Source organism: Xyrauchen texanus, chromosome 24 (assembly GCF_025860055.1).
Source record: "Xyrauchen texanus isolate HMW12.3.18 chromosome 24, RBS_HiC_50CHRs, whole genome shotgun sequence".
Lineage (NCBI taxonomy): Eukaryota > Metazoa > Chordata > Actinopteri > Cypriniformes > Catostomidae > Xyrauchen > Xyrauchen texanus.
In genome coordinates this window covers 19,785,235-20,262,117 of record NC_068299.1, presented here as the reverse complement: position 1 = coordinate 20,262,117, position 476,883 = coordinate 19,785,235, and the positions used below count along the sequence as shown (strand labels likewise).

The window sequence follows — 476,883 nt, the reverse complement described above, 5'->3', positions numbered from 1 at the left end:
CAATACATAAGACAACCCTGTCTTAAAAACTCCACTGTAGGGCTGCAACTAACGATTATTTTGATAATCGACTAATCTAACGATTATTGCAACAATTAATCATTAACTCTTAAATGATTATTCAGCTTATGCCCAGACTTAAATAGTTGTATTAAACATGCTTGCTAACAATAGAGAGGACAAAATCATCTTCCTCATCATAACCTCTAAATGACATTCACTGCAAAAATCTTATTGTTAGCAAGTGTGTTTGTCTTGTTTTCCATTTAAAATTGTCTAAAAATCCTTAAAAAAAAGATACATTTACTTGAGAAGCAACATATAAGGTATTTAGACTCGCTTTAAGAGGAAGTATCTTAAATATAAATGTATTTTGTATATACGTGTATTTTATTCACTTGGTTATACTTCTGCGAGTGCAGTAAAGACAAAATATACTTATATTCATGATCTATTCACTAAAAGCAAGTCTAAATATCTTATATGCTGCTTCTCAGGTGAATGCATCTTTTCTAAAAGGATTTTTAGATATTTTAAAATATTTGTATTTTTAATATTAAATTCAACATCCTCAGATAACAATTTTTTCTTCTGCAGTATAGCTGCTGAAGTAAATGTATGCCATTTTAAATAAGCTTTAAATATTATCTTTGGAAAACAAGCCAAAACAAAAACAAATCAAAAACTGATTTTGTTTCAGTGTATAATGTGGCGAAGACTACCCTCTCACCTTTTAGTTCACTTCAATCCATCTTTAACTCACCAAAAAATTAACCCTCTCATATTAATAAAGCTGGGTATTGCCAATTTTCTTCACGATAAAAAATGCACAATGACACATATATATCATGATTCAACAAGTCCCGAGACATCACATTATAATTTAGCTGCATTAATCATGCATGCTCGAGGGACGAGCATCCACACAACAGTGTGCGCATCAGCCACGTGCAGTTTCAGTCTCTCCCCCTTAGATCGGAACACTTCTTGAAACTCATAGAATTGCACTGACTGCACAGAGAAATGCCAGTTTCAAAGTTTGTAGTTATTTACATGACCTGCTTCCTTATTAGTTGAACTTTAATAAATCTATTACGCATTAAATATAACTGCATTAAAGTAACTCCGGGGTATTTCTTTTAACAACGCTCGACATGCACGTTTTGATTCAGCGGAGAGGTAGCGCCAGTTCTGCTTATTTCACAACGAGAGTGCTTCTGTATTTGCTTATTTTATTCCCTCATACTTGCGATCTACATCACCTAAAGCTGTTTGGAAGGTTTGGAGTGCATCTGGCCTATGAGCCGTTTTCTTCCTTTCCTCAGTTAGGCGTGAGCTACAGCTTCATATCACACATTATGTTAAAAGAAATCAAATGACTATGACAACAACATTTTTGTAGACAATTTTTTATTGTCGACGTTGCCAAAAACATTTCAGTCCTACTCCAGTGTCGTGGAAAGGCACATGCAATCTGAGACAGCATCTGTATCATACTGGTTACTAATGTAATGACAATTAACAGTTAAATTCCATAATTAATCTAAATTTCTATGTCAGATTGATGCGTCACTGCATTTTTATTCCCCTTATATCAAGACCATGACCATGTAGTGAACATTGGGGGGCAAACCATTTGGTCATCTTTGGTCCTTTAATATAGTAAATGTGCTGAATGCAATAATTTTCTGAATAAAATGGCCTGCACTTATTTAGCACCTTTTTTAACCTTAGCGGTTACCAAAGCACTTTACACTGTGTCTCACCTCCCTCCCTCACTCACACATACACCAATGACGGCAGAGCAGCCATGCAAGGTGCTAGCCTGCCATTGGGAGCACCTTGGGGTTCGGTGTCTTGCCCAAGGACACTTCGGCATGTGGAATCATGTGGGCCAGGAATCGAACCGCCAACCTTGCGATTAGTGAGTACAGATATATCAGTATAGGCGTATATGTTTTCTAATATGTGCAGATATGAAAACTTTTTTTTTCAGAACATTTAATGCAGAAAATAATGCTTGGGGTAATTTAGAATTGGTGTCATAAGGTAGTTTGTCCAGCAGAGCGTGCTCCGTGCTGTTGTTTACAGAGCTGAGCTGATGGTGGTTCTGCTGACAGTGCGGAGGTAAGTGGTTTCGTCATGGTAAATTGCCAAGTAGTTTGTGAAATACATACTGGAAAGTTAATAAACAATGACCCCATCATTTTCCCTTTTCAATATAACTAATATAACAATAACCCTGTCCCTGACAAACATGTCACTCATGTTTATCACATCTGTTTGCTATGTTAGCCAGTTATAGTTTGCCAGTGCAGTCAGTAACGTAGCAGATTGAAAAGGTATGCAGATCATCTTTTTGCAACTCAGCAGACAACTGTGCGGTGGTGGATTGTTTCTGTTGAGTGTTGATTTCAACCTACGTTGTTACCTAGTTGGTGAGACGCAATGCTGGAAAGTAAATAAACAACATCTATCTTTTACTCTTCATGACAATGAGCTTCTAGATAAAGAGCTAACCATGTAGCTACTTTTAGTTGAGCTAATGTGTAAACATGTATTCACCAAACTGTTGTATTTAGGAATAACAGTTTGGTACATCCTTCAACCGAACAACACCAGTTGTTGCATTTACCAAATTTAATATTTAAAAGTCTGGTTTTCCACCGTTGAAAGTTTCCCCTGAACTTGTAAAGCACCGTTTATCTCTTTACTCTGAAAGTGTAAATGGTTCTTGTTTTACAAACTGCCCCTAATTGACTGGCAGTATTAAAATAGTCAGCCAGTAGTTTAGACAGTACAACTGATGTTTATTTAGCCATTTATTTTATTTATTCTTTATTTAAATGGTCAGCAGTTGACTGATACTAAAGAGTACTGATGTTTATTTAGCCATGTATTTTATTTTAATAATTTGTTTATTTAAATGGTCAGCCACTGACTGATACTAAACATACAGTACTGATGTTTATTTAGCAACTTATATTTATTTATTCTTTATTTTCCCAGTGTTCATTTCTAGATTTTGGTGACAATGTAGAATAATAATAATAATGCCAAATATTCTTTGATAAAAAAATAGTGTTTCAGAAAGCAGCTTTCGGAGTACCTTTGCATAGTCATATCGGTGCACAATCCACAGAGAAAAGGTCTGTTTTCATTCCAGCTCAAAAATGAACTATATCGGACACAATATTGGCTTTTTGTGAATTTCCCACTCTAAAATCGGTATCGGTCAGGCTCTAGTCTGCATTTGCCTGTTTCATTAATCTTTTCTTTCTTTTTGTGCTGTCTCAAAGAAAATATAAATATTATTTGAATTTCTTTTCATCATTGATGTATCTGTAAAAATGAAATGACTGTGTCAGCTGGCTAGTAAAAACTAAATGCATAAAATGATTTACTACCCTCAAGTTGTCACTCATTGTTTTTTCCTCCCAGTAGAATATTTTCCTTCAAGAATCCTAACACTGCTCTTTTCCAAACAAAAACAATTCATATTGACCACTGCTGTAAAGGCCCAAAATAAATAAATAAAAATAACATAAAAAGTAGTCCATTCAACACACAGCTGTTGTATGGCCCCAAAATGCTTGGAATATAATGCACTTCCATATGGACTACTGTTATGATGTCTTTATACTGAACCTTTAATAGGGCTCACTATAAACCGTTATTCAATGGAATAGAGCTGCTTAAAATATCTATACTTGTGTTCCAATAAAAAACCCAGCATATAGGTTTAGAACAACATATGGGTGAGCAAATGAGTGAGTAAAAGTACATTTTCCATTTTTAGGTGAACTACTCCTTTGACTGGTGGCTCATTTTTGGAGCATAAACCTGACAAGACATACACTAAATAAAATGGTCTCTTTTAAAAGTAGACTCTAAGGAGATGCTGTACAAAATTCAGAATTAAGACAAAGAAACTGAGAAAATCTTAAATTGATTTAAAATTATTACCTAATAATATTTGCATTAACATATGGCACTGTCCTTGCCAAAGCCTAAAAGCATAATAGAAGTCACAAGTCTTACCATGTTCTAGTTCTGATCTGGGTGATAATGCTCTCCTTTGCAGGTTTATTTTTAATAGATAATTTTCTTAGATAATTTCAAGAACATTTTTGAAAAAGCAACTTCAAAAACCTGCCAGATTATCACATTCATTCAGTTCCTTAACAACACACATGCACTCACTCTCTGTCTGTCTGTCTGTCTTAAGCCTGGCATGCTGAAAATGGCTCCTATAATGTTTTCACTCACAGTTATGAATAATACACAAATCATGTACTGTACCATACTGTGTATTTTAAATTCAAAATGGCAAATTTTGAAAAATGGTGAATAGTTTGCTCCCTTGGAAATTAATGTAGGTCTGTACAACATTTCAATCATAAAACAGTGGTCAAATATTGCATGTTTAGTTTCTTACATCTCACATGACACAAACACTCTTAACCTGAACTGCTTGCTGATGCATGGCGCTGCCTGGGACAATCCTCTAGTTTCCCGCTTAGTGTCTTAAACTTGAGTCCTTCCTTCACCGATTAGATTGGCTATCTCAAATGACACTGACGAGCGGTGTATGACTACAGAGCACAGTAAAAATGTTACTTTTTTAAACCATTATGTTATTGCTGCAACGACTTAATGACAATAAGACAGCAGTGTATAACAGACTGCAAACAGAACATCTGATTATTAGGGGGATTTGTCCTCCTCAAAGTATATTGTGGTTATGGCCCTGCCTTATATACACACTATACACATATACAAAGATTTGCGTCACAGGTACAGCTATTATTTAAAACGCAATCAACAAGTAGCATACATAGTGCAGATTGGAAGGTAAAGGACCTCACATGCTTTTTGATTAGTGTCCTTTGAATATCGGGTGTCAAACTACACAGGTGTTTACTATGGAAGCCCTGAACCGCAGGGCTTCCATTTTTTTATGTAAAAAAATCAATCAACAAAACTAAAAATCACTAGATGAAATTATTTTTTAGCCGTCTTTGTGCCTTCACGAGCCTATGTCCTAGAAAAAAAAAACTCAAATAAATCTCCCCCCAAAAAATTATAATTTTTTTTTCTCCCAATTGTTTTCTTGCCTTTTTATTTCTCATTAAGAGGCAACAGGCGAGAATTTTATTATACATTTTTGTTTCGCTTGCTAGCTAACAATTAGCATGCACTACCAGACTCGACCAACAGGTGCCACTATCCGTAAGCATGAATCTTATGCTTAAAACCTTAAGATCACAGCTGTGGTACTTGATCTGTTTATTTGTATTGTTGTAAAATACAAAATGGAATGTTTTGCAAATCTTAATCAAGGAAAGAAATATACTGTATATAATGTTTGAGTCTAACTAATGCATGAAATCCCAGAATTAAATTAACCTATAATATGATTCATATGGCATTCATTGTGAAGTGTGACAACGGTATCTCTTTCTGTTTTTTTAATGACATTAACCACCGGGAATATCGATGCTGCTATTGATATTGTGCTTTTTAAATTTGTCGGCCCATGTAAACATGCGCTAGATAGATGTTTTTGACCATCGCGACACCTCTCGGTTTATTTCCAGTGCTCAGTTGCCCAATTCAATGAACTCTTAGGAGTGGTGTGTCGGTTTCAACCACAGCAATGTTTTGAGTTGAAGGAAGATGCAGAGCTGCTTGAGGAAATGGTGCATGCTTCGTGTTCAATCATCATCTGACTTTCTGGTTGTCCCTTGCTCTGTTAAATGAGGGGAAGCACTGAGAACTTATTCATTATTAAGTCTTCAGACTTATTTATTTTGGAACTTCATCACAATTGAAGCTCGACAATAGGAGATCATGAAATACAGGTGAAAATCCAAAGTCTGCATAGTTTGCAAAGCAAATTGTGTTTACATTACCTTTGATAAAATTGCACAACATGTCCTCTTGTAATTTAATTAAAAACTACCACATACAAAAGCCACGATGAGAGACACAATGAGACTATTTATCAGAGATGAGCCACTTCTATTCAAATGAATGGGAGTAATTGGAACACCCAACCAAGGAGGTCTAGCACCCAATGGTCAAAAGATGTAGAAAGGAAGTCCTGTCTTACAGGTAAGAGCCAATCACCTTTTAGATACAGACATTGCCTGTAAATCAACTCGAGAACGCTCATGCACATTAGCTATCAATTTTTGATACCAGTTTTGTCAGATTTTACTGATGATTTAAAACTTGACCAACCACTTTTGAGATTTCGGTTTTCCCCCATTCAAGTAGATAGGAGCCGATGCACTGGCATGACTGGAAATAGCCTCCCGGGAGCTTTACAAAGATGGCCGACAGTGGACTGACTTGCTAGAAAGAGTTTTGAGAGACGCGGTGACAGAAATAATGGACATCCAGGGCAGAATCTAAAAAAATATAATTATTTGGATACACAGGTTTAAGGCAAGAAATATTTGTTTTTTGTTTTTATTATTATTATTTCCTATTTGTTTTTTTATATTACACTTGGCAAACTAAAAGGAATTGCCAATTTATGAGAGTTTTATTTAGGTTTTATCAGAGTGGCAAGGCTCTACAAGTTAATTTAAGGTCCAGCTGCCAGCTCAGGAACATTTTACAAAAAGGGCTGAATGAACGCAGTCATAGGCAGAGCATATGTAAGCCAGTATACGGTCTCAGTTCTCCCACCTCATATACCCTACAATTTGAATTACTAGCGGGAAGGGAAAGCTGACTATAGATCAGTGGCCGTGGCCAAATTCATCATAAAACAAGTCACAGCATGGGTTGTCTTTATTTCTGAAGAATTAAACATTTTAAAACAAATATAAAATAACGTAGTGCAATTCTTACATTATAATTTATTCGTTTATAGTTGCATTGAAACGAGTGTATTCACATTTGTAACATTCCATTCTTTGCATCATTCACATTTAAATCAATAGCCTAAGCGTCCAATCAAACTCAAAACGCTCCAGCATGGAGATGACTGAAAATATTTTCATCATCGTTCCTTGAACTTGTGATAAAGACCCTCTCCACTGGATTTTACTTTAATTTCCAAAACTTTCAATCAATTGCATGACATAGCCTATACTGTAGGTGTGGGACCACTTTTAACTGCGTATGAATGTCTAAACGGTTTTGTCTTTATTTTTATTTTACTACATTAGCACTAAAGTCACTAAAATAATTATTAATATGAGTAGCCTAGTGCCATCTGTGTAAACAACAATAATATAACCATTTATTAATCTGGAAGGTTTTGTATGGAGTGTGAACATTTTCAGCTGGTAGTAGATTGCACTTAATAAAATATTTATTTCTTGAATGCAGGGAAACTGAGATTTTGAAGGTGGGGAACCTTTTTGAGGACAATGAATTACTGACAAAATGCAGCAACAAGGATTGTGCACCGTTAATAGGACGGTAACTGGATGCCTGATCAGATGTTATTCTTATGTATTAAAGTTTTACTGTATTGTGCATTAAAAAATTTTTTGGGGGTAAAATCTGTAGGCTGTTTTTTAGTGTACTATACCTAGATTGTTTAAGAGAACTGTTATATGCTGGGACAGATTAACCACCAAAGGGCTAATTGGGCCATTGCCCAGGGGGCTCTAAACCCAAAGGGCCTCGGGCTCTAAATCAATTATTAATTTATTTTGAGATAGCTATTATAAATCCACATAAATGTCAGCCTTATGTGAAATAACATTTGTTCGGTCGAATGCATGCTGGGTGACAGCAGCGCGAGCACAGACACTCAAGTGCATGCTAAAGGGATCTGCATTTATTTAAAGGACTACAGAAACCAGCCTTTGATTCACAAAATGCTTTCAATCCAAACACAAAGATAAGGTGCAGTTTGCTCTGGCTGTGTACAAAGCTTATGGTTTAAACTCAAAAGTATAGAGGACTTCAAAATGTTTAAATCGTGCATGCATTTAATGTTTAATAATAAAGAGAAAGGTGCCTTAATACCCAAATACAGTATGTGCACCTTAGCATTTTGTAATATTTAGCTAACCGCGAGAGTTCACAAACGGTTATTGTGTTATTTGTCGGGAGTCAGGAATAAAGAACGTATATTGCCATGGATGCATCAAACACAATCTCAGATAGCAGGGAATAAAGTGCACAGTGAGCTATGAGCCTAAATGGCACAATACATAGATCTTCAAATGATAAAACCACATTCAAGTCGAAAGAAAAAAAAAATCTCAGTCACTGCCTGAAACATAGTAGGCCTATTCTTAATCAATGAAAAATGCTTAATTCTGCCTGGGCAGGTTCCCTTTCCATGAGGCAGCGAATGCTATCGATTATAGGACTGATTGATTTTTAAATGATTCAGCATTTAACTTATAATTATTGTCTGCAAATCAGAGCAAAAGGGGTAACAAACATTAGCTCACCGTTTATCGATTTGTGACACCAGCGCTAAAAAAACATGCAGCACAACAAATGGTGAAACAGAACACAGGTGTCTCGAGGACTCTGATCGGGTTGAAGATCTCTAAACACGTGCAGAATAACTGAATACTGATTTTGGTATTTGAATACAATGCACAATTTTGGATCAGTTCATAATTAAAAAGTACATATAACTGGCCATGTAAGACATTGCTCCAGAATTTTTTGTCAATTTAAAAAATCCAACATAATATGGCAAGCATCCTGTAGCGCATAAAAGACCAATTTCACAGCCGATTACAAATAACAAGTTAATTTACAAAATGAGAAAACAAAACTTTGTGTCTTACATAATGTAACATTAGTAGCCTTCTCACTGTGACTGGCCATGATCCATCTTCCATCCCAAGAAAGTTGGTAAAATACATCCAGGTTTCACATCCAGTGATACCTCATGCTTATTGAAACAGCATAGCTAATTCACTCATTATTTCAGCTTAAAAAGTCCACTTGCTTTCACTTTAACAGATGACAAACGCGAATTGTTTAGAATCAGCTTTGCAGTTTTTTCTATCTCGCATAAGATAACTTTGACTTTATGCCCTTTTGAACTATAATAACGATTGCTCATTCATTGCCACAGCGGCTAACGTTAGCATTGCTAATTTGCTATCATGCGCATTAACTCCGCTCTTCCTCCTACTTCACTCAGCTCATTGTGGCTCCTCTCTGTTTTTCAACTTATTCCCCGGACCGTGCTTTCTCATCCTAATTTTACAATGTTGCAAGTTGTTATTTTAAACTTTTAAAAAGGGGGGAGAAAACTTTTGTTATTGACATCAACAAAATAATGTCACATTTATACTTGAAAACCATGAACTTAACTATGCATGTTAAAAGAAAAAAAGTTACCCATGCATGCAGGATCCATTCAATTCAGGTTTTGTACTTTTGCTTTGGGACCCGGAGTTCACACTGGACAATAAGTGCAAAACCAGTTAAACCACTAGAACCACTGCTCTAAAGAACTTTGTGTCCGGAAGCAACAGCGCGTCACACAGTTCTTGGATCATTGTGTGTGTGCGTTCCTTTATTCTTATGTCTTAGCTGTGCAGATCCATTAGACATTTTTCAAAAGTATCAATAAACCTGCTGTTCTGGACATTTCAAGTTTGTTTTCCATTATTTGTGCGGAGAATTTTCACCTAATGTTCTCATTATCCACTTGTCTCACCACCTGTAGATTATTAGATTAGAAGATTAGTAATTAAATCTCCAACATTTACATTCCTGTGATTGCTACATCTTTTCCTCCCCCGACTCTTTTGAGGTGGCTTTTGGAGTTGTTGTGTTTTAAATAAAAAAATTTTTATTGGATGTTTGACCACATGCTGCTGGTAGTGTTGTCACGGTACCAAAATTTCAGTAGTCAGTACCAATACCATTGAAATTTCACGGTACTCAATACCATTTTTGGTACCAAAGTAAAACACAAAAACAGGTTACTAAACAACACTCTTTTATTAACAAAGTTAACAAAACATTAGCAGCAGAACTACGAACAAAAATATGTAATTTAACAACACTTTAAATATATTATTTATTTATTATAACAAAACAGAACAATGAATGCTTAAAGTATTTTTGAACACTTATATAAGATTTGCTTCAACTTTTGCAACTTTTAATTTAAGTTTTTCCAAGTACTAAAAAACAAAACCTAAATAAACAAGCATACAATAGAATGAATAAAAAAACAAATTTCCAAACTAATGTGCAAAGTGCTCTCGTATCTCTCAATTTTCTTCATGATAAGAAATGCATAGCAGAGGTCGACCGATTAATCGGCCGATTTTTTGCATTTTTTACATAATCGGCCTCGGCCAATATCCACGCATATCCAGCCGATTATTAGGCAGGCGCATCTGTGGGCAGCCTAGTGTTGTTGTGGAACACGTGTTTGACGCACGCTGCCCCTAGAGTCACTTTCCAGCAGAGTGAACAGACCTCATCCGGTGCCTAAGGAAGGAGCTAAGTTCCTTGGAGAAAACAGTAAGGGTTAAATTTGTATAACTTCTTTAGATTTAATTAAAAACTTTTGATGTGTTAATGCCAACTTCAAGAAAAAACGTGACAAACGCGATAGTTGACATGACGTTCGGCTACTTTGGTTATTGATAGCGTAGTTGAAGTTGCATTATCACAGCAGAAGGGTTGCTATCATGTCACAATAAGCAAGCAAGAATTTTGCAATTACAGACAGTGAATCTGAGACTTTTATTTGTTCTGTTTGTGTGTCTTATATTTGAGAGGGTTGTCACTCAATGCAAAGAAATAAGTAATAAAAAAAGATACCAACGCACTATAGGCTATTGAAGGACTGGCTTTGGTAAACTCTGACGTTATCGGTTCTGCTGTCGGTACTGGAGAAATTAAGAAAATACATTATTGCTATAAAGAGAAAGCTATTTTATCTCGCCAGCCATTTCTAAGTATAATAATATGAAACCATTTGTCTGTGATGCAATTTAGCTATTCGCAGTCAGAGAGAGAGAACTCGCTCACGCGGTGCCACAGCGAGCACAACACGAGCCCTGCTAAATGAGTGACAGAACTAAACATTCAAACATAGCCTGGTTTAGATCTGTGATTATTAGTCGGATTTTATTTTAGATTTCGCCTTCCAAAGATTATAAAAAGAATATTTATAAATAAGTCGCATTCTGTCTAGCACAACTTCCTTCCCTTCACAGCGGTGCACTGACATTTCTCCCTAAAACTCAAACTTAACGTCAGAATCAGCACGTTTGGTGATTGTTGTAAAATGGTACTGTTGCTAAATTGTGGGACGCGTTTAATAATAAAAAGAGCGCAAGAGATACCGTTCCCAAGGCAGCGCACGCTCCAAAACACACTGCAAAGAGACAAGCAAACTATAGGCTACTTTGGGCTTCATGCATCTAAACGATCAACTATACACAAAAATATGTGAGAATTCACTTAAACACAGTTTATGTCTTAAATGGACGTAGTTATGGAAATAGTTGGGGAGAAAATATGCTGCATCAGGAGCCTATTAGATCTGCACTCGGTCTTAAAGGGGAAGCTGTCTATTAAACATGTGACGATTGAGCCATTACTGCGAATCAAACAACAAAAGGCAAAGAGAACATCACTTACAGCTCTTGAATGAATAACTTCTGCATTAATAAGCATGAATCTATCTATGATAAACTATGCAGTGTTATTTTACAATTGATTACTTTATTAGATTTCTTTTTAGACCACGCCTGAACAGTAATGTTAGTAGACCTACCTGAAGTAAAATTATTTATATATATATATATATATATAACAAAAAGAACCTTTAAGAATACCGTTAAAGTACCAGATCGATAAGCAGTATCGTAAGAGTAGTAATACCATTAAAACCTTAACGATACCCATCCCTAGTTATGCCAGTGCTTCTCTTGGATGCTCTGAATATTGGATTACGTGTCTGGATTGCCCCTTAATTAAAGCTGCATTTGGATCTCAACCTTCGTGTCTCGGAGCAGTTCGTAACACCTGCTTTGTTTATTTAATATATTTGTTATACATTATTTATACAATATGTTTTTACATTACATTTTTAATTTAAGTGTACAAGTGCAGATTGGTCAAGTGTTCAATAAATGTATTTGTTGAGAAATGTTGTCTATTTAAGTAATTATTTGTGTTACATTTTATCTTTCAAATAAAAGGTTCAAATAAGAGGTTAAAAACAAGCACATATCGGCCAAATAAATCGGCAGCATTAATCGGCCATCGGCCGACCCGGATTTCAAAAGATCGGCATCAGCCTGAAAAAACCAATATCGGTCGACCTCTAATGCATAGTGACATATATATAGATATTATGATAAAATAAGTCACGAGCAGTCGCGTTCTAATCTAGCTGCATTAAGCGTGAGCGCTCGAGGGATGAGTGTCCCCGAGGCAGAGTCTCTCTCAGCCGGGTCCAGTTTCAATCTCTCCCCCTTAGATCGGGACATTCACGCAACTTATAGAAGAGGCACCGACCACACAGAGAAATGCCAGTTTCTGAGTTTATAGTTATTAACATGACCTGCTTCTGTATTATTTGAACTTTAATAAAGCTATATATAACGCATTAAATTTGACTGCATTTAAGATGTAACACCGGGATGTTTCCTTTAAAGAGCTCCGCCTCTGCTTATTCCACAACGGTACATGCTTCTGAATGTACTTTTAATCATTCCCTAATACTTTGTGATCTACATAATATAAACGGTGAAAGTTTCAACTCCCCTGCTTTATTTGCTTGAATAAATCCGGGTGTCTGTCTTTCATGTGCTTTATTAAGTTTGATGTGTTTCCTCCTCTCATCAGAAAATTGTGAAAGCAACGTTTACAAAGAGGTTTTTGCTGATCTGTGATGTTTCCCATTTCATCAGCCTCAGTTACCTGGCTTTTTCCACTTTTCATTCCGACAAGATTCAGTTGAGGCTCCGCAGCATCTTTGCTTGCCGCAATCTTTTGCTTGTTGTGAGCGTTCGAAAGTTCCCGCCTCTGCATGGGTACCGGGTAGACCCGGTACCTTCAGAAATTCTGGTATCGTAAATTATATTTTGTTTGAGTACCGACTTGGTACCGGGGCACAGGTATTTTTGACAACACTAGCTGCTGGAACACAAGTGTTTTAATGGGCACACCATCCTGCTAGCATACATTGAAAAGAAACCCACATTATTATTATATGATTATCAAGATCTAACTATTTGCTTTGCAAACTATGTAGGTTTTGGACTTTCACCTGTATTTCATGATTTCACATTGCCGAGCTACAATTTTGATGAAGTTTTAACAACTTCACTTTCGTCAATGTATGCATTATTTTATGAATCTAGAAATGATAACATTACTTACAACATGATTAACATTACCAGTTGTACACACATCACAACAAAAAGGACAGTCATTGCCTGCAGTGCAATATTTATGAGACGCAAAGTTCTCAGTGCTTCCCCTCATTTAACAGAGCAAGGGACAACCAGAAAGTCAGACGATGATTGCACACGAAGCATGCACCATTTCCTCAAGCAGCTCTGCATCTTCCTTCAACTCAAAACATTGCTGTGGTTGAAACCGACACACCACTCCTAAGAGTTCATTGATTTGGGCAACTCGAACATGAGTCATCCCTTTAAAACACAGCACTGAAAAAAGAGAGAGGTGTCGCAATGGTCAAAAACTTTTATCTAGCGCATGTTTACATGGGCCAAAAAAAAAAAAAAAAAAAAAAGCACAATATTCGTCGCATCGAATTCCTGGTGGTTAATGTCATTAAAAAAAAAACAGAAAGAACTCCCATTGTCACACTTCACAATGAATGCCATATGAATCATATTTGCCAGAGATTAATTTAATTCTGGGATTTCATGCATTAGTAGACTCAAACATTATATACAGTATATTTCTTTCCTTGATTAAGATTTGCAAAACAATCCTTTTGAATTTCACAACAATAAAAATAAACAGATCAAGAACCACAGCTGACATCTGTCACCTTAAGCATAAGATTTCATGCTTACTGATAGTGGCACCTGGTGGCCGAGGCTGGTACCATATGCTAATTGTTAGCTAGCAAGCAAAAAAATAAAAATAAAATAAAAATAATAATAAAAATAACAATTTCTCGTGTTGACTCTGAGAGAAACATTTTTTTGTAGGACATGGGGTCAGGAAGGCACAAAGACACCTAAAAAAACATTATAACCTAGTGAGTTAAAAAAAATGTTTCCCTCAGTGCAGTTCAGGACTTCCGTATTTACAAACCCAGAGAGCCAGCAATTTATTAAGCACATGATTATAGAGGACAGATACACAGTGCTAGATATCAAGCAGCTCATGGCAGGGTATGAACACAGGGAACCTCAAATCAATCAAACATCATTACATTAGATGATCAAATGCACTGTAGCACTAAACAAATGCATTTATGATTAAATGCACAGGATTATAAACAAGCTAAAAAAATCCTCAAGTATAAAGTTACATAAATTGATAAATAAATACCCCAAGTATCAAATAGTGGGCAGCTATCCAAGACCTTTGAAGATCAGATGCAAAACCAGCCTAATACAAGGTACCACAAACAGGAAAATAAACCCAAATGTCTATTTTGATAACTGTAAAGATTACACTGCGCTGAAGCATTTAAAAAAGGCTGAAGCCAAAACAAAAGACATCAAACAGACAAAACAGCTACTACTGATGAAGGATGTCTAGCTGTCTGTGTCCTGAAATCTGTATGGCACAACACTTTGTTTCACCATACCACTTAGGGCTGTGATGTACAATGCAGAGCCTGTGTAAATATTGGCAATAGGACGTTATACAACTGTGAGAGGTGTAGCCAGTGCCCTCAGAACCAGAGTAATCCAAGGTGCTGATGCCAAAAGAAGATTACAAGGAACTGAGCAAGCTAAGTAAATAGCTCTTGAAGATAAGATCGTATCTTTCCTCCCATTAAAATCCATTGCATGCAGGATTCATGTAGTGGAAATCAGAAAAAGTTACATGGAATCTGAAGGAAAATCTGCCACCATACCCTCATGTCTCCAAACAGTTGCATCAAAATCTCAGCATGGGTTGTGTAAGCCTATTCAAGCTCAGGTCCTTAAAGCGATAGCTCATGCAAAAATAAAGATTCTGTGTTCATCTACTCACCATGTTGTTTATAAAAAATAATAAAAAAGTATTATTCTGCAATTAAAAAAATATATTTTTGTGTTCCACAGTATAATGTCAGCCATACAGGTTTGGAATAACATGAGGGTGAGCAAATTTCAACATTTTCATTTTTGGGTATACTATTCATTTAAATTTAGCATCAGACAGTCATAAAAACAAGCCAGTCTCCCAAGAAGAGGAATCAGAAGAACTCGAGAGTAAAAAAAAGTGAGCAATTCAGCTCAACTCTCTCCCAAAAGGCTCATCAGCAAGAGACGGAGCGATCTGTCGGGGGATGGTGCATATTAGATGCAGATGGGACATTAGAAGACAGAGTAAATCTACATCTAGTGGGTATGTTCTCTGTATCATCTCAAGAGAACCACTCAGGCTGAGCTCCCCACTGTGAGGTGGTGATAAATATTGAGTGTCTGTTCTTAGTGAGAAACTTGAGTAATGCTAGAAAAATGGTTTTATGCAACAGGCAATCAATCCCTAGCCTATTAATCAATATGGCAGACAATCAATTGCAGATGGGTTATTCATAAACATTGCAAGTTTTCATTTAAGTGCCAATTAGGGCTGATCTCATTTAATGTAACATGAGATCATATGAAACTCTAATGCTGATGCATGAGAGCAGCACTGCAGCTAGCGACTGACTGAGGAGCGGAAGAAAACACAGCTCACAGTCCAATTCTCTAAACTTTCACAGCTCCAGGTTATGTAGATTGCAAAGTATGAGGGAATTATAATGAAAAAATACAAAAGCACTCTCGTTGAGGAATAAGAGGAGCTGGAGCAAAACTTGGGTGTTGAGCGTCTTTAAAGGAACCACACTGGTGTTACATCTTATATGCAGTTATATTTAATGCATTATAGCTTTATTAAAATTCAAATAATAAGGAAGCAGGTCATGTAAATAACTACAAACTCCAAAACTGGCATTTCTCTGTGTGGCCAGTGCCTCTATGATAGGGCTGCACAATTAATCGAAATGAAATCAAAACCGCGATATGAACTTTTGCAATTATTAATCTGCACCCGGCTGATGCCCGCTCTGTCGCGGTGACGCTCATCCCTAGAGCATGCACGCTTAATACAGCTAGATTTTAACGTGATGGCTCATGACTTATTGAATCATAATATGAGTCACTGTGCATTTCTTATTGTGAAGAAAATTGGCAATAAGCAGTTTTATTAATACGAGATAGTTTGTTGTTTTGTGAGTAAAAGATGGATTGAAGTGAACAAAAGGTGAGAGGGTAGTCTTCGACCCATTATACACTACAACAAAAAATTTTATTTGTTGTTATTTTGGCTTGTTTTCCAATATTAATATGTAAAACTCTTTTAAAAAGATGTACATTTTTAACCAACTATGCTGCAGAAGAAAAAATTGTTATCTGAGAATGTTGAATATAATATTAAAAATACAAATATTTTAAAATATCTAAAAATCCTTTAAAAAAAAAGATGAATTCACCTGAGAAGCAGCATATAAGATATTTATACTTGCTTTTAACAAGAACTTGAATACAAGTATATTTTGACTTTGCTGCACACGCAGAACCAAGTGAATAAAATACACGTATATACAAAATACATTTATATTTAAGATACTTCCTCTTAAAGCGAGTCTAAATACCTTATATGTTGCTTCTCAAGTAAATGTATCTTGTTTTAAGGATTTTTAGACAATTTTAAATGGAAAACAAGACAAACACACTTGATAACAGTAGGATTTTTGCAGTTAATTTTTTTTTTACTGAATTAAACAATACATTTGTTTTTTTATTTCATTTAATTCTGTGAGTCATTTAGAGGTATTTTTAAAAGATGATTTTGTTCTCTTTATTGTTAGTAAGCACATTTAATACAACCTTTTAAGTCGGGGCACAAGCTGAATAATCAGTTAAGAGCTAATGATTAATAGTTGCAATAATTGCCAAACAGTCGAATAATCGATCTAATAATCAGATTAATTATCAAAATAATCGTTAGTTGCAGCCCTAGTGGCAATAGAAAGGCTCCAATCGATGGCCCATGAATTATATGCATGCCTCTTCAGTTGGATAGAGTTCTGAAATGAATGTGTGCTCATTGCCTATAAAGAAATCCTCTGCCTGAGGGTAAAGTAAACACAATACAAAACAAAAATCCCATCATGGACATAATGCTTGACCTCAATTGCCTCTAAACAATACATCTGCATTCATGCACAGGAGGAGAAAAGCACAGACACACAGTCTGATATAAATACAAATAAACCCTCTGCAGCAGCTCTACATGCCACATCATTCAAAAACATTAGCTGAAAATTGATTTCAATGGCAGAATTCCATTGCCTCTTGCTAGTTTTTTTCTCCACATTAAAAACACTCCGTTTTTAGGTTTAGGTTACATTTAGGTTATGCCAATGTATTTACATACACAATGAGGAATTTAAAAGCATAGCTACTTGAAAAGCATGGTATGTTCAACATTTAGTAAGTAATCTGAGCATTAAGCTACATGCCATATAGCACAAAAGAAATTAAAGTAAACAAGCTGACAGACTCTAAAATGAATTCATTTTTAAAAGGACAGTTCAGTCAAAAAGGAAAATTCTGTCATCAAACACTCAGAACAAAAGCAAATGTTAAGCAGAATTTCAGTCTCAGTCACTGATCTCGTTTACATGGACACCACAAAGTCATTTATTGTGAAAAAGCTGCTTAAGTCTGGAAAGCAGCTTACCTGTTTACACACACTGTGTTCGTGGCTTTCTCTTTACTCTCGCATAAAGTGGCATTAACCAGCTTTCACCACAATAATGCAATTTCCACACAACGCTTGTGTAAACAACAAACATGGGTTTGGCTATTTTATTATCTGTCATTTCCAGATATTCCAGAGCTGTTGCTGTGTTTGTTACCTTAACTTTAAGGAAACAGAAGAATTGCACAGCAATAGTGGTGTTTCCCTCTAACATCAAACTCTGGGATTCCCTTAATTTACTTGAGCGCATACACGTGGACGTGAGGGACAGCAGTCGATTTTAAATTGATGTATATAAATGGGTATATTTTATATTGTATGTGTTTTTCCTTTTACCACTGTACTCCAAGAAATGTTGAAATCTTTCCACAGTGTTGACTATTTTAAATCTGATGTATGGTTCCACCCTAAAAAGTTATCATTGTGAAAAATCTAGAGTTCTGGCAAACTTGATGCAAATTTACCACTTATTATTTTAACACGCAAATGAGCAATGTTTGCCAGAAGGTTCTTCACCTGTTGTGGTGAACCTGCAGCAAACCTTTTGCAACAATGGACAATTTGCCGCTACTGGCAAACCTGTGGTAATAATTTAGAGTTTGCTGCAAAGTTAATTTTCATGTTAAAATAATTAGTGGTTTGCCAGAAGTCTTGAATATTGAAATAGTAGTTATCCGGTCTACTCCAACTCACATGGAAACCCTTCAAAAACTTGCAAGTACGCTGCTAAACCACATGAGAATCCTGGATGTGTTAAACTATTTCTCTTAATTCCTTAAACGCATAAGAAAAAAAATTTGAAAAAATTTGAAAAAAATAAAACGCTTTCTGAAAAAACCTTGGGGATTTCATTTGCGCATGTGAACGTCGTAGTCATGATCCAGTTTCATTGCATTTTTTTAAATACAATGAAAGTGAATGTGATTAGGGCTACATTCTTCTAAACATCTTTTGTATTCAACAGAATTTACATTGGTATGGAACAACATGAGGGTGAGTAATTGATACCACCACCAATTTAAGACTACACCCTGCTGAATATTGTGACAAATCTGGAATGTTTGCAAAGCAACATTACACAGATGACAACGCATTCTCATTTTAAATGGGTAGGCTAACGAAAGCATATTTGCTCTTTAGTCAATTTGACAGAGGGATGCATTTTACCTGTAATGGTCATCTCATTCATTTACAATTTTACTTCTGTATAAAAGGAAACTTCACAATGGCAACAACTAAACAATCTTCTAGGTTGTTTTGTCCACTTAGTGGAGCGTGCATCAACACCAGGCCGATAACAGAATGTTCTGTGCACTGAATTAAAGGCCAATAAATCCAGACTGCAGTGGCTGGACTGTGGAACAAGTGCTACAGGTGCCAGTGAGCAAAACATGCTGTGAAAGTTGTGGTGGTGACAACCGCAGAGATGTGTACAGGTCATGATTTGAACAATGCAAAGCTAAAAGCTGAGGGGAAAACATTAAATTCTTATGTTTCAAATGAACATTTAAATAGTAGTAATTAGGCCACGTATACACTGCAGCTAAATTTGGTCGTCAGCTCACTTTATTCAATCCTGTTTTGTTTGTCACAGGAGTGGTGGTGGCGTAGTGGGCTAATGCACACAACTGTTAATCAGAAGGTCATTGGTTTGATCCCCACAGCCACCACCATTGTGTCCTTGAGCAAGGCACTTATCTTCAGGTTGCTCCGTGGGGATTGTCCCTGTAAGTGCACTGTAAGTCGGTTTGGATAAAAGCGTCTGCCAAATGCATAAATGTAAATGTAAATGTTCTGTACACACACAGTTCAGTAATTTACCAGAGTGACAACCACATTCTTCTCTACCAGATTAACTTCTGAAAAATTCCAGTAGTGACAACCGTATTTTCAAAGAGCCAAAATCCGACACTAAATTCTACTGAAAAGGGGCATTTACCTGTGATAGGGACGTCAATTTTCAGACATTTTCATAATCATTGTTTTTAAAATAATTGTCGTTTTTTATTTTTAAGAAATTTGCAAAGATTTCAAGCAAACTTCTTTCACATTGTCATTATGGGGTGTTTGTAGAATGAGGAAAATTATTAATTTAATCCATTATGGAATAAGGCTGTAACATAAAAAATTTGGAAAAAGTGAAGCACTGTGAATACATTCCGGATCCGCTGTAAATGCGCTTGTCATTCCCGAAACTTAGTGCATATGTGGCCTTAGAGAAATAAATAAAAATTGTGTAAGTGAGCTCTCAAAATATGCATTAGCCAACACAAAAGACGATGGATAAAAATAATCTTTTTAAAGGGATAGTTCACCAAAAATTTAAATAGTCATTATTTACTCACACTCATGATATCCCAGGTGTGTATGATTTCACCAGAACTCATTTGAAGAAAAATAGAAAAATATCTTGGCTCAATAGGCCCTTAAAATCCAAGTGAATGGAGATTTCCCTTTTGAAGCTCCAAAAATTACAGACAGTCAGCATAAATGTCATTGTTAAAACTGCAGCTGTTAAATTAATGTCTTCTAAAGTGATGCGTTCACTTTTGGTGTGAAAAATATCAGTATAGTACTTTAACTATAATCCTAAGTAGAGGTCGAACGATATGGGTTTTTTCAGGCCGTGCCGATCTTTTGAAATCCGGGTCGGCCGATGGCCGATAAATGCTGACGATTTATTTGGCCGATATGTGCTTGTTTTTAACCTCTTATTTGAACCTTTTATTTGAAAGATAAAATGTAATACAAATAATTACTTAAGATAGACAAAATTTCTCAACAAATACATTTATTGAACACTTGACCAATCTGCACTTGTACACTTAAATTAAAAATGTAATGTAAAAACATATTGTATAAATAATGTATAACAAATATATTAAATAAACAAAGCAGGAGTTACGAACTGCTCCGAGACACGAAGGTTGAGATCCAAATGCAGCTTTAATTAAGGGGCAATCCAGACACGTAATCCAATATTCAGAGCATCCAAGAGAAGCACTGGCATAACTAGGGATGGGTATAGTTAAGGTTTTAATGGTATTACTACTCTTACCGATACTGCTTATCGATCCGGTACTTTAACGGTATTCTTAACGGTTAAACGTTATATAGGCACAGTGATTCAATTTCAGGAAGGTCTACTAACATTACTGTTCAGGCGTGATCTAAAAAGAAATCTAATAAAGTAATCAATTGTAAAATAACACTGCATAATTTATCATAGATAGATTCATGCTTATTAATGCAGAAGTTATTCATTCAAGAGCTGTAAGTGATGTTCTCTTTGCCTTTTTTTGTTTGATTCGCAGTAGTGGCTCAATCGTCAGCATGTTTATTAGACTGCTTCCCCTTTAAGACCGAGTGCAGATCTAATAGGCTCCTGATGCACCATATTTTCTCCCAACTATTTCCATAACTACGTCCATTTAAGACATAAACTGTGTTTAAGTGAATCTCCAAGCAGATCGTTTTGACATATTTTTGTGTATAGTTGATCGTTTAGACGCGCACATGAAACCCAAAGTAGCCTATACTTTTCTTGTCTCGTTGCAGTCTGTTTCGGAGCACGCGCCGCCTTGGGAACAGTATCGCTAGCGCTCTATTATTAAACACGTCCCACAATTTAGCAACAGTAGCTAGACTGCATTTTACAACAATCAGCTGATTCTGAAGTTAAGTTTGAGTTTTAGGGAGAAATGTCAGTGCACCGGTGTGAAGAGAAGGAAGTTGTGCTAGACAGAATGCGGCTTATGTATAAATATTATTTTTATAATCTTTGGAAGGCAAATCTAATATAAAATCAGACTAATATCACAGATCTAAAGTGTAACCAGGCTACGTTTGAATGTTTAGTTCTGTCACTCATTAAGCAGGGCTCGTGTTGTGCTCGTTGTGGCACCGCGTAAGCGAGATCTCTCTCTCTTTCTCTCTCTCTCTGACTGCGAATAGCTAAATTGCTTCACAGACAAATGGTTTAATATTATTATACTTAGAAATGGCTGGCGAGATAAAATAACTTTCTCTTTATAGCAATAATAAATGTATTTTCTTAATTTCTCCAGTACCGACAGCAGAACCGATAACGTCAGAGTTTACCAAAGCCAGTCCTTCAATAGCCTATAGTGCGTTGGTATCTTTTTTTATTACTTATTTCTTTGCATTGAGTGACAACCCTCTCAAATATAAGACACACAAACAGAACAAATAAAAGTCTCAGATTCACTGTCTGTAATTGCAAAATTCTTGCTTATTTATTGTGACATGATAGCAACCCTTCTGCTGTGATAATGCAACTTCAACTACGCTATCAATATCCAAAGTAGCCGAACGTCATGTCGCCTATCGCATTTGTCACGTTTTTTTCTTGAAGTTGGCATTAACACATCAAAAGTTTTTAATTAAATATAAAGGAGTTATACGAATTGAATCCTTACCGTTTTCTCCAAGGAACTTAGCTCCTTCCTTAGGCACTGGATGAGGTCTGCTCACTCTAGGAGCAGCGTGTGTCGAACACGTGTTCCACAACAACACTAGGCTGCCCACAGATGCACCTGCCTAATAATCGGCTTGATATACTTGGATATTGCCGATGCCGATTATGTTAAAAAAAAATAATCAACCGATTTATCGATCGACCTCTAATCCTAAGTGAAGGTAAGCTTCACGAGAGGGTGGAGTCCAAGCGGTCTCTTGTGTGACATAATCTTGTGTTCTCCACTCAGTTGAAACATCCAGGATTAGCACACAAATGCACAATTGTGAGTAAAGAACATATATCTAAACCACAACCAAACAAGCTACTGTACAGCGTTGCTCCTCGCTTGTAAAGAGCGCTGCTCTTCCGGGAGTGTTGCACGTGCCTCAGTTCTTGCGTGTTTCAAATGCCAATGTGATTACATCACACACGCATACTGCTCCTGAACGGAAGCTTGATTTAGAGTTAAAGTACTTAAATATTTATATTATTTACACCAAAAGCGATCGTGTTGATATTGATTAGCTTTTGAGTCGTATCGATGACATTTATGCTGACTGTCTGTGATTTTTGAGGTTCAAAAAGGAGAAATCGCCCTTCACTTGCATTTTAAGGACCTACTGACCTAAAATATTTTTAAATTTTTCCTTCAAATGTGTTCTGGTGAAGAAAGAAAATCATACACACCTGGGATATCATGAGGGTGAGTAAATAATGAGAGAATTTTCATTTTTGGGTGATCTATCCCTTTAAGCTTGCCATTAGCCAACAAAACAGACAATGGATACAAATATTTTTTAAAGCTTGCCATTGTTTTGGATGCATGGTATTACTTTCTACCAGAGAACCATAAGAGACATTAGGCAGAATTAAAGTAAATGTCAGTCACCATTCACCTTTCATTGTACTGAAAAAAAAAAAGATGCAAAAAAGGAAATGGTGACTGAGGCTATAGAAAGAAATTCATACAGATTTGGACCAACATAAGGGTGAGTAAATGACAAATAAACTATCCTTTTAAGAAGCCAGTGAGTATAAATCACAACATATGTTTAAGGCTACATGGGCCATTCCCTTTTGTATCCACTGTGAAACAGTAATGATCGGTAAGAATCACTTGAAGCAGTAAACATGGGGTTTAACCCTCATTAAACTTGCCTGCTGCTTTTCTTATCTTCACAAGCTTTGAATCCAGAGATCTCAAGCTTTAATATCCACAGGTAGGGGCATATCTTTTAAATGGCGGCATGTATGTGGTTATGTTTGGCCCTCATCCCATAACCAGACACTGACAGTAATTGACACGTAATTGTGTTTCTCCCTGCTTGGTATGTGTGATCCAATTCAGTGACAAGCACATAAGAATCATCTTTCATGTGGTTTGAGACCAACTAGAGAGAAGTAAGATTTTATTTAAACTCAGCAATGTCTCACGCTTCAGCGTGAAAGAGGAATGTAGGGCAGATCTGTTCTAACGCTGAACTGTGACTTGTCCCATTACAAATTCCAACAGCTCTATTAGCTCATCCAGGCCTCTAAAGTCATGGAACTTAACGAGAATGGCAGGGCTATTACATTACCATTACTTCAATCAGGTCAGTCTGCCTGAGGAACAACAACACAGTACACGCTCAGGTATCTGAGAGTCAGTACAACTAAGTGACAATTACTGTAGCCCTAATTAAGCCATTGCCACTTCAGGCTGGGTCGGACTCTTTCTTCATTATGCATATATGTGATGGCAGTGGCATCAGTATTTAGGGACATGGGTTGTTAACACAAATGGCAACAAAAATTGATGCAGGAACTCTAGAATTACAGAGATCTCAATCTTGCCTTTTAATACAGACTTTAACATCAGTTGAAGAGCCAGAGCAGAGACAGACTTTGTAGTTCTGTTAGTCTAAATGCTACATAATAAAAACTAAAAGTGTTAAAACAATGGACACAAGCATGCACTCACTTGCACTCATGAATGCACAATGGATGACAAGATTTTCACTGAAATATTACTTAAATTACATGTTTTTCATCAAAACCAAATGCCTTTAGAAGACTTTGAATATGACGCATGAGATGCACGGACTATTTTTATTATACTTTTGGGTCAACTGCTGTGTTGAATACACGGTCAACTGCCATTGTATTGAAAAGGCCAGAAAATTTTACATTCTGTTTTTCGTAAATTACAATTTTGGGTGGACTAGGCCAATTACTTTAATAAGTCTTTCTAAAAACATTAGCTCTTTGTGATTTATATAAACAGTGATGCTGATTGAACATTTACAAATAATATATAATTACATAATTATTTTTGGCTACTACTGCCTCAAATGGAGCATTTAGCAGAAGACACAGAGGATGGAGATGTATCAAAGCAAACAACAAAACAATGAACTGGACAAACAAATTTGCTCAAAAACTCTAAATAAAAATTCCAATAAAAATTCACTTAGCCTACTGTCTGTAGGTTTGGGAGTCATTCAGACTTCAACAACATTCTAGAGAACTCTAGGACGCTTACAGCACTATTTGATCAATTATGAATGTACTTTTTTTTTTTTTTTGCCGCAGAAAGTCAAGGCTAGATTTCTTTTGGAGACTGCATCAGCCACAGCTGGTAAAAGACCTTCATCAAATTAATATCTTTTAAGTCAAGCAAGAGTTGAGAATGTCAAAAAAAAAAAAAAAAAGAGGAGGCCAGCCATGAGATTTAATATACCTTCAATGCTAAATCAAACCCTGCCAGCTAATGGGACAAAAGAAAGGCGGATTTGGCCCTCTCTTTTCTCATAATTTAACCCCTCGCAGAATATAATAAAGAGGCCTGGAGCAGCTGCAGACTGACCAGTCCCCAAGTACACAATTAACAACAAAAGAGCCCTTTTAACACATTGAGCTAATCAGCAGCCGGCCCACCACTGCAGTCCCCCTGAACCATCTGCAAGACGACAGACCTTCTCCCTGATTGAGAAAAAAAAAAAGACTGGCACCATGCTATCATGTCCTAGGGTCAATGAAGCACATTGCTTAGCAACAGTCAAGCCCCTGTGCCTGGAAACCAAAAGCTTTTGCTTTCAAAGAGCAACTCAAACAGTGGACAAGCGAATGTGCTCCAAAATTTGATTACCAAATGGCCTCCAATTGTTAGTTGACCACTACTGAAGAGAGCATTAAGAGCCACCTAGTATGAACCTAAAGTGACCAGAATTTTGGACATGCAAGATGACATTGAGTGCATAAAAATGTTTTGCATGCGCAAGATGACATTGAGCACATCAAAAAATATTTTGTACACGCTTGAACTTGAGTTTTGTAAAGCAATTTATCTTCTTGCAAAGATGAATAATTTGTTTGCGAGTGCAAGATCTCACTATCCTCATTTGTGCTCTGTGTGCGCCCTGAACTTTAGACTGCTCGCTTGTTTTTACACCCGTATTCCGACAAGTCCTGCCACCTATGTCAGGACTGGCTATTAGGAGCTGCTTACAAGCTCTCTGTGATTGGACAGCTACATGGTAGCTACAGCAACCATCTAAGTGTAAATATTGCAGAAGAGCCAACAGGCACAATGCTCCAAGTTCAGTACACACTTTAAATACTGTATGCAGTTACCATTCCAAAAGATATTTACCCCGTGGATTACAGACATACCAGGAATACTGAGAGGCTTAATTTACTGTAAAGGAAGTTTTTCAAAAAATAGTAGCCTGGGATCATGCAATGCTAAGGACTTATTTCTATTTATCTCAAACAATTGAGGTTCAATATACTGTACATTTAATTTACCCCAAACTATGACAGGAGACATAATTAGCTGCTTCTCCCTTTCTTCAGTATCTTCTAAATAAATTTTGCCATAACGGTTCGGGTAGAATGCATAGACCATAAAAAAAGCATAGACCATAAAAAAAGAGCATACTGAACATTTCAAGACCCCACAGCTCTAAAAGCAAACAAAAAGCTTTCCTAATTTATTATCAAGTATAATATAGAATATTAATTTAGCCAATATTTATAAATTTTCATAATATTTATAATACACAAGGTATATTTATTATATTATAAATATTTAAATAATATTTTTTGTAATAACAACAAAAAGAATGGTCAGTGGTTGCTGATCCATGGTAGACTATAATCTGTGTGTAATCACATTTATTTTAATAAACTGCTCTCTCAGAATATCATTTGGGATAGTGTAGTTTTGACTTCAGTCACATTTTACAGTGTAGTTTTACAAATGGGAGAGATTATATTAATATAATCTCAGATAAAAGTGGTTGATAACATGGGCAAGCTAGTAGCTACGTACGTGTAACTTGGTAACCCAAACCAAATACTAGCCAACAGAACCAAATGCTAATATAGACCATACTAAGAGAGCTAGACAGTAGTGGTCGACCAATATATTCAGAGGCCGATAAATTGTCAGATTTTCGGACGTTTTAAATTATCGGCTGATAAATTCTCATTTGGCCGATTTGTTTCTTGAGGGCGCAGAGAATCGCCTGCTTGCATGTGAAGCAACTGAGACATGTAAATGAACAGTCATGGTTTTGTTGTTACGTGCAATCGTGTTACTACAATAAGACCGGTGTGCAACACAGTCTCATTTAAATGGTCTGCATATCAGAGCATTACATTAACTGAATGTTAGTCTGTGTTAATGAAGTGCTAGCCTGTTTCATTTCCCGTCTCTCTCCACAACAGTTGAACTTCTGATATTTAACTGTCTTCTCGATTGATAAAAAGGCAAATATCAGTTGAACTAATATCATATACCGTCTGCAAATATGCGCATATCTTGTTTAAACAGATGTATAATACACAAACCTCACAAAACTTGAGCAGATCCAGCATCCTGTGGAGTGCTTATTTATTTATCTCTAAAGTATGCTATCAGCCTCTCCTCAGCAGTTCCCTGTCACTTTTAACTTTCTTTTCTAATGATAAAAGACAAATATCAAGAAAACTATAATATACCATCTGCAAATATGCAGAAATCTAATGTAAAAAGATGTCATTCACGAACCTCATGAAAATCCAGTGTTTTATTCCCATCAATCGCTCATCTAATATCTTCCTCTGAAGCACGTATTCTATCAGCCAGAATCAACACTTCAGGATCAGGATAAAAAGTTCCTCTGATTAACAAATCATGATGGTCAGTCCGTGACAATACAAACGGGCAATCCAGGGCGTTTTGACATTGCCTGTCAGTCATCTCGAGAACGAGCATGCGCATTAGCTATACAAGCTGGGAAAACTGCGTTTTTTGGCATAGTCTGAGGTAAAGCAGCAAAATTTAGGATGCCAGCGCTGTCAGATTTTACTGCTGATTTGAAATATGTTCTTTGATCGTAATCTTGACCAACCATTTTTAAGAATTAATTGTTCCCCCATACAAGTAGATAGGCAATCATGCACTGGCATGATTGGAAATAGTCTCCCAGGAGCATTCCAAAGATGGCCGCCAGACTTACTAGAAAGACTTTGGCTGGATCCACACGATCTTGTGAGTGCATCTTCAAAGTAAAAGCATTTCACGTGTGCTAGATGTCTTATCCACTAGACTGTATGTATGATTCTGTATTTCTTTTAGAAAATTTGAATGGTAACGTGTAGTGGTCGACCGAGAATATATCGTCTGATATTCTGACTTTTTTTAATTATCTGCATTGGGCGATACATTTTCCCATTTGGCCATTTTTTTTGAGGCTGCCAAAAATCACCTGCTTGCATGTGAAGCATCTGAGACATGTAGATGATCAGTAACTGTTTGTTTTGTTGTTACATCCCATAGTGGTATGCAACAGTGTCATTTAAATGGTCCACATATCAGAGCAGAGGCAGACGCATTTGAGCTCAATGTTAAAGTGCTCGCCTGTTTCATTCTCTCTCGCTCACCAGTTCCCTTTAACTTTTAACTGTCTTGTCTAATGACAAAAAGGCAAATATCAAACTATTATCATATAATGTCTGCAAATATGTGCATATCCAATAAATCAACCATACACAACTTCAGCAGATCCAGCGTCCTGTGGAACGCTCATAAATCTTTCTCTGAAGCCTGTATTCTAACAGTGTCTCCTCAAAAGGTCCCTGTAACTTTTCTTATGATATAGGCAAATATCAATACAAATTATATTATATACCATCTACAAATATGCACACATCTTGTTTAAACAGATGTCATTCACAAACCTCAAGAAAATACAGCATGTTCTTCCCGTCGAGCACTCATCAAATATCTTTCTCTGAATCAAAAACTTCAGTATCAGGATCAAAAGTTCCTCTGATTCACAAATCAAGAAGTAGGCGATCCAGGCCATTTAAATGTCAGGAGATGGATCTGCACTTCAAGGCTGCATCCCAAACCAGGAAAATGCTGACTCCTGAGGCTGTATACGGAGGTACAATGAAAATAAATGATTTTCAAACTGTTCAGAGACCAGTTTCCGAATGAATTCCATTCATTCAAAACAGATGTCAGTTAAGCCATTAACTGATTAGGCAACAAGGTAGCAAGTCAGCAGCATACATTTCCAGATTCAGCCCAAGGTAAAAGTGCTTCACGTTTGCTATAAGTAGGCCTAGATGTCTTATTCACTATGCACTGCATGTAAAATTGGTTTGATTCTGTATTTGAGTAAATGCGATTGCTAATGTGGACATGCCATCCATAGTTGCCAAACTACTGTGTGTACTGTTATTTACTTCTTCCTAATATATTAACAATTTCTTCATTTTCATCAATAAATTACAAAAATGTTATGACTAAATAGAAATCTGAAGAGACTGCTATCTACCATTTAAAATACAATATTATTTTTTCTTTTGTGTGTAATTGAATATAGTGCTTAAAAAGACTTGATTATTATATTTTTTTTTATTGTATCTGTCTATCGGCCACCCTGCCTCTGAATATCGGCCATTAAAAAACCCATAACTGTTGACAACTACTAGACATATGGTTATCTAGCTAGTAAGCCAGTGTACGGACTAAAAAAAATATATTTCATAAAAGGATAAATAAAAACAGTTGTCAACAAAAAGAACTGCTTTTGTGTGATCATATTTTTACACATTTCCTTTCTTGAAAACACACTATCCCCTTCTCTTGTTTTGATTAGCAGTATGATCTGTGATCTAGCCAGCCAATCAAAATGTACCACCTCATCTTTGATTGGTTGAAATTCAGGCACATTATAACGCTGTGAACTTGAGCAAGCGGTCAAAGCTATGAGCACAAATACACGTACAAATACATTTATTCAAGTGCAGAATTAATTTTTGTTTGCTAAAAAATGAGTTAATCTTTGCAAGAAGATACATTGCTTTACAAAACGGAGTTCATGTGAATACAAATTACCTTTGCGTGCACACAGAATTGTGGCACAATCACCAGAAGTGTTAATCACATCCACTTGCATTGTATGGACCTACAGATCTGAAATATTGTTCTAAAAATCTTTATGTTCAGCAGAAGAAAGAACGTCAAGCATATCTGGGATAACATGAGGGTGAGTAAATTATGAGTTTTCATTTTTGGGTGAACTCTCCAGTTAACCACACATGATATTATACATGGAGACTTGTAAATCTATTCCAAACTTTAGCCCAAAATCATTATATAAAGAATAAGAGACATGCATAAAACTGTGATAATAAACTTACATTTACATTTTACATTTATGCATTTGGCAGACGCTTTTATCCAAAGCGACTTACAGTGCACTTATTATAGGGACAATCCCCCCGGAGCAACCTGGAGTTAAGTGCCTTGCTCAAGGGCCCAACAGTGGCATCTTGGTGGTGCTGGGGCTTGAACCCCCAACCTTCTGGTCAGTAACCCTGAGCCTCAACCACTGAGCCACCACTGCCCCCAGTGGTTAACTTAAAGGGTTTGTTGTAACTAGCCCCTGGGGTTTATGAACTGTGGAAATGACAATCTGCTATACTCCGATGCAGGTATTACATAAAGTTGGTGGGGGAAAAAAAAAAGAAAAAGTTAAGTGTCAGCTGAACAGCCCAACCAGAATGCCACACACTGGAACACAGGATACCAAATAAGGGTGAATCACAAGATCCTATGTATTTATAACAGACTCTGTTAATGCTGCTGTCTATCAATATCAACTATGTTTCCCATGACACTATCTTCACTCCAACTGTTTGTCACTGCTGAATGTCACTCATTTGCATAAAGTTTAACCGGACATGCATGCATCTAGTCGCCAAAAGGTAGCTTAAACAACTGTACAACCCATGGACCCTTTTCACTGACTATGACGACGTGTTTATGTATTTAGCAGTGAAAATTTGCAAACATTTACATTTATACAATTATATTACCCTGGAATTACCACAGATGTGATGAGGTTTCTTGCGCTGCTGCTGAGAGTGTGACAATGAATTTGCCATCTCTTCTGACTGTCGTAATCCATCGCTCTCAACATTTTTTACATTTGGAAAGTTATGGAAACACAATAGTGGCATTCTGCTTTTGATGGAGCAAATTGATAAGATAAAAAAAAATAAATAACAATAAATATATTATATACACACACTCATACATATACACTGTAAGCCAAAAGTTTGTAATAATTATTACATTATTAGAACTTTATTAATCCCTGTGGGGGCAATTAATAATGTACAGCTTGTGCGGTTACGGAAGGAAATCGGTACTTTAATTCACCAAAGTGGCATCCAATGGATCATAAAGTATAGTCAGGACATTACTGATGTAAGAAAATAAAATAAAAAATAAAAAACTACTTTTTTTTTTAATCAAATCTAGACAGGCCCCATTTCCAGCAGCAATCACTCCAACATCTTATCCTTGCGTAATCATGCTAAATTAGTAAAAAAAAAAAAAAATAATCACTTGCCATTATATCAAACACAGCTGAAAGCTATTTGTTTAGGAACCACATTATAGCGACCACGAGGAGGTTACCCCATGTGACTCTACCCTCCCTAGCAACTGGGCCAACCTGGCTGGAGTCACTTAACATGCCCTGTGTGATAATTGACTGACAACACAGCCATATCTATGGCAAGAGCTACAGGAAACGTGGGGTGAAATGTCCCCTGAGTATCTGGACAAACTGACACCTAGAATGTCAAGGATCTGCAAAGCTGTCATTGCTGCATGTCGAGGATTTTCTAATGAGAACTCTTTGAAGTAGTTTAAGAAGTTTTTTCAAATTGTAATTCTTCACGTTATTAATGTCCTGACTATACATTGTGATGGGTTGGATGCCACTTTGGTGAATAAAAGTTCCAATTTCTTTCCATAAGAGAAAAATCTGTACATTATTCCAAACTTTTGGCCCCCAGTGCATGTATATATATGTGTGAGAGATATATATTTTAGACATGTCCCGATCGATCGGCCGCCGATCAAAATCAGCGAATTTTCATCTTAAATCCATGATTGCCGATCGTGCCTAGATTTAGGGCCGATCTTTTTTGCAGCATGCAGGCAATCACACATACACTGCTCCTCTAATGAATGAGTGCTTTCTCAGCCCTTGAAGCATGACAGAATGGTCTATGGAGGGTGAGTTGTTGGCAATTCTAAACAATCACGAATGTAATCTTTCAGACATGATGTAACTGAAATTTTTTTAGGTGTGTGTTTGTGACTAAGAGCAGCACTCATTTACTGAAGCGCACTGCACAAGCAGACTATAGCCTATTTGGGCTGAAATTATTAGTTGGAGTTATCGATAAAGTCTACAATAAATAATGGTCGACAAAAATTTTAATTGTTGAACAGTAATTTGATCTCTTTTAAATGTAAAATGAGATCACAGTAAACTCTAGAAGCAATGCAGTTCGAGCCTGATTGAGGATAGGAAGAAAACAGCTCACAGTCAAGATGCACTCTAAACCTTCACAGCATCATGTGATGTAGATCGCAAATTATGGGGGAATTATAATGCAAAAATACAAATAAGTTAAAATACAGAAACACTCTCTGTGTGGAATAAGCAGAGCCGGAGCTCTTTAAGGGAAACACCCCAGCGCTACACCTTAAATGCAGTTATATTTAATGCATTATAGCTTTATTAAAGTTCAAATAATAAGGCAGAAGGTCATGTAAAAAACTACAAACTCCAAAACTTTAGTTTCTCTGTCGTTCAGCAAGATTCTAATGTGATGCTCGTGACTTAATGAAGCATTATATATGCGTCATTATAAATTGGCAATATGCAGCTTTATTAATATTATATTTTTTTGTGAGTTAAAGATGGATTGAAATGAACTAAAAGATGAGAGAGAGGTAGTCTTTGCCCCATTACACACTGCAACAAAATACGTTTGATTTATTTTTGTTTTGGCTTGATTTCCAAATATAAATATCTAAAACTCCTTTTTAAACACCATACATTTTCTTAGCAGCTATACTTACAAAAAAAATTGACCTGAGAATGTTGAATATAATATTAAAAATACAAATATTTTAAAATATCTAAAAATCATTTAAAAAAGATGCATTTACCTGAGAAGCAGCATATAAGATATTTATACTTGCTTTTAGTGAATAGATCATGAATATAAGTATATTTTGTCTTTACTGCACTCGCAGAAGTATAACCAAGTGAAAAAACATTTATATTTGAGGCATCCTCTTAAAGCAAATCTAAATATTATATGTTGCTTCTCAAGTAAATGTATCTTGTTTTAAGGATTGTTACACAATTTTAAAATGGAAAACAAGACAAAAACACTTGATAACATTTTTTGCAGAGAATTTCTTTACTGAATTAAAATTTAAAAGTATTTTTCCCTTTAATTCAGAGAGTCATTTAGAGATTATCCTTAAATTGGCACTGGTGACTAGGGGTGGGCGATATCTCGATATTTAAAATATATCGAGATATTTTTTAAACACAATATGAATTTTGACATATCAGTATATATCGATATATTGTTTATATTCAATTCTGATTTCAGCCACTTTGCTCGCTTGCTTTCTCTGTGCTGTGCTCGCTCCGCCTCCGCTCGCCTCGTCTCCTTGCTTTTGCTCCCCTCCCTTCGCGTGTTGTCTCATTCAACATGGCGTCGCCACGAACCAGCCCGGAGGCAGAACTCGTCTAAAAAAAAGGACAACTGGCTCCATTATATGGAGATACTTCAGTTTTAAGGCGTCGGATGAACAGCAGACAGATGTCTACTGCCGTGAATGCCGAAAGTTGGTGCCAACCAAAGCTTATAGCAAACTTGTTTTTTGGCTATTTGTTGATGGCGACAACAGAGTTAATGTATTTTTCCTGTAAAGATATCGAGATATATCGTATATCGAGATATAGCAAAATATATCGAGATATATTTTTTGCTCCATATCGCCCAGCCCTACTGGTGACCCAAAATGTAGCTTTGGCAGCCGGCAAAAAATTTGCAGTAAGGAAAAACCCTGTCTGTCAAAGTGATGGAAAGCATTTGAATTAAGCTATAGATCAAAGATTAAAAAATTTGATAAAAGACAAAATATTCAGTTACCACAGCCTCTAATGCACAGGTAATTTTGATCTTTACCCGATCACAGTAGAGACATATTTGACTGCAAGGTGGAAATGCAAACCAGCGAAAAATATCTATGCTATCCAGATATGAAACGCATGTTAACGCAAGGCTTAAATGGGGCCTAAAACAATCGAAGTTCAATCAATAGAGCAACAGTGCCTGCCCACTTTTTCAGCAATCTTGGTTCCGGATGTATTATTTTCATAGGAATTTTATAAAATATTAAGCCATGAACACAAGCCCTGAGGTAAATAATATCTTTATATAATTTGAAGTAAAAAGGTATTTGAAAATGTGACAAAAATCAAATGGACAAGATGTAAACATCTTAAGAAATTAACTAGAAATTCAAAGCATAACGAATGACTTAATAGAAGGGAATTACTTCAAACAGGTAGTTAAAGGGCAGTTCACCCACAAATAAAATCTCTGTCATTACTCACATTCAAACCTGTATGATTTTCTTTCATCCATGTAACTCAAAAGGCGATATTAGGCAGAATATTAGTCACTGTATCTTTTTTTTTTCATACTATGAAAGTGAATGGTGACTGAAACGAACATTCTCCCTAACATTTTCTTTACGGACGCATGAAAATCATACAGGCTTGCAACATCACAAAGGTGAGTTGGTAATTAAAGATTTTTAGTTTTTGGGTGAACTGTCCCATTAGGTGTTCTAGTCAATACTCACCAGTTACATTCAAAAGTTTCAAGTTTTATTTGTCACATAAATAACCATACACAGTGTGACATGTAGTGAAATTCTTGACACAGAAAATGACTGTTTAATGCTGAAAAAAATGTCTTGGAAATGTTTTCAGATGAAATCAAAGAATCTTTATTAAATAATATGTATATTAAAGATAGATAATATATTTTCATATTATGTACATTTATAACAATATTATAGTGTTTATATAAAAACATTGTTTATGAATATTACATATTTATTAAAACTGACTGATTCACATGGCAGAAAAAAAAAAATTACCTGTATAGGCCAGATGAAGAGATGAGTCGCAACTGGTATTTAAGTTTTGCTCTTCACCCTACAGCTGTACTATACATTAACTTAAGACAGCGTCTAACAATTAGTCTGACTAACTAATGATGCCCGAGAAAGTAGCATAAAATGCTACTCTGTCTAACGTGAAAAATTCACATTGCGGGAAAATTAAAACACTGAAAAAAAAAAAAAAAAAAAAAAGGCCAACAGTGGACGCTCAACAGTTTTCCTTCTGTGAAAATATATTTGCTTAATAGAACAACACTATGTTTGATGCATAAACTATGCTTCAAAATTGATTCCAATGAAAAAATGAAGTTCTTTTAACTCAAATAATAAGAAAATAAAGAATATTTGCTACCATTGTAGAAGTCAAAGTCTTCCTTAAAGTCTCAACTGAAGTGTCCACAGCTCAGATGACAAATATTTTCCATGACAACACAAAACATAAGCAAAACTTAGCCTAGGGGTCTGCAAGCTTACATTTTTGTTTTAAATTAGACAGATCTAAAGCAATCTTTACACTGCAAGGGTGGAACAGAAGCTGCATTAAACTGGCATTTAGATGCATATACACATCTAACTGTTTAGTGCTGCTCAGAGCAGTCATAAATGCATTTACAAAGAAGTTACAACTGCATAAATAATTTGAGATTAATGTCTTAAATATACTATTTTAAATATAGAAATTAATGAAAACATAAAATTATACCTTATATATGAAACTATATTATGAAATATAAGCTCTATCAGGGCTAGGAGATATACAGTGGGTACGGAAAGTATTCAGACCCCCTTACATTTTTCACTCTGTTATATTGCAGCCATTTGCTAAAATCATTTAAGTTCATTTTTCTTTTCCTCATTATTGTACACACAGCACCCCATATTGACAGAAAAACACAGAATTGTTGACATTTTTGCACATTTATTAAAAAAGAAAAACTGAAATATCACATGGTCCTAAGTATTCAGACCCTTTGCTGTGACACTCATATATTTAACTCAGGTGCTGTCCATTTCTTCTGATCATCCTTGAGATGGTTCTACACCTTCAATTGAGTCCAGCTGTGTTTGATTATACTGATTGGACTTCATTAGGAAAGCCACACACCAGTCTATATAAGACTTTACAGCTCACAGTGCATGTCAGAGCAAATGAGAATCATGAGGTCAAAGGAACTGCCTGAAGAGCTCAGAGACAGAATTGTGGCAAGGCACAGATCTGGCCAAGGTTACAAAAAAATTTCTGCTGCCCTTAAGGTTCATAAGAGCACAGTGGCCTCCATAATCCTTAAATGGAAGACGCTTGGGATCGACTCAGAACCCTTCCTAGAGCTGGCGGTCCGGCCAAACTGAGCTATCGGGGGAGAAGCGCCTTGGTGAGAGAGGTAAAGAAGAACCCAAAGATCACTGTGGCTGAGCTCCAGAGATGCAGTCGGGAGATGGGAGAAAGTTGTAGTAAGTCAACCATCACTGCATCACTGGGGCTTTATGGCAGAGTGGCCCGGCGGAAGCCTCTCCTCAGTGCAAGACACATGAAAGCCCGCATGGAGTTTGCTAAAAAACACCTGAAGGACTCCAAGATGGTGATAAATAAGATTCTCTGGTCTGATGAGACCAAGATAGAAATTTTTGACCTTAATTCTAAGCGGTATGTGTGGAGAAAACCAGGCACTGCTCATCACCTGTCCAATACAGTCTCAACAGTGAAGCATGGTGGTGGCAGCATCATGCTGTGGGGGTGTTTTTCAGCTGCAGGGACAGGACGACTGGTTGCAATCGAGGGAAAGATGAATGCGCCAAGTACAGGGATATCCTGGACCTAAAACCTTCTCCAGAGTGCTCTGGACCTCAGACTGAGCCGAAGGTTCACCTTCCAACAAGACAATGACCCTAAGCACACCTCTAAAATAACGAAGGAGTGGCTTCACAACAACTCCGTGACTGTTCTTGAATGGCCCAGCCAGAGCCCTGACTTAAACCCAATTGAGCATCTCTGGAGAGACCTGAAAACGGCTGTCCACCAACGTTTACCATCCAACCTGACAGAACTGGAGAGGATCTGCAAGGAGGAATGGCAGAGGATACCCAAATACAAATGTGAAAAACTTGTTGCATCTTTCCCAAAAAGACTCATGGCTGTATTAGATCAAAAGGGTGCTTCTACTAAATACTGAACAAAGGGTCTGAATACTTAGGACCATGTGATATTTCAGTTTTTCTTTTTTAATAAATGTGCAAAAATGTCAACAATTCTGTGTTTTTCTGGCAATATGGGGTGCTGTGTGTACAATGAGGAAAAAAAAAAAATGAACTTTAATGATTTTAGCAAATGGCTGCAATATAACAAAGAGTGAAAAATTTAAGGGGGTCTGAATACTTTCCGTTCCCACTGTATATAGATGCAAAGTGTGGCCGTATCTATCAGCGGGCACGCTTCACATGAAACTGAAACAGGCTTGAGCAGGGAATGAATTTGACGGTTATTCGCATGCACTGGTTTAAAGGCAGATTCACTAAAGGAATTATGCCGATCAGGCAACGCCACAAACTCGTTGCTGATTCTTTGCGATTCTGATTTTGAGGGCCGGTTCTCAGTGCTCTACAGCGGAGGATGCAGAAGTCCACTGTGATCTGACTGACACACTCAGCAGGGACAGTGTCACTGTGATCCAGACACCTGGATCATCTCTTTAACATGCCAAGGCACGCTTGACTATACCGCACATCTGTATGTCTCCATCATTTGATTAATTTTTGCTGATGTGATCAAAAGAAAAGTTAAGAAAATGAAGGGAAGCATGTTATTAAAACAGGAGCGACGTCTGGTTCACAAAAGCGGACCCAGATTAAAAACATTTCATCTGAAAACTGATACACAACAATAACTTTTGGTAATACAAACAATCGGTTTAACTCCTTAAAACGAAGCACGCTAAAGAATAATATGATAGCCAAAAGATGCACTCCGCAAGTCTAAATATCTTATATGTTGCTTCTCAGGTAAATGCTTCTAAGGATTTTTAGATATTTTATAATATTAATTATATATTGCGTCGCAATGTGAATATATGTATTAAATATATTCAAAATTCTCTGATAACTGTTTTCTTCTGCAGTATAGCTGCTTAAGTAAATGTACATAAGGAGTTTTAGATATTTATATTGGAAAACATACCAAAAAAATATATATTGCATTGTATAATGGGGTAAGACTACACCCTCTCACCTTTTTGTTCACTTGATTTCGATCCATCTTTAACTCACAAAAAACAAACTATTTCTTCTTTATAGAGCGGTGTATCGCCGATTTTCTTCCTAAGATACACACCGGGACACTCATATTACATTTCACTATGTCGCGAGCAATCACGATAAAGTAAATCTAAAACCTAATTCAGCAAGCGTGCGCCAGTGATGAGCGTCTCTGCGCGAGACAGTGTATCAGCTGGGAGAAGTTTGAAACTCTCTTGCGCTGTTTTTCACGCGACTCATAAGCGGGCAGCTCTGAACGCACAGAAAAAAGCCAGTTTCGTAGTTTGTGCTTATTTATACAGCCCACTTCCTTATTATTTGAAATTGAATAAAGGATGCATTAAATGCTAATGGCACAGTGTTTCCTTTAGATGCTCTGGCAGTTTTGCTCGTGCGGAACACCAGGTACGGCTCCGCTTTATTTCACAACGACACGGCTTCTGTATTTTCTTATTTGGCATTTTTGTATTATAATACTCTGTGATCTACATCACCTTAATCTGTTTAGAAAGTAAACACCATAAACATTGGGTATTTAAAATTCTTGTTAAGTTGAAGTTCAGTTTTGAAGACGCAGCATTCTGTTCCATTTAGCTGCACTCTGTCTAGCTCAGGGGTTCTCAACCTTTTGCAAGCTGGGCCCCCCCAAAGCTGGTTCATTGCAGTTGGGGCACCAGTTCCCCCCTGCCCCGACCCATGCTTTATTGTTATTATTATTATTATAATAATAATAATAATAATAATAATAATAATAGGCAGTAGCACCAGAGTTCTAATGTGAGCTTGCAGGCATTACTATTATTATTATTATGAGTAGTAGTAGGCCTATCATCATTACTAGGCTATTGCTATATAATTATATGAGGTTACATGCTTTATTGTTGTTATTATTAGCTTTATTGTTGTTATTATTATTATTATTTTTATTATTATTATTATCCTCATCATCATCATCAGTAGGCCTATCATCATTACTAGGCTATTGCTATATAATTATATGAGGTTACATGCTTTATTGTTGTTATTATTAGCTTTATTGTTGTTATTATTATTATTATTTTTATTATTATTATCATCATCATCATCATCATCATCAGTAGGCCTATCATCATTACTAGGCTATTGCTATATAATTATATGAGGTTACATGCTTTATTGTTGTTATTATTAGCTTTATTGTTGTTATTATTATTTTTATTATTATCATCATCATCATCATCATCATCAGTAGGCCTATTATCATTACTAGGCTATTGCTATAATTGGGAATTGGCACCAGACATCTGATATTAATTTATGCTTTATTATTGTTATTATTACTAGGCCTAATAGTAGGCATCATCTGCATTTTTTACAGAAGCTTGCTGGTAGGTGATGTTAATGTGAGACCTGAGCCTGCTTTGCCTTGCAAAGAGCCTCAATTCTTGGCTCAATGTTTGATAAACATAGCCTCAAATCATCCTCGATTTGTGCACGATTAGTGTATTTCGCTTTGAGTGCAGTCATTTTTGAGAATCCTGCCTCACACAAATATGTCGACGCTGAAAGGAAGGAGAATCTTCAAGGCGACGCCACAGAGTTCAGGGTATTCCTGCATCAATGCTGCCCAGAATGACGAAAGAGGGCAGGAGCTAAAGAGTTCCTTCAGTCTACTGTCACTATTCAGCTCAATAAGCTGTTCCTGCATATCAATTGATAGCTCGTTTGCTGTGCACACAAACGGATCTCGAACCCACGCAAAAGAGCGATAATCCTCTTTAAAGTACGTCGCAAATTGTTTTCTCATTGCTGACAGGTGCTCAGACGCTGATTGAAATAGGGAGGAGAAATCGTGTGACGTGCCTTTCTTCATTGATAAAGTCTGCAAGGCTGGGGAACACGTCGCAGTTCTCTCGACTGATGCGGCCATGCCAGAGGTCTAGTTTTTGTGTGAAGGCGTGCACTTTGTCTGCAAGGAGCAAAATATGAGATTCGCGGCCTTGCAAAGACAGGTTGAGGCCATTCAAGCGGTCAAATATATCAACCAAATAGGACAGAGCCACATAGTGTCATCCAGATGCTTCGCCAGATCTGATTTGTCAAAAACCACTTCACCTCGTCTCGCAGCTCATACAACCGCTGTAACACCTGCCCCCTGGAGAGCCAGCGAACTTCAGTGTGCAGAAGCAGCTGTTCGTGCCCTGACCCCATCTCCTGGCAGAGGACCCCAAACAAGCGAGAGTTTAGCGGCCGTGATTTGATGAGATTTACTATTTTCACAGATTGGTTCAGCACGGAGTCAAAGAGAACCGGCATTTTTTTAGCAGCTAGTGCTTCGTGATGGACCATGCAATGTGTCCATTTCACAAGTGGAGCTACTTGCTGAACGCGAGCAGCTAGGCCACGCTCACGCCCCATCATTGCCTGCGCACCATCCGTGCATAGGCCAACGCATCGGTCCCAAGCCAAACCATTTTCACGGATAAAAATATCAAGGACATTGAAAATGGCTTCTCCTGTAGTGTGCGATTGAAGAGGCCGGCAAAACAGGACATCATCCTCAATCGCCTTGTCCCGCAGATACCTGACATAGTGAGGAGCTGTGCCTGCCCAGCAATATCAGTGGATTCGTCCAGCTGCAGCCCGTAGTAAGGACTCTTTTTTACGAACTTTATCAGTTGCTCTCTGATATCATTGGACATGTCTACAATTCTCCTAGCGACGGTGTCATTGGACAGTGGTACTGCACCGAGTTTGGCTGCTGCACTATCGCCTATCATTATTCTGCACATGTCTTGCGCTGCCGGCAAAACAAGAGTCTCGGCAATTGTATGCAGTTTACCCAGTTTACCGATCCTTTTGGCCACTACATACGATGCCTCCAAACACTGTTTAGACACAGTGCTGTGCACTGAAATTGTTGCCTGTTGCTGATGGAGGCAATCAAGCTTTCTTTTAAAATATTCAGCTGGTTTATTTTTAATGCCCGCATGCTTTGTTTTGAGGTGCCTTTTTAATTTGCAGGGCTTCATACTGTCGTTTGCCAGCACCACACACTGAGGTCTCAGATCAGCCGTGACTGTAAACCCAAATTGCAGGTATGCTTCATCGTAACTTCGAAGCTTTTTTGCAGCTGGTGGTGCGTCGGTTGGCTTGTTGGTCGTCACAAGAAATTTCTCCATTTTTATGTGTTTTCAATAAAGTTTAGGCAATATGTAACTGTGTGTGTGGTGTATGTTGAGAGACGTATCAGGGGCTAATCAGTCGGGACTTAGGCACAATCTTTAATTAAATGAACAAAATAATTATTTTGCAGACAATTCAGATTTTATTTTAATACTTAACGATTGTAGTCCTCGTCAGTGTGTGTGTGTGTGTGTGTGTGTCTTAGTCGTGTGGGTAGTTTTAGCTAAGTGTAGCTACTGCCTAGCAGTTAAAAAAAAAAAAATACTGGCTAGGGCTGAGATTTGATCTAATCTTAAAGAATGTTTGTGGGTTTAGTCTTTAAAAAGACTGTTGGGTTTTGTAGTAAAGGCCTATGTAAATCGAGATTGATAAGACTAGCGAGAGCTGGCACAAGCGAACTTGGCAAGAGACTATACTAGAGTGAATGGAAAGCTATGTCGTGAGTCAATTTAAACGCAGTGATTTATTTTTGTGTGAGAGTGAGTGAACATTTACATTTATACCCCGCTCTGTAAGCCAGGGCGGGAACGGCGGCGGCCATGCGCATGCGCGAGTCATTTGCAGCCTGGACGCGGAGGGGTGTGTGTCTCCTCTCTGCTCTGACTGCTGCGCGAGGCTACTGAGAGACTGACCGCCTGTGAGTGCTTTTGGACGGGAGAGGGGCTCACGGCAGCACCCGCTGTTCATTGAGCACAGTAGGCCTAACTGCAGAGTGATTCGTGCTTTCAAGTCTCCAAACACCACAAAAGTCTCCAAAAACCACCAGTAAAAGTCGCTGGATTTGTCGCTTTTGACAACAACAAAAAAAGCTGCCAGGAGGATGATTTGTTTGGGTTATAATCAGTGCTTGAAGTGGGGGGAAAAGGTGGCGGCACTCTCTTTGCATTGGCAAATCATGACATTTTTACAGTGAAAAACAAAACTTGGAGATATTGCCGTTACAACAATGTATTGTTATTTATTTAGCATAGCGCATCTCACAGCAATACTCAATCGTGTTTTGAATGATTCAGTATTGTGAACGAATCGGTTGAGTCAAAGATTCAATGACCCATTCACAAACATCTGTCTCATTCTTGATGAATCGGCCGTTTGAACGAATAGTTTGAATGAACGACTCAATGACTCGCTTAATGAAACCGCTTATGCTTATCACCTGCATTTGCACTCACTATCGACAAACCAATCAAATTTGTTCAAAACTTTTTTTTTAAATCAGTCCAAAACACATTTTAATTTTTATTCAGGAGTTATGTATACAAAACTATAACTTTTTATGACAGTAGTTTAGTGATAAAAAAAATGTGCCCCAAAAAAAAATTGTTCCAGTTTTTTTCCCCTTCCATCATAGCCTACTCGCGCCCCCCCCCCCGGGACAGTGGGGTGCGCCCCACCGGTTGAGAACCACTGGTCTAGCTGATTGAAACACTTGCCTGCTGTATATACACTGCTTCAGCACGTTGAGTCCACTGCCACATGCCTGGTGTGCATGTCTCCCCCCCAAGTGTTCGCTCCTGTGGGGAAAGCCGCAATGCTCCATATTGTTTTTGCTGTGATGATTCATGTAGCATTTCATTCAACTTTGAGAATCTGAATTCCCACCTTTCAACAAGGGAACAGAGTTTCCGCTAGAAAAAAATGGTGCCGGTCAAAGTGACCGGCAGAGGTTTCGTTTTACGGGCATTTTGATGATATGCCGGTCAAATATATCGCCTCTTAATTAGTCAAGTTGAGGAAAACTGGAGGCAGTCTATGTAACTTAAAAAATGACATAATCAGGCCGTATAGAATGCAACATATTATTATTAGCTTAACTTTCAAATAGACGAAAAAAAAACATGAACGTCCGATTGGCGTCAATCAACGCCAATTGTTTTTTACTGTGGTTTCACACACATTCACTTTTTGAAACATTGAGGCACGGATGTACCTAATACAAATAAATAAAACATCTCCAGTTAACTAGCAGATCATTCATTTAGTCCGTTATTAAATAAGAGATCTAGCGCTAAAATTTGTTGTTTTTGAAATCAAGCTCTCGTGTCCGCTGCTATCAGTTGCATGGACGACGCTACGCGCGAAGTTGCGCTAATCTTCACTAGGACGCTGCTTTCAATCTATCGCCGTTATGGAGACTCTCTATTAATTCCGTGAAATCACAAAATAAAATGCACACAAACGTGTCCCTGCTTGATATAGACTGTAACCATGCACTGATGAACATAGGCTATTCAGTTTTGATGATAGAGAAAAAAACTGCACCTAATGCACGGATTAGAAGCACTGATCTATCTATAATGAGATGTTCCTGATTCACCATCGCCTGGTCTCTGAAAAAGCTTTTAAAGCTAGTCTGCCTGGGCCTGGCCATATTTGAAACGCCTCACTCAATCGCTCGTTGTTTAGGTCTATATTACAGCCGCTTTAGGCGTGCGCTTTATTTGAAATGCAGCATGCGATGTTGTTTCATAACTTTCAAACGATAGAGCCTGTTCCTTTATAACATAGCAAGAGATCGGTGTATTTTTGCTTTATACATTTTAGGCTTATTCTCAAATTCAGATTGTGTTAGGGGGACGGGATTATTAGGCAATTTTAATCGGACAATTTGACTGGAGAGATTTAATTTTGTCGGACATTTAATTTTTTTACCGGCCAATGTCCGGTAATTACCGGACAACGGAAACCCTGCAAGGGAATGTGCAACAGAATGACACTTTGTCAGACTTCTAACTTGAAAACTTGTTTTGAAATCTTCAACTCCCATTTCGTCAAGATGCAGGTGTGCGTTACACCACACAAACCGGTTTGTTTTCGCAGCTCCAGCCGAACTCATTGTAAAACACCTGTGGCTGAGTGTGTGCAATTGTATTTTAGAGCTCCTTGTGAAATGAAGCTATTTCCATTTGTATGCCTGCTTTACGTAGTCTTTGGACATGGCACCTATTGGATAGAACAGACACTAAAATACAAATATATATGTAAAAAAGAAAAGAAAAAAAAAAAAGTCCCATCCCCACTAGTGGTCGACCGATATATCTGTTTTGCCAATTAATTTGCACAATAACAGATTTCTGGAACTATCGGTTATAGGCAAAAATCTGGAGCTGGAGTCCGGTGCTGGAGCGGCTGGGAAGGGTCCACTGTTGTCATAGTATGAGAGCGGCCTCTAGAGGCAAAATAAGAACTTCGCTGATGCCTCGTGGTGTATGTTTTGACACGTGAGACTACACTCTGCATGGAGAGAAACACTTCAGATGCAGATATAAAACCTCAACAACGAAAAAGTATACAGTACACGCTGTCATATCATTATAAAGTAATTAATTTGTTGACTAGATGCTGCATTAGTAGAGAACAGCGGTATCTTTACCAACCAGGCTGAGAGGACGCTGACATAAATCAAGTGGTTAGAACAACGTGACAAAAACACACCCAAGCCCTACCCAAATGTTTAAATGTCATGATTGTTACCATCCATTACCATGTATTTGCATTAGTTCATATCCAGCTGGTCATGTTTATGCATTTGTTTGCCAACTAAGTTGCATATTTAAAGCTAGTGATGTGAGAAAGCAAATTAATATATTAATGCAAAATATAAACAAATCAGAATTGCATATGATTTCAATTCAAATCTTTTTTTATCCTCACTGTAATACGATGACTTCAGATTGCTCGCATTCTTAAACTATAAATAGGCTAGACACAGCACAACAAATACAGTTGAACCGAAAGCAGGTTCAGGTTACTTTATTTATACCTGTAGGTAGATTTGGTTTTCAGTGGGCGAGTTCATACATTTTGACAATTTACTTTACAAAAACACCACAAATGGTGTACGACAAAAAAAACAACACACAACATAATAAAAAGTGCTCCAGGTGTCTCAATATGTTTTTAAAGTTCTTTTTCAATTTGACACATTAAATTAATTTTATTCACATTAGTTGAAAATTAAATGCTCTTTTTTTTAACACAAAGGATAGGAATGTTCTATGCAATAAATTAATGGTGCCGAATGATTTATTTATAATGTCCACTTGTGGACTATGGAAACAATGTCAATTTAAAACTCTTTTTAATATTAGTTCATATATTAATATTTATACATTTCATTTAAAAATAAAATACAATACATTTTCATGGTTCAGTCAGTAGTTTATTTTTGTATAAAGTTCAGCACTATTTTACTTCGGGTGTTATTTTTTCATTCAGTATCAGTTTTAAAAACTAATGGTTGATTAATCAGTTATCAGCAGGTACTGTCCAACTTAGTTGTAAAAACCACTATCGGTCGACCTCTAATCTCCACGATGTGCATCGGCATATTTTTAAACCATGATGTATCGTGCAATGATAAACCACCCCTAATTATAAGTTCCCATAAATAACCTATCCCTCAATGTAAAAAAAAAATAAAATACTATTATATTTTCACTTCTGGAACCAGACTGTTGCGCTTTGTTGTTGATGGATGAAATCCATTGTCCCACCCTACATATTTTATTGTTTGACTCAGAAATGCATCACAAAATGGAAGTAAAATGGGTTGTAAACTCAGATTCATATTGATCAAATAAACATGGAAATCCATCTGTAAGAATTATTTTAGTCAGGTGAAGAGCATGATAAAGCTTCAGACTTACATACTAGCACTGTTACTTCAGTGCAAAATATATTTTTCCTCATAAAGCCAGTGCAACAAAGCAACTGTACAACACAGCTATTCCAACAACTGTAGAGTATCTAGGCCTATCATACACTCATTTGGAGAACTATTGTGGAGAAAACCAATGATGATTTCAGAACAAAAACATGGTCTTTTCATTCTAAACAGAACGTTTCAAATCACACAGTGTTACAAACAAACCCCCAAGTTCACTCATATGGATGACAAAGCATTTTGAGGCATTTGTGAAGAAACCATTTACCCACTCCATGGAGTGGTGGTGGTGTAGTGGTCTAAACCACATAACTGGTAATCAGAAGGTCGCTCCGGGGGGATTGTCACTGTAATAAGGGCTCTGTAAGTCGCTTTGGATAAAAGCGTCTGCCAAATGCATAAATGTAAATGTAAACAATGGGTTAGGTTATGGTTTCATAGCCATTTCAGCAATTTAGGACAACAAACCCACCTCTTTATAGTTAATCTCTTAAAGAGCTACAAGCACTGGTCTTTGACCTCAATCTACCTACTTGTCACAAATGTGCTATAAACTTACATTAGCATTCATATGGACACAATTTTTCATTGACATTGAAGCTGCTGATATAACACGTTCAGTGTATGAATATTTCAAGGAAAGTTCCTGTTTGGGACACTGAGGTCCATTTTCTTGTTCTGTGCACAAGCCTTTGAAACACTGCTGATGTATAAAAACCACAGTCCACACTCGCAGGCTATGTTTGATTCAAAACAGCACAACTACACTTAGTACAGAATAAACGGGTGCCCTAGCATTTGCAGAAAAAAGAAGTCTAATGGGCTTTTCACACAGAACATGTTCTTGTGTCCCTCCATGCTATGTAAACAAGGTCTAAATGGATGTCTTTGACCAATGTGTCGCACTTCGCTGTTTTTTTTTTTCCCCAGTGTCTCGTAAAAGAGTTCCAAGTTTTTAGATGCTGTCAATTAAAATTGAACTGTTAAAAACATGTTTGCTATATTCATGAATTTGCATCCAGCTTTTTTAGTGCAAGTACATGTTCTGTGTGAACAGCCCCTAACACAGGTATTCACTTTTATTTAACCACCTCTGACAATTCAATGCAAGGAATGAGCTTTTCGGAGATGCACATGAGACTTATCTAGACATACAAGACAAAACGTTCAAGCCATACCTGGTCTTTCTCATGAGGGAGTAGCGTTACAGGTGGGAGGTTCACAGCAAAGGCCACAAGGCTCCTGAAGCAAGCTTTTCCTCCCAATCCACCACTGTTCATCCTGTAGAGTGGCCCATCCTTTAGCAGCCGGCCGTTGTTTACCGCCCGTTTAGCAGCTAGCCTCAGCCTCTGCTGGAACCTGGGGTTCACCACAACATTAACCAGGTCACCCTGGCTTCGAAGGAATCTCTCGATGTTCCTTAAAGAGGAGCCAGCAGGGACAGCCAGACCCTCGATAGCCCTCCTAAGGACTTTATTCCAATCAACATGCCGCAGATCTCCTGCTGGTAACACAGATCCAACCGAGACAGGGGTAGGGCCTCCAAGCTTGAGAGGCACAATCCTCCCTGGGTTTTCCGGGTCTTTGTACGAAGCGCACCCTTTGCTGGTAACCTTAAGGATGGATCCATTCTTCACAGCTAGCTCCAGCTGCTGGAGTACGACGCCCTTGTCTAGTCCATGTGAGGTTGAGACAGCATGGCAAATCCGCTCCTCTGAAGGCCGCTGCTTCTGCCTTTTGATCTTCTGAATAGCCTCAAGAATCCACTCTGTGTACAGGGGATTGGCCAATTTCACCATGGTGAAATAAGTTGTTTCATCAAGGTGCGATCCATGAATACATTCCTTTCATTTATGAGTGAACAATATGCATCCAAAAACAAAACCCAGCAATTAGTACATTATGCTGAACAAGACATGGTATTGATGTAACTCCTCAAAGACCAGACTGGCTTTTCATTTCTTTTCCTCTTTGTCTGGGGAAAATAAATATCCCTTGTGGTTGTAAATCCAAAGTCAGAACACTTGCTGAAAAATTCTTTGAGTAACACCTGTGGGCGTGAAAACAAGAAAAACAGAAAATCCATGTTACTTTGCAACAAAACACCCTGTCCAGAGCCACACCAGAAGCAGTTACATGGGCATGATAACATGATCTGGGAGGTTAGGTTAACCAATACTGCCACTCATTTAAATTAATGATACTTCTCCAACCACAATGTGCAGCATTAAGACAGGTTGAAATACAAATACTGATTCCTTCATGTCAAACTGAACATCTTGGTAGCGACTAACCTCAAATATGATAAATTAGCCACAAAAACATTTAACACAAAAATACAGCTTAAATAAAGACAAATTAAGTTAATATAAACCAGCTTCCCCTAGGACAGTTGCTTTACAATATATCCATCGCTGTGAAATAGGACACACGTAACCTGGTGCACACATCCCATATAAGGAAAACATACCTAATCCATTTTAAACCAGAAATATTTGAACAACCATGAGATTAAAGATGAACATGTTAATTCACACTTTGAAATAACAATGTGGATAATTGTTATTTCAAAGTGATTGTCTGTGTGTCTTAAAACCTACCTAAGCAGCAAAAATACTATGTCTAAGATGCTCAAAAATGCTGTCTAGGTAGGCAGCGCACATTATTTTGGGACACTTTCTAACTCTAAAACACTAAAATGCAAAGTTTAGCAGTGCTTTATATTTAGCTGAACGTTAAAGCACCTCTGTACTTACTTAATATAGCATATAAATCACACTGACTGCATCATAATACAATGCATTTTATTAGGCTTGTGACTGGTTTGCATCAGTGTAAAAACCCAACCAGCCCAAGCAGGGCAAGAACAGTGCTGCAAACAGCCAGCAGGTGACATGCATTGAACAATTTCTCAAGAATTCCTCCTCTCATCAACAGTAGCCTGCTATAATATAATATATAATATAATATAAACTAAAAATACATACACACAGAGGGGAAACACTTGGCCCATTCCTCTAAGACAGAGATGCCCAAACCAAGGCCAGCGGGCCAAAGTTGGCCCATGATGACCTTTGATTTCGCAGCCTTGACGTATATGACAAGAGGGGGGAAAAGAGAGAGAAAAAAATGCCACTGACACAACTTTTCATAACATTAATTTAGCAGATTGCAGTGTAAATATTTTTTATATAATGAATTAATTAAGGAGGGGAACCAGGGCAACTTTCATATTTTGATTTAATACAGTGTGCAGGGTTAGGTTAGGTTATCGTTTCTGCAATTTCCATGTTCATAATGCTGGAAATTCACGCTTGTATTCGATTAGTAAACCAATAGATACAGATGAACAAATCAAATCAAACTTGTTTTTGTATCAAACTGTAATTTCAACAATTCTTTCTCTCTCTCTCTCTCTCTCTCTCTCTCTCTCTCATGCAGCAGTCAGCAGTGTCAGAAGCAAACACATGCAGTGAGGAAGTGCTTTGTGATATAGTTACTGAACATAAGATGTTACAGATAAATAAAACTTTCTATACCTGTTAATTCAACAAGCAAGTGATGAAATAAAACCATATAGTTTGTTTATAATCAACAAAGCTTTTAACATTGCAAGCGTGTGATGTAGGAGCGATCAGTAGATTTTGCCACCTTTCATATCTTAGTGCTCCTTCATTAGTCATAAATATTTAGGTTTATTTGCAAGAAAGGTAGAAATAGCAAAAATGCTTTGTGTAATGTACCAGCTGCATGGTTAAGAGAGACACTTAAACACCGGATACCATTTCTCATCTCTATATCTAGTTCCATCCAGGGCTGGATATTTTAGGGGGCTCTAGGCCAAAAAAAAAAAAAAAACACATGTAATTTGATATAGTTCAAAATACATACACTGTGATCTTCATTTGAATTTTCGCTGAACCTTATTTGTTTCGTGCTGTCTGTTGTGCAGATGTTGCAGAGTCAGTGCTGGATGCTCACGTCATAAACATGCACAGATGTGCACTCAGCTTCTCACGCTCTGCATCAGTTCGTTGTTGTGTTAAAATATTAACAAAAATAATATTTGGATGTGTTAAATAGCCTTGATGTTAACCAAAACGTTATTAATTAAACAATTTCACTGAAAATGTACCACTGTATGAATCATATATCTGACTACTGTTCACTGTTATATGTTTATTATTGCATTGTTTTATTAAATCGGCATGGAGTTGCTAAGTTTTTTTGTTTTTTTTTTAGAAGCTCCTCATTCCAAATCTGGAGAAATGTTGTCATCTATTCCTCTGTGTCGGTGCATTAGTTTTGTAGGCTCTTAATTTAATAGCCAAAATATTTGGAAATATGTGAATGAGAAAGAGTTTTGCTTCAGTTACAATGCACAGAGTCCATGCAATTTTGTAATTATTCAAACCTGCCATTTTAAAATGTAATTGTTTAAATGCAAGTATTTAACATAGAAGTATGTTATTTTACAAGGCTAATGAAATGTTCCTTTGTAAAGGTAAAAATTGCACCTCATGACCCATGTGCAACGTTTAATTTTTGGCCCCTAGTTGGGAAAAGTTTGGGCACCTCTGCTCTAAGACATTAGATCTGGTCAAAACATATCAAAGGAAAGCTACAGTAAATAATTAAACAAAGCAACTCGGTTAACCAGCAAAAGAGCCACCACATAACTCAAGTTTAACTGGGGTGGCATCGCAGTCAATACAGTGTGTGTTATTCGATTATACAAACACAACTGATGGCAACCAAACGGTCACTCGACTCAAACATCTTAGCTCTTCAGCTCTTACGACCAAGCACAAACACACCAAATACAGCTTTGTTTAGGACATGACACTTATTTAATCCAGCTTGAAATCTTGTCTACACTCTTCCAGCCTTGGTCACAAACGAAGACCTGGCAATGACATTTCACATTAGTAGAGTAGCAACACATCACACAAATCATCAGTTTCAATAAAATAAAAACAAACTTCATAAAACGTCCACTGGCATTCGTACTTCAGCTCGAGTCCTCAAGCAATGATTTAACCCGAGATACTGGATTTCCAAACAGCCCCGGAGCTCAAGTCTAGCACGCTAAGCTAAAGCAGGCTAAATTAGGTTATGCTTTATGACTACTTCCGACAGATGACTATCTACAATTTATGATGACAAAGTCAACGCGTCAATTAACCCACGGTCACGACCGCACTAAAACAAATCGCAAACCTTTTTTTCTGGACGCTTTAATGCGGTGTAGGGGTCAGGTGACTTCGCCGCTTTGCTCGGTCGCGTTACTAAACAGACGCCATTTTGTTACAATGTTGTAGTTTACATGAATCCGACATGACACTGATTACAACCCAATGGAGTCTCATTAAACCTTACCTTCACAAAAGCAGTTCCGCCCAAGAGAGGGCAAATACTTATCCCTGGTTTGTTAAAGTAAGTGTCAATCACAAGGAAGCCGATCGGCCTTTCGAGAAGTCAATTGGCTCCGTAATCTGTCAATAATTATTTGACCCGCCTCTTAAAGAAAATACCACTCTTTAATCTGTACTGCGTATCGATTGCAATACTTGCAATTCTATCCGTAACAGAAGACCGTGGATAGCGGGACATTTTTTTTTTTTTATCATCGTGTAATCTAGTGAGTTTAAAACAACTTGATGGCTCTTTAAATGTAAAATCACCCGCAAATCGTTCTACTCCTTTAAGAAAGCTCCCCCTTATGAGAATCACGCTACACTGCAATATGAGCAGATCCACCTAGTCAAACATTTTGGAAAATAATATAATGGTGAATAATTAGTCGAGTTATTATTCCCCGTGCTACGTGCACTGTAATCTAATCTATTAATTACTCAGCAGTTTACAGAAGACATGGAGGTCCATGAACTATCGAGCGCGTGTACATCCTTCGGATGGTTCGCCATGCACGCAAATAGGCAAATTTTGAAAACCTGCCAATGTCTAACGATACTAAGATGACGGTGGCATGACATTTTCTCCCGTTCTTTAAAACACTAAAAGGATGCATAGACGGCTGCTGTCCGTTTACGCGCGTATGTCTGAAACATGCAAAACGACAATGTCCTCATATTTCAAGATCAAGCAACTGAGAAGCGATAGCATCTGGAAAATTCCATTTCTGCGGGTCAAGCAGTAGCTCGCGATACTTGAACGGCTCGTGTAACCCAATAACCTTAATAGCCCGAATTAATTTCTCTAGTCGCATCAAGTTACATCACTCGCGACAACTTAAACTTGAACGATTAAAACATGTCACCGATAAAAACCCGCCGAGATAAATGCCCAACAATGCTGGCAAAGCGAACATTTACCTTTAAGTTCCTCGCGCGATCTCTCCACTCTTCTCGCATAAGCAATATAAACACGTTTATTTGTGGAGTCGATGATGCATGCGTAAAGTAGTCGGATAAATCCAAAGGGGTCCCGTTTGATTCGGGAGATGAACGCACGCGTAGGCAGAGGGAGGGAACCTGATAACAACTAATTGAAAGGTTAATCTACATAGGAGTCTGTGACAAAGTAGTACCCTCCCCTTTCGGCACTCCATCAGCCACAGAGGAGGACTAACTCGCTGTAACCGCTATGTGACATCACATCGCTCATTGCAAAACAATGTACACTGTTTCAGACAACATGACATGGGTGGGAAAAAGAAAAGACATGATGTGCCCTGTCTTTGAACAGCAAAGGGAAACTTTTAATATAACTTATCAAACATTCCTTGTAAAGGAATATATGCATACATTAGGCTATAGTAATGTACAGTATCACCCTATACATAATTATATGTATATACACCTTGTCACATGTTGCAAATCCGCAGACTGCATGGGAAGAGTGAGAAAAGCATGATGTAGATAAAGAGTAAATTGAAAACTACCACTCATCCAGCATGGCACAGATGACTTATAGGAATATATACAAATAAATTATAATAAAACTGCCACCCTGCTTAGTTATGTTTGATTTTGTAAATGCTCAAAGACTACATGGCATGAGTGAGAATAAACATTTAGACTAATAGTCTTTTAGTACAACCCATCCAGCATGGCACAGATTAATTTCATAGGAGTGTAAACCACAAATAAATTATAATACAATTGTTCTGCTTAATTATATCCATAATATCAATAACAATGTGTTGCACAATGATCTGATGGGTGTTTGCATGATAAAGACCAACATCAATTATAAAGGAAATGTTCTGTAAACTGTCACCGCTGAAACAGCATCAATGATTATTAGGTTTGACAACATATCATATTGCGCAACAACATAACAATAAATCTAAACTTTTTCCATTTCCGCAACAAGACTAAAACAACAACCATATTTCATAACTCCGCCCATGAGTTTGCCCTGTGGTGAAAAATTGGTGTGGCACAGAGCAATTTGAACCATGGCCATTCCACTTTTTACTGTGCCTGAAAGGAAAACAAATTGCACACTAAATAAAACTTGAGCCATGTGGGATGTGGTTTCGGTTTGGCAACAACTTTCATATTGGCTTCCAGCAAAGCTTGATCAAGGTGATCTGACACTGAACTGTTGTCTGAGTTGTTTTTTTTCTTGCAAAAACGGATTTACACATCAACAGGGTGAGCTATACAGCACCTTTTCTGTGTGAGATACCAACTAATTGTGGTGATATAATTACACTACTTTTAATTGGACCCACTTTTATTTAGCATTTCAAATAAAACAAACATGTAAATAAAACTAACATTTTATATTGCGCTTGTGTGACTGAAATATGAACTGTACGATATCTTAGGAGTGATGAAAGCACATGCTATTTAATTAAAGTGACACTAAAAGAAAACCACTTGCTTTGCAATGAAACAAGGTGTTAATTTTCAGGTGATAATTGACATTATTTTCAAGCTTAGAGCCTTTTTGATCCACTGTAATCTGTGTGACAATTCAATTGTAAGACAGTTTTTATTTTTAGTCTAAAAGAAAGATACATTTGTTAACAGGTAACAAAGGTACATTGAAATTATTCATGTTTGCATATTTGGCTTGAGTGCAGACACATTCATATTCAGATATCAGAGCAACCCCTGAGTAGTGTAAGCACCTTGCACAAGGGCAAAACTGCCATAGAGCATGTAGAGATTGTTGATGTTCTGAATACTGGCCTACTTTTCTATCTGTCATGAAGAATGACTTTGGATTAATTTTCCTAGATTGCTACTTGAATGGGATTTTTCTGTTAACAACTGAGAGATAACAATATTTACTATTTAAGTGGACCAAATGCTAGACCACTCCTTAATGGCAATTCAATCATTTGAATTATTGCAGGAAAATGCTTTCATAGCATCACTTGTTTAAAGTTCACAGTACATTCTCACTTGTCAGTCCTTTCTAAGCAAAGAGTAAATGTGTATATAACAAATTCAGCAACAACAGTCATTATGAAATGTGGTCATAGTTGCTCGTTTAGTCACCGGGTTTAAAATAAAGTGTGACCACTACTTTCTAATTAAAATTATACAATGTGTTATATTTACAATGAGTAAATCGAGCCGTGGACATCAAGTATTGAAAACATCATGTTGTTTTAGGTCTATGAGATTAGTCAATTTTTATCTTTTAAGGAAATACATTTGATATTTTTGTAAAAGATCATGATACAGCCCTAGTTCAAAGATTTGACTACACTCAAAAAAATGAATTTTTGGTCTTTGTTCAATTTAGTTCCTTAAAATGAGCTAATGTAACAATTTTATAAATTATTATTATTATTATTTGTCACAACTTAATTTCATTGCGTGCAATCAATTTAAATTGGAAAAATGGAAGGTCACTTAATATATTTGCGTTTGGACAACTTAATGAATTTGTGTTGGCCATAACCAGATGTTCAAGTCAGGTTCCCAGCACACACTGCGAGTTAAATCTGCAAATTAATATCTTAATATTTATGTTTACAGCAGTATTTGCACTTTGGATTTTGTGTCATGTGAGTGCATCAATTTCCAAAAATATGATTGTTGAGCATCAACGCATGTCTAGTATGGGAACCTTGACTTAAAACTCTTCTGCAAGATATGTCCTCTATTGCTGAGGCTACAAGCTCACAGTTCATTACACTTACAACAATAAATGTAAAAAACAAAAAAACAGAAGTGGTATAAATGAAAATTCCTCAACATAATTAAAATGATGACTTTGAAAATGTTTAATCTAGTACATGTGACAAACTGAATTTAAGTTTGTACAACAAGACTTAATCAAATGAATTCAAATAAATTAGCTTTGATGAAAAAAAATAATTTAAATGTGTGGAACTTGTTTCCTTAATTTTACAAGTTATGTGTCCATCAAGATTTATTTATGTGCACAATTCTATAATAAGAAAACAAATTAACATTTAAAGTAAATATTAGAATATGCTAACTTTTTTCAGAAACATGACTAAAAGTGTTGTAATATGTGAAATTAACTTTTAAATAAATTAGTCTGTTCTCCCCAAAGTTTGTCCTTCAATGTCTTCTAAATGTAACCAGCTGAAAAATAGCAAAACACCCGTGAATCAACTTACTTTTTATAAAGCTCACAGGAAGCTTTTGCAGATCTTAAAAAAAAAAACAGCATCATTGTAAAACACACAGCAAGAGGATTAGAGAAGTGGGAAAAGCATGTGTGAACAGACCCTGGTAAAGTTAAAAATGTGAAATAGTATTCAAGGTTTGTCCTCTGCTGTCATCAGGACTTCACCTGGACTCACAGGATGTTTAAAACTCTTGATGCCAGTCTGCAGAGGGTTCAAACACATTTATCAGTGACAGAATATGCTATGAGTGCAGTCACATACAGAGAAAAAAGGGGCAGCAGTACATTCATTCACTCCAATGATGGTCACAAATAGCTACTCCTTGTCCCAAATCATAAAGATGAACCCTTGCAGACCTTTGACTGTCATCAATGGGACAGAAGGAATCTTGAGGCATTCCAACCATCCAACAGGAACAGTCAAAAGGGATATTGCAACCAAAAATCAAAACACACACTTACAACTTACATTTACTGACCCTCATGTTGTTTGAAACTGCTATGACTATCTTTCATCCATGGAACACAAGAGATGTTAGGCAGAATGATAGCCTCACATTTTACTTTGCATCGTTTCCATACAGTTAAAATGAATGTGATTGTGGTCATCAGTCCCTACAATTTTGCAGATCTCCTTTTTTATTCCATGAAAGAATGTCATGTGGGTTTGGAATGACATGAGGATGAACACAGTGATTTTTGGGCACACTAACCCTTTAAGACGACATGGGAATAAAATAGACTGAAAGTGAAACCACGCTTCTTAATCAAACTAAAATTGTGATGAATAGCAAAACATAATCCTCTTAAATATGGATTTGAGTGGAAATATACAACCCCAATTTCGAAAAAGATGGAACAGTATGAAAAATGCTAATAAAAACAAAAATGAGTGTAAATTATAATCACCCTTTGGTATACTGAAAGCTCTACAACTACACATTAGATTATGTTTTAACCTGTGAATTTCATAGTTACATGTACAGTCATTTCAAATCAGATGATTGCAAAAAAGTTGGGACAGTAAAGTGTTCACCACTATGAAAGATCACCATTTCTTCTAATAACACTTATTATGCATTTGGGCACTTAAGACACAAGTTTAAGTTTAGAAAGTGGAATTTTCCCCTATTCATCCATTATGTAGGTCTTTAGCTGCACAATTGTATGGGGTCTTCGTTGCCATATAACGCGCTTCATAATGCACCACACATTCTCAATTGGAGACAGGTCAGGACTGCAGGCAGGCCAATCTAGTACCCGTACTCACTGCTTACACAGCCATGCACTTGTATTCTGGGCAGTATGTGGTTTGAAGTTTTCCTGCTGGAAAATGAAGGGACGTCCCTGGAAAAGATGGTTCTGGATGGCAGTATATGTTGCTCCAAAATTTTACATATCTGTCTGCATTCATGGTGTTTTCACAGATGTGAGAGTTACACATGCCAAGGGCACTGACACACCCCTGGCCCATACAGACACTGGCTTTTGGACCTGATGCTGATAACATCTTGGATTGTCCTTCTCCTCTTTGGCACGGATACACGACGGCTGTGCTTTTCAAAAACCTTTTGAAATGTGGACTCTTCAGTTCCAATGTTCTACTTTCCATCTAAGATGAGACCAAACCCAGAGAAGTCGGCAGCGCTTCTGGACAGTGTTGATGTATGGCTTCTGCTTTGCATAGTAAAGTCTGAACTTGCATCTGTGGATGCAGCGGTAAAAAGTGTTGATTAACAAAGGTTTACAAGAGTAATCCCAAGGTAATGTTCATGATATCCATTACAGATGAATGATGTTTTTTAAGACACTGATGTCTGAGGGATCAGCGATCACCCACATTCAGAATTGGTTTTCATCTCGCCCTTTACGCACCGAAATTTGACCAGATTCCTTGAAACTTTTAACTATATTGTACACTGTAGAGGGTGAAATGCCCAAAATCCTTCCAATTTGTCTTCGGGGATCATTGTTCTTAAAGTGCTGGATTATTTTCTGAAGCATCTGTTGGTAAATTGACATGACTTGAACAAACATTGCTCTAGAAGTACTAGGCTGTTTTTGGAGGCTCCTTATACAGTATACAGTACTATGACACAATTGCCTCACCTTTCCCAACTTTTTCAGAATTGTGGTTGTAGGATGTAAACATAGGTTCACACTATAATCATATTTCCTCCAATTTAATACCCATTCTAATTATCAATCAACTACTGGACAAGGTTAGAAATACGTGACAGCAGTAATGCAAACTTTATTTTGAATTTGTCAGATGTACATTATTGCTTTCAATAGGACTGCAGACATTGCTTGTTACGTATAACACATAACAACAGGTTAAACTTGATTATGACACATTAAGTGTGCGTTTCACAAATATATTTGGTTTACAACAGCAAAACTGGCCAACAAAGTCTTTGATTTTGACATGGCTTAAAGGATTCTTTCATATGTGGCGTCTGTAATGCAAAAGTTGTACGATTTCAATATTTTCTTTACATTTTAAAGCTATATCACTATATCTTCAAGGCAATTTTATTAAAAATATCACACCTGGAAAGATTTATTAAGGTTATTATGATTACCGATCATACAGTACAGGGGAGAGCAATACTCAAATTACTTCAGTAAAAACAAATCAATATTTGTAACAAAGGAATTCCTCTTTTGTAAACCGTTTTTAATGTGAAATACATCTCCATGATCGCATTAGGATTTGGGACTGATAAAAACAGAGGCACAAAAGAATAAAGGCAGTGAAAGAGAAATAAAAAGTATTTTAAAGTCCTATAAAAACACTTAGGTGGCCATGTATTCTGCTCTCTCAGTGGCCCATCAGTGGAAGTCAGGCTTTTCTGGGAATGTACAGCCTGCATATTGAATAATGACATTAGCAGAGTAGTGTCCAGCACGAATACACTGCTCAAAGGTCTTATCCTGCACCAGCTCAGACAGGAAACCTGCATACACACACAAAAAAGACATATAGCACCATGGACAACACTGTTGTTCGCTGCTCTCATTCCTCACAGATTAAAATAATAAAAAAATCCAAACATTTTTAAAACAAGAAAAATATACTTGAGAAGCAAAATGACAAAAGATCATTAGCGGTTTTAACCACCACGCGAACCAAGCAATTACGTGGGGTCCCGGACACCGGGGGGCCCCTGCCTGAGTAGGAAAGCTCCCCAAAAACCAGTAGGGGTTGGCATGTCACATGTTGTTCTGTTGTCACGTGTGAATATGCTATTGTCAGCGCTTTCAGAGCTGTTCATGTTAGAGGTCCACCGGATTGGGTCAGTTTTTCAAGTAGGACTTTTAGCTCGGGTTTGTAATTTATGAAAAAAATATACAGGCCTTACGAACTTGATTTGCCCACGCGCTCTCACTCAAAGATCCATACAATTGGATGAGTTAGGGGCCGTTTATACCAAACGTGTTATTTTGTCCGCGTCTACTGTTTTTCCATTGTTTTCTTATGTAAACACGTTTTTAGACACTGTGTCAAAAGTTAAAAAGAACTTCAGGTCTCAAAAATGCTGTTTCACTCAAAAACATTCGGTTTCATTTGTTGCGCTGCGTCTAGATTTTTTTAGTGCAGGTGTCACAAAGATTTAACGTACTTAATAGGTTCAGGTTGCAAAGAGGTGACTGTTACAATGTTTAACATTATTCCAGATTGTTCTGCACCAAGCAAAGTTTCAGTGCTTTCAGCAATGTTTTTTCTTCCTTCTTCTCTAGTGTGCTGAGGGGCCGCTGTGCCTTGCATGTTTACTGTTACAATACTGTTACGATTGTTGCCAACGATGCTAACATAAAATCCAGCCTTTGCAACATGGTGAACACTGCAGCGTAAGAATATAAGCTCCATGTGAAAGTGAAGTAAATAAGACAGAGTTTTTTTTGTAAAAATATGTGTAGGTAAATATTGTTTTTATCATGGAAATCATGGATTAATTAACTTTAACTAGATTTGTATGTTTCAGTAAACATATTGAAATTTCCAACAGCTCATAGGATGATTTTAAAATTATGATTTAAAATCAATTTTGTTATTTTTTAAACAAACCTTTAGAAATTAAATCGTAAACCTGCCCCTGCATAAGATATTGCATTTTATTTTCAGAGAAACCTAACAACATTTTGAGAGGTTATGATTAAAAAATAAATAATAAATAAATAAATAAAAAAAATTCCAGTGGGTTAAGAAAAATAAATGTTTTTGGTTTAAGCATAAACATCACAAAATTGTCTAAATGTTATTTAATTTCTCAAATGTATCTTGTTTTAAGGATTATTAGAAATTTAGAAATTCAGTAAAAAAAAAAGGATTTTTTGCAGTGTTTGTGCAGCAAAAGTGGGGCAGATTTAATCCTAACTGAAAAGCACACAGACATATGTACACATGCAAACATATGTTTTTATTTTTATTTTTTTTATTCAACTTTCTGAAAACATATGTTTAATGAATGCACACATGAACACAATTCCACACACATCTAAGTGCTCAGCACGGTAAGCATACATAAACACACGTAACACAACATAAACATATGCTGGCAAATATAAGCTCAAAAAATGTTGTCGGATATTGATTTTCCATTGCATTTGCTTTCTCTTTTAAAATATTAAGTATATCAGGCTTAAGGAGGAGAGGTGATGGAAAAGGCATCCTTTAGTGATGTGCGATACAGAATTCCTCTAGCCGCCCTCGGGCTGTGAACCCTCCCACCTAGATCTCCGCTCTCTGTAGCAGTGCTGGAGTGCATTGAAAAACAGCTGGCAAATTTATTTTCCAACGTGGCAGAGTGCTGCCCTCCAACCTCTTGTTGGAACGGATAAAGGGGTTAAAAAAATCAATACGACGTTTGAGTAAACACGCTCACAGCTCTATTAGTCGCAATGTTGTGCTGGAAAAGCTACAGGAAGACATGTTAGCATATCAGGCTCATGGCCCTTGAAATGCAGAAGACTGCATAAGAGGCATTGTATGATAAATTACGTGGACCTGAAAGACCTGTGCAAACAGCATGATCAACATCAATACTTCTGTTTTTCATGGGGAGCCGAACTGTGTCATGCTTTGCAAGTTTGATGGATGACTTCACAGCTCAGATCGGTGTAGACACACACCGGCTATATGAAAGCACCGTTATTAGCGAATCCTGCAGATTAAAGATAATGGCTGCAGGGAGTCTGGCAACTCCACTTATCCATCATGAAAGTAGATCTATTTCCCGTTTAACTGTGCTATCTGCACTTCTCTGCATATCTGCACTGAAGTTAAATATTACAAAACCATTGGCAGCTTTGAATGACTAAACTAAGCAAATACATTTGAACTAGCATGTGTCTACAAATGTCAGGCTAATTTTCCAGAGGTTACAGATCAAGCCAAATCCTGGATTATATTGTCCTGTCCATACTGATTTTCTATTGAACATACACTTGTCTAGGACTATTCTGGGAGTTTAGGACACAGGCTGGTTTCTGTTCCAACAATTCAATCAATTTGCAATCTGACTGGAAAAAATTGCAGTGCAAGGAAAGCCAGTTAGAATTCTTGCATCCCTGCGATAGATATTAAAGCAATAAACCACAAGAGGCCGTGCATTACAGTAATTAAATAATCGGTAAGGGGTGTTCCAAGGTGTGATGTGAAGTGGCGACAACAGCAGCATGATAAAAGAAACCAATGTTCAATAAACACATTTATTAATGATAATAATAACTGTGGGTGGTTTACGGTTGCCAAGCAATGTAGCAACTTGGTGCATTAATATTGTGGTGGGTTTATTTGCACAGGCAGTCGCTGCTGGTTTAGCATCTGATTCACTAAAGGAATTGGGCAGATCAGGCAACAGTGCAAACGAGCCTACAAAATCTCTGCTGAATGCAATCTGTATGAACATTTCTGCCTGTATAGTAGAGGATACAGTTGACTTTCTTAGTGTACTGTATATTTACTCATTTGGTAGACTCTATTATCCAACGTGACTTACAAAAGAGGAAAACATTACAAGCAAATCATCTTAAGGAGACATTAGTATGAAAAGTGCCATATTACAAAGTTTCACTAGCATCAGAATAGTAGTAATTAAAAAATTCCAGTATTCAATTGCAGTGCAAGAAGAATATTTTGTTTTAGTGACTGGTTAAGTGCTCTTGAAAAAGATGTGCTTTTAGATGTTTTTTGAAAACAGAAAGTGAGTCAGCTTCACGGATGGATTTGGGAAGGACATTCCACCAATGTGGTACAATGAAGCTGAAAGTCCGGGAAAGAGTTATGCTGCCTCTGTGTTGGTACAAGGCGATGTTCACATACACTTACATTTAAAATCTGCCACCTGACTCGTGATTCTCTGCTGTTTATTGAAACTTTCTTGTATAAGAAACAGCATGACATTTTAAGACAAATTATTTTTATCAAATTAATCGTACTGAATTAACATGTTAAATCGACAGCCCTAATATATAATATATAATATATATATATATACACATACACACACAAACACACACCTATATGCATACATATACGTACACACATATTAGGGCTGCACAGTAATGGCAAAAATCATAATCACGATTATTTAACATGGTTACTTATTGGCTTTGGAAACATCATGCATTTATTTAACTTCTGAACAGTGGATTTCCTTGAACTTGAAATGTAAACTGCACTGGGTATTGGGGGAGGCTACTGTCATATGGTAATTGATTTATGTTATGTATGTTGTCAAATAAAGGAAAGCCTCCATCGCCACCAGTGGTGCTCACACGTCTATGGAATGAGATCTACATTTTTATCATGTTATTGCAGCAAGATCTACCATGTACAATAAAGGCTACAATTATACATTATAAATACAGTATCACAATACCAAAATTTCAGTAGTCTGTGAAATTTGACGATTATCAATACCAGCTTTAAAACCACAACAAATAATAACAATAACTAATATGTTAATTAAGGAAGAATGGTTTCAAGTTCTTAATTATTCAAGACTAGTAAACAGTCAGTAAAAAAAACAGCAATGAACAAAAATAGATTAAAAATAATAGAACAAAAAAATACAAATTAAGAAAATTCATGTTTTTTTTAACAGTTTTTAAAAGTATTAAAGTAAACATTCATAATGAAATGCAGCATAAACCAACTACTGGTCTTCACTGAATGGCTATAATACATTAATGATTTTTAAGGCTACCCAGTCTAGAGCAGCAAGTGTTTTCTCGTTTTCTTGTAATGATTATTATAATGACACACTACAGTATATGGCAGCAGGTCTATTAGCTTACATTTATACTTACAAGTCTGACGTTTCAATACAAATCCACTTTTTGCTCCGCTTTTGACGTTCACTTTAGACATCACTCTCTGTGTTCACATGAATACCTCAACAAGAGCATTTTGGCAGAATTTTGAAATATTTGACTTTTTGTGCGCATTAGTGTGAGCATTTTCAGAACACACGCGCATGTTTAGCACACACACACATACGCCACCTGTCAATCAAACAGGGCGCAGCTGTTACTAGATCGCTAGCGAATTATAAAATTACATGTTCTGGATTACATTTAACAGCAGAATAAGAATATGAACTTTCTAATAAGTGACACAGGCTATCACAAATATAGTCAAGTTATTTTTTCATTATTGATGTTTTAATCAATCCGGTCGGGCAAGTAAAATTATCTTCCACTTACCTCTTAAAAAATCCACTTGTCCCAGACAAGCGTTAATGTCGAGCCCAGAATAAATATTATATTAAACATTCTCTGATAACAATGACTTCTTCTGCAGTATAGCTCCTAAAGTAAAAGTATGTTGTTTTAAAGGAGTTTTAGATATTATTTAGGAAAAAAAGCATTCAAAAACGTATTTACACTATCACTTCAATCCATCTCTAACTCACAAAAATCAAAATTTCTCTTTTTAATATAGCTGCGTATCACCGATTTTCTTCATGATAAGATACACACAGTGAACGTGACACATATTTTATGTTTCTCTACGTCGTGAGCCATCACGTTATAATCTAGCTGCAGCAAATGCATGCGAGTGACGAGCGTCCCCATGAGATTGTGTGCATCAGCCGGGAGAAGATTCAATCTCTTCCCCGGTCACTTCACGCAACTCATAGACATGGTGCAGACCACACAGAAAAATGCCCGTTTCAGTTATTATTTGAACTTTAATAAAGGATGCTTTAAAGATATACGCCGATATAACGCATTATATCTTGATTTTCTTGTAATAGTTGGAAGCCAAAATTGTAATTGAATATAAAATTAATTGCCCAGCCCTAACACACATAGGTGGATATCCATACACTTATGCATATATAAGTCATTCACATAAAATGTGCAATGTCCTCTTATTATTCACAAGAATAATAATAATAATGAAAATAACATCAAAAAGAGTCCACAAGAAAAAAGAGCTGTTTTTATTTTTAATTCAGTGTTTTGAGCAGGATCGCCTGAGCTCCGGTGGCATTATGGGTTAGTAGTGTGTCAAGTTGATGGACTTCATAATCATGCCGGATATAGTAGGTCATCTAGGTATTTCTTTCCTACTCTTATGAATACTGGGGATTTGGACACCAAACTCCACTGGCATACTGTTTTTGGCATATTATATAGTAGGGAAATATGCAAATTTGGAAGCAGCCAATAACTCAATTTAAATCCTCAAGAGGCAGCACAATTTCACTAGTTGTTTTGGATGGAGGTTTTTGCACTTCAATAATATGCACAATGTGTATTCGAACATGGCTCATCCAAACTATTTGATTTACAATATATTTTTGAAACTATATCAGAAAGTGCAGTACCTCCAACAAAGGCGTCTCCAGCACCATTGGTGTCCACTATCTCACTCTGGTTGATCTCCAGGACAGGGAATGTCTCTACCTTGTCATCTGTAGAAAAGATGGTTCATGGTTAGTGTATGCTTGTTAAAGTATTGTTGAGCTGAAAAATAAGTCCCAGTCACAGACCTGTTGTTTTGGAAGACACGTTAAACTTTCTGCTAACACAAATGGTTGTTTTGTTAATAGAGTGTAGACCTTAAAGTTTTTCCCCATAGAAGCTCAAAGCACTTTTTCATTTTATAACAGTCTCTCATGCCTAAAGTGGAAAAACTAAAAGGCAGTCACTGCCTTGTCAGCTTGCATAACTTGGCCACTGCTTATTTATTCTCCCTAAACAAATAACGGTAGTATTATGCTAATGATCTATGACAAAAGCAGCAGGAACGAGCTTGAGCTACCATGAAAAGATGGGGAAGTTCCCAGAAGACAAGGAACAGTGGGATGTGCCATTTTTGTGTGATGAGCTATAAGAGCCCTGCTTGGGCCTTGAAATCGAGGAGAGGCAATTATATAATTTGGCAGTTCTTCAGTGTGACAATTCTTGAGCACAAATGGATCAGCTCTCTAAAATACCATTTGAAAGACAGTGTTAGTCTATTTTCAGCATTCAGTCTGAGTGATCCGTCCTCTCTCTGACTAAAATAATGCATTAACTGTCTCGCAGTTCCATTTCAATTGCTTTCTGTTGTACAATTGCATTTATTTATGGCATTAGCCTCCATTAGTGTTGAATGAGGCTGCTGTAACTTTGCATTGCAGTAAAGAGCACTTCAGCAAAGCCAATATTAGATCCCAGTATCTTGAGGACATTCTGAAAATTCCACATGATGCAAACATTGCAAACTACTCCAGCAACACAGTTTAACATTTGAACTGAGCTTTCAAGTGCACCTGACACGCTAATACATCTGAGATAGGCAGTTATTACGACATGTCACGCAATCAACTCAGAAACTAAACCTGACAAAACCTCTTAAATAATTAAACACAACTGCAGCACTTTCACATTTAATTATGAATGGTATCTAGGTGAATGACGTGACACTCATTTATTTTCTCTTCTGGATATATATATATATATTTTAGGGCTGTCAATCAATTACAATTTTTAATCGAATTAATTACACGGTGTCCCGATTAATTAATCGTGATTAATCGCATATACAAATATTTGCTGAGAAAGCCCATCATATAACAATAATAAAAATATATAATGATTATACATATTTATATCAATATATAATTATACATAGTTATCTTTAAATATTTAGAATACAATGTATTGTTTACTACAATATTACTGATCATAATCCAATCATTGGTATACAGTTCACAAATATTAATTTCACAAGTGAATTTGTCAATCAGTTTGAGATTTATTATGAGGGCTTGTTTAAGGACCCGTCACACTTGCGTAAGACATGCTTGTGTAGCGTCTCGGGTGCATTGCATAATAAACATAAAATGTTTAGGTCACTGTGTCAAGTTAAATATAGTTTAATACTCAATCTTTAAACACATCTTGAGATCGGATTCGGATTTGCGCTCCAAGTGTTTTGAACGCAAGAACGTAACTTATGTTTGTGTTGTTCTGCCTACTGAAGTGTTTTCTTCACTGTATAAACTGTGTGTTGCTCACACAGCTGAAATTTCACTTACTGCCCTCTGGAGTAAACAGGTGGTACTACAAGCTTGCATTTCTCAGGAATCTTCCTTATTATGGTCCGGGGTCATGCGATTAATTGCGTACATTTTTTGTCAAATTAATCACACTGAATTAACATGTTAAATCGACAGCCCTAATATATATATATATATATATATATATATATATATATATATATATATATATATATATATATATATAAAATGTTTCAATTCAAATTGAATTCAAAGCAATGTGGTATAACCATGTGGTGTAACAAAACAAAAACAACAACAAATAAACAAACACAAAACATAGACAACCCCTTAGACCCTCATGACTGTGTGTAAAGTAAAAATAAATAGATTTTTATTAAAATCACATTTTGTTCAAATCAAACAGAATAACCTTTAAGAAAACTTTCTAATATTTGTGACTCTAGAATTCATATTTATATGAAACAAAATATTTTTTATCTTGAAAAAACTATGCTGTGTACTATCACATGTATTCAAGGTGCAAGGAAAGTAATTTATTGCCTTTTAATTGATGGATAAACCACTTGCCATTCTTAATTGATTGACATTTTATGCCAAAAATGCTGTAAAAAAAAAAAAAAAAAAAAAAAAAAGAAACTAACAGACAAAGATAATTAATTTCTTTGTAACCTCAGACAAACTTATTTTTCAATGACCCATCTAACAAATAATTAAATCATTAGTGTAATGCAAATAGTCAAGAGTGAGTCATCAGCTTTACATTAGCTGACTATAAGCTTTGCCATACACCTCAACTTATGTGTATGGAAAATCTTAATAACTTCTCTCTAATTCACTACCATCTACTGCAGAGTTGCTTTCCGACATCTTTGAAGTTGACACACCCTCATAAAGAGACAAGTTGGCAACTTGGTACATACAGTGATAAATAAAGCTTTTCTTAGCCATTCATGCACATGTAACGCTGAATGTTTTATGAAAAGTCACATTTTCTGACACCAACATGAGGACCACAGAGAAAAAGAGCTATAGGCTCTACTTAAAAACAAACAAAAAAAAACCAATAACAACAAACAGAATGAGACACTCTTAGTTATTTTACTTCCTATCAGTACCGCATTCACTAAAACACCCAGTAATATGCAAGAGCCAGCTTTAAAGTATACACCTGCTAATTGTAGTTGGTAGGTGTCAAAGACCATCACTTTGTGAGGAGAACTTCAGAGGAAACCTTCAGACACAGACAGTAAACAACACAGAACAGGAGCAAAGGATTTCAACTGATGCAACAATGAGCACTCAAGACACGTCTGCTGAGTGTGTGAGTGGTTTTTCCCTAAACGAGGCAGCTGATTGTGTCTTTGATAATTAATTACACAAAAAGCAGATCCTTTTAGAATCAGCTAATCAGCAGCAAAACAACTTTGCTTAATTAATGCAGGCAATAAAGCATGCTCGCCCACCTTCCTCTTGAAATGATTAACTTGAGGAATTTCTGTGTGAATTAAGTTAACAGAAACTCATGATCTATCTATTATTTTGCAATTAAGATTAAAATATTTCCATTGTAATCACAGTGTACTCTCTCCCTATCATCAAACTACAAAAGGAACACACTAAGCCTAAATCTGCAGGATTGTTTTCAAATGACTGGGAGGGAAAGAAATGACCAGACGCAAATGAATATGTACAAAATGAAACTATGCGGTTCCTTCCTTCCTGTACACAGGCTGACCTGATTCAACTTCCTTTTATGACTCCGAAACAGTACAGCCTTAGAGTGAGAGAAAAGAAATTCTCCCCTTTGATACCCATGACTGAACTAAAGAAGCTCTACACAATAATGTCATCAAACTTACTATTAAGGCTTGTATAAAGCAACAGCACTCTCCTTTCAAGGAAGACAATGAAATTCTGCATCGAGGGCATGTAGGTACTAGCATAATCTAACCTGGCTGCCCTCTGATGACAGGGCACGCTCTAAAGGCATGCTGGGAAAAGTCCAAACATCCCAGCAGTGGTGACTCACCAGGAAAATGAATTATGAGGTGATTCTTAGAAGTACATGGCACAACATTAGGTCATATCAGGGGTCAGAGTCCACAATAAAAATAACCTACAATAAAACCCTCTTAAAATAAATGAGCACAACAGCTATTAAGCCTATGCAGATTGCAGCGTGGAACAAACATCAATACAATAAACCCATAGGGTTTGAGCCAGATTTAAACTTGATTTAGGGATCAGAGGGAGGGCCATGAGTTGTGTGAGATCGAGAAACATAAACTGCCAGTCTTCCATCCTGGTAAACAAGCCTGAACATGTGTGCTAGTCTACTTGCATTGATGTTTAATGGTGCATGTTGCTCTAGGTGGTTCCCATAACCTCATTTTGTCTCCTACAAGCTGCATCAATTGATATGATAATGGAGGGAGGACATGTGAAATGAGAGGGGCTGAAAGACGAGGCGTCTCACCACTTGGATGCCAAATGGTGTCCAGGAGCCCCTCTTGGCTCTCAATGGGGACAAAGACAAGAGTTTCAAGGAATGGAGGCAAGAGGCAGATGCTTAGAATAGAGAAAAACTCTCCAGTTTCACACTACTAATTGGCCCAATAGGATGTTTTCATTACCATTCTGTTTCTTATCTTTCACAAACGTACAACAAAAATATAATAATGTAGTTTTATGTTCCAAATAGGGTTCTTGAGTGTTATATACAGGGTCCAAAACGAACACTCGGTAAGTGCCAAATACGAGTAGAAACTGACAGAGTTATTTGCCAGTAGATAGTAACTGTGACAGGGTGAGGGCGGGGCCAGGTTGTGATTGTACACACCTGGTCCCTTATTAGGCTAATCAAGCCTCCGAGAGGAATAAAGGCAGACTGCGGGACGGTGGTGCGACAGAGAGTGATCGTTTACGGGCAGCTGCCTCGTGTGTGTTTAAGTGTGTGTCTTTTGGTTAAGTTCTATATTAAATATAATTTATATTGTCAAGCCGGTTCTCCCCTCCTTTCCCTTAATCCCTTTACAGTAACTTTATAAAGTTCTGCAACAAAATACCTGGTTTCAATCAGAGATTTTCATTTTGTTTCGTTCTGAGCCAGTACTGTACTTTTTATTTCTGGTTCAGAAGTTCTGCAGCCTCCTTTCCAAATGCTAACTGGTCACAACAAAATAAAAGAATGGTTAATTTTGTCACCATATTAATTTATTTTATTATAAAACTAAAATGTAATAATAAAAATAAAAGGTTTTTGAAATTAATGACTTGGATCAAATAATAAAGAAAAGCAGCCAATAAGTGCCCAACATAGATGGGAACTCCTTCAATACTGTTTAAAAAGCATCCCAGGGTGATACCTCAAGAAGTTGGTTGAGAAAATGTCAAGAGTACATGTCTGCAAATTCTAGGCAAAGGATGACAACTTTGAAGATGCTAAAATAAAACACTGTTTTACAGTTTTAACACAACATAATTCCCATAGTTCCATTTATGTTATTCCATAGTTTTGATGACTTTACTATTATTCTAAAATGTAAAAAAAAAAAAATAAACCATTATTATAAAGAATGAGTGTTTCAAACTTTTTAGTGTAGCTGAACATAGCTAGAAAATTATTAAATATTTAACTATAGAAAGCATTTAAAAAAACATTTTTAAAATGTTATTAATTTGAATGACTTTTTCCAGGTCTTGAAATTCCATTTTCCAATGACCGTGGGGACCCTGAATCAGTAAACTCTGTCCCCCAACTAAACAATGATAAATGGCACTTTTTATCCAGAAAATAACAGCTTAATAAGTTTCCTCACCATTATATCACTATTTCAGTAGTGACCCAGAGTCAAAAACTAACTTACATTTAGGGTGAATATTTGCCCTCTGTATTTGATTTTCAGGGGCATTTTTACCTTTTTTTTCTAACAATTAAAAAAAAAAGTGTCTTATCCGTTTGTCAAAATGTCAATTGAATAAATTAATTAAGTCTGAGAATATGTATAACATCTTACCCTAAAAATGACATCAACTACTGTATATCAGCGGTTACAAATAAAAAAACTGAAGAATTCATTACGAGGGTATTTTTTGCCCCATATTTTGAATTTCGTGAGCATTTTTAGTGAAAGATTTACAGTGAGAGTTATGGATAGAACACAGAGCAGGCGTGATCCCGTGAAGGATGACGGAAGAGTGGAACGCATGTCTGTGAAGACGTGCGCTCCGGATGCACTAATGAAGTCGCGCATGTCTCAGTTAAATCGCAATTGTAACTAATTTAATATTTATATATTCTGAAATATTGTATACTAATTTGCTGAATCGTGATTCATTAGATTTTCTTAAAAGATCAATAGGTTATTGACCAATATTAAATGTTTTCGAATGTGTTAAAAAAATCATATTTCAAGATCGATGCATATGAATCGCCAGGATTAGTAATCGATGCATCGAGGAAACGAGTAAATCATTACACCCCTAACAGTTAAGCATAATTTTTATTACAGATCTGTTTCTCAGTCAAAACCTGACAGCATCAAATCTGTATTAATGTATCATATCTAACAATAATTCAGTGAAGACTTGAAAACAACTGAGAAATGTGTGTTTCACCTCAAATAAAGTTTTCCTTGCATCTTGATAAGCCATGCATGCATGTATATGTGGTAATTATACAGTTGTTAAAAGGTCTTCGTTCACGAAATGCTATATCCACAATCAAGAAATGTGTGATGTAGCAGTTTTCTTTATGCCTAAGCACATTTTAAATTTTTACGGGTGCAGTTCCAAACCTTTATATGTGATAAACCCTTTGGCCTTTAGTTTCATGAAAAAATTATCAGAATGAAATTAACTGGTTATAACCAGTTACCAGTATTTAAATATATTTTTGACTCCGGAACAACTGAAAATCATTTTGTCCCCATTTTCGGTTATGTTTTGCAAAAAATTAAGTTTGTTTTCGGATTTCATTTTTGTTCCTTAGCCAATTTTTAGTCCCTGGTTTAAATCCAATTGTATGAATGACAATCTGACCCTTGCTGATGTAAGTCAAGTGTGCATTCAGCTAAAAATCATACAGGGTCTAAAATTTACACTTACCAACTGCCAGTATAAACTAATGAGTTTTCCACCAGAAGATGGTAACTTTAATAAAGAACTGCAACAAAATATACGGTTTAAATCCAATTGTTCAATAATGTGACCCTGGCTACTGTCAACGATGCAAGCCATTCAAATGAAAGACAAAACATTTCCTACTAAAGAAAACATTTGTCGCAACTCCTGCGTCTTCCTAACTTTTGCCTTGGTCGAAAATGTAGAGCTGTACAACTCTATGTGGCAACACGTATGTGGAATACTCCTCGCATTAAGTTTTGGAATCAAACAGCTAAACAATTCAATTGTCATAGAGACAAAAAATATATATACATTAATACACATATTGAATAATACAGTTTTATGGCTATTAAGAAATATTTATGGACAGTAAATTCTCAGTTCACTAACCATTGACAGGTATGATAAAAGTTCATTTTGGACCCCGGTTATACATAAGGCATGAAACAGTATGACTGTAGGCATGAGCAGAGGAAAAGTTTGCTGAGCCAGGGAAATTAAATAATTTATGCAGTAAAAATGTATCACTTTTGAATTAAGGTTTTACTAGAGTTTCTGGTCCAACATGAATGAGGACAATTTATACAAGCACGCAAGTGCAAACTAGGGCAAATATAAACAGAGAAAATTAAATTGCAAAATTGCCCTCATTCCCCCCAAGCCATCATTAATAGACATGTCCCTCCATTTCATCAAATCAGAGAGTGAACACATCACATCTTTATTCAAAACATATTATTGAATTTGGCCAAAAACATGCTGCTTTGGTTAGTCCGAGAGCATTCCAGGACCAATTTCATGTTAATGTACAGTGCTGTGGAAAAGTATTTGCCCCCTTCTTGATTTCTTCTGCTTTTGTGTTTTTTTCATACTAAATTGTTTAAGATCTTCAAATGATATATAACATAAAACAAAAGTAATCTGAGAAAACACAAAATATAGTTTTCAAGCATAATTTTTTTAAATGAAGCAAAAAAGTTATCCAACACCTATATCACCAATATGAAAAACGAACTGCCCCTTTAATCTTAATAGCTGTTTGTGCCACCTTTAGCAGCAACAAGTGCAACCAAACACTTCCGATAACTGGAGATCAGTCTTTCACTACGCTGTGGTGGAATTTTGGCCCACTCTTCTTTGCAGAACTGCTTTAGTTCAGCCACATTGGAGGGTTTTTGTGCATGAACTGCCCGTTTAATGTCCTGCCAAAGCATCTCAATCGGGTTCAAGTCAGGACTTTGACTAGGCCACTCCAAAACTTTAATTTTGCTTCTATTGAGTAATTCGGAGGTGGACTTACTCCTATGCTTTGGATCATTGTCTTGCTGCATAATCCAGTTGCGCTTTAGCTTCAACTCAAGGACTGATGACCAGAAATTCTCCTTTAGGATTTTCTGGAAGTCAGCAGAATTCATGTTTCCCTCAATTATTGCAAGTCGCACTGGCCCTGAAGCAGCAAAGCATCACCACACCATCACACTACAACCATCATGCTTGACTGTAGTTGTGACTGTTCTTTTTGTGGAATTCTGTGTTTGATTTGCGTCAAATGTAACAGGACCTCTGTCTTCCAAACAGTTCCACTTTTGTCTCATCAGTCCACAGAATATTTTCCCAAAAGGTTTGAGGATAATCGAGGTGTGTTTTGGCAAAGTTCAGATATGGTCTTCTGAGTTAGCAGTGGTTTTCGCCTTGCCACTCTCCATGGATGGCATTTTTGCCCAGTGTCTTTCTGATAGTGGAGTCATGAACCTTGAATTTATTGATGCGAGAGAGGCCTGCAGTTTCTTAGATGTTGTCCTTGGCTTTGTTGTGACTTCCTGAATGAGTCGTTGCTGTGTTCTTGGAGGAAATTTTGGAAGGTCAGCCACTTCTGGGAAGGTTCACTACTGTGCCAAGTTTTCTCCATTTGGAGATAATGGCTCTCACTGTGGTTCTTTGGAGTCCCAGAGCCTTTAAAATAGCTTCACAGACTGATGCATTTCAATCACCTTTTTCAACATAATTTCTGGAATTTCTTTAGACCATGGCATAGTGTGCTACTGGGTGATAACTTTTAGCCAACTTCATGCTAATGAAAAAGTTCTATTTAGGTGTTGATTTAATTGAACAAGACTGGCAGTAATCCGACATGGGTGTGTCTAGTCCAGCCAGGGCCGGCGCTACCTATAGGCGAACTAGGCTGTTGCCTAGGGCCTTGGCCTTGGAGGCGGGGCCTCCAAAACATACACATGCTTATCCACCAATCAAGAGCAGCAAAATACTATGCTGTTTGTCCATTGGCTATAACAATTGTCATTTACCTGTAGTTAAACCAATTAATATCATCGTTTACATGCGAGTCACTCCCAACCTCTGAATTTATGAATGAAGAGATTGTAGATGAATAAAACCCAACTTTTCTGCAAATTTATCTGATGGCGCCGAAACGAACTCATCCTTCAGGGGCTGCTAAGCAGGCACGCATTGAAAGCGCAGCTCGTGATTCAGGTATCATCTATTTTTGAGTAGGGTTGCAAAGGGGCGGGTAATTTCCGGTAAATTTCCGGAAAGTTTCCGGTAACTTTCCATGGGAAGTTAAGCTGGGGAATTTTGGAAATATTCCATATTAGAAACTTTCCATGGGAATAATGGGAATTAATGGGAATTTAGGGGAACTAACTGGGAATTCATTGTAATGTAATCGATCATTGTATCATATCCAAGCATAAATACAAACAGAAGTCATAAGAAAACATCCATGCAAAATGTTTGCAACAGATATTTCAACAGATTTATTATGTAAGTAGAACAGAACAAGTTTTAATTATTTTACTGAACAATCACTTGTTTCACGGAAGAACAAAAACAGGAATATTGGGTTAAATATTACTCATCCCCCAACCCCACTCAATCAAAAATGCACCCCCATCCAAAAATTCCCACAAAGTCCCATTGAAAATGTTAAATGAAAAAAAAAACCCTTCTCCCTCCAAAACGTCCCATTAAACATGCAAATCTTCCTTCAAGCAATCCTCTGCAGTTTTGCTCAGTCAGTGGGCTCTTCGTGGGCCTCATCAACATCCAACAACACGTCCACTTCCTCAACTTCCAACTCTTCCTCTTCAGTGTCACTTTCCAGCCTTGTTGAGGATGGCTCTGTGTCAGGCTCAAAGAGCCTTAGGTTTGCCCGAATGCCAACCAGTTTTTCCACTCTTACATTTGTGAGCCTGTTGCGAACCTTTGTGTGCGTGTTCCCAAACAGCGCTATTTTGGCTGTGGTGAATCACATGCCAAGCATGGAAACCATGGGGGAGGGCATCGCGATGTCGGCTAAACATCATGATGTCTGTCAGCCATCACGATGGACGATGATATCATCCATTGGCCCAACCCTAGTAAGAATACTAATGCAATGGCATGAACAGATGCATAAATAGTAAGGCTAGCTAAACAACTGGAATGATCTTGAAAACATATTGCAGGAGGCAGAGAAAAACAGCCACATGAGGTAGCTAGCATCTGCCTTATGTGGTAAATAAAGTTATGCTAGCTTATTTAGCATCTAACTTATCAGCATTGCTACTAGATGAATACATTTGTATGTGATATTTGCAATTTAAACATTTAATAAATATATTTCCCCATAATATCATCAAAACTTACTTCACTTTGTTTAGTCCACAGGCTCAAATGTGTGCCTTCAATAGTCTTGTGCTTTGGGCTTCTGTACATGTGATGGAGGCATGCACAGTGCCAGTAAGGGGGTGTGGTCTCAATAGCCATGCAGTAAGCAGTGTTTTACAGTATGTGCATGTGATTGAGGAATGGCATGGATATTCAAGTGTATTTGAATGGCATCTGTTTGTTTTAGTCAAGATTATGCTAAAATATACTTTCCTCAACTATATTTAAGTTCCCTATGAAGAGCCAACCCTCAACTTTGAAAATTCCCACTTTATTCCCGTTTATTCCCATAAATTCCTGTTAATTCCCTTAAATTCCCATTCATTCCCATGGAAAGTTTCCATCTTTGAAAATTCCCAGAATTTTGCAACCCTATTTTTGAGTGATTGTAATTCTGATTCTAACGATCAGCGTCACTTTGAGATAGATCATTTGACGGTTATTTCCAGTTCAAAAGAGCGCGAGCGCCATTGATGGACTGAATTCGCTTCTGACACTTTGAATCCGAGTGTATGTAGCTACAATGCAGACTTTTGTTAGAAAAAAGAAATACGTTCTAAATGAACTGTCCGAAAGAGTCTGATTCGCGGAAATGAATCGGACTTCCAGTTGGAGAGATAGAGTGGCGAATTCATGATTAACTGTTGAACTGAATCTTACAAAGGAGTCGATTCTCCTCGATGGAATCGATTACAACCTGTGGAATAGAATCTTGATTCCTAATGCAAGGAATCAATTCTTTTAGAATCGATTTCCAGCCCTAGTCAGGAGCTGACTCAAGCAAAATACTACAGAAAAAGTAAAGTTTGTCAGTCAAAGAGCAAACGCACTATACTAAAGCATTGTTTATTATGTTTTAATACAGTCTGTATATCTTCTAAAACGCAGATGTTTAGCCTACATTAACTGCTCTAGTCTATCATAATAGACGCATATAGACCATAATAGACTTAATTTTTTTCGTTTCCCAATCATAAATACTGTTGCAATATTTATTGAAAATAAGTATGCAATCTTAAGCATATGAATAAGCATACAATTACAGTTGACGAAATTAACTTGTCTTTTCACTTCCACTAGCAGCTGATTTGTGTATCATAAGGTATTTCTTTATAATACATACCTAATATGACTATATTTAGTCTATCAAAAACAAAACTGTTCATTATCCCAAATAGTGCGTTAGTGTGTTACCATAAATAAATTACTGAACAAATTACTGCAAAAAACTTCCTGACTGCTAAAAAAAAAAAAGATGACTTTTCAGATGATTTTTTTGTTTGTTTACCTTAATTAAAGTTACATTAATATGCACATTTAAGTAAAAATATAAAAATACTGATAACAGGTTTTGTATAAATAAAATGGTTAGGAATCATATTTGTTTTCAAGTCTTTTTTATTAAATTATGTTTTATTAACAAAGTTCGGGAGGAGCACATTCAGATAATCAACGAGATAAGAGGTATACGAGACAACGAGATATACTGCAGACTTACCTCTTTTCATTGACAGTTTATCAGCATCCGTCTACCGCCCCCATCTCCTCACTTTGATTTTTAATAATCTCTTATTGGATGTAAACAACACAATCCAAAATACAATGCAATCCAATGTAATACTGTGTAAATCTGGCCAAAATTCAGAGCCTGGAGCCCTCCCCTGCATGCCAAATACGCATAATCTTTACTCTATTTAATTTGATGTAAGTGTGAACTCGTGAATTCTGAAAGGTGGAGGGGAGGAGGGCATGGCTGGGGGCCTCCAACATACATTTTGCCTAGGGTCTCCAAATGTGTAGAACCGGCCCTGAGTCCAGCTGAACCCCATTATGAATGCAGTTTCATAGATTTTGGGATTTAGTAACTAAGGGCAAATACTTTTTCACACAGGCCCATTTGGTATTTGATAACTTTTTTGCTTCAATAAATAACTATCATTTAAAAACTGTATTTTGTGTTTACTCAGATTGCCTTTGTTTTATGTTTGATTTTGTTAGAAATTGAGTACGAGATATACACAAGAACAGAAGAAATCAGGATAGGGGCAAATACCATTCCACAGCACTGTATAACACCAAAGAGGTTATCAGCAGGCCTCTTTAATAGGCATGGCAATCAGAGGGGTTACCAGGATATCATGTTTGGGGGGGCATTTGACTTGTTTGGGGGCAACATAAACAATTGAAAAAATCGGCGCAAAATTAAGCTATACTATACACAATCTGTTTTAGTGCATATCTTTTTCTAAGCCAGGAACCCAGAGATAGGCACAGGGCCCCTAATAGACTATAGGGCTTAAACTGGATTTTTGTTGTGTCAGACCTCACTCATCTGCTAGCGATGGAAACATATGCACAAAACAATCCACTTTTAAATTGTAATTTATCATCAGATGCAGAGGCGTTTCCAGCATTGAAGGACATCCGGGCCTTAGCCCAGACGATTTTATTTTCACACTAGCAACCACTTCTCTGTAGTCCAAAGCTGGTGAGAGGGTATTCTTTGAGTTTTGCTCTGGCTGGGCCTGTTTCTACAGTTCCTAAATCTTCCACTCTAGTATATCCTCAACATCCTCTCTCCTCCCTGAATCATCTGTGATGCAAAAGAACAGATACAGCACATAACTTATTGCAAATCAGCTTCAAACAACTAATTCATCAAGTGCTACATATGTCAAATTGTGGACCAATACCATTGAAGAAAATGTATTGGGAAGAGCAGATCAGTGGGATTGCCCTAAGATCTATCATGATTCTTGAATTTTCATGTACATTAACATTAAGTAATCACATACAAGTTATATTATAGTGAGTAAAGTGAGGTAAAAAAAATATTCAATATAAATAATTTATATTTTTTGACATAAATAGTCAAAATGATGTATAAGATCCTAAGTTAAAGCAATACATGAATTACTTTAGTCTAAGTTCATTGACACACTATGGCATCGAACTGTATATAATTCTCATCATCTCTATGAGAATAATTCATCTGTCAAAATCCTTTCATTAGGATCATTGAGATAAACAATGTTTCATTTTAACTTTAAAGTAAAGTGACTTATTAATTGTTACCAGTTTCCATGCCTGATTCTGGCACAGCTGCTGCTGCTGCTGCTCCTCAGTCTGTTGCTCATCTTTGCTACCCTCTACAAAACCATTTAATCAAATCAAAGTGTATATTTCCTACAAATTAATATCACAAAACAAGTCACACATACATTTTATGTTAATGCTTATTGGTTATCCTTAGCGAAAACAACACCTGATAAACAAGAAAAGTATACTCCGAACAGGCGACTGCGTTAACTCGGAGCTACCAAGCTGCATCAATCTAAACAAGGAGGTTAGAGGCTACAACTCTTGAGGTTCAGCCTACTGTGGGTGAAAGCCAGCTAGATGATGATCTTAAGACTTTAAGGACAAAAACAAATGTGAATTCTTACCTACTGACTTCTTTCGGAAAAATCCCCAAAGCCTCATTTGCTTAATTTCTGCTGTCTTTCCTGCTAACTGCTGTTAACTCGCCACTAAGTAATGTAAGTTGATGTCAACGACTGTGCAAGCTCCTCCTCTAACTGCTGCATATTCAACAGAGAGGAAGAAACGGAGTCGCCCATAGGCTACCGACAGCAAAGGAACTTATTCTATAGGCTAGATTATGCCTATGTCTATTTTTACAGGCTGTATGCAGTATGTGCAAAGCCAAAGCACAATGAAATAAGGCAACTTATGATTTCGGGGGTTTACATAGGCTATTGTCCGGTTTCATATTTGTCAGTCAATATTCAAAAAACATTCGGGGCTGAAGCCCCGGCAAAATCGGCTGCCGCCGCCTCTGATCAGATGGACAGATTATTTCTCAAATTCTCAGGGGAGGCAGAGCTTATCCTAGGGGAGGCACATCCTCCCCCAGCCTCCCCCTAGACATGCCCCTGATGGCAATCAAAAATTTGCTGCTAAAACCCCTTTGTTGTTACTGGAATTTGGTTGTTCCCTGTAAACACCATCTCTGGGCAGTTCACAGGGAGTTCCATTGCATATGTGGTTTTGCCATTCTTCACCTTACATGCTGATGTAAAAAGTGAAAATACTTTCCTCTTAGTAACTTTCCAGGGAGCGGGGAAGAAAAAGGGGCCACAAAGTTACACCTCCAGAGCTGTGAGGTTATATTAGTAGCTCTTGTACAGCTGTTTCTTTTTGATGCCGTGAGATGTTGCTTTCAGGGCTCTGGATCTCTTTCGCACAGGCCTCTCTTGAGGAAGAGGAAACCACAGCTCTGCTTTCACAGGCACTCCAGGAACAAGCAGAACTATAAACATGTATTGGACTGCCTCTAAATAAAACAGCCCTGTAAAGACAACAGAGGCATGATAGCCTCTTATTCGTGACTATTTATAGAACCCGAGAATCAGAAAAGCCATCATAACATTTACAGCACTGATGAGTCACGCCAATTAAGTGTAATAAATTCTCTTGTTATCACTAGTTATGTGCAGTGTAACATGATTACGTTTATAATGTGACAAGCCAAAACCATGAATGCCTCGGGTCACACATTAATTACTCTTACTGTAACTAAGCTTTGTCATTTCAGAAAAGCTCAAATATATCACTGAAGCTTTCAAAAAGGGAAGCTTGATAAATTGCAAGGTGAATTCTTATTTGGCTGTTCAGGCAGTATGCCTCCAATAGCTACCTGAGTCACTGAATGACAAGCTATTCACTACCAAGGTGTGAAATTAACACCCACCACCAGCAAAATGCGGGTACTTGTTTGCAATGGTGGGTAATTTTACTTATGTACAAGCCAATGTGGTGAGCAACAGGTAAGACATCTTGGACTGACATTTGACTAGAAAAGACATTGCACAGTAGCAACAGCGCATGCTTAAGAGACACATTCGACCAAAAAAGTTCAAAATTCACATAAATGGCCAGGGACAGCGTGAATGCAAAGAGAACTGGGTCTGTTTTGGTGAACTTAAAAAAGGTCTTTGCATGTTTGTTCAATCTACAGGATTTCCACCCTTTTTGAACAATGAACTTCCATGCCTTTTCCATGAGATTTTCTGGCATTTGTGATTAATGGATACATATTTTATTTTAATAATTTTTATTCAGACTGATTTGTTAATACTTATTTTACTGATTGTAATAATTTTGACTAATTCATTGAGAAGAACTGACACAAAAGATTGATTCACTGACTCATTCTACACAGAGCAATAGCTACTCATGAAATATTTTAAGAGCAAAATAAATAAAAATAACAAATTCACAAAAATCTAACCTTTAATTGAAGTAAAACAATTGAAAGAGGGGAAATATCATTATTAAATAAATATTTTTTTCCAAAACAAATCGGCCACAATTATTGGCACCCCTAGAAATTCTTATGAGTAAAATATATAGTCCCATTCATATTTACAGAAATGTAGAGCACCTGGGTGACTAGGAACATGAAATTGTTGAATGGCTAACATTATTTACAACAAATTTGTGTGTAATTAATGCAATGCACCTTCCACACAGCTGAGCTAAAACAGAAACCTTTTAAACAGTCTGTTATTTTGAATTTTGAATTGGAAAAATCAAAGTGCCTGGTAAAATTCCCACCCTGTTCACTACATAATGAGATGTCAAAAAAGCAATGAGTAGGAGAGAGAATGAAGGCCTTCAGACAGCTGTAGAAGGGTGAGATATTATACCTCTCAAATCCACTTCTCATGGGCCTCACAACCAAATAAAAGCTCAGGAGTAAACAAGGATGGCCCTCTTTTTGGCAAACAAACTGAGGAAACTGCCCCCACTTCCCTTCTTTTCTCTGATCCACTATCTCCACGCTAGGGCTGGTCAGATAAACATGAGCATGACAAACACATTTAGCTGCTAATAAAGGGCAACAGCCATGCGGAGAATGGCAGGAGATAACCAGCACAAATAATAAGAGGAGTCTGGGACGGAGAGAGCTTGAAGAGACCGATTTGCCCTTTTCAAAGCGAGACATTGATCAGATCCCCTTGCATCTGAGCCATGCTAATTAGCTGAAGACGAGAGGTGATGATGTCACAATCGATTTTGGGGGACGGGAGGAGGACTTCATCCATACCCATCACAAGTGAGACACGGAAATGCAGAAAATCATTGCAATAGCTGCAAAAAGTATTTTGACACTTGAGTAAAAATTCTTGAAAGTTTTAGCATTCTTTAACTAAATATTAAACTAATGGTATGTAATTATTTATTTATTTTTTAAACATAGCACAAACACCTTTTCAAATATTTCACCACATATATCATAAAGAAAAAATATCTGGACACATTCTGGTTGTCAAATTTTGAGGAAAGTCCATCGTTAATGTGCTGAACTACAACTGTGGTTACTTTGCTATAACACCTAAGAAATTACAATGGGACCAGTTGGTTAAAATAGCAAAAATGGCTCTGAAATTTATATTATGTCTGAGAAAATGTATAGCATAATTTGCTTGCAGATGTCACTTGGTTTGATATTTTATTTATATCTTCTTCAAAGACAATCAGACATTTTAAATGAGACTTAAATGTTGTAAAATTGTATGATTAATGCAACAATTTAATGCAGTAAATTCAAAATCTACATATAAAATGTATGAACAGTAAAAAGGTTCAGGCCACCTCTTGTCTTTTAAGGAATTACAGAGGCCCTTTATGCAATCAATCAATTATATGTTTCTTAACTCTAAACTCTTTTCTCTGGATTTTTAAGCCTATCAAAATAACAGACTGTTTAAAAGGTTCCTGTTTTAGCTCAGCTGTGTGGAAGGTGCATTGCATTAATGACACACAAATTTGTTGTAAATAATGTTAGCCATTCAGGAACTTCTACTAGAATTTGGCCACTGACTTAGACACTTTCCAAAACCCTGCCTTAAGATACAGTTGAACTGTTGAGACTCAGAGATGGAGCAGGAGAGCAGCAGCACAGCATTTTAGCATTGTTAAAGTTACTTGCAACTTCTTAGCTTGAATGATCCAACTAAAAAACCACACTGAACCTCCTGTTTCCATAAATGGGCTGCACTGTGAATACACAAAATGACGCAGTAGCACCTGGACCAATCAGACACACAAGTATTCATTATTTAATGAATAAGCCAACAGATGTCTCAAGACTGTAACAAGCAAAAGTCCAAGCAGGCCCAAGCCGACACCATTAGGTCTGCTCCCCCACTGATCACTATCAAGCCTTTAAACTGTCTTTATAAGGTCCAGCAACTAGTGGACATCAGTGACATTCCAAGCGGGGGAGGTTATCTGCATGCCAGAGCAATCTTTCCCCCATAAGAATTGGACTCAAAGCCCAGAACAAAATACTTTTCTTCACTAAATTATAGACAAACTGCATATAAATTCACATGTATATCCCCAGGACATTGTGTATAGGATCATTACTGTCTTGTAAAGTGTTCTTTGTACTGTATACTGTTTTATGCATGACTTATGACAGGACTACCAGCTAATGTAAAAGTATTTAGTATAATGTTTCCTACCAAATTAATCCTTGTGTGACATCCTGCACAATGGTATATATATAATTCTGACAGCATGCATTGTATGCTTGCTATATTAATCAGAGCATAAAGGGGCTTAAACTAACCCCAATCATGCAAATGAGTCAGCTTCCACACAAAGGAACATTTCCCACTTGTAAATTGCAACTTTCTCATTGGTCAAGCCAGACTCGAGAGGAGGGACATCCAACAGAAGTTAAAAGACATGTCCCGCCTCTTAATCTCTCTTTCCCCTGACCCTCTGCCGCTGGTCATGCCGACCCTGAGGTTGCAGGCCGGCAGGTCTCAACACCTCAAGCAATGTGCAACTACCTCGACCATAGAGTCAATGAACACCACAGTTCATCATTATTTCTTCATTCAACACGGAAGAAATTTATTGCAACTTGAACACCATTGACTCGAGGAACCACCTAGACGTTCTCCAGCGACTGCATCAGGCTCTCTCAACAGCCAAGGTAATTACAATTATCGTACCAGTAACTAACTGAACATAGTACAAGAGGAAAACCCCTTTGTAACTAAATTTGCTTTTTAATTAAGAACTTGATGGTCCTCTCAAATGGTCAAATTATTATTTTCATAACTGCATTTCCCCTATTCTGTTCTGGTTTAATTTTATTTTCACTTTTCCAAGTATGAATGTTTCGTGTGTTTTTGTTTAGATTAGTTATGTGTTCGTATGTTAGTTAAATAAACGTTTGTGTACATTCTTGCGAGTTGATTCTGGTCTGCTTAAAAATCTATGTAAATTTAACGATTCGATCTCAGCTACAAGCCAAGAAAGAGTTATTTTTGTGTGGCCATGAAAAAGATCCTTTCTGAGAATTGATAGACGATCAATACTGAGTGTTCGCTGGACGAACCGATAAATTGATGGTAATATTAATTCAGCTACATCAAGTTGATTCTATTAAACAATCAAAATGTTCATAATTAATTATGAGTTATGATTAATTATTCATGTGTCCTTTAAAGATATTTTGACTGCGGTATATTTTGATAAATAATCTCATCCCTGTTTCTAAAAGATTTAGCTTCAAAGCTATACCTATGTGTAATATTATTGTCAATAAGCCATGAGAATAATATCACTCCAATAAGAGAATTAATCATAATTCTCTTATTAAAGCTAATGCCCTACAGTAGAAATTGTGAGCTGATTGTGATCTAGTTATTTGTCATTTATCTAAATTATAACGTTTGTCAAATGCGACTGATTCCACTATAAATTTCCTTACATAGTACTGTAGAAAAAGGACCGTTTAATTAAATTTCCTAGCTCACACATACTGTTTCCCTTACAAATAATGGTAATGTACACAACACTTTAACCCATGCAGTATACATTTATCATACAAAATTTGCTACTTATATAGGTGTGAAATTCTTTGCACTTGAACTGATTACTGTTTGTTTGTGCACTGTGGAATGGGCTGACGTTCATATGCATCAATGAAACTGTTTTCATTAGTGTTGACCCAGATCACAATCACTGGTGTTGGTTGCTATGGTGATGAAAGTTCAAGGGAATCCTAAAGAGACCCTTGCAGGGCAATTTACCGCGCATGCGCAACCTGCCGATGCCATATTGTAAACAAAGTACAGATAAGCTAATAGCATAACACAACACCGCTAAACTAACCAGTTAGCGAACTTTCATTGAAACCCCTAAATATGCTACAATGCATGGGCAGAAAGTGTCTCAAAGTTGTCTTATTGGCTAAACAAAGGATCTGACCATGCCATTCCATAAAAATACAAAAATAATAATAATTTAAAAAAAAAACAACAACACTTGAAGCACCTTTAAGGCCTTCAGAACATCAGGGCCACTTTGGAAAAGTACAGAAAAAAACAAAACTTCAGTAGTTTTAATGTTCCCCAGACTACATTGTTTTTAGTTCAACTAGAGGAAAAGAATAGCAGGGTGGACAATACATGACTGTGCAAATAAGGAGGGACAGAATATCTGGGCCTTAAATCATATGATGTGTTTGATTTGGGACAACCACATCCAATCCCCATGTACTCGAGACTAGATAAGGATTTTGGCCACATCCAGATGTAACTGAACTGTGGAGCTTTTAAGTCGACTGGAAATAAACACAGAATGGTAGCCGATTTACTGTCTGCAGAAATGTAAAGATGCCCATCCTGTTATGGTTAGTTTCAGTTCTTGTGATTTTAAAAGAAACACAACAAAAGGTTATCTCTCTGGAACCTCGGTTCCTGGAAGTTAAAGTGAAGTACATCACTTATGACTCAGTGAGCAAACTCAGCCCAAAACAGCCTGCCCTTGTTAGGCTGCATTCCTACAGATAAATGGGATGAATTCCCACCCTTTTTGAGCAATAAAATTCCAGGACTTTTCCATGACCTTTCCAGGCATTTGAGATGGCTGGATACAGATTTTTCTTAAAACCATATTAATTCAGTCTGATTCGGTAATGAATCATTCAGATTTGTAAACAGTTTTGACCAATTTACTAGTTCAAGTTCAAAATCACAATTTTGTGAGCCAACTTTACACAGGTGGGTAGAGTAGCCAAAAACATCACAAGTAAAAGCACAATTACTTTTAAAAAATAATTACTCAAGTAGAATTAAAAGTAATAATGTAAAAAAGAATTGTAAAAAAAAAAAAAAAAGTAAATTACTCAAGAGTAAGAGTAAGTATCCAATAATAAGAATACTCTAGTAACTAGTTACTTTCACATATAACGTAATGGATGTTTACTCTCCTATATTCCAGCACACGATACACATTTAACATGCATTACAGAATGATTAATAATAACAATCCTATTAATATTATTGTTAATAATGAAAATTGTCATCATTCACCACCATATTGTTCCAAACACATTCTTTCTTCCATGCATCAAACTAAAGGGAAAGTTCACCCAAAAATGTAAATGCCCTCATACCATCCCAGATGTGTGACTGACTTACTTCTGCAGAACACAAATTAAAATTCTCAGATCTGTTGGTCCATACAATGCAAGTAAATGGTGACCAAAAAGCTCCAAAAAGCACATAGAGGCAGCATAAAAGTAATTCAATTATTCCAGTGATTTTCAGAAGCAATATGATAGGTGTGAGAAACAGATAAATATAAATATATATACATAAAGTCCCATTTTTTTATGTTAATTCTCCTCCCTACCAGGTGACGATATGCACAAATAATTGAATTACCAAAAACAAAAGAAGAATGCGAAAGTGGAGATTTATTAGTAAAAAAGGATTTAACTACATTTCTTACCCAAACTTAAAAGATCTATTCTGAAGACATAGAACCAGTGTCATTGAAATTCCTTTAATGATGCCTTTATGTGCTTTCTGAGCTTCAAAAATGTGGTACCCATTCACTTGCATTCTAGTATAAACTAACAGAGCTGAGATATTCTTCAAAAAATCTTTGTGTTCAGCATTTTGAATGCTGAGAATTTAACATTTTGGAAATTTTATTAACATAAGGAGATGTTAGACAGAACGCTAAACTTAATCATTTGAGACTGAGACTGTCAGTCTCTAACATTCTGTCTAACATCTTTTGGGCTCCACAGAATACAAAAAGTTTCACGGGGTTGGAAGAACACGAGGGCAGGAAAATTATGATAGACGAAAACTTTGGACGAATCTGTCAATTAGAAAAGGAAACCATTTGGAAACCATTTTCTAGTAATTATTACGGTGGAAAAATGTGAACAATGTCAGACAGTCCCAAGTTACATATAATGTTCAATTATACACTGAAGATCATGCTTTATTCAAGCCTTCTGTTGTTATTTCACAGTTTTTTACATCCTGCATGAATTTATTTCAGTGTAGCTCTAGCATTGTCAGTGTCGAAAGAATTAGTTCTGTACACTAAGGGGGTAAATTGCACTTAACGTGGATGTTTACAAGGATTTATCCAGTAGGTACTGATATGTTGCAGTGCTGATATAAAAATGCAAACTTACAATCGGAGTTCATAAGAGCCCACAGTTACAGATTCAAGCTGAAAATGAAAGAGTATCACCATGACATAGACAAGCCCACATTGCCTCACCATGTTTTCTTAAATTGGGGCTGCAAATTTAATCTTGAAATATATCCTTGTCTTGGTGTAAAATTAAGGCAGTGTGTGGAGTGAAGAAATGTTTGTTTTGTGCGCTTGCTGCTGTAGTATTGAACGCAACTCGAGTGACAGAGTGCAGCTGTGAAGTTCCGCTGTCGTAACTTCCCATTAAAAATATCAATAAATTACGCAATTACTAACACATTAAATTAAAAACCAGTAATGTAACAGCAGGAACTCTACCCATTGTAACGAAGTAAAAATAAACAAATGTTATCAGAAATTTACTTGAGTAAGAGTGAAAAATAAAACACACTCATAAAATATTTTTTTTCCCAAAATGTTACTCAAGTAAATGTAATGGAGTAAATGTAGCACGTTACTACCCACCTCTGATTTTAATCAACACACAAGCAATATCTAGCTGATGATATTTCAGGCAGAGGAAAATTAGAAAATCATATTTCCACGACTATCCCAACCTGGAAATAAAATTTTTTTAATTAATGGATATTTCTAGGTTTTTCATGACCGTGGGAACCCTGATAAAGCATTATGTGATTACATTACAGTGCGAAAAAAGTAGCCGACTAGTCTGTTATTGACAGGTCAATGTTTACCTTTTGTAAATTAATCAGAGATTGTGTTAGCCTTACTTTTTCAGCTATTTTAAAAACATTGACAGATGTCCGTCATTTTGACAGATAAAATGCTTGTAAATGCAAAGCAGTCCATGTTCATTTTATCTACAGTCTAGCATAATTTATATATTTTCATACATTTGAAAATGTATTTGCATGCAAATTCAGAGGACGCGGTTTGTGGACTGTTATCACAACATGGGACAAGAGCAACGGCAATCGTGACCCGTTTACACCTGGTATTAAGACTCGGGAGATCCAATCACATTGGGTCAGGTGAGACACATCGCTGTTTACAACTGGTCGTTTAAATGTGTATTCTGTGACCACTTGAGATCAGATTTGGAGGGGAGGGACTCATCATTTTACACATCAAATGTGATGTTGTCATATGCGTTTTTAACCACATTCGTTTTTTGTGATCTGATCACAAAACATTTTGGACCCCGTTTAGACCTGTATTTAGCGCTGACCACATGTGATTGGATCACCAAAAATGCATCTTAATACCAGGTGTAAACGGGGTTTACACGTTGAAGTAAAGGCTGATTTATACTTCAGCGACTTTATACTCTGCGAGTGCACAGCCAAAATGCTAACAATATGTTTCATAAATAAACAAAAGCAATGCAAGCAATGTAATTTCTGGATTCAAAAGTATTTATTAAATGATTGTAGCATCAAAAATGAGTTCAAAGAATGTGAACATGTTGAAATTTACATATTTATAATACATGTTGCCTGCATTTGAGGCAGGAAATAAATTAGTGTATACTTAATCTTGAGTCTATTGAATATTGAAATAATAATACATTAATATTTTGGCAAACACTTGACGTTCCATGCTGAAAAAGACATTGTCAAATGAATGGATATCTACTCTGATATAATATAATACCTGAATAACACCAAATGGGTGTTGTTTTAAAGACATTACAATGCATATAAGGCAATATAACCAATTCTTACCAGGTGCTTTTTTAATTCTCTGACAAGTATTCTGCATTTCCATAACTTATGAGATATGATTAATTACTGTACAAATACTGTCAAACAAACGGTCAAATCGTTGTGCCAATTGGAAAGATTGCGAGTAGATTACAAAACATATTATTTCACACACATATCAAATTAAAAAGCTTTTAGTGTTTATAAGCTGTAAACAGATATCTTTTATTGTGTTTCACTTGTAACTTCATGAAACACAAACAACCTTTCCCGAGTCCAAATACAATTGTGACAGGGCGAGGGCGGGGCCGGGTTGTGATTGTACACACCCCGCCCCTTATCAGGCTAATCAAGCCTCCGAGAGGGATAAAGGCCGACTGCGGACGGTGGTGCGACAGAGAGAGAGAGAGCATTTACGGGCAGCTGCCCATCATATGTGTGTGTTTGTGTCTTTTGGTTTAAGTTCTTCATTAAATATAATGTATATTGTCAAGCTGGTTCTTGCCTCCTTTCCATAATTTCCTTTACAAAAATATAATGTAATGCAAAGATATAAAAATAAACGGGCACATCGCCTGACATTTTTTTTTTTTACAGGCAACTACCTTGTATGCGCCCTCCTCACTCACTTAATGTTCATCGCACATTTCATATAGGGTTCACTGGGGGTTGCCGCTAACCCCACAGTTCCATATGAAAGGGCTGTAGGGGGTTAGGCGAGACCACCTTTTTCTTCAACACAGTGTAAAATGCTGTGTTGAGTTAGCGAAGACATTTTCCAAAACAACAGTGAGAGAGGCAGTTCTGTAGCAAAAACGGAAAGGATTGTCTTGTAGCACTTTCCTCTGATAAGGCTTTACAGGAGTAGCAATTGCCTAAGCAACCTTATCAGCCCAGGGGGACTAATGCTATTAGCGTTTGTGTGATAAACGCAGCGAAGTGGAACCAATACAGCCAGCTTTCAACCGTTACTCTGGTAACATGTTGTGTAAATTGCATAATACAGAGCTCTGCGACAGCTCTGTTTAACAACACTTCAATCCTGTAGTGTAGACTTCTGAATAGGGTTAGACTTGAAAGCTAACAAGGGCAAGGGACTCCCAGAGGCCTTTCAGAGTGTCGTGCTGTCATTGGGTCAGTGAGGGATATAAAATTAACAAATCAATCTTATCGTGTTTTAACTAGGGGTGGGGAATCAGCAGATACCTGTTGAAATGATAATATTGTGGGTCTGTACCAAAACTTAGCAAGTTGCCTCACTGTCTCCTGTCTTCTATAGCAGCATACTAACTAAAATGGAGCCACACAGAAGAGTGATTTGGAACACTCTAAATCGATGGCAGCTCCACACATCATTCAAATAGCACTTCTCACACATGGTGTATGAGACTCAACCCGCAGCTGATTTCAATGCAGAGAAGCGATCCTCTAATGAGCATTAATATGCATACCATACACACATGTTGGGCAAAATAGTCAGTTTTGTATCATATTAAACTTGTTATTTAGAGATTATTTTTAGTATTGCATGGATAAGTTTAAAAAAATAAATCTTGGATTTATTTCTTCCAATGGTGCATTCTGGTATCACCTATCCAGGGAAGGAGCATTCTATGCTATCTTAGAATTTGGCCAAAACAAGATATCATAGGAGGCAGCATAAATTTACTCACCCTTAAGAAATACCAGAAGAGTATGACTTACTTTCTTCAGCAGAATTAAAACGAAGATTTTTAAAAGAATATCTCAGATCTGTTGCAAGTGAATGGTGATCAGACCTCTGTAGCTCCAAATATCACATAAAGGAAACATAGAAGTAATCCATGTGACTTCAGTGTTTAAATCCATATCTTCAGAAGTAATATATTAGGTGTGAAACTGAACTATATTTAAGTTCTTTTTGTTTTTTTACTCTAAATCTCCACTTTCACTTTTACATCTGAAAGTCTTAAAAACTTTGTGGTGCCAGTTAAGTTTCACTTTCTCATCTGAAAGTGAAAGTGGAGATTTAAAGTAAAACAGGACTTAAATATTGTTCTGTTTATCACCCTCACCTATTATATCCCTTCTGAATATTTAAACACTTGAGTCATATGGATTACTTTTATGCTTCCTTTATGTGATTGTTGGAGCTACAAAGGTCTGATCACCATTTACTTGGATTGTATGGACCTAGAGAGCAGAGATATTTTACTAAGCATCTTTGTTTGTGTTCTGCTAATGAAAGAAAGTCACACACATATGAGATGGCATGAGGGTGAGTAAATGATAAATTGGAGTAAATGAGAATTTTATTTTTGAGACAATTCCTTTATGTTACCTACCTTTTAGAACTCTGTGATACTTTGTTTAGTTTGTTAAACTTTGTTTTCCTGAATACACCTGTACGCTATTGATAGAACAAACTGATAGTCCCACTTTAAACTCACATCACTGATTGAATCAATATTTCTGTGTCGTGCTGACTGGGCCACTCAAACAAACCAAGTAATTTTTGTACCGCCACAGACACACCATTTTTACAGTTTAAGGAATACAACATAGAAAGAAATAGCTTCTAATTGTCACTGCATATATTAAGCTGGAATAGGAGAAAGCATTTCAACATTAGAAAAGTTACATTAGATTCTTTAGAATATCAATACAATAATGGTAAATTTTTGTGATACTTTGAAACTTTTTCCACCACCTCTATTTATTACACAATATACAAAGTCAGATTTCTACTTTAATTCTGGGATTTTCCAAAATTTCACTGATAAACTGTAGATATGACACAGGAAAATATTTAGGTAGAGAGAGCAATAATGGATTCGGGACACAACACTGTCTGGATTCAAACCTGTGTCTCCCACATCAGCACTCAACTAGCTTAAGAATATGCACAAATCATTACGCCAAGAATCCCCTGACTCTATTTAGAGACTTCACTGGATTTTTTTTCTTGAGAGGTTTAAATAATGTTCAAACTCAATGGAACTCATTGAAAGAACACTGTAAAATTCAATGAATCATAATACAAAAGGCAATAAAAGGCAAATTATGCAGAACAAATGTAATTTAGGCGAAACCGGGCACTGGCCGACTGTAAAGTGAGGAATGCCGTTCTGGCAGGTGCAAAAGGAGACCAGCACAAAGCCGAGGAGCAGAAGAAGAGCATAAACAGCTCAGCCTGTCCCCCCTTCCAATCCCACCGCCTCCATGCTTTCAACTTCAACCCCCCCGGCTTAATCAGCTACAACTATTATGCTTTCCCCACTATTTGGTTAAACTTATCCACTCCACAGAAAGATCCCCCACCACTCAGTTACCATAGCAATGTGACTGCAACAGCCCTTTGGATTCAAATTCTGCATCTGAGAGATAGGAGGTCATTGCCAAGGGCGAATTCATTTCACACTGAGTAACAGCGAAAGCCGCAAGAGAGAACGGCATTCTATTCTTAAGATGACCTTGTTTGAGGCTATTCACTAATGTTTACAGAGCAAATCTATCAACATCATTCCAACTGTAAATAACTAAAAGTGTCAAACTATATTAGATGTTGCTTTTTCCTTCTGGGGGTTCTCTCATTTCCTTTTAACAAAAGACTGTGTTGATCTAAAAGTGTAATAATAAAATCTTAACTCTGAATAGAGAAAAACAGACCCTACACACCTTTGGTCATCACAGTGCCTTCTTTGCCTTGGGTAAAGACAACAATCCTCTCTCTTTTCTTGTTCACCTTTGGTAAGCTTTGGGCCTTCTTTGCAATCTCCTCAATGTCTTCAGTCTGCAGAAGGAACATAAAAAAAACACATTCTTGAGATTATGAGGCAAATAATAGGTATTTAAGATTACATCTAATTGATAAATAGCATATTAGATTTACCATAATGCTGCAGTTTGCAAAACATGCTATTTTCTGAATCATAATCTTACCTAATGAGCATGCTAGAGACAACAGTGCCAACTACATTTCACTCAAAATGGCTGCTGTGTTGAAAAGCTAAATGTCATTTGTAATCACTTTACTGACTCATGTATTCATTCCAAATGAAATGTTTAAATGCTAATAAGATACTAAAATGACTCATGTACCACTCAGACTTTAAAGCAATTCACAGATGTGTTTAGTCTTCTGGCTTTGGAACAGTTACAATTGGAAAAATAATGAAAAAGAAAAATTCTTCCAGAAAAAACAAAAAAATAAAATTATTTTGACAAATACAACATAGACATTCTGACAATTGTCTGAAATAATGGGAGAAGCAATGCTTCAATGAACAAAGGTGAAATGTAACTGTGATTGCCTTTGAAACAGAAGGAATAAAATTGACGTTATTCTGAAAATTAGGTTTGATAGAGGGATTGAGAGCTACTGAGGTGATGTTTTCAAATACATCTACTAAGTGAGGGAGGTATTAATTCAGGATTTCACAATTCTGAGCACAATAACATTTAAACTTATCAATGCATCACAATACATACACTAAGAGTAAAACAATCTTTAAGTAGACAGCCCAAAACACAAAAACAAACTGGCTATGAGCAATGGAAATGTTTCTAGCTGGTGGACAGGGTTCTGGGTAATGGCAGTAGACAGAAAGATTCCTCGCTTTCAGAATATTGCTGAAGAAGCCAATGCTCCAAAATTGAGCACTGGTGAGATGATGTGCAGAATAGTTTATGATGCACTCCAAATTTGCCAAAATCCTCTGCCTCAAGTGAGTACAGTAACAGAGTTGGCATCAATTTCCAGTAGAAAAGTAGTTGCCTGTCAGAGGATGAGGGGAGACAAGTGATCTAAACGCAGATGTGACAGTTCAAAAGGATTTATTAAACACAACATTTCTCAAAGAATGAGGCCAGGCACACCCGGCGCTGGCTGGAGAGCAGAGTCAAAGCGAGCCACTCAATGGGCTAAGGGAAGAGTGAGTTCAAAGGATGGGTGTGTGCATTGTGGAAGTCAGGAGCAATTCGAAGAGATTCGGTTGAAGCTTGTGTGGTGCGAAGCATATAGCTCAGATGATACTGTCTTTTGAGATGAGGGCAGAGACAGAGGGATCCTCCTCCACATTAATTGAGCAACAGGACTGGCAAAGGCGGCGGCAAACGGGAAGGTAACCACACCTCTACAGACAGGCAACAAACAGAGACACGAGCAAGCTCCAACTACACAAGAGATCACAGTTATCATTCAACAGCAAATAATAAACTGGCGAAGAAAGTGGGGAAACACAAGGAATAAATAAGAAGTGCAATCAGAGTGAATCAGGTGGAACGTGTGAGTAAATCATTGGCATGACAAGCATCTCCCCGAGAACGATCAGCGTTCCCATGGAAACGCTAATATCGCATGCCAGCTCCACCTGTGAGACATGAGGGAGAGCAAAAACAAACAACGATAAGAGCCGGCACAAATGCCGGAAATGTGACAGTTGCCAGTATAGATTTGTAGCAGCATGCTGAACATGTTGAAAAACCTAAACCTCCTGTTCCTGCCTTTATTGCACAGTACAGCTTACTTGTTTGTCCAGTACAGTCTGCTGTTTAAGTGGACTCCAAGCAACACGCATAACTGCACCACCTCCATGCTCTCTCCCTGAAGCCTTGCAAACTTCGCTGGTTCGTGTTTGCTGGTATCGCAAAGACTTTATTATCAAGTTGGAGAGGCATGATGGTGTTGAGGGCACTGTAGAAGTCTAAGAACAAGATCTTTACTGCAGTGACAGCCTTGACCACTGGGAGTGGGCTTGTAAAAAAGGAGCATGTAAGTTGATCAGAGATTGCCCACACCTATGAAGGTAAATTTAAGCAGTTACAGGTGGTCTGTGATCAGGGTTTGGAGATGTTATAAGATCAGATACTAAAAGGCTGGGAGACTGATTTATTTATTTATTTGGAGTAATTTAGCTTAAGCAGTGCCTTTTCAACGTAAAACATCGTCAAGATTGATAAAAGTAAAAATAATAATAATAATAATAATAATAATAATAATAATACTAATAAAGCTGAGAGAATTTGGAAAAGTATGTATGAAGTGCTTGACCTTAAGGAGTTGGGTGAGATCATATGCATTTCCTAGTCTTCACACCTCCCAGCTGGCACTGGACAGAAAGAACTGGGGTGGGGACTGTGCAGAATGGGTGGTGCTGTTGGTGGTTGGTTGGGAGGCCAAGGGGTTGAGTGCTGGTGGTTCGATACCATCCCCCCACCCCAAGTCACACAAAGCCTCAGTAAGAGGGGCCGAGGCAGTGCAACCCTGCCAAAGCTTTGAATCTATCACATGTCCACTCGTCCCGCTGCCAAAAGCAGGCTCGAGAGGCTGTTTGGCCACAGCTACCACCAGCCCTTGACAGTTTTGTTAATGAAGCAGTGCAGTGTCCCAGCTGCCTCATCACCTCTGTGTCCCTCCAACACCTCCATGTTCAACTAAAATGCTTTGCTTTCATGTAGTCTGGCTAAGACGACTCTTTTCTGTAGTCTGGGTAATCAGCACTAGGAGAGGGCATTGCATACTGTATTTTTCAACCTTTTGATAGTATTTATTATACTGTATAGCTCGATATTAATGTATTTGTTTTTTTAAATGGCCTAAAATTGACGTGATATTTTTTAAATCAGAAAACCCTCATTTTGACCAAACAGCCATTGTAGCCAAGTTGTAAAATACAAAAAGAAAGTAAAAATAGAAAACAATTATTAATAGAAAATACAGTAAAAAAATTAAGTTAAATAATCAAGGCATGTTTTCCCATAATGTTTTTCAAATTAATAAAATTATATATATTTTTTACACTTTTCATATGCAACAATTAAAAAATACATTGCAATAAACGCTTATTTTGCTAAAATCTCTTTAAACATAAAAAGAAGCCACAGAGACCTTCATGAACATTTCTGAGTGTTGATGCAATTGATTCATTAAATCAAAGTTTTGAATCAGTTCACTGAAATGAACAGTTTAAATTGATTCACGAAAATAACATCAATGTCTCTTTTGCTAATCACTATTAAAACATCTTCTTTAACACATTCAAACATTTCAATACAAGAAGGGATAGTGAAAGTTATAACACTTTTCACTATGGGTCTTTTACAAAACTTAGTGAGCTGCCTCTCTGTGATGCCTCAAGAGATTGTTATGGAACTCTCTACACAGGCAGCAACTCATCATTCAAATAGTGCCAGAAGTGGAAAGTAATGAATTACAAATACTCTCGTTACAGTACTTTTTTTTTAAGCATAAATAAATAATAGTTAACACAATTACAAAGTACAAAAAAATACATAATATTTCAGAATTTTTGGGAAGAAATCATCAAGTTATAAGCACTAAATATGTATATAAACTAAAACGTGCTGTGCGCTGCACCACAGAAGCCCGCAGGGCACAGCATCATGAGCACAGCAGCTTGCATAAACTGCTGCTGGTGTCCTCTTATCTAGTCTCTCCAAGACTTTCTGCCCTTTCAATGTACAAGAACTGTAATACTGTGATTTTCTGCATATTTCATTTCATTCTTGAAAAGAACCATTCATTCAAGTACGAGGGAACCATCTGAACATGTTTAACCACTGATCAAAATTCACTTGTTTTTAAAGTATGCAATGTTTTAACTTTGTCAAACATTAACACAATGTAGTTTGACATATGTGGATAAATCTTGTTTACATGCTACTATGATTGCTACTATATGTCTAAAACAAACTTTTTAAATACCTTAGAAAGATACAATGCCAGATACAATGCCAGACTATACATTATTTTCATCAGTTCATAAGATTTATTCTAAAAAAGATTGTTTTTTTTATATCTAAATCCCTCATTTCATCTGTTGTGGATTGCTCAATTGGAAATATTTTAGTCTCACATCACGCCCTGGTGAGTTTAGAGGTGTTGCCATATATGGAGAAAAAGAAATCATATAGTTGGCACTTTAACGTATCCCTATTGAAAAATCCTGAATTCAAACAAATGTTAAAGGCTGAAATCAATGTTTATATGGAGACCAACTGGTCCTCAGTATCCTCTGTGGGCGTGGCTTGAGAGGCACTTAAGGTGGGTCTTAGGGGTCGAATCATACAGTATAACTCATTCAAAAAAAATCCAAAGCACGAGAACTTGTGGAGTTGGAAGGAAATATTAAAAGTGCCGAGGCAGAGCTGAAGCGCCGAATGTTGTCTGGTGGCCTCAAAGAATTGAAATACAGATATAATATTATTTTGTCACGGAAGGTGGAGTTTTGATTATTCAGGGCAAGACAATCATACTTGGAGTCAGGGACAAAGTAGGAAAATGTTTGGCTAGATATATAAAACAGAGAGAGTTTTTTCTACCATTCCCTCAGTAAAATATGCTGGTGGTGAAATATTTACCTCGGTCATTGATATTAATGATGCTTTTAAATTATATCTTTAACTCTATAGTTCCACATCTTTGTTTACTGATGAAGATATTAGAAACTTTGTGGAACCATTAGAACTCCCTAAATTGACGACTAAGCAAAAAAATTATCTTGATTATGCAATAAGCTTGGAGGAGCTTGACGAGGTAATTAAGGTCCTGCCTACTGGCAAGGCTCCAGGGCCAGATGGCTTTGCTGCTGAAATTTTTTTTAATATCTTATGCTACATAATTGGCTCCACTTTTGTTAGAAGTTTATACAGAATCATTTAAGAATTGAAATCTTTCCCCAACCAAAACACAGGCCCAGATCAGTCTGATTCTTAAAAAAGGACAAAGATCCAAGCTAGTGTAAAAGTTACCGTCCAATTTCCCTGATCCAGCTAGATGTAAAAATGTTTTGGCTAACCGATTAAGTTATGACATCTCTTATACATATAGATCAGGTGGGGTTTATTTGGGGCTGTAGCTCTTCTGATAACATAGAAGCGTAGCAGCGGTACAAACAAATTGATTCATTTCAGATTATTTTACACTGAATAGGGTAACTCGGCAGGGTTGCCCTCTTTCCCCATTATTCTTCTGTCTTGCTCTGGAACCATTAGCAGCAGCGATAAGATAGGTGGATGATTTTACATAGGTGGTGGCAGGAGGTGTGGTGCACAAGCTTCTGCTTTACGTAGATTATATTTTATTATTCATCTTTGAACCCACTAGATCTATGCCTTGCCTCCACAGATTTATAAATTCCTTTTCCAAGTTCTCAGGATACAAAGTCAACTGCTCTAAATCCAAAGCTTTGGCTCTGAAAGCTGATGCTTCTCCCAGCCTACGAACTGCTGCTTTCCTCAAGTAGGCCTCTCAGTCCAACCTTTGTAAATAAATTCCACATAGATTGGGCTGGGAACCCTCGACACCCGACCTCCACAGTCATCAGCCATATTGTCCACCCCTTGTCCTGGCAGTCTTGGACAAGTTGCTTGTATTTGGCTTTTTTCCTCTCTGCAGCTTCCTCACAGCCCTCCTCTCACGGCACCGTCAACTCCAACAGGATGATTTTCTTTCCCTCTGGAGACCACATGATGATGTCGGGCCTTAGAGTTGTGGCCAGTACCGCCTCGGGGAAGTGGAGTTTTCTCCCGAGGTCAACCTCAATTTCCCATCCCTGGGCTGTCTGCAGAAGATTCTGCCTGGCTTGGCTGTGGACGACAGATCTTTGGCCCTCTTTCACAAAGGCGATGGTACTCAACAGTGGTCTTGCTTTGACTGGTTGTTTCTTCCTCCTTTCATGCTCCAGGATGTCTGCAAGCTCTGCCAACACCCTGTCATGGCGCCACCTGTATCTCCCCTGTGTCAATGCGATCTTACACCCTGACAGAATGTGCGCCATCGTTCCTTTCCCACCACACAGCTCGCACAGTGGGTCCTCCCTCATCTGTGCAAATTGACTGGGGTTGGTAAAGTGTCATACACTGCTCAGAGCAGAAAGGATACGGAAGGGCTCTAGCCGCCACAGTTCACACCATGTGATTGTTCTCTTCGGGAGGTTCCACCTCGTCCAGATGCCTTGAGTTGCAAGCTCGATGGATTTTGCTCTTCTCCCTCGTTTCGGACTTCATCCTGGATCCTAGTTCTCTTCTCCCTAGGGGTGGACTTTGACCACTGCTGGAAACGTGCTGTTCCTAGACAATGTTTTCCAGTGCAAGGATTTCCAATGATGTCTTTGGTCCTGAGAGAACATTCTGCCTGGTTAATTGCGGTGCTGGTGGCCCACTTACTGCCAGATCTTGTTCTAACTCCAGCTTCCCTGGTGAGTTTGTCTTGAGAGTCGCTATATATCAGGGACAGTCTACATTTGTCTACTTTAAACTCCTCCACCGCTGATGACAGGGTGAAGCTGGAGATGGCCCGACCTTATGTAGAGCCCAAGGATGTAAAGCTCGGGGGTATTCCCAACCATCTTCTAAGGTGCTTGTTGAACTTCCTCTCCATTACTTCAACAGTTGATAGGAGCACCTCATATACGGTGAGAAGCCACATGAGTCTCGGGAGCAGGCCATGTTGGTAGATCCAGCACTTGCATTTCCCAGGCAGGCCAGACTTGTCAATCTTCTTCAACTTGTTTTCCGGTATATATATATATATATATATATATATATACACATACATACATACCTACATACATACATACACACACATGCATATACATATACATATGCATACATGCGTATACATACACATACACATATACATACATATTTCTTTTTCTCTTATTCCTTCTATTAGATGTTTGGTTTTGTTTGCCTTCATATGTGTTCATGTAAGAACACAGGGGTGTTTGAGTTTGGGGAGGAAGAGGAGGAGGAGTGGTAGTGGGTGTATAAAGTTGATTTTGTGTATTTATGTTTTGTTTTTCTGTGTTTTAATAGAAATAAAAATGTTAATCATAAAAAAAGAGAAAGATACAATGCCAATAGTGTTGTAAATTAATCGGGGCAAAAATGCCTCAGAAATGGACAAAAATATAACTGAAATTCAAAATATGGGGCAAAAAATGCCCATGCAACAAATTCCCATGTTTTACTAATAATATTAGATATAGTTACAATTTCATAAATTGCGATCTTCTTTTGACTTTTCACTGAACATAATTTTTTCCCCCCGCCGTCCGGTTCTTCACACCATTGTTCGCACAGATGGGTTCTCCGCTTCTATCAATCCGCATAAATTCGGTATTGCATTCTTGTCTTAAATTCCATATCCGTTTGCCCCCTCTTGTTCAAAATACACTGTCCTAGTGGGTAACACTCTTGCTCACAGTTCTGTACTGTACTTCCCTGACCTGTGGTCCTGTTTATCTGTCTGAAAAGCCTCACCAGCTAAAATGCACAAGGGATGGATGTTATATATATAAAGAAGATGTGAGAAATCAAAAAACAATTTAATTAATGACAATCTCTTGATATGCTAAATAACCATAATGTTAATTAAGACTTTATTATTATTAACTGTCAAACAGTAATACATATACAGAACAACCAGTTTTAGTGTTTAGTGTAGAATCAATCATATTGCTCACTAAATGTGTGAAATGTTTATATTTGCCTTATTTTATTCAGTTGGCATGTAGGAGTTGATAACAGTTTGCATAATAATCTCATTCCATATCTGGATAATTGCTGCAATATCACAGAGGATAAGTTTCCTTTATGATATTGCATTAGATTAGTTTTGTACAGTGTGTTAACTTAACAGCCAAAATAATTGGACATACAGTACGTAAATGAGAATAAACCTGAAATAGGAATGTGTTTCAGTCACAATGCACATTATGTAGTTTAGAGATGATTTAGAGACATTTAGAATGTTACAAACGGCTTTTTCTGTTTAAATAAATGTTGTATACTTTAATTTTTCTGTTTTTCAAAGAATCCTCTTGCAGCAATGCAGGTCTTTGGCATTTAGAAGCTGCTATTTTAGGACCTGTTAGGAGTCTGTTTCTCAAAGTAGAGACTGTGATTTGTCTTTGTTGTGCATCTGGCCATCCACTTTTTTCAAAATAGTAATGCATGGGATAGCCTTCATCTCTCTAAAACAAAAAAACTTTAGGAGAAAATGGAATTTTAGGAGAAATGGTTTTCTTTTTGCATATTTTTACAACCAAAATTTGACTTGCACGTTTAAAGCAACTTGAAAGAACTCAATACCTCAGCAAATGGGGAAAGAACCCACTGTATTTTCAAATATTGTTCTTGATTACCAAATAAGCATGTTAGAATGCTTTTGTAAGGTGTAGGTCACACAGTAAAGAAAAAAAATTGAATAAATACCACTTAAAACAATTATTTCAAACGTAATAATAACAGCAATTAATGATTTTGGTAGTATTTTTTATCAATTTAATGTATCCATGGTGAAAGGTGAAAATGTCTTTGCGTTCTAACAATGGAAGCGTGTATACTATATATAATTTTCATTAATTAACTTGGAACATAATATCCGCCAAATTGCATTTATTTTTCTGTCAAGCTCATCACGATGCATTCTGGGATTGCCTACCTGGGGAAGGATACATACGATGCTACATTCAAATTTGGCCAAAACGATATATCATAAGCAAGCAAAATTAAGATATCTACCTTTTGGAACAGCCTTAGCATCAGGAGCGCTCCTATGAAGTATGTTTCTCCTAAGAAAATGCTGCCTCCGGAGGACGCTCACTAGGTTTTGAATGAGACCCTCGAATTAATCAATAAATAGTAATTAATAAAATTTACCAACACATTTTTACCAAATGTTTTAAAGATCATGCAGAGACTTTTGGGAATATTTTTGAGTGTCAATTAAAACAAATAACTGAATCAGAGTTTTTAATCAATTAATTGAAACATAATGAACATAGCAAATTAACATCACATCTTGAATGTCATTTTTCAACAAGTTTTAAATTGGAAACGCTATTAAAATCTTAAAGCTCTCATACTTGCAATTTTCAAAACAGGGGGAGCATAAAACTAATCTAATGACACATCCTTCACGAAACTTAATGGCCACATAAAAAGAGCATTACAATCATTGTGAATATAAGTCAATATTTTGCCCAGCCCTTAACAGCACAGCAAAGAACAGAATCTATCATCTTACCACAGCATTCCCCATTCAAGATATTGCCACAGCCGACAATTACTGACATAAGTGAGGCTTTACATTACATATTACATAAAACAGTAGAAGACTGTTCACAACATTGAATCCAACACTTAAAACCTAAATTGATTGTCAAACATCAGGCTGAAATTTGCTAATGATCTGCTTTTTTAACTGTAACAAAACAAAAAGGTTTATTTTTTCATCAAGTAAAAGCCACTTCATAAATATGGATGAAATAATAAATGCAGCTCGTTTTGAGGAAGGTTAACAAAGTGTTCTGATCGGAACCGACACCAGTGTGCAAAGAATGCAAAACTAAGTAGATAATCATGACTGCTGTGGAAAACGTAACCACAGACTGTATAGGCCCAAAGCTAGACCCAGGAAGCAGGCAAGTATTAATTTGGTGGCTTTTTAAAGGGCTCAATAAAAAAGTTACTGTTTTATAGTATAAGCTGACTGTGCACTGTAAATCTGTCAGGGGCTCTAGGTCAGTAGGTATCCTATGACGAAAAGTGGCTGGGTACAACCCTGCTATTATCTCATCATTATAACTATCAAACACATGATAGCCATGAGAGAGTGTAGCTATACATGAACACATGCTCACAGAGCACTTAATCGCCAAGAGAGTGGAAGGGTCTATACAGGCACCTATGGAGACATATACACTGGAAGCATATTCATATGAATTTCCATTCAATCCAAACCTCATTCTTTGCAGACCGCACTGCTCTGACAAACTCAGATTAAATGTCTGACATACTCGGATAACATTACTCATTCATATTTTACTCTCTTTTCTTGGCCTTGAACAATGCAAATCAGAAATGCAAACTCTTCATGTCTAACAGCTTTTTTTCTGAAGACAGAGGCAAGAAAGGAGGTGTTTCATTTCAGACATAGGGGAGTCAGAGAGAGAGAGGAATATGCATGCAGAGCAACTTGCGAAGAGCTTGTTAAAGCTGAAAAGTCTGTTATATGTATTCAGGATACAGCAATTGCCTATTGAAAAACAGATGTTTAGCTGGAATCCTGAGACCCTGGCTGCCGTGGTCTACCCGCTCCTTCACACACTTTATATACAGTATATACTACAACGATATACAGGTCCCCCTCATGCTGCCAAAACAGCACAAACGCTTATCTCAGGATAGAAATTCTTCTCACCACAATTGTACAGAGTGGTTATATGAGTTACTGTAGAGTTTTGTCAGTTCAAACAGTCTGGCCATTCTCTGTTGACCTCTCTCATCAACAAGACATTTCCATCCATAGAACTGCCTCTCACAAGATGTTTTTGGTTTTTGCAAATATTCAGAGTAAATTCTAGACTGTTGTGTGTGAAAATCCCAGGAGATCAGCAGTTACAGAAATACTCAAACCAGCAATCCTCAGAGTTATTATCTAATCAGCCAATCGTATGGAAGCGGTGAATAAAATAATGCAGATACAGGTCAGGAGCTTCAGTTAATGTTCACATCAACCATCAGAATGGGGAAAAATTTGATCACAGTGATTGAGCGTGGCATGATTGTTGGTGCCAGATGGTCTGGTTTGAGTATTTCTGTAACTGCTGATCTCCTGAGATCTTCATGTACAACAGTCTCTAGAATTTACACAGAATGGTGCCAAAAAAAAACATCCAGTGAGCAAGAGTTCTGTGGATGGATATTCCTTGTTGATGAGAGAGATGAGAGAGGTCAAAAGAGAATGGCCTGACTGGTTCAAACTGACAAAGTCTATGGTAACTCAGATAACCACTCTGTACAATTGTGGTGAGAAGAATATCATCTCACGATGCTATTCTGAGATGCAGGTTGGCGCTGTTTTGGCAGCAAAAGGGGGACCTTAATGGTCCCCCTTTTGCAGGTGGTTTTAATGTTGTGGCTGATTGGTGCTTTAAATATATATATATATATATATATATATATATATATATATATATATATATATATATAAACTCAGTAAAAAAGAAACATCCCTTTTTCAGGACACTGTGTTTTAAAGATAATTTTGTAAAAATCCAAATAACTTTACAGACCTTTATTGTAAATGGTATAAACAATATTTTCTTCATGCTTGTTCAATGAACCATAAACAATTAATGAACATGCACCTGTGGGATGGTCGTTAAGACACTAAGACAGACGGAACACAATTAAGGTCACAGTTGTAAAAACTTGGGACACTAAAGCAACCTTTCTACTGACTCTGAAAAACACTAAAGAAAGATGCCCAGGGTCCCTGCTCATCTGCGTGAACGTGCAGGGGTGATGGTCAGACTCACATTTATCGTCGAAAGAATGAAAGTTACACTGATGCCTGTACTCTGGAGCCACACCTATGGCAAGTGGGGTGAAATGTCACCTGAGTATCTGGACAAACTGCTAGAATGCCAAGGATCTGCAAAGCTCTCATTGCTGCACATGGAATGTTTTTTTGATGAGAACTCTGAAGTAGTTTAAGAAGTTTTTTTAAATTTTAATTTTTCAAAGTATATTTATATATATATATATATATACACACACTCACCTAAAGGATTATTAGGAACACCATACTAATACTGTGTTTGACCCCCTTTCGCCTTCAGAACTGCCTTAATTCTACGTGGCATTGATTCAACAAGGTGCTGAAAGCATTCTTTAGAAATGTTGGCCCATATTGATAGGATAGCATCTTGCAGTTGATGGAGATTTGTGGGATGCACATCCAGGGCACGAAGCTCCCATTCCACCACATCCCAAAGATGCTCTATTGGGTTGAGATCTGGTGACTGTGGGGGCCATTTTAGTACAGTGAACTCATTGTCATGTTCAAGAAACCAATTTGAAATGATTCGAGCTTTGTGACATGGTGCATTATCCTGTTGGAATTAGCCATCAGAGGATGGGTACATGGTGGCCATAAAGGGATGGACATGGTCAGAAACAATGCTCAGGTAGGCCGTGGCATTTAAACGATGCCCAATTGGCACTAAGGGGCCTAAAGTGTGCCAAGAAAACATCTCCCACACCATTACACCACCACCACCAGCCTGCACAGTGGTAACAAGGCATGATGGATCCATGTTCTCATTCTGTTTACGCCAAATTCTGACTCTACCATCTGAATGTCTCAACAGAAATCGAGACTCATCAGACCAGGCAACATTTTTCCAGTCTTCAACTGTCCAATTTTGGTGAGCTCTTGCAAATTGTAGCCTCTTTTTCCTATTTGTAGTGGAGATGAGTGGTACCCGGTGGGGTCTTCTGCTGTTGTAGCCCATCCGCCTCAAGGTTGTGCGTGTTGTGGCTTCACAAATGCTTTGCTGCATACCTCGGTTGTAACGAGTGGTTATTTCAGGCAAAGTTGCTCTTCTATCAGCTTGAATCAGTCGGCCCATTCTCCTCTGACCTCTAGCATCAACAAGGCATTTTCAGCCCACAGGACTGCCGCGATACTGGATGTTTTTCCCTTTTCACACCATTCTTTGTAAACCCTAGAAATGGTTGTGCGTGAAAATCCCAGTAACTGAGCAGATTGTGAAATACTCAGACCGGCCCGTCTGGCACCAACAACCATGCCACGCTCAAAATTGCTTAAATCACATTTCTTTCCCATTCTGACATTCAGTTTGGAGTTCAGGAGATTGTCTTGACCAGGACCACACCCCTAAATGCATTGAAGCAACTGTCATGTGATTGGTTGATTAGATAATTGCATTAATGTGAAATTGAACAGGTGTTCCTAATAATCCTTTAGGTGAGTGTATATATATAAATGTACTTCTGGATGCACTGTGTGTGTGTGTGTATGTGTGTGTATGTATATATATATATATATATATATATATATATATATATATATATATATATATATATATATATATATATAAAAAAAGAAGAAAAATCACATGTAAATAAGTATTCACAGCCTTTGCTCAATACTTTGTTGAAGCACCTTTGGCACCACTTACAGCCTCAAGTGTTTTTGTGTATGATGCTACATGCTTGGCACACCTATTTTTGAGCAGTTTCTCCCATTCTTCTTTGCAGGACCTCTTAAGCTCCATCAGTTTGGATGGGGAGCGTCGGTGCACAGCCATTTTCAGTTCTCTCCAGAGGTGTTCAATCAGATTCAAGTCTGGGCTTTGGCTGGGCCACTTAAGGACATTCACAGAGTTGTCCCGTAGCCACTCCTTTGTTATCTTAGGATCTGTGTGCTTAGGATCGTTGTACTGTTGGAAGATGAACCTTCGCCCCAGTCTGAGGTCCAGAGCGCTCTGGAGCAGGTTTTCATCAAGGATGTCTCTGAACATTGCTGCATTGATCTTTCCCTCGATCCTGACACTGAAAAACATCCCCAAAGCATGATGCTGCCACCACCATGCTTCACTGTAGGGATGGTATTGGCCAGGTGATGAGCGGTGCCTAATTTCCTCCAGATATGACACTTGCCATTCAGGCCAAAGAGTTCAATCTTCGTTTCATCAGACCAGAGAATTTTGTTTCTCATGGTCTGAGAGTACTTCGGGTGCCTTTTGTCAAACTCCAGACGGGCTGTTATGTGCATTTTACTGAGGAGTGGCATGATTGGTGGAGTGCTGCAGCGATGGTTGTACTTCAGGAAGGTTCTCCTCTCTCCACAGAGAAATGCTGGAGCTCTGTCAGAGTGACCATCGGGTTCTTGGTCACCTCCCTGACTAAGGCCCTTCTCCCCGGATCACTCAGTTTGGCCGGGTGGCCAGCTCTAGGAAGAGTCCTGGTGGTTCCAAACTTCTTCCATTTACGGATGATGGAGGCCACTGTGGTCACTGGGAACTTCAATGCTGCAGACATTTTTCTGTACCCTTCTCGGAGGTCTACAGACAATTCCTTGGACTTCATGGCTTGGTTTGTGCTCTGACATGCACTGTTAACTGTGGGACCTTATATAGACAGGTGTGTGCATTTCCAAATCCTGTCCAATCAACTGAATTTACCACAGGTGGACTCCAATCCAGTTGTAGAAACATCTCAAGGATGATCAGTGGAAACAGGATGCACCTGAGCTCAATTCTGAGTGTCATGGCAAAGGCTGTGAATACTTATGTACATGTGATTTTTTTTATTTTTAATACATTTGCAAAGATTTCAAACAAACTTCTTTCACATTAACATTATGGGGTATTGTTTGTAGAATTGAGGAAAATAATGAATTTAATAAATTTTGGAATAAGGCTGTAACATAAAATGTGAAGCGCTGTGAATACATTCCGGATGTACTGTGTGTGTGTATGTATGTATACATGTATTAGTACACACACACACACACACACACACACACACACACACACACACACACACACACACACACACACACACACACACACACACACACACACACAAACACTGTTGCTTCCACATCTGCGATCACAGTTTGTCTTTAACCCTGCTTGGCATTTCAATTATGATTAAAGTGCATACCTGTGACTTATTAGAATGCAAAGGCTACATTAGCAGAAGTAGAACACCTCTGCAGCTTCATTAGATTAATCATTCACTTCTAAAGAGTCGTTTAATTTTAGGATCACGTTTTTTTGGCGAGGTGGAGGGGAGAGTCAGATATGGAGACTTGAGAGAGAGAGAGAGAGAGAGAGAGAGAGAGAGAGAGAGTGGGACTTTCAGAGTGGGAGATTTGGGAGGAGAGTGTATAAATTAGCCTTCCCACCTCACTCTCAGGCACTTATGTCTGCATAGCTATCTGCTGGTGTGAATACATATATGCCTGAGGGACCAAAAAGGAGCCTGTTCACTTTGATCTGAATATCAACTGTCAGAGCTATTCTCATAATTAACCCATCAAGACACATCACAACTGGATCATACAGACCAGAGAAAGGCAAGAGCCCTTCAGGGAATAAAGAAGGCTTTCCATCCCATTTCTCTCCTGCAGACAGGTGCTGTGTTTGGGGCAGTGGGGCTGTGGAGACTCTTATGAGCAGCTGCTGTGGGATACAGAGTCCCATGTTGCCGTTTCCCCTATTGGCGCCAACTTGCTCCAGCTAAATTGCATAGGGGGCTTTAAATTACTTCCCCAAACACGGCCTCTAATCACCACTAAAAAGTTGATTGTTCCCAAGGAGTAGAGAAGGGAGTGGCATTGTGGGAGTCTTGCAAGGTGTTAATGGAGAGGTTAATACTGCGGTGGATTCCAGGGCTTGTTGAAGTCAATTTGTCACTGAGATAGAATTTAAAAGTGAGCCGAGTCAAGTCTGTGATTTAGGAGTGCTGGTTGGACTAACACTTTGTTTGTTTAGTGCTGTAGATAAGTGGTTCTAAACTGCTAGATCATGACTCAAAATGGGTTGTAGGTCTGTTCTGATTACAGTAAATGCAACTTGCAAAAGTTTTGGACCCCTTCTACAGCTGAATTTAGCTCTGTTCACTTGAGATCAAATCACCCGAAACAAATCTTCATATCAATTGTAACATATCATAGATGTGCACACACCTCATCCATCCTAATTTGCTGAGGCCTCGGACACACAATTGCATATTCATGCCACTGGCTTCTCAATAACTGATTTGATTCAGTTGATCAGAGGGGTGTATAATGCCGGTTTAAGGCATAAAAATAATTTTTCAGGACAACAGCACAAGCTTAATTAAGCTTACCCATAATATCCCTCTACTCATTTGATGCCATCAGTTCCATACAAGCCATAATACAGCTGTCAGTGATTGTCATAAGAGATCTCTTTTAATAATCATGGTTATTAGGGGGTCCAATTCTGTGTCCATATTAAAGCTAATAAAACATCTCTTTCATAGTAATCCGTAGGAAGAACAGCAGCCAATAGAACATCAATTACCCTGAGGCAGATTCAACATCTAAGCGTATTTAAGTAAAACAGATGAAAATCGGATCACACTGCGAGCCTAGAGAGAGAAAATAACACTCTTATCTACCTTCTTGAGATGTTAATTGATTTATTAACAAGGCATTTTTTTGAAGCAAGGGAAATTAATTAATGCTAAGCAGACTTTCACTTTTATAAAGCTTTCAGATTTTCACAAGATGACTATTTGTATCGCAAAAATGTTCTTTCACACTTATGAATTTTGTCAAATTTTTTCAGATGCAAAGAAAAACGTATCTTCAAATGGTATGGCATGTCTAGTAACATCTTTTTCAGAGTTCTAATATAATCACCTTGTTTATTGGGAGTTTGTATTTTATGTATGACTTTCTATGAGAGCCTACAACCACAATAATGCATATTTTTATTGCTTTAATGCTTTATTATCCAACAATAGGTACAGTACGAAGTAGCACAAGTTTATGTTGCAGAAGTAAACTCTTATATTTGCTTATTGCATGGCTCTCTGTATTCTCAATACTCAATACAAGGCCTGGGTAATATATATTGTAGTGAATATATAAAGAGTCAATCGACAAAGATTTAGCTTTTTCTTTTATATCTGTAACGATGCTGGCAAAGACAGGCAGATGATGATGATGATGAAGAAATGTAGAACCCAAGAGTTTATTTACATCAACGTGAAATCCAGAAACCGTGAACAGAAAACATGAACTAAACTAGACTTGACATGAATTGACATAACATAACTTGACTACCAAACAACGTTACATAAACAATACCTGACAAGAGACAATGGCAAACATGAGGCCTTAAATACACAGACATGGGTAACAAGTAAACAAGACAACTGATAATAAGACTATGAACCAATGAAAACAAGACACATGAACATGGAGGGAAACAGGATATCACATGACCAGGAACACGTGCCATGAAACCACATGACCTGAACAGGAACAGGAACTAAACTTTAAAATGAAAAACATGAAAACAAGAACAAAACACATAAATGTGACAATATCGCAATATGGAAATATCCATGTGAGCAGCGTGGGCATATCTATCAGTGGGCAGGGCTTCACATGAGACCGAGAGTTTAAGAAACATGGACAGGGTTTCCATGGCATTAAAAAATGTTTGCCGGTCATCCAAGCAAATTAAATGACAAAAATCTAGTGTTTGGTGCATCATAAGCGCATCTGACACGCTCATTTGTTGTTTCGTTAGAGTGACGCATGCGCTGTCTCTAGAGTATGCAAGTGCGTGCTAGTCCAGCAGGCATCCCAATATTTAAAGGAGAGCGCAGAGCAGGAATCACTTGTGCAACTCAATCATAGACACTGAAAGAAACAAACATCTCCACAGGACAGGATGTATATATATATTTGATCATATATATATATATATATATATATATATATATATATATGATTGAATGAATGCTGAGTGCATCGCTTGGCTTTCATTCATTTTTCATATATATATTATATAGAGCTGTATATAAACCCCTTGTGGTGGGGTGAGCAAGCGATAGACACAGTGGATGTGGCGCCATTTATTAGAAATAATATGTAAACATAAAATGTAAAAAAAAAGGGAGAAAATAAAGAGGAATCTGGCGTCCTCATGGTGAAAGAGGGCGTCGTGTAGGATGGGGAGTATCCAGAGGAAGATCCAGGATGTTGGCATAGTACAGCTGCTGCACGCGCTTCCCCTATTGGTCCGTGGCGCTGCGGCTTCCTCAGCGGCCTGTCTTCCCAGGGCCGCAGTGTATGTGCGGGGAAAGCGACACATGTTTCAATCCCCTGGCGACACATCTAATTCGTGCCAGGGGTTCCGTGTCCGGCACGCATCTAATTCGTCCGGAACCGTACCCGCTCAGCTGCTGGATGTGTGAGGATGCCAGTGTGTGCACACAAGGAGGTAGAAACCGGCTACCACAGAAGAGGTGTGCTCTACGTTTATTTGGAAGTGGTGACTAGGGCAAACACACATCAGATGTGCTTTGTTCCATCCCACTGCCCAAACAAGGCTTATTAATTATGCGCCTCTTCTCTCTCCTGCCCACTCCTGTCTTGAGCCTGGCTGAAGAACGGCCCTCAGATGTAGGGCGACGATGACTAGAGGGAGGGGCAGGTCGTTCTGCCACACCCTTCATGGTGAAACAAGACCACACCAAGTCCAGACCACACTGTCTGGACTTTTTTTGCGATAATGATGGCTGACTGAAGATTATCCCTTACAAATAGCACAGGAATATTTGATCGGATTTATATCCATTTTGTGGAAACTCATTTACATGGTATGCAATCAGAGAGCAATCTGACTGATCAAGACGGATGAATCGACAAAGTGTAACTAGGCCCTGAATGTCAGTCTGAAGGCAAGTTGATGTGGAAAGTCAGCTGATATTTGGAGGCATATCTGAATGAATTGAATATGGCACCATCAAAAACAATTGTCCCTGACGACACTTTTTAGCATGCTTGGGCCTGAAACTTGAATGTGGCCGATTTCTCTCAACTCTATAATTCTGTCACCAAATGTTTACATTTCAGCTACATTGCCATCCTCACTCTTGAGATGTTTATTTCAGCAACTAAAATCAGGGTAAAGACCGATATGTCAAAGATTCCTTTTTCTCTGAGCCATAAATCAACATGATGTGTGTGAAATCAGTGAAGAGGTACTCACAGAGTGTGACAGAGCTTGCCATTTATATATTTACTCTGTGCGATGCAAACTGCTCGTTCTCTCTCTCTCTCTCTCTCTTGCCCCCTGCATGCTCTCAATCTCTCCCTCCCTGTTCTCTCCTCTCTCTCTCTCTCTCTCTCTCTCTCTCTAACTTACTCTGCTGCCAGAATCTGCTTTGCGTTCCAGTCACGTTGATCGCACCTTGAGTGATTCTGGAAGACAATTATTCATACTGAGATGAAACACATTCAGGCGGATAGCTCTGCATTTGAAAAAAAAGAAAAGCCACTTTAATTATTTAAACATACTGTTCCTAAACTCACATTTACTTTGCCACTGCCGTTAAATGTGAATTTATAAGCAACCCCCCCCCCACCAGAGAAACACGACATTTGCATTTCCCAGCTATTCAGGCAGATAACTCATATTATTTTGACATGTTATGTGCAAACAAGGCCAATCAATGTTTCCACATTCTAAGACTAGAGGGAGAGGTGATCCAGTATTTATGAGGGGATGCGGCACTGTATAATTGAGGATAATACCACGGTTGATCCTTGCGCAGTCTAATGAAGCTAACAAGGTGGGTTTTTCAACAACAGCACCTGCCAGCCCTGCCCTGTACACAGGCAGGATTAAAAGCAGCCCCTAAGTATTTCTTTTCTCTCCTCCCAAGAGCCTTCTCAAAATTCAATAAATAACATCTGTAGGCGATGTTGGGTGTAGACCTGAGAGGAATGCGTCATAACAGAAAAGGAGGGGGATGAGAGAGAGAGAGAGAGAGAGAGAGAGAGAGAGAGTGTGTGAGAGAGAAGAAGAGAATGTGTGAGAGTAGGGGAGAAAATGTGTTTGTGTGTGTCTAAGTGTGTATGTGTGTGTGAGAAAGAGAGAGAGAGAGTGTGAGCTGGAGTGCTGGCTGAACAAAGAAACCATGACGACTGCCAGGTTGCTATGGCGACCACTGCAAGGGGGCCAAGGGAGTATAATAGCACATCAATCACTGTCCGAAAAAAAACTTCATTATCAGCTGAAAAATAATCCTTTAGGATCTGTTTAGTGTGTGATCCTCCATCCACTCACCTCAAAGCCCTGTTCTCGCGCAAATGTCGCTGCCTCCTGCAAAACAAAGCACATATGCATCCTTAATTAATGGTGGCTTAGTGTAGTTTTCATTTAAAGCACATTTCAAACCTTTGTTAAGAATATGTAAGCACAGGAAATAAAACCTTAATTTCTTTTTCCAGAACTGAAGAATGAATCACAGAATTTAAGACATATATTCTGTTATTAATATTTTTTATTAGGCATGACAGAATATCTATACAGTTTTACAGGTGCACTCAGTATTTTTTGGCTGATTTTGAAGTTTTCTTGGACATATACTGACACCTAGTGGTGTCGATGCATGCAAAAGCAATTATTTTTTTAGTTTCCAATGTTACTGTCGAAATTCGCTATTCACAGTCAGACATAATTTTTTCATGGGCGAAAGTTACCGAGATACAGTGGGCAGTAATAGAGGCCATGTTTTGTGTGTATACGCAAATTTCGACATCAGCACAGTATGCCGGAATCCTGATACAGCACAGTTTTCCAAGAAATGCGGACAATCTGTGACTGTATGCACCATCTGCACATGTACCTGCCATTGACTGTACTAAAAGAGCATCACAAAATGGTCGTAGTGTGCATGCGTTGCATTCGTCCAAATGAGCTCGCAGTCAAGAGTATACTTTGAAAGGCTTAAGTGCTTGGTCATGCACGAAAGGTAATGGCACACATAAAAACTTTCAAAGGTTTGGGGTCACTTGACAAATTTTTCCCATGATCTTAAAAAAACCTTTTGATCTGAAAGAATATTCTTACATGGACAAAAATATACTTGTGCCAAAATAATTTATTTAATGACAAAACTTTTTTTTTTTAAATGGATGACTTGGATCAAATAATAAAGAAAAGCAGCCAATAAGTGCCCAGCATAGATGGGAATTCCTTCAAAACTGTTTAAAAAGCATACCAGGGTGATACCTAAAGAAGTTGGTTGAGAATATGCAAAGAGTACATTTCTGCTAATTCAAAGCAAAGAGAGGCTACTTTGAAGATGCTAAATTATAAATTAGTTTTGATTTATTTTGGATTTGTTTTTAGCTAAAACATTTGTAAATAATTTGAATAGTTTCATTCTGTTATTCCATAGTTTTGATGACTTTACTACTCTGTGAAAAAATCTGTGACCCTAAACTTTTTACCAATAGTGTATCCTCCATGGAGGTCACGTTATCTCAACCTGGTAGCCCCAATGAGGTGACCCGCTCCACATAAAATTAAACATCTTTTATTAGGCAACTGATACGACAAGAGCTTTCATCTCATGCATGAGTGTACATGACAGTAAATATATTTTAAAATACTGTTCATTTTTTAAGTATTATTTTTAATGATATATACATGATATATAATAATAACAGTGTACCGTTTGTTGATACATAGAAATGATAAAGAAAAACAAAACATATATACAATGAATCAAAATTTAACACCCACTCCTACCCCTCCAACTCCCCAATAAACAACCCCACCTGACCCCCAACGAACATCCCCGTGGTCTTGCATAAGTACACACACACAGAAAAAAATATATATAATAATCATACATATCTAAAACAACACATCTCTCTCCACAGTCCATCCCAGAGAGTCCCCCAAAAACATCAAATAATTCCCCCGTTTCCAGGCAAATGAATCCCAGATCCCCAGCTTTCTACAAGACCCTACCGGCCTCCCCATCTCCTTGCACCACTCCTGAATTGAGGGTGCTCCAGCTGACTTCCATCCCCCATAAAACAATCTGCTTGCCTAACATAACACTGGTAAGGACCCAATTATTTATGTATTTATTTCCTATATCGATGACTGCCCCATCGCCCAAAACACAGAACAGCTTCAACCAAAATTCATGGGCCATGTCTCCATCCTCCGATTGGCATCGCCAGCAGGTTGGTGAGTCTTTAAGACCAAGCCTATACAATTCTAGAGTGTGTTCAATGGAATCTATGTAAAATCTTGAATTGCATAAGGCACAAACTTGCATCTCTAGATACAGACTTGACGTTTTTTAGAATCCTAGCCCACACTCCCTCCTCCAATACAAAGTTAAAATCTTTCTCCCATAAGTCCCCAGACTCTGTATTAGCAGGGAGTAATACACTGATGCCTCATGACCTTTCCCAAAAGGAGTAATCACCATTCCCAGAGTATCTGCCACTTTAGGGGGTGTATGCTACTCCCAAAAATAGTACAGAGCAGGTGGCGCAGCTGTAAATACCTATAAAACTGAGATCTGGGAATCCCAAAATGTTGAATAAAATTTTCAAAAGATGAACACTCCACTCTCATATAGGTCACTGAGTGTAGTAACCCCCCCTCACAATCCACACTGACCAGCTATGTGCTCAAGGCAACATTTAAATAAATGTCTGAATTAAAAACTCTGGACACTTTTGTCCATACCAAGTGCAAATGCGAGATAACGGTGAGTAACTTCTCCGATTAGTTTGATAGAAAGGCTTTGCAATAGCGAAATAGGGGCAAGAACTACCTGTTCAATACAAAATCAGGGATGGGCTCTCTCAGGTAGAAGCACCCAATTAGCCAAATGTCTGAGAGCGAATGCATAATAATAAAACAAAGTCTTAGTTAGGCCTGGCCCACCTTTGTCAATTGGCCTATGTAACTTACTGAAATGTAATCTGGGACAATTACCATTCCAAATTAAGGACTTCGCTATGCTAACAAATTGCTTGAAATAAGAGAGGAGGATCTACATGGAGAGATTGTAACAGGTAGTTACATTTTGGAATGCAATTCATTTTAATAACATTCATCTTCCTCATCATAGATAAATGTAATGAAGCCCACCTGCCCACATCGCTCAAAAACGTTTTTATTAAGGGGTCAAAATTAAGTAATTAAATCAGAAACAAATGCCTTGTTAGGGCCACTGGAATGGATACGGCTGAAAAGTCATTAATGGGAAGTTCGCTGTCAGAGCCAAAGCTTTGGATTTAGACCAATTGTCTCTTTATCCTGAGAACTTAGAAAAGGAATTAATAATTCTATGGAGGCAAGGCATATATCTAACGGGTCGGAGACGAATAATGAAATCTCATCAGCGTAAAGCAAAAGCTTAAGCACCATAACTGCAGCCACCACCCCTGGAAAATCATCTTCCTTTCTTATCGCAGCTGCTAATGGTTCCAGCGCAAGACAGAACAATAGGCAAAGAGGGCAACCCTGCCGGGTCCCCTATCCAGAGTAAATGAATCTAAAATTAATCAATTTGTTTGTACCACCGCTACCAGGTGTCTTTAAAGTAACTTAATCCATCCAATAAAATTATTCCTGAACCCGTATATTTCCAAATTCTTAAAAAGATAATTCATTCTACTATATCAAACACGCTTTTCATTGTCAAATGAGATGGCAGTAACTGGAGTCTGATCATTCACCACTTACAACATGATATTGATGAAACACCTAATGTTATCAGAAGAGCTGCGGCCCACCCTATATGTATTAGAGATGTCATAACTTAATCGCTTAGCCAGAATTTTGGACAATATTTTACGTCTAGCTGGATCAGGGATATTGGATGGTAACTCTTACACTTGGTTACACTTTGTCCTTTTTAAGACTCCGACTGCTTGTGTCTTGGAAAGAAGCTTTCCATTCTTTAATGATTCCGTATAAACTTCTAGCAACAGTGGAGCCAGTTCTGTAGCATAAAATCAAAAAAATTCAGCAGCACAGCATCTAGCTACGGAGCTTTGCCTGTAGGCAAGACCTTAAATACCTCGCCAAGCTCCTCCGAGTTATCTCAGAATCAAGATAATTTTTTTGCTCAGTCATCAGTTTAGGGAGTTTTAATGGTTCCACAAAGTTTCTAATATCTTCATCAGTAGACAAAGATGTGGAACTATTATAAAGATTAAGATAGAATTCTTTAAAAGCATTATTAATATCAATGGCCGAGGTCAATATTTCACCAACAGCAGATTTCACAAAGATGACAGCTTTATTATTGTGTTATTCCAGATAATAAAGGGCTCTATGAGGGTTAAAAGATCCCATTTATGTGTTCTGGGTGTCACACTTTGCTTGGCTGAATGACTCCAGGGAACAGTTGTGACAACCTCGGCCTTTACAGAGAAAAGGGGGAGGTGGAAAGGACCAGCTTCATGGATGTAAGGTGCAGAGGCCACAAGGAGTACGTCTGTCACAGGTACTGTATAATAGACCAAAGACATGTGCATTAATCTATAACACACCATGTGACATCACTCAAGCACTCTGTAAACACTCAAACCTGGCATTTAATTGTTAGTATTTGGTTCCAGTCACAAGATTTTCCTCTTCAGGGTCAGAGAGCTGCAGAAATGCCCGTGTTTGTGTTCACAGGACAAATGCTCCAAGGTTAATCTTTATGCCATAAAGTTGGGAAAAACTGTAGTCTCCATGGAGATATCCTACCACCAGGTTTCTTGACACCAATTACAGCTCAATGATCTGATAATGCAGCTATCCGGCAGCCAAGGTGAGCCACTCTTTTATTAAGAGTGATTAATCAGCATTATTTCAAGATTAGCTTAAAATATTAGAGTTAATACAACCCCACTGAAAAATTGTAATAGACACTCTTCACTAGCCAAGGCTGTGAAAATGCTAGACCTGAAAAAAATCTACACTTTGAAAGTCACTCAATTAGCACAACAGTCAAAGCAATGACTTCATAAGCTTTATGTGCCTTAATCACACCAGAAGGATACAGCAACAAATGTGAAACAAAAGGATCCAAGCTAATGACAAAATGTAATGAGTGCTTCTACAAGGAGATTTTTAAAAGCACTTTAAGACAGCTTTTCAGAAAAAAAAAACACTTCCTCACAGACGTTTATTTTATAAGTCAAGTTTATTATTTGTGTGCCTCTAGCCCCACGAAATAGAATATAAATATGTTGTTTTATATTCTCCTCTAAAGAAAATGTGAGCAAAGCTTGTCTGAGCAAAACTCATTACAACAATGCTAAGTGTCCTGGGTGGTTGCTTTGGCATTGCTATGTGGCTGCAAAGGTATTCCAATTGGTTTTAGCATGTTGCTATGTGGTTGCTAGGTTGTTCTGGGTAGTTGCCAGGGCGTTACTATATAGTTGGTAAGGTGTTACAAGTGTTTTTTAGCTTGTTGCTATGTGGTTGCTAGGGTGTTCTGGGTGGTTGTCAAGAAGTTGCAATGTGGCTGCCATGGTATTCCAATAGATTGTTAGCATGTTACTATGTGGTTGCTAGGTTGTTCTAGGTGGTTTTCAGAGTGTTGCTATGTGGTCGCCAAGGTGTTCTGAGTGAGTTTAGCATGTTGCTATGTTGTTGCTTGGATGTTAATCGCAATTAATCGCATATAAATATTTGCTGAGAACAATATAACAGTAATTCAATATATAATTATACATATTTATCTTTACATATTTAAAATTATATATATATATATATATATATATATATATATATATATATATATATATATATATATATATATATATATATACACACACACACACTCACCTAAAGGATTATTAGGAACACCTGTTCAATTTCTCATTAATGCAATTATCTAATCAACCACTCACATGGCAGTTGCTTCAATGCATTTAGGGGTGTGGTCCTGGTCAAGACAATCTGCTGAACTCCAAACTGAATGTCAGAATGGGAAAGAAAGGTGATTTAAGCAATTTTGAGCGTGGCGTGGTTGTTGGTGCCAGACGGGCCGGTCTGAGTATTTCACAATCTGCTCAGTTACTGGGATTTTCACGCACAACCATTTCTAGGCTTTACAAAGAATGGTGTGAAAAGGGAAAAACATCCAGTATGCGGCAGTCCTGTGGGCGAAAATGCCTTGTTGATGCTAGAGGTCAGAGGAGAATGGGCCGACTGATTCAAGCTGATAGAAGAGCAACTTTGCCTGAAATAACCACTCGTTACAACCGAGTAGTGTTGTCAAAATATTTGGTACTTCGGTACCAAGTCGGAACTAAAAAAATAAAAACGTGTCGGTACCAAGTACCAGTGGTACCGAGTACCCGGTCAAAGTTCGCGCATGCACGCACAAAGCGCGTGAAGTTGCGTCCTCCTCATGAAAGCGCTGAGACATGGCGACCGCCGGCGCTGCTGTGGTGACTGCTCTTGTTGATAAGAAAGGAGGAAAGAGCCATGTGTGGAAATATTTCGGATTTGCGGCTGATGACGAGGGGAACATCATAGATCATCAAAAACCAATTTGCAAACGATGTCATCGAAGTTTTCTCTCAAAAGCAGGAAACACATCAAACTTGATAAAACACCTTAAAGACCGACACCCGGATCTAATGAAAGAGTTCAAGCAGGTAAGTTTCAAATTAATTTCAAATTTAGAGGTTCTGTTTTGAGTTATATACCATATTTTAATTTGAATGTCGGATTGAAATAAACACAATGTTAGCCGTGTAGTAAATCATTAGCATAACGTTACCTTATGTGTTTTTTAGGTGTGTAATTTATTTTCATTTATTAGCTGTGGAAAAAATTGAAATACAATTTTAAATAAGTATAAAGAATGGCATTGTTTACCTTTATTAATAAAAATAGTGTGTTGTTCAATTAGCATGTTTTTGTGTTTTGCTTTGGTACCGAGAACCATGGATTTTTTCTTGTAAATTTAGTCTAAATTAAACTTTGGTTTGGTACCGAAACTGGTACCGAGAACCGTGGATTTTCACTGGTATCGGTACTGAATACTGAAATTTTGGTACCGTGACAACACTACAACCGAGGTATGCAGCAAAGCATTTGTGAAGCCACAACACGCACAACCTTGAGGCGGATGGGCTACAACAGCAGAAGACCCCACCGGGTACCACTCATCTCCACTACAAATAGGAAAAAGAGGCTACAATTTGCAAGAGCTCACCAAAATTGGACAGTTGAAGACTGGAAAAATGTTGCCTGGTCTGATGAGTCTCGATTTCTGTTGAGACATTCAGATGGTAGAGTCAGAATTTGGCGTAAACAGAATGAGAACATGGATCCATCATGCCTTGTTACCACTGTGCAGGCTGGTGGTGGTGGTGTAATGGTGTGGGGGATGTTTTGTTGGCACACTTTAGGCCCCTTAGTGCCAATTGGGCATCGTTTAAATGCCACAGCCTACCTGAGCATTGTTTCTGACCATGTCCATCCCTTTATGGCCACCACGTACCCATCCTCTGATGGCTACTTCCAGCAGGATAATGCACCATGTTACAAAGCTCGAATCATTTCAAATTGGTTTCCTGAACATGACAATGAGTTCACTGTACTAAAATGGCCCCCACAGTCACCAGATCTCAACCCAATAGAGCATCTTTGGGATGTGGTGGAACGGGAGCTTCGTGCCCTGGATGTGCATCCCACAAATCTCCATCAACTGCAAGATGCTATCCTATCAATATGGGCCAACATTTCTAAAGAATGCTTTCAGCACCTTGTTGAATCAATGCCAAGTAGAATTAAGGCAGTTCTGAAGGCGAAAGGGGGTCAAACACAGTATTAGTATGGTGTTCCTAATAATCCTTTAGGTGAGTGTGTATATACCACAAAAATAGAGGTATGTAGATTAAAGGTGGTTTTACAGTAGAGAAAAGTGGATTGACTGGACAGGGTGAGCACAGGCTGAGCCAGGGAACTTGCAAGGGCTAACCTCAAAGTTGATTTACTTCCATGAACTTCCAAAGCTCAAAACGGAAAACGAAGGGTAAGTTCCCTTTGTGAATGGGGCCAAGGGGTTCTTAACTGGTTTGCTTCAGGACTCAGATTTGATATTGTGTGGTGACCCAACACAGCAATTAAATTAAAAAAATAAAAAAATAAATAATGAACAGATAAATTTACTTTTTATTTTAGCACTGTCTATAGTTTTGGTTTCTAAATATATCTTGAATTTCGATGTTTTGTGCTCTTGGCAACCAATAATTTCTGCACAAAGTACATCGAGGTTGGCAAAAACCATGTTTATACTTGTTGCAAGAGAACCTGTAGTTATTGTAGTATGTAGTCATGCATAGTTTGGTCATCTGCCTAATTTGGTTAGCTTCTATCAAGTGACTAATGAATCTGCACCAAAATAACGTAGTTTAAGAGGGCACACAGCTTTTGACATCAAAACAAAAGATATGGGAAGCATTTTTATCTCCCTTTTAAAAGTAGAAAAATTTTATTATATGGTTAGTTGCATTTTATTATTAGCATTTTACACAGTTTTTTCCCCTCAGTGACCTATTTTGTGGTCACAACCCACCAGTTGACAAACGCAGAGCTATTGAGCTGCAAGTGAGACCCAAGATAGTTAAAAAAAATACAGGGCCAAGCTAAAATCATCAACTAGGTAAAGATGGAAGAAAAAATAACTGCGAACAACAACAACAACAACAAAAAAGAGAACCAACTTGACATCCCAGTCATAAGATGTTATTTTTCCCACTTTGTTTTTGCACTGGTGACAAAAACACTGGTGAACCAGAGTCGGTCCAGACAGCAAAAAACAAAGGCACAACTGTTGGTTACAGATGAGGTCAAATCACAGTGTAATTTTATAATGGTGCCTCAAATATCCCACATGAGTCAGGACTGTATGACCGTGGGCTATGAGTGCCTGTACAGGGGGCAGAGCTGTGTGAGGGGGCTGGCAGATGGTTATTGATACAGTAATCTGGGCATGGAAAGGGGAAGAATAGAGGGAAGAAAGCCAGCACTGCTGAGGTGTTAAGGTACTCCCCTGAGAATGCAGCAGGACAACTGGAGCGTGACGTGTGATGAACAACAAACCAACAGAGAGACACAGCGAAGGACTTGAGGGGGAGAGACGGTTAGAGAGTGACAAACAAGACACTGAAGACAAGCTCTTTAAGAGGAAATGTATCTTAACCCACTAATCCTATACTTACCACCAGCAGATGCAATTACTGCTAAAGAGCCAGAAGTTAGCGAAGCCTGTCCTAGACACAACTTCCATTACTGATGACAAGTCACTCAGATGTAGCCACAAACAAAGCTTAAAATTACATCATGCAAAAGTTGTGCAGCATGTGAATAACATCTGGGCATCCAGTGTTAGAAACATTTCAACCAATAATAAATCCACTAGGACACTATTTTCTTTGGATACATTTACAGCTCCTACCTATCTACCTGAATGGTGAAAGAAATCTCCAAAAACGGTTGCTTAAGTTTACAAGCAAACGGCATATTTCAAAACAGCAAAAACATCTGACAGCAACCATATAATAAATTGTGCTTCTCAGCCCCTGCATACAAGATGAGTCAACACATTTGGTCAATTTTCCTGGTATAGAAGTACATTTCAAAACAATTCTGCTAAAAGTTAATTTTGTCAAATTGTAGTCCACTTGCATATACGTAGATGGCCTCAAGGTCAATAGACATGGACTAAAAGCCAAAGACTTTAAATGTAATTTAATTAAGTTTTTCACCCAGGTTGCTTCAAGGGGACTGTCCTTGCAGTGAGTGTGACAACGTCATTCCAGATCAAACTGTTTTTTTATCAAGTTAAACTGTACCACTGTCACACTTGTTTTTTTTTTACACTTGGTTGGTTTGCTTGGTACAAACCTTGGTTTGTTTCCTTCCCCATTGGTCTCTGTTCATGTGAGTGCAGCCGCAGCTGTTTTCCATTGTAACTAGGTAACAACTTGATAAGACATCAACCTCACTGTGTTATTAAAGTATTAATCTCTTTGGATTTACCACCAAAACTTTACATGCACAGAATGAGACTTAAATTTGTTTTACATGGATGCATTGACTGTGCAATGATGTGAATAATGTTAGCGGTTATCTGCCGTGGGCCCACGGAGAGCACCAGAGTACAGAAAACAGCGTTCCCAACTTCACATCATCAAAACGAACCAAACCAGACAGTGCACCAAAAGTGCTAATGTGAAAGCACCCTTGGGCTTATAATGCTTCATTTGAAGGGTTGAGAAAAGTTACGGATATGTCCTGTAATTCAGTGTGGGATGTGTTCTGGAACTCTGGATGTGTGTTGATACTTTTTAGTGCATGTGGGATGATTGATGTTGATGTGGCTGAAGACTGCAGAGGCAGTGCGGAGGACTGGGCCTGCTTTTCCTGTTGCTCACCTCTGATAACTGTTCCACTCCCACTGGCGTAAGTACAGTGAGAATGTGACAATGACAAATTAGAGGAAAGAAAAAATCCATAGGGTATATCTTAAAGCAAAAAAAAAGAAATACAAATTCTGTCATGGTTCCCTCTGTTCCAAAGCTTTATCATTTACTTTTATGTGTAGCACAAATGGAGATGTTCAGCCGAATGATAGGGATGACAGCCTTCGTCACAACTGGCTTTAACTGCATCTTGTTACAATACAGTGAAAGTAAATGGACACCGAGGCTGTCAGGCCATAACATTCTGTTCCACTGAGGAAAGAAAGTCATACAGGTCTGAATCCAAATGAGGTTAAATGAATGGGGTGTTTTTCAATCTTTTTGTCATTTTGGGATGTTAATTGAACTTTCTTTGAAGTGAGTCAGAATCAAAAGTGCTGACTGCTGTCTGTACTGACCTACATGGAATAGGAGAGGTGGAGAGAGAGAAAAACAAAAACACACCCCAGCCCTCGGCACATGACATCTCTCTCAATGACAGCCTTATTAGCTCAATCTGAGGACGTTCTGATCACTTTCAAAGCCTGCTATTGTCTGCGTTTCATCACAGGAATGTAAGTTAGCACGTAAACAAGGTTGTGGGATTTAGATTGTGGCTGAAGCTTTTGCATGATGAATAACGAAAGAGGGTAAATATAGCATTGGTTAACGCACACATTTATAAGCAGGGCAACATAGTTTCAGACTGGCCCCGCTTTAGATGAGTCAACAATGCTTGTTTGCATGTAATCAACCAGAAGGGAACACAGATAGCATTATCAGATTTAAAATGTTAAACTATTGATAAATATTTTTTTATATTTAAAAAAGTATTCGTTCCTCCTTGTATCAATTCTAAAATCTATTGATAGTCTTGTCAACATATGATACATTTTAGTTTTGTGAATTTTAATAAATACTGTGTAAAATAACGGTTAATTTCAATTCAGCAATTTTGTGTACATTTCATTTGCATCATTGTACAGGATTTGTACTGTATATATCGTCTTGGTTACTGATGTAACCTCTGTTCCCTGATGGAGGGAATGAGACGTTGTGTCGATGTAGTGACACTAGGAGTTTGATCTTGAGAGCCCCAATCACCTTTGCTTAAAATAGAAAAGGCCAATGAGAATTGGCGAGTGGAATTTGCATGCCAATCTCCGCCCCGGACATACAGATATAAAAAGGAAATAGCAACGGGGATGTACACATATGGAAGGATACCACAAGAGGACCCTATCTACAGAGAGTGTAAGCAGCACAGTGGCCGAGGCAGAGAAAGCTTTGATGAGGGGAAACACAGGGTTCACATAAGGGGAAACCCAACAGTGGAAACTCATAAGGGATTTCCACGGGGGAATCACCACGCATGGAGCACTGAGCCAGAGCACACAGCCTCACCTGAAAATGGAGAATGCCACAAGTACTGGGCCTGGTGGCGTTACTCCTCTGCCAAGTTCGTCACTGTACAGAGCTTAAGACCCAACCAGCCACCCGGCCTACCTGCTGTTACCGCATAATACTTGGGTCGAAACTGGCTCTGTGTAAATTGTAAAATCTCGCAAAGGTATTGGGTGTAGCCCCACCCATAGCTCTGCATATGTCTGCTAGAGAGGCCCCCCCTTGCCAGTGCCTAGGAGGATGCAACACCTGTAGTTGAGTCCGCACGGTCTCCCAAGGGGCACGGCAGGTCCTGCGACTGGTATGCAAGAAAAATTGCATCCACAACCCAATGGGCCAGCCTCTGCTTGGAGACAGCTTTCCCCTCCTGCTGCAATCCAAAAAAGACAGAGCTGCACAGAGCATCTAAAGCTCTGCATAAGGTCCAGATAGATGCGCAGGGCATGAACTGGACACAGCAACGACAAGGCCGTGACTTCCTCCTCTGAAGGGAGCGCTTGCAGGTTCACCACCTGGAAGGGAGAGGTGGGAACTTTGGGCACGTAACCGGGCCAGGGTCTCAAGATCATGTAAGAGCGAGCCGGAGAAAGAGCGTCTGCAGGTCCTACACCCTCTTGATGGAAGTGAGCGCCACCAGGAGGGCCATCTTCAGGGACAGAGTTCTGAGCTCGGCCTGCTCCAGGGGCTCTCTGTAGGGCAGGTAGGACCAAAGAGAGATTCCAAGGGGGGATCAGGCACGATCAAGGAGGATTCAACCTCCTCACGACTTTGAGGAACCTGTTGATGGATAGAGGGAATCCATACCGAGAAAAGAGATGCTCTGCACAGGGGAGAGCTTGCTCTTCTCCCAGTTGACCAGAAGCCCGAGTCAGTCGAGGTGCTGAAGCACAAGGTCCATGTGCACACATAACAGATCTCGCGAATGAGCTAAGATTAGCCAGTCGTCGATATAAATGAGAATGCATACACCCTGCTCCCTCAGCGGGGCCAGGGCAGCCTCTGCAACCTTCGTAAAGATGAAAGAGAGGATCTTGTACTGGTATGCTCATCCCTCAAAGGCAATCCGAAGAAAGGGTCTGTGTCGAGGAAGGATCAATATGTGAAAGTACGTGTCCTTCAGGTTGCTGACGGCGACGCTGCGATGGCAGCCGCAAACATTGGGCTGAAGTGGAACCTTCCACCCTGCCCTGAGCATTTGCAGCAAGATGATTCTTCCCGGAAGTGCTCAAGGAGCTAATGAAGTCGTGGAAGTCACCTTTTACTTGCTCGTACATGCTTCGTGGCTTTGCCAGCATCTGCAGGCAACCCAGACACTCAAGGTAGATTTCATGGTTATCTGGAGGGGACACATCCAGTAGCACAAATGTGTAAGGACATATTTAAAAAGACACTAAGCGTTTGCGCAAGCTCTTTTAGAGGAAATATACTCTTTTGAATATACTCTTAACCCCCGCAGACACAGGCTGCCGAAGCACCCAGGGGAAGCATCACACTCGAGCGTGTGAATGTGACCACTGATATGCAACGTAAAACATCCAGCAGCGTAGCAATAGGTAAGAGGACAAACATACAAGCATTTGGCTCTGAAGAAAAAATCTGAATGAGTGATGCACACAATCTCCTTTTATACCCGTATGTCCGGGGCATGCAAATTCCATTCGCCAATTCTCATAGGTCTTATCTATTTTAAGCAAAGGTGATTGGGGCTCTCAAGATCGAACCCCAAGTGTCACTACATAGACAAAACATAGAGTGAGTGACAGACATTGAACGGTATTACATTGTTCATCAGCCACCATGTTCGCAACGCATTAGTCATTAGAAAAACTCAATTTAGCTCAGACTATGGGGGTTGTCAAAAAATATCTCCACACTATATTGAGGCAATAAAAACATTTCAGGCTCCCTGACCATGAGACAGCCTTGTCAACATTGCAAACATGCAATGAAAACATTGAGTATGACAGTTCTGAAGTCACTAATGAGAGGCACTTCACTGCAGACAATATAACTACCCTATAAACGAGATAATCAATATACCACAACACACAGACATCTGTGTGTGAGTCTATCTGTGTGGCAGAGTTGAGTGTAAAGCCCTTCTGATATCCAAATTGACTGATGTGTGATGCATCAGAGCAGGCTGGTGTTAAACTTTTCCAAATCATCCTGGCAACAATTAGCTGATATACTACACTCAACCCCACAGTGACAGAAATACACTGGGCTCTGTGACAGCTATTGATCGGCCCTCAACACAATACCTTCTCTTCCATCCATCATCACTGTGCGTCTCTAAAGTGAACTAGGCGCCTCTGCCGCTGAACCTATTAAATGCGATGCCAGTCCGCATTCACTCTCACCCTCAAATCAGAGCTATGGAACTCCCCATCAAGCTCTCCAGTCTGAAAATGGCATCTGCAGACAATGTGAGGGGTATTCTGGGGAAAAGCCTTCTGAGCTCTCTGATTATAGTTGTTAGCTGAACTTCCCTGTTGTGTACCTCTCTGATTCCACAGCAATCCATACAAACCCACTATCATCCCTGAGATATAAAAACAGTCTAGGATGGACTATAAAGGTGAATCTCACAAAAAAGTCCCAAAAAACGATAACATTTAGATATGATATTTTGAATAAAGGCAATAATTGTTAGTTTTGCACTGAAAATTTAGCACATTCCCCCAAATATATACACTTTATACTGTATATATACCAGAGTTTCCGCTAGAAAAAAAGGTTTCGTTTTACGGACATTTTGATGATATGCCGGTCAAATATATCGCCTCTTAATTAGTCAAGTTGAGGAAAACTGGAGGCAGTCTATGTAACTTAAAAAATGACACAATCAGGCCGTATAGAATGCAACATATTATTATTAGCTTAACTTTCAAATAGACGAAAAAAAAAAACATGAACGTCCGATTGGCGTCAATCAACGCCAATTGTTTTTTTACTGTGGTTTCACACACATTCACTTTTTGAAACATTGAGGCACGGATGTACCTAATACAAATAAATAAAACATCTCCAGTTAACTAGCAGATCATTCATTTAGTCCGTTATTAAATAAGAGATCTAGCGCTAAAATCTGTTGTTTTTGAAATCAAGCTGAGCTCGTGTCCGCTGCTATCAGTTGCATGGACGACGCGCTGCGCGAGTTGCGCAATCTTCACTAGGACGCTGTTTCAATCTATCGCCGTTGTGGAGACTCTCTATTAATTCGGTGAAATCACAAAATAAAATGCACACAAACGTGTCCCTGCTTGATATAGACTGTAACCATGCACTGATGAACATAGGCTATTCAGTTTTGATGATAGAGAAAAAAACTGCACGAATGCGCGGATTAGAAGCACTGATCTATCTATAATGAGATGTTCCTGATTCACCATCGCCTGGCCTCTGAAAAAAGCTTTTAAAGCTAGTCTGCCTGGGCCTGGCCATATTTGAAACGTCTCACTCAATCGTTCGTTGTTTAGGTCTAGGCCTATATTACAGCCGTTTTAGGCGTGCGCTTTATTTGAAATGCAGCATGCGATGTTGTTTCATAACTTTCAAACGATAGAGCCTGTTCCTTCATAACATAGCAAGAGATCGGTGTATTTTTGCTTTATACATTTTAGGCTTATTCTCAAATTCAGATTGTGTTAGGGGGACGGGATTATTAGGCAATTTTAATCGGACAATTTGACCGGAGAGATTTAATTTTGTCGGACATTTAATTTTTTTACCGGCCAATGTCCGGTAATTACCAGACAACGGAAACCCTGATATATATATACACACACACACACACACACACACACACACAAACATATACATATATATATATATATATACACACATATATATATATTAGAGCTGTCGATTTAACGTGTTAATTCAGTGCGATTAATTTTATTAAAAATAAAGTGTTAAATTAACACAATTAATCGCAATGCCTCTGGACCATAATAAAGAAGAGTCCTGAGAAATGCAAGCTTGTAGTACCACCTGTTTACTCAAGTATTAAACCATATTTATCTTGACACAGTGACCTAAACATTTTATGTTTATAACGCAATGCACCCGAGATGCTACACAATGTCTGACGCAGGTGTAGATTGACAGGTCCTTAAACAAGCCCTCATAATAAATCTCGACCTGATTGACAAATTCACTTCCAAAAAGGATTGCTGTGAACTGTGTGCCAATGATTATCTTATGTTCAATAATATGTTAGAAAACAATACGTCTTATCAATGATTAAATGTTCTGGCACAAGAATGTAATGCATTTTAATTATCTGAATATTTTTTATTTTATATATATATATATATATATATATATATATATATATATATATATATATATATATATTTATAATTTTTAATATTTAAAGAAAACTGTATAATTTTTTAATCATTATATATTTAATTATTGTTATATGAGGGGCTAAGCAAATATTTGTATATGCGATTAATTAATTGGGACACCGTGTAATTAATTCGATTACAAATTGTTATCGATTATATATATATATAACACACACACACACACACACACACACACACACACACATACACTGATCAGCCACAACATTAAAATCACCTGCCTAATATTGTGTAGGTCCCCCTTGTGCTGCCAAAATAGTGCCAAACCACATCTCAGAATAGCATTCGGAGATTCTATTCTTCTCACCACAATTGTACAGAGGGTTTATATGGGTTACCGTATACTTTCAGTTCAAACAGTCTGGCCACTCTCTGATGACCTCTCTTATCAACAAGGCGTTTGGTCCATAGAACTGCCACTCACTGAATGTTTTTTGTTTTTGGCACCATTCGGAGTAAATTCTAGAGACTGTGTGACAATCCAAGGAGATCAGCAGTTACAGAAATACTCAAACCAGCAATCCTTCAAGTGATCATCTAATCAGCCAATCGTGTGGCAGCAGTGCAGTGCATAAAACCATACAGATATGGGTCAGCAGCTTCAGTTAATGTTCACATCAACCATCAGAATGGGAAAAAAGTGATCTCCGTGATTTGGAGCATGGCATGATTGTTGGTGCCAGATGGTCTAGTTTGAGTATTTCTTTAACAGCTGATCTCCTGGGATTTTCATGCATTCTCTAGAATTTACTCTGAATAGTGCCAAAAGCAAAAAACATCCAGTGAGCAGCAATTCTGTGAATGGAAATGCCTGGTTTATGAGAGAGGTCAACAGAGAATGGCCTGACTGGTTTGAACTGACAAAGTCTATGGTAACTCAGATAACCTCTCTGTACAATTGTGGTGAGAAGAATATCATCTCACGATGCTATTCTGAGATTCAGGTTGGTACTGTTTTGGCTGCTCAAGGGGGACCTACACAATATAAGGCAGGTGGTTTTAATGTTGTGGCTAATCGATGTATATACACTCACCTAAAGGATTATTAGGAACACCATACTAATACTGTGTTTGACCCCCTTTCGCCTTCAGAACTGCCTTAATTCTACGTGGCATTGATTCAACAAGGTGCTGAAAGCATTCTTTAGAAATGTTGGCCCATATTGATAGGATAGCATCTTGCAGTTGATGGAGATTTGTGGGATGCACATCCAGGGCACGAAGCTCCCGTTCCACCACATCCCAAAGATGCTCTATTGGGTTGAGATCTGGTGACTGTGGTGGCCATTTTAGTACAGTGAACTCATTGTCATGTTCAAGAAACCAATTTGAAATGATTCGAGCTTTGTGACATGGTGCATTATCCTGCTGGAAGTAGCCATCAGGGGATGGGTACATGGTGGCCATAAAGGGAAGGACATGGTCAGAAACAATGCTCAGGTAGGCCGTGGCATTTAAACGATGCCCAATTGGCACTAAGGGGCCTAAAGTGTGCCAAGAAAACATCCCCCACACCATTACACCAACACCACCAGCCTGCACAGTGGTAACAAGGCATGACGGATCAATGTTCTCATTCTGTTTATGCCAAATTCTGACTCTACCATCTGAATGTCTCAACAGAAATCGAGACTCATCAGACCAGGCAACATTTTTCCAGTCTTCAACTGTCCAATTTTGGTGAGCTCTTGCAAATTGTAGCCTCTTTTTCCTATTTGTAGTGGAGATGAGTGGTACCCGGTGGGGTCTTCTGCTGTTGTAGCCCATTCGCCTCAAGGTTGTGCATGTTGTGGCTTCACAAATGCTTTGCTGCATACCTCGGTTGTAACGTGTGGTTATTTCAGGCAAAGTTGCTCTTCTATCAGCTTGAATCATTCGGCCCATTCTCCTCTGATCACTAGCATCAACAAGGCATTTTCGCCCACAGGACTGCCGCATACTGGATGTTTTTCCCTTTTCACACCATTCTTTGTAAACCCTAGAAATGGTTGTGCGTGAAAATCCCAGTAACTGAGCAGATTGTGAAATACTTAGACCGGCCCATCTGGCACCAACAACCATGCCACGCTCAAAATTGCTTAAATCACCTTTCTTTCCCATTCTGACATTCAGTTTGGAGTTCAGGAGATTGTCTTGACCAGGACCACACCCCTAAATGCATTGAAGCAACTGCCATGTGATTGGTTGATTAGATAATTGCATTAATGAGAAATTGAACAGGTGTTCCTAATAATCCTTTAGGTGAGTGTATATATATATATATATATATATATATATATATATATACACACACACATATATGTATATGTGTGTATATATATATTATATATATATATATGTAGTGTGTGTGTGTGTGTGTGTGTGTATATATATATATATATATATATATATATACACACACACACATACACACAGGCGGCCAAAAGTTTGGAATAATGTACAGATTTTGCTCTTATGGAAAGAAATTGGTACTTTTATTCACCAAAGTGACATCCAACTGATCACAATTTATAGTCAGGACATTCATAATGTGAAAAATTACCATTACAATTTGAATTAAATGTTCAGAACTTCTTAAACTACTTCAAACAGTTTGCATCAAAATCCTCCACATGCAGAAATGACAGCTTTGCAGATCCTTGGAATTCTACTTTTTTGTCTAGTTTGTCCAGATACTCAGGTGACATTTCACCGCATGCTTCCTGTAGCACTTGCTATAGATGTGGCTGTCTTGTCAGGCACTTCTCAAGACAGCCACATCTATAGCAAGTCAATTCAATGAAGCTGTCTACAATGGGTACGTGAGCGTCAGAACTGGACCATGGAACAATGAAAGTTGGCGTGGTGTGATGAATCAAGTTTTTTTTTTTTTTACATCATGTGGATGGCCGGGTGCGTGTGCGTCGTTTACCTGGGGAAGAGATGGTAACACGATGCACCATGGGAAGAAGGCAGGCCGGCAGAGGCAGTGTGATGCTCTGGGCAATGTTTTGCTGGGAAACCTTGGGTCCTGGCATACTTTGACACGTACTACCTACCTAAAGATTGTTGCAGCCCACATACACCCATTCATGGCAATGGTATTCCCTGATGGCAGTGACCTCTTTCAGCAGGATAATGTGCCCTGCCACACTGCAAAAATTGATTAAGCATCTATGGGATTTGCTGGACCAAAAAGTCTGATCCATGAAGGACCCACCTCGCAACTTACAGGACTTAAAAGATCTGCTCCTAACATCTAGATACAGGACACCTTCAGAGGTCTTGTAGAGTCCATGCCTCGACAAGTCAGCTGTTTTGACAGCACGAGGGGGACTTACATGATATTAGGCAGGTGGTTTTAATGTTGTGGCTGATCGTTGTATATACATTTCTTATATTTAGATGGAAGAAATTATATTAACAACAAAAAATTTAATTCCAACACAAATATTACTAAAAATATAACTGTACTGAGTCACCATATTCTTAAACCTTCACTTTTACATGCTACTTCAAAGAGCTTTAAAGAATACCATGGTGTTTGTCCAAAATACATGGTACAACCATGTTACATTTATGGTAGTAAATCTTGCTCCTTTAGAGCAAATCGCTATTGGTAACTTTCTTAACTGTCTCTCCTCACAGTTATGTCATGCATTCCATGGGGGGTCATTAGCAGACAGACATGCTTTATTTAGTGTATGATTGAGTGTGATGTGATGTTTTGTGGACTAGAGTATGCTGAGTGTGGTGTGTGGTGTAGTGGTCTAAGCACATAACTGGTAATCCGGTAATCAGAAGGACACTAGTTTGAGCCCCACAGTCACCACCATTGTGTCCTTGAGTAAGGCACTTAACTCCAGGTTGCTCCGGGAGGGGGATTGTCCCTGTAATAAGTGCACTGTAAGTCGCTTTGGATAAAAGCGTCTGCCAAATGCATAAATGTAAATGTAAATGTATGCAATGAACCCCCATAACAGCATCCAGCTCTTGAGAATTTATTTTATTATCTCACCTTGTATCCTTACTCTTATTCTCTCTAGCTCTCTGTCCCTCTTTTCTTATGCTCTAAACTCAGACAGCTGCTTCTAAAATTTATCAAAAAAAGTTTTTGCTAACCATGTAAACCATCAGCAAATATCTAAAAGACTTCTAAGCATATCAGAAGGGGAATGACACGGCTCAAAGCTCTGGAAATGTGCATGTATGATTGTCAACAAGAACTTTGGAACTTGACATCTGTCTCTCAATATATGTGTGTGTGCAGCTGTCTGAATCATCTGGGAGATGAGGGCCCAATGTCAGGCATATTCCTCATTGCCTTGGGCTTCCTTCATGAACTGTCCATCACCTATCAGCGGGGGAGGACACACACTCGAGCGCAAGAAAACTTCACTACTATAGTACGCACGCACGCACGCACGCACGCACGCGCGCGCTCCACATGCATGCACAAAGAAAGCACAGTGGTTACTGTCAATGGATGAGTGTGGATGCAGAGCACCAGACAGTCATAATTAGGCCCAGACTAAATCTGCTGACTTTTTCCACATTTTCTGTGCTGATTTTGGCAGAACAGATGGTAAAATGTTAAACGGAGCTGAGAGCACTACACTCTTAAAGGGATAGTTCACCCAAACATACAAATTCTGTTATAACTTACTCATGTCACTATAAAACCCATATGACTATTTATTCCTTGGATCACAAAACGCAAAGTTCTGAAGAATGCGATAGTTGCTCTTTTCCAAATTTTAGGTTAGTTTCTAATTCAATCATATTGCTTTGGACTTGGAATACAGTTTACAAGCTGTATGAGCAACTTTTATGACACTTTCATTGCCTATTTTCAAGCTTGAACAATTCAGTTCCAAATCAGCTTAATTGCATGGAAAAGAGCAACCAGCACAGCCTTCAGAATTTACCATAAGTCATAAGGTTTTGGAACAACATGAGGGTGAATAAATGACAAAAGAATTCTCATTTTTGTGTGAAGTATTCTTTTAAATAGTAGCTTATGACATGATCAAACTAGTCAATATATTGAATTAACAAACAAAGAAAATGATGGGTGGTGTGTATAAGTTTGTGAATGACGAGCATTCCAATTCTACGGAAATCTTTCTGCTGTGTTCTCTGAATGCAGATTCCATGAGAGCTTTAATTTAAGAATCATTAACACACACACACACACACAGGCAAACAAGGATACTTCTAAAGTTTGTGTGTATCATCTTCATCTTTGTTCTGGTGCATGTCAAAAGCCTCCAATTTCCTTTTATGTCTTGATGCTATTGAGACATGAATAACATTATTCAAGGCAGTGCAAGCACATGGGCCTTTGGGTTGAACTTCACAATGAGAAAACTCTTCCAAGTTCTTGTCTCTCTCCTCCCTCATAAGCAGCCGTGGAGAGATTTCAATCATTTCGCAACCTCCCAGCAATCATGGCTTTAACTCCCCTGTTATTTAAAACAATCTGAGCTCTGAGCGCAAGTTAATCACTGCTTATACAACATCAGTCAGGGTTATTCATTCTGTTCCAATTAATCATGCATTTATCTACATTGTCTGAGCTTTCTGCTCAAATTCATCTGTAATGACACAGACAATTCACATTGTTGAATTTTATCATGTATGTGGCAAATGGAGGGCAAATTGTTTGAGATTACGCACGTGTTTGCATACATGCAAGTGTGTGCGGCATTTTCCGCAAGCATAAATTCAGTGCCATCTGGTTTGGGCTCTAACTGCATGGCTCTCTCACTTAATTAACTGGAGGCCATTACATTTCCGGAAATGTTTCACTTTCTCTGGTTCATGTCATGCAGGCAGGCGAGAGGGGAGCAGGGAAGGACTCAATTAGACCAACGCCACTCCCTGGGTATTACACACTTCATGTGTGTCAGTTAAGGGGGCGTGAGGCTGGTGCAGGGCCCTGGACATATCTCGCTGCACCAACCCTGTCAGCGCAGATAAAGGCCTGCCTGTCTGCATTAGATCCTGCCCACACACTAGCATTCAGACAAGCTCCAGCTGCCAAAACACTTCATACCAGCCCACAGAGAGCTAGGCATACAGAGAGAATAAAATGCATTAATACCGCCCAACAAAGACTGCAGCTACTATCATATATACTATTTAATTAGTCTAAGAAAAATGGAAATTGTAGTTGTGTCAGTTTAAAAGCATTGTTACAGCTGCTCTATTAATAGTTTGGGTTGAGAAAATTGGATGACCAGTGGAGTTTTAACTTCCTCACAGTAGGTAGTGTTCTTTGCCTTTGATGGGAACATTGTAAACTCTGCTGTAGGTAGTACTGTATATCCCTGTTGGTGGCCAGAGCAAACCTCTGAGGGGCGTATTCACTAAACAGTCACACCACTTTTGTTTGCCACTATGTTTTTGTTGTAAATGAGATGTCTGGATGACACTGGTGGAGCGATGCGGAACAGTCCCAGTAAAGTATGCAAGGTCTACTGCATCCTCCACAACCTAGCACACAGAACCGGCCTCCAAGATGGGAAATTGTGCAATGCAAATATGGATTAGGACTAAATTGTTGCCTGTGTTTTTCCACTGTTAACTGATTTGCAACCAATAATTAAATGAATCCAGTGTTAAAAACAAACAAACAAACAAACAAACAAACAAACAAACAAACAGCACTATCAGCGGGCACAGTTCATTCTCAGTCAGTTCCCCCCTGACTGTCAGAAATTGCAGCAAAAGACAGTTGAAATGCTGAAAAAACATTCAGATGTAGAAATAATGCTTTTAACTTGTTAGGTCTTATTCTCAGCATATGCCAAACACCTATAACCCACACTGACTGTCTGTGACACCTCCCTACCGCACGCACAGAACAGAGCAGGACCTGAGACCACAATGAGTCAGAACGTTACCCCAGAGCCTGAGTCTCAAACGCTGAGGTCACAGGCTTCTTATGACCCAGTCTGCGGCTGTCTAAGCAGTGTTACTCTCACAATGAATACAGTCAGCACTGGGTGAAAAAACATTAGAAGTGGAAAGACACACAGGGCACAAACTTGAAAAATTATACTTCATTCAATTGTATTCATGTATTTGAAGTGATTACAACTGGCAAGAAAATTGTGCAGTCACACACAGAATTTCTCTGTGTGCATGCCATCATACAGCGCGGGTGCAAGTGCCGCAATATAGAGGTTTCTGTTCATATTTCAAGATTTCATAAGATGTTCATTTTAAGTTTAAGATGTTCAGAATATTTATTCCACTGAAAATGTTTGGTGGCCAAATTTTCATTGCATTGCTTGATAACATAGGAGGGACTTCACACTTTCACATAATACTAGTCATTGTGAGGATGCCCATATACGGCAACTCACCGTTTCGTTGCCGAAAAGAATATCCACATAGGGAATAACCTTCATCAGGGCCTCCTTGAAGAACTCGCAAATGAAGGGAGCCGACAGATTCAAGCAGAAGATCTTGTTGTTTTCAGAGGCGTGTTTGGCTACCTTCAGGATCGACTCCAAAGACACAGTCAGGAAAAACCCCTGTCAGAGAAACACACAGAATTGAAAGTCAAATATTACAGTTTATGAGACTAGAGCCTCTGAGATTGTGTTCAGATAAGTGGGAGTAAATATGACTTGGGTCCCCTCTTATGAAAGTCATGGGTTCATTTTCCATTTTAACATCTGGCAGGCAAAAATAGTAAGTCTCATCACTAAATACAAAAAAGCAATTTTAGATATAATTCATGACCGCAGCACACCGTGAGGGACAGGTTTCACACCGAAGTATATAATATCTATGATTAGGGATTTAAACAAACTCTTACTGAGTCAGCATTATTAATAATGATGTTAAGAAACCAGCTAAAGTAATTGTCAGCTTTCATGTCTTGTTTTGAGTTTTATCTCTAATTATAACAACTAATATTGTGCAACAATGTAATGTGGGATTTTGCAGCTTGTAGATACCAATAAATCTCATAATTTAAACTAGGAGCAGATGAAAAATGCAGCATGTTCCTCCTGCAAGAAGTAAACATGACTAAGCTTGATATAATGGAGAGTATGATGAGGCACAAACAGGATTAAGGTTTTAGGAGATAAGAATGAATGATGGCAAAGGGAGTCTATAATTACATTCAAACTTCCGTCAGAGAGCAGGGAGAGTTCACGGAGACAATCCAATACAACAAATAGCACCTTGGCCCACCTCCTCACACAGGAATGACAACAAGGTCATACAGTTCTCTGAGGATCACTTATACATATTATGCTGTGTACAAAAGTTTTAGGCACTTAAGATTTTTCACTAAAACATTTGTCTTAAGATGGCTATTTATATCTTCAACTTTAGTGTGTCAATAGGAAAGAAATATTTTAGAAAAGATTAGAATAGAAGAACAGGGCGCTCTGGAATTGCCCACAAAGAGCCCCCACTGAACATCATGTCAGTCTGGAATAACATGATGAGACAGAAGCAGTTGAGCAGTTGAATTCTCAAAGAAGCTTGGAAAATCCTATCTGCCAACAACCAAGAAAAACAGTGTCCAGGTGTACCTAGGAGAATTGGGGCTGTTTTGAAGGCAAAGGTGGTCACACCAAATATTGATTTAGCTTTTTATGTTTAATGGACTTTGTATGACGTTAATTGATAAATTAAAATTATTCATGCCATTATTTGTGAAGACATCCTCACTATACAACATTTTTCACAAGTGCCTAAAACATTTGCTTAAATGTAAAAGTTTTTTTTAATAACAAAACTATATGTCTATATATACACGTGTGTACATTATATATATAGGTTGCAGCGATATACCGGTTTCAAGGTATACCACAGTTTGAATATTGATGGTTACCATAACATGTACATTTGCTTATCAACGGTATTGAGAAAAAAATGCAACTGGACGGAGAATCTCACATGCTCGTGCGCATCTACTTTATTCCTTGTCTGTACATTATTATTTATTCCTTCTACAGTATGTTAACTGTTATTAATCATAGGACATTACTTTAAAAGCTTCCACAGCTGGTGTTTTTTTTCATTTAGTAGTTCATTTAACATGCTATCCTCCAAACACGGCAAGTTGATTTTGGTCTCATCTGACTACAACACTTTCACTCAGTTCTCCTCTGAATCATTCAGATGTTCATTGGCAAACTTCAGACGGGCCTGTACATGTGCTTTCTTGAGCAGGGGGACCTTGCGGGCGCTGAAGGATTTCAGTCCTTCACGGCGTAGTGTGTTACCAATTGTTTTCTTGGTGACTATGGTCCCAGCTGCCTTGATCATTGACAAGATCCTCCCATGTAGTTCTGGTCTGATTCCTCACCGTTCTCATGATCATTGCAACTCCACTTGGTGAGATCTTGCATGGACCCCCAGACCGATGGAGATTGACAGTTCTTTTGTGTTTCTTCCATTTGCAAATAATCTCACCAACTGTTGTCACCTTCTCACCAAGCTGCTTGGCGATGGTCTTGTAGCCCATTCCAGCCTTGTGTAGATCTACAATCTTGTCCCTGACATCCTTGGACAGCTCTTTGGTCTTGGCCATGGTGGAGAGTTTGGAATCTCTTTGATTGATCGCTTCTGTGAACAGGTGTCTTTTATACAGGTAACCAGCTGAGATTAGGAGCACTCCCTTTAAGAGTGTGCTCCTAATCTCAGCTCGTTACCTGTATAAAAGACACCTGGGAGCCAGAAATCTCTGATTGAGAGGGGGTTGGATACTTATTTCCCTCTTTAAAATGCAATTCAATTTATAACATTTTTGACATGTGTTTTTCTGGATTTTTGTTGTTGTTATTCTGTCTCTCACTGTTCAAATGAACCTACCATTAAAATTATAGACTGATCATTTCTTTGTCAGTGGGCAAACGTACAAAATCAGCAGGGGATCAAATACTTTTTCCCTCACTGTATATAATTAAAATTACATAATACATTCTAAAATAATTTAAATAATTTATATAATAACTATTAATTAAAAAAAATATTATAATCATTTTGAATAAAACTTAAATAATAGATCAATGAATGCAAGCTCGCAATGCCTAAAATAAAACTGTTTTAGGCAAATTATGAGTCCGTCTTTGATTTTGACAAAGGAGCAGTATGTAAGATTCAGAAACCCTTGTTATTAATGACACCTGTGACCGTTAAGGGAACAGCAGCCAGCTACCTGTTGCTCATGCTCACAATGGTGCACACTATCCATAGGGACGCGAGCGAGCATCGACCAAAACAATGACGTAACGTACAAAGAGACTGAATGTAATTCACCGGCATCATGCTAACAGATGAGGTAGCGTGATTCAAATTACACAGTTATGATTGTTTTACTAGAAACTTTGAGACTGTATATTATATTTGACTCTCCAGTGCTGGAAAAGGGCTAAAACAAAGTGTGGATATAGGTCTGACTATGCGAGACTGTAGTTTGAAGTAATCACTTTGCATGATAACATTGACTGCATTTATACAATAGCCTATGTCAGCGTTAGCTAGCCAGCTTTACCAATAGCTGTTAGCTAAATTAGGTGGATAAGGACAGTAACGGTGTATAAAACAGACTGTATATTAAAAATATGTTGACAATTCAGTATTGATGTGATTCACTCACAACTGTCATTGATATATCGATTCACTATTGTTTTATAATGACATAATGTATATATATATTCTGTATAGCCAAGTTACGTTACACCAATGAATGGGTCTTTTTGCATTATCTTGAACATTGTCTAGCATTCATTTAATGTGTTATTGTAGTTTACCTTGCTGAATAATTACAGATTAACATTGTTTATGACAGTTACTGTGAATCAGCATATCTGACTTTTAATAAAGAGAAGATCGTTGAAATGTTTTGAAAGTTACGAAGCAAGGTAGCTTGCAATTCGTCAGCGTTAGCTGTCAAGATCAAGTTAGCTAAAATTACACAGATCAATCCTTATGGTACTATATTTCACATGCTTTGCAGTTATGTAAGTTTACCTGTCCAATAAAAAGAATCTCAATTCAGGGTCGGTTTTGATCCCCATAACCGAATGAAGGTCCGTCCAGGAATCAAATTCCCTGCCGGTGTTCACTCTAGTTTTCGCTCATCAACATTCGCATTCCCACTGAGCCAGATGGGATTCGGTAGATAAGTGTTTTTTTTTGGCTTACATAAAGTTTGTGTAGGAGTTGGTGTTGTGCTGGGAGCCGGATGTTTGCTGGATTACATCTCTAAGATAACGTTACCAAGTGTTGCAGTTTGTTGTCGCTGTTGAATAGCGGAAGAGAAGCTATTATTGTCTGAGGCAAGGCTCTCAGGAGCACGCATAAACGTCACATCCTTTGAATTTTCCCGGCAAAATTGATCCGCTTCTGTCGCATTAAAATCAGTCTACAGTCTATAATAGGCAACCTAGGAATTCCGATATCGTTTCATATTACACCTTTAAGAAAACTTGAATTGCACAATATTGTGTAGTTTTGTAAAAAACATAAAATCATCTTGATATTTCTAAGACATTCTAAAACTTTCCCAAATGTATTATTCTCCCATAGAGGCTATCAGAATACATGGTGTGATTTTCCCCTCACTTGCATAGCATGTCCTAAGAGATTGAGAGAGCGCCATTTGAGCCCAGTGTGATGGCTGCTCTCCAGCCTTTGTTCCAAGAGGAAAAGAGGAAAAAAAAAAACAACATGCTTGCATCTGATGAAGCGGACAACAAAGGTCTTGTCTGAACTGTTCTTACTGAGAAACAAGAGAGGCTCCTCAGTTCTTTGTGTGAATGAATACAGAGCTGGTAAGGCAACACCTTTACATTTAAACCTGAAACTCTATGCTGGGCCTTTGCCTTCAATACAGTTCCTCTTGTACTGAGAGAATAATTCAGAGATACAGTGCAGGTGAGATTAAGGTGGATAGGAGGATACGGAGAGAGAGAAAATAGAAAATCGAGAATGAAACAGAGAGGGTGAGAAGGGTGCAGTAGAGGAATGGTGGCTTTTACTATAACTCGGAGCACTCCATTAAAACAGAACAGGCTTTTGTAGATGCGAGTGGAGAGTGTTAAGTGACCTTCATGTGTTTAGTGTGACTGTGTCAGCTATTACACAGTTCAAAAAAAGAATCTGTGAGGCTTGTTCTTTCACCAGTCATAGGCATACAGTACAGTGTTGCTATGTGGGTGTACATTACAAAATATCCATCCGCCACTGTCAGTAATAACAGATGTCCTCTTTTTTCCCCTCTATGAAAAACAGCACACAGATAAAACCTTATAAAAAACTGTCACTGAGAGTTATGGCTTCTGATACTTGAACATATCACTAATGGGGCACATTTTACCCACCCCAATTCAGCAAAAACTATACCACGCAAGTGATACTATGATGTATAAACACTTAAACATTTCAATAATATACTTTTCTTTCACATTGCGGTAATAAGTAAATAATAATAACAACCTTTTCTCATGCTGCGGTAATGAGAAATGGGGTAAAATGAACGGAACTGTCATGAAATTAAAATAAGTAAAATAGGACCAGGAATTTTTTTTCATGATACTTACCCAAATAAACTCTGCAGATACTTCAGATAAGATTTTTTAGATTTGACTTTAGATTCATTTTTGATTGTCTGTATTTACTTTTTTACACATTACTTAGATCAATCATTCAAACAATCAGTCTATCAGTCATACTAACAAAATGATCCCAGTGTATGAAGAAACCATGCGACATGAAGATGGTAAAAAATCAGGTAAAAGTATCAAAGTACCATGGTAAGACCATTTGATACCATTAGTGTATAAAGCGTTGCCACATTAAGTTTTTGTGATCAATCATTCGTTTAATCAACAAATCAAACCAATACACCAACCAATCAAATCAAACTATTTGCTCCATAAAGAGTGTAATTAATACAATTTCCTCAAGACCTCTTCAGATGTCTTGTTGTTATACACATCATATAAGATAGCCATACAGTTAGACAAGTCTTTGCAATGGCTTGACTCAGTGAAAACAAAAATGCCTTTGAAAACACATCTTGGTGGTTACACTGGCAAAACCTTAACAGCATCCAAGGTAGCTTTAGATGCTGTCTGTGCAGAGTTAATGGACCATCTGTGCCAACGTCTCTCAGCATTACCCCCGTCATTAGCACACCTCGCCTATGATGTGTGTGAGTGTCGTTTGGGAGAATCAGCTCTCTGCATTATTGGAACTTTAATGTAGATGTGTTTGAAGTTGAAGAGATGGCCAGAGGGAAGCACCTTTAATGGATGCACAGCTCTCTTTCCTCCCTGAACCTGACTCCACCAGCACTTTCTAAGGAAAAACTTTAGTGGAAGAGCAGAGTGCCACAACTGCCTCAGAACTCGACAATTCTTCCCACTTTAAAAAGTTTCGCAATTCTCTGGACATCCCTCTGCATAAAAAACACAAACTCAACATGAAAGGTCACCTGTCACTCAAAGCAGCCTTAATGCACAATGTATCATTTATGAATTACTGCTGTCTGTCACATGAAAATGCATGTGTATCTAGGCAAGTCTGCTCGCCGGCAGAAGACGTGGCCCTTGTGAACAGCAGACATCTGCTTCAGTTTATTAAAGCCCTTCAAAGGCCTGTCCTTAGCATTCTCTATTAAATCTGCATGGTAAGCAGACCTCTCAATCCCATGTGCTGAGAGAAAAGGAAGCCAAACGCAGGCCAGCGTGAACTTCTCTGTTCCAGGCCGAGCCCTTGAGATAAATCTTCACTCTTTCACATATCATACGCAGGTTTTATCTCTGTAAGAGTCCCTCGTGAAGGATCAATACATGGTCTGCTGGGAGCAGATTGCACTGTCCTGACATCTGGCTATCACAGCAGCCATCTTAAACGAGTAATACACTGCTGTCTCTCACTTCAGTGGATGGAGTAGGTGATTGTCAGCCAATGATAGAAGCATAGTGGGGTAGATTGGTGTTTCCAATTGATTTAATCAACCACAATAATCTAGTTTAGGTTTAGAAACCTTATTGACAAGTGTCATTTTTAATTATTCTTTTTTTAAATCATTTGATTTTCTCCCCCTTTTCACCCCAATTTGGCATGCCCAATTCCCAATGCAATCTAGGTCCTCATGGTGGCGTAGTGACGCGCCTCAATCCAGGTGGTGGAGGACGAATCTCAGTTGCCTCCGCATCTGAGTCCGTCAATCAGCGCATCTTATCAAGTGGCTTGCTGAGAGCATTACCGCGGAGACCTAGCGTCACCACACCCACGCAATTCTCTGCGGAATCCACGCACATCTTCCCACACATCCCACCGAGAGCGAGAACCACATTATAGAGACCATGAGGAGGTAAACCCAACATGAATCTTCCCACCATAGCAACCGGGCCAACTAGTTGCTTAGGAAGACTGACTGGAATCAATCAGCACGCCCTGGATTTAAACTTGCAACTCCAGGTGTGGTAGTCAGTTTCGTTTTCTTGCTGAGCTACCCAGGCCCCTTAATTATTCTTTTTAATAACAGTGACAATTATAAATTCAGCTCATAACCAAATAAAACAGGCAAGATGTCGATAAGTAATGATTACTGCAAAAAGTAGTTTGGCATGCAGATGTGAGGGACAGAGTACCATGTAAATGCCATGGAACATGCATATGGGAGTTATTTAGCACCAAGGAATCATAATAACCTGGTAATACCATGTGATAAAATCATTGTACTTTTTTGTCCAATCAATCAAATCAATAAAAATGAATCAAGTGAGATTAAAATTCATAAATTTCATAAAAGTATCTCTCTCACTCATGTGCCAATGCTTTTTCTTAGGTTGCCGACTCCTGATCTTGATACTACGACTTTATTTACTTACAAATAGGATTTGATAGAAATACTCAAGCACAAGACAGGTAATTTCCATTTGTATGCAAGCAAAAAATTTTGACCATCAAAACATTATGCCAGAAAATGTCAATAATGGCACCTTTCGGTTTTCTTTGGTTTATTTCAACATCCAATAACGAAAAAATGTAATTGGAGAAAAAAAAAAAAAAAAGTGCATATGAAATTGTCCAGGTTTAATTGGCATTTTAACATTCCGTTTTGTCCTAGAATTTGGTTATATTGGTGCATCACTTTATATTTGAGATTTATCAAGAGTGTCACAATTAAGGCAACAAAACAGAAGATTAATCCATTTTAACAGCAATAAGCTTCAGGATTTGGCATTCCAAAGGTATTAGACAACATGTTTGATGTTTGCTGCTCAACTTACAACATTAAAGTCATCACAGTACACATGACATCTGGTTCCTTTTTGCGTGTCTTAAGAAACATGTTCTATAGGGCCTTATCTAGGCTAATGGCAGTCAGCCTATGACATGAAAGCTCAACAGCTGCCAGCTTTTTAAAAATGTGCCATTCGTTTTCTTTTTCTTCCTGGGCCACATCAAACATGTCTTTATCTCAATGCAATGCCAAAAGGAAAGACCCATGCTTGATTATAAAAACATCTTATCATAATAAATTCATAGACAACCATAACAAACATAGGAAGACCATCAGAAAAACTGGTCCAGAGTATGATGGACTTAATCAGCACATTTATTTTATGTTAAGAGGCTTGTTTAAAATAAACACACACCTGATGGTATTGATCATGAAAATCTATCTCTGGAATCGTATGTCAAAACTGCTCCATGAAAAGATGTTGCTTATGACTAACCATGTTGCTGACGTAATGCAGTGGATCGACATGTTAAATAAGGGATTCTCAGCTGACAATATTTGAGCGTGAACAGGTGAGCGCAATGCAAGATATATTTCATGAATTAGAAGACTTAACCACCATCCTCCAAGGAGTGAGAGGGTTTTATATTAGTCTTTGTGGGTGGAAAAGGGGGAGGTTAGTTTTCTGGAGAGCTGACAGAAACTTTGACGATCAAAATGACTATGTAAAGAAATTAGACACTAGAAAAATATGTAATCAGCAATTTTGCAATAATGCTCATTAATAAATAATCACCACCTCAATTAACCTGACATGTATCTGAGGCACAGTGCGTGTCGTGATTATCGGATTGCCAGAGTGCACGCTGCTTGCAGACGGCCAGTCCATTAAAGAGAGCCATCCGTCCTCACACACTCTCTGCTGGCACTTCAGGTGGAGTGTGTTATTCTGCAGCTAAGGGGAGGCAGGCCCAGAGCACTCATTTGTAGCACCATAAGACAGGGCGAATTACACTCACCCAGTTTAAAAGCCAATAGGAAACAGAGTCCCAAACCTGACACATTAACCCTATTAGAAGGTTGCCCGTGATGGCCATCAGAGAGCTAAAGGAGTTTTACATAATTAGAGTGGCTGAATTCCTTAAAAACCCCAGAGATTTATGTTATTTGCTCAACTTTAAGTACTTGAGAGATGTTAGCTAATGTAAGTAAGAAGCGTCAATACATAAGGGATAATCTAGAGAAGTGTTTTTCAACTGGTGGGTCGCAGGTCTATTCAGACTGGGTCACGAACAGCAGGGATAGAACAATGCCTTGGCTCTCCCATTGGAAGATATTTTGGCAGCTGCCCAAGTGATAGTCTATTTAGGACTGCCGAGACAGATTTAATGATAATCTTGCAATCAGATAAAGGCTTCTCATCTGCGCTTACGCACAAGTGAAACGGAACCAGCTCACGATCATGATCTGCTCTTCTCTCTGGCGCACATGTGCAACAACCGGGCTTCCCTCGATATTGTGGAGCGCAGACCTCAAAACTGATGTGACCAAATTTCAATTCTAGTGAGGCTTTTTTAGTTTAAAGCATTACGGAGGAAGTCAAACCTCTCAAACAGAAGGAAGCAATGACATGCCAAACAGCACTGAGGAAAAAAGCAACACTGTGCTGTGTGTCAAATCTTTTTAATAAAATCATTACACATCACCATTACAAGATTTTTCAAGATTTTACAAGAGTAAAAGTAACTTATATTTTGACAAAATGTTATAGTTTCATATGAAATAATCTATTCATTTCATATCAACAGTGGCAGTTGAAGGGAGTTCAAGCTAGAATTTCTTTTTTCATAAATAATATAATTAGTGGTGCTTGCAAAGCATCACTATTGTAATCTCACATACTTATTATTAGTGGTGCTTGCAAAGCATCACTATTGTAATCTCACATACTTATTATTAGTGGTGCTTGCAAAGCATCACTATTGTAATCTCACATACTTATTATTAGTGGTGCTTGCAAAGCATCACTATTGTAATCTCACATACTTATTTTTATTTTTCTTTTTAGTGGTGCTTGCAAAGCATCACTATTGTAATCTCACATACTTATTTTTATTTTTCTTTTTTTTATTATTATTCTATCTCCGTACAAAACTTCGGCACCTAACTCGTCCCGCACCGTTTGGCGTAGACCCACGAATGAGGTGTCAAATCGAACGGCCTATTGAGGACACGTGTGCTATGACTTTTATAAGCGGATCGGGGTACGGTAATTGCCCCAGGGGCAAAAAAGCGGCCGAAAAATCCCATAGACTTAACATTGCGACAAACTTTGACGCGTCACAGCTCCGAGCGAGGATTTCGCAGAAACGTGTGATTTGCCATATTTGAAGAGGCTGGCAGGCTCTGTAAGAGCATACCTCAAAATGGGGTAAAAGTTGCACCCCTGGGGGCAGGAGCTGCCCAAAAATGCCCCAATTGACTTACAATGGTGTAGGACGGCCCATGAAATGAAATGGCATTGGGATTTGTATTCAACATAGCTCTGGATCACAGTGTCATAGAGACAATGGGGCGGGCTCATTTTACTCAGACGACCAATCAGTATCTCAGGATCATTTTGCATCTATCAAGCCACGCCCTAGCAACAATTTAGAGCACCTTAGCAACAAGTCCCATAGACTTCTAATGAAAGACATCAAAGGGATATCTCCGGATAGAAGTGTCATAGAAACACAAGGGTGGTCTCGTTTCACTCGGGGCAGCAAACAGCCAATCATGAATCACCTCAACACTTCCTAGCCCCTCCCTAGCAACCATTGTCGAGCACCTTAGCAACCAAAATCCATAGAGGATATCTTCCATTCTGAATGTCACAGAGGCATGGGAGTTGGTTTATATCATTCATACTGACAAGCAGCCTTTGGAGATTAATGATTGGCAGCTGCCAAGCCACTCCCTAGCAACTAAACAGAGTACCCTAGCAACCATTTAGCAGTAACTATATCTCTGCACCAGAAAATCAGAGAAACTTCTGGGTTGATTTATTTCAATCAGGATGGCAAGGAGACTTCATTAGTATCACTAAGGTAACTGCCTAGCAACCAGATGGGGTTACCCTAGCAACCGAGTAACAAATCACATATCTCTGCATCAGAAAAACGTAGAGACTTCCGGGTTGACTTATTTCAATCAGGATGGCAAGGACACTTGATTACTATCACTATGATTACTGCCTAGCAACCAGATGGGGTTACCCTAGCAACCGAGTAACAAATCACATATCTCTGCACCAGAAAATAGTACTGACTTCCGGGTTGATTTATTTCACTCAGGATGGCAAGGACACTTGATTACTATCACTATGGTAACTGCCTAGCAACCAGATGGGGTTACCCTAGCAACCGAGAAACAAATCACATATCTCGGCACCAGAAAAGAGTACAGACTTCCAGGTTGATTTATTTCAATCAGGATGGCAAGGAGACTTCATTAGTATCACTAAGGTAACTGCCTAGCAACCAGATGGGGTTACCCTAGCAACCGAGTAACAAATCACATATCTCTGCATCAGAAAAACGTAGAGACTTCCGGGTTGACTTATTTCAATCAGGATGGCAAGGACACTTCATTACTATCACTATGATTACTGCCTAGCAACCAGATGGGGTTACCCTAGCAACCGAGTAACAAATCACATATCTCTGCACCAGAAAATAGTACTGACTTCCGGGTTGATTTATTTCACTCAGGATGGCAAGGACACTTGATTACTATCACTATGGTAACTGCCTAGCAACCAGATGGGGTTACCCTAGCAACCGAGAAACAAATCACATATCTCTGCACCAGAAAAGACTACAGACTTCCAGGTTGATTTATTTCAACCAGGATGGCAAGGACACTTCATTACTATCAATATGGTAACTGCCTAGCAACCACATGGGGTTACCCTAGCAACCGAGTAACAAATCACATATCTCTGCATCAGAAAAGCGTAGATACTTCTGGGTTGACTTATTTCAATCAGGATGGCAAGGACACTTGATTACTATCACTATGGTAACTGCCTAGCAACCAGATGGGGTTACCCTAGCAACCGAGTAACAAATCACATATCTCTGCACCAGAAAACAGTACTGACTTCCGGGTTGATTTATTTCACTCAGGATCGCAAGGACACTTGATTACTATCACTATGGTAACTGCCTAGCAACCAGATGGGGTTACCCTAGCAACCGAGAAACAAATCACATATCTCGGCACCAGAAAAGAGTACAGACTTCCGGGTTGATTTATTTCAACCAGGATGGCAAGGACACTTCATTAGTATCAATATGGTAACTGCCTAGCAACCAGATGGGGTTACCCTAGCAACCGAGTAACAAATCACATATCTCTGCACCAGAAAACAGTAGTGACTTCCGGGTTGACTTATTTCACTCAGGATGGCAAGGAGACTTCATTAGTATCACTATGGTAACTGCCTAGCAACCATATGGGGTTACCCTAGCAACCGAGTAACAAATCACATATCTCTGCATCACAAAAACGTAGAGACTTCCGGGTTGACTTATTTCAATCAGGTTGGCAAGGAGACTTCATTAGTATCACTATGGTAACTGCCTAGCAACCAGATGGGGTTACCCTAGCAACCGACTAGCAAATCACATATCTCTTAATCACAATAACGTAGAGAGTTCCGGGTTGACTTATTTCAATCAGGATGGCAAGAAGACTTCATAAGTATCACTATGGTAACTGCCTAGCAACCAGATGGGGTTACCCTAGCAACCGACTAACAAATAACATATCTCTGCATCACAAAAACGTAGAGACTTCCGGGTTGACTTATTTCACTCAGGATGGAAAGGAGCCATGTATTGTATTACCTTGGTAACTGCATAGCAACCACATGGGCTTACCCTAGCAACCGAGTAACAAATCACATATTTCTGCACCACAAAATCATACAGACTTCTGGGTTGATTTATTCATGACCATAATTTTTGCTCTTTTCAAGTTACAACATGCTGTTTGACGAGTTTTGCCACGGCAAGCACCACTCACATTTTCTTCAGGAAATGTCCCCATCTAGTTTTTATTATTATTCTATCTCCGTACAAAACTTCGGCACCTAACTCGTCCCGCACCGTTTGGCGTAGACCCACGAATGAGGTGTCAAATCGAACGGCCTATTGAGGACACGTGTGCTATGACTTTTATAAGCGATCGGGGGTACGGTAATTGCCCCAGGGGCAAAAAAGCGGCCGAAAAATCCCATAGACTTAACATTGCGACAAACTTTGACGCGTCACAGCTCCGAGCGAGGATTTCGCAGAAACGTGTGATTTGCCATATTTGAAGAGGCTGGCAGGCTCTGTAAGAGCATACCTCAAAATGGGGTAAAAGTTGCACCCCTGGGGGCAGGAGCTGCCCAAAAATGCCCCAATTGACTTACAATGGTGTAGGACGGCCCATGAAATGAAATGGCATTGGGATTTGTATTCAACATAGCTCTGGATCACAGTGTCATAGAGACAATGGGGCGGGCTCATTTTACTCAGACGACCAATCAGTATCTCAGGATCATTTTGCATCTATCAAGCCACGCCCTAGCAACAATTTAGAGCACCTTAGCAACAAGTCCCATAGACTTCTAATGAAAGACATCAAAGGGATATCTCCGGATAGAAGTGTCATAGAAACACAAGGGTGGTCTCGTTTCACTCGGGGCAGCAAACAGCCAATCATGAATCACCTCAACACTTCCTAGCCCCTCCCTAGCAACCATTGTCGAGCACCTTAGCAACCAAAATCCATAGAGGATATCTTCCATTCTGAATGTCACAGAGGCATGGGAGTTGGTTTATATCATTCATACTGACAAGCAGCCTTTGGAGATTAATGATTGGCAGCTGCCAAGCCACTCCCTAGCAACTAAACAGAGTACCCTAGCAACCATTTAGCAGTAACTATATCGCTGCACCAGAAAATCAGAGAAACTTCTGGGTTGATTTATTTCAATCAGGATGGCAAGGAGACTTCATTAGTATCACTAAGGTAACTGCCTAGCAACCAGATGGGGTTACCCTAGCAACCGAGTAACAAATCACATATCTCTGCATCAGAAAAGCGTAGAGACTTCCGGGTTGACTTATTTCAATCAGGATGGCAAGGACACTTGATTACTATCACTATGATTACTGCCTAGCAACCAGATGGGGTTACCCTAGCAACCGAGTAACAAATCACATATCTCTGCACCAGAAAATAGTACTGACTTCCGGGTTGATTTATTTCACTCAGGATGGCAAGGACACTTGATTACTATCACTATGGTAACTGCCTAGCAACCAGATGGGGTTACCCTAGCAACCGAGAAACAAATCACATATCTCGGCACCAGAAAAGAGTACAGACTTCCAGGTTGATTTATTTCAATCAGGATGGCAAGGAGACTTCATTAGTATCACTAAGGTAACTGCCTAGCAACCAGATGGGGTTACCCTAGCAACCGAGTAACAAATCACATATCTCTGCATCAGAAAAACGTAGAGACTTCCGGGTTGACTTATTTCAATCAGGATGGCAAGGACACTTCATTACTATCACTATGATTACTGCCTAGCAACCAGATGGGGTTACCCTAGCAACCGAGTAACAAATCACATATCTCTGCACCAGAAAATAGTACTGACTTCCGGGTTGATTTATTTCACTCAGGATGGCAAGGACACTTGATTACTATCACTATGGTAACTGCCTAGCAACCAGATGGGGTTACCCTAGCAACCGAGAAACAAATCACATATCTCTGCACCAGAAAAGACTACAGACTTCCAGGTTGATTTATTTCAACCAGGATGGCAAGGACACTTCATTACTATCAATATGGTAACTGCCTAGCAACCACATGGGGTTACCCTAGCAACCGAGTAACAAATCACATATCTCTGCATCAGAAAAACGTAGATACTTCTGGGTTGACTTATTTCAATCAGGATGGCAAGGACACTTGATTACTATCACTATGGTAACTGCCTAGCAACCAGATGGGGTTACCCTAGCAACCGAGTAACAAATCACATATCTCTGCACCAGAAAACAGTACTGACTTCCGGGTTGATTTATTTCACTCAGGATCGCAAGGACACTTGATTACTATCACTATGGTAACTGCCTAGCAACCAGATGGGGTTACCCTAGCAACCGAGAAACAAATCACATATCTCGGCACCAGAAAAGAGTACAGACTTCCGGGTTGATTTATTTCAACCAGGATGGCAAGGACACTTCATTAGTATCAATATGGTAACTGCCTAGCAACCAGATGGGGTTACCCTAGCAACCGAGTAACAAATCACATATCTCTGCACCAGAAAACAGTAGTGACTTCCGGGTTGACTTATTTCACTCAGGATGGCAAGGAGACTTCATTAGTATCACTATGGTAACTGCCTAGCAACCATATGGGGTTACCCTAGCAACCGAGTAACAAATCACATATCTCTGCATCACAAAAGCGTAGAGACTTCCGGGTTGACTTATTTCAATCAGGTTGGCAAGGAGACTTCATTAGTATCACTATGGTAACTGCCTAGCAACCAGATGGGGTTACCCTAGCAACCGACTAGCAAATCACATATCTCTTAATCACAATAACGTAGAGAGTTCCGGGTTGACTTATTTCAATCAGGATGGCAAGAAGACTTCATAAGTATCACTATGGTAACTGCCTAGCAACCAGATGGGGTTACCCTAGCAACCGACTAACAAATAACATATCTCCGCATCACAAAAACGTAGAGACTTCCGGGTTGACTTATTTCACTCAGGATGGAAAGGAGCCATGTATTGTATTACCTTGGTAACTGCATAGCAACCACATGGGCTTACCCTAGCAACCGAGTAACAAATCACATATTTCTGCACCACAAAATCATACAGACTTCTGGGTTGATTTATTCATGACCATAATTTTTGCTCTTTTCAAGTTACAACATGCTGTTTGACGAGTTTTGCCACGGCAAGCACCACTCACATTTTCTTCAGGAAATGTCCCCATCTAGTTTTTATTTTTTTTTATTTTTATTTTTATTTTTATATCTCTTAACAAAACTTCGGCACCTAACTCGTCCCGCACCGTTTGGCGTAGACCCACGAATGAGGTGTCAAATCGAACGGCCTATTGAGGACACGTGTGCTATGACTTTTATAAGCGATCGGGGGTACGGTATTTGCCCCAGGGGCAAAAAAGCAGCCGAAAAATCACATAGACTTAACATTGAGACAAACTTTGACGCGTCACAGCTCCAAGCGAGGATTTCGTACAAACGTGTGATTTGCCACATTTGAAGAGGCTGGCAGGCTCTGTAAGAGCATACCTCAATATGGGGTAAAAGTTGCACCCCTGGGGGCAGGAGCTGCCCAAAAATGCCCCAATTGACTTATAATGGTGTAGGACGGCCCATGAAATGAAAAGGCATAGGGATTTGTATTGAACATAGCTCTGGATCACAGTGTCATAGAGACGAGGGGGTGGGCTCATTTTACTCAGACGACCAATCAGTCTCTCAGGATCATTGTGAAGCTATCAAGCCACGCCCTAGCAACCATTAAGAGCACCTTAGCAACAAGTCCCATACACTTCTATTGAAACATATCAAAGGGATATCTCCGGATAGAAGTGTCATAGAAACACAAGGGTGGTCTCGTTTGACTCGGGACAGCAAACAGCCAATCATGCATCAAATCAACACTTCCTAGCCCCTCCCTAGCAACCATTGTCGAGCACCTTTACAACCAAAATCCATAGAGGGATATCTTCCATTCTGAATGTCACAGAGGCATGGGAGTTGGTTTATATCATTCATACTGACAAGCAGCCTTTGGAGATTCATGATTGGCAGCTGCCAAGCCACTCCCTAGCAACTAAACAGAGTACCCTAGCAACCGTTTAGCAGTAACTATATCTCTGCACCAGAAAATCAGAGAGACTTCTGGGTTGATTTATTTCAATCAGGATGACAAGGAGACTTGATTAGTATCACTATGGTAACTGCCTAGCAACCAGATGGGGTTACCCTAGCAACCGAGTAACAAATCACATATCTCTGCATCAGAAAAACGTAGAGACTTCCGGGTTGACTTATTTCAATCAGGATGGAAAGGACACTTCATTAGTATCACTATGGTAACTGCCTAGCAACCAGATGGGCTTACCCTAGCAACCGAGTAACAAATCACATATCTCTGCATCACAAATACATAGAGACTTCCGGGTTGACTTATTTCAATCAGGCTGGCAAGGACACTTGATTAGTATCACAATGGTAACTGCCTAGCAACCAGATGGGGTTACCCTAGCAACCGAGTAACAAATCACATATCTCTGCACCACAAAATAGTACAGACCTCTGGGTTGATTTATTTCATTCAGGATGGCAAGGACACTTTATTACTATCACTATGGTAACTGCCTAGCAACCAGATGGGGTTACCCTAGCAACCAAGTAACAAATCACATATCTCTGCACCAGAAAATATCACAGACCTCTGGGTTGATTTAATTCACTCAGGATGGCAAGGACACTTGATTACTATCACTATGGTAACTGCCTAGCAACCAGATGGGGTTACCCTAGCAACCGAGTAACAAATCACATATCTCTGCACTAGAAAACAGTACAGACTTCCGGGTTGACTTATTTTACTCAGGATGGCAAGGAGACTTCATTAGTATCACTATGGTAACTGCCTAGCAACCATATGGGGTTACCCTAGCAACCAAGTAACAAATCACATATCTCTGCATCAGAAAAACGTAGATACTTCTGGGTTGGTTTATTTCAATCAGGATGGCAAAGACACTTGATTATGATCACTATGGTAACTGCCTAGCAACAAGGAGGGGTTACCCTAGCAACCGAGTAACAAATCACATATCTCTGCACCAGAAAATTGAAGAGAATTCTGGGTTGATTTATTTTAATCAGGATGGCCAGGAGACTTGATTAGTATCACTATGGTAACTGCCTAGAAACCAGATGGGGTTAACCTAGCAACCGAGTAACAAATCACATATCTTTCCACCAGAAATTTGTAGAGATTTCGGGTTGACTTATTTCACTCAGGATGGCAAGGACACTTCATTACTATCACTATGGTAACTGCCTAGCAACCATATGGGGTTACCCTAGCAACCAAGTAACAAATCACATATCTCTGCATCAGAAAAACGTACAGACTTCTGGGTTGGTTTATTTCACTCAGGATGGCAAGGAGACCTGATTACTATCACTATGGTAACTGCCTAGCAACCAGATGGGGTTACCCTAGCAACCGAGTAACAAATCACATATCTCTGCACCAGAAAACACTACAGACTTCCGGGTTGACTTATTTCACTCAGGATGGAAAGGAGCCATGTGTTGTATTACCTTGGTAACTGCATAGCAACCACTTGGGCTTACCCTAGCAACCGAGTAACAAATCACATATTTCTGCACCAGAAAATCGTACAGACTTCTGGTTTCATTTATTTATGACCATAATTTTTGTTCTTTTCAAGTTATAGCATGCTGTTTGACGAGTTTTGCCACGACAAGCACCACTCACATTTTCTTCAGGAAATGTACCTATCTAGTTTTTATTTTTATTTTTATTTTTATTTTTATTTTTATATCTCTTAACAAAACTTCGGCACCTAACTCGTCCCGCACCGTTTGGCGTAGACCCACGAATGAGGTGTCAAATCGAACGGCCTATTGAGGACACGTGTGCTATGACTTTTATAAGCGATCGGGGGTACGGTATTTGCCCCAGGGGCAAAAAAGCGGCCGAAAAATCACATAGACTTAACATTGAGACAAACTTTGACGCGTCACAGCTCCAAGCGAGGATTTCAGTAGAAACGTGTGATTTGCCACATTTGAAGAGGCTGGCAGGCTCTGTAAGAGCATACCTCAATATGGGGTAAAAGTTGCACCCCTGGGGGCAGGAGCTGCCCAAAAATGCCCCAATTGACTTCTAATGGTGTAGGACGGCCCATGAAATGAAAAGGCATAGGGATTTGTATTGAACATAGCTCTGGATCACAGTGTCATAGAGACGAGGGGTGGGCTCATTTTACTCAGACGACCAATCAGTATCTCAGGATCATTGTGAAGCTATCAAGCCACGCCCTAGCAACCATTAAGAGCACCTTAGCAACAAGTCCCATACACTTCTATTGAAACATATCAAAGGGATATCTCCGGATAGAAGTGTCATAGAAACACAAGGGTGGTCTCGTTTGACTCGGGACAGCAAACAGCCAATCATGCATCAAATCAACACTTCCTATCCCCTCCCTAGCAACCATTGTCGAGCACCTTAACAACCAAAATCCATAGAGGGATATCTTCCATTCTGAATGTCACAGAGGCATGGGAGTTGGTTTATATCATTCATACTGACAAGCAGCCTTTGGAGATTCATGATTGGCAGCTGCCAAGCCACTCCCTAGCAACTAAACAGAGTACCCTAGCAACCGTTTAGCAGTAACTATATCTCTGCACCAGAAAATTGAAGAGAATTCTGGGTTGATTTATTTTAATCAGGATGGCCAGGAGACTTGATTAGTATCACTATGGTAACTGCCTAGCAACCAGATGGGCTTACCCTAGCAACAGAGTAACAAATCACATATCTCTGCATCACAAAAACATACAGACTTCCGGTTTGACTTATTTCAATCAGGATGGCAAGGACACTTGATTAGTATCACTATGGTGACTGCCTAGCAACCACATGGGGTTACCCTAGCAACCTACTAACAAATCACATATTTCTGCACCAGAACATTATACAGACTTCTGGGTTGATTTATTTATGACCACAATTTCTGTTCTTTTCAAGCAGGCTATTTGACGAGTTTTGCCACGGCAAGCACCACTCACATTTTCTTCAGGAAATGTACCTATCTAGTTTGTTATTATTATTACTATTATTTAAGACTAGCTACACTGAAATAACCATGGTAATGAGGAGCCTTTCCTCATGTGTAATTAGTTTGTTCTGTTTGAATTATGTCTGAAATTAGGAAACAAACGAGATAAAAATGGGATCCTATAAGTAAATATAAGCTTCAAAAGACAAAAAACTTTTTTTTTATTAAGTTGTAAGATAGCATAGTGATACAAGAAAGTAGAAAAGATGACTCACAAAACCAAAATGACCGGTCTGAGATCACTTAGTCTTCGGATGTCCAGTCATTATTCAAAAAAATAAATAAATCAACCGCTGGATGGATTGATTAACCAATCAGAATAAGAGTATTCCAGAGAGCCATGTAACAAATTCAGTTACAGTAGCTAGCCTCATAGTCTAAACAGCAAAAGGTCTGGTCCATATTGCTGCTTATTCAGGCCAAGAACCACCACCTTAACAATTTCGCGTGTTAGTTTCTCCTGTACTGACCCCAGCATGAGTTCTTTAATGATATATAAAATCTTACCTTACACTTCACAGCAGATGCACTGGAGGACAGATTATATCACAGCAGGTGCATTGAATGTCAGATTATATATTATCAAATATATAATGTTTTATTTAGATGATTATAATGATCGATTATTATAGATAAGATACAATCGCAAACGTGTTTGCGACCATATTTTAATTGCAATGCAAGATGGGATTCTGAGTTCGTCTCATTATAGAAGCAAACAAGGAGGAGCAAAGAAGGTTCTAAAAATCTAGCCTTTCCACTTTCCCAGCCCCAGACCAACGGAATGGGAGAAGGCTCGAGTGGACTGACTAGATTGTATATTCTTTGTTTGATGTCAGAAAACATGGCCGAAGCACTATATCAAAACAATGTGTTCTGATGGTAATGGTATAGTTTATACTTTTATTTAGTGATTGTTTGACTTGTTTGACTTGATTGTTGATTGTTTAGTGTAACATATCAAATAAAGATATTGTGATGTTGAAAAGACTATTTGAGCAGCTGGTTCATTTTGCCAGTCCCTCTTTTGCTTGTAAACGGCAGAACGAACGCACGAAATGCACCGGTTTGATCATACATGTTTGAGCACAGCCTAGTGTAATCACACCGGTTTGAACGTACGTGCGAAAGGGTTAAGACAGGAAGATTGTTCTGCTTGACATGTACAGCGATAAATCAGTTTAATTTTTGGGCTAAACTGTGTGATGGAGAGCCTGTGAATCGGTCCATATCAACGGATTTTAATGCGTTCAATTTACTATCTTACTAAATTTTTCAATATTTATTGTGTTTTTATTGTGCAAATATTTGTATCCGTCTTATTAATAGTTGTAACGCTTAAGACAGTAAGACAAACACAGACATATGACACTTTTCAGTGTATTAAGAAACAAAACGAAGCATTGCTTTTCAGCCAGCTGCGTCAAATCATAAATACAGTCAGACAGACGGACAAACTTCCTACATCTCTCTCTCATCTGCCGCTGTCTATTCCTTAAATACTCATGCCTCTCCTCGCTGGAATGGTGTGGCGTGCAGGTGGAAGTCAATCGCCACTTATCTTCCCAGCCTAGCTCTGCCCAGATGCCTCTCGACTCCGCCCTGCTCACCACAATTGTATTTATTGGTGATTTCAGCTCTCATTTATCTCTTGTTCTTATGTATATATTCCATGATTTTGTATTTTAGAATGTAGTGGTGTGTGTTCATTTTATTTAAAATTATGGTTCGTTCCAATTTGCAAAGGTGGGAAAATTGTGTATTTAACCCAGCGGCCACTAGGGGAAATGTAGAAGAAAGATTGGAGCACATGGAACAAGGTTGCTAGCACTGCTTGAGAGCAACAAAACTCTGGCCTTTATAGTTTAGGGAGGGGAGATGGTTCTAGTACCTGAAACGGGTCTAAATTTTAGACTTTTTTTTTTTTATCCAACTGTTTTTATGGTTTCTTTTAAACACTATTTATTTGCACATTTTGCACTTCTGTTGGAATAAACATATTTTTGGAATGCCATTCCTTCTCTCCGGTGTGATTCTCCTTGTGACTGCTTGGTTCCAATCACATTCTGACAAATCACGCCAGACGATTTCATATATAAAACATAGAAAACAAAGTTCTGCTAGTGGGTCTCTAGTTGACTTTTAAGTAAGTACCTAATTAAAAATTACTCTTTTGTAAGTAGTTAAAATATATTTTAATATCTTAGATTTGATGTCACTAACCTCCATTGTATCAACCCAATACCTTGTAAATACAACTTTGTTTCAAGACAGAATGATAAAAAAAAACCTACAAGCCCTCACTCTTTGAAGTGTGTAGTGTCAGCTAACCAGATTGGAACAGGCAATTTCAGTCAATGCTTACCAATTTTGACTGCAATTTTCATCAGACGGTCAGTGCCATTTGAGGGCTACCATTTATTGCTCAAACTAATTTCAAGAGAAAGAGATTTTTTTAAAGAAAAATGGTGTTAGAAAGGTAGATTCTATTTTTGCATGGGCAAAATTGGCTTATTTATTGGCTTAATGTCTCAATTAAGCCAATAAAACAGACAGCCATTCAGGAATTTCAGGAGGATACCCGTGATGGGCATCAGAGTGCTAAAGGGAATAGCTGGGTTTTACATAATTAGAGTTGCTGGAATCCTCCGAAGCCACAGAGATCAACGGCTTTTGCTCAACTTTAAGCTGTCGAGTTCATGCAACGGGCTGAGGGTAAAAAATTGAAGCGTTTTTCTAGGATTTAGAGCAGACAAAAAGTTTTAGAGCCCAAAGCCATGAGATGCCTGTGCTAATCTATATAATAATTCAACACCTCGCCAAGTCTTAGATCTCCTGCAAATAACATAACATCAGACTGCGGTGATGAGACGAATCTCAAGATAAGGTGTTCGTGCTCTATATGTATGCACACTAGCGCGTTTGTTTTGGTTTTGTTTGTTTTGGCTTTATTGTTCAGATGTCAGTTTGACAGACTTCAAGACAAGTAGGGGAATGTGCTAGTGCTAACCAAGCTTAGGAGGGAAAACAAAGTAAACATCTTCTGTGACTTCTGCGAGACATTTTTCATGGTGTGACTCCACATGGGAGTGAGTGCACGAGGCAGATTATTTAGCACACAATTAAGAGCTGCTAAAATATGGCAACAGCTCGCCTCATCTCGCTATCCTGGTATAATTAGATTTTCACCTGCTGTTGAGATACTGAAAAAAAGTGCTTGATTTGTTGGACAAGACAAAGAGGCACATGATGCACCGGCTCCTAGATCCATCTTGCTCCACAGCATGCAGAGAGTTTGTGAGGTAATTTGAAATTGCTGTTGAAAGCTCGCCTGGATGAGTTGCACAGTCTGCTTAACACATTGGTGTAGAGACAGATGCTACTTTGGAACAATATTGTCATCAACATATTTAAAAAAAACAAGCAGATGAATGTAAACTGCTAACATGGAATAAATGGAATTTTGAATGGGAGTCGAATCAGGTGTTTAATAATGAGACAGGATTCACACTCGTTTTGACAAATCTCTTTTTTTTTTTCATAGATTGTACTAGAGCAATTTCTAGCCAATTAAAGATTTTAGAGCTGAGCACAGAAAGAAAAACATTTATTCACTATAGAAATTTATATGACTTAAGGTTTACTATTTTTCAGGACTTTCACAGTTGTTTGTGATTATGGAAAAAGCACACTTAACAATTTTTTGAAATTTCTAGCTGATGTACACATGTTTACAGCTGAGCATATATTAGAATTTTTTTCTTTAAATCACTTAATTTCCATAACTTTTAAGGTTTTATTAATTTTCAATGACCTTTCCAGGCCTGTTAATCACAACTTCAAAATTCCCTGACAGTTTCAGGTTTTCAATGACCATGAGAATCCTGAATGAGGTCATCAAATGTGAGGTCATCAACAGTGGCTGTGAATTTTATTAAGTCAGAGGAAGTCAAGTTGATATTTAACAAAAACAATAACAATGGCATGACACGATTATTTCTACAAATTGCTCATAAGTATTAGCATTAATGCCAATGAGGCAGCTCCAGCCAAGTGTAATAATCAGCGAGCTGTAAAACTACTTTTAATTTTGGCACCGCACCAACAGGAGGTAATATGTTATTGTCTACTGAAAATGTACACTGTTGAATGAGATGCACAGAGATGCCAGAAGACGTGGAATCAAGAGCCAAGAATACAGCAACAGACAATCTGGCCTCGACTCGCTTTAAGTGGATACATATTCTACATAAGTCTCAGCCTTTGCAAGGGAACATTGGGTTTATTAATCCTCCAAACACTCTTCAGGCTTGTCAAATCCCATTCAAACACCACAGTAAACAAATGTGTAAACACATCCAACGTAGTGTGAAGGCTGTCAAACTCAATGCCTGCCTTCACACAGAGACGCAGTCTAAAAGTGAAATATAAGCCGAATCCAAGGCAGTTTTTGGTTGCGAAGTGCCATGCAGTGTAACTGGCTCACGCGCCCTCAGAAACATAAGAGCGCATGCAAAAGTGGGTCATTAATGATTAATGGCTATTTAAATAATCATCTGACAGCAACTGTAGAGAGAGTCCCTGATGAAAACATCAACAGCAGTGCCTCTTGTCAATGTCTAACGATGAGACTAAATGTGGGCAGGGTGTTTGATAGCAACATCAGTCATTCATAAAGGAAAAGCAGGCCAGATACTAGTCTCTTCAACATACACAAGCGGTCAATGCTCAGCAGAAGATGTGACCTCCTATTTTATTGTGACCAGTATGGGTTGCTATTTGTCTTCCATTAGTATGGGCAGCTATACATTTCTTAAAAGATGTGATTTATTATTTGATTCCAAGTGACTTTACCCTGCGTGCATATCTGTGTATGCATGCAGAGACTGAATTTGTGCCCTCTAAGTTTGTTGTAGGTAAAATCAATCCATGCTTGTCAGCTGCGCTCATTGTTTTTAGTTTGTTTCTTCAACGATCGGCATTAAATAAATTAAGAAAAGAGTTCTGTCTCTTCTACAACATGCATCCATGTTTTAATTTATTATTTATTGCATGGCATGATCCCTATGCAAATACTTGGTTACTTCAGTTATAATTAGCATTTTCCATATGCTGATGTAGCACTGTTTGGTTGGAGTGAGGTTTACATATGTGGCTTGAACAGACCCATTTACATGCATTTACACTTGACTGAGTTTCGAATGTGTCTCAAACCACCTCCAGAGGTGGCATTTACACAAGGTCTTTACATGATCGAATAGCAATCCGATCAGTAAAAATGCATGAAGTGACCAAGTCTAAATACTCATTTAGAGTGCTAAAATTCTTGCAAACCACCCTGAATACTTTCGGCCAGATGTTGACAAACTATAAGTGAGCAGGTTACAACTGCTTTTCACAAGAAAGCAGCATAAATGTGTTAATGGACACTTGTTTCTCACCTATATAAATATTCTCTCCAATCACAAAAGACTACCCTAATTCTAGATAAAAGAAACCTACAGTGGTCCCAAAAGGTATTTGGGCACTTTTAGACACATAAGTTACAATAAAAAATATCTGAATATCATTGCATTACAATAATTAACCCAAGTTGATTCTGTATGCAATTGATGCTAGTCCTTCTCTCAGAACTATCTTCACTTGTGCCAAATTTCGAACTTTAAACAAACTGGTCTTAGGGACATTTGTCTTGGATGTATGAAGTCAGTTTCTTTCAAGGTATCTCCATACAAGTGTCCTAACAAAGTAACCACATGTAGTTCATCACATTATGGACATGTTTCACAAAGTCGGACAACCAGAAAGTGTTTAAATACTTTGTCAAAATTGTGAACGATACACCTATTATTGTGTAATTTAAAACCAAACAAACTTTTTTGTGCAATATGTTTTGCTCGAAAAGTCTGTTTGTGCAATATTTCTTTAAAATAAATGTCACTTGGTTAGGCTATTATTATTATTTTTTAATAACTCAAAGACAAATCAAACATTTTAACATTTCCAAATATCTTTTGGGGGCCACTTTATGCAGCACAGGATTGGACACATGATCTTTGTGACCAATTGAAACTAGCTCAGCCTCAACCTGTCAAAGTCATTATTTCCAGGGAAAGCTTATTTCCCATCTCAAGCTATTGTGTAAAATAAATCTAAAGGTCATTAATAAAGGAGGGTCAAGCTCCTTAAATGGGAACAGTAGGGTTGTGAAGTGAGCCAAGCTCATTTGCGAGTTACAGCGTGTTGATGGACCACAGGCCTCAGCCAATCTGACATCTATTATGCAAACACGAGCAGCCGCCCAACGCTACTCACATGATGTGCGCTTTAAACCAAATGCATATAGCAGGCAGGACACTTCCAAACTCAGCTGCACAGCTGATGCTAACACTATTCTCTAAACAAAGAAGAAAATGAGAAGCTCAGTAGAGCATTATATCCTGCTTTACATCTTCTTAAACAACTCAAGCGCTCACGATCGCACTGCATTTCAAAGAGTGTAAACAGATTACATTGATTCAATTACAGCTTGGAGCTTCTCCATTGACATTATCTATGTAAAGATCTTTGTTCACCCACACCTCAACAAACAAGACAAGAGGAAATACCTTCACAACATAGATCTGATCCATAGATCAGCAAAAAATCTGAAAAGTATAGTCACTTTGAAGCTGTTTGAGGTAGGCAACTTAATTATGCTGCCTCCTAAGATACCTTGTTTTGGTCAAATAGTAAGGGCAGAAACATACTTAACGCAAGTATGCGAATGCAGGCGCGAGCGCTTGGGTAAAGTTTTGCCAGCGTTCAGTCTAGCTGAACATTAAATTGCATTCTTACGTTACTGCGACAGACACAATCCTCAGTACTCAGGGGGACGAGAGAGTTAATTTCTAAAGTTTGTTCCATAAATCCGTGTTGTAATTGAGGTAAGATATCAATATTTTGACTTTAACTTACTTGCTCAGCAATTTTCTTTTCAAACTGTTGTTCCACCATTACAGCATTTGACTTAAGAGAAAACTCACTGAAAACTATCAATAAAAAGTAACAAGCAATTAAAAAAAAAATTTTTGTTCCCAAAATTAGCTTGTGCCATGTATTATTTATACTTATTAGGGCAGCACACCTATTCCTAAAAGGTACCCCTGCTCCGGGTCTGAGAGGCATATCAATAGTTTAGCTACATGCTAACTACAAATTTTATTGGAATAAAATCTGAGCCAATTTTCCTGTGCAGAGTCCCATGTGTGTGGTGCGGCCCATCAAGAGCGTTCCAAATCATTCACTTATGGAGGTTCCATCTCTGTTAGGATACAACCTTGCTGCTGCCCATGTAGGCTTTAGGCATTGTGGAAGCTTTGTTTTGGAACAGCTCATTTGTGTACATAAAGTTAATTGAGTAAATTGTCTAAAAAAGAAGGAAGCAACGCGATGCCCAGACATACGTGGTGGGTGGCACAACTCTCTCTCAACAATAAAGGTTTCATCAGGAAACAGGCAAATATGTTTTAAAAGACAAGACAGATTGGCTCATGTAGCATGTAATTATGCAACAAGTCCTCTCCTGTGCTTCCAGCTAGGGTGTTGCAGAAACGCAACAAGACACTTGTAACATTAACATAACATTCAACACTACTTTTGATTTGAATTAATTTGTAGGGAAACAAACACAAGTAGTGCTCTCATCGACTCTTTTATAAGGGAGCAATCAGTACTCATAGGATGGGATTACAAACTAAATATATATATATATATATATATATATATATATATATATATATATATATATATATATATATATAAACTCAGCAAAAAAGAAATGTCCTCTCACTTTCAACTGCTTTTATTTTCAGCAATCTTACATGTGTAAATATTTGTATGAACTAAGACACTAAAACTGAAAAGTTTCACCGACATGTGACAAACAGAAATGGAAAGTGTCCAAAAATCAAAAGTAACAGTCAGTATCTGGTGAAGCCACCAGCTGCATTAAGTACTGCAGTGCATCTCCTCATGGACTGCACCAGATTTGAGAGTTCTTGCTGTGAGATGTTACCCCACTCTTCCACCAAGGCACTTCCTGTGACACACCGCCCCAGACCCCTCCACCTCCCTCAGAACCCTCTGTGGATGGAAATGCCTTGTTGATGAGAGAGGTAGGCAGAGAATGGCCAGACTGATTCAAACTGACAAAGTCTATGGTAACTCCGATAACCTCCCTGTACAATTGTGATGAGAAGAATAGCATCTCAGAATATTCCAGATGCGGGTTGGCGATGTTCTGGCGGCACCAAGGGGACCTACACAAGGCAGGTGGTTTTATGTTGTGGCTGATCGTGTATGTTCATATATAAACATACACATATATACACAAACATACACTGTACACATATACAGTACATACATACATTTTAATTTTTAGAGGCAAAAGTCATTTTTGGCAGTTTTTAAGATGCTGTGTCAAGATCAAAATAGTTCAACTTTAATAAATGTGTCTCGAGAATCCTGCATTCAGTTCCATTCCGTTGCGGAAGAACAAGAACGTGTCTTAAGTAAATGCCCCCTAAGAAATGCATTCGATCAGAGTGAGATAAGTACAAGGCTTCTTTCAGACAGATCAGTCAACTAGTAAATCAGGTGCCCATGGAAATATAGTTTTGCACATCCACAGTAAAGGACAGATCCTCAAACTCCTAATATTTAAAAAGACCTTTGCTGAAAGACAAACAAAAGAATCAGGCTGCATCAGTTTATTAAGTGATTAAATTGGATTATGTCCTACTGCTTCCTTTTGTAAAATATGATCATTTTAACACGCATTATGTAAATGTCACGCTCTACCCCTGCAAGAAAATTAGAGTGTAATATCATACCCAGCAGCAAAGAAGGTGTTTTTGAAGAGAGACTGTACATACTAATGTATTCGGCCTCTCAGAGCCACTGTGGGTCAACAGAACATAATCGATGGAGGGCATTATATTAGCAAGTCCTTGGACCTCAGCCAATAAGAAAGGTATGCTGCTCTCAGTCTCATCAGCCACCAATGATTGAGTGAGCTAATGGAAAGACACACAGCTAAAGTGACACATTTGTGCAATGGGGTGGGGGTGGGGGTGTCAGTCATTGATCTGCCAAGGCCATGGCAATTAGAGTGGTGGCCAAGGCTGTTTGCCCTTAGAAACAGCAGACAAGCAGCTGTGGTATACATCACCCTTGAGACCACAGACTGAAAGGAGAGAGAGTGAGCACTTGTGTCAGATACCATCATCTTCTAACACAGCATTAGAACCAGAAACTAAAGAGAAGATTGAGTCATGAAGGTAAAAGTAAAAATAATTATTAAATGGCATTGGGAAGCTTCACTGTTTATGCCACTCAAGGTCACGCAAGTTTAAACTATCATGCACCTGGGTGCAAAGTCCATAATATATAATTATGGACAGCTTATAGTGAAGGAAGCTGGTATAAGAAACCCCTCTGTATGAATTTCAAGGCTTCATTTCATGATGCCACATGGACTGATAAATGCACTGCCTGTTTTAGTCTCTGCTTGTTTGGTTGGGGTGTATGTTGGAGGATGCTCATCTGTGCTGCACATTAACTCACACGGTGAGAGAAAGAGAGAGAGAGAGAGAGAGAGAGAGAGAGAGAGAGAGAGAGAAAGAGAGAGACACATGGAGTCGTTCTGTCTGTAACTGCATGGCTAAATGCTCCCCCTGCTTCCTGCCTACGATCTCCCTGCCCGCACCAAGAAACTGCAATTGGCATAAGCCACATAAGGCAATCTGTGCGGAGCGAACTACAAAACCCTGAGAAGGCTTAAATTTACAGAAGCCTTTTTTACTTCAATTTATTGCATTCTAAACTTTCAGAAGAATATCATAAGAGGCAATGAAACAATTTATTGATTTCACCATCTTTATTTGATCCAGTACATGATGTTCAAATGACAGTCTTGTGAGTTACACTTAATAAAGCAATTACTCTTTTGTGCCAACTATGCAAGAACATATAACACTTATTATTCAAATCATCTTAATTTGCTTTCATAAATGACTAGCCATTAGCTCTTTAAAATCAACATGAAAGGCCATTCACTATCCATTTTACTACTACTGCTACTGATTGGATCATGAAAACTGGTCCTTTCATACCAGAAAGGATCAATCTACTACCCTTGCTGAAACCCCATTGGCACCCCCTTTTTGGAGGCTTTTTGAATGGGATGTGGAGACTGAAGGTTAAGATCACCGTCGAAAGAATCACAATATATTCTAATGGTAACACATTTTTAACAAGGTTACAGCAATAAAAGCAAATAACGATACATTTAATTACAAGAACTGTCAAATCCTTCATTAATTATTGGATTTGAGTAAGGCTGAATTCCTTACAATAATAGCCTGAGCATTTTTACGGAAGATTGCGAAGTAAAAAAAAAAAAGGACTAATGAATCTTGCAAAATAAAACCAGGCACGTGTATTAAACAAACAAACTGGGTCAATTTCGATTTCATGTTGACTTTATTGTGCTGCAAACAGCATATGATCTGTGAGCTGTTTTTAAACTGATTTATCACCACTTTAATACACGATTACAGGAAACATTATAGAGTAGTTGCTGACAGCCATGCAGGGACAATGACTTCATAATCATAATCAATAAAACAGAGGCAAATAGAAAGCACCCCTCAGGACTGGTTCCAAGACACATAACTGATTGCCACAGAGGAAGTCAGGGTTATGCTGACAGGAAGTATATCTTAATGAAGCAAAGACTCTCTTCCACTGCATGCATTATTTAGTCTCGTAATAATGCACTCAATGAAAATTCAAAAGCCCAATTCCATTTTAGCTTCGCTGAGAGACAGTAGAAGAGAGAGAGCAATCAAGGTGTTCACTGATAGAGACAGATGGATGGAAGGAGGGAAGAAAGGACAAGGGCTGGGCGATATAGCTAAAAAATTACATTCAACATTTATCAGCCTTTTGACAACTTGATCTCGAAATTTATTTATTTGCTCTGATGGCATGTTTTCCAAACCGTTATCCCCAAGTTAACAAACTATATATTAACACATTTAATTATTTTATTTAAATGCACCAGTGTAACAATGATTAAAAGAAACCTTTACTTGCATATATTTACTAAACCATATAAAAAATCCGTTGAAGTTAAACTCCATTTGTGGCATAATGTTGATTACACTGTAAAAAATGTCTGTAATTTCAACAGTAAAAGAGTAAAGTCAATTTTATTTGTATAGCGCCTTTCACAACACACATCGTTTCAAAGCAGCTTTACAGCAAATCAGGCATTAACAGAAGATAAAACTGTAATGTCTATAATGTTGATGAATCATCATTGTGTAATTAGATAAAATAAGATTTTGAATTGTGTTAAAAAATAAATAATTAAATAATAATTCCATTTATATCCCCAGACTGACAAAATGCAGCAAGAAGAAGAAAAAAAAAAAAAAAGTTAATTGATTAATTAGTATTATCTGTAAAATATACAGTACATTTTTAAAATATGTTATAAGACAATACAGTAGTTTTTACAATAAAATTTTGTACATTTTATTTGTAATATAAAAATTATGATTTTCCTGTATAATTAATGGTAAAAATGTACATTGTTTAACAAGAGAGTACATGTACTTTATACAGTAAATTACTTGTAAAATTACAATAAAAACAATAACCAGGTGCTCCCACACTTCCCTGCATGACCCATCATGTTTCATCATATTTTATGGGAACAGTTATGTTTCGTCTTATTTTTAATATCAATTACAGTTTTTTTTTATTTGCTATTTGATGTAGTTTAGTTAATGTTTACTGCATTATTTAAATTTCACATGTGTTACCCTGATGGTGTTTAGTGTTTGTGTGAGTGCTACTGAGCGCAGTCTCTATACGTTTATTGGTCATTACTAATGGAGTTGTGGTGGCATAGTGGACTAAAGCACATAACTGTTAATCAGAACTGTTCAGAAGGTCGCTGGTTCGATCCCCATGGCTGCCACCATTGTGTCCTTGAGCAAGGCACTTAACTCCTGGTTGCTCCGGGGGGGACTCTCCCTGTAAAAGTGCACTGAAAGTCACTTTGGATAAAAGCATCTGCCAAATGCATAAATGTAAATGTACTCCTGGAAGAGCCACTATTGGTGAACTGCATGTCATCATGTGCTCTTCTGTATTTGTTACAGTGATTAATAATGCCTTATAAAGTAAAAAGCAGATTTTTGAAGTTTTTTTAATATCAAGTTTATGATGTTTTTTTTACAGTAAACTTCTTTCTTTTTTTTACAGTGCCATCATGGTCATGTAAATTACAACTGTTTTAATCTGTAAAATGTACAGGTTGTTCTGTAAAGTTGTTTACATTTTTACTGTAAAGTTGTTTACATTTTTACTGTTTTTTTTTGTACATAATCATTCTGGCAACCACAGCTGCCATTTTTCTTTTCTTTTTTTTAAACAACAGGATTTTTTTTTTTTTTTTTTACAATGTACAACAAAAAATTATTTCAACTTGCCCCTCCTTTTAAAACCCTAAAACAATGTAAAAACAATTATTTAAACAAATTTAAAGTTCAAATAATACACAAGTTTTAAAAGAAGGATTAATTAAAGCTTTTATAAAATGATAAGCTTCAACATTTCTGGCTTTAAACCCTCCAAAAGTTGGCCACATTCACTTCCAATGTAAGTGCATCACTGTAAACACAATTTATGCTTTTATTTGAAAGAAAAGGAGGTACAAGTCAAAATGAATATTTAAGGTAATAAACATAATGCCACAAATGCTGTCAATTCAACTTGTATTGGACCAGAAATGTTCCTTTAATACTTAAAAATGCTACACAGAATCTTTAGTGAGCATTTTTGATAATTTTATCAAATTTGATAATTTGATAAAAATTTTGTTAATGATTTAACGATTAAAACTCTGATTTAATCGTTAAATCAGAGTTTGGAACTGATTCGTCGAAAAGGACAGTTTGAACTGATGCTCAGAAATAAACCAAACTTACAATTATAATTTTTTTTGTTGCTCAATTTTAATTTGGAGACACATTTAAAAGATCTTACTCTTAAGGACAAACATACATTGGCTATCTGCATTGTTGATCGCTCCGCACACAGTATGCTGATGCAAATTTCATCATCAGCACAGTCTGTCCGCATGCGGCCCAGATTCTCTCGAACAGTCATGTGGACAGTCTTTGTCTGTGTGGGCCATCAGCACATTGACTGTACTAAAATAGTATCACAAAGCAGGTGTAGTGCTCATGTGTCGAACGTGTTCGTATTTCCTTGCGGCTAAAAGAGTACACTTTGAAAGGCAACATGGTCGACCAGGCGAGATACGATTCGAAACGCAGAAAAAGTATACCTGAGCCTTTAACGCTTTCATAATCGTGAGTTGCAAGACAAGGAAAGATCGTGAAACTATCCTACTAATGACCAATTACATACTTTTTGGGAAAATAACGGCCAAATTAAAACCACATTAAATCATCACAATATTCAAGATTTGGCATTATTTTAATTCACCAGCAAAACAATTGTGAAAATATTATTAAAATTCTTTATACAGTATCACCTGGTCCTAGTTAAGACAGAGAAAAATAAGGAGGAAGAGCAGAGAAAATGGAGATGGAAGCAAAGAAAAAAAAACAGATGAAAAAGGGAGAGCAGTCAAAAACTGTATATGCTTAAAAAAGAAAAACTGAAATGAGGAAAGCTGAAGAACGTTTGGAAAAGTAAAGTGGGGAAACATCCAGTAACATTGAAACTTAAGTTGAAGATAAAGTCCCTCCGAGAATCTTTGTAACCATGATGCACTCTCATCTGAATAACAACCTTGTCTTGAGGATACTGTAAATGTCTTTCTAATAAAGATAACACTTGGTGACACAGCTCTGACAGAGGCACCTGTCTCTGTGCATTACAAGCCAATCCTAAGCCAGCCATCTGTAGGAGAGGGAAAATACAAATTTGCCTGGCTGGAAAAAAAGGTCTTGTCCTCTTCTGGCCAAGCAATGACTTTTAAGGGAATAAGAACACTTAAGAGGAACATTTCCTCTTGATTTGAACGTACAGTCACACTGAAGCTTGCGGTGAGTTTTCTGGAGTGATAAGGGCTTAGCCATTGTAATCCTCACAGGCACTTGGTCTTATCTTTTCTGAGAGGAAAAGGGAAACTTTCTGCCTTTTTTGTAGGCAACAGTGGTCCAGTGAGAGGCTTCAACTGGTATGGTTTTCTTCCTGCAGCTCAAAAGAAGAGCTTACAATAAAATCCATCCTCACAACCTACAAACATACTTGAAAAAAAAAAAGAACATACCCTACACTTAGCAATAGACATAGGGGGAAATAAGCAATATTTCAAAGTATTGTAACATTTTAAGTAATAAAACAGTATTAAATCACAAAGAACTTATATTTAACATTTTCACATTACAATTTTAATAATCAGAGCAAGTTTGTGAGAAGACTAAACATACTGCCACATTAGGTCAGCAAATGCTAAATTTCTATTCGACCAAAATGCAAACTCAGAACAAGCTAAGAATATTTAATTTGTAAGGATGTCCATCCATACAGCTAGACTACAAGAGTTATCGTATAATCGAGAACACACTGAAACCAAGATATGCCATCTTCTTGCATAGTTTTTGTTTTTTTACATTACTTTTATGGCTATACAATGAAATGAAGCAGGAAGTTCAGCATTTGTGCAAAGAACTGAAATCCAATAAAGATGAAAGAGAAACAAGTGCGTAAAGATCGCATTACATTTAGAGAAGAGAATCGCAATATTATTAAATCTAGAACCAGATATTGGAATAATAATGTACAGTTAGTCTCTTAGCTGATTCCCACCCATCCTAAACAACCAAAAAGTGCAAAATTGCAAACATTGGGCTTTATTCATAAAATACTAAAGAACACATTTATGTGTAAATCGTTAGTAAAACTATTCTTAAATAAATTGTCCCATTGAATTCACATTAGGAAAATATACGTAAAATAGATTCATGAACAATTTACACACAAATTAGTTCTGTTCGTGTTACATGAATAAAGTCCAATGTGCTCCAAACCTATCAACATAAATGGCTTAATGTGACCATCTCCATTACAGCTTCACCAGGACAATGGGGGCAGTGTTACATCAAGGCAAAAGAAACTTGACATGGTGTTGATAAGGGTAAGTCCATCACCACCACTTCATCAAGGCTGCTTGAGAAACTGAGGGATCGAGCGGCCAACAACTTCTCAAGCTGACAGACAACTCCTCAACAATCCTTTATGTGGGGCAGCAGCTTCACTTGACCGACCTTTGGCATTAAATATTGAAACAAGAGCAGTGAACAAGGGAGGATATGGCTTACAGCTACTCCCTTCAAAGTGACAACACTGCATGTAAAATAGAGCAGAGGAGCGAAGAGAGAATCATCTGTCAACAGTCACATCAGAAGGGCTTGCTACGTGTCAAGCGTCACTCCTCTACTGTCTACCCTCATGGGCACAAACATCTCAGTGTTCTCAGTTCAATTGTGCCACTAACAGGAAAAATGCAGTACGTTGCATTAAGCCATCGTGTTACCCAAATGATGTGCAAATCATATTTGTTTAAGGCTCCATCTCTATGGCAGAGAGAGCACACATAGATGTGCACTCCAACAGAGATGGACAAAAGTGAAAAGGCAGAAGGAATGAAAAGGCCGAAGGAATGTGACACATGGATGAGAAATAGGGAAAATGCAAACACACACAATGTACAGTATAAACTTAGTGGTTTTGAAAGTTTTTTTTTTTTTTTGCCTAGCTCTAGTCATGATTTTAAATATCACATTCATATTCCTGGAAGATAATCTTATTCCTAGAACCCTCAAAACTATTTTGTAAATATTCTCCAACTTACGCAAATCCATCCATCATGTTTCTTTAAAAAGCACAGGCCGGGTTCACCATCTGGATTTAAAAAGATTTCTTTCTGTCAACATCAAATAAGGGGTATATATATATATATATATATATATATATATATATATTAGGGCTGTCGAAATAAAAAAAATGCCCCCGGACCATAATAAGGAAGATTTCTGAGAAATGCAAGCTTGTAGTACCACCTGTTTACTGCAGAGGGCAGTAATTTTAATTTCAGCTGTGTGGCAACGTGTAGTTTATACAGTGAAGAAAACAACCATCCAGAAAGCACAACACTAACATGCGTTACGTTATTGCGTTCAAAACATTTGATGGAGCATTTGATGACTTAAGACGTTTTTTTAACTGTCTTATCAATGATTAACTCTTCTGCCACAAGAATGTAATGCATTTGAATTATCTGAATATATATATATATATATATATTTTTTTTATATTTAAAGATAACTATGTATAATTATTTCATCATTATATATTGAGTTTTTGTTATATGAGGGGCTTTCTCAGCAAATATTTGTAATTGCGATTACTTAATCAGGACATCATGTAATTAGATTAAAAAAAATTGATTGACAGCCCTAATATATATATATATATATATATATATATATATCACACACACACATTAAAAGCACTAACAGGTGAAGTGAATAACATTGATTATATCTTTACAATGGCACCTGGCAAAGGGTGGAATATATTCGGCAACAAGTGAACAGTCAGTTCTTGCACATTAATAACATGAAAAATTACTGTTACAATTTGATTTTTTTTTTTTTTTAACTACTTCAAAGTGTTTATCAAAAAATCCTCCATGTGTAGCATTACAGCTTTGCAGATCCTTGGCATTGTAGCTGTCAGTTTGTCCAGATACTCAGGTGACCTTTCACCCCACACTTCCTGTAGCACTTGCCATAGATGTGGCTGTCTTGTCTGGCACTTCTCAAACACCTTACAGTCTAGCTGATCCCACAAAATCTCAATGGGGTTAAGATCCATAACACGTTTTTCCAATTATCTGTTGTCCAGTATCTGTGTTTCTTTGTCCACTCTAACCTTTTCTTTTTGTTTTTCTGTTTCAAAAGTGGCTTTTTCTTTGCAATTCTTCCCATAAGGGCTTTACACCTGTCTTCTCTTTACTGTTGTACATGAAACTGATTTTGAGCGGATAGAATTAAATGGAGCTGTCAGCTGAGGATATGTGATGTCTATTTCTCAAACTAGAGACTCTGATGTAGTATTCTCTTGTTTAGTTGTACATCTGGCCTTCCACAGCTCTTTCTGTCCTTAGATCCAGTTGTCCTTTGTCTTTTAAGACTGTAGTCTACACCTTTTGTATAAAATCTTCAGTTTGTTTTGGCAATTTCAAGCATTGTATAGTCTTCATTCCTCAAAACAATGATTAACTGACGAGTTTCTAGAGAAAGCTGTCTATTTTTTGCCATTTATGACCTAATATTGACCAGTCTATTGCATACTGTGGCAACTCAAAAACAAGCACAATGTTATGCTTAATTTAATGAACCAAATATCTTTCAACTGTGTTTAATATAATGGCAAGTGATTTCCTAGTACCAAATTAACAATTTAGCATGATTTCTAAAGAATAAGTTGTTGGAGTGATGGCTGCTGGAAATGGGACCCTTCAAGATTTGTTCAAAAGTGACTTTTTTCATATAGTGATGGTGCTGTTTTTTTTACATCAGTAATGTCCTGACTATACTTTGATCAGTTGAATTCCACTTTGGTGAATTAAAGTTTCCTTCCAAAACAGCAAATCTGTATATTAATCCAAACTTTTGGCTGTATGTATGTATAATATATATATATATATATATATATATATATATATATATATATATATATATATATATATATATATATATATATATAACCCTTTTAACCATAGCCCTATGCCTAACCGTAGCATTAACCAAAATGTAATTGGTTGATAGAAATGTTGTCTCAGGACCCACAAGAATATTGATCAGAGACATGTGCTTCATGCGAAAATCATGATCATCCTTGTGAAAAGCATTCCCAGAAGAGTGGAAGCTGTGTAATAAGGTGATTCATAAAAATAAAAAAACACCATACACATTTCAAGGCAATGCCATGAAGTCCCTCAACAGCTTGAATTCTACTTTGAAGATCTGAAAACATGTCTCCCATGGGTCTAGTTCATCTCACTCAACAGTAGCTACATTTTCTTGTGAAAATTGTGTCAGTGCCTCTGGCTTACACACAAATGACCCTATCTGTGCCATATATAGAAGACTGATCTCTTTTAAAATCCATTTAAAAAGGTCCCTGGCAGACTAAAGCTAGTGAAGCAGGGCTTCTCCCTCTCCTGCCCATTATCTCCCTCTCTCTACACTGAAGGGTTCATCAAAGACGTGTCATACTGATTTCAGAGCCACTGATCAGCGTGCGATTCCTTCCTCTAATCTAATTGTGCCACAAAATGGTAACATCAGAGACAATTTAACAGCCCCGACTCGTAGTACAAGCACATACATCCGCTTCCCCCTTCATTCATCTGCACAAGTACATCTGCCTGGTTTAGACTCCTCCACTCAAAGGGTTACTAATTGGAGCCTGAATCTCATGATGGCTATGCTTTTTATCAAGAAAAAAAAGGGGGAGGGTGGGAGAAGGCCAGATTTGTGGGGATAACACTCAGGCAAATACTTCCTGCTTTTCTTACATTGAAAGACCCAGCTTGCCCTCTTAGGAATAGTATGCATCAGCCCTGTGGGAGTCATGAGAGGGGATTCTTCATCAGGTTTGAGAGAGGATCCCTACTTATATAGAATTAAAAACAGCTGTTATTTAAACTGATATTCTTAGCAAAGCAACATGTGTTTAAAATATATAGACAGAATATGGACTACATTTGCTCTATAGAGCTGTTCAGTCCTGACACCAATTTGTAGGCCACCCCAGAAGGTTAATTCACTCATTTGCTAAATTTGTTCATGTGTTATTCATTCAAGTTCTTGAATACATTGGAGAATATGAATGTTTGAAAATAGAGCCAACTGTTTTGTGCAGAACAAATGTGTGTTCTACTCAATGCAATGGCAGTTAATAGTGACCCACTTTAAAGCTTATCAAATCACCCAATAGCATAAAAGGCATTCATGTGGCTTTTACATCTATTTGCAAGTTTTCAGGAGGTATGGAATAGGTTCTGGTGAGAAACAACACAAAATTGAAGGTATTTTTTGGTGAAAATCCTTGTGCAATGAGGGAAGCTTGTTTACAGTGCAAGAACATGCATTGTTTCAGCACAAAAAAAGGTTTTCGCTCATGAACACATGACTGATGTCAAAATAAATTTTTGGGTGAACTTCTCCAGTAGGAACTTACGCTTCAAAATTAACATTTGAGGTCTGACTGTGTATAATATAAGTTGTAGAAAAAAACAGGACAGTCTTTTATCCACAGACTATATTTTACTAATAAATCGTAAAATGTTATTCCAAAATATATTGGAAACTCCAGAGGAAAATCTTTTCAGGGTTTAAAACTACAAACTGATCAGCTGCATTAGCTATTGTATCTAACATAAAACCAAACTATTGTGGCACTATTTAAACTTGTTTTAACCCCCCCAATTTTTTTAGCAGGCAAACACGGCAAGTTGTTAGTTGACCACATCCTGGCTGACAGTGTGCAAAGTTCTGTAGGTTTGCTGCGAGCAGGACAGTGCAGGGCTGGGCCATGTTCATTACTGTGCTATCTTGGTTTATGTGGTTTCGAACACGTGGAGTAACATGATAGAAAAGAGCCTGCAGTTGCCATGGTATGATTAGGCCTCAATAATGTAGTGTGTGTGCATGTTACATTAAGGTTAGCTTGAGATCGAGAGGGGGTTAATAAGCTGTAGCATCTGTGATTTGCCATGAAATTAAATACATTTATAAAAGGTAATGCTGAACGAGAAATTGCGGCTGATTAATTGGAACGCTTGATATGTGAATACAAAATAGAATCAAATGTAATTTCCTGCGTTATTTATCAGTCAATAATGTCAGGCACGCAGTTGGCTCATTAACAGAGTATGACATGATGGGGAGGAAAGAAAACTCCTTCGTTCCACTCCGCCATGAATCCAAACAAATAGGCCATTTATTTTGGAGGCAGAAATTGATTGTTTTTAGAGAGAGGCTCACTGCATCAATCCACTTGTTATATTTTCAAAGGGAGAGAGAGAGAAAGAAGCTGTCTCCCGCTGCTATTCCCCAACGCTCTGTGTCGCGGCTAAGCTGCTTAATCATGATAACACAGAGTAAATGTTTTTGCTTTTCCAGACACATTATCTACTTTACAGATGAGAAATCTGGTTTCATGCATTAAGGGCAATACCATAACAGGAAATACTTTTGGGGCTAACCTTGCCTGATGGCTTAAAAAAAAAAACAGCCTGTTAATTCAAACTACTTCCTGAACCCAAAAGATAAGAACCACACACAAAAAATTACAGGAGTGATGTGTGTGTTGGGGCATGAAAAAAAATAAAACATATGTATAAACATGGTGGGTAGGTTGTGTAGTATCTGTCACAGTCCTGTCAGTCTAGGTGTTTGACAGAACCATGGCATCATCGTCCCATATCCATTTTATGTTTAGTTTTCTGTCTTCGATGGTGCACATGGCTTAATTTTTTCCCTGCCATGCTCTCTTCAGTCTGTCTTGTGTTTCATTCCCGGATCCTGACTTCCCTGTCTGGTTCGGTTTTGGTCTGTGTCAGGATCTGGAAACTCATTCTCCAAGTTCAGGCTGTTATTGATGACAGTGCATTGCGCTTATGTCATCTTGGCAGCATGCATTCGAATCACTAGTTTATGACTTTGCACTAGTTTATTATTTGTTACTAGTCTCTAGCGAACATGGGTGCGACTCGTGTTCCACGCCCGGGTCACGAGCCGTCTTGTGTTTCATGTCTGGAGCATGGTGTCTGGATCCTGACTTCCCTGTCTGATTCAGTTAAGTGGGGGGATTCGGACACTCATGCTCCATGTTCTGTCTGTCTTTGTGTCTGTCTCTTGGGACTGCACGTTGCGCTTGCTTTGCGCTGTGCCCGGGTCGTGAGCTGTCTTTACGTTGTGCTGAGGTTCAGTCACTTCGGTTTGAGGTTTCATGTTTGTATGTAACTGAACACTCGTACAGGTGTCCCGTCTTGTTTTTGTCGCCTGTTATGTGCATGTGGCTTTGTTTTGTTACTGTACCGCCACGTGACTCTCTGTCTGACATCATACCCATGTACAGACAACAAATAAGCAAATGGGTCTGAGGGTCTAAGTAAATGACCTGGCACAGAAAAGGGTAAATATTTAACAGATAATTTAAGCAACCAGTTTGCCTATTAACCATTGCTTAAGGTTAGGTGAAATAAAATACTTTTGCGGAATAGACATGTCCTGTAGTGTGACATGCAATACTGCATCTGAAGTTATTTTAAACAGCATTTTGCTTGTTCCTATAAAATCATTGTGTATTCAGCTTTTAAAATAAACTAGAAGGCAAAAAGGTAATTAAAATGGTTTAAAAGAGTGACCAGTGACACTCAAATATACACTTACACTTCAATACATTTTAACTTCAAACTTGATGTTGATTAAAATATGTATGCATCGTTAGCATGAACCATCCATCTACACTTTATTATCTATTGAGAGGCTGAAGATATTATTGCGGGGGGTGACATTTTCAAATAATTACATTTACCATTTGAAATCTTGCCTTTTATTGAGATGTAGGGTTGTGTGATATTTGAGAAATCTGAAATTATGTACTTCATTAAAACTGGCCTGTTAAAACATTCCTTTAAAATGGCACTAATTAGCCCTAGGGGATCTGAGAATCCTACGCTATTTCAACTTGTGTTCTCTGGCACTCCAGACCTCCTTTATTGACAACGCGTTTATATTCTCGACTTGAATCAGATCCCTTTCAAACGTACAGAGATATTAAAATCAAAACAAAGAAAAGAAGAAAAGACTTCTTTCTGAGAAAGATCCCAGGGCAGAAATGCCCCCGCATTACATCATGATGTGCATATACCCACCAGCTGTGCTGTTTCAAACTCATATTCAGTGTATCGTGGAGCCCGCAGCCTTGATCAAGCTCTGTTCTCATTAATGTTTGAATATTCATGCAGTGGAGCGGTGAAAATTCTAGAACCAGCTACAGCACCCAAAACTGTGGGGAATTCAGCACTTACCATTAATAGGCCTAATAAAAGCACCCCGCCTCCACAATTGTTATGGGTAATTCTAAGCACTCATTAGTATTTCTATGTGGAAAGTAGAAAAGAACTCATTTATTAATGCAATTCAATTTCTATACAATAAATGTGTATAGTCATGAAATTAAACATGTGTATGCTCAGGGGTACAATATACTTAACTAAGACAAAAAAGCAATGGAAAAGCAGTGTGATAATACTTTCACATCATGTAACTAATGGAAAACTATCACACCAATAAAATGTTATGTAATGTAATGAATCCCAATTTCCAACTCATTTTACTTCTGTCATGTGACTGTCAGAGTAAAATTTAATAACAAAATACATACAGCGGGATTTTAAAATGTTTATATTTTGTATTGCTTTTAATAAACAGACAACGCAAATAACACAAGGACACGAGCAATTACAATTCCATTATATTGAAAGTGAAACAGCAACCTCAAAGAAATAACAAAAAGAAAAGAAAAATATAGCTGCAAGCAGCGATGGCGGGCCCAAGCCGGTGGCACCGCCACCCCCATGCCTTTAGGGTTGCTGTGCACGATGGGCAATAACATAACCTCGCTTTGACTGTCGAGAAGAAGATGTGTGCTGTAGAGCTTGCATCAGTGTGGGCTCTGCAAAAGTGCGCATCGAGGGCAAATATCAACCACAAAGTATGCGTGAGCACCCTTCTGATACCTAAAATTAAAAATGAGACACCCTACGGTCTCATGGAGTTAATGGACACATGAAATAAGTACACAAGACTGAAAATTCATATGAAGTGTGCCATTTGGGACAGGGTCTATGACCGTGAACCACAATAGTCACATCTATGAGGTAATTCAAATGTAGAATAATTTTTAATGTCATAGGATGTCATAGGTCAATATCTTTTGCAGCACTTAAATGTGTTAATCCAGAAGGCCAGTATTTATCTGGAGGTCTTTGTACAGGTTTATTAATGTAATTATAATTTACGCTTATGTGTTCCTATGATATGCAATGGAAGTACATTTTTATGTTTAACATGGGTGTATTCACAATACATAGCATACAATATCATATTTTAAGATTATTTATCATTATGTTAAGTACATCATTAAAGTTAAGATAGTAAATGTATTTATATATTTTGTAGTAGCTAATATAACAAGCAAGTACACTGCGGGAATTATGAATTATACCAATAGAGTCTTATGGATTGCTTTTATGCTGCCTTTATGTGCTTTCTGGAGCTTCAAAGATTAATTTGCAATGTGTTCCACATTCAAACCACAATATCTGACTTTCTGTTGGTCTGAGCTAATGACTGTAAATTAGAAAGTTGTTTGGCTTGACGAGAACAATATACACGCCGAGTTTTGTAACTGTAGATAGAACTAACTAAGTTATAACACACTTCATGTGTCCTTTTTTAGTCATAAATCAATTTCAAATTTCAAGAGTTTTTGAGTACGTTAAGGGCCCCAAAAGTCCGAACCTTGAAGAACAATATCTTAATGCAAATCTCACCCAACAGTAGACATCCCTCACTCTCCTCCCTCCACTCCTCAGACACACAGAGTTGGCAGGGGCACGTTGTCAGATGAGAGTCTAGAGAGAGAAAAATACATAACGGTCACTCTGTCTGTCAGAGAGATGAAAATTCCAAGAAATCCACATTCAAACCACAATATCTGACTTTCTGTTGGTCGGAGCTAATGACTGTAAATTAGAAAGTTGTTCGGCTCGACAAGAACAATATACACGCCAAGTTTTGTAACTGTAGATAGAACTAACTAAGTTATAACACATCTATAAGTGTACCGAGTTTCATATTATTACATGCAAGCATGTTTGATATATGGACAAGTGTTCGGACCCCGTTCAAGGGGGTGCTGTCGAGCCCCCCTTTCCACGCCCGGGTACCAGATTCAGCCCGGCCCTGATGGCCGCGGGTTCTGACCTGTGTGCAAAATTTCAAGAGTTTTTGAGTACGTTAAGGGCCCCAAAAGTCCCGGAAACCTTGAAAAACAATATCTTAATGCAAATCTCACCCAACAGAGAAATCCCCTCTCCCTCCCCCTCCCCTCCACTCCCCAGACACACAGAATTGGCAGGGGGCACATTGTCAGAGAGAGACAGAGAGAGAGAAAAAACACAGAACGGTCACTCTGTCTGTCAGAGAGAGAAAAATTCCAAGAAATCCACATTCAAACCACAATATCTGACTTTCTGTTGGTCGGAGCTAATGACTGTAAATTAGAAAGTTGTTCGGCTCGACAAGAACAATATACACGCCGAGTTTTGTAACTGTAGATAGAACTAACTAAGTTATAACACACTTCATGTATCCTTTTTTAGTCATAAATCAATTTCCTCGCCACGGCCAAACCGTTCGAGATATCAAAAATCCGTCCGGAATGTAGCATCCTCAATGTCTTGACTTCATGCCGACCGAGTTTGGTGGCGATTGGATTCATTCTCTAGGAGGAATATATATAATTCCAGAGCATGTGTTTCCAAACAACCCATAATAGCCGACTTCCTGTTGGGCTGGCGTAAAACTTAGAGCACGAAAATTGTTCGGCCCGATGAGATCTACAAGTGTACCGAGTTTCATATTATTACATGCAAGCATGTTTGATATATGGACCAAGTTTTCGGACCCTGTTCCAGGGGGCGCTGTCGAGCCCCCCTGCCACACCCGGGTACCAGCTTCAGCCCGGCCCTAATGGCCGCGGGTTCTGACCCGTGTGCAAAGTTTCAAGAGTTTTTGAGCACGTTAAGAGCCCCAAAAGTGCCCCAATAGTTGTAAAAAAAATACAAAATAATAATAATAATAATAATAATAATCCTAACGAAAACAACAGGGCCTTGCCTTTTCAAGGCTTGGGCCCTAATAAACAAGTGTTTTGTTGACTTGTTGAACATTTACATACAGTATGTAGCCTGCCCAAACTTCACAGTGTATTAGTAAAAGAAAAGGGAGAAAAGTAAAATTGCACAAATGGTGCCCATCAAGCACAAGCTAAGAATTATAAACGTATCTTTTCAAGATGTAAAATGTTACCCAATTCTCTGAGCCACATTTCAAATGTGGGTATTACCTCAGACTTCCAATGTTGCAATATCAATTTCCTGCCTAATATTGTACATAGCGAAACCGCTTGTGCCTCAAGTCTGCTATATGAGCTTTCTGGGTTTACAACCCCAAACATAACTGTAAGAGGGTCTACTGCGACCTCCCTGTTAAATTTGAAATAAACCCAAATATAAGGCCCTAGAATGACAGCACTTTTTGACACAAGAAAAACAAGGCATTTGCTGCACAGTGATGATACTTCCGGAAACATCTTATGTGATTTATCCAGAGAGAAAAGTAGCTTGTGAACCAATTTAACTGAATCAAATTGTGCTTTGTGTTGATTGAGATACAATGAATATTGTCCAAACAGGCTTCCCATATCTCCTCTGAGATTTCCATCCCCAGTTCCTCTACCCAAGCCATCCTGATGGAGTCAGTTGATGTAGCATCCTGATCTTGTTAAAGGCCATAGGAGATAGCCTTTATGTATGCCTTTAGAGCAGTTAGATTCTACAGAGGTGTTATCTGCGGTGCTGAATCATACTGCAGGAAGTGAGTTCATAGATAATGCCTCACTTGTAAGAAACCAAAAAAGTGAGAAGTTGGCAGACCAAAACGCTGCTGAAAAGACAACAGCCCATCTTCATTATATAAGTCACTCACTGTGCGAATACCCTTTTCCTTCCAACTTGAAAAATCGGTGTCCTTCATTGCCGGAGGTAAGGCATGATTACCGCATATAGAACTATCGAGGGAAACATTTGAACATTTATAAGCTGTTTCCAAATCTTCAGGGTGTTATGAATAATGGGGTTAAATGTGTACAGAAGTTTAAACTGTTTAACCGGGCTATACATCAGGGCCGGTAAAGAGGCGCGTTGGCAAGAAAGGTGCTCCATTTGTAGCCAGGGTGGCATGTCTTCCAGAAAAACGTCAGCAAGACATGTCCGCCAGGCAGCAAGACTATTCAGATAAGCTGAATAAATATGCTAAATAATATGATTTAAACTGAGGAAGGCCAAATCCACCCTCCTTTTTGTTTTTACATAGGTGTTTTCTGGAGATCCTGGGTTGTTTGCCACCCCAGACAACCTGTGATCCCAAAGCATTCAAAGACTTTAAAATAGGCATTAGGGATAAGAGTAGGAATGGCCAGAAAAATATATAAAAACCTGGCAACTGTTATCATTGTAATGGCATTAATACGTCCTACCATAGAGATCGGGGGGGTTTTCCAATAATCAATATTCTGTTTAAGTTGTTGCATTTTTAAGAACCAATTAGCCTGAAGTAGCTTTTCCAACTTTTTTCTGACTTTGATGTTTAAGTAAATTTATTTGTGACTAAACTGAAGGAGGTGGAGTTAAGGCAAGTGAGGCCAACATGCTGTGATAAGGGCATTAATTCACTCTTTTCCCAATTTATTTTATATCCTGAGAATGAGCCAAAGGTACTTATCATGCTCAGCAAAGGAGAGATGGAGAGTTTAGGTTGAGATATAAACAGATCCACATTGTTTATGTATGCAGAGAATTTGTTGCGAGCCTCAGTGTACAATTGGCTGTATATCGGGAGAGGAGCGTATGTAAGATGCAAGTGGCTCTAAAGCGAGATAAAAGATAAAAGGTGATAGTGGGTCCCCTTGTCTCATCCCCCAAAACAGACTGAAAGGTACATACAAATTCATTATGACAACAGCAACAGGTTCCTTGTAAATTATTTTAACCCACTCCATGAACAATTTCCCAAAATTAAACCCTTCGAGGGTTTATATAAAACATATATTGCCATTTTAACTGATCAAACGCATTTTCTGTGTAGAGACAGAGAATAACAGAATCCTCCTCCTGATGCGCCGGACTGTAGATTATATTAAATAAATGACGTAAATTAAAGTAAATGTGCCAGCCCAGAATGAAACCGGTCTGATCCGTGTGTATGAGTTTAGCAATATGGTGTTGAAGTCGATTTGCCAAGATCTTGCAGAGTAGTTTTGTCTCACAAGGGTGTAAAGAGACCGGTTTATATGAGGACACATCAGTGGGTTCCCTATCCTTTTCCAGATCATCCAATTTCCTGGCATGTTTATCACATAACTCCTGCAGTACTTTGCATTGGTCCTCCAACTTTGTGATACAATGATCATGACATTTATTGCCTCCTCTACATCACACAGCCACCTAGAGTTGCATCCAAGGACACTTTCACTATGTTAATATTCTCCACAATGTTGACAGCGTTCACTGAAACCATGAGATCGCTCAACAACAGGTTCTCCGGCTCCTGCATGCCACTAACCTTGTGGATTAGTGGAAAAGTTTTTCTTGATTGGAGGGCAAATCCATGGCTGAGCAGTCTATGTTTTCTCCCTTTTGGGTATTTTTAGGCTTTGTTATGACTTTAAAAGTGTTTTTTAGTGTCAGATATAGGAGGGTTAATTATATTTCAACAAATATAGAGAGGAGCTGCTTAAAAGCATGTCTAAACTGCACCACACTCCATAGCACCCCCATACAGCGGGACTTGATTTTATCCATTCGGAATTGGTTTGATTGTGAAAGTGGGTTTTCCATAAAAGAATGGAGCCAAACTGAATTAAAGTAGCTAAAAAAAAGCTACTTTGCTAAACAACTGTTTGGCCATTAGTTAAAATTACCCAAAAGCCTCCATAGTTTCATGTCAGAGAAATAAAAGCTGTTTCACAGAAAGTGCAAGTTGCATTTTGATTGATTTGAATACCATTTATAAGTTGTGGCAGGGCGGAGGGCGGGGCCGGGTCGTGATCCTACACACCCGGTCCCGTATTAGGCTAATCAAGCCTCCGAGGTATAAAGGTCGACTGCAGGGTGTCGTGCGGGAGAGAGAGATCGTTAGTGGACATGTTTGTCATGTGTGTGTTTATGTGGTCTTTTGAGTTTATCATTAAAACTATTATTTATATTGAAAAGCCGGTTCTCGCCTCCTCCTTTCCATTGAATACCATTACACTGGTGCCTTGATCGGTGAGGATTTATCTTGAAGAGTGCCCCTGCAACACTACGTGCGGAGATGTTGCTCAGGGGCACTGCTTCCGGATATCGCGTCGCGTAATCCACTAGGACTAACATGAAGCGATGTCCACGTGCTGACCGCTCTAATGGCCCGACGAGGGGACCTCGATCAATGTAGAGGGCGCAGTGTCGCTTTTGGGGTGGCCGGTGGGTTTACCAGCCGACATTCACGGCACGCCGCACACCACCTGCGGACGTCACCGCCAATGCCCAGCCAATAGAAACGGGCTATTAGACGGAGAAGTGATTTTCGTTCCTCTAGGTGACCGCCATAGGATTATAGTGAGACTCCGTGGACTCAATAATTGTGTCACTTCCTCCTTTGTTTGAGCGTCCTGCGTCACTCTATATAGCCGATCTTTAATCATGGCAAAATATGGGTATGAAATGGCGATGCCCGGCCGGAGCTGTTGACCATCAATTACTCTCCCACGACTGCTCGTCCCACGACTGCTCCAGAGGAAAGTCCCCCTCAGGGAATTCCCTGAGAGGAGGGGTGGCCACCTCGCCCCTTCCCTCGTCATTCAGAGCAGCCGAGGACGGCCCCGGCTCCGCCTCCCCTGCCAAAGCATCACACACCGCACACCTCTTTATGCAGGACCCATCCACGCAAATACCCTCTAAAATATCTCTAAAATTCGGCCAATCAGTACCCAAGATTAGCGGATGAGTGAGGCAGGAACTAACCGCTGCCTCCACACTATGGTTTCTTCCCCTGAATTGAATCGCCAAAGTCACCATGGGATACTTGTGAACATCCCCGTGAACACACCTCACCCTCACCAGTTTAGCTAAACCCAAAGCCCCTGGTTGAACCAAGCGTTGATGGATGGTGGTCTGATTGCAGCCGTATCCAGCAAAGCTTGGTAAATACCCCCCTGATCCTTACCGGAATACGGTATGCTCCAGCCTGATCGGGGGCAGCATGCGGGATGTCGGAGACCCGCACCACCGTCCCCACCTCCATCAGCAGACACTGATCCCGGAAGTGGTCCGGGTCCCCGCACCTCCAACAGGCCGGCGTTATGCCCGCACTTGTGCTGGCGGGCACCCCCACCTGAGGAGGAGAGCGGCTGAAGGACGGGGAAGGAACATTCTCCCAAGGCCGGGAAGCTGGTCGCACATACACTCCATGCCTGCGCGGGGCAGGAACGGGCCCTGGGGAGAGAACAGAGCGAGAGAACACAGGGGAGGGGGAGGAGGGGGGGTGCAGACACAGGGAAGGGAGAGAGAGAGAGAGAGAGAGAAGAAGAGGGCTCGTCCGCCCTCGGGTTGCCGCCAAATGATCCTCCGCCAGACAAACAGCCTCCTCCAGCGACGCCGGGCGGTGGCACTGGACCCACTCCGCCGTCTTGCGGGAAGCCATTGGACGAATTGCTCCAGTAACACTTGCTCGATCACTCCCTTGACGTCGCGGTCCCCCGCGAGCAGCCACCTCCGACAGGCATCCTGGAGCCGTTGAGCAAACGCAAACGGCCAATCGGACTTTTCCAACTTCATGCCCGGAAGAGCTAGTGATTCTCTTCCGGGCTCCGACCGACCCGTTGCAGAATGGCTCTCTTCAGGTCTGTATAGGCCAGGAGGTTCGTCGCCGGCAGTTGTCGTGCCGCAAGTTGAGCTTCCCCGGACAGGAGGGGAATTAGGCGGGCTGCCCACTGTTCGAGCGGCCAGCCCCAGATTTCTGCCGTGCGCTCGAACAAATCGAGGAAGGCATCAAGATCATCTGTTGCCCCCATCTTCTGTAACGTGGGCAGGGGCAGCGTAGCGCGGGTGTCCGGGGTCGCGGTTGTGGCCGACGCGGTCTCCTGGCTGAGGAGGCTCCGGATGGCGTGCCGGTCCTCTGCCTGAGCCCGCATGATTTAAAAAAAAACGTCGATCTTGGTCCTGCCGGAGCTCAAGCAGGGATTGCTGGTGGCTTTGAGTCAAGTACACTGGCCGGAGAGGGAATTTTATCCATATAGAGTCACTTATTCACCAACTTAATCATCTTCTACTTTTCCATCTTTAGTTTAGCTCTTTCTGCTCAATGACTCACATCTTCCTGCAATCCACAGGTAATGAACACGTCATGGAGCGCTCCACAACGTCACCTCGATATGTCACCAGCTAATAGCTCTGTTTCTTGTCAGTGGCTCTATAAATAGGTTAGGTACAAGATCGTCTGCAATACTAAGAGATACTGACACTCACCTCTCTGTTTTGCACAGCAAATACTTCACAATTTATAATTAGGATAAATTAAGTCTTTCTTGGTTCAGGCTTTTTTTTTATGTGTGGTAGACAAGTTAGAAATATTAGCAGAAATCAGACACCTGACGTGAATGACCTTTCCATGTGTCCGATAGACACAAGTGTGCTCCAAATGAACATGTAGCACTTTCTACGGTATGCTTTATAAACATGACCACAGTATCCAGCCACGAAGCTTAAGGGCTGGTGATATGGATGGAGCATGTCTTTTTTTATAAGGGGGCGCGTGTGTGTGAGCGAGTGAGTGAGTGAGTGAGCACAGCTGCATTGCTGCTGTTTCTTTTGCCCGATGCCCTAGAGGCTAGATGATGGGCCCAGCCAAAAAAAAAAACAAGGCAATATACCAATACATCAGAGACTGCTCGTTACTATCATAGTCCTGAGGAAAACAAAAAGCAAAAAAAAAAAATCTATAATTATCAGGGTTAAGATATTACAGGAGTTCAGGAAGGAAATCAGGACAACAGGAAGGAAAAGAAAGAAAGAAGTCCAGAAAGAAAAGTATGAAAGAAAGAAGGAAAAAGATGTAATGAAAGAAGGATGGAAAGACAGGAAGTCAGGAAGGAGTAAGTAAAGTAGTAAGGCCATAAGTAAAAATGGAGGAAGTAAATAAAGATGGCTGGAAAGGAAGGCAGGAAGGAGAGAAGAGAAGGGAAGTAAATGAAGGAGGATCGAGTAAGTAGAGAATGAAGGAAGGAAGTCAGGTTGGAAAGAAGGAAATGAAAGTTAAGAAAGGATGGAAAGGAGTAAGTAAAGTAGGAAGGTCATAAAGGAAAGGAGGTAAAATTGGGAAAAAGGAGGAAGGAAGTAAAGAAAGTTAGGTAGGAAAGAAGAGAAGGGAAGTGAATGAAGGAAGGATAGAGTAAGTAAAGAAGAATGTAAGTAAGTCAGGATGGAAGGAAGAAAAGAAAGTAGAGAAAGAAGGCCAGAAAGGAAGGTAGGAAATAAAGAAGGAAATGGAAGTAAAGAAGGATGGAAATGAGGTTAAGGAGGAAGGGAGAATGTAAAGGAGGGCCATAAAGGAAAGTAAAAAAGGAAGTAAAGAAAGATAGCTGGAAAGAAAAGTAGGAAAGAGAGAAGAGAAGGGAAGTAAATTAAGGAAGGAAAGAAGGAAGGTGTAAGTAAAGAAAGATGGCCAAATAAGAAAGGAGGAAGGAAGGAAGCAAAGAAGGAATGAGGAAAGGAAGGAAGGAATGGGAAGATAAGGAAGAAGGGTTGAAAGGAAGGTAGGAAGCAAAAGCAATAAATAAATAAACCAAGTTATAAGTGTTTTTTTATGTAAAAAAAAATAACAAATGCAACAAATGGTCAGGATATTCAGGTGTTTGGTATACAAGCAGACTAAAAGCTAAAGATCCACATATCCACACAATCACTCAACAACTTCATAAGTTCTTCATTCTGGCACTGACTCAAGGAGTGAAAAAGGAAAAAAAGAAGCAAAAAATACTTCTATGTGCAAGACAGAAAAATAGCCTACAACAAAAAATATCTGTGCCTTCAAAAAAAAGTATATTCCCATTTGACATACAAGCAGGTCCATGTTTGGTTGGGCTGAGCTCTAGACAGACATGAAGGATGAAACGAGGAAGGGATATGTGTAAATGTGTAAATCAGTACCTGCTTACTCTTACACTTACTTTGACAACTACTGTGGACATGCTAGCAAAAGCAACTGCAGTCTAAAGAGAAATAAATTAGATCTGGCCACATTTAACCTGCAGTTTAAACAGTCAGTTTTAAAAAAATCTGATTTTTTTCCCCCTGCAGTGTGAAAAAAGGCTAATAATCCCTTTTTTCCCCTCAAAGTTTCTGCAGACCTCCTAGCAGCCCCTTTTGAAATCCTCAACAAGTAGTGCGAGAGAGGGATCAATAGTATTAGATAAATTCAATGTCATTTAGCACTTAAATCATTCAGTATGTTTCAAAAGCACAGCCTCATTCAGCCAGATCCCAGCACGTACTTGATAAGAGTATTATAAACTCTGTGATATTTTATTGATTCTGTCATATCAGCGTGGCTCATCCCCTCTTGTATCCAGATATGTGCAGTAATGTGTGAGTTTTAATGCTCGACACATTAAGAAACAATCAGCCATGACTCGGGTGTCTCCTGTGAGAGCTGATGCACTTCATCTACTCAAGGCAATTTCATGGCCAGAGCACATCAATGTTTCAGTTGGTTTGCGAAGATGGAGCAGTGATTCCGTGTTTAAGGTGACGTGAAGGAGGGGTTCGAGTCTCTCTTGGAGCCGGGTTACTTACCCTTAACAAGAAGCCTACAAACCTCCAGTGGTATCCACTTATCTCTAAATATTAGCCTGACCTCTCAGCCGGTTGCTTCCTCCTGGGGGGCAGGCAAGAAGAGGGGCTGCCATTGGCTGTGGAGAGCACTCTGGTGGATCAAACATTCATTGAACACATGACTCGACGAGGCTTTGATTGCTTTGAGTCCTATTCAGTGACAGGAAAGGATTGTGTTTGAAGGAGGTTTACAGCAATGAGTGTAAGAGCATGTGTACACTTGATAGCATTTGAGTGTCATTTCTCAGAGTGTGATTGTCAATTTGTATTTATTAGAACATTTTCAGAGCTTTACTAAAAAATTATTGAAAAAAATTAAGAAACCAACTTGCCTCAGTAGGCCAATTAACGTTGTGAATTGAATCTAGAACTTACAAGAGGTGATTTTAAATGTTCATGTCTAGGGAGTTTTAATCATAATTAGCTTAAATGGAGAACAATAGAAGTCTTTCGATCACAAAATGTTGGGGCCAATCACTCAAACCACATTTAATTTTGAAGTGTAAAAGCCTACAAAAGTCTGCATACTCAACTAACAAATAATACCTGCACGAAAACATGAGTTTTAAACTGTGCCAGGTAGATACAACTTAAAAAGATCCATGAACTAAATACCATTGGTTTGCCTCATGTCAACACGAGGCATGCACATGTAGGCCACATCCACACTAATCCGTTTTTGGTTTAAAAACTCTGTTTTCAGTTTTCTAGTGTCATTGGTTTCCAATATTCCAAGAATATGGTAATGGAGAGTAGTGGTGCAATGATCAGAGAAATCTTTAAAATATCAGCTCCTCAGAAAAAAGTCATATGGGTTTATAACGATATGAGAAATTTTTGGGTAAACCATTCCTTTCTATCTCCAGCTCATCACACACCTGTGAAGAGCTCAAAGCTCAGCGAGTATTGATGCTGACTACCACCCCTGGAGTCGCGAGTTCGAATTCTGAGCTTGAGTGCTTAGTAACTCCAGCCAGGTCTCCTAAGCAACTAAATTAGCCCAGTTGCTAGGAATGGTAGAGTCACATGGGATAACCTCCTCGTGGTCACGATTAGTGGTTCTCGCTCTCAATGGGGTGCGTGGTAAGTTGTGCGTGGACCGCGGAATGAAGCATGAGCCTCCACATGTGGAGTCTCCGTGTGTCATGCACAACGAGCCACGTGATAAGATGTGCGGATTGATGGTCTCAAAAGCGGAGGCAACTGAGATTTGTCCTCCACCATCCAGATTGAGATGAGTAACCACACCACCACAAGGACCTACTAAGTATTGGGAATTCCAAATTGGAAGAAAAGGGATAAATAATAAAAAAAAGAAAAAAAAGGGGGGGAGCGGGGCTAATGGTTAAGATGCAATGTGCGTATAACTGTACAATTGGACTCTTATCATCATGTAGGAACTATTACTGACTGCTATTATAGAAAAATAATAAAATGGTAACCAGATTATAAATGCAATATTATTACTGCCTGAAATTGATGGATTCATTTAGCAAAGGTTCAGGATTAATTTGGGCTCTCCCTCGGTACAGCAGTCTGAGCCACAATTTGTTTCTTCTGTGCTAGAATATCAGAAGCCTATCAGGGTTCCTCAAGCAACAAAGTAGAGATTTGAGAAGGCAGTTGAGCTAGCTATAAACACAGCATAAGCAAACAAGCCATTTTTATTGATGCTATTAATCACAAAGGAATTCAGTTGATCTCTTTAAGCGTGCCCATGTACCAAAACATGGAAAAGGAGGTGTGGTAACTGCCTCCAGTAAAAAAAACTAAATTCAAGATTAAGTGTTTTCACAAATATTTTACTTTACAAAATGATAGCACACCTTGCTTCAACAAACCACACAATTCCAGGTATCATTCATGTCCGTAGCACAAATGGTACAGGGCATGGTACAGTATGTGCCAAAGAAACAAACAAACAAACAAACAAACAAACAAACAAACAAACAAACAAACATCTTAAACCAGCTGAAGCTGGTTTGCTGGTCTCCAGGCCTGGCAAAGTGAGTCGTCTTCTGGTTTAGCTGAATGTCCAGCTGGTCTCCCTACCTGGCCTTAAATCCCTCTAAACACTTGGTTACATTTACGTTGCAAGTGAGATCCCACTGGCAATATACAGTAATCTCAACAGCAATCCACGTAAACAGGAATTCTGCTTGATGGACTTCTGGTGTAATAATTTCAATAATTACAAGCTTGTTTCACATCCACCAACACCTTCATCTGCAGAATTTTGCTCTGCAAAGGTAAATGTGACCAGTCCTTCAAACTGTGCAAAACATTTGGAAACCAGCCAAGCCTAACAAACCTGGTTTTAGAAGGGATTCTAAGGGTTAGAGGTTTGTTCAAATTCCAATCTCTAAGTATGAGCAATAATAACAATGATGTTTGCCTTGCACCACTAATAACATTTCATTAGGTTGAACCACAATTATGACCAGTCACCTGCAGTCACGAGGGGGCTGCCAGTCATTTTCTTGCCCTCACTAGCTGAATTTGCATTGTGTGATATTTCTTGGTGGAGTGGGGGGGAATACAGTTTGCAGGGCAGCTGATGCCAGATTCAGCTCAAGGTCAGCAGGAGGGCTGCCCGAATGTGAGTGCATGTCTGTGTGTCTGTGTGTGTGTGTGTGTGTGTGTGTGTGTGTGTATAAGCAAATGTAGCTATGCCTACGTGGGAGGGATGGCATTGCAAGTCACCTCTCTGAAATCAGAGGCAGAGCCTTTGTGAATGAGGTGTCATTATGAATATGAAATAAAGCCAGCCCCCAACCAAGCACCCAATTTTGTTGCCAGGGCACTCTTATGTCTGATTGGTGCAAAAAAGTAAAAAAAGAAAAACACACAAAAAAAAAACACATGGAGCGGGTGATGGAGAGAAAAAAAGAGAGAATAATGCCACTTCAGGATGTAGGCTGGCATACCGCTTGCTGTCTCAGTTAATGGTCTCTCTCTCCTGCTCTACTGACAGTATTTTAGACAAGGCTCAACCTGCTTTGTGTGCACAATAGGTCTGAAAGCTTGTGCTAGGTAAATGCACAGTTAAAAGTGAACTATAGATAGAACTATAGAAACAAAAAGACAGTGAAAAAGTTCTCCCACTGGTGACACTTCTTTCACAGCTACCTTTCTGCACAGCCACATCCTCCCTTGACGAAGCATCCACTCAGTGGAACTGGCACACGCCTGCAAGTGTCAAGAGCTCCTCTTTTATGTCCCTGGCTGCACTACAACCATCTGCAGCTGGGGCCTCAGAGGCCCGCCTGGCTCCGCTTTTAATTATCTTTATCTTTCTCACACTTCACCACACCCACTTGGTTTCTATTTCCTCTCTCCCCCACAATATGACTATGACAACACCTTTAGGAAAGAAATAAAAGGGTTGCGGTCTCTATAAAGGGATAGTTTCACCCCAAAATGAAAATTCTCTCATCATTTTCTCACCCTCATGACATCCATGACGTGTATGACTTCCTTCTGCTGAAAACAAATGAAGATTTTTAGAAGAATATTTCAGCTCTGTAGGTCCAAAACTCAAAATGTCCAAAAAGGACATAAAAGTTGCACAAAAGTAAGCTATAGGTGTGGGTGATATATTTAAGTCTAAGTTAAGGATGTACTGATACCACTTTTTCTCTTCTGATCCGATTCCGATATCGGAAATCACAAAACCCAAGCTGATACAATGTTGTTTTTTTTTTTCATAAAAAGTTTAGAAGATCTTAACATTATTGTGTGGAACTAATTGGGAGTACTCTTTAATATGTAAAGAAACACAAACCTCTAACTACACATTATTTCAATATAATTGTATAGCTTACTAATAAACGCTTTATTATTAACAGTATACTGGATAATGTAGCAGCAAAATTAACAGTAATTCTTCAGTAGAAAAGAAACCAGTGTTTTATTTTTGCCTTTTCTTTTCTTTTTTTTTTATGTTTCACTTGTATCTGGACTTTAAAAGGACTTTTGTTCAATTTAGTTGCAAAACATCAGTCCACTTTTTATTCACACAGTTATTTTTGGAACCCATTAATCTTCAATATTGTTATAAATTGTAAACAAATACTAATTATGACAATAATAATAACAACAATAATAATAAATTGTTATTATTATTATTGACTTTTAAGTTTAAATGAAGCTTTAGCAAGTGTGGGCGTGAGAGACAAGCGTCCCCGCAACAGAGTGCGCATCAGAACGGTGCAGTTTCAATCTCTCCCCCTTAGATCGTGACATTTGCGCAACTCATCCAAGAGGCGCTCACCACACACAGAAATGTTAGAGTCGGAGTTTGTAGTTAATTACATGACCTGCTTCCGTATTATTATAACTTAAATAAAGCTATAACGCATTAAAACTGCATTTAAAATGTAACACCGGGTGTTTCCTTTAAAGAGCTCCGGCTCCGCTTATTCCACATCAAGAGTGCTTCTGTAGTTACTTATTTGGTATTTTTATATAATTCCCTTGTACTTTCCAGTCTACATCACCTTAAGCTGTTTGGAAAGTTTAGAGTGCTTCTGGACTGTGAGCAGTTTAATTCTTCCTCTCCTCAGTCAGGCGCGAGCTGCAGTGCTGCTCTCGCGCATCATCAATAAGTTAAATATGATCTCATGTTACGTAAAATGAAATCAAACGACTATTCGACAATTTTTTGTTGTCGATAAAGTCGACTAATCGTTCAGCTCTAATTATAATTGAACCGAACTTTTGAGCATCTACATCTGAGATACTCTTCTTGAGTAGCGCTCAAATATTGCGCACCACTGTGAAGGTTAAAAATAGCTGCGACTGGATCACCAGCCTGTGCGTGAGTTTGTGTTAACAGAGCAGCACTATTCACTAATGTGCTGGCACTGAGCTATATATTTACTTATTAAATACAGCCTATTGTGATTCACAGAGCTATCGCAAGTCTTCAAGTGGCTTTGAATAAAATGCACAAGTCATATAAACTGCTACAGTTTAATGGTGTTTTTATGGTTTTTTTAAGTCATTTTTGGAGCTTGACAGTAACAAAAATGACTAGCACACAGTATTGGATTTGTTTTTTTTTTCTATTAAAAGAATAGTAAACCCAAAAATGAAAATTCTGTAATCATTTACTCAATTTATTGTTCCAAGAAAGAAAATCTTATAGGTTTGGAATGACATAGGCGTGAGTGAATAATGAAAGAATTTTTAGTTTTGGGGTGAACTATGCCTTTAATATAAACAACAACCACATTGTAAAACACATTTGGCATTTCTACAGAAACGTCTAAATGCAATCCAGGACACAATTTGCCCTGTAAGAATACTCCATTCTCTCTGTCTCTGAAATCCATCTCCATTTTTGTGTGTTTGTTTTTTTGCAGCTCTGTCTCTCATTACTGCTCACAGAGCAACACTCTGCCTCAGGATTCTGATTTCCTAGCAACAGCCTGCCACCAAACATTTGGCACAAGTTCAACACCCCTCCCTCCCTCTCCTTGCCTCCCATTTCCTTCCCTCTTCCTCTTCACCAGTGAAAAATTACTGTTCTGCCTGTGTACTGTCCTCTGCTGTGCCACTGTGGCAGAGCGTTCCACTGCCCGGTCTGGTGCAAGCCTCTATTAGATCTCCTCTCGTCCAATTGCGCCTTTCAGTAGAGGAAGCACTGGGAGACCGCGCCAGGAATCTTTAATCAGTGCTTTACCGCACAAAATCCCTCACCCTAATTTGATTTGCAGATTAATGAAACAGAAGAGGGAGGGGCCTAAAAGAAACAAGAGGGAAACAACAAATCGAGAGCATTTCACTTCGTATTTACAGTGCTTGCAATGCAGCACAATATTGCTATTCCTCAAACATTCTAGTTTGGGTTTGTTCTAAATCCCCAAACCTTAGTATTAAAATTTCTGCAAATAATCCTGCTTGAACTGCTTAAGGTACAGAGTCAATTCAAACTTTGTAATGTTAACAATTTTAGGTTCGTTTTTTTTTTTTATTTATTTTTTTACACTTTTTTAAAATTGACTTGCATTGAAAGTCCAGCATTTAAAATACAACGGACAGCAATGGCAACATCATAGCATTTGAACAATTGTTTGTAACAGATCTTTCCAGCATACAAGAAAACAGCTTAAATCAGCTTGAAATTGTTTGCTGGACTTCGTTGTTCTCCCAGACTGGTCAGGCTGGTTTGTTTGCTGGTTTTAGAGGGGTCTGGGGCACTTAGTATCACAGCTGGGTAAAAACTATTGATTTGCTGAATAATCGTAATCTTGATCCCATAGAAAATAACCACAACAGTCATAGGTGTTTATTCAGTACTATGGCTAAATTGGTTAGGAATAAAGCCCAAAGCCTAAACAGAACCAGATATTCCATAGCAGCACAAGAGTAATGACTTCATAAATTTCTTCAATGATAAAATTGAAATAATCAAAACTAAAATTGGAATTATGTAACAATCTGTCACAGTACCTCACAAAACAGTGTCTCATAATTTTCCTCACGAGCAACTAAAATCCTTCGCTGTCATGGGTCAAGAAGAGCTAACAAATCTTATCGAAAAATCAAAAGCCACAACATGTTTGCCAGATCCAATACCAACTAAGCTCTTAAAAGAGGTATCTCCTGTAAATTCAGAACCACCTCTTAATATTATTAACTTGCTATCCTTAGGACATATCCCAATAAACTTTAAAATGGCTGTTATTAAATGTTTAAGAAGCCACAGCTTTGTCCTGGCGAACTGGCTAATTATAGACAGATTTCGAAAAAAGGAAGTATCATCCCAAATATGTTCATTTCTACAGATAAATAGTATATATGAACAATTTCAGTCAGAATTTAGGCCTCATCACAGTACAGAGACTGCACTTATCAGAGTAACAAATGACTTGTTCTTATCATCTGATTTCACTTCTTGTGCTTTTAGATCTTATTGGTGCATTTGGCACGATTGATCACAACATTCTCTTGAATAGGCTAAAGAATTATGTTGTTATTTGTGGAATTGCATTAACATGGTTTACGTCCTATTTAGCAGACTGCTACAACTTTTTCTATGTAAATGAGGAATTGTCAAACCAAAAAAAAAGTAAAGTATGGAGTGCCACAGGGATCAGTTTTAGAGCGAGTTTCCCCTGGGAGATATTATCAGGAATTGTGGAACAAGTTTCCACGGTTATGCCGACGATACCCAACATTATATTTCTTCAAATCCTAATGAGATTTAACAATTCCCCAAATTAACAGGGTGTATCAATGAAATAAAAGATTGGATGGCCAGAAATATCCTTCTCAATTCTGACAAAACAGAGGTACTAATTATTGGACCAAAAACCTCTAAAATAAATAGCCGCTAAAATATAATTTGACTCTCGATGGATGTTCTGTTACATCGTTTTCAACAGCGAAGAACGTGTTATATGTGTTATATTTGATACCAATCAAACGTCCTTTGAAAATCAAATAACCAATGTTTGTAGAACAGCATTCTTCCACCTAAGAAATATTGCTAAATGAAGACAAATTCTGGCCTGTTAATAGTTCCTAGAATATAAAAATCCACAAAAGGACTAAGCAATAGTCTCCCTAACACCGTTCGAGATACAGACACACTCACTCAGTTTAAGTCTAGACAAAAGACTATTCCATTTAGCCAGTCATACACCTAATTTATCCCTTAACTCACAATTAGGCTGCTTTAGTTAGGTCTGCCAGAACCAGAAACCAGAAATATTGATCGTGATCTATAACTCTGCAATAAATTGAATGGCATCTATGCTAATAATATTTTATTTGTTTTGCCGTTTCAACCTCGGTATTCCTAACCTGAGGTCACCAGAACTGGCTGGATCCAGCTCCATTCCTGCTTTGTGTTGGACCGCAGTGATATGTGTCGCTGTGTGATTATGACTAATAGCAGCCGGTGCCAGCCAAACATCACTTCAGTCTATTATGATGGACTTCATAGGATTAATTGATGCCAACTCCAACCATAAGACATGGGATACTTCATATGCCATTGCCTGAACATTGGACTTAGGATAGACCTCACCAAAATTACCGGCCAGGTTGAACTGCAATACACCTAACTGATTTCTGCCTGCATCACCTCGGTCTAACGATGGACTACACTCTTGAAATGGAATACATAAGACTATCAATTCATTGCCAACAAAACCCTTCATCAGCCAACTAACAAGGTCAATTGCATCAATGTGAACTTCTGCAGTTAATCCAATCCAGACATTAGTCATTAATTTTACCGTTCATACAAAATCTTTGTTTAAACTCTGACCCTTAACTCTTACTTAGTTGAATAATTTTAAACCATTAATTGAACTATACATAAGTAATATTGGCATTATATTAATGATGTTAGTCAAAGGGGAACTGGCCCCCACAGTGAGTCTAGTTTCTCCCAAGGTTATTTTTCTCCATTAACCAAAATCTTTTTTGTTTTTGTGTTCAATGCCACAGTCGCCTTCGGCTTGCTCACTGGGGTTATAAAAACAATTATCATTTAATTACTTATTTTTAAACAATTCACAATCATATTTCATCAAACTACACAAATGATGACTCTTAAGACATTATAGATATTATGGTTTTATTTTCTGTTAATGATCCTTTGTAAAGCTGCTTTGAAACAATGTGTCTTTTAATTATATCTGTTAAATTAATAGCAATTGAACTGCATAGTTAATTTAGAAAATCAGAAGCAGTGAAAACAGCCTAACCAGTAAAGACTTTCAACCATCTTGGGTTGATTTAAAAAAAAAAAAATTATTTACTACATCTATTTGCTGTTTTCAAAAGTTCAGTACACAAGCTAAAACTATTTGGAAAATTTAGAGTGCATCTGGACTGCAAGCTGCGTAATACTTCCTCTCCTCAGACAGGCGTGAGCTGCAGTGCTGCTCTCACGCATCATCATTACAGTTTAATGTGATCTCATGATACGTTAAATGAGATCAAACGACTATTCGACAATGAAAAGTTTTGTCGACAAATTTTTATTGACGATGTTGTTGATAACGTTGACGAATCATTTCAGCCCTTTCGGCCACCGATCGAAATCTGCCGATATTCATCTTAAATCAATGATCATGCCTTTTCTGCTGCATGTGGGCAATCACAAATACACTGCTCCTTTAATGAATGAGCACTTGCTCAGCCCTTGATGCATGACAGAGCGGCCTATGGCACTTGTTGGCAATTCTAAGCATTCATGATTTTAAACTTTCAGACATGCTGCAATTTAGATGAATATGCCGGTATGTTTTTAAAAATATGTAAGAATTACATGTGTATGAATATTAAGCTGCCCAATTTCTAGAGTTGTTAGGGTAGTACTTCTGACTCGCTGAACAGTGAGCAGTTAGAGGATAAATAGGCTGCTAACGGGTATACAAACTAATTAAACAACAAATAAACATGCAAATACATGATACATGATGTAACGTGAGTCATGAGAATCAGACGTTGTGTTACTATAGATACTGTTTGAGCGATCATGATGAAGAAGCTTTTAGCTTCACTCCCTTCAACATGAGTGCTTTCGGTGTCAATCAAACAAGCGGCTCTCCAGGTGCTCTCAATATCACATCAGTCACTCATCTCAGTGCTATTCTGTGAGGATCCCAATTAAAATCAGATTAATATTAGTCACAATAACACTAATAACAGATGTAACCGTTTAACCTTCAATAACTACACTGCATCTTCACGCATTTGCTTAATTTGTGTTACAACAAGATGCCAAAGACATTAAACAAATCATATATATTAATGATTTCACACTGGAGCAGTTTTAAGGCTTGTAATGGATACATGTTTCTTGTTTTTTAAAGCATCTCTGTGGTGTGTGATGCTCTCATGGTTTTTATTGTATGCCATTATGTCACAATGACATTTTGATATTGACAACAGAACTGTTAATAACTGTTTTCACAATTCATGTAATTTTAATGAAATTTTGATAACACTTAATAAAAAGATTTAATTTCTTTAACATAAAAAAAATTGGTATCGGCCGATCATAGTGTTAAAATAAAAATAAAAATCGTAGATCGTATCGGCCTCAAATTTCTTGATTGGTGCGCCACTACCTAAGGGGGCTTTCACACTAGCACTTTTGGTGCACACCCCGGTTCGAATGACGTCAGAGTTCAGTTCGTTTGGATGATGTGAACGCTGTCTTCCGAACTCGGGTGCGCACCCGCGAACCGTACTCGAGTCCGCTTAAAAAGGTGGTCTGGGGTCCGGTTCATGTGAACTCCAGTACGGTTCGCTGCTGATATGAACGCAATCGAACCAAACCGCGGAAGTGAACCGCTATTGATGACGTATAATGTGGTCGTCAGTCTCACACGCGTCACTTTCAAAATGAGCGGAAAGGGTTTACTTTCGTGCGTGTATACACTTACCTTGACGAAAAGCGGGATTGACGCACACGCACTGCAAGCAGAGAGATGATTTCTGCTTGCCTTCGCAAAAATTGTCTTCGGAGGACAGCCCGCTGTCTTTTGAATGATTTCAGTATTTTTGCGGCAGACAGACGCAAGTGTGTTTCTGTATCTTGATGTTGAAAACAAAACCAAAGGTTAAAAAAAAGAAGAACAAATGTAAACCGAGCAAGTCTATTCATTGAATTTTGACGCCTTTTCATTTCGCGGTTATCAAGCAACACGATTACGCACAAGCTGCAGCTTGATGACGCAAGCGTACCGCGGTTCGGATACAAATATATAATGTGAACACAGTCCATCGGGGCAGGGGGGAGCAATCGAACTCGGGTTCGGAACAGGCAATCGAACCAAGTGTGAAAGCCCCTAACATGTCTCTACTAATGGTTAGGGTTAGATTTGGGTTTGATCCTGGGAATGAATGGATATCTAAAACACTTACCGCTTTAGCTTCTGGGGGCAGTGTTTTCAAAATTGGTCAACGTATACAGATTTCAGCACAAGAAAAATCTGCACACACTTACCGATTTCTATGTGAGATCAGGCTGATATTTGGATTCTGAATTGTGATTGGTCTTGTCCTCCTTGGATTACTGTATATTTTCACTGCACTCCGCTTAAAGTGTTAATTCTCATGACAACAGCAACAATGTTGATTTCATTTCCACAGAACCAGAGCCTAAAACCTAAGCCAACCTAAAACTAACACTGTCTTGCAAGCACTGTTATTTCCTTCAAGAGATGCAAATCATGTGTCTCAATAGAATGCCATCAGGGTAAATTCAAATCAATCACTGTGGTTAAAGTGAACTGGTTGCATCGTTTCATGTTCACACAGCGACGTCTACCACTCTGAACACAAGGTCAATAGAGATTACTGCTCAAGGAGGCCTCCCTTATCACTGCACTGAAGCATGCCTCACAGCATTAAGAGGAAACGGTGCCCAATTTAAAAAACAAATCACATCAACTAGAATTATTGAACAGACCTCTGCACTCAGGATTCACAATATGTCCTTATTTACCATTAAATTAGTAAATCTCATCAGTTGCAGAGAGGTGCTTAGGAGAAATATGGAGCGACCCTGAGCGATGCCTTGATATGGTACAATTTTAGGGCCGTGACTCTATATACACTGAAGGTCGTGACTCAGTAAATGGCAGATGAGAATTCTGGCAGTGGACCGAGGGGCCATCACTATGTTCTGTCCCACAACTCCAAAAGGGATATAAGGGAATCAGAGCAGATCTCAAATAGTCCAACGTAGGACATCTCTAAGGGGGAGTGCTGAGGATTGACCACCATGGTATTATGATCACAGAATACAGATCGACTCTCTGGTTGCCAATTACAATATATTCTGATTACATATCAGCACTGCCACAATTGAAAATTCCAGCCTTACTCACTTCAGGCCAGCCCACTTAGCACTTTGGCATATTTGCATTATGAATGAATTGGGATTTAAAGCTGAAGTATAACATTTCTGCGGCACAATCATCACATAACTCAATTGTTTTCAAAAAGGTTTCCTAAACACTACCCCTCTCTGAAATGGGTTGGACAATCAGATAGTCCTACCCCAAACTCACGCCATTGTTTGAGACAATGTTGGTATGTTGCACTGGTCGGGATGCTCAGACAAAAAGAGCAATATTTTGCCACAGAGCCACAGTGTTTACACTTTTAGGGGACATCAACCAACAAATGGCTTTTAGTTGTCTCTGCTTATTAAGCTGGGATAGGAAAAAGCATTGTAACAGAAAAAAATTACACACTTCAGCTCTGATTCACCACTTTAATGCAGATACCCAGAGTATGGATGAATCACTCTAGTTTGCATTTGCCAAATAATAAGGCAAGGATCACTTTGTGCAAGTAGACATGAAGAAAATTAAGGACTGTGAATCTTAAAGGTCAGCAGAGAGAGAGACAGAGACAAATGTGGCTTGATGCATAACATGGACAGACTGGCTGGTGCCACAGCCAGGGATGGTTATATGCAAGAGGAAATCACTTACATAATCCTGCGTTAGTCCATAACAGAGAATCCTAGATAATTAAAAGGACTATGAACTGCAGAGTTCAGTTTATTTGATCAACCAGCCTGTTTTTAGTTTCTCAGTTAAAACAATCAAGATATGACACCCAGCCAAAATAAGCACTGGAATCACTTCCCTAGAATAAGTGCAAGTAGAACAAAGGGGTCGAGACAGGGAGTTATATGAAGTCTGATCTGATCACATGTGATCAGCTGAGACACATTGGCTTTTAACTAGTATTAACATGCTTGTCAAATGTGTCTTCTGTGAACACTGTGTTCAGATTTTTAAAGAAGGGTCCATGGTTTTGACAATATCCGTCACTTCCAGTACTATGGCAGAATGTTATTGCATTTTATGAAGCTCAAAAAACAAAACAAAAAAAAAAGTAAAAGAATATACGATTTTTCCAAATTACAGATAAAATTATCAAAATTCCAAGATTGACTCTATGCCAGAGGTTTTCATTAAGTAAATAACAATTGCCCAATTCATCACAAGTTAACAACTGGTTAATCTTATAAACAGGCCAAGTAGGAGGGCCAAATCACTTTTTGATTTCCTAATTTTGGGACCCATATACTGTCTGATAGGTGACTTAAGTGTGCATGCTTGGTACACATGGCTCTGAGTGTCCTTGCTGTAAAAAACGCTGCCAACTTTTGTGAAAATGCCAATTTATTTGATCTAAAATAGAGTAAATATAAAACAATCTGTGATATTGTGAACTCTTTTTACAATTTAAAAGAAAAGTTTTCTATTTGAATATATTGTAAAATGCAATTTGTGATCAAAGCTGAATTTTCAGCATCATTACTGCAGTCTTCAGTGTCACATGATCCTTCAGAAATCATTACAATATGCTCATTTTCTAATATGGGCATATTTAAAAGTGCATTTTACTCATTTAACTTCAACAAATATTAGCAAGCACAAGCTTTGTTGATTATAATGAGGCAGAATAAACACTAGATAAAATATAATTTAAACATTCATATTATTTCATATTTATATCATACCGCATACAATTTAAATACCTGCTTTAGCCGAAACAGCATTTTAAATGTAACTAAAACTTGCCTATTAGGACATATTTCAAATTTCAATACTCCGAATCTTGGCTGACAAGTCTGGAAACAGTCCCACTCGTAAAATATGTACGTTTATATAAAATAGCATGTCAACAATTGAAAACTAATGACTTACTCGTCCGAAATTGTATCCTTGGCTGGATCAAGTCACTCTTCAAAATACAAATGTTCATCGGAGTCCCGCTCTTCGTCACCATCCAAGAGTTTCCTCGCCTGTGTATCTTGTGATCTTTCAAACGCGCAAAAAATAAATGAACTAGATGCTTTTTAAGGCACAGTCAGGGGCGTTTACCATTTGCATTGATCGCCTCAGCACATTACCGTATGAATAGCAACCTCTGCCCATGGGTGTGATCACATTAGGGATAATTTGCTGAGCCAGGAGAAATTGTACATTGCTTCGTTTCATACAGATTACATTGCAGGAGAATATTTGTTTTAAATTTGAATAATTTTATTTAAAAAATACATTTTAAGCTTTCTTTAGACATATTTTTCATGTTTGTGTGATAAGTATTCGCAGAGTTTGTTCATTTTTTTATATATGCTCGTGAACGCAGAGACTGCTGTAAGCTAACCCTTTTTATTTTCTTTATTTTACAAAAGCACAAGGTTTTGTTGTTATTGTGAGGGTACACAAATAAAAATAGACCCTTTATAGTCTCTAATGATGTCTTACACTTATCTGTATGCCCCAAAATGACGGAGTATTTTATGTTGTTTAGACATGTTTAGTGCTGTCCATTTATAATTAGATCACCCAAAATGGTGTTAGTACCAAGTATAAAAGGTGTCTTAGGTCACAGTTGAGCGTAAAGAGAGGCTGGGGAATGAACAGACCATGTCCATCTCTACCTGCTCACCACTCTGAAACCAGGGCAGAATTCAAGATAGGTAGCTTCACTATTAAGGAGAGAATATCTACTCCAGTAATGAACTTTCTATGGCTGGATAATCAATTCTCACACCTCTCCAACAGCACCAGCCTTCCTTTGGCTAGAGACAGCAAGAGACAGCCAGGGAAAGAATGAAAGTGGGAACAAGAAAAACAGGGGGTTGGAGTGGTTGAGCAGCTTGGCCAAATGCATTAAACATGTCTTTGGAGCAGAGGCCAGCAGCGCACCTGGAGAAGCTGCTATCACGGCTGTGTTTGAGCCAGTGGAGGAAAAACAAATCTGGCCCTCCGGGACGCTCAGCACTCCAATCTCAGCTGAAATTTGAGCCTCTGACAAACCAAGCAGTGTGTCCACAACAGGAACTATCACCTAAGGATCGCTGTCAAATAAGCCCTACCAAAAGCCTGGGCTTACAAAATAAGGACAACACTTTCAATAAACACTGGATTGTGCTTACTCTTTCTTTCTTCCTCGGTTTCCCTCTCTCTTAGCCTTTGAGGACAGCCATTCATCCAAGGGCTCAGCTTGATGCAGATCTCAATGTTTAGCGGAGTGCCTTGTGCAACAGCACACTTATGAAACAAGTGACGGCAACAACAAACCAATGGAGTGGCACAGCCATTAGAGGCACTTTCCCATGAACATTGCCGTTTTGAGCCAAGTTTGAAAATACAAAAGGCCATCACCACGAAACAGCTGCTCAATATTCATGTATAGCCTCAAGCTTCCCATTCATTAAATGGCACCGTGATGAAAGCCATTTAATCAGGGACGAAAATGATTTGATTAGTGTTACGTTAAAATGACTGCCAAAGAGCTTCAAAGAGCGACTCCTGCTTCGAGGTTAAGCACAGTCCTACAATACAGGTATTCACAAATGAAGTCCAACCTCGTGCAGATGCCAGACTTTTCTCTTGGCTAATGGAAGCTTACAGCAAGTACAGACCCACATGGAGAGTCATCCCAGTCATATTTGCAATGGCTCATTAACAATAAGGTCAGAGTGTAATGGGGTCGCTCTTTTCACACCAACCTTGATTACCGGTAATTACGAGCCGGTGCTTTTTGCATCTATCTCTACAGCGCTGTGTACTCCAGCTCACGCCTCAATCAGGAATTAACCAGCACAGTTGACTGATAGAGCGGATGGAAGCTTCAACAGTGTTATTTTCTTTAGGGCTTAAAGTGCGAGAGGGACGCACGCACTGCAAATGAAAGCATTCAGCCCAGTCGGTGACCTTCAGAGGCGATGACTCATCCCATTCCCTGTGAACTCTCCATTAAATCTCTGGACTCTCGCAGGTCAAAGAGCATGCTACTACACACCAACCAACTGTAATTCAGAAGAATCTATCTCCCACACTGCAGCAGCACTTGCAGCCCATCGGGACTTCAAGTATTCAAATGACAGATCACATTTTTTTAAGAGCATGAAAATGGTGCTATGAATCTGATCTCTGTTGTGTAGTGTTTTGTAGCAGAAAGATTCAATGACAACTCTAGATGAGAATTTATTTTTCCATCATGTCATTAGTCACACCAAAACAAACACCCAAACAAAAAATCTTTTATCCTTCATCAAATGAGCACCAACTTCAAGAGGAGATTTTCAGCATTTGCGATCTGACAGCTTGGCTCAGAAAGAAAAACAAAATGTGAAAATGTTCCAGTAGAGAGAGAGAAAAAAAAGGATTAGAAATGTTTTAACGTTTTATTTTGTGGAACATTATAGAAAATGGGAACAAAAACTCCAGAGCAACAAAAAAAAAACTAAATTTAAAAAGTTGGTAACGATTAATAACGTTACTAATTTCTTCTGATTGTTTTTTATTAATTGAAAGACCAAAACATTTTAGTACAGCAGACTTTCAGACATACACCAATTCCCATTGGCCGAATCCTTTCATTGATTTTAACACTGCATAACGTGGTGACGATCTGCAAAAAGTCAAAAGTTTCAAGAGATATTTTTGTACTTACAGCAATGTAGTAAACTCTGGCTTTTTCAACAAGCTTCCAGTTCTCCTCAAGGTCTAGGTGCTTTTCTTTCTTGTAGCAATTAGCTGCGGCGAGATTCGCAACAAGAGACCTAGCAGACAATAAAAAGACAAAACCACAGTAAATCGAACTGTGAGAGTATACATCCATGTTAACCACTGAAAATAAGATAAAAATACATCAGACAATAGTTTGCAGTTCAGGAGAAAGGTTTATTTTTTTAATCATTCGCATTACACTACACAAAGGTAATGTCTATTTCACATAATTCCAATGCCCATTGTCTTCTCTTCAGTGGCTTCATATGAAACCAAACACAATGCATTTGAGAGAGACCAACTTCAGAGTGACTGTGTAATTTATATAGCTCTTTCCCAGAGTGAAACGTGCTGTCGCCGTATCTTTGTAAAAGGTTTCAGGCGGAATACAGCTAGCATGTGAACTATGGTTTTCTAAACAGCTGCTTAGTGTCAGCTCTGCACGAATTAAATATCAAAAATATTAAAGATCACACTTTTTATTCTTTATTTTTCAGCGTTTAAATGACTTACAAGACCTTTCCCATAAATAAATGAACAAACAAATCAATAATGCAGGAGATCTGCAAACGTCCACTGGGACTGCGGTTTCTCCATTAACCTCCCGGTGGACCTCGTATCAACAAAAACAACTAATTCCACTTTGAAAAACAACCACTCTCATTATTCACTTGTTACTGAGAGGATGCGGTCCCAACAGGCCAGCCGGTACAATGAAGCAGCATTAGCCTGAGAGAAGATGCGCTGCTCTGCACAGTCAGGCCACAAATGAGAATCAATAGACCTGCGGTTATAAATTTAGAGAAAAAGTGAAGAGGTTTTATGGAAAAGGTAGTGTTTATGAACATGTGTTGTTAAGAGCTGGTGGCCTGCTTGAAAATAAAAGATTCAAGGGAACACAAATCTGAATTAGTGTATATAATCAATAACATTCAACCTGACGAATCAAAGTAATGCGCCTTTCTTCTTGGTCAAAATGCCACCATCTTGGTGAGGTATTAATTTTAACAAAGTTTGTTTTATCATACATAAATAACACTGAATCTGTGCATTAAGTCTGGAAGTGTAAATGCAGCCTAATAGACATTTAGTCATTCATAAAGGAATAGTTCACTCAAAAATGACAATTTCCGCCATTATTTATTCACCCATTATGTTGTTCCAAACCCATGATATTCTATTTTTGCAGAACATAAAAGGAAATATTTAAATGGTTGTTATGTTCCCTGATTAAAGTTTAAAGATTAAAAAGGACACAAATGTGTTGTAAGAATAGTCCATGTGACTCGTGCATCTTATTCCAAGTATTCTGAAGGCATACAATCACTTTGTAGGATCAACAAACCAAAGTTTAAGTCATTATTCACTCTCAAGTTCCTTTTGTGCTCCGCAGAAGTCGACATATGAGTATGGAATGACATAAGGGTAAGAAAATGTATACATTTTTGAACTTTTTGGAGAACCCTCACTTTATGTCAAACGATATTGATAAGAGAGAAACCCACTTGTTTCAATGTTTACATAATTGAGAAACACTTGAGGGCCATTTTAATTTAAATTAAACATGAATATATATATATATATATATATATATTTATTTATTTTATTTTATTTTTTACTGCAAGCGTTCAATAATAGCCTACTTGTTTTTGCTGATGTATCGAAATTGTTACTGAAAATCGTAACATTTTACTGGTATTGGCATTGACTGCTGAAATTTAGTTTTTTTCACAAAGTGACAATCCTAGTCAGCATTAACACAGTGGATAACCACGTGCCTCAGATATTACGTGGTGCTCATGCTGGCTATACTGGTTCAGCCTGCAACCTGCTCCCTTCCCTATTACACGTCTATCTTGACAATATATATCCATCTAATGAAGCAGCAGCCCACTCCCCAAAAACGAATTTGTTCTTCTGTAATGAGCATTCTATTATTTTAATTTTCACAGAGGAAAATGAAAGATGGAGATCTGCTGGCACTCCACTTGATGCCATCATGTTAATCAGAATCAAATCCATTTAGATATAATAAGTATTTAGTGAGCCAGAGTCATGCTGATATGAGTAGACAGATTCTCCTCCACGCTTCTATTACTGCACACAGTGAGAGGCAGGTCAGACCTCTCGCTGCAGGCTGAAGACCTGTGACCTCTCCCCTAAGCCGCTCATTTAACACAGTTTCCTATCTGGCCTGTCTCACCGGTGACTGAAAAATACATCTGTGTGCAAGTGCACCATTTAAACTGGAGGGAGAAATTATTGAGGACAATATTGCTCAAATCTCTTCCAGGTCTTAAGCTGCAGGTCTGTGTGTCTTTAATGAAAGGTTCTGCTTTGAAAGGTGAGTTGCTAATTGGAAGAGTCTCATAAGCCCATAGCTGACAGTTCTACAAGCCAGTGCTCTTTCAAACTGTCTCTAAAGTGCAACTCACTTCATGACAGCCCTTAACAAAGAGACCTCTCCTCATAATCTCCTACTTGACTCCCACATTTTCACATTACATCCATGTGGGTAGTTAAAAAAAAAGAAAAAACATAAAATATTTAGCTTAACACTTTTTAACATTTTTAGATGCTTAAACTAGATATTTGCCGATATTCAATCAGGTATGCCATGATAATTAACATGCACAATATTGTTTTCGTGAGCACTTCAGTGAAATGTTCTAGATAACCCATTAACCAAATTGTTCTTATTTTTTTATGCACTGTATCATTTCCATCAATAAATAAAAATTTCCAACACTTTAACTCTTACAGTAATAGGAAGATATACCAAATTACTAGGAAACTCTAAAATTCGTGTTTCTTTTCCAATTAAACTTTTCTAAAAAATTTGTACCATTGTTTTAATTTTCATTGTAATGGGGAAAAAAAACAGTATTAAATTAAAGCTGCAAGCAGTGATGAATGAGCCCTCGCACACTGGTGCACATTGTGTTTGCTGTGCCAGGGGCATGTCACTCCAATTTTTTCTCTCTCGCATTTTTTAACACTTAATTGTTGTTAACAGAGTATCACAATGTAAAGTACGTAATTTCCTGTTTCCAGTAGGTGGCGCTATGACTATAACTGAATATTGGCATATAGAAGTATTCAGGCCAGGACTCTTATAAAACATGTGAAGTTTGAAGCAGATTGAACATGTTTCATGGCGAAACATCAAACTATGACAGGCTGCCACGGACATGCCGTCCTAAGAAAACTCAAAAGCTTCACAATTTAGCATCGCTAAATATGATGTCGATCTGATTTAATCTGTAGGAGTTCGTTAAAGTACGAGGCCTGGAATTTTTTTTTTTCATAAAAAAAATTGAAACGAAATTATTAAGCAACTGCTGTCAACTGCCTGGCTAAATGTTCTATTCAAACACAAGCTCCTGCTACAGCAAGTAAACAGATGACAGAATCCACAATAGAGACCAAAATGACCTGCAGTGCCTCTCATTTGTCAAACAGGCTCAGAGAGAGAGCACACTTGTGAGTGGTTGTATCGGTGGCAAAAACACACACAAAACACAAAACATTTTTAGCAGCTCCGATTAGAAGCCAATAGCACGGCAGACAACATGCAAAACATGAAAAGCAGATTGCCATCTAAACGATCACAGGCCCAACTGACTGCAGAGCAGGGGAGGGGCATCTATAATTCATCTGATGTCACCGATACTGGTGTACCTATAAATACCTGCATTTTTATTTTATCTGGGTACTCTCCCAAAATAAGCTGCATGTCAGTTAAGGCTGGGCGATGCCTTAAATATTCAGGAGATATTTGTGATGATTCTAGTGCAGTTTTTATTTGGCCATTAAGTTTCATTAGTTGTGTCATTAGTCTAGTTTCACAATTCTTCCTGGCAACTCACGTATGATTGTCTTAAGAGAGTGAGTGTCTCTAATTAAGAAACAAAAATGGCATTAAAGTTGGTAATTTAGATTCCCTCAAGCCATTTCAGATGAAATACTATTTAGATTGATTATAATTTATATAAATTGAATACTATCAAAAGGCTGAAAAATATTGATAATTCCTTAAGCTATACTGCCCATCCCTAGTGCCAGCAGTCCATCATGAATTCAATACGCTGTTCACGTCACCAAATCCTTGGATTTTATATGATTTTAAATTAGCCAAGCAGGCTCAAATGCTTATCATTACATTCTTTTATCAACCACAGAAATAAATTACATTTTAATACACACATCAATCTGCTCGGTTCATACTTTTAGGTAGCATGTAAATCTGCCCCACTTGTTTTACATATCTGCTCAGTCATGGAATCTAGCACCCTTCAGATCCAACTCATGTGGTGTATCAAAATACCTCTGTAATGATCTATCCCCCAGCAAATAAATAAATGAAGAGCTCTGGCAGAAAAGAGCACAACAGCCAATAAGGGAGTGAGTCCCAATGCATTTTGAGGTGGGGTGTGTGAATGTGTAGCGTGTGTATGTGTGCAGGGGGTTGCTGTCCTGGCCATAAGGGCCCTCCCTAGAAGAGAGGGGTAGCTGACCTGTTGTCACCAGTGATGCAGGCAGCGCAGGTCCCTGTGGGCTCCTCGCTCTGTTCGTAGTAGTGGGCATCCACATGGGCCTCCTCTGCCTTCTCTTTCAGGATCTTCCCAAACTCATCCTTCCCGATGCAGCCGAAAAAGGTAGAAACTTTGTGTGGCTCTTGGATCATCCACTGAGAGGAAGGACGGAGGGAGGGGGAGCAGAAGGAAACAGAGGGGAGGAAAAGCGATTATTGTTTAAATTTAAACATGGCTTCCATATCTGAGAGTGAAAATAGGACTGGAAGTCACATAATCCAGAATTTAGGAGGTTGACCATGTATAGACAATTCCTGGAAAAGAACAGGGGCTGCATTTACATGCCACACAGTATGACTGCATTTATGTGCCATTCTAAAGGAATGACTAGTGAAAACAGGAAGTAATAGCAAGCTGATAAGAGCAAACAAATGAAAATTCTCAGATTCAGAGTTTAAAAAAAAACTAAAACACAAATTCATAAAGACCAGGAACAATAAGCACGTTTTTTTGTGCACTTCTTAACAGTGTTAAAGACCCAGATATATCGCATCAGGAGAGCAGTTTTTTATCCAATGTTGACATATTTTGTATTGAAACAGGAAGGTTGTGTCTCTGATTTAAACTTCGGAAGCAAAAACAGCATTAGAGTTGGTAAGTTTGACTAATTTTCATGAATCATTTCAAAATGTAAATTTCAATTAATCAATTCAAATGAATCTTTTCAAAATGTATTCAACGATTTTGCACCATCAATCAGTGTGCCATTTTTTAATGTATTAAAATGCTATAGTAAATTAATGTATGCAAATATTGTTTATTATTGTAATATGTGTTTAGAAGTGCAGCACATCATGAGTCATCAATATTTCTGGTACATTTACCCTGAAGAGAAATACTAATTAAAGGGATATTTCAAACCAAAATTTTAATTCTCTCATAATTTACACAAAGATTTTTAGAAAAATATCTCAGGTATGTTGGTCCATTCAATGCAAGTGAATGGTGACCAAACTTTGAAGATCCAAAAAGCATATAAAAGCAGCAAAAATGTAATCAATACGACTCCAGTTCTTAAATCCAAGTCTTCAGAAGCTACATGATAGGTGTACGATGGTCCTTTTTCACTTTCACCAATTCAAATTGTTTTTGCATATCACCAACTACAGGGAAAGGAGAATTTACAGTACAAAAAGACATAAATATTGAATTGTTTCTCACCCACAAATTTAATATCGCTTTAGAATATATTAATTAAACCACTGGAGTTGCATTGATAATTTGTGTATTGCTTTTATGTCTTTTCAAAATTCTGGCCACCATTAACTTGCATTGTAAGGACCTACAGAGCTGATATATTCTCCTTAAAAATCTTCGATTGTGTTCAGCAGAAGAAAGAAAGTCATACACATCTGGGATGGCTTGAGGGTGAGTCAATGATGAGAACATTTAAATTTTTGTGTGAACTATCCCTTTAAATGCTTATATCTGGTACAAGTAAATGTAATCAATGTTTAGGAGTACACTAGCATATGGATGACCTCAAATCAAACACACATGAACTACAAGCCAAAAAATCTAATTAATGGATGATAGCACTAAGATGCTATTCAGAGTGCACTGACTTGGTTGTTTTTCTTTTCTTATGAAGATAAAGGCATCAATGAAAAAAATAAACAAAACAAATGAGATACAGGGCAGCTGACTGAGTCCAGAATGTTAAAGTGCATTCAAATGGAGCACTAATTCTAGCACCCTACACGGCGGCAGATCACAAACACTGCGACATTGCTACTTTTATGGGAATGATTTAAAGGTATTTCCAGTTTTTTCGTGCTGTGGGCTTTAACCGCCGAAGATTAATAAGTGTACAGGATGCTATGTTTGCTGCTTTACTGCAACCTTGCAATGTCTGTAGATAGGGCCCCTTGTAAATGAGATGCTATGCCTGAGAGATGACCTGTACACATGAAAAGTTAATTACTCCAAACAAATAATTGTTTGGTATGTCTGTGGAGGAGCCATACAACTTTACTTACAGTATGGAAGTCATTCTGTACTGTCTACCCTGTACTGTACAATGTTAAATCACAGACCTGACAAACAAATGACCCATGGACACAAACACCCTAAAGCTTGGGAAATAAAATGCAATGTTAGCTCATACTCCGTTTTATTTGGCTTCAATATTACAAATGATTGCATTGGGAATATTGTCTTGTGATACTCTCATGCTCTAAAACCTAAAAAACTAAATGGTAGCTATTAATCATAATTAATACCTACAAATCACTAGCAATTAACATTTTAACACAAAGTAACATGAGTACAAGAGCATTAAAGTACTTTAAAATCAACATGAAACACCATTCACAACCCATTTAATTAGTATCTGATGTATTTCCAAGTGAAACAGGATATCCAACAAGAAATAAATTATTATATGTGATTTTGTCCCTCTGAAACTGATTGCAGTGTATTAAAAAATTGTATTATACCAGAAGGGAAGTAGGTGGCTAGAGGGAGAGGTTGAAAAAGAGGGATTTTGAAAATCAGCTGAACAGGAAAGTTGTTTCAAAGCAGGAAACATGTTATTGCATTTTGATAATAGATTACAAAGACAACTTTTTTCTTCCTTTGCAATACCTGTGCACTGATGAATCATGAGTAATAAGATCAGGAATGTGCAGCAAGAATGTCAATTTGTTCAAATCTAATTTTGTGCTGACTTTAAAAACAAAAAGGCACCCACCTCACATGCTCCAACTAAAACAATCATTATAACCAAGTGAGGAAATTCTGCCCTGCTCTCCCCGATCATCCCTGCAAAATCTAACATCTCTTGGGGTCATATTCAAGACCAAACACACACAGACTACAACAATCTCATATGCGACGCATATACATGCTACATTTGTTTTTTCTTTTTCTTTTCAGATTAGTGTTTTTCCACCAGTGTAGTTCCTTACTAAAGCAAAAAGACACATCCAAACATGTGGCAGTAGTGTGATTAAAATGTTACATGCATCTTTGACTGGGTTATTTTAAAGCTCCAATTAAAGCTGATTAGTGGGGTTGAGGTGGTGCTTCTAATAAGACAGCAAAAACTGCTTGGCACAGCACACACCTTTTTCCTGACTCAAATAATCAAAGCCAGCCAAAAACTTCAGCCAATCAAAGATGACCACTGTGAAACACCAGTCAATTCGTCTCCATCTACTGCAATAACCCCCTCATGCTGACAATTACTTTCAAATGGAGATCTAAATAAAAGATGATATGTCCATTAAGACAAAGAGCTATCTGCAGGGTCGTGGAGAGGTCGGGTTGCGGCAGGCGTAAGGGATATTCATGCTCAGTCACATCCCAATTACCCGCCAGCAACACTGGCAGGGTGTGAGCAAATGTGCGTGAGGGAAGCTTCATTACGCAGGGGGATGAAGTGCTGAAATTAAACAGCAGTGTCTCCTGCTGCGTTGTGCCCCCTGGCCAGACACACATAGCCTGGCTCTGACATAATGTGGCTGTACACAGAGACATGGTCGCAGACACGTTATAAGGTAAGATTTCTCTCACTCACACAAACACATACTGTATTTGCATATATATTAAGGTTGTTTGGAGGTAAAAAGTTAAGAAACAAACAAAAACAAAGAAACTATGCAAAAGGCTGATGTTTCCTCAAAATCGTATGGTGGGCTAAAGCACATAACTGTTAATCAGGAGGTCGCTGGTTTGATCCCCACAGCCACCACCATTGTGTCCTTGAGCAAGGCAATTAAATCCAGGTTGCTCCAGGGTATTGTCCCTGTAATAAGTGCACTGTAAGTCACTTTGGATAAAAGCGTCTGCCAAATGCATAATAAATGTAAAATGTGCTGATCATACAGAAAAAGACCATGTCCAAAGCCTAAAGGGCTGTAGGTTGCACCATATTATGCAACTGTGTGAATAAAACCATAATCAAAGCATACATTTCAGGATACACAAAATCTTGACAGTGCTCCCAACATCTTCCCAAAATTGTGCAGGCAGCACCATACTGTAAGCATGCTGGCAGCCGATGGGCTATAACTGAAGTTGTGAGCTCTCATCCACTCATAAACATCTGCCACTTAATAAAAAACATTTAGATTAACCTCCAGTTTCCAAAAGTTTAAAAGCTAGGGGAGTACACCATTGTGTTCCATACTATGGCATTCCCCTTAAGAGCCTGAGAGGCATTAATGTTACGGATGTGAGAGCTCTTGCTCTGGGAGGTGACCCAGCACGCATCCCAGCATGCACCAACTGCCTCATCTCAGTCACACGGTAGTTGTGGTTATCCCTTATTCACCACAGGACAATCACAGTGAGCACTGACTGCCCCTTGCCCAGGCGCTGGATTCCAAACAAGCCCGCCAGGTTCTGACATAGGCACACAAAAGGCACATATACAGTTTAGAAATACATTTTCTTTACATCAGTTTTTACAGATGAACAAGTTGTACTTCTGTCAACTATCACTCCAAATAGCCACCATTGAATTAATAACATTTTCATAGACTGTTACCTGGAATTTTTGCACATATCATATTTAATTGCACGGCTCTCTGGAATCTCAATTCTGATTGGTCAATGTCACCATCCAGAGGTCATATATTGATCTGTAACACCTGTACATCCGGGGATTTAGACATATCAGACCGCTCATCCGGGTTCTGTGAGCTGTCTCTCCTGCTTCTTGGCTCACTGTGTGATCTCTACAAATAAATGCACATGAAACATTGATTTGAGTTGAAATAATTTTATTAGCTTACTTGTATAGATCGCACATTGATCCGAGAAGCAGGAGAGATGGCTTGTAGAACATGGATGAGCGTTTTGATACATCTAAACCTTCGGATATGCGGTTGTTATAGAGCAATATCTGACCGCTGGATGGCACCACTGACAAATCAGAATAGAGTATTCCAAAGAGCCATGTAATAATGTGTGAAAACAACCGGTTGACTATACATTATCTCTTAAGTATTGCACACTGCATACCTGTTTTGCACACTTACTTTATGACACTTTGTTTGTTTAACATTACTTTCTTCTGCTGAACACAAAAGGAGAAATTTGAAAAGATGTCTCATTCGCTGATTTCAAAAGCTTAAAATGGACCCAAAAGTGTTAGAAAGCTAGTCCATGCAACTTGTGCATCATATTCAAAGTTTTCTAAAGCCATTTTGGGCAGCAATTTAAGTTATTTTACAATGAAAATCTTGACTCCCACCATAAATCTCAAATAAATGTTCATACCTGCATGGGAGAAGCTCATTCACTGCTTTTTCTTTCGCCAGGTTTAAACGTGAGCCATTGTGGATGAGTTTCTCTTGAGCATTCGTTAATGTGCAAAGAAGAGCTTAGGAGGAAGTCAAGACTTTCACTGTAATTTTTTTTACATTTCTCACATGTTGTTTCTCACCATTGTATGCATTCAGAAGACTTGAAATGTGACAAAATACTTTCATGACACTTTTGGTTTCTTTTTTCAGCTTTAAAGTCACTATCTAGAGTCACTATCAGCTGGCATTATTTTGAAATCAGCAAACAGGACATGCTTTCAAATCCCTCCTTTTCTGTTCCACATTAGAAAGAAAGAGTTTGGAATGATTTGAGGGTGCATAATCCTTAAATCTGTGTTTTGTCTACATGCCTTTCTCTGGAGGTTGCAGAAATGACATTTTATTGCCTGCAATTACTGCTGCATGCAGTTTTGCTGTGCATTTGATAAACATTGATTTGAGCCACAAAAAGGCAGACTACAAATGGATTGATCTATAAACTGCACTTACTCAGGTGATAGCATGACATAACCTAATTTTGAACTATAATCCTTATCAAAAACCCAATGTACCTCAAGCCAGGGGCTTAGAAAGGAGGTTTTAACACAATGCCTGATTAGGGTAGGCTGTTTCGCAGAGCTACGAAAAGGCAAAACTAGATTAATTTGCTTTTGACACATTGTAATAATCTAATAGCATTTAGCTCAAAAAGCTGTCTTAAACAATGGCAGTGAATGCTCTTTAACCTGAAAAGCTCCAGGATCCAGCTAACATGTCTCAGGATTAAAATCCCTCTGCAACCTGATGGATGCAACTACAACTGCAGGCTTATCAAACTGGCAAAACCACAGCACAGCTATTTATAGACATTACTGAAATAGTCCGCCAGTGCCTGCCTCCCAAAAGTGGTTATGAAGCAATCTGGTCTTTTTTGGCTGTATGTGTGAGGTGTGTCAAACGATTCCTAGGCAGGATGATCAAGAGGACCCTCTGTGGGCTGACGTGGGCCACTGGATTTGACTGATGCACGTTCTGTGTTTGCGTGTCAGTTCTGAAGCTAACTGAAAGCAGCACTTGACAGAGAAGAGTGAATGATGTGAGGACAGAGAAAGAGAGGAATGAAAATGAGTCATATCTCTAAGGACGCAGACAGAGAGGAACGCACACAGGCACTGCTTGTCACTGGACGTAGACACATGAATAAATAAAGGCATTATAATGAAGACAACTCACCGTCTGCCAATCAGAGCCTGCCCAGCCTGGCACCAATGCTCCAGAGAGAGAGAGAGACAGACAGACAGAGTAAAAGAAAGGGAAAGAGTTTTCTAAGGTCTCCTTTATTGATTCAGTAAAGCCAAAGGATAATTGCATATGTGCAAAAAAATATGTTTGGATTCACCAACCAAAACAGTACAAGTAAATAAAACATTCCACGACTTAACACTTAAAATAAAAAGTTAACCTTTATATATTTAACACATTTACATTTACGCATTTGGCAGACGCTTTTATCCAAAGCGACTTACAGTGCACTTATTACAGGGACAATCCCCCCGGAACAACCTGGAGTTAAGTGCCTTGCTCAAGGGCACAATGGTGGTGGACTTGGGGTTCGAACCAACGACCTTCTGATTAACAGCCCTGTGCTTTTAGCCACTACACCACCACCACTCCACTAACACGAAACAAGTGGTAATTTTGTCACACTTGTGTATGTGTTTTCATATTGATGCTTTGGCAACATTATTGGAATAAAGTACATGATTGTTTGACAAACAAAGTACTTTGAAATTGAATTGAAATTTGAGAGAGAGATCAAGACGAGGAGGAAGATAAGGAGGGAGAGAGCGAGCAGCCCATCACTGAGATTAACAATGATGAGAATGGTTTGCTTCTATTAAATCAATCATCACTATAGGTCTCAATTCTCCTCTTTCTCATCAGGCTATCAAGCTCAGGACTTCACCCTTTCTATCAGTAGTTTACTCTCATGTCCCACCACAGAGCGAAACATCTGGTCAGTTTCTCTTATCTGCTTCATTTCACACTCAGGTGGCTTAGCAAGGTGTTGTGTGCCATTTCCCCGCTTGCCCCCTGCAAATGGTGTCATATTTGGACCGCTCTCTCTGACATTCTCTTTCAAACATCCCACCACTGGGCCATTTCCATGTGACATGTTCACTTTAGCGACAGGGCCGGAGGAGGAAGACAGCCGGCAACTCGGTTGAGGGATGATCAGATGCATGCCGACCTGACAGAGTCTTCATCGCTCTGTCCAGACAAACACAAGTGGTGGCTCAGTGGTGGCTCAGTGGTTGAGGCTCAGGGTTACTGACCAGAAGGTCGGTGGTTCAAGCCCCAGCACCACCAAGATGCAATTGTTGGGCCCTTGAGCAAGGCACTTAACTCCAGGTTGCTCCGGGGGGATTGTCCCTGTAATAAGTGCACTGTAAGTCGCTTTGGATAAAAGCGTCTGCCAAATGCATAAAATATAATATAATATAAATATAAATACACAACAACAGCTCCTGCGACAACTCGAATGAACACATCGCATCTTTTCCTTATGCACAGCCCAGGGAGCAACAAACATGCAGCCATGCCTCCCTGTAATCCCAGGCATTTCAGGACCATCTAACGAGTGTAGGCAGAAGGAGATGGAGGGGAAAGTGAGAGGGGAAAAAAAAACCATGTCATTACATACTGTAAGCTGCTTGTGTGACTGCATTACTATCACAATATGTGGCAGTTTTAGAGCAATCTAATGTAACAATCAAGGAACACACACAAGCACTGAGCTGCAGGGTAATGTGCAGGAACTTTAACACTGGGGCTGTAGCTAACAGCCATTTTTGTCATCGATTCATCTGCCGATTATCTTTTCGATTAATCAGTTAATGTGATTTCACCTCTTGTCAAACACTTTCCTTGTTTTAGCATCTGAAAATATACATTGTTTTGATCAAGATGAATCGAAAATTATTTGATTGACTTGCTCTTTGCACAATTTGAAGTTAACAGAGTTTACATTGCATGAGATGCCGCATGAGATGCCGCAAATGGATCGATTTCAATAGTGATGGTGCGTTGGAAGGACGAAACGGGACAATGCAATGGTCTGCGAAAGTTAAGCTCCATCACGCAACCAGAAGTTGAGAACATTTCAACATTTACAACATGTTCTGACATAGGCATCCATTGATCAATGGGAATCTCAGAAATGTGGGTCCAGTTATGCTTTTGGATATCAAATTTTCTGTTTTCTTTGTTAAATTTCAAATTGACAAATGGTATTAAGATGCATTTTGGCTGATTTGTTTGAAATGGGACAGTGCTTAATTTAGGCCAGAACACAGTCATACTAATTACAAACCGTACTGGAGACCACAGAAACTGTATATCAGGTAACAATGCTGGTAACAGGTTTTTATACTAACTAAACAAACCAAACTATGATGTCAAATGGACTTGGGTCCAACACAATAGCTCTAGACCACATTTACACCTGTTATTCAGAAGTTTTGGCCAATCAGTTTAAAACAGGACAACGCTGTAAGGTGTAAATTCGATCCAAAGCATTTTGAGATTTGTCCACTCTGAGGTGGTAAAAATGTGAAAATGTATATGACAACATTGAATAAATTACTTAATCAATTTAATTAATGAATGAATTAATTAATTAATTGATGAATTAATTGATGTTACACTTATATAGTGCTTTTCTGACACTACACTCAAAGTGCTTTACATAGTGAACAGGGGACTCTCCCCAACCACCACCTGTGTGTAACTTCCACCTGGATGATGCAACGACAGCCATAGTGCGCCAGAACACTCACCACACTGTTGGTGGAGTAGAGTGATAGTCAATTGGATGGGGATTATTAGGAAGCCATGATTGATAAGTTCCAATGGGGGAACTGGCCTGTACACTCGGGTTACACCCATACTCTTTACGAGAAGTGCCTGGGATTTTAAATGACCACAGAAAGTCAGGACCTCAGTTCAACATCTCGTCTAAACGACAGTGCCTTTTACAGTATGGTGTAAAAGTATAGTATAGTTATCACTATAATGGGGTGTTACAATCCACACAGACTGCAGGGTGAGCACCCCCTGCTGGCCTCACTAACATCCCTTCCAGCAGCAACCTTAGTTTTCCCCAGGAGGTCTCTGGTACTGACCAGGCTCAACCCTGCTTAAGTTTCAGTCGGTAACAAGGTGAGAGCTGAGGGGTGATATGGCTGCTGACATTGGTCTCAGTGTAAATGCTCATCCGTTCAAATGCATTGAAACAGCAGTGATGCACCTTCTACTCACCTGTTAATCAACAGCTAGAGCTGGGATTTGCCACAGACTTTCCGATTCGATATTAAAATGGTATTTAGAGGCTGCTTCAATATATAATGTGAGTATAAAGTATTGCAATTTTTATAAGTATTGTGATTTGATGTTACAATACATTTAGCGGTGCTAACCCCCTTTCTCTTAGAAATTAAATGTTTACTGAATAATGCAGAATTTGCAGGTTAAAAGGTAGGGAGGTGCAAAACCATTAATTTCCTTGAATCAAATAATCAATGTGTTTTCTTAGCTACTAGTTGACTAGTTAAGGAACCCATGTATAATTAGGCTGCATTATGTCCATGCTAAAACTTATTTCACACGGACTTAGAGGTTATCTAAAAGTAAGAATCCAGAAAAGCTTGGATACAAAAACACTTATGTGCATCTGGGATGTAGAATGACACGCTTTAATGTATCTGGACCATTTGGAGTCAAAGTTTGTCCCTCGTGCCACTTTTGTAATTGCAGATGTGAGACACAAGTAGCTCAGATGATACAGGTAGAACATTTAAATAACTGAAAATGTTTCTACACATAACAGTTGCACTTAAATTAATGATGCATTAATTAATGTCATCTTCAAATCAGAGACCCTTCCATCAGTATCTGAACACAGGTTGTGAAAAGAGACGACCAGGTGTAATAAGTGATGTGTCTCGCCTGTGCACTTGTGATTGGATTGCCCTTCAAGCATCTTAATACCAGGTATAAACAGGGCCCTAGTGTGAAAGCGACGAGTGAGAGATGGTCTCTGTGAGAACCTGCGAATGCCACTTCCCCTCTTGGCCAGGGCGGCGGTCTCTAGTGTGACTGTATGGTGTCATGTTTCGAAGGGCTTGGGAAGGAGAGCTGAGTTCGTTTACAGACACCAGTGTCTTTGAATGGTGCAGTAGCACAGTGTAAATGAGACCATCCGGTTCAACTCTTTCCCCCTCTATACAACACACTCGCATAGACACCCACACATGTACTCATTGGAAACACAATGCTATCTGCTGAGAGATCAGATCTGAGGCACCAGTGGAGGCCTATTTCCCCAGAGTAACCTTTCAGACGTTGCCGAACAGAAGGCTTGCGCATCAAGGCCATGCAGGGTTTATCTGAAAAACATACTGGTTTTCCCAACCTCACTTTTTAAACATACAGTACAGGCCTCTATTGTATAGGACTGGGGAGTCCTGTTGAATTATTCATAGGACAAACAAGCCCATGCTGCAGAGTTTGATGCACAATGATCGTTCACTATGGGCTCTTTCTACAAAGTTAGCGCTGTTGATGTGATATCGTCTAGGTAATGTTCATGGACTGGGTTATACTCGCTCACTCTCTGAATCTCTTGTTAATATGAGGAGACCCACCCGCCAATTTATGGCTAGAGTTTATCTGATCGTAAAATGATGCACAGGAGGCTAATCCTGTCTGAAGGCTGAGGGGCAAGATGGGGTGGTAGTGGGAGAGAGTGTGAGAGTGAATTAAACTTCTTGCCAAGACGAGGCTGCAGGTGAATTGGATTTCCCCTGGACCTTGGGTTGACACTCTGCTTTGGTCTCCAGCATATGCCAGATGCCCATAGGGAAAGGATCAGTGGCATACTGGGTGGGGAGAGGGTGGGGGGCGGTGTGAGAAAGAAAAGATGTAAGAAAAAGGGGAGGGACAGATGGAGAGGTGAATGCGAATATGCACTAGTCTTAAAGGGAAAGTTCACCCTACAATGAAAATTCAGCCAATTATTTGCTCTGCTGTCCCAAACTGGTATGACTTATTCTCTTCCATGGAAATTATTTTTTTTTTGAACAAGGTTCATGTCACTCTTTTACATACAATGAAAATGAATGGATAATACTGAAAAATGACAACAAAAAGCATAATAGAAGAACCATAAAATTATTTGATTTGACTTGTGTTCTATATTCCACATCTTCAGGATCCATACGAATTTAAGGCCACATCCAATTACTTTTTGTTTGAAAATGCATTGATTTTGATCAGTTTATGCCTCTCATGCACACTTGAGCTCAGTTTGCCTTAGTGTTGTCTAAAGTACCAACTTCGGTACCAAGTCGGTACTGAAATATTTTAAATGTGACACTTTGAGCGCTGTTGAGCGGAATTGTAAACACCTCTGATTGGCCATTGTGTTCACGCGCTCATCGGATATGTCTGTGATTGGCTACAATGATCAGCGCTTCAAAAACATGTTGTAAATATACATCAATGATGCTCTTCACAGTGCGCTTGCACAGAAACACACGGGAGCGTTTGAAAGCAGGACCGGTCCGCTGATAGACAGTTGCTTGTGCTTTCAAACGCTCACGTGCGTTGATCATTGTAGCCAATCACAGACACATCCGATGAGCGCCTGAACACAATGGCCAATCAGAGGTGTTTACGATTCCGCTCAACAGCGCTCAAAGCGTCACATTTTTTACAATTTCAGTACCGACTTGGTACCGAAGTCGGTACTTTTGACAACACTAGTTTGCCTCCACTGAAAACTTTCAATTTAAAGATTCTTTACTTTCATAATAAAACAGATTTACAGATCAGATGAAAACAGATTGGTGTGGACATGGCCTGAGTCAAATTAATTTTGTACAGGTTTCGAATGACATGAGGGTGAAAAAACAATGACAATTATGATTTTGGTGAACTATGTGACTGGGCGGAGGGTAGGGCCGGGTCGTGATTATACACACCCTGTCCCTTATCAAGCTAATTACGCCTCCGAGAGGGATAAAGGCCGATTGCGTACGGTGGTGCGACAAGAGAGAGAGATCATTTACGGACATGTCCATCATGTGTGTGTGTTTGTCTTTTGTTCAAGTTAATCATTAAAATATTGTTTATATCGCCAGGTCGGTTCTTGCCTCCTCCTTTCCATTGAACTGCTTTACACTGGTGCCGAAACCCGGAAAGGAGGCGACGAGAACTGACCTAGCGAAATAAAAAAAAAAAGCACAGTAGACAGAATTAACTGCTTATTAAAGTGCAAACAGGTAGAGTGGGCATTGTATGATATTCAAAAGGAGAGAAAAAGAGCTTCCCGCATATAACAACTACATTCTTCAAAGAATTTCAACCTAAAAAAGATAAAAGCCCAAAGCTGATAGCCAATCTAGCTATCTGGTCGAAAGCAAAAAAAGTCAACCTGAGGGACACAAACACTAGGCTGAAAGAGATCTGAACAACTAAAGTAGTAAACATAGGTTCCGTTCATGGTGCATAATGCTTTTAAATCCTGCTTTTAAAATCATATGAACATAGATCCTTGTATCGGGATGTGTGTGCATATATAAGTCGTGTTTTGTAATGCTGTGACACTCACTTTGTGTGTATTAAACTGGATGTTAACTGATGGCAAATAAACTCCCATAAAAAAGCTTCAAAAACTGTTTTTGTATGATGGTATTAGCTCGGGGGCTTGAACACCAAACAGATTCATTGAGCTCCTGTTTGTCTTTCCCAGGCCAGCAGCTTGATCCAGAAACAGAGGACCAGGAGCCACTCTAGAGCAATTTATGGTGTGTTAATAAACTTCCTGTCTGACAGGGCTGTTCATTGCTCCGTTGCTTTGTGTTCTTTTATTGGCACAAATGGACCCCCCCCCTTGCCCTCCTCTGAGAATGAAAGAGTCTTTCAGAGGTTGAGGCAGCACTCCATTCAATCCAAGCTACAGGATCAGAGGCATTGCAGAGTGACCTTTGACGCGACAGTGCTGCAAGGGTTTGCAAAGCAACAAAAGCCATTTTTTTTTTCACTTCTGACAACATCATGACAGGAAATTATCAATTTATGCAAAGAATGAAAACACGCCAGGAAAAAATTGAAAGCTAATGAATTTACTGTTTTTTGATGCATCCATTAAAATAAAAATTAATAACAAGTGAACAATGAATTCAGCAAAATGGGCCTTGGGTTACTTTGTACTGAATGCTATGCAGCTATAGAGATGTACAGTACTGTGATATATATATATATATATATATATATATATATATATATATATATATATATATATATATATATATATATATATATATATATATATATATATATATATATATATATATATGCATAAATACATACATACCTATACACACACACACACACATACACACACCTGTGCAAAAGTCTTAGGCACATAAGATGTTTCACAAAAGCATTTGTCTTAAGATGGTTATTTATATCTTCAGCTTTAGTGTGTCAATAGGAAATATAAATGTTAGACTCCCAAACATTACTTTTGCGAATAGAAAAGATTAGAATAGAAGAACATGGAGCCTGCAACAGATCTCATGTCCCCCCAAAAGTCCCCCACTGAACATGGTGTCAGTTTGAGTTTACATAAAGAGACAGAAGCAGTTGAGACAGCCGAAATAGATAGAAGAACTGTGGTGAATTCTCAAATATGCTTGGAACATCCTATCTGCCAACAACCAAGGAAAACTGTGTCCAGGTGTACCTAGGAGAATTGGGGCTGTATAAAAAGGCAACGGTGGTCACACTAAATATTGATTTAGCTTTTTTATATTTACTGGACTTTGTATGACATTAAGTGATAAATGAAAACTATTTGTCAATATTTTTGAAGACATCCTAACTACACAACATTTTTTACAAGTGCCTAAAACTTTTACATAGTACTGTAAAAGGAGAAAGCTTTTAACGAATGGTGGTGGTCGTAATGGCTAAAGCACAGGGCTGTTAATCAGAAGGTCGCTGGTTCGAACCCCACGGCCACCACAATTGTGTCCTTGAGCAAGCCACTTAACTCCAGGTTGCTCCAGGGGGATTGTCCCTGTAATAATTGCACTGTAAGTCGCTTTGGATTTAAGCGTCTGCCAAATGTAAATGTAAACATCATTGAATCAGACAAGGAGGTGGTTCAGGTTTAGAAAAACATAAGGGTGAGAAAATGATGATATATTTAAAAAAATTTAGGAAGACCAAATCTTTAACTTTTTGTTTATTGAACTGCTTGTGTAAAATAACTTAAATAGGAAGGAACCCTAAGCTCAAAGAGGTATTTGTATCAAAGTGTGGAGCAGTTACACATTAAAAATCATCTAGCAGCTGTGTATGTGATTGCATGTCTCTACTGTGAGCAACATAATATAACCCCCCCGGGCCTGGAAACATCTGTGGTAGTTTAATGGAGAGCAGTAAGACTCATATCTGGTGGCTGAGATGACTGTTTGAGACATGAGCGAGCTTTGAGTGTCTGATTTACGAGACCGATAGCACTCTAGAATCCTCACTCTACAACAGCATAGCCGCCCGGTGCTGTGGTCCAACTCTTCGTCATTAATCTCCATAAATACTGGATAAATAAAACAGCCTCACTCCTGTGAAAAATAAGGGGGACATTACCCAGTCATAAAGCAAGCTGTCTCGATTACCCCCCCCTTAAGTGTGACAGTATGGGCAGACCTTATGTATTTCTGGATTAAACAGTCTTTAAGCCAGTGGAGTATGGAGTTTATAGTGTTAAATGGTACACTCCATGAAAGCACCAATTAAATTTGGAACATAGTGTTACCATAAACACCATAGTAGCAATCCATACAATGCAAAATAATGGGTGCCAAAATTTTGAAGCTCCAAAAATCACATAAATCAGCATTAATTTAATCCATAACACTCCAGAGGTTAAATCAATGACTTCAGAAACAAAATGATAGGTGTGGGTGAGAAACGGACCAATTTTAAGTCCTTTTTTTACTACAAATTCTAATCCCTGCTCAGTCAATTTCCACTTTCACTTCCACATTCTCCTTCTGTTGTTAATGTATTCACATTCTTCATACATATCGCCTCCCTACTGAACAGGGAGAATAATTTTTTATAACAAATTACTAAAATATTGATCTGTTTCTCACCCACACCTATCATACAGTGTCTGAACACATGGATTTAACCACTGGAGTCTTATAGATTACATTTATGCTCTCTTTATGTGGATTTTGGAGCTTCAAAATTTTGGCACCCATTCACTTGCATTGCGAGGACCTTCAGAGCCAAGATATTATCAAATCAAATCAAAATCAAATCACTTTATTGTCACACTACCATGTACACAAGTGCAACAGTAGGTGAAATTCTTGTGTGCAGTTCCGAGCAACATAGCAGTCATGACAGTGACGAGACATATACCAATTACAATAAACAACATACTTGCACAACACAATTTACAAATCAAATGTACACATACTTACACAACACAATAATTATATACAATGTACAGTAAACAATACACACAATATAGAATACACAATATACAATAAGTGAGAGTATATGAATATATATAAGTAGTTGTATTGAATAAAATATGTTGACAGTCCAGTGTGAGATTATAGATTAATAAAGTGCAGTGCTAATTATTGATCCTGATAGATCAAGTGTTCAACAGTCTGACTGCTTGGGGGGAAGAAGCTGTCATGTAGTCGGCTGATGCGGGTCCTGATGCTGCGATACCGCCTGCCTGATGGTAGCAGTGAGAACAGACCATGACTCGGGTGGCTGGAGTCTCTGATGATCCTCCGAGCTTTTTTTCACACACCGCTTAGTGTATATGTCCTGGAGGGAGGGAAGCTCACCTCCGATGATGTTTCTGGCAGTTCGTACCACCCTTTGCAGGGCTTTGCAGTTGTGGGCGGTGCTATTGCCGTACCAGGCGGTGATGCAGCCAGTCAGGATGTTCTCTACAGTACTAGTGTAGAACCGTGTGAGGATGTGGTGGTTCATTCCAAACTTCCTCAGCCGTCTCAGGAAGAAGAGGCGCTGGTGAGCCTTCTTCACAATGGCCTCATTGTGGACGGACCATGTGAGTTCCTCAGTAATGTGGACACCGAGGAACTTGAAACTGCTGACTCTCTCTCCACCGGTGCTCCATTAATGGTGATGGGGCCGTTTACTCTGTCTTTCCTCCTGAAGTCCACTACAAGCTCCTTGGTTTTACTGACGTTGAGGGAGAGGTTGTGCTCCTGACACCAGCGTGTCAGAGTGTGCACCTCCTCTCTGTATTATTTTAGAAGTCTTCATTTGTGTTCTTCAGAAGAAAGAAAGTCATACACATCTGGGATGCCAGGATGAACTGGGTGAAATATCCCTATAACTACAATGTTGAAAAAGTTATTTCACAACATCAAAGACCCCTTAATTGAGGAATATCTAAAGTGTCAGATCAAAAGTTGCAGATGGTCATGCAATTTTTACCAACATATGCATTCTAGGGTTAAATCCACTCCACAGATTTTCACCAACAATCAGCACAGAAAATGTGAAAGTCAACAGATTCTCACACACGTATGCTACATACTTCTGTGTTTAGTTCAATACCCATTAGAGTTGATAAAACTATTTTAGTTCTATTTAGCACATAAAACCTTGTTTAGTCAATATGACTAATATAAATTTTACAAACTAGTCTTAAATTAATCCATCATATACTACGCAATTTTCTGTAAAATCTGTCAACTCCGAGTTGCACTCTTTTGTTATATTGAGTGGTTTCTTTTTTTATTTTAGTGGTGTACCTCGACATTCTGCATACTGGAACCTCTTAAGCAATCAGTGCTCCCTCATTTCTTTTTCTTCTAAACAATACAATAGGATCTCATTGTTCTTTATTGTGAAGGAGCTGTGATTAGTGCACTTCTTTACCCAGTTTTAGATATTGAATCCTATAACATGAAATTATCTAGACTAATTTGTCCTGATAGCTATGCAAACCTCAAAATGTAGCCAACCACATAATTAAGGTTTGTGGTTCCCTTGAAGGGTTTGTAGCCAACAGATCTAGGGTTAAGCAAGGGTGTTGGGCTGGGAGATCATTGAAGGGTCTCACAAACTGCAGGCATTGGAAGGGGAGGGCAAGTAGGTTATTATAAACTCCTTTGTTCACTGTTATAAATCAAATCAAGGTGATAAATCAAGGCCATTCTGTCAGGGCTGACTGTAACCGTACTGTAAGGGAACATGATGCGAGAAGCCAAGGCTGGGAACTAGGCCATTAGGTCTTCTCAATCCCCTACTTTGGGTTAGGTTTCTTTAAGCATGTAGTTAACTGCGCTCAGGAAACGATTCCTCTCCAGACCATTAATGCACTATAGAATAATAGACACGCTAAGGACCGTGGCAGATGTAATTCTGCGCTCATAAAGTCTTCTCTCAAAAGCCTCTCTGCTTGCCAAACGCAACACCTCTTGCTCCAGTGCAGCGATGAAGCTTGTAAAGGTTGGCCTGCTCCACGCGTTCCCAGACAAGGCAGAATGTTAACGGGGTCACCGCTGGGGACTGAGCCCTACAGTTAAATCCATTTGAAAATGCAAAAATGTGAATTCTGCTTTATAATGGCTCCCGCAGGTCCCAGCATTACGGGCCAAAAGAAGCTTCCCCTAAGCCAAGCGTTGGATCTGATTTCAGCCCATCCACCCCACCCAGCAAAGAAGAAAAAAAAGACAGGAAAAAAAAAAAGTCAAGAGGGGAAAGAAAGAGGAGGAGAGACCCTGTACATTTAATGCACATTTCACTTCAGGACAACCATACCAAAACAATTCAATTATCCCATCATCCTTGGGGCCTAAACTGATTTACCGTGGCACCTGAGATCCAGATAGTTCCAGGTCCTACTCGCTCTCTCACTTGACACGACTTTTCAAAAAAGCCCCCCTCCCTCGCACTCTTTCTGCAGACCCCTGGGCTCCTGTTAAAAACTTGAGCAAGAGATCCAGGAAGAAAGGGGCCAGGCTCCTGACAGCCCTGCCTGAGATTACAGTGAGAGGGTCGTCTTTGAATGAAAAGCTTGTTTATCAGAGTTAACGCTGGCAAATTTGCCTCTCCACATCCAGCCCCTGTTAGCTTTGGCAAGTCAAGTGAAACAGCGGTAGCGCTCTACAAACACTGACGGAGCTCAGCTTCTCTTCACCCAACCTCTCTTCTTTTCTTTTTTCTACACCTTTTGGGAGCTAGTGAAATTAGCCCGGACTCCTGGGAATGGCAAGGCTGCTCACTGTCCAACTTTAAATACTTGACTATAATGCAAGAGGCTTTGAAACTTGGAAAACTGTCATTTTTCTTTAGTCTGGCATTATTTCATGAAAATCAATATATGATTCTCATGAGCATTCATCCAGCACAATAAAAATCTATTAGTTTTAAATCATCCATCTGAAAAACATATTCAGTGACAATGCAGCCTAACAAAGGAAGTGAAAAAAAGGAGAAGTTTGATATTTTAGAAGTAGTGATTATGCTACATGCTACAGTGATAGCTGTATTTATGATGGGCGTCCTTTCAATTACCCGTGGAAATTCTTGGTATTCAGTCTATTTCTTTGAATTGCATGGACTATAATTTATGTGCCCAATAAGAAACAAGTCTGAAAAAATTAATTGAAGGTTGTCTGTGGTAAAAAATTTTAAATAATAATAATAATTTCAGTAAAATACAACCAAGCACAAACAAATTTCCCCCCTCAGAGCCTTTTGGGATTTATAAAACAAAACTGTGGCAAAGCAAAATACTAATTGTTAAATATTATTTCAGTGATGACCTTGTGGGCCATCATTTCTTGTCAAAGCAAATTTTACTTGTGCAACTTTTTTGCAAGATGAATATTTTAAAAGAAGCCCATCATGAAATATTCATCTTAGAGGTGCCAGCAACATGGTGCATTTCAGACAAGTAATGAACAATCCAGATTCAAAGGGGGGAAAGATTTCACAAACAAACAAAGAAAATTACCAGCATCTTGCCCCCCCCCAATTAAAATTATTTCACAGTTTATTTTCTTCAATGGCTGTTTATTTCCTTTTGTCCTCTTTTAGCACACTGTGCATTAACACAAATCAAGGGCAGGATTATTTATAGAGCTTAAGAGAGATTGGTGATACTCCTAAAAAGATATCTCAGGGTTTTTATTTTTAAAAGTACTTTTAATAAGATATCTGATGCATTATTATATAATTTTTTATATGCTCTGAAGCATATTAAAAGAGGATGGCTTATGACTTAGTAAAACCATAATTTTAACCAAACTGTCAATGTAGCCACTATAAAAATGTTTGATTCAGGAAGTAATATAAAGTTATAAATAATCAAGGCATGTGTTCCACATTGATTTAAACGAAAACGTATATTTAATTGTTTTCTTTCATTTGGACTAATCTAACAGACTAATAAATTGCAATATTTACCTATATTTTGAATGCAGCACATGGACTTGTGTGAAAATGTATTATAATTACAGTTTAAAAAAAAAAGAAAAAAAGAGTTGAGTGTACCGTAATGGGTATACCGTACTGTTTTGTGTGCACATCTCTTTGAATTTATGTTAGTCTTTAGTTTTATGTTTAGCAGATGTCAAATGTAACCAAGGTAAATTCCAAACACTTAAGAGAGATTTATGATTGAATAGATTAATTGAAACTAACTTTCTGAACTGAAACTCGAGAGAAACTCTACCACCATATTTGCATGCATACAAACAGTGCTGGGTAGGATTACATGTAATCTGGATTATGTAAACAGATCACAAAAATCAGGTACTTGTAATGGGATTAAATTACATTTTAAAATACACAAAATCGGACTACAGTTACTTTTTTATGGATTACATATTAACAAGGCAATGCAGTAAATTGTAATTTAGTGATCATCCTAATCATTCTATTTTGATCAATCTTTTACATTTTTCATTCTTAAATCAGCACACCCCTGATATAAATTCGGTAAATCCTTGAGTGTTGTCGGAAGAGAAGGTGAGTGTTGTGAGCACTGAGAACTGATACTCTCTACTAGCCAGCTAGGTCAAGATGTATCAATCTACCTCAGCCTATAACCACTGGATCTATAGAGATAATTTCATTTTTAAGGTGACCGAGAAAAAACATCACTGTGCAGCGTAAACTCCGCCTTCTAAAAGTTAATATCCTGCCAACTGCGAAAGATTCTACGTAAAATCTAAAGAAGCATTTGGAGGTATGTTTGCATGTTTATTAAATCTTTACATCACAAATCTAACCAACTCAAACACATTTTATCATTTATTATTTGAATTATCACTCTGTGTGTAATATAACCATGTGCCACAATGTCTTTAGAACGGTTTTGTCCAGCAAATGCATCAAAATGCACAAATACATGTAATTTTAGATTAGGGCAGTAAAGTTACTTTTAGTTTCTTAAATGGCTTTTAAAGTCGGCTTCAAAAATGTATATGTTTATGAATGCACTTTTGGTGTAGTGATAACTTTGAGATCTTCTTGTTACTCTGATTCACAAATATAACAGGTCTGATCTCTTAACACACATGGATGGCGTTTGTATGACCACATTTGTGTTAACGTGTCCCGGGAACCAGTCCAACATTTTTGAAACTCCAATAAGAAATGCCTGTAAAACTCAAAACATATTCTATTCGGTCATCGATGGAGGGCCTAGACCTCGTTCAGCATTTTATTTTTTTATTTGTGGACATAAGCACCACTCAAATGATTAAACCTTGCAGAATAAGGTTGAAAGTAATCCAAAAGTAATCTGATTGCATTACCCCAAAAATGTTATCTATGAGTTTACATTACTGATTGCATTTTTTACATGTAATTTGTGATCACTACCTGATAAAAATTCACAAGTAATCTGCCCATCACTGCATACGAATCGCAAGAAAGGATCACAAATCTAGCCTATCGATAAGGTCTTTAGAAAATGTAATGGCCAAATATAAAGTGAATTACTTTCAATCACAATATTTAAAGGGGTCATATAATGGTACATGCACTTTTTCAAGTTGATTGTACTGAAATGTGTGTTGGCTGTGCCTGTACACAACCATCCTATTATGATAAAAATCCATCCAGTGTTTTTGTTTTAATCTCCTTATATATTTTCCCTGCCTCAAATCGAGCCGTTCGACTGTGTGACGTCACACGGTTGGACGCCCCTCCCAGGATTGTTGATAGACAGCAGTGTTTCAACACAGACACGCCCTCGCTCGTGAGCGAGCTGTCAATCATAGTCCGTCATCACTGTTGATACACTGGAGCAGAATGGCGCCTAAGCGATTGTGGTGTTCTGTTCTTCGGCGTAATAACGAACACAGCAGTCATTTTGATGTTCCTAAATCTGAACCGCTGAAGACGCAGTGGCTGAGTTTTGTTTACGATGGGAATATTCCCCACGAGCAACGTCAATGCGTTCATGTTTGCGCGAATCATTTTTCACCAGACTGCTTTATAAACGAGGGTCAGTATAAAGCTGGTTTTGTTAAGAAGCTGCTGCTGAAAAAAGATTCGGTACCAACTATTTATATTCCCTCTGTACCTCCAGAAGAAGTAAGTGTAACGTTTTATTAACCTTTATATTAATCTTTGCAAATCGCTTGCATGCTTCACAATGAATGTGGCTAATGTTTACACTCAGGGTACATTACGGCATGTTTTCCATAACGTTACGACGTTCTCAATATAATTCATAATCCCACATTTATAATGAACAACGCGTTATGGTTATTGTGTTATTAAAAACTGTGTACGGAGGGGCGGGGTGACCAAAGCTCATTATCATTTAAAGTCATATGCTCTGAAACGGCGTGCTGAAAGCAGAGCTGTTTTTGAGCAGGTAAAATTAGCGTTTTCTTAAAATACTAATGAGAATTTTTAATAAAAGTTTATTACAAAGTTTTCATTTAGACCCTAAAGATTCATATTAACTTGTACAAAAATGGCATTATATGACCCCTTTAAGATGTTGCATCATTTTGAAAAATAGTCTCTAGCAATATCATTGTGAAAATTAAATATATTGCACAGCTTTAGAGCTGAATTCCATCACTTTTATTTGTCAGTCAATGCATAACATTCTGTGTTAACCAGTAGCAATTCCGGCTACAAGCTGCCCCTCTCTGCATGGTGGCAGCCTCAGGGCACTATCCAACAACACCATCTCCTCAAAATCCCCAGCCAGAGTTTACCAAAAGAGCCACTCTATATAACTGCACTGCACCACTAATGTAAGTGATCAAAGAGTCTCATTCATTAATACTGCTTGAGAAAAGCAGTAAGCAAATCTCTAATGATTTAATCTCCCTTGTGCTCTCAATCACACCCACACCAGAGTATTTGTGTTGGACTAATGTGCTAATGATTAGAGCCCACATTTCTACCTCCCGCAGTTACTTAAAGAGCAGTACAGAGGAATAACAAACAGCTGCCCACCGCAGGAATCCAACGCTACTCCACCAGCACCCCGTGAATGGCATGAGGAAACTACACCCATCTCCAAAATATACACAATCTGCCTTGTGAACAATGTGGAGACTATTGAGAAGACAATCATTATTGCTTTTACAAATAATACTCAAAGTAATAGTGCTCCCCAAAATTAAAAGTCTGTCCATTCCTCAGTCATGTTTTTAAAAAAAAAAAATGTATGTTTATGTCTTACTTTCTTCTGCGGAACACAAAATAATTTATTTACAGCAGAATGTCCAACATTCTCTTTCATACAATGAGTGATTGGTGACAACAGCTGTTGAGCAAGATTTTCAGTGAATAACAATTACAATTTCAGTTTGATCCTCACACAAAGCTATCAAATGACTTCAACTAGACTTGGAATACAGTGCTCATGCAGTCCTTTTATGGTACTTTTTTTTCTTTTTTGGAGTTTGACAGCACATGGTCCCCATCCACTTAAATTGTATGGAAGAGAGCAGTGTAAACATTCTTAAACATTTTATTGCACAGAAGACAGTAAAGCAGCTTTTCCACCATCGGGCCGAATGGTTCGGAGCACGGTACGGAACAGTTACAGTAGCATTTCCACTTGAGAGCGGTTCGGCATGATTATAAACCGCTTTTGGTCCGGTCTCGGTAAATACAAGTCATTTGTGTTTGGAATGATAAGTACATCATGACAGAATTTTCATTTAAAAACAGTAGCAAAATGTTAGCTAAAGCTGTACAAAGGATTTTTTTTTTGTTTAATAAAAATTTAGAAAATGCCATCATACTTTTCCTTCTCATCAATTAGATACTATTTTTGAGTAACAAGTGTGTTTGAAGCACTTGGAACACTGCAAGCTAAAAGGTTTGACAGCCAAACAGTTTTTTAAGCCATAAAGTATAACAGAATTAAGGGCCAACCTAAATGTTATACTGGTCTAGTTTGAGTACATTTACAACAAGTGTTAATATATTCAATACTTGAACACAAAGCAGCTAAAAATATCCTTTATTGCCATAGACATTGCTTCAAGTGGGCCACCAGTATGCAGTTTTCTCAGTAATATGTATTATTTTTATTTATTAAATTCATAAGATATTTTTGGTAGCCTTAATATGTAAACCAAAGAGCACTTATTTATTCTTTCCACTTCAAACACTGTGCATAGACAGGTGGTGCTAAGAAAAGGCAATCACCCAACAAGCCTCAACCAAGACCCCCAGACCCTTACAAGCAACAAAACAGGAGCTCTTGTGGAAGGCAAAGCAGGTACAGAAGTAGCTCTGTACAGCAAAGGCAATACATCAAAACAACCCGAACACAGCAACACCTGTTCAGAGTGCACGCAACCATTTCTCTCTCACACACGGACTCTTTTTAAAAGACAAATATAGTTGCAACTGCAGCTTGTCACGAGGTGACCTGCTTCCTCAGCAGACCTCCTGAAGTCTCTAGAGATGCTCTGGCACTGATCTCAGCACAGCTGCACCACACCAATCTCGTCCGCCAATCAAAACACGACCTTCCTTTCTTTCAAGAGCACTGTGCGCTCCCATATTCTCACACAACTACAGCTATTTCTATGCTAATTTTCCTCTAATCCCCCCCCCTCCCTCCCTCCCTCCCTTATCCTACTGTCACTTAGACAAACAGAGGTCGTCAGATATCCGAGAAATCGTGGCAGGCTCTCCCTGTGCGGCATGCTGATTTTTATGAATTATGGAGTGCGCTGTAAAGCACACTGTTTTCACTTTAATAAGGTTTGAGTGTGGAGGCCATCTCTATGGGAAGCCTAGAATGAGCATGTAGAAAAACTCCTCAATACAGTAATATCACATGGGTATTTACAAAATGTAGATACCACACTCAAACTAGGTTTCCAACATCTACAAACTGAGTAAATGTCTAAGGGGATACCAATTAATTAGTCCAAATGTTTCCTAAGGTTTCTAAAAAGATCTTCAAAAATGTTCCAACTTGTATTGGCCATCTAAGCAATTTAAAAAGCTCAGTATCTCAGTTTCCAGTTACGTCATCTGGTATTAAGATCCATTTCGGGTTAACTGCAATACAAGAGGACTGCGCTAAATACAAGTGTTAAAGCAGTCCAAAATGTCCAAATGTATATTCATCAGAAATGCATGTGGCCATATTTTACTTGTAGTGTAAAGGTTGATATGTCATGATCCAAAACAACACAAGCATGTCTGATGTCAACATGCAGTGATGCAGGCCATGTGAAGCACATCCGTAGTACAGGCACTCCTAAAAAATAACTAAGAATTCTGCCTAAAACATATGAGGCTATGTTGAAATTCAGCTATGTTTGGGTTAAATGGTGAACTTATCAACAAGTAGTAACACAGTGATGTAGTAAGTGATGTATGTAGTCATGAAATCAGAGACCCTCCTCTCCAAATCTGAACACAAGTGGTCACATAAGACGCATGTTACTACCAGGTGTAAATGGTGATCTAAACCAATCATGGGACCCAGAGGTTGTTCAACTAGCTTCATGTTACAGTCCCCAGGTGTAAAGATGGCGAATGGCAGTCCATAATTGGCAAAAACTGAAGTGTGTTTATAAAGGAGTGATCCATAGGATGATCTAAAGGCTAGTCGAACTCTAGTAAAGTTAATCTTGCACATGTCTTTATTAATAACAATAAACAGCGATTACAGTAGGGTTTATCTGTACTTGACTTTAGCGGATTCTAAATTTCCTTCTCAAGGCAAATAAACAGTAATCTAACATGTTAATGAGTCAGCAATGCAAGTGAGATGTACAAGCCAACAGGAAAATCAGCATGACTTTAGCTGTGTATATTGGTGCAAACTAACAAGGCATGAATTTAACAGCACCACTATACTATGAACCAGGCTAGACAGACAAGCCAAGTTATTATATATCAAAAAATAAAAGCTAACAGTCGGATTTTAAAAATCTAATTGGCAGTGGAAAATTAGCCTTTATTGCCTGGGATGATACCAATCAAAACAATGGCAGCACGGATCACTTAACAGGTTAATGGCATGCAGGAGCAACAGTTCTGTAAAACTTGCAATTAACTTGACAGCTTATGCGCTGAAGAAGCCCAAAGATCCTGGCAGCCATCTTGTTTGCTGCTGCAAGCAGTCAGGTTGGAAAAATAAACGCTTTAGTGACATATGGAAATAATATTATGACTGGAATGAAATGTGGCTCATAATCTTCGATTTATAATACTTCATACAAGTCTTAAGAGCTTGCAGAGAGATAAACGTGTGGTACCTATTAACATAAAATGAAAGACTCCATAATCCAAAAAAGGCTCCATAATCAATTCCATGAGTAGACATTAGGGATGTAGAAAATCAAAATTAATTCAAAAGGGACTAGTTGGTGGGCTGCCTGAATGACTAGTTGACTCGGTCTTACGGAAGCCATGTACAATTTGGTTTGTTTCATTTTACAAGGACACATGTAGACGCATTTCTTAGGGGCGTTTACATGCTGCAATCTTGTGTTCAAAAACAGCTAGATGAAGCGCTGTTTTAAAAGTATATTTAACTTGATATGTCATCTTAAAAAAGGAAAGCTCATGGTGGGACGCTAAAACAACAATAGTGCGAGACCAAACATAAAAGCCAAAAATGTCCATTTGAATGTGTATGGCTGCAGTGGCGGTGCTTAAGTGAACAAATTTAAAGACTCAGCTTTTCCAAAAGGGTTGTATGGCACTAACTGTCTAACAACTAAAGCACAGTACGCTAAATAAAGCATAGCTGTTAAAAAATATAAAAACCAAAAAACAAGTCGACCTCACTACTAGTTTTTTTGTGAAGACAAGTTGTCGAATATCATGACACTTCAGACATCACTAAAATTGACGATCTTTGAAAAAAAGGGTAAGAACCTTTAGGAGGAAAAAAGAGAGCACAATATCATAGTTTGACACCAGTTACTGGTGACTGATTAGTTCTGTGGACATGCACAGACTGTCAAAGCTGTAAATTGCTGTCCGCAGATGTGTGCAGTAATTCTTGGACATGTGAGGTGTGTGACAATGGACAGGAGGACAGTGACAGAAACCCAGATACTGGACAATCATTTGCAGAATTACAACCGCGGATGTATCCCAAAGCCAATATGCTGGGATGTGGTCAGTCACAAGTCACACTGAAACATTGGCCAGGAGGTGCTTGATTCCCAGGATTCTGCTGTAGACGGAGATTTCTCAACATTCCTGTGGCTTTCAGAGCCAGGATGAACAGTCCTGTTCTCCAGCCATTGTGTCACTTTAAAAGTTGGTAAAAGCCTCAACCTTGAGGAACAACTTTTTAATGAAAAATATTTATTTATATTTAGTCTATGACTCACACAACTAAATGTTCTTGGTTAAAAGCATCTCAAACAAGGTCAGACTTTTATATGAAATGATAAAAATGGGCTGTAATTTAACATATAATGCAAACTGAAAAGGAGGGGAAAAACTATACAGATATGTGATTTGTTTGTGCAAACTTAATGACAAGCAGAAAAAGATATGTAACAGTGCAGCAGCAAATTGCCGCCTGCAGCCAGTTCTTTTACAGAGAATATTATGCCGATTAAAAACAGATTGAAAACACATCCCTGGTGGTCCTCTCAATAACACTGAGACATCGCAACTCTTGCCAGCTTTGGTCTTGGAACCTGCCTGCTTCTAATTTTGCTGCAAGAACAGCAGATTTCTGGAAAGGCAAAATGTTAAAAATATTTTTGGTGGGGAGGCACATTCTCCTATCATCTCTTGAAAACAGATTCAGTTCTTCAAAAGATTACAAACCCATATGACTTTCTCATCTTTAAAACACAAAAGGTTTTTTGTCTTCATAGGGTTTACTTGTCATACCCTATGTGAACAGTGACTCCATTCTGTCAATCCAGAAAAAGGACAACAACAGAAACCATAAAACCACAGTAACTTTAATCAATACATCTCTGCACTATTTCCAAGTTTTCTGAAGCAATACGCTCAACCAGTGCAATAAAAATGATTTTTTTTAAAAAGCTTAATAAAATAAGATGCTATTCATTCTCAAATTATCCACAAATATTAATAAAGTGCTTAAATCAAATATGGTGGCAACGAAGATAACATTAAACCTCATTGGTTCTCATTGCGTCTTGTGACATAACATGTGGCATGATGTCATTGCTTCAGATGCTTTAGAATATGCTGCAACGTTGTATTGATTACCTTAACAGTGGTTTTATGATGTGTTTTAGGGGTCCAAGCACTGAAGGTGCTGGAACCCAATTATATTTGTATTTATTTTCTTGTTTTTCTTATTCTACCCTAAAAGCGTATGGGTAGCAAAAACCGTAAGTCCTAAAGAAACCAAACTAAGCAGGATGAACTCAAATCCCCCCACTACTCTTCACATAAACACACACCCATCCGACTCTAGGTGGCACTATAATAAGCACTTTTACATTTTGACTCCTATCTCTGCAACCGTGAGGGCTTGAATCAAAACTATTTTTCCTCTGATTCCTTGAGTCAAGATGAATTTCCGGCCCACAAGACTCCACATGCCAAAGTGTCCTTGGGCAAGACACTGAACCCCAAGTTGCTCCCAATGGCAGGCTAGCACCTTGCATGGCAGTTCTGCCGCCATTGGTGTATGAGTGTGTGTGTGTGTGTGTGAATGGGTGATTGGGACACAGTGTAATGCGCTTTGGTAACCTCGGTGCTATATAAGTGCAGACCATTAACCATACTAAAATATTTTGAGGATGCAAGCAAAATTTCATCCAATTTCACCCATAGGACGTGCAACAACTAAAAGTTCCTTATTACTCTACAACTGTTTGGGTGAAAAAGTATAAATTTGGCATGTATCATTCAGTCACGTAATTGTAAAAGAATTGGCCATATGAGATAAATTGCATTTTACTTCTAACTTCTAACCTCAAGGGCTAGAATAAAAAAATCAGTTTCTTCTGAATCAATTGGTCATGTTCTGGCCATACATGCTTGGACCCAAATGATTGCTGCTTGCGGCTATTACCCCCTCCCTTTATTGAGACAGACCGGAGTCAAATTAAGATTTTGTGCACAACAGAAGAAAGTTTTCCAGATTTGGAACAACATAAGGTTGGGTAAACAATGACAATTTATTTAGGGTTAACTAACCCCTTTAACCAAACCACAAAGGTTAACATCGGTTCTCTTTGGGGTGATAAAACAATTTGAAAGCCACTTAAGGTTTTGCAAAAAGATTGGGCTGACATTTCAACCATGACCTATGGACTGCAGCGATCTGGCTACTATTAGCTGAACATACTGTCCAACCAACTTCACATGTTTTCAAAGATTTGAGTCCTCAAAGACGCAAATTAAAGAAGAGCTCGAAATAAAGTATATAGGATTTAAAAGGACATTGGGACACATTCCTGAACCTCTTAATGACCCAAATATTCCTGGCATTGCTCCTGAAATAGAACAGAGGATATTTCTCAGATCACGACATAAGCACAATGTTCATGAAACAAAATGTTCTGGCTGGATTGAGAGCGGAAAGATTGAGATTCCACCCCATTTGGCAGACTTTTGTGGTTTAGTGGCATTCCTTGAGATCCACCATCTAAAAGCCCAGTGCAGAAAGGCAGGCTGCAGCCCTGCAGGGAGCTTGAGCGAGCATGCAATAGTAAGGAGAAGACTGTTAGTATCTTGTCTGTCACCTGCTGTGTGACACCAGGCTCTTGTCATTTCCCCCCATTCATTTTTCAGTCACTCAACTCCATTTCTATATATCCCTCCAATGCTTTCATTTTGGGAAGTGAAACAGAACAAGAAAAGACTGGTACTGACACTACCAGACACAAGGATGTGTTCGTCATATAAAATTTATATAACCTGCTTTTTTCTGCCTAGCTGCAGCTGCTGTCAGAATGTTCCGGGGTTTGTGAGTACTACCATTTAAAAATCTCTTTCGGTCTTAACTGCCATGTGGCAGACTGTGGCACATTTGACAGATGAGTTTCAAAGCAAGGCTGCCTTCTGTAGACTTTGACAGTCCAAAAAAAAAAAACATTAGTTAGTGCATTAGGTATAAAGAAAAAATGTTCTACATTGATTAATCTTAATTTAAATGTAATACTATTGTTAATTATTTGTTCATCCAAGTTCATACTGCATTGACTAATGTTAATTTTTGTAAAATAAATAAACTTAAAAATATTGTTAATACAACTTTTATCAAGCAACTGCTCCTCTCACCTCCTACTTCAATTTGTTCTTGGACTCCAGACACATCTTCAGATGATAAAGCATTTCAATGATAAAGCAGGTAAAAGAGAGTGAGAAAGAGAAAGCTTGAGGAAAAGAGAAGAATGACCCTTAACAAGGACTTTCCATGTAATTGCTCTTCTTTCTCCTGGTCACATCTGTCATTGATTTTTATCTGGAGCTTTACTCAGGACTGCATTAAGAGCCTAACAGAGCAAATATAAACAAGAGCAAAGCAGGCCTGGCTGGGAAAGCCCCCAAGCTTAAAAGGCCAAAGCGTCTTTCATGAAGTCCAGCTAGCCTTTGCATTACAGTCCAAGATCTTTCAGATGATTTAAGGGGCTTTAGGATGGATCTGAGAAGTCTAACATGCTACTTTTCCTTACTGGCACAGTTGTCAGGGACTGAGGTACAGTTAATGCACCAACAGGCATGTAAAGCGGAGCCCTGGTGTACCCACAATGATGCAGAGGAAAAAATACCTAGGACAGTACCTTTTAAATGCTAATCATTGAGAGAAAGGGCAGTGGTGTTATGCTACAGTTACAGACAAATAAACTGCAAGGAAGTGACTAATTTCCTGGACCAGGTCCTGTGTTAGGAAGAGGGGAAAAAACACAACATTGATAATTGGATTTGCCAAGAGAAACACTAAGCAAGCACTGTCTGTTCTATATCAGAAACTAGTGCTGATGCCAAATGAACAGCTTTGTTAGTGCTCCAGTTATGAGACGAACTGGGGGCCCAGTGTGTTTAGTGAGGTGGCGTGTCATGAATACTGAGTGCCCGGCTACAAAACACATTATCCTCCAGAATAGATCTGTGTTTAAGGACAGACAGGACTAGGCTGTGCTCTTTGTAAGCATCGTCCTTAAAGAGATCTAGACAATTTAGACCATCGTACAAAAGGGGTGGGAATCGCAGGGACCTTGTGATATATTATATTGATATTTGGGTCACGATACAATAATATTGTATCGGTGGTGATGTGGTGGTGTAGTGGTCTAAGCACCATAACTGGTAATCTGGTATTCAGAAGGATGCTGGTTCAAGCCCCACAGTCACCACCATTGTGTCCTTGAGCAAGGCACTTAACTCCAGGTTGTTCCAGGGGGATTGTCCCTGTAATAAGAGCTCTGTAAGTCGCTTTGGATAAAAGCGTCTGCCAAATGCATAAAAATATAAATATAAAATATAATATTGTAATTCTTGCTTTGTTATTGTGCATTCTTAAGAATTGCGATTCAAAACTGTGATATTGACTCACTTGTTTCTAATTCATCTTCATTGAACATCAGTGCTTTGCACAAGTGCTGAGCATCCTTCTTTACTTCATCGAAGATCCATAGGAGATAGAACATAAACACATCAGTTTCAGGACTGACACTGTTGACCTTGGTTCCATAATTTATTATTACACTAAAACTCTGAGCTGTATGGAAGCTATAAACTTACATTCTTAGCTCATTCAAAGTTTTCATTTTGGTCAAATAGAAAAATGTTGTGATCATTGATAGGGCTGCTTATTGATACAGATTTCCCAATTCAGTTCCGTTTCACAAGCTCTCAATTCGATCCCGATAGCAATTCATATGGGGATGTTTCAATTATAATGCCCATTTTGCTTGCATATGAAAGAAATTATCTCAAAGCTAATGCTGTTGAATAGACAGGGGACCTTCTAACTAGGTGAATTATGAAAATATAAAATTGTACTAATTATATTTGACTAAATTCATAATGGTCACATATGTGTTATTTTTGATTAAAATTAAATCTTTTAAAGTTTCTTTTTTGTTTCTGATCAACAACTGACTGTACAGAAAAGAAAGAATTTTAAGAGATATTATTCACTGACAAATGGTTTGGGTTACATGGATCTCATCTCCGGATACACAGAATGAGTTCAAATGAAAGGATCTCAGTGCTGAAATTCTTCCCTACTAAACAACTCAAATCACTAGTGAATGAAATCTGAACATTGACAACAAGTGGCTAATTATAGACATCTTAAGTCACATAGCACAACATTTTGTCGCAAATGCAAGTGATTTCCTCTCATTGTATTATAGGGTCTTCGATATAGGTATTTAAGAATCGATATTGAGATTGTTTAAATGAAGATGCAGAAGATGAGATCAGAAAATCTATATTTTTACCCAGTCCTAATCAATGACTTAATGTTGCAGTACATTTAGACTTCACATATTTTCTGTAAGTAATGTTCAATCTCAGAAGTTTTTCAGAAAACAAAATATAAAAAAAAATATTATAGGGATAGACCATTGATAGATAAAGTATCACCATACTTTGAAAATAAGTATTTTTTGTTCCCTCATGTTACGTCCCTGTGGTTGCGCGTGGATGTTTCTCTCTCTCTCTCTCTCTCTCTCTCTCTCTCTGACATTCTTAGGCTCGCTCAGGCTGGGAGAGCTGTCAATTTCAATCTATGACGTGACCCCCGCAGCCATTCAAGTTTCCCGCTAGCAGTTAAAGGGAAGTTGCAAAGAATGCGTGGCTGGCTTGTTTTCTTGTCGCTCTGCTTTGTTGCCTTGTACGTTCGTTATGTTCTGTTATTTTCTTTGCCATCTCGTTTTGATTATTATTGTGACACGTTCCCTTTTAGGTTCTTATTTTTGCCCTTTTGATGGCGTGGTTTGAGGTTACCAAGAGTAATGTGGACAGGTAAAAATGTCACGTGACTTACACAAAAATACACCTAGGAAAACTATGTATATACACATCAGGTAAGTAAGTGAATGCCACCCTTGTATGTTTTTGTGTTTGTTAGTCAGTGTAATTTAGAGAGGGCGTTTGACGTTGAAGAGGTTTGTCTTTACTTTTCTTTTGTTTATTAGTTAGATTAGAGGTTTGATTTACAAGTCAGACTGAGTTGTGTTTTGTTCTTTTTATTCATTTGGCTTCACTAATTACGTCCCTTTATTCTCTTGGGTTAACTATTTATCTGGTATCTTTTGAGCTGTAAATATTTTGCTTATTATTTTCTTTGTTTATATTCACCTTATTATTATCAACATTATTCTTCTTTTGGTATGATTAATTCACTTATGTATAATAAATAATTTTTTTCTTTCGCATTATTTCGTTACGTGTTGTCTCTTGCCATTTTACTCACACCAAGTTCATCGCAACCACAATGTTACCTTTTAATATGACCCTAGGTCATAAGAGTAACATTTAATGGGGGCACATCCGGGATTGTTAAAATCTCAAATAAATTTTTAGTTGTGATCATTTGTGTGTGTGTGCTGGTGGCAAGTGACGAAACGTTATTTTGGCGGTGTATTTATGAGTGGTATTGTTGTGCTCATTTTCTGGTTGTGCATTATGGAAAGGTTTAACTTGCAGGAATTTATTGCCAGTCCGTCCTTAGAGCAGATTAGTTTGTGCAGGAAGCAAGACTTGGTGCTGATAGCTGACCACTATCAGGTTGTTGTGAGTAGACAGGCTCTTAAGAGTGACAGAAGGAGTAAGCTGATACAGCGGTTAAGAGAGAGTAATGTTCTTCCTATGTCAAATACCGTGGGTGATGATGGGGCTAGCGGAAATGTCGGTGTGGGTGACGTTGCAGTGGCAAATCTCAGCCTTGTAGATGATGAGGATAAGCGGAGCGGTCGCGCTGATGCGGAGGTGATGCTGATGCTAAGGCCGGCTTCCCACCGTTTGATCCATTCTCTCCCAGTTCTGTTGATTCCAGAGACGGCGCGCGACTGAGTCCGCTTGGCCCATTTGCAATATGAGGCACAAGAGAAAGCCCAAGCACATCAGGCTGAGCAAAATCTGCGTTTGGAGTTACGCAGGCTCGAAATTGAGGTGGAGACTCAGGTGAAGCTGCGACAGCTCGATCTGGACGCGATGAGGGTTGCTGCCGGTTCGGCTGCGCAGTCGAATCCAGGTCCGGTCTCTGATGTTCCTCCGCGGTCTGATTCATCCCAGGTTACGTTTGACATAAGCAAGCACATTGCCTTAGTACCTCAGTTTAGAGAATCAGAAGTAGATTCTTATTTTAATGCATTCAAACGCATAGCTACTTCTCTTCGTTGGCCTAAAGACGTCTGGTCTTTATTATTACAGTGCAAGTTGATCGGTAAAGCTCAGGAGGTTTGCTCTACTTTATCATTAGAGGAGAGTTTAAAGTATGAGTCTGTGAAGTCTGCTATACTTCGCGCGTATGAGTTAGTTCCAGAGGCACATAGGCAGAAGTTTAGGGGACATAAAAAAAATTCTACCCAGACATTCGTGGAGTTTGCAAGGGACAAAGGCATTTTATTTGACAAGTGGTGCACAGCCAGTAAAGTGAGTGACTTTAACGAGTTACGAGAGCTTGTACTGCTTGAAGAGTTTAAGGGGTGCTTGCCCGATCGTGTTGTGGTTTACCTTAACGAACAGAAAGTAACTTCGTTATCCCATGCAGCCGTGCTAGCGGATGAGTTTGTTTTAACCCACAAAAATGTTTTTGCACTTGTACGTCCAGAGAGATCACAGCCGGTTCCTCTGCAAAACCAAACGTTACACTCTAAACACAGCCCACCTCATACTAGGGAAGATCGTGAATGTTTTTATTGTCACAAACGAGGACATGTGATAGCAGATTGTTTGACTTTAAAACGCAAACAGTAGCCTAAAAGTTTAGGGTTTGTGGAAGCTGTTAAGCCGACTGTTATTGTACCTAGTGAGGAGAAAATTGACGATAGTTACCAACCTTTTATCTTGAAAGGGTTAATTTCCTTAAATGGTAATCGTGAGGATCAGAAAGAAATAAGGATGCTTAGACACAGGTGCAATGCAATCATTTATTGTCGCAGATAGGTTGCCATTGTCTGAAGATACTTTGTGGCTCAAGTGTAATAATACAGGGCATTGAAATGAGTTGCATAACTGTACCATTGCATCGTCTACATTTGCAGAGTGAGTTATGTACGGGATTCGTGAGAGTGGCGGTACGTCCTTCTCTTCCTGTTCAGGGCGTTGATTTTATTCTTGGAAATGACCTGGCCGGTGGGAAAATATTGCCCGTGTTAGAGGTTGTTGACAAACCAGACGCGTTTAGCCAGTCAGAAGATTTGTCTAATACTTACCCTGGGGTTTTCCCCGCATGCGCTGTCACTCGTGCTCAGTCGCGTAAAGTGGGTAATATGGTGGATCTGTCTGACTCTCTTTTTCTTCCTCTCCTTGCTGGTGACGAATCACTGTGTACTGTTACGTCGACAAAGCAAAACAATTCACAGTCCAGAGAACATCAGAGTAAATGTGTCTGATGTGGATGCCTTAAAATTATCCGTGTCACGAGAGAAAGTTATTGCTGCACAGAAAGAGGATAAGTCTCTCATCACTGTTTTTAATTCTGCTATCTCTCTTGATTTGGCTAAAGACAAGAAAGTGGCTTATTTTGTTGAAAATTATTTGTTGATAAGAAAGTGGTGTTCTAACAATAACGATTCAGATTGGAATGTTGTATATCAAATTGTCGTTCCTTCTCCTTATCGTCAGCATGTTCTATGTTTAGCACATGATCATCAGCTTGCTGGTTATTTAGGAATTACAAAGACGTACAATAGGATATTGCAACATTTCTTTTGGCCAGGGTTAAAGAAATGCGTTGTTCAGTACTGCCGTACCTGTCATACCTGTCAAACTGTTGGGAAGCCGAATCAGGTGATTCGACCTGCTCCACTGTCTCCCATACCAGCTATTGGGGAGCCGTTTGAGCATGTGATCATAGACTGCGTTGGGCCATTGCCTAAAACTAAATGTGGTAACCAGTTTTTGTTAACCATAATGTGCATGGCTACTAGATTTCCAGAAGCAATTCCATTAAGAAAAATCACCACTCCCGTTATCAGCAAAGCGTTGGTGAAGTTATTTTCCACTTTCGGACTTCCTAAAATAATACAAAGTGATCAGGGCACAAATTTTTTATCAAGACTTTTTAAACAACTACTGGAGTCTTTGGCAATTTCTCACCGAGTTTCAAGTGCGTACCATCCACAAAGCCAGGGCGCACTTGAACGCTTTCACCAGACACTTAAGTCGATGCTTAAGAAATATTGTATGGACACTGCTAGAGACTGGGATGAGGGTGTTCCCTTGGTTCTATTCGCAGTACGAGAGACTGTACAAGAATCTCTTAGTTTTAGACCAGCCGAACTCGTATTCGGACATCAGATGAGAGGACCTTTGAAAGTTCTTAAAGAGCACATTTTGGCTACTGATCCGAGCCCGAACGCTAACGTACTGGATTATGTAAGTACATTTCGAGATCGTTTGCATACTGCTTGGTCACTAGCTAAAGAATCTTTAGAAAATGCTCAGAAAGGCATGAAGCGCAAGTTCGATCAGAGAGCAGTTGCGCGTTCGTTTTCGTCTGGTGATAAAGTGTTGGTGCTTTTACCAGTTCCTGGATCATCTTTGTCTGCCCGTTTCTTTGGTCCGTATGTGGTGAAACAGAAAATGAGTGAAACTGATTATATGCTTTACACACCTGACAGAAGACGTCAAACCGTATACCTGACTTTATACACACTTTTAAGCTTGATGTCGATGCAAGCGCCGTTGGTGCTGGAGCTGTTCTTCTTCAGGAAGATAAAAATGGTATAGATCATCCTGTTAGTTACTATTCTCGTAAGTTTAATAAGCATCAGCTTAATTACTCTACCACTGAAAAAGAAGCACTTGCTCTCTTGCTTGCCCTACAACACTTTGAAGTTTACCTTGGTTCTAGTAGTCTTCCTGTCACAGCGTTTACAGACCATAACCCTCTTGTGTTTTTATCTCGAATGTATAATCAAAATCAGCGTTTGATGCGCTGGGCTCTAGTACTCCAAAATTACAATTTGGAGATCAAACACAAAAAGGGTGTTGATAATGTTTTGGCTGACGCTCTTTCGAGAGTGTAAAAGTATTGCATGTGTTTTTATTTTCACAAACAGGTTTGTTCTTAAGGGTGGGAGTGTTACGTCCCTGTGGTTGCGCGTGGATGTTTCTCTCTCTCTCTCTCTCTCTCTCTCTCTCTCTCTCTCTCTCTGACATTCTTAGGCTCGCTCAGGCTGGGAGAGCTGTCAATTTCAATCTATGACGTGACGTCACCTCCCAAGCAGCCATTCAAGTTTCCCGCTAGCAGTTAAAGGTAAGCTACAAAGAACGCGTGGCCGGCTTGTTTTCTTGTCGCTCTGCTTTGTTGCCTTGTACGTTCGTTATGTTCTGTTATTTTCTTTGCCATCTCGTTTTGAATATTATTGTGACACGTTCCCTTTCATGTTCTTATTTTTGCCCTTTTGATGGCGTGGTTTGAGGTTACCAAGAGTAATGTGGACAGGTAAAAATGTCACGTGACTTACACAAAAATACACCTAGGAAAACTATGTATATACACATCAGGTAAGTAAGTGAATGCCACCCTTGTATGTTTTTGTGTTTGTTAGTCAGTGTAATTTAGAGAGGGCGTTTGACGCTGAAGAGGTTTGTCTTCACTTCTCTTTTGTTTATTAGTTAGATTAGAGGTTTGATTTACAAGTCAGACTGAGTTGTGTTTTGTTCTTTTTATTCATTTGGCTTCACTAATTACGTCCCTTTATTCTCTTGGGTTAACTATTTATCTGGTATCTTTTGAGCTGTAAATATTTTGCTTATTATTTTCTTTGTTTATATTCACCTTATTATTATCAACATTATTCTTCTTTTGGTATGATTAATTCACTTATGTATAATAAATTATTTTTTCTTTCGCATTATTTCGTTACGTGTTGTCTCTTGCCATTTTACTCACACCAAGTTCATCGCAACCACAATGTTACCTTTTAATATGACCCTAGGTCATAAGAGTTCGTAACACCTCACCTCTATTGCTCAAGCTAACAAATGTTACAAAGAAATAAAAGCAGTCAAAAACTGCATCGAGATTGTGTGTGTTTGTTTGTATTCAAGAATGAGAGAAGGGTTTAGAATTTCACCCTCAGTTCCAGTAAACACACAGCTTGTGTCAGTATGTCGCATTCGATCTAAATTCAAAGGGTTCTGATGATCAAGACGCAAATGAATCTCTGATGCCTCCCTGCAGTATGTTACATTAATCAACAAGCATTTTAGCGCATACTTAGGAGGGACTATCCACACACTGTTAAAGCCCTGCTAGCTAATGACAGCTCTCCGAGAGTATATGAAGCAATATGGAAATCCATACAGCCCACAGCTTGTGAACTGTATCCCACATTATCATTATCAGTGGTTTAGTCAAGACATTGATTTTATATGTAGGAGCATAATGTGGAGCTGATTCTGTAACCACACACTGAACAACACAGTTTTAGTACTGAATGAAAGAGTGCTTTAATTAAGACCTGAGAAAGCTGCAGTCAATTTAATTCAGGGAGCGGTGAGAATTAAAACCACACCACCTAAAGCCATTGACTAAATCCACTGACTGATTCTACAGAAACTCATGTTGAGAAAAAAAAAACAGGATCAGGCTTTAAATAAAAGCCTACAGGATTTTGATAAATCAGTCACTTAAACATTACAAGGTCTTTTTAAGATCCAAGTGTCACTTCTAACCCATCATTTAATTTCTTTTACAGTAATCTATCAGGTAGCTCCAAGCCCGATTTAAGGCATGCTCACAATAGAAATTCGGTGCAAACTAGAGTACATTTGGTGACAGCGGCATCACGTGACAAGGAGACACAATCCCATTAATTTTCAATGAGAGCTCAGTGACTTCCGGCGACACGAGCTGTCATAATCTTTGGCGACAGAGATCGCAGTGGCGAGTGACAAATTGAGAAAATTTCAATTTTATGCAAATAACGAGTGACATTCGCAAGTGACTACCAATGGGAGTGAAGACAGAGCAGCTCATGTCATCCCTGTCGAGTGCAGGCAAGATGGAAAAGTAAAAGTTTCTGTGAGCAATTTCTCCGTTCTATATCATTTGTCTTTAACCACCTTCACGGAAATGGGCTAATAAAATGATGCGTGGAAAACGTTGTCGGCATTCTAAGAGAGTTTAATTCATATACTAATATAACATTAATCTTGTTTAATGATATGATGCATTAAGCACTGCTAAATAAAACCCTCTCCCCTGCAGAATGTGAATTTTTAGAGGCAAAAGAACGGATTTCTTGTCAAATTAGAATTATATCTTGGCTTTATAGGTAGTATTATCTATAATCAGCCTTTCAAACGCTACTATGGCCACCAATAGTAGCGTCCACCAATAACGTTAGAGTGGTGACAGCAGTAGGAACGCCCACCAGCAACACAGAATGCAAAGTCTAGCGACAACAAGCAACAATGTCGCCCACAGTGTGAATGGGGCTTTAAACATTGAAGGCGGTTTCTTGTTCATCATTACCTAGCTAGACTCGTAAACAGCAGCCACTTGTATTCATGGCGGGTGGAATCTTCTGACTTTATTTTTCATTTTTTGCGCAGATTTTTTGGAAAAATCTCACGCAAAACGTAATTTTCAGGAATGGATTTAAACATAGTAAAATGTGTTAAATGGAGCTGAGAGTACAAAACTCTTATTGGTGCTGTAGCTGAAACATGCAAGGGGACAGATGTCGCCATTCTGTTGAAATCGGCAGAGTCCTGCATGCACAAATTCCATCTGGGCCCGGTAATGATACAAACTACCATCAAACCCAAAACTACCATTGGAGGCAGGACATAGAGTACAACTTGTCCTTACTAGTCCATTTAGTGCTAAGTTAAATCTTTAAATAGCTAAGAGATTAAAAACATTGATTAACATTAATGTCCATCAATCGGTAATGCATTCGTGGGACAGTTCCTCAATGCAATTTCTCACTCGGACACAAAACGCATGTTTTTCATTGTGACCAAGGCCACGTGCTTACGAAAGTTTAAACATATTGTGAACATGTGAATTCTGTGGGTGTGTATGCAAATGCACACAAAATGCACTGTGTGGCTTTGTTAGAACAGCTACAAAAGGTCCTTCTCTGCCATCTCCCATATGCCTAATTGCCGCCTCCTATGGTCTGAGCCCCTTCTTTACTGTGAAAGCAAGCGAATGAACAAAAGACAGAGACTATTTATATCTCTCCCCACCAAGCCCTTCTTGGCAGTTGCCTGCAGTTAATCATTATTCATAATGTGGGGGGTAGCATCACCTTCACTCTGTCACGTAATACTAAGTGCTGGAAGGATCTAAGAGTTCTGTGTTCATCACCATTTGTCACATCTGAACGGCTGCATCTATAAATACACATACATCTATGTGTGTCTGCCACTCGCTTTGACCTTTCCACAACGTCCCCAGGCTTGACTCATCTTTGCTGTCTTTGTGTGACATTTATGTTACACGATATAGCACAGCGTTGTTACAATTAAAAAGTGAAGAGAATGCGGTAGCAAAGGTGGTAAATGGTAGAGGTGTAATTATCCATCGATCTGGATCGATGTATCGATCCAATGACCAACGATACAATGTTATCGATACAATGTGTAAATATTGTTATAAACATTTTTTTTAAGACTTGTCTTTATTTTAATACTCATGTCAGCCACATCCGTACGCATTTCCATCAGGCGATGAAGCTCTGACTTTGAGCACTAAAAATGATTTTCATGTTCTCGAATGTGCACGAGTGTCTTTGAAGACAAATTACACTCTGCTATCCGTGTGGCATGCGTCAACCGGGCTTCACGTGAAATGCGAGCTCCATTAACAGCACCCCTGCGAGGGCATCAACCGGGGCACTCCTTAAAAAGTGAGTTCTTGTGATTAATTCTGGTTTCCATCGATATCTTTGCGCACATGTGCGCCTGCAGGATTTAATCTGAGGGTATGCATAGAAATCTGCCTAATAAACCTTATATCTAGGGGGTACGGTGGCATGCTCCCCTGGGAGATTTATTTGTTTGTTGCAAAAACAACACCAAAGCATTCAATTCTGGTGACTTTGAGATAAGTATTTGTTTTATTGTCTTGAGTACGAGTAGCATTCATGTAACTATTGGCTAAAGCATTTCTTCAAGTAACCATTCAAACAGACGAGTGTTTGTGCTAAAAAAGCAAAACGCACCACAACGAATAGAGCGGAATGCAAGTGTCTCTAGATGCATTTTTATCAGTTGAAGAAGTTCATTTTAACTTGACAGTGTCTAAAAATGCAGCGCTCCTGTGAGAGATGCTAAAAACACAACGAAATGTGACGCAGTTGTCAAAAAACATCTGGGAAGTTTTTACAGGGAAAACGGCGCGAACGGATGCAAAAACACGTTCAGTTTGAACAGCCCCTTGTTCACATGACAAAGCACTAGCTTAAGTGTCTCAAAGTTACCTCTCAAAAAGACTGACTTTTGTTTCAGTTGATTGTAGGTACATTTCCACTTTATCCAGTGCTGTTTGTTCTCTGTATTCATAAATTATGAGAGAAACATTTCTCAGGTCAGAGCGCTTATGGTACACACAGTGCTATTTTAAAAGTACCATGGAGAAGTCTAACCATGTGAAACATTTTGACAACGTCAACATTCTGAACCGCACTAACGAGGAAAAGTGAAACACCTGCACAGCTCCAGCATCAGTTACAAGACTTTACACATCTACACATCAACACCCTTACTAACATTTATCCCAGTTAACTGTAACATAATTTTTATTACAACTGTGGAAGTTGTAGCCAAAAAACATTGATAGCACAGATAGTTGGAAACAAATCATGGGTAAGTATTTTTAATTGGACTAAACTGAAAAATTAGCTGTCATCAAATGAGTTATGATCACTTGTGCATGACATTATTTTTTATATTATTTATCTGTATAATATTTTTTCAACATCTGAAGTACCTTATTTTGTTATGGATGTCCCAATGTGTAAGCAGAGAGCTGAATAAAATTATAAAATTATATGTAACATTTTGTTTTAATGGTCCCAAGTAGATATATAACTGACTATAAATGAATTATAACAAATCGAACATACAGTTGAAGTCAGAAGTTTAAATACACCTTAGCCAAATACATTTAAACTCAGTTTTTCACAATTCCTGACATTTAATTGTAGAAAATGTTCCCTGTCTTAGGTCAGTTAGGATCACTACTTGTCAGAATAATAGTATATAATTATTTATTTCAGTTCATCACATTCCCAGTGGGCCATACACTTTGTTAGTATTTGGTAGCATTGCCTTTAAATAGTGGGTAGCCTTCCACAAGCTTCTCACAATAAGTTGCTGGAATTTTGGCCCATTCCTCCAGACAGAACTGGTGTAACGGAGTCAGATTTGTAGGCCTCCTTGCTCGCACAAGCTTTTTCAGTTCTGCTCACAAATGTTCTATCGGATTGAGGTAAGGGTTTTGTGATGGCCACTACAATACCTTGACTTTGTTGTCCTTAGGCCATTTTGCCACAACTTTGGAGGTATGCTTGGGGTCATTGTCCATTTGTGACCGAGCTTTAACTTCCAGGCTGATTTCTTGAGATGTTGCTTTAATATATCAACAGAATTTTCCTTCCTTCCTCAAGACGCCATCTATTTTGTGAAGTGAACCAGGTCCTCCTGAAGCAAAGCACCTCCACAACATGATGCTGCCACCCCCATCCTTCACGTTTGGGATGGTGTTCTTCGGATTGCAAGCCTCACCCTATTTCCTCCAAACATAATGATGGGCATTATGGCCAAACAGTTAAATTTTTGTTTCATCAGACCAGAGGACATTTCTCCAAAAAGATCTTTGTCCCCATGTGCACTTGCAAAATGTATTCTGGCTTTATGGCAGTTTTGGAACAGTGGCTTTATAATGTATGTTGAAACGATGTTTACTAGCTAAAGCAAGTCAGTCCATAAACTGTTAGTCAGATCTCTTCAAAGAATCAGTTGACCTGGTTCTCAAAACCAGTCTAAATGATTTGTTCACGAAATATACTGATCCCATTCTCAAGTTCTATGCACTGCCTCAATGTACGGGTCACAGCAGTTAATAGCTCACAGGATGGGAAGATTACATTAATTTAGGTGTGTTGCTCAAAAAAAAAAAGCTATTGTATTGTATCAAAAGACTTTGTATTGAGCACATCAGTGATATGGGAACTTTTAAGATGCTTTATCAAAAAAATTATCTTTACAGTTGTTCATAATCTCTCTTTCTGTATTTCACGAACATAGGTCAAAGGTTTGGAATGACACAAGGGTGAGTAAATGATGACAATTTTATTTTTGGGTGGACTAATCCTTTAACAAATTAAAACCATGCTGAATGGATTTATAGGTCACATAAAAGTGTGGGACATGGTGCATCACCTACCATTTTAGATTATGAGGTCCAGAGAAGAGCACCATGATAAATGAGAGTGCTTGAAGAGAATTGGGAACCCCCACTGGGAGGCCACCAGACGGATCAAAATAAAGATTAGAGATGTTGTGATCTCGGTTTTCAGACTACCTACAAGTGGTGAAATATTAGTTTAGACACCACACATGTGCTCCAGTCATAGACAGGTCATAAACAATGGTCAGTAAAGAGTTTATGCTAGTAGTAGTAATCAACAGGGACCTGACTATACGATATTAAATCGATATCTGGGTCACACTACAGTAATTTTGCCATTCTTTGTTTAGTGTGTTGTGATTCAAAACTGAATATTGTGATTATGGCTATCAATTAAAAAATGTATATATTATTTGAATATTATATTTAATTAACGTTTGCCATAAAAGGCCTCCCAAATAAAATAAAAAAATATTTTATGAAATAATTATAAATTACCTTTAAATATATACAGTATAACATATTTACACTACTGTGGCAGACAAGTACAGCACTGAGGCCATACAAACGTTAGCTTAAAAAGGCAAAATAGTTATATATAATTGAACATAAGTCTCTAATTGCCCAACAGACCACAGAAATACATTTAGAAACTGAACTCGTCAATCTAGTAGACTTTTTATAAGGGCTTTGTCTGTGCATGTGTCAGGAGCATTTACATTTAGTTGCATTGCATCATAAAGTGTTTTTAGTATTCTGTGTCAAGTTAGACATAAGTTTAGAAAAACACATCTAGAGACCCCTGAATTCGGAGTTGTGCTCCATATAGCGGTTTCAATGCAAGAATGCATCCTCATCTTGAGCTGTCTTCCGCTGTCAGTAAGTGTGGTTAGTTTTCTGACCACGCCTGCATTGCCTGTACTGCTGTAGTTGTGCTTACTGCAACCTGCTGACTGAAAAAACATGATGGTGGTACTTCAAACATGATTTGCACCAGTAGTAGAAGTTCCTAGAAGTCTATCTGTCTAGAGGAAACGTACATCCTTACAAAAGCTCATTAGACTACATTCTTGACTCATTTAAGGTTAGCATTTTCTTCAAAAAGAAATAAATTGAGCGTTTGTTGACCTATAGCTGCTGTATGCTTTGTCTTAAAACAAATACTCAACTCATACTTAAATTTATTATTTTATAAAAATACAATTGAAACAAAAGATTCTTGGTGTTTTAATACAATAATGTGTAGTAGAACATTGCTCTGACACAAAAGATTTTCCCCTGACCTCTTCTAGTAAAGACATTTGTGGCAAATTAAGAGAGGGAAGAGGAAAGGTGTGAATTCACAAGATTCTTGTTAAAGCTCACCACCAGGGTTTGAGTGTCACCCCTAACTGATTGGCCTCATGAGGCATGCACCTCTTCCTGTGCAGGGCGGAAATGGCTACCAGTCCACTGCTCTCAAGGAATGCGAAGGTGCAGACGGAGCAAAGGTGAGTCTGTTACTCCTTTCTTTTTCAGGCCGCTTAATTGTCTGTGACCCCGGATCAACTAAAGAAGGAAATAAAAATGCTCTTGGCACTGTAGTTGTCCAAAAAACAGCTGCTTTGAATGTTAACATTCAATTAAACTTCTGTCGACAAACGAGGAGCATGCTTAGTGATGGGGCTGTTTGCTGCTTCTCACTGCACTCTACATCATCCCCAATACCAGCAGGTAATTAGCAGTCATTAATCAGACAGCCCACTTTGCTGATGTTACATTAGGCTTTTATTAAACATTCCCTCTTTAGAGATTAAGTTTCAGCCTGAACAAAGAGAAGAGATTTCAAGTGCGCATAACTCTTAATCCTCAATCTGTGTCATCTGAAATGCAATCATATCGTCAAAGTATTGAGACATTCTTTCACTTATATTCTCTCTGTAGTGAATATCAGACACAGATGTTGTGGAGAGTTTAAGGTTCCCTAGTACTGTATATGTCTTGTTATGAGCCTTCAAAGCTTTCAAACGTTAATTTATTTTCCACAAAAATTTCCTTCCAAACTTTTTCCCCTGCCAAGTTTGATACATGTGTAACATTTACCATTTCAATCCCCCTTACAAAGAGAGTAGCCCTTCCATGAAAGAACTATAAAACATAGGAGGGGGAAAAAATATTAAAGAGACAATACACCCAAAAATTAAAATTCAGTTATCATTTACTCAACCTTACGTCATTCTAAAACTGACTTTTTCTTCAGTGAAACACACAAAAAAGGTGCATTTTTAATGCACATGATGCATCCATATAATGCAAATGAACAAGGACTGGGGTATTAAGCTCCAAAATGACAACAAAAAAAAAGAAGCATAAAATTATAAAACAGTTCATAAGGTTTGTGCACTATATTGTAAGTCTACTGAAGTCAAAAAATAGCGGTTGTTTATTGAAAATCTCCTCTCCAATGGGCTTTTAATCATGGTTACTGGATCAATTAATGTGTTGAACTTCAGAAATGAATCAGCCTGATTTGCAAACAAATCAATCAGACCGAATTGTGAACTGGATCAACCAATTAATTTAAAAGATCAAATTAAAAGGAACAATTCATTTAAGAATTGAACATCTTTACTTCTTTAATAAACATACCAAGTAGAGCTAGGACAGCGATCAAGATTTTCAGTTAATTTACATTTACATTTATTAATTTGGCAGACGCTTTTATCCAAAGCGACTTACAAAAGAGGAAGAACATCAGCGAATCATCTTAGGGAGACAGTGGTACAAAAAGTGCCATATTACAAAGTTTCACTATCATCAGAATAGTATACAAAACAGATTTAAGTGCAACAAGAAATGTAAATAATTACTATTTTTTTTTTTTTTTTTAGTGACCGGTTAAGTGCTCATGGAAAAGATGTGTTTTTAGCAGTTTTTTGAAGATAGAGAGTGAGTTAGCTTCCCGGATTGAGTTGGGAAGGTCATTCCACCACTGTGGTATGATAAAACTGAAAGTCCGGGAAAGTGTTTTGGTGCCTCTTTGTTTTGGTACGACAAGGCGACGTTCCTTAGCCGACCGCAGGCTTCTGGTGGGAACGTAGCTCTGCATAAATGTTTTTAGGTATGCTGGAGCAGACCCAGTGAATGTTTTATATGCCAGCATCAGGGCCTTGAATTTAATACGTGCATGAACCGGCAGCCAGTGGAGAGAGACAAAGAGTGGTGTAACATGTGCTCTCTTAGGTTCATTAAAGACCAGACGTGCTGCTGCATTCTGGATCATTTGGAGAGGTCTAATAGCACATGCAGGAAGGCCTGCAATGAGAGCGTTACAGTAGTCCAGTCTAGTTATGACAAGGGACTGTACAAGCAGTTGTGTGGCATGTACAGAGAGGAAGGGTCTTATCTTCCTGATATTGTAGAGTGTAAATCTACATGATCTTGCAGTTTTTGAAATGTGGTCTGTGAAATTTAGCTCATCATCAATGGTTACCCCTAGATTTCTGACCGTTTTGGAAGGCGAAACTGTAGTTGGACCCAGCTGCACGGTGTTGTTGTGTTCAACAGCCGGGTTGGCTGGAAAGACAAGGAGTTCGGTCTTGGCAGGGTTGAGTTGAAGTGTCTGCCAGACAGGCAGCGATTCGAGCGCACACTGTGGTGTCGTTGGGCTGGAAAGACAAGTAGAGTTGAGTGTCATCAGCGTAGCAGTGGTAAGAGAAACCATGTGACTGGATGATGGGTCCCAGTGATGTTGTGTATATGGAGACGAGAAGTGGCCCAAGCACTGATCCCTGAGGTACCCCAGTAAGTAACAGGTGTGGCTTGGATACTTCCCCTCTCCATGCTACCTCAAAGGACCTTTCTGAGAGATAAGAGTTGAACCAGTCAAGCACAGTTCCAGTGATACCCAGTTTAGAGAGGGTGGAGAGAAGGATCTGATGGTTGACTGTGTCAAAGGCAGCAGAAAGGTCCAGCAGAATCAGAACGGATGATCTGGATTCAGCTTTCGCCTGTCTCATCGACTCGATGACAGACAGCAGGACAGTCTCAGTGGAGTGTCCACTTTTGAAGCCTGACTGATTGTCATCCAGCAGCTTGTTCTGTTAATAACAATAGTTCTGCACACAAGCTATCAAATGGTTTCAGTAGACTTGGAATATAGCACACGCGTGGACCGCTTTTATAAACTCTTTTGGTGCATTTATTTTATTTATGTTTCATTTTGGAGCATCACAGCCTACCATCATTATATGGAAGCGAGTTCCTAGGATACTGTTTAAAATTATGTATTTTTTTATTGTGTTCCACTGAATGTATGACTAAGTCGTACAGATTTGGAACAACATGATGGTGAGTAAATTAAACAAATTAAAATTGTTGCGTGAAATTTTCTTTTTCTTAACTCTTTATGGGGTCAGATGGACAGAGTATTTAAAAAGAGAGGAAAAAAGAGAGAAAATAGTAGTCAAACATGAGGTCATGGAAAGTTTTGTCTTGTAGCCTGATGTCTGGTTATAGGCACCACCTTTCCCCAAATTAAGTTTCCATGCAAAAATATGAACTGGGAAAAGCCTTTTTGTGCTGAAGAGGGCTAAGTGATTTTCTTCATAGAGGAGTTCCAACTACAGAGTGCACATGTGTTTCCAATAAAATAGTCCAAGGTTGGGCCCCTTCACCACTTTCAAAAAGAATCTGCAAAGGCTCTATAGGCCAGCAACAAATGGGGAGAAGTAGCAAAGCAAAGGTTGGAGATCAGCAAAAACAGACGTTTGCTTGCACAGTATAAAATGCCTAAAATATCAAGAAAATCACACTAAACATACTGTATAGTATTAGAGATTACCCCCCAAAAATTTGTCAAAGAAATTCCAGTCTGTTCCTCACACATACCTATACTATGACTTCAGAAGAATTGGAATAAAGCACATATGTCATATAAACTAGTTTTGTGATCCTATTATGCTGCTTTTGCATCCTTTTTAAAGCTTTAAAGCTCCAGTTCCCAGACACAGTAACTGCATGAAAAAAAAAAAATACATTCTTCAAAATTTCTCCTTGTGATTTCTACACAAGGAAAACTTATGGATTTGGAACAACATAAGAGTGAGTAAATGATGGGTGAGCTAATGCTTAAAGACTATATCAATATCTTGCTTTAATAACTTGCATGTACCCTTATGTGCTTGGAAGTGGCAACTGTTCAAAAGCTATAGGCCTACTGAGCTCCAGAAGAGTAATTTAACCTCCCAATGGAGGCAGCACCAAACAACTGCTCTCTCTGTTGGTGAGTGTCGGCCTCTTCCCCCCCTCTCCCCCTCGGTTGCTCAAGGGGCCACACCAGGGGAGCACATGTAATAGAGCTGAGTCTTGGATCACAGTTGAGAAGAAAGCTTGGGGAACATTGTATATACAGTGCAAGAGTGTGATTCACAGTCCTTTCTTTGATGTCTGGGGCCGTAGAGCAGTGCTGGAGTGTGTTCTCTACACAGTGCTATATAAAGAGAATGGGAGATCGTTATTTTTTGCAGGTGAAAGTCTTCATCTGTGAAACTCCTATGGGGCAGAGTGGTGCCTGTCCGAATAAGACTATGTTTCCTGCACTAATTTACCAATTCAGACACATCAAAGCGCCATCCATAGAGGCTTGACGTCCTAGGATTTTTAAAAGTGTGGAATGTATGTGGTAACAGTATGAAAGGTCTTTAAAGCAACAGTTCACACATAAATTTAAATAGTCATCATTTACTCACCCCTATGCTGTTCCATACACTTATGACTAGGGATGGGATGATATATTGTATTCGATATATTGCAAACCAAAAAAGTGATGAACCATATTAAGGCAAAACTTGATATTTAGACATTTGAAACATTGTTTTCTGTCCATGACCCGTCAAACATCAATCTCTCGATCACTTGATTTTACCTCTACTACGCTTTTTTCCCCCAACAGTTTACAGGGTTTACACAAGGTCCTTTAAGTACTTGAATAACTGGAAAATTGCCTTTTGTTGAAAAGTGCTTGAGATTAAAACGGATAATTTCTTCTGTGTAATGTGTGTCCATCAAAGAGGAGATCTCGCACTCCACTTTCATTGAATAATGTCTTTAAATATCCTTTCTGTTTTTTACAGTCAGATAAAAAAAAGTTTAAATAAATATTTTTATCACAAATCGCATGGATGCGCTATAAAACAGAGACTTCTCTTACATTATAAACGAAAAGCAACACCTGTGCGAGTCTGTTAAATGTATGTTAAACTCTTAGTGACTGTACCATTATAGCACTTATGCAAATTAATCTCAACTTAAAGTTATTACTTGTCAATTGCACACATCATTTCAAACACTGACAGCTTATATCATTATTATATACAATTTCAAGAAATATTAATTGAAAGTAATTTTTTTTTCAGTTAAATATGATACTAATCAAGACAAATTTTTGTATTATAATAATTAATAATAATTTATAGTTATCATATCAAATCGAGATAATATCAAATGGTTAACCTCGTGAGATAACCACATCGTCCCATCACTACTTATGACATTTGAAGAAAATCCTGGCCACCCTTTTCCATAAAATTAAAGTGAATGAGGACTGGGGCAGTCAAGCTCTGTAGCTCTGAGCTGGATTATAAAAGTCATGGACAAAAAAAAGAGAACTCACCATAGAAGTTGAAAGTTCATAGTAATATCTGCTATAGCACCCCTTGCAGGACTACAACAATTACTTGTGTTGTGAAATGGGGTCTGACACATTTTGAACTGCAAAAATGCACGAAATCAAGCTTGAGCAGCTAGAAGAGCCTGCGTTCATGGACTTAGCGCACAATTTATATTAACTACTTTATGGTACTTTGTCATTTTAGAAGTTGACAGACCAGGTCAGTCTTCACTTTCATTGTTTAGAAAAAAGTGGCCCAGTGTATTCTTCAAAATGTCAAACTTTCATGTTCTACAAGAACCATGTAAAAAAGTAAAGTAAAAATAACAGCAGAATAAATATTTTGGGGTACATATTCCCTTTGGGAATGTGTTTTACTCTCTGGAGTGAACCACACTGCATAGGTACAAGCAGAGGGGTGAAAAAAAGAATGAAGGTAGAGAAGAAGAAAAAATGCCGATCAGTTTGATTTCATGGACTCCGGGAGAAAAGAGAAAGCCTGATGCAGAGAGAGCAGATAACTCCCTCTCCGCTGGCTGGTTTCCATGTAAATGGTATACCTATCTTGGTCAGGTATTGGGAGCAGAAAATGCTCCCTCCCACGTCTGCCTAGCAGCGCCCGAGGCGGAGAACAGCTCTCTGATTGGAGCACCTCATCTCCACATGGGTGCTTTGATGTGCACTCACAAGGCAGTCCATGTCATTGCATTTGAAAGCTCTCGTTTTCCACGACACCGACACACAGGTTGTGTTGCTCCTGGCATTCCAGGTGGTGCCATGTGTTAATCTCAGAGGCCCAGTTCCACATCAATCTTCTTTCTCGTATGAGCCAACTTTGAAGAGCTGTCTGATCAACCTGCTGCTTAAAAACCCATATATAACTGGCAGCCTTCGGAACTACTACCGCTTCAAATGGGTACAACTTTTACCACCTTGACTGTTATCTGTCGTGGCAGATGAAGAGCTATCCTCGCAAAGACATTTACACTAGAGATGTGCAAAACTATGTACCATAGTTGTTACCAATTAGTCAGCCAGTTGCCTTAACAAATAGTTGTCTAATCGGTCTTAAATAATAGTTCACCAAAAATAAAAATTAATAATTTAGTCTTGCTTAGGCCATCCCGGATGTGTATGACTTTCATCTGCTGAATTCAAATTAAGATTTTTAGAAGAATTTACCATTTATTTTGGTCAATACAATAGAAGTGAATGAGTGCCATCATTTTGAAGCTAAAAAAATAAATAAAAAAGATCACAAAAGTCAGCATTAATCCATAAGACTCAAGTGGTTTAATCCATTAATCACTTGTGAGGAAGTACGTTTGATCATTTGTGTTACATAACCTACAACATTTATAAAAAGATTGTTCGAGCGTATTCAAAATGTGCGGGAGCTCAAATGAGTGGCTTCCAAATGCAAGGCAAAGGACCGGGGTACAAGTCTTAGTGAGTAAGTGACCGATTTGCTTCAGCAACTGCATTTTATTATTTTTTTGACATTATCGGTTTGGTTTAGGTTTAAGGTTTAGGATAGGGAGATCGGTTTTGTGGATTAAAAACTAGAAAGGGCATTAACCTTCAAAATCCCTTATGTTCTTAATCTCACATATGCTTTTTATGACAATAAAAGTTTAGGTTGAACTAAGTTCTAGGTTAGGAGGCCTCTTTTTTGTTTGTTGTTTTCTTTACTCGATAAAACATTAACTACAAAAAACTCAGAAAATTACACTCACTTTTAAAACCAGACAGTGGACATTTCTTTCTCATCCACCTGAACTTTTCGGAGAGGATTTTAACATGCAAATTGTCAACCAGCTAAAGCAAAGCATGCTGTCAGCATGCTAATTAAAGCACAGTTTCCATTAAAAATGTAATAAATAAATAAAAATAAAAAACTCGAGATCTCATTGTTGCCCTGGCTAACCGACTAATCACACCACCCATCATGGCCTATGCCTAATTTACAGCAAATACTGTAAAGCAAATAAATGCTGAGATTCATGCAGAGGCTGTAGATTCCTGAGATTCCATTCTTTCAGGCTGTATTCAGATCAAAACAAATTTGGTCGGTAACAGTAAGGAGTCAGACACTAAATTAACAAAATCACATTTGCTTTTATTGGCAGATTCCCAAATGATTATTCACAGTCTTACCTCATCACATACAGAGGTCTGTATTTCACAGTGATGGATGCAGTGCGTGTGTAAGGCTTTGCAACCTAATGCATCCCTATATTCGGACACAGTGCATCATCTGGAGATAATCAGAAAATTCTGTGTCGTTTTCGATAATATATATCTAAATAACTCCTGCTCCTGAGGTCTTAAAACTGCTGATATCTGCAGCCACCTGCAAAAGTACACGAGGGTTGAAAATAAGTACCAGTACTGAGTGCGGGACATGTGTTGGAGGAATCAAACTGTCTAGTTGGGCCGTGAGAGCAACAAGACCATTTGAGCGGATTCTATGAGAGCACCCTACTGGACCATCAGGAACACTAGAATTTCTATTAATACCCATAAACAACATAACACATGCCGTGGGAATAGGAAAGAACTCTGATAAGGTAAAAACAATATATAGACCGTTTCTGGAAAGTTGAAGAGTAGACCTGCAAAACTGAAGTGCTTTGATTTTAAAATAACGGACTCTTTTGTGCTATAAATTGGGAACATACATCTATAAATCTGTTGTGATTGCCATGTCTGATGTAAACACACACACACACACACACACACACACATATATATATATAAAGGTAATATCACACGAGCAAGAGTGTGATGCGACCCTACATCTGTGCTGATTTAGGGCCAAATAGCAAGTTTCCGAGTGTGATATTGCTTATATTTCGACAGTTCAATGAACAAGTACATTTTTAACATTAGGAAAAACTGCGTATGAACATAAACGTATTTGTGCATGGAACTACTTTCTTACACTATGGATTAGAATCTGCTGTTGCTGGTTCAAAACAAATGATGAGTCCAAGTCTTTCAAAAACATAACTTTAGAACTAATAGTATCACAGCTTGGGCTGTTTCGAACATGTTATTTAAGAAACAAGGATGTGTGTGTGTGTGTGTGAGAGAGAGAGTTAGTGAGTGAAATGGAGCGTGTGCTATCAGCTGTTGATGAAGCTGTAGTCTGCTTTTTGAAGATAATGTCATTTTGGTGAAACGCATAGGTTAAAAACAGCCATTTAAGCAGGACTTTTACATCAGTAATGTCCTGACTAAATGTTGTGATCAGTTGAATGCCACTTTGGTGAACTAAAGTACCAATTTCCTTTCGAAATGGCAAAATCTGTACATTATTTCAAACTTTTGGTCACCAGTGTGCATATTTGTATATGTGTGTGTGTGTACGCACGCACACACAGGTGACCAAAAGTTTAAAATAAGTTTTTGGATTAAGTGCGCGCGCATACACACTCACACACACCATCCGGAAAGTATTCACAACGCTTCAGTTTTTCCACATTTTACAGCCTTATTCCAAAATGTATTAAATTATTTATTTTCTACAAACAATAACCCATAATGACAATGTGAAAGAAGTTTTCACATCAAGTTTTCTTTTTTGTTTGCAAATGTATTAAAAATATTATTATTATTATTATTATTTTTTAAATCACATGTACATAAGTATTCACAGCCTTTGCCATGACACTCAAAATTTCGCTCAGGTGCATCCTGTTTCCACTGAGCATCCTTGAGATGTTTCTACAACTTGATTGGAGTCCACCTGTGGTAAATTCAGTTGATTGGACATGATTTGGAAAGGCACACACCTGTCTATATAATGTCCCACAGTTAACAGTGCATGTCAGAGCACAAACCAAGCCATGAAGTCCAAGGAATTGTCTGTAGACCTCCAAGACAGGATTGTATAGAGGCACAGATCTAGGGAAGGGTACAGAACAATTTCTGCAGCATTGAAGGTCCCAATGAGCACAGTGGCCTCCATCCATAAATGGAAGTTTGGAACCACCAGGACTCTTCCTAGAGCTGGCCGCCCGGCCAAACTGAGCGACCGGGGGAGAAGGGCCTTAGTCAGGGAGGTGACCAAGAACCCAATGGTCACTCTGACAGAGCTCCAGCATTTCTCTGTGGAGAGAGGAGAACCTTCCAGAACAACAACCATCTTTGCAGCACTCCACCATTCAGGCCTGTATTGTAGAGTGGCCAGACGGAAGCCACATGAAATAAAAGGCACATGACAGTCCGCCAGGTGTTTGCTAAAAGGCACCTGAAGCACTCTCAGACCATGAGAAATAAAATAATCTGGTCTGATGAAACAAAGATTGAAATCTTTGGCCTGAATGGCAAGCATCATGTCTGGAGGAAACCAGGCACCGCTCATCACCTTGCCAATACCATCTCTACAGTGAAGCATGGTGGTGGCAGCATCATGCTGTGGGGATGTTTTTCAGCGGCAGGAACTGGGAGACTAGTCAGGATCGAGGGAAAGATGAATGCAGCAATGAACAGGATGAAAACCTGCTCCAGAGCGCTCTGGACCTCAGACTGGGGCGAAGGTTCATCTTCCAACAGGACAACAACCCTAAGCACACAGCCAAGATAACAAAGGAGTGGCTACGGGACAACTCTGTGAATGTCATTGAGTGGCCCAGCCAGAGCCCAGACTTGAACCCGATTGAACATCTCTGGAGAGATCTGAAAATGGCTGTGCACCGACGCTCCCCATCCAACCTGATGGAGCTTGAGAGGTCCTGCAAAGAAGAATAGGAGAAACTGCCCAAAAATAGGTGCGCCAAGCATGTAGCATCATACACAAAAACACTTGAGGCTGTAATTGGTGCCAAAAGGTGCTTCAACAAAGTATTGAGGAAAGGCTATGAATACTTGTGTACATGTGGTTGTTTTTCGTTTTTTATTTGTAATAAATTTGCAAAGATTTCAAACAAACTTCTCTTTCACATTGTCATTATGGGGGTATTGTTTGTAGAATTTTGAGGAAAATAATGAATTTAATCCATTTTGGAATAAGGCTGTAACGTAACATAATGTGTAAAAAGTGAAGCGCTGTGGATACTTTCCAGATGCACTGTGTGTGTGTGTGTGTGTGTGTGTGTGTGTGTGTGTGTGTGTGTGTGTGTGTGTGTGTGTGTACTTGATGTCATTTAACGTAACTTGAGATCATATAAAACCATGATGATGACACACGAGACGAGAGGTGCACTGCAGCTCGAGTGTCTGATAGAAACACAGCTTGCCGATATATCTTTATTTCATCCTTAATTAAAGTTCATATAATATGGGAGTGTGCCATGTAAATAAACACAAACTCCAAAACTGTCATTCTCTGTGTGGTCAGAGCCTCTTCAACCAGTCACGGAAGAGACCCAATCTGAGCGGGATTCGAGACCGGGAGAGATTTAAAGTTCCGCCAGCTGATGCGCACTAACACGGAGACGCTCGTCTCTCACCCCCGCTGTCTGCAGCTCGCAACGTCATCATCATGATAAGATCAATCATATGTGACAAATAACTCTAAAATGACAACAACAATAAAATGTGTAATATATATATATATATATATATATATATATATATATATATATATATATATATATGTTTTGGATGGACAAGATTGACAAATGTTTATCAATAATACTCTTATAGCTAAAAATGTTTACAGTGTTCAGTGACTAAAATGTCAATATGGCTAAATGTTACTAAAATATGACTAAGATCAGAACATTTGCGTAACTCATAGAAGAGGCATTGACTGCACAGAAAAATGCCAGTTTTGGATTTTGAAGTTATTTACATGATCTGCTTCCGTATTAATTTAACTTTAATAAAGCTATAATGCATTAAATATCCAATTCATTTAAAGCATTTAAGCATGCAGATGATTCAATATTTACAATTCAAGAAATAAAGAATCCAGCTTTTTACCACATATTTTTGTCTGCTTTTTATTTGTGTGGGAGCAACAGAAGAAAATCAACTTAAAAATCAGCTTAGAGGGAACCTTGGATATAACATTCTGACTTTTTGACCTTTAGACCTCTGAGTATCTCTGCAGACCAGGGGTCATAGTTAAACACATTTGCATTATCTTTTGTTTAAAGCTGATCCACTGCATACCCCATAGGACATACAGCTCCACCTGTTTCAGGGCTCCAGACTAAAAAAAGACTTTAGAGCATTGGCTCCTAAACTTGAACATTAAGGAGCCAAATGGCTGTTTTTAGTCGCCAAATCACAGAATTGCTCGAATTAGATTGTTGTTCAGAAACAAGATAGAAAGCCGATGAAACGGAAGACAGCTGATATCCCATTAATCTGTTTAATAAACAGAATATATTGTTGAGAAGATACGTTTGCATTCCCTTTTGTCTCAAATGTTCACACCCCTTTCTTTACGAATACCAGATGGCCAAGACACAGACTATAAGAGTGCAAACTGATAGAAATTCCAGATGCAGTTTATTGTGCTACTCCAATCCCAATAAATAATTACCAGAAGAAAAAAAGTGGTACACAATACGGGACTTTTAATTATAAAGAAGCCCGAAATATCCTTGGGACTCTTATTTTGAAATGTCTGCAGTCCCAGATCTGAATCTGATTCAAACTGCTAACCTGAGCTCCTGAGTTCAAACCCTCAGTTCTTTTCGGGCGATTCATGAGCCATTTGTTCACGACACTCTCGCGCTGGGTTTGTTGTTGCATGCGGTGAAGCAAGCTCATCAGAAACAGAACGGCTCGAGACACAATGGTGGTGCGCCCATAAAGATGTATTCAATAACTCACAAGATGATATCTGACAAACACACACAACTGGACTGTCGCCAATGGCAACTAGATGTTATTGTTGCAATCAATACATTTTAGTCACCGTCTGGAGCCCTGTGTTTGCCCGTAAAATCTGTGTAAGTTGCATTAAATACTGGCTGCAGGTTTGAGCACCAACCTGTGCGACCTTCACGGAGTTCTGCGTGGCACCTCCAGCATGGTATTCAACCTTGAATTTCTTGACAATCTCTTCAAACCTAGAGCACATTAGAGAAAAAATAAAAAGAGGTTACATATTGTAGATGACCAGAAGGTTGGGGGTTCAAGCCCCAGCACCACCAAGATGCCACTGTTGGGCCCTTGAGCAAGGCACTTAACTCCAGGTTGCTCCGGGGGGATTGTCCCTGTAATAAGTGCACTGTAAGTCGCTTTGGATAAAAGCGTCTGCCAAATGCATAAATGTAAAATGTAGTTGGTACAGGAAGAAAATCTTTTAAAGATCGGAATTCTCTTGATAAATTGCACCATTTGGTGGCTGTCTAAATAATTGCACAAACAACACCATAACACCACTGTAGATTCAGCAAGCAACAAAAGGTGTTCATAGACTTATTGTATTGTTTGCATAATCAATTTAAATCCCTCAATTTTTAATGTATCAGCCATTTATTTGCAAGTGAGAAATGTGTAGCATTTCAACTTTACAAAGACAGACATACCAGTAGTCCAAAACAAAGATAAAAATACATTTGCACCCACATACATTGAAAAACAACTTTGCATAAATATAAATGGCACATAAATGCATATAAATATTCATGAAAATAATAATGATCATAATAAAATATTAATATAAGCAATAAGCAGAATAGAATAGGCATAAATAGGTGTGATTTTTGTTGAAAGACTGTAACATAAGATGTTTCATTTAACAAGGCCCTTGTCCGGAGTGTAATCTCAAGTTCACAATATTACCCAGTGGAGATGCATAGAGAACAGGAAACCACAGACAATGTAAACAGGAAATGTAGGACTTGAAGCCTTGTGCCGCAGGGCAGTGAGCCTTCTGAGAATGTGTGTGTGTGTGTGTGTGTGTGTCCACTGTACTTCTGCACAAATCTCTCAGCATGTAGAGACATGTGCGTGCACACAAACACCAAAAGACCCATATAAAAGGTAACAAATGACCTGTCAGATGTCTGAACATTGTTACAGAGGAAAGCATCAACCACAGACCTGTGTGTGCAACAGATTTAACCAGCATTAAAATAGTGCATCACTAAAGGATGCAACCTCCCGTGGCCTATACGGTGTACACAAAAGCACGAAAATCAGACCATGTGCAAACAAAAACACAGACATCTTGTGCAAGCTCCTTTTCTGCATTGATTTTTGAGACTGATGTCTACTAAAAGATAAACCTCAAGCATAAATACATAACACTCAAATATGCACATTAAAAACTAAAGATGTGAGGTAAGAGAAATAGTCATCCAGCACTCAGGAGCTGACTGACATGATGAAACAATGTCAAACACGATTACACTGATTGTAAATTATATTTTCATGTAGCAAACGAATGGGCAGCGGTTACCAAGGGAAGAAAAATCCCAAATCTCCAAATGTACATTGCAAGTGAAAATTGCAGGTATTAATATGCAAGCAAAATAAGAATAGCACTGCAAGTAATGTACATATTTTCAAAAATGTTGGCTTTATATGAACCTAGCCTACAAAACTAATGCACCAGCACAGAGGAGATGATGACAGCATTTCTCCAGATTTGGAATGAGGAGCTTATAAAAAAAAAAAAACTCAATGCCAATTGAATTAACCAATGCAAAAATAAACATTTCACTAGTCAGATATATGATTCATACACTAAAAGTGGTTCTCTTTCTAACATTTGTTTGGTATCTCACTATGTGTAATACCTTGGGCGTGGCCAATCCTGAAAGCACAATAACACCCAGACTGTCAGTTGAGAGACCAATCAAAGCAGTATGATCCAACATCCAACAGCATTTACCAAAAGATCTAAAGATCTTCAGCCCTAGCTGTAAGGGCTCTTAACACCACCTCTCTTCTGACAGCATATCAAACAGAGGAGATGGGCTGACAAATTGATACAGGGGTGCCTGATGCGGCGTTGTGGGAAGAGATCTGCATGATTGCCGATCTCAACCCATGTATGTCAAGACGGGCTGTCCAGAGCTGTGGCCACAGAATGAATCTAGCTGTTGTGGGCAAAAGGGCTATTTGGCTCAGTCTGTCTGGCCTGTCTGAGAGGGAGAAGACAGATTTCATCAATCCCCCACTGCCCAGAAGTCAAGTCAGGGAGGGGCATAGCCAAAACAGCCTTGAAGCAAGGCTTCTTTTGCGGTGGCCAAACATCATCCATCTAACCCTCAGGGGAAGAAGAGACGAGTGACCTAACTAGGGTTCTGGTTCAGGACATGGAGTGGAGGACAGCCGTCAGGGCTTTTACTCCAGATATTTAATCATCCCCAAGAGACGAAGAGGTCACTGTCCCATTCTGGATTTGCGAAACCTCAAATACCTCAGAAGTACAAATTAAAAATGCTCACGCTCCAATAACTCTCTCAGTTTATTCGTCCCAGAGACTGGTTTATGTCAGACGATCTGAAGGATGTGTATTTTCATGTGGGCATCTACCCGTCACACAGAACATTCTTAAAAGATGTGCCTATCAGGGAATAGCTTACACAGTAAAGCTAGATACGAGAACGCCTATTGGGTCTGATGGCCTCATTCCTTTAAGACTACTGCAAATGGAAACAGTTTCTGCATTGGATTGCAGCACAGCACTTGTTTCACTTAAATAGCAGAATAAGAGTGACCTCAGAGGAAATCCTCGCTCTACATCACTGGAGAATCCCTGCTTTCCTTCACAGGGGAACCCCTTATTGGGGGAAAATGCGAATGGGATTTGGCCCATGTCACTACAGAATATGCACATAAAACTTCTAACAGTGTTTCTAGCAATGAAGCACTTTGTACAGTTCCTTCAAGGCCACAACGTCCTAGATAGTTTGGACAACACGACAACGGTGGCATACGTAATAAGCAGCTATACAGCCTGGCACAAAAGCTGATTGTGTGGACCAGTGCATGCTTTCATTTCGGGTGATGCACGTTCCAGAAGCGATGGATTCCGGTGCAGATCTCCTGTCCAGGTGGAATCCTCTTTAGGAGAATGTAGACTTCATCCTCAGAGTGAGTCAGCGGTGGGAGAAATACGGGTGAACTGCCAGAGATCTCTTCGCATCGCACAAAAAAAAAATCTCATTGTCCTCCGTTCTTCTCTCTGGCGAGAAACGGAGCTCCTATGGGTGTAGATGCTCTAGCGCATCCTTGGTCAAACGTGCTACTTTACGTATTTCCTCCACTCTGAGTCTGAACAGTCAAACTCTAAAAAGAGTAAGAGAATGTGGTCACTCAATCATACTGATCGCCCAGAAGTGGCCGGGGCAACTGTGGCTGGTGGAGATAATTCAACTTGTGCACAGCCTTGGCATCTCCCGCTGTGAAGGAATCGCCTGTCGCAAGTGCAGTGGGAAATATTTAACCCCGCCCCTAGTAGCTCTTTGGACCTGACCCGTGAGGCTAAATTTGTGTCAGGGGTTTACCCCCTCCCGGAATGATTCAGAGAACGAGAGCAGTTTCAACATATGATCGGAAATGGGATGTGTTTGAGCAGTGGTATGCACACAGACACATTGTTCCATTTTTATGCTCCGTGGCAGATGTTGTGTTTTCTGCAGGAACTTCTAGATATAGGCAGGATCTTTTCTACCATCAAGGTTTATCTCGCTGCCATAATGGCTAGTCAGGTGGGAATTGACTCAAATATAATGGGTCAACACCTACTTGTTTGCAGGTTTATGAGGGAAGCAAAACATTTGAACAGGTTTTCAAAGCTACTGGTTCAATCGTAGGATCTGTCCTTGGTCCTGAACGTGCTTTTTCATACTCCCTTTGAGCCAGTTGAAAGTATAGAATTAAAGCTCCTTTCGCCAAGTGTGTTAGTGAACTACATGCTTTGACAATTCATCACTCTTGTGTGAACTACATGTTTTGACAGTTCATCACTCTTGTATGCGCTTTGCCGTGGATTAATCGAGAGCGTCTCTTAAAACGAATCCAGCAATTGTGCCTAAAGGGAGCGACTCTGCGCTCAGCTGTAAAGTGGATTTACTAACTTTTCACCCACTGCCTTTTTGCTCGCCAGAGGACGAGTGGCTTCACTGCTTGTGTCCAGTTTGTACTAAACATTTGTATGTGGAAAGATGAAGGCATTGTTTCTTGGGCTAATTTGGTAGTGGAGGGAATTATATTAAGTTAGAATAGTCTGCGGCTACGATCTCCAGAGGGCTTGAGAGCTCATTCTTCCAAAGACATGGCTACCTTGTAGGAGAAGTTTAAAGGCATTTCATTCAAGGACATTTGTGCATCTGCGAGTTGAGCATCACCTCACACTTTTGTATGATTTTATAGACTGGAACTCAGAGCCGTCATTGGCTCATTCAGTCCTTGGTGTGGGTGGTCAATCTGCCGTTGTGTAAGAATAAAAAAATACATATACAAATCAACATTAACACAAGGGTGTTATTTTGGCGTATTCCCCAAAATCCATTCTTTGCAAATTGTTAGGGTGGGTGTACATTGGACACTACAAGTTGGTTGACGGTCTGCTTTAGACAGCATATCTGCAATACGGGAGTTGGCTATATCCCATAGTGAGAAACTGAACGAATATTAGAAATATTAGTTATGTAACTCACATAACCCTTGTTCTCTGATAACAGGAGTGAGGCATCTCACCACACTTGCCTTCCTGCAGTTGCACAGAGAAGAGATATGTGGAGAATGAAGTAGGAACTTATGAAAGTGGTTTATATAGGGAGGTGGGACTCCCATCACAGCTGTGACTTGTCTGTCAACTGACAGACTGGGTGTTATTGGTGTGTCCAGTATTGGCCACGCCCTAGGCATTACCCATAGTGAGATTACTCCTGTTATCAGAGAACCGGGGTTACGTGAGTAACCTAAAGTTAAAGTTCATTAAAATTATTATTGTACCATTAATAAAGTTGTATTTAACATAAAGGCTATTTATCATATACAGATATTATTTTACTTTGTATTACTATCAACAACATTGTAGCATTTGGTAATTCTAACATGTGAGCACAACACCGAACTGATGCATAGCATCGGACAGCACGAAACAAATAATGTACAGCAAAAATCTAATGAAAATCATGATGTACGTATTTCGAAATATATATTTCTGACCCTGGATGTAACTCTAGAGAGATGGAGATGAGAGATGCAACAGGTGTTTACGTTACTCTCTTCACCATGCAGCTGGTACATTACACAAAGTTTTTTAGCTATTTCTGCCTATGGTCAAATGTTTTGCATATTACTAATGACGGAATGCCCAAATATAAAATGGCGGCAAAACTATAGATCACTCCAATTCATGAGCTTGCAATATTAAAAGCTTTGATAATAAACAGGAACAATATAGTTATAATTGCATCCCTCATTTACTGAGACGTGGTATAACACCATTTGTATGTCGAATTAACAGGTTTAGAATCTGTAACATCAGTAGCTATGCGAGTTCAGTAACTATGTTCGTGCTTGCACGGTAGGGCTGCACGATTTTGGAAAAAACTGACATTGCGATATTTTGATTTTCTGCGATATATATTGCGATATGAAAAAATACAGGATGACTTCGCCAGATGAGTTCAATAGCTCTATTTGAGAAGAATTAATTATTCTAGAATGATTGGGGTGATTTTGTAGGGAACTGCATCTTCATGGAATATTTTTATAAAAAAAAAGAAACTGAAAATGACTGACTTATTTTGGGTAGTTTATTTTATTATAATAATTAATACACTGTTTAATTCACCATGGTTCCATTGTATTCATGTAATACTCTTATCAATTCACCCTAAAGTCAATGATCTAACATGTTATGATATTAATAATGCATGTTGCTTACCCTAAAATAAAGGGGCTCATTTGTGAATGAAGTGTAGTGTCTAGAAGGGATCCAGGAGATTACAGAAGGCTTTATCTCTGTACTCCAACCAGGTTAAAACAGAGCATTACACTAAGGAAGTTTCATTATCACAATAATTAATGTGAATGACAAAATAAGTAATTTAACATGTTATTATATTACAAATTAGATTACAATTTTGTTTTTTTAAAGAAATGTAAACAATAAATATCTTTCAATTTAAACCCTTTGGGGAAAAAAGTGCAGCTATACACCAACCCTGAGTGGTTTACAAAAATACAACATAAAATAAAATGTTTATAAAAGAAATAACTTAAAAAATAGTTGCGTGATTGTATTACATACCGCTTGTCAAGCGACCGAATCATGTTTTTAAAACCCTCTTTGCTAAATTGTTACCATGTCTTTCGCAAGGTGAAATGTTACTGAATCGGTGATTTTTCTCTGTCGTTTGGAAAATTTCTCGTATGGTGTAACACTGGCAAAGGCCTCTGAAATAGTTTTTTTCTTTGGACGGCATTTAGATCTGGCTTTGCACTCGACATACAAAGATTTGTGGCGCTGACTTAAATGATCAAACAAATTGGTCAGGTTTCCTCGTGTTGTGGCAACAATTGCAAGACACTCTCGACAAAGTACCTGTTTTTGGTCAACATCATCCTGTCTGTAGACAAAATATTTCCATATAACTGACAATGCATTTCATTTTGCAACCAAATCCTCCATTTATTTTTGCCTGTTCCTTGCTCATCATTTCATCAAGCGCAAGCAGAGCCTGCACGTCAACAACGTGCAGCAATTAACTTTTTTTTAGAATTATAATTATAAACTCTGTATCTATGAACCCATAAATCAGAGTAAATTCTGTAATATCAGACAGATATAATACTACTTTTCCTATTGGAAAAAAAATATTGTAGACTATAGTGTTGTCACGGTACCAACATTTTTGTAGTCGGTACAATACCTGCTCGATACCATTTTTGGTACCAAAGCAAAACACAAAAACAGGTTACTAAACAAAACTCTTTTACTAACAAAGTTAACAAAAACATTAGCAGCAGAACTAAGAACAAAAATATGCCATTGAGCAACACTAAGTTAAATATATTATTTTTGAATTATAAAAAAAAAAAAAAACTGTACAAGGTATGCTTAAAGTATTTTTGAACACTTATATAAGATTTGCTTCAACTTTAAGTTTTTACCGAGTACTAAAAAAACGAAATAAACAAGCATACAATAGAATAAATAAACTACTTCCAAACTAATGTGCAAAGTGCTCAAATTTATAAAGCTGAAAAATGGCAAATTTCTTCACGATAAGAAATGCAGTGACATATATTATGATTAACTAAATCGTGAGCAATCGCGTTCTAATCTAGCTGCATTAAGCGTGGCCGCTCGAGGGATGAGCGTCCCCGAGGCAGAGTCTCTCTCAGCCGGGTGCAGTTTCAATCTCTCCCCCTTAGATCGGGACATTCGCGCAACTCATAGAAGAGGCACCGACCATACAGAGAAATGCCAGTTTCTGAGTTTATAGTTATTAACATGACCTGCTTCTGTATTATTTGAACTTTAATAAAGCTATAACACATTAAATATAACTGCATTTGTAACGCTGGGATGTTTCCTTTAAAGAGCTCCGGCTCCGCTTATTCCGCAACAATTTTTTAAAAATTCCCTAATAATTTTAATAATATTGGAATGTTAGGAAAGCTATAACGCATTAAATTTAACTGCATTTAAGATGTAACGCATTTTTCCTTTAAAGATGAGTTTCCTCCTTTTGTCAGAAAATTGCGAAAGCAGCGTTTACAAACAGGTTTTTGCTGATCTGTTAATCTCCATGTTCAGAACGGTTTGTTCTGATGGTGAAAAAGTGGCTCTGGACTCTAGATAAAGCTTTGGTCCTTCAATGTAAATCTATGGATTTTTTTCACCTGGTTACCAAGTTTAACCCTCTGGGGTCTGAGGTTATTTTGGGCCCTGGAGAAGTTTTGACATGCCTTGACATTTGTGCTTTTTTCAGTTGCTTAAAAACATATTAATGGCTAAAGTCTGATAACACTGTATTCAGCACAAACTGGGCTACAATAATATGTGAGCAACATGTATGTACAGGTTTGTATTTTTGAGAAAACAACATTTATGCATGGTTTTTGAAAAAAATATATATTTTAAAAATGTAATTTGTGATCAAAGCTGAATTTTCAGCATCATTACTGCAGTCTTCAGTGTCACATGATCCTTCAGAAATCAATATAATATGCTGATTTTCTAATATGGGCATATTTAAAGTGCATTTTACTAATTTAACCTGAACACATATTTGCAAGCACAAGCTTTGTTGATGATAATGAGGCATTATAAACACTAGATAAAATATAATCTAAACATTCATATTATTTTTATATCATATTACATACCATATTTATATTATACAGCATACAATTTAAATACCTGCTTTAGCCGAAACAGCATTTAAATGTAACTAAAACTTGCTTATTAGGACATATTTCATATGTCAATACTCTGAATCCTGGCTGGCAAGTCTGGAAACAGTCCCACTAGTAAAATATGTACATGTTTATATAAAATAGCATGTCAACTAATTAAAAATAAATTACTTACTCGTCCGAAATTGTATCCTCGGCTGGATCAAGTCGCTCTTCAAAATACAAACATTCATCGGAGTCCTGCTCTTCTTCTGAGGAAAATATGTTAACTCTTCCTTAATATCCTGGAGCTTTCTCGTCTGTGTATCGTTGCAAACGTGCAGTAAAATTAGTTAATTATTTACATCAAACCTCTGAACACTGTCGGGGGCGTTTACATTTGCGTTGATCGTCTCAGCACATTAGCGTATGAATGGCACGCTCTGCTGGTGGGTGGGATCACATTAAAGATAATGAGATGGTAAAAACTGTACATCACTTAGTTTCAAACAGATTGCATTGCAGTAGAATATTTGTTTTAAATTGGCAATGTTTTATTTAAAAGTAGACATTTTAAGCTTTCTTTAGACATATGTTTCATGTTTGTGTGATAAGTATTCGCGAAGTTTCAGTTCATTTTTGTGACGCATTTCTGAAATATGCTCGTGGGAGACAGAGACTGCTGAAAGCTCACCCTTTTTATTTTAAAAAAGCACAAGATTTTGTTGTTATTGTGAGTGTACACAAATAAAAGTAGACCCTTTATAGTCTCTAATGATGTCTTACACTTATCCATATACCCAAAAATGACGGAGTATTTTAAGTTGTTTCTGCTGTAATGACGAAAATATCCAGCAGGACGTGCCCGTCGACCCCAGAGGGTTAATACATTGTGATTAGGGGTTTGATAAAATCAATGTGTTTGGGGTTTGTTAAAATCAAAGTAAACTATGCAATAGTAATAGTGATGCATGCCTTAACAAGCTCCAATAATTAAATTTACATTTATGCAGTTGGCAGACACTTTTATCCAAAGCGACTTACCGTGCATTCAAGATATACATTTTTATCAGTTTGTGTTCCCTGGGAATTACAGTCAACCAACAAAACAATGCAAGTGTATAAATGCTTACAGCAAGTATTTTTATCTGGCTTTAATAATCAATTGCCATATTTATTTTCACACATAAACTGAAAGGCTATAGAGCAGGCAGTCAGGTGCCTAGGCATTAGTGTTGTCATGGTACTAAAATTTCACGGTACTCGATACCATTTTTGGTACCAAAGCAAAAACAGGTTACTAAACAAAGTTAACAAAACATTAGCAGCAGAACTAAGAACAGAAATATGCCATTGAGCAACACTTCAAAAATAATATATTTAAATTAAATTATAACAAAACTGTACAATGTATGCTTAAAATATTTTTGAACACTTATATAAGATTTGCTGCAACTTTTACTTTAAGTTTTTACCAAGTACTACAAAAAAAACTAAATAAACATGTATACAATAGAATTAATAAAAAACTATTTCCAAACTAATGTGCAAAGTGCTCTCATATTAATAAAGCTGCATATTGCCTTCACGATAATAAATGCACAGTGACATATATTTTGATAAAATAAGTCGCAAGCAATCGCGTTCTAATCTAGCTGCATTAAGCGTCCGCGCTCGAGGGATGAGCGTCCGCGCTCGAGGGATGAGCGTCCCCGAGGCAGAGTCTCTCTCAGCCGGGTGCAGTTTCAATCTCTCCCCCTCGGGGAGATCGGGACATTCGCGCAACTCATTGAAGAGGCACCGACCACACAGAGAAATGCCAGTTTCTGAGTTTAAAGTTATTAACATGACCTGCTTCTGTATTATTTGAACTTTAATAAAGCTATAACACATTAAATATAACTGCATTTGTAACGCCGGGATGTTTCCTTTAAAGAGCTCCGGCTCCGCTTATTCCGCAACAATTTTTTAAAAATTCCCTAATACATAAAATGAATCTGTGAAAGTTTAGAGTGCATCTGGACTGTGATCTGTGTAATGATTCCTCTCCTCCGTCAGGCATGAACTGCAGTGCTGCTCTCGCGCGTCATTACTTTCATATGATTTCATTTTACGTTAAATGAGATCAAGTGACTATAATAATTGCTTGTTGTGAGAGTTCAAAAGTTCCCGACTCTGCATGGGTACAGGGTAAACCCGGTACTCGGTACTCCAGTACCTTCAGAAATTCTGGTATCGTAAAAAAATGTTTTGTTTCAGTACCGACTTTGTACCGGAGTACCGGTATTTTTGACAACATTACTAGGCATGGCAATGCACCGTGATAAATTACCAGGAAAATTTACTCACACCTCATACCATGTAAGCGACAATTGTGTTCCCATGAATTTTGAAATAGGAAATGATGACACTGATGTACTAGGCCTACAGAGACATTTGCACACCGAACACACAGCACACAGTGACTCGTGAAAAGCTTATCATGATCCATTAGCAGAGAGTGGCCCTCGGGCACAGAATGAGCCACCCCTGGCTCCCAGCATTTCCTCTGGGAGGAGGGTCAGCTCTCCCTCTGATCTGTCACTCCCCTTGTGACATTGTCAGAGGGGGAAAAGCCTGTCAAGCAACACTTCATATTCAGCCAAGGAGCAGGAAGGAACAGCAGGGGGCGGGGGGGTGCTTTATATAACTACACATTTAAATACTTCCTTTAGCAACAGGAGCTCTGCACTCTTGGCAACAAAGGCTCAGGCTGGATGATGGCTGGCATGTTGCGGCTGTTCAAGATGCTGCCCAACAACAAATCCGCCGCTTTCTCTCTCCAGCTCGTCTTCAGCCCTTTGAAGCTTTTGTAAACAGTGGAGTGACACCTTCTGAGAGCATAATCACTTGCATCTTCCTCGTGGGTGCTGGTGTGTTTGTGTGAGATGCCTTCGAAGCCTTTAAGGCATGAAAACACAAGGGAAAAATATTGTTAACTTGTCGAAAATCGCATACGGTTGCAAGGTTTTTGTTGTAATCTCTGCCAACTATTTCCATTAAAATTCTTCTTTAATCCTGACAACCTATAAACAGTAGAAAAGTGTAAGACTCCAGCTTCGAGATTTTACAACTTTTTTATGCCACAATTTTTTTTTTTTTTTTTTAAATAAAGAGTCAGGAGTAAATGTCAAGCATACTAAATTAAAATGGGAGATATTGATATTTAGAATATTTTGCGTGTTTAAAACAGTAAGATTTAAAGACCCTTTGATATAAAAAATTAAGCTTTGTGGCTTTTAGTCCATGTCTATTACCTTTGCTTTGAAGCAATCTATCTGCTGGTGTACTCTTAAAAGTTGACTTTTCGAAGATATACACATTTTTATTTTGCAGTTTCTAGTTTGCAGCTCACCTTGCATGATTTTGGTCCAATCAAATGTTCTCTAAAATGAGAATGTCCCTCCCCTTAAAAGCCCCTCCATACTTCCTTCAATATCAAAGAACGAATGGGTGTGATGCCATTTAGAACTAAATCTGGCCAAAATTTGCATTCATTTGGATGGTTTGTAACAACTCAGTGGGGAGAACTTTCAGAAAACAACTGCTAAACAATATCTTACTGTCACTGGTCCATGACAAACACCATCTTACTCTCATTGGTCCATGACAACAGTAGGTGTGACCTAGAGCTTCACCAACTTTGAGGTCAACTTATTGCTATTCATTCAGTTAAGGTCAGTCAACAGGAACACAGCAGGGTGCAGTTATTAGCGAGCTGGCGCAAAAAAAATTCATAAACATATGTCATGTGATTTATGTTTAATTAGTTTAAAAAGCAATCACACTGCTTCAAACAACTTAAAATATGCATTTCATCATTTTATTTACAAATTTTTGCAGCAGTATCAGAGTCACTAGAACTGGTGTATATTATGTGTGTTAGTGCATTAGCTTTGTGAATTCATAATGTAAACAAGTTAAAATTACGCATTTTCTACTGCATATATAAATTTAAAGAGCAACATGCAGGTTGAATTTATAACTGAATTAATACTTTATATTGTCTGCAGAGGTCTTTTAAAAACACATATGTAGAAATTACTAATGAAATCTCATTTGATGTAGAGATTTTGATGAAAATGTGCTAGGCTCTGGAATACGCCTTTCCGCTATCAACGCGTCATATGGCGTAGAGGCTGAGGCAAACAAAAGAGCTCATGGTCAGCTCTCATTGTGGGTGTTGATGTAGTTAGAGCAGTACAGAAAGTTTTAGAGAAGCCATAATGGTAAATTATTGTGTTTGTGCTGGTTGCACGAATTCCAGCCTGTCAGGACATCGTGTCCATCATTTTCCTTCTAGAAAAAACAAGGCTTTTCGGTCTTGAGTGCGTTTTGTGCAGGTGAAGAGAGCAGACTTCACTGCCGCGTCTGTTACCACACACTCGGTCGTTTGTGGCGCACATTTCACTCCGAGAATTATCGACCTGGAGATTTGTTGGAGTCTCGGATGGGATTTCGGAGTAAGGACCACGTGAGGCTGATTACTGATGCTGTTCCCTCGGTGCACTCGATGGAATCAAGTCCACCGTCAAAGTGTACACCGGATTTTGGCGCGGGCTGGACTGGAGGACAAAGTGCTAACGTTAGCAGACATTCTGTGCAACGAAAGCGAGGACTTAGCAGAGTAAGTCTTACTTTTAATTATTTTAACTCTTAATTTGCTCATAATTATAGGCCTGTGGGCCATCATAGGCATGTTCGGTCCACACCGGAGAACTTCGGTTTCTTCATTCGCATCCATTGTAACCTGAGCTTGAACTTGACCAGACTCCTCAGCCCATCGTCACTTCCGGTTAGTGCTTTATAGACGCGGAAGTTATTTTATCACAATTTATCTCAAAATATCGTTAATGGCTAAATATATATTACTCCAGTTCAGAAAATCTAGTTGTTTTATCATCAACATACACTATGCTATATAGGGGTGTCCAACCTGCATGTTGCTCTTTAAATCATCATAGAGTGGTTAAAAGTAAAGCTTCTTTTACTGATGCAAATTCTATTCATAGTGAATTCTATTCATAGAATGAGGCAATTAAGTTATTGATAACATATTTTAATGTCACATTAAAATGAAATAATAAATAAATCAATTACTTACCCTCACGTTGTTCCAAAACCATATGCCTTTTATTCCAGTGGCAGAATGTTCGACAATGACAACCTCAGTCACCAATCACTTCATTCATACAATGAAAGTGAATGTTGGCCAAGACTGAACATTCAGCCTAACTTTTCAAACAGCTTTGGAACACCACAAGGGTGCGAAAATTATGACAGAATTTTCATTTATGAATGAAATATCCTTTTAAGGTTTTACATGTTTACATTTAATAGAACCATATCAAGATGGCGGCACGAACGCAACGCGATGCTCAGTGTCTCTCCAGATTCTGCAAATTAGTGGTAATATTCTTGTTTAAATCAAGTATTTTCGATAAAAACAGTTTAGCGTACATATCGTACACCTGACAGGAACTCTTGAACATCAGTTCCTGCAATTCTGACACCGTTATTAGCGTACTTCCAGAGATCGCTAAACCAACGGGACCTCCGAACATCCCCACACCGACTGAAGGGCTCTTCAGAATTCGAGCAAGGCTAAAGCTAACTCCACATCGACTCACTCTTCCAAGCCTTTTCCTCACCAATGTTCGCTCGCTGGTGAACAAAATGGATGAACTACAGCTGCGGATCACCACACACAGAATGATTATGGACTGCAACATCATGATTTTCACAGAAACTTGGCTTAACAGCGGAATACCCAATAGCCATATTGAGCTAGCTGGACGCTGCCTGCTCCGTGAGGACAAAATATCTTATGACTGCAGTAAGACCCGAGGTGGGGGTTTGTGCATTTATGTTAACAAAACGAGGTGCACGGACACCACCATCACAGAGTCACTGCTCAGCCAACCATGAGTATCTCATGGGTAAGTGTAGACCTTTCTATTTGCCCAGAGAGTTTAAATCAACTGTAGTAACAGCAGCCTACATACCACCGGATGCTAATCAAGTCAAGTGGTTTTTAATGCTAAGATTGCCATGAAAGAACCGCATTCTGCTATCAGTAAAAAACAAACTCTGCATCCCGAGGCAGCCAACATTGTCGCGGGTGACTTCAACCACTAGAATGTAAAGACTGTACAGCCTAATTCCTAAAGAGGAGGAAAGATTTTAGACAAAGTCTACACAAATATAGCTGATGCATACAAAGCTGCTCCCCTCCCCCATCTAGGACACTCAGATCAGCTCTCTTTGTTTCTACTGCCCAAGTATTTAGCACTCATCAAACATGTGAAACCAACAGTAAGGACAGTCAAAGTGTGGCCAGAGGGAGCTGACTCGGCACTTCAGCAGCGTTTTGGAAACACTGACTGGAGAGTGTTCGCAACTCAGGCCACCCACGACTCCCACAAGGACGTTGATTCATATGCCTCCTCCATTCTGGACTGTATCAACTCAAACATCAACAGTGTCACCACCCTCAAACAGATTACCACTTTTCCTAATCAGAAGCCATGGATGAACAGTGAGGTCAGACTCCTGCTGAAAGCACGAGACACAGCATTCAGATCAGGTGATATAGCTCATCCAGGGCTAACCTGAATTGGGGCATCAAAAAGGCCAAGCACAACCACAAGCTAAGGATCACTTCAAGAACAACTCTGACCCCCTGACGCATGTGGCAAGGCATCCAGGCCATCACAGACTACAAAGCTACTAACTCCACCCCCACCCCCCGTCACCGACACCTCCTTGCCTGATGAGCTGAACCACTTCTATGGCCACTTTGATAGGGACAACAAGGAAGTGGCCATCAAGGCTGTGGTCTCTGCAATTCACCAGCCCCTCACACTCTCCACCACCAATGTGTGTGGGGCACAGAGCAGGATTAATGCACGCAAGGCTGCTGGTCCTGATGGTATCCCTGGACGCGTACTTGGGGCCTGTGCTGGGCAGCTGACTGAGGTTTGGACTGACATATTTAATCTGTTACTAGCCCAAGCAGCTGTCCCTGCCTGCTATAAAACCACCTCCATTGTGCCGGTGCCAAAACACCCCAATGCAACAAGCCTTAATGACTAACGTCCAGTTGCACTTACCCCCATCATTATGAAGTGCTTCGAGAGGCTGGTCCTGGCCCATCTCAACACCTGCTTACCACCCTCACTGGACCCCTTCCAATTCGCCTACCATCAGAACACGAGCACAGAGGAGGCCATCTCTAAGGCACTTTACTCTGCCCTGTCCCACCTTGAAAATAGAAACACCCATGTGAGAATGCTGTTCATTGACTTTAGTTCAGCATTCAACAAATCATTCCCTCCAAACTGATTACCAAACTCAGTGAACTGGGCATCAATTCCTCCCATCTGTAACTGTATTCTGGACTTCCTAACCAACAGACCTCAGTCTGTTAGTTTAGATAATTACACCTCCTCAACCATCACCCTGAACACCGACGTACCACAGGGATGTTTGCGGAGCCCTCTCCTTTACTCCCTCTTCACCTACGACTGCACACCTGTACATGGCTCGAACACCATTGTCAAGTTTGCAGATGACACTACGGTGATTGGTCTCATCAGCAACAATGATGAGACAGACTACAGGGAGGAGGTCCAGCACCCATCATCGTGGTGCACTGGTCTTAGTGTTGAGAGCCAGGTTGTTGTCAAAGAGCTCATTGTGGACTTCAGGAAGTCTAAAGCTGGCACACACACACACCCATTCTCATCAACGGGACTGAGGTGGAGCGTGTCACTAGCTTCAAGTTTCTGGGCGTCCACATCTCTGAGGACCTCTCTTGGACCCTCAACACCTCTACAATGATCAAGGCGGCTCACCAGCGTCTCTTCTCTCTGAGGAGACTCAAGAAGGTCCACCTGTCTCCTCAGATCCTGGTGAACTTCTACCGCTGCACCATAGAGAACATCCTCACCAACTGTCACAGTTTGGTATAGCAACTGCTCTGCCCATGATCAGAAAGCACTGCAGAGGGTGGTGAAAAAAGCCCAACGCATCACCGATTCCTCACTCACACAATGCTTGCGTAAGGCGCGCAGCATCAAAGACTGTTCCCACCCCAACCACAGACTGTTCACCCCACTCCACTCCGGGAGGCGTTTTAGGTCCCTCCACACCCAAACCAGCAGGTTCAGAGGAAGCTACTTTCCTGCGGCTGTCACCCTACTAAACTCTAGCTCTGCATCCCGGTGACAATTTGCACTACCCTATCCCACCCATTCTGTTCTATTTATTTATTTAAAAATGTACATACTGTAATTACACCTATACATAGCCATATTCTACTGCTCTTCATACTATTCATCCTGCACGTACACTTATTCTTACTGCCCTTATAATGTTACTACACTGCACATAGCTGTACTTACCTGTCTATATGGTTCATACAGAATATCCATATTATATATTCTGCTAATACACTGCATAGATGTATATTATTCTACTAATTTTAATGTCACTGCTACTACATTGCACATATCTGTACATGTTTATACACCGTTCATATTACATAGCCATATTTATTCTGCTCTTATAACACTGCAATATATTTCTTGTCCTGCCTTTGCACCACCTGTCTACACTTGAATATCGCATTGCACCTTTCTGCTTTTTTGCACTTCTGGTTTGATGCAAACTGCATTTCATTGTCTTTGTACTAAGTTGAATCTAATCTAATGTAGGGATCCATTTTAATAAGCACAAAGCGCAGTGCTACATGCGAAAACCCTGCTATAGTTTGTCAGTGCAGTCAGTAACATACCAGATTGAAAGGAAAATATCAGAGCAACTTTTTGCCGCTCGGCAGACAACGGTGCAGTGGTGGATTGTGTCTGTTGAGTGTTGATTTCACGCTACGTTGTTACCTAGTTGGTGAGACACAATTCTAGAAAGTAAATTAACAATATCTATCTTTTACTTTCCATGACAATGAGCTTATAGCTAACTAGCTAACCATGTAGCTACTTTCATTGCTTGTCAGCTGAGAGGCGGCTAATGTGTAAACCTGTATTCACCAACCTGTTATATTCAGGATTTGCACTTTGGTACCCTCTTTCAATTCCAGTCATTGAATTTACAAAATGTATCAGTTACAAGTCTGGTTTTCCATGAGATCACAATGTAACACCACTGCTGCTATTTAGCTCTGGACTCAGCAGCAGTGAACCAGAAGTTATTGTTTGTTACTGTTTTGTTATACATTAACAGCTAAATATTGCTGATGATGTTTTGATAAGCAAGGTAAGGTACTTCTACTTTACTTGAGTATTACCATGGCATTTTCTATTACTTTATACTTCCACTCCACTACATTTCAGAGGGACATATTGTACTTTTTCCAATGTAGACAAAGTATAATAATAATAATAATAATAATAATAATAATAATAATGTCAAATATTCTATGATAAAAAATCATGCAAAATTGGTGCACAGTCCACATAGAAATGGTCTGTTTTCATTCTAGCTCAAAATGTAACTATAATCGGCCACATATCGGTAATCTGTGAATTCCGCCCCTCTAACATATCTGTCTCTAATCCCATATTGGTCGGGCTCTAGATACGTTTAATAAAATTTTCATGGGAGCACTAATTCTAAGTGCAATTTTGTTGGTGTGGGTGGGAGTGTGTGTGCTATCTGTGGGTGTACGTGGGCAAACTGTGGAAATTGGTAATTGCGCCAAGACGTTACAAAGGCCGGTCTGTTTTCAGCGCAAAGTGTCCGAACATTCACAAACAGTATGTCATTGCTCAGCTATTTTGAACTTCTTTTTGGCTATGAGTGAAGATCTTCCTTGTGAGAGTGCTGAAGCCTTTATACTACTTGCAAATGTTTGTTCATGGACAAGTCCTTGGACATTTCCCATACAAACTTCCTGTTTCAAAAGGAAATGTGTCAACAAAAGGACAGAAAACTGCACTCATCAAGCATGAATATAGTAATCATTCAACAGAACATAAACAAAGATTTTTTTCAACAGTTAAAACCTTATTTAAATCTGCAAACAAAGTTCACTGAAGTTTACTTAAGCTTTCTGTCCATTTATAAACCTCTTGATATCAGGTTATAACAATTAAAAGCAGTTTTTCAACATCCCAATGCCGTCTGGGTCACAGTGGGTGACAGCGCCCCCTGTCTGGAGCACAGGGCCCCAATGAGTGTGTAGCGTGGGAACAATATACACACTTCCTCAGCATAGAAAAAAATATTCTAACCATTCTGACCACAGTGCGTGGGACTGAGCTAAGCAAGTCAAACCACACACACACACACACACACACACACACACACACACACACACACACACACACACACAAAAACCTCATGAACTTTGTGCCCAGTGCTCCAATGGAGAACACTTCTTCTGAGCCTGAAATGGGTCAGGAGCAGAACTCTGGATTGGAAAGCTGCCACATCACCTTAGAGTAGGGTTACAGAGTAGGGCTGAAGACCAAAACACACCCACACACCACATTCACCCCTCCAAGAAAGACTGCATGCATATGCCATGTTCGTAATAGCATACTTCTCACTTACTATTACTGTGCAGTATATAGCATGTATGCTGTGAACAGTATGTATAGAGGAGCTCAACTTGAACTTCCATTTCCAATCTCATCAATTAACTGGAAATAATATAATCTTCAATTTAACACCTTTCTTGATTAATTATTTGAACAAACTGCCAATTGTAAAGCCATTTTTACATAAAATGATGCAAAATCAGCAAAACTGTTGTGTTGCTAATTTCAATCCTCTTGAATTAAATTTACAACAAGGTCATGTGACCAATATAGTGAGGTCATGCGATAAAGTACACTGTTTACAGAGGAATGTCAACTGTATCTCACCATTTCAAAAAAATTGTAGGCAGTGTGTTCAGTACACTATATTCTGTATAACCATACGCTGAACACCCCCAATAAATGAAGGAACATTTGTGAACATTATTGATTAAAAGAAGGCAATATTCTGAACTGTTTATTTCCCAACTCAAAGAAAAAAACAATCCACATCCCAGCAGGAAGCAACACCACCAATCCGCAGTATTGAGAGCAGTTTTATTTATTGTACAGTTGCTTGACTGGAAGCAGCTGATGCGGCTACAAAGGCAATTCATACAAACAAACAGTGATCCTGCAGAGAGAGGCAGGGATTGCTCATCAATGGCCACAGGCAAACGCTACTCTATACGCAGCCTTGAGTCTGGGCACAAAATAAATAAATAAAAAAATAGCAGTCAGATTGTGGAAAACACAATCAATGAACCCAGGCAGTGGGGTTGTGGCAAATGGGAGTACGTGGTACAGCGGAAGATGGTGTGGATCAGTGAACAGTCTAGATGCAGTTGTTTCACCTCGAGAAGGTTTATATTAAAAGCACCACAAGGTACTTAATATAAAAACAAGCTCAGCTGAAATATTAATAAAAATTCAAGATCCAAAAATATTGTTATTTTATTATATGCGCAAATCTCTACAATGCTTGTATAGGAGACCAAATTCCATGCCAAATTAGACTAAAATGTAATGTTATTAGCCTGGCTGGTAAATGTTCAGATTTCAGAGTATAGTGGAGTAGTTGTTCAGCAACTTGTTGAGTTAAAGCTCGATTTTGTCCAAGACAAGATTCATGCAATCCATTTGTCATTTAGAAATGTCTCTTTTAATATGCTTTCTGTTCTTTACAGTCAATTGTTGATAAAAAAAAATAAAATAAAAAAAAAGGAAACATTTAATCATGGATGCAATTAACAATTTAGCATGGTGTTAGGATGTCAAAATGAGTCAAAGAAGCTATTAAAGTCTTTGTTAATATGCGCTCATTTTCTTGGACAGTTCAAATTTTTAGCATATGTTCTACGAATCAATGTAAATACTTGTAAAAAGTAAAAATTATGCATTAAACGATAAACATAACAAAATATAATATATACAATTTAATATTTATTGATGTAATACATGGGGGGTTGTACTTTTTTTAAATGCTGAAATGTGACCAAAATTATGACTAAAACTATAATGTCAAATTAAATGGGCCTATATTCATAATAGCATTAGTTGGAGGACAATTTCTTTCACACGCAAGGCTCAACGCTAAGGATTTTTTCCTACTGGTCCAGTCAGGGTCTTTGCTTTTCTTTTCTTTGCTTTTTTTTTTTTCCTTTTAAGATTTTTCAGATTTTTTCCTTGCTCTGCCAACATTTTTAAAATTCAAGTGAAAATTAAAAACAGCTGTTTTTACCATCATGGCAAAAAGGGTCCGAAGTCAAACATTTTTTTATACATTAAGTTTTTGAGACAATTTCTCTAAAAAAAAATGTATCACATTTACAATTTGCAAGATACCTGAAAATTACAGCTTTACACCTTATGTATAAACCACATCTGTTTAAAACACATGGATCTCTATTAGATTGCACATACATATAAACATTGTAGTACGTGAGAAACTATATGCTCCTTGTATCCGGTTCATTAACGTTAATGACACTCAATCCATTTCTAATATTTACAACTCTATTTGATATGCACCAATTGGCCGGTTTACAAACTGAATATTTTTAGGAGAGGTGGTGTGATGAAAATGTAATGGTTGACAGAATATTTAAACGTAGCATAAAATTATTTTTATTGGCAAAACACTTGAATAGGCTACTTTAAAATGCTACTACCATTTCTACGACTGACGTTTTAATCTATTGGACTAAGTTTATAAGACTATAACCACTTTGGACTAAAAGTCACAGGACCTTTCGCATGGCAAAAACAATAAACAAAAATATACATATTCCAGAAAACACAATACACTGAGCTATGGTTCTCATGCGGGCAAAGAGAGTTTGAATTAGGCTTGCAACCTGTACTGATCCATTACACTTTCTCTCCCACAATAATTTTCCATCTAACCGATTACCTTTCGTTAGCCGATTACCTTTCGTTATTTATTTCATAAAATACACCTATACTGTTCTATAAATAAAAAGGCATTAATAAAAAAAAATTCTTAAGATTTATATGGTAAAAACACATTTCCTTCAATAATGGAACGTAGCCATCAAGTGCCTAGTAAATTTAAACCACAGAATCAATGGTGGATTTGGAGTACGGCTGGCATCAAACCATTTAATTCAAAGAGCACGAGTGCCACATTTAAATTTTTTCCCTGAGCACCAAAATGTTAACTTTTGAAGAGAGGGGGCACATTAAGGAACGTTAGTCTGTGCACTTTGAAATGCCTCACCACAAATGTTACAAAAGCTGAAAAGAATGCACTAAAACGTCAGATTGATAAAACCAGAGGGCAACATGTCTCGCATATGCTTGTGGTTAAACATATTAAAGCAAGATGAGAGCAGAGTGACTATTCAGAAGGGTAATAGAAGCTTTTTTTTTATTTTTTTAGAATAAGCAAAAGATAGGTGCAAAGAAACCAATAAAAAGAGGAAAGGACGATGGGAGAGAAAGATACAGGCTGGCAGGGGGTAAACGAAGGAAAAGAGAGACTTGCAATAAGAGAGAATGAGAGACATGCAATGATGCTAAACAAAACCAGGTCAAGTCTTGAGAATTCTTATAGCTGGGAGCTTTGAAGCACAACAATCGCAGTTAATTAGATCCAGAATATCCTCCTCCACTCAAATAACATAGTTTTTGTCAATAAGCACTGGACAGAATTAAACAAGAACAATGAGACAGCTCACTCGAAACACTGAAGTGAGACACTCTGCACGACCAGTGACATTGAATGCATAGAAGACTTCTAATGAAGGAAGAATATGGCTCTTTACTAACGCAGGCCATTTCCTAAACTGAACTGACAGCTTCTCACAGACCCAATGCCTTTGACAGCTGACACCACACACACCAAACATACAGGACAAACAATAACAAGCACTTAAATACGCATTAGCAGGCCGTTATAAAACACCCCCGTCAGAAAACAGAGGCTGTGTCCAGATAGCGAGGCACATAGATGAGTCTTTTAAAGGAAGAGACAGAGGAACGGTTGTAAAAAAAAAAGCAAGTTTATAAGAGTCCATGTCTGAGCTCACAGATGTATCTCTCTCAATGATTCATAGAGCTCCTTTGGACTGTTTTATGATTAATGATTCAGTAGTGGTTTGGGAGTGTGCTGATCAACTGAACCGAACTACGATCACAACTACAAATCCACAATTCCTCTCCAGGCATCTTTGTGCTCATAGTGTCGATGCCAAGATGTGCCCAGATAAGGATGTAGTACACCAGAGAGGACAGCTGACAAATAAATATAAGCCTTTTTGTCTGTAAACAAGGGATAACACAAGTCCAGAGATCCATGAGGAACCAATGGAAAACACTCAAGGGTGTAAGACGAGCAGATCATAAAAGGGCAGAAACACTTTACTAGGAACAGTTTGTTTTGAGAGTAATAACCCCACTGAATAATAAAGGGTGCGTTGAAGTTTGTGCCAAAACCAGGACTCAACCAAGATATTTTTATGCTGTAGAACATTTTCCTCTGGTCTTACCACAAATATGTATGCATGTATGTATGCATGCATGCACACACCAGTTCTGGTCCTCAAATCTGGTTGGACGGGAGATGTTCCATGAGCACTGATGGTCTGACACCATCAGCACTCTGACGCTTCACTGTGTGCATCACTCCACTTGGGTTCGTCATCCCAAACTACAGTGTAAGAGCAGTGCATATGTGTTAAGAGATAATGTAGGCTGTGTGTCTCTTTTTACATCAATTTTATTTTTGACATTACATATGTTAGCCAGCAAGTGGTGGCAAAAGATCATTTTTGTGTGAAATATGAGCCAGTTGGTGATGTGAAGTGAATCCTTTAGTCATTATTTACATAGAACAGCGCTCCGTGATCACTCGTATTACTACTCCATTACTAAAAGCTAGGAAAAAGCTTTAAACAAACAACTTCTGCATTAAGGCTCAGGATCACAGCAGTGCTGATGTAGGGCCATACAGCACTCTTGCTCATGTGATATTCTTAAATATACACACTAGGGTTGCAGCGGTAAACCGGTATCACGGTATACCACGATTTGAAAATTGACTGTTATCATACCATGTACATTATCTTATCTACGGTATTGAGAAAAAAAATGCAACCGGACAGAGATTCTCACATGAGAGTATGCATCTCCTTTATTCCTTGTCTGCCTGTCAGACTCGTCAACTTGCGTCACACACACAAACATGCAGCAGAGAAAATGTCTGAGAGAAGTGAGGCGAGGGGGGTCTGACATGAGTGTGTGAGTTAAAGCAGTGTTTATCAACTGGTCTATTCGGACTGGGTCGCGGACAGCAGGGAAAGAACAATGCCATGGTTCTCCCATTGAAGATATTTCGGCGGCAGCACAAGTGAACGACAATGTAGGACTGCCGAGGCAGTTTTAATGATAATCTCGCAAACAGCTAAAACTTCTCATCTGCACGTTCGCGAGTGTAACGAGCTCGCACTAATGATCTGCTCTTCTCACTGACGTGTGCGTTCAACAACTGGGCTTCCCTCGATATTGCGGAGCGCAGACATCAAAACTGATGTGACCAATTTCAATTCTAGTGAGACATTTCTAGTTTAAAGTGTTACAGAGATTGACAATTCAAACCTCTCAACAGTAGCAGCCCTGACATGCTAAACAGCACTGAGGAGGAAAAGAGCAACTGTGCTCTGCGCAAAAAAAAGATTTTACATGAGTTAAAGTAACTGTTATATTTTGACAAAATTTTATAGTTTCATATGAAATAATCTATTCATTTTATATCAAGTGGCAGTTGTAGTTAAAGTTTCAAGATGTGTTTCAGCTAATATTTATTTTTCATAAATACTGTAATTTATTATTATATTACTATTATTTAAGACTAGCACACTGACCTAACCATGGTAATGAGGAGCATTTCCTTCTGTGTAATAAGTGTATAAATATTTAATATTAGGCAACAAACGGGATAATAATGGGCCCATACAAGTAAATATGCTCTTCAATTTTTAAAAGGGGGAGAGACATCAACAACAAAAATAATGTCACTTTATGCATGTCCTTGTACAGGAAAACCATGAATAAAACTATGCAACATAAAAGGAAATGCAACCCAGGATATATTAAATACAGGTTGTGTTTAATCTATGGCAGGTCCACACTTGATTTCCAATGTAAAATCTGTCCTGAAGCAAAACCAGTTGAGAACCACTAAGTTAAAGTTACAGACAGGAGCAGTATATGTTAACTGTTATTAATCATAGGACATTACTTTATAAGCTCACACAGTTGATGTTATTTTTCATTTAGTAGTTCATTTAACATGTAAACTAACATGCTTTAGTTATATAACATGATATAGTTACATGATGTTTTTTATCAGGTTTATAATTGTTTATTATAATTCTGTTAACTTTCTTATTTTTTTCTATTTATTTTATTTTCAAAAAGGGAGACTTTTTTTTTTTACACATACTTCAATAAAATAAATGGTTTCAGGTTTCAATTATAATAAAGTGTTTGCTCAAAAAAAAAAATAAACCTTCTGTTTTCACTAATAATAGTAATTGTGTAATACCGTATACTGTGAAACAGTGAAATTTTCTGAGATGGTTATCATACCGTGAAAATCTCATACCGTTGCAAACCTAATACATACACGCACACACGCACGCGCGCACACACACACACACACACACACACACACACACACACACACACACACACACACACACACACACACACAGCCAAAAGTTTGGAATAATGTACAGATTCTGCTGTTTCAGAATGAAATGGGTACTTTAATTCATCAAAGTGGCATTCAACTGTTTGACAAAAGCAATTGAAACTTTGAACATATTAAATGTGCTTAGATGGGTAGGACTATCAGAAAATGTAATTCTGTGGTTTCCACAAAACCCAATGTGTACAGGTAGAAGGTATTCGGTCAGATCCTAAGGAGGTTATTAAGGGATTCCTTCAAGGATCTGTGTTGGGGCCACCAGGGCTCTACAGTCGGAGTATTTCACTCGCATTTGCCCCTAAAAATAGATATGTGCGAACTGGAAAAATTATTTATGAGCACAGTGTGCGAATAAAGATTACAAACGTAGCCCCCGCTTTTTAAGATATTTGTTTAAAAATTACAAAACCCACATTCCACAAGCGGAGTTTTCTGTGATGACACGGTCCAGTCAGAGAGAGAAAGGTGAACAATGGAAAAAAGTAACGGTATAGGCGACATCGCATTTTATTTTAAGCGAAAAAGAGATGAGGAGAAAGAGGAATTTGGCGAGGGGGATTCGCAAGGTTCAACTAACGAAGTCTCTTCGTTAACTCTCGGCTAACGTTAGGGATGCTGAGAGCAAAGCTACTGTGACCACAGCTGTCACTTCAACGTCCACTGTAGCTGGTGGAGGGAGAACATAGAATTAATGCGAATTGGCTCAAAACGTTCCCATGGCTAGAGTTTAAAAACAACGTCATGTTCTGCAAATATTGTAGAGGGCAGAAACAGGTGGGCATCTCGTCCTTCGTGTCAGGAAACCAACATCTGAAATAGTGATGGGTTGTTTGCGATCGATTCGGCTCTTGTAGGTGAACGTTGGGAGCCGGCTCGCATATCAGAATGTATAAAAAAAAAATTAAGATATGAATAATCAAAAGATAACGAAAAAAACAAATAAAATAATATAGGCCTCAATGCTCAAGCTCACACATTAGTTCTGACTGTCTGCTCAGACTAACAGCCTCACCTGTTGTTCCTGTCAATCAGACACGCAGTGTCAACCAGTGAACAAAAGATGCGTGATGGAGGGCTTATAACTAATGTCGTTAAGATTGTATTTGAATTGTAACATTTATATGCACTTTGATTATATACATTGAAAAGTTATACTTTAAATGCACACGTGAAATATCATCCTTCTTTTTTACATTTATTTTCTTTGATATGGTGCATTATTCTATTAGCAGTAACGCCGCTACCTACATGCATACTACGCAGTTTGCGTAGGGCATCGACTCCCTAGGGGGACACCATCTTACCCTAGGATGGCACCCGAAAGTCCACCGGCTGCCCTTACTCGTTCGCTATACGTTATTCAAGGACCCGAAAGCAGTTGCGGAACACTGACAATCGCTTCACGCTCATATCACATGCAGGGCATCAATTTGGCCAGCGGTGGCCCTGTCTGTTATGCTGTTCAGACTGTATTCATTTTGATTGGTTAGATTTATATGCACTTTGTTTATATACAATAAGTTATACTTTAAATGCAAATGTTTAATAGTATTATTTTTCTTAACAGTTCAATGCATTTTTAAATACATTGTGGTTAAGGTAGAGTGTAATTTCATTTAATAATTTAATTCAAATTGTTTTAACACCAATTATGAAAAGAGCCGGAATGCCCATTGCTAATCTGAAAAGAGATAGTGTAGCGAAACATCTCACGGCGGCATATCCAGTGCTCTGGATGAGAGAGGAGAAACCATCAGGCTCGGTGTCAGCAGCCTTGAGAAGGCAAGTGCTGCAGTCTGAGGAGGAGAAGAGGAAGCAGCTGAAAATAAAGATAAACATTGCATACTTCATTGTGAAAGAAGAACCTTTCGTCAAATTTGGGCCGCTTATCAGACTCCACCACAAAAACTGAGTTTACATGAATCCCACATACGACAATGCGTGGAGATGATCGGTCAAATTGCTGACATAATGTGAGATCGCTGGCTGACCTCTAAGTATGCCAGACTGTCAACATACAAAAGCAGCTGGACAACTGATATCCTTTGATTTTAGTAGGCATGGGTTCAATGTGTGATTTGGGAGGTATGTGCTGTCCCTTAGTACATGCGCACACACTCATACACGCAGTATAAATATGTATGTAATAAATTGTTTGTTAATAAACTCTGTATTTAATTTTCACTGTGCTCCTAAATTTCTTTGTTTTTTCATTTTAAATTTTTTCATTTAGGAGCCCATGTACTCCTTGGGAAAAAAGTTAGCGTAGAGCCCTGGCCACTATTATTCAGTATATATATATATATATATATATAGTCTTGACTAATATTGATAATGCAGATTACTATCTGCTTTTGATATCATCCAAAATAGGTTTTGTGCTTTGAAGCTGGTCTTAAATGCTGAAAAAACAAAATGCATGTTATTCTCAAATTAAAAAATTTCTTCTGACAATTCCATTGCTCTTTGGACTTCTCAGGGTAGCCGGATTACATCAGTGTCGGAGTACAAATACCTTGGTATTATTATCAATAACATTGTTTTGGTTTACATATTAATTATTTGAGGCAAAAACTCAAACTAGTGTCTGCTACTTTAACCGGTTTTTGATTATGAGGATGTAGTGTAAAAGAGATTTTTAATCTCAGTGAGTCTTTTTTCCATGGTTAAATAAAGGTAAAAGAAATAAAAATAAAAGTAGTTTAAGAAGTTTTGAATTTTTTTTTCAAATTGTAATAATGATAAATGGTTGGCACTTATATAGCACTTTTTTAACCTTAACGGTTTTCAAAGTGCTTTACACTGTGACACACACACACTTTGGGTTCAGTGTCTTGCTCAAGGACACTTTGGCATGTGGAGTCATGTGGTCCAGAAATGTAACCGCCAACTCTGCGATTAGTGGCCAACCTGCTCTACCACCTGAGCCACAGCCACCCCATAATCATTTTTCATGTTAATAATGTCCTGACTATACATTGTGATCAGTTAAATGCCACTTTGGTGAATAAAAGTAAAATTTTCTTTCCATAAGTGACAAATCTGTACATTAATCCAAACTTACACACACAATATTTGTACTGGACTTTCCACACACACACACACACACAAAAAGATCCAAGCAAACCATTTGTTGTATAATGACTCTTATAATATTTTGTTCTCTACAGTCAGTCATTTATTAAAAAAAAAAAAAAAACATTGAATTTACATAGCATGGCTGCTGTAAAGAAGCCATTAGACAAAACAAACACTACTGTCAGATATATATACATACACATACATACATATATATATATATATATACACACACACACACACACACGCAGGTATTAACAGTTCAGCCCTCATACAGTGATGCTTAGTCCAATATGGCCCTCGACCTAAAATTTGTTTAACACCCCAGAGTTAGAAGGTCCCCTGTATAATGAACAGTATTAGCTAATCATTTCTTTCATACTGTATGTACTCAAAATGGACATGACTGAAATATACCCAAATTAATTTAAAAGCAAAATCTAAATCACGATATTGTGATGTATCACGATATATATTGAATCGTGACGTGTATCACAATATGTATCGTATCGTGGCTGGTGATGCACAGCCCTACAACACATGTCCTCACATACACTCACCAGCATGAATACGGACACATAAACATAGAAAACAACACACATGTAGAAAAAACAGACAGACATTAATGGCAGGGAACAAATTAAACCTGCTGTTGGGTGGTCGTGAAAAATCCAGATACTTTTGACTGCCGAGCAAATCTGAATTATGAAGTGAAAAAGATGGGTTCATTTATTTGTTAATGCACACACCAGGTGGCAAGAGCATGGGACATTATTAATGTAGACATCATGTGAATTCCACATAAACACAGGAACAGAGAGGAAATGTATAATTTACAAGCATCTTACTGACCAAATCCACAAAGCAGCCTTTCATTCACCAGGGCTGCATGTTTAAATAGAAACAAGGTGGTCAATGGTTGCACGTCATCGTTAGCCTCTCAATAAACAAGTGAATTATACAGGCCTGACAAAAAAAAAAAAAAAAGTGACCTGCGGTTTTGATTTAACAAAGGAAACGTACACTTAACTGACAAAACAAACAACTAAGTCAACTTTCACATTTAATGCTTGTTTTGTGGTTGCATTCGATAACAATTGTGCACATTTAGTGCAGCTACAAATTATATGAACTTTTTGCAGAAAAAAAAATTTATTTTATCCATGATCCAAACTTAGACTTCTGCAACATCTTGGAGTGAACTGTGAACATGTACCAAGCATAAATATTTCTTACTGATCATGTAACACTGTTTTGTGTGTGTGTGTGTGTGTGTGTGTGTGTGTGTGTGTGAGCGTGTATTTATCACTTTGTGGGGACCAAATGTCCCCATAAGGATAGTAAAAGCTGGAATTTTTGACCTTGTGGGGACATTTTGTCGGTCCCCATGAGAAAAACAGCTTATAAATCATACTAAATTATGTTTTTTGAAAATGTAAAAATGCAGAAAGTTTTCTGTGAGGGTTAGGTTTAGGGGATATAATATAAAGTTTGTACAGTATAAAAACCATTATGTCTATGGAAAGTCCCCATAAAACATGGAAACACTGTGTGTGTGTGTGTGTGTGTGTGTGTGTGTGTGTGTGTGTGTGTGTGTGTGTGTGTGTGTGTGTGTGTGTGTGTGTGTGTGTGTGTGTGTGTGTGTGTGTGTGTGTGTGTGTGTGTGTGTGTGTGTGTGTGTGTGTGTGTGTGTGTGTGTGTGTCGCTACGAACCTGGCGACCAGAGTTCAATTCCCGCTCATGGCCAACACCAGTGACGATTATCTGAGTACTACATATTTAACTTGACACAGTGACCTAAACATTTAGGTTAATGATGCAGCACACAAGCATGTTTGACACAGGTGTGACGGGTCCTTAAACAAGCCCTCATAATAAATCTCAAACTGATTGACAAATTCACTTCCAAAAAGGATTGCTGTGAACTGTGTGCCAATGATTGACTTATGATCAATAATATGATAGTAAACAATACATTGTATACTAAAGCCGCTTTTTGTATTGTCTTATCAATGATTAACTCTTCTGCTACAAGAATGTAATGCATTTTAATTATCTGAACATACATATATATATATATATATATATATATATTATTTCATCATTATATATTGAATTATCATTATATGAGGGGCTTTCTCAGCAACTATTTGTGACCGATCACGGAAAGTAGGGACACAAGTCGGTTTTGGGGCATTTTGAGTTATTCACAGATTCTGAAAGTGTAGTCTCCAAGCTTTCCAACGATTTGTAACACATGGAAATCTGACAATATTTGGAGAAGTTGTGGCCATTTGAAGGTAGGCACTCAAAAAAGCTAAAAGGGGAGAAACGGCCTCAAAAGATTGTGCAGTTCTCACCTCTCTCTGCTGCTGGGAGTGACAATAGGGCTCATTTACATCTCATTTAGATAAGCCATACCCCTGTAAAGCTCCCCCTGTAAACATGGACTAAACATGAGATAACGTGTACGTGTTCTTAGAATGAACAAAAAGCGACAAACTTTGATGTTTATGGAAACTCACCCCATAAGAAACAGAAAAGTATTCTTGCAGATCTCGTTGCCTCCAATGAAATAAGTCGTTCGGGCACACTTTCTCTTTGTCGGGGTCTTCTTTGTGGATGTAACCATCTCCGAAGTTTGCACTGTGCGTCTGTTTGCCTCTAAATGTCCAATAATTCGCATGACGCCAGTCCGATACATTCTTCCTCGTCTTCATCTTCGGCTCAGTTGTAGATTAGGGATATTATTCAGTCTTATCATGCCACTTTCATCGTCGCTCAGATCGTCTTCAGAATCAGTGAGCGCTTGTTCATAAGCATCCGGCTTGTCGAAGAAGTACTTCAAAACATTTTCGTTGTAACGGCCACGGTTCAGCTCGTCTGCGACATTCTTTGCGGCGTCCATCTTCATTGAATTTTGATATCAGATAGAGCCGGCTAGAGCGCTGCATAATAAGTAGCCACGCTGTTAGGGGCGGGGGCAAAAGCGCCGCGGCTATTCAGTACGGAGATACACACTGACAATGACACGCCCTACTGCATGCTAGAATCTCCGAAAAACAAGCCGATTTCAACCTCAAAATGTACGCTTTTAAATATACCAATACTGTTATCTCAAACATGGAGAGGCTTCTTCATGATCTCAACTAACAGATTCTGCAAAAAAGCGGAAATCACCAATTTTGGAAAAAAACACTTGTTTCTCATTTTGCTCACAAGTTGTGCTGCCGACTTGTGTCACTGGTTTCCGTGACGGGTCACATTTGTATATGCGATTAATTAATCGGGAAACCCTGTAATTAATTCAATTAAAAGTTTAATCGATTGACAGCCCTAATATATACACATACATATATGTATGGATGCATGTATAAAAATGCTGTATTTGTTTGGTCCTTATGACAATGGGATTATTTAGTTGGTTTCTCCTTGAATACAAACAGTGCAGGTTATTCGAGAGTCTGCAGTTAAACTGCATGTCCCAAAAAATGAAGATCCAGATTTTGTTCCTTGTATTTTGGTTTCTTAATATATGGAGTATAAATATCATTATATCTAGATCTTAAGTAAAAAAAAAAAAAAAAAAAACTGCAGTGCATCTCCTCATGGACTGTACCAGATTTGGACATTTCTGGGTGGAATGGCCCTAGCCCTCACCCTCGAACCCAACAGGTCCCAGATGTGTTCAATGTGATTGAGATCAGGGCTCTTCGCTTGCCATGGCAGAACACTGACATTGCAGTCTTGCAGGAAATCACGCACAGAATGAGCATTATGGCTGGTGGCATTGTCATGCTGGAGGGTCATGTCACGATGAGCCTGCAGGAAGGGTACCACATGAGGAAGGATGTCTTCCCTGTAAAGCACAGCATTGAGATTGCCTGCAATGACAACAAGCTCAGTCCAATGATGCAGTGACACAACCGCCCCAGACCACAACAGATTCTCCACCGCCAAATCGATCCCACTCCAGAGTACAGGCCTCAGTGTAACGCTCATTCAGTCCAACCATCACCCCCTGGTGAGACACAACCACGACTCGTCAGTGAAGAGCACTTTTTGCAAGTCCTGTCTGGTTTAGCGAAGGTGGGTTTGTGCTCACTGGCAATGTTGTTGCTGGTGATGTCTGGTAAGGCCTGCCTTACAACAGGCCTACAAGCCCTCAGTCCAGCCTCTCTCAGCCTATTGCGGACAGTCTGAGCACTGATGGAGGGATTGTGCATTCCTGGTGTAATTCAGGCTGTTGTTGTTGCCATCCTGTACCTGTCCCCGCAGGGGTGATATTTGGATGTACGGATCCTTGGCAGGTGTTGTTACACGTGGTCTGCCACTGCGAGGATGATCAGCTTTCCTTCCTGTCTCCCTGTAGCGCTGTCTTAGGAGTTTCACAGTACGGACATTGCAATTTATTGACCTGGCCACATCTGCAGTCCTCATGCCTCCATGCAGCATGCCTAAGACACATTCATACAGATGAGCAGGGACCTTGGGCATATTTCATTTGGTGTTTTTCCAGAGTCAGTAGAAAGGTCTCATTAGTGTCCTATGTTTGTTTAACTGTGACCTTAATTGCCTACCGTCTGTAAGCTGTTAGTGTCTTAACAACCGTTCCACAGGTGCATGTTCATTAATTGTTTATGGTTCATTGAACAAGCATGGAAAACATTATTTAAACCCTTTACAATAAAGATCTGTAGTTATTTGGATTTTTACAAAATTATCTTTAAAACACAGTGTCCTGAAAAAGGGACGTTTCTTTTTGCAGAGTGGCAGGTTCTTAAAAAGTTACTGGTCACTTCACTATGTATTAGAGTTATTCTGATGCAACTTCACAAAACCAACTAGGTGCTTGGAAAAGACAAATGTGCCAATGTGTTTCAGCACAAATAAAGTTCTATTTCTTACCCTTTCCCAATTCCACAACAAAAGAGTTTCTCTCATTTGGCACTTGGTTAGATAAGAGTTCATTTCGGACAATGAATGTTTGCCTTGAAATCAGGCAAAATCTATGTTTGGGTGGGACAGAACAAACCTGAAATCTATAAATTGGAGCTCAGGGCATTGCAGGCTGGTCTGAGGTCTGTGAGAGCCAGAGAGCTGGTATGTGATAATACAGAGCAGAATGCTGTTTTTGCTACGACTGGGCAGCAGCTCTCTCGCTCTCCCAGATGAGTCATTAACAGGCAGGCATAACCAAGTGTCCTGGCTTTAAATGCCACTCTCTAAAAATAAACCCCCAATTGCAGCTAACTTATGTCTCCATCAGTATTCTCTGTTCCAGGACTGCGTGCTAGCCTAAATGCTAACCTGCACGGAGCCCTTCCTGTGGGACGGGAGGACCACCACCTTGATTGCTCGAAGTTAATCATAACTCTCTTGAATATTCAGCTCAGCCTTACACAGAAAACATATCTAGGAAAACATGAAGTGGAGGTGCAAATAGCTGAAGAAACACACACATGCAAGAATGATGTTGAATGAAGATGGAACCTGGGTAGGGTGAGAGCAAAGGTTCTTCTGTGCTGAGGGCGATAAGAACCTTGGTTTCAAATAAGGTTCCATAAGGCACGAAATTGCATTGTTAAGCCTGCCCTTGTGTGGAATGCGGAGGTCGATGTGCATGCATGCATATATGGCCCTTTACATCTGAAATCACAGACAGACAGAGTCTATGGCCTCTTGTGAGGGCCTCTTCCCCATGTTAATGGGGAGAGATAAAGGAGGATTTAATACTGCTTGGTGGGACACCTGCTTCTAGTCATCCACACTGGGCAATCAAAGCAGCCTGGGTATTTACGTCACACAAGGGGACTCCAATGGTTTGGAATTGAACACACACACACACACAATCACTCACTCACGCACAGACACACAGGGTCTCACAGGATTTGGGATGGAATAACTGTTTTTCAGCACCTCAGAGCACAGACGGCGAGGGGCCCCTCTCTCAGAGGGCTTAAGGAGTCCTGCCCAAAAGCAGCAGCTGCCTCAGGACCCCCTCGCAGGGGCCCAGGGAATCACGTGGCTGCTCTACAATCAAGAGCCTTTTAACCATTTAATCATTTAGCTAAGAGAGCACACACACATATCATTCTCCACCCTAAACAGCTGTCACAGCCCATCCTGAGCAGCTGAAACCGAAGGACATCATTAACTGCCATAAAATGTGCTTTGAGACAAGTTAGCATTTTATATCTGACACAAAGTTATCCCAAAGTATACTACTCCGTCAATGGCAGGATGCCCGATGTTAAAGGCTTTTAATGGGTGTACAAATGATAAATTGAAGTGTGTGGTATTAGAAAAATAATTAATATACATAAAATGAAGCAGTTATTTTCAACTAACACAGAAGTAAATGGAACTATAGTAGCTGACCTATTCACAAGCATCCACCCACTTTCTTTTCTTAACGTGCCATTTCAAAAGTGTCAAAAGAGCTGTTCAGTAAATTACCGGTTGTCCTAAAACCTTGAAGAATTTTGAATGGGTTTTTAAATTAGCGGATTTAAAATTATGAGTAAAATGAAGTCTGTGGTTAACATTACTTAAACTTTCATTTTTTGTTCTAAAAAAAAAATTGCACAATCAATCCTCAAATGAGAATTTTAAAACCATTGTGTTGCTAACAATTAAGGACCACAATGGTAGTACACACAACTGCATGTCATTCATAAAGAACATGATTGACGTATTACGTGTAATTAAGCAGACAAAAGTTGTAGTCCTAAACAGTTCTATTAGAACCAAATAAAGGGCACTCATAAGCTGTAGAATTAAACCAACTAAATCAGAATTGATTCAGTCTTCCAAACATTTGTCAAAAGGAATGAGTATTTCAAAACAACCACTACAAAATTAAGATAAGATCGGAAACACATGCATTTGACGGATCAGACTAGCTCTACATGATTTCTCAGTTGAAATCACATGTTTTCAGTTTGATTGGCACTGAAGGATATATTTAGACAAACAGCTAACAGACGCACTGGGACACGCTTAAACAATGCCGGATGACAGAGAATGTTAAGGCGTCCGTCAATCCTCGTTTCAACCAAGTCATCTGCTGCGCCAAGTCTGCCAGACCTTCAGGAATTATCAGCGTGATCAATGGATATATTTTGTTCCTCTTCTCTCTCTCTCATTGGTGAGGACACTAATCAGTAACACCACGCTATGCAACATGTTTTTTTTTATTATTATTGTTCTGGTAGTTTACAAGGAGACTGAGGACTTCAGAAAAACAGGGAGGGGTGGAGGGGTGCAAAAAACTGGCAATAAATATTCCATCCCTAATTAAATTGTTTTCTCAACACAAAGGAGAACATTGTTTATCTGTTTAAAATCAATAGCCCATTTCACAGTGAGCCACGTCCCAGCAAGACGACAATGTCTTATGTTCTCTCAAGGTTGAATCAGTCATTTTTCCCCCTTGTTTAAAAAAGAAAGAAAGAGAGCGAGACAGAGCGCGACCAACAGACAGACAGACAGACAGAGAGAGAGAGGAGAAAGTCAATAATAATTCCTCTTTTAAAAACTGATGGATTTGGCTTTCAGGGGACAACTTTTCAAACGCAGTGTCGCAGCTCTCTCAATGATTCTTAAGTAATGTCTACAGAGCCACTCACGCACAAATAAGATCATTAAAAGCACTGATTACCTCTGAGCCTTCACCACTCATCTTTAAAATATTCTTTACTCTGACGAGTGGAAAGCCAATTTAAACTGAGATGTTAAAATGAGCCAATACGATTTGCTGAGGCAGAGGCCGTCTTCCCAAACAATTCTGAGGCATCCTGATGACTGATTACCCAGCCGCTTATTTGTTTTGAAACAATTACTGGTAATCATATTGATGTTTATGCACGGTGCCCTTTCTGAGAAGTAAAACTCCGCTTTGTAATTACATCAGTGGAATCTAATCAAGAGGAGATAAACCTTCACCTATGCTAACAACATATTAAAATGCAAATCAGTACAGTTGCTGATATGTACGCACTCGCGGGCCTAATTACCCCTGTGATGTCACAGACACAGTCCTTGTGTTCTGTTTCCTTGGTAATCTATCAATCGGAGTCTAGTCATTAACTTTACAAATAGTATCAATGAGACGTACAAATCAGAAATAATCGGTATTTGATGAGCAACGCAGGTGCAGATGAAGCTAGGCAAAAAGATGACATCACCCTATAAGACAGACATCATCATCATCAAGCTCTCATTACCAGAAGCAAACATACACAGAACTGAAGGGGCTTGTGTTCATGTAGCTCACAGAAATGTAAACGGATGGTTCACCGAAAATGAAAATTCCACCGTTCACTCACTCATGTTATTTCAAACATGTACAAATTCACACAAAATGAGTTTAGCAGAATGTCCTTCCATACAATAAAAATTAATGGTGACCAGGGCCTGTGAAACTCCAACAACAAAACATCATAAAACATCAAAAAGTTGTCCATAACACTTTTGTTTGAGAAATTCACAACAATTTATTTTGGGGTAAAAAAAAAGACCCTTTAGAACACACTAGATATACAGCTTTTCTTCTGAAAAGAGCACCACCTATATGTCAGAAGTGGTTCTATTCTTTTAGAGTAGACAATCAAAAAACGAATTGTTTTGACTGAAAACAGCTAGCAATTGGAATACTTTCACATTGCATCTGTTTGAAATCATGATGAATATTCTAATAGACTTATTTCACCAAACAAATTTCCTCCCAGACAGATGGGAACATGTCAGGGTTCCCATATATATATATATATATATATATATCTCCCATAGACCCTTTTTTTGACTTGGGCCATTAAGTAACCATCTAGCAGCCATATAGTAATGCACTAGAAGCCTCCTAGCAACACCCCAGTAACCACCAAAAACACCCTGACATAAACAAGTATCAATGTAATTATTATACAATAATAATACAATAATGTATATGTTTTTTACCTTAATTGTTTACTTGTTGTGGAAAATCCAAAAATGCAATTTGAACAAATATAAGATTAGTCAAACATCACCCAACCATAACAGGAGAGTTAAGACTCGTTAACTGTATTCAAAGCCTTAAGCCATACAAAAGTTTTGTCTGGGGAACCAAATTTGTATTTTTGGGTGAACTATCCCTTTAACTTACATGTCGCCCTGAAGGTAAAGTTCCTGCTGTCAGTTCCTCTTCAGTTCAGAGAGCACCACCCCTCACTATTCTGACTAAGTGAATGTTTGCATGACCCCTCACACACCCATACACAGAACTCCATCAGGACATGTATCTTTCATCTACCCAGAGAGAATGTCTCCGTGATGACAGTCTAGGTTTCAATTAGACAGAGAGAGGCTGACAGAGACATGTGAAGTAAGAGTTTGAAAACAGACAGATGGTGTGAGATAGAACTTATTGTTGTCTTCAAACCTTTACATAAAGAGACTACCCTTGGCAGATCTCCAGAGGGAGACACATGGGATGATCAAGCAATGATGTTCCATAACAATAATTCATATTTAGGCAGCGATCACCTCACGGCCTAATGTGAGCCATCTATGAGCACACAACTGGTTTGTTTCTTCAGTAATCAAGAAAAACAAAAAGGAAAAAAAGATTTTTCATCCAATTTACTTCCACAAAATGCATGTAGGATCTTGGTTTCTGTAAAAGTATGGCTGAACTTTTGACTGTGAATCAGTCAGAGATAAATGAGGGTAATTACACACATGGCCCAAATGTTTAAATAAGGTTACAAGTTAGGTTAAAACAATTCTAACTGCTGCGGTAAAACTAATGCAGAGACAGTTACGCTTGTAACTGTCCACATTAAAATGAATGTTTGGAACAGCATGCTGGCATACTACTCTTTCTATTTATGCAGTACATAGAAAATGTGCATACTATGCACACTATACATACTATGGCATGGAAAACTCACAACTACATTACATTTGCCAAAATATGCAGTGTATAACAGAGAAAACTGCAATTTAGCATACTATTGAATAGTATGAATTTAATAGTAGGCAGTATACAAACTGCACAGTATTCAGCTAATAAGCTTGTAATCCTTTCCAAACATAGACAAAAATAACAAATAAAAGACTGTAAATCAGCAATTGAAAAGAAATATGAAACAAATATTACATGCAAGCAATCATCTCCAAACGTTTGAAATCAATAAAACTAAATCCTGAGGGGCATGACAGGTCATCATGATGCGGTTCAAAACAACAAAAAGATTAAAAGAATCCCTCAACAATACTGCATTAGGAAAAACATATTCCTCTACAACACACCCAACAATACTTCATTACACAAGCATATTTTCCATGATGATATTTGGCTGATGGTCAAGAGAGTTGTGATTTATGGCTCCACCTGCTGGAGGACAAACTGTACACTTTAGCTTACACCAAGGCCTGGAACTAGGGGGCAACAGTGCGCTCATATTCATCCCACTCCGTTTATAATGAGGTGTTACAGAGACAGTAAACACAGCACTGAAGTTCTGAGGTCATTTTTATAGAGTGATCAAGATGATTCAAGTCAAAGATAGGGTTTGTGGCAGATCAAAACCCAACAGCTAAGAGCACAGAAGTAAAACATTGAAACAAGAGTGAAGAGGAATGGCATCCGAACACCGTCATAAACACAACAGACACGCATGCTAGTAAGGAGAGTGTGTTGTGGGACCAGCCCACCAACAGGCCAGCATTTAGAGCAGCAGGAAAACAGACGGCCTGGCTATGCTCCACGACGGCCCGCTGCTTACCAATTAGAAACCAGCCAGCTTTAACTGGAGAAAAAAAAAAAAAGACTTAACACAAGGGACTAAACCTCAGACAATGACTCTACCTGACTCCCTGTAAATCCACGGTCACACTAAAAAACAGCCCCGTTTTGGAAACCACATTGGACCAGGACATGATGTCACATGCAAGGGCCTAATGGCTCTTCACACAGGAGGCATTCTTTTATCCCTCTTTAATTTTTAATATGCAAAAATGTGTTAAAGGCCATTCACATCAAATGCATTTTTGCATCCATTTTGCATGCTAGATGGATTTCTTTGATAGTTGCGCTGCATCTGGCTGTTATCCCCCAGCATTTTGTGCAGGAGCGCTGCATTTTAAGACGCTGTGTCGAGTTAAAAAGAACTTAAACTGTTAAAACTGTGTCTTGAAACACCTCCATTCTGCTCTATTTGTGATATGGTGTTTAGCTTTATTTTATCATAAGGGTATATTTGGGGGCAAACAGCCCCTTAGATGGGCATCTATGACTTGCAATACGTCTTGTTGGTTTTTTAAAGGGGTCATGAAATGCCCTATGACTTGCTGGTCATAAAGGGGTCTCTTTTATATATATATATATATATATATATATATATATATATATATATATATATATATATATATATAAATATATATATATAGTTTCATTATCTTCCCTGAGGTCCACTGATAATGTTAGTTATGTTTTATTTCAATAAAACAAGTCATAATTTTGTAATATGAGAATTTTCCACCCTGTCTATGACCATTTTTCTGAAAAGCTCAATGTTTGCCTCAGCTCCTCCTTTAAACTTCTATGTAAACACCTACTGTTATGATTGGCTAACAGCATGCAGCCCTTCAAAATCAGCCATTTTTGAAACTCAATCGGAAGAGAAGAACAACTCAAATCATTAGAAATGTACATTTCACGGTTTACACACAGCACACAAACACATTGCATCCGAAAATATTACACGTTTCATCTCAAGCTCAACTGTTAACACTCACACCCTATATTTAATGATGCTGTCTACCATAGAAGTGTCCACTGTGGCACGTCACAACACTGGCGCTACCACTGCCAACAACACAAAGAAACATTTCAGAGAGTTTGTGTCGGTAAACCTGGTGCAGACAGCCTCAAGCCGTTAAGTTGTCATGACATTTGACATCCAGTTTATCATCCATTATCAAATTTTTTAATCGTATCAAGATAAAACAATTCATAATTTTTAAAAGACGGAGACAGTTTCATTTACGCATTTGACAGACGCTTCCCAGATAGCACGCTTACATCTCAGAAATGCCTGTTTATGAGCATTTACCTGGGATGCATCGCATTCTAATTAACAACCGATATACTTTTTTTGTAAAGAGCAGATTTACAAACATTCTAAATCATAAACATCTCAAAGACATCTGCTGAATGTGTTTTTGACATCCGAGAGGAAACGTCATAGACGCATTGCAGATGAGCAAACAATAAAAATTAAAAAAAGGCTTCTAGATGTAGACACACATCAAATATACATGTGTTAACAGAGTTTTATCCAAAGCGACTTCCAGTGCATACATGCAATACATTTTATCAGTTTGTGTGTTCCCTGGGAACCGAACCTCTGATCTAGGCATTGCTACAGGAACCCTAGAGACACCAGAGATTGGTTCTAGTCCATTGAGTTCCATCTAACTGTTTTTGAATGCAAGAACACATTTTGTGTGGACAGCTCCTAACGTATCTCAGTAGAAGGTGATCTAGGTTCCCACCAGAGAGGGCAAAGACCAATGAAAAATCCCATTGCGGCCATAAAAGCCAATGTTGCGTTTCTACACTGGGGTTACAGTGTACAGTCTGATGCTTTCCTGGCAGCTGCGTTACTGCCGCCATAATTCACAGCACATAAATCTAGGCAGTCATAATGTACAGCAGGGCTTGAATGATGATGAAGATTGAGACAGGATTCTCCACCTGTCTTTCTCTCTTCTGAAGGTGGACCTTTTACAGAGCAGGGACTGGGCAGAGTGAATGTAGGTTTCTGAGTGTAAGAGGTTAGTGCTCGGACATTGAGCCATTAGGGGAAATCACTTAGAGGGGAGGGAATCGAGGACGCCTGGCTGCGAAAGGAGGCTGATGGGAAAGGAATCAGGCAGGAGCCAGAGCTGGCTTGTGAGCCACCAGGGACAATTCATCCTAAGCATGATGAGTTAGTGACAAGATTCTGGACCGGACAAGAGGCCCCTGTCTACAAACCACCTGTTCTCTCAATTGCTTGGTCTCATTTTCATTTTCTCTCTCTTCATCTCTAGTGTAAACACTGCTACATCATCTATAAGGTCAGGGTAAGGTCACAGAGCTGACCTCTGGTACACAAGCCTGAAGTGTGGCACTTTATACACACTTCCACGAGGCAGCCAAGGCTGGAAGAGCACTGGTGCATGTCTGCCACTGGAAAGGCAAAGCAAGGACAGCTCACACAGAGATAATCTAACAGTGCACGTTTTTCACGCTTCGGTCAGCACGGAGTACAAAATGACCCTTTTTGCCTTCCAATGTAGGGTTTAATGAGAAAATGTACCAGTCATATATATTTTAACTGTCATTAATCTGTATTCCGCATTACTTTTAATAAAAAAATAAAAAAAATGTCCTGTCCTTTCGATGGGATTAATGTTTTATCTTGAATATTAGTGACAAACACGACAATCCATTGAGTCACTCGTAGCATAATTTATATATACAGTAAATCATATACAATATCTCAGTCAAACCCATATCAAAAAAGTGACATTGTTCTCCCAAAAATGAATAGTCTCTCATAATTTAACAATCCTTCATTATTTTTATACTCCCTTAATGTGGATTTCCAATTCACTTGCATTGCAAGGACCAACAGAGCTGAAATATTCTAAAACTCTTCCATCCGTGTACTGAAGAAGAAAGTAAGTCATACACATCTGGTATGCCAGGAAGATTCATTTTCATTTGAGAAATAATTTTCATTTGTGTGAACTATCCCTTTAATACAACAAAGATTCCATTTGGTTAGAAAAAAAAAAATATCGTAGCTTTCAGGCATTCTATACAAACATCTGATGGTAAATTTTACACAGAGGTTGCACGCAAATCACAACTTATGCCCGTTTCAAACTAAAGTCATATGTCACTTCGCGGTCAGACTAGAATTCTTCCAATATGACTTAAACCATGTATTATGTTGCAATTACAGCCAACAGTAGAGTAATTCGGTCCAATACACCCGCTAAATATGATCTGTATTAATATTTGGCACCTCGACGAGTGTTTATTTTGGATCCTGGATCAAATAGTAGCCCCCCATCCCCCAAACGTATGTCTCTCCTGACACTTCGGTTTGAATGCAGTGCCAATGATTAATTGCACCTGTCACCTCTAACTCTAAGAGCTAAGCATCCCTGCCAATCTTTCTTTACCACTTTAATGATGACAAAGCTGTTTGCCCCAAACAATGCTGAGTAAATGCTTATATTGCAAGGGTACACAATTTGCAGAGGGTTGTCTCCTGAAATATACGATTTTCCAATCCTCTACACACCTGTAATTTAGCTTTCAACAGTGCAATAGTTCTTTTTGCTGCCCAGTCTCAAATAAAGAACAGCACACTCATCAAAATGAGCTCCATCTGAGACACAGGAACAGTCAGACTCAGCTCTCTCTCTCTAAAGAGGGGCAGATTGCCCACGGGCTGCATAGCGGACAATCAACAAAACAAAAAGGACACAGATCAGAGACAGTGCTCATTCTACAATTTTCTTATGACCTAATAGTCTGAAGTGAGAGTCCTCAATAATTGTTCAGTATATAGTTTCCTAAAATGAGAAAATATTTACATCATGATAACTATGTTTAGTATAAACAAACTACAAATCAGTCATTTAAAAAAAACACATTATGCCTGGGAAGCAACCAAATTTTCCGTCCTTTTTGTAAACAAACTTACCAGAAATCAGTTACGATTTCGCCTTGAGCATGGGCAAAAGCCACCCAGCGGCACTCTGCTGTTTAAAACTGTTAAAATACCCTGAGCATACACTTCCATCTGCTGGCGGCCAGAGGTATTGCACCAGCTGTCTGTTCAAATGAGCAGATGTCAAAGCACGCAACAGTTTCTAGACCAGAGGCAGCTGCTCACCCCTTCTTAAAACAGCAATGAATTCAATATATTTGGGACTTAAAAAGGTTAAAATGAGATACTAATAGAACATAAAATGAGTAGTGTGCCATTACAATAAAACAAGATTGGCAGTGTTGTATGGTATAAATTAGATTAAATCCACAGCAGGACATTTCTACAGGAATGCTTTCTAAAATAAGGATATTATCCACATCATACATTTTTTTTTTTTTTAAATGCACAAACAGTGCCCCAGAAAGTCTTCAGACAAATAATCACACTTGAAAAGGTACAAATATTAAATTATCAAGCCAAGTGACATATTTTAAAGAAAGATAGTACAAGCATTCTAGATTATAAATGATACAACAATAGATGTACTGCTCAAAATGAGTAAAACTATTTGGACATTTTGTAGTTAAACTTTTCTAGGAACTGGAGGTGAACCGATTTCATACATCCACCAAAATGGCCTTGAGACAAGTTGGTTAAAAGGTAGCCAAAAAATATCTTCGAAAAAGGTAAGTTTGTTCAGAGAAAAAGTAGGTTGTTTGAGGATTATATTTAGTTTTCTACTGAACAAATTGGAAGTATGAAAATCAAGGCCAAATCAAGGACATTGATGGGGAAAAAAAAAGAGAAGTATGTGAACCTTTAGAATAAAGATTTGAGAAAAAACAAATCATTTCAGTGTGGTTTTGAACTGCCCCATCACATTTCCTGTACTTCACAACAGAATTCTCTTTATGACCTGATCAGAAGACATTGTAGAGGATCTCAAAGTAATAAAAAAAAAAAAAACATTTTTCAATAATGAAACTGTGCCTTCCCTTAACAAAACTGGTTGTACTTCAGAGATGTATGTGTACAAATGTGATGAGGAACCCAAGGTTCACAGCAAAGTAATTGTAGGGATGTCTTGCTGATATGCCAGCAAAACGAGTATGTGCTCTTTCCAAGAGTTTTTCCTTTCCATTGTTGTCTTTGGCTTGCTGACTGAGAGTTTGTAAAGCTGCTTATGAAGAATGTGTGTTAAAAAAAATAAATACATAATTGATCTGAATCTTGCTCTTGACCACTGAATGCATGTCTGAGTCACAAAAAAAAACAAAAAAAACCCAGAGCCAGCGCCTGTAGCCGTGACCATCCCAGAGCCAGCGCTTCCCGAGCCTCCCAGGGCTCGGCCACTCGAGCCTCCTGAGCCATCCAGGGCTCTGCCCCTCCACCTCCAGAGCCTCCCTCAGCTCCGCCTCCAGAGCCTTCTATGCCTCCTGAGCCTCCCTCGGCTCTGCCTTCAGAGCCCTCCATGGCTCCGCCCTCCATGGCTCCGCCTTCTACGGCTCCGCCTCCTGAGCCTTCCATGGCTCTGCCTACCAGGGCTCCGCCCCTCGAGCCTTCCTCGGCTCCGCCCCTCAAGTCTTCCACGACTTAAATCCCAGAGCCTTCTAGGGCTCCGCCTCCCGAGCCTCCCTCGGCTCTGCCTCCTGAGCCTTCTACGATGTCGACTCCCAGGCCTCCAGACCCTGTCCCTGTCCCTGTCCTGTGGCCAGCTCCCAGGCCTCCTGAACCTGTCCTTGCCCTGTGGCCAGCTCCCAGGCCACCTGACCCAGTCCCCGTCTTATGTTCCCCATGGACTGCCTGTCTGACCCTTGTGCCTCCGTGGACTGCCTGTCTGCCCCTTGTGACCTCCGTGGACTGCCTGCCTGCCCTCTGTGCCCCCGTGGACTGCCTGCCTGCCCTCTGTGCCCCCGTGGACTGCCTGTCTGCCCCTTGTGCCCCCGTGGACTGCCTGCCTGCCCTCTGTGCCTCCTTGGACTGCCTGTCTGCCCCTTGTGCCTCCTTGGACTGCCTGCCTGCCCTCTGTGCCCCCGTGGACTGCCTGTCTGCCCCTTGTGCCCCCGTGGACTGCCTGCCTGCCCTCTGTGCCCCCGTGGACTGCCTGTCTGCCCCTTGTGCCTCCTTGGACTGCCTGTCTGCCCCTTGTGCCCCCGTGGACTGCCTGGTTGCCCCTTGTGCCCCCTTGGACTGTCTGGTTGCCCCTTGTGCCCCCTTGGACTGTCTGGTTGCCCCGTGTTTCTCTCCTTGGTCTGTCTGCCCCCCCACTCCTTGGACGATTTTGTTTTGTTTTTTGGGTATTTTTTCTTTTCCTTTTTTAGGAGCGTCTAGAATCCGCTCCTTAGAGGGGGGTTATGTTACGATCCCCTGTTGTCTGCCCCGTGTTTCTCTTGTCACCTGTCATGAACTCCAATTCCCATGATTCCCGGCCCTCATCACTGCCAGCCCCGTGTCATTGTTCTCACCTGCATGTCATTTTGTCGTTATCATGTCTGTGTATTTAAACCCTGCTGTTCCTCCATTCCTTGTCGATCGTTGTTTGTAGATGTTGGATGTCGACGTTCAGCCCAGTTTACCCTGTTCATGTACCCTTTGATGTTTTCATGTTTTTGTTTAATTTTTCCCATCGTGGATGTTTCCTTTGTTCCAGTCTGTCTTGTTTTCACCTTTATAAATAAAACCTGCACTTAGATCCGCACTTCTCGTCTGCCTCCTCCTACTAACGTTACAGGTTTAGCATGGCTGAAGCCAGATAAAGAGCAAAGTGATTGTTGATTGTATGCTTTCTCTGCTGCATCAGGGCCTCGTGAGCACACAGGGACCAATGAATACAAACTTTTATCCAGAGAGTCTACAGCTTAATGTCAGGGCATCTGCCGATGTAATTGGATATTGAGATATATATATATCTCGTGAAGGAGGGAACAAAACTAAAGTTATTCACACACATATGATGTATTTTCCCAAACAACAAAACACCAGACCGGTAGAGAATGCACAGATGAAGTAGGTTCGTTTCCAAAGAGATGTTGCCCTTCACAACTGTTGTAAAGCCATCTTTCAAAATATTAAACAATACACAATTTTAATTGCACTTTATTTTAATAAAAGTTCAAAGTTTGAAATAAAGGTGTCTTGCCGGTGTTAGTCAGTTTGAATGTGAACACCCCTGGATTTTATTTTACTTTTAAGTGTCTGGTAATTTACCGCATTGTGAATGCAAAACTTGTGGGAAACCTTGTTATAATATGCACAATTCTTGCAATCTCGTGCTGAATTTCACACTCTGAAATTTCCACACAAAGCAGGAGAAACAAAAGCAGTAATTCTTAACCTTCTATGTACTATAGTTAGAGTAAGTTAGAATTTGTAGTTAGAGTAAACACAAATTCTAGGGCTAGAAATCAGGTTGAATGTGCTTTAAATGGAAGGCGAAATAATGTATACAGAAGGTTAATCAAGTGTTGTGATTAATGAAGAGCACGCCTGGCCTCCACACCTGTTGCTCATTGTCTGTACGCCTTTATATCAGGCCAAATGTGTGGTAAGGACAATGGAACAGCTAACATCCACAGGACAAAAAAAGTTGTATGCCTCCATACAGGTGAATTTGTCAATCAGTTGGAGATTTATTATGAGGTCTTGTTTAAGGACCCCTCAATGTACATCTGCGTCAGACATGCTTGTGTAGCATCTCGGGTGTGTATGCTTTCATTTGTGTTCTGGAGTAGAAGGACGTCTGGAGGACAAGGTAGTTGCTTATATCTACTGCCCCGATGGCAGGCAAGTATTCAGTTCAAAAATCACTCCTGTTCAAAACATAAGTATCAAGTCAAACATATGTTGTGATTTTCTGTTTATTCCTTTCTCTCGTAATAGCGTCTAAACTACAAGACGATACTATAAGACATTGTGCTTTTCACTTCCTGCCCTCCATCTGAATTTCGTAAGCCATAAGAATCATGTGACTGCAAACAAGCTTAGTAAACTATATTTAACTTGACACAGTGACCTAAAAATTTTATGTTTATGACTCAACACACCCGAGATGCTACACAAGCATGTCTGATGCAGCTGTTCATTGAGGGGTCCTTAAACAAGACCTCATAATAAATCTCCAACTGATTGACAAATTCACCTGTGAAATCGATTGCTGTGAACTTATGCCAATGATTGACTTATGTTCAATAATATGGTAGTAAACAATATATTGATAAGAATACAAAAAGCGGCTTTAGAATGCAATGATTAACTCTTCTGCCACAAGAATGTAATGCATTTTAATTATCTGAATATTTTTTAATTTTATATATATATATATATATATATATATATATATATATATATATATATATATATATATATATATATATATATATTTATATATTTTTTATATTTAAAGATAACTATCATTATTTCATCATTATATATTGAATTATTCTTACATGAGGGGCTTTCTCAGCAAATATTTGTATATGCGATTAATCGGGACACCATGTAATTAATTCGATAAAACATTTTAATCAATTGACAGTCCTTTCAATATAAAATGTGCACACAGGTAAGAAAACTGTGCTCAATCAATTTTTAATGGGGTCTTTAAGCAGAGGGTTCATAACAGGAACCAAAACACACAAATGGAAACTTTTCACAGAATGTGATTAAGTGTTTTCGCTCTATTCAGAAGTGTAAATCAAGCAAACTTTTTATATTTGCAATTATTAAATTGCGAATTTATAACATTATAGTTTGTATTATATTGCCCTGGAATTAGTTTTAAAAGACAAGTTACAAAAATGCAGTGAGGTTTCTTATAAAGCAGCTGAGTGACAGTAAATTTGCCATCACTCTTCTGACTGGTGTAATATATCGCTCTATTATTATTATTTTTTTTTTTCTTTATTTGGAAAGTTGTGGAAATGCAAGTGCCATTTTCTTTTGATGTTGGAGCAAGTGGGTAAATAAAAATCATATCAGTCTCCCATTCACCGCTATCGTTTACCCTGCAATCCTTTACTTCTGCGTTCCAAAACCTGGATGTGTGAAAAGGGTCCATTCAACCAGAATCAGTCAAAAATAAATGTATTGCATTGTGATATACAGATCAAATAAAAAAATTTAAATAAAGTCTTGCAACTGTCTGACATTCCCGTCTTGCAGGAAATCACACACAGGAAATCACGCACAGAATGAGCAGTATGGCTGGTGGCATTGTCATGCTGGAGGGTCATGTCAGGATAAGCCTGCAGGAAGGGTACCACATGAGGAAGGATGTCTTCCCTGTAATGCACAGCATTGAGATTGCCTGCAAGGACAACAAGCTCAGTCCGATGATGCAGTGACACACCGCCCCAGACCCTGTAATGCTCATTCTTTCGATGATAAACGTGAGTCCGACTCCCCCTGGTGAGACAAAACCACGACTAGTCGGCGAAGAGCACTTTTTGCCAGTCCTGTCTGGTCCAGCGAAGGCATGTGCCCAGAGGCGACGTTGTTGCCGGTGATTTCCGGCTACAAGCCATCAGTCCAGCCTCTCTCATCCCATTGTGACAATCGTAGTACTGATGGAGGGATTGTGCGTTCCTGGTGTAACTCGGGCAGTTATTGTTGCCATCCTGTACCTGTCTCGCAGGTGTGATTTCAGATGTACCAATCCTGTGCAGGTGTTGTTACACGTGGTCTGCCACTGCAAGATCGATCAGCTGTCCTTCATGTCTCCCTGAAGCGCTGTACATTAGGCATCTCACAGTGTGGACATTGCAATTTATTGTCCTCATGCAGCATGCCAAATGCACGTTCATGCAAATGAGCAGGGACCCTGGGCATCTTTCTTTTAATATTTTTCAGAGTCAGTAGAAAGGTCTCTTCTGTGTCCCAAGTTTTTATAACCGTGACCTTAATTGCCTACCGTCTGTAAGCGGTTAGTGTCTTAACAACTGTTCCACAGGTGCATGTTCATTAATTGTTTATGGTTTATTGAACAAACATGGAAAACATTATTTAAACCCTTTAGCAGGGCTCTACGAAAACTTTTTTTCCCAAGGAGTACTTGTACTCCTAAATGAAAAAATTTAGGAGCACACAAAGAAATTTAGGAGCACAGTGAAAATTAAATACAGAGTTTATTAACAAACAATTTATTACATACATATTTATACTGCGTGTATGAGTGTGTGCGCATGTACTAAGGGACACACATCTGTGGAACAGCACATACCTCCCAAATCACACATTGAACCCATGCCTACTAAAATCAAAGGATATCAGTTGTCCAGCTGCTTTTGTATGTTGACCATCTGGTAACATTTTTTGTGGTGGAGTCTGATAAGCGGCCCAAATTTGACGAAAGGTTCTTCTTTCACAATGAAGTATGCAATGTTTATCTTTATTTTCAGCTGCTTCCTCTTCTCCTCCTCAGACTGCAGCACTTGCCTTCTCAAGGCTGCTGACACCGAGCTTGATGGTTTCTCCTCTCTCTCATCCAGAGCACTGGATATGCCGCCGTGAGATGTTTCGCTACACTATCTCTTTTCAGATTAGCAATGGGCATTCCGGCTCTTTTCATAATTGGTGTTAAAACAATTTGAATTAAATTATTAAATGAAATTACACTCTACCTTAACCACAATGTATTTAAAAATGCATAATACTATTAAACATTTGCATTTAAAGTATAACTTATTGTATATAAACAAAGTGCATATAAATCTAACCATTCAAAATTAATACAGTCTGAACAGCATAATAGACAGGGCCACCGCTGGCCAAATTGATGCCCTGCATGTGATATGAGCGTGAAGCGATTGTCAGTGTTCCGCAACTGCTTTCGGGTCCTTGAATAACGTATAGCGAACGAGTAAGGGCAGCCGGTGGACTTTCTGGTGCCATCCTAGGGTAAGATGGTGCTCCCCTAGAGAGTTGATGCCCTACGCAAACTCTGTAGTATGCATGTAGGTAGCGGCGTTACTGCTAATAGAATAATGCACCATATCAAAGAAAAATAAATAATTTGCAAAACTGCAGCGTCCCACAAATTTAAATAAATGTAAAAAAGAAGGATGTTATTTCACGTGTGCATTTAAAGTATAACTTTTCAATGTATATAATCAAAGTGCATATAAATGTTACAATTCAAACACAATCTTAACGACATTAGTTATAAGCCCTCCATCACGCATCTTTTGTTCATTGGTTGACACTGCGTGTCTGATTGACAGGAACAACAGGTGAGGCTGTTAGTCTGAGCAGACAGTCAGAACTAATGTGTGAGCTTGAGCATTGAGGCCTATATTATTTTATTTGTTTTTTCAGTTATCTTTTGATTATTCATATCTTAATTTTTTTTATACATTCTGATATGCGAGCCGGCTCCCAACGTTCACCTACAAGAGCCGAATCGATCGCAAACAACCCATCACTATTTCAGATGTTGGTTTCCTGACACGAAGGACGAGATGCCCACCTGTTTCTGCCCTCTACAATATTTGCAGAACATGATGATGTTTTCGAACTCTAGCCGTGGGAACACTGAGACAATTTGCATTGAATCTATGTTCTCCCTCCACCGGCTACAGTGGACGTTGAAGTGACAGCTGTGGTCACGGTAGCTTTGCTCTCAGCATCCCTAACGTTAGCCGAGAGTTAACGAAGAGACTTCGTTAGTTGAACCTTGCGAATCCCCCTCACCAAATTCCTCTTTCTCCTCATCTCTTTTTCGCTTAAAATAAAATGCAATGTCGCCTATACAGTTACTTTTTTCCATTGTTCACCTTTCCCTCTCTGACTGGACCGTGTCATCACAGAAAACTCCGCTTGTGGAATGTGGGTTTTGTAATTTTTAAACAAATATCTTAAAGGGGAATTACGTTTGTAATCTTAAAATCGCACACTGTGCTCGTAAATAATTTTTCCAGTTCGCACATATCTATTTTTAGGGACAAATGAGAGTGAAATACTCCCACCGTAGAACCCTGTTTACAATAAAGATCTGTATCTGTTATTTGAATTTTTGTCAAAATTATCTTTAAAATACAGTGAATAAGCCTGAATAAGGGACGTTTATTTTTTTTGTTGAGTTTACATCTCTGCTCAGCCATTACAAGCCTCGTTTTGAGCTTTACTTGGGTTCACACATCAGCCTGTTGCTGATCTTCAGAGAAAATATTTCATGACCAAGTAAAAGATTTAGCCTGCAGGGAATAATTATTACAAGTTTTAGAACTGTCTGTCAGGCATTCATGTTAATAAGCCAGGAAGGAATAGCCCAATGATTTACAGACAATATGCTGTATTGTTTTTAGAGCACGATGAACAGGCTCCTCTCATGATCATATGTTTTACGTTGTGCATGTTGAAGTGATACACTTTTGAGGTCTGATCAGAGGCAACGGCACAGAGAGAGAGGAAGAGCACAGCACAGATGAGTAAACCAATAGAGGGCAAAAGGGCTCTGTCTGATCCATTCCTTTCAGCTCCATCTCGACTTAAACACACATTAACCTATGGAACAGAATAAAAACAATCCTAGAACATTTGGAAATAATTTGAGAACTTGTTTTACACAAACACGGTCATCTGATTTGAACTGTGAATGACTGTAGTTCTACACCTGTAGGGTTTTAGATATAAAAATACAAAAACGATACAATGGGATTACTTTTGTACCCATGTAATACGTGTATGCATGGCAATAGCATAAACAGGTGGACAATATAAAGTTATAGGAGATAAATAGGAAATGAGCAGCAGAAATGTGTGCATATCGGAGATCTGAGAAGCGGAAAGGTGCATATCAGCCATTTTTCGATGCTGTGACATCCTCTGGACATAAACAAGATGCTTCTACATAGGCCTCAGACAAAAACATTGGTTGCCCTAAAGCTACTGAAAGCTAAAGCTAATTTCCTCTGATACTGCCAGTGCGTCTTCAATAATAGCAACAGCAAACACTAAATCACTCCCTGAGACAAAAAGCAACATGTGAAATCAGATGTCCAAATCCTACATATTCATATTACAGTAGAAAAAAAAAACAATACCCAATGCAATAGCTGAAATTCTGAAGTGTGCATCCAGCGAACACAAATATGGAGTGGGGCGTTCTCATGAGCGGCTTTTTCAAGCTAAAGTGCTACAGGTACCAAGAAAGCTATTTCTTATGGTTCAATTGTACTTTTAACAAAACCAGAGTAAACCATTTTTGTGGTTGTCGTTAGGATGTCATAGGTCAAACTAAAAAATACAGGTCAAAACAAAATTGCAACATGGCAGATGTAGCATCTCTTGGAATGCATTCATACTACACACCTGCATATCTAAAGAACATACTTCATTAATGGTGGAGGAATAGGTTCATATTCTGAAAGTACAAGAATTTGGACAAAGCTACTGTGTAAACAATGATATAAATATCAAAGCATATAGGATGCACTGCTAAGAGCACGGAGCTTATTAAATTTTGGAGCCCATCAAACAGCAACTTTAATATGATTAGATCAAGGGAAGCGATAAATCCAGCTGTATCAACATGATAAAGAATTGTCAAGATCCTGCTAATGCGGTTTTTCCAAATGATGCAAATCTCATCAGCAGCAGAGTGCTCGAGCACAAAGCCCAATTTTTCTAACCACGTGTCTTTGAACGTACAGAATTCACATGCAGCTAGAATTATTGGCATGAATTAGCGGTTCCACAAGATGGCAACACTCACATTTGAACTAGGGCTGGGCGATAAAACAATATCAATATTTATCAAGATAAAGAAAATCTCACTATATCGACGATAAGCTAAATCCACTATATTTTCGATATTTACTGCGTTTCGTTAAAACACAAGCAGTTCAGCTTTCTCAGGCTGCGTCTCCACTGGGGCGGACGAAATCCGATCAAGGCGCACACAGCGCTATGGGAGAGCTTGCTCCGCACCGCTGTAAAATCCTACGATCCACCTTGAGAGCCTGACACTCAGCTTTCATAGGAATGAATTGAAAACGCTCTCAGCTTCGCTCACAACGCACCAGTGATAATGTGGGGTCAGACTGGATGAACTTGCTAATACTAGCTGCCCTGCTAACGATTAGGCAACGTCGGACACCAGATCCGCACCGCAAGACTTCATGACAACGGTTGCACCCTCTCATCGTCTCTAGTGAAGAGCGCGACAGAATAACAGTGATGTGGACAACAGCTCTGATCTCTCTGTGCTGTAATCTGGAATATTGTTGTCTAGCACCAAACATGCATCATTTCTGCCCTGTGCCGCTCCACACATGTTGCCTCTTTTCCCTGCATGCGTGTAGACATGAAGCGCCGCATGAATTAACGTGGTTTCAAAGCACCTTTTAGACCATAACGTTTTCCCCTTCAAATGTATCTTTATTAATCAGCATGTTACAAGCCTTTAATAATAAACAAATCGATTTCTGTTCTAATTTTGTGATTAATGTAATTAATTAGATGTCTGGAATGGATAAGGAAAGACTAAAATGTAGGACTTTAAAAAAAAGTTTAAGACTATCAATTTAAAACTTTAATGAAAATATATAAATGTTTAAAAAAAATAAAAAGTTCTCATTCCAAAGTCACAAGTGCTTCTATGCCCCCATACTTTGGTATCTTAATCTAAAAGAAACAAAAAAATATTACATTTTCATGAAAAATATTCCAACAAATACTGGACTGCTCTCATATGCTTCAGAACAAACAGATGATCTTTTAACAATTTTCAATTGATAAACTATTTTAATATTTTGGAAGATGATCCCGCAGACCCCACTGCTTTGGCTGTCTCTGGACCCCTGAGCAGTTTTGTAGAGACAGTTAGTTGACAGTTTAGAATAAATTTTTCCTTTTCTTCAATCAACTTTGAAATAAAAGAAAGTGCAATGTGTAAATGTATCCTGATAAATATCGATATCGAACAATATGAAAAAGATTATCGTGATAACAATTTTGGCCATATCGCCCAACCCTAATTTGAACCATCACGAAAAAATGCTAGCTGTAATTGCCTGTAAACAAAAGTAGATGAAGCTAAAAACAACAACAGCAGATATGAATGTCAAGAGCATGTGTGTGAGGAGGTCAGGAGATACCTGCATTTGTATCACTCAAGTCTGAAGGCATATAAAGACATCTTTATGGGTCTAAACTCTTAAAGAGAAATAGTCAGTTTTTTTATAGCAGTCGTAGCGCACATGCACCAACCACCTGTGTGGGTACCATCAAATGAATTATACTTTGACAGGCTTGCATTCGACTGTACACAGACACCGAGTGTTCGCCTCAAAATCCAAGTATATTTTGGACTGATTCAGGTCAGATTATAATCAACATGCAGTAACACAAATACACAAGAGGACAATGGTGCTGTTGTCACACATCATACAAGCACTTCCCTTCTGTGGATCTCTCATATCCTCTCAAGTTGGCACACACTCATTAAACCAAAAGTACTTTTAAGTGATGTGGGTAAGATTCCACTAAGCCATGTGAAAAGTATTCGGTAATCTACTAGTGTATCATATGAAGTGCGAGTCTGTAACAGGTCTATCATAGCGGTCAACATACTGTGTAATGTCTAGCAACAAATGTATTGTAACTTTATGACAACTCACATTTCCTTGTGCTTGTCCTCTGCTAAAATCTGGTCATTTGGCTTGAGTCCATATCTGTATGAAACAACGAAAATACAAAATTGAAACAGCATATTTATAAACAAACATTTCTGATCAAGAACTTAGTATCCAATGTCTGTATGTTAAAAATATATAGTAAATCTGACCACTGTCCAAGTTAACTTATCCTAAAGGTGAATGTGCAGTGTTCCGTTGACACTTTATATTAAACAGCTAAATCACTAAAGCAAATTTAATGCAAGCTGAATTTATCAGCAAACTTACAGAGAACACCCACCCCTGAGATACATGTGACATTTCACAATAAGTTCTTAGACCTGGAACCAAATAAAGGCTCTTTTCTTAAGAGGGGGACTGTGGCTCAGGTGGTAGAGCAGGTTGCCAACTAATCGAAGGGTTGGCAGCTCGATTCCTGGACCACATGACTCAAAATGCGACGTGTCCTTGAGCAAGACACTGAACCCCAAGTTGCTCACAATGGCAGGCTAGTGCCTTGCATGGCAGCTCTGCCGTCATTGGTGTGTGAATCACAGTGTAAAGTACTTTGAAATCCACTAAGGTTAAAAAAAGAAAATTCTCATTCCATCCAGATGTGGAAAAATAAATTTACACTGTCAATTAAGTGAGTTATCTAAAATAGGAGGTACGTGAACTTGATCTGAAATATGAGGAAACAAACACAAAAGGTCAAAACAGCTCATCTAATAAGGTGAATTTTACATTTGAAAAGGATTATGGGACTAGACACTGACTATTAGAGTTAGTTTTGTGACCCATGCCAAATAGTAGACTAAACCTTGTTTACTGATTAAGTAAAACAGTGGGATTAAGCACATAAACCAAATGTTAACTTCCCATGGGACCTTGCGTTGTAGGTGATATGGACTGCATATGTCACAGTCTCAGTTTCAATTCAAGGTCAGCCACAAGTAGTCACAGTACATGACATGCAGGTAAAATATTAAAGGGTTTACGCAAAAATGAAAATGATCATAATTTGCTTACCCCAATGTATATTTCCAAACCCATATGACTAACTTTCGTGATACAAGAGACAATTTGAAGAATTCTGATGCAGCTTTTTCCTCTCTCAACAAAAGTGAATGGTGACTGAGAATAACATTCTGCCAAACATCTATCTTAATGTTCCACGGAAGAAAGTCACATGGGTTTGAAGCGACATAAGGGTGAGTAAAGAATAATAACAGAATTTCTAGGGATGTACGATATATCGTAGGCCGATATATTATTGGCCAATAACAGGGAAAATCACGATATAATTATTACACCGATAAATGGAATTGCTGCCGATAACGTTACGGTTTATTTACTTGAGGCTGAAATTCTCTGACTGCCTGCAGGGTCTTTCTATTAGGCAGACACTCGGGCAGTCCCAAGTGACTGCTTCTATTACTAATCAGCATTAGTAATAGAAGCACATTTATGGTTCATGCTACATATGCCAAACCTTATATAGCAGTCCAAATTCCAAGCTTTTAAATGACACTTATTTTAAAATGAGAAGCTTTTAATGAATAAGCAAGCAGTTTCAAGTTGAAAAATGTAAAAAAAAAAAAAAAAAAAGTTTTTCTAAATATCAGTTATCGGTATCAGCCCAGAAATTCCATATCAGAGCCTCCCTAGAATTTTCATTTTTGGTTCTATTGGCCAAGTTTTTTTCACTTGTCTTCAAAAGACACGAACTCAGAAATTAAATTGACTAATTAATGCAAATTAATTAACAGACCACTAACTATTAGCCTACTGCTGTTCAAAAACATGCTAGCTCTCAGTCAGGCAAGTTGATTTCAATATCTTGAAAGCTAGGCTTTTTTTTTTTTTTTTAAATTGGTCCATGGTGGTCAGTCATTTGCTGAAGCCAGTATCTAATCAGCAAACAGGCAGCTTACTGATCTCTCTTCATGCAACTTGGTAATCTATTCTTTGACTCTGCACAGCAAAAAGCTGGTCTTACAACTTAACCTGCTCAACACCTAGAAGAAATCTAATGGAAATCATTACAGCCAAAGTCTGCCACGGTTGCACCTTTTGAAACAACAGTTTTAGGATTACCCAACCTTGTTTTGCATTATGGATGGCATTTAAAAGAAAAAGAAGCTGGAGTTTGCCTTACTGATAAATAAACTATATTCACTCACTTTCTCTTATTACTTGGTCTGTATAAGACACCTCTAAACCTACTTTGAATTCAGGTCAGTTAAGGTCACCAACTTTACTGAAAACAACTGTACAGAAAAACCCCTATAAGTGTGCCACCTCTTGTTTATGGTATGGCAAGGACACCAATGCAAGTCGGGCACTGGCAGTATGTTTGAGGTTATATAATGCACTGGGTGAGTGGGAAGAGGGGTATTGATTTATTATTATTACTGCTTTCTATGAGAGTAGGCCTGTGTGCCAAATTGGAGATTTCTTTTCACCCTAAGAGGACAAGAGCACTTGGCCTTGCAGTTTAAAAGAGAGGGATACATTTACTCATTTAGCATTCACTTTTATCCAAATCGACTTTAAGACTTACAGATAAGAACAACTTTGCAAAGAAGCAAGCAAAAGAATGTTATGGACCCAAAAGCTGTTGAGCTTTCATAAGTTGCACAAGTTGTTGAGGAGTGTGCATGTGTGTGTGAACAGACTGGATAACCAACCTCATCACAGCAGATGGAAGTACAGCAGGAAAAAGCACATACACCAGTGTTTCCCCAACCTTTTTTCTGCCAAGGCACACTTTTTACGACAAAAAATAAATAAAAATCTACGGCAAATCACTATCCCACATAGGCTAACCATCGTCAATATTTTAACTTTTCAAGAACTCGTCCATGTTTTCAGTCCGTCTTAGTAGCGTGTTTACGTAATGTTTAAAATTCGGCTATGAAAAAAAATCACATTGCGTTAGACTTTCTTATCGTCAGGCATTTAGACGGACAGGGTCTTATAATTCAGTCACAATCTATTATTACCCATCATTTTAATTTTCATATTTTAATGAGAAGACATTTAATAGCTTTTATTTTAGCTCACATTTTCAATCATGAACTTACATGATGAGCATATAGCAGATTATGCATTTATTTATTTATGAAGAGAACAGAGATGCCACATGAAGCAGATTAAGGTTTTTTTTTTTATTCCCCCCGCAGTGACAGCGGAGGCAACTAAAACACGACATATGAACAACGCAATATTACAAAAATCTAAATACGATTAAAATATGAACAAAACACATCCCCTTCGACTTAAACTAGGTGCTGGCCTGTGCGTAATCAAACGCATCAAGGGAGAAAATATGCGGAGGCAATTGTCATTAGATTTTGCATCTTTGCCTCAGACACACATGACCGTTTTAATTTTGGTACTGGAGGCTGAACACAGCGTCAAGCGCCGCATCGACCTCCACATGACAAGAGTTGCAGAAAGCGTCACAGAGAAAAAAAGCTTGCAGTTGATTTGATAGCAGAAAGTAATAATATGACTCCTTTCTGTTTAGTTCAAAGCATTTTCTTGGTGAATTTAAATTGGTCTCTGATATTCGTAAACGATAAGGTAATATTTAATTAAAAGAATTGATGAGACATTCAATGTCTTCACAAATTTAGACAGTTTTTAAATATATCTTGTTGCCTAGTACTCTCAAAGATACTGTTGGTGAAACAAAAGCTTTGGTGTAAAGTGACGTCACTTCATAGACTTCAGTGTATTATGCAGCGCTGACGCGAGTCATGTTAAAGACCCTTAATGCATATAAATAGCACTCACTTTAGCACATTAATCATTGCTCTTCACAATCACAAAAGTGACCGATTATATTCAGTTATACTGGTTTCCTTGTTTTCAAAACAGAATTTCTCAGAAAGGTGAGGAGTTTGGATCCCTGAAATTAATTTTTTTCATGCATTTATTTATATTGTGGACTTTGATAATTTTCCACAGCACACCTGACATTCTTTCACTGCACACTAGTGAAACACTAGCGCACAGTGGTTGGGAAACACTGACATACACTACAAACTACACGCATTGATATACACCAATTTAAAATATTGTCTGTCCCCAACGCATATATGCCCTCATACATGGGGGAATCCCAGAGTTTTACGTAAGAGGGAAACCTGGCAGTGCAGGTAGCAATGGAAAGTTAAGGAAACAAAGCAATAACTCTGGAATATCCGGATATAAAGCAAAACAACATAGAACAAACTAGCAAGTATTTCTCGGATGCCATGCTTGTTATTAACACAAGTGGCACAGGGAAATTATGCTGCTGTGGAGAAAGCGTCTTACTAAACGAGCCACAATTATTTGAAAGTAAAGAAAAAGCAGGATAACAGTGCATGTAAACAATTATGACGATAGCGAGCCTTAAGCAGCTTTCTCGCAATAAACAGCTTTCTGGTGTCCATGTAAACGAGGTATGTGAAAGTTCAAGTCATCCATTAGATGAAAATCAAATTGATTGTAGAGAATCATGTGACTTACTTGTCTAGAAAATCTTTGTCCACCACAGCACAGATGTCAAGCAGGGGGTTTCCCATCCCAAAAAGGGCATTTTGACTGTAGGGGAGACATGTGCTATCAGTTCAACAATTGATTACTTCACAAAGTAATTATAACAGATGTAAGCAATATAACACACAAAAATAAGCCAAAGACCAATGTGATTCACTTGCATGATGCATATTCTAAAGATAACAGGGACATTTCTTCAACCAATGAGACTTACTATTTTCAGCATTTTCAAGAAAAATGCACATAACTCAAGCAACTCAAGCATTTTGTCTGGAGGAGGTTTACCCAACAGAAATTCGGCATGGGAAAATATGCATGAGTCACGTCACGCAAAGAACTACAATACATTACACAATTTGAAAGAAATTTAAGCATGGCTTTATAAACAAATTCATATTAAGCTTCAAGCTAGACAACTGGTTTGAGTTTAATCTTTGATGTATGTTTCTATCAGATGAGGAAACCTTTATATTAGTTAAGGTTGCACAAAACATTATACAGTCATAAATGCTTTAGTTTAAAACATTTAAGAATGCATTGAGACTTGACACAAAAGATAACAAACGAAGCATTAAAGTACGTGAGTGAGTCATTGACTGACTGATCATTCACCCAAGTTAAAGCATGTGGTAGAGACCCTTAAACACAAAAGTTGAGATAAAAAGGACACATTTTGTAGTCTGATTTTTTTTTTTTAAACATTGAGAAATAAAATTTTATTTTTCCACAAACAGTCAACAAAATTCTTCTAATTTCTCTCCACACTTCTACATTCAAAATAAAACAACTGTTTAGTAGAAAACACTGGCAGTTGCTGGGAAACTTGTGAACAAGTCCAGATGTGTCAGTGTGGGAGTTTGCGAAGCAAGGAGGGCTCTAAAACAAATGTTTCAAAGGATAGATTTTCTATTGTACAAAGAAATCAGTGAATATATTGATTTCAGAAAAGCCAACAGATAAAAACTCAACATATCAGCATATGTGGTTATGACAAAACATTATAAAAAAAAAAAATTTTTTTTTTTAAAACACACACACACACACACACACACACACACACACACACACACACACACACACACCACAAGCTGTGAGCTTCCATTACCCTACACAAGCAACATTTCACCGTAATTTTTACACAATTGCGAGTTGATAAATTATATTCTTTAAGAATTATAAACCCTTATAAAATCTGAATCAGCAAATAGTGTCTTACAATCCGATTGTAACCCTACCTGGCTGAAGGCATAAGGATGGCTTGAAGTGAAGTTGATGCTCACTGGAATGAACTAACAGCCAAAGGTGGTTACACGATTTGACCACTTCATTGATATTGCCCACTTTCATTGGACGTTCAGAAACGCCCATCCTCTTTGGAAACGCCCACAGATTACTACATTGAGATTGCCTACTTTGAATGGACAGCTGAAAAGCGCCCATTCCGGTTTGAAAACATCCACAGATTGTGCAACGCCCATTTACTGTTCCGCAGAGATACTTCTTCTGGGATGAGGTGCCCTTCTGGAGAAAGAAATTATATTTGCAAATATTCACTTTGTAGACGCTTTTTATCCACAGCGTCAAAGCGATAAAGACATGATTAATATTAAAACGCTCTCTGCGTATTTTTTAATTTTGTATTATTGTTAATTTATGTAAACATGCGCTAGATGATGGTTTTCGACTGTTACGTCGCGTCTCTTGTTTTGCAAGGCAGCAGATCAGGAGCAACAGGAGAGGGACGCTCGACACTTGAGAGGGTCAAAGTGCGTAAAAAATGCGCATTAATTAGTATTGACGTTGCTTGAGAGGGAAATGTGCATTAGTTCATAAGGTGAACAATCAGATGGCAGAGCTAATATAAGTTCTTTCCTTTCCTTTTTGTTAAACTTAACTGTGGTCTGTCCAATTGTTGCTCTGCTAAAACATAACGTTATATATATGATAAAGAATAATAAAGTAAGCCCTTAAACTGATGCTGAACTGATTATATAAAGCAAGCTGTTTTCTACAATTTATGGTGTATAAAACTACATACATAAAGCCTTTGTCAGTCCAGCAAAGTAATAACTTGAGTAACTTTGGAATTTAACTGCATAATGTTAAATATCACCAGGTCTGAATATCAGGCATCATATGCTCAAATTGTGTGTTGCGCAAAGTTTAGTGCCACACTTTCACACAAAAAAGAAGATGAGACAGAAAGAAAGAGCGGAGGGAGGCTGCTAAAGGGGGTGTTACTTTGCAAAATTGGATTCAAAACACCAGCAAGCAAGCAGGTGAATCATGTGATGAAAATATCTAGCTAAAGATCCTGCACAGTGCACGCTGTCTACAGGAAAGTATTTATCCTCAAAATAATTTGGGAGGAAGTCATTTATAAGTTTGTGTTTGCAAGTAAAGCATATTTTAATGAAACTAAAAATTTTAATTTATGGAATAAAAAAAAATGTGTTATATACAGTACATTTTTCAGCTGGTTGAGCATGGCGCTAGCAACACCAGGATCATGGGTTTGATTCCCAGGGAACACACAAATTGCTAAAATGTATACATGTAATGCACTGTAAGTGGCTTTGGATAAAAGTGTCTGCCAAATGCATAAATGTAACACTATTACAATCACAAGGCACCCAGTGAGTGAAAGTGTTCTGAGCATCCAGAGTCAGGTACAGTGGTGAGAGGATTTTTGTGACTTACTGTAAAGGGACATAATCCTAAGAGTTTGATAAGGAGCAAGATAGACATGGGAATCTTAGAATGGAACACTAGTATTAACAGCAACAACCACAGTAGTAGTATTAGCATGAAACCTAATTATTAACAATCAAACTTTGAAAAGTCTGTTAATCATTCTCTGTAACTTTTTTTATTTGTATTTTATTTTTGGAGGGACGGGGGCTTTTTCTTAGTTTGAGCCGCTGCCCCTCAAAATGTCTGTGCATGGTTCCGCATGACAGTATACTTGTTTCCAACAACATTGTTTTACATGTTATGGTGAAAAATCTAAATATTACAACCAATTACACACCCTGCAATGATCACAAAATGTTTTAAAACATGTGTGGATATAGCATAAATCAAAAGGACACTTGTATGGTGTGAGCATGCATAGACCAATTACGGGATCAAAATCCTGTCAAAAGTATTGTGGTCACGGATCCAAAAATAATAAGCATGAATCAAAAAAATAATAAAATGCACATAAAAAATAAAGTGCAAAAATAAATAAAAAGTGCAGATCAAAATGATTAAAAAATAAGCATTAATCAAAAATATATAAAACATTTAAAATATGCGGCCAAATTAGCAAAGTCATCAGAATTGCAAACAAAATCATGTTTTCCTTGGTTATATTACTGTTTTATTTATTTGTACACTTACGCTGTATTTTTCTTTGCTTTTGTTTCCAAGTTCTGCACTTGGGTTTTATGTAAATCAGGGGGTGTTTTGCATACCTATTGGTCCACTAGTTCTTGATCGACAGCTCCTCCTCTAGCCAATCATTCAAAGACGTGAGGTGACGTCACTCCAATGCAACTCTGTGGCTGCTGCTCAATATTATATTATTTGAGGTTAATAGATATGCTGCTTGTGTCGTTTTGAGTATTTTCTGCCAGCTCTATTAGTTATTGATCCAGCTAGTAAAAACCTGCATCAAACATCCATACCAACCCAGCCTTGTTTTTTGTTTTAGATATGCAGCCAATAACCTAAAAACAAGGAAGTCTTAAATAATACCTAAACTAAAACTCCGCTAACTAAATTCAGCTGACTCGATACATGTGTTTATGGACTATGATAATGGCCGACTCGGACAACACATTGTTTCCTATTGCTGGCAGAAAATACTCAAAACAGACACAAGCAGCATATCTATCAAGCACAAATAATATAATATTGAGCAGCAGCCACTGAGTTGCATTGGAGTGACATCACTTCCCCTCTGAATGATTGGCTAGAGCAGGAGCTGTCGATCAACAATTAATTTACATAAAACTCTACTCACAAGTTTTGGAAAACCAAGTGCAGAACTTGGAAACAAAAGCAAAGGAAAATACAGCACAAGCATACAAATAAATTAAAAATTGTCAGAGAGCACAAAAAGCAGTAATATAACCAAGGAAAACATGATTTTGTTTGCACTTTGCTTTAATTTGCTTAATGTTTGCTTTTATTTATTTTTTTGCAGCATATTTTAAATCCGTGTGTGTATATGTGTATATATATATATATATATATATATATTTGATTCATGCTTATTTTTCTTTCTGTGCTAATTATTTTGATATGTGCTTTTTATTTATTTTTGCGTTTATTTTTTTGATCTGTGCTTATTTTTTGATTCAAGCTTATTATTGTTGGATCCGTGACCCAATAATGTTGACGGGATTTTGATCCCATACAAAAGCAATATGTGTTAGTGTGTGCTCATTAAACCTTTAGCAATGTGAACGCACGAGGGCTCCGTTTGTAGTAGAGGCTCATGTAGCCTACATTCGAAGCAACCGACTGCACAACAAAAGACACGTGGAGCTCGATTTACACCGGCGGGACGCACTCCAATGGTCGATAAATAATACCCCCAGGGCAGCGTCTGTTCAACACTATTAGTCATAAATACAGCAACACAGAGCCTTGCCCATTTATAAAGCTTCAGTGCGGCAAAACTGTGGATACTGTTCACGCTTTGAGAAAGTCTGTAGGATCACGAGTTTGCGATATTAGATTTGCGGCAAAACTGACAAATGCATACCAACATTACTGCAGAGAGCTAGAACCTGGCATGGCATTATTATAGGCAATGGGAAAAAATATCTACCTCAACAACTAACATTTGTTGCAAGTCATGATTTCATCTAAATTAAATCAGCTGCAGGGCATGCATCAGTATTGCTCATAGTAAAATGGAAAATGTATCATGAGACACTCCTTTCCAATACGACAACAATGTACTTTTGAGAAATGGCACTGAGTTGACAGCACATGGTCAAGCAGATCAGACCTCAGACCCAACAGTGTTGGCACACAAACCCCGTGTTCAATAAAACATGTTTACTGTACCTGAGCTTCTTTTCCTCGAGTTTAATCTTTTTGGCTTTAGGTTCATCGGACGTCATGCTGTAATTATCGTTTACTATCTATCAGACACACTTGGAAGCGAATGAATTAAGTATCTGTCGTTTTATGTATCTGACAATTATACCACAGTCCGTTAGCTGCCCCCGTATTGCCGGAGCAAAAATTATTTCACAGCCTAATATAAACTTCTATAGAGCACCGCATTTCCAAAAGTATTGTTTATCATATTTCTTATAAAACATTTTTAATTGAGACTCAATTCTGTTCCGTGTTTTATATCAACTTTACATTTGAGTCAGGCGTTTATTTCGAGGCATGCACTGAGGAGGAGGATTGTCACATCTGCAAGGCAGGAAGGAGTATTTGGTAGAAAACATTCACCAAGACAGCTGTGTGGTGTTAAATCTTATTTAGAATAAGTTTTCGATCTTTTTATTATTGGACATTTGGCTGTCTGGGTTTGTTCGCTGACATTATTACCCCAAATAATCGGTAGACATTGAAGAGCCTGTAACTTCTCTGTCGGCATACACAATTTTTAGGCTTAGTGTTTTTTTTGTGTGTTTTATTAAAACGTTCATGGTTCCGTTTGCATCGCACATTCCAGCATTATCTTTAACAATTCTGGTTGTTTTGGTTGTATTTTTGGGGTACTAATATATATATATATATATATATATATATATATATATATATATATATATATATATATATATATATATATTAGTACCCCAAAATACTATATATACTGTATATATATATATATATATATATATATATATAATTGCACACACACACACACACACACTGGTGGCAATAGTTTGTAATAATGTACATATTTTGCTGTTTCGGCAGGAAATTGGTACATTTAATTCATCAAAGTGGCACGCAACTGATCACACAGCATAGTCAGGACATTACTGATGTAAATACCGAACCATCACTATTTTGAAAAAAAAAAGTAATTTTTGAAAAAAATCTAGACAGGCCCCATTTCCAGCAGCCATCACTCCAACACCTTTTCCTTGAGGACTCATGCTAAATTGCTAATTTGGTCATGGAAAATCACTTGCCATTATATCAAACACCGCTGAAAGCTATTTGGCTCGTTAAATTAAGCTTAACATTGTATTTGTGTTTGTTTTTCAGTTGGTAAATGGTCTGCACTTATAGCGCTTTTTTTTTTTTTTTTTTAACCTTAGAGGTTACCAAAGCGCTTTACACTGTGTCCCAATCACCCATTCACACACACACACACTCATACACCAATGACGGCAGAGCTGCCATGCAAGGTGCTAGCCTGCCATTGGGAGCAACATGGGGTTCAGTGTCTTGCCCAAGGACACTTCGGCATGTGGAGTCATGTGGGCCGGAAATCGAACCGCCAACCCTGCTATTGGCAGGCGACCCACTCTACCAACTGAGCCACAGCCGCAATATTAGGTAAAAAAAATGTCAGTTAATTATTGTTTTGAGGATTGAAGGCTTTACATTTCTTGAAATTGGCAAAAAGCCGAAGCTCCAGCCAACCTCCATTCCCTTAAAACTATCTTTCTAGCGATAATGACACTGGTTAGGACCCAACTTTTTATGTGTCTATTCTCTACATCGATGACCACCCCATCGCCCAAAGTACAGAATCTGGAGCAAAATGAAACCCGAGTGCCCAATACGTCACACACAAAACTCTGAACCTTCGACCAAAATTGTTGTATCGTAACACACCACCAAAAGACATTGGTTATGTCTCCATCCTCTGACTGGCATCGCCAGCAGGTGGGTGTGTCTTTAAGACCAAGTCTATACAATCTAGTGGGGGTCCAATATAATCAGTGTAAAATCTTTAATTGCATAAGGCGCACCCTTGCTTCTCTAGATGCAGACTTAAAAAAAATTAATTAATCCTACCCCACACTCCCTCCTCCAATATCAAATTTAAATCTTTCTCCCATAATCTCTTGATAGAAGTTAATGCTACATTCCCCAGACTCTGAATTACACTGATGCCTCATAAGCTTTTCCAAAAGCAGTAAGCACTCCCAGAGTGTCTGCCTGTTTAGGGGGTGTATGCTTTTCCCAAAAATAGTACAGATCAGATGGCGCTGCTGTAAATACCTAAAAAACCGAGATCTAGGAATCCCAAAATGTTGAACAAAATTTTCAAAAGATCTCAACACTCTGCTCTCATACTGTAGGTCACCGAGTGTAGTAACTCCCCTCATAATCCACTCTGACCAGCAGAAAGGGGACTTATTAATACACAATTTTGGGTTCAGCCATATGCTCGAAGCAACATTTAAATAAATGTCTGAATTAAACACTCTGTACACTTTTGTCCATACCAAGTGCAAATGGAGGATAACGATGTGTAACTTAACTTCTCCGGTTTGTTTGATAGAAAGGCTTTGCAATGGTGAAATAGAGGCAAGAACTTCTGTTCAACATAAAAACAGAGGTGCTCTCTCAGGTGGATGTGACCATTCCAAATGTCTGGGACCAAAAGCATAATAATAAAACAAAATCTTAGGTAGGCCTAGCCCAACTTTCTCGATCGGCCTGTGCAGATTACTTAAAAATATAATCTGGGACGTTTACCATTCCAAATTAAGGACTTCCCTATTCTATCACAACCCTCTACAATCATGTTGGAGAAAGAATGGTCTTTGGCTAGTAAGTTTTAGCTTTTACTCGCCAGACTTTTGACGATATGTATGCATAATGTAACTAAAAAATATATTAAGCAAAATGAGAGAGGGGGCCTCTTCATATAAATTCATGCAATATAGTATAGTTATTTTTTATATATATATATATATATATATATATATATATATTTAGCTTTATGATTTTAATCACATTTTAGCTTTTTAAATATTTCACATTCTATCAATTTATATGATGTCATAAAATCGAATTTTTAATAATGTTACAAGCTGCTGTCACTGTTTGAAATTTCGTACACATTTTTATCAAAACAATTCACAAGGTAGGAACCTAATAATGAAAATTAGGTGTCATGATTGTGAAAATTGGTAGATAATTAATTGTCAAACAAATAATTACGATTATGGTGATTAATTGCCTGTTTTAGGGCTATGATGATTAATTGTATGTTTTAAGTTTTTCACGAATATATGTTGATTAATTACCATACAAACTCACTGTGTGTGTTTCATGCATACACAAAGTCATTTATACAAATTTAGCTTGGGTCATATAATAAAATAAGGGTATATGATTTCCTTTTCAGGCTTCAAAAATGTATGAATATATAATATACAAATTAAAAGTATCAAATTTAAAATAATTAAAATAATATTTTAATTATCAAAATAGGTCTAAATAACTAAAATAGCCTATATCTGTCTTATTTGTCCGATTTACTTTTGATCCATTGGACTTTTTCAATGTTTTGTTTTCTTTTGCTTTTGTAACCCAGCCAACTTGTTTAGCTGTTGTATTATATTATTTTATTGTAAAGGAGGACACGGGGAACTCAAGCGGTTTAATTAAGTAACTTGGGTTTTTACAGGGGTGCCACAACATGTCAGCTTCACACTTCCAAAATAACTTCAGAATACTCTTTTCAGCTTCATAGTGCGCTTCTAGACCCAGGCTCTCTCTCCCGGTCTGCTGGCGGTGTGACTCTTTTATGCCGTTCTCCCCGTGCTCACTGTAATTAGAGACAGGTGTTAGCAGGGGCGAACATTTCATCAAAATGTTGGGGGGGCAATAAACATAACAATTCTCAAGAGCAATTTTTGAAGGGGACACCAAGGTTTTTTTTGTTGTTGCCCCATTTGCATTTGTATTATTTTATTTCTTAAACAATTATTTTAAGAATATATCATTATATTATTTACATTACACATATTTTAATGATATTTTGGGGGGGGGGGCAACCCTCAGATAGGGTTAAAAAGGGTCAAAATTAACTTAATTTACTTAATGCCTTGTTTTGGCCACTGAAAAGCACCCGGCAGATAAGCCGTTACCAGGTAGTATGCTGTCAGAGCCAAAGCTTCTGATTTAGACCAATTAACGCTGTATACCAAGAACTTAGAAAAGGAATTAATGGGGGGGTCCCATGGCACCATGCGAGGGATGGACGTGTGAATGGCGAGCTCTGCAACCAATGCAATGCCCTTCATAAAGTCAATGGAATGAGTAAGTTATTGTGTGATACTGTCTATGAAGCTGAGTGGACCTAGCTCACTGAAAGTCACTTTACTGTCAGAGGCAACTGGGCGACTTTTTTGTTTCTTTCTGTGCTGGTTCCACCTAGCGGCTGGAGTTTGTTTTGTGGAGGAAAGCACCTTCAGAACAGGTATGTGGATGAATCTACACGTCTTTGTGTTTATCCCGCCTATTGGCTGGAGTTTGTTTTATAGATTATTTTCTGATGTGTAATTCTCACAAAATTTGTATAAAAGCACCGGACTTGAGCAATCTGATGGTAAAGTTGTCACGGGGACTCTCGTAGGCATACGTGGACTGTTTGAGTTTAGAAGGATGGACGACGGTTGGCCCTGTCGTGCACAGGGTTAATGCGCATTTATTTATTTTTTGGTTCGGGGGGTTGGGGGGTTCAGGGTTTGATTGTTGCACTAATGTTGGAATGTGCATGGTCTTCATTTTATTTTTGACACACAATCAATTTTTTTCTAATATGTAAAATGTTAGTATGAGTGGATTGTCTCTCTCCACGTGGAATGCGAATGGGTTGCGGAACCCCATAAAAAGAAGGAAGGTTATTTATTTTCTTAAATGTAATAAATATGATATTGTGTTTATTCAATAAACGCATCTTGCACTGCAGGAAGCTGAAACATTTGGGAAGATGTGGGGTAGACATGTTTTCTTTAGTGCTGGCTCAAGTAATAGCAGGGGAGTCATTACATTGATAATTAAACACCAAATGTCTCAAACTGATTAATGATAAATTAGGAAGTCATTATTGTTTTAGCAGAAATTCAGGGGATTTTGAAAAAGTGATTTTGGCAAATATTTACGCACCTAACGTTGATGATCGGGGCTTTTTTATAGATCTTGAAGGGATGTTGCAAGCCACTGGCACCCCTCATTATGTAAACCAAGCGAGTGTAAGAGTTACCCTCCGATTTCCCTGATTCATATACGGTTCGAGAATACTTTTATTGGATGGATTAAGTTACTTTAAGCGTGTGGCACATCGGGAATCCGGACAAGTGTTTCCAACTTAATTGCGGAGCACCGGTCCTGGAAGTGCCCAGGTTCCCCGCAGACACCTGCAGCAGTGGATTCACCAGCCTGTGGCAGAGAGGGTAAGGGCAACCAGGGGAGTTCAACGGTCCACAGGACCGGGGAACGGGTTTTGGGGTCATGATTCCCCATTTCTGGGGAATCGGAACAGGATGAGGGGAAGGAGAGGGAGATGGAGGAGAGAGAGAAGAGGAAGAGGACTCGCCAGCCCCCGAATACACCAATGTATGGTCCTCAGCCAGCTGGACCGCCTCATCCAGCAACGCTGGGCAGTGGCACTGGACCCACTCTGCCGTTCCTTTCGGTAGCCGAGGAATTAACTGCTCCAGCACCACCAGATTCCCATCTTGGAAAGCGTGACATGCGTAATGGCCATGAGTGGGTCCAGGGTCCTCCGCTTGAGCCTGGAAAAGCACCTGGAACCGCTGCTCCTTTTCCAGTCACAGCTCAAGCAGAGACTGATGTTGCACTTGGTGCTGGTGAGGGTCTTGAATACTCCCTCCTAATCCTGGGTTTGGGCACCACTGTAACCACTGGATATGTCAAGAGGAGGAAGCAGGAATCTGCGTATTCTTTTCTCAATGAAGCCATCTATTTACAATATGCAACGTGGCTTTTCAGCACACACACACACACACTTAAACACATACTCAGGCGTTGAAGCATAGCTATCTCTCCTCTGGCTGTTCAGACTGCCCTTTTATCCCTCCCAGCTGTCACTGCAAACACAAACAGCTGTTAGAGATAATTTCCCACAGGTGTCAATCCTTACCATTTTTACTCTCTCTGCCTCGCTCTTCACAGACGTCACTCGGCCACATCACCACACCTACGTTAGCTTGCCACAAAACAATAAAACTCGCTATATATGTTTGTGAGAGTGTACTGTATGTTTTCAATCCACAGAACTCCAGAATCCTGGATGATGTGAGCTTTCATCCGTGTGTCTTGATTTGATCAACATTATCTTCTATTGTATGGAAAAGAGCATCTTTGACATTCTGCTATAAATAACTTGAAACCCATGAGGGTGAGTAATTAATGACTGAATTTTAATGTCAGGGTTAACTATTCCTTTAAAAGATAATTCTTAGTATGGAATTACACTGTTAAAGCACCTTTTATTATTTCAATGCATGTCATTGAAACTTAATAGTACTCACTATTGTCCTATAGATTTTGGTGTGGGACATGGAATCTTAACCATCAGAAGCTTCCTAATCTGAAAGGAAGTCTCAGTGTGCAGTCTGGAGCTCCTAATCCTGAACATTGACCTTAAAATCCAACAATTAGCAATCTCTGGTAAGTCAGACCCCCTTTATAAACTTCTGTCATTACTCATTGCCAGGTGGGGCATTTAAAAGATGTAAATGTGGAGTTAAAATTAGAGATGCACCGATCGACCGGCCAGGGACCAGAATTAGCCGATTTTCCGCATGCTCGGCCCAGACCGGTGATCGGCCGGTCAGCCTCATGTCTTTCCGATTTCAAGCCGGTCCGTTTTGTTGCCAGCGGCGCAGGCAATAACGTCACAGCCACAGGTAAACATGTCATTGCCGTGGAAGATCTTCACTGTGAGTGAAGAATACTTAAAGTTCGAAATGTGTAATAATTGTTAGGCCAAAGTAAACCGCGGGGGAACCACCACAATAACTTTCGGAACAATAAACCTAATTAGACATTTATAAAACCATCACCCAGCTGAAAATGCCCATTTTAAAAAAGAAGCTAAAAAGTGAAAGCGGCTAAAGCTAGCCAGAGCTCAGAGCCAGCCACAAGTCAGCAGCCTCTCCCATCATCCCTTGGTATGAGCAATGAAAAGACCAAAGCAATTACGAGGAAAATTATGGAATTCATGGCCCTGGATGACCAGCTGTTCTCCATAGTTGAGGACAGAGGCTTCAGAAATCGGATAAATTTCCTCGATACAGAGTAGGTGGTTATTTTCCGACGTCGCGTTGCCCGAGTTGTTTAATCTCGTGTCATGTAATGCACACAGCCTGTTATCTGTCAACATTTGGGTACACAAATCCGGGAGAGGGGAAGTGGGGTGCTGGATGGCAGAGGCAGGCTAAATACATACAAATTGTGCCGTTGTGATTTAACGTAATGTTTCCCACCGTATCCGATATTAAAATCAGTGCGACACATTGCAAAAGGCGTGGGCATTGTCGATATGGCTTCGGGATATGAAATTCAATTCTTCCATCCAGCTGTTGTTAAATGTACATGTATATTTTGTTTTTTTCACTGGAGCACCAGCTGAGTCTTCTCCTCCCATCTACCAGTGATGCTTGATTTAACATCTCGCGTCTACTTCCTGCGCGGATATCAACAGCGCAAATGGGTTTTGGTTGCCAGATTTAGGTCATCCATGATTTGTAATGTGTATGATGTGTCGATTGTGTGAGTAGGATGCGTTTCATTCAAGATCTGGCAACTGGACCACCTTGGAATAATATATTGATGTGATTATTCATATAATTTGGTTTGGGCCATACAAATTACAGGAGTTTTTTTGGGAGAAATAACAAAATAGGAGACTCCCGGGAAAAACGGGAGTGTTGACAGGCACAAGCCGATTCCGAAGCAGTGCTCAGTTTTACAACTGATATTTGGACATCTAACGTAAGTTGAGCGTATTGGACACTTCAGTTTTTCAGATCTTTGGAATTTTTTTGTTAGACGAGTAATAAAGAGAAAAAGGTCCATTTATAAAAATAGTGGAAAATGACATCCGTTATATAAAGCAACTCATTTGCAGTTAATTGTTATTTCTACCTCTTTCCAGTCACAGAGCACTTTATTTTGAGGGTTGTTTAAGTGAGAGAAGATCCTGTAACTTAGTGCAGTTTGGGGGAAATTGTAATGTTTCGGAAAATCAGAAAGAATCGGTATCGGCAGGTCACATTTGCAAACAAATCGGAAATCGAAATCGGCCAAGAAAATTGCAATCGGTGCATCTCTAGTTAAAATGCTCATGGAAGGAAACTTAAAAATGGAATCTGACATAACTTTCCTCTTATGCCATACTGGATTGAAAGTGAATTGACTTGATATGTACAGAGAGAAATATAAAATATTCAAAGATGTGAAATATGTGACCAAACATGGGAAATTCCAGGTCAGAACATCAGGCTGGCTAGAGATGTTTCAGAGGATGATATGCCATAAAACTTATTAGAGGTGCCTTTTTCTAAGTGACAAATCATACAGGATTGCAGCCTGCACACAATCTCCCTTATTTTTAAAACATTTAAGTTAAGTTTGTCATCATACTATTTATCTTTGTTTTGGGGGAAGAAACTGGGAATTTGCAAGTGAAAGTATTTCCTTTGGGAATCTTTATCTTCAGATAAGTAACATTCCATTGATGTGTTACATTTAAGTTTAATACTTTACAATAAGGTACAAATGTTGTATACATTTGTTAACTTAAAAGTGATAAAAAATGAACTAACAATGAACAATGGTTTTACAGCAATTAATGTTAATTTCTATAAATACACAAACATATAATTGAAAGTTGTTTTAATATTCGTTAATGCATAATGAACTAACATAAAATAAAAAATTATATATTCATACAACAATATACAGGTGAAACTCGAAAAATTAGAATATCGTGCAAAAGTTCATTAATTTCAGTAATTCAACTTAAAAGGTGAAACTAATATATTATATAGACTCATTACAAGCAAAGTAAGATATTTCAAGCCTTTATTTGATATAATGTTGATGATTATGGCTTACAGCTTATGAAAACCCCAAATTCAGAATCTCAGAAAATTAGAATATTGTGAAAAGGTTCAGTATTGTAGGCTCAAAGTGTCACACTCTAATCAGCTAAACACCTGCAAAGGGTTCCTGAGTCTTTAAATGGTCTCTCAGTCTGGTTCAGTTCAATTCACAATCATGGGGAAGACTGCTGACCTGACAGTTGTGCAGAAAACCCGTCATTGACACCCTCCACAAGGAGGGAAAGCCTCAAAAGGTAATTGCAAAAGAAGTTGGATGTTCTCAAAGTGCTGTATCAAAGCACATTAATAGAAAGTTAAGTGGAAGGGAAAAGTGTGGAAGAAAAAGGTGCACAAGCAGCAGGGATGACCGTAGCCTGGAAAGGATTGTCAGGAAAAGGCCATTCAAATGTGTGGGGGAGCTTCACAAGGAGTGGACTGAGGCTGGAGTTACTGCATCAAGAGCCACCACACACAGACGGGTCCTGGACATGGGCTTCAAATGTCAAACGTCTTACCTGGGCTTAAGAAAAAAAGAACTGGTCTGTTGCTCAGTGGTCCAAAGTCCTCTTTTCTGATGAGAGCAAATTTTGCATCTCATTTGGAAACCAAGGTCCCAGAGTCTGGAAGAAGAATGGAGAGGCACACAATCCAAGATGCTTGAAGTCCAGTGTGAAGTTTCCACAGTCTGTGTAGGTTTGGGGAGCCATGTCATCGGCTGGTGTTGGTCCACTGTGCTTTATTAAGTCCAGAGTCAACGCATGGCCGTCTACCGGGACATTTTAGAGCACTTCATGCTTCCTTCAGCAGACAAGCTTTATGGAGATGCTGACTTCATTTTCCAGCAGGACTTGGCACCTGCCCACACTGCCAAAAGTACCAAAACCTGGTTCAATGACCATGGTATTACTGTGCTTGATTGGCCAGCAAACTCGCCTGACCTGAACCCCATAGAGAATCTATGGGGCATTGCTAAGAGAAAGATGAGAGACATGAGACCAAACAATGCAGAAGAGCTGAAGGCCGCTATTGAAGCATCTTGGTCTTCCATAACACCTCAGCAGTGCCACAGGCTGATAGCATCCATGCCACGCCGCATTGAGGCAGTAATTAATGCAAAAGGGGCCCAAACCAAGTACGGAGTACATATGCATGATTATACTTTTCAGAGGGCCAACATTTCTGTATTTAAAATCCTTTTTTTTATTGATTTCATGTAATATTCTACTTTTCTGAGATTCTGAATTTGGGGTTTTCATAAGCTGTAAGCCATAATCATAAAGATCATATCAAATAAAGGCTTGAAATATCTTACTTTGCTTGTAATGAGTCTATATAATATATTAGTTTCACCTTTTAAGTTGAATTACTGAAATTAATGAACTTTTGCACGATATTCTAATTTTTCGAGTTTCACCTGTATTTATAAATCAAAATGTGATGTAAAAAAGTCTTGTTTGTTGTAATCCATGACATCTATGTTAATGAATAGAACATTCTTGTAAAGTGCTGTCGATGTAATTCATATTACTTCTCTGACAGAAACACTCTGACTCTGAACATTTGTTATAGTCAGTGTAATTTGAGAATGAGTATTACAAGACTTGGGTTTCATATTAACTGAGGTACTTTACATTAATTACATCATTTAATGTACTACAATCATTGATAATGGTACAAACTCATACTTGAGAATTTCCGCACATAGAGAAATATATTTTTTCATTGAATCATTTGTCATTTCATTACTTTTGTGTTCAGTGGCCTTTCAGTGGGAACAATAATTTTAAGAGGCCTCAGTCACACACAAATGGCCTTTAAATACACAACCATGCATAGAATAACAATCTTCCAATCTTCTCCACAAGCATATCGCAGCTCTGTGGTCAGCAGCAGGTGTATTCTGTCTCAAAAGGAACCTCTACTCAACACTTCCAATCAAGAGATGACACCTCTCATTTGTGTCCAAGAAATTGCTTAGTAATAACTACACGTTAGTTTGCCAAGTACGCCACATTTAAAGCTTTCCAAAGAATTTGCTCTCACAAAGGACACACAATTATTTTTTAAATGTAAATCAAGGGAACTGCTTAATTGCATTTAAAGATATGTATTTAAACCCAAAGCCCTCAGATTTATAATGTATGGAAATAAAATGACGTCCCTGTGTGCTTGTTTCCAGCTCTGACAAATGGCTGTTCATTACGATATGATTATAATGAATTCACTTGAATACACCTGAAAGTTTCATGAGTAGCACAGAGAAAATGTCTTGGAAGTTACCACCAAGAGTCCTTTATTCACTGAAGATTTTTTTATACTATCTAACTTTCCAGACATGCAGTGTAATCTATTACTCATTATCCAGTAACTGAAATCTGAAGTGCACTATCTTTTATACATGAGACAGCAGCTTGTCCCTTTGTTCAAATATATATGTAATAACTGTTTTATTATGGGGCACATATGATGTTGTACTTTATGTGACATTGATGGAATATATATGTGTTATATATACATTCACAAAACAATATTTTCACCCTTTCTAATGTCACCATAACCCAAAACATGCTATTACACATAAAATGCAGCCCTGTAAACTTCACAATGAGGCACTATATCGGGGCTGACAAGGGTACTCTTCCCAATGGATATGTTACAGAAAGATTTTAAGTGAATGCAAGGCAGTGCATCATCTGATAAATTGTTAGCTGTACAGAAAGTGCAGCTTAACATTGTTCCTCTTCAGTATTGTGCTACAAATTCCATAAATACAAATCTATGTTACTACCTAAGGTAAAAGTTACACTTGCCGTCCTTAATTATATCCAAAGAGTGGTATCACATACAAACAAGCCACCTGAGTCTTGTGTAGTAGTTATCCATTTGATCTAAATGGAAGATACATTACTGTGCAAAAGTCTTTGAAGTTTCACATCAACATTTGTCTTAAGATGGTTATTTATATCTGCTACTTTAGTGTCAATAGGAAATATACATTTTCTATTGCGACAAGGAGCCTGCAACAGATGGCATGGCCCTAACAAAGCCCCCCACTGAAAATCGTGTCAGTCTGAGATTACATAAAGTGACAGAAGTAATTGAGACAGCCTAAATAGATAGAATAACTCTGGTGAATTCTCAAAGAAGCTTGGAACATCCTATCTGCCAACAACCAAGGAAAACTGTGTCCAGGTGTAAGTAGGCGAATTGGGGCTGTTTTGGTTGCGTACACACCAAATATTAATTTGGCTCTTTTTCTGTTTACTGGACTTTGTATGACATCGATTAATGAAAACTATTTGTCCTAATTTTTTTAAGAAATCCTCACTTTGAAAGTTTTTCCACAAGTACCTAAAACGTTTGCACAGTACTGTACATTAAGACAGGTCCTTCATCAATATACGTCTATTGAAATACAAACAGAAGCACACTAAAAGTGGTCAAATTTGAATCTATAAATTGTTTTAACTGTAAAAAGACTGGCTTTGATGTTCATTTTAGCCAGGTACCAGAGAAAAACAGTTAAACTGTTGTGATAATTGTGCTTCTCTTTTTGAAGGGATATGAGAAATCTAATTCACATCCTCTCTCACACAAGTTTAACAGAATGAAAGAAAAAATAACAACAATTGTATTAAGAAAGAATGGCATGTCTACATACATTTACATTAAAGTACCGTTTATATAATAGCTAAAGAATATTAAGTTCACAAAAAAAGTCTTTGGCATCCACCATGCAAGATACTTCTCTGTAATGTCTCTGTAGTTGCATGACCCATACAAAAAAATCAAAAGGCATCATCCCATGTAATAAATAGCCAAGCAAAATTCATTATAAATATGAGCTATAAAAGAACAGTTAATTATAGCAAATTATAACTTAACCAATAAAGCCTAAAAGTCAATGTACTTAAAGGGATAATTCACCCAAAAATGAAAATATTCTCACCATTTACTTACCCTCTAAAGAATTAACTTTCTTTCTTCTGCAGAACACAAATTAAGATTTTTTTTTTAGAAGAATATATCTGCTCTGTACATCCATACAATGTAAGTGAATGGTGACTAACACTTAGAAGCTTCAAAAACAGGAACATAAACGCAGTATAAAAGTAATACATACAACTCCAGCGGTTTAGTCCATGCCTTCTGAAGTAATCCAGTCAGTTTGGGTGAGTACAGACCAAAATATAACTCAATTTTCACTATAAACCTTGACATCAGCAGTCTCCTTGGCAACCATGATTCCAAGCTCAATTACCCTTCCTATAGCACCATCAAGTGCTCTGTGCATGTGTCAAACACTAGGAAGTGTAATCAAGTTTGAAATCATGAGTGTGCTTGGAGACTGCAATGTACAGTGAAAAAGGAGTTATATTTTGGTCTGTTCTTATCCAAAACTAGATTAACTAAATTAGATTTGGTCACCATTCACGTGCATTGTATGGACCTACAGAGCTGAAATATTCTTCTAAAAAATCTTGGTTTGTGTTCTGAAAAAGAGAGATAGATATCTGGGATGGCATGATGGTTGGCATTTTTTCTGATGGCATGATGGTTGGCATTTTTTCTGATGGCATTTTTGGGTGAACTATAATTTTTATGTATATTTGCGAATAAACATGATCTGTGATAAGGATCTGATTAATTCAGACAGCATTAAGAAATATAAATATATACATTTTTAATAAGAAAATGTAACTGTCAAAAATTACATTAAAAGTAAATTTCATCATTAACTCCAACATTGTTTGACAGGCATTTACGTCATCATGCCATATTTCTCCAATACAAAATAGAAAACTTCTTCATGCAAAAAAAAAAATATATATACCTAGAATTTGGAAACCCAACATACCAAAAATATATATCTAAAAATCTGCCTCCTATGTAAACCACTATAGTGTAAGATGAAGTTACCGATAGCAAACTTTCAGGACAAAAATAGCCTCCAAAGTAATCAGCAAACTAAGTACCCATACCAGTAAGTAAATAAAAATTGGTAATATCAGTCGCCCCTAAACTAGAACTTAACACTGATGTCCAAAATTTTAAGGATCAGACAGAATCCTTTTTTTCTCCTTGCCACCCCCTTATCAGACGTTTGAAAAGGCAAGGGTGCAGATTTTAAATGGGAAAGAATCTAGTCCTCATTCACTGGTACCAGGGGGTCTTTCGGACCCAACGGAGAGTGAACCCAGCGTCTGTGCGGATCTTGATGGAAGCGGCCTCTGCTTCTCTCACTGTCTCCTTCACAGACTGCATGAGGTTCTGTGCATTGTGCACAAGCATCTCAGTAGCCTTAAAGGAAAGATGCTACAAGTTAAAAATCTCATTCTGTTGCAGATGTTTGATTTCAGTAATTTTTATGTTTAACTTCTGCAGATGCATTATTATACTGTAGGTGGTGGAATGTTGAAGTTTTGAGAGAAAAAGCATGTGCATTTTCCTCACCTGCTCAGATTCTTCCTCACTGATGTTTGTGCGTCCCAGCATAGTGGCCTTCACTGTAGATAGGATCTTCAGCTGAGTGCTGATAGTTGGGATGCGCTCACAAACCTACAATTAACAAAATATATTTGAGGGAAACTTTAGAGCTGCACCTGATCTATGTCAAGGTTCTCACACTTTTTGACCAGTGAATTTCCATGACTTTTGCATGACCTTTCCTGTCATAGGGATTTTTTTAAAGTCATTCAGATTTAGATTGATTCGCTAATGAATCTTTCCAATTCAATTAATTGAAAAGTAGAGACTCAAAATAATGATTCATTACAAATTAGACATCGCAATAGATTGCAAGTAAATATTTTGCCAATAAAATCTTTAAGAGCAGAGTATAACTAGAGACCAGAGCCACTGACCTGCAGAAGGTTAGTGCGTATCCGTTTGTCGGTACATTGCTTGGCTACTTCCTTAGCCAGACGTGTGACCTCATCTGAGGCCTTGGCGATGTCCTTGGCACACTGAATAAGGGCACGTTTATTCCCACTGCCTCCACGCACCAGGCGAGACATCTCTGCCATCAACAGGGCCATGCGCTTCGCTGCTCCAATGATGTCGTTTCCCTACAATGAAAAAACATGCAGAAACGTTTTAAATGAGGACTAGACTATTTGTGCTTTGAGAAACACTGAACTGCATATGATTGCCTCTAAATATTAAAGGTAAAAATACAGAATAATAATAATAATATATTTGGGCATGTAGATAATCTCAATTTTGCCTTTTGTTAATCTGTGTTTGTTGATAATCTAGCTCAATTTCTACATAACCCTTTAGAATTTAATAGTACATTTGACAAAATTTGAGTTAGACAAGCAAAGCGTTTAGAATCACTTTATATTCATCCACTGCATATCAACGCTTGCATCATGCCTTTTGTGAAATTAGGAGGTTCATCGTGTCTCCTCAAATTTGTCTGGAGCAACTGTACATCATTTTATTAAGTGCTGCCAGGAGACACTGCTGAATGACTGTAAAATTTCAGACAATGAGGGCAAAAATGCCAGCTATGCACATATGTTGCCATCCTCCGTTTACCCTGGAACGCCCATACACAGAACTGTACTGGAGGATTGTGAGGACCCACTTTAATGACCAGCTGTGGGTTAAACACTTCCAAATGTCAAGATCTATGTTCTAAGAATTGTCTGCCAAGGTCAGACCTTTCGTTCATGTGAACAAATGGTCAAAGCACGTCGTCGTTTTGCGAATAATGTTTCCATCATCCTAATGGGATTTTTTTTAATCCACCTCTACCTAACGCATAAACTTTAAAGCAAATTTTGTAGAGTTTAGGCACATTCCAAGTGTTTCCATTTAAAATTAGCATGAAAATAGTTGGATGAAAACCAAGCCAATGTCTTTATGGAATGTTGGAATAATTTTACATTTGGGAAATACCATCGTGGACAAAAGTATAGGCAGTGACATAAATTTTGTGTTTCGCAAAGTTTACTGCTTCAGTTGTTGTGGTGCTGATTCACATTGGTTCTAGATTATTGTGCAGAGTGATCAGATGCATTTTAAATAATTGCAAAAAGCTTCATTTGCCAAAAAAATGAACTATGACAAAATGTTCATTTTGGCCCTGGCACAAAATTACCAGCTAACATAATTTCACTAATCATATCAGCATCATTGTGTTCATGTTAGCAATGGTGACCTCTAAAGAAAGACGTGCAGCCATCATCACTTTTCATCTAAATGGCCTCACATGCAAGGAAATTGCTGCAAAGAATATTGTACCTGAAAGAACCATTTACCGGATCATCAAGAACTTAAAGGAGAGAGGTTAAACTGCAGTGAAGAAGGATTCAGGATATCCCAGAGTGTCCAGCAAGTGCCAGGACCGTCTCCTCCTGAGGAGTCAGCTATGGAATCGTGTCACCACCAGTGCAGAGCTTGCTCAATATTGGCAGCAGGTTGGTGTGAGTGCATCTGCACGCACAGTGAGGCAAAGACTTTTGGACAAAGGCCTGGTCTCAAGAAGTGCAGCAAAGAAGCCACTTCTCTCCAAGAAAAACATCAAGGAAAGACTGAAATTATACAGGAAGTATAAGGATTGGACAGCAGAAGACTGGTGCAAAGTTATTTTCTCTGATGAAGCCCCCTTCCGACTGTTTGGGACATCTGGAAAATCGATAGTCCAGAGAAGAAAAGGTGAACGCTACCATGAGTCCTGTGTCGTGCCAACAGTGAAGCATCCTGAGACCATCCATGTGTGGGGTTGATTTTTATCCAAGGGAGTGGGTTCTCACAATTCTGCCCAAAAACACTGCCATGAATAAAGAATGTATCAAAATCTCCTGCAAGAGCAACTTCTCCCAACGATCCAGGAGCAATTTGGTGATGATCTGTGCATTTTCCTGCATGATGGAGCACTATGTCTCAAGGCAAGAGTAATGATGAATTGGCTCAGAGATGATTACATTGAAATTTTGGATCCGTGGCCATGCAACTCCCCGGATCTTAATCCCATTGAGAAATTGTGGTCAATCCTCAAAAGGCGAGTGGGCAAGGCGAAAGCCCACAAATTGTGATCAACTCACTAATAAAGCAAGAATGGATCACCATCAGTCAGGATTTGGCCCAGAAGGTGATATCCAGCATGCCAGAGCGAATTGCAAAGGTTATGAAGAACAAGGGTCCTACACAGTAAATATTGACTCTTTGCATATATTCAATGTTTTTTCAATAAAAGCCTTTCAAACTTGTGAAATGCGTATCATTGTTTTCCAGTATACCATAGAAAAAATTATCTACAAATACTGAAGCAGCAAACTTTGCAAAACACAAAATTTATGTCACTGCCAATACTTTTGGCCAAGGCTGTATGAAGCTAAATATTTGGTACTGTAACATGATCAATGGAAAGGAGGAGGCGAGTACCGGCTTTTCAATATAAATAATAGTTTAATGATAAACTTAAAAGAAGACACGAACACACACATGACGGACATGTCCGTAAACAATCTCTCTCTCCCGCACGATACTCTGCAGTCGACCTTTAAACCTCAGAGGCTTGATTAGCCTAATACGTGACCGGGTGCGTAGGATCACAAATGTATGCTCTCATATGGGGACAGCAGAATTAAGATGTGAAGTTTTAAATAATACCAAGCTATAGAAAGTCAGATTTTATATATTAAATTGTTTATTATATTTCCAGGATTGTTTGTTGTTTTTGAGACGTTACAGACATTACAGTTGATTTTCTGTAAAGCTGCTTTTGAACAATATGTACTAGAAAAAGCACAAACAAACAAAAAACTATACAAATACATGATTTGAATTTTAGCATCAGTCATTCTGATCATTCAAAGTGATGGCCAGCATTATCCAATCACTGCCAACCATATTAAAATAAAATTATACATTATAAATTCAGAATCTATGACTGATTACCATTGTCCCAAATATGTTGAGAGGTCCAAACAATATCTGCAGCCTGAAACTGAACTTTTGGTCAGATGTTAGGAGTGAATGCACTTGACTGCATAGGAAAGCTATGCTCCTTTGCTCCTAATTTAGTGAATGATTTAACCTACAGTGTGCTGTCTGTATGCACTGGTCTCAGAATATTTCGAAATGCACTTTATTTTACTTTTTTTATATAAAAAAAGACTATAAATCAGTAAATCGCTCCAATTTTAAAAATGGCATATAGGAAGAAACTAGAAACTAATCTTTTCACTCAACTAGGTTTCAATCTAAAAACATACTTGGGTTTCTTACCAGATGTCGTTTTTGGTGTTTCTCCAAAAGACAAACTCCGCTGTGATCCGTGCCATATTGTTTTGTCACATGACTCTGTGCGTCAAAAGTTTAACCCTATACTCACAGCACAGATTGTTCTGAACTGAGATCAGTCCATTTAAATTAATTTAAATTAGGCATTGCAGGTTAAGGAGCATTCTACATTTATTATGTTTGTAAACAGGCATGCATAATTTCAGTGTGTTAAAATCTATTATCCCACAATGGCTTTGACAAAGTTCATTTACATGGTTAAAGAAAGCATGTGCAAAACAACAAACAGGCATGTGACATGACTTCAACCTATGTAATTCTCAAGTCAATGGGAAACTGTCATCCATGGCTTCACAGGCTGGCAAAAGCAGAGGGTTTAGCAGCACTAGAGTGAATGGCCCCCCTTTAAACCAGGGCCCAGAAGCATAACCATATAAAAAATGTGCGCTAAGTTACTTGTGAAGCCAATATCAGTTTGTCCAAGATATGCACAACAAACTTGCCATTCCAGTCATTGGCAACCCCCAGCAGCAAAAAAAAAAAAAAAAAACACACTGGCCTCAAATGTGAAGCAACAACAGCAGTAGCAGCTATCTGGTTTCAGCATTCCCACAATAACATCTGGATGCAGAAGGGATGCTGCAGGAAAGCTGAGTACCTTACTGGACCATTTGCGAGTCTCCTGATGCAAAGACTGCGCAGCGGCCAGAATGGGCTGGTTAACTGTCTGATTGGAGGACATTAAGAGTAGCTCGGGCTCATAATCATCTTCGTTGTCTGTGAATTCATCCTCATCCTCTATATCTACATCTGCCTCAGTGGCTTCAAAACCCTCGTCTGTCACTTCAGGCTGAGGAGGTGGAGGAGGACAAGGGGGGAGGAAGAAGCCAGCATGAAGAAAGAAGGACAGAGTTAGTACTAGAAGCACTGGATGGAGGTTTCCAGGAGATGGTTTTGGGAATGGCTTGGTTTAGGACTAGGTGGGACAGGTAGCATTCTGTTTCCAGCCGGGAAATGACTGCCACAGAATTTATCATGTTAAGTCTGACTAGGCAGTTACACCCTGGGTTAAAATAAAGGTAGAGGTGTTGTGTTGTTTATTCTCATGTAAAGTTGAGGATGAAAACTGGGGGTCTGGGTTCATTTGGACGGAGAGCAAATAACACCCCCAACAAGACATTCTTAATGCTACAGTAGGAGTAGCATCTTGGCTTTGGTAGCTTGGGGTGTTAAAATGAGTTAAACCTGAATGATAAATAACCTGAACATATGCCTCTTTTTGAACAAATCTTGAATAATTTGAAGTACTGTACCTGCAAAAACTGAAACGATCATCCTGGGAAGACACTGAATTATATTCATTGGGCCTAGACTTGTTGAACCAATCAATTTCTATCTATTGTCAAGCAATATCTCAGCATCTCATAAATCTGTCTTCTTTGTACCAGTGTTATTATAGTTTTTATGGTTTCTTTTTTATATTCAATCTGTCAACAAAACTAAACAATTTCGTTTAGTTTTTGTTATTTTTCACAGTTTGTCTGTTAGTTTTAATTTTCTTAGTGTTTTGTAGTTTCAGTTTAAAAGAGCTCGCGGTCAGCTCTCTCATTGTTGGGTGTTGATGTAGTTAGAGCAGTAGTGAGAGACAGAAAGTTTTAGATTGAGTTTTAGAGAAGCCATAATGGTAAATTATTGTGTTTGTGCTGGTTGCACGAATTCCAGCCTGTCAGGACATCGTGTCCATCATTTTCCTTCTAGGAAAAACAAGGCTTTTCGGTCTTGGGTGCGTTTTGTGCAGGTGAAGAGAGCAGACTTCACTGCCGCGTCTGTTACCACACACTCGGTCGTTTGTGGCGCACATTTCACTCCGGAGAATTATCGACCTGGAGATGTTACATCTCAAGAGGCTATCCTTTCAATAAATTCACATCAAATCAAATTTGTTGGAGTCTCGGATGGGATTTCGGAGTAAGGATCACGTGAGGCTGATTACTGATGCTGTTCCCTCGGTGCACTCGATGGAATCAAGTCCACCGTCAAAGTTTACACCGGATTTTGGCGCGGGCGGGACTGGAGGACCAAGTGCTAACGTTAGCAGACATTCTGTGCAACGAAAACAAGCACTTAGCAGAGTAAGTCTTACTTTTAATTATTTTAACTCTTAATTTGTGTAATTTCGTAAAATAATAATAATAGTATAATATTTTTATATAATATATTTTATATAATATTAAATATTTAATATTTATTTAGTATAATAATACAGAGAGAGGGAGAGAGACTGAGCTCTAGGACAGGTTGTCGTAACGTAATTGTCTGCCTTCTGAAATGAATTTAGTAGTTTGCACAATGCCATCATAGGCATGTTCGTCCACACCGGAGAACTCGGTTTCTTCATTCAGCATCCATTGTAACCTGAGCTTGAGCTTGACCAGACTCCTCGGCCATCGTCACTTCGGTTAGTGCTTTATAGACGCGGAAGTTATTTTATCACAATTTATCTCAAAATATCGTTAATGGCTAAATATATATTACTCCAGTTCAGAAAATCTAGTTGTTTTATCATCAACATACACTATGCTATATAGGGGTGTCCAACCTGCATGTTGCTCTTTAAGCTTGATTCACATTGTATCCATGTGTTTTTCCTTAAATGATTACAAATCATTACTAAACTAATCTTTGGGGAATAAACGATTAAAAGGTTAGTTCACCCCAAAATTTAAAATATCTCATAATTTACTCGCACTCATGCCATCCCAGATGTGTATGACTTTCTTTCATCTGCTGAACTCAAATGAAGATTTTTAGAAGAATATTTCAGCTCTGTAGGTCCATACAATGCAATACAAGTCAATAGGGGCCAAAACTTTAAAGCTACAAAAAGCACATAAAGGCAGCATAAAAGTAATCCATATGTCTCCTGTGGATTAATTAATGTCTACATAAGTTAGTGAGAAACCGATCAATATTTAAGTCCTTTTTAAAAGTAAATCTTGACATCAGCAGTCCCCTTGGCAATCATGATTTCAAGCTTGATTATATTTCCCAGCACCATCTAGCACTCAGCAAACTCTACTAGTAAGTGTAATCAAGCTTGAAATAATGATCGTTCCTGTTGACTGCAATTGCAAGATGTTCAGTGAAAAAGGAGTTACATTTTGGTCTGTTCTCATCCAAAACAGATTAGATCACTTCAGAAGACATTGATTAACTTATGGATAACTTTTTTGCTGCCTTTGAAGCTCAAAAAAAATAAAAATCAATGTAGTTTTGGACTACATTGGACTATTTTTAGAACAATATTTCAGCTCTGTAGGTCCATACAATGCAAGCCAATGTAGTTTTGGACTACATTGGCTTGCATTGTATGGACCTACAGAGCTGAAATATTGTTCTAAAAATATGTGTTTGTGTTCAGCAGAAGAAAGTAATACACATCAGTGACGGCTCTGAGGCCATATTTTTTGGACACTCGGGTGAAGAGAGGGGCAGAGCTGTCAACCGATCACCATCTGGTGGTGAGTTGGATCAGGGGGTGGGTAAAGACTCTGGACAGACCTGGGAAGCCCTGTTTGCAAGATCTTCAAGTCGCACCTCCGGCTGAGCTTTTCAGGCATCCCTGCAGAGGTTGGGGACATTGAACCGGAGTGGGCAATGTTCAAAGCTTCCATTGCTGAAGCCACGGTGGAGAGCTACGGCCTCAAGGTTTTAGTTGCCGCAAGGGGTGGTAACCCTCGAACACCGTGGTGGACACTGGTGGTCAGGGAAGCCATCCGACTGAAGAAAGAGGCCTTCCGGGATTTGTTGTCCCGGAGGTCTCCGGACGCAGTTGCAAGGTACCAACAGGCCCGAAGGGCTGCGGCCTCGGCCATGAGGGAGGCAAAGCAGTGGGTGTGGGAAAAGTTCGGAGAAGCCATGGAGAAGGACTTTCGGTTCGTACCAAAGTGCTTCTGGAAAACCGTCCGCCACCTTAGGAGGGGGAAACGGGGAGCCATCCAAGTTGTATACAGCAAAGATGGGATGCTGTTGACCTCAACTGAGGAGGTTATTGGGCGGTGGAAGGAACACTTTGAAGAACTCCTAAATCCCAACACGCCCTCTATGCTAGAGGCAGAGCCGGAGGATGATGGGGGATCAGATTCTATTTCCCTGGGGGAGGTCACTGAGGTAGTCAAACAACTCCGCAGTGACAAGGCCCAGGGGATTGATGAGAAATGCTGAAAGCTTTGGATGTGGAGGGTGTGTCATGGATGACACGCCTCTTCAACATTGCGTGGAAATCTGGGACGGTGCCTAAGGAGTGGCAGAACAGGGTGGTGATTCCCCTCTTCAAAAAGGGGGATCAGAGAGTGTGTGCCAAATACAGGGGTATCACACTTCTCAGCCTCCCTGGTAAAGTTTACTCCAAGGTGCTGGAGAGGAGGGCTCGGCCGATTGTCGAACCTCTGATTGAAGAGGAACAATGTGGTTTCCGTCCTGGCTGTGGAACGACGGACCGGATCTTTACTCTCGCAAGGATCCTGGAGGGGGCCTGGGAGTATGCCCATCCGGTCTACATGTGTTTTGTGGATCTGGAGAAGGCGTATGACCGGGTCCCCCGGGAGAGACTGTGGGAGGTGCTGCGGGAGTACGGGGTGGGGGGTCCCTTTGTAGGGCGATCCAATCCCTGCACGTCCAAAGCGAGAGCTGTGTCCAGGTCCTCGGCACGAAGTCGAGTTCATTCCATGTGGAGGTTGGTCTCCGCCAAGGCTGCGCTTTGTCACCAATCCTGTTTGTGATATTCATAGACAGGATATCGAGGCGTAGTCGGGGTGGGGAAGGTGTGCGATTCGGTGGGCTGGGGATCTCATCGCTGCTTTTTGCAGATGATGTTGTCTTCATGTCATCATCGGTCCGTGACCTTCAGCTCTCACTGGATCGCTTGGCAGTCGAGTGTGGAGCGGCTGGGATGAGGATTAGCACCTCTAAATCTGAAGCCATGGTTCTCAGCAGGAAAACGATGGAGTGCGTACTCCAGGTAGGGAAGGAGGTATTGCCCCAAGTGAAGGAGTTCAAGTACCTCAGGGTCTTGTTCACGAGTGAGGGGACAATGGAGCGGGAGGTTGGCCGGAGAATCGGGGCAGCGGGGGCAGTATTGCACTTGCTCTATCGCACCGTTGTCACGAAAAGAGAGCTGAGCCGGAAGGCAAAGCTCTCGATCTACCGGTCAATTTTTGTTCCTACCCTCACCTATGGTCATAAAGGCTGGGTCATGACCGAAAGAACTAGGTTGCGAGTACAAGCGGCTGAAATGGGCTCGGGATAGGGAAGTTTGGGGCCCCCTGCTGGAGCAGCTGCCCCCGCGACCCGACTTCGGATAAGCGGTTGAAGATGGATAGATGGTTAAAGTTAACATGAATATTCCTGCCTGCTTTGTTTCATAGCTGAAGCATTTATGGGGTAAAGTTGTGAAGAAAAGTCATATATTGCTCCATCACTAATTAGTGAATCTACTTGTTAAAACCGTTAGAAATCAAGCATGCAAACACTTCTTTCATAGATGACAGTTTCCTTTTTCCAAATGTCAGGTAAACAAAAGACATCAAATTCACTCAGACTTGAACAGATCTAGGAGGCAAAGTCTCACAATCATAAATGGCAGGCTGGTACACAAAGCAGAAACTACAAAACTATCTTTACAGCTGATTGGATTCCAAATAAAACCTCACAAGTTCTTGACAGGCTTAGTGAGAGTCACCCTTTGAAATTAGTTAAAATCTACAAAATGTTTGTGCATTTTAAATGTAATAGGTCCACTCACCTTGCTGGACCATTTTTGGGCCTCGTCGTGTAGTTGCCTGGCAGCCACCATCATCGGCTCGCTCACCATCTCGCCGGCTTTCTGCTCTGGGAACTCCTCATCCTTCTCTTCTGGTGGTGGAGGTCTTGGGGGAGGTACCTCTCCTTCAGGGAGGGGTGGTTTGGGAGGAGCCTGATCATCATTAACCTGACAGAGGAGTAGAGAGTTGGTACATAAGGTAGAGGAGTTAAACTGCCTTGTGTCTGTTAAACAAGCATTTTTATTTCCGTAATTATATACAGTATCTCCATTAATAATTCCAATAATAAAAGTCATCATTGTGTTAAAAATCGTTGTTGATTTCAAGATTTATTAAATTTTCAAATCAAAGGCCAGCATTTAAAGACATGAAATCTGAGATTTTTATGGCTTTAGTCCATGCCTATTTGCTTTGAAGCCATCTACATGTATATGTAAAGAGGTCATGACATGAGGAATCTCATTTTTATTTATTTTTTAACAGTGCATTCAGAAAGTATTCAGACCCTTTCATTATTTTCACGTTTTATGTGGCAGCCTTATGCTTAAATGCTTTAAATTGTTTGTTTTTTTTCACATCAATATACACTCCATACCCCATAATGACAAAGCAAAAACCAGATTGTTGATAACTTTGCACATTTTTAAAAAAAGAAAAAACTCTGACATATGTATGCAGACCCTGCTATGACACTTGAAATTTAGCTCAGTTGCATCCCATTTCTCTGGATCATCTTTGAGATGTTTCTACACTTTGATTGGAGTCTACCTGTGGCAATTGATTGGTCATTATTTGGAAAGGCACACACCGGTCTATATAGGGTCTCACAGCTGAAAATGCATATCAGAGCAAAAACTAAGCTATGAGGTCAAAGGAACTGCCTGCAGATCTCAGAGACACGATTGTGACAGATCTGGGAAAGTCTACAAAAGAATTTCAGAATATAATGTGTATGTTTTTAATCACCTTTACATAATGTGTAAAGGTATCAAATATTATATTGGTTACAATATGAAAAAGTACCTCCTACTGAAATATCTTCCTATTTGCTTTACCTAACTGTCCAAGAGAATTGGCAATTTCTCTCCAACTCTTCTCTTTTTCCACCCGGTTTGGTACAGTTCAGAGGAAACATCAAATCAATGTTCCACTAATTTTACCTTTCTTGATACCGCAACCATGTTAGTTGTTATTCTGTTGCAGGTACATCAGGACCCCTCCCACTGAAACTTACCTTGCCCCTTTTCTTGCTCTCTCATTCGCGGTAGGTCAATGCAGTTGTATTCAGTCAAAACACATTTCACATTGCGCAATTTAGAATCGCAGACAGGTCCAGATATTTAACATGCTAATTTAACACGAATTGCCAAGGATTTCGGGATTTTGTCGCCGATCTCCACAAAACTGTCGACGAGTGAAAATCGAGCCTAAAATCATGTTAGTTAGAGTTCATTTTAACCCCTTAATAAAAAGGTTTTTGTGCAACGTGGGCAGGTGAGTTTCATTACATTTATCTATGATTGGGAAGGTTAATGTTATTAATGAATTGTATTCCAAAATGTAACTACTTGTTACAATCTCTCCCTTTAGATGTCCCCCTCTCTTATTTCAAGCAATATAATAGCATAGCGAAGTTCTTCATTTGGAATGGTAAGCCGAGATTACATTTTAATAAGTTGCATAGACTGATTGTCAAAGGTGGGCTAGGTCTACCCAAGATTTTGTTTTATTATTATGCATTCGGTCTCAGACATTTGGCTCATTGGTCGCTTCCACTTGAGAGAGCCACTCCCTGGTTTTGTATTGAACAGGAAGTTATTGCCCCTATTTTGCCATTGCAAAGCCTTTCTATCAAACTAATCGGAGAATATATCGGGAGGCACATATACAAACTGTTGTAATTCCTACACCGTTCACCTGATTTGGATGTAAATACTCAAATTAAAGCTGAAAGTCTGCAGTTAACGCACATCTTGTTCGTTTAATTTCAAATCCATTGTGATGGTGTATACAGCCAAAAAGATTAGAATTGTGTCGATGTCCCAATATTTATGGACCTGACTGTAAGTCCCCTTTCTGCTTGTCAGAGTGGATTGTGAGGGGGGTTACAACACTCGGTGACCTACAGTATATAAGTAGAGTGTTTGTAGAGTGAAATTTGGTTCAACATTTTGGGATTCACAGATCTCATTTTTATAGGTATTTACAGCTGCGCCACCTGCTCTGTATTGTTTCTGTATAAATTTGGGGGATAAACACATAAAATAATTGGGTTCTGACCAGTATCATGATTCACAGGCAAATTATTTTAAGGGGTTGGAAGTCGGAAGGCGCGCCCTCATTTCCAGAGTGGTGTGCGGAAATGGGGAGTGTGGCAGCTTTCAAGCAGGTGGCAAGAAGAATGTTTTTGGGGGACTCTTGTGGAGGGGATGTGGAGAGAGAAGTTTAGTTTAATTATGTATGTTTATTATATTTTCTTTCTTTTTTTCTTCTTTTAGTGTGTGTGTGTATAATGATATGTGACCACAGGGGTGTTCATTGGGGGTCAGGGTGGGGTTGGTGATTGGGAAGGGATATTAGTAGGGGTTAAATGTTTACTTGATGTATGTGTTGTGTTTTTCTTTGTTGTATATTTAGGAATTAATAAAAAAAAATTAATTGGAGAAAAAAAAAAAAGAATATAGATATATATTAGGGCTGTCAATCGATTACAATTTTTTATCAAATTAATTACATGGCATAAACAAATATTTGATGAGAAAGCCTCTCATAACAATAATTCAACATATAATGATGCTATAATGATACATAGTTATCTTTAAATATTTAAAAATTGTATATATATATATATATATATATATATATATATATATATATATATATATATATATATAAAATAAAAAAATATTCAGATAATTAAAATGCATTACATTCTTGTGGCAGAAGAGTTAATCATTAATAAGACAATACAAAAAGAGGCTTTAGAATACAATGTATTGTTTACTACAATATTATTGAACATAAGCCAATCATTGGCATACAGTTCACAGCAATCCATTTCACAAGTGAATTTGTCAATCAGTTGGAGATTTATTATGAGGGCTTCTTTAAGGAACCGTCAATGAACAGCTGCATCAGACATGCTTGTGTAGCGTCTTGGATGCGTTGCGTCATAAACATAACATTTTTAGGTCACTGTGTTAAGTTAAATATAGTTTAATACTTGGAACACATATTGAGATCCCTTAGTTCGGATTTGCGCTCCATCAAGTGCTATGAACGCTCAAGGGTATTTTTCTTCACTATATAAACTGCGCATTGCCACACAGCTGAAATTTCACTTACTGCCCTCTGGAGTAAACAGGTGGTACTACAAGCTTTCATTTCTCAGGAATCTTCCATATTATGGTCCGGGGGCATTGCGATTTAATGGCGTACATTTTTTTTAAACGCGTTATTTTTAATCAAATTAATCGCACTGAATTAACGCGTTAAATCGACAGCCCTAATAAATAAATATATATATATATATATATATATATATATATATATATATATATATATATATATATATATATGTGGAAATGACTGTCCACCAATGGTCTCCATAAAACCTGACAGAGCTTGAGAGGATCTGCAGAGAACAATGACAGAAAATCCCCAAATTCAGGTGTGCAAAGCTTGTCTTATCACACCCAAAAAGACTTGAGGCTTCAACTAAGTACTGAGTTATGGGACTGAATACTTATGTCAATGTGATATTTATTTAATTTTTTTCTTTTTATTAAATTTGCAAAGTTATCAAAAATATTCTTTTTGCTTTGTCATTATTGGTATGGAGTGCAGATTTAATGTGAAAAAAATTATAATTTAAAACATTTTTGCAGAAGGCTGCTATCACAGTTGGTCTCCCTCATGTTTTCCAAGGACTCTTATTTTGAAGTTTACATTTCCCATGGTACACTGCCCTCATCAGCCATTTGTTCCCCATCATCCTCACCGGTCTTCAATTCCATCATTAGATCCGTTTGTTTATAAATACCCTCCCGTTTTGTTCATTGATTGTCAGTTCTTGTACATGTAACACTTGCATGTCAGTGTGTATTTTATTTGGTTCCTTGTGTGATCCATGTTGTTTATTATCTTCTTAAAACCCTGAAAACTGATCCATCCCCTCTCCATCATCATCACTACCACAATATGTGACAGAAGAACTAACTGACAAAGATGGATCTACTGGCTGTTAGAATCCTCCTCCTTGAGCAAGGGGACTGTCCGGTTGAGGATCATGTGCGTGAGTTTCTCCAGCTGACCGAATTTGGTGCACTATGGAGACTCAATAGTGCACTAAAGGAGCTAATGCCTCCGCCGCATCCTCACTGGACGCTCCTCGAGTTCGTGGAGGAGTATCTACAAGTTAGTGGCTCAACTTTCACTGTGGGTGTGGAGGAAGAGGACTTTAAATCTCCTCCCACATTGGTCACCCCCCAGCCTTCCACGGCTCCTCCCTCCAAGCCTTCCACGGTCAACGAGCCAGCACCCATACCTGCCACGGTCAATGAGCCAGCGCCCATGCCTGCCACAGTCATCGAGCCAGAGCCTGTAGCCTCGACCGGTCCCAGAGCCAGTAGCCTGTAGCCTCGGCCGGTCCCAGAGCCAGTAGCCTGTAGTCTCGACCGGTCCCAGAGCCAGTAGCCTGTAGCCTCGACTGGTCCCAGAGCCAGAGCCTGTAGCCTCGACCGGTCCCAGAGCAAGAGCCTTTAGCCTCGACCGTCCCAGAGCCAGCTCTCACAGAACTTATTGCCCTTGAGATGATTTCTACCCTGATTCCCACCCTGACTACCCTTCATCCTCCACTGGTTCCGCCCAGCATCTTGGACTCGCTGGTTCCATCCAGCATCCTAGCCCTTCATCCTCAGCTGGTTCCATCCAGCCACTCTACTCCGCTGGTTCCGCCCAGCATCTTGGACTTGCTGGTTCCATATAGTATCCTAGCCCTTCCTCCTCCGCTGGTTCCATACAGCACCCTGGCCCTTTCTCTCCTGCTGGCTCCGCCCAGGATATCAGCTTGTCCTCCTTCTCCCTCTGATCAGCCATTTCCCCTCACGTCACCAGCTCTACCTTCGCCCCCTACGAAACCACGGTCTAGAGGAACTTCAAACCCTCCAACTCCGCCTAGAACCTCCGAGCCTTGGGACGCCTTGGCCTTCCCCTCGTCTCCACCGTGGTCCGTCAGCCTATCTCTCTTCCAGGGTCCCTCATCACTCCAGCTCCACCTTGGACATTCGGTCACCTGGCTCTGCCTTCGGCTCTAACAGGGACCTCCTTCCCTCCGGCTCTGCCTTGGTCCTCAGTCCCACCAGCTCTGCCTCGGTCCTCAGTCCCACCAGCTCAAACTTGGTCCTCAGTACCACTGGCTCCGCCTCAGTCCTCCGATCCCCCAGCTAGGTCCTCCGAGACTTTGGTGCTACCTCGGTCCTCCGCCCCTCAAGTCTCTCAAGGCTCCGCCTTCCATGGCTCCACCCCTCAAGCCTCTCAAAGCTCCACCTTCCATGGCTCCGCCTCCCTTGGCTCTGCCTCTTGAGCCTGGATTACATTTCCCATGGTACACTACCCTCATCAGCCATCTGTTCCCCATCATCCTCACCTGTCTGGGTCTGAATACTTTCTGAATGCACTGTATAAGAGGTCATTGTACTATAAACACATACTGTAAGTTTCGGAACTCAACTTCCACTTTACTGCAAAAAGACTTTGTTAAAACCAAGCTGCCAAAATGACTCGTCCACTACTTCCTCATTTTCCTAGACATTTGCATCTGACCACCTCCACAACAACACATCAACGCAAGCTTTACCTTATCACTTCTATAGCCCCACCCATTAGTGGTGAACAGTGAGATGGCAAGAAGAGAGCAGGTCATTCAAAAGCAGAGAGGCGTGTGGCTCTCTGCTTTTGACTGACAGTGGGTGTTTAATGTTGAGTCTTAAAGGAGAAGCAGCACCAAAACTGAGCATTTCTGACAGAGGATTAGAATGAGGGTGGAAAATGATTGAATCAAATTTGTACTTTTTTTTCTATATTCATCTTTTTGTGTGTGTGCAAAAAAACTACTAATATTATAAGTGAACCTCAAGGAACATATTAAAATAATAAATTTTAATCATTTCATGATCCCTTTAAGTGTACTCCTAAAAGTGACCTTTTAGAAGAAATACACATTTAAAATGCCTTTCTCTTCTGAGAAAATGACCAAAAATATTGAGGACTTGTATTGCATTACACAGATTTATTGTCCAGTCAAATGCTTTCTATAATGAGAACATCCCTTCCCCTTAATACCTCAACCCATTAAGAAGGTTTATGGCTGTGACTGAACAAAAGCCTATTGGCTTCTGCACAGAATGGATAGAAATCTGCATCCGTCAAGCGATTTCACGAGCTCTTTAAAGCATGCTTTAAAGCTTTAATGATGTAAAGTGGTAGCACTTACATGCAGCTGATCAAGGTCTGGTGGTGGAGGGGGGAAGTCAGGCTCCTGAGGCTGGAAGGCCTCTCTGACTTTCCCCACAGCAGCCAAGATCCTGTAGCCAGAGTCCAGGAAGCTCTTTTGCAAACCTGCTCACCAAAAGGGAGAGGACAGGTCCATCAGTATTAAATAGGAAGTTACAAAGAATGTAATAATTTGTAACCAGCAAACAACATGAAAGGGGAAAACCTGGATCCTTGATGTTTCCTGCAACAGCTTTGGCAGCCATAACCATGGGTGAGATTGTTCTACCAAGATCATCTGAAGCACCTTTAACCAGTTCCCTGAATTTAGGGTCCTCAGAGTTTTCCACTTCCCTCTTGGCCACCAAAAGGACCCTGTTGGCCCTTCGGGCAATACTGGTGGCCCCCGCAACCAACATCTGAGGCTGAACGTTAGCCATTGCCACTCGGCACTTATCAATGTCTTTCTTAATGGCCTCCTCTGAAGCATCCAAGAGGGATTTAGTGTCAATGGCTTCATCCACTAGACCTAAAACAAGTATAGGGAAATCTCTGAGTTAATTTTTTAGAAAAAAAAAAGTGATTACCATCTTCAAACTTATAAATTGTTTATTGAGCTTGTCAAAGCTTCATTACATTTTTCCCATTTTCAGACCACAGCATTCAGCTGATATGAGCTTACTGGTCATTTTTTCAATGTTGTCAATCCATTGATTCTTCATGGTCTCAAAGTGCTCGTATGCTGCCTGGTTGCCAGGGTTCTTCAGCAAAATGCGTGCAGCAGAAGTGACCTGCTCATGAGAAGAGCAAAAAAGAGATAATAGAGATACATGTCAAACGTATACATTAAATCAGATCACAATTAAGGGTTCCCACACTTTTTGACGAAATCATTTAAATGACTTTTCCATGACCTTTCCGGTTGTTTGTGATTACTGTATATACCTAAGTAGTTAAAAATGATTCTAATTCAGCACAATTAGCTCATTTAAAATGTATTATTTAATTCATATAATTTGATCAATTATCATTCTGACAAATTTTGTAGACCGTTTGGACACATTCATTTAGGCAAAAAGAACAATTCTCACTAATTACAAATCATTATGGTTTGCGAGCAAGTTTTACTCTACACACATCTGATGAAACATTTTCACCAACAAAAAATAAAAAAAATATCTTCAAAATAAAAATGTAGGTCACTTTTTCAGACCAATTACAAAATTCCCTGATATTTCCATGTTTTCCATGACCGTGGTATCCCTGACAATCTATATTGCTCATTCTGTCAAAATAGTTAATAAAAAAGAATGGGGGGAAAACTATAAAGCAAGTTTGGTGCTATAACCTTATCTTGAACACTGAGTGTGAGAAAAGAGGAAAGTCACTGATAAATAAAGAATCTTACACAGTTTGCTAACATTAAACTTTGACAACACTTTCAGAACTGTTCATACGTAAATGAGAAGACTTGTTATAAGCTAGAGTATGTAAACAATCTTGAGACTCGATCTTGTTGCTAAAGTGGCCAGACATTAGGGCTGGCTCTATCTCAAGCATGCCATTAAGTGCACCTAAAGTAACCCTGGCATAAGCGCAGGATTGGGCTTCCACAGACATACAAAGCTGCCCCTGACATGACTCTCACACATACCTGAGGTGTGAGACCGCGGGCTGATTTCACTGCTGCCTGGATGCCTTCCACTGTGCTTTTATTGGCTGTTCCCACAGCGGCAGCCTTCTCTGCTGTAGCACCCAGTCTGCTGGCATGATTCTCAAAATTAGAGGCCCTTTCCACAAAGACCTGGTGGAAACGGAAAATTAAAAACTCCATCCACCTACCTTCTTTTGGTAACATGGTTTATAAGGAGACAAAATGATGTGTTAATTCAGTTCTAAAAAGTTTTTAATTTGTACTTACAGTAAGTCTTATTAAGCCTGTAGTTTAGGATTAAGTCTGTAGTAATTTCAATAAATGGGATCTCCCCATTTAAATAACGATGTAAACATGCATTGGCACATGTGACCTGACAGTGTAAAACAACCACAATTTCCCCAATTTTTAAAGATCTCTCTTCTATCTTAGGCATGCTTCACTGACCTCGTCTCTGTTGGGGGCCTCAAGAGGTGCTGTTGCTGCCACTGCCAGAAGCTTAATCGGTGTGGTTGTATCACTGAAAACATCAGACACCTCCTGGGTCATGGCCTCCTGCATCTTTGCCTTCAATTCCTTAAAATATGAGGGGAAATTTAACTGTACAGCTTCAAAACATTGCAATCTTTTTGGGAAAATGGGAAGGAATATACAATACACTATGTGGCCAAAGGTTTGTGGACAACACCTTACACGCATACAGCTTTTTCCAGAATATTACCCGCAAATTTCAGTTTAGAGGTCATGTGTGATGGAAATACAGGTCAATTATGCTCTGGCAATTTCCCTGAAAGGTTCCCACAGTATGAGGTCAGGATGCACTGAAGTAAGAAGGAGAGGATTCAGTTACTATGGAGTTAAAACAATGTCATCAAATTGGACAGATAGTGAAATTATTCCATTTAGTCGAAGGATATAAAAATAATGCTCCACCACTCAAATATGAAGTCATCTGGTGAGCAAGCAAAGAAAATCGAAAGTAGAAATTGAGATGGGTTAGGTGCTTAAAGTGGAGAAAATATTAAACGGCACTTATTTTCAACTTGTGTGTCAGTCTCTGCGTTTCTTTTCATCTGTCATGCGCCTTCTAGAACGTGTGGCCGCATGTTACCACATAGGTTTGTGATGGGATCGACTGTTAGCTGTTAGGGAGGACCAAATACCTATTAACAGGGTTGGGAGGGTTACTTTTGAAATGTATTCCACTACAGATTACAAAATACATGCTGTAAAATGTCATTTGTAGCGTATGTCGTTAGATTACTCTATGTCAATAATGTTTTCTAAATAATTTGGATTACTTCTTCAGCACTGGTAGATTTTTTCACTTGTTTTGACTATTAAAAACTCTGCCAGTACAGTAAGACAAAATACACATTAAAAATACATTCTCTGAAAAACCTAAATATCTTCTGCAGTGTTTTTTTTATAAAACAAGATCAATCAAATTTATCTTGTTTTAAGGATTTTTTGATATTTTTACTGGGAAACGATACAAAAATTATTATCAGGAATATGATTTTTGCCCTAACATCAAAGGTCTTACTAGAAAAAAAATTATTACGATCTAACATGAATTTTCTTGATAAAAAATATGATCGTTCCTGGTAACGTGCATATAAAATGGTTAGAAATAGCATTTTAGCTTAGCATAAAGCTGACATTTACACAAGGTTTATTTCTGTTTCTTCTGCTCCAAACTTATTTCAAACGTACTTCTCTGTCTGCTCGTGTAACACATCATAAGAAAGTATTTCACCACTGTTCAAATGCACTCACATCATTTATATTTATAAATGTTTTCCATCTGAAAGGACTAAATATTTGACAAATTACAATAAAATGCAAAGTAATCTCTTCAGTAATCAAAGTACTTTTTGAATGTAACTATTCCAAATACCAATGATTAATAATACCAGTGATAAATTGTAACTGTAGTGGAATACAGTAACTAATATTTTGTATTTTAAATATGTAAGCCCATTACATGTATGCCGTTACTCTACAACCCTACTTATTAATGCCAATAGGTTGTTAATAAATGGTTAAAAAAACATAGCTGTCTGTTGTTTGAGTATCCACAAACTTTTAGCCACAAAGAGTTTTTAACGCTCATGGAAGGGGTGTGATGCCAACATTTTCCACCAGAGGGTAATATTGGCTCATGTTCTATTGAGCCAAAAGCCCTCTGCTGCTTTATGTAATTCATTACTCTAGACTGGAGTCAGCAAAATCTCACTGTGCTTCCTGTCAGAGAAGATCTAAACATCAGATTATGCGTCACACACACACACCTGCTGTGAAAAGGATACTGGGACTCTTTTAATAGAAAAGGGTTGCACAATATCTGGCCTTCTTACTTTAATTGCCTCCAAAAGCGGAGCGGCAACAGCACGAGCCTGAGGATTCTCTCCCTCTCCCCGAGTGGCCAGATCTGCCAACTGCATCATCAGCTGCTCCACTCGCTCACACTTTGCTAGCAGCTCCTGTCTGTATGGCCCTGGTAGAGAGTTAGCCAGCCTACGGCCCTCTGCTATCAGCCCTCGTATAGCAGCCTGGCCTGTAGACAGAGATGCTCAAATTCTGGTTGGTACACCTTGGCAATGCTTTTAACGTGCAGTTCACCGCAAACACAAGAGGTTAAAAAATGTACCTCAGTACGTATAAATTAACCAATAAATCACTCACTGCTTTACAGAATGGCCTCAAATGCCTTATTACTTTTACAAAATGGTTAACACTAATATAAATATTAAGTGTATACTTAAGTAAATAAATGAATATATAATGCTACATTAGTGACAAATTATATTATTGGGGCCTTAGATAAGAAGCAACACTCTGCTGCATTATTTATTGATCTTTCTAAGGCATTTGATTCAGTTGATCATGGTTTGTTATTGACCAAACTACGTTCAGTTGGTTTAAGTGAGAAGGCGGTTGCATGGTTCCAAAATTATTTTGTAGATCGTACTCAATGTGTTTATGCTGAAGGTTATAAATCTGATTTTCTTGAGATAACTAAAGGTGTCCCTCAAGGATCAATCTTAGGACCCATTTTGTTTTCAATTTTTATAAATGATTTGGATAGAGATGTTCAAGCCAAATTACATTTATACGCTGATGATACAGTGGTTTACACCCAGGCTTCCACCATTTCAGTAGCAGTGCAGGAACTTCAGACTTGAATTTCAGTGCAGGAATTTCAGGCATCGCAAAACACATTACTGAGTCTAAAACTGGTTTTAAATACACAGAAAACAAAGTTTATGGTCTTCTCATAAGCTCGAGCACAGCTACTAGACAACTGTGGTCTCTTGTCCTTGGATGGGAAATCCATTGAGAGAGTGTCTTCATACAAGTATTTGGGGATATGGATAGATGGTAAGCTCTCCTTCAATGAACATATTACTGCTTTAGTCAAGAAACTTAAAGTCAAGCTTGGCTTCTATTTTAGAAACAAATCTTGTTTTAATTTTAGTGCTAAGAAGAAACTTGTGGAAGATACTTTACTGCCTGTAATTGATTATGGAGATATATTGGGGGTATATCTTTATTTATAAAGCTATACGTGGCAAACTTCCACTGTACCTTTGTAACCTCCTCTCTGTCTGCTCTGGTACCTATCAGCTACGCTCCTCAAAGTGGTTGCTTTTTAACGTGCCACGAGTTGCAACCGAACTGGGAAGAACTGCTTTCTCTTATTTAGCACCTTGGGGATGGAATAATCTACAAAAAGAGCTAAAGTTAGAAACCCTTATGTCCATAAATGAATTTAAAACTACTGTAAAGTGTGTCGTGATGGAGACATTTTTTTGATTTTCTTAAGAGTCTCATTGTATTTATTTATTATTATTATTTTATTTTTTTTATATTATGTACTTCTTTTATCATGAAAATGTAATTTGGTGTTTGTTATGTATGCATTTGTTGTGATTTGGCTGCTACCCTGGCCAGGTCTCTCTTGTAAAAGAGATTCTGAATCTCAATGGGACCTCCTGGTTAAATAAAGGTATAAAATAAAATAAAATAAAAATGAATTGGAACACAGCCCTAGTCCTAAATGCTTTGGGAAGGTAGATGTCCTAAAGCAGGACTGAACATCTCTGGTCTAAAATTACGCCATGACTTACTTAAAAGTCAGTCTGAAAGTAACATGAGCTGCTGTGAATAGGACACTAGACAGCTATTTATGGTTTGAAATATTGTAACTATGAATACAACAGGGACAGAGGAAATAGCCGTTTGTCACATTACAAAAAGGTCTGGAGTCAAGTTCCCGGTCTGGAGTCAAGTTCCCAACATGCCAGTGTCATCCTTTGGGAATAAAAGTAATGGCCTTAGATGACCATTAGGCTATACACAGACAGATACCATAATTATGGCCACAAAATGGCCAATGGCCTTTGATTCAATTTGTTTCAGAAAATGGGCTGCCAAGCTACAAACTGATTATGATGCCCTCTGATTTAAGCCGTAACTTTTTGCTTTAGAGGGCCAGCAAGTATCTGTGATGTTGGCACTCACCTACTCCACGGTCATCAACCCCAGGGTTGTTGATCCAGCGTAAGGCCTGCTCCATTTTGCCCTCTAGGGTAACCGCAGCCTTGACGGGTCTCATATTGGCCACGGCACGGCTAGTCTTTGACTGCAAGTTCTGCAAAGCTGTGCCAATCTGTTTTGCCAGTGCTCTAGCCTCAGGAGTATCGCCTTTACCCCTATGGCATAGAAAGAGTCAGACATGAAACTTTAACAACAAAATTATTTGAGGATGAGACCAAATAAGAGATCCAATGCAGATAAAACATGCCACTCTCCCAGTTACGTGTTTTTAGTACTCACATGTGAAAATACAATTATTAAGCGTATCACAATGCACGTAATCTTGGCTACATTATCTGACCTAACTGCAAACATAAGAGTTTATCATGTTCACACTTTTCATCATGTGCTGAGGACAGACATAACATTTTCTTAACATGCCAAACTGGCATGATTGTTATCAAGTAAAAGAAAAAACTAAGTAATGAAAACAATATGAATGTTCTTTTTTTCTTTTTTTTAATCCCCTTTTCTCCCAATTTTGAATACCCAATTCCCACTACTTAGTAGGTCCTCGTGGTGGCGTGGTTACTAACCTCAATTCGGGTGGCAGAGGACAAGTCTAAGTTGCCTCCGCTTTTGAGACCATCAATCCACGCATCTTATCACATGGCTCGTCATGCATGACACAGCAGAGAATCTGCATGTGGAGGCTCATGCTACTCTCTGCGATCAATCCACAACTTACCCCACCCCCCATTACACACCCCAGTGAGAGCGAGAACCACTCATTGTGACTATGAGGAGGTTACCCCATGTGACTCTACCCTCCCAAGCAACCGGGCCAATTTGTTTGCTTAGGAGACCTGACTGGAGTAACTCAGCACACCATGGATTCAAACTTGCGACTCCAGGGATGGTAGTCAGTGTCAATACTCGCTAAGCTACCCAGGCCCCCTACTATGAATGTTCTTTCAATTAAAGGATTTCAACAATTTGTATTGTAAGTCTTTAATTACACACATTTTACGAAGTTCGACCAGTCTTGAAGTGAGCCCAGCAATTTCACTGATGGAGCGCAGGATATCATCTCTTTCTTTAGGGTCTTCACACAAGTCAGCAATGCGCTTGGCCTCTACCAGAAGAGCACGAATGTTCTCCTCCCCCTCCGGGCCACCGTTAGGGTCAGCCAGCCAGCTCTGCAGAGAAATACCCATGTGCAATAGAATTGTAAGTTCTTAAGTAAAAAAAAAAAAAAAATCATTTATGCATAATAATTTTATTATTTAAGGATTATTATTACAATTTAGAGATGATCATGAAGATTTACACGGTCATACCCAAAAGTGTTCGACGTGGTTTAAAGGGACTTGCATATTGCACTGACTTGCAATGACAAAATGTGATTGATTTCATGTTACCTGATGTTTAATATGGAAGTTTATTCACTATTTTCTAAAGGAATAGCAAACATATTTAGAATTTTCCATTTGGAAACATAATCCCAAATGGAGACTGGATTAATTTTGTGTTTCTATATGAATTTTGGCAGACACTGTGTGTTCATGAGGAGGTGCAAACACAAATACACAATTTGTGAATGCATTATAATGGTCACAATTTATGTCCACAAATGTAAAACTCTTTATATTTCTTCAGAAAATTGTCCTGAATAATAAATAATTCCCAAATAAAGTCCTGAATAAACTTCCAAAGTTTAATGAAAGGAGTTCAAATCAATAATTAATACACTTAAATCTGAAGTATGTAATTTGTGCACCACCCAATGGAAAAAAGAAACTTTATTTAAAAAAAAAAAAATTCTGACAATGCCCCTCATCTGCTGTTGGTCAATCATAGAGAAAGTCCAGCAATTTTCAAAGTGCCACAGAAAGATGGTTATTGATGGCTTACTCATAGTTGTCTCTTCATATTAAACTGGGATAGAAGGAGGTACTTTAACACAGAAAATTTACATTCTTCAGCTTTAAAATCAGATGATCAGATTAGATTAGTTTACAAGTGTAGTCTAAAAGATTAGGTTTCTGATTACAGTTTTAGTTGTGTAATTTGTAACCAGTACCAGATTACGTTTCAGAAGTAATCTACCCAAAATTCCTTCCTGAGAAGGTTTATTATGCGATAATGACCAACTGACTACATTCTCCCACTTATTTCTTTGCTACAAATAAATAAATAAATGGACATAAAATATTAATTTGAGATGATTTTTTTTATAATGAAAGAAGAGACCACAGATTACTATAAGAGACATCAAACTATCAAAGCTATGTAGAGAGTTGGTTGCCAGAGCTGATTATTAAATATACAATTTAGCTGCAAAATGCCATGATTGACCAATCAGAATAAAAAATTCTACAGAACTGGATCAGAATTAAGATACAGCCTTTAAATACTTATTACACAGCACATCGCCACTAAATAACAATCAGCCATTTAGATGAGGACATGTCTTTAAGTACCTATGTAACCTCTGGGATGCATTTTCAAATCTCTTCCATTCAAAACTACAACTGGAGACTCCACAATGACATAAGCACAAATATAAAGTCTAAACACACAAAACCACTAATGGAACCTCAGAGTATCTTTATGCTTCTGTTAAACAGTCATTGATTTTGACCTGGGCAGTGTCAATTCTCTTGGCAATGGCCTGCTTGGCATTGGTCAGGGCCTCCAGCTTCCGAGCAGCATTCTCCACTTTCCCCATCATAATATCCAGACCCTGAGCTACCTGCTGAGCTTTTCGCATGCCCATGGGGGTGACACCCTGACCTCTGGATAGACAACATTGAAGAATAGGGTCACAGACAGAACAGAAAATAACAATGCTCATTATAAAATGCAACTAACCAAAAGATAACAAAGTGAAAAGTATTTTTAACTTTTAAAAGGAGTAGAAAACACTTCCCATGTCTTTGTTTTCGACATTTAAAGGCTGTACATCCATCTATGTAAGCTAAAAGAAAATATGACTAAGGGAATATTCAATACAGGTTATATTTGTTAATGTGGTCCCCACTTGATGTCCAATGTTAAATCTGGGTCCTGAAGCAAAACCAGTTTTAGACCACTGATTTGTATGAAATCATAAGAAAACCAGCAAAAGGCAAAAATTTTTGCAAAGAGGAGAGAATGACACCATAATAGCATTAGAGATTAAAAATGTTTGAAATGCTCTTGAAAAGAAACTAACCTAGAAAACACTGTATGAAATTAACATGCAATAATCATCTGAAAGGTCAGTTAAAGAGTGTGAGGGTGATCTGTGAGCAGGCAGTGGGCCACGGCGGCCTCCGATTATCCAGCCCTTCAGCTTTTAATCTGCTTTCCTTAAGTCTCTCTAATGAAGTCAGAAGCCAGTGTCTGATCTCTCACTCTCTGCAGTTCCAAACATCCCAGACACCTGGGCCCAAACTGCACCACACAGTTGCTTTCTTTCCCCTGCATTCAGCACTCAGGGATAAATTATCCCTGGAGAATTAAGACGGTTAACAAACAACATCTAATGCGTTGATCATAAAACCTGACACACTTTTTTGTGTTGTTAATTACAAGCTGTTAAATCCCCTGAGGCACAAAACACAGCTATAATGTGTTGCATAAAGGTGAATGAATGTCATTATGAACTGCACACAGCTGCATTAATGCATAATTCACCTCACATGAGCGTTATAGGAACATGTGGTGGCATTTTACTCTCTGTGTGATATGCTGAACTGAGTAATTTATTAAGTGGTTGAATCAGCAATATAATGGGCTGGTGATTAGCGGAAGGAATATGCAGGGACCTGGCAATATGATATTATATTGATATCTGTGTCATGACAAGATAATTACCATTTATAATTAGTGTATTTCAATTCACAACTGTGATGTATTGCAATCTTTAACTCGTTCATTTCTCATTCATGTTCAATGGACTTAAGTGCTTTGCGCAACAATTGCTGAACTTCATCATGGAGCCATAGAAGTAGCAAAGGCAAGTCAGTGTCAGTAAAAAACATCCACAGGCAATAGCGTATGCAGTTCCAGTGTGTTTAACATTGCATGAATCCCTTGCATTTTAGTTGTATGTAGAATATATACTGATATAATTACAAATAAAAATTAATAAACTTTAGTTTGTATTTTGGTCGGAAACACTTGCTCGAGTAGTGCTCAATCTAGTTATTTCCAAAAACATTCATGTAATGATTTAACAAAAAATATAGATGTTATAATATTATTACAGTATTGTGAGGTCAATCACTGCAATATTTTGAAATGTAATTTTTCCCAATATTTCAAAGTATTGCAAAATTTCACCTCACAATATTAAGGATGGATGGATGGAATTTTTCCTGACCCATACTAGTGATAAAACTGATTACTAATTGTGCCCTAACAAGTCTGATTGTACTTCCACTTTCTCTAGGTGCACTGAAGGGGGCATACCTGGCGCGCGCATCTGACACCTGATCCGTCATCTGGGCGAGGGTTTTGGCTGTTCCCAGAATCTCTCTCCTCTCTTTCCCCACACAAAGCTCTCCTACTTTTCCTGCTTCATCCAGGATCTGATGCACCGCATGCTCTCCTGGGTCTCCTTTACGAAAACATTCACAGCAGCAGTCAGAGAAGCAGAGCTAGGCCACAACACACACACACATCTTTAATCTATTAAACAAAAATGAGAACGGTAAAATGGAACATGGCAAAAATATACTATATATGCAATTACTATTAATATAAGCGCTCCATGTCTTTATACCACATATGGCATTAACAATTTCAAAAATATTTAATCATTTAGAATTTAGTCTTCTGAAATAAGACTTCATTGCATCTGTTGTAAAATAAAAAGTAAGTACATTTTAATGTCAAGTGTATTTGAAAGTCTACCTAGGCAAATAATAACACTATAGAACTGTAACTGTACATTAATATTTCAAGATGTAAAGATTCACAATTCAAATTTTCAGCACTTTGTATTTTAGATATTTCAATAAACATAGCAACATATTCAGTGCAAATATGTGCAGCAATGCCATGCTAGGGAAACTTACTGAAGGATAAATGATAAAAAAAACAAAACATTCCAACAAGAGTGAAAGACTAAAAGTATCAAATCTGTACTTTTTTTTTACTTGGAATGTAAATGTTATGGACACTGGCAATATGAATACTGTCTCTTTAAGTAGATCGGGCACTCTGTTCCATTAAAGTCCCCTTATTTTGTACTGTGCCGTGCAGTTGCATCTGTATTAATTTACTTTAATTATAATTTTATTTTGTGAAGAATAAAGAATATTTTTATTATTATAATTCTGCACTGCAAGGAGGATTGCAGAGATTAACTGACTGAGATTGTGAGACTAGAGTCAGTATCGAACATGTCATGATCTGCTACCTGAAGCACATTCATCCATTCATATACTGTAGTATCTGTTTTTGCTGGATTTTATGCAATCCTTCCCCTGCTGTCATGTGAAGCGTCCATGTGATGGCGTAACAGCCAATGTATCATCTCTCACAGCCCAGTCTTTCATTTGTTTGGGTGAGATGATAAAACAGTACAGATTATATATAATATAGGCCGCTATAATCCAGAATGCAATTAGGAATCCTTATATACCAGATATGGATTGTTATCAACTGTTATGTGACACATGACTGAAAGTTTAATAATCAGCATGCAGACCTATCGGCCCATATTTTGAGCGGCCCACCAGGAATTCTCCCAGTCCTCACAATTAGGCACTCCAGCCCTGTGCCAGAAAACTATTTTTAAGACCACTTTCTAACATTTCTTTGATCCTCAGAAGTTATCAGGTCATTTTTAGCTGCTGTGCCTGTAATACTCATATGTAAGCACCTTTTTTGCATGTAAAATAAGATACAACGTTGGGATCCTTCGGCAGGACATTTATAGTGGCAGGTGTTACACACAGCGGGCAACAGTTCAAGCTTTGACAGACTTTCCCACATTTTACTGTAATCATTAATTCTTATCGTATTATGAAACATAATTTTTGTCCTATTTTCTCCATATTACCTCACTGTGAATGGGCAGGCCAAGTTTCTGAATCACATATAGGTGTCTTTGACTTGTAAATGTGGACGGTCATGTATCCATGTGTTCGAATGTATCTGTCTGACATAAGAAATTTGCAAAAGGTCATAGAACGGGCCTTTTAAGCAGCTTTGTTGCAATAAATTATCATGTTTCACTGGAGAAGTAGTGTTTATTTTTGAAAGTTATGTGATGTTTAGTTTATTGAACTCATTTATCTCAAAATATCAATGAAAAGTTGATTCCTCATTTTCTAACCCGGAGCAACCGATTATATGTGTAGTTATTCATGTTACCTGGTAGACCATTAGGATCCCTAAGCCAGCCTTTAGCCTGAGCCATCTTTGACTCAATCAGTGCTAGTGCTCTTTTCATGGCCTCCGTGTCCTTCAGGAAGAAAGAATGAAGTTAGTGTCACAAATGAAGACAAACATATTTACCAAATTTGCCCACAGAGCAGGATTTCACAGCTTGGATTAGAGAGGTTATGAAGCTATAGTAGTACTGTAATTGCAGTATATGTGATCTTTGCTCACATGAAAGAGTGGATGCTGAAGGGAGGGGTCTCTGCAGCACAGATTGACCCTTCCCTTTCCCTCTGAAGGGCATGAAGAGTCTCTCCTTCTCTCAATCACACACAAAGTAAGAGAAGACATCACATAATCATCACTTCACACTCCATTGAACCACACACACATTTAAAGGAGAACCTGTGACCTGTGTCTATTGCTCCTCTAATCTGCAGTCTACAGCAAGGTAATCTGCAATTTGTGCAGACACTCTATTCAATATATACATTTTCGGAAAAATTATCAAATAAAGATTATAATAGGTATAAGCAAATGAAGGGCGCTGGTTTAAAATCATGTTCAGTGTGAGTACAGCTCAAGATCAAATGTATTCTGGTGAATTTTCAGCTTTGAGTCACTATTACTATCAAGCAACACTATCACTAAACACCATACTTATTCTTCTTCCAGACAAAACTTTATTTAATTCAACATCATTTGTGTGATGGACATGATTTATCGATTTTAATCTGACAGATGACATAATAGACAAAAAAATCTAATAAACTCATACACTTCAATTGAAAAGGTTCACCACACATATCCAGGGATCAGAATAGCAACAACCAAAACACCCTAGCAACTGCAAAGCAGCATGCCCCAGTCAAATCTCAGCACCAGAATATCAAAAAGATGTGGGGGTGGATTCTTTAAGCTTGGAGTAGTGTACATAACTTCATTGTCCTGGGGGCAGGTTTTGACCAGCAAGCACAACTCACATTTTCTTTAGAAATCAAGATTTATTTTATTGTCTTCAAACATTTCAGCAGGACAAGACAATAATAGATGGTAAAAAGGATTGATAATTGAGTTTCTGCTTGTGGTGTTTCCAGCAGGAGACACTCTGGCAGCTTAAACCGAAGTCAAAGCCAATCAGAAGAGGCAGACAGGCAGGAAATTAACCCCTTACACCTGCTCCAGCTGCCTACCCAGCAGCTATTATACTCCATCTCCATCTCAGATCTTGTGCTAGAGCATTAGTGTATGGCAGTACAGTACCGTTTTGCGCAGACAAACAAATTTATCTTTCACACAGCTCCAAAATATGCAGCAAGATTGACACACACACACACACACATACACACATATAAGTATATACAGTATAGGAAATATATCGAAATATTAATGAACAATATAAATTGACTTGAGTGGCAAAACTCGATTTAAGAGAATTTTTAGAGAATGTATCTTTTAATATTTTTTCTTGTTTTAAGCATAAATTGACAAAATTGAGTTACCAGTAGGTTTATGCTTAAAAAAAGAAAATACTATCTGCCAATGGGGTGAGAAAAATAGACTAAGTTTAAGTGAGAACAAGTTCATTTTTCTTCCCCCATTGGCAAAAAGTTGTTGTTGGTATTTTAGTTTTTCATGACTTATCTTACAATATGTAATTTTGCTTCACAAGTAAATGTATCTTGTTTTACGAAAGTTTAAATAGATTTATTGGAGCTAGATGTCAACATGTAAATTTGCTTTCATAAATGTGTATCAAAGAGGCAAAATAAGTTTAGAGTGCAGCTATCCTGAAGCGAATTGATAAAGTGGGAGGCATAAGCAAATATAAAATCAACGGGACTCTTTCAGCTACAACAAATTATCCACCCAATCCATTTCTCTGCCTACTTTGCCTGCTATCCAGTTACTGCTGCTTTTAAACCAACCAATCAACATCCAGCAAGACAGATCACATTATTTGTAGGTAGATGAGGAATTTCCTATTCATGTGCATTATTAGATAAAGTCAGCTCAGGATTGGGTTGCATTCTCAAGCTGCAAAGTACAGAATAATGCCATATGAATTTGTTTTTCATATAAGTTTTTAGCGGTTTACTTCAGAAATCATATCCTTTCATTGTAAAAGTTCATGAAAAATCTAATCTGAAATGACTGTTTACGTATATACCACTCAAAAGTCTGGACACAGCCAATGTACTCATTCTTTATTATAACTATTTTTCACATATTAGTAGCCAAACCATGAAACAACAAATGGAAGCATGTGAACTATGTAGTGATTAAAATGTTAAACAAATCAAAGCTATGTTTTATTTTAGATTGTTCAAAGTATCCATCTGAGATGCTTTCTATCTATATTTACAGAAATTAAATATATAACGATATCCAGGTATAAAGGAAACCTAAGCCTTGCCTTATAATGGTGCATTAGTTATTCTCATCGCATGCTCTTTTCCTAAAGAACACAAGAGTTCAGAGACAGGCCAGTTAATTTTCCTTGAGACAATAAGTAGTTTTATAAAGAATAAGCATCTAGATTTTACCTGGGTCTTTTCCAGATGTACAACTAAAGACTGTAGTGTATAACTTTGTATGAAATCTTCAGGGTTTTTTTGGCAATTTAATGCATTGTATAGCCTTCATTCCTCAAAACAATGATTGACTGACGATTTTCTAGAGAAAGCTGTTCAAGGAAATGCCAGTCTATTGCATACTGTGGCAACTCAAAAACAAGCACAGATACAATGTTAAGCTTCATTTAACAAACCAAATATATTTAAACTGTATTTAATATAATGGCAAGTGATTTTCTACAACCAAATTAGCAATTTAGCATGAGTCCTCAAGGAAAAGGTGTTGGACTGATGGCTGCTGGAAATGGGGCCTGTCTAAATTTGATCAAGATGTTTGTTTACATCAGTAATGTCCTGACTAAACTTTGTGATCAGTTGAATGCCACTTTGGTGAATTAAAGTACCAATTTCCTTCTGAAACAGCAAACATTTACATAATTCCAAACTTGGTGTAGAAATTTCCAAAGACATATAATAAAGGACAGTGAAACAGAGTGAGAGACTCTATGAGACTGAAGGATGTGGAGGGTGTGAGATGGAACACATTTATTGTTTAAGTGCTTGTTATTGTGTTGGGTTTCTGAAAAACAGCATCCATTGCACAAATCAGCATATATTATAAGATATCAAGCAAGGCTGAATAAAGGCTTCTATTGGACAACATGAGATAAAACAGGGATGGCTGCTAAAACACACACACACACGCCCATACAGTTAGCAACATTGTGCTGAAGACAGCCTGTATATAACACAATGATCTAGCATGCACTTTGTTGCATTTCAGAGGGGGAGAGAGTTGAGCTTACCTTCTATAGGAAGGGAAAAATGGAAGAACACAGAAAAGAAAGAGAGCACAAAATAAATGTTTAAAGAGTTATATCAGGGCAAACAGAAAATTAAAAGTGACAGCAAAGTAAATGAAAGCTTAGGAAACAAGGTTTGAGAGTAGAGTGATTTGATATGGAAATATTTAATATGCATGCAAAGCAAGCGAAGGGTGTCATCAGTCAGTGTGAGGGATTAAATTATTCAGTAACAGTTCAGTGGAGTTTGTCAATGTGAAATTATTAGATCATTTATCTTATTGTCACTGATGCTATGTCTGTATATGGTGATGCTTTTCTATCTTTGTTTATTAGGCCCCTGTTTTTAGAGACTATCATATCATGTAGTCACTGAATTCTAAGCCTGACTGTGAACAGTGCTAGAAATGGAACAGATAATTACAATAGCAGATTGGAAGGGTGTGTCAAATTAATTCAGGGAAAAACACTCTATGAAAACAAAGATACACCCAGGGTTATTCCTGGCTCAAAATGAGGCGGAGGTGGTACCATACTGATCAAAAAAGTGACGTTAAGAACACGTAAACATTGGCTTTACATTAATACACTCCTAATGACCTGGTAACTGAATAATATTGTTAATTTTGTCATCTGTTTTTTTTTTATTTAGCCTTAGCCCTGTGTCAAATGTCCTTTTTAGTTTTTATCATATTTAGTCAACCTTATCCTATTATCTTATTTTGTGAAGTTTTAGTTGACAAAGTCTGGACATTTTAATGTAGTTATAGTCAATGAAAACTGTTGACATTTTAGTCATATTTTAGTAACATTTAGTCATATTGACCGTTTAGTCACTGAACACTGTAAATATTTTTAGCCATAAGAGTATTATTGATAAGCATTTGTCAATCTAGTCTATCCAAAACCATCACTATTCGACAATGGAATTTTTTTTATTATTATTGCCGAGATTTGCAGTTACAAATGACAATCCACTGAGTGCAACGCTTGTTAGTGTTTTCCATGAAGACACCCACCATAGTTTTGTAGACAGCCGGAGGCGGCACGAAACTGACACTAAGTCATTGTTTTAAAGTATAAAATATCATATATTTAAAATGTATTGCAGGAATTTACAATATATAAAAATAGTAAATTACTTCATTCAGAATGCTTTATGGAAATGGTCACTGCTGAGAAATTTCCGCCAGAGAAAATTTAGCAGAGATGGGCCACTTCGATTTAAATTAATGGGAAAAATTGGAATGCCAATGTAGCACCTGTAGCACCCAACGGTCAAAGGATGTAGAAAGGAAGTCCCGTCTTGTAGTTAAAAGAGCCAATCACCTTTTAGATACAGACATCGCCTATCAATCATCTCAAGAACGCGCATGTGCATTAGCTATACAAGCCATGAACATTGTGTTTTTTAGCATAATCTGAGGTTAAGCAGCACAATTTATGATATCAGCACTGTCATATTTTACCTGCTGATTTGAAATATGCTCTTTTATCATATTCTTGAACAACTGTTTTTTAAATTTCAGTGTTCCACCATTCATGTAGATAGGAGCTGCACTGGCAAGACTGGAAATAGTCTGAAAATAATAGGCCGACAGTGGACTGAATTGCTAGGTGCGTCTCAATCAGCTTCCTAATTCAGTAGTCAGGGCACTGATCAGGGAGTTAGACATTTTTAGGGCTGTCTCAATTGCAAAATCGTTCCAGTGCACTGAAAAGTTAGTTCCCTAAAAAAATCCCACAATGCACCGTAAAAACCAGGGAGAAACATTGCTACATATATTCCCTTACTGCAAACGTCGTCATGTCATCTGAAGTCTCTCAAGTTGTTTGATGATGAGCACAAGTGTTAAACTATGAAGTCAAAGCCTTATTTTCCCTTTAAAAGAGATGTAGTTTCTAATGTCTTTCATTCATAATTACCATGAAAGTGAAACAATCGTTTAAATATTACAGTTGTTAAAGGAAGCTTTAAAATACACTCCTATATATTTTTATTTCTTTATTTATGAAATTTACCTGTTATAATAATACTGTACATTTGAATATCTTCAACAAAAATGTGTGATAGTGACATTTATATAGCAGTAGTGCTGATTAATAACAGCCGCGCTTCCATGCTCAAGCTTGTTATCATGTCGCAGGTAATTGAGTCATACAAGTGCCCCAATTCATCTTCACGATATACTGATTCACGACATAGGGAGCTGATTGAGACACAGGGTTTGAATCTGCTCTGATTCTAGTTTCCACAGTAACAGCGACTTTTCTGATTAGTGGATCTCTCTTCAGAATTATGGGAAGTGTAGTTCCTCAATGGGAATTCAGCAATTAATAATTTTTTTCATACTACCAAGCTGCTTATACAGAAGCATGTTCCCTTATTTAACAACCTCAGAGCTCATAGAAAGTCTGTCTTTTAAAGTTTAGATGTTTTTGCTCAGTCAATCTTTCTATGGAGGAAATGAAAAGGATTTTATTTACAGAACCTGACTGTTGACCTCTTCACCATTGCCACTATTATTCCATGTGGGCTTGAGTGATGCATCTAAGCTTGTAAAAATTGTTTGTTAAACTTGTCAATGGGCTGTTGGCCAATTTGTACCAATCAGTATAATATTGTAGTATATAGTATTTAGTATAGTATTTATTTAGAGAAGTAACTTTTTAAGACCGGGTCGCTCTGGAAGGAAGGGCCGATGTACTGTAAATGTGGGTTTACTTAGCTCTATCTTGGAGACACATTTGTCCCCAGAATTAGCTAAATAGGACAAAACCTCCCTTTGGGGGCATTTTGAAAAATGATTCATAAATAAATAAGTAAATTTTTGTTTGTTTTTTATTCAAAGAAATTTATACTTTTTATTTTGTGGGTAGGGTTTGGGTACAGTAACTCTGTATTATTTGTAATTAGCTTTATATAAAACAGAAGTCTATGGTATGTCCTCATTGATAGTAAATATGTTTGAGTGCATAAGTGTATGAATGTGATAAGTTTCTTACTTTGTTGGCCCAGGCATCCTCGTCCCAGGAAGTGAGTTGCAGCACTCTGATAATCTCGTTGATCTCAGTGCTCATCTTCTCAAATGTGTAGTTTCTGTTATTCAGGGCCTCCTCCACGCCGTGGCTCTTTGTGCAATTGGTTGTCACAAAGATTTTAATGGCTGATAAACAGCAACAAAATTTTTTTGTTAGTCCCATTTTCATGAGCCATGTAAAAATTCTAAAAGTCTGAATTCACAGGTGAAAATGCTTCTATTTTTGCATTTGATGTTTAATTTGGAACAGAAAATGAGATGTTAGGCAGCATGTTAACCTCATTCACCATTCACTTTCATTGCATATTTTGTTCATACAAGTAAAGCGAATGATGACTCAGGCTAACATACTGCCTATTATCTTCTTCTGTGTTCTATGGATGAAGCTATCCCTTTAACATGGTAAATGTCACAAATGTACTTATTTGATTAAAGACCTGGAAATAGTCAGAATCCTAAATATTTCAGATTCATTTTAAATCATAATGTTTATTTGTTTTAAATTTTTAAAAATTTTGAATCCCAGATTTTCAGTGTGGATTCCACAGTATTTCATAGATGTACTTGGGAGTGCAGTTCATTCATAATGATGTGCACAGCAATCAAGCAGCCAATTGTCACCATACGACTATCCATATTTGCATACATTGCCATTAAAGACTTTCTGCTCTTGCAGACAAGCCACCATCAACCTTGCTGAGCCAACTGCAAAGAGAAAGCCAACTGGAAGATGTGAAAAATCTCTCCCTCGAAGCAAGGCATCAGCGGCTAAATGACTGCAATTATCAGTGTTGCCATATCAACGGCTGGCACACAGACATGGCCCACTGTGCACACACAATCTCACCTGATATGAGTACAGGCAGCAGTTCCTTCACTGTGTTCATGGATGTGACCAGCATCACACGGTGTTCCTGGTGTGTCAGCTCTTGTTGCCGTTCATCAATCATCTTTGCCATTTTCGTCATACCTTAAAGTTATCAGGGCAGCGAAATGAATGAGTATAGTGAAGATATACAGGTAACACAGCTTTTAAGTTTATGATAGTTATTAACGTGAACAAAGTTGTACAGAAACAGAAATTGTAATCATAACAAGGCAGTAGCAACCATCCACTTTTACACATTTTTTCAAAGTTTCAGCCACTATTTGAAGGAAAATTGTAGCCAGCCACATAAAGACTTTAAGACCAAATAGTAACTAGTATTTCTTCAGCAGTGGACTAAAAGAATGCACAAAGTTAATATACTATGGCCAGTGCCCACTTACCTTTATTACAGCAAGACTACTGAGCAAATGTTTTGTTATCTAATTAATATTCATAAGCCAAGCTGAAAAGCGTTAAACGTGACCAACACACACACACTTTCAGATTATTCCTCCTATTCCTCTGAATAATGTAAAAATTATCTTCATAGTAATCTTCGTAAACATTTTAGCCCACTCACAGACAACGAAAATGAAATATATATTAACAAAGAGTGCAAGACAACACAACATGAAGGAAAGATGTCGTAAGTACCTGGTCCAAGGTTTTTAGTGTAAGTGACCAAGTCCTCCATGGTTTCCACAACTTCTGCTACTGTCAGGTACTCAAGGATGCCCTTACAAACACGAATAATTTTACGCACCTGAAAAAAACCAAAACAAAACACTAATGATATAAGAACACAAGAAAATGTCTCAAACGTTGCTAGTGGCAACTGATTTCTGAATATTGTAGTTGGAAAACACTCAAAAATGGTTTTAGAATAATGCAGTTCAAAGACACAGTAACTTCACATCTAAGCAAAAATAGGTCTCTTAGACAATGATCTATTCTGTGACTGACAACTATGCTCAGACTTTTGCCTTTGTGCCATAAAAAAAGCCTCATATATTCTGATTTTATGAAGCATTTTATTTTGTGAATACACAAATTTCAAATACATATACATTGGGCAGCGCAATGTGTTCAGTTTCATATCGTGTCTTGTGATGAGGAATCTTGTGACCAGCAGATGCTAAGCACTAAATAAAAAAGAAACATACTGATAGAAGACATAATGTGTTCACGGCGCCTCTATCAGATCATGTGCGCCATGTGAGCTTCATTATGCTGGGGCCACATGTTTAGCACACAGGGAAGGCTGAATATGTCGATCACGACACATTAAGGCCATCAATTAGTCCGCCTGATAAGGGACAATATGTTTAATGTTGTTTGGCCAGAAGAAAGCTCTGATCCAAAGAATTCAAATTCAGAACATGCCCTAAAGTGATTATTTGCAAGAGGGCAGTTTAAATTATTACAGGTTCACATAAAAACAATATGAACAGTTTACACAGAATCTTTCACAGAATTAATGATGTTTAATAATCAGGCACACATTCAGTAATCAAATAGTCAAAGGCACATAAATAACTTTTGACAAGCAAATAGCTTGAAGTGTATTCACAGATAATGATCTAGCTGTCTGCCAAATCGCTCTCTCAAAATGTAATATGACATTTCCCAGAGCCAAAATACAACACACTCTAATGGCGAAATCGTAAGGATTCATACAACTTCTCTAAATCTGGCCGATTCGTATAATATAATACATCTGCACTTTCATCGCAGCCAATGGACATTGTTTCCATCCATTACGTGACAATGATTTGCTTCTGTCACACACAACAGCTTCCTATCATGTTTACACACACTACTGATCGGTTAAGTTTAGATAAGGGGTTTGGGTAAGGGCATAATATTAATAAGCATGTCCTTAACTCCTAGTGCGTGGAACTCACGCTTACTTCCGCATTACACATCCGGGCATCTGCACGTGATGAAATCGTATGAATTTATAAGAAAGAAATCGTACAAAATCATACAGAATAGCCAACTCGTAAAATATGTATGAATTTTCATGAGATAGGGTTGCAAGACGTGATGTCTACTCTAAGCAGGGCTTTGGATGAGAGAGTTTTGTTTTTCCATTCGTACCTCTGCCTCATCAAATGTAAGAAGCAGGTCTGATGTTCCTGAGAGGATGCCCCGGGAGCCATCGATGAGGTAATCTCTTGCGGGGACAGAATACGGGTCTGTCCTCAGCATCTGAGCTGCCTCCACCAGCTTTGCACATGCATTCTCCACCCTGAGAAACAGAGAAAAAATTTTATCATTTGATACCAATAAGTACTATTTAACCTTTTATAGTGGTTTGAACAACACAGAAAACAGATAGAGTCTGAAAATCCTAAAAAAAAACATATGTAACATGAATTCCAGGGCTTTCCAAGTATTCCACATTAGCAGACAAACAGATCTTGTCAGCATCCTGCCTCCTGTTGTTTGTCTCCGGGCCTCTAGAGGTCACCTGTGTTCCCCTCTGCCTTAGTTCTTACTTGTGTGTCCTTGTTAAGCATTATCCAGGTCACCTGTGCCTTGTTTCCCCTAGAGTACTTTAGCTGTGTTTTTTCCCCCTTGTCCCTCACTCGGTTTTTGAGTCTTGCCATGTGTTTCCTGCTGTGTCCCACCGAGTCTTTCCAAGCTTTCCAAGCTTTCCAAGCTTTCCAAAGTAATTTTTGTAGACTTGCAAAGCACCCTTTTTTTTAAATAAATCTACTTTGCCTGGACTACTGCCTTGAGTGTTTCGTTTGGGTCCAACTTTACCTCCTCTGTGGCTAAGTGGTAGAACACTCAACTCTCCACATCTGAGACCCAAGTTCGAGCCTGGCTCGTGACTGGCTCGTGACAGAAAAACCGAGTCAGTCATGGACCCAGAGACACTCAGTTCCAAGGACCTATTGGCGGTGATTGCTCAACATGGGGCATCTTTCCAGCGCCATGAAGCTGTTCTCAGCTGACAAGAAGAGTTGATGACCAGTCATTCTCAACTCCTGGCCGATATGATGAGTTCCATCTGCCAGCTCTTTGAACACCTCCCTGGTCCTTCACCTTCCCCCAGATCACCCCCGAGTGGTGACAGGCCTTCTCCAGTGGCGGAGCCCTGACTTCCACCTCCCAAGCCCTTTGCTGGAGATCCAAGTGCAATGCTCCCTCACCTTCGAGCTCCAAACTCTCAAGTTTTCCCACAGACCGTTCCAAGATTGCTTACATTATTACCCTTCTTTCAGACAAGGTGCTCTCTTGGGCCTCCGCAGTGTGTTGTGACTCCTACGCGTTATTTGTGGAAGAGTTCAAGCGGGTGTTTGATCATCCTGTCAGTGGTCGAGAAGCTTCCAAGCGCCTACTTTCTCTCCGTCAGGGTTCCCGCAGCACGGCGGATTTTGCCATTGAATTTCGGACCATAGCAGCAAGGAGCGGATGGAATGATGAAGCGCTGAGGGCCTGTTTTCATGGAGGGTTGTCTGAGCCCCTTCAAGATGAGTTAGCCACCCGAGAACCAGCTGGGGATCTCGAGTCCTTCATAGCTTTGGCCATCCGCCTGGACAATCGTCTGAGAGAGCGGAGAATGGCTCGCCACCAGGTGTCTCAGCCCCAGGTTCCTCTGAGCAACTTCGTTTCTCCTGTTTGTGTTCCTTCGTACAGAGCTTCCCCGGCTCCTGAACAGCTCCATGATTCCCCGGAGGACATGCAGTTAGGCCGTTCCAGGCTTTCTCCCAATGAAAGGGAACGTCGCATGAGGGAGCATCGCTGCCTCTACTGCGGGGTTGCCGGCCACTTCCACTCCACTTGCCCCAAGCTTTAGGGAAACGCCTGTCCCCGCCCAGCTACAGGGGGGCTGTGATGGGGAAAATTAGAGCTCCTCCTACTAACGCTGTCCTAGCTATTCCAGCCACTCTGTCCTGGGAGGGCCACCAGCATCAGGTCCAGGCTATGATCGACTCAGGTGCCGCAGGTGACTTCCTGGATCTAACCTTGGCTAAGGAACTTAAGATCCCTACCCAACTACTTCCTCAACCCCAGGCAGTTACAGCTTTGCATGGCAGACCTCTGGAACCAGGCAAAGTAACAGAGGCGACTCAGTCCCTACAACTTACCATCTTTCAACACCAGCAGGAGGAGACCTTCTATCTCATTGACTCCCCCGAGTATCCTATTATCCTGGGTCACCCTTGGCTGTGCAGACATAACCCCCAAATCGACTGGCCAACTGGCACCATTCTAAGCTGGGGTTCCAATTGCCAACTCACCTGCATGCTTCAGAGTCCCTTGGCCCCTAGTTCCGAGTTTCAAGAGTCTGTCGACCTCTCCCAAGTCCCCAGTGTTTACCATCGGTTCATGGCAGTGTTCAGCAAGTCCCGGGCTACTTCCTTACCGCCTCACCGCACTTACGACTGTGCCATTGATCTATTCCCTGGTTCCTGCCCTCCCAGGGGTCGGATCTTCTCCTTGTCCTCCCCCAAGCACTCAGCTATGGATACCTACATTAAGGAGTCCTTGTCAGCCGGCATCATCCGTGCCTCTACTTCCCCAGCTGGGGCGGGCTTCTTTTTTGTAGAGAAGAAAGACGGAGGTCTTAGGCCTTGTATTGATTACCGGGCCCTTAAGAAGATCACGGTTCGGAATCAATACCCCCTTCCTCTCATGGCCACTGCTTTTGAGCTGCTTCAAGGGGCTTCCATTTTACTAAACTGGATCTCTGCAATGCTTACCATCTCGTGCAAATCCGGCAAGGAGATGAATGGAAAACGGCCTTTAACACCCCCACGGGTCACTACGAATATCTGGTGATGCCGTTCGGGCTCACCAGTGCCCCCGCAGTATTCCAAGCCCTGATTAACGATGTTCTCCGGGACATGCTTAATCTGTTTGTCTTCGTATACATGGACGATATCCTCATCTTCTCGAGATCACTGAAGGAGCATGAGGTGCATGTTGGCCGGGTTATCCAGAAACTACTTGACAATAATCTCTACGTAAAACCTGAGAAGTGTGAATTTCATGTTTCCCAGACTCAGTTTCTCTGGTTTATTGTCACTCCTGGCCACCTGGAGATGGACCCCAAGAAGGTCAAGGCAGTCCACAACTGGCCCACACCTGCCACAGTCAAGGAGGTTCAACGTTTCATTGGCTTTGCAAACTTCTATAGGTAGTTCATTAAGAATTTCAGCTCTGTGGTAGCCCCCTTGACAGCACTTACTAAGGGAGGAGGAACCAAGATTCACTGGGATCCAAAGGCAGCGGGGGCCTTCGAGGATCTCAAGTGCTGCTTTACTTCAGCTCCGATTCTTGTGATACCTGACCCAGAAAGACCTTTTGTGGTGGAGGTGGATGCCTCAGAGGTGGGGGTGGGGGCCATCCTGTCACAGAGGGGTGAGGATGGAAAGTTACACCCTTGTGCCTTCATGTCTCGCCGCCTGTCTGAGGCAGAGCGTAACTACCACGTGGGGGATCGAGAGTTGCTTGTGGTAAAACTGGCCTTGGAGGAGTGGCGCCGTTGGCTTGAGGGGGCTCAGCATCCTTTCCAAGTTCTCACGGACCACAAGAACCTGGAATATCTCCAACAGGCCAAGCGGTTGAACCCTCGGCCAGCACGATGGTCCCTGTTTTTTAATCGATTCCAGTTTCTCCTGTCTTACAGACCTGGCACCAAGAATGTCAAGCCGGATGCCATCTCTCGAGTCCACTCGCCTGAAATACAAGAGAAACCCTTGGCATCTATTATTCCGGGGTCTAGGATAGTTGCGCCTCTTCAGTGGGAACTAGAAAGAGGGTTACGAGAGGCCCTTGTCCATGAGCCCGATCCAGGCGGTGGTCCCGCCGGACGCCTGTCCGTTCCTCTATCTGTTCGGGCCCGGGTCTTGCAGTGGGGTCATGAGTCGCCCTTGACATGCCATCCAGGTAGTGCTCGCACACTGGAATTCCTCCAGCGGAGGTTTTGGTGGCTGTCCATCAAGAAGGACATTCAGGTCTATGTGGAGGCCTGCCCTGTGTGCAACCAGGGAAAGTCTACACGTCAGCGACCCCAGGGACTGCTCCATCCCTTACCTGTTCCCCACAGGCCATGGTCACACCTTTCTCTGGACTTTGTTACAGGACTTCCTCCATCCCAGGCAACACTGTTATCCTGGTGGTTGTAGACCGGTTCTCTAAGGCTGCCCGGTTTATTCCCCTGCCCAAGCTGCCTTCGGCCAAGGAGACTGCTGAGCTCCTAATGAACCATGTCTTCTGGATATTTGGTATGCCCCTGGATATGGTCTCTGATCGAGGTCCCCAATTCTCGTCCTGGTTTTGGGGGGCCTTCTGCAGACTTATTAGGGCCACAGCCAGCCTGTCGTCTGGGTTCCATCCAGAGTCTAATGAGCAGACAGAACGGCTTAATCAGGATCTGGAGACCACCTTGCGGTGTATGGCGGCCAGTAATCCCACGTCTTGGGCCACCTATATCATTTGGGCTGAATATGCCCACAACACCCTCCAGTCCTCGGCCACCGGATTGTCCCCTTTCGAATGCCAGTTTGGATACACCCCTCCATTATTTCCCGAGGAAGAGGCCCAAGTTGGTGATCCCTCGGCCCAGCGCTTTGTCCTACGCTGTAGGCGGACCTGGAAGAAGGCCAGGCGTACCCTCCTTCGGACCTCCCAGAGATACCAAAGCCAGGCTAATCGCCTCCGACGGACGGCCCCTAATTTCCGAGCTGGTCAAAGAGTCTGGTTAGCCACTAAGAACCTGCCCCTCCGGGTCGAATCTAAGAAGCTTTCCCAGAAATACATCGGCCCTATTCGCATAGCAAGGAAAGTTAACCCTGTCTCTTATCGTTTGTTTCTCCCTCGTTCACTTAGAATTAACCCCACTTTTCATGTTTCATTACTAAAACCTGTCTTGTCTTCTCCCTTTTCCCCCCTCGCAGACCCCCTCCACCTCCCAGGCTCATTGACGGCCAGCCAGCCTACACAGTGCGCCGGATACTGGACTCCCGGAGGGTCCAGAACTCTCTACAGTATCTGGTGGACTGGGAGGGCTACAGGCCGGAAGAGCGCTCCTGGGTTCCAGCAAGGGACATCCTGGACCCAAGTTTGATCCGAGAGTTTCGCACCCTGAGGCCAGGGTGTTCTGGAAGGAATGTCAGGAGCCATTCCTAGAGGAGGGGGTCCTGTCAGCATCCTGCCTCCTGTTGTTTGTCTCTGGGCCTCTAGAGATCACCTGTGTTCCCCTCTGCCTTAGTTCTTACTCGTGTGTCCTTGTTAAGCATTATCCAGGTCACCTGTGCCTTGTTTCCCCTAGAGTACTTTAGCTGTGTTTTTCCCCCTTGTCCCTCACTCGGTTTTTGAGTCTTGCCATGTGTTTCCTGCTGTGTCCCACCGAGTCCTTCCAAGCTTTCCAAGCTTTCCAAGCTATCTCAAGTAATCCCAAGTAAGCTGTTCTTAGTTATCTGATTTTGTTTTTTCTCCCCTCGTGGAGTTATTTGATTTCTCTCCTGTTATTATTTTCATTATCTCTACCTTAACAATACCTCTTTCTGAGAAGAACTTTTGTTGGATTTTTGTGGACTTGCAAAGCACCCTTTTTTTTAAATAAATCTACTTTGCCTGGACTACTGCCTTGAGTGTTTCGTTTGAGTCCAACTTTACCTCCTCTGTGGCTAAGTTGTAGAACACTCAACTCTCCACATCTGAGACCCAAGTTCGAGCCCAGCTCGTGACAGATCTATAATGACCTGCTCTATCAGAGAAACTTTACTAAGTATTTTAAAGGAATACTTCACTAAGAAAATTTTAATTCTGTCATAGACATCTGCATCCACTTACGCATTTTGTTCCAAACCCATTTTACTTAAAAAAATAAAAAGAAAGTTTTTTAACGAATATCCTGGTCCATGTTTTCACTACAATGCCAATGACCCTAAACCTTACAAAAGTACAGAAGTTTGTGGGGGGAAAAAAAACAGTGAAAATGTTTTTTTTCTGTCATGTGCAGACTTTCATGGTGAAATTTTATAATAATATATTTTAATTTAACAAATATGTAAACATCTTAATAATTTCAGCTTAAACATTTAATTTTGATAAACTGGGTGGAAAATGTACTAATGTGATACAATTATATTTAAAAATGTATTTTCTTAAAAGGCTATTTCAATCTCTGAAAGTAACTCCCGTTACATCCCTCACCCCTCACCCCTCACCAGTTTTATTTTTTTTCAGCCTTGCGGTTCAGGGCTTCCGTAAGAAAGCATCTAAAAGTTTCATAAAAGTAGTCAATGCAACTCGTGTCACATTCCAAGTCTTGTGAATTTTATTCATTTTCAGTGGTAATCTTCACATCTGTTGTACGTTTATGAGCGCATTAGAGAAACTTTCTCACAGTGGCACGCATCTTCACGCAAGGATGTTGTTTTAGCGCTAAATTACTTGAATTATTATTATATGCTAAATTATAGCAAAATTATTATTTTGTATTTTGCAAAAGAAAAGAAAAAAATCCAAATATGGATTTGGAATGGCATGAGGGTCAGTAAATAATGAACAAATGTATCAACTATTCCTTTAAAGGTGAGGCATGTAGTTTCATGTAGAATTTATTTTTGATAGTGTCACAGAGACTACATTTTCGGGAGAATCAGCCTATGAAAGCCTTGCTTATGGTTGTCTCAGCATATTAAAATGTAATTTAAGAAAGTATTTTAACACTAAAAAATGACACACTTCACCTTTAAGGAAGTAATATGTAACATTTAGTGCACAAAGAAAAAATACCCCTTTCAAGATTCTGATTTAACTGCAATTTAATCTTTGGACCAATAAATGTTTACATCAAGATTATTTAAAAAATCAATTGAGTCAACTGAGGGCAATGAGTAATCCCAAAGCTATCCAGCAACCAGTGTAAAACTGTTCCTAAACAAAACTGGATAGCACTGTATTAATATGTAATAAACCATGTCCCAGTAACCCAACAGTCCATGGGGGAGTGGTGAGGATTTGTTTTGGAGGAGGCCTTTCTTCATAATTTTTCTGTGATGAAGACCCAGATTTATGCAGGCTGCTCCCTATATGAGGCACCACCCGAGTGTCAGTCGATAAAACAGAGTCTATATATAGTGGTCCACATTTCCTGTCATCAACAACATGTGTGTTGATTGATGAGCTCTGTGCCAGCCTATGTTCATGATGCCAAATGTATCAGCTTTGAGAGTCTTTCTCAGGATTTTGCTGTCTTTAACCGAGTCCATCTGCCCAATCCAATTTATACAGAGCCGGAAGGAGGCGGGAACCGGCTGAACAGTCAAAAGTAATATTTCGAACTCGCGAACTCCAGGCATGGTAGTCAACTCGACTCGCTGAGCTACCCAGGCACCGAGAGCAATAATAATATTGATGCTTTCCTTAGCAAGCACCACTCTAAATATTTACTTGATATGAGTAATCAAATCACAGTTAGTAATTTCAGTTTCCCCTTTATTTCACATTTGGACAATCTTCTAAAAAAGATTCCCCTTTGGAGTTCAATTAGTTAGGGTTAGGGTTAGCCACAGGGAGAAGCCATGCAGGGATTATATTGGCCTGAAAACACCACTGCTGTTCTGAGAATACTCCATACAGCAGGACAAGCACACCACTTATCATCAAGAGAGCACAAATACAGCACTGCCAAGAAGCAGAGAAAGGTCATGACAGAACTTGAACCAACTATTCACGAGGTCTGTATAAGATGATAAGAAACACATCTGTATATAATGCCACAGAAAAATCAAATAATATAAAATAATAATAAAAATCATTACATTAAGCAGATTAGTAAAGTGGAGTAAAGTGAGCTTTTTGTAATTACAAAAAATATATAATTTTCTTCAGAAAATGTTAAAATCATCTGCAGTGGTTTTGGTCCTCGGCTTATCTGTATAAAATGAATTGGGCAGATGGACTGGTTAAAGACAGCACTTTTGCAACAACTTGTTTAAAAAGTAGTCAGCTTTGGATATAATAAATATTACTTAAATAATTCACCAGTACACTGGTTTGATACTGATGAAGGGGCTACCCAAAAACATTGTGTCACAATTTTGCACTTTTTGGCCTCTTAAAAGAATATTTTACCTAAAAATAAAAATGTCATAATTTAAAATCACCCTCATGTTGTTCCAAGCCCATATTACTTTTTTCTCATAGAGAACTCAACTGTTTTACTGAATATCTCGGTCCAAGAAATGAATGAAATTCCATGTTGTTTCTCAACAAACCAAACGTTTGCCTCCAAAAGACACACAATATAACACACAAGCTGTAATGACTACATTTATGATTCCTTTTTTAAGCTTTAAGGCAAGTCCATATCCCATTCTGGCTTGCATCAAGTCCTTGCACCTTATGCCTAACCTTTCTACACATTGTGGTAATAAAATGTCAAAAATCCCCCAAATTTTTGTAAATTGTAAAAAATGGCTTTAGGCTCATCTGACCTTTTAAAGTGTGTGGAACAATGGATCAATAAGCACCTCTATGTGTTTTCTTCACCAAGAAGAAAAATGAGCTTTCTGATGAAGAAAAATGCCGCCTAACTTTGACAATTCAGAAAGCAGGAAATCAGAGAAAAAAGCCAGCGAGACATCAATATTACATCGATTGCACACTGTCAAAGCACCACTTCACACAGCCGGGAACACCCCAGGGAGAGCAGTCACATGATTTTTACGTAGAGTTATCAATAATGCATTGTAAGTTTACTGGAAAACGCCCCCAAGCTTCAGCTGTGTGGGAATGACTCAGCTGCCCTGACAGTGAGGAATAGCGCCAGAAGAGAAGAACGATTCCTCTAAGACTGCACCTTACCAAATTTAACCTCCATACCACACTATATATTATTACAAGCCTTGTAAATGGTTTGACCAATGAATTTCCATTACTTTTTCATGAGCTTCTTAGTCATTTGTGATTACTAGATAATTAGACTGATTCATTAATGAAGCAATTAGACTGATTCATTGCCAAGAACTAACTCACAAGAAGGGTTTGCTCACATACTGGACATCACTATGGTTTGTGAGCAAGTTTTACTCTACACAACAGCAATATCTACCCAATGAATTTCCCATGACTTTTAAGATTGCATTAATGTACGTGATTTTTCAAGGCCTGGAAAACACTATGTTATATTTCCAGGTTTTCCATTACCATGGGCACCCATTTTGTATACTGTCATAAACTCTGTCATGAGGCTTTGTAGGTTTCTCATATTGTGTTAAATTTTATATAGTTATATGATTCCAAATTACCAAAGATGTTTTACAGAAACTTGTTCCAGTAATAAAAACAAACTAAATTTAAGCATACTTAGGGCCAAAGTTAGGTTGCAAAAAAGTATATCAAAGAAAGTACTTGAAAAGATGGACATTTCTTTAGAAGTTTGGACAATCCTGTACAGTTTATCATAACTTTTGACAAGGTTACCTTGTTAGGCCACATGCCTTTAATAAAATCCTGTAAAATGAGCATGTGTGTGTGTGTCTGTATGTGCGTGTGGGTGTGCATGTGTGTTAAAGCCTCAGCATGGGAATGTGATTAGGGCAGATGTATTTTCACATGAAGATCCCCTGGAGAGAGTCAGGAAGCACAGGTCTTACTTAATGAAGGCCGGGGGCATGTCTCTCTTCATAATCTTGTCTTCTGTGGTCTGCACTGTCTCCTTTCCCACCTGAGAACACATGTAAAACAAGCTTGTTTAAAAACACAGCAATAAAGCTGACTTCTAAGAAGGACAGGACCGTTTAAATTCATCATTATTCAGACACGACGCTGAAGAGGTATGTGCACCGGTATCTAGAGGTCAACACGGTTGCAAATTAATGCTGATATATATTAGCATACAATTTAAAGACAGCAAACAAGGGGTATTCAAAATTGCTGAAACTAAATAAATCATTTTTTCACAAAATTTACTCAAAATGCACAACAAATGTTGGAAAAATATATCAAAATATAAAAAGCAAGTTACATAAAAAAGCAAGTTACATAGCAGACGCTGATATATCAGCCAATTAATCGATCTGGACGATAGTCCATCACTAGCAGTGTTCATTCAAAAGCAGCTAGGTTATACACACTCATGCAGAAAGGCTTTATTCCCCAGGAAGACCAGACTGACACAGTTTGTTAATGGGGTTGCTGTGAGTATCTGGACACAATAAGGCCCTGTGTGTCCTGAATGAGCCTAGAGGCCGATCTACTGTTCGCTATCTGGGATGCTGCCAAAACCTCCAAACAACAACCCATGTTGCTCATCTGTCATTGCCACACCCATATACGTATATGCATACAGTAGGCTACAATAAAAAGATGGTTTTAAAAAAAACAATGAATTCCCAAATGCAAAATTTAGGATTGGAGGGATCATTTACATTTATGCATTTAGCAGACAATTTCATATAGGGCTGGGCGATATGGCAAAAAATTGTATCATGATATTCTTTATCATATCATTCGATATCGATATTATCACGATATACAATCACATTTACACATTGTTTTGCAAAAAAAAGAAAACAAAATCCTAAACAGTCTAAATAGTCTTTACAAAACTGTGTTGGGGGCCCAGACCAATGCAGTGGTGTCTGAGGGATCTTCTATGAAAATATGGCTATATTTTAGAGTTTATCAATTGAGTGAAGTTGGATATGAATTATCCAAATCATTTTGAATCATAATGAAGGTTTTATTTTTACAATAACATTATTTGTATATATCTTTACATACAGATATCGAAGTATGGGGGCGTAGAAGCCCTTGTGACTGAGGAATGATTCTATTTTCATTAACGTGAGATAGACTAGGCTACAAACTAGTAATTGTTTTGTCTTTCATCCTTGACAGAGATGATCAAATCTGAATATCCATCCATCCATCCATCCATCTTCAACCGCTTATCCGAAGTCGGGTCGCGGGGGCAGCTGCTCCAGCAGGGGGCCCCAAACTTCCCTATCCCGAGCCACATTAACCAGCTCTGACTGGGCGACCCGAGCGTTCCCAGGCCAGTGTGGAGATGTAATCTCTCCACCTAGTCCTGGGTCTTCCCGAGGCCTCCTCCCAGCTGGACGTGCCTGAAACACCTCCCTAGGGAGGCGGCCAGGGGCATCCTTACCAGATGCCCAAACCACCTCAACTGACTCCTTTCAGCGCAAAGGAGCAGCGGCTCTACTCCGAGCTCCTCACGGATGACTGAGCTCCTCACCCTATCTCTAAGGGAGAAGCCCGCCACCCTTCTGAGGAAGCCCATTTCGGCCGCTTGTACTCGCGACCTAGTTCTTTCGGTCATGACCCAACCTTCATGACCATAGGTGAGGGTAGGAACGAAAATTGACCGGTAGATCGAGAGCTTTGCCTTTCGGCTCAGCTCTCTTTTCGTGACTAACGGTCGCGATAGAGCGAGTGCAATACGCCCCTGCTGCCCCGATTCTCCGGCCAACCTCCCGCTCCATTGTCCCTCACTCGTGAACAAGACCCGAGGTACTTGAACTCCTTCACTTGGGGCAAAACCTCATTCCCTACCTGGAGTACGCACTCCATCGGTTTCCTGCTGAGAACCATGGCCTCAGATTTAGAGGTGCTAATCCTCATCCCAGCTGCTTCACACTCGACTGCCAAGCGATCCAGTGAGAGCTGAAGGTCACGGACCGATGATGACATGAAGACAACATCATCTGCAAAAAGCAGCGATGAGATCCCCAGCCCACCGAACCGCACACCTTCCCCACCCGACTACGCCTCGATATCCTGTCCATGAATATCACAAACAGGATTGGTGACAAAGCGCAGCCTTGGCGGAGACCAACCCCACATGGAATGAACTTCGACTTTGTGCCGAGGACCCGGACACAGCCCTCGCTTTGGGCGTACAGGGATTGGATCAGCCCTAAGAAGGGACCCCCCACCCCGTACTCCGCAGCACCTCCCACAGTCTCTCCGGGGGACCCGGTCATCGCCTTCTCCAGATCCACAAAACACATGTAGACCGGATGGGCATACTCCCAGGCCCCCTCCAGGATCCTTGCAGAGTAAAGATCTGGTCCGTCGTTCCACGACCAGGGCGAAAACCGCATTGTTCCTCTTCAATCTGAGGTTCGACAATCGGCCGAACCCTCCTCTCCAGCACCTTGGAGTAAACTTTACCAGGGAGGCTGAGAAGTGTGATACCCCTGTAGTTGGCACACACTCTCTGATCCCCCTTTTTGAAGAGGGAACCACCACCCCGTTCTGCCACTCCTTAGGTACTGTCCCAGATTTCCACGCTAATGTTGAAGAGCGTGTCATCCATGACACCCCTCCACATCCAGAGCTTTCAGCATTTCTGGTCGGATCTCATCAATTCCGGGGCTTTGCCACTGCGGAGTTGTTTGACTACCTCAGTGACCTCCCCAGGGAAATAGAATCTGATCCCCCATCATCCTCCGGCTCTGCCTCTACCATAGAGGGCGTGTTGGGATTTAGGAGTTCTTCAAAGTGTTCCTTCCACCGCCCAATAACCTCCTCGGTTGAGGTCAACAGCGTCCCATCTTTGCTGTATACAGCTTGAATGGTTCCCGTTTCCCCCTCCTAAGGTGGCGGACCGGTTTCCAGAAGCACTTTGGTGCGGACCGAAAGTCCTTCTCCATGGCTTCTCCGAACTTTTCCCACACCCACTGCTTTGCCTCCCTCACGGCCGAGGCCGCAGCACTTCGGGCCCGTCGGTACCTTGCAACTGCCTCCGGAGACCTCCGGGACAACAAATCCCGGAAGGCCTCTTTCTTCAGTCGGACGGCTTCCCTGACCACCAGTGTCCACCACGGTGTTCGAGGGTTACCACCCCTTGCGGCACCTAAAACCTTGAGGCCGCAGCTCTCCACCGCGGCTCGGCAATGGAAGCTTTGAACATTGCCCACTCCGGTTCAATGTCCCCAACCTCCGCAGGGATGCCTGAAAAGCTCCGCCGGAGGTGTGAGTTGAAGATCTCACGGACAGGGACCTCCTCCAAACGTTCCCAGTTCACCCGCACTACTCGCTTGGGCTTCCCAGGTCTGTCCAGAGTCTTTCCCCACCCCTGACCCAACTCACCACCAGATGGTGATCGGTTGACAGCTCTGCCCCTCTCTTTACCCGAGTGTCCAAAACATATGGCCTCAGATCCGACGACACGATTACAAAATCGATCATCGACCTTCGGCCTAGGGTGCTCTGGTACCAGGTACACTTATGAGCATCCTTATGTTCGAACATGGTGTTTGTTATAGATAATCCATGACTAGCACAGAAATCTAATAACAAACATCCACTTGAGTTCAGATCAGGGAGGCCGTTCCTCCCAATCACGCCTTTCCAGGTGTCCCTGTCATTTCCCACGTGTGCGTTGAAGTCACCCAGCATCACTATGGAGTCCCCTACTGGGGCCCTATTCAGGACTCCATTCAGGGTCTCCAAGAAGGCCGAATACTCTGAACTGCTGTTCGGTGCATATGCACAGACAACAGTCAGAGTTTTCCCCCCCACAACCCGTAGGCGTAGGGAGGCGACCCTCTCATCCACCGGGGTAAACTCCAACGTAGTGGCGCTCAGCCGGGGACTCGTGAGTATCCCCACACCCGCCCGTCGCAAATCTGAATAATTTCACAAAATTAGAACTGAAATCTATTTGTTTATTATTAAAGGCTTGGAATGTGCTGATTAATAAAACAAAATTTAGAAAGAAAAAAACGTTATGGTCTAAAGGCTCTCTGGAAACACGCACCTCACATTTACGCACATGTGGGGAAAAGAGGAAGCGGGTGCTGACCGGGACAGGGCATCAGTGAAGCGTGTTTCAGTGCCAGAGAAAAATATCCAAGAATACAGCGCAGAAAGATCAGATATGATGTAACCGGCACCGTTATTTTGTTGCGCTGCTCACTAGAGACGAGGAGAGGGCGTAACCGTCATCATGATATCTTGCAGTCAAGATGGAAATAATCTGGGGTTCGGATCAGGAATGCGGTGACCTGCGCAGCGGGGGCAATAGCAATTTCAAACTGTCTGAGGCTGCGTTTCCACTGAAGTGGAACAAATCCGCACAAAGCCACTCCCAACACTAAGGAACGCTTGCCCCGCGCTGCAGTCAATTTTACAATCCACCTCGCGAGTTTGACGCTCGGCTTCCTTAGGAAGGAATTGAAAGCGCTCACTCACATTCGCTCACTACGTGCCAGTGGAAACATACGATAAGAAAGCCAAACTGCTAGTGTTCAATGTAGAACAAAGGCAAAATATAGAAAATTACTCAAAAGCTTATCGTCGATATAATGACGTTTTTTTATCACGTTAAATATTGATATTGTTTTATCGGCCAGCCCTACTTTCATACAAAGCGACTCACAGTGCATCCAAGGTACATATTTTAACAGTTTCCAGGAAATCAAACAATGACATTGGCATTATTATTGTCATGTTCTACTAGATGACAGCAATACAAGTGGACCAAATATAATAGTTTAAAGGGGTCATGACATGCTGTTTTTATTTTATTTTAATATGTTGCTTGAGGTTCACTTATAATAATTATAACTTAATAATAGTATAACAGTCGGTTTTGGTGTGGCTTCTCCTTTAAGACTTGATGGTAAACACCCACTGTTATGATTGGCACTCTGCTCTTGACTGACCTGCTATCTCCCTGCCACCTCACTGCTAACCACTACTGGGTGGGGCTATGGAAGTGATAAAGTAAAGCAGGCTTTGATGTGTTGTTGTGGAAGCAAACAACCTGGTCTCATAGTGAAAACCTAACTCTATATACATTTTTGCAAAACTTGTTAAACATGTCTCCAGGTACAATTCCCTGCAGTTTCCAGGAAAATGTAGAGGCACAACAACAACTGTGTTTTCACTTACACTCAAATCATGACTTAAATGGCTGATTGTGACTTTATAAATACTTCTTTTTCTCTCTATCACTCATTTATTTTATGATATCAAAACAACCTTTACTCAAACACATCTTTTGAAAAACAATCAAATTTAATAAACAGACTCACCTACATATACACTTATTCCAACACAGATAGCTTGCGTGGTAGCTCACCTGATATTGGACTTAAGAACTTTTCACACCAAACCTTTCGATTAACCATAATTAACAACTTTCGACAAACAGCAGAACAGGTGGCACTAAAGCACAGAAAGCTGTTTTGACCACTGACATGAAACACTGAAGCAGAGTGGAAATGTGTTTCATTTGCATCAAATGCCTTAAAAACAGAAACTGTTTTTTATTTTATGGGTTTTATCTTAGGTCACAACAGTCACTATGATCAACTTTGTATTCATGTAACTTTTCAACAGAGATCAAAAACAGAATTTGATTGTGGACAACACCAGCAAACCTTGCAGAGGCAGGGATGAAACCCACAACCTTTGAACTATAGTCAAGCGTTTAACACACTGAGTCACTCAATCAACATGGCAAAGGCATAGCAAAGAGACATCCAGTGTTTAGAATCACCACACAAATGTGGGTTATCTTTTTTAACTTTAGGTGTTGCTGTCTCCAAATTGCTCAGGTATCCTCAGGACATGATGTCAAAGGTGCATGCAAGTGTTCTTTTAAATCTGATAATGCATTCAAATCATCCTCCTGATGATTCAAATTGACACCAAACACCTCAGATTGGTTTCAAACCTATGCTTTTCCTTTCTATAGACCAGTGTGCTATCCACTGAACTAAACTACCACAACAAGGACATACCAAGCAGAGAATGAATCACAGCCAAACACAAGTTACCATGATCATTTTCGTATTTATGTAACTTTTCATCCGAGATAAAATTCAGAATTTGATTGTGGAAAACCCAGCAACCATTCAGTAAGCGCAACACAAAAATCACCAGAACAACAGACCTTTACACAACATGACTTGTAGAGTTCAAGACTTCAACCCTGGACATATTAAACTGTACACCATTGATTAAACTGTCTCAAACTTCTCAGATATTCTTAGGACATTATGTAGATGATGCATTCCAATTTTCGTATAAATCTGCCAATGCTTTTAAAAGATATATAACATTTTATTAAAATTCGAAAAATATCTATGACGAAAAATATCTATGACGGAGATCCATTATTGCTGATATGGGAAAAATTGGTATTGCTGAAATCCTCATGACTCACAGAATCCATAGACATGACTCATGATTTTAGAACATATGGTTCAAAAGTAAGGTGTGAAAATATAAATTTGGAAAAAATAGGTGGCGGTGGCCCAAAAGTCTACATGTACCCTCAGATCATGGCCATGATGAAGCATACCAAGTTTCATTTTGATATGACAAACCATCTCCGAGATATAGCCTCACATCCATTTTCACATCGACTTAATTTTGTGATGCCGTAACTTTGCCGTAGCTCGGTCTGAAGATTATTTTGTGACATTGTTTGGGAAAATCAGACCCTGTTTGATGGGTGTGAAAAGTTTAAACTGTAAACCTCATAATCCAAGATGGATAAAAGAGTTTTAATGTAAGGGATCCATTTAAATCATCAGGAGGAGAGTATTCAGACAAAAAACAATTATGTCTCTTGGACAAATGGTGCAAAAGATATGCCCCAAAAGACATGGTGGTGGCGCTATAGAGTATGTCCTAGAAACCCTAAATTTGGTATGCAGGCTATTCATGCCCTGAATTAGTGTGCCAAATTTAATCATTTTCCTATGTAGCATTCATAGGGCTGCCATAGACTCCCATTGGTGAAGAAGTGGACAATGACGTTGACAATAGGCATTTTTATGCCCTTGAAATGCACTTTGGGGAAGAGACACCACTCGAAGAGTCATTCCAAACAAAAGTAAGAACGTTTATTTTTTCCCTAATGGCCCTTTTACAAAATTTTTGTGAAGGGTATATTCAAACTTTAACACCATGCTCTCTTTAGAGATCCCACATCAAGAGCTTTGTCCTTTGAAGTGAGTAGGGCATAGATGATCACTTTCAATAGGAATTCCCTAATAGGTGTTTGGCTTTGGTGCCTTTGGTGCTTGGCCCCTAATAATATGGAAAACTACAGATTACAATAGGTGCTGTGCACCTTCAGTGCTTGGGTGGGGGGGTTACCTTCCCCCCAATAATCAAAACAAGCAAGTCAAACCTCAATATTCTATGCTATAATCTTTATCGCACAGGATTAAAACCAGGGAGAAACTCCGGTAATTATTACCTTTAAATTGCCATATAAAAGCATCTATGATCCTCACAGGAACAGCAGAATATAGAGTAGGTTGGATTTGTCAATCCTATTTAGCCTTTATCCAATCTTCTGTGGACAAATTGAAATACTGGCTTCTCTGATAAAAATGCTACAGTCAGTATATTCTACTTTGACGTTTCCATTCCGGGCAGGAATTTCTGTTTATGTTTTGGCCTGTGTGATCCCGCCCACTGCCCATTAACCAATAGTATTTCGACACCGCTGGGTTGCCAGATTTGAAAAGTTTGCAGGCAAACAACACTGCAAGCTGCAGCCATGGATGCCAGCAAACAAACTGGATCTGAGATAACAGGTTCCACCCGACATAAAAAGCATCGCCATCTATCTAAAAACCACCATGACCAGAGGCGTAGTAAAACAAGGATAAATATTGGAGATGCCTTTGGAAGATGGAGACAGCTTAAGGCCCGGAAATCCTTTTTAACGGATTCCGAGTTGGCTAATTTGTGTCAACATTCTGGCAACCCGCATGAGCTTCGAGTCTGGGGCAGGGCAGACAACTCTCCAATATTTAGAATTTGGACTGCAGTACCCATTTCAAAGGCTTGTTGTCAATCTTACATATAGCAGCTTTAAGGTAATTTTTCTCTAACTTAATTTTCCAAATGCATAATGCATTTTTAAAAAGGGGAAAAAAACACTGTTTTAGTGAATAACTTAGCAAGGCAAATAATTTCTAATTAAATAGATACATTGATTTTTGTTTTCCATTTTTTTTTATTTCAAAACGGGTATGGAATGAACAGAAGATACATGGATTACATATGATAATACTGCCAGTCATCTCATAAAGCAAGTGAACTTAAATAGTTTGTGAAGTGACTTGAATGTTTTACTTCTTGTTGAGCAAATCAACAACATCTTCATCACTGCTGCATCTTATAGAGAAATCAGTTTTCTTTTTTCAATCTGCTTGTCAAGTACCTCTTCTTCTCATCCATCATAGGCAGACCAGCTCATATTTTAAAACACTATTGGTTAAGTTTAGGCATTGTTTTGGTAAGGATGTCTTTTTTAAACATCTCATATATATTTTAAAACACTATTGGTTAGGTTCAGGCAAAACATTTATATTAGGGTATGTTTTAAAGGAAATGTAATCTAAAATTCAAAAATACCATCTGAAAACGTCACCATTTTACTTGCTTTTGGCACCCCGCAGCAGGACATTTCACAGAGAACCTGCAGCAAAATGAGATGTACAGCACATCATTTTTTAAATGCAAATATTTTGTCATGTTCATGTAAATTTCATGAGACCAGGCTGGATGCAAATGTCTACCACAGTGTGACATCACAATGTCACACAAGTTTTTTTGGCAGCTTGGCTTCAACAAATGCTCTTTTTGCAGTGAGAAGAAAGTTCTGAGTTCTGAAAATTACAGTATCTTTTTATAGTACAGTTACCATATATATATATATATATATATATATATATATATATATATATATATATATATATATAAATATCAAAAGAACAAGGGAAACTAGATTCCTTATGTCATGACCCCTTTAAGGGTCAGCCACTGAAAAACCTATACTGGTTTACCATTAATCTGAATATTGAAGGGGATGTCTATAGTGGTTACAGCCATTCAAAACATATTTTAACAATTTTAATACAATTTTCTATTTCTGTAGCCATGTGCTCTATCTTTCCATGGATCAGGAATGACTTTACAGTGTCCTTTTGAGTCCACTAATGCAAGGATAGCAGCATAACAGAGAGAAGTTTGTTATCTTTGCACAGCATATGGCCACTTTCCACCAGCTCTTTTTTCCAATGATGTAATTACAGAAGGGCAGTCAAATCTATTTCTTTATCCTAAATCTTTGAATCATATTGGTAAAAGACTTTCAAGCCCCCATAAAGCTTTATAACTATAAACAATATACTGTAAAATACTGTTCAGATTGGACGCCTTATCCAAGCAATAGCCTTGGATAAAGTGGGGACCAAAAGTCTCCGACCACATTCAAAACCTGGGATTCAAAATCAAATTAAACCTGGAGATAAAGAACTAGGATTAAAAAAAAGATTTATTAGGTAACTAATCAAATAAGCTAATTTGCGAAAATGGCCAAGTTAATTCTCTTGTTTAAAAGGCCAGATTTCATTCCTTCCACTGAAGCGCACACAGTGTTTTTTTGAAAGCAAAAGGGGACATAAAAATACAGAGAAATTCTGAAATTCATGGGGTTTTTTTAACGAATAGAAGCATTCATTAGTTTCATTAGCGGTCTGAAACTTTTGGACCCCACTGGATTTCCAAACTTAGTTTGGTCAAACTAGTGAAGATAGAGAGGGATGACATTATTAGATAAACAGGTCAAACAGACATAAGTAGTACATAATAGAGCATTGATTCACAGCTGATGACTTGCTAAGAATCATTGATTGCATTAGCATGTGCATAGCATGCAGTTATATTTGTATGATGACACTTTTGCAGTGCAGTTTTGACCGCAATCTTTCATTGGCCTCAAATGGGTGAAGGCGACTCATAAATCAGGCTAACTGGGTTAAATGCTGGGCTAAAGTGGGACCAGAGATCAGAGAGACTTTAACCCTAACCCAGTAGGGGATGTTGAAGAGGGCCATGCACATATGCACACACACACATCGAACACGTAGCTCTGTCAGCGAGTAAGTGAGTGGAGGTATGCAACAGCCAGTCACAAACATCAGCCCAGTGCAGTGTGTTTTCAGCTGACTGAGGGAAGAATGCTGCATGGCTTGTTTGGCAGATGTATTCAACAGATTAAAAAAAAAGCCCCAGTGAGGTAATTTAATTGCAGTTCTGGATAATCATCATGTAGCCTACCTTTCCACTATATCCAAAGCTTATTAACTTCCTTTGGCAGCTGATATATCCAAATGGAGCTGTTATATTCAAATGCACTACAAGGAGAGTCAATCTTCCCAGAGGGGCCTCCACCTCACACTTCTCCTAAAATACTGAACCTACAACCACATTGGTTATTCTTAGCCCAGAGTACCGGGTCTATAAGGCCATCTGAGGGGCAAGAAGCAATGATAAGGATCCACTGACACCTTTGCTAAGTACCAGCAAGTATTAAAAACCATTGAACATCAAAGAACCAGTGCAGCAAATATGGATTTATAGCAACAAAGTACTGAATCATTGCAATTGGTTTCTGCACCAACACTCAGATGTAACCTTCAGATGAGGAACATTAATTCATAATAAAGCAATAGTGCCACGGTGCTTTCTGACCACTTCTGATTTAACATTTATAACATTCACAGAAACAAGTGACTTTTCTGAGAAAAAAAAATCAATCAGAAACAGGATAAACATACTGTAGGCTGCTGTTCAATACTTTACAAAAAAAAACAAAAGGAAAACAGAGAAACCCATATTGGAACAGTTCATATATATTTGTTAAGTTATGGGCATGTGCAGTCTTATCGTTAGTCTACTAATTGAAAATATCAGGTCATTTTTATTAACTTCCGACATCAAAGCAAATTCTTGTATGGATAGCCATACATAATAGTAATACCTTCCAAAACAATATACAGTACAGTAATGTATATGTGCTGTAGAGGGGCTCCCCTTATTATGGTGAAAACAATTATATAATATCTTGACAATAGTCAAAAAAAACTTTTTTCAGAACATATAATGCAGAAAACAATGCTTTAGAATTGGTGTCATAATGTAGTTTGTCCAGCAGAACACGCTCCGACTCCACTGTTTCTGACTCTGAGCTGACGGTGGGTCTGCAGACAGGGTGGAGATAAGTGGTGCCTTCTCGGTAAGTTGATAACTAGTTTGTGAAATACATACTGGAAAGTTAATAAACAATGACCCCATCATTTTCCCTTTTCAATATAACTCATTTATATTAGTATATGATATTAATTGGTTAATTATACAGTTAAACCTGTCCCTGACAACCATGTCACTCATGTTTATCACATCTGTTTGCTACGTTAGCCAGTTATAGTTTGTTAGCGCAGTCAGTAACGTAGCAGATTGAAAGGTAAACATCAGAGCATCTTTTTGATGCTCAGCAGACAACGGTGGGGTGGTTGATTGTGTCTGTTGAGTGTTGATTTCACACTATGTTGTTGCCTAGTTGGTGAGACGCAATGCTGTAAAGTAAATAAAGTCCATCTTTTACTCTGCGTGAAAAACAAGCTTATAGCTAACTAGCTAACCATGTAGCTACTTTCATTGCTTGTCAGATGAGTGGAAGCTAATGTTTAAACATGTATTCACCAAACTGTTTTGTTCAGAAATAACAGTTTAGTACCCCCTTCATTATAAAATTATAAACATTATAAATGTAATATTTAAAAGACTAGTTTTCCAAAATTGAAAGTTTCCCCTGAACTTGTAAAGCAGAATACGGTGTAACACCGCTTGACTTGCCAATAATTGACTGGCAGTATTAAAATAGTCAGCATTTAATTAATTTTTATTTATTCTTTATTTATTTTTATTTATTCTTTATTTAAATGGTCAGCAATTGACTTATACTAAACACAGAGTACTGATGTTTTTTTAAGCTATTTATTGGATTTTTATTTATTGTTTATTTTCACAGTGTTCACTTCACTCTCATGCCATTCCATATGTGTATGACTTTCTTTCTTCTGCAAAACACAAATGAAGATCTTTAGAAAAATATCTCAGGTCTGCTGTTCCGTACAATGCAAGTGAATGGTGATCAGACCTTTGTAGCTCCAAAAATCACATAAATGAAACATAAAAGTAATCCATATGAATCCAGTGGTTAAATCCATATCTTAAAAAGCAATGTGTTTGTGGTGTGGGTGAGAAACAGAACAATATTTAAATCCTTTTTTTCTCTAAACAGGCACAACATGTAACTTTCAGATGTAAATGTGAAATGTGAAAGTGGAGATTTAGAGTAAAAAAGGACTTCAATTTTGATCTGTTTCTCACTCACACCTATTATATCACCTCTGAAGATATAGATTTAACCACTGGAGTCTCATTTCCTTTATGTGATTTTTGGAGCTACAAAAGGTCTGTTCACCATTCTCTTCCATCATATGGACCTACAGAGCTGAGATATTCTTTTAAAAATCTTTGTTTGTTCTGCTAAAGAAAGAAAGTCATACACATCTGGAATGGCATGAGGGTGAGACAATGATAAGAGAATTTTCATTTTTGGGTGAACAAACCCTTTAAGGAACTGGAACCGTTAAATTCCTTACAATTCTCATCCCTACTCAACTAAATATTAAGCATCTACCAAATGAAAAAATGCGAATGGGACTTGTATATAAATTATGTTGTCACAATATAGTGACAAGACTAGTGACAAGTGGTATAAAGAAGCATAGTTTAGGGACATTCATTCACATCAAGCCGTCATTGTGGCTTGTGACCTCATTCCTCTGGTGCATTTGTGTGTTAGTTTAGTGATGGGCACATACACACAGCATTTATTTGTTGTGAGTGGGCAGAGGGGAATTTCTGAGAAAGTGATGGGCACCTGTGGTAAGATTCCTTTCTCAGCTGAAAGCAGAGTGTGTACAACTGCATTCTCCCTGCATGGTGGCTGTTTATATAACAAGGCTTCTACTCTGTCACAGCACTCTCATCTGTCAGCTGTTTACGCTACCTCTCAGAGGTATGTTCAATTGATTCCCTTAACCTCCTCAAAGACTCACAACTAATTTAAAAGGAAACTCTGCAGAAACTGGCACTACATAAAAGGTTCCTGTTCAGAAAAGGCAGTTTAAAGAGACAGTTCAACAAAACCAAAAATGTTATCATCAATTTCTCACCCTAATGTCAATCCAAACCCATATTACTTTTTTCAGTGGAACACAAAAGGTAGTAGGTTAGCCTTAGGGCATTTTCAGACCTGTAGCTTGTATGATTTGTTCCAAAACAGGAGCTAAAATTTTAACAACATTGCATATTCTGCTTGGATGTTCACAAGGCAACATTTCAAAACGGATCAAAACTGTGTCAATAAAAGTCAAATGTGTGTAAACTGTCCCCTCATTGGTCAGAATTTTTGTTTGCTGTTCCAGGATTTAGCTCATCCATTGATATACAGGATATAACAATTGTTCAAGCATGTTTATGTCAGGCTTATGCAAAGCAACATCCGTCAGTCGGATGGATATGGTTGTCAAATTTCCATCACGGTTATATTTATTCATCATTAGTTTAGCTTTTGCATTATTTCTGCACTGAAAAGTGCCTTTTCTCATGGAGTTCTCTCGCACCCACACACACAAACAGCAGATTGAAGCCAAGTGAAAATTTTATTTCTGTCAAAAAGTTGCTGATGCCATCCTACACCAGTGTCCTGCCTCTATCCGAAAGAGAGAAGCAATCTCGTACTAAAATTACTGTACATCTGGAATTATATACTACTCATGCAAACTTTTAAATGTGTAATTATATCTAGGCTATATACTACTCTCTATGTCTAAATCCTATGTCTGGTTGATGATGAATTACAGTGACAAGCTGACCTACAGATGTCTTTTCCAAAGATCCATCAGGTATGTTCATGGTTTTTATAAGGATGTTGTTTGTTTCGTTGGTCAGTTGGATCGAATTGCATTCTCAACACAAGCAAACTGCTCCAGGGTTCATTTGCAATTGGTCCGAGACCACTGATTGTTTTGGAGCAGATCAGAGTGTGATTACCGTGTTCACATATACCTAAACATACCAAATCAAGGGAACGATAGCCACAGGTTCAGAAACAAATGCTCCACACTAGCCAGGTGTGAAAACGCCCTTAGTCACTGTACACTTTCATTGCATCTCTTTTTCCATATAATGTGAAATGAGGCTGTCAATCTGCCAGAGGAAAGAAAGTCATATGGGTTTGGAACAAAATCTGGATGTGTAAATGATGACACAATTTCCATTTTTGGGTGAACATTCTCTAAACAAATTTTTTTATGTTTTTTTGTAGACGAACAAAGAACATGAGTAACAGAAAGACAAGATAAAGAGGCAGTGATACATTGATTGTGAGAGTGCTTATAACAGTTGTAGCCCCGCTAAAAGGCTGTTTGATCTAAGGTTGTGTGCATTAGTGCAGTGATAATGGATTCTGAGAGAGCAGTCCAGGTCAGCAGCTGCTCCAGAGTCATGAGTCAGTTGGGGCCACTGTCAGATACAACACACTCTCACGGCAAAATCATCAGGATTCATATGACTTTTCTAAATTTAGCTAATTCGTATGATATAGTGTGACTGCACTCATTTGAATTCCAATGACTTTTACTACAGCCAATGACGCCGCTGGACATCGTTTTCATCGTTAAGATCGCAAAATTCTGGCCTGTTAATAGTTCCTAGAATATCAAAATCCACAAAAGGAGGTAGATCCTTTTCATATTTGGCTCCTAAACTATGGAATAGTCTCCCTAACACTGTTCGAGATGCAGACACACTCTCTCAGTTTAAGTCTAGACTAAAGACTAGCCAGGCATACACCTAATTTATCCTCCAACCCACAATTAGGCTGCTTTAGTTGGGTCTGCCGGAACCAGAAACCAGAAACATTGAGCATGAGCTCTAACTCTGCAATAAATTGAATGGCATCTATGCTAATATTATTTTATTGTTTCCATGTCTCAACCCCGGGACTCCTATCCTGAGGTCACCAGAACTGGATGGATCCAGCTCCATTCCTGCTTCGTGTTGGACTCCACTGCTACATGTCACTGAATGATGATGACTAAATGCAGCCGGTGCCAAACATCACTTCAGTTTATTATGATGGACTTCAGAGGATGAACTGATGCCAACTCCAACCTGCTTCACCTCGGTCTATTGATGGACTACGATCTTGAAATGGAATGCATAGACTAACTATTGCCAACAAAAGCCTTCATCAGCCAATTAACAAGGACAATTGCATCTATGTGAACTTCTGCAATTAATCAAGGATGGACTTCAAAGACATTGGTCATTAATCTTACAGTTCAAACACAATCGATGTTTAAACACTGCCCCTTAACACTTACTTAGTTTAATCATTTTAAACCATGATTTTAACTATACATAAGTAATATTTACATTATATTCATGATGTTAGCCAAAGGGGAACTGGCCACCACAGTTAGTCTGGTTTCTCCCAAGGTTATTTTTCTCCATTAATCAAGATCTTATGGAGTTTGTGTTCCAGTGTTCTTGTTCTTCAGTTGTGTTCTTCAGCTTGCTCACTGGGGTTATTAATACAATTATTATTTAATTATTTTTAAACACGATTAAGAATCGTATTTTATCTAACTACACAATGATGATTCATCAACATTATAGACATTACAGTTTTATCTTCTGTTAATGCTGATCTTCTGTTAAGCTGCTTTTAAACGATGTGTGTTGTGAAAGGCGCTATACAAATAAAATTGAATTGACTTGAAGTTTCCATCTAAAACACGACAATTACATGCTTCTGTCACACACAACAGCTTCTTATCATGTTTACACACTCTAATGATTGGTTAAGTTTAGATAAGGGCATAATATTAATAAGCATGTCCTTAACTCCTCGTGCACGGAACTCGCGCTTACTTCTGCAGTACACATCCGGGAATTTGCATGTGATGAAGTCGTACAAGTTTATGCAAACAACATCGTGCAAGACCATACAAAATAGTGAACTCGTAAATTATGTATGAATTTTCATGAGATTGGGTTGGTCAGATATCAAGTACAAGGCCTGAAGAGGCCAGACTTGGAGAACTTGTGCAATGTGGACAACTACATTTAGTCCAGCTTACTAACTTAACAACACATTTAAAGTGCAACTGGAATGTTGTAGGATCTCACTTCCTCAGACCAACTGCCTGGTACTTATGTTGAGTTGTTTAGAAGTAATTTCATTCAAATGTCTGTTTAAAAGTTGTGGAGAACGGTTGACACTTTAGCTAAATGTTTTGCAATCCATTCTGTGGTGTTATTATGAATTATTTGAAAGTGGTCAAAAATATTTTGTGAGAAAAATGAGTGTGAAAAGCACAAATAATATTTTCAGAGATATTCGAAATGAAAAGCGTTATGCTTGATGTTCACTGTCTGCCACACTATTCAAGATGCCATAAAATGTCTTGATGAGCACAGTTTTTTTCCTGTGTTGTATTCCCTATAAGAAAATAGCAAATAGGCTTTAGTTAAATTATAGTAATAAACCAATATTTGTTTCTTGCTAGTCAGTTACAGGTGGTGAGTATTTGGGGGGGGACTTTCTCATTCTAGACAGCATCTGATTAGACAAAAATCTGTATATTGCAGGATGAGTCATCAAATAGACCAATATATTGGTCCATTGCTTAGAAGCTAATAAATATGGAATATAAGCCACAAAACCCACATTTTTATTTCATTGTGTTTTACAGGTAGAATCACAGACATCTGTTACATCTCTGTTTAGAGTACCATCTAACTGTATATCGTGGAAAACAGTCTGAAACATTAATTCAGGACAGGGAACCTTCCAGAATGTATTTTCTGTAGTCAGGGCAGGAATTATTTTGTAAAATCTTTACGGCGTAGAGACTTGCTTTAAAAGGAATATGCCTGTTTAAAGTGCTTGAGGGATTATTGGAGCTAGGGTATCCGAACTGCAGACAATTGTTTGCTTATGTCATCACTGTGGGTCTTACAATGATTCAGTGGAAGTTCTATGAAAATGAATGGGATTAACTTAAGTTTAATGCCTTTTAAAAGGCATCACCTCTTCATACACAGCGGTATTATTTCTGAGGGAGTTTTCCTTGCAAGTAGTGACTACAGATGAAAACATTACCCTGAAGTACTGGAGTCTGGCTTCGAATTTAAGGGTAACTAGGTCACTTTACTCCAGTCTGGTCTCATGAACATTACATGACCATGGCAACATTTAGCAAAATTAATTTAAGTGCTTTTTTGTACACTTTGCTGCAAAGTGTACAAAAGTTTTAATGAGTAAATCTTACCTGTCTAACCTTATATTTTAACCTGAACCTCACCAATAGTGTTAAATCAAATGAGAGGTAAACAAAACAGACATCCTTAAACTAAACCAATGGCTAAACCTAACCGTGTCAAAAAACAAGACAAGAAATGAAAAGAAAATTTTCTGAAGCAACCGCGTCATCTCGTGTCTCTTCTATGACACTCTCAGCTGTCAGCTTGCAACTCTCATGCCAGCTTGCATGCTTGACTGGTCTCGTACCTGTTACTTCAGATTCCAAAGTCAAACAATCAGGATAGTGAATGCGAAAGCTAATTACATTGGAATGATGTGTAAATGTAAGCGAGTCTGTAATACAAGCATTAAAATGTATTGTTTTTCAAATTGTGTTGAAGTAAAAGTGTTTTGATATACTAACATAGCAGAATGTGAGAAATACTGTGAAAAATAAGTGTTTATAAAGTCATAATCTGCCTTTGTAGACATGATAGGTGTGAAAGTAAACAAAACGCACATGTGACCAGAACACACACACACACAAGACAAGACAGTCACAGTGTAAGTCAATGAACTGCTTTATTAAATAAAAAGCAGGCGAAGGTACAATAAGGAAAATCCAGCAGGAGAATGGTCAGGGAAAGCGTAGAGTCGAGAGCCGGGGAATCAGGATATAACAATAGGGCAATAGCAAAAGAGTGGTCACAGAAAGCAAGGGGGTCAAAGCCGGGATAAACAGGATGTATAGACTAACTAGGGCGAAGAACAAGACGAGACTAGCGGGAACAGAGACAGGGGAACGAGAGGAATGGGGAGCTGGCAAGCTAAGAAGAAACGAATCACAGGGGGGTCAAAACTAGACGAGACTAGCGGGGGCAAAACACGGGAATCTAAATACAATAACCAACGGGATTCAAACGGAAGGATAGTGTATTTATAGGGGCGAGTGCAGGTGTAAACAATGAGTGGGGATTGGAAGCGCGTGAGTGCGGGTGGTGATAATGTTCTGGCTCATGGGAGCAGGCATGTGAGTCAGAAGGGGGAGAGAGTTTACGAGCGAGAGCTCGTAATAGCAAAACCAGGCGTGGAAGCCCGAGGGAGGAAAAAGAGCGTATGAGCTCAAGGGGGAGGAGCGAGGGAGCAGGAAGCGAGCACGCTCGCGGAGTGCATGTGTGCGTGCTCGAGGAAGCGGAGATGGGGCAGAGGAGCGGGGTTCGTGACAGTACTCCCCCCTCTATAATGGACGGCTCCTGACGGCCGTGCTCGGCTGCTAAGCTCGAGGGAACAGAACGAGCGTGTGAGCTCGCGGGGGGCAGAACGAGCGTGTGAGCTCGCGGGGGGCAGAACGAGCGTGTGAGCTCGCGGGGGCAGAACGAGCGTGTGAGCTCGAGGGAACAGAACGAGCGTGTGAGCTCGCGGGGGGCAGAACGAGCGTGTGAGCTCGCGGGGGCAGAACGAGTGTGTAAGCTCGAGGGAACAGAAAACCCACAAAACACACAAACAATATGAGGGCAGTCCAAGGGGGATAGAAGGTACAAAAGGGAAATAAAACAGTCCATGGGGGTCAATGGGCAGTTCAAGGCAAGGTCCGGAGGCCAGGGAAGAGGCCACAGGACAGGGAGAGGGTCAGGAGGTCCGTGCTGAGCCGTGAAAGGCGGAGCCGTCAGAGGCGGCACCGTAAGCAGCTCTGGAGGTGGGGTTCTGGAAGGCTCTGGAGGTGGAGCCGAAGGAGGCTTTAGGGGCGAAGGCCTGGAAGGCTCTGGAGGTGGAGCCGAAGGAGGCTTTAGGGGCGAAGGCCTGGAAGGCTCTGGAGGTGGAGCCGAAGGAGGCTTTAGGGGCGAAGGCCTGGAAGGCTCTGGAGGTGGAGCCAAGGGAGGCTTTAGGGGCGAAGGCCTGGAAGGCCCTGGAGGTGGAGCCAAGGGAGGTGACGTCATGGGAGGTTTCCGAGGCGACGGCCTGGCAGGCTCTGTAGTCTCGGGGGGGTAGAACCGTAGGAGGCTTGGGAGGCGGAGCCGCAGGAGGCTCGGGAGGCGAAGCTCTAGAAGGCTCTGAAGTCTTAGGGAGCAGAGCCGTAGGAGGCTCGGGAGGTGGAGCCATAGGAGGCTCTGGAGGGGGAGCCGTAGGAGGCTCGGAAGGCGAAGCCGTGAGAGGCTTGAGGGGTGGAGCCATGAAAGACTCGAGGGGCGGAGCCCTGAGAGGCTCGAGGGGAGGAGGAGCCCTGAGAGACTCGAGAGACAAAGCCGTGAGAGGCTTGAGGGGTGGAGCCATGAAAGACTCGAGGGGAGGTGGAGCCCTGAGAGGTGGAGGAGCCCTGAGAGACTCGAGAGGCAAAGCCGTGAGAGGCTTGAGGGGTGGAGCCATGAAAGACTCGAGGGGTGGAGCCCTGAAAGACTCGAGAGGCGAAGCCGTGAGAGGCTTGAGGGGTGGAGCCATGAAAGACTCGAGGGATGGAGCCCTGAAAGACTCGAGAGGCGAAGCCGTGAGAGGCTTGGAAGGAGGGGGAGCCCTAAGGGACTTGAGGGGTAGAGCTCTGGGAGGCTCGTGAGGAGGAGCCCTAGGAGGCTCGAGAGGAGGAGCCCTGGGAGGCTCGAGAGGAGGAGCCCTGGGAGGCTCGAGAGGAGGGACCCTTGGAGGATCGAGAGGAGGAGCCCTGGGAGGCTCGAGAGGAGGAGCCCTGGGAGGCTCGAGAGGGGGAGCCCTGAGAGACTCGTGCGGCGGAGCCCGGGAGGGCTCTGAGGGGCGAGCAGAGGCTGACAGAGCCGTGGAAGACTCTGAGGGCGGAGCAGAGGTCTGCAGAGCCGTGGAAGACTCTGAGGGAGGAGCAGAGGTCTGCAGAGCCGTGGAAGACTCTGAGGGCGGAGCAGAACCCGGCAGAGCCGTGGAAGACTCTGGGGGCGGAGCAGAACCCGGCAGAGCCGTGGAAGACTCTGGGGCCGGAGCAGAACCCGGTAGAGCCGTGGAAGACTCTGGGGGCGGAGCAGAACCCGGCAGAGCCGTGGAAGACTCTGGGGGAACCTCTGCGGTCTTGAGCACAAGACGAGACTGGGGAGAAGGGGCCCTCTTCCTTCTCTGACGTCTTCGGCCAACAGGGGATGTGGCCATGGGGACGGTCGAGGTTACAGGCGCTGGCTCTGGGGCGGTCGAGGCTACAGGCGCTGGCTCGCTGACCGTGGCGGACATGGGCACTGGCTCGTTGGCCGTGGCGGGCATGGGCGCTGGCTCGTTGGCCTTGGCGGGCATGGGCGCTGGCTCATTGGCCGTGGCGGGCATGGGCGCTGGCTCTCTGGCCGTGGCAGGCATGGGCGTTGACTCGCTGGCCGTGCCAGGCTTCGAGACTGGGGCCGTTACAGGCTTCGGGACTAGGGCCGTGGTTGGCTTCAAGACGGGGGCCGTGGTTGGCTTCAAGACGGGGGCCGTGGTAGGCTTCAAGACGGGGGCCGTGGTATGGAACGCTGGTTCAGTTTCTGCCTCCCCCACGGTAAACGAGGAACCAGCGTACAGTAGGGCGAGGTCAATAAACTGAGCCAGGTTAAGGGAGCAGCGACCACCAGGCATTAATGATGAGGTTGGCTCATTCAGTCCACATTGAAAAATGTCTTCCAGAGCCACCTCATCAAAATTCACCTGGTACGCCAGGGCACAAAAATCCATAACAAAAACCTCCAAGGGTTGACTCCCCTGACGCAACCCCAAGAGTCGGCCGCTGGCTCCTTAATGTCGAGGGCGGGGTTATGGGTTACACAACCGCTGCCTCGCATAAAAACCCCTTGGTCAGCGTCTGAAGAGCCGAAAAACCTCTCCGGGGGTGGAGAGCTCACGGTGCTCGGACATGCATAGGACGCATAAACGGGCTCAGGGGCAGACACAGGTGAAACCGGGTGAAATAAATCAGAAATAGCGCATACCTGCTGCCCCTGGGCCGTGAGCGCGTGGTCATCACTCCCAGCTGCAAATCCGCGCACAGAACGCGCCGCGACAATCCGCTCTATTGAGCTGCGCGAATCCTCCGCGTGAAACATTGTGACTGTCTGCGGTGAGGTTGGTTATTCTGTGACCAGAACACACACACACACAAGACAAGACAGTCACAGTGTAAGTCAATGAACTGCTTTATTAAATAAAAAGCAGGCGAAGGTACAATAAGGAAAATCCAGCGGGAGAATGGTCAGGGAAAGCGTAGAGTCGAGAGCCGGGGAATCAGGATATAACAATAGGGCAATAGCAAAAGAGTGGTCACGGAAAGCAAGGGGGTCAAAGCCGGGATAAACAGGATGTATATACTAACTAGGGCGAAGAACAAGACGAGACTAGCGGGAACAGAGACAGGGGAACGAGAGGAATGGGGAGCTGGCAAGCTAAGAGGAAACGAATCACAGGGGGGTCAAAACTAGACGAGACTAGCGGGGGCAAAACACGGGAATCTAAATACAATAACCAACGGGATTCAAACGGAAGGATAGTGTATTTATAGGGGCGAGTGCAGGTGTAAACAATGAGTGGGGATTGGAAGCGCGTGAGTGCAGGTGGTGATAATGTTCTGGCTCATGGGAGCAGGCATGTGAGTCAGAAGGGGGAGAGAGTTTACGAGCGAGAGCTCGTAATAGCAAAACCAGGCGTGGAAGCCCGAGGGAGGAAAAAGAGCGTACGAGCTCAAGGGGGTGGAGCGAGGGAGCGGGAAGCGAGCACGCTCGCGGAGTGCATGTGTGCGTGCTCGAGGAAGCGGAGATGGGGCAGAGGAGCGGGGGTGTTCGCTGACCTTTTCTGCATATCGTGGCACCGTTTTGTGGTCAGTTCTGCATAACGCGGCTCATTTTAGCTTAAAGCGGCCCATTCGGACCATTTTGTGGCCAACCCACTGGCCCGCTCAGTTCTCCCAATGGCCAGTCCGCCCCTGAACGGCCCCAAAGTGCGGCGGCCCACCGGGAAAATGCCCGGTATGCCAGATTACCAGTCCAGCCCTGGATGCTAGCAACAGCAGCAGTTCAGATATAGTTTTGCACTACCGACTGAAAGTCAATCTGAGAGCTTGGCCATGGATGACATAAACACAAATGTATTTACAAATGTATTGGGAGGATATTGCAATGGCTCACTTCCACTGTATCCCATCTATGCGACACTCGATTCTGACCAGTTGCACACAGACTTGGCAGAAAAGACAGACAGACATGAAGACTCCCCTCAGTGCTAGACCCCTGCTGTCAGGTGGTTTCTCTTCTCAATAAGTTCCATAAAAAGTATTCACAGAAGAGAGAAAATGAACTGAGAAGTTTTCAGCATAGATCTATGGTTCTAGTTTGCTGTTCCTCACTGACATCATTCTGTTCCTTCCACAAGGGTCATAACCACAATAGACATTTAGGGGGACATGTCCAGATAAAGATATACATAACAAAAATGGTTCAAGTTACAGACCAAAACAAAGTATGATTGATTTTGTATCTTCATCGCTTGTATCTATCTACTTCACATCTAATATTCTGCAAAGCTTTAACTAATGAAACTTATAATTATTTAAATAATCTTAACCCTTAAAAGGTTTTTGCATCCTGGGGGATACAAACATTTAAGTGTCAAATGAAAAGGGGTTCCTGTAAGTGCCCACAATTAACTCAACTCACAATCTTTATCTAAAAGTAAAAAGACAGCATTTTATGATAGGGCAGCTGACCTTGAGGCAAACAATCTTATATTTTCAATGTTATTTTTATGATTTCTACATGCTATAAATGAAAAAATAAAAGCACTATTTTAGAAAAATATTGGAAATCTTTGGGCCCTCCCGTGTTGAAAAATGGCAATAAATTAGTTTTCAGGGGTACCTTTATATTCCTGCCCTTTTTAGGGTTAATACTGTACGTCAATAACACTTAAGGCCACTATCTAATAACAATAATCTCTTTCCACCATTCCAGAGTGCCCAAGAGAATTTTGACAGTAACAGTCTCTAAAATACAGCACAGTCTTCGTAGAGAAAAGAGATTTAAAACCTCTTGACTCAGCCTTGATTTCAAGGCTTAGCTGATATGTTAGGACACATCTGCAGTAACAGGTGCTACATATGAGGGGGTCGGGGTCCTCTGGGGTGTGTTACAAGTGAAGACACTGATACCTTAGACTTCCTCAAGATAGCAGGGAGTCACTTTCCCTGGGCCATGAACTACCCCCTCCAGCCAGGCACTGTGAGACAAAAGATCTATATTTTCCCAGCACAAAATACTCACTCCTATTTGCGACTTTACTTATGTACATTAGGAGGATTCTTCTCACATTACTTAATAGCAGCTGGGAGTTAATTACCTTGTTATGAACAAACAAGAAGCAATTAGGCTAATAGTGACCGTACTTCAGTAGTGCAAAGTTTTGCCCTCACAACATTCAAGAGCAGGTCAAGCTCAAAAGGGTGTAAAATCACTCAGAACACATATTCAAGAATAGAACAGAATAAAAAAGAACAATGTGTTAGTTTTTCCTTTTCTTTTTAAAACTATTTAAAATTTAACAATTCTAAAAAAAAATAATAATAATTCTGAGAATTTCAGTAAAGTGATACATTCTATGAATGAATGAGTGAAATCTACATGTACATTAAATATAAATGGAAAATGAGGATAAAAAGTAATGTACAAGTAATATTTATTTTGCACTATTCCAGGATTATTATAAAACCCCATGAATTAAATGAACAAAAAATATATATGAAATGTGCCAAGACCAAAACTGAAGAAAATAAACAAAACATATTTGTCTCTCAATATGAGGAATGAAATGTTAACATGGAGGCATTACACTAGCAGTTAAAAAAGCTTTTAATACAAATTAAAGCATGCAATAACACTACATTTTCTGATTCTTTGGTTAAATTAGGCTTTAACAACAGATTGTTGTTGTCGACTCTCTTCAAATTGTATGCCGAGACTGCCTTACTGTGAGCAGAGAAGAAAGAGAACATGCCAGCAACATTCTGTCTGGTTGCTGTGGGTACACTGGAAAATAATGGTACAATAGCCTTGAAGTTTCTGGGATTGATGATTCTGTTTTTGATGTTTCCTGGAAACAACAAGGAAACTTAAAAGTCCTTTTCTAAACAGATGAGCTCCTTGTACGGAGAACACAGCCCACCTACAAAGACCGTACTGTATCCAACTCCACACTCACTTTATCTTCATGATCTAGCAATCAAATGCTTCCTACCAGTTCACTTTTTCAATAAACTGTCTCCATCACACAACAAAACATTTAGCTATTGTTTAAACTTCAGATACTGGCAAATATAGGAAGGTTTATAGCATGTTTTTAACTACAATGCCCTGCTGCTCTTACAGGTGTCCTCAACTTATAATCATTCAACTTTGCTCATTGTCAGCTGTTGCATACAGTTGTTTACAACACACCTTGATGAACACACGCTATTTTGCAGTGTGTGTGATATACATTTTAGCAGCAGGTAAGTACACTTTACCAGAGAATTCACTTTACAAAAAAAAAATCAGAATTTCTCTGTTGTCATCTCCCTTTCCAAACAGTGCCAGATCCTCCACATCTTACACTGCCTGACACTTCCCTGGCAGAGTCACCGAGCTACCACTTGCTCTGAAATAACCTCTGTCACCTCATTGTTCCATCATGAGCATATGGTCAACAACGAGTAGATTACTATGTCATTCAGCCAGAACCTGAGAAAGTGATATAGGTGCCCAGCAGAGCAAACACTGAACACTCCCCCCAACATTAGTTAATGGTGGTGCTCGTAACGTTCTAAATATGTACTTTTTAGGTTTTGTTTTTAACAACGAAACTGTTAGTTGGGTGTAATTCTAAAAATACAAAAACAAATATGGTCAATTTACTTAGTTGACATGTTCAATTCCTACAAATAAAAAAAAACACCCCAAATCCCCCTACCCCCACCCCACTAAACTTATACACTTGCTATTGCCTACATTTTGACCACGACCCCGAAAATTACTGTACCATGATAAACCATAATTGTTTGGCAAAATACCCTAGTTACCATCAATCTCATAATGCAAAATTAAATTAAACTAAATGACTTAAACTTTTTTTTACTTTTTCAAAAATTACAAATATTTAATTATTTTAAAGTATAGCTGTGTTAACTATGGTAGTGGAAAGTTTACTTTAACAAAATAAAATGCCTTCATGAAGACAAAAAAAACAAACAAACAAAAAAACACAATAGATGCACAGAATAAAACAACAGATGCTGTTCGGATGACAGCACGCACGGGACTGGACAGACTCTCACCCGCACAAGGTTGCTGACAGCCGCTTGCACTGCCGCCACAGGGCTCGTGAGATCTGGGATCGCTTTCCCATCAACTTCGCCCTCCTCGTGCATGATAACCAAGTGGGATATCTGCTGAGCCACTGGCTCCAGGATACTCTCTATCGTCTTGGTATGGAAAACCGGCATCCTATAATCTAAATATTCTCAACCCAAGTGAGAAAAAACGCACGTGCTCACTCCAAGCAATGACTTAGTCCTGCGTTTCCCCCTCCACCGTTATTTCTTTCAACTGCACCGCGAGCCAAACGTCTATTCCCAAGCCTATTCCACTCATGCAGAGAAATCCTCATCGGTCGACGCCTTCTGTGGATAACCAAACCAAGGTGCCCGGTGAGTGAGAGCGAAAGCACGACTTAAAAGAATCAGTGCTCGTCAACCAATCAGCATAAAGGTTTTCACGCCAGCCTGAGGATGTGATTGGTGCACATTGACGCTATATCCACTCTCCTCCGCCCCACCCTGCCTTGAGAAGAGCGCCAGAGCTTCCCTCACTACGTCATGCATTCAAAAGCCAAAAATGGAATGCGTCGAACTGGAATGACCAAGTGAGGATTCCATGTATTATTTGTATATGACTAAACTATAGTCAATGGTGTGAGTTAAACGGCTACAAAGTAACTGATGGTCAGTGACAGGTCTTTCTATACTTCGCTATTCATCCCTTCGTGACGTATTGCCTGATTGTTGACGACTGTTTGGATGCTGTTGTGCAGCAAGTTAGGTTCAGCAGTTCAGGTATCTCACCTATCTCTAAAATATCCTTAAATACCTAATAACGTAACTACATAATTTCATAGGCAAATGGAAACATTATATATAAATTTCTTATTCATGTTATAACGTTCTATATTGTGTACCACCACTACTAGACAAACAAAATTCAATTGGACTCAAAATCAATTTGCTTAAAGGGGTAGTTCACCCATAAATGAAACTTCTCTCATCATTTACTCAACCTCATGCCATCCCAGATGTGTATGACTTCCTTTGCAGTTTGCAAAGATTTTTAGAACATTTTCTTAGCTTTGTTTGTCCATTCAATGCAAGTGAATGGTGGCAAAATGTTGAAGCTCCAAAAAGCACATAACGGCAACATTAAAGTAATTAATGGACTGCAGTGGTTAAATCCATGTCTTCTGAAGCGATATGATAGGTGTGGGTGAGAAACAGATCAATATGTAAGTCCTCTTTTCTATAGCTTGTCCTCCCTGCCCAGTAAGTGGTGATGTACATGAAGAATCGAATTGCTGAAAACAAAAGAATAAGAATGTGAAAGTGGAGATTTATAAAATAAAAAAGGACTTAAATATTGATCTGTTTCTCACCCACACCTGTCATTTCACTTCTGAAGACACTACGTTCACACAGTCAGTGTTTGGGAATGACAACCGTATTTACTTAGAGGTGTGAGTCTTGAAATGTTATCACAGTTGCTGCCTTGTTATTAAATAAATTAGTCCAGTTGAGGCATGAGTTCATCCATCAGATCATATTTAGCCGACAGCGGGAGGGGCTTTTGTAGCTCACTGAGTATTGACACTGACTACCACCCCTGGAGTCGCGAGTTCGAATCCAGGGTGTGCTGCGTGACTCCAGCCAGGTCTCCTAAGCAATCAAATTGGCCCGGTTGTTAGGGAGGGTAGAGTCACATGGGGTAACCTCCTCGTGGTCATGATTAGTGGTTCTCGCTCTCTGATGGCGGTCGAGGATTCCCCCTATACTATGTAAAGCGCTTTGAGTGCCTAGAAAAGCACTATATAAATGTAAGGAATTATTATTATTAATGGGGTAAGTTGTGCGTGGATCATGGAGAGTAACATGAGCTTCCACATGCTGTGAGTCTCCACGGTGTTATGCACGACAAGCCTCATTATAAAATGCGAGGATTGACGGCCTCAGAAGAGGAGGCATCTGAGACTTGTCCTCTGCCACCCGGATTGAGGTGAGTAACCATGCCACCACGAGGACCTACTAAGTAGAGGGAATTGGGCATTCCAAATTCGGAGAAAAGGGGATAAAAAAATGTGATTGAACAGCTTGCAGAACGCACCTTTTGTGTTGTGCGGCTCGTGCCTGTGAGCATCCGGTGGAAGACTGACTGCCCATATTGAGACGTTCCGTTTGAAGACTAAAAGACAGGGCTTCATTTTGACTTCTGATGATGTAACATCTGCCTGAAAATAATGTTTCATGTTATCATCATGTATAATTCACAGGTAAGGTCTTTAGACAAGCAAGACCCCGTGGTAACTTTTCAGACACCATTCAGCACTAATATGGAAGAAAACACAAAGCAATTGTAAGGCTACCAAATAAGGAGAGATTTCAGATGGAGGAGCAGAGAAGTGCCTTGCTAAGAAGGTACATTGTTTATTATGTAAGAAGCAGCTTCCATTGCACCTTTTAAGTGCAGAATCACCTGGGGAGACTGCTTGCGTATGTAGGACGTTGTCTGCATTCTCTCAATGTTCTCAGACTTAACAGAAGATCTCCTGCTTTGGTTGTGCTTTTCCACTATTTTTGAAGTTGCCAAGTTGTCTTCAGCATTTCAGACAGGGTTTTTATTATGCAAAATTATTTTAGTAGCCTTCTGAATATAATAATACCTAACACATTTGTTTAGAATGTACTGTTTAAAAACAGCTGACTGATAATTATGGTTACTGATAACAAATTGCAATTATTAATAGTCCTTTTAAATACCTAGATATGATTGTTGTAAATCATATTACTGTTACTGGTGTTATAACTGTTTGAACAGTGCAGTGCTGGGCCAATTATAGCCTAGATGAGTAATGCTGTGCTCAGCAATTTTATATCATCCATAGACCCAGTGTTATTATAGTTAACGAAAACTAAAACTAGCTATGTAAATGTAAATTATTACTTTTATGCTGCCTTTATGTGCTTTTTTGAGCTTCACAGTTTTGGGCCCTACTGACCTGCATTGTATGGACCTACAGAGCTGAAATATTCTTCTAAAAAAACTTTATATGTGTTCACCAGAAGAAAGAAAGTCATACACATCTGGGATGGCATGAGTGTGAGTAAATGATTCACAAGGTGAACACTCTCCACTGAACATCGACGGCTCCTCTGTGGAGATCGTCAAGGGCACCAAATTCCTTGGTGTTCACCTGGCGGAGAACCTCACCTGGTCCCTCAACACCAGCTCTATCACCAAGAAAGCCCAGCAGCGTCTCTACTTTGTTCGAAGGCTGAGGAAAGCACATCTCCCACCCTCCATCCTCACTACATTCTATAGAGGGACTATTGAGAGCATCGTGAGCAGCTACATCACTGCCTGGTTTGGGACTTGCACTGTTTCGGACCGCAAAGCCCTGCAGAGGATAGTGAGGACAGCTGAGAAGAACATCAGGGTCTCTCTTTTTGGGTGATTAGTTTATTAATGATTTATAATCATTTAAGGAAATACAGATGGATACAATCTGGATCAAGCTTTATTGTCCTTTGTCATTTTACCCATATTCATCCTATATTATAAAATTTGCAACATGTACAATCCACATTAAACATGAAATTACCACTAGATAGAGGTAACACAAGACTACCCTGAGAATTGAAATTATATTAGATTTTTTAAATTACACCAGTAAACACTCAGCTTTGGCAGCCATAAAAAAATACTAAAACTAAGATAAAAACTAAATGAACTGAAACTACAAAGCACAAAGAAAAGAAAAAGTAAGCTAAAACTAACAGGCAAACTGAAAAATAAAGAAAAATAAACTAAATTGTTATGACAAATTGAATATAAAATAGAATTAAAAACTAAATTAAAAATCCAAAACTAGCACTGCATGATTGACCTGCTGAGTTGTTCATATTTGCTGCATTTGCACCCCATAGTCTTATGTGATTGATATAAACACACTTTATCTCTCATATACATTGAAACCTATAAATAACCTAGAAATAAACAGAAAGTTGTGACAATAAACATCTTAATTCCTTAAAAAAAAGATGATCTTTGGAACATTCTCAAATCATGTTGGGATAATATGGATCAACAGGTTTTGCACAAACTTGTATGGCAAGCCGAATTAATGTTTATTCATTTGCGTTATTTTAATTGTTGATATCAACAATTAAATTTTATCTAGTTAAAATTCTAATTCTTGATATCAATAATTTAATTTCCACTATTTTTCACACCAATATGTAATTGACTCCTATTCAAAACACAATTATTGATATCAAAAATTAGTTTCTAGTTGAAAGTCCAATTTAACATATCAACAATTATATTATTACTACTAAAAATATAATTTTCGATATCAAGAATGTAATTTCTACTAGTGGAAATGCCAATTTTTTACAGCAACAATTGAATTCCAACTTGCAAATTGCTCATTTTTAATATCAGATATTCAGTTTTTACTAGTGACCAATTTCATTTCAGATATCTGTAATGTAGTTGTTACTAGTAAGAAAGTCTTTTTAGATATTATTAATTACACTCCAAATTATTGATATATGAAATCAATTTCCAAATATCAGAAATACCAATTGGAACATGTGAAATACATTTACAGATATCAAGGATTAGCATTTTAACTAGTGAAAATTTAATTGTTGATATCTGTAATTACCTTTGCAATTTTCTGGTGCCCTTTTAACTTTTAATCACATGAAGAATATGAATTGGTGATATCAACAATTACATTTTCACTAATTAAAATGCTACTTCTTGATATCAGGAATGTAATTTCTACTAGTGGAAATGGCAATTTTTTATATCAGTTATTACAATTCCACTAGTAAAAACGTGAATTTTTGATATCAGCAATGACGTCATCACTCGTGGAAATATATTCTTGATATCAAAAATGGAATTTAAATCAGTTTAAACTATAATTCTTGATATCTGTAACTGAATTCTTACATGTCAAAAAGTAATTATTACATGTTGAAATGTAATTGTTACTAGGTAAAATGGTAATTTCAGATATCATAATTTCCTTTTTGAATATGTGCATAATAATGAGTACCTTATGAATATAAAAAAGAAAGGTATTGAACCACGCAGGGGATACACAATGGGAAAAGAGAACCGCTTATTCATCCCCGTTTTCTCTGTCGTTTATAACCAACACTTTTTCATTTTTCATATCAGCACCACAAGGGCTTTAAAAACTTATGATTTTGCAATGTGTATCGAGATATGTCCATCTGCAGAACTGCAGAGCCACAGCAGGTGTTAGGAGATTAGCGCCATCTATCGTTTATCATTTCATTTGTTTGCTTTTTTAGATTGAAAATGTGCTGCTTTAACGTTGATTTCATTACTATCTAAAACACTTAATAGCCTTTTCAACACTTTTTTTGAATATATTTTTTGAAAATATATTAGTAAATATTGAAATGACCATTAACCAAGATTAACAAATGCTGTAAAAGTATTGCTCATTGTTTTTCAAGTTAACAAATGAAAACTTATTGTAGTGTGTTACCAATTTGACAATACTATATGTGCTCATTTGATTTCCTTCCTGTTCATAAAGTTACAAAGAGTACTTTAAAAAGACACAAAGAATGAATGGGCATTTAATGTCATATGCATTTAATCATATCACATTCAAAATAAACATTCAATTACAAGGACTTACAAAACATGTACATTGCAAAAAAAAAATCAATATTACATTAGACATTTTTAATAAAAAAAATAAATAAATAATACATTTTAACTCAAATAATTATTTAAACAACAAAAGCAACAACATTTTTTTTTTAAAATACAAACCGATCGACAATCGAACTGTTTCCAGAATAATATTCATTATGACAACCAATTTAAAGGTGCAGTATGTAAGATACTGAAACCCTTGTTATTAATGACACTTGTGGCCATTAAGTGAACTGCAGCCAGCTACCTGTTGCTCTCGCTCGTGCACACACTCCATAGGGACATGATTGAGTGAGCATCAGCCAAAACAACGATGTAAGATACAAAGATACTGAACGTGATTCTAAAAATACTTTATTAATTGTACAGTTGAAGTCAGAAGTTTACATACACATTAGCCAAATACATTTCACAGTTCCGGACATTTAATCGTAGATAACATTCCCTGTCTTAGGTCAGTTTGGATCGCTACTTTATTTTAAGAATGTGAAATGGCAGAATAATAGTAGAGAGAATAATTTATTTCAGCTTTTATTTCTTTCATCACATTCCCAGTGGGTCAGACGTTTACAAACACTTTGTTAGCATTGCCTTTAAATTGTTTATCTTGGTTCAAATATTTTTCGTAGCCTTCCACAAGCTTCTCACAATAAGTTGCTGGAATTTTGGCCCATTCCTCCAAATAGAACTGGTGTAACTGAGTCAGATTTGTAGGCCTCCTTGTTCGCACACACTTTTTCAGTTCTGCCCACATATTTTTGGATTGAGGTCAGAGCTTTGTGATGGCCACTAAAATACCTTGACTTTGTCCTTAAATCTTTTTGTAAATTGGAGGTATGCATGGGGTCATTGTCCATTTGGAAGACCCATTTGTGACCGAGCTTTTACTTCCTGGCTGATGTCTTGAGATGTTGCTTCAATATATCCACAGAATTTTCCTTCCTCATGATGCCATATTTTGTGAAGTGCACCAGTCCCTCCAGCAGCAAAGCACCCCCACAACATGATGCTGCCACCCCATGCTTCATGGTTGGTATGATGTTCTTCGGCTTGCAAGCCTTACCCTTTATCCTCCAAACATAACAATGTTCATTGTGGTCAAACAGTTAAAAATTTGTTTCATTAAACCAGAGGACATTTCTCCAAAAAGAAAGATCTTTGTCCCCATGTGCTCTTGCAAACTGTAGTCTGGATTTTTATGGGAGTTTTGGAGCAGTGATTTCTTCCTTGCTGAGCAGACTTTCAAGTTATGTCCATATAGGACTTTACTGTAGATATAGATACTTGTCTACCTGGTGGAGTGGCGGTGGCGTAGTGGGCTAAAGCACTGAACTGTTAAGCAGAAGGTTGTCAGTTTGTTCCCCACAGCTACAGCCTCGAGCAAGGCACTTAACCCAGGTTCCTCCGTGGGGATTGTCCCTGTAATAAGGGCTCTGTAAGTCGCTTTGGATAAAAGCATCTGCCAAATGCATAAATGTAAATGTACCTGTTTCCTCCAGCATCTTCACAAGGTCCTTTGCTGTTGTTCTGGGATTGATTTGCACTTTTTGCGCCAAACTACATTCATCTCTAGGAGACAGAATGCATCTCCTTCCTGATGGTAGCGTGGTCCCATGGTGTTTATACTTGTGTGCTATTGTTTGTACAGATGAACGTGGTACGTTCAGGCTTTTGAAAATTGCTCCCAAGGATGAACCAGACTTGTGGAGGTCCACAATTATTTTTCTGAAGTCTTGGCTGATTTCTTTAGATTTTCCCATGATGTCAAGCAAAGAGGCAATAAGTTTGAAGGTAGGCCTTAAAAGACATCCAGAGGTACACCTCCAATTCAGTACACCTCCCATCAGAAGTGTCACGATTCCCTTGTTGTCTGCCATGTGTTTCACTAGTCTTTGTCTCAAATTCCTATTCCCTTTGTAAAAGAACTACACTTCCCATGATTCCCGGCCCTCATCACTGCCAGCCCTGTGTCATTGTGCTCACCTGATCGTCGTTTGTCATCATCATGTCTCCTGTGTATTTAAACCCTGCTGTTTCTCCATTCCCCTGTCGATTGTCGATGTTTATGGATGTTTTTTTCCGTGTTCTGTGATGTTTATCCTTCCTGTTAAACCGTTGTATGTTTTCTGTGTTTTTGTTTTATTTTCCCCATTGCGGGTGTTTCCTTTGTTTTGGTTTTGTCTATTTAGTTTTCACCCTGTCCAATAAAGTCAACCCTGCAATTAGATCCTCGCCACTCGTCTACCTTCCTGCTCATCGTAACAGAACAATCGACCAAAATGGATCCAGCAGGGTTCCTCAAAGAGCTGATGGAGGCGGACTTGTCTGTCCGGGAATTCTCCCACTTCTTTGCCAGCGTGGCCAGTTACACCGGCTGGGATGACCATACCTTGAAGGTGGCGTACCGGTTCGGTGCACCGGTGGGAACACCGGTGGTGGGAACTGCCGGAGACCGGAGACTGCACCTGGCGGGAGTATGTGGGACTCATCGTGGAGGAGTTCGCTGCCGGGCCACCTCTCCTGATCCCGGCTCCCGCCTCTGGGCTTTCCTCGCCAGCCACAGTGAGTGAGCCAACCCCCACGCCTGCTGTGGTCAACGAACCAGCGCTGCCAACTTCATCCACCCGGAGGAGGAGGAGAAGAAAGGCCTCTGCTCTCCAGCCTCCGCCAACCACGGCCAACCAGCCAATGCCTGCAGCCTCGAACGTCAGTGAGCCAGCACCTGTAGCCTCGAACGTCAGTGAGCCAGCACCTGTAGCCTTGAACGTCAATGAGCCAGTGCCTGTAGCCTCGAACGTCAGTGAGCCAGTGCCTGTAGCCTCGAACGTCAGTTAGCCAGCGCCTGTAGCCTCGATCGTCCCCGAGCCAGCGCCTGTAGCCTCGACCGTCCTAGAGCCAGCACCTGTAGCCTCGACCGTCCCAGAGCCAGCACCTGTAGCCATGATCGTCCAAGAGCCAGCGCATCTCGAGCCTTCCAGGGCTCCGCCTCCCAAGCCTTCTAGGGTGCCGCCTCCCGAGTTTTCCAGGGCTCCGCCTCTCAAGTCTCTCGAGCCTCCCAGGGCTCCGCCTCCTGAGTCTTCCAGGGCTCCACCTCTCAAGTCTCTCGAGCCTCCCAGGGCTCCGCCTCTCGAACCTCTCGAGCCTTCCAGGGCTCTGCCTCCCGAGTCTTCCAGGACTCCACCTCTTGAGCCTTCCAGGGCTCCGCCTCCCGAGTCTTCCAGGACTCCACCTCTCAAGTCTCTCGAGCCTCCCAGGGCTCCTCCTCTCGAGCCTCCCAGGGCTCCGCCTCTCGAGCCTCCCAGGACTCTGCCTCTCAAGTCTCTCGAGCCTCCCAGGGCTCCGCCTCTCAAGTCTCTTGAGCCTTCCAGGGCTCCACCTATCGAGCCTCCCAGGGCTCCGCCTCTCGAGCCTCTCGAGCCTCCCAGGGCTCCGCCTCTCGAGCCTCCCAGGGCTCTGCCTCTCGAGCCTCTCAAGCCTCCCAGGGCTCAGCCTCTCGAGCCTCCCAGGGCTTCACCTCTCGAGCCTTCCAGGGCTCCGCCTCCCGAGTCTCTCGAGCCTCCCAGGGCTCCGCCTCTCGAGCCTTCCAGGGCTCCGCCTCCCGAGTCTCTCGAGCCTCCCAGGGCTCCACCTCTCGAGCCTCTCAAGCCTCCCAGGGCTCCACCACTCGAGCCTCCTACGGCGCCATCTCCCTCGGCTCCGCCTCCTCCAGAGCCTTCCAGGTTTTCGCCTCTAGAGCCTCTACGGCGCCATCTCCCTCGGCTCTGCCTCCAGAGCCTTCCAGGTCTTCACCTCTAGAGCCTCCTACGGCGCTACCTCCCTCGGCTCTGCCTCCAGAGCCTTCCAGGTCTCCGCCTACCGAGCCTCACTCTGCTCTGCCTCCTGAGCCTCCCTTGGTTCCACCCCCTGAGCCTTCCAGGGCTCCGCCTTTAAAGCCTCCTACGGCGCCGCCTTCCTCGGCTCCGCCTCCTGAGCCTTCCAGGACTCGGCCTCTAAAGCCTCCTACGGCGCCGCCTTCCTCTGCTCCGCCTCCTGAGTCTTCCTCGGCCCAGCCTCCAGAGCCTCCCTCGGCTCTGTCTCCTAAGCCTTCCTTGGCTCCGCCTCCTGAGCCTCCAGAACCTCCTCAGCTCCGCCTCCTGAGCCTCCCTCAGCTCCGCCTCCAGAACCTCCCTCAGCTCCTCCTCCTGAGCCTCCAGAACCTCCCTCAACTCCGCCTCCGGAGCCTCCAGAACCTCCCTCAGCTCCGCCCTCTGAGTTCCCCATGGCTGTGGTCCTGAGGCCGCCTCCCAGGCCTCCTGAACCTGTCATTGCTCTGTGGCCAGCTCCCAGACCACCTGATCCAGTCCTCTTGTGGCCACCTTGGACTGCCTGTCTGCCCCCCTGTGCCTCTTTGGACTGCCTGTCTGCCCCCTGGTCCTCCTTGGACTGCCTGTTTGCTCCCCGTGCCTCCTTGGACTGCCTGTCTGCTCCCCGTGCCTCCTTGGACTGCCTGTCTGCCCCCTGTGTCTCATTGGACTGCCTGTCTGCCCCCTGTGCCCCCTTGGACTGCCTGTCTTGTGCCCCTTTTGGACTGTCTGTTTGCCCCTTGTGCTCCCTTGGTCTGTCTGTTTGCCCCTGTGCTCCCTTAGTCTGTCTGTTTGCCTCTTGTACTCCCTTGGTCTGTCTGTTTGCCCCTTGTACTCCCTTGGACTGTCTGTTTGCCCCTTGTGCTCCCTTGGTCTGTCTGTTTGCCCCTTGTACTCCCTTGGTCTGTCTGTTTGCCCCTTGTGCTCCCTTGGTCTGTCTGTTTGCACCCCCCGCCTCTCACTCCTTGGACGATTTCTGTTTTTTTTAGTATTCACTTTTTCTTTTTGTTTCTGAGGAGCATCTGGAAGCCGCTTCTTTGAGGGGGGGTTATGTCACGATTCCCTTGTTGTCTGCCCTGTGTTTCACTAGTCTTTGTCTCAAATTCCTATTCCCTTTGTAAAAGAACTACACTTCCCATGATTCCCGGCCCTCATCACTGCCAGCCCTGTGTCATTGTGCTCACCTGATCATCGTTTGTCATCATCATGTCTCCTGTGTATTTAAACCCTGCTGTTTCTCCATTCCCCTGTCGATTGTCGATGTTTATGGATGCTTGTTTCCGTGTTCTGTGATGTTTATCCTTCCTGTTAAACCATTGTATGTTTTCCGTGTTTTTGTTGTATTTTCCCCATTGCGGGTGTTTCCTTTGTTTTGGTTTTGTCTATTTAGTTTTCACCCTGTCCAATAAAGTCAACCCTGCAATTAGATCCTCGCCCCTCGTCTGCCTTCCTGCTCATCGTAACAAGAAGTTAACTGTATAATTGTCTAAAGGCTTGACATTTTCCAAGCTGCTTACAGACACAGTTAACTTGTGTATGTAAACTTCTGACCAACTGGAATTGTGATGTCAATTAAAAGTGAAACAATCTGTCTGTAAACAATTGTTGTATAAATTACTCATGTCATGCAGAAAGTTGTCATAAAGTTGTCCTAAACAACTTGCCAACACTACACAGTAGTTTGCTAATATTAAATCTGTGGAGTGGTTTTAATATTGAGTTTGAGCATTTTTATTAATTGGAATTTAATTGGCATTTTCACTGGTAGAAATTACATTCTTGATATCAAATATATAATTTTTTACTAGTAAGAAAAGAACTGTTAATATGTGATATTTGAATTTCAACAGGTAAGAAACACATTTTTTATATCAATAATTGCGTTTTGTATTGGAGTTAATGACATATTGGTGTGAAACTTTAATAGATAATATGTAATTATAGATATCAAAAATTATGATTTTTACTAGTTGAAATCCCATTTTTGATATCATGAATGTGATTTCTGTGAGTGAATACATCATTTTTTATATCAGGAATTCATGTTTTTGCTAGTGGAAATGTAATTATTGATATCAACAATTGACATTTCCCTTGTGAAAATTGCATTCTTGATATCAAAAATCTGAATTTTAACTAGTGAAAATGTCATTGTTGATATCAACAATTCATATCCTGCAAATTAATAAAAGCTAAAATGGCTTGCCATATGCCATGTAGCGTTTTTTGTTATTAACAATTTTTATTGATTCCATTCATAAAATACAGAATCAGATTATATTATATTATATTAAGCCCCTCCCTCCAAACAATATATATATATAATCTGATTCCATATTTTATTTATTTTATGAATGGAATCAATAAAAATTGTTGAGCCTGCAAATTCAACTACTACATGAGTGCAACAATTGACCTAATCACTCCAAAGTGTTAAAACTTGCAAAGTGTGCTGGGCTCGCCGTTTACACCTCTGAACCTGGCATGGCGTCACATGACTCCACTGACAACACACTTCTTGATGAAAAAGTTTTGACAACAAAAGCAATAAACTAATGTTCATCATGTGGGATACAGTATGACCCAGACTTGCTTCAGACATATACAGTAAATATGGCAATGTGGCTGAAGATACCTCGTTTATAAAGGGTGATCTAAATATGCAACATTGAAGAATTAAGATATTCATCAATCATATCTCTCTCTGATTTACATCAAACAGTAATGTTCATGGAGAGATTTCAGGCCATCCTCACATGTGTTACATTGAGTGTCACATACTCAATGTAACTGACAATATAACAGACAAATACTTGTACGACGGACTAAGGAGAAAAATAAACACAGCAGGGCAACAAATAAATAAATAAAATATAAAACCTAAGTTGCTGTCCTTTCACATCAGAATAATTAACCTATTTAAAGTAAAAATCTTTAAAAAAACATTTATTTATATCAAAATATTTCTCCCAATCTATGATGTTAGTTAGAATGTGTTTAAGAACCCTTTCATTCCAAACATCTGAAAGTTGTGAATGAACAACTGATACAAAGATGTTCTTCGAACATTCAACTTTTTCATGAAATGTTTAGTGTTAGATCTTTGAGTATCATTTTCTTCAGGTAAATTCAAAGATCCTAATAATGATGTGGCAGCGCCCTCTAATGTACAGTGAGAATCATTACAGAACTCAAAACCAATACAGTCCCAGGTTTAGGGCACTCACCACCTAGTCATGTAACATGCAAAATATATATGAACGCAAAATAATGAATATCACTCTGCTGAAACCATAAGCACAACAGGATGACAAAATACATACTAAGAAAACAGTTAAAAAAAAACACACACACACAGTGCATGAAAATACACAAAATGTAATGCTGTTCATTTATAATATAGTTGTTACTGTTTGGTCTTAGCTGACCTTAAATGTGCTGAAAGACGAGGAGATTGTGTCGATCCATCAGTATAGGTTACAGGAGACAATCATATATGATGTAATATAATTCTTTACTCATCGTTTGTCTCCAAACCAATTTTTTTTTTTTAAGTAACTTTTGATGGCTAATTTCTCACAGACACTTCCCCAAAACCCTGCTATCTTGACATTTATACAAAACAGCATACGGCTGTTCTCTGCAGTGGAACATGCCTCACCACTAATACCAGAAATCATTCACACTTCACATGAATTATCATTATCAAGATCATTTTTATCATCCTGTCAGCAATTCAGAAGGCCCAATAGATGCTGAATAGGCTGCAGTTTGGAAGTATTGGCTTTAGCTTTCTAATATCAAATACATATACAGTAGCTATATATATGGGTGTTGTCGTGAGAATATTTGTGTATGTTTGTGGGTACAGTATGTGTGTGTGTGTGTGTTGGGGGGGCAGCCCAAGTGTCTAAATATTCTTTAGGGCCAATGTATATAAATATTGTTTTGCATATTTTAATGGAATATTGCCTTTAATTACAGATTAGAAGAGGCACAAGAAAGTAGGGGGACAGGAGAGGTGGAGCTGGAATGGGATCAGAACATGACACTGACCTTTTATGTATCACAAGTATGTGCACAACCCACTGCCTCATTGCTTTATTTTTATACATTTAAAAATATTGTTGCACTGACTGATGAATTACATAATAAATGCTAGAAAGGTTGACAATTAATATGAAATTACAATGCACAACTGGCTGTGATTTAGAGAAAAATTAATAGTCCCAGTTGTGCAATGAATGAGAAAAATGTGATGAGATTTCAAGCAAGATCAATTCATGTCAGAAAAAATAAGCTTCTTTTGTCTTGGAAATTAGGAGAGATTTGTATTGAAAAAACTGATAGGAAAAAGTCTGTTTTACAGTGACAGCTGTATCTTTGAAAAATCAATACACACATATTTGCAATAAATAGAAATTAAATAACGCATTATTAAAAATTTTAAATAAAAAATGTCATAATAACAAACCAGATAATACCCAATCCAATATCAAATCTAATCTCTTGGAGAACAGCTCATTATATGTTTTCATATTGATTTATAGCATCCATGTCATTAACATAAGTTTCTGAAAGACTTGCTTAAAACATAATTCACAGATCATAAAAAATACATTAAACTTGCAAGTAGACAGACTATAAAGAAATCCTTATATCATACAGATCCTTCGTTCACCTTAAAGGGATAGTTCACCCAAAACAGAAAATTCTGTCATAATTTTTTCACCCTCATTTTTCACCCCCAGATGTGTATGACTTTCTTTCTTCTGCTGAACACAAATTATGATTTTTAGAAGAGTATTTAATCTCTTTTGGTTTATACAATGCAAGAGAATGGGTGCCAAAATGTTGATGCTCCAAAAAGCACGTAAAGGCATCAAAAAAGTAATCCATGCAAAGCCAGTAGTTAAATCCATATCTTCAGAAGTAATATGATAGGTGTGAGTGAGAAACAAATACATTTTTAAGTAATTTTTTGCTTGAAATTTTTCCCCCTGCCCAGTTGGGGGCGATATACATGAAGAATGTGAATCACAAATATAGAAGAAGTAGATGAAAGTGATCTGTTTCTCACCCACACCTATCATATCACTTCTTAAGACATGGATTTAACTACTGGAGTCTTATGGATTACTTTTATGCTGACGTGTGATTTTTGGAGCTTCAAAATTCTGGCACCCATTGCATGGAACAAAACAGCTCAGAAACTCTTATAAAAGTCTTCATTTATGATCAGCAGAAGAAAGAAAGTCATACACATCTGGGATGGCATAAGGGTGAGTAAATGATGAGAGAATTTTCATTTTTGGGTGAACTATTTATTTAACACTGTAAACACTATCCTATAAAAAGCAGTAGTATGTAAAGATAACATTGTCAAAGATGATTCCTATGCAACTGCATCACACGTAGCTGCCGCATCTCTCTTAAAAGGCAAAAATAACTAACACATTTATGAGCCTGAGTGGCTAAGAAGTCATTTCTGTTGTAAAGTGAACCCCTCAAAGTTAATCCTTTTGTGGATACCTCGAGCCTGCTGTATATGTGGGTAAACCAGTGTGCTCTGAGATCCACTGGTTGTAGTTGGTGACCTTTGTGTAAACACCTGGTTTCGACTCTTCAGCACACTTATCTCCCCAGCTAATGATACCGAACTGGAACATTTTGTTATTTACTTCACACAGTAGTGGCCCTCCTGAGTCACCCTGAAAGCAGAGAGAAGGAAACAATGTGAGATGTATAATTTTTTTCACAGTTTTAAGGAAATATTTTACAATGATATTTAAGACACTTATCTATCATCAGTTGGAAAAGTTGGTATACTGTTACAAACTGAAATTTTCTGATTTACCTGGCAAGCATCTTCCTTCCAATCCTTGCCAGCTCCGCAGAACATGTGTTCATTAATATTGTCCTCTTCCTTATTGTAATAGTTTATGCAATTTTTCTGGGAAATAAGCATCACCTGAGCCTGTTTCAGATGCTTAGAGTACTCAAAGCCACCTTCACAGATTAAAAAAAAAGCAATGATGAGATTTGATGTTTGTTACATTTTATCTGCAAATTTATACCCAGACATAAATACTGTATATGTGTCCAGACATTAAAACCGGATTCATATTTAGACTTAAGAAGTAATTAACTGAGGGTTAACTGATGACACCAACAGAAATATAACAAAAATGCCAGAATGTCTAGTAGTAGTTTATTCTGACTTATAGTACAGTACAATATGTTATATTCCTAGGATGTCTCAGGTGGGGAGATGTTGTTATATTTCCTATCCTAGATCAACTTGTGCACACATCATGTTGCCCTCTATCTTGTTATCGAAGGAAAGTTATTATTGTTGTTGTACTCTAATACACTATCTTTGTATAGTATCTATATACAGTATGTGTCATCTTACCCTTTTGATGTCTTCCATAGCCAGCAATCTCACAGTAGGTTCCTGGAGGAAGCATCACCAAGGATGGGGGAAGGCACACGGTTCTCACAGAGCTGGTCTTGCTTGCACATTGTCCATTGCTATCAACTATCTTTAGTAGAGCTAGAGGCAAAGGAATTTATTTTCACTACTTTTTATATGCTCTTCTCCCATTTTCATAGAGACTTTAATTGCCTCATTCTGGAAAGTTTAAACATAATGCAAACATACCAATATCATGGGTAAAATTTTGAGTTGTGTAGTTAAAGCCTTCATGGACCACTAGTTTGCTCACGGTGAACTGCTGCTCTTTGGTAAGGTCGTTTTCATTGATGGCATTCTTTCCCAAGTATACAGAGTATTTCTTTGTTTTTGTGTTCATCCTATTCAAAACAAAGAAACAAAGATATAGAATTTTTTAATGTAATGCATAATGCAATGAACATTGTCAACAAAGACCATCTAACTGCAATAGGTGTATAGTTTACATCCAAAATGAGAGTCATTACAGGAGTTATTGGGTCATACCCAAAAGAAGTTATTTACCAGAATGTCCATGCTGCATTGTCCTGGTCACAATTCACTTTCATTGTCATTCTTTTCCATATAATGTAAGTGAATCATGACCAGGGAAACACAATGAGGGTAAGAATGACATAATTTTTGGGTAACCCTTTAAGTAGTGAATTATAAGGTTAAATGTCTCTGAAGTTAAGAAAAAATTGAATATACCCTGACGTGAAGCAGTGGGCAGCAGTAAGGACCCAGCAGGGAGCAATGAGGGATCCTCCACAAGTGAATTGTTCTCCAAAGAAGATAGATGCAATCCAAGGGTGAGACTCAACAGTTGACCTTATTCCACCAATTATCTTTGATCTAGGTAACAGGGATCGCTCTCCACATGTTAACTCTGCATAATGGATGAGAAAAAACAGTGATAGTCTATCAAACCAGTGACAGAATGAGAAGAAATCATTTTCTACAGAGTACACAAGGAAATGAACAGTATGCAAAGATATCCATAATGGAGTTTGTTGTAACAACTTAACAACTATTGAGCAATTTTATATGGAATTAGTATTAATATAGTAAATCCAAATTCTACCTGTGTCCTGCTTTGATGGTTCAGGTTTTGGTGGACTCTTGGCTGAATAACAATGATAGGTTGTATTAGTTAATACAGCCAAACAGCTAACAATTATAACTTATGATGTTGCATAAAGGACTATCATGATTTTGACATTGGGAAAAATAATAAAATAGATACATATGTATTATAATAAATATGTAAATATATTTTCTTAATAGTTATTCATATAATCCATTTATTTATTCACTATTCACTGTACTCCCCAAGCTACATATGCAGTGGCACAAGAGGGACTTATGCTATTTTAATAATATAGAGAGAATTACAGTTTTCTTTCAGGGGACCCTTACACTAAAATGTATAGGCATATGATTCTAATTAATTTATATTCACTGAATTAAATGATCAAAATAAATGGTAGATGGCACTTCCACTTACTCTGCTTTGTTTCACAGTGTGAAATGTTACAATATTCACGTACATAGCGGTTTCTTTTCTTAACCACACACCATGGCTTAGGTTTTTTATTTGGATTCCTGAAAGAGCAAAACATGAACATGAATGTAGACTAGATCTTTACACTAGCAAAGGTCAACCATCTGAGAGGTATTTTAGTAGTACTCCAGGTTTTTAAAAAATCCTACAATATCGGATTATATTATAATTTTGATACTCCAGACTTGGCCATGTAGAATTTAAACTTATTAGAAAACACGCTGGAACTACCTGCAGTAGCTATGTTGGTGGTGACTAAGAGACGGAATTGGCTGTCTAGTGACTAAATGCCTGGGGACACATATCCGTCCATTGGCTGTCACTGACATTTTGCCTCTATAGCTGCTCCCATCACTTCCGTCGGGTATGCACTCTTCAATCTTCCCTGTGAAAGCAGATGTCAAGTTTAACCCTTTATAATATCACACATGCCACAAACACAACATCAGGTTGTATCAAAATTGTATGTATATAATTTTTACTAGTGTGACAAAATCAAGACTTACCCACTGCTGACAAAGCAGGAAATTTCCTAAATCTGTTACTTGAAGGGCGGTAAGTCTATAAACAAACATTTATATATTAGATTTGGGGATGGAAAAGGTTTATTCCATTTAAAGATCCTTTTAGTAAGTAGGAATTTTCACTTCTGTTTTCTGCTTTACTTACCTCTTCAGTACAACACAGAGCGCATGTTAACAGTAATATCCTGAAGGTACACGTCATCTTGAACACAAACAAAAAAATTCTCTCTTTTTTTGGAGATCCTACAAAAACATTTGGAAGAAATAAGAGCGTGTTTATAAGAAACATCTCTAAAACAAAAGACTGTCACATCAGTACATTTGTACCATGGGTCTTTTCCAAATAATACTGGAAACAAAGTTTACAATACTTTTGTATATATTGACATTAGTTTAGCATAGATAACATGAACTATAAATTAACAATACTTGGTAAATGTTAATTTATATATATATATATATACTAATAAATGTACTTATAATTTTTAATTTTTACAAGTTGTTGAACAAGTTCATGCATTACGAAATAACATAAAACTAACAAGCAACAAAGGTATGATAATTAATGAACATTAACCATGATCAGTACATGCTGTAAAAAACCAAATTCATTACATTTTATGATTGCATTAATGTTAGCATATACTGTAGAACCTTATTGCAAAGTATTGTTATTTGACAGTGGCAAAATCATAAGTAGTTACATGTAACTTATATATAAATAATTTATAAATGTATATTCTGCCAAAAATCTATTGCACTATATGAATCCATTAATGATTCTTCACACAATCCGTTCATTTATTGAAGTGCTCCTGCAGCTTTATTAATTGTTGAAACATTTTAGACATGTTATATTAATGACATTCTGACTCTGATCCAAAAGGGTGGTTTTTATATAATATTATTTTTTTTACTTTATAGAACCCTTTAGCTAAGACATGTTTAATTGTATACAATTCCTATTTGTTAATGTCCCCCATGCTATATGAAAAAAATCATATCTTTATGAAAAAGTGCTGTACAAGTAAAATATTGCAAACTTATAATCAATGAAATGAAAACAGAACCTTCATAGAGCCAAACACAACAGGGAAAATGTGACCTAAAAAGATCTCAGTGCTTACCTCTCAGATAGTTTACACTATAAACAGTTGGTTTGCTGTTTTGCTTGCAGCTGTCTTTGTTGCCTCCTGAAGCTTACAGCTCATTTGCTGTTGTGTGGTTGTTAGTGTTGCTTTATAGTGATGAATCAGTGAGGGGCATAAACTGGCAAATGCACTGAGCAGCAAACAATGAGATAGTTGGGCTATGGTCTTCTCAGAAACCACAATGTGACTCATGATCCATTTCTCAAGATCTCCTGCCTATTTCTGACACATAAACCACCTTAAAGAGGAAATATACCAAATAAGGAATTTGTTTAAAAATGGCACAGTCCATTTCACAACATACATGAGTGGTGGTGGCATAGTGGGATAAAGCACATAACTGGTAATCAGAAAGTTGCTGTTCCAATCCCCACAGCCACCACCATTGTGTCCTTGAGCAAGATACTTAACTCCTGGTTGCTCCACAGGGATTGTCCCTGTAATATGTGCACTGTAAGTTGCTTTGGATAAAAGCATCTGCCAAATGCATAAAATGTCAAATGTACTTGTAAAATGAAAATATTAAAGATCAAACAGTTAAAATGGTTATCTGTAAGTCTTGTTGAGGTGAACAAACTGCATCTGCATACATTAACCATGCACGCATAAACAGGGTTGGGAGGGTTACTTTTCAAATGTATTCCACTACAGATTACAGAATACATGCTGTAAAATGTCATTTGTAATGTATTCCATTAGATTACTCAAGGTCAGTAACATATTCTAAATACTTTGGATTACTTCTTGAGCACTGGTAGATTTTTTTCACTTGGTTTGACCATAAAACTTTGCCAGTACAGTAAGACAAATTACAGATTAAACATACATTCTCTGAAAAACCTAAATATCTTATGCAGTGTTGTTTCTAAACCAAGAAAAATCTAATTGATCTTATTTTTAGGAATTTTGACAGGAAAACAATACACATTTTTTTATCAAGAATATGATTTTGCCCTAACTTCAAAGGTCTTACTAGAAAAAAAGAAATTATGCTCCAACATTCATTTTCGTGATAATAAATATGATCGTTCCTGGTAACATGTGTATGTAAAATGGCTAGAAATAGCATTTTAGCTTAGTGTAAACCTGACAGATTACACAAAGTTTATTTCTATTTCTTCTGCTCCAAATTTACTTCAAACATACTTCTCTGTCTGCTCGTATGAATGTAACACACAAGACCGTTTTTCCACCTCTTTTCAAATGCACTTTGGATTACATAATTTATATGTATAAATGTTTTCCACCTGAAAGGACTAAAATGTTAAATTAAACAAATGACAATAAAATTCAAAGTAATTTTTAAAATGATTTCAATTGTAACTGTAGTGGAATACAGTAACTTATATTTGGTATTTTAAATATGTATTCCCGTTACTTGTATTTCGATACTCCCCAACACTGCATAAAGTATATCAAAACATGTGTCATGCATGTCACAGACACATTCATCTGCTTGCAGTTGTCAGTCAATTTTAACACAAGTTAAATATATTTGTAAAATCATTTGTAATCTGGCATGATGAAATTGCTTGTCCTCTTTGTTTTTTTAACCTCTCGAGCCCCTCAATTAGTTTTTGACCTGTTTAAGACATATGTTTTGCTCTCTAACACCATGCATGCCATGTTCTACTTCCTGGTGTATTATAAAGATGAAATCCTGGGCATTTCTGTGATATGATATCAAATCAAACTCCAAAACTTTTAATTGCTCAGACTCATCGCAGTACTATGACAGTCTGTTTTGATTGGAGTTCATGATAAATTAGGGGTTTTCAGGAATAAGAGAGACAGTGGAGATGTTGTCATCATCTACTCAAACACTTCCTTTTCAACACACTAATAAACTTTCAGTGTTTCTGCTTTTTGTAAAGATAATCTGTGTCATCATCTAAAGATTTGTTGTGATAGCTCCACATTCTAAAGATGAATATATAAAAAAAACATTGTATTTTGTTGTTGTGTACTTAGTTTAGAAATAGTTTTGGATTTTAAATCTTTCACTTAATGATTATGTTGCATGTGCATCAACTCTAAGTGACTTCCTCTTCTGTAGAATAAAACTGATCTTAGTTGCCTTCTCGGAAAATGTGCAGCTAAATATGTAGTTTGAGGTTTCAACACATATGTTGTGGAAAAAGACCTCAGCTGTGTGTAGACTATTTAAAACTGCATTTCACCAATGTACAGAAATATTAAAATGTCACAGTTGTACAAATAAAATTACTTTTAACACCTGGATGTATCGATTTCAGGGCTAATTAGATTACAAATGGTTAAAAAAAAAAATGCATAGATACAAACCTAAATTTCATCACCAGCAGCACATTTGCAGAGATAATCATTGACATTAAAAGATTTTAAGAGATGAAGTGTTGATATTTTTCCCCACATAAAGAGGCTGTTCACTTTGAAAATATGAAGACATGTGCAATAATCACATCCATAGAATAAATCATCTCTGTCATCACATCACAAGCCAATTATTCTGAAATGCATCTGACAGTCAGTGAATGGATTAATGGCCTTTGGAAACTGCATTTTTTAAGGGATGAGGCAAGTCTGATGAAACACCATTTCATCAGAGTTTCTTCCTTCAAAACAGCAACCATTTTTTGTCTAGAAGCCCTGTAACTTCACTGTAAATATACACGAGTCAGCAGCCGGAATCTTCGTGGGAAGACTTTCCGCTCCCCTATAGTGCAAACATCACGACGACTTGCCGAATGACTGCAGTCACTATTGGGTGAATGGGCCTCTGCATCCTGATTCCCTGCAGCGCTTTTGCAGGGTTTGTGTATCCTTACAAAGCAATTGTATAATGTGTATTGTATATTGTGTGATATAAATAAAATTAAATATTAATTTATATATTTCTATCTAAAAGAGTCACTTACGCGTTCGCATATTTTTAAAGATGCCAGATCACCATGAGAGCTGCGTTTACTCTCTGGGCCATGCCCACGCAGAGACAGCTCTCATGGAGACAGACTGTACTCACTGTGAGAACATGATTCTCAAGCCGCTTAGCTCGTGAATCACCATCATTCTGTGATTCAGCCTCATGCGCCCTCCCATCCACCGCTTCTGTGATACACGAGGATTCAAACGAAGAGGCACGGCGAGGCCGCGAGGTCGAGCAGGACGACTTTGAGGGGGTCCTCGTAGCGGCACACACCCCACGATCCCCTCAATATCTCTGGAGCGCATGTTTTCCGATATGCTATGTGCGAGACTTCTGAAAGAGCGGACGGCCTTGTCTCGTGCAGCGGATCTGACACTGGGGATGATAATGATAAAGTAATATCTCTCGCTGCATCAGGCAAGTGGTCAGTGGATGATGCTGCCGCCCTCCCCCCAGCGAGGGCGAGGAACGTGCACATGCCACTGACAGGGAGATGTTCTGCATCCTTACAAGGGCAGTCGAAGAGCTTCACCTTGAGTGGTTTCCTCTAGAGGAACCTGAACAGTCTCGCCTCAATGAATGGTTCCTGCAGTCCGGAAGCTGTCAAATGGCTGCATCCCACAAATCTGCCCCATTCTTCCCCAAAGTTCATAACGAACTAAGTCCTGGTGTGTGCCCTTCTCGACATGCTCGCGCAGTGTCACCATCCTCTTTAATGTGGATCATGGGGAAGAAAATGTTTATGCCGAATTATCCCTTATGGAGGAGGCAGTAACGGCACACCTCTGACCAGCGAGTAACAAGGCTTGAAAATCACGCCCCATACATCCTTCCAAACCGTGTTGACAAATGTCTGCACTGGTGGGAAAAGCTTACTCAGCGACAGGAAAAGCTGGATCAGCACTCCACGCAATGGCGGTGCTCCAGGTATTTCAAGGCAAGCTGCTCAGGCAAATGCACAAGCATGACTTCAATCCAGAGACATGCAAAGAGCTCCCCACTGCTACAGACTTAGTGCTGCATTCCACGAAAGGCCATTGGCAAGTTCATGGGCAACCTGGCGGTTCTGGATTGACATATATGGCTGACCCTCACAGAAATTAGTGATAAGGAAAAAGCCACTCATGCTCCAGTGTCTCTAGCCGGACCCTTTAGCGGTTCTGTGAATAAGTTTGATGAGCATTACGTTGTGATGGCCATGAGACACTTTATGCCCAAACGGAGTACATCACAGCCGGTTTGCCTTCGCTCTGTTTCGAGCCAGTGCCCGGCTAAAAGCCCCATACCTGCTGCCTCACCGGCACCAGCGTATTAACACACGCGAGCAAAAAAGCTCCTGACGGCCACAACCCTTTGAAGCGGAAAGCAGAGCCCACGGTTCCCTCCGTGTCTGCTCCAAAAAAGGCTTGTTTGCAGCAGACGCGCACCTCACGCAGCGAGCGTGTACAGGCCAAGTGTCTGTTTAATTTCAAACTGGGGAGAACACTTCCACTGAAGCTTTTTAAGAAAGTATTGGGATTTATGGCGGTGGCATTCCATTAGGTCTCATACACGTGAGAACTCTTCTGTGCTGGCTGAAGCGCCATGTGCCACAATGCACTTGGTGCCACGATGTGCTTGGTGTCAAGGGCTCATGCGCATCACTATATCCTGCCGCTGTATAGCTGCTTTAGCACCATGGACAGCTCCTGCTTTTTACCAGTGAGGTGTCACGCTGGGACATGTTGTCACATGGCGCCTAGAGCTATCAGCTGTATTTCTAGCCTTAAAGGCTTTTCAGTCAGAAATAGCGAACTGTCGTGTCCTGGTTCACTAAGACAACATTCAGGAGACATCATCCTTAAAGTGTATTGAGGATTAGGGAAATTTTCGGCAAAGCTATCTATTTGCCTCAGTGGAGAATACCCACAGTCCCCTCTAGTACTCAAAGTCCAAAGCCCTGCTGGGAACGGGCACCATGGCACACAAATCGCTGGCGAAATGCAAATATGTGTTTCCGCTGGTATGCTTTATTAACTCTGTCATATGGAAAGTCCAAAGAAACTATTCCATTAGTTGCACAGATCTCCTCTCTCAGGCACAAGACACAATCTGGCATCTCCAGCCCCAGATGTGGAGCCTGCATGTGTGGCCCCTGAATGGATCATGATAGATGTTTCAGAACTGACGCGTTCAGTCATGAACACCATTTTACAGGCCAGAGCGCCGTCAACGAGACACCTCTATGTGCTAAAATAGAAGGTGTTCACTGATTGATATACTTATGGAGTGGTGGTTGCGTAGTGGGCTAAAGCACTTAACTGGTAATCAGAAGGTTGCTGGTTTGATCACCACAGCCACCACCATTGTGTCCTTGAGCAAGGCACTTAACTCAAGGTTGCTCCAGGGGAATTGTCCCTGTAATAAGTGCACTTTGGATAAAAGCGTCTGCCAAATGCATAAATGTAAATGTGTTTGGTGTCTCTTACATGGCAAAGACCCAGTAAACTGCCCCATACATGAAATCCTCATATTTCTTCAAGAGCGATTAGACGCAGGACTCACTCCGTCAATGCTCATATAATGCACATGAAGCCGGCGCCTCTATGGGCAAGCATGATTTAATCATAAGGTTTGCGCATGCTCTCCGTTAACACCGAACTACTGCTGGCTCTGGCCTCAGTAAAACGGGTTGGTGGCTTACATGCACTATTAATCGACAATTCATGTCTGGAGTTTGGCCCCGGTCTTTCAAGCCCACAAATGGCTATGTGCCTAAGGTCCTAACCACGCCCTTCAGAGTGTAGGTGGTTCACTTTCAGTCCTTCATCCCTCCTCCAAGAATTCAGATGAGAAACAATAATTGCTCCCTTTTATTTCGAAGAACCATAACAAACTCACCTGTCCTTCATGAGAGAAATTGCTTTATCAAGGGACCCTCTGCATGCGAGTCATTATTACTTTATATGTTGCTATTTATTCTTTTTTCATTTTAAGGCTGATTTCATACAATAATATGTTTATCTTTGCCAGACACTTTTAAAACAGAAAGATTACTACATTTTACTTGCTAGCTGTTGCATTCTTGTGATATTAGATAGAACTACACAGAACAATTTATCTTCTATAAATTGTATTACTCTAAAGGGCAGGTTCAGTGAGAGCCGGTTAAGAGATACAGCTGCTGGTGACACACAAACTCCATGTAATCCAGGTCAAGTGGAGTTCTCAAAAGTACTCTCTAAGAGAGAAGTTTCTCCAAACGATTGCGCTGAAAAAAATAAAGAACAAAATATAATTTTTATACACATATTACATGATCTTAACCCTTAAATGCTTTTTTTTTGCTATGGGGGTGACAGAAATTTGAGAGGCCGATGGGAGAGACTGTAAGTGGGTCAAATATCTTACAAAAATATTCAATATTCCACGAATATTCCATATTCAATATTCTCAAAATCACAAGTGAAGCATGCATCAGATTACGTGTTCTTCTCTGGGGAAGACAAGAAACTGCTTATGGTAAATTTTTTTTTCAGACTAATTAAGTTTAGGCTTAAATATTATGAACGCTGTGAAATAAAGAAGTTATGTGCAATCAGTCTCCCACCTTTCCAGGAGACCTGTTCATATAAAAGCCAATCACATGCATTTACATTTTACATTTTAACAAGATATAATGTGTATGAACAATTACCAGCGCTTATGAAAATTTGTATTTATTTATTTTTACAATTGATGAAGATATGAATGGTCTTTGCCAAAACAAAACTCGTTTTCTGGTGGTTGCTAAAGTGTTATATTTGCTTTGTAGCACATTTATGCTACAGTATGTGGTAACTAGGGTTTTCTGGATGGTTGCTAGGGCATGCTATGCAGTTATCAAGGTGATCTCTGCTGTGTGTTTTGGCATATTGATACATTATGTGGTTGCCAGGTTGTTACTATGCTGTTAAGTTGTTTTAAATGTGTTTCTGCACATTGCTATGCAGTTGCCAGGGTGTTCTGGTTGGTTGCTGGGTGGTTGCTTATTGGCCCCATAATCCCATATCATTCTGATGTGACTTGAATGTACCATTAAAGGGATGTTTGTTTAAAAATTCTCTCATAATTTTGTCAAAAAAAAAAAATATTTGCAGAACACAAACAAAAAAAGACTTTCAGAAGAATATTGCTGTTATGTAGGTCAATTCAATGTAAGTGAATGTTGGCCAGACATTTAAAGATCCAAAAAGCAAATAAATGCAGCATAAGAGTCATCCATATGTCTCCAGTGGTTTCATAAATGTCTTCTAAACAGATCAAATTGGTTTTTGGGAGAGAATAGACCAAAATATAACTCCTTTTTCAAGTATAAATTTTGACATTAGCAGTCATCTTGGTGATCAGGATTTTAAGTTCGATTACACTTCCTATAGCTACACCTAGGACTCTGCGCATGCGTCAAGCACAAGAAATTGATATCAAGCGTTGAAAATTAGTTATAGTTTGGTTTGTTTTTACCCAAAACCAACTGAATTGCTTCAGAGGACATGGAGTTAACCACTGTAGTAGTATGGATAACTTTATACTCCATAATGTGCTTTTTGTAGCTTGAAAAATCACTTGTATTCAATGAACTTATAGAGCTGAAATATTCTTCTAAAATCTTTGTTTGCATTCTGCAGATGAAAGAAAGTCATACACATTTGTGATGGCATGAGGGCAGGTAAATGATGAGCACCACCAATCAAATAAGTTGCCATGGGTTTAATGAACTGTTCCATAATTTATGCAATTTACCTCTACTTTTGATACTTAAGTAAATTTAATATCAGTTACTTTAATACATTTAAGTCGTTTTCTCATACTTTAACTTACTTGAGTCAATGAAGGTATCTTCATATATTTTACTCAAGTATGACAAATGGATACTATACTGTATACAACACTGATATCTACGTACATTTGTATGACAACAATGATGAGTCATCTCTGAAAAGTATCCTGTGAAGAAGGCAAATTTACCCCTGATGCATTAAACTATGGCTATTAATTACAATTTAGGCACAATTTAGGCCTAAAAGCCTAGCTGTGGGTGACTTGTTGGTAGGAACCCATAGAAGAATATCAATGCTTGTTGATAGAAAGCATAATAAAACACAATCAACGACTCATTGACAAGACACCAATATCTAGGATGATAACAAAAAATGCTTTCTCTAAAATCTTTATAATGCATGCTTATTAATATGTACAGATAATTTACTTTTGTATCTACAGTGACATACGTTATGCAAATTAAAGATGATCCCCTTACAGCAACTTTGAAATCAGTGTTTAAAGTCACCAAAATAAATGCAGACATGTTGCAACATCCTGTTAATAAGGCTATGATTTATTTTTCTGGGCTCACAGCCTTTCAATTAATTATAAAGTGTCTTACATCTGCAATGACAAAAGTCTGATTGTACATTATATTATATATAAATAAACAGCAGTTCTTAAACTTCTATAGTAACACTACAAGAAAGCAACTAGCTAGTAAACATATATTTTTTAAAGTGTCTGGCAAAGACACACAGTAATTAAATAAATTATATAACATTAAATTAGCCCTGTTATTATATGAAAATATAGCAAACACATAAAGTAATAATGACTCACATGCTGAGTGTCCCTTGTTAAAGCAATAGGTGTGTTCGACTTCTTGCAGCTCTGCGCAGATACATCGGCGCTGGACTTGAAGCAGTGCATGTTTATGGAATGATTTTCCGGACATTATTCAAAAGGAATTGCAAATTGTATTTGCAATTGCGTTTTCAATTTGTGGACGCATAAAATGTGACATAATCCAAACGCAATTGCAAATCGCGCATTACCGTTTGCATTTTCGTTTAAGCGAACGCACAGTGACTGCCAGATTTCAAATGGAAAAGCAAAGTCCGTTTGCAACTGTGTTTCCCATATCTTACGAGTTTTGGCCCTGTCATATTTAAATAGCAATTTCAATTACCATGTCTGCTTTTTCACTTTCTCAGCGTCGTGTATGTAGCCAGCCAAAACTCAAATGGAATACTAATTCCCTTAGTATTTCCATTGATGCCTTACACGGAAACCTGTCAATCAGGGTCAAGGGTGGGATTATGCTATGGGGCGTGTTTGTCTTGGGAAGAGACGTCACTCACAGTCGACGGTCAAGATCAAATAAACCGGCGTCTGTTCAGGGCATCACCTCTTTATTTATTTTGTATTTATTTTAATGTTTATTTGACAGGGACAAATGCATAGAACATTGCTTTATAAAGAATAGGCCTACAAAGTAGATGCCACGCATACATGTTTCTAGCCATGACTAATTTGCAACCCCTGTCCCTGGTTAGGCTTATAAATTTAAAACAAAAATTACAGAGTATTGAGTTTAAGATTTATAATTAATAAAATACATACAACAAATACATCCCATATATGAAATAAGATATGGGCTTAAGTAGATGTGGAAGTCACTATAAATCAAAGTCTAGACACATTTAACAATACAAGAACACAAAAGGGTGCATATGTCTGTGCGTGCTCACATATGCAACATTATGTTTGTATGCATTGTGTTATGTCCTGTACAGTCAGTGTTCACAAAGTTGTTTCAGTTTCAGCCATTGCTTTAAATGTGTATTAAAAACCTTGAAGTCTGTCAATGTTTTAATTTCAGATGCATTCCACAAATGTATGCCTCTTACTGAAAATGATGTCTGACCAATTGTTGTTCTACGTTTTGCGGCTATAGTTTCCACTTATTGTGCCTCTAGTTCTTATTCCGCTCTTTTGTTTATGTACTAGTTGACAGAATATTTCTGGTGCAACGTTGTTCACACACTTAAAAATTAGTTTTAAAAAAGAAACATTTTCAAAACTGTCAAAACTCAAGATATTATGCTTCCTTAGAATGATGCAGTGATGCCATCTTACAGATTTCTGGTCCATTACTTTTAATGCTTGTTTATATAATGACTCTTCACCGTCGACTGTGAGTGACGTCACTTCCCAAGACAAACACGCCCCATAGCATAATCCCACCCTTGACCCTGATTGACAGGTTTCTGTGTAAGGCATCAATGGAAATACTAAGGGAATTAGTATTCCACATGAGTTTTGGCTGGCTACATACGCAACGCTGAGAAAGTGAAAAACCAGACATGGTAATTGAAATTGCTATTTAAATATGACAGGGCCAAAACTCGTAAGATATGGGAAACACAGTTGCAAACGGACTTTGCTTTTCCATTTGAAATCTGGCAGTCACTGTGCGATCGCTTAAACGAAAATGCAAACGGTAATGCGCGATTTACATTTTATGCGTCCACAAATTGAAAACGCAATTGCAAATACAATTTGCAATTCCTTTTGAATAATGTCCGGAAAATCATTCCATACATGTTGGTTAGAAATGTTGTACTTGAAAGTTCGTCAACTTCTCACGCATGCGCATTATTTTAAGATGCGTTCGCCTGTGCTTTTTTGGTCGCATCTCAGCATATTAATGACGAAAAGCATTAGAAACTTAAATAATACCAATAATATAACATTATTATTATTATTATCATTACAGATTTGGTGACACTGCTGTTTCTATAAACTTAATCATATACCATAATATATATCTTTTAGAGGACAACACTGAAGAGATTAGACATCACCTGAGTTTGGTGATTTTTTATCAGACCAAAACAAGTCGAGTAGGGACAACTCCAAAATAAATGAAAATTGTTTTCCGCCTGCAGACCACAGAATGTACAAAATCTATCATCATCACAACAACATCTCTCTACAAGAAAATAATTAGTAAAATTTAATAAAATTTCTTTGATATTGTTCGTGATTAAATAGGCTAATTATGGAGTAATTTCCAAAAATCTCAGTCCAGCCACACAGCTATTACAAAAAGTTATATTAGGGGAACAACATAACAAAAAGAAAGAGTGCCCGGACATGTCGATGATTATTCTTAACAAGAGTAGAAAAGAAAACCCGACCAATACAGTGTCAGCGGGATCCAAAGACTAGACGAGTTTCTCGCGTCGCGCGGTGATGCTCAATGAGCACGAACACCGGACGCGTTCTCACAAGAAAACTTACTGAACAGCCTCTAGTCACATATTTCGATAGGTCACCGATTTCGGCACAACAACCGCGTAATGAAAACCCAGCGCTGCGCATGTGCAAACATCGTTTCGATGCTGACCTCGAGTAGCAGCTGACTGCCGTGGCCATCGTCAACAACAGTTTTCACACAAGTGCGCCAGTCATCACTACAGTACACTGTCATCTTTTTAAGATTAGATTTGATTTTAAGTACCGTCTGATCCTCGTTTTTCGTGGCATGTGTTATGGAAAGCTGACACTAGGAGGAGGCTCGTAATATTGCAAACAAACAGCCTGCATCGAGTTGTTTACGTGTAGCTAGTTAGCCATTTAGCACATCTGACAACCGTCCTGATGGTACTTTTTATAATGAAATGGATAGCTTTGCTATTTCCTGTGGATTAATACGTTCATTTAACAAGTTTCTCAGTTTTCCACACCAGATGTGGTTGGTTCGAACAAGATAGAAACACCGATTGACGCAAGGTAAGCCACAACCGGCTGTCACTCTCAATTAGCCTACCTGCTACTGTAGATGTGTCCCAATTGCAATGTCACTACCATGCCACAGATAACCGTTTTTACTCCTTAATCATAATCAATGGTGTCTATGTCAGGGCATTTTCATGTCACATTAATGTAATTAATAACCAGTTTCTCCGTAGGGCCTACATGCTAATCAGACAGGGAGAGAGGTCAGTTTTGGAGGCAGCCAGTGATTTTATTCTGTGTTTGCTGACTACAGCTGATAATGTGTTGCTAATATGTGCTGTGCTCAGATGGAGAAACCTCCTTTCCGACAGAATCAGGTGTGTGGGTCTTGGCTCATGAAGGAGAGGCTGGGGACAGGAGGATTTGGCCATGTCTACCTGTATCAGAATCAGGTGAAACTCTGCTTTTGATGTTACTTACATCTAACTAATTATAGATGTGTTGTTATGTATTGTTTACATTACTGTCTTGTATTTGTGATAGTAATCTAGTAACCCAGTCTGTATTGAACAGCACAGCAGATTATTGATTTAAGGGACAAACCCTCCCATTATCTGCTGTTCAATATACAACTTTTATTTCTTGCAGGATACTTCAGAAAAAATTGCTGTGAAGCTCTGTCGCCTTGAACTAAACTCAAAAAACAAAGACAGATGGAGTCGAGAGATCCAGATTATGAAAAGGCGTGTACTTTAATGGCAGTGGAATTTTTTGCCATAGTTTTATTTGAGTTATTTAATTTTTAACTTGCCTAAGGCAAAGAATCATCTGATGGTCCCACTTTTTTCAGGCTAAAGCACCTTAATGTGGTTACAGCAAAGGATGTGCCTGAGGAGATGTTGCACATTGCCCTGAATGATTTACCACTTCTAGCCATGGAATACTGTTCTAAGGGAGACCTTCGAAAGGTGTGCCCCCTCTGCCTTTGCCTTGCATTAAATACATTGTTCTATTGGTATTTATACTAGCAACAAAAACTCACTTCTGCTCGTATTCCTTCTTGTAGTTGCTAAGCAAACCAGAAAATTGCTGTGGATTGAAAGAGAGTGAGGTGTTGGCTTTACTCAATGATGTTGGTAAAGTGTCATTTTTCCCTATTAAAAACTTTATCATTTTTTATATTTTTATCATCACTCTTTTGGAATGATGGCAAGTATAAAGTCATATTTTGTATTCAACAGGTTCTGGAATCCAATACCTCCATGAGAATAAGATAATTCACAGAGATCTGAAGCCAGAGAATATTGTGCTGCAAGATATCAATGGAAAGGTATTTGCTATTCAATTGTCAGATAGTCCTTATATAGACTAACTGTTTTTTGTTTTCAACCAGAGCTCTTGTTTTGATGCCTTTGCAGCTTGTCCACAAAATAATAGACCTGGGCTATGCCAAAGACCTGGACCAGGGGAGCCTATGCACTTCATTTGTGGGGACTTTGCAGTATCTGGTATGTCTTTGCATTCATCAGTGCACTTAGTAAATCTTTGCTAATTAAAAAAGTTTTACACATTAAGACATGACATTAAGTATTTAAAAAAATAATTGATATATATATATATATATATATATATAAACAAACAGTGGGGTTTCCCTCTTAAGTCATGCTCCAGGTTTCAGAGTGCCGCCTTGTGCAAAAACCCTGGAATAAGCTGTGTTTTGAAGTGCATGTAAACGGGGTCAAGAAAGCGAGTGTTTTTCAAATTGCTTTGATAATCTAATCAAGCACAGTAATTACATATTAGATGATGTGATAAGATTGGTGGTGTTTTGTTTCAGGCTCCAGAGCTGTTTGAAGGCAAATCGTACACTGTCACTGTGGACTATTGGAGCTTCGGCACCATGATCTTTGAGTGCTGCTGTGGATTTCGGCCATTTCTTCATAATCTCCAGCCTGTCCAGTGGTACATGTCCTGATTACCTGTATATTGATTATGGCTTAATCTTGTATCTATCCTTCATATGTACTCCTTTCAAGTAGTCTTTACCATGAAATATTAAAATAGTGCATTTACCATGAAGACTTTTATTTGCATAGGACAAGCAAAGTGCGAAACAAAGGCCCCAAGGACATAATGGCTGTAGAAGATATGAATGGAGAGGTCCGATTTTCCACACACCTTCCATACCCCAACAATCTGAGCAGGTAGCAGAAGCATTGTAGCATAAATAGAGAGCTAAAGACCTTTTGTTTTTATTCAGATTCCAGATATATTTGCTGGATCTCTGAATTGCCTAATTGTGTTTGCACTGTAGGACACTATTGGAGCCTTTGGAGGGGCTGCTACAGCTCATGCTGAAGTGGGACCCTGTCCAGAGGGGAGGCGGAGTAATTCCAGACACAAAACAGCCCCAGTGCTTCACTCTTCTTGATCAAATTCTGAACATGAAGGTTTGACATTAGCATCGTTGCATTGTTAGCTATCTTTTTTTTATTTTTACATGGGTGCCATGTGAAACCTGGAAATATTGGGACATTTTTAATTGATGCTTTCATGATATAAATACATACAGTATATGTTTTTAGTTATGCTCTGCTCTAAAATATTTAATCAGCTAAAAATTGCTTTTGTATAGAGTAAAACTTGCACACAAGCCACATTAATTTGTGAATGAGTCAGTTTTTCATTGAATTGCTTGAAATTATTCACAAATAAGACTAAAAGATTAATGAGAAAATCAATCTGAATTTAAATAATAAAACAAAATAATTGTTATCCAGTAATCGGAAATGCCTGAAAAGGTCATAAACGTTTATTGGTCAAACAGTGATCAAAAACCATGCTTTACAAAAAAAAAAAACAAATATTGAATTTAATCAGCAACATTAGGCATCTTTAGGCTACATTTCAGTTCTATTGCAGAGTATGGAAGAATCTAGATCAGCCCAGTTGGTAGTAAGTTTGCTTAGTGGTGTCTACTTGTTTTTTTACCATGAAAGCCATTTCAGCACCAAATATGAGTTGACACATGCTTTATTTTCTAGGTTGTGCACATTTTGAACATGACTACGACACAGGTTCACTCATTTTTGCTTAGCCAAGATGAAGGCTTCCATACCCTGCAGCAGAGTATTGAGGCAGAGACCAATATCGATCTTTTGAATCAAGAGCTTCTGCAGGAAACAGGAGTTATGTTAGATCCCAGAAAGCCTGCTGCACAGTGTGTACTCGATGGAGTAGTAAGTACATCTGCTTGGTAGATTATCTTTCTCCAAAAGCACATTTTTGTTAAATCAGTCATGATTCACTGCTGCTTTTTTACCATTCACACATGATCATTAGAGAGGATGGGACAGCTACATCGTATATCTGTTTGACAAGAGCTTGACCAAGTACTCTGGACCTCTAACAGCTAGAACACTTCCTGAAAGTGTGAACTTTATTGGTACGTTTTGTTCATTTATTTTTCACTTGTATGGATCAAGTTTTCATTCAAATATTTTGCAGAAGGTGACCAGTTGTTGAGTTTTTCAGTATTTATTTGTTTACAAATACCCATGGAACATCAAAGTGGTTATAACTCAGGGTATAACTGTGACTAACTGAAACTTCTCGTTTCAGTGCGGGAAACCAAAACTCAGCTTCCTCTGAGCACCCTCAAAAAGTTTTGGGGCGAAGCAGTTAGCTACATATGTGGCCTCAGAGAGGACTACAGCCGCCTCTTCCAGGGCCAACGTGCAGCCATGTGTGTGCATTATAATAGAATGCTCATAAATAAGAATATCATGTGCTGTGAGATTTTTCCACTCATAATTCAAATTGTTTTGGTGTGTGTTTGTAGGTTGAGCCTTCTCCGCTACAACACCAATCTTACAAGATACAAGAACATGATGTTTTCATTTTCTCAGCAGTTGAAAGCTAAACTTGATTTTTTTAAGAGCAGCATACAGTATGATTTGGAGAAATACAGTGATCAGATGCAGTATGGCATATGTAAGTCTTAATATACCTAAATTGTCCTTAAATAAGCATTCATTCAAGCTTGTTGAGTGACGATGGTCTAAAATTACCTTTTCCTGTTTGAAGCCTCTGAAAAGATGCTGAAGGCTTGGCAGGACAATGAAGAGAAGGCTGCTGCATTTGTACAGGTGCTGTTGATGAATGATATTCATTTTAAAACCTTTAAGAAAGAATTTACTTAAGCCTCTATCCAAGAGATCTTCATGTCACATCATAGACATACAACAAATTTATTGATGTGTGTATCGGCATTGTTTTAGCAACACCAACTGAAAGTCTATTTTTGATTTTGAAGGTGGCAGAGATTGGTCACCTAGATGAGGAAATAATGGCTTTGCACTCAGAAATTGTTGAACTTCAGAGAAGTCCTTATGCTCGTCGTCAAGGAGATGTCATGGAGCAAATGTGAGTATGTTCTTGGGAAGTTTCTCAAAAGTGTCTCAGTCATCTTAAATGTTTTGTGATCAAACCATGTCTTGTCGCAGGCAGGAGAGAGCTATTGAACTGTACAGACAGTTGAAGGCAAAATGCAAAAGTAAGTAGAATTCATACTACTATTAGCTCATTAGTTTGTACTGTGTAAGTTATGGAAGTTCTTTGGCCTTTTTAATGAGAAGACTTGTGTAGAACTTACTATTCAGTTATAAGGCCCCTGCACACTACGAAATTGAAGAATGAACAGGTGTGACATCATTGATAAAAAAAATTTTAGTTCATTTTGGTGGTTCATAACAGCTTGCCAGGGTGAACTTTCTGGAAAACTTCTTACTGGCTACTAAACATCTTACTGCCATTGGTCCACGTCATCACTAGGTGTGACCTGGAGCTCCAGCTACTTTGAGGTTGTCAACTAATTCCCATTCAGTCAGTTAAGATCAGTCAACATGTACTTGAGACATTTTCCAAAAACATGTCATGTGATTTTTTTACTCTCAAGTGCCCATTCACTTTTTGTTTGATATGCTGTTTAACTCATATGCTAAAAGTAAGATAGGCCTCACTTGTCTTTGTGTGTATTCTGCCCATTAACACTTTTTTCTTTTTTTTTTTTACAACCATCTTTGCAGTAGTATCAGTGAGCGTATTTACATGCACGTTTTTACACTGATTATTCTTAATAAGCCGACATGTCCTTCCTTTATTGGTTTAAGATCATGAATCGATCGACATGGGTAGATTTTTGCCCATTACACCGATTTTGTATGGCATGTAAACACCCCTTAACTTGTGTTCTCACTGGCTCCTCCAATGTGGGCACGTGTTGAGCACATGCCTCGTCACGTTTCGACGTCAAAAGCAGAGAATATTGTGATTATTTAAAATGTCATGTTAACAGATTTCTTGCTTTGTCAGATTTGTTTTTATTTTTTATTTTCTCGCCTTTTTCTCCTCAATTTGGAATGCCCAATTCCCAATGCACTCAATCCGGGTGGCAGAGGATGAATCTCAGTTACTTCCGCGTATGAAACTGTCAGTCCGTGCATTTTATCATGTGGCTTGTTGTGAGCACATTACTGTGGAGACCTAGCACTTGTGGAGGCTTCACGCTATTCTCCACAGCATCCACGCACATCGTGCCCCACCGAGAGCAAGAACCACATTATAGTGACCTAGAGGATGTCAACCCAATGTGGCTCTTCCCAGCCTACCAACCAGGCCAATTGGTTGCTTAAGAAGCCTGACTGGAGTCACTCAGCATGCCCTGGATTCGAACCTCCGATGCCAGGTGTGGTAGTCAGCGTTTTTATTTGCTGAGCTACCCAATTCCCCTGTCAGATATGTTTTTATAATATGCTGATATTAGAGAATAATCAGCATTTTGGTGTTCATTTAACCATGCTCAGTTTCATCATAAATTACAATAACAGTGTGCAATTGGCACATATTACACATTATCTACTGCATATTACTTAAATTCATCATTGAGTAGTTAAAACAGCTTCTTTTACTGATCTCATATGAATTCTGCTCCTAGAATGAGGCATGAAGTGTATGTCATATTACATGATGTTTTACATGTAGTCTTGAGCGTACTCGTATTTAAATGTTCCTTAAATGCCTCCCCCAGTGGTGTAGCTGGTGTCTGAATGTTTGCAAACAGTATGTTGTTGCTCAGCTGTTTGGAAATTATTTTTGGCTCTGAACGAAGAAGCACTGCGCTGTGAGTGTGCCGGGGCCTTTTAATGAACAGACTTGGGTAGATCTTGCCTCTCAGTTATATTTGTGAGTTAAGGGGCTTCATGTTGAGTTGAGAAGATGTTTTTGTGTCTCCCCTAGTGCCAGACCCCCAGCATGGCTACAGTGACAGTTCTGACATGGTGAAGGTCATTGTACAGACTGTCCAGAATCAAGACAGGGTGTTGAGGGATCTATATGCACATCTCAGGTATAAAGATTTTAAAGACGAAGTGTATAATTTACGTGCTACCAAATGGAAATTCAAAATAATCGCTGTTTTCAAACAGATTCCAGAACTCTCCACTCATCTTCCATTGGTTTTACAGACATATTGTCCACTGTAGGGCTGAACAGGGTGCTCAAACAAACAGAGGAATGTTGTAATGGCACCATATTTTTACGCTTGTGGTTAATATCAAGCTACAAGTAACTTACTTATAGTTGTATCTGCATATTAAGCTGGGAATCGAGAAATAAAATTACACCATCAACTTTAATGACATCCGGTTTACAGTTAAATGTGATTGTGCTCATCAAAATAACAATTTACCATCCGACCCACAACCCATTAATAGGTGAGGAGGGTAATGATATTTTAGAATAAGCTGTTATAGAAGAAATATCCCAGTGCTGTTAATTCTGTTTTTTGCAGTAAAATTATTCTGAGCAAGCAGAAGATTATCGACCTGTTCCCTAAAATAGAGAAGACGCTGGAGAGCATTAAGGAGGCAGACAGCACTGTCATGCAGATGCAGATCAAGAGACAGAGAGAGTTCTGGCACTTACTGAAGATTGCCTGTGTGAGTCACATGTTTTGAATGTCTCGACCCAAGTGATCACAAAGTTCTCCTAGTTATTGTTTTGTGTCTATAACAATGTACTGTAGAAATAATCAATGAATGTTACTGAATGTGTGTTCGTCTTTAGGCACAAAATACCACACGAAACTCTGTGAGCCAGAGTGGGGAGATGCCCTCCTCACTGTCAACATGGAACCAGACTCAAACCCAGTGTTCCTCTCGCCTACCCATGTCACTGCAAGTGCCACACGAGGGGTAAATCTCCATACCACGAGTGATTTCACTTGCAAGCTTTGTTTTTAAAGCTTTTGTATCATTTCCATACAGAATGGATTTCAATTTAATTCTGAAAAGGTTGTTTTAGTTGCTGATCAATCTTTGGTGTTGCAATAAGAACACAGGCTTCTGGGTTTCATACCACAGTGACTTGAAGACTTCATTTTTGATAGTAAAACCAATTCAAAAACATTTAATGTGAAGAGTTGATCAGAATGTATATGTTTATGAGAACATTAATTTTTCACAGCACTGCTCTTTTATTTTCAGTCAATCAGTCAATCATTTACTGGAGGAGAACCAGCGCTACTTGAGCCAGCTTACCAGTTTACTGCAAGAAACAACAGAGGAGGAATCTGAAAGCATAATGGTTTGTGCTTTATGCATGAATTTTTTTACTCCGAAACAGTTTGTTTTTATGTTTTTGTTCTAAGGGTTATCTTGAAATTAATTTTTCCCTCTCTTTCACACAGGCTCAAGACTGGAACTGGACTAAATATGAATCTCTGGTTGATAAATCACAGCGTTTGTAGAGTCATTTATGGAGTCATATATGCAAGGAAGTAGCGGTCATTCTTTTAAAAACATGAATTCATCATCCTTGGATTGGGGTTGTCTTGACTTGTATAATTTGTTCATCATAAAGTAACTTCTTTATCTGTATACAGATTCAGTTAAAATCACATTTTGCAGTGTTGTAGCAACCCTGTATTTTGAATATACATTTTAATTGACCCGGAACTGACAACATGCAAACTTAATTCAGACTATATAGAAATGTATTTATTTCCATATTCCACAGTTTTCTGTGTGGGTTGATTGTACTTTCATATTTTTATTTTTTTTTTTGTAGTTCAGCATTTTGCACTTTACAGGCTTACTGTGGATGTTCTGACAGGATTGAGGTCCAACAATGAAATTGGTCATGTCAACTAAGTCACTTCTTGAAATGTTAATATTTGTTGAGAAAGGTGATAGTTTAAACAGATCAAATGAAAGGCAGAACAATGATGATGATGATAAAAGCATAGATTTATAGTGCTTTTACACTGGTAAACCTGTATAAATATGTGTTTGGTCAGTTCAGATAACGGTCATACAGACACAGGTGCAATGTCTGTCGTAAATAAATAAGGTTGGTGTCTCTGAATTCCAATGGTTATATCACGTTTGAAATGAGAATTTCATCAGTTTAGCCATGCTATTCCCCTTTTAAGTCACACTTTCAACTGTTTTTGTTTTTTGTCCAAAGGTAATTGGCTTCACACGAGAGCTCATCACAATCTATTATTCAAGATTTTTTTTTGGTTAGTTGAACTGCTATCCAAGGAGATTTCTGACATATGTTGAAAACCAACATCTTATTAAAGAACACTTTTTTAACGTGTTTACTCTATCCATGGCAAAAAATAAAGTGTAATTAAAATGCTATCCATTATATCATTTCTTTGTTGTGATGACTGCTAACCAGAGTAATGAGATAATAATTTCACAATAAATATTGGACGTTTTTTTAAAAAAAAATAATTAAAAGTATTTGATTGAATACAAAAAATTTGCAGTTTAATTTGCATTTCCTGAGATGAAACTCCAGCACTTTCATTGCAGCATTGTCAAAATTTTGGTTCGCTTTCACTTGCATTGTGAGGACCTACAGAGCTTAAATGTTATTCTAAAAATCTTTGTTTGTATTCTGCAGAAGAAAGAAAGTCACACACATCTGGGATGGTGTGAGTAAAAGATGAGAATCTTCACTTTTGGTGAACTATTCCTTTAAAATGTTGTCAGAGCAGTGCAGAACTGTTGTTTCTAGAATGAGACATGTGGCAAACAAAATTAAGTATGCAAATAGGCATACAAAAAAAAGACAATTCTGTAGTAAGTTAAAGGGATAGTTCACCCAAAAATTTTAATTCTTTTATCACATTTACTCACCCTCATGCCAACCCAAGTGTGTATGCATTTCTTTCTTCAGCAGAACATAAAGGAGAATATCTGAACTATGTAGGTCCATAAAATCCAGCAAAATATCTCAGATCTGTAGGTTCTACAATGCAATTGAATGGTGATCAGACATTTGTAGCTCCAAAAATCACATTAAGGAAACAAAGTAATCCATAAAATTCCAGTGGTTAGTTGAATCCATATCTTCAGAAGCGATGTAACCTGTGGGTGAGAAACAGAACAATGTTGAAGTACTATTTTACTCAAAATCTTTTAACTTTCAGATGTGAAAGTGAAACTAAACAGGTACCACAATACTTTCAGATGAATGAGTGAAAGCCAAGATTTAGAGTAAAATTTTGATCTGTTTCTCACCCACACACTTATGAAGATATGGATTTAACCAATTAATTACTTCTATGTTTCCTTTATGTGATTTTTGGAGCTACAGAAGTTATCACATTCATGATATTATGGACCTACATAGTTGAGATATTCTTCTACTTTATGTGCTGCTGAAGAAAGAAAGTCATACACATCTGGGATGGAATGAGGGTGAGTAAATGATGAGAGAATTAAAAAATTGTGGGTGAACTACTAGTTTAATGGGGGATTCCCTCATTTTATTGTTACACTTTAGAAAAAAGTTTAATGTTTTCAAAAATACATTGCACACCTAGGATTAAAATTTGAATGCAGACTGTACCTTTTGATAAATTCATTGCAGAAGAAGAACATATTTCAATTAACTGCAAATACAGTGGGGCGATGTTACATTACATTAGGACTGGCTGTACTTTTACTGAGGACTTTTATTTTGAAATAAAGATTAATTATTGTAGTTCTTCCTTGGATCTTTGAGACATGCCCTCTCTCCTATAAATCTACAAACTTCCCATTAATTTCCACAATTGTGTGGAAAGTTATAAAGTTAGACATGTAGGTATTACATTCTTTTAGGTTATTTTATGTCTAATTCCAAAGGAATTAAGTGAGTACAAACACTAATGGCTTGTGCAAAAATGTGTTAGGTGGTACATGACATAGGTTTAATGAATGCAATAAATATTCTGAGAACGTTACTTATGCTTTGAGTGAAAGGAAAAGTAATTAGTTTCGTTTTTTCTTTTAACAGGTGGTTTTTGAAAGACACGATATTATCAAAATCAATTTGAAAGATAAGCCTGACTGGTTTTTGGAGAAGAATCCTCTTGGTTTAGTGCCAATGCTTGAAACCCAGAGTGGTCAGGTGATATACAGTCGCCAATCACCTGTGAGTACATGGATGAGGTCTACACTAAGAAGAAACTGCTCCCATCTGACCCATTTGAGAGAGCTCAACAGAAAATACTGCTGGAGCAACAGAATAGTAGGAATGTAGTATGTTTAAAACATCCTGATTTTAAACCCCTTCCACTATCAATATATTTTTGTCTGGCTGTAAGACTTTGCATGTGATCCTTGGGAATTACTGCAAATGTCAACTCAAGCTTTAAGTGCTTAGGGTAACAAACCCAGCCAACCCAGTCCAATAAAATGTGTGCATTTATCATGTAAATAAATGCTCTTTTTAGGTGACTCCCTTCCTCTATAAGATCCCAGTCGGCAGGAAAAATGGAGAGGATATCTCAGCACTTGAAGCTGAACTTAAAGACAAACTCTCCAAATTAATTGAGGTTGGTTGAACTATATCAACTCTTTTAAAGAGTGGAATAAAGATCTAACAGAGTTAATTATTTGGTCTCTTATGTTATGCAGATGCCATGGGATGTCTCAAGTATAATTTAAGTTGTCTCTGTTTCACTTCCTGTATAAAATTGTCCTCTCTGGATGTGTTTAATGGCTTTTGTCAGACTCTGGTCAACAAGAAGACCAAGTTTTTAGAGGTGATTCAATCACAATGATTGATTACATGATGTGGCCGTGGATTGAGAGGATGGAGATGCTTGATCTGAAGCAGTTTGTTGTTGTTGTTGTTTTATTATTATTATTATTTTTATTACACTCATTAACTGTATATGGATGTTTAAAAGTGAGTGAGAGAGAATACATTAGTTCATGGGTCATCCCTTTCTGGAATTTAGATTTCCACCACTTCACCAATGAAGATAAAGACCAAACAGGTCAGCAACTTGGTCCGTCCCTGTTTTGCAGAAACGGAATAACATCCCCTAACAAAAAGTACTGTTATGGAATCATGGGACAGTAATGAAATTAGATGTAATTCCATGGTACCGAATGATTACTCCATTCATGTACCCACCCAATCATGAACATGGTTCACCTTGGCAACAAAACCCTCACCCATCCTTTCAACTGTTTGGCCAACTTGGAGGGTAACATGGCCCACCTTACATCTTAGAGCTGAAGCCAGGCCTGACTTCAAGGCTCCCACAAAACCAAAGTCATTGCAATTTTGTTGTTCCTTGTTAAGGAAGTGTGTACTAGCCTTTACAAAGTAGTATAAGGGTGAAGAGATCTTTCAGTTCCTTGTTTGTTTGCCTGAGTGCTCCACCCTGAACGGAATAAACAGTTTAACAATGGATGTCAGTCAGTTGCGTTTTAGATATTCATTCCATTGTTGAGCATAACAGCTCAAAACAGAAGGTGCTGTCACATCTACCATGGTATTATTCAGAACGCCAATGTGCTTCATAGAAACTACGGTATCATGTCCAAAAAACATTGTAAAAACAAAATTACAATGAATATTGGAATTTGAATATTGTGTTTGTTGGGGAAGTGAGAACTAGCCTTTACAGAGCAGAGGGGATGATCTTTTGATTCCTTACCTGTTTGTTTAAGTGCTCCATCCTGACCATTATTAAAAAAAAGTTTAAGGATGGATGACTGCTAGTTAACGTTTTTTAGGAAATCAATTATAATGGTTTTACAGCTGTAAAATTAAGATTGAAGCATACTTCAAACAGTGTGAGAGCTTTCAGAATCTTTCAGAATTGGTTTCATTTCTGTATTTCTTAAAGTGGTTGTTAATACCAAGTTTCCACATATTTATTGGAGTAACAATATGGTATTTTGGCGGACATGGTTACTATGATCATTTTAGTTAGGGAAACATTGTATTTTGCTGTGTCGTGAAAGTGTCTGCCAAAGGAATTTTTTTAAATTTATTATTATTATTATTATTATTGTCTGTTAGATGGATTTAGATACCAATAGAAAATAAAATAAAAAATTGTTCTGGTAGATTGCAAAGCGTCTGTAAGAAAATGCAATTGCAGGAACATTACAAGAATATTCAGTAAGTAAAAGTTTAAAGGGTTTTGACAAGAGAAGTAAATCGTTAGGAATAAATGAATACAAGCTTTATTTCAAAACAAATAAAAACAAATTGTAAAGAGGAGGGGTTATTACTCTTCAGCTACACCTACTCTTCCATAAAAACTTAACTTTCCAACTAATACTCCACTTCAGTTTACTGATAGGTCATAGGTATGGACAGGTGAGCAATACCTTGAATGCTATATTTTGAATGCGTTTGTTGTATTTGATTGCTTTCAGTAAAACACTCTGAGCTTCTATCGCCTTCAAAATCATGTTCCTTCCTTCAAGATTTGTCACGTTACGTAACAGACATTGTTTGAGATTCTTATCAACACAAAGCACATACTTTTCTACCTTTGCAGATCTTAAAGTGAACTCTCTGATTTCTGCAATGGCTACACATGTGGATGTTCATCTAATTCATTTCCCAGTAAAGTTTGCATACCAAACTTTCAAACTGTAGACAATTTTGTCCCAGTGAACAGACTCTTATAGCACTTTTGAGAGCTCTCTCTGAAAATATTTCAAGCTCATTGTTTTCAATTTGTTTTTAAAAAAGGAGATTAATAGGGTAATAAAATGTAATTCTTCATAATTAATAACCTGGTGTTCTACATTACTATAGAGATCAAATTATATATATATATATATATATATATATATGTAATTACATAGCCACTAATAAAATAATAGAAATATATTATTTTTTGTTTTCCTTGTGTTTCATTGGTGCAACAGCAAGCCCTGCTCCCAGACCAGTGCCAGATGGTCAGCTTTGACTCTACAGCATGAGATTCTGCCCTTTTGCTGAGAGAACAAGACTGGTGCTCAATGCCAAGGGAATTAAATGAGTGCTATTGATGTGCTGTACAATTGTGGGCTAGGAAGAGGTCTGAGGGTTTCTGGTTTACTCAATTTGTACATATTTGTTTTTTTAATTAAGCTTTTTTCTTTTTAAACATAGCATAAATTGAACATGTGTTTTATGTATTAACCTTTTCTGTATTGTTTGAGAGGACAATGTAATCACAGTTCCAAATATATATTTTTTATTATTATTTTTTATATTTAAATGGATATGATACTGTCAACATCAATTTGAAAGATAAGCCTGATTGGTTTTTGGAAAATAAGTAGTCAGGTGATATACGAGTCACCAATCACCTGTGAGTACCTGGATGAGGTCTACCCTGAGAAGAAACTGATTCCATCTGACCCTTTTAAGAGGGCCCAACAGAAAATGTACCTTTCGCTAAGGTAAGCAGTCTCACAGATATCATTTGGAAACATATTGTATAATATAAACAGTATATACAGAATCTCCCAGTAGATTCAATATCTGCACCTCCATCATAAGTCTAATTGAAATAGGGATGAGAAATATAGATGGTTTGTTAACAATTAAAATGTTTCATTATTTTGATTAAAGAAATGCATGTATGCAAACTGTGCATACAATAATGTCAACGGGTTTTTATTTCAGGTGATTTCATACTTCTATGAGATTCTTATGAGCAATGGGTGAGGTTGTCTAAACACCTGAAACCGAATTTAAAGACAAGCTCTCCAAACTAAATGAGGTCGGTTGAGATGCCTTGACTTTCTTAAAGATTACAGTAGGATCTTTATAGGACATATACATTTCATTTTTTTTTTTTTTACAACTTTCTAAGTGCTTTCTGTTTGATTTCTTTTGGCAAACCCTGGCAAACACGAAGACCAAATTTTTCGGAAGAATTTCAATCACACTGATTTGGCTATGGTTTGAGAGGATTGAAATGATGGTTCTGAAACAGTATGTCTTTGTTTGATTTTATTACATAAATAAAAATCTACATCTAGTGGATGTATAATAGAAAACACGAGGGCTTTGACATATCAGAAAATATATATATATATATATGTATATATATATATATATATATAGTGCTGAGTCACAGAGGTAAAGTCAAACAGCAATGCCAACAAGATGATTGACTCTTTCAGATTAACAAAGGTGGGGTAGGGCTGAAAAGCACTTTGGTACAGTGAACCTTGTACAGACAAAAAAAGGTACTTCTCACACAGTAACTTCTTAGTTCTTAATTCCACTGTGTCTGTTACCATTACATCTAAATAACAATCAATTAATATTTGTATTGTATAAGTATAATGTATGAGTATAACATCTGTAAATGCTCGTAAAGTCTAATAGCTCTGCACATAAATACCCTCTGTTTATGTTTCAGTTGTTTGGACAACACTCCTAAGTTAACAATGTGGACTCAACAAATGTTGAAGGATCCCACTGTGAAAGCCACCACGTTCAGCACAGACGCTCACAAGGTCTTCTTTGATAGCTACATGCAGGGAAACCCCAATTTAGACTATGGATTATAGAGCGAATCTGTCCATCTGTGTGTGGTCTCTTTTATCATTACTCTTTTCTTAGAATAAGTATTTTATTCTGAATATTCAGAAGATCATGCTTTTAAGCCCCAGAACTAAGATTAGGTCAATAGAGGCTTTGCAACTGATATATAAACATATTTGTCATTTATACATAAACATAAATAAACCATGTGTAAAAAAAAACATATAAATGGGCATATATTATTCACTAAATAATATAGAAAAGTTAAAAGAGGGCCAGAATACTATCTTAAATTTTTGGCAGTGCATTATACAGGAAGGACAGGCCTTAGACCTGTGAAACAGCTTCTGCAAGGGTTTATGTATGTAACTGCACCATTTTCAAATGTTCAGTAGTGGTGGTTGCTAAGGCAAGCATCACTATTGTACATAATTAGTGTTCAGTATTCCAACCAACCCCTAATAATAAAGAGATTCAACTTTGGCACGTAATTTGTCTCGCACCATTTGTGATACTGACATGATACCTCAGTCATGCAGACTAAGTGTGGCTCAAGTGTCAATAACTTTTTGGGCTCACTTTGTGTCATGGACATTATGTAATAGTTACATACTATTGTGAAATACTCAATGGACCCTTTTCACACTTCTAGGTTTTGGAATTCAGAAGTAAATATGTTTATAGTGGTGAATGAGAGTAAATAGAAGAACAAGCCAAATATCATTTTTGGTTACCCATTTGCTCAAAGTCTAACATCTAAAACAAATTCCACTCTTAAATTCCCACAACTTTCCAAATGAAGAAAAAAAAAGCTATGAATTATGACAGTCAGAAGAGAGATGGCAAATTGACTGTCACTCTCTCAGCAGCTGTATTAGAAACCTCATTGCATCTGTGGTAACTTGTTTTTTTAAACTAAATGCATGGTAATATATTACAAATATATTAAAATATTATAAATTAACCAAATTAATAAAAAAATGGCAAATATGACAAAAGTTTGCTGGACTTATACTGCTTAATAAAGCGGAAATGCGCATCACAATCTGTGAAAAGTGTAAAAATGTTTATGTGTGTGTGATGGCAGCATTGTAGTTGTTGTTTTCTAGGTACTTGGAATTATCACAACCCTGATAACAATTAATGATATTTGATATTTACATAAGTGTGGGATTCATCATTGTCTATAAATTTGAGTAAATTCTGTGCTTTGAAAACAACCACATTTATATTAAAGGAGGGACCCAAGCCATATCTAGGTACCAAAATACTATAAAGACTTGACCACATAGCGGTGCGTTTAAAAAAACACTTAAACGCCTGCATTGCAATGCCCTGGCAACAATTCTCAACACCCCTTCTTTGTGCTTAAGAATATTAAGGCAAATTAAGGCAAATGGGGCCTGGGTAGCTTAGCAAGTAAAGATGCTGACTACCACACCTGAAGTCGCAAGTTCAAATCCAGGGCATGCTGAGTGACTCCAGTCAGGCTTCCTAATCAACCAATTGGATAGAATAGCATGAGCCTCCACACACACTAAGTCTCCACGGTAACACGCTCAACAAGCCACATGATAAGATGCATAGATTGACGTCTCAGACATGGAGGAAAGAGGAGATTTGTCCTCCGCCACCCAGATTGAGGCGAGTCACTACAGCACCATGAGGACTTAAGAGTGCATTGGGAATTGGGCATTCCAAATTGGGGAGAAAAATAACAATAATAAAATAAATTAAAAAAATGCATGATTGAATGCAAATGTCATTAACTTTTCCTTATCTCTCCAGATTCTTGATGGTAAAAAAAAAAATTTCTGCTGGCACATATCCTAGTTCTTGATAATACTGACAAATACTGTGAGAATGTTATGTGGTTTAAATGTTTCACATGACATGACAAAGATTTCACTGTAATTATTCATGGTTCCTTAGTAATAAAGACAGAATGATCAGCTGCCACACAGATGATGAATAACACTAGAATTACATTAGTGGCATAAGTAACAATCAGTGCTTAACATGCAATTTACATTCAAAGTGCAAAACATAATCATGTAATTAACTTTTAGAAATCCCCAGAACTCAAAACCATTTTACTCAACCAGTAACTCCCATCAGAGCCATGAGTCAACCTACATCTGGGCTGTTGAGTTCATGGCCAGTGTGACCATTAGGCAAGTGAGGTGTATATTCTTGAACAAGCACAGAGGTATTTCTGATCATCTCCTGAAAATGCTCCACCATTTTGGCATATATTTGCCTCTGCAACACAAGAGGCCTAAATAGGTTTATTGGCTCTGCGGTGCGAAATATTATGGGAATCTGAATTTCAATTGGGACGTGAGGGTTCCCGACAATGACATGATAGAGTCTCTTCTCCTCCAGGCTTTTCTGAAGGAAGCTGAGCAAATCCTGTAATCTGTGATCAAGATTCTGTGGCTGCCACATTGAAGGAGGTTTACTCAATAACAGATGTAAGAGTGCAGTCTTTATATGGTAATTTGTTAGGGCACATCTCCCAGTCAAAGCTGTCTGCTTTTTATGCAAGAAGGACACTATCTGAAGACAGTAAATGTGACAAGAATTTGTAGGAAGTTTTATAGGGAGGTGTTTTAGCAGATTCCTTTCATAAACTGTGAGTGAGAGTTGCCAGTGAATGTCTGAGGCGTTACTAGTATCAGAGGGGAAATGAGAGATAAGGTATGCATCAGAGTCTTCAAACAGAACGGCTGGTGTAACGTTAAGAACAACAGTCTTTCCAGACCTAAATCTGATTTGCAGTGCTCCAGGAAAGTCCAGGTTCCGAAAGGCCAGCTCAAAATCATACTTATGAGAGATCTGCCCCCATGCTTTGGTCACTGAGATCTGGAACCATCTCATGAGCTGATCTTTAGACAAATATGCAGTGTCCCTTGCACAGAGGCGTTCCTCTAATGTGAGTTCATCAAGCTTATCAAAGTCATTTCTATTGTGAAGCAGACACAGCATGTCATCACCGAGATTGGTTGAGCCACATAGACAGTCCCCATTTGGCTTTTTAAGTTGAATCCTTCCATATCCTTGAAGATCTAGTGGGATATCAGTGAAAGGGTCACACCAGAGCTGAAACTGGAACCTGTATGGCTGAGGGGGAGCAAAGGGGACAATGAGGTCACATGTGGCAGGCTTACACACCCTCCAGGATTCAAATACACTGCCTATACCAACAAAGTCCTCAACCTCCAAGTCAGCCTCTCGATCACAAACACTTCTCAAAGCCTCGAGCAAATCATCTGCAAAGCCCTCGACAAATTCCCGTACTCTCCCGCTCTCATGGGCAAAAGGAAGAAAGCGGGTCTTGCAAAAGTTATTTAGAACACCTTTATCGAAGGCTACAGCCTTAGCATTGAGATATCCAGCACTGGAATATCCATCTTCATCTTCCACTGGGTCATGAATTTCAGCAGGCACTATTTCCTGCCTGCAAACCTCAATCGTGAGGAAAATAACAAGGCAGAGGGCACTCCAGAAGTACCAGCCATAACTGTCCTGATCACCAGTTAAAGCTTGTTCTGCCTTAGCGATCTCCTGTTCCAGTCGCTGTTGTTCAGCCTCTAGTTTTTCCTGGTGTTCTCTCATCCTGGCCAGGAGGTCATCATCTTGCTCAGGGATGGTAGTGTTCTCACTGGGGAAGAACAGTGGGTGGTTTAGGATAGCAGCCGCTACCACAATGCAAACCCGTGCAATTGCACCCTGCATCATTTACTGGAAGTCTGGGAAAAACACAAATTTCTGGATTACCTCAACCAGTCAATAAGAAAAGAACACTATTTTCTGACTTTTTCAAAAACATGTCTTCGTCAAAGTTATATTTATGAACTGTAATACAAAAGGACTGTCCTGCACTGATGGAGGAAGCCAGATTACCATTTTTAAAGAGCCAGATAACTCAGCATCCACTGAAAACATTGTTGACAACAGATTTATGATTTAATTTTAATGTAGGGAAAAAAATGGGTTTCTGGAAATATTCTGCTCTTAATGCCTTTATTTTTGGTTATCTTGAAATATGGACAACAAAAAAAGTAAGAAAAAACATTAAAACTGTTGTACCACCTCAGCTCTGCAAAGCATTTTGAAATTTTGCCTTGACTGAAGGAATATCCTATGAACTGATGAGGAAGTTATGCAATTGGTTTATTTATGGTGTAGTGCATGGAGTCTGAGTGACTCTTGGACTAAGGCTAAAAACAACCTCTTTATTCAGTCAACAAGCTATTTTCTCTCTATAGTGCAACTTTGGTAATTGTGTGGAGTGTAAATTACATAAGTGAAGATCCATATGAACCTGCGTCATATAAGTTTAATTTCACATATACATACATAATGACAACGTGAGTGTTTGACTCATAGCGGCAGTGGCGTTAAAAAAACTCGAGTGGCTGTTAAGTGGCTGGAAGTTGTAATGGGAGAAAGTATTACCTGTTAGCGCAAGATTTAAATTATTATACGTCAGTCTAAAAAGTCGGTCATGTAACACGACAAACTTTTTAGGCTGATATTAATAATTTCAATTACTCTTGTCATGTTAGACGAGGAGGAGACGACATAACTGAAAACGTTAGCGGTGTTCTGTAGAAGGCGGTGACGTAATAAAACTAACGCTTAAAAGGCAGAGCATCTAACAGCTTCTCGTTCTGAACGACGCCGGTATTACATGTTTTATGATATCTCAATTTTAAAATGTATGTTCTTCACAACAAATATTACGTTGTCTTTAATGTGTAATTCAATTAAACGTAACACGTTCAGTCGCAGAGTTTTTGCATTTAGACGAACAAAGATGAACAAAAAAGAATCGTAACTTACACAGCAATCCAGTTAAAGTCCAACTTTACTCATTGTTTCAGAACCGCTCTGACAATAAACCAACAAAAGAGAAAGTGATGCGGTACCGTTACTCCTTTGCCGTTTCCTGCTCTCACATGCAGGATGTGAGTGTTGACAACTATTTCTCATGGGAAGTCGCGAAGGGCTCGCTGAAATGTCGCTAAAAGTAGCTAAATCACGTGATGTCATTTAATACGTAAGACGTCAAATTTACATATGTAAATGAATTGGCGTAAAAGCTACTGCAATTCTTTAAATTAGAACCATGTATTTTTTTATTATTAAACTAATGATTTAACAATTAGTTTTTAACTACTAATTATTTAGCTACCACAAACTGAAATTGTCAAACATCCAGACAGTAGGGGATTTCTATTTATTTCTATTATTTATTATATATTTTGTTTTGTAATTAAACTGCATTATTGAACAATGACAAAGTCCAAAATTATCCTAGCAATAGCAACCAGGGGTAGGCAACAATGTAGTTTTGGGTTGTTTTTTTTGTTTTATTTTTTAAACATGGATGCCTTATAATAACTCACATGGAGCTGTTTTGGAAATAATATGTAATATATCTTCTTTTTTCTTTTATATATCTGTTGTGTGATGCTGAACCATCAGTGTGTATTACTTGTGCCAGGGTTACTGTGTCACAATTACTTTTTGACAGATGAGATCACTTATCTCTACATTTTATTATTGATCATGGGTTCATATCCATTCGATTCTCTCTCTCTTTCTCTCTCTCGCCCAGCTAGATAATTTCTCAATGCTCTTCTATCGCTGTAGGCTGACTTTTCTTCTCTAAACGGAGAGCATGCATGTGAATTGAGGTTGAGATTGTCGCAAAAAATACAAACAACTCGTATATGGAGGACTAAACATGCAAAAATAATAAATAAATACATAAATAAATAAATGTAATAATAAGAAAATAAATAAAGGATAAAATGTCTTGATAAAAAAAATATAATTCGTTTTTAATGAAAGTTATTCCTGAATTTATTTTTGTATGACTTTTTTTTCCTTTATTTATTATTTTCTCTTTTTATTTATTATTTTCTCTTTTTATTTTTATTCTTTAAAAACAATATATTCTTTCATTTGTTTTTTTTTTGTTTTTTTAATTATTTATGCATTCATTTATTTTTATATTTATTTATTCCCACATGTATTTATTTCTATATTTAAATATTCCCACATGTATTTATTTTTGTATTTATTCTTACATTTCTGTCTCTTGTATGATAATGATGTGGGCGGGTCCTGCTTACCATTGGTTTATTGTAGATTGAAGCGTGTGCTCGATTACTCTTGACTTGTTTTGATGTGACGTTAGGTCATAGCCATATTGCGTGTAAACTATAGCTATTTGTGGGGCTATAAACATAAGAGCTTCAGTCAAGCCAATATTTATTGGTTATACTACAATCACAAAATAAATGGGGAGCTGTTTCTTCAACAAATCCACAAAATGAGCAAGTTTCTTAAATTATATGATTTAACCTTGTCCTTTTCTTTTTTGTGTGTGTGTGTGTATATAACTTCATATTTTGATGTCTGCAAATTCATAATATTGTTTTCTGTTATTATGATTGTTCATTGTAAAAGATACAACCATGCTTCATTTCCCTGATCGTTTATGCATGTATATAAATCTATAGCTGACGCTTCACATATCTAGAGAGTTGCGCGCCATGCTAATGAAGTGGATAATCACGCATCAAATAAATGTTTAATTTAGAGTAGAAGTGCTTATTGATGGTTTAGGAAAGCTGTATGCCGGTATGAATGTAGAAGCACATCCTGGATTGTTAAACTCTCTGCAAAACGTTTCCCTGCATATTCTAAATCTGTGCGAGTCAGGGGTGCTGAGGTGGGAAGTCCATCTGCTCCCGATAATACTATTGAGCTCTCGACCAATGATGCACTGGAGCTCCGCAAGGACCGCCTCCCTCATTTACATGTTGCACACAGAAAAGTAAAAATAAATACATGTATAAATAAATAAATATATATGGGAATATATAAATATGGAAATAAATATATGTGGGAATAAATAAATATAAAAAATAAATGAACACATAAATAAAAAAATATGCAAAATAAATGAATAAATAATTAAAAGCTAAAAAGAATAAAAATAAAGTTAAAAATAAATATAGAAAATAATAAAGGAATAAAGTCATACAATAATAAATTCAGGAATAAATTTAATTAAAAACTAATTATATTTATTTTATCAAGACATTTATTCCTTTATTTATTTTTGTATTATTACATTTATTCATTTATTATTTATGCATGTTTAGTCCTCCATAGTCGTAAGCTTGTCAGTCATTCGATTTATAGAACATCTGTTTGCACAAAAATCCAACTGCTGATGGCACGCAGGTCAGTCATATTACTTGAAACGCAGTGGGGCGCTAGAACACAGAGACAAATTAGACATCATTCAAGAGAGAGTTGATGTTTTTTTTGTCACCAGATGTGTAAGAATGTGACAAAAGCAGACAAAAAAAGTCGCAAAAATTGTCGCTAGTCGCTAGATGGCTCTTTTATTCGCTAAGAGGGAAAAAAGTCACAAAATCTAGCGACAAAGTCGCTAAGTTGGCAACACTTTCGCTCCTATAAAAAACATGTGGGTTGGACCATTTGACTTTCCACAACCTGTCTCCATTGAGAACGGTCGGTGTAACCCCATCAACCCTTTTTTTAAATAAACATGATGTATGCCACTTAATTCTCCATTAATACTTTTGCCCCTCAACGTCTCGTGTGATTCATTGTACAAGACTTAAAATGTTATCCACCATTTTCCAGCGTCCCATGTAGCTTAGCGAGAAATATGGGTGTTACTTCTGTTGTCAAGTAAACACAGCTGTTGTTGTGGCATACGTCAATTAATTCTTTCTAATTGTGGTGTTGGGATTTTGAGGAGAGTGTGACCGATTTTGTGATGACATACATCAATCACTATATCAGTGTGTTACCGAACGATATTAAAACTGCCAAAAAATCATAAATAGAAAGCGCAAACAAAACCAGCACGCTGTTGCTCCCAGATGCAGATGAGATTTAATCTAAGCACAAATGCAACATTTCGAGCAAAATGATCAATTGTTTTAGTGGAGTGTGTGTGCTAGACTTGTAGTCGAGACCGCCTAAACAGAGACCAAGACACTACCAAGACCAGAGGGTATCGAGACCAAGACAAGACCAAGACCAAGACAGACCAAGTCGAGACCAAGTCGAGACCAAGACCAAGTCGAGACCGGAGGGAAAACAAACTTTTATGCTGCCTTTATTTGATTTTTGGAGCTTGAAAGGACTGTTCTCCATTCATTTGCATTGTATAGACCTACAGAGCTGAAATATTCTTCTAGAAATCTTCATATGTTTTTAGCCATTACATATAAAGTAATTCATAATTTATAGGCTTAAGTGCAGGATCCGAAAGTTGGTCGTTTTGTCGCTGTGGTTACACACACACACACACACACACACACACACACACACACACACACACACAGTTGGTGGTACGCTCAAAGTCATCTGTCAGTTGTGCAGTTACCCAAAACCTCGTTACTTAGCATGTAACGTTAGTTACACTCTTCATCAGGTTAACGTTAGTTACGTCCTTAGAGAGGCTTGCAAAAAATATGTCCCTAAATAACTTATACCGTACGTGTGAAAAGAACACATGATAAACAACAATAATTCAGCAGATACATGATCTGCTTGGTCATGGGAGGTTGGAAAGGATTTACCTCAAAGAGTTTGAAAATGCGTAGATAGCTTACCTTTCCCTGTGTTTACGCTCCAGGTGTCTGGTGAACGTTGAGGTGGTCCCGGCTGTCTCTGTCAAGCACACTTTGCAGAATCTACATTTCGCCGAATGCTTCTTTTTATTTGACGATGTGCAGAAGAACTTATTGTGTTCTACGAAAGCAAATTTTATGACCAAGGAATTCGCTGACATGCTACTGACTGACTGTGCTCTTTACGCTCTACGCTACACTCACTCACTGAGGTATAATGTTATATGAATAGATGAGCGCCAACGGCTGTCACAAAAAAATACATGTGATTGGTTGCATTTGAAGGGCGCAAAATAATAATACTGTTGCATTATCGAACGTTGTGTCGTCGTGGATATTGTAGTATTGTATTGCTAAATCCCCCGACCACTATGTCGGTCTGAGACAGCGAGACCTAGACAAGACCGAGAGGTCCGAGACCAAGACAAGACCAAAGACCGTCAAGGCCGTGACAAGACCGAGACCACGTAAAAGTGGTCTCGAGACCAAGACCGGTCTCGAGACAAACATCACTAGTGTGTGCTTGTCATCTTGACACCCTGCATGTTCAAAATAGACAGACACACTAAGGTAGAGCTGTGAAGTGCTTGTCCTTGGGTATGTAATCACTTTTTCATGTTGTCCGATTAGACGGTTATTTCCTTTTAAATCTGAAATTAAGTTAAAAGTTTTGTTGGGCGGGTGATTGTCTGGTGAGGTGTGGTGCTTCACTGCCATCCGGGGCACATCAAGACAGCGTTTTAAACCACAAATGCGAAGAGGTTTTTGATTACCTCTGTATGTGTTTTTTTGTGATCCAATCACAAAACATTTTGCACCCAGTTTACAACTATATTTAGTGCTGACCATTTGCGATCGGCTGTAATCAGGGTCTTATGGGGATTTTCCACTGCACAGTACAGCTCGACACGACTCTGCTCGCTTTTTGGGGGTTTTCCACTGAGGATAGTACCTCGGTTGAGGTTCTAAGTGAGCCGAACCGATACTCTGTGGCGGAGCTAGGGGGTGGCCAGTAGTGGCCGTGGCCACCATGGACCGAAGCTTGGCCACCCCATTGGCCACCCCACTCGCATCTGCTTTTTTAGTAATTTTTTGGGTCATTTTTTGGCACAATTTAGTTCTTTAGAGGGGAAATCTTCTCTGTACAAATGTACAAACTTAACATGTGCGCACACCAAGTTAGACAAACCTCTTCTTCCCGGGTGTCATTGTACCTACTCACACCGCGATATAAAAATGCTGCCCGAACATTTCTCTGCCACCACAGACTGATCGCTTGCCCCTGTGCAGATCACAGTTTGTCAGAGAGAATCGTCACTACCAGCGTCACTGGATTTGCGACACAGGACATCAACCCACTAGTTGGCAATTTAGCAATAGCAGTATCATTTGTTCACATGACTTTCGAATTGTAAAAATAAATGGCTATATGCAAAACCACAGCATGGTCAATAAACGAGGTGCAGATGTTCCTCTCGTTATCAACGAATGAAACGGTGCAAAACGAAAAGATTTTTCAGGAAGTGTCTCAGCAGTTGGCCGCACACGGCTACCACCGGAACTACCAACAGTGTAGGGAAAAGTTAAACAAAACTTAAAAGTGACTACAGAACCATCAATGACCACAACAGCCGGAATGGTCCAAACAGAAGAAAGAGGAAGTGGTTCAACCAAATGGATGCGATCTATGGCAATATCCTTGGACTCAGCCACGTCGTTGTTGTAGTCCTCGATGGAGGATGGTACGTTTTGTTACATTAACTCTATATTCTGCTTGAAAGCTTCACTTTATTTAGTTGACCAGCTACTGGAAAACTTGCTTCTAAAATAACCAGGCCAGTTTTACTGTTACACTTGTGTAAATTCACCTTGCAACAACTGCTTTATGCAGCACAATGAGCTAGTAGCTAACAGCTAGCGGTCGTGTTAATGTTTATGGTCAGTAATGTTTGTGTGGCATTTAAGATGATGTCACGGTAGTAGAGGCAGCGCAACTATGACGATCAGCCTATAATCCCACCCATGTTGAGGCACTAAACTACAGTAGTAAAGCAAGCTCAGAAAAGTAAAGCAAGCAGAGTCAAGTCGAGTCGAACTGTAACATGCAGTAGAAAAGTGCCATAACGTGACTACAGGAATGCTATAGAATGACTTCCGGTGGAAGTCCCACCCACATTAGTTTCTCCAGTAAGACCCCCAGGAAAAAGGTGGGTTTTATAAATATATTTAATAATATTTTATTTTTAAATATAGTCTACCTATATTGATTATTGTAGTCATAAAATCACGTTCAATCCATTGTCCATAACATCTCCAGTTACTCTTGTAACCTCAGTTCCCTGAGATGAAGGGAACGAGACATTGCTGAACGCTTTGGGGAAATTCCTTTTCCACAACCTAGTAAATTGGCTCATAATGCCAATCTTATGATCGGCAATGTGTTTGAGCCCTGCCCTTTTAGGCGTGCATTTGCCCTTCATCTCAGGGAACTGAGATTACAAGAGTAACTGGAGATGTTATGGACAATGGATTGAACGTGATTTTATACAAGAGGCGACTGTATTAACATATAACAGGTAGCCTGCCAGTGATAAGGGGTTGAGGCTCACCTGCCGGGTGTTAGAATAGAAAGTTCTGTAGACAGAGAGGACTTGTGAAGAGATGGACGCAACATCTAGGTTATAAAACCTCACGAACGTGTTTTGCAAAAACCATCCTGCTGCAAAGCATATATCCTGTAGGGATATACAATTTGTCCATGCCCATGAAGAGGCCATGCCTCTAGTGGAATGCGCTTTCATGCCAATAGCATGACATGCCTATGATTCATAAGTGAGGGCGATCACATCAAAGATCCAGTGAGATAGCCTTTGTTTGGAGACAGACATGCCTTTTGTGTGTCCTCCATAACAAACAAAGGGCTGATCTGACAGTCTGCACTGGGCGTAATAAATGCGCTAACTGCTCCTCATCCGAATTAGATGAGGAGAAGAAAAAGCTTGTAGGTGCACCATCTGAGCTCTAAAGGGTGTAGAAAGCACCTTAGGCACATAGCTTTTTTGGGTTTGACGGTGGCTTTTGAAAGTCCGGAACCGAAACCCAGACATGAACTCAACCGACAGCGCTTGTATATCACCAACCCGTTTGACTGAGCCCAGAGCCAACAGCAGTGCCATTTTTAAAGAGAGCACACGTAACTCAACATATTCCAAATGTTCGAACGGGGGCTCGTGTGTCAAAAACAAAATTATAAAGACCATAGTCCAACATTAGTGCAACAATCAAACCCCGAACTTCCCCCAGAACCAAACAAACAGAAAAAAAAAACGTGAACATTAACCATGTGCATGACAACGCCAACTGGCATCCATCCCTTTAAACTCAAACAGTCAATGCACGCCTACGAGAGCCCCCACGACAACTTTGCCATTGGATTGCTCAAGAAATTTGAGACAGAATTACACAACAAAAGATAATCTTTAAACTCCAATAGGCGGAATAAACACAGAGCGTGTAGATTCATCCACAAAACTGTCCCGAAGGTGTGCTACTCCATAAAACAAACCAGCACAAAAAGAAATGGTGGTCAGTTTCCTCGAACAGCCAAAATATATTCAGTGTGTCGGTCCACTCGGCTGCAATGTGAATACCACAAAAAAACGTACTCACTCCATTGACTTTATGAAGGACATCGCTTGCTGTGGGCATGTGAATGTTTTATGGCCATCCTTAGCATCTATTCTCAATTTTGCAAAAGCGACCTTCTGTTCATGTAAGTTTCTTGCTTTCCTTGGATCACGTTTCTTTCCTGTCGAATTCGCAAAGTCTGGAAAAAAGAAAATGCTGTGGTTCTTCCAAACAAGCCTTCCTTTACTCCTCGCCTTGCATAACACAAGATCTTTATTGGATGATCTCAGAAATTTGGCCAGAATTGATCAGGGCCTGTGTCCCATCCCTGAGCCAGAACCCTGTGAGCTCGCTCGATTTACAGTTTATGGCTTGTTATGTCAAGCAGATTCGGAAAGAGCACTGGTGAATGGTCTGGAGGTGTGCATGCATGCTCATGCAGTCGAGTCGAACCCCCAAAAAGGAGATTTGTTGGCTGGGGGAATGTGTGCTTTTCGCCCAGTTGACATTGATACCCAGGTTGTTCAAATGGTGAAGTATAATCTCCCTGTGCTCTCATAGCAGAGCCTCTGATCGGGCCAGTAATAGCCAATTGTCGAGATCATTTAGAATGCCGTTCATCTTCAAAGGGGCACATTTCATGAATGTGCGCGGTGCCAGAGACAAATGGGAGGGAATGACTTTGAATTGATATGTCATCCCTTCAAACGCAAATCTCAAGAACAGCATGTGGCACGGTACAATTCGGATACGAATGTGACCTTTAGATCTGTCGCCGGTGCAAGATACTCCTCAGTTTCTTCCAGCTCTACCTCACAGCCCTGCCATGTTTTCTCATGTGGTCCCTCGAGACTTAACACAGAGGAAGCAGTCAGGAGGACGCAGAAGGCGGAACCGTACCTCAGAACAAGGGCAAACATAAAGCGGAGCATCCTGAGGCTCATGTCCTCGCAGTGAGGGCAGTCTGTATCCATGAGAGCTGCTTTGGCATGGGTGTGGCCCATGCAGAGAACGCAGCTCTCGTGTAGGTCCGAC

At 38.9% G+C, this 476,883-nt stretch overlaps 6 protein-coding genes and 1 pseudogene across 10 annotated transcripts; 2 read left to right on the top strand and 5 right to left on the bottom strand.

Annotated features, from left to right (window-relative positions):
* Positions 1 to 10,445: 10,445 nt before the first annotated feature.
* LOC127618264 (histone acetyltransferase KAT6B-like) lies at positions 10,446 to 51,350 on the bottom strand (the record flags this gene model as incomplete). The annotated part of the gene is made up of 3 exons (XM_052090630.1): positions 51,052 to 51,350; positions 47,220 to 48,091; positions 10,446 to 10,466 (listed from the first exon to the last, which is right to left on the bottom strand). Coding segments are annotated over exons 2-3 (642 nt in total), but the record flags the coding sequence as incomplete, so codon positions are not given.
* A 6,513-nt stretch (positions 51,351 to 57,863) lies between these two features.
* Positions 57,864 to 330,256, bottom strand: LOC127618260 (adenosine kinase-like). 2 transcript variants are annotated; one of them, XM_052090626.1, is made up of 11 exons: positions 330,113 to 330,256; positions 325,019 to 325,093; positions 320,501 to 320,554; positions 265,913 to 265,991; positions 208,890 to 209,062; positions 204,317 to 204,425; positions 135,118 to 135,288; positions 111,817 to 111,852; positions 91,814 to 91,928; positions 64,470 to 64,556; positions 57,864 to 58,586 (listed from the first exon to the last, which is right to left on the bottom strand). In XM_052090626.1, exons 1-11 carry the CDS (start codon positions 330,166 to 330,168, stop codon positions 58,462 to 58,464), a joined length of 1,080 nt encoding a protein of 359 aa, XP_051946586.1. In that variant the 5' UTR covers positions 330,169 to 330,256; the 3' UTR covers positions 57,864 to 58,461. The 2 variants fall into 2 exon arrangements, with proteins under 2 accessions (XP_051946586.1, XP_051946587.1); XM_052090627.1 differs by lacking the exon at positions 330,113 to 330,256 and adding an exon at positions 326,284 to 326,372.
* Positions 330,257 to 340,609: 10,353 nt separating this feature from the next.
* LOC127618174 (vinculin-like) lies at positions 340,610 to 418,353 on the bottom strand. 3 transcript variants are annotated; one of them, XM_052090470.1, is made up of 23 exons: positions 418,012 to 418,353; positions 392,167 to 392,237; positions 382,643 to 382,793; positions 381,197 to 381,305; positions 380,522 to 380,644; positions 379,640 to 379,800; positions 376,637 to 376,639; positions 373,246 to 373,336; positions 371,335 to 371,482; positions 369,521 to 369,674; positions 367,900 to 368,075; positions 366,862 to 367,052; positions 364,695 to 364,894; positions 362,782 to 362,910; positions 362,335 to 362,484; positions 361,363 to 361,471; positions 360,907 to 361,209; positions 360,682 to 360,806; positions 354,170 to 354,355; positions 349,025 to 349,216; positions 344,976 to 345,179; positions 344,566 to 344,670; positions 340,610 to 344,412 (listed from the first exon to the last, which is right to left on the bottom strand). In XM_052090470.1, the coding sequence occupies exons 1-23, from the start codon at positions 418,177 to 418,179 to the stop codon at positions 344,266 to 344,268; spliced, it is 3,396 nt and encodes a 1,131-aa protein (XP_051946430.1). In that variant the 5' UTR covers positions 418,180 to 418,353; the 3' UTR covers positions 340,610 to 344,265. The 3 variants fall into 3 exon arrangements, with proteins under 3 accessions (XP_051946430.1, XP_051946431.1, XP_051946429.1); XM_052090471.1 differs by lacking the exon at positions 349,025 to 349,216 and having other exon boundaries at positions 340,611 to 344,412; XM_052090469.1 differs by lacking the exons at positions 376,637 to 376,639; positions 379,640 to 379,800; positions 380,522 to 380,644; ... (2 more) ...; positions 392,167 to 392,237; positions 418,012 to 418,353 and adding an exon at positions 373,486 to 374,594 and having other exon boundaries at positions 340,611 to 344,412.
* A 13,242-nt stretch (positions 418,354 to 431,595) lies between these two features.
* plaua (plasminogen activator, urokinase a) lies at positions 431,596 to 437,401 on the bottom strand. Its single transcript, XM_052090437.1, has 11 exons — positions 437,215 to 437,401; positions 436,233 to 436,330; positions 436,070 to 436,124; positions 435,795 to 435,948; positions 435,507 to 435,604; positions 435,084 to 435,125; positions 434,711 to 434,888; positions 434,210 to 434,361; positions 433,961 to 434,101; positions 433,403 to 433,554; positions 431,596 to 433,256 (listed from the first exon to the last, which is right to left on the bottom strand). The coding sequence occupies exons 2-11, from the start codon at positions 436,287 to 436,289 to the stop codon at positions 433,059 to 433,061; spliced, it is 1,227 nt and encodes a 408-aa protein (XP_051946397.1). The 5' UTR covers positions 436,290 to 436,330; positions 437,215 to 437,401; the 3' UTR covers positions 431,596 to 433,058.
* Positions 437,402 to 448,246: 10,845 nt separating this feature from the next.
* LOC127618093 (inhibitor of nuclear factor kappa-B kinase subunit alpha) lies at positions 448,247 to 457,447 on the top strand. Of its 2 annotated transcripts, XM_052090339.1 has the most exons (23): positions 448,247 to 448,726; positions 448,906 to 448,935; positions 449,020 to 449,124; positions 449,321 to 449,415; positions 449,523 to 449,640; positions 449,739 to 449,808; positions 449,914 to 450,002; positions 450,091 to 450,180; positions 450,510 to 450,634; positions 450,769 to 450,876; positions 450,987 to 451,122; positions 451,717 to 451,911; positions 452,015 to 452,117; positions 452,294 to 452,417; positions 452,514 to 452,665; positions 452,759 to 452,820; positions 452,988 to 453,097; positions 453,178 to 453,227; positions 454,970 to 455,078; positions 455,523 to 455,670; positions 455,798 to 455,925; positions 456,217 to 456,316; positions 456,420 to 457,447. In XM_052090339.1, the coding sequence occupies exons 3-23, from the start codon at positions 449,020 to 449,022 to the stop codon at positions 456,477 to 456,479; spliced, it is 2,277 nt and encodes a 758-aa protein (XP_051946299.1). In that variant the 5' UTR covers positions 448,247 to 448,726; positions 448,906 to 448,935; the 3' UTR covers positions 456,480 to 457,447. The 2 variants fall into 2 exon arrangements, with proteins under 2 accessions (XP_051946299.1, XP_051946298.1); XM_052090338.1 differs by lacking the exon at positions 448,906 to 448,935.
* Positions 457,448 to 458,858: 1,411 nt separating this feature from the next.
* LOC127617888 (glutathione S-transferase omega-1-like) lies at positions 458,859 to 463,557 on the top strand (annotated as a pseudogene).
* Positions 463,558 to 465,640: 2,083 nt separating this feature from the next.
* Positions 465,641 to 468,513, bottom strand: LOC127617887 (inositol 1,4,5-trisphosphate receptor-interacting protein-like). Its single transcript, XM_052090025.1, has 2 exons — positions 468,377 to 468,513; positions 465,641 to 467,280 (listed from the first exon to the last, which is right to left on the bottom strand). The coding sequence occupies exon 2, from the start codon at positions 467,267 to 467,269 to the stop codon at positions 465,656 to 465,658; it is 1,614 nt and encodes a 537-aa protein (XP_051945985.1). The 5' UTR covers positions 467,270 to 467,280; positions 468,377 to 468,513; the 3' UTR covers positions 465,641 to 465,655.
* Between the last annotated feature and the right edge of the window lie 8,370 nt (positions 468,514 to 476,883).

What these genes read in the sequence shown, in the direction of transcription:
- LOC127618260 (XM_052090626.1), bottom strand. Translation starts at nt 330,168, where the DNA reads ATGACGTCCGATGAACCTAAAGCCAAAAAGATTAAACTCGAGGAAAAG. An exon ending in GAGGACAAGCACAAGGAAAT is followed by an intron (nt 265,992 to 320,500) that starts GTGAGTTGTCAT and finishes AATGTGCTCTAG; the next exon opens with GTTTGAAGAGATTGTCAAGA. An exon ending in AGGCACTGTGATGACCAAAG is followed by an intron (nt 64,557 to 91,813) that starts GTGTGTAGGGTC and finishes TCTTTTCTACAG; the next exon opens with ATGACAAGGTAGAGACATTC.
- LOC127618174 (XM_052090470.1), bottom strand. Translation starts at nt 418,179, where the DNA reads ATGCCGGTTTTCCATACCAAGACGATAGAGAGTATCCTGGAGCCAGTG. An exon ending in CTGTCAGCAACCTTGTGCGG is followed by an intron (nt 392,238 to 418,011) that starts GTGAGAGTCTGT and finishes ATGTGTTCTCAG; the next exon opens with GTGGGAAAGGAGACAGTGCA. An exon ending in AGAGAATTGACACTGCCCAG is followed by an intron (nt 368,076 to 369,520) that starts GTCAAAATCAAT and finishes ATTTCTCTGCAG; the next exon opens with AGCTGGCTGGCTGACCCTAA.
- plaua (XM_052090437.1), bottom strand. Translation starts at nt 436,289, where the DNA reads ATGACGTGTACCTTCAGGATATTACTGTTAACATGCGCTCTGTGTTGT. An exon ending in CACCAACATAGCTACTGCAG is followed by an intron (nt 435,605 to 435,794) that starts GTAGTTCCAGCG and finishes TTGCTCTTTCAG; the next exon opens with GAATCCAAATAAAAAACCTA. An exon ending in GCCCACTGCTTCACGTCAGG is followed by an intron (nt 434,362 to 434,710) that starts GTATATTCAATT and finishes TGTTTTGAATAG; the next exon opens with GATGAACACAAAAACAAAGA.
- LOC127618093 (XM_052090338.1), top strand. Translation starts at nt 449,020, where the DNA reads ATGGAGAAACCTCCTTTCCGACAGAATCAGGTGTGTGGGTCTTGGCTC. An exon ending in AGGCTGCTGCATTTGTACAG is followed by an intron (nt 452,821 to 452,987) that starts GTGCTGTTGATG and finishes TTGATTTTGAAG; the next exon opens with GTGGCAGAGATTGGTCACCT. An exon ending in GATCTATATGCACATCTCAG is followed by an intron (nt 455,079 to 455,522) that starts GTATAAAGATTT and finishes TGTTTTTTGCAG; the next exon opens with TAAAATTATTCTGAGCAAGC.
- LOC127617887 (XM_052090025.1), bottom strand. Translation starts at nt 467,269, where the DNA reads ATGATGCAGGGTGCAATTGCACGGGTTTGCATTGTGGTAGCGGCTGCT.